The sequence below is a fragment of the Columba livia genome, chromosome 16, assembly GCF_036013475.1.
Source record: "Columba livia isolate bColLiv1 breed racing homer chromosome 16, bColLiv1.pat.W.v2, whole genome shotgun sequence".
In the NCBI taxonomy this organism is placed as follows: Eukaryota; Metazoa; Chordata; class Aves; order Columbiformes; family Columbidae; genus Columba; species Columba livia.
Genome location: NC_088617.1, coordinates 12565688 through 13142403, shown reverse-complemented (window position 1 = coordinate 13142403; position 576716 = coordinate 12565688). Strand labels below are relative to the sequence as shown.

General features: G+C 42.6%; 9 protein-coding genes and 4 long non-coding RNA genes across 73 annotated transcripts; 6 read left to right on the top strand and 7 right to left on the bottom strand.

The window, feature by feature from the left end:
* The first annotated feature begins 40504 nt into the window (after positions 1-40504).
* On the top strand, positions 40505-77950 carry PTPN1 (protein tyrosine phosphatase non-receptor type 1). 2 transcript variants are annotated; one of them, XM_065032573.1, is made up of 9 exons: positions 40505-40715; positions 65789-65879; positions 67229-67329; positions 69085-69183; positions 69843-69980; positions 70361-70570; positions 71225-71386; positions 72113-72342; positions 74754-77950. In XM_065032573.1, the coding sequence occupies exons 1-9, from the start codon at positions 40542-40544 to the stop codon at positions 74959-74961; spliced, it is 1413 nt and encodes a 470-aa protein (XP_064888645.1). In that variant the 5' UTR covers positions 40505-40541; the 3' UTR covers positions 74962-77950. The 2 variants fall into 2 exon arrangements, with proteins under 2 accessions (XP_064888645.1, XP_064888644.1); XM_065032572.1 differs by having other exon boundaries at positions 72107-72342.
* A 777-nt stretch (positions 77951-78727) lies between these two features.
* Positions 78728-131130, bottom strand: RIPOR3 (RIPOR family member 3). Of its 22 annotated transcripts, none has more exons than XM_065032548.1 (26): positions 130052-130308; positions 125121-125263; positions 122423-122503; positions 122262-122330; positions 109694-110071; positions 109312-109440; positions 105248-105394; positions 102155-102233; positions 101416-101439; positions 101237-101290; positions 100368-100517; positions 99831-99894; positions 99394-99437; positions 98586-98711; positions 96340-96485; positions 89491-89620; positions 87906-88490; positions 87111-87250; positions 86171-86303; positions 85311-85419; positions 83740-83901; positions 83418-83576; positions 82116-82318; positions 81797-81880; positions 80763-80853; positions 78728-79713 (listed from the first exon to the last, which is right to left on the bottom strand). In XM_065032548.1, the coding sequence occupies exons 6-26, from the start codon at positions 109410-109412 to the stop codon at positions 79613-79615; spliced, it is 2832 nt and encodes a 943-aa protein (XP_064888620.1). In that variant the 5' UTR covers positions 109413-109440; positions 109694-110071; positions 122262-122330; positions 122423-122503; positions 125121-125263; positions 130052-130308; the 3' UTR covers positions 78728-79612. The 22 variants fall into 22 exon arrangements, with proteins under 22 accessions (XP_064888620.1, XP_064888626.1, XP_064888621.1 ...); XM_065032554.1 differs by having other exon boundaries at positions 125121-125184; XM_065032549.1 differs by lacking the exon at positions 109694-110071.
* Positions 131131-136777: 5647 nt separating this feature from the next.
* On the bottom strand, positions 136778-140446 carry LOC110356838 (uncharacterized). Its single transcript, XR_010466662.1, has 2 exons — positions 137994-140446; positions 136778-137142 (listed from the first exon to the last, which is right to left on the bottom strand). It is a non-coding gene; the product is annotated as an uncharacterized LOC110356838 (long non-coding RNA).
* Positions 140447-140688: 242 nt separating this feature from the next.
* On the top strand, positions 140689-157784 carry PARD6B (par-6 family cell polarity regulator beta). Its single transcript, XM_065032574.1, has 3 exons — positions 140689-140932; positions 145520-145742; positions 153085-157784. Exons 1-3 carry the CDS (start codon positions 140867-140869, stop codon positions 153909-153911), a joined length of 1116 nt encoding a protein of 371 aa, XP_064888646.1. The 5' UTR covers positions 140689-140866; the 3' UTR covers positions 153912-157784.
* A 40317-nt stretch (positions 157785-198101) lies between these two features.
* ADNP (activity dependent neuroprotector homeobox) lies at positions 198102-224587 on the bottom strand. Of its 24 annotated transcripts, none has more exons than XM_065032537.1 (9): positions 224233-224587; positions 221568-221617; positions 219176-219297; positions 216389-216484; positions 214185-214343; positions 211397-211703; positions 203954-204066; positions 202674-202766; positions 198102-202299 (listed from the first exon to the last, which is right to left on the bottom strand). In XM_065032537.1, the coding sequence occupies exons 6-9, from the start codon at positions 211686-211688 to the stop codon at positions 199177-199179; spliced, it is 3621 nt and encodes a 1206-aa protein (XP_064888609.1). In that variant the 5' UTR covers positions 211689-211703; positions 214185-214343; positions 216389-216484; positions 219176-219297; positions 221568-221617; positions 224233-224587; the 3' UTR covers positions 198102-199176. The 24 variants fall into 24 exon arrangements, with proteins under 24 accessions (XP_064888609.1, XP_064888601.1, XP_064888602.1 ...); XM_065032529.1 differs by lacking the exon at positions 221568-221617 and adding an exon at positions 217405-217667; XM_065032530.1 differs by lacking the exon at positions 221568-221617 and adding an exon at positions 217405-217667 and having other exon boundaries at positions 214185-214340.
* A 338-nt stretch (positions 224588-224925) lies between these two features.
* Positions 224926-234759, top strand: LOC110356837 (uncharacterized). Its single transcript, XR_010466661.1, has 3 exons — positions 224926-225833; positions 229264-229377; positions 231125-234759. It is a non-coding gene; the product is annotated as an uncharacterized LOC110356837 (long non-coding RNA).
* Positions 225909-244733, bottom strand: DPM1 (dolichyl-phosphate mannosyltransferase subunit 1, catalytic). Of its 3 annotated transcripts, none has more exons than XM_065032577.1 (9): positions 244572-244733; positions 243581-243680; positions 242993-243026; positions 240791-240867; positions 240653-240678; positions 239623-239718; positions 238824-238892; positions 238423-238537; positions 225909-227729 (listed from the first exon to the last, which is right to left on the bottom strand). In XM_065032577.1, exons 1-9 carry the CDS (start codon positions 244676-244678, stop codon positions 227670-227672), a joined length of 684 nt encoding a protein of 227 aa, XP_064888649.1. In that variant the 5' UTR covers positions 244679-244733; the 3' UTR covers positions 225909-227669. The 3 variants fall into 3 exon arrangements, with proteins under 3 accessions (XP_064888649.1, XP_064888648.1, XP_064888647.1); XM_065032576.1 differs by lacking the exon at positions 225909-227729 and adding an exon at positions 234912-235298 and having other exon boundaries at positions 244572-244732; XM_065032575.1 differs by lacking the exon at positions 225909-227729 and adding an exon at positions 236974-237972.
* A 22-nt stretch (positions 244734-244755) lies between these two features.
* Positions 244756-247343, top strand: MOCS3 (molybdenum cofactor synthesis 3). The gene has a single exon (XM_021283768.2). The coding sequence runs from the start codon at positions 244810-244812 to the stop codon at positions 246211-246213; it is 1404 nt and encodes a 467-aa protein (XP_021139443.2). The 5' UTR covers positions 244756-244809; the 3' UTR covers positions 246214-247343.
* Positions 247344-259434: 12091 nt separating this feature from the next.
* KCNG1 (potassium voltage-gated channel modifier subfamily G member 1) lies at positions 259435-270189 on the bottom strand. 3 transcript variants are annotated; one of them, XM_065032570.1, is made up of 5 exons: positions 270050-270189; positions 269627-269807; positions 265716-267150; positions 263733-264534; positions 259435-263227 (listed from the first exon to the last, which is right to left on the bottom strand). In XM_065032570.1, exons 4-5 carry the CDS (start codon positions 264486-264488, stop codon positions 262457-262459), a joined length of 1527 nt encoding a protein of 508 aa, XP_064888642.1. In that variant the 5' UTR covers positions 264489-264534; positions 265716-267150; positions 269627-269807; positions 270050-270189; the 3' UTR covers positions 259435-262456. The 3 variants fall into 3 exon arrangements, with proteins under 3 accessions (XP_064888642.1, XP_064888641.1, XP_064888643.1); XM_065032569.1 differs by having other exon boundaries at positions 265716-265831; XM_065032571.1 differs by lacking the exons at positions 269627-269807; positions 270050-270189 and having other exon boundaries at positions 265716-265831; positions 266672-269615.
* A 22338-nt stretch (positions 270190-292527) lies between these two features.
* Positions 292528-410445, top strand: LOC135575593 (uncharacterized). 6 transcript variants are annotated; one of them, XR_010466654.1, is made up of 8 exons: positions 292528-292956; positions 367548-367664; positions 371196-371311; positions 389218-389299; positions 389641-389757; positions 391837-392013; positions 398897-401413; positions 407895-410445. It is a non-coding gene; the product is annotated as an uncharacterized LOC135575593 (long non-coding RNA). The 6 variants fall into 6 exon arrangements; XR_010466653.1 differs by lacking the exon at positions 292528-292956 and adding an exon at positions 351251-351790; XR_010466656.1 differs by lacking the exons at positions 292528-292956; positions 367548-367664 and adding an exon at positions 351252-351790 and having other exon boundaries at positions 398897-400017; positions 400057-401413.
* On the bottom strand, positions 403552-497170 carry NFATC2 (nuclear factor of activated T cells 2). Of its 6 annotated transcripts, XM_065032518.1 has the most exons (11): positions 488379-488582; positions 478931-479957; positions 477922-478090; positions 462727-462929; positions 460482-460654; positions 450359-450499; positions 437085-437140; positions 436042-436168; positions 433730-434425; positions 412465-412552; positions 403552-408676 (listed from the first exon to the last, which is right to left on the bottom strand). In XM_065032518.1, the coding sequence occupies exons 1-10, from the start codon at positions 488515-488517 to the stop codon at positions 412509-412511; spliced, it is 2775 nt and encodes a 924-aa protein (XP_064888590.1). In that variant the 5' UTR covers positions 488518-488582; the 3' UTR covers positions 403552-408676; positions 412465-412508. The 6 variants fall into 6 exon arrangements, with proteins under 6 accessions (XP_064888590.1, XP_064888591.1, XP_064888592.1 ...); XM_065032519.1 differs by lacking the exons at positions 412465-412552; positions 488379-488582 and adding an exon at positions 496325-497170; XM_065032520.1 differs by lacking the exons at positions 412465-412552; positions 488379-488582 and adding an exon at positions 496325-497163 and having other exon boundaries at positions 478931-479440.
* On the top strand, positions 488441-497475 carry LOC110356835 (uncharacterized). Its single transcript, XR_010466658.1, has 2 exons — positions 488441-488621; positions 497294-497475. It is a non-coding gene; the product is annotated as an uncharacterized LOC110356835 (long non-coding RNA).
* Positions 497476-509394: 11919 nt separating this feature from the next.
* ATP9A (ATPase phospholipid transporting 9A (putative)) lies at positions 509395-569678 on the bottom strand. 2 transcript variants are annotated; one of them, XM_065032513.1, is made up of 28 exons: positions 569058-569237; positions 559910-560054; positions 559536-559649; positions 556941-557049; positions 550323-550381; positions 549373-549424; positions 548713-548807; positions 547428-547508; positions 546442-546517; positions 543541-543617; positions 542805-542965; positions 541901-542043; positions 541070-541182; positions 538187-538399; positions 532559-532720; positions 527457-527549; positions 526558-526641; positions 525216-525386; positions 523233-523331; positions 522860-522949; positions 522589-522733; positions 522042-522106; positions 521105-521260; positions 519644-519708; positions 518731-518839; positions 517402-517459; positions 515155-515358; positions 509395-513987 (listed from the first exon to the last, which is right to left on the bottom strand). In XM_065032513.1, the coding sequence occupies exons 1-28, from the start codon at positions 569123-569125 to the stop codon at positions 513851-513853; spliced, it is 3144 nt and encodes a 1047-aa protein (XP_064888585.1). In that variant the 5' UTR covers positions 569126-569237; the 3' UTR covers positions 509395-513850. The 2 variants fall into 2 exon arrangements, with proteins under 2 accessions (XP_064888585.1, XP_064888586.1); XM_065032514.1 differs by lacking the exon at positions 569058-569237 and adding an exon at positions 569591-569678 and having other exon boundaries at positions 510750-513987.
* Between the last annotated feature and the right edge of the window lie 7038 nt (positions 569679-576716).

Here is a 576716-nt window from a genome sequence, read left to right as displayed (position 1 = left end):
CAGCCAAACCCTGTTAAACTCCTTCGTAAGTTGTACGGCTAGTGAGTGACAGAGAGGCCTCTTCTGTCATATAAATATAGAAACTAACAGAAAACCTCATTTTTCCTTTAAAAGAAATCTAGTGTTCATGAATGAAAGGTAATAATTCAAGTCAATCTTATAACTCCAATTACAGAAGGTAAAGAACAAAGACCCACTACTGCTACAATTAAAATATCTTAAGGTTTTAAATCCAACCAAAATATGCCAAGCTGGGCCCTTCCAAGTGGAGAAGGGCTGGCTCCCTGTATTAATCCCTATGTTTGGCTTTATGGTCATGGTGCAAGAACAAGTCTTGACAGTGGGCTCGGCTGCCCCCGCTGCTTTGCTCTCCTGCCGCCAGCAGGCCCAGGCACGGATTGGTTTTTGTGTACCAAGGGTGGTATTGATGGAAACAAACAGTTGAGGCTTGTGGGACAAGTTCTTCAGGCAGCTTATGGAAAGGTGCTTGGGATTTTCCCAGTTCTCTTCCTCCTCAGAGTTGGGAGTTGACTCTATTCTCAGCAGAATTTCTGTTAGATTCAATCCATACCAGAAATGCTAATACTCTGCCTACAGAAATTTGGAGGTGGCTTGTGAGACTTATTATTAGACCTTGATCAAAACGTGGCTGCTTTAGTAATTTAAAGTCAGATGGTTGCTAAATTGGGTTTTCCCTTTCAGCTTGTTAGGATTTCTCTCATTGTAATTCTTTTAGTTGTCATTTCCTCAGAGATAATTCATCCTCTCCCTAATGAAACTTTTCACATTATGCATTATTTACACCTTTGAATTGTTTTGCTATAAACTCCAGCCTGCAGTTTTATTAGTTTACATTCACATGACTCAAAGACAGAAAAGGCCATCCCTCTTCTAGTCTGACCTTATAAATCACGGGTCATTTGGTATTACCCCAGTAACCATTTTAATGAGAGCAGTAATGTTGTTTGCTGCAGCAAGCCTTTCAGAAGGGTATCCAGTGCTCCTCAGACGACAAGTCATTGCGAATCTTCCTTTGCGTTTGAGTTTGTTCCAATAGTTTCAATAGTCACTGGTTTAAAAATGTCTAATTTCACCTTTTACTCAGCTCTTATGCTTTACGTTGCAACTACTTACTCTTCTTCCCCTCTATACTATACATGGCAAACCATTCATTCCTTATGTGTTCTTTTTTTAATCCAAGGGTGATTTCTGCAGCACTTTTCTAAAAGCTTCTCATAACACTACCAACTTTTCAAAATGAAGATACCAGAACTAATGGTATATTCCATTCCCAATGACATTTCTTTTGTACCGTGTTTGGAATCTAGAGGAATAATGTACCACAAAGCAAGAGGGGTAAGTGCACACCAACCAGGCAGCTTTCAAATGTGCTGAATATCCCAAGTAGCATGGAGCAGAGGATAATCCAGATGTCATCACATCTGTTCCAGCTGATCACACACCATATGCAGTTTGCCTGAGTGCTCACCACGACTCTAGTTACAGCTCTTGTGTAAAATGTTGCCCATACTTAAACACAGCCAAGTTCAGAAAGCAGTGGGAACACACATTTCACTGGTGTGGCCAAGGAAAAATCTGTAAATGTTTAAGGTGTGTGGAGGAATATCTGAAGGACACACGGAGATCTCCTATTTGACCCCATAAATCAGACATGCCAATAGAAGCATTAGATGCTATTCCGGGGTGATAATCAAGGTGACACTAGAGAGGTTGTAAGCACTGTATTCACATACATATATATCAGTCCTTTGTTGCCGGCTCAGACCCATAGAGCCAATTCCAGTTTAGAGTGTGATCACAGACTAAGCCGAATGAAGACTAATGGGTATGAGGCAGATGAGAGATTTTTCGTTGAAGTAAATACTGCATCAGCTTCTCTTCACAACAGCACAGTCGCAGTGTATCGGAGGATAGCTGGCTGTGCTGGCTGTGCTGGCTGTGCTCTGGAGCCTGCAGAGGGGCATTACCACACGGACACAACGCTGCCCCCAGAGAGCAAAACATCTACAAGAGTGCATGAAATCGGAGAGAGAGATGCAGAGCAAATGTTTGTTTCAGAAAGTTCTGTTCCATTTTATGCCACAAGGCCACATTGTAAATAAACAGTGAGGACAAGCCAAGGCCATCATTACATGAGTAAAAGTGTATAGAACTGGGTATTTCTATTCATGACCTTACATAACATCACCACCACCACCCCCTCCAAAAGAAGAGCTGCAGCTACTGCTCAGCACATCCGACAGTTACCCACTGTATGGTGTTCCTGTTTTTAATCAACAGATGTTTTATGAATGCTGGCTATGGTGCTATTCCACTCCCCAGACTCTAATGGATGTTGATCTTGTAACTGTGGTCAGCAAATGGTACAAAACTTTCCAGCCCCCCCAGGACCATGAAGGATGATTCAGCAAAGGAGAGTATCTGCAAGACGCTACATTGCATTTTGTGCTTTCCTCTGCTTTGAAAATGTCTCTTGGAGGCTTTCAAAAGAGCAGGAAAAGCTTAATGAATCTCTCGTCTGCAGTGGTGTGGTGGGTCGAGGGCCTGCCGCAGGTCTGCAGAGCGCTCTGCGGCAGGTTCCCACTAAGGAAAAGCAGCTCCGTGGGGACGAGTGTCCCAGCTGTGCCCCAAACCCACGGGGAACAGAGCAGCAGGACTCTCCAAAGACACTGATGTGATTTATGTCACTCAGTGCTGTCATACGGTGCAGTTACATGGCACGTACAGTGTCACGTCATGCTATAGAACTGCTTCAGTAGTTTTTGGTGAAAAAGCAAAGGCTATTATTTCCATATGTTAAGTGAAAGAACAGCTCAGGAACTGCAGTCCTGCCTAAAGCTGAGTATTTCCTAAGGAAGAACCTCTGACACAAACACCGTCAGGTATCTAGTACGTTCCGACTTTGTAATAGACTTTCATCTGTTCAAATAATCTCTTCCACTGAACACGCAAAAATGTATTCAACCCACAGGGATAAAAGTAAAGCAGCAAACACTTCAGGAGAACAGATTTGTTCCTTTTTCTTGATTATCAATTTCAAGGCAGAAAAAAATAGACCAGGAATGAGTTTAGCATGGAGGAAAGGAATTCAGACAACCCATCGTAAGGCCCTGGTTGCACTGCAGAACTCCGGTTGTTCTCAAGTGAGGAGGGACTGGGAAAGGGTTGTCGACTTGGATGTTTTGGAAGGATGGAGCAGTCACTGCTGCCGTGCAGACCACGTGGATAACTCGGCCATTTGGGCAAGGTCACATTCCAGAATCACTAGAAGCCAGGCTTAGAAGGAAGTCCAAAAAATCAAGTGTTAAGACGGGACTGCTTTCCCGTTTACTACCATATTGAGAGAGGTTGTGTGTAGATAAGTTCATTCCAGCTGCTGAGGTGCTTGTCACTGAGCCTGACTATTTACCATTCCTACAGCACAGTATTCTCTGGCAGACGTTTCTCTTTGCTTTGCCCCCCACCCCCTTCCCACCTCCAACAAATTTCCTCTTTTTCACTGAGAACACAGTATCACACGTTTCCAAGAGCTAATGATTTACACTAAACAAACAAGACCATGCCACTGAAAATCTTATCGAAAGACCCAAAAAATGCCATGAACACGTCATTGTTGCATGATTTGGAGAATAAGAGATCTGCTTCAATGTTTGGGGCTTTTGGCTCCAGCTGTGACCTTAGACAGAGGTCACATCGAGTGGTCAGCTTACAGCAATGCTGCATGATGCACAGGCTTCTGGAACGAGCTACAGGCCCTGCCATTGTCCACGGTGCACTGCTAACCTTAGTAGCCCTTGCCCGGTTCAGGGAGTGCACTTCATTCTGTTAACACCCAACTAATTACTAAATGTCATTTCCCAAACCAAATAAAAATGAATGTTTCATTTTGAAATCATCATCACAAGTGTCATGGTTTTTAATCAAGCCTCACTTAGCTTTTACTCCGATCATCCTGATTAAACTCAGGTTAAGAACCTTTGCGACTGGCCTGGAGCTCAGTATAAGGGAAATGTGAATCTAAGCCTCAGATCAAGACACTCACAAGCTTCAGTAATGTTTCACTAGAACGCAGATACACGTGAGGTTTAAGTTTTCTTTCTTCGTTGATGCTCTCTACCAACAACATGTAGGTTGAAACTCACATTAACGAAAGTGATTCAGCTGTTACTGTGTGCATACAATGACTAGAAACTTTTCCTCTGTTTTATTTGGGGTTTCCGTGATCAGATGATAATACATATAATATGGACTAGATATATACATAAAGAAAACACTATGTTTCCATAGTTTCTCCTTTCGCTCCACTCTTCAATGGTATCATGAACCTACACCATCCCTCTCCGGTACAGCGTTTCTGTGTCGACACTGATGATCACATCTTACGCCATGGGAACACTGGGCTTCTGGACAGATGCTGCCTCAAGATTTACAATTTTACATCAAAACAATGCAAATTTGAAAGGTTTCTCTATGGGTTTTACATGGCTTCACCATTTTGTTTTATTCTCTTCAGGTTTTCATAATGAATCCTTAACCCTGGTATGTGAAAATGCAGCCAGATAAACAGCTGGAAGTCCGTATTAGCTGTCACAAATCAAGTAAACAGAAATATTTGTAAACGCATGTAAGTAATTGTGAAAAGCCAGCTCAGACTGTCTGTATATCTCATACATCAGTCTATCTCGGATAATGAAATAAACACTTTACAAAAAGCTAGTTAGCCAATCTACCAACAAGAACAAACCAACCAAACAAACCCCCACACATAAAGGGCAAAAGACAGCTAAAAGGTTTCAATGTGACAGCACTAACAGTCCATCTCAGTCGCTTGCCTTCCCATGTGGAGGCAGTTTGACCTTCTGTCACCTTGCTTTGACATTTTTGGTTCCATCCCCAAATTATTTCTAGATGGTTTTCCTTGAAAACTCGTTTTATAAATCAAATACATTAATGTTAAATGACGCTATGAGCTTCTAGCTGGTTGTGAAGTACTTGCAGATAAGCTCTTGCTATTGAGTCCATAAAACTAAGAATATTCATGTCGGAACCTTACTGAATTCATTTATAATTTATTCATTTATAACATCTGAAGGATTTATATTTTCCAAACCAGATATCCTGGTTTGCTTTGCTGCCTTTGGGCACGTGCTGGCTTTGACTCCTGGGTGTCATGCACACAGTATTCCCTTGATCGGGTCCGTTTCTAAAGAAAAGGAAGTCCTCATTCCCCAGACATTTTTGATGGCTAGCATCTTTATCACTAATGGGATGAAAAGTAAGCATGAAAACAGACTAATTCCTGGGAAGACTCATTTCCTGTGATAACTCAGCACACAGCCTGTAAGTGTGGCCTACACTGCAGACACAGTGCTCGTGACCTCTACGACTGGAACAGCTGCGCATCACTCAATTCTGGGTGGCCGTGCGCACTGCGGGATGCAAGGTTCCTTCAGGGTGCACAAATAAACCATCAATTCAGGGCAGTTGCCAACTGAATCAGGTGACTAAAGCTTGACTCACTGCGCATTCGATATGGATTAACGCACACAAACAGAACAGGAGAGTATGACTCCCTCGCCAGCTGAAACCGCCTTTATTTTGCAGTCTTGATGTAGCACTTGAAAGAGGCGGGAGACAGATCAGAGTCTTCTACACATTCTCGTAGGACAAAGCATAATACATTACATCCATCTGCACAACTAGACTGCACTTACAGGAACCTCTTCTAGACGTTTCTATTCTGAGCATATTAGCAGGTCGAAAGCACATACTGCAGTTTCTTAACCCTATCTACTACGTAAAGTAAGTTACTGGATTTCTTTGAATTAATGTGTCCATCAGTAATTGCAATTGAGGTTGAATAGATCCAGTTTAGAAAAATATTTCTAGAACTGTGCAGGTAAAAAAAAAAAACAAACTAATAAAGTGCTTGGTAATGTTTTTAACTGTTAAAAATGTTTCTTATTGTTCATTGAGTATCTGACCTCAGAACCTGATATTGATTCATATTGAGTATCATATCTATAGTAAGGAGCCCTAAATCAGATCTGAGATGGTTTGGGGTATGTCAAACAGGTAAAGCTCACTTTAGTCCTTTCCTTAGCTTTGAATTCTCTGGCTTTTTTCAATCTACAGACAGAACAAGAATGCTGACTTTGTATTACGAACACCTTTAGCCTCGGGAAGAGAAATGAGACCAACTGTAGGCTACAAAATAGCTGTTCAGTGAAGACTACCATTGAGGTAATAACCACCAGCTGGATTAGAACTGGCAAGCTACATACAAAGAAGCCGCCTAGTCTGCTATCAATACTACTCAGCTAGTTGTTCACCAGCAGACATTTTACATTTACTCTGTCAAAATATTCTCCTTCCTAAAACTCACTTTGGAAAATTCTTATTTATGAACTGGCACAACTGAAACTGGAACAGGCAAGTTTGCAAGCAGACCATAAAATTGTCTTTAATCAAGAAAATAGCTGAACTCCATATCCGGGGCATACTCATTGCACCTGAGACAGACAAGAGAAACAATTTTAAAGCCACATGCCTCTTATGACAGATAAGCATTTCACTAGAAAGAGCAACCTAGTGTTTCCTTCCTTTGTTCCAATTTCAAAGCAGAGCAACACCAACCCCCGGCTGACACAGCTCCTGCGCTGCGCCTGTACCTGGGCTCTGCCTCGAAAGGATGTCACATCTGACCTCCCTCCTGGGCAGGAAACTGCGCGATGCTTCTTGTGGTTTTGAGTGCCAGGTCACACTATTGGCAATAGAGCAAAGACATGGTGCATTTACATTTTTTTTTTTCCAGTCAATGTCCTATTTTTTATAACAGGGCAACTGAACAGCTTTACAGAACTTTTGCACTGCAGTCAGAGATGATTACAACACGAGTTAGCAACTGCAATGGGAAACCAGAGGCATGAAATTCAATACAACTCCTCATTTGCATACATCCACCAAGTTCCCAATGTGCTTAGACAATCTTTTGTAAAGTTTATGCTGCCAATCCATCATTGCTATTGTTTAAAAGTAGCTCAGCCAGGCCTGTACACGTTGCATTCGTGCCTCTGATGTAGTGTAGACATACCCTCAGGGCTTGTTTGAATTAGGATTTCAGTCATGATTGTAGCTGAGTAAAGTCCAAGCATCTAGTGTAGACATGACCTAAAATCGTGCTGTGCTGGCCTGAATTGCTGCAGTTGTCCTGATACAACTCTACCTGCTTGTAAAATGTGGAGCCAGTAACAGAGCATATTGGACATAGTGACCACTAAAGCCTATTTCCAGTCTGGCCTGAGCAGGGACTAAGGTCAGGCCAGCCACCTATGAGTGGTTACAGCGGGAGTTTATTCGGAATAAGAACCACTGTATAAATGCTGACAAACTGGCTGCTTGAGGTTTTTTCACTAGAAATAACTGCAGGCAATATATTTGGCACCAGATTACTACTCTGCATTTTCTTATTTTCAGAATAAAATTTCAGAAGTACACCAGCATCACACCCTTCCCTCTTTGCTCATAGTTCAGTGGAAGAACACTCACTAGTCATGCCACGTACAGCTCATTAACTTTGTCATTTATGATGCCTCCATGAGCCATGGAACACGTTCAGATTTCCTGCAACACATAAAGCAATTCCCCTCTAGAGCGGCAGCCTCCACCAGAGAAGAAAATGCAGAGGATGAGGGTTTGGCAATGCGCCACATGAAGGCTGCACACAAATCCACAAAGAACGGACAGTATTCAGAGCGTGATCTATAGACGGCAAACCTAGAACACATACCCTGCTTGAATAGGGGTGGGGATTTTTGGCAAATAACTAAGAAAAAGCCAAACCAGTTTAAAAGAAGAAAGAAAATACAACAAGAAAGCCACCAATTAAGTACAGAGGTACTAACTTCCTAACTATTTGAGTCACATTCTCAGGCTGAGAACTGTACCCTTCTCTATCCTCATAGTTCCTTATTTCTCTGAACTATGGCCCCACTCCTATATTATCCCTTATTGTTACCTCCCTAAAGCCCATATTCCTACCTTTCCAACTCCACACTTCTTGTGTCTGAAGAGAATTCCCTTCCCGCAAAGACAGTTCACAGTGTATCCGAGGCTTCCTTTAGAAGCTATTCTAGGTAATGCACCTCAGCTAACACGCAGTTAAGCTTTTTCCCATGTCTGTAAATTTATTTTCACTACCCATTGCTGCAGTTAGCTTCTGAATTCTGGACAGGGCCTCCACATATCTAAATCAAGGATGCAAGTTGAACCCACCTCTAGTATCCGAGTTCTCATAGTCCTGGTACCACAATTGTCTGCACATTTAGGACGGCAAATCTTTATCTACTCAGTGGTACCACAATTGTCTGCACATTTAGGACAGCAAATCTTTATCTACTCAGTGGGATATTCTGAATATCCCCCACAGTTATATTATCAAATGAAACTCCCTCGTCCTATGTTTTGTGCCAACTGCCCTAGCTCAGCCCATGCTCAGAGCTGTGCCAGTACTGAGTCCACTGGCCCTTCCTGCCTCGCTCCCAGCTGCTGCTCTCTGTCTGTGCTGCATTCTGGGCTGTGCTGGAGAACAGGCAACGGAGCAGCTACTGGTGAGGGGCACCATTCCCCGAAGGGACTCTTGCAGCAGCTGGGGACATCAGAAGGGTGGGAACAAGTGACCAGGGCAGGGCAAAGGAATCAAAGACCATGCTTTCCGAAGTGAGCAGTGCTGCCAGAACATCGTTCGTAATCATTGCATCTCCAGAGTCGTAAGAGAGCAAAAAGCGGCTGAGGACAAGTCGTCTGGAGCAGCTGAGGATCATCGTCATTACAGGAAGAACTCTGTACAACAGATAGGAGAACTGATTTTTCATCGCAGGCTTCTTGATCCTCCTTACAGGCAGCAGAGCAATAAAAGTACCACCAGAAGTAGAATGAAGCATAAATCAGCTTCCTGGAACAAAACAGTCTTTCATATACAATCCCTATGCAAAAGTCTCCAGCTAACTCCTCTGAGTTCTACCCAGGACTGTTCTGGATTCTGGATTTCAGGGAATTGAAATGGATGTTAATCCTCGCCTACCTGCCAGCTGCAAAGTCAGCATAACTGAGGATAGAGCCCCTTGACCTCTCTGCCTCAGCCCCAGAGCTCGGTCATTGCCAGCCAATGACCCTGAGCTATGGATTCAGAAGAAGAGCTGGAGCACTCTGCAGAACATTCCTATGAATCACATAACCCAAAAAGAATGTGGTTTTACAATCTTTTTTACCAGTGGGGGAAGAATTTACTGGCACCAAACCTCGAATCCAGATGTTTTCATCAGGCATGATTTGGTTTTTCTTCGCTTTCAGTCATGACATTGAATACTGCCTACAGTTGCATTAAATTAATGCAGTTACAAACAGGCAACATTCCTTACACGTTTTAATTTACTTTGCAATACGCATTTACTTAGTTCCAGCAACACCACGATTCACTCTGGCACCACTTCAGCGTAATAGTTTAAAAAGACTGAAACTTAGCTAATGTGTATTTACAGCAAAGTCATTTTTCTTGCATCTTCCCTTTATGTAAGCCCTGCTGGTGACCACATACAGAGGCATATAGATGTGCCTACACATACAAAGATTTATAAACTCAATAGCCATTTAAAACTCAATTAAAAATGAATTCTTGTTCAAAATTCAGAAGCTGGCCAGACTTCAGCAGATCTGACATACCATAACAAGTGACAGCTGTAGGGATTACCCTATGCAGTCAAACACATATACTGTGGCCTGCAAGTTCAGTCCTGAGAGAATAAACTTCAAATTCCATTTCCAGATTGACCTGCGCTAGTAACATTCCATAGAAAATCTTCTCAGGACCCGTTACTGAATAGGCACAAAATGACCAACCGAAAGACACCTAATTAAAAAACTAAATTAATTCACCAGGGCTGGGGAAAATGTATGCAAATATTCCATAGTTTTGGTTCAGCTAATAAAACGTCAGGAAAAACGAGATGATAATTAAATAAGTTGTTTCATTTGTGTAAGTGGCAACAAGTGGGAGATTCACTTCCAAGCAGACTCCCTATCTTGTCCATAAGATGAATGCACGGGCACCCTTTTAATTTCCCAGCATAAAGAATAATTATATAAGAGGAAGACGATACGTTATCTAAGATCTGCAAGTGAGGCAACTGCCCACATATTACATACGGGAACAAAGAAACCTTGTAAGAAAGTCACACATATCTGCACAACAGAATCAATTAAAATAAAAATGGATATGAATTGTGGCTGTTTTTTTTCATGTATTCTTGCCAATATTGGTTTTCTATTAAAAGGTGGTTTTTACCAGTGGGTACTTACCCACATATTAACTGCACCTTCTTGGACAGTTACATAAATTGTCAGGCATCAAGATGATAATTGGAAGATAAGCAGCATAACTGGAACAGATAGTGATGTGAGCCAATCAAGTGATGAGATGGATCATAAATTAAAAGCAACCCTCATTTTAGAAGGCTGGTAACTTGTCCATCTTTCATTTGAACTACTCAGCTGCACTTGAGTATGGTTTGATCCCAGTTCAAGATAAATTCTGAAGAAGTAAGTTATGGAGCAGGTAACTGCTGCACCAACCTTGTGTGGCATTCTGTAGAAGATGTAACAGGTATAAATGCAGTATCGTTTGCACAGTGATGTAAATCTACCCTCTTTTCTCAAAGATCCTGAGAATGCAGTTGTTCCGATGGCTTCCTCCAACAAGTTGCAACCAGTCATTCATGAGGCAGAAAAAATAGGCCTTAATAAATCTGGTGTTTATGCAGAAAATAACTTCCCTATTATTCAAGCTGTACCCTGGCTGCTTGTGGAACTGGTCTGTGCTTGCGCTAAATGCACTGAGTGCTAATAAAAACCGTCTTGGATTAGAAATAGGACTCTTTATTCAGCATTCCAAATGGAAACATTCAGTTGACTGAACAGTTCATTTAAGCGCTTTGATTTTATTCAGAAACATTTTTTCCATTGCATGCATTTATGAACTGGCAAAGAACTGCATCCCAGGATTGTACAATAATAATAATGTTTCATTGCTGTTTCATCCGTGCCAGCAAAAACTATCTCATAAACAGAAATATCCACAATATACAGTACAAATGGAAGCGTCATCATTTACTATGCACTCAGTTGCATCATGGCCTACTTTCCACCACATTAGGATGCCTGATGTATTTGCTGTAGTGGGCAGGGAGAGTGAAGTCAATTTCCTTGAATTTAGTCGAAATCTAAACACAAATTTTCCATAAATGCAGCATTCTCGATGAGTTTCGTGTATGGGTGACAGATCCAGCACCTTCATATGTATATAGAAAAATTTAACCACAACTATTCCATCGTTATGTGAACACTGAGTTGACAGCGTTGTCGATTAGTGTGAGGTAGAAGAGGCAGAGGTGGCTTTCTGCTCCTCGGCTCAGGGACAAGGTGGCAGCCACGTGTATGTGTCGCAGCACCTCTCATTGTAGCGCCCTGAAACACCGTTTCTGTGGGTTGGCACTTGGGCATTTCAACACGCCACACAGCAAGTAGTCACGGCAAATTCAATTACACAAAAGCCTCCCAAGAAACATTACCGTCAGAGACTGAGCCCCAAAAGGCAGCGTACCCTGCAGAGTGACTCAGTCGCTACGCTGCCATCAAAGCATTTTACACTGCTTAGCAGGTCCTTGTTCGCAACCTCAGAAATACGGTGGCCAGTGAGACTGGGAAGTGCAGGCTCAGCCTCGCAACAAGATTCACGAGGAATACATGTCACAGTCTAGATTTTGTAAGCCACTAATTCTCAATACTTCTTCCAAGTGCAGCACAGGCTTGCGTGGTTCATCAATGCACACAAACCGGGACTAAACAAATGGCACTGGCAGACAATTATCATGGGCATTCAGGCTACAGGACGCTGTGACTGTATTTCTGAGGAGTGAGGCTTTGAAGTTGATATTCCTTTTCAATTAAATCTCAGCTTGGTCCAAAAGAAGAGGTAATTTTGGCTGACAGGAAGGAGATAATTTATAATCCATGAGATAGCTTCATAGAAAATTTGAGCATCTAACCAAAAAAAGTGCAGGGCAGATAAGACTTAGCCCTTAACATGAAATGAGCTGAGGGAAAATGGTAGAGGAAAACACAGAGAACAGCTGAACGTGGCCAGTGAAGGCCCGGAACGGCAGCAGCAAGAGATGCAGCAACATTTCAAAATGCCACCAGTGGCCTCGTTCAGACTCCTTTTCTTATTGAAACCTTGTCACTCCAAAGCAACTACAAGTATCTCCCAGCTTAGGCAGGAATATTCTGAATAAAGTTACGACGGCTCACTGTTCCATGTGTATCTATAACCACTGCTATTGCTCTCAGCAAGCCCTGTCAAACAGCTCAGCATTTTCAGCAGTACACCAACTTGTAGAGCCTTGAGTTACACAGTGCAGTGAACTAACTTGTCCTGTTTCAAGCAAGAGGTCCAAACAGCATCTCTATTAGTCTCTAAATAAACACTAAATTGACATCTTGAAGTCAAAACAAAACCAAATGTTCATGTATCAATAAAAACAAATATTCATGTGTCAATACAGCAAAGCAAAATGGGGTGGGAAATATGTAAATATGTAAAACCTGAACACAGACTGAAAACATGTGATCTAAAGTATCGCCAGCTCCCGTCTGTTCTGAGACGGATCTGCTCTTTACTTCCAGGCTAGCTACTTTGCAAGCCCTATAAATACAGCACAGATCACCACAATTACAGCAGTGGGTATGTGCACAGTGTCAGTGGGTAAGGTCCCACTTGGCACCAAACCTCGGACACCCAGCTGCTCTTGACTGCACCAAAACCCTTACCAAGCGTTTTGAAAATCACCCTGTACTTGCGGCTCAAGGAAATCTTCCCAATGTAGCCCTGTGCTCATTATCATCCTGTTTCTTAAACATTCCCTCCCTCTCAACCTGCGCCCTTTCTTTTATCTCCCCAGAAGGTATACACCTGTGTAACTCTTCAGATAGAACAGCAAAGTAAACAGGCTCCGAGCATCGTGACTGAGCTCTCAGGGTACAGTACGTTCAGCGCTTGCCAGCTCTGACAGTTGACAGGACTTATTTTGGACACATTTGCTGATAAGGATGAATGAGTTTGTACATTCCTGCAAAAACTCCGCGTTCCATTAATAAGCACCTGAGAGGAACAACTGGTCTGGCAATAACCCTGACACCCTGTTCCGCTCCTCAGCTTCTCGACATACATATTCTAGAAAACCGCCTAGTTATCCCATCAAGATCACATGAATGCTTTGCTTGAATATCTTCGGCGCATTCTCTGGCTTAACACAGAGTCAAAACTTTCATCTTAAAGCAGCATCTGTCATCAGGAGGGGCTGGGAGGTTGTAGCACATTTCAGGCATATGCTTTAAGCCTATAAAGCTCTCATGTATATATTAAATGATTTCACATTTTTAACCACTTCATGGACAGGTAGTTTGTGTTTCCATTACATAACTGATACGAAGAGGTAGCAGTTTGAATTGCAATCCCTTCTTTTACATCCTCTATTTCATCTTAGGCCTTCACAGTGCTACTTCAAAGGAACTTTGATCGCAGAGGAAGCAGAAACCTCCAAAAGTGAGATGTAAGCAGAGTTTGAAAATGGTATTAACAATATCAGTATTAGAATCTACACAGAAAAAAGAGGCCTTTTTCCATGTGACAGTTTGTGTGGACGATGTTACTACATTGAGGTGAAACTTGTTATCACTGGAGATAAGTTCGTATTAAAATAATCGAATAATAACGGAACAGCTCCTAAGAAACGGTAATAATAAAGAATACCATCGGGTGGCAGAGTCAAACAGACACGGGGTCTAGAAAGTGTCATTTTTCTCTTTGATCTTCCTGTGTATCCAACAGACTCTGCACTGCAGAAATAACTAACTTTTATGGTGAAAAGATATGCCAATGACCGATAAGAGAAAAATAAGGCAGAAATAGTTCATTCAAAATCACTCACGAATTCAGTGGTTGTCAGGAATAATCTCGAATTGTTTCGCATTACACGCTCGTGACACAAAAAAAACACATCCACTCATGATAAAAATCTAAATACTAATCTGAGTTCTGAAATTCCTGTCTTTGGAGATTTTCAAATTCATGCTTATGCAATTATTATTTGGATTACCGCGCAAATTTGTGTGTTCCATTTACATCCTCTGTTACTCAAAACATGATACTAAGACGGGAAGGAGCTGCTGGACTAAGATAAAGAGACTTTAAAGGACCTTTCTGCATCCAGGCATTGGTAAGTTTCTACCACATTTCCCGTTAAATGTAATGGATCAAATTCTGTTCCATTTTTACAACAGGATTTGTATATGAGTAAAGACTCTATGACTGAACAAGAAAGCCACACTTTGATCCATTAAATGTACAGTTACCCAAGTAACAATCCCACCGTAGGTACAATCTGCATAAGAACTGTGCAAAGTCCTCAAAATGTTGAGAAAATCTGTCACTAGAAGAGATTATTAGTTGCGCAGAGGGACTGGGTGAGACTCGGGCGTCCCGCACACGCTGGCGACCAGCAGAATGTGCTTGGCACATCTCACCGCTGCCCTCCCGACAGCACTCCAATGAACGCCCGCGTGTTCCCAGGGAAATGGTTTGCCTGAGCTCCCAAGTCTCATCCTTTTGCAGACAACACCTAAGCAAAACTTACTCAACAAGGTAAGCAAAACACCCACATTAAGCCCACTTTTATTCCTTTAGTAAGAGATGGAAAAATATTACTACTGCCAATGGCTCTGTTTCCCGGAAGAGGGTAGCCAAAAAAGACTTTGCAATATATCATCACGCACCTTTCTGTGGGATCACTAGTCAGATATTACACATACAGAAAGAAGTGGTAAAGCAAGTAGAGAAAACCTGGAAAGAAGCCAAGCAAAACACTATCGTCCAAACATTATTTTACACTGTGCAGACAAGGGTAAACCCAAAAGATCATTAACAGTGCTTTCAATAAAAGCATTTCCATCACCTTTTGCTCTGCTTATCAAAAGGTTAGTTCCGCAGCTAAAATACCAAGACATGACATAAAATAATACATCATCAGAGACAACAGGGCAAGGAGAGAGGAGAGAAAAAATCATGTTCTCTGAGTCTGCAACACAGTTTTGTTCCTGGGGCCACTGGCAATGGCGTGCGCTCCCTCCCCAGCTGCAGCTCGGGGCTTCCCCTGCCGCTGCCCTCCAGCCTCACCCCGTTCACGCAAGTCTCCTCTTAGTCAAGCACATTTCCAACTCTCCAATCATTATACAAATGACTATGCCAGCAATACATTTCCAGTATCAGGCATCTGAAGGATTCTGCTAAACTAAAAAACACTACAAAAAGTCAGCAAGACTCAAAAGAATCTGAAATCTGATGCCCGCTCTGATACAGAAGCACGTATGGTTCAATGGTGGAGCAGGTCCAGAGAAGAGCAACAAGACTGGGGAAGGGACTTGAACACAAGCCCTATGGGGAGAGGCTGAGGGAGCTGGGCTTGTTTAGTCTGGAGAAGAGGAGGCTTAGAGCTGAGCTCAGCACTCTCTAGAACTACCTGAAGGGCAGTTCTAGCCAGGTGGGGATTCCTCTCTTCTCCCAGGCAGTCAGCAATAGGACAAGGGGCCATGGGCTTCAACTCTGCCAGGGGAAATTGAGGCTGGAGATGAGAAAGCAATTCTTTCAGAGAGAGTGGTCAGGCATTGGAATGGCTGCCCAGGGAGGTGCTGGACTCACCGGCCCTGGAGGTTTTTAAACTGAGATTGGACATGGCACTTAGTGCCATGATCTAGTCAATGGACTGGAGTTGGACCAAGGGTTGGACTGGATGATCTCTGAGGTCTTTTCCAATTCAGACGATTCTGTGATCCTGTGTAATACCAGCAACTGCCTCGTGTATCTGCTGACGCTGTTATTATAATAGTGGCATATTTTATGGATGAGAAAATTTAGGTTGCAGTCAAAAGTGTGCCCAGTGTTGGGTATGTTAATACTCTATTCATTATGGGCACAAAATGAAACACGGGAAATTCAACTTTAACATATGGAAAAGCTTTTTTACTGTGAGGGTGGTCTAGCACGGGAGCAGCTTGGCCTGTGAGGGGCTTGTGGAGTGTCTCTTGTTAGAAATAGTAAAACTAGACACAATCCTGAGTAAACTACTCTACCTTGGTCCTGTTTTGAGCTGGGAAGTTGGACTAGATGACCCCCAGAGCTCCCTTCCAGCCACAAATATTCTATGATTCTATGACTCCTTCACAAAAAAAAAAACCCAAACTCCTACCTAAGCAAATTATTATGCTGATTTTACAGTAATTAAGTAATATTTACTAAAAGTGTGCAGAAGATTGGGAAATCACAAACATTAAACAAATGCATATGGTTTTTTACTGTAAGTATATGCATCATGTCTTGAAAGCAAGAGATTGCTGCAGCAGCAGGAGGAGGTACAAGACGTACAGGTCTCAAAGACAGGAACTGTTCCTTATCTCATTTTTCACTCATTATCCATGAAATTTACATTTTTCAGTAGAGACTGTAAAAGCAGGACACACATAATTACATGCTTCGGCTTTTCATGAGACCTGCCCAGTTAATTTTTGCACAGTTTGTTTGAGCACATAAGTGTATGAGGTTCATCCGGTGCTAAGAAATGAATGTCACACTGACTGACCAAGGGAGGAAAGAATTCTGATCTGGGTGACAGGGTGCAGGGACACAATCCAGGGCAGAGAAACTAAATTGCTTCTGGTGTTGTGCTCCTTGGACTTGAACTGGGTCCTTGCAGAACATGGAGTCACTGGGACCACTCACTTCACTGCACTGATGTAGAATTGCCGAGTCCCAGGAAGGCTCTCTAGAACGATCTCTAATCCTGATGTGAAGGGGTCTAAAGATAAGATTCTGACAAAAGGCACTTATAGAATAACATATCAAACAGAACAGAAGTTCTGTCTCCTTTATGTTAAGGCCCCTTTACATAATTTAATTTCTGTAGACCCTTGCCTTGGAATAGTATAAATGAATTCCTTCTCTTCACGCTGCCTTGCCACATGAAAGGAAATCTTCCTGGACAATGTTACTGCAGGTAATTCAGGCCTCTCTGGAATGAGTGGTAAACGAAGTTTTCTATCTCCCCTTCCACAGTTTTCTCTAACGCTGATTAGCCCACCTGTCACCCTATTTAAGGTTCAGCTGCTTATAAGTTGCAACACAGAATTTTCACCAAGCAGCCACCAATGAAGAGTAACGTACCACACTCAGCCTTCCGAAAATGTCACAACTTCCATGGGGATTTTGCTACTTTTATAAGAAATACAATTGAAAAACAGAAATAAAGATGTATATTCACACTTGTAAACACTTTGGCAAACTGAAAGTGAGCAGCACAAGGATAAGTAATGATATTATTATCCTTTGCAAGTACAAATTATGAGGCAATGTAGAGTTAACAAAGAAATCTCAATCAACTGTCTCTCTTAAGACATGTTGCAAACACTTGCATTTCTTCTTTTCCCAGCTCTGCAGTCTCTGAAGGACACCATAATTTATTGTCTCAAGCTGTATTTGGTATTCAGTGCCTGCAAAAGCTTGTGAAAAAAAGGATCTGTTTGTTACACGAAAATGAAAACATGTTGTGGTTTCACCTCAATTTCTTTCCTTCTCCCCCACTTCTAAAGAGAGGAGACAATTTTAAGAAGCAGGAAATGTAAACAAATAAGATACACAAAATTATACAAACACAAATACAAACGAAAACAACTCCTAAGTCAGCAAAAAACTGGAACCTGTGCCTGGGGTAAGGTATGTAAAGAGTGGTGATTTGTTCAAGGGTAGAATTTTGGCATTTTTCTTTAACTTCAAGTAAATAAATAAGACAAAGAAAAGGCTTTTCATTTGAGTGTTCTGCGGTGCCTGGGGCTATGTACATTGGACACTGTTTGCAACTGTTTTCATTTAGGGATGAGTGAAGTGGTTCAATTAAAACATGAGCAGTGCTGAACCTTTGCTGTGAGTAAACCAGAATATTTCTGGGGAGGTTCAAGGAAGTCCAGTTAATTGTCATTATTGACCTCTTTGTACTTATGCGTTGTGACACTGTCTGGATTCAAAAGTGCCACCATATAATCCAGCCCTATTATATTGTGCTTAAGTCTGCCGAGCAAAACAGTTTGAATTGTTTGGGCTAGCAGCATGGAAACGGGGGAACTAACCCAAATAAAATGTGAAGGTCTGAGGTCCAAAGTTCCCACAGCCACTACTGTGCCCTTTAGTTCTGTGGGGAAAAAAAGGTGTTGTTGCAATTTCTAAGGAAAAGAGCACTGGAGCATTCAAGTCTCCAGCTAGGTCTATACTACAGACCTCCAGAGGCAAATACCATGTAGGTGAGAGGTGTGGTGTGGGGAGGTACGCACGATGTGCTAGAAGCAGCTCATAATGTAGAAGCAAATCAGTATAACAGCACTTCAGCAGCAGGACTTGTTTTTTTCTGGAAGGACAGTTACTTTATATTATGCTTCACTGCACTGCTCCAGTACAAGGTACCAGCGCTGGACCAACGATGCCAGAAGCACCTTTGGCTCTGTGGCTGACGAGAATTTCTGCCCCAGTAAAGGTTTGTTCTTGGAGGCACAAGTAAGTGTCATCTCACCGCTGTGCAGCCAGGTACCGCAGCCAGCTACAGCCAGTGGAACATCCTCCTCTGTTCTGTAATCCAGCTGTGACAGAATCATAGAATGTCCTGAGCTGGAAGTGATCCACGCGGATCATGGAGTCCAGCTCCTGTCCCTGCAATGACACCCCACAGCTCAAACCGTGTGTCTGAGGACATTGTCCAGTCTCTTCTTGAACACTGTCAGGTTGGGGCCGTGACACCTCCCTGGGGAGCCTGTTCAGTGTCCAGCACCTCTGGGTGAAGAACCTTTTCCTCATGTCCCACTGACCCTCCCCTGGCACATCTTCTGCCATTCCCTGGGCTCTGTCACTGTCACAGAGCAGAGCTCACCCTGTCCTCCTGCTCCTGCTGAGGAACCTGCAGCCCATGAGCTCTGCCCTCAGTCTGCTCTGCTCCAGCTGAACAGACCCAGGGACTTCAGCCGCTTCTCACACGGCTTCACTCCAAACCCTTCACTAACTTGGTGTTCCTCCTCTGGACACTCTCCTGCAGCTTTATCTCCTTTCCTCCCGTGTCCCCAGCCCTGCACACAGTGAATGCTCCAGGTGAGGCCGCCCCAGCGCAGAGCAGAGCGGGACAATCCCCTCCTGCCCGGCTGGCCGTGCTGTGCTGGATGCACCAGGACACGGGGCCCTCCTGGCTCCAGGGACACTGGTGGCTCATGTACATGAGCCAGTTGACTGAACATTATATGGAGATTCCTGGTTTTGAAGGAGACAACTACAATGTGAAGTGAAAAATCCATTCATTCATTGACTGCTTCCCAGCAGCATTCCTTGGCCTGGGGCCAGATACCATTTGACGTCACGGCTCTAACCAGAACATAATGTGCTGGCACTGGGACAACAGTTTCACTATGGAAAAAAACAGCGACAAGTAGAAACTTATCACAGGAGCCGGGGACAATGACTTAAGAGAAGGAGACTGAGGGCAAATCAATAAATTAAAGGAACTATAACAGGCCTAATATTTTCCTTTTGTTTTTCTTCACAGCACCTTTTTAAGTTAATACTCAAAAGTACTCATCTTACTAACCCAAACAGCACACACAGCAAAACAAATGTCCTTAAAGGCGTATTACTTCCCACCCTACTTTTTGTAGTAGTTGCTGAAGTATTACAAAAGGCCCATTCTTTCATGTTTTTTAGTTTAAATTGTTTGAAACAAAATAATCTGAAGATTTTTTGGCCTGCAACAGCTAGCTTTGTATTAAAAAAAAATCTCAGTTCTGTTAATTTTAGTTAAATATTAAACAGGTTTTTAAGCAGAGACTGAAAAAGTTCGCAGCATTAATACGCAAAATCCAGAAATCGGTTTAAGGACACAAAAAGAGTCTTTCCAGTCTCTTCACGGGCACAACTGAGGTGCTGGGGAAAAAAATGAAGGCCAACAACTTTCCAAAATACTGCTAAGCAGGGAAAAAAATAAAAAGGATAATAAAATATAGACAATACAAGGAAATCTTTGCACAGCAACAATTAAATTGGTGTTGCTGACATGAATTTCGAATGTCAGACAGACAAGCCCAGCTGTATGTTTTGCACTCATTGCTGACCACGTTTTGTTTCCCTCACAACATTTCATTCCATACATTACAAGGGCACTTTCCCATCACTCCACACCATTAATTTCATTTAACAAAATTTCGGTTTGTTCATTTCTTACCAGATACTTTGTACCTGCAGACCTACTTCCTACGCGTTTCTAAATTAAGTAACTGATTTAAATTTTGTCTTCAGAGAGTTTTTTGTGTAGAATATCTGTGCAGCTCAAAAGCAGGTATCTGATGTATCAAATTCACTGCTGGACAAGAGAGCATCTAGAAACAGGACCAAAACATGTTAAGCATGTCTGATGTAGACTGCTATTCATTTACAATTTGTTTTATAAATGTGCACGGTGAATGTTTTAGAAACCCACTGAAGTATTCTTACAAGCTCTACCCTTCTTTGGAATGCTGACATGTCAAATGACATTGCTTTCAGTCCCAAACTTTGATACTTGAACTCAGCATCCAAGTACTAAATTACTGCACATGGCATCCAGTGCCCAGGTTTTGGAAGCCAAGCCTACAATTTATGTCCAGCACACTAAATCAGATTTTGGCTCAACCCAGTGCCCGGTACCTGGAGAACGTTGAGGACAACGAGAATACAGAATCGCAGAATCCCAGAATGTCAGGGACTGGAAGGGACCTGGAAAGCTCATCCAGTGCAATCCCCCCATGGAGCAGGAACACCCAGATGAGGTTACACAGGAAGGTGTCCAGGCGGGTTGGAATGTCTGTACAGAAGGAGACTCCACAACCCCCCTGGGCAGCCTGGGCCAGGCTCTGCCACCCTCACTGGGAACAAGTTTCTTCTCATATTTAAATGGAGCCTCCTGTGTTCCAGTTTGAACCCATTGCCCCTTGTCCTATCACTGGTTGTCACCAGAAGAGCCTGGCTCCATCCTCCTGACACTCCCCCTTTCCATATTGATCCCCGTGAATGAGTCCCCCCTCAGTCTCCTCTTGTCCAGCTCCAGAGCCCCAGCTCCCTCAGCCTTTCCTCACACGGGAGATGCTCCACTCCCTTCAGCATCTTGGTGGCTGCGCTGGACTCTCTCCAGCAGTTCCCTGTCCTGCTGGAGCTGAGGGGCCACAACTGGACACAATATTCCAGGTGTGGTCTCCCCAGGGCAGAGCAGAGGGGCAGGAGAACCTCTCTGACCTACTGACCACCCCCTTCTAACCCACCCCAGGTACCATTGGCCTTCCTGGCCACAAGGGCCCAGTGCTGGCTCATGGTCACCCTGCTGTCCCCAGGACCCCCAGGTCCCTTTCCCCTACACTGCTCTCTAATAGGTCATTCCCCAACTTATACTGGAACCTGGGGTTGTTCCTGCCCAGATTCAAGACTCTACACTTGCCCTTGTTCTATTTCATTAAATTTTTCCCCGCCCAGCTCTCCAGCCTGTCCAGGTCTCTGATGGCAGCACAGCTTCCAGTGTCAGCCACTTCTCACAGCTTGGTGTCAGCAGCAAACTTGCTGACAGTCACTCTAGTCCCTTGTCCAAATCATTGATGAATATATTGAATAATATAGGCCCCGTACTGACCCTTGAGACACTCAATGCAGGCTTGTACAATTTTTTAGAAACTTGAGTGCTGATTCTGAAAATCATTCTGAAATTCTAAAAAGCGCCTTCGCATAAAAGAAATCGGTGTTCCAGAATCTTCCACAGAATTACACAGAACGGATCATTAGCTGAGCAGTGCCAAAGACTGAGCTGATAATGTGGAACCAAGGCCTTAATGAGAATTTTAATAGCACCAAAGTCTTAACCCCTCAATTCTTTTGAGGGTTCCAGTCACTGACACCAAAAGTTGTGTCATTCCAGCCACTGACTTCTGGAAGTCTATAGGAGAAATTTCCTGAACTATTTATAAATTGTATGGTAGTCTAACATGGAATTAATTTTGGAAAACAGAAGTTTTATTTGGCAGTTATTTAAAATGTCATCCTCAAGAAAATCTGATAATGATGTCCATCACCTTCCTGTTTGTTGGAGTTCTTGGGCTCTTCACAGAAAACGCTGTGTTTCAATTCCATTGGTATTTGAGGCTGCTCAGCAAACAGCACCAGGCAGCTCTCTGGATTTCAGTGCCCTTTCAAGGGCTATATTCCTGTTCAGTTCAAAACAGGAAGGACATCTTGAGAAATGAGCTATGGTACATCCTTCAGCAGTTTGACGCTAAACTAGAATCATGCACGGTACATTGCACATACATTCCAGAAGCCAATTTCACCAATTTCTTTTTGCCTAGGTCATGACTAGACTCACACCATTAGTAAGCGGAGTGTTCAAATCCCTGTTCAGCTGAATATACCCAGTCTTTAGAGACATGAAGTGGAAAAAGTTCACAAACATCGAGTTTTGTTGAAATCTGGAACTAGTTAGGCTGTAATTAGACAAATATGGACAATAGCATACCCACTCTGCATGGAAAAAACATCCTGCCCCGAGTACAGATATCTGTTCCATGGAGAGCTTCAACTGGGGTGCCAGTGTCTCATAAATCTCATATGCATTACTTTCCTCATTACGTCTGTAACCTGCTAATTAGCAATAGCAATAGAGGCATATTTAACTCTGCCAACTGATAAAATTCTCGGTGATAAAACTCAGTACTGCTAAAACACCATCCTGTCCGGTCACGGGACATTCTCTGTGACGCGAGCTATAAGCTACCCCTAGCCGCATCTAGAAATGTATCCATTTGAGAGAATTTTTGTCAAGTCATACTAGCACTGAGAATTTTACTCTGGTTTCAGAAACGTTAGTCTGAGTTCAAAGCCCACAAACCCAGCTGGGCGCTGTTTGTGTGTGTGGTGTGGGCGGGTGTTGGTGTGCACCCCCGAGCGGGCAGTCTCCCACGCTGTGCTCAGCCAGCGCCTTCACTCCTCCGCTCCCTCAGCTGTTCACTATCACCATGCTTAGCACCTTTGCTCTTCTCCCCCTACTCACCACAGCGCTGATCACAGTGCCCGACGTGGAAAAACAAAGTATTTCCTGCCAATTTTACATTATTTCATCAAGACAAAATTAAAGGTAGTTGTGAAACACCAATTTCCTAATGTCATAACATCTAAATCATAATTGTAACATTCTTTTTCCGTCCCCTTCTTAAGTTCTGATTGGCTGCTCTTAGTCTGAGCACTAAAAATCTTTTTAAAGTAGCCACAGATTAATCTCTTAATTTGTAATTGATACTCTGCTAGCTTCACATCTTATTAAGCCCCTTGTATTTGACCAGTTTCGTTACTGACATTTACCATCATTTGGGCAGTGGCACTGTACTTCGCCCATGCCTGGCCTTACATTGGTATGAGCTGCCTCACCGGAGTGAAAAAATAAGATCATTCACAAAACTTGTTCAGTTCAACATTTTTCACAATCCTATGGACTTTTAAGCTCTAACGCAAAATCCTGGCCTCACCTCAGCTGGATTCTGCCTGAGAACAGTCTGGATTTTCTCTAATCCCCAAAAAATTGCTCTACTGAAAAAACAATTGGTTGGATGCAGCTTGTGAAATTGTTAATTTGACAAGTTCTATGATACTTGGAATAATTTATTCCATGGATTTTCTCTTCTTCATGATTTACTTGGGATCAATGGCTTATGTGCAGAATGTGCAAACCTAAACACAAACAACCCAAATCATCTTATTGTCCAAACACACATTTTTTGGTTTTGGGTGTACACAGCCCCACCTATTGCAACCAAGGATATAGTGCCAGAATTTCAAGTCATTAGGTGGGTCACGCATCCCATGGCATTGCTCATCTGGGTAACAGATGTAGGACAAACACGGGACGCACATATCGCAAAGAAGGATGAGTGAGACCGAGATGCATGGTAAGATTATGCAAAGGCTAAAAGCCATTCTATTTAAACTACTATCTAAACTATTTCTGGGTGGACAGAGAAAAAATATCTGAGAAAGATCCTGAAGTACCAACATTTAGCTGCGTTCCACACTGGAACAAAGAGGAGAAAGGAGCACACAACCCATGTACAAGCAGCCAAATCTCCAACAGCCGTTTCTTTAAGGCACTTCTCTGAGACACAGGAGACCAAAGATAAAGCGCCTGTTGCGAGTGGCAGCGCCAACCACCGGACTTCTTCATTTGCCAAAATGGAAGAGTCTCTCGCGTTCTCTGACTACATTTTTCATTCTGGATCTCAGGAGCTTTTTGTAACAACATGCCCACGAGGGTTTTTCTCTTCTAACAAAGCAGCATTTTTAGACAGAGAACAGCATTTTCAGACAAAGAATGTTTGGCTAAAAGGTTCTCAACCAGTACTCAATCATTCCTCTTACAAGCTTAGCTATGTATTTCCATTTCAGATAAGGAAAAACCAACCTTGAACCACGGACTTTTGTGATTCACTGAAATATTGCATGGTGGGATATATTTCACAGATCTGCATGTTTCTTTGCTCAGAAATAGTCCAATTTTCTGTGGAGACACTGCCTTTTCCAGCACTTAGAACTACACTCTGGCAGCAGAGATTTTTCACCTCATAAAACAAGATGTTCTAATATTCGAAAATGCTTTGCTGTAGCAAAAATGAAGTCCCTTGTTCCATCTTAAAAGCTCCTTGTGAAAAACCCCACCACACCCAACAACCCCGTGCTAATACGGCTCTGAAACCAACTGTAAAATAGTTTCTCTAAAACTTTATTTTTAAAATGAACATTTATCTGATTTTGCTGACTCTGAAGAGCATGCACAGTCATACAAAGACCTTTCAAAAGGAATTTTGTTTGTTTCTCTTTTAGAGTTCTTGGCAGTTTTATCAGAACAAATGAATTACTGCTTTAAGGAAATCGTTGCCAAAGTCTCCCAACCTCTCACAAAAACCCAGTTTCATTTTCATCAAAATCAGCTGCTAACTGCCACAAATGGGAGCACATTATGGGGGCAAAGAATCAGTAATTTTGAATTGATTATCAAGAAAAGAGGTGGAAATTCATTCTCTTGACTTGTGCACAAGAAACTGGATAGCTAAATGGGAGGCTGGCTCTCCGTGCTTAATCCACTGTCGACACAGAGGGGCCGTATCCTTGGAACACAATTCAATGCATCGAGCTCTAAATCGCCAGCTTTCTCCATTTACTGTACAGGTAATTAAAAGCTGAGTATGTATTTGGAATGGAATATGTGCCTGTAATTAGGGAATAAGAATGCTGTTCAATTCCATCACATAAAAGCACAGACTGTATCACGGCCTGTTTCGTGAGTTGTTCTTGGTATTTGTCAATTTTATGTTGGAAGAAATAAATATGTTTGCATGATTTTATATGTACATCTACACACATATATAACCGAACTGACAGTCAAACCTACACCCAATTCAAACCTCTATCAGTGAAGTGCTCTTAATTTATCAAAACATAGTTTATAGACAATAAAACTTCTGCACTACATCATCTGATTTTCAACTTGTCAATAAACTAATTCTTTGCACAACCGGACACGGGTGCTATGTCAATCAAATGCTCATGATCCACAAGTGACAAAGCAGGTTTTCAGTGTGATTTGGGTCAGTAAGTGGCCAGCGAACACCCAACAGTGGCATTTGGTTCTTCCTGTGGGCAGTTTGTTTGCTGAATGCCATCCCCATGCGCCTATACTTCTGTAGCAAAGCACACATTCGGTGCACCTAACTCAGCATTGTTTCCTTCTTCACTCTTTCATTCTCTTCCTTTGGGAAAACAGACTTTTTCTTGCTGTTATTCTTTAATAGCCCAATTCTTATTACATACTTAAATGAGGAGTAGCACTACTGGAGTTGATTCGGTTACACAAGTGTAAACAGCCAGTTAGAAAAGGGAACAATTAATCCCTTTTTTTTCCTATTCTGTCAGATGTGAACCAATATTCTTGCAAATCACAACACTGCAGCTTTTAGTATGGAATATGCAACAAGAAAAACAAGCAAATACTGCATAGCAGCTTAAGATATTGAAGTCTTTAAAGAAGATCTAACATGAACAAGCACCACCCACACGTGATTTATTGATTACCACTCAGCACAAGACAGGCCTCAGTGGCAGCTGTTTCTATATTGACCGTTAGAAGGACACCCCTGTGATATCTATTACAGAGGTGAGAGTTTGCATCCCTGTCCCCATTACGAAAAGGATCAACATTGGTTTTCCCAGCAATCTCCCTATGCATAAAGCTTGGGATAAAGAATTGGAACTGATCCAGCAAGCATCTTCCAAAACATACTGTACTATATACAAAGCCCACAAAACGTAAAGCACACAGCCATAGCTCTGCAACGAAACCAGAGATTTCTAAATGGCAGGTAGGAAAAATGTTGTCTAGACACAAACCAAAGACTTTAAAACTATCATAGTTTTGGTTAATCCTTGAATTTCTAATGTGCATTTCAAATTTCAAAGGGATAATAACGTGTGCTCCTGTAGAGTTCCTGTATCAGTTATTAAAGTCCTGCAAACAATGCAACTAAAATACACTTCAGAGCTGCACGCAAGCACTACTCCCTCCCTATGTTCAAGTAACCATAAGCAGTTCACAAGTGCATGTGGACTCCCACCCTGCATTGTCTTTTATCAGCTCCATAACGGCTCCTGCCATTTAATTTCCTATTAAAGTTCTACTCCAATCTACAAGCATGCAATCAAGGCAACTAAAAATGTAATACTAGGCCATACCTTTAACCTCCACAGTGATTCAGTCCAACACATTTTACTACAGAATTGGCACAGGTTAAACAATGACTTCATGGTCAATGACTACAGCTCAGCAGCCGGACAAGAACCGATGAGACACGGCGATCCTCGACTGCGCTGGCTGGTGCGGCCGCAGCGTTAACGCCACTGGACTTGGTGCCTTCACAGCACCTGCACTGAGAAGCGATGCTACAAAGAGCTGCTATAAAGATTCATTATCAAACACTTAGGAATTTGAGGTTTGTTGGATAAGAAATATTTACAAGAACTGTTTACAGTGGTTCAGATTTGTATTTATGCCAGATTTTTGGCCCATGTATTTCTTGGGTTTAGTGAACTAGTGTTCATCATCAGTAAAAGATCAGACTCAGAGGAATCTGATGATAGTTTTAACTGCCTGATCCTTTGGGTGGAGGAGAACAGATTAATCTTTTCATCTTGTTTCTTATTTATCGAATACTATGTTTAGCTGGGATGTTTAACAGCACAGTATCTTAATATGTAATAGAGAAACATGTCAGATGAGGAAAAAATGGGTATGTATTCCGTATTACATTTGAAATAGACAAATTGATTTTCTGAATTTTGACTGATTTTGCAAACCTGTTAGGCGTATTCTTAGATTCAAGTATATATCATACAGCCAAATACTTTGCTGAATCTTATCTTGAATATGAAATTGAAATTAGTAGCGAATGAAAAGCTTTCAGAAGGAAGCAAAACTAGAAACTCCAAGTCTTTGCCATGTATTTCATACTTGACCTCTTCAGAGTTAAATTTTCACTAAACAAGCCAGAAAGGAGCAGCTAAATCTAAATCACAAGTACTCATATTTCTTCTGATTTTGTTATTTAATTTCAGATTTTAAAATTAAAGCTATCTTCAGTACATCAACATTTTCCTGTCTCCTGATTAAGCTACCAGGTTGCTAAACACAAATCACCGGGTACATAGAATTTGATCAATATTACTGCACTATGCATCCAGGTAACAAGAGTTCTTTCTAAGACATCTAGCCCAGACAATATGGTAATGTTTTATTAATTGTTTTGCAATTTAGATCCCAGCTGGATTCAGACTTTCAGTACACCACACATGATCTGCAAAGACATTCCATTAATATATAGTTATCCTGCTTTTTTCAAAAGCATTTATAATACTTGGGAGTCTGAATCTTTAACTTCCAAACAAATTTCTGGTGTGTTCACATCACATGAAGGGTACATACACTTCTAAGACTACGCACTTGTGACAGAGCAGTAGCACCGCAACCAGGAACGGGATTGCATCACATCTCTGCCGTGATTCAGCACCCAGCGCGGGGCAGGGAGGCAGAGCTGAGCGGAGTTTCGCTACACTCGCGTTGTTTAGAGCTGCCAAAGAACACACCAGCAGAAGTGTGCTGCACCACGGTCCTGCGTCAGGATGGCACCTCCACCGTTCATATCAGCACCTGCTACACACTTGTCTTTTAGACTTCTTAGTTAACAGCTTTTGAAGATTTTATCCCAAGCTAGAGATGCTTACAGCTTACTGCATCCAGCGGTGATAAACACACGTGCCATTTGAGAATCTTTCCTACATTTGTGCCTGTTAAAAATCTTTAAAAGTATCCTAGTAAGATAGTCATTTGAGAAAGAAGTGCAACAACAAGCAATGTAGAATATATACTTGCAGATTAAATATGCCTGTCTGTATTTGTGAAAGTTTTACCTCTGCTGTAATGCGAAGTTAAAAGAAGCCATCTTAATACAAGATCATTCAGCCCAATCTGATACAAACTATCCTGTTGGGAGCAGATACTCCATGGATAAAGGTGGTTTGCAGTTTTTTTAAGAACCTTAGGTACATATTAGTTTTGGTGGTCACGCAGACCTGATCTCAGAGAGGTTACTGTGACCCATTCATATTGATCTACAGGCAGATAGGAGTGAAATGTTGACATTTTCTAAGTGTTTTTATGTTTTCGCAGACAATATTTTTCATAGGAACCAGAATAAATTGATTTGGTTACATTTCCTCCTATTTTACCAGTTACAAAAGAGAGATAAATGACTGCTGGAAGAGCTTTCTTTATAAGTAAGGAGAATTTGTGATTTAATCCTCTAGCAAGAGCACCCAGAAATGAATTATATGTGGTATGCTCACGGCCTGATGCCACAGACAAAGTAACTGATTTTTAACGATGCTAAATGTGAATTTAAGTTCAAAATGCATGTAAGACCGTTCCTTCCATCTACCCAAGCAGCTGCACAACTATGCTCATGTTCCATGTCTGCTGCAGGTCCTTACTAAAGTCCATATGTGCACATGGCAGATAATACAGTAACATTCACCTTCCTAATGTGTTTGCAAACCAGTCTCGTGGACATTTTACATATGGCATTTGGATGCTAAAAAATTGCATATGAAAATAATTCTGGAATATCACTTACAGTTATTGGTATAAAAAAATATATAATCCTTCAAGATATACAGGCTAATCCTTCCACTCATTTTAGCATTGGAAAAAACCTCATTTGAAGATGTCTTCTGCAAGAACAGAGCTACAAGCAGAACTAGAAATAAAGACATAGGTTTGTCACTAGGAGAAAATAGCAAATAATGAAGCTACTTAAGCACTGGAATAGAATGTCTGAGAATATCAGAGAATCTTCATCCATTTAGGTCTATTGAGGTTCATCTGAATGCTTCCACTCCCTGCTCCAACATTCTTTGTGCCTTTGGTATCCTTCTCCCCAGCTGATTTCTCCGTGGTGCTCACACTGATGGTGAGAAAGAGATACCCCTATAGATGCTGTAAGGTACTAAGCTGAGAATGGAAGATGTGTCTGGAAGAAGGTAATGAGAGGCAAAAGGGTGGAAATTCATTGATTATTCCTTGCTTTATCTTGAACTCCTTGATACATCCTGCACTCTGTTCCCAACAGCTCTGGCCATACATCATCCTCCCTTCCACTTCCAATATATTCTGTAGAGCTCAGCTTGAGAATCTCATAGACAAACATGTAGCAGAAACATCCCTGTAGGTGGTCTCTAATTTTACCTCTCAAGATCTGTTCCAACAAAGCTTTAATACTATTCCCCTTTCACAGAATATAAAGCCAAATTGTGGTCAGTTTGTAGAGAATACACTGGAAAAATCACAAGCCACAAGTTTTGCCCCAACCCTGGTTTTCATAGGATACATGAAGAGGCTGAACATGGGCAACACATTGTTATAATTCTGCAATAAAAATGCCAAATGTATTATTGACACTCCTAAATAAGAACAGAAGCAGACCTGTCTGCTGCTAGACAGATCACAGGCAGAACACGTAGCAATGTTTTGATTTTGTAACAAAGCTTCAACTTCTCTCTCGTATATACTTGAAATAAAATTCAAATACCAGATCAGAATTCTTTCTTGAATCCCTGCTCAATCCACTTAAAACTTGTTCAAGGAAATGCGTCTCTCTGTGCTACCTTATACAATTCACACAACAGGAAAGAAGTAGTAAAGCAGCAACTTGCACCTTACCCTTTTTTCTTAATCACAGAGTGGATTACACGTAACAAAAGGGACACGGCTGCATCATAACAGATGATGCCAACCAATGGATACTTTGCACCAATATTACAGAGTTGGGAAGAATTGCATCTCAAGGCACAAGCACTCTTGGAGCTTCCTTTGGAACAACGGTGGTGACTGGTCACTAAACGACAAGCTATTTCAAAGTATTAGCCCTTGTAGTTTTTATAAGTAATTATATTCAATAAATAAGGTGTTAATAGAGTGAAAGAGAATTTTAGACACATTACTACCATTTCCATTTCAATGCAGGGTTAAGTTAGCTTGATGGTTGGGTTGAGAATACCTGATTCAAGTGGGAAGGGTAGAGCGGATAACTAACCTCTGAACAGCTGGACAGATGTGGGTGGAAGCAGAGGTACCTCTCCTCAGACAGCAAGACAGAAGGGAAGTTCACAAAATGTTCCTGAAATGCTAAGGATTTTGTTGTGTCTGGACCAACAGTGCACACTGTGAGGGTTCACAGGATTTCAGAGACTTTGGAGTACTGCACACTCCAAGCTTTCATTTCCTTTTCATTTTTAATATTTTCAAATATTAACAGACAAAGAGCTGAAAATTCAGTTTCTGTTTTACACATTTCAGAAGGCATTTTTCAGGCTTAATAGAATCAGATAACTAGCACACTAATGACAAAGCTGTTCTCTAATTTATAGTATTGTTTCATCTACCTGTTGCAGTCAGATCAATACTGGCCCCTGGATACGGGCCAGCAGCTCTTCAGCACCACGATTATGTATTGTGTAATTTCATTGTCATTTGAGAAAACAGCATATATTTCCAAGAGGATTTCAGAACAGTCAATGTAGGTTAAAACACTCCCTCCCCAGTCCCACCACCCTGTCCATTCTCCACCCCAGCACCTCCTCCTGCACACGCACAACTTCTCCCTTCTGTTTATTTTGGGTTTTAAACATTCTAAGCAAAAATTGACTTTGGCTGCTCTTCCTGAACTCTAAAGTGTTTGCACAGATAAGATTCAGATAATCCGTTAGAAGAAAGTTTCATAGGTCCCTTTTCTCCTAGCAGACAGTCACCAAGGCCAACCATGCACTGAGGCTGATTTCCCCTGCAGCAGTATTTTTCTGGCTTGCCCTCTTATGTAGGACAGATTTGAAATTTTTACTATATCTGACTTGGAAAAAATATTTCTGCTGTAAGATACTTGCTTATACGCAGTGCTGGGGATATACAGTGAGTAAATCTACCTGCCGTCATCCCAAACGTGGTGTTAGTTTCTCAAGCAGTTTATTGAGCTCTGCTTGGACTAAATGAAAAGGAGTCAACCTGAGCTCCTCTTCCTTTATGGGAAATAAATTAAGAGCAATAAAATTCACACACTACAGCAGAAATAAGACACACCTCCAGAAATAACTGGTCTTTAGAGGACAATATAGTTAAAGTGGACATACTCTTATTTTCCTATCACTGTTTTTTTCCATTTAGAGGCTTATCTGAAACTAGAAGGCTCTCATTCTACCACTAGGTAAAAAGAATTTCAGAGCACTTTTTCCACATAAGGCATTTTCTGCCACTACACTGATCTTATTGATGTGTGGTGTTTTGGCATATGCAAGTAGCCCCAAACAGAATCATTTCAAACATGACCTTATCTTGATTTGAAACCGAGTTTACTCTGAATCATTGAAATTGTAGATTTAGTTATGGTGTCTCAAGGTGAAGTCTTTAGTGGCAATACTGGCTTACGGTATTGATACTTGTCTGCTGCAATGTTCCTGCCCCAGCGCGTATGTCTTCTGTCGTCGTAGAACAATTGTTTGTGTAGCCATGTGGTTCACTATAGTGAAGACCTGATCTTGCTTAAAACTAACCCAGAAGAAAATCTAGGGTGTTTTGGTTTTTTATTAGATGAGGAGTTTCCAGCTCCATTTCCAAGTGCAGCTACACAAATAGTTGGGCTGGCGCAGCCGAGGGGTGGGACGCCACAGAAACCAGCGCAGGTGGCAAAGGAGGCGAGGCTGGGCTAATACTGCTCTGGATGCAGCCTCAAGTCTACTCAGCAGTTCATGTCCATAATCTCTTAGCTTCAAACTAAATGTACCGGCTGCAATGAACTCAGAACCAACTGCAAAACCCTACAGGAAACTCAGGTAAATTTGCAACTGGCTTGCACTGAATGCTGTGCTGTGGTCACAGTGATACCAATGACATAACTGTCTCAATAATAAACTAATGGTGTATCAATAACCTAAATTTAGGCTAATGCTTCCTTGCATATGTGAAAACAGCAGCCACAACTTTGCATGATCTGCAGACACTCCCTTGAACACTGGTGTCTTCACACCGATGTGAAAAACATTTATGCTTGCAAGACTACAGTTTTGCAGCCTTGAACACTCACCCATTCTGTAGCCGTGGGATACACAGGTGAAGGCAATTCCAAATTCCGATATGGCATATCTGCTGTAAGGAAAAGGGATTATTTAAGTAAAGGGGTGCTGAAAACATTATCTCATTAATATAAAACATTGCATATAGCATAAAACAGTCAGTAAAAGCCCTGGAGTAAAATACCCTATAATCACAAAACATAGTCATAACATCTTTTACAACAGCAGAGAGCACACAGCACCCAAGTCCTATATGACAGAATCAACTGCATTTTGACATGTTTATTTAGAAAACAAAATAACTTGGCAAGATTTCAACACAGACTTTCCCAAATCTAATGCTGCAAAACTAGCTCCATCTCTGCAAGTGTAATTTTATTTCATTAACATCACATTAGCCATAAAAAAGTCTGCCCGTTAACTATTTCCCCAGTATTTACTGTTTGACCTAAAATTCTTATGAGGAGTAAAATTAAGCAGAGCTGTGATTCCGATGAGCAGTAAGGACTACAGCGCCATCCAATGGTAAAATGGTTTTCAGCAGCTGTGACTTCCTCACAAATTTCTACCTCTAGCTGCTTCTGCCACCGCATGACATTAAACGCGTCCTGCAAAACCCATGAAGTCTGAAAAATAGCAGCTCAAACTTCAGTGTATAGATAATAGATAGATATCCCTTCTTTCCTTGCCACACATAATTCTGCAAATTATTTCGAGGCAGTAAGCAGAGTTTTTGGTATCCTGACCTGTATTTGCAACTTCCATCATCAAATTGCTTTGAACTATGGAGAATGGAGAGAGGATATGAAACATATGTTTGAGTTTGGACAAGCACTTTCCTTTTTTATGAAGTGGAATAAGAAACAAGATACAGTCCTTTCTTTAGGATTCTTCTTTTCTTTTCAAGTTCCACGTTCTAATGGACAATTTACTAACTAAAAACCCTGAATCAGAGTATATTGAGATGAAAAAGCAATGTGGTCCGGGTTACCCAGGTTGGAATTATTCTGAGGAGGGACTGCCTTCTCTGAAGCGCAAAAAGGGTTGTCCTGAGATCACAGAACATTTTCAGTTACCTAATCCTCCATGATTATAAGGATCTAAGTCACCAGTAATGCTTTTAATATTTTCTGTTGTTTTGCTGCAATGCTTTGCAGGTTTTGCAACCTTTAGTATTTTGTAAGGCGGATCATAAATTTCCTATAAGCTGTTAGGAAATGTTTTGCTGCCCTGAATCTGTATGGAGAGTGCAATTTGAGGACTAAATATCTATTAAGTGGTTGCACACATTTGTAGGGCACAGGTCTCTATGATCCTAGAGGCCTTTTTCAGCCCATATTCTTAACTGGAATGTATTTTACACCTTCGGTTTTACCAGGACAAGCATCCAAAAGCGTGGAGCCTGTCGAGTCCCAGTCACTATTACGGTAAACAGGTATTCAACCTGTCTTCAACTTGAATTATAAACCCAGAGATTAATTTACCCTCTTCACATTGCAAGCCAGGACTGGCAATATCATGAAAACAAACCTTCTCATAAAAATTCCAATCCAGTCATTCCTATTACCTATACCATCCAAATCATCGCTAGATTGTGTGATTTTTTTTTTTTTAAATCTGTACTGCTTCCCCAAGATGGAACAAGTTCAGAAATCACTGAAAAAAAGTCCTTCAAAACAAGCCAAGCTATGCAAGGTCAAATTTCCCCACAGAATCATTTCAAAAACTGACATATTTTACCAGTGGAAAAGCTCATCTTCACAATGAGCAATAGAAAGGAACAGTGTAAATAGCTGGATGAGTCAACTCTTAATAACCTTCCATTGACACTTATTGCAAACTTTTCAAAAATACACCGACAGTTTTAAGACCCTATTCTGAAGGAAAATAAAATAGAACTTTAATTATAACTTGATTAAATGGATCAAGGACAATCTTTTCATCCTGCTTTCATGCAGAGCCTAATTTAGAAAGGGACAGTCTCTGCATGAGACCCTACAGCATTGCTACAACATTTTGGGCTAAGTTTTTCACGACATGCAAAATGATGGCCACGGGGTCCCTACAGAAGCCCGCAGCTGCGCTGGGCTTGCTCTGGAGCCGGCACACGAGCAGCTCTGACCGGCAGCAGCGCTGCAGCCTTCCGCAAGTACCTCTGCCCGTGGTTTACATGGCACATCTACCCAGATTCCAAACTTCAGCCTCAGCCTTGGAGAATCAGCAGCAGTGCAATCAGCAATAGGGGATATTGATGTAATTATTGTTAGACAGTCCATTGCACAGAGGAAGACATTCGTTTCATGACATGACCAGCTCTGCTCCTCCCCAGTTGTGTACAGTAACGCTTCCAAAAGGAGACACCGACTAAACAACTTCAGTATTTCCTTAACTCCATGCAGTATTAACTACGGAAGAGAGTGACACCAAGCGGTTACTTCTAACGGTGCAGACATTTCTTGTTGCTACAGGTAATTTTCTCTGCCAGTAGCCCCTTTATCAGAGATCACTTGGAGGCCCCGCTGAACTACTACGGTTTGAGGGGAGGTCAGCGCCACGCGGTGAGTTAGGCGGAGGTAGGCGGCTTCTGAGGGCCATGTCACCGTGCGAACGCGCTGAGGTTCCCCTCAGACACTCACGGTTCCAGGGCACAGCTGCTCGGTGAGCGCAGCACAGCCGTGCGACAGCCGCGCGATGGCGCCATCCCAACGGGCACACCAGAGTGACGTCATTTCCGCGCGGTGAGCCCGTGACGGGAGTTAGTGCGGTGATGGTGTCAGCGGCTCGTCCCCTGCGAGAGGGCGCAGGGAGAACCGGCCGAGATCCTGAATCACGTTTCTGGAGCACTGCAGATCCAAGGTGGCTCTATCCAACCCGATCTCCTGCTAGATGTACAGACATATACCCATGAAAACCTTTTCTACTCACCCTCTCAACCCTTCAACTGAAGGAGCTGTCAGGAAATAACCTGGATCATCTTTGCTTCTAAGCGCAGAAGATGAAAGGCTGAGGGAGCTGGGTGTCCTTGGAGGAGACTGAGGGGTGACCTCATTCATGTTTACAGATATATAAAGGGGGAGTGTCAGGAGGATGGAGCCAGGCTCTTCTGGTGACAACCAGTGACAGGACAAGGGGCAGTGGGTGCAAACTGGAACACAGGAGGTTCCACTTAAATTTGAGAAGAAACTTGTTCCCGGTGAGGGTGGCAGAGCCTGGCCCAGGCTGCCCAGGGAGGTTGTGGAGTCTCCTTCTGTGCAGACATTCCAACCCGCCTGGACACCTTCCTGTGTAACCTCATCTGGGTGTTCCTGCTCCATGGGGGGATTGCACTGGATGAGCTTTCCAGGGCCCTTCCAGTCCCTGACACTCTGGGGTTCTGTTACCAGTGAGACAGCAGCTCAACACTAATTGTACCACCGCTCGAGTCGCACTAGCCAAGTCATTTCATTGCATCTTCTCTGATAAATTGTGAATGATTTCTGACACCAGCATCCTATTATAGCGTTCCTGTGCAGCGCCCAGCACAATATGAATCCTTTGCTAGATTACATGGTCTCCTAGGTCACCAGCCTAAAACTCTGAGTCTAAAATTCTCTACCTGGACTCTCAGAAGTATATGAACTAAAATATTTAATAGTTTCCTATTTCTGCTACTTCCCATTGTAGTCTCTCATCTTGAGACTCCACTAAGCTATATTTTCTAAGTTCCACTCTTAACTGCATATCTCTTCAATAAGCTTTAAAGTTAGGTGAGCCTGAATATTAATTTGTGTATGTAACCTTAGAATGAAAATAATACAAGCTAATGTAAATTTTTACCAACAAAATCACAAGTTAGAACATACTAGGCTTGATCCTGATCTTGCATATAATAATGTAAACCAAGAATAATTTTATCACATTAAAACTTAGGCTAACATCGGAACAAAATCAGAAGCAAACCAGTCTATTTACACTATCTGACAATGTCCAGTTGCCCTGAATTTTGCTCATGAACTTACAGGCACTTCAAAGTAACCAAGGTATAACGTGTGAATCATTAGAGTCTTGTGTGATGTTGGAATATTAGTGATGGGAAAATCAAGATAGAACTGAACTTTCTACAGTAACAATCCTGGATGTTTAATTACAATAAAAGAGAAAACCAGGACAAAGAACGGCTAACACGTAACACCAAAAGGACATACTAGAAGATCCAAGCCTGAGCTCTGTTTCACGTAAGATTGTATTTCTGCTCAACAGAGATACAAATATGTACAGTGCAATATCATTGTGTTGAATGTGAACGACAAGCTCCCCAGAACTGGCTTAATGTAACTAAAAAGTTGCATTCAAAAATGAAACAGTGAAGGAACAACATGTATCATATTTGCAAACACTTTAATGGAGATTTATGACACTGGCTGTTTTAAACTAGGTCATCTCAAAATGCTGAATACTGTTACGAGAATGGCAAATTAAAGACTTTAACATGATTAGAATGAATAAGTCAGTTTATGGCTTTCAAATGAATTCAGAATAGTAGAGTTAGTTTCATTGTTCTGCCAGTGTGCATTTTTAAACTAAAAGCCGGGCTGTTCCACATTGCTCTGTGGGTAGCAAGAGCCTAGTGTACATTAGAGCACAAAGGAAAACTACTGCAGACCCCTACAGCTGTTACATATAAAAAGGTGGGGTGTTCTCCCCTACTCAGCAGGGGGAATTTCAGAATTCTCAACTTCAGAATGCACTTGATGGTTCCATAAAGTGGCCTATGTGCCCTTTACATTGCTCTAGCATTAGAAGGTGCCAAAGAGATGAAGCTTATTATTTGACGTAAACTAGTGTCTAACCGCATATTGCAAGGATCTGAGTTTTTTAGATTTAGATGCCATTGCATGTACTCTTGCTGAAATTGTTCATGAAAACAAAGCCAAAAGACTTCAAGAGCATATGTACCAATTAGCTGTGCTTTTCTGAAATAGGAGTCACAACATGTATCACTACTGCAAATTGTTTACTTCTTTTGTATAGGTAGATATAGGTGAAAGCAAATATTCATAACGCAGTCTATGCCCTCCAGAATTTCCAGTTATTTAACATTTCATTCAACCAGACTGACACATTTTAAAATGTCACTGGCCACACATATCGCAACTGTGATAGACAGAGTTTTATGAAGAAATGTAAGATACGCTGGCAATTTTTATAATCTTTACTGGGTTACTCTGTGAAATCTTCAGCTGAATATCAATTTGTTCAGGGCAATATATGAGTTTTTATCATTCAAGGCAATTATTTCTGTGACAACAGTACACAGCAGAATATATGGCTGATGAATCATTGACTGAAGGACTTGTACTGATTTTATTTATTACACCCATTCAGGTGGTATAAACATAAAAGAGCGTATGCTATCTTTCTTTATAAAATGTTTCTGCACCTGCAGTAATTCAGCTGCATTTAGCTGTAGCATCACAAACTTTGGTCTCTTCTCGGTAGGATCAGGTTTATGCCTGCATGAAAAATGGCCATCCACTGGAACTGCGCTTTGGTGACATTACAAAGATTCACCTCTCAAGTATGGAGTCACTGAAACAGCACATGACTCCCCACACACATTCATAATTCATCACCCTGAAATAACAGGGAAAGGGAAAGCAGTTGTTAAGTTTGTCTTTATGTCCCCAGGTCCAGTAGGTTAAAAATTCAGCACCTGGCCTCAAGATAAGGGTTGCGCCTCAGAGCAGCCAGATGGGAAAGAAGCTGCAGTCACCATCCATCGCTTTTAGCAATAAGGAAGCAGGTCTCAACAGGTGGAAATTCTTTCATTCATGGGATTAGTACTGCATCTCCCAACCTACAAAAATCAGGTCAAGAGAAAGCCCATGCAGTAACAAAGGCAAGAAATCTTTTTTAATACCATCTGCTAATGCCTCTATGCTACATGCAGCAGCTGACTAGAGAATAATGTTCCATTGTTTACCTAGGTTAAGTCGCTTAGCCTGTTCCGACACTTTCCACAGCTTGCTTTTACTGTGGGTGTTACTATTAACTCTCCCCCAAAATTCTAGGCCCCTCAGCTCACATCTCTGACTAGTCCTCTCTTCTCAGAGAGCATCCATTTGCACATCAGTAGCCTAATAAGTGAGTCCCAAACTGGGTGGCATTCTCGGGCTGAACACTGGAAGGGAGCCCCTTCCAAAAACTGCTCAGTTGAACGATTAGGAAAAGCAATGGAACAGCTTCCCCTAGCAGGAAAAGCTGAGTGGTGCGAGGGCTGCAGCTGAGCTGTGACATAGTTCTGTCTGCCATGACATTGATACACCCTTTGAGAACTCGGCCGCTCTCATTGCTGTCAGCCATCCTCTGCTTATGACCAAATTCACTCATTAAAAATTGTGATCCTGCAAACCCACTCTCACAACCTTATTTTGGGCCGGTGTTCATGCTGCAGAGGTACCAGGTACACCAGGCCTGCACCAGCCCTCAGAAGCAGCAGTGTGCTCTAAACGCCTGAGAAACAGCAGGAATCTAACAAACAGAAGCTGGCTGACAGGAGAAGTAAAATTCCTTGCTTTGCAAACAAAGTGTGCTCTAGCATTATACATGGAATAACTACGTCCATATGTTTGGAATGTCTGCTCTTGAAGCTCAGGAAGAAAGAAGCTGGCTCTCTAACATGAGATACCTACGCTAGAACTTCATTCGGCACTGCCTTATGAAGGGTGCAGTAGAATGACAAATGTTTACCTCCTGGGATAGGACTACATAGCACTTTGATAGTAATGGCCATTTCAGCATAGCAATCTACGAGCCGAGGGCAGATGATGGAACTCCATTTGGAGCCTGTCGCATCACACATTCCTTTAAATCAAAGGGTATGGGACAACTGACAGAAACATGTTTCATTCAGCAGACTGTGTCAGAGCAAAAAATAAACTCTGCATCTTCTGTCTACAGTGAGAGAGTTACAGTTGTCTTGCCCAGCTCTGAAGTGAGCACACGTACACCCAGGTACGCCGTGCTGCCCGGGCCGTCCCCTGCCGCCAGGCTGCGTCTCCCTTACAGCCCTGGGCACCCAGACGGCTGCCTGAGAATTCTTTAACGTTTCTGACCCTCTTGCCGCAGACAAAGAGCTGGAAAACACGGCTCGAGCCCTTCCTCGGGCTCAGAAACCAGACGACGCCAGCCCAGGGCCCAGAGAGCTGCTTCCCCAGCCAGATCCCGTTGCCGAGCACAGGCCGGGACTCCCCGCTGCCACCTCCGACCTGCGGCCCGCCAGCCCTGCCGGGGCCGCCCTACCTGTCAGTGCGGCCGGGGCGGGACGGCTGCGGTGGCCTCGGCTGCAGAAGGGGAGGACGCACCCGAGCCCGCCCCGTGTGCCGCCGACGGCAGCTCTGAGCCGGCCTGTCGCCTCAGGGCCCGAGGGGCCAGCAGTCCCCGGGGCCGGCGCTGCCTGACGCGGGCGGTGGCCCCGCGGCCGCTCCACAGCGACCATCACTGCCCGCTGGCGCCGCGCGGGGCCCGCTCCCCATCTCCCGCCGCCCCGCGGCCCCTGGGCCGCCCCGGACGTGGCGTCGCCGGGGTTGCGTAGTTCCGGCGGGGAGAAGGGAGGGGTGACATGCAGAGCAGGCAGCCGCGGCCTCGGGAGCAGCCGGAGACGGAGCTGCCGGAGCGGCGGGCGGGAGCGGCAGCGGCGCTGGGGGGCCAGGCCTGGCGCGGCGTCCCCACCATGGAGATCGAGAAGGAGTTCCACCGGCTCGACCAGGCCGCCAGCTGGGCCGCCATCTACCAGGTGAGGGGCAGACGGCTGTGCCCCCTGCCCCGGCGCTCGGGGGTAGCGCGCTTCCCCTCAGCCTCTCGCAGCCGCCGCCCGGCTCTGCCCTCCCCACCCTGCGGCGTGTCTGTGCCCCGGCTGCCGAGGGCCCAGCGCGGGGAGCGCTGCCCGCCGCCTCCCCGCTCCCTGCCTCGGAGCTCTCCCTTCCCCCTTCTCCCTTCCCTCCCGCTGTGCCCGGCGCTGGGGGCAGAGGGAGGCCCGGCTCTGCTGTTCCCCGCGGAGCAGAGCCCCTCTCACCGCCTGGCGTGGGCGGGCGGCGCCCCGGGGACACCGCTCCGCGGCGGGGGCGTCCGGCTGCAGCCCGGGGACGCGGGCGGGAGCGGGGCTGCAGCCCGCCGAGCGGGCCCGGCAGGAGCCGCCTCCGCCAGAGCCCCCACCGCGCTCTGCTGCTCGCTCCGGGTTCCCTGGGAGCTGAGCACGGAGTAACCATGTAAAACTGCCCCCTTCCTAACCTTGACTATAACTATCTTATTTGTGGGGTTTTTTTAGCAGAAAAAGGTGGGCAGCGTTGCATGCATGTAGCTTTTCAGTCACTTTAACAATAGAACAGAGCCTGAAAAAAGCTTGTTAGTAATACTTGTGTGGTTATCTGGTGCTGGTTTTTATTATTTAGTTTAGTGCATTTAGATGCTATTTTGGTGACATTTTAGAAAACCTGTGTGGCAAACGAGAATGCTCATAAGAATATTTGCTGACTGGATCCAGCTTCACATGTACAAGCAAAAGGAATTAGAGCTTTTCTCCTTAAAACATTCTTTGTGCGTTTATCCAAAATGAAATGTAAGAGATGATGAAGTACGCAAATGGTTGGGTGGATGCGTTCAGTCAGATCAGGCAGCGTTGCTGTTTAAGCTGGTATATCGCATATACTAACAAGTTTTAAGTTTCTATTTGCAACACAAGTTGAGCTTTGCTTGCCTTTCAGTGTGGATTTCTCTGGCAATAGACTTTGAAAAGAAGGAGTTGAGTTTTATAACAGTGAAATAAATGAACTCCAGTTTCAGAATCACAACAGGCAAGTTTTAAAAGTAGTAGCTTGCAGGATGAGCATCTCCATTTTTTTGGCACATAGAGAACAAGCACGCAATTTTGAGCATGCTTTTCTGAAGGTCACGTTTTTGTTAGAGTATTTAATTTCCCGCAGAGTTTCAGTGCTTGCTAACTGCATCAGTTGAAAGTCATGTGCATATATGACGTTATGTTTTCACTAAGCTGTTCTTGACGATTTGGTTTGTTGCAGGCTTAGTGCTCACAAAGTGATTATGAGTAACATGGCTCTGTAATTGAGATGCTGTATTTCTACGGATACTATTTAATTACATAAGTGAAATGTGTAAGGAGAATGAGGGACTGTGGCGTATTTTTAATGTGGGATCAGCATTCAGTGATATTTTTGTCCTGCTTTCTTTGAATGATGTAACTCAGTAGCCTGCTCAGACTGTGGCACAGCACGAGGTTTCATTGAGGACTAAAATTCAACCTAAAAAAAAAAAAAGAGAGACTAAAGTGATTCTTTGACTTGTATCCAACTATTGACAAGCACAAGAGGTGGGGTTTTGCTTGTTCTGTCTTTTTTATTTGTTTTTTTTTTCCTTAAGATTGATTAGTAACTATGTGCATCTCTGTCATGTAACTCGACTGCATCCTGCTTTTGAATATCAGCTGTTGAAAATGACATCTTGGCAGATCATGTACATCTGGAAGAACAATGTGCTTCACTGTAATCTGTGCTTTTGATGTCTGGGCTGTGACATTAACAGTGCAGTTTTCCTACAAATACCAATTTTTGGCTGAAGAATGGAGTAAGTAGAATAATGTATGTTATTGGTGCTGAAAAGTCTTCTCCCAAATTAGTTGTACCACAGGCTTCCAGTATCTGGGTGTCAAGAATGTAACGGCTAAACTCCAGAAACGTTCACCCGTATTCCGAGTGAAGCATAATGCAATTTACTGACCGTTGCTTCCTCTTGTTTCTTGGCTAAATCTATTATCTGGAGATATACAACTGCACGGTATCTAGGGGAGGAATTATGAATACTACAGGGAGACTTGTCTGGGATCCACGTGACTTTGAAAGTTTAAAATTGTCCAGGCTTCTTTTTTTTTTTTGGACAAGGGGAAGCTATGTGCAGCTATGATAATAGTACAGTTGTCAAAGAAAAAATAATAGATTACTTCTTTTAAGCATAAATAATTGCACAATGGAGACAAAACCATTTCAAAATGAAGACATTGTGTAGGTGATTCTGTGACAATCGTGTCTTGGGCGCTGCATGCTTAGCATAACTGGGCTCTGCTGCAGCTGGTCAAAACAGGGTGAACGCTGATGAAGTTCTCCATGTTTTGTTGGTTTTGTTTCCTTGGGTTTGTTTGGTTTCTAAGATCCAACACTGTCCCTTAATTTTGTCTAGATTTCCTTGCTACATGAACTATGAGATCCCGCAAAATTTTTTCAGAGACCCAACAAATAAAAGGGACTGGTCTGGTTCTGGCCATTGGTTTTATTGTAGAGAAACATACTTAGAAGATGCCTAGTAAAATGAGACCTGATGTAGGCATAAGATAATTCAAATTAAAGTCCTCCTCCAGAAAACCGTAAGTTAAAGGAAAATGGACAGCAGATTAAATACGAGCTTTGCAATGTGTTACTGTGGTAAAGGTATGCAACAGAAAACAAATGCTTAAGGGTAAGTGGATGATACGCACCCTGCATAAACATCATTGGAAGCATCAATAGGAATGAAAAGCATTCACTCTGGAGATGTCACAACAAAAAAGCAATAGCCCAAAGCTAAGAAAAGGACTCTTTAGGCTTGCCCTTAGAGCAGGAGAGAAAAAGAGGTATTTGTCCAGAATATCGAAGGAACATTGGATTTTCGTTTGCTCACAGTGAGTGCAATATCCGGTTTTCCTAGTAATTTTATATGCAGAAGTCTTTCGGAATTTTAGGAGGTATCTTAGTTTCTAGCTTCTTAGACGTGGTGATAGATAGTATCTTGAAAACACAACCCTCAAGTACAGGTAGAGTTGCTTCTAGTGTTTATATAAACTAGATAGTGTTGACGTTAGTATGTTGGCTAATGATACTGACTTTGATGTGCTTATCAGTAACAGTAAAGACACCTCTTAATTATTTACTGGCGTACCATTCAGCTAGAGATCCCATGCGGTGTGGCTGGAGGCAGAGCTGACTCCTGGTTTTACAGAAGCATCTGTGGGACAGCTCATACAGTTTGCCATGTGAAGGTAGCAAAATTAAACTAAAACGTGCACTGTTTTCTGATGTTTATAGTTAGTAGAATATAAAGTAAAAAGAACTGGGTACAGTCCAGACTTTCAAATATGTTTGTGAGTATACTGAAACCAGAACTAACTATACTGTTGGGTGTGCTCTGGAAAGCTGAAGTGCAGATACAGTTTGGTTTGAGGCTTGCGAGAGACATATAACTGTTCTCAGTTTCTTTATTAATTTTTGAGGGTATTTTAAGCTAATATTAATGTGAATGTTACTTTTTTCCCCAGACTTCTCTAAGCTAAATTAAAATCCTAGAAATAATGGAAGTTAATAAGCTTTACTCAGATTACGGGAGGAAGATATAAAACTGTCATGGATATTTTGGATCTCTGTCAAGAGAGGAAAGCCACGGGAAGATTTTTATGTATTCACTGTCTCTGGACAAATATTTGTAGAATATGTAGATAGATTTTAATGTGGAGAGTAAACTGTGAAATGGTTGACCCTGTAGATGTGTAATAGTGTGGTTGTGTTGTGTATTTAAAGTAAAAGAACAGGAAATTCTGCTAGTGTTTTTGGTTTATAAACTGCAGTGGGGGTTCAGACTTTGTGCTGCTGCACTCTGTAAGATTTGGGTCACTCTTTTGCTCTGGTGCTAAAAAACTTTAAACTTCTTTGCAGCAGAGAAATTGTGGCATGAGCATGACTTATTATAAATGCATCTTTGTGCTTTATTCTGCCGGTTCTTGCTGCTTGAAAGTGCAGGTCTCTGCATGCATGCCTTGCCACTTCTTAATTCATGCTATGTTGATTCATTCGAGGCTTAGCTTAATTGGCTCTGGTTATGGAAAGCTAGTTTAGAATGATGGTTTCAGGGAGTCTCTTTTGTTTATTCCTTCAATACAGCTGAAGATAGTCCATGTTTTCCAGTGCTCTACAGCCACTGAATCTTGATACGAGTGCCTTTTGTAGAAGGATGGGTAAATGATGCTGAAGTAGCGAAGTCTCTGTGGCTTGCAAAGTCAATATCCTCTCTGAAAACCTGAGTTTACTCTCAATGGCAAGTGACAGTGCCGTGGTTTGTGCCTTTGAGGATGTTTCAGGGTGCCCTCCTGCACTGGTTGGTTATGCTAAGTCTTTCATCTCAAGACCAATTGTGTCTACTGATGGTGAATTTGAGATAGCGCAAGTCCTGTTATATGGAGCTACTGAGCCACTTAGTTTTGCTTGTTTTTCAGAGTTTAAGTACTTGAATCCAAATATCCTGTGATAGCGTTGCTGTAAGCAGAGCATTGAAAAATGGAACGTGTGGCGGCTTATTGTTATGGGGATACCATTAGCTAAAAATCTAGAAATGATACAGCGTGCAGACAGTGCTACACCTGCTTCTGAGCACCCGCAGGAGGTTTTGATGGTTTTACTGTGTTCTTTCACATGTTACTTGCTCCTCTTTCTTTGCTCTAAGGGTATGTATATATAGAAGGAAAATGACAGTTAAGGAGAATACAGTGTTGGCCATGTGCCAAATGATGTTAAATTCAAATAGAAATAGCCCTTGTAAGTAACGTGTGGTAGTGGTAGACCAAGTATTTTTGAAACTAAAATACCTTTATAAATATTCTGAGTAGGTTTGAGTTAGTTCATCCTATAGTTAACTAAACACTAAAATGAAATCTTTTCTTGTAATACTTGCTTTGCAAATGGACTTTCTCCAAGGGTTCTCTTTAGCTGAGACTTGCTTTACACTGAAATATCACTGCTCGTTTCTTGTAAATGTGTGAATCCTCAGGTTTTATATTATTGTCACTAGCATGACATAATAATCTATTTGAACTGTGAATTTAATCTCATTAAATATCTAAGGATACTAACTGGTTCCTTGAAATTCAGAATTCCTGTATGATTCATATTATAAGTCTTTTAATTAAAAGAAAATGGAGGAGGAAAAAAAAAATCTGTCAGAAGGGGTAAAAGCTTGAAGTCATGCTGTTGCTTGTACCCAGTGAATGTGAGAATCGGGTGGGTTGTTTCAGTCACCAGATATGCCACTGAATTTTTCTCATAATCAAATGAACTAGTTTTTCTCTAGTCTCACCATTTGCAAAATGAGATTTATATTCAACACAGTGTTAGAGAGCTTGGTTGGTTTCTTTTAAACCACAAAATTACTTTTCTGCCTTTTGTAGCACAGAAGGGAAGGAACAAAAAACATCTACAGTATCAGTATTCTGTTACTGGTAATATATTAAGTAGTTTTCTAGGAGGCTTTGGGGTTTATGTGTTTAGGTTCTTTTAAAAAGCACTTGCAGGTTTGCTTAGCGCCACGGGACAAAAAGCTCAGCATCTCAGGAGGATTTGCTTCTGTGACCATCGTCTGTCTTGCAATTTTGTTGTGCTCTTTTGCAACAGAGGCCCGTTGTCCAGCACCGCAAGGGTTAACTGCTCTGCATGGAGTGAAAGCTTCTCAAACTGGGAGCTGAGTAGGAGGCTTATTACCAGCAAATTCATCAATACTTGAAAATTGAATATCGTGCCAGAAACCTAACAGATTAACAAAACAAACAAATAAGCCCCAGCCCCTTGGCTGAAGTGGTTAATTAGAATGTTCCCAAGTCTAGGATTTCAGATTAAAGTTTACTTAATTCTGCTTGTTTCTGAAATGCTGATTTGGAAAAAGGTTTGTAAGAACAGAGAGGCAAGACAAACATTAGAGGATTGACTGAGGTTTTGTGTCACCCTCAGTGCTGATCTGAAGTGCTGTCAGTGTTCAGACCTTTGACAGAATTACATAAATGTTATTTTAAAAATATTAGACTGAACTAGAACTATCAGACTAGAATGTTTGTATCTGCACCTCTGTAAAAGTGCGTCCAGCATCCCTGGCAGAGGAAAGCAGCCCTAGCCAACAATGTGTGCATTTATTCCTAAAACAACCAACTGTATGAAAATGTAGAAACAGATTTTGTGCAGCATTCAGAATTAATAATATAAACTTGATCCGATCCGTAAGCTTTGATGTTTACAGCACTTACCATTGAGATTGTTTATTTTTTTCTGTAGTCATTGGTCAACTTGTTTCATGTTGATTTGCACAAGAAACATGTTTCTGTTGATCTTTCTGGTGCCAGTAGACATGCCCTTGCTGGTTTGGCTGGGAGAGGCACTTGATACAGCATCAGAATGCCTTTGTGTGCTCACTTTGTAGATCATGGAGTACAAACGCCAATTCATTTTCTACCAAACCCTGTGAATTTAGATGTGCTTTTTCTCTCACCCACGCAAAACACAGCTAAGGTTCAACAGCTTCCCTATCATATTATGCTAAGAAAAAGTGATAAAAGTGGTTCTTGGAAATGCATGTGATTCTGCTAATAGTGATAGCTGCTCTACTTTCAAATTGTGTTTGTGCTTTCTGCGTTTGAGAAAAAAGGTTCCTAGGACAGCAGTGAAAAACGTGGTGTCCTTGTTGGGAAGGAAAATGAGCATCATAGGAGACTTTTGGAAAGGTTTTAAATTTTCTTTATTTTTTCTTATTTCTAATTCTGTAGATTCTATTTCCATATGCTTTCACCTTGCACAGTACTTTATCCTAGAATATGGACTGATAAACGTATTATTTCCATAAGTTTTATTGGTCATGGAGTTATGAGCTGGTGAAGGGCCACTACTTATGGAAGCAACAGAAATACAGGCAGCGTACTAGGGAGCTCTGTGGTTTTAACTGTTGCAGCTGGAGTCTTTATATGTTTTTCAATCCATATGTCTCAGCCCTTGGTTGTTGTGGATGCTTTGGGAACACGTGGTTCAAGGGGTAAAAAGTCACCTTGAGCACTGGGGGTTAAGACATCAATGATGATGAGATTGACTTGTCTCAGCAGCTGTTAAGAGATTGGTAAATCAGATTTGAATCGTGTGGTGTGGTCTTCTTCCTGTACTTAAAAACTGTTTTAAGTTTCTTCTATGTAAGTAGAGATAGGAAATAAAGCAACTACAGAGCAGGTTTTGCATTCTGCCAGTATGTGCAGTTACAGACAAACTGCTGGTCTGAGTGTAGAGCTGTGCAGATCTCACTGCAAGCAGAGAGAAACTGTCCCCTATGGGAAGAAAGCTCACTATATTTTTGGGGCTAAAATAATTGCTTGTCAAAAATACTAGTAAATAGTACTATTTTGAACATAAAGTAGCTGTTCTGTTTGTGATCTTTCAGGTGCTTTTTCTTGTATCTCAAGTTCACAGAATTTTACGCTACTCTGTGAAGTGCTTGATTCATCGAGTACTTGATGCTGTGAGCCGTTCTACAAAAGACACTCTGTTTCTCCGATTCTTTATATTTATTTGGAACAAGAACAAGCGTTCTACACATAAAGAGGAATGTTCCCATAACCTTCTTCCCTTGTGCACATTTGAAGGAGAATTGCTTGTTTATATCATTTCTAATCCCACAGTAACAGGTTACAGTAACATAAACAGTGTGACCTTTTAATGTGATCACAGGAAGTAAAATGTGAAATCTATTTTAAAAATGCATCTTCGACTAAGGAAGAGTGTACTTCCTTTTTCTGACGGGAAAAATAACCCATACTGGTTCAGAAGATCTCGATGCCATTATACTGGGTAAAGCCAATTTTTTCCACTATCTTCTGTACAGTCATTGCAGCAGCTCGAAGTGGGACTGAACCTGCGCCATCCTCGTGCAGAGCTGCACATCCTTGCTCTGCATTGCACAGGGATAAATGACTGAAGAGGAGGCTACTGGAAAAACAGAACTCTGACACGTGCAAGAGCTTTTGGTAAGGGGAACTACTTTTGGAAAGAAGGCAAGAGTGCGTCATTGGAGCAAGAACCAGAAAAATACTACATAGCATACACATATACAGATTTCAGAAATTTTCTGAATATTTCGAGAAATCGAAGAAAAATGGGGAGTGTTTTAACCAGCAAAGGATGGGGGCGTGGACAGTTACCCAGCTTTCAAAAATCTTCTTTATTCCCTTTACAGTTTAATTAAGTTGGAAAGCAACATTGTCACTTGTTTCTCAAACTTCTGGCCACAGAGAATTTTCACATTAAATCGCAGTTGCTACCTAGAACTGCGCAGTGCCCAGTGGTGTCTGTAGGGCGACAGGAACAAGAATCTTGTTTCAACTTGTACAGTGTTTTCATTCCCAATATTGATAACTTCTCAGAAACAGCCTCAAGAGTCTCATGACCAGAGCAGTTCTGCCCTTGTACTGTTTCAAAACCGTGGTAGTAAAAAAGTGAAGGACAACACATGTTGGGAACCAACAAACTCATCTTCTTTATCCTTGCACCTTACAACCTTAGCTGTGGTTGAATTGGTAGTGTGCTGAAAAATGCAGTATCGAGTGGGGGGACATTGGTGGTTTGATTTGTGTGTGAGCGCTATTACATAGACAGCTCATGACTGGTTTCCCTTTAGATAGCGATTGCTTTCAGTTCTTGTGCAGTGAGCACCCTGATGCTGGGCAGCTGGGCTGTGGAGGAGTGTGTGGGGGCTGGCCCTGGTGGGTGCTGAGCAGGGGCTGGGGACGGGGGGTTCTGAGCAGCCAGCGGTTACACACCGCGGTGCGCTCGGCTGTGCGCACACAAGCTCAGAACAGAGCCATTTGGGGGCTGCCCCCAGGTTCTGCAGCTTGTTTGTTCCGTGTCCATCAGGCTCGTCTTGTTTTCAGCCGAGGTGAAAGACTGGAACAGGAGGTTGAAAATATGTAAAATCTTTACAGCTGCTAAATTACTGGATTTATTAGCCGACATGAGAGCATTAGTGGAGAGGTCTAATCTTACAAGTCTTTTTAAAGCTTGTTAAGAAGCAGGCAGAGCAGAAAGACTTTGTGGAAACTACTGACTAATGCCTTATTTGTCATCGATTTCTTGTTTATAGCTTATGTAAAGTTATACAGAGCTTCTGTTAGGAGCCGAGTCCATTATGCTGGGCTTTACTTGATTGCTTTCTACAGTCCAATCTACAGGTTACTTTGCTGTGACTGTAGGACAGCAGGAAATTCCTTATTTGCTCTTGTGTCTGCTAGGTTGGCTCCCACATAAAGCGGGGATTTGGGGCAGTAAAACTGTTATGTGCTTATTATCTTTTATAGGAGTAGCTAAGTAAGTTAATACTACTATGTAGTTAGAAGCAAGCACTCAAACATTTATTGTTTTCATGTAATGATATCTACATCTTTAGGGTTTTCTTGTACTACGGTCTTTGCTAATAATGCGTTCTCCATGTAAAACTATTTCTCTACACACAAAATTCTACCTTGGAATGCTCAGAGAAAATCTTCTAATCTTCTAATAAAAATGCTTTGCCCTCAGCCCTGTTTAAGAGGAGGTACTTTTGTGTGATTCTAATAGTCAAAAACCTTTAGTTGTGGGTCAGTGCTCAGAAGCCTTCGATGTAACAGTCTTTTGGGGGTAGGGGAATGAAAGGGATGTGATGGGGTGAAGGGTGTTTTAAAGGTATTTGGAAGTTACTGCGTTTTACGGAAAAAAACCCAACCAAGTATAAGTGTTGCAGACATGTGCTGAGACTGCAAATGAGAATGTGAGGTATCCACCAAATGGCAGCGGATGGTTGGTCAAGACCGATGACTGAGTGTGGCTGACAGCAAGGGGAGTACGGTGAGCCGGAGCCTGGCGGGGAGCGCTGGGTTGGCTCCAGCGCTGGGCCGGGGCCGGCAGGAGCCCGTCGTGCCGTTCCAAGGGGATGCTCTCGCTAGAGAGGGAGGTGCTATGACAGTCGCGTGGCTTTGCTAAATCAATTGGTGTTCTCAGAATGAACTATTTTAAACTAGCAGTATTAGTAGATGCGTGTAGTGGCAAAACTGTCTGTCTCATCTGATGCAGGCAAACTTACTTTCACTCACAAATCTGTTTCATTAGCACGGGGAGGATTACATGGTCCTTTGAAGGCCTAGCTTGTTGAGTTTTGCAGGCTTTTTCATGCACTGGAATCCAGAGTGCTAATCTGTCCTGCATTGGGATGTCTGAGGAAGCTTGTTGTGGTTACGTGATGTGCTGGTTTAACACTGACGGTTGTTTTTTAAACCCTCATTTGCTTTCAGATGGGGAGATGACCTGTGGAGCGGGGCTGAAAGCTCTCCCTCACTGCAATGACAGTTAATACAGTCTCTGGTAGCACAGATTGGTTCTGTCAGTGTCATAAAGTATTGCTCTGCAGCTTGGAGAAATAACAAAGTATAGAATACATTTTAGCATTTAAGGTCTGGCTGGTTTGGGGTTAAGGGAGGGGTTGTATCCTTTCCACAGGAAGTTCTTGAGCTTGTTGGCCATAGGTAGATTTTTCTTACACGTTGTCTTTTCTGAAGACATACTCTTATTTACCTTTCCTGTGTGAGAAGTAAAGGCTTATACACACTAGAAGTTATGCTTATGATCAGTAAAATGCAGTATCAAAATCCACTGTGACTAGAGACTTAATATGCATTATTGTTTGTGTGTGAAGGGCAGCTAGTAAAGCAAAGCACTTAGAAACCTACCTCAGGTCTAAGTAGCTTAACTTCTCTGAAATGTCGGTTCAGTAAATGTTAAATCTCTGCTGTCAGCATTTAAGGGTTAAGTTTCTCTTTCCAAAAAAGTATCGATTTTTCTCTTTGTTATTTTTTCTTAGAACAGTTTACTACTGTGGAAGTAGTTGCGTAAACATTCAGCTTTAAGTGCAACTTGCGTTAAACCTTGGCGTGGCGCAGGGGTGCGCAGCCCCTCTGTCCCGGGGCCACGTGGAGCCCGCACAGTCTGTTCTGTCCCCTCGTTTCATCAACCAACACGCCTGTGCTTTTGTCACGTGGGCTGTTGAGCGCCTGGCAGGTGAACAGATGTGTGGCCTTGTGTTTGGGGACAGGGGAAGTGGCACCCGCATTTCACTGACTTATCCACAAAACTGTGTTGGGTCCATAGATTGTGAACTGATCACCTCAGCTTTAGAAAGCTCCAAGCTTTAATATTAAACTAGCGTAGCTTAGATTGGTTTCCTAGACACGTATTAGACAGTCGTGAGAAAACAGGAGTATCCTAATTCTGCTTTATCTAACATCTGTTTTCAGCAGTACTGTTTGTTCCTAGCAGGTTTTTGTGTGCATTGCAGTAACTTGGCAACCTGTAGGTTGCACCATTCCATGAATTCAGTGTGCTTTTCACCATCGCGAAAATTTTCCTTTCCAAATTTGAATATTGTAAGTACGGCAAAGTGGGCATCTGCGATGATACCATGTTCAACAGATCCCGGCTGAAACAAACTGTTCATGCAAATTTGCAATCCCGTGTGTTTCTTCAAATCTCAGTGCAAAAGTCTTTCCTGAAGTTAGGTTAAGAAAGGATACTTGTAACTTATTTTCTGGGAATAGTAGTTAAACAGTTACAGCTACTTAAAGTTCCTAAATACAGATTTGGGTAATATGCGGGAAAACATAACCGCTGAAAATGTGACTATTTGCTGCTTCTGTTGTTGGAGCAGAGCTCGTGTTTGGCCGTTCTCTGCAGGCAGAGGCATGAACGCGGTTTGTGCAATCCTGTTAATTGTACATTCTCTGTAAACCTGAATCTCATTATGTTAGAAATGGTAAAAAGGTCTTGGTAATGGTGTCATAAGTATGTTTGGGGAGAATGAATCTTCAGTTCCATTGCCTGTGTTCTTATTGATGGCCAACATTCTTATGCCATAGATTAGAACTTGCTGGGATTTTGTATTATACCATAATTTGTAGGGAAGAAACAGAATGCAGGAGGGAAACCCACTTACATTATGGGGCTGGTACCTGTTGTAACGTATGATTCGTCATTTGGAATGAACAGGGTTTATTGATACTAAATAAATCTAGTAATTCCCACTCACGCTTTATACTTCAAAACTGCGTCTTAAGCAAGACAGCAAAGCAGCGTATGGTACAAACATCGTCAGGGAAATGAAGTTTACCACTAAATAAGATGTAGAAATCTTTTTTTTAATAGGTAATGCAGAGTTCACAACTCCCTATTTAACAGTCCCTGCTGCTTCCTTCCCTGGGTGTTTTAGTTCTGCCTCCACGTGTGAGCTCAGAGCTTGGAGAATTTTGATGGAATTAATAAAAAGTTGAAAATACGGCTGTTGCCTGCCCCGTGCTATTGTAAATACAAAAATAATACGGCACAGTCTGAGATTTTTATGTTACAGTAGTTTTTCATAATTGTATCTAGAACAGGTAGATTTAAAAATATGCTTTGGCCAATAGCAATAGAATTCAAGAAACTATTCTCTTACCTTTCTTATTTATAAAAATACTAATACAAAACCTGGCATAATATCTATAAGCTGAAAATGTGATGGCTTAAATGTGACTTAATTTGTGAATGCCAATTTTAAATGCACCGTGATAATGCCTGTTCCTCCTCATCGTTCATTCTTCATCACCGATACACCTGTTTCTGCGGAGTCTGCAGACATGTGGTGCATCTGGTATAGAGCCACCTATGTTTTAATTTTAAAATCCTGGGGTGGGTTAGAAGGGGGTGGTCAGTAGGTCAGAGAGGTTCTCCTGCCCCTCTGCTCTGCCCTGGGGAGACCACACCTGGAATATCGTGTCCAGTTGTGGCCCCTCAGTTCCAGCAGGACAGGGAACTGCTGGAGAGAGTCCAGCGCAGCCACCAAGATGCTGAAGGGAGTGGAGCATCTCCCGTGTGAGGAAAGGCTGAGGGAGCTGGGGCTCTGGAGCTGGACAAGAGGAGACTGAGGGGGGACTCATTCATGGGGATCAATATGGAAAGGGGGAGTGTCAGGAGGATGGAGCCAGGCTCTTCTGGTGACAACCAGTGACAGGACAAGGGGTAATGGGTGCAAACTGGAACACAGGAGGTTCCACTTAAATATGAGAAGAAACTTGTTCCTGGTGAGGGTGGCAGAGCCTGGCCCAGGCTGCCCAGGGAGGTTGTGGAGTCTCCTTCTCTGCAGACATTCCAACCCGCCTGGACACCTTCCTGTGTAACCTCATCTGGGTGTTCCTGCTCCATGGGGGGATTGCACTGGATGAGCTTTCCAGGGCCCTTCAACCCCTGACATTCTGGGATTCTGTTAATTCTTATCCAAGCATGCTCAACATTGGCTTGCCACTACTTCTGCCATGTAAATTCAAAGAAACATTACAGAAAAAATAGTGATAAGTCTCTAAAGTCTGAATAATCTGCTGCTGTTGCATTTGATATGGTGACAGTATTGTGCTGTGAAGGCTAATTTAGTAGGTTTCTGAGAGGGAAATAACCTTTGGAACTCTTATAATATGCAAACTAATTAGAGGTTACACTGAACACAGCTGTTTCTGCCAAGCTGACTAAGCTAGGAATTCAACTTACTATTTTTAGGCAGTTTATAATGTCTCTAGTTGTCAATGGTACCCATGTTGTTAATTAAAAAAAAAATACATTAATGTGCATTTATCACACTGAATATCCAGGTAAAATAAACATTTTTAGTGCAACCTGTCCATTACTTTTTAAATTAAACAAACAATGTGGATATACAGACACAACGGAACACTTCAGGTGGCATGTGAGCTGTGTTAACACTAAAATCATGTCCATGACTTGTATGAATTCAAACTGAAGCTTCCTCAGAGGCAGAGACATGAGCCCTGGAATGAATTAGTTGTTGTTTTCTGGAAATAGTTTACATATAATGGGTCTGACATACATATTCCCCCTTTTCTTGCTTTTCTCCTTTATACAATAATTTCTTGTATGTTGTTGTTTGTATTCTAGATGCTTTTCTGTTGATCCTTGAGATGCTGTACAGATCCTATAAAAATTACTATAAATTCTATCCTAAAACCTAAAAATGATTGCAGTTAACTGCACTTCTGCAGACTATGAAATAACTGCACTAATAAAAATTTCGAAAGCAGTGCTGGTGGAGCTTACTTTGTGTAAAGTGCTTACAGTTATACGTGATATTGTCAAGATTAACTTCAAAATTACATTCTGAACTGGTTTATTTTTCCTGGTAAGCTGTACTTGGTGCCTTTGGCAACGATTACTGGATAAGCAAGAGATTTCCTCAAAATCTGTGTGTGCTGACATACCTCATGCAGAAATTTGTTGCTTTTTAAAAAAAGAGTCAGTCTAATTTTAACATAACATATGGTGAGCTGGTGTCTAAAACTGCTTTAACTGGCTGTACTTTCTAAAGGCATATATAACTAGTTTAACTTGAGAGAAGAATTAAGTCTTAGTAAAACTACTTGAATTCCTCTTTGCTTCTTTTAACACCAATAGCTTGCTTACTCTGTCCTCTAAATTACAGTAAAGACCTGAATTTCCTTGCAGTCATTGTTGAGTGTAGAAGATGATGCTTGCAAATTAATCCCGTTTTCACAAAATCCTATTTTCACTTCTGGTTTCATGATGGTAAGAGACTTTCAGACCAACTCAAATCAAGAAAATAAGAACTAGGCAAACTCCAGAAGTCCTGATTCCTAAGTAATAATCCTCTTGTTTCTGGTTTTATGGCATGGTGGCAAACAGGCTATTGACGGTTCATCCAGAAGTGCTTTTGTATTTAGAAAGATTTGTGAAGGAAACGCGTGATTTCCAGGCTTGGCTGCCCCGGCTGAATGGTGTCCGCTTCCAATGATGGTTCTTTATTCTATAGAGCTAATGATGGGGTAGGGAAGATAATGTAAAACTTTCTTCCCTTGCCTCTGGGGAGCAGGGAAGACAAAAGCATTCCTACAAGAGCCTAAAAAAATTGCTTGGAGAAAGAGTCTCCCTTCTGAAAGGAGAAATCTATAGTTGTTCCAACACAGCTGTCAGCCCAAGAGCCTGACAGCGAAGTGGTTGGATTCCTAAAATGGAAGTGAGAAACATTGACTCTTAAGTTAGAAACCTAATGAGTTCGAGCATTGAGGACGAAATCTAATCCGCTTGGAGAACACAAGTAGCATGCATAATAGCAACCAAGAGGTGTCTCCTGGCCATCTTCAATGGGTGACTTCAGTAACCAGTGCATTTGCATTTTTGGGGGACACAATTGGCTATTGGGAAGAGAGGGTAAGTCAAAATTACTAGTCCAGCATAAAGGCCTGTCTCTTTCTCATTGAAACCCTTCAATGTTCAGCAGTCCAAGCTGATATAAATATTTATTTTGGAATTTAATGCCAGCAACAACAACAACAAACCTGACACTAGAGCATCCAAAGGACAAGGCAGCGATGTGAAAACATGGATGGTGTTTTCCTTCATAAGACCTAGAAGGATATTTTCGTAACTCGGAGTCTCTAATGAACTTGAAAGGATTATGTGCGTGTGTATTCTTACATACAGCCTATTTTTTTCCCTTTGCATGCAAATTCTAATGATATGTTAACAGCATCACAAAAATGAATTGGTGATAAATCTCAGAGCATACAAGTTCTCCTGCTTTCTCTACTACTCATTGCATGAACTGTGGGTTCTAGGAGGTGCTGTAAGGTGCCCAGTCAAGTCGAATTTGTGGAGCTTGAAAAGTGAATATGAGAACGATTCTGGAGCACTTCAATTCTTGTTCGGGGAATCGGGGCCCTTTCAGGGATTTGTTCTGCTGTGTAATGTGTGGGTGTCAAATCAAACTCTCTGAAAAACAGTTCTGTATTTCTTCTCTTTTCCACTAGGAGACTTTAAGAATGTGTGTTTAATGTATGTTTAAACCGCTGACAGACAAATGCACGAATGTTGGTATCTCTTTAAAAAAAAGTAAAAACCAGAAGAACCTTTGTAATCGTATTTTGTTTCTTTGAAGTATTTGTCCTGAGCAGAATGACTGTGATGTTTGTCTATTAAGCAGCTGAAGTGCTGTGCTGTTTGTTTGGCTTTTAGTCAACATACTTTCCAGGAAAAGGTGAAAGGACACAAATACCACAGATGAGTTTCGTTTGTAGTTCAGTAAATGTGAAGTGTATGTTTTAACCTAAAATGGAGTCTCTCTTTAAAAATCTTCATTGAGGCTCGGTAGAAAGACTCAAACTTCAGCTCCTCAAATGTGCAGGGCTGCTTGCTTTCAGACTTGGGAAGTGTGATATTGTTCATCATGACCACCAAACTTGTTGTGTGGTTGGATGCTCTGGGTCCTTTGGTCACTGTAGTAGTTATGTCACAGTTCGCTCGATGAGCATGTTCATGATCTTCCCAAACAGCAACAGCAGATCCCATACTAAACAACCGCCTGGAGTCTCTGTTTAGGCAGGAGATTGTTGTCCTATGTTACGTATGTTGGTACAATACCTAGTACCTTAGTGCCATCTCCAATTCCTTGTTAACAGTACTAATAAAAACGCCAGATATTCTGAAAATGTACATTGTTATTGGTGGGCAGCATGCTCACGAGGTCAGAAATGGGAGATAAGGAAAAAGAATCAGTAAAGAACCGTAAGAGCTTGAATGTGTTGGCTGCTGAGGGCGCTCATGGTGCTAGTGATGGAGCTGGGTCTGGTTGCAGGCTATCAGCTGGATCCAAAATGCTTCATTGCTGTCTTCCAGATGCCAGGCCCAGTTTACCTTCTGAGCAGTAATTCAGTTAAAGGATCTGTTTATTTTTAAACATGACAAGAAGTCAGCAACTATAGTTTTATTAGGAAAGACAAGATTTAAAAAACACTCAACCCACTCCAAAAAACAAACCATCCTGCAACTCAGAAATCCACAGGTTTTGTTCTATTGTTCCAAATTAATGAGACAGTTTGTCAGAGTGGGGAAGAGCAGTGGGGAAAAGACAACTTCAGACGGGTTGTCATACAGCTGACGGGAATGAGTGTAATTATGAGCCAGGTTTTGTGTCTGTTCCAGAGCACCTGAACAGATCAAGTCACACGCCTTCCGTGTGAAAGGAGAGGATGGTGAGTTAGGAAATGGAACTGTGTGCCCGTGCTCGTTTACAGGAACATTCTTCTGCTTCAGGGTTTAAATGTGTTTGTTTCAATGTACAGAAATCAATTTACAGGAAGTCGGGCTCAACTGATTCACTTTCTGCATATCGATTTCTGCCTAAAGTGAAACTTCTGATATTAACAAAGCATGGGTTTTGTTTTGGTTTTTTTTTGAAAGACATCACTTGAAATGACTGAAAATAATAAAGCCTTTTCTCCTACTCTTGAAGGTTGTGGTTTTGTAAAGGTGAGATTTAAATCTGAGTGACAAGTATTCTGGGTAATTCCCGTAACGGTGATGAAGTTTACAACTGGTTTGTGACTATATAGAACAAGAATTCTCAGTGTTTTCCTGCCTTTATTTCAGTACCTTTTCTCCATCTTCTGAAAATAAATGAGCCACTGCCAGGTAGATAACCTGTTTTCAGGGCTCCGAGAACAGGCTGTCCATATGTCGCTCATGACAGGTAAAGAACCACCACCCGATGGCAGGTCCTGAAAGAGTGGAAAACTTAGAGGATAATACTAAAGCTTATTCCTTCAGTCTCCGATTCTATTCTGTTAAGATATAGGGATTAACAAGACCTTTTTTCTCCAGCTCCCCCCTCTTTGTCTGCTGCTTTTGGTTTTAATGCAAAATTAATTTTCACCCTTTTTTTCTCTTAGTTTTAATTCTGCAGCATGTAAAACAGCATATAAAACTTTATGAAATAAGAGGAATTAGGGTGAATAGGTGTTTTACAATGAAAAGGGTTATGATTGTTGAAATATGCTGGTGGTAGCTATAGATCACTTCACATTTTTGTTTTAGAGAACATCTGTTAAGACACTACCCAGATTAATAATGCAGGGACGCATTAGAGCTCTATTGCATTGAAGTGCAAAAACTTTATATGGAGGGTGAAATATTCGTCAACTTGATTACCAAAACCTCATGCTCATTGACAAAATACTAAGGCAGGCAGGATTGCTTGACTGCTCCGGTTTTAACCGAATCAGAACATTTGCTGAGCGCCTTTATTATTGAATAGATTTAACGCAACTAGTGGTGGTTTTTATACACCTATTACTGTACTTACCATGATTCATATAAAACTCTCCTTACATCCTTTCTGTCAATATTCTTCTGTAACTGCTCTCCAGCAGCTTTTATTGCTCTTCCAGTGTAGCCCTTGTTCTAAATAAGTGATCATGGATTGATGATCATTTTGTGGGTACTTCTAGTTGCCCAGTCATCTTAAAAACTTAACCAGAGAAGCAGGTTTATCCTCTTCACATGCAGAATATGCATGTGCTCTCTAAGGGTTTTCATCCATTGGATTAGCTGGTTAAATTCAGAGCAAAATCCAGATTTTATTTTGCTAATGGTGAAGTGGGTTTTCGTAGCCTGATCAAACGCGGGTTACACACACACAAACCACCACAACTTCATCCTTCTGACAGAGCTTTTGGATAAACCTGTTACAGATTAAACCATGTCAACATGGCATTGCCTTCTACTATCTTTTGGTAAACAGGATACTGGCTACCGAGAGATACAGCGTCAATTGGCTGCTCTTAAACAGCTAGTAGGAACTTTTTAAGCTCAGTTTTATTGTAGATTTTTACAGAAGAAAATACATCTCTATAAGCCAGATATAAAATGTTTAAAATAAATTGGAAATTCACACCCGAATGCCAGCTGTCATAGTGCTATTAACTGTGCCAAACGGGGCAATTAGCTTTCAGCTAATTTCAAGCTGCCCTTGTTGATGAAAAGGGGGCACTGAAAAGCAAGATTCTTACATTTTATTATTTATTATTTTAGTTGGATGAGCTCATGTATTTTAGGATTAAATGGTGATAATGGATTATGTGGGGATTCAGGGTGATAGTACAGTCTTGCTTTCTTAACATTACCCGAGGTTACTAACAGCGTATGTAGAATCTGTGAGAGGGAGCAGAGGATTCTGAGTATAACTAAAAAATTGTTTGGTTCCTATTTTGTGAAGTCAGAGCTCCCCTTGAGAGACTATAAACTCTGCTGCGGTCCCAAGGGCATCTCTTGTCCTTTTGTTTCCAGTTTGCAACTTGTGATTTGCAGCTTGTCTGAACTCTGCAAAATATCCTGGTGAAGCAGCACAGTGACCTGGGTTTGCTGTGAAGAGGTATGAGAAGCAGCTTTTCTCACCCCTCCTTCACCTTCTAGTACGTACAGTTTGTGTGTCCTCTTTTCCTCCCCTCTGCACCCGCCCTTGCAAAGCTGCACACGTGGGCTTCACCTCGTCGTTGGGTTTGCGGGTTTGCGTGTGTGTGGCGGTAGCTCTGTAAAAGCCATGATGCTGTTAGGTGGCGCATGAGGTGTCAGAATGCAAAGATTAGGTAACTAGGAACGGAGGGCTGCTCATAGCCACAGTTGTCAGTCTATGGAGCCTGGAACACCCGTTGGGTCAGGAATCACACGTTTTTAAACTCAAACAAGACCCATACTGCAAACAAACGAAGGTCTGGATTTGCTGACTTCCTTTGGAGCTGCAGAGCTATCTGGGCTGTCAGTGCACCAGGCTGAGATAAGGTTAAACCAAAACTCTCTCTCTGGAGACCTCGAATGTTTGGGCAAATCAAGATCTGGATCTCATCTCTGGGATTATTTTTCTTATAGGACAAGAGTGACTGAGTTAGAACCTCTTGACACTTTAAAGAGATGGTGGTTTGTTTCCTGGCACTGACTCTGGTGAATGATACAGGTAGTAAAGCTTTTCTTTTGCACAGCAGCTGTCAAGAAAAAGCCATTTAATCTTCTCCAAAGTCTCTATCCTTCCCAAAATGTCTAAGGTACGCTTCTGGAGCAGATGGAATATCTGGGCAGAAAAACAGAGATGGACGTGAAGAAGAAGGGAACTTCAGTTGTTTTCTTACACTGACACTCCTTTCGGTTGTTTCCTGTTTTGGCAGCGAGCACATGGCTACAAAACAGCAGAAGCAGAGTGTTGCTGCCAGCTACTCTGAACTTTTGCTGTTATGGGTCATAAATTTCAAGGACAAACTGTATTTTGAACTTACTGAAATTTGAGAAGTCTCATGTAATTCTTTAACCTAATATTAGAGTTGAATCTTTGATCGCCCTGGCTCTGCTGCAACCTTCAAAACAATCAGCACTGAGAAGTCAGTTTTTACTCATTGCAGATGGTGACATTGAAGCAGTACGAGAATTGGAACAGCTGAGTTCTGCAGAATTGCAATGATTTAATCTACAACAATATCTTCCTTTTGACAACAGGCAAAATAAAATGGAAATTACACAAGTCTATGACTTTCTCCCTTCTGGAAGTATGTACCCAGGCTGTAAGAACCATGCAGGTGCAAGTGTTTAATTGGGCGTTTTCAGCGTGTGTTTATCTGCCATGACGAAGTGGGTGCAATAAAGTACTACAGGAATCACTTTCATAATTCTTAAATTTCTACAGTTGGGCATGTTGAAACTAGTCAATGGTGAGAAACTATCTACAACACTTGCTAGCTGCAATAAATGTGAGGCCAGAAAAAATTAATATGCTTTCACAAGTGCTGATATGATTTAATAACATGATCATGCCCAGTTTACATTCTCCCGAGGGGTTATTTCCGTGCCTGCAACCAGCTGACTGGTGTCAGAAACGCCGCTTACGCTGCGCTCCGCAACCTGCTCCACATTGCCCGCATAGTGCTGAATTAGCAAGGGGCTTTCTAGGAAAACCGTGCTGCAAGTGTGTGATTTGGTTTTTTTAAACTCATGTCATAGCATTGTTGAACTTTAAACAAGCCTGTCCCTTTCCCTCCGTGCTGCTTGACCTCAGGAAGAAGCTCAGCGTACCAGCCCACTGGCTCTCTTTTGAGGGACATTAATAAGCAAATCAGTACTAGCATATTTTATTTGAAAGTGAAACTGATTAATGTTATGTGATTTCATTTATCTGATCTTGTTACCTACAAGTTACATCCTCACTTCTTGTCCTTGTCCAAACATCCTGATATAAAGCTTAATATAGGATAAGAACTCCAGTCTTGCTTGTCAAGGTGAGTTGAATGAGCAGTTGATCTGTGGTATTTTAAAGATGTAAATCTTAGCAAAGAGTCACTTCACTTCTTCTCAGTGACTCAGTTTGCTCTCTTACACACTGATTTTGAGGACGTTTTCCCATTTGTGTAAAGTAGCTGTTTATTATGGATCCCTTAGTACTACCTGTTTTTCTTGTGGTCCTCTGTACAGTCTTTGCCAGCTCATAGAACCGTAGGGGTATTTCCATTCTGAAATCAGCCTGTAATGACACCTCAGAAAACAGCAGTTTTCACTTGACTTTACTGTAACTTCTTTTTTTACTCTTCCACCTTTTACAGCAATGTCATCATTTTTTTTTCAGTGCTAGACTTAAGAGGAAACATTCTTTTTTTAAACTCTTAAGCTAAAATTACTTTTTAAGTCGTTATATACTTGTTGTGAATTGCTTTCATTAGTGTGCCTGGCTCAGCAGATAGATTGCTGTGCATCTCTGTAGCCCATGATAAGATCTTGGCAATCGCCGCTTCCCGTAGGAACAGAACTGTTAAGATGACAGTATATCTATCATCTCTTAGTCTGAGCTGCTCCAGAGTTCATGGTGTAGTAGCACTGTGATCACACAGAGACCTGCTGCCAAGTTCCCCAGGAGCCTTCCTCTTGAGTCTGGAGGTCTTTAGACTGGACATCTAGATTCTCTCTGGAAATAGTGCCATGCAGATCTATGGAACTTTGCAGTGGGCTTGAATGCTGGATGTCATGAACACCTCTTTGTGTGATCTTACCTGATACTTGAAGATTTTGGGGTATATCTGCTCTTTCTTTATCTCCTGTTGGTGCCTGAACAAGATGGGGAAAGAGCCGGGAAATGTGCTGTTGTGCTCAGAGTTCACATGCGGCAGCTCCGGCGTGGAGGACAGGCCGGAATGTTTGCAGAAAACGCTGAGCAAACGGGAGCTGACGGACCTCGGGCTGCAGAGTGGTTACGGGTTAGGAGACTGACCTGAGGGTCGTTTTTCGAAGGCTGAGAGGAGTGGAAGAAAGGACCATGGGCTGCAGTGTGTCACTGCTGTTGGGGTTCTGGCAGGGGAAGGGAGGAAGGGTCCAGAATTGTGGTACAGAAGGCTGTGGGCTGAGAGCCACCGTGAGCACCTCTTCCTGATGAACATCTGGACTCTGGAAAAGTTAACCGACCCCTTTGGTCTGAACAACACAGCCATCTGCCCTTGGGTTGTGTGTCCATCCTTTGTGGCAGGAAAGGTAATGCTGTCAGGCCAGGTGGAACCTGGTCATGCCACAGAGGGCAACCTTCTCCTGTAAAGCACTGAAGAACCTCTTATTCCAGTCACTACTGCAAATTACCAGCGACAAGAACTTTCCATTTGAAGCACAGCGCTTCAGCAGACTTCCTCTTTCCACTCCTGAAGTTTTTGGGGGTATTTGCACAGGGTACCAGGCTTAAAACCAGGAGATGAGTGACATGGAATGACTCATGCTCAAAACCAGAAGCATTTGACTGTGGAAAACTGACTTCAGTCCTAGCCCTTCCTCTTTAAAGTTTTATATTGCACGACCTTTTAAATGAAATGTCGCGCTTCCTTTTTATATGACAGGATCTCTTGCAGTGTGACTACGAGCGTGATTCGAGAAGGTGTTTCGTAACTCTATCAGTCCCTGTGTCCCTCCACTCGCTTCAGTTCGCATGACATCACTGGTTCAATGTCCTCATAGCATAATAATGCTTTGCATGAGTCTGCTTTCTCCAACACAGAGATCCTGTAGTACTATTATTGACGTGTTCTGAAACCACCGTAACACCTGGGAGCACCAGGACTTACGTGACTCCTGCAGTGACCAATAACCGGGGCTTTTGAGGAGGGCACAAGGAAGCCTGTAACGCAGCCGTTTTGCGTAACTCGTCACGAGATCGTGTCCCTCTGATAATTTTCTCTGTTGAAGGCCATCTGATTTCCACTGAAGTCAGCTTCATATCCTGGAAGTGATCTTAGATTTTTTTCTGAAACCCCAAACCACTTTTATCCCACATTGCTGAGATGAGTATGAGCCATCTTTTCAGGCGTGGATTTGAGCACGAATCCCAAGTGGTGGGGTGGTTGTGTTGCCTTTTTTATTCTTTTTTTTTTAGCTCTTAAAAAAATAACATATGTAGACTCTGTGGGAAATACAGTTAGAGATATAGAAAACCATTTTTCCCGGTTCCATTTTTGCCTGTACAGTCAGTACAGAAAAATAAACACCTGGAAAATACCAAGTCACCAATTTAGTGTCAGACAAATTTATGCAAATGTCCACTTTATCCACCTCGTGTTGGAGGTATTAGACTGTGCAGTCAAGATCACATTCTCCAGACTGCATTCTTCACCAGCAGGAATACTGGCAGCTGGGTGTTCAGTTATAAAAAGATAGCAGCAGATGTCAGGGCTTAGTTCAGTGAGGAGCCGTTTCAGAATACTAATTTTGAGCAGATACATGTAAAACAGAACTCATCCCTTCACACGTAGCATTCCATGTAAATTGATACATGTATGAATAATGGGTAGTAAAAGATGAACAAGTAATAAGCTGCAGTCGAGGGCCCATGTAAAAAATGTTCAGCATTGTCCATGATTCTTTATGCAAAACTGAGAGGAAGGGAAAAGCGCTTCGGCTTGGCCTGCGTTGTAGGGATTAGAGTTTTGAGCTGGTGTGAAGTCCTGCTCTGATGTTGGAAAGCCACCACAATGTGAACTAGAGCCTGAGCTGATTGGGAACCATTAGTAGCGGAGTGCGGTGGTGTGCACGTCAGGAGCAGCCCAGCAGGTCAGCACCGAGCTCAAATACACCTGTGTCTGGACAGATAATATTCAGCTCTGCTTCGTTTGGTTGGCTATATTTAACAAAACTAATGTCATCCAATGGAAGGGGATGAATTGAGCTCAATAATTAATTTTTAGTGATGATTTTTTTAGTGGCCTTTGGGCTAGGTTCATTTGTTCCTTTCATGGATGTGCTCAATGTCTCTCTTAGGATTCCTTAAACTTAATTATGCCATTGAAATATCCGTTCTACAGTAAATCCATTCCTTCAGTTTTCATTAATTTCAGTTAAATCTAACAGCTTCACCCTGAAGTTCCTAGCACTGTGATTTTTAAGAGTTGTGTAGTTATGCAGGATCTATTTACAACGTGAAGTTGTTTCTACAAAATGGGACCAATGTCCAAAGGCAGCAGGATTCTTTTTATTATAACTTTTGAAATTTTCTCAGGTAGCTGAGCTATTATGAGCATCTGAAAAAACCTGAAAGAAACCCTAATTATATGCTTGAGATTATATATACGTTTTAGTTGAGCATGTGAATTGCATACAAATAGCGTCCGCCATTCGCAGCTTTGTGGCATCTTGTCGATAGCAAAGATGTAAGTGATCTCAGGCGAGTCACCACCCCATGGGTGTGTTTGGTGCCAAGGGGGGGTTAACAAGTGTTTTTTGTATCACAATGAACGTTTTCTATTTGCTGCTGAGTCAGCAGTACAGTCGATATTTTCACTGATAGTGGAAACGGTCGCTTAAAGCAGTTTATATGGGAGTGCTTTGGGGCAGAGACCCTGCTCCATCAGGACTGTAAAGGCACAATGTCTGGGAAATGTTCTGCTACTTTGTTCTGTGAGCTAATAATACTTTAACACACAAATAATGTTAGTATTGGATTCTTATAAATTTAAACTCAGTTTTTGAGTTGAAGCCCAAAGTGTTTGCTGTCCAGACCTCTCCCACACATGGAGATGTGAAATCAAATGGGTATTTATCTTAAAATAGCTAATGGTATGGTGGTATTAGACGGGTTTGTATCTAAGACTTCTCTCTTTGTTTCTTTCAGGACATCAGGCACGAAGCCAGTGATTTTCCATGTAAAGTGGCCAAACATCCCAGAAACAAAAATAGGAATAGGTACAGAGATGTCAGCCCCTGTAAGTACGCCTTCTTTTCCATTGTTTGTAAAAGACCGTTGACCTCTAATGCCTTCTTCTAACAGCTAAATCTCCTTTGTAAGAACAAGATTTCTGTTAGATATGCATCCAGGACAATTCTTTTTGTTAATATATTTATTTATGAGATAGATGTCACAGGATGCCATTATACCCGTACTAGAGCAGCATACAGTAGATTCTGGTTTTGTCAGCAGAAATCTGAAGAGAGAAGCTTGCTTTACCTTCTTATGCTAGAGAAGAATGGTGGCTGAAGTAGCATTAATAAAATCGCAAGTATCCTTTCTAGCACAGCGTGCTGACTCGAGCATCCTCCTAGTCAATACTGCCCCTGCTGGGAGACGGGGAGAGCCCCATGGCTGCTAGAAATAAACCCAAGCTAATAAGCTAATTGGCCAGAGAAATACTAGTGTGAGCCCTGTGTTTCTGGAATGATTATCATTACATACTCAGGTGGATTCTGATGGGAAGTGCATCCCTGAGCATGTGTCCTCTGTCCCAGGCACAGTTCAAAGGAAAGAGTATTATTGTATATCAGGAAAATGTGTAAAAGTTGCTGCAGTCTTTGGTGCAATTGACTAGGAACAATAACGTGGCACAGTTTGCTCTACTAAGCAGTTCTAATGTTTGGGGTTGTGAGTAACAAATGGTTCCCTTTTGCCTTTAGATAACGCTGCTTCCAATCTGTTTCGCTTTCTTGCAAGTTGTGGGAACTCTTGTCTGTGGTTTTTTGGTGGTGGCTTGTTTTTTTCGATCCTGAATGGAGCAAGCTGAGACTAACAAAAGAGCGATGAAATTGCATTTGCTCTAATTCTTGAACTTTGATATTCTTTCTGTACCTTACGGTGTGGTTGGGTTGGGAACAGTAGCTAAATGTCTGTGAGAAGAACAAGAAGCCTCTGTCCCATGTGGCCAATATATGTTTAGGCAAACCTTTAGCAATCCTGAACAAGCTGGGTTTGAATGTTTAAGCTGCCAAAGATAAGTGGTTGTGTAATTAGATTTATTTAAAAGCAGTAACTTTACAAATAGGTCAGTGTGATCTGGTGTGCAAATTCCTGTTGTGATTACTTGCGATGCAAATATTTCCATTCTTGCAATGTATTTTGGAAAACAGCGTGTTGGCTGCCCTGCTCTAGTGCTGTTCTTGTAGTACCTGTGTTGTGTTTCCAGAGTTACAAGCACCAGCAAACTCGTCTGCACTCTCTGCAATTCAACTCCTTTCATTCTCAGGACAACTCAGCTTTTTTGATCCTAACATCTGGTGAGGTTGTGCATGGATTGTGCTGTGTTGCATATACATTAACCAGTGTTTTCTAATTATGCTGCAGTTGATCACAGTCGAATTAAGCTAAACCAAGGTGACAATGACTATATCAATGCTAGTTTGATAAAAATGGAAGAGGCCCAAAGGAGCTACATCCTTACGCAGGTAATTGCTGGCAGTGGATAATAAAAATCATATGGTGATTGGAGTTGTTTTTCATGGGTTTTCTTTAGCTTTATTCTATTTGTTTTCTTATTTGCAAAGCTAGTTAAGTGTATATAAACATCTCTTTGTGCATATATTAACATACACGTAGAACAATTTTCTAGAAGTGCTACATATTTCTTACTGCTTTCTGTTAGCGCTGCCTTTTGTGCAGTATTTCAGCCACTTTGTTACATGACTTTAGACCCATCTACATTAGAAGATAACATACTTGTAGAAATCTGCTTGTCGGCTTATGACAAGCAACGTTTTGGTGTGGTTGAAATGAATCATGCTTTTCCTAGATGGGAGGGCAGCACAAAGGCTTGAGGACACCTGACCTTCTGTTTGAAATAAGCAGTATGCTCCACCACACAATTCTTGTTAAAAGTCTTTCTGAGAGTGATGTCATTGTAGTATTTGCAAATAATGTCATTCCTAATAACACAACTTCCAAAAGGTCTGAGTTTGGCAATGCTGCTGCTTCTGCCTGGGTGTGAGAGGAAAGCTGTGACTATGGAGAAGGGGGTCTGTGGGGGGAAGTGGATTATTCACTCAATCTGTGAATTCCACACCTACCTATATAACAAATTTAAAAATACCTGGATACCCTGTTGTCTTACCCTGAGCACTAGCGACTGTGCCAGAATTCTCATTTGCCCTAATGGTGGGTTCCCTGGAGACTGTTCTGGTCTCTAGTCTTGACTTTTTTATCCCTTCCTCCCACACTTTAGGTAGGCTGGGATTCATATTTTTAAGCAGCAGCTCTTCCTTCCCGTTTCTTGAGAATAAAGATAAATCTGCCAAGGAAGAAGTGGACAGTACAGTGTTCAATACGAAAGTAACCTGTGCACACAGCTCTCACTCCACTCATTCAGGACAGGGGAGGTGGAGCGTAGGGTTGAACTGTAGACCTGTGTGTGGAATAGTCAAATGTGAGCTCACCGGTGCTAGTTGTGTGTTCCGATCCAGCACCCCATGGATTTAAATGGCTCTATTTCAATCCAGTCACTCTTTCTGAGGGCCCTGGCGGTGGTTTTGTTTGAACAAAGTGATGCGTAGCAAATATCAGAGACGCAATGGTGCCGGTTTGTGTTGTTCAAAATTCAGAGCAATGCTTTTGGAGTAGAAAACAACAAAGGAGCATAGCACAAATAAAAAGATATCAGAAAATCTACTTTGTGGGTAGATAGTAGTCTTTAAAAGGAGCTGTTATCTCGTTCAGTCCCATGGCAGATCCATGAAGATTCTGGAAAAACGTGAAATTGTTACTGATCTGGCGTTGTTCTGGTCTTTCAATGTTCACCCATTCAGCCCCAGTAATTTTCAAGTATTCCGAGTGGCAGTGACGTGTTGCAGAGCAGCTCAGCACACGTGTCCGTTCTGCTCTCGGTTGGTCAGTGGGGGTTTGTTTCCCCATTCTCCCTGTACCTTTCCAAAGAAAATTCTCTCAGCATTTTTCACTCCCAGTTCTCACAGACGAGATGCTCTCTTCCTGTTCTGTATGGGGGCAGGAGATTAACTGTGCTGTCCTGGGTAAATTCTCAGTGGGAAGATGGAACTTTAAGCTGTATCACTGCAGTTTTTACAGTTCAAAATGAGCAGTTGCTTTTTACTGGTTAAAATTTGTTTCCTAGTGCAGTAACTTCTACTGAGGAACTTTGCACTGACATGAACAGAAAATAACGCTCATTTCTGGGGGTTCTGTCTCTGCAGGGACCTTTGCCAAATACTTGTGGTCACTTTTGGGAGATGGTTTGGGAACAGAAAAGCCGTGGAGTTGTCATGTTGAACAGAGTGATGGAAAAGGGATCGGTAAGTACTTACTTGCGTCCAGCTGTGTGTTTGCTGCATGTTTATGGTTTTCCTTTAAAATAAAATAAAATAATTAAAAAAAAACCACCACCACCACCAAAAAGCGAACCCAAAGAACAGGGTGAAGAGATTATGACCATGAGTAATTTTATCTGAGAAATATCTGCTCTTGTTAACATCTCTCTCTTCTTTTGAAATTTAAATATTTGACATCAGGATCATATCAACAAAATGCAGAATTGACTCAAATTCAGATTTGGGTGGAGTGTTCTGAGAGCTTTTGTACTTAGAAAGTAATTGGATTTTTTCGTTCGTTTGTTATTGTTGGTCTGACACAAGCTGAAGTAAATGGTGGTGTCGGTGATTTTGGTTACATGTAGGAGGAAGAGAGCTCTACCCAAACACAGCGCCCCGCAGGCCTTGCTGCTTTCACAAGGTCAGTCGGGGGCAAAATAATTTGGCCCATAGAGAAGGGTCGCAGAAGATGTGTTTCTGCATCATGAAGGCAGGCAGATGTCCTTCCCACTAGAACTGCTCCTCCTTATCATCAAAGCAGACGAAGAAATTGTCTCATAAGAAAGTGTTGTGTTTAAGGATGTTTATCCCTTACCTTTTGCACAAACATAAATGACATATAAACGTCTCCTGTTTGTTCTTAGGTAAAGTGTGCACAGTACTGGCCACGGAAGGAGGAGAAAGAAATGGTTTTTGAAGATACAAACTTGAAACTAACTTTGATATCTGAAGATATAAAATCATATTACACAGTACGACAGCTAGAATTGGAAAACCTTACAGTAAGTACTGAAACTACTACCAGGCAAATTTTCAGTCTCGTTTGTCATTTGGGTTTTCCAGCTGTTGTAAAGCTGTAGTGAAGCAGAGTAGTCTGAGTAGCATACAATGCTGACGAGGCACTTGCCTCCGTTCTGGGTAAGTCAGAGTTATTTTCAAAGAAAGTAGCTGAAATTTTTCCAAAGATACAGATTTGAAATTGACCTAAACATATAAATGTCCAGCGTCTAAAGCCGTGTGTCTAGGTACATAAGTGACTGTTTGCTGGGAAAAGGAACGAGGAATTGTATTTGCTGATTAGAACATTGTTATAGGCAACTGTGCCTTGAATACTTTGACTGGTCTGTCCTAGCTGAAAGACTCCCTAAACGCTCTTTCACAGACACAGGAAACCAGAGAGATTCTGCACTTTCATTACACCACGTGGCCTGACTTCGGTGTCCCAGAGTCACCCGCTTCGTTCCTCAACTTCCTGTTCAAAGTGCGCGAGTCGGGCTCGCTGGGCCGCGGGCACGGCCCGGTGGTGGTGCACTGCAGCGCCGGCATCGGCCGCTCCGGCACCTTCTGCTTGGTGGACACGTGTCTGCTGCTGGTGAGAACTGCTGGTTCGGGATGGTGCGCTGCTTCTGAGGGGTCTTTTGAGGAATGGCTTGTTGTAGGCTGGCAAAGAGCTGTGGGATGACCTGGGTCGTTCCTTGCTGTTTTACCGTTACGCATTCTGGTTTGGGAGCGTATTCCAAGGCAGATCCCGTTCTGAACTGGCCATTTTGAGGCTGGAGAAGAAAGCCCCTAGTTCATCAAGTGGTTTGCAAAGGTCAGCTTTCCCATCATAAGTAGTAGTGTGAACCAGCCTGAAACAACGCAAAATAAATCTAGAGTCAGGATCGCCAATAGGCAGGGGGAGATTGTCCTGCCTTTGAGATAAAACTGGAGTTCTCTTGGGTTTACTGTCACTGTGTGAACAACTAATACACAGAAGTCAGGCCTAGGTTAAAGTGTTCTTTTTTTTCCCTCATAATTATATTTTCAGAAGAAGACAAAAAAGGAAAAAACATAAAATAATTTGAAGGCCCAGTATGTTTTCCTCTCCTTGTCTTTTTAGAGACCCAATGAATAGCTGATACCAGTTTTTTATTAGTATATTGATTCTGTAATATGGAGGGTAGTCAGAAGGCCCTACTACAAAATGAGTCGTCATAGTGAGTCTCATCAGAACATAAAGTATGTTTCGAATTCTTATTTTCAGATGGACAAACGGAAAGATCCTTCTTCTGTGGACGTTAAACAGGTTCTCCTGGAGATGAGAAAGTACAGAATGGGACTCATACAAACTGCAGATCAGCTCCGTTTCTCCTACTTGGCTGTTATTGAAGGAGCAAAATTCATTATGGGAGACGCTTCAGTGCAAGTGAGTCCAAGTCGCTGCAAGGCCTGCGGTGGGAGCTGCTGCTCCGCTCCGCTCTGCCTGCTGCAGGCACTGCTGCTCTGCTCCTCTCTGCCTGCTGCAGGCACTGCTGCTCTGCTCTGCTCTGCTCTGCTCTGCTCTGCTCTGCTCTGCTCTGCTCTGCTCTGCTCTGCCTGCTGCAGGAGCTGCTGCTCTGCTCTGCTTGGCCTGCGGCAAATGTGTGGCATGAACAGTATAGAAACTTACTTCAAATTTCATGCTTAAATTTCAATAAAGTACCCGTGATATAACAGGGGGACTTGTGTTCTTTTCAACACCGTAACTGGGGTGTAGACTGGCTGCATCAACTTTGCCTTTCATTTTAGAGAATAAAAATTTACCAATATGCCAGAAACGTATTATGATTAACTCTTAGGAGTTCATTTTATGGTAAGCAGAACTCCAGCAACACGGATTTCATTTTGTACTATTTAAATTTTCCAGAATTAGATTAAAATCTCCTGCATTTATCTCTGTTGTTTTCTACGTTAGGTTAGGTTTGGAGTTCTTGTATCTCGTGTTTTCCTTTTTTTTTTTCAATGCAAGTGAACAGCCACTCTAAGAATAAATGAGAGGGTAGAATATAAAGACCTGCCATGTTAAGGTTAAAGGTTAACAGAGAAAAAATAAGTTAACAATAGAAAAAATAGAGGGAAGCTTAACAGGGCTTTTTGTTCCCCGAAGGAGCAGTGGAAAGAGCTCTCCAACGAAGACCTGGCCCCACCACCCGACCATACGCCGCCACCTCCCAGACCACCAAAGCGAACCTCGGAAATGCACAACGGAAAGATGCACGAGCACACGGAATTCTTCCCCAAACACCAAGGAGCAGAGGAAGAGATGAGCTGTTCGGTCAGCGCTGTGGAAGAGGCGGTTCCAGATGGCAGAGCTCACTCGTCTGTACCACTCAGCACAGACAGGTAATTCATTTTGTTTCCCTCTTGTCACTGCCCAGTTGGCTCATGGTGCTGAGAAGCTGTAAGACATTTGCTCATGAATGGCATTTCATCCAGAAGGGCCTTGCTTGAGTTACTGAGTCTTTTCAGTAAAGGCCTGATGCTCGTGTTGTTTTAAGTTCACACCTAAGCCAGGGCCTCCTGCGGGATCCTGCCGGAGGAAAAGCGGCAGCACAAGGGGGTGGTGCGGCCTGGATTTACGTGCAGTGTGTGTCAAGTTGCGGAGGAGCAATTTCACTGCTTATAGACCGGGACTAGTTTGGGTCAGAAGGTTGGGGTGGTGTTAGTCACCTAACTGAAACCTAGGCCGACCAGCTTTAGCCGCACTTAGGAATGTGGAATTAATTGCAAGTGAAACTACTTTTGATAAACAGTGTAGAGGGGGCTCGTGACCAGAGAACTTTTCTAGCTGTCATTTTAACCTGAGCTGTGAGGACTGACGGGTGTGCAGAAACGCTCTGCGTGTGGTGAGCATGGACAGGTGTGCAGAAACGCTCTGTGTGTGGTGAGCACAGACGGATGTGCAGAAACGCTCCGTGCGTGGTGAGCACGGACAGATGTGCAGAAACGCTCCGTACATGAGCAGCGGGGAACGCGGCTCCTGCCCGCGGCACCACTAGGTGTCACTCCTGGTTTACGGAGGGAGGGGGGCTGGTTGAAATGCTGCGTGTTGGCTGGTTTTATTCAGAACTACCAAAGGAATTAAAAAAATAAAACCCCCTATGCCCACCAGAGATAATCAAGGGAAAGTTGAGTGTTCCCCCACTAGATGTTCTCCTAACAAGACATCCTCAGCTTCCTGTAGGAAAACTGGACTATAATACCAAGCTTTAGTGTTGCCCACAGAATTGGAGCCTTTTCAGCAGATGCGGCTGGCAGGCCGGGGGTGTTTTATTTATCTGGACCCCTGGGGAGTGTGTGACTCTGGGAACCGGGGCTGGGCGAGCGGTGTTTCCAGCCCTCTGTGTTCACAATAAACTGGTCTCACAGAGCAGAGAGGCCGAGACCTGAGCTGAACCCGTTGTCTCCCTCCAAATTCTGCTGGGGACACGGAGATAAGCTGGAGGGGACTGGACTCCCTGTTCAAAGTGAAACAATGTTTTAATCAGGATTTTTCTTAATGAGGAGTGATTCTGGAAGTTAAATATGTGTTGCAGCGGTAGCACCTCCCTCTGTCTGCCCTTGGTGACAATACAGTTCTGTTACCAGAATGTTTCCGTGGGATGTGAGATGCCAGCTGATGCTTTCCATCCCTAATGAAGAGTATGGATTTAAAGCTGGTGTCTCGTGTCTTCTCATTAGCTGTATAAATCTCAATTTCTCAGTGAGTAAGTGATTTCCTGGAAATCCTTTACACAGTTTAGTGTAAATGAACACAAGAAATGTCCGGCTCTAAAGACTCCAGAGACTCAGATTAATTTAATTGATTATAGTCCCTTGTCTGAGGTTGGAGTGGAGTCATTGGTTCATTGCTTGTAGAGCTGTGCTTGGACTTGACATCCCCCCTTACCTCGCTCGAGTGAAATCCTCCCTGAGGCGATGATTCAGGCCCACTAGAGATTTGATTTGAGTGCTGAGCTCCCTCAGTCCGCACCGGTGCAGCTGCTGCAGGACCAGCTGCGTTGTGCTCAGCGCTCCTGTCCTCGTGTCTGGGACAGTGACTGTAGAAAGGGGAAAGCCTCAAGCACGGTTGTTTTCCTGCCAGGGTGTTGTGGTGTCTGGGATGGAAGGTCCTGGGTTCTGTACGCGATCCAGCGGATGTGTAGGGAGCCCCTGGCAAAGCTGCTCCCGTGGCTCCCGCAGCACGGCCGGGCTTGGCTCTCAGGATCCAGCTGAAGAACTTGTGCAGTCGGTGCACAAGCTCCTGCTGGGTTAGAAGCCTCCTTGGGTGTCACTGCACGGCCAGCGGGATGGGGGCCCGGTGTCTGCAAACAAAACCGCGTTAGCAGAGCGTTACGGGTGAAGAGCTCTCACAGTGCGTTTAGCCACTCTTGCTGAGTTCTGGCCGCACCAGCACCCTCAGTTCCGTCATATTCTGACTTGTTGTGCAAGCACTCGATTGTAGAACCTGGGTGTTCTCCTGACCCGATTCGTGCTGTTCACTGCCCGTCTCGGCGCAGGCAGCAGGTTTGTGACAAGCAACTGACACAGGTGGTGTCGAACACCAAGTCAGCTTATTCATCAAAGGGCACAAATTGCTCCCAAGCACGGCTTTTGGTGACAAACACTGTAATTTAATAGCCAGGACTGCATTAATTAATGATAGGCTTGGGTTCGTCGTCTGCCGCAGCTCCTGGTACGGAGGTTTCCAGCGCTGCGGGTGCTGGCGCGGCCGGCGCTCTGCCCGTGCTGAGTGCTTGTTTCTCTGTCCTTAGCACTAGTCAAGACACTGAAATCCGGAGGAGAACTGTTGGTGAAAACCTGCGTCTCTCGCCCCACAAAGACGAGTCGATGAAGTCAGAAAACTCAGAAGAGGATGATGATAACATGGTGACGACTTGGAAGCCATTCCTAGTGAACATATGCATGTTCACGTTCCTGACGGCAGGAGCTTATCTCTGTTACAGGGTGTGTTTTCATTGACGGACGCGCCAGCGAGATGGACCCTGCAGCAACACCGACTTGATGGGTTTGTAATGAGCTTCTCTGACAGACGCTGATGGAGGCACGTGCGCCTGGTCTCGGTGGAGGTAGATCTTGGGGGAAAGGCCAGAACTTTGGGTAGGGCTTAAAGAGAATTGATGCACTAGGGTTTTTTTCAGCCCTGTGGTCCCAAGAACATAATATTCTAATCTCAGGGCCTTAAAATATTCAGGAGTAAGCAGAGAAAATGCCAAATAGTCTGTTTTCCTTTTTTTTTCTTTTTTTTAAACTAAATAATAGAATTACAACACGTTGTTGTTTTTAGCCTTTTTAAAAAGCCAGTTCTTTTTCGTTTGTGTTTCAGAAAAACTAGGCACAAGTGAAACTTGCTTGTACTCTCCAAGTGTTGTAACCAAATCCATCACTTACATTGATGAGTTCCCCAAAACAATAGAAAGAACCCCACATACGTGAAGAATGTAACTTTGGAAGGGGAAGGCGTGGGTGGCGGGGACGGGGTTGGGGTTGGGTTTTTGTTTTGGTTTTTAACTTGCTTCATCATTAAAGACTGAGTTGTGGGCAGTGCCTGTGGTATTGATATATTTAATCTTGGCATAACTGTTCTTAAAGAGCTTATTGTTTTACATGTGTTTATAGAAACAGGCTTCTGCATTTGCTCAGGGTATCCCGACATGTCAAGCTCTTTTTTTATTTCCTTTATCTCCTCATTGACTTTTGTTGCACTCTACTTGCACATATGCCTATTTACATTGCACCATCCTTTGTAAAGCTGTTTTTACTTTTATATTCTGGGTTAGGAGAGGTTGAGGGGAGGGAGAGAAACAGGAAAAAGAAATTCAACCCGAACCCGTCCACCAGCATTTCGCAGCCGTGCGGTTGGCAGTCAAAGGACCAGTGCTTAAACCTCCTCATTTGGAATGTAAAAGGCAGTTTCGCTGGACGTGAGCTCCACGCGAACGGCGCGTCAGGAAGCGGCTCGGCCACCCCGAGCGATCGCAGCTTCCTGGAGCCACGGCAAGCTCGCCAGGAGACGCGTGGGTCTGCGGACGGATCAGCTGGCTGGCGATACAAGTGTTTGTGTGGTCTGCTTTTCTTTAAAGCAAAGATTTTAAAGTACTGGCTTTAGTTTGGCTTGAGATGCGCTTTTCGGGGCGGGTGGGCCTGTCCTGTGCCACCCCGTCCCCAGCCTGTTCCGCGACTCGGATCATGTAAAGTGCTTGTAAATACGGATTTGGGTGCATTGGTAGAACTGTGACTGGAAGTGGGCGTTGTCGTTCCGCTTGTTAGTACCAAATTATTAATAGTTTAAACAATAATAGCAAAGATTTCTTTGCTTGCATCATGAGGCAGCGGATGGGAGTAGAGTCACTACGGAAGGTCGTAGTGATTGAAACTAAACCATGACAGCTGGTTTGCAACAGTGTTACTAATCAGTTCTTTTTATTTTTAAAGGCTTAGATGTATAGCACTTCCCATTCTCAGTGCAGACATGGCTATGGAGTCTCTTACGTATCTCTCTCCACTCCGTATTTATTTTTGCTGTGGCTCTTCCTGCAGTGAATAACTTGCCGAACTGGGGCGAGGGAGGTGGGAGTTATTTCTATTTTGTGTTTTGCTAAGCTTGCATCAAGGGCTTTTCAAAAGTACAATAATAAATCCTCAGGTAGTACTGGGAATCAATACTTTACCTGTGAGACTGTTGGTCAGACCAGTACTTGAAAGGAGGAATGTTGTAATCAGTCAATATTTAGTTATATTATTGGAAACATGAAAAATGAGTATAGAAAAATGGTAATATATAATGGCTCCTCTGTGTATTTAAGATACAGTATGTGATTGCTTTGTCCCCACTGTTCTCTCCATCATCTGGTAGAATATTGGTCTGAGGCAACATTTGTACCCCATTTGTATTAAATGCATGTGAAGTCTCCTCGTGTCCTGGTTGAATTCCGTGTGCTTGAAAGGTGAAAGAACCTCTATTTCTGCTTAACTGATGTGCCCAAATTATATTTGCATGACCTGATCGTTAAGTGGCTGTGGTTCCAAGGGACGGACTGATGTGGTGTTCATCAGAAAACATGCACTCACCCAATACCCGGCATGACTTCAGTTCCCGCGGCCTCGGTGTAGCGCGGGTGTTGCGCATGGTTCCTTTCTGCTGAGTAAGCGTAGTACAGACATTCCAGAGGGTGCGTGAGCCCTGTCCACACCTCCCGCTGCTCCCGGGGCCTTGGGGGGGAGCGGGAGCTCAGGACACAGCCGGGGCTGCGCAACCACGGGCTCGACGTGCCGCCCCGTTTCCAAACGCTCTGTCACGAGGGGATATTTTAAATCTTCGGTTTGACAGGCAAACAAAGCGTCCTTCCCTTGAACCCAGAATAACTCGCTTATTCTAACAAGAGCAACTTTCTGCAGCTGAGAAAGGTTTGAACACCCGCTTTGTGCCACTGGGCTTCGCTGGTTCTTGGAGCTGCTGGAAGCCCGACCGTACGTTGTCCTGGCACAGACGGGAATAGCCCACGAGCCCGGGAGGTGTGGAGGCTTAATACTGAACTGTAAACATTTTTGTTCTGATGTCCTGTATATGTATGTAGTAGTTTGGGTGTGTATATACAGTAGCGTTTCAAAGTGGGTGTATTGGTTAACCTGTTCTTGGAAAAATGGACAAATATCCATGTTAAACTTGTTAGAAAGTTAGTGAGCTGCTCTGCTATATGCCTTAAGCAAATATTTACTCATCAGGTCTTTCTTTTTTACAGATTGCCATAGAAGAAACTTTTTTTAAAAAAAAATTAAAAAACAAAAAAGCTAAATGTTTTGGTATAATACATTTTCAGGTATCTTGTCTTTTGTGTAAGCCGCTGCAAAAACCTCACAGGTTACAGTAAAGTTGTACAGTTTTTCAATTTCCCATACGACTTTTCGGTTCTCATTTTAGTTGTAACAATAAAATTCTTTTTTTAAAGAACATACGCTACCCGAGTCTCTGTTGTTTCCTGTCTGCCAGCCGTGGAGCCGCTGCCGCTGGTTCGGAGTCACTTGCAAACCTGGTGGTGGTTTGGTGTGCTCAGGTTTGTATTGGGTGTTTGTTTTCCCCCCAGGAGTTTCAGTTGCACGTTAACCCGAAGCTGCATTGCTGGGGACTCCGTACTGTACCTTGTTGTGTTTCAGCAGCTGCAGCTCTTAAACCGCCCTGTTGGATGGCTTATTTACCTTTTTGTTGCTATTCCTAAGGAAAGCTCCAAGCAGAGGAGAGGTGTGTGAAGGGTTTGCAGCAGGGTGAAGAGGCAGCGCTAGAGCTGTGCTGGGTTTTTGGCGCTGTCGGTGTGTAACACCCGCCTCTGACCCCTTGTGTCCTTCTCCATTCCGGGGAAGGAGAGAGTTTCCCAAAGTAGAACTTCCCTTCCCTGCTTTTAAACTGTAAATCAAAAGCAGCATCACAGCACAGATGAGCAGCCTGTTAAGTTCCACTTCGCTATGGCATCGCATGACCTGAACACCGTGGTCCTGCCAGTCTGAGCTCACCACAGTAACAACCCGAACTGTATAAGCAAACTGCACATTTCCAACACGAACACCAGCACAGGAGCTCAGGCTGGTTCACAGACGGACAGAGCAGCGGTGCAGGACACACTGCAGGTCAAGCCGGGATGCGTGTCAAGCATCCTAATTCCCTTTGAGGCTGCAGTGCCTCGTACCCGGCCCCTATGCTACAAGTACAGCAGTAGGAAGCACTTGCAGGAACTTGTCTCTAATGTTTTATTAGAATTTTAGAAAACAGTATGAAATCCAACAAATAAATACTGAATAGAAAAGTAATATATATATAAAAAAATATATATACACACAAGCCAAACCCTTTCAAGTATTTTACCTGAAGCCAGGCTTCCCCGTATGGCTATGCTCCGCCAAGTTAAGTATTGAGTCAGGAGCCTGACAGCGGGTGTACGATAATGAGAAGTCTTGATCTATGACTAAATGAATAAATCCTTAAAACAACAAACAAAACAACGTACGCAGAGCTGTGCACACGTCAGCCAGCCCTGCGCACGGCTGAAACAACACATCACGTCCTGCTGGGAACCGAGGGCGGACACTCAGAGCGCGTCCCTGCCAGGCCTTGCTTGAACCTGCCCTCGGGTGGGATTACGACGAAAATGGCCTTAGGAGTAACCAGCCTTCCCTTTGCAACTAAACTGTACGTGGAAAAGACACCACCAAGCAATGCTGCTGGATTTTCCTAATGCATGCGACAGATGATGTAAATAAAACAGTTCACAGGAAAACAGATCATGGTTGACTTACTGGAATTATCTGCCCCTGCTCCAACTGTGGGATGGGGATTTTAACTCAAGTGACAACCTGGTTCTATACTCTCTCATGAGAGATCCCAGTTTCTATTTGTCCAGCAATGATATTCCATTGTGTGCTGAGGGGCAGCGAGAAAATATATTCCAGTCTACTTCATGTAGACTCCAAACTGCCCCTTTGGGAAGAACCTGTACCCTGTGGGGCACAGCGTGTCTGTCACAGGGCACAAGTGAACCAGACTCTGACAAACAAACCCAAATCCTCAGGTACCCTTACGTGGCTGTGAGGAAAATGCAATTCAGTTCCTCATATTCCACTACTAAAATACTGTGATTTCAATTTCAGCCTCTTGCTGTACAGTTTCTCTTAATTCACAGCAAATCCTGTCCATTTTCTCAAAGGCTTGCCGTCCTTTGTCACCTGTGAAGAAACAGAAAATACATCCCGTGCTGAGGAAAAGAAGTCAAACACCCTGAGAAGAGTGATAACTTCAGAAATATTCTGTTGTGACCTCGTTCAGAACTAACAAGAACTTCCAGCAGTAACAAACACATCTGAGGGAACAGGGCTCCAAAACCCACTAGAAGCCACCATGAGAAATCGGACTGTCTGTCAACATTTCCACGGGAGAAATGATCTGGTGCATCACTGTTGGAAAACGGGTTTTGTCGTACACATGAATCTGTGAAGCAAGTCTGGGGATCTCCAGAGCTAACGAGACACAGATGAACAGGACATCCCCTCCAGCAGCTCCGCATCTCGGGTGCACAGCGCAGACACTTCTGTGCCCTCAGGAGAAGCACAAACACTGCGCAGTGACGAACTGGGAGCCCTGACATTCCATCAGCAGCTCGTGCCACTGCAGATCTCCTGAGGTCAAGTGAAGTGACGGGGAATGGACCTGTATAAAACCATGTTGTCTGAACTCTTTAATGCTCCAGTATTCAGAGGGGAACCATTTGAAGAATAGGAATATCAAAATTAGAAGCAACTACTCAGTTTGTAGGTGGCTAGAAAAGATTACCAGACCTGAAGGGTCTGTTATTGTTCTGATATATAAAAGATCTCCAAAGCAGCTCAGCTGATCTCAGAGGTAGAAGAGGCTTTTGTTGAGATCTGTCAAGTTCAAGTGTCCTTCTTACAAAGTCTAGATGAAATTGCTGATGCCAGCAGTACTGTTAGGAAGTACTCCAGCAGCACGGTCAGCACTTGCAGTGCTTATCTGCCACCGTTGTAAATAGTTTAGTGGTTCTTAAAGTGTGTTATCCTACAGTAATCTCCACGGTCTGCTCTACAAACTGTAACAGGAGCCTTCAGTTACTGCATGTGGTATGAAGTTTATCTTAAGGGTATGAAGCAGCCGTTAACAACACATTTCCATTGTCCCAGAGGGGTTCAGGCCCAACTTCCGATTCTGCGCTATTTTGCATTATTTTTTTATAACCGATGAAGTTGTGTGACGGACTCACCAAAGGACAGCGTTGTTTCCCTGGCCGCGTTCCTGACTTCCTCCACTTCGGACTGGCACAGGTGGGCAACCTGCTCAATACTCTCCACACCCTGGTTGAGAAAAGGAACATTGGCAACAGCAGCTTTTCCGCAAGTGTTTGGTGAACACGTTTCGCAAGGTAAACACACACACGACCTCCCACCTCTTCTCGCATCTGAATTCTGCTGTGACCTCTCTCTGCTCCCCCAGCATTTCAGCAATTATCTGTTCTAAGCTGACCTCACCTCCGCTGCTTTCCCTCCTGGTTTGGGGTGTGAAAGAGTGTAAAGGTTCTCAGGTGCAGTTTGCTGCTGCAGCACCGTTAAAACAGCGTAAAGCGATCAGGGCCTTCACTGAAAGAGTCAGTGCAGGTTGTACAAGGGCAACATTTTGCTTTGCAAATATGACTTTGAGAATAAGACTGATTTGTTGGGCCTATCTTGCGACTGCCTGTTTGTAGAAACTGTGCTCATACTAATGCTTTGTGTGCAAACTAATGTGCTACAGACCTGTGGCTGTCGGCAAGCTTTACATCTGTCCTGACAGTTTATTAGAATAGCAATGCAAATTACTTCTATGTTCTGAATATAATGAGCTATTGTTAAAAAGAAGATGAACTGATTTAAGTTTAAATGTTTACAGTTAAGGCTGACTCTATATAGAGCTGACTCGCCCGTTTTTCTCCATGCGGGATGTCCCCCAGTCAGCCGGTGTCGTCCTGCACCACTGACAATGCTGTAGAGGCTAGAAAACACCCTTTCTGCTGTTGTAGTGTGCCTGCCAGATCAGACGGAGACGCTGCGGACGCCTGCAGCTCCCTCTGCCTGCTGCCTTTGAATAATTACATCCGTAGTCTGGAACTTTGGCAGCCAAAGAGTTCGCTAATTCCAAATAGAAGGAAGCTGAAAAAGTAACCCTAACAGCTATGGGGGAAAAAGAAAAAGCTAGATACAGTTTTGTATCTAGCAATTTTGGCCAGACATGCACAGTAAAAGTAGAGCTGTAAATACTTACTCTGAGATTTTTCAGGGCCAAACATGCAGCTTGCTGAAGTCTGGAATCACAGTCAGCTAAAACATCCGTGTAAAAAAAGAGAGCCTGGAGGAAAAAGGACAAAGAAAGAAGAAAGGCTTTATGAACTTAAGCATAACCAGGCACTCGGACTGGCATTAACACCATCTTACATATCTTCAGGGGAACAGAGGATCCAGACAAGTCACTTGAGCACGGATGCAGTTTAGTTCTAGCTGGCAAAGCGCAGAGAGCACGAAAGTGCTACCCCAGGTGTATTTCAGTGTCTGTTTAGAGAAGCCGTAAGAACTGCAGCCGTTACCTTCTCCCTGAGGTTCCTGTTGGCCGCGGCGCGGGCCAGGACAGACGTGGCCGCTTTGCTGACTCGGTGGTTGTCGTCGAGCTGTAAAATCCCCAGAAGCCGTAAAGTCTGCGGCAGGGGCTGCAGTTTGTTCAGTCGCTTTCCTTTCAGTTTTTTAAGAGTCTTGAGCCGTCCAGGGCATTGTAGCTCCTCAATTAGCATCACTGCAAGCGAAAGGACTCAACTTCAACTGACAAAGACATTATCAAGAGAAGACAATCTCCTCTCTAATTTAGTCTCCTTTAGCCACTCGGTTATTCGCAAGGTTAATAAGTAGCCAAGCACAGCAGGAAGCAAATCAGGACAAGCTCCCCTTTGACCATCCTGTCTTCTTCCCCCCTCATTGTTTCATTTCCTCCTGTGCCAAAATCCTCTGACGAACGGAGCAGAGACGATTATTTCACAACATCAATTCACAGGGTGCAGTGGAACCCTGATCCTTGTAGGACCTGTGTGCACTGAATACAACATACAGTGCAAAAGAGCTCCCGCACCTTCGGACATCGGGACAGGCGGGCTAATCTTAAAATAAGGAAAACACAATCAAGCAAAACGCTTTTCAACGTCTCCGCAAGATCTAGCTGGATTGGTCAGAGAGAAAACACTCCAGCTTTTTAAAAATGAGAAATCAGGCACTGGATTGACAGTTTAAAGTATATTCCAGGTCCTTCTCACTGACTCGCAATGCACAAGTTCTTAATCCCCCACCAGATGAGTCCTCTACAACAAAAGAAGACTAAAGATGCAGCCAATAGCAGGCGTATTTTTTAAATCATTCTTTTCTGATACAGACTAAGTTTTAAAGTACTTTCACATGTTGGATGAGGCTTCAGCAAGACACTGGCTACCTCATGCTAGAAAATGCACGTTAGTAACCTCTGAAATTTTATTGCTATCATCTCTGATTCCAGCTGCACCAGTCACACAAAGCTACAGACTTCTGCTCCGTCTGTCGGTCTGGCTATGGATTGCTGCCAGCTTGGTTTCTGCTTTAACTTCAGAATATCACAGAACCCACTTTTTAGGGCACTTCAGATACACCATCCTGCTTTGTTTCTACCCAGTTAGACACGGGCATCAAGCATGTTTTTCTTGTTATAATTTAAATTGCATCATCATAAGGGGAATTAAAACGGAAATAAGTTGTCAGTGCGATGGTTGGGCTGTTTTCTGTTCTCGAAGTACAACTTGAGCAGGAACCCGGCAAGCAACAGCCAGCGCTGGGCGCTGAGGCCAAGCGAAGGAGCCGAGCGCAGCCATTACCTTCTTTAGCAAGTTTGCCCAAGTGTTTCTCCAGGCTGGCAATGCGGTGTTTCTCCAGGTAGCTATAAAATTGGAATAAAGTAACCGGTTCTGTTTGGAGGCACAGAGAGGAGAGCAACCCGTCACAGGTAACAATCTGCTCCAGCAACCTCTGCAATACTGGAAGGAACACAGAAAAGAAAGGAGAAGATGAGAGGTTGGTTAGATGGAAGCTGTTTTTTAAAAAAGAAAACACAAGCTTTATTTTTTTCAAATGCACAATTTTTAGCCACGCGATAAAATGAAGCCAGAGGGGCCTTGTGTTCAAGGAACAGACCAGTACCTGCTTCTAACTGACGGGGGTATTTTTCCTTCACTTTAAGCGTCAGTGTGTATTTCAGTGCATGGCGGAATCTTTCTGCTGAAGCAAGCAAGATGCTGCCCGGCTCCGCGAGATCGCTCCAGATTTTCAGATAGTGCTTCTTCTTTTTAGCCTTCTGAATAACTGAAACAAAAAAATGCACATTTCGAAAAGTTAGTGAGCCCCAGCAGATTTTGGATTTTACGTGAGAATTAGGCACCAGATGGCATATCTACAGACGCGTCAGCATAACTCGCATTTGCGTTATGTGGATGGCTTTGTTCAAAGCGGGAGATTTGCTGCCAGTATTTTAACATCTGCAAGCATTGATTTCACCAAGCTTGGGCTGAGCTCCTAGACTGTCATTGTGAGACCCGAATGAGACGCCTAGCAACTCTTCTGCCTCTCATTATTCATTTCATCCCAGCATCTGAGTCAAGTTCCAGAAGAACTTTCTGTGAGTTTAAGTGTTTCCACTTCTAAAGCAAGAGATGGGCCATTTCCAGCATTCTAGAGACCCCGTCTGATGCACCTTCCCAAGTGGAGAACTCTGAACCTCGCAGGCTTTCTTCTGTCAAACACTTCAGAAGAGCACTTGAAGCACTTGAAGCAATACCCTGTGATTTCTCGCTGTAATTTAAACCCTATAATTTCACACCCTCACCTACAGAGATGTTGAACTCGTGTCCTGCATTTAAGACTCCTACACATTCCTCATCCCATCGTGCCAAAGGCCCTTTGCTCCAGGGAACAGCTTATTCTCACATCCTTCAGGATAAAATCTGTCAGCAAATGCTTCCAACTAAAATTTACATCCCTGCCACTATATTTACCAAGATGAGAACAAAGCCCTTCAAAATCTCTCATTGTGCCATTATCGCTTTGTCACACCCAACAGTCAACAGAAGGATTTAGTGCGGGAAGACCTGCCATGGGAAAAACTGCACACCAACCTTTGCTTGCAAATGTGTGCACAAGTTGGGCTGCTTGCTTACTACAGTAAAAGCATAGATATTCTGCTGTTCTTTGACTGCAAACTCCATCACCTATAACATCACTGTTTCTAAGACACACCAGTTCAGCTCCTATTTCTTTGAGCTGAACTTGTTCAAATCTTTTCCTTCCTTGCAGGAAAAAAAACCCAAATGAACTATGAGCCCTGTTTTTTCTAAGAATCCCAGCATGTCAGGGGTTGGAAGGGACCTGGAAAGCTCCTCCAGTGCAATCCCCCCATGGAGCAGGAACACCCAGATGAGGTTACACAGGAAGGTGTCCAGGCGGGTTGGAATGTCTGCACAGAAGGAGACTCCACAACCTCCCTGGGCAGCCTGGGCCAGGCTCTGCCACCCTCACCAGGAACAAGTTGCTTCTCATATTTAAGTGGAACCTCCTGTGTTCCAGTTCGTACCCATTGTCCCTTGTCCTAAGAGCTGTTTTAATTATGTGAATGTTTGTAAGGAATTTAGAGTGAAACTGTGATGTGTCTGGAGAAGCTCAGTGTTACCTGTACCTCTCACATCTCTGCTGTGCCTTAGAATAATGCAGTTACTCACTTTCTTCAACAGACATATCCGAGACATCCCCCAGGACTCGCGTCTGTTCTGATACTTCTTCCAAAATGCTCTCCTGGACCACCTGGGCTACATTGGGTGACCTCAGTTTCTGAAATGCAACATGCTTATCTTAGCAGCTGAAACAAAGGCAGCACCAAGCTCAACATGAACAAGTTTCTCAGACTTGAACTTCTAGAAGTCTGTGAGAAAACACCAGCTGCACTCAAATGGCCTCTTTGCCCATCACAGCGTGGACAGGTCACTTCTGAGTGCAAAGCTGCTCAGCAGGATAGGTTGAGTAAATTATATTATGCAGGAACAGGTTGTCCAGCATTTGACATTGTTCTCTGTCCCCATCCATTGACAACTGCAGCAGATCAACACCAACGGCTACACCGTCCCCTGCCGCACACCCTCATCCCAGGCAATACTTTTGAGAACAACAATGTGCTTGAGTACTATAACCGAAATTGAGGATTGAGGTCTCAAAGGGAGATAAGAGTTTTTTCTTGCTCTACATGCTACCAGTAGTAGCAGTTTCTCATTAATTAAAAAAATTGATCACCTGTTATTGATACATAATTGAACCCAAATCTGTCCCACTGCGTTAGCAGCCTGCTTTGGGCACAAAGGTGTTATTTAGAGCTTCAGCAAAGCCCAGAGGCTGAAAAAAAAAACCAGCAGCAACAGTTTGTATCACATGTTCTGTGTATACACACATACACACAGCATTTTTGGGACTCAATTTCTACTCTGAGTCTTTCTGCTCTATAAAAGAACCGGCTACGTATTCACTTCTGTCTGTAACCAGAACCAACAATTACAACCAGTACCCTGGAAACCCGCAGGCTACTCCTTACCTGCAAAAGACCTTTGCACAACTTCAGATGAGTTATCAAGAGTGTGTCTAGGTTGTCATCGCCAGTAGTTACATCCCTTGCTTCTGTTCCTGTGTCACAGCTCGGGGACTGAAGCGTGCTGTCATTGTACGTGCTGTTGAGATGAGGGAAAAAGAAGTTAATACATGACCTCAGCAGCAAATGAATGTGAAGATGTCTGGTCTCAGCAGCAGCCTTCAAGCAAGTTGCAAGAGTACAAACCAGGTAGCATTTAACAGATAACACCATTTTTAAATCACATTTAAGACATTTTCTGAACACAAGGACTTTATTTCTACAACTCATTCCAGAACAGCAATAGCAGATCAGGTGATCCCACAAAATCCCAGTTTGGAGAATCAATACTAGGAAAATCAATACACTTCAGATAACGTGAACTGAGTTGCTGGATCATTTGCAGTGTGTCAACTGCAAAAGCAGCACACAGGACAGACAAATTCCTTTGTGTTCTCCCAGCTTGATGATACCGTGAGTGTGGTAAGTCTCCCAGGATCAGGTTTATAGCTCTGGAACATAAGTTTCAGTGCTACACAACTTGCAAAATGGAAATCAAGAACAGGCAGAAGAGCTCTGTAAGTCACTAGTAGCTCTCTCCCTCGCATCACCCTGATAAGCCCGTTTCCAGCAGTCCCATGCATTAGGCTTTCTCCCATCTCCTGCAGGTATCACTTTGCAATGTCTTCTCTAAGTTCAGTTTAACTCTCCTGCTATTTCAGTCTGGTAGGTATTCCCAATTATGAATCTCAGAGTATTAAATAAAGGTTTCTGTGCTGAATGTTTATACAAACAGCTCTGCACAATCTTTACTTCGCTGAGTATCGTGTATCAATAAGTGTTGCTGGGATCAGCTCTCATTCCCCCTTTCCCTTGTCTCCTGTAACGCAGGGCTGCAGATACATACCCAATACTGGCTGTTCTTATGCTTCCAAATAACGAAAGCTCGTCAGCACTACAGTCGGCATTTAAAAAGTCAAAACTTTCCAGTACTGTCTCCACCATCAAGCTTTCCATAGATGAATGTTTGTGATGAAGCGTCTTTAGCTGTTGAACAAATGAAAGGTAAAAGATTGTTATTTATGGTTATCAAGTCATTTTGCACAAGTTCTTTGCTGTTTTTCAAATCATTCCTAATAACAAATCAGTTTGCTTTTCTGATTTCATTCTTTACAGATCAGGAAAGTCAGCTCTTGGTACTGCACTCTGATCCCAAAATAAGATTGCTAACTGAATTCTAAACCATGCTTCAGTACTTCTGTCTGTCTGTCTGTCTCTTGGGATTCCCATGCCTGTTAAATTTGGTACAAGAGCTGATTTTCTTTGCATCTTCCACCCTCAGTGCAATTGTCACTTATTCCCCATTTCAGATCTAGAAGTAGCAATCTTGGGGCTCTGTCACATTCCAGTGTAGCATCCAAGAACTTGGATATCAATACTGGATTTCATGGGGTGTGCACACGGCATATGAAGGCCGCCTCCGAGAGGTGCTGTGCAACACGGCGCTCCTGCAGAGCTGGCTCTCCAAGCAGCCTTTCCTGAGCAGTGCCTGACCTCTGGTGGCCAAGCTGGCTTTGTGGGAACATGCCATCAATGCACCATTAAGTCAAAACCACTACAGAGCCATGGAACTTCTGCAGTCTTAGGAGTCACAGGGGAAGCTACAGCTACACCATCTACCGAGAGTAAAACACTACCATACCTTTAATTTATCCCTTAGGGATGAAACCTGGTATTCCAATTTCTCCAGCTGGGCTTTCCCCACATCATGTAACTTCAGTAAATTTAACACTTCAAGAAGAGTCTTATCAATTGACTTTGTACATCCATCTAGTTTTAGGCTATTTGCAGCATTTGAGCTTTTCTGACTAATGTCTTCTTGCTCTGTCAGACGGCGATTTCTGGTCTGGTTGAAGGAATCTCTGCTACCTTTGCGACGATTCAGAAAACTAGATGGGTGATTTGGAAATCCATCCACACATGGAGTCTTCTTCAGAATATCTAGAGTTGTGTGATTTGGAAGAGGATGCTGTTGTTCTTCAGCACTAGACTCTTTAATAATCACTGATGGCAATGCCCTGTGGTCCAGAGCTGGAGTTGTGTTTCTGGATTCTGTCCCTTTCTGATCCTCACTGCTGAACGAGTCTGCCTCACTTGTCTCTGCAGGATTGTGAGTTTTGTTCCTTCCAGGCACATTAAAATCACAGGCAGCCAAGTAGCTCAATATGCTGGGGGTCTGAGCTTCATCACTTATATCCCCTTGGTTCTGCCTTTGCTGCAAAACAGACTGCAGCAAACAGATTCGTAAGTGAACACATACATAACTGAAAAGCATGAGACACCGTCTAAGATGGAGAACCGGGGTTTCCTGTTCTTGGAAACACACTCACACAAACTGATCAAAACCACAGGGCTCTCGTGCACAAAGGAGCTGGCCAACACAGACTGGACAGAAGAAACTATCAAAACAAAGCACTAAGAGCCCACTGGATGAAGGAAGCAGAGCAGTAGTGACTGTGCTTCACTTCTTTCAGATGAATGTTACCAAGACAGCTAGAAAAATGGTTTCTGGATAAAGAACCTTGCCAAGCAGCTGTCAGGTCACATCAGCTCAGGACAGAATGTGAACATACTGGTTGGAGAAAATGTTCATTTTTAAGAGTCCAACATACCCTGTACAAATAACAGACCTTTCTGAAGAAGACTGCGTATTCTGCTGCCTTGGTGAGGCAACACCAAACCTGACTTAGACTTGATGTTAGGAAACATACATATGATGTTACCAGTATTTGATATGTATGGCAGAACTCACAGGATCACATAGAACAACCATTAAAACAAAACCTTCTTGAATGAATGAGAAGGGATGGGGTTTTCTTTGCCCCTGGGCTCCACTTGGCAGAAGGTGGGGTGAGGAAGAGGAAGGCCTGTTTCACAAGGCACCTCTATGGCACCATCCTGCTCCATGGCTACTGACACAGATGGGTTTCTTGTTTGATTCCCACTGCAGACTGTCACAGCAGGTACCCACACCTCTACTATTCTGCCTGCCAAGAATATTTGGCATGTTTTTTTCTTGTACAAAATCTGAAATGCAACTCAAAAGAACAGGGGTTAAAAGGAAAACAAACAAACAAACAAACAAACAAAACAAAGCCTGAAAATAAACTGCAATGGCCTTGGAGTGCTACGCTTCCACATTTCTAATGTTCTTCAATAGTCTTATCTAATCCAAAAATTGAATCCTAGGTCCACCCTGTGTGTTTCGCTTTCCTTGGTGTACTCACCAGGTAGTATTTCTCTCTGAAGCTGGGAGTGTTTGGGGGGGTCCAGTTGTACAGCGAGCTCTTCCTGCTACCCACCGAAAACTTGGCAGTGCTTCCAGGTGACAGAAACAGGTTCTCCGTGTCAAAGGGGCTGTAGCAGAAGACACAAAGGCCCAAGTGTCAGTTAAGTCCAGAAAGCACAGGGACATTTAGCAGCATGAACAGCTGCCAGGATTTGAACTGCGACATTTAATAAACAACACAGGGAATGAAAGGAAAGAGACTGTCTCTCTGCCCAGTATCCATGATTGCACCGGCAGAGAAAGAGGTAGGTGAAAAGGCTGCCTATTTTACACGGAATTCTCAGCACCCTTGAGACAGAGACCTGTGCCATAGTCTTTGGAAGACGAATCCAACAGCCCCCAAGCCTGCTCCCCATCCTGCCACAGCCCCCGCACTGGCAGGGGCAGAACAGGCTGCTTGCTGACAGCCACCGACACACCGCACCGGGCAGGGAGGAACATCGCACACTGTACGTGTAATAAAGGAAAACTGTCATTAATTTCCCTGCTGCAGAGCTCACACCACCTGGAAAAGCCACTAAAAAAGGTTCATTATCCTTTGAATATTAATTTGAATTTTCATTATCCTTCAAATATTAATAAACAACGCCTTTGGCTGGCAGAGGAAGCTTGTACAGTGGGATATGACAAGTTATGCGGTCCATACAGTCATGGATGAGTCCAGTTGTAGCCCCAGGGGACACTGGCTACAGTCTACAGGAGTTGGACAAGTCCTGCTCTAAAGTCTTCCCAATTACCTACCATTCATTTCTCATCTGCTTTGCAATGCAGTCTAAGGAAACTTACACAGACTATGTCCCTTGACACAGCTCAGCTGACCAGAAGAGGGAAAACATACTGAAAGTTAAGCAAAGCAAGTTTGTTTTTTTCTGTATGTTACTTTTGTTCCCTACTGATATGTCTTGTAGCACCAAAATAAAGTTTGTTTTTCCACTTAAATGCTGGCATTTAAAAAAAAAAAAAAAAAAAAGTGAATTGTACATAACAATTCTAGTCCCATAGAGAGCGATATAATGACCAAACAGCAGGATAAAGTCAGCTGCACTTAGCCGTACAATATCGAAGTCTGAAAAGATCCAAACAACAACGAGGACTAATCAATTTCAGGGAAATTAAGCTCTGGTCTCTAGCAGAAATCGAAGAGCAGAGCTCCAGTTCTCTCCAGCTTCTCATGTTGCACGGGGACAATTCTCAGCAGCATCCTGCAGCAACCCAGCGCACCACTGTCCTCCTCAGCACGGAGGGAACGCTCTGTGAGCTCATCTAATACAGGTTAATTGGCTCAATTAACCAGTGTCACCCAGCTGGGGCTCATCAAACAGGCCAGTTCCATGGAGTCACATTAACAACCATCTGCATTGTCTCACTATGCAAAAAATAAATCAGGTTTCAGACAGTAAGAGCCTGTTTGCCAGAGCCTGCTATGTTTACTGATGGAAGCAAATTACTCCCATCCATGATGTTCCTTTAAGAAGAGTCACAGGGACTCATTCCTCAGATTTTTCATTTTTAGCTTTTAATATAGCAATGCAGTAATGCAAAGTGACACTTTGGAGGAAAGGGATGGGAATAACAAGCTAAATCTGTTTTGCCTCTTTAACAACTACTAAAACCCTGTAGCAAAATGCCGCTATTCAGCTGCCCTCCAAACAAGCACACGCGCTCTGTTACTGCAAGAAAATGAGAGAGCAAAGCAAAGGGCGAAAGAAAATCTGAAGTCTCCTCTCAAGCATCTATTATCTCTTGGTTGTAAGCTCTTCGGTCATGATCCATCATCTTGTTCCACATTTGTACAGCAAACAAAACATCATGCTGCGAGAGATCTACGAATCCATCTCTCTCAGCATCTTGACGTTGACAGAAGCCAGTAGGGGATATTCAGGGGAAAAGCATAGGAAATAAGTCAAGTATAGTAGGCTTTCCCCAGACACATGCTCAAATTTGAGGCAATCCATAGCTTACATCTGTCACGCACCAGACTTTGCAAGCAGACTATTGCCTTTAATTGTCACATGCTTTTCCTTAGTTAGTCTAGTCACCTCCTGAAATCACTGAGAGAAAAATCTCCGCACAGGTCAGGAGTATGGAGAAATTTAATTACTTAACTTTAAATTGTGGAAAAAAGCACTCTGACTGGGGGAGACTATCTGTGCCTGCACTGAGAGAAACAGTGGCAAATCCTTTCCTTCCCACATTCCCCACAGCAAATGTCTCTCAGCCTGCACAGTGTTATCCATCAACACCTTTTCAAGGCTGAAAAATTCTATAAAAAAAATAAAACGTAAGCAGCTCCACTTTTCTGATCGTCTTTGTTGTCCCCATTCCATTTCTACATTGCCAAACACACTGGCCTTTGGTTATGACTAATTACAATATTGGCACTAAACGCACAACACTACAGTGCCGTCATTGGCCAAGGCCAGTGTCAGCAAACACAACTCCCCTTTAGCTTCCCCGAGCACCAGTGCAGGACTTCAGTGCTCAACCCCAAAACCCAGCTTGAAGGGGTTTATAATTCATCAGAGCTCACGTTTCCTAGGTTGAACCTCCCACTCCAGCAGCTTGGCACCCGCACACAGCCAGCGGTGCCTCAGCCAGCACTGAGCGTGGACTCCCAGGGAGACGCTGTTTTGTCATAAGCACCAAAGCTGTGGAGGGATGGAATACATGAAATTTCTACCGTTTCCCTCATCCTGCTGCATTTCTCTGTTGGGTGTGCAAGGAGGACACTTCTTGGTTTTTGTTCAGAGGAACACAAGTCATCAGGCAGAGCATGTAAGAGCTGAGCTAAATCCAGTCTTCAGCCCTACGGGATCCACTCCTTCCTCCCACTGCCAAGACTGTGCCCTCATCACGCTCCATGTATTAAACACCACCAGGACAAAAGGGCTCCTGGTGGACAGACCTGTTTGAATCCCATTACTAAGCCTGTGAATCCAGACTTACATCAACAAAACAAAACACAATATTCTGGTCAACTGGACTGGACTCACCATTAACAGAGATATCTTTCCCTCCCCCATTGAACACAGGTGAACATGCCCATACAATTTTAACAATGTGATTGTTGTTAGGCTTCTTCTCCTCATTAAAGCATAAGAAGCACTGGCATCAAGGTTAGTACAGCTTATCACAAATCTAAGCTATGAAACATCACTTCCACCAAGAGCACAGAGGTGCACTGATGGACCACTGCTTAAAGCTGCCTGCACCAGTAACTACCTATTCACAGAAGTTTTCATCTATAAGAGCAAGACTGTCAGTAGTCATGTATCAAGAAAACCCCAGACTTTCTTTTTTTATTCTCCTTTAAGGGTTTTTTTGTTATTTGTTTTCCTCCTCCACAAACTTTGTGAGGCCAGCACACACTCAAAGCAGGCAAAAATGACAAGAGTGGTTCTGTATGGATGGTACCCTCAGATCCCAGTACAGGGTGTTCACTGAAATTCTGAAAAGAGAATACAGGCTTTCTCTTTGTCCTTCATGGGAGAGAATTCAGACTGCTGTTTAGGTTGGCAAAAAAAACCAAAGTCTTCTGCCAAACTGGCCAACAAAGCCGTTTTGCAACAGGCCCCAACTCATTCACACCCCTCATGGCATAATCTATAAAGGAGCTGAAGGAACTTTTGTCAGAGCCCAGAAGACTAGTGGCCTGTTTAAAGAATATATACATTTAGAAGTGGAAGAGTGATCCACACTTGGATTTCTCACAAAGCAGATCTAGACTGAAAGCTTGCCTCTCAGGGGAGTCTGCGCAAATGAGATGGATTTGTTTAGTTATTCTTAAATCAAAAGGAAAAGCAGCTGTTATTTTGAGTGCTCTGTCTTTGCAAACAGAAACACCCTGAGTTATCACCATGCAATTTCTCCTTTCTGTAAATGACTTCAGCAAACAGGCTGTCAAAGAGAAGGAGCCTGCCAGTTCTGTGCAGAAGTGCTCTGGAGAGTCCACTTGGTACGATACCAACACATTTCAGGGAACTTAAACACAGCAGAGACACGCAGACAGAGATTTCTCATACACTGAAAAATTCCAAGTGGGATTAACTCCCAAAGCCAGCACGTCACCACTAGCCCTGCTCGCAGCTCAGCTGGGTGACGCTTGTCCCAAACGCCACAGAAATGCTCATCTTGCCAGTCAAAAGCTGCACTCCGAGCTGCGAGCTACTGCAACAATCCAGCATCTACACCATCTAGATAGTATTTTTCTAGAAAATGTAGTCACAAGTATAATTTGCTTTGAAGATTTAGGCTATTATCTGAGAAACTACACAATATCCCAGAATAGAAAGGGATTTTCCTCATATAGTCATTTTGGAAGAATAACTTCTGTGCATGATTATTTACACAAGTCATCGACAGTGAAGAAAGGCAAGCAAGCAGATCCAGAAAAAAGTCCATAAAATGAATCTGTCTATGAGGTGCCATTTGAGTGGGTTAAGAAAAGATTTCTTCCAGACTCCACTACAAATGTGCCGGCTCTTAGCACAGCACTTCCCGTATTAGGGTAAAACAAGATTTCATACCTAGTTCAATAAAGGAAGGATATTTCCTTCACTGCACAATTGTAGCTTCTGAAGACTTTAGGCTTGAAGTCAATGAAAAGGGACTTTCCCTATAAGAAAAGCATTTCTGCAAGAAGAGTCCTTTCGGCTCTGAAATTGCATACAGAGTTTTTGATCATTTTATATCCAGATTAAAGGCAGTGCGAGTTTTGGTGGTGGGCGCTTGTTACAAAGTGAGACAACAAATAAAGGTATCAGACTTTGCTGGGGATGGTATCGGAGCCCATATACCCTCCATGCCCCTTTTCTCTCCTCCTTTCCTCAATATTAAGATGTATGAATGTCAGAACAGAATATTTTAATTTGCCTTCACTTTAAAGGGCTGTCATTTCAAAAACTAGTTAAAAAAAAAAATCTATTTCATGCAACTTGCACCACCCTCACTCCAGTTTTTGATAACACTGCCGTGAACGTTTCTGCTTTCAGATTCCAATGGGAATTCACACATAAGGGCACAAGTAAGAGGAATTTTCATAGGACACAGAATGCAAGATCACAGCAAGCTTCTGGAATGAGGCTTTGTTGCTCAACTAATTAGTGGCTCAACTTCTCAAATAAGAAACAGAGGCCTCGAAAGTCTCAGAGCAGCTGCAGCACCTCAGCAGAATAAAACATATACTGATGCCCATTGTTAGATCTCCGGAGGACAAAGTGTCATAACCAGGTGCAGGCAAAACTCTACCGTGCGAGTTTATTTCTCATTGACTTAGAGCAATACGTGTGTGTGCTTGAAAACAATTTTCAGATGCTGTTAGCAAGACTCATGTTTTGGCCCAATTGCATGTACAAGACAACAGTAAGTTTTGAGAACCACAGTGTACACAAAAGACATTCGGAAAATAGTATGTTGATCAATAAAGCTTTTTTTTCTTCCTCAGTCCCAGAAATGCAGCCTGAGAACTGTTTTTCAACAATTCAAGAGGAATTGCAACTGAAAAGCTTTGTGGTATTTCTCCTTTTGGTTACTTTACCTTAGGGGCAGGGAAACTTTTCTCTTACCAAAAGATCTGTTTGGCAGACCAGACACTCACCACATACAAGCTTTTTTATGTGGGGCTAATTTTGAAGAAAGCAAGAAACCAGCATGGCCAGAGAAGACGAGTTGTATAAGCCTGAGTCACGGGTGAGTCTGGCCTGCAAGGCAAAGCTTCCTGCCCTTCCTAATCTGAACACTCTTCAGTCGCTGCTTTTCTTCGAGAGTGCCTAGATCCGTAAGTCATCACAAAGTGGCCTTCCAAGAAGGTCCTTATCATGGAGGCACGTTCAACTGCCTCTTTACCATACCGGGTTGGGAAGAACTGAGGGCTGCAGTAAGCCTGGTACAAAAGTACAAGTGAAGAGCGTCCATTGTTTAATTGGGCACTTCACTGAGGTGGCCAGATTTAACCCCTGGACAGTAATAAACGGAAACAGGTTAAAAACCTTTGTTGAAGACTCTTAGTATGGACCTACAGTCCCATAATGCAGAAATAACAGTACTGTCTCAAATCTATGGTGGCATGTCTAGAGTACAAAAGAAGTTCCAGTGCAGCATCCACAAAAGTGAGAATTTGCTTTTAATAACACAGTAATCCACTACAAAAATTTTACAAATTATAAAACAATTTAACAGGTCATATGTTCCATGAAAATACTCAGCTCTTTTAAAAGCGCACCTGCAACCAGGCTTCCCTGTAGTGCACAAACAGGCTGTGTCGATAACTCTAATCCTAGTGTAAATAACGAAGGTGCCAAGTCTTTGGTAAAGCTCCCTCTTTAACAAGTTGTGGCCTTGTAATGGTGATTGTCCTAAAATTTCAACTATAGTTTTCATTGTGCCTAGAAGTTGTTATTTGCTGTTTCTTTTCACCTTCTTTAAGATTATTGTTCATGTTTTATAGATGCACATACATTGTGTGGAGCTAGACTTGAGTGTTCATTCTGAAGAGCAGTAAAAGCCTGCTGGTGAGTCCACGTGGCCATGGCTCTGGTAACACCAGCACAAAGAACCAAAGGGTCACAGAAATAGCTTCTGTCCCTCCCTCTGCTCCCTGAGGACCAGTCCCAGAGCCAGAGACCAGCCCAGGAGCTGCTGTGAGGAACCATGTGGCTGCTGCCTATCCTGCCCCTGCTCTGCAAATAGAAAGAGGACTACAATGTTGAATGCTACTAAGTGACAGACTTAGCAACCTTTATTTCAAATTTCTAGCTCCAGTTTTTTTTTCCATTAAAGCTGTACTTACTTCCAGAGGACCTCCAGCTGTAGCTTGATGGTGCCCAGCTCAGTTATATCCACAACAATTGACTGAGGCTTGGTTGTAAAGAAGTTTATGCTGTCACACGTCACAACACCAACTAGAATAGTGGCCAGTCCTCGCAGCTCTGTCACCTGCAGGGACAAACATACCGATTTTCATATTAGCAGACACTCCTAAGCCATGTTCATGGAAAGGAGAACACCCCAGGCTCAGATCTGCTCTGAGGCTCACAAACTTAAAACCTTGATACTCAGTTCTGGGCTTCTAAACTGTTGAGAGCCAACGTCCCCACAAGAACTACGCCACAGATGGCTGGAAAAGAGGAAAGGAGTCACACGAGTTGGAGAGCGACAGCTGTTCAGCACTTCTGACAACAGAATTTGGTAGACTATGAATTTAAGAAAAATTAGTCTGAAATTTTGAAATTCTAGGTCTGGTATACATACAAATAGTTGTCATTTCTGTAGACAAGCTAGACTGTACTATATTAGAACAATGCTGTCGTCAAAGTACATATTACAGAGAAGTAGATCAGCCTACCTACAATAGACTATTGCAGCTTTCAATTGCCTAAAGGATCTGGGAGCACAACTCTCTGCATCCATCGTGACCTCCTGGCTGTCCTCAGCTCAGCTGTGGACCCAGATCAGAACTTGTAAGTGGCAGCTCTTTGAGTTTGTTATCAGTGTAGTTACAGACCTGTGTTTTTTCCATCCTGGCACTTTGCTTCTTGAACTATTTAAAAAAAAAAACTAGTCAAATATTTGCTATAAAAACACACTTCCAATTGAGGATCAAGGTGTTCTGGAAGCACATAAAGCATCAGACTCAGCAGAGAATTTTAGCACAAGTGCCTAAAAGTCCACTTTGGGAATTAGTTACATGCTTACATCTCCTTTAAGAGCTGGCAAAAGTTTTGTTGCTAGGATCCTCTTGGAACACTCTTTGGCACTTCAAGCTTTTTTTTAACCTACATATTCATACTGAGTGAAGATTATTAAGTACAAAGTGGAAAGAGCAGGAGGGTATGGAGAACTTTAGTCAGTAGATTTTCATAAGCTGACAAAAAGAATAAAACTTGCCTTTGTCATACAAAGTAATACAAGTTTTTACAACTATTATGGGAAAACAGGGGTCTGAATTAGCCTCTCACCTGATCTTCATTGTGCAGTGGCAGCAAAAAAACACATTATAAGCACATTTCCAAAGGCTGCGCTGGCAAGATGCCAAAGAGTCTCTCCTATGTAGCCCAGTTGTTGCTGCCAGATAGGAGGGGAACATTGCAATAGCTGCTTTCACACAGCTGCCAAAACTTGAAGTCCTGCACTGGCACAGTTTCCTGGTAGAATAGGATCCAGCACAGCCTTCCATCTCAGCTCCTTTTAGTTTGACAGGAGTCGTGTTGCGGAGTCCAGCCCACGAGAGATGCCAGACTGCAGTGGAGATGGTGTTTAAGGATTAACTCCACCTGCTAGGTAAATGCCAGAACCAACACCCAGGGCCGCTGCACAAGGATCTTTATAAGAACTACAAGCTGCTCCCGAGGGCACCCACAATGCAGTGTCTACATATCACAGGCCACTAGCACTGGTCCCTTGCTGTTCGAGATACAACCTCTTCTGAGGGACTTCAACAAAAAAGTGTCAGAACTCTACAAGAAGATATACAGTACAGTTTGTCCCAGCATATAAATGCCTTTGATTCTTTGCAGATATGGAGCAACACTGAAGTAAAACGTGATGAAAGAATCTGCAGTGCACCCAGATAAATGGCCATTTCAACTACACATTCGAAACACACATTTTTTCCATATACATATTTCTTTTTCAATGGAGAACAGAACTCCAGGTACTTAATATTTCACGTGAGTGACATAATATATACAGAAATATCTTTTTGCCTCCATATCTAAACTTCACCCTAGAAAATCCCAGATATTGATCTAGAAATTTGGGGTTAAAGGCAAAACAAAACTAGAGCAACCACGTATACCAGACTCCAGAACACAAGGAAGCAGATGCACTGATACAGTTACAAGTGCCTGGAGGAAAGGTAAAACAGAAGTAGATGTCTGTTCAGCAACAAGAACATTGATTAACTGCTATTTTTGCATGGCTAGGGAAAGAAAACTACTTAAGAATTTTGACAAATGCTCAGTAGCCTAACAGGTAAGTAGTATGGCAGAAGACCTGCTAACCCATTGATTTCAATCCAACCATTATACACCACACCTTGATTTCAAACTTCTCATGGAGATTGGGTATAAAAATCTTCTCTTCCTCATCCCATGTTTGGCTGTCATCAGTCTCAATCTTGCCTTTCAACCTCCATTTCTGGCGCCCCAGTCGCACGAACACCTAGAAATCACGAAGGAAAAAAAGTATGTTGGGTCAACATATCCCAGAACATTCCCTTCAGTCCACAGGCCTCATGCTATTCCAGTACTGCAGGTGCAAAGCTGTTCCTTTGATGACTATACATCTAGGAACTTGGCTAAAGCTAGAAGACTGGAGGTGGGAATTCAGGTTGCTGGTTTTAATACCTTAACTCAGTGCCAAATGACACATCCCACCCATTCTAGAAGAACTGCAAAACTATGTTGCATAGCAAGGGTAGCAGCACTGAAATACGAGGCACACTGGAATTCATTTGGAACTGTTACAAGTGAGAGAGCAACCCAGCAAGATACCAAGATGCATTCAAATCACGTCAGGGGCAACCTTCCAAGAAACAGGCAGCAATTATTACTTAATTTTGGGCAACTTTGGAAGACAAAGACCTGACAAGTTGGTTTTGATAGATAATCACTGCCATATTTTAAATCCTCCCGTAACACTTGAACACAATCTGCTCTCTGAGACAAAGGAGGGAAAGAGTAATTAGCGGATATGCCAAAGCACTGTTCTCAGCAGGGTAGTACATGGTTTTATCAGAGGCTGTTTCCTGCTCCCCTTCTATATGTTACACTCTTGCTCCCCTGTTCCTCTAACTGCAAATTCACAGCATAAAATAAAGGACAAATTGAATTGCATACTGCACCTCATACTGGTCCCCCGGGCAGAGACGTGCAAACCCCACCAAGCCTGAAAAGAGAAGGAAAACTCCTAATACTTGAAGATTTTTACAATGCCCCCACCGCCCCAGCTTGCAATAAATAAAGCTACTATCAGGGTAACAGCCTCTTACGCTCAACCCTGTGCAGAAGCTGTGCCACCAGCCCAAGACACTCTTACAAGGACAATCTTTGAGCTGAGGAAAGAAAGCTTGTGAGCTTTTATACTCAGATACAAAACACCAGTGCAGATCTGGTTTACAGTGCTGAAGCAAACAAGTTTGCTAAAACTCTGTTCAGGGCCTGATCCAGAAAGCCAGTGGAAGAAACTGACACCGAATAAACACACACAATGGATCAGATCACTACATGGGAAACCCAAAATCAATTGATCAGCCTTTAAGGAAACAAGAAAGCAACATACCTTTCATTTTCAAGTGAAACTCTCCCAAATGGACCTCCAATGCCCCTTCTATAAAGCACATGTCCTAGAAGAAAGACCGCACAGTCACTATGACTGGGAAGCCACCTTCCCCAACACACCATTTTCTTATCTCATCTTTAAAGGACTCTGGCTTTTTTCTTTGCCACTCCACAGAGGAGTGGAGCTCATTTTGTGGAAACAGCATAGCTTCTTCATTACTCTACTTTCATCCCATTATTTCCACTGGAATTCATAATGGACCCCAGAATTAAAACAGAAATTCAAAGTTTTTCCACTTGTCTTTGTGAATACATGAACACAAGCTGAGGAGGGGCGAAAGAAGGGCATTGAATTCAAGACCTTTGCCTGCAAGGTATTTATCTCACACGTTTCAGTTCACATTATGTACCTGTATTTCGTTCACACATTAGGTTTTCAACATACACCATTAAAGAAAAAAGCCAATAGCAAGTCCTAGCACATTTTTTGCTATGGAACAGTCAGGGGCCTTTGTTACACATTTGTGATATTTCCTACCTCTGTGCACTCTTGGAAGTTCTTGTAAAGCTCTACAAGGCTCTCCCTGGACGCTTTGGTGGAAGGAGACAAGGAAAACGCATGTTTCATATTCGCAGCCCCATCACGCAGTCTGCACTGGATACAGTAAGCTTCATAGAGTTCTTCTACCTTTACGATTTGGGAGGTGGGGGAAGAATGAACAAGAATTACCCTAGCATAGTTTTAATACATTTTGGAAAGGAACATCAGCAGTCTCCCCTGGCAAAAATAACAACTAAATCCCATTATCATAGTATTGCAGAATACTGCAACTCCTGCATTTTACAGAATTGAGTGCAACAGTTCATAGACATTGCTGAAAAAAAAAAAAAATGCATGGGATATTGAAAAAAACTTGCTCTGACTTGCTTAGACTAGAAGGAGTAGAATAAGACTGTTTATGGAAATATTACCATGGGAGCAGGAAACTGATTCGCTCAATACGGCTTAAAACACCTACACCTTTAGCTATGTCAGAGGAAAGACGTGATTCCTTTGGAAGCAGACGGCAGAGAGCAGACGTGTGCTCTACAGAGCTGCCCACCGGGCCCCTCGTGGGAAGAGCACACACGTCTTCCCACAGCAGCATTTGCTGAATAAACTCACAAACTGGTTTCACAGGCAAACGCAGGTTGGGTAGCACCCAACATTCAGCCTGAATAGAACCATTCAAGAGCACAAATAAATAAATAAACACCCCTCTTCCTGCAAAAAGAGCAGTTACAGCTTTCAGAAAGTAACCAGCATTATTCACCTTCAGATGAATTATAATTAAAGTGTTTTCTATTTAGATAGTTTGCTTAGATAGCAGCATAAGCCTTACACATACAAGAGAGAAAACTCCTTACCTTGCTTATGTGGAACTCCAGTTTTCTGATGTATCTCTCCACAGACCGGATTTGCTTTTGAAGAGGAGAAAGAGGGGGGACTTGAGAAATTATTTCCTAAACATGATTTTAAGTAACACAGTAGACACATCAGTTTTTCCTCCACTTGCAACATTTCATCTCATCCTCACAAGTCTTACCTTATCCAAGTCATAGTAGAAAGCCTGAAAGAGAAATAGTACAGGCTGAACTGCACAGCATATGTATTTGTACATATTAACAATGCTTTCTTATTCACTGCAAGACTTGGTAAGCGTATGTTAAGTTATACTAAATTAAGATGCGTTATTTACTACAAGGAAACAATCCAACATTTTTAGAAGTAGTTTCATTTTCTGCACACTGTTGGTGGGTTTGTTTTCACAGATGCTTAAAATGAGACAGTAAGTCTCAGCACCAGCTGTGACAAGGACTTGGACGTTTGTCATAGTACATGGGAGTTTCTGATTATTTCCCAAATGAACGGCAAAGCTGGACCTACCAATTGTCTTTTCATCAGCATTTCTGCTGAAGGTATTTCTAGGGAGTTGCTATTACAGGACACATTCACCAACTATTGATAAAAAAAGCTCAATCTTTATCACCATTTCTGTCCATCTAGAGTCACATAGAAATACTGATAACTAAACGAACACAAGGAGATACCATCCCAGTAAAGGAACACTATCTGAAGAACACTGCTGGATATTGAAAATGAGAAATCACAATTTTAATTCCCACATCAAGAGCTAACTTGCTTGGTCAATGTCTGACTGTGATGCTTTCATGAATCTCACCTCGGTGCTTTAACTGGAAAGCCCCTGGGAGTCCTAGACGCGAGAGAACATTCATTTCTGCGACTTTAAGTCATTTAAGTATTTAACATTAAAATTATCTCACCAATCTAGAGTTCCTTTTTGTATCTTTGTGTCGACCAGAGAGATAATCCAATTCAGCCTGATGTGCTTCCAAGTATTCACTGGGGAGAGGAAGAAAACCCAGAGTTACATTCTTCTGGTACATTCATTATAACACCTCCCCAAAGCATTTTTCAGCAGAACGTTACAAAGCAACTCCCTTCTCTAGAAGACTTCTCTTGTGTTGCTACAGCGCAGTTCAAGAAGGCCGCCACTGCTGCATCGGGTACATAACGTGCACACGCTGCACTCAGACATTTACTATTTTTCGTTTCCCTTCATCTGAAATAGCTCATTCAGAAAGGCTTTATTCTGGGAATGGGAGGCAAAAAAAACAACACTGTAGAGCTGGAAGTACTAAAGGCAAGAGGAAAGGCAGGATGTAGGAGGAAAACAGCAAGTTCTAATACACACATAACCCAGCTCATACATCTCCTTTTCAGATTTTTCTAACTATTCCTGTTTGGCCTTCTGGAACCTTTTCTGCAAGGCAGAAGACCAGTTCATCTGTTGAGCAAGTCTCTTACAGTCACTGAGGAACAAAAATTCATCAACCAACTTCATTTCACTAAAGTCAAAGAACCGCAACATGAAACACTTGCACTACAAACCCAAGCTCACAGAAGTACTCCACGTGTAATTCTATGTTTTAGCAAATGTTTTAGCTGAATAGCACCCTCTAGAATGCTAGACAATTCCTGAACATAGCCATTACTTTCTTCCCAATAGGAACTATTTTGCAGGGTATGAAGCACCTGGTGCCAATTGGCTTCTGGCATGCAAGGGTTGCCCCTTAGGAGTTACCACAAGGACTTAAACTATTTCTGCTGAGACCACCCTCTTCCAACTTTGCTTTTAATACAGAGCAGACTTAGATAACTTTTTCTTCATATGCTAAAGATGGAACAAGAGTCACCCACTAAATACTACAATACAAGACAGTCTCTGAGCAGTTAAACACCTTCATTTCAGATATCTGCACTTTTCCACGTTTCCCTTGACACATCTCATTTTCTGACTGTTACAAAACCTGTTCCCCCAAGGCACTCAGTGGCTGCAGCATTCAGCTGGTTGCTCTTCACACTTGCCTATAACAGCTCAGTGCAGAAGCAGCCACGGCCGGTGGCAGGAAAGGGTTCACCTGACTTTTAGAAGAGCTTCATCACTTTTAGATTTAAGTATGTTGGAATTGCCAGCTTAACGGAATGCTACCCAGATGGTTAACAGAATAATGAGTTATTGGAACAGCACCCCGATGATTAACAGAATAATGAGTTATTTGCTATAGCTATAAAGAAACAGGCACGTAAAACACGTTCTGTACTAAAAATTTAAGTCGCTCCAGCACCAGGCAGACTTAGTCTGCATTTACTTAAAATTTGGACTTTGCATTGCTATTTGATACAGTTGTTTTCTGTAGGTTACTTCAGTCAATTAACTAGATACTCAGTTTTGGCAGGAATCAGGTTATATGGCATTCCCTGCAGAACTGGGAACAAATTCTGATCCACCTTATGGTCTCTCCTCCCTAAGCTCTGATGAAACCAAATGTTTTTTGCAGAGCTTAGAATTTATTATTCATTTTAAATATAAATCCACTAATAAGACACGGACTGATATTTTTAGGGCTAAGACTTAGTCTTTTGTTAGAATAAAACTGTGACACATCTGAATTTACAATGTATTATTACAGCGTATTTTATGCTCTTTGCTTAAGAAAACAAACTATGATAGAATTAATACAGCAGCAAAATTCTGAGGGCAGCAACAACGTACACAAAAGAACTGTAGAATCTATTAGAAAGGGCTACAGAGTTTACAAATGCAAGGAAAGATATTTTGTCTTCAGATAGTCGCTTCAGGGTGCAAGTGAAGTTCCTGGGATATTAGACTAGGCTCATCAACAACTTAGGATGTATTTTTATATTATAAGATTGAGGACTCAGTTAAGGTTAGAGCAGTTCCAACCACTGACGGAGGCAAACAGCACTTACCGCCACTTCATTCGTGGTCTATAACACCAAGAGAGCAAGCACATCTATGTTTTATTTGCCATTCCAGCACTGAATAATATCAGTGTTCCTATGAAGTAACCAACAGCTTCCTGAAAGCCTGAATACCCTAAATTCCAATTGCCAGCCCATCCTTTGATCTCTTATGTGTGTTGCATGCTCCCCCCAACTGCCACATGGAGCCAATGGACAAAACTGGTCTTTAGCCTTTGCACTCAGGTCTGCACCAACGCAACAGTGACTGTGCAGTCAACCATAACAAAGACTCTGAAATAACGCTACATTTAAAACGAGATGATGTTATTTATGTTGCCATAAGATGGAGTTATTCTACAGCTCCGTTTCATCACCTCAAGTCAGCTGAAGCTTTTCAGGTGGATCTGTTTAGACATTTCCCTTACAATAAGCCATCCAGAGATGCAAGAGGATTTTTGAACCCCAGAGCTCAATTCTATTTAAAAAAATAAAATAAAATAAAAACAACCACCCCCCCCGGCCCCCCAACTAGAATATCTAACTCTTTAAGTGTTCTTTAATTAGCATAGAGAGAACAGAAATCTTTTATGAACCAGCCTCCCCACTGTGTCCTGGCAGGGCACACCCTCACTTTCAGACTTGGTTTTATGTCAGTTTTTTGAGTCAAAGCAAACTTCACACAGAAACTTTCTGCCAGTGCCCCCCAGATCTGGCTGTCCCATGCCCCCAGGTCTCTCTATGATCCGCAGACGTCCTGCCTGCCACTCCGCACGCTCCGAAAGCCTCTCTCCCTTCAGAGAGATTAGTTGCTCCCCAAGAGATGGAGAACCTCCCCACAGCTCTACTTGTCACTGACTTTCTAGAGAAGTGTAACAACCTAGGAACAAACAAAAACATTACAGCACTTTGTTTGTTCGCTCTCAGACTGTCGGAGAACAAATAAAACTTGTTTCGCAAGGTCACAAAGCCAGTGTCTGCTAAAGTCACTACATATGTTTAGAGATGCCAGACGTAGACAGAGAACAGTTTTACACAAACTTCAGCAGTGTGACTAGGTAATCAAATTATAATATTTTAAAAGTTCTTACTTAAGTCCTTTCTTCAAAGCTTCAAAAATTTTCTTCACCTGCAGTGGCTTTGGATCCCAGACGACAGCCCCCTTCTGCAGGGAGTTATAAGCCTTGGGGGGTTTCAGTGACATTCTCGATCTCACTGAACTTCTGCCAAGAGACTTTCTGTGGAAAAAGAAAACAGATATGAGAAAGATGCAAACCCCATCACCTGAGAGAAGAGAGATGCCGGACCCACAAAGCTTCCGGGCTACAAGCTCCACACCCAATCCCATATAACTTCACACAAAAACACAAAGCTCTTGGAAACACTGAGAATACTTTCACAAATAATATTAAAAAATCAAGGCCCAGTCCTAAATACCTAGTGCAAAAAAAGCTACAAGCTTTCTGTAACTTCAACAACAACAAATTTAAATAAGAAACATCTCCTTCTCCAAGCTTGACACAGACTCTGAGAAGCCTAGTGCTTCTCTTGCCCTTTTTAAGTAAAGAAAAATTGCACAGGTCCCCGTTTCTTTGGGAAGGTGGGAGCAGGCACTGAGCAAGAAAAAGAACAGCTCATTTTCATAACAAGTTAATAACAAGTTCATTTTCATACTGCTAGCAATTGCGTTAACAGACACAGCAGCTCGCTAAGGCTCTGCTTCTGTGCGCACATTCACACCAGTCGCTGGGTCAACTGCAGAACTAGTCAAGTGAGCCGTGCTGCAGGACAAGCTCATTCCCATTCTGACTCTCACCCGCAATTCAGGAAAATGAGGCAACAAACTTGTGATCTGCTCAAGGTCTAGCTGATAAAGGTAGCATTAAAAGCCTTTAGAAACTGCTGTTACTTTGCCTGCATTCACCATTCATTTAAATGATGGCTTAGGGCCCTACCATGTTCCAGAAAAGCAAGCTACCAAGCCCAGATTGCATAAAATACATAATCATCAAGTCATTTTCTTTCAGTGTCTAGCACCTCACTTACTTTTAAAAGCACCTGCAAAACCAACATTAAATACTGTTTCTAACAGAAGTCCCCACACAGGATTTTTGGTGCTAACCTAAAGAGTTAGAACACCCAAAGCCATTAATCATCTACACCACTTAAACCATAGAACAAACTCTCAGCAAACAGTTCTTTCACATTGTCAGATTTCTGCTTGGCTTACCTCTGTCTGTATACTCCTCTAAGTCTTACTTATTTTTATATAGTTCTGTTAACACTCTCTGTAAGTCACCCCCCTAAACCAACATTACCTACAGAAGTTTCCCATTCCATCAAGCCAAGCCAAGACAAGACAACTGGTCACTCTCAAAGAAGCTTTTCACCCTCTCTGCAATCCCCGTCCTAAATTCAGCTCACCTGGAGAAATTATCAACTTCAACAGGCTCAGTACTTAGGCACTGGCTGTTTTAAGTTCTAGGCATGTGACTGAAGGCCTAATGAGATTATTGAGCTTGGTGATTACATCCTAGGCCCAGCACACCTGAGAGCTGTTCCCAGTCCTATTATAGAAACCTTCAAGTAACTACTGTAATTATCCTAATGCTAAATTTCTACTTAGCTCCATTTTTAACACATAATCTGCAAAAAATCCGATAAAATTAAGTGTTGCCAACCATTACTTGATGTTTAATTTCTTCAGCCCAATGATTATTTTAGTTTTTTATGATGGCTTAATGTAAAGTATTAACTAAGCAAATCAGTTGGAGCTCAGGTTACATATAATGAGAAGCATCACTGTTAAATTAGAAACCTGTATTAATATTGTTTTATTTTGTAAGATAATGAATCTTTGCGTATTCCACGCAAAGCGAGAGGCTTTCAATGGGCGTAATACTGGAAGGGACAGTCCAGCCAATAACAGCAGTTGAAAGAGTCTCCTAGAAGGATCATCACTTAGAACTCTTTCATGCAAATAGCATCCAGTTCCATGCTTTAGATGAGTACTCTAATTAGCAAGATATCGTTTGGAAGATACAAGATCATTCTATCTTTTGAAATTAAAAGGACCAAATTACTCCTGGGGTTTGTTTATTTTTTTGAAAGGAAAAGACTTTGATATCTACCGTCAGAGTTTTGGATTGCAAATCCTAAACTCAGGAAATCGTTTCCCTTCAGCTAAAGCACAGCACCCAAGCACTGCGGACGGATAGGCTGGGGTTTAAAACTCGCCGGTTACCCCAGTATCTCCCGCTGACTCATGTGGCCCATCCATACTCAGCGCACTGATGTTAAGAATCCCATTTTCATACATTTCATAGCAAAGCAGCTGACATGGGCCTTCAGGAACAGCAGTTAAAAGCTCTACTGCTGCTTTACCTTGTGAACTTAATGCATTAGGTATCAGATTTCCCACTTTAGAGATAACAGTAACAATGTTTACTTCCTGCGGAGACCTTTGTGAGGAAAAATGAAATGGTGTGTCTGACTGGGAGCCTCAAAGGGAAGTTGCTCAAGAAATACAAAAGTGTATTTAGCATCTGCTTAAGAATCTCCATGTGGACCTGATTTGTGTGTCATCCTTCGGACAGACGTGGCACAGGGCCCCTGCAATCTCCTGCTGTGTTTTGCAACAGTGCCTGAGGGAGAGATAAGTTAGGAAAGGGTGATTAAAGAATCTCTTCGCTATGCTGGGGAAGGCTCTTGGGTGTTCAGTGGGCTGTGACTGATTAGCTAGTACACAAATTTTCCTTATTGCAGTGATTCCTGAACAGAACTCTCTGACTAAACACTTAAATAATGAAAAGCAACATCATAAAAATGCAGAAAGAGAGGCATTTGGTTAGAAAACCTCTGCAGCTCACAGTAACAGAATAATCTTCAGCGATATATGGGCTCTCTGTTCAGAGCATTCTTATCCTGCTGGACTGTGCGTTTGTTGCAGAAACAGCTGTTCAACACTTTTCCCGCTAGATCCTTTACCTGCTAGAACTCCCACTATGTACTTGAGTTCTAGTCTGTTTATATAATTTATTGTCTGTTTTTCTCAAGATATTAGCTATTGGTGATCTAAAGATGTCCGATCTTTGCTAGCTGTGATACTATTTTTCAGCTTCCACAACAAAATTATTCAAATGTGAAGACTTCTTGGTTACATCACAACCATGCTGGAATTTCATTTTTGCTCCTACTTTACCATGCTGTGTTTAACTAGAAAGTTAAGTCAGTCATTTGGTTTTTTGAAGACATATTTATGACATAAGTCAGGTTTTTTGGAGTACAATACTTTTAGAGGCCTACTTTCCAACACTTCAATATGATACTGCTAAATGATTCACTTTGTCATTATTCTAGCATGCACTGGCAGTCAGAGATTAATTTTCCATTTATAGATCACATTTTCTAAAAGCACTTGACAGGCTATACAGGGATCACTAAATACAGAAAAGGAACACGAGTACTTCTAGTGGAAAAGCTGCGCAGTTATCCACATAGAGCAATACCACACAGCTACTTATGATAAGCAAAAAGGGAAAAACATTACAGGATGGTTTAGCAATTACGGAGGTTGACTGAAAGCTGGAAGACTCGACTGCAACCTCAGCTGTACTACAGACCTGCTACTCGTAGCAGCTACTTTGCAGTGGCCTTCTTGGCCTGTTTGTGTTCCTCCCTCCTCTCCCCTGTGGTGCTGCCAGATGCAGCCCTTCCGCTCACGTAACTCTGCTCTGCTTAAATAACTCCAGGAGAGCTTGAGCTGGGTCCTGCTCCGTGTTTTGCCAGGATTCATCTTTTTAAAGGTCTGTGAGATTTTTAAGAACTAGAACTGTTTGGAAGGATTTAGTCAGAAAACACCGGTTACTATTCGGCTGCTAGCAGGAAGGGTCACAAGTCTTCATTTTTCTAGCAGGAATGGACACTCCGAACAGTCTGACACACAACCTCTGAAATCCAGCCACCTCTGAGCTACAGTGTGTATAGCAGAACCATAGCATGGTGTGAAGTAAAGCTTCTTATCAGTGAACCACGACAACACACAATAAGGAACAACTTGTATTATACACACAGATGCCTTAAGTTAAAAATACATTCACAGTACCCAATGTCGGTTGCCCAAATGATCAGGGGCTTTTCTTTTTGTGTTACTTACGCTAATTTTCTGCTTTGCACGGTGCTGAATCCAGTGAAGGAACAACTCCTGCTGATACCACCCCCATCACCAGGAGAGACAAATGTGAGTTTGACCGACATGATTGCCAGACAGTAAGGCTATCGGCTTCTGAAATAAACAGAAAAACAGATGAGTCAAAACCTTCTTGGCAGTTCAGGCTTCGACTTGTGCTGCTGCAAGTGCAAAGCTGCATGGAAGTGGAAAGTCAGAATAACAGACAGCAGACTAAATAGAAAAAAAGACTTGTCTGCTATATGCATTTCCTCTGTTGCCATCCACAATACAATTAATAAGGGGCTGAACAGTCTAAAATGAAATCTCTCATGCCTTCTTCAATTTCTGATTGATTTTACAAACTCACTATGTAAAAGCCAGAACAGCTTCAATTCACCAGCTCTCTAATCTTCTGATTTTTTAAAAAACCTGTAATTGTCCCACTGCTTAAGGAGTTCAGGCCAACCAGTGTATTTCCAAATCGGTATGGATGCCAGAGCAACACTTAAACTCCAGACTTAGTCAGGTCCAAAAAGCAGTTCCTCGTATCTGTGCAGAGCCACACTGAACTCAGAGGTACAATTGGCTGAGTGTGGTACTTAAGACCAAGGCAGAAGTCTGGTTTCAACAGTAAATTTCAAGTTCATGCTCCTCCTCTGGCAGGATTTCTCTTGGATTGCTCTCTTCTGTTTTCCATCAGTCAACCTCTTTTGCTTTCTGGAGAATTGTGTTCTCTGCCATATGTCTATAGAATCCAAGTTACAATATAAGTAACAGACATATCCTTCAAAGCAGCTGTAGAAAATCACCCAGACAGTTAATATACAGAAAAATTCCCCTCCTTCCCCCCGCAAGCTGGTGTAATGTAAACACCACAACTGAGTAAAACTGAGTAACACAAAAAGCTGGAGTATCTATATGTAGAGAGAAGTACAAATTCCAACAAAGAGCTCTACATGGAGATGCTCCATGCAGAAGTTTGTTCTACGTTATAGAATGTGCTCTGAAGAACAGTGAGCTCTTAATCTATCAGCACAGATACTGGAAAGAACCATCGGCACTCAGTCCCAAGGCCTGACATTATCCCAGCAGCATGGCTACAGTTAATCAGACCAGGAACCCAGAAATGTCAGGATAAGACTCTTCCTGGCTCTGCCACTATCTTGGAGAGCAATTCAACTCAATGCTCTTCTAGACTGCATATAAAGACCTGGATGGCTGAACTAGACTTCCCGAGGGGGTGAGATTTGAGAGCGTTTTGCTACTTCTGAGTTAGTCTATCAGTACAGGGAATTACTGTAAGTGACCATGCTTTAGGTATCATTATCTCCCAAAGCAGTAACAGAGGTTGTCACGGATTTCCACAAGCAGAGATCCCGCACTGAGACGTGGCTGTTTCAGCAGAAGCTGCTCAGTCCCTTCCCTGGGCTGAGCTCTCAGACTCCCGTTTCTTTGCCTGTTCTACAGGCTGTGCCAAGCTCCTGAACTGTGAAAAACAGACAGAAGATTTTAGAGCAAGTTGTGAAAATGACAAAGTTGAGCCAAACAGCTACTTGCTTTGCAAGCTACCTGGTTTGTCAAAAGAAGTGTTGGGCATGGCTAGGTATTTTGTATCTCAGTGCATCGAAGTCCACGTGACCCCACAGCCTCAGCAGTACCAATAAAAATCTGTTACATGGAAAAATTTAGGCGTATCTTAGTCACCTTTTAATCAAAATCTACAGCACTTATGTTCTCTTGCTTTGAAAGTATTCCTCCTTAACACCCTTAATCAGAGATTGTACTTGCATCACAACACAGCTGAAGTTTCGAAATATTTTCCATTCTTTCCTCTAGTTTTCAGATGCCTATGAGCCTGTGAACAGTCACCCCATCAAAAGGATCATTAGACTGAAAAAAACATGTAACTTACTGAAAAATGTAGTTGCATAACAAGCTGTTAAAGGAAGAAATAAAAGGAATAGCCTCATGGCTATTGACCACATCCCTCATCAAGGCTAAGCCAGATTCCCAGGATCTCTTCTTCAGCCCTCTAACCTGGGAAAGTTGGTTCATGAGTAAAAGGGGGGAAGAAAGTGCAGGAAAAGCTCGTGTAATTTTATAGGACTCCTAAAGCCTGCATAGCATGAGCCTGCAAGCCTTTGAAGCATATAAATATGAAACAAACAAAACCAGGCAGACCCTTAACAGGGAACAAAAAGTGGAAAATGGTGAGAAGACACTCAAAGAACAAATTTGTGGTACTGAACTCTAGATGTGTAGAAGCTGGAAATGCACAGACCTCCCCAAAACTCAGTTGGTGAAATAAATAAATTGCTTAAATTGCCTAGACTTGACTCTGTTGCCACATGTGTTTTTTGGTTTTTTTTAAATGAAATATAATTCTGGACTTCAAGAAGATACACAGTTGCAAATGAGTCAAATGAGAAATGAATTGGACCTCACTTGTGCATAGCCGTAAGCATTTAAAAATTCTCATGAGCTGTTTGTTTGTTTGTTTTGTTTTGTTCACTGCACAAATCTCAGGCCTTGAGGCCACTGACCGTGGCGTGTTCTGTAACACGCAGCCACATTCAAAAGCAATTCACAAGCACATTTTCACAGTTCCCTCCTGTGAGACCGAAGAGAATCTAAATAATGCTAGGAAAGTACCAGTAAAGAGGTTATCTTTCCTACTCTGAAATAATGCCCACAAAGTCAAATACCTCTTGGTACACACCTGCAGATATATTTTTTGTAGCAACCTAGAAACCTTACAGCTCATTTCACACGTCTGAGTAGAAGACCATAAGTAGGATGTCAAGACAACATTTTATTTGTAAGAATGATTTATAAATGCGGTTGTTTAAACAGAGGGGCTTGCTAGCCAGACTGTCTGTATGTAAGTGCTGAGCTCTATTATAACTGCTCCTGAGAAAAAGCATCTGGGCACATCTCAAATGTGACTCTCCCTTTGGGCTAGAAATAACCCAGATAAGGACCCCCAACAAAGGCGAGTTCAAATCTCTCTTCCAAGCTGTAACCTCTGCGGTGCGGGCCAATGTCTCCAACCCTCGAAGGACAGGGGTTACACCCGGGGACAGAGGCGCTTCCGCACTTTGAATCTTCCCCAAGAGCACAGAACCCGAACACGCAGCTAACTAGGGGCTGCTGTAGGGAAAGCACAGACATATCAGCCCAAACTGGAGGAGTCTATTGCCAGGGGCAACTGAAACACCAAATTAATAGAAAAAAAACAAGAGGACTCGAAAAAGTCTTATAATGCCTGGTAGACTTAAACTGACCTCCGAACTGCCAGATACTAATCTACTGCAACTTTTTAATTTGTAAGACTGAGATTTCAGGTCTCGGAAATGTATTTTTATTATAATTCCAAAGAGTGTTTTTTTTCAAATTAAAGGAATATGGTTGTTCCTATTTCAATGATGTGCCGATGATTTACCATAATGGACTATTAGCGTTTGACCATCAGTGTTACCAAGTATTCAGGCATATAGGGCCAAACATTGGAGCTTCTACACAGCCGTGAGTACAAACTGCATGTTCTGCTTTGTCTCTGTGGGTATTAGGATATTCCTCAAGCCAAATGACCTTCATCCTCTGCAAACGAAAAGCTGGTGTCTGTTTGTGTTTATAGCTAAACTTTTCCAGCCCTAGTCACATATTTAATTGTTTCTGAGCATGATGGTTTCAACAATTTTATGAGGAAAATATGACTCACTGACTTCTTGCAAAATATTCCTGCTTATGTTTCATACTTTAAATTAGTAGCCACATTTTTCTTTTAACATCTCCAAGAGGCTCACTTAAACTTGGTGAACTATTGCTAGAGTAAGGTATTACTGTTTCCTTAAAATGCAGAGTGTTCCAATTGTGAAGGGCCAGTTGGTTAAGAGACACACACTTGCTTCTAGCTGTGTGTCTACAAAAACTGTAGCAGATTCCTGTGTCCTTCAGCTGAGGACACACACAGAGCGACACCCGGGCGTGTATCTCAGTGCCACTGCTCATGGGCATCAAGCAGTGGCTGCCCTACAACATAAAAGCCAGTTTGAAATCAAGTAAATTATTAGTTGCTATTGAAAATAAACACAACTGAACACAAACTATCAAATGTCAATCACTTCAGCGTCTTAGGATCATGTTTGTGATTCTGGATATATTATGTGATCATGACCATTCATCTTATACTGCTTGATGTTAACTTTCTCCTTACATTTTTAGATTATTGCTGTTATTTTTGTACATAATTTTATTTTTAAATATTACATGAGCCTTACTTCGAAGGACACCAGAGCTATTCTCTCTTCTAGTTGTAGAAACTGAACAGAGTCGATTTCATTTTGTATTATCACGACACAATCTTTTTCTCAATATCAGATGTGCTCAACATTTCATTGGAGGGACTGCAGCCTTGAGCCTAAAATATGTGGCTTATATTTGTGCTTACAGGGAGAATCCTCTTAGTAAGTGGATTTCTGCATGGCATAGTACACAGATTTTATTGTAAGGTGGCCACTTAGAATCTCTATGTTTTTAGATGGTAGTTTTATAAAATTAACTTCAGCTCCATGACAGCCAAACAAATTTGCCATTAATGTATGTTGGTTCTATACCATCTCTCCTGAAACTCAGTGTTCACTGCACATAACCAAAATCCGTGGTGATGAAGCAGATGAACATTTATGGGCTTCAGGGACACTCTCTGGACTTTAAAATTATCTGTGATTCCAACTAATCCTCTGCTGTTTCACAAAAACCTTCAAAGGTGCTAAGTTACTTATTTCACTTCCCTGAATTGATTGTAAACTCCACCACAATAACTGTTTTGCTGCTATAACTGCATCTGTATTAGGGTTTTAGCTGACAGAAATACATATTGCAAACACTTAACCGGCCAAAAGACAACCCTAACACTAGAAAATTTCCAGCAAAAGTCAAATTTAAGACATTTTGCAAACTGGGCTACATTTATCCACCATCACATTGATGTGATCACAATTATTTCTCTTCCTCCCCGTTATTTCCAAACTCAAGAACAATGGAATTAACAAACACTTTTGGATGCTTATGATGGGTGGTATCGATTCCAAAACACTTGCAGCAGACAATGGCATTTTATGACACTGATAAAGAAAAAAGATCGGGTTGTCACAACGTATTGCAATATGGTCAACCATTCTGAACAAAGTCTTAGGGCGGATCTAGGCCTGAACCACTGAAACCTTTCGTGATTTCAACGTACCCTGGAACTGGCTGGAAATTTCTAGACCTTGGCACTTACTTTGTAGCATTGGACATGTAAAGAATCCAGACCATTAAAATTAATGAAACTCCTGGGATGTGATAATAACATGACTCAGCCCTAATTACGCTAAAGGTAGATGTAACGAAGGCTGAACAAAGAATGAAATGTGCATCTTGTGTACCACACAGTGTCAAGTCCACTGGGAAAATACACACTGTATTTAATCTTTGCTCTTTAGCATTCTTTAGAAAAACCATTGACCTCAGTAGCAATGCCTACTCTGCTAGATAAACATTCCAAATTTATGACTAAAACCCTTTAACTTTTAAGCATTTTTGCTCAATTAGACAAACATTCTATTTATACTGCTATTGGCAGCACTAAGAAATATTTCTCTGGTTATTTTTCTAGAGATGAAATATCATTTGAATTAAGGAGACAGAAAGTGCCCTTGATGCTACATGTCAGTATAGCTATTTTAACGCAGCATTACACCCAAACAGGGAAGATTTCTTCAGATCCATCCTTTCTGTGGAAAGGACTCACAGCACAAGGATTCACAGCAGAAAACCATTTCTACCAAAGAAGTACGGTCAGTTACCATGCTCTAAAACCCACTGGATACAGCTGTACAGAGCCATGAACTGTTATTCTTCCACCAGAATATTCTGCTGGTTTAAGAGTGAGCAATGTGAGCAATTACTTAGCGATTTCACTGCAAGTAGAAAATTTTGCTTCCCTACAAACCTGCACATGGGTTCCACAGAACCTCTTGGCCTAAACCTGTTTAACTCAAGATTATTAGACAGACCCTTTACTCTTCACCAAACATAGGTCTGCTGGGTTGTAATTTCAAAATCTTTAATGATTTAGGAATATAAAACCATTTTCAAAAGTAATTTAGGCTCTCAGGAGTTAGTTCAATTGATTTTTAATAAGAATTATATTCACAGCTCACATTATTTAGAAAGACGTGGCTCCAGCGTGTACCTCATTTTGGTACTTTTGAAACCTTTATCTAGGCAGATTCAACTTTTAAATATATATTTAAATACTACATACCTGACATAGTTTCCTCCTAGCCATATTCAAGCCATAAAAGAAAATCAGATAAATGGCTTTGATCCAAGTTATTGCTTTAGTCATTAGGCCCTTCTACAGCTTTATGGCAGCTTCTGGAAATGAACTTGTGGAGCCCAGGTTTCCTATGCAGCAGTAAATCTCCCGAGCAGCCCTCAGCCAGCTTCTCCTGTGCTGGAGGTGGTGTCTCTGATGTAACCATTTCTAGTGTAGTTCTTTGAACGCAGGACTCTGCTTTCAAGTCCAAGATGACCTGTTTTTCAAGCCTGCGATTCAAAACGTTACTGTATTTCTAATTAGTTTTCATCTAAGCATTCAGATCCAAGTTCTATTCTCAGTGACACTGGTGCACATCCAAAGGAAATTAATCTGCCATTTATTCCAGATTTCCAGTAGAATCCCAGCAGCAAATGTTGGCCCATACTTCGTTAATGACCTGGAAACTATTTTTCAAGACATAATTTTGCGGTCAATTTGGTACCTCCCTCTAGTGGCAGCAGATATCAAACAGATGAAGCACAAAGGAGACCTTGTCACAGATCACACGCTGATGTATTGTGCCTATTGCTTTTATGGAAATTCGTTACTTGGAATCAAAGTTGGCTGTAAATCCCACTGTAACTTACTGGTACTGTTGTAATAAGAAAAGAATCAGTTACTGCAAATAACCAAAATCCCCGTTTAATTCCTTTGCCAGTATGTGTCATATTCATGTAGCCACACGTAGTTTCGCCAGGCTTGCCTGGATCCCAGCTCTCCTAGTTGCTGTGAGTACTTCTGCACTGAGTTTTGCTTTCCTCTTTAGGGGAAGGCACAGAACAATTCACCCATTATTAGCTGATTTATGAGCACAGGGCTTGCTGCTGGCTCCTCTGGTTTCAATTTCAAACTTGATGACAAACTTGCAAGCCTGAATCAGAGATTGAGGAATGTGGCAGGCTCCACACGCTAGCCTGACTTGCAGCTTTTTCAGCTTGGGGAGAATTTGGGTCTGCAGTTAGCTACAATATAATGAACACTTAAATTCCTAACAAGAGAAGAAGCAGATGGCACCAAGGGAGAGCAATTTACAAGTGATGAACAGGCTCTTCCATTTCTGACAAAGGCAAATATGCCCAGCAGCAAGGCCCTGAATCCTACCAACTCTGCCCTTGAGAGCTTCCTCCTTCTTAACTGGGAAGCCCAAAGAACATTCTTCTGTAACACATATCTCATTCACCTTGTTTTCCTCAATCTATGCCTGAATGTATGTTACAGATAGACATTAGGTGTGACCGTGTCTCCATCCACCGGTTAATGCAGGAGCCTCCTAAAAGCTTATTTCCAGGTCAATCACGAAATAAGGAAGGTCCTTTATCTCAGCCTTAGGGTTGTAGGAAGTCCCAAGTCTAAGCTTCAATAGAAACCAGCATGATGGATAGATACATGTTTTGATTATTACACTGACAAGGATACATTAACCAAAACAGATGACAAACTTCCAGTAACAATGAAATTTGATGTTCCCGGTATGTGGGATGTATTTTGATATCTTCAAAAACAGAAGCCTGTGAATCACAATATAATGGTATGTGTCCCGGGGCATGCTTCTGGAGTGGGAGAAACTCGCTGTCATTTAGCTGTCTGATCAAGTAAATCGTTCATTTATTAAGAACTAAACCATTAAGTCAATTTCCTGTGGCAACCATGGTTTATTCTCAAAAGTACTACCGAGACAATCTTGTGCCACGGAAATAATGAAGTTGCTAAGTTATGATCAGCATCCCAAAGAACACTGGAAAAAGAAAAGAAGTATACAAAACATCATATAAGAGGGAAATAGGAGAGATAAAAGGTTTATGTTTTAAAGCAAAGTCTTTAATGCTGAGTAGACACAGATTTAGTTTTTTCAAAGTCAGTATTTCCACTATTGATTAGTGAATGTTTGCACCTATCTCATGACAGTGAAAAAGGGTGTATTTTTTAGAAAGAGACATCAAAATCAAGACAATTTAGAATGTCTGTCATGGCCAACTAACAGGCAAAGCATAAAAAAATTATTTGTTGTGTTTGAACATTTTATCTGTGCTGAGTTTACTCAATATCTTCTAACACAGGCTTGACCTCATTATTTTTTCTAACAAATTAGGGCAGCTGTCATAGTAACCTAACACTATGCTCTGTACTAATGTTCCCTTTCTGTAGGCACTCCCCAAGCATGTCAACTTCACCTGTGGAAAAAAACAAGAACCTTTGAATATATGTGGATATATCTGTACTTTCCTCTTCATTTCTTACCAGTTTCTGATACAAACTCTGACATTCCTGGCCCACATTTTTTATGCTATTATTCTCTGCTTTTCTTTGGTTTGGGTTTGTTTTTAATGAGGTGAACTTTGCACAGCCCAACTCTAGCTCCTATAAAAACTGTGTCTTAAATGGCCAGATTTAGTGATTTTTGCATGAAAAAAGGCCTAAATACTAACCGCACTGCTGTACTTGGAAACAGATGTTTTACTCCCTTTAAACTGAATTAACGAGGACAGGAATATGGAACAAATACGTCAGGAAAATTTCTGCCCAGATTTTGAATTTGGAGTTATGGAAAGAGTAGAGAAAAGCCTGCTGCTCCCACACAAAGGGAGGAGAGAAGGATGGTAAATCCACTGACAATGAAACTTCGCAGTGCTACGGTAACTTAAAGGCTCTTCCACTTCGCAGCCCTGTTCATCCCAACACCGGTTCCCTCCACTTAACTCACACAATTATCCCACAGAGACCAGGCCAGACCCTCGGTCTACGTGAACTGCTGTACCTCTATTCAAATCAGCGTATTTACAGAAGTCCAGGCTTTGGCTCTGTATCTCCTTTGCATTTATCAGGTGTGAAAGAAATTTAAATCACTCCTCTCAAGGCTTCTGTAGACCAATTATTGAGGATCAGATATTGTGAAGCCCGTAACTTCTGACAGAAGTCTGACTAACCATGAAAAAATTTTAAACTAATTTTGCCCATCAGCATCTTCTTATAAAATAAAGTGTCTTCTGCTGCTAGTTAAGAAATAGATAAGGTTTTTAGGACCACCGCTTCTCTGCCTAATCTTGCACCCGTCAGAGTCACCGGGAGCATTGCCAGAACTTCAGAGGGAGCACAAACACGACCTTTGGAGGCATGATTTGGCGCTCACACTGGAAAAATGCATTAGTGACTGGCTTTCTATAGAATAGATGCATCAGGTTTTCCCTCTTGTTCGTAGCTTAAGCTTCTTTACAAGTTTCTTCTTGATTTGTCTTGATATGCTCTTCATAAGTACGTTCCCTCGCAGTACAGAGCAGGTTCCCTGCACTAAGCCAAAGCAGCAAAACTAATTTTCTGCTGCATAAGGCTTTGTGAGACACAGTCACCACATACAGAGGAAACTGGGTTTAGTGGGGCCCTAGTTCCCCAGGGCACTACCATAATATAAATTATTAATAACAAAAATAAACATTGGCTAGCTTGAACTTATCTTCATTCCCTTAGAGCTTATTTTTGTGATGGAATTAGCTAAATAAAGCCCACTTGAAAGAATGCTCAATTGCAAACTATCCAAACAAAACAAAATGGAACTAATTGGTTCTTAAATATTAAACATTCAAAAGGAGATGGCTTTGGAAACAGCTGAAAGACTAATGTGTATTAGGATACATATGGTGAAGCAAGCAATTAAGCAAAATGCAGTCTGAACTGGACTACATGTACTTTTAAACCAGATATTCAAGCTTTGTCAGTCTGGTTCTGCCTAGAAGACAGCTTTTGATTATTTCAAGCCTAAACAGAATTACAGCAATACTCTTCCTCAAAGAAGAGTCAAACTTGTGTGCTGATTCCAGACATAGTTTGCCCAGGAAAGACTACAAAAATCTGTAATCATCACGACTCCATGGAGCACCACTTAAACCTATTTCAGCCTAGAAAATATAGCTTAGCAAAGACTACTGTTTCAAGTGTTTTTCCTAAAGCAGCTGTTTCCCTGGAAGGTGTGTAGGGAGAGCTCACATACCCGGTTCTGACAACACGTCTCCAAAGGAGCGTGGTGCTGCCTTCCTCCAGAGTAACTGAGCACAGATCGGCCTTGGCCTTTATAAAATTCCTTTCTTCAGCTGTTTTGTTACTGTCATTTAGTTCAAATGTTTCACAGTCACAAAATAGAAAAAATCTATTTGGGCATACGAAAACTCTCTTTTGAAATTCACTAAAGGTTAATACTGGTGACATGGCCATGAGCCAGCACTGGGCCCTTGTGGCCAGGAAGGCCAATGGTACCTGGGGTGGGTTAGAAGGGGGTGGTCAGTAGGTCAGAGAGGTTCTCCTGCCCCTCTGCTCTGCCCTGGGGAGACCACACCTGGAATATTGTGTCCAGCTGTGGCCCCTCAGTTCCAGCAGGACAGGGAACTGCTGGAGAGAGTCCAGCGCAGCCACCAAGATGCTGAAGGGAGTGGAGCATCTCCCGTGTGAGGAAAGGCTGAGGGAGCTGGGGCTCTGGAGCTGGACAAGAGGAGACTGAGGGGGGACTCATTCCTGGGGATCAATATGGAAAGGGGGAGTGTCAGGAGGATGGAGCCAGGCTTTTCTCAGTGACAACCAGTAACAGGACAAGGGGCAATGGGTGCAAACTGGAACACAGGAGGTTCCACTTAAATATGAGAAGAAACTTGTTCCTGGTGAGGGTGGCAGAGCCTGGCCCAGGCTGCCCAGGGGGGTTGTGGAGTCTCCTTCTGTGCAGACATTCCAACCCGCCTGGACACCTTCCTGTGTAACCTCATCTGGGTGTTCCTGCTCCATGGAGGCATTGCACTGGATGAGCTCTCCAGGTGCCTTCCAACCCCTGACATTCTGGGATTCTGTGATTCTGTGGTGCCACACTTATTTCTTAATTCAGAAGTAATTCTAGCAAGACCAGAAAATGATGTCTCTAACGCGACTGGAATTTGTAAACACTAAAAAACTATTTCTACATTAGAATTGAGCAAAAAGTAGCTAAGTTATAACCAAAATAACACAGTGAAAATAATTTTTACAATTAATTAATGGTAGAAAAGCTATTTTTCAGAGGACCACTGTGTGCTGCGACGTGAAATGGGACTGGTGGTAAGCCACGGAAAGTGCACTGCCTCATCAGCCACATGTTTACTTCCCACTTATCAACAACCCACACTACCAAGACTTCTGCCAGAGATAATAAATTCCTGGAAATGGCAGACTCTTCCACATCACCCAGCCCAAGCACAAGAGACGTACTCACTGGGAGGAGAAGGCAGACGTTACTGGAAGTGCTAAGCAGAAGTTGCCCAGTAGCAGGATCAGCTGAGACCAAACCACTTCGACATTTAGGCCAAAGGCTAATCTAATTTTAAGGTCCCTTGAAATGTTATGAATATCATCAACAAACATGGTGAGAGTCGCTCGTGAAAATGCATTTCAGTTTTGTGCACACACGAAAAACTCAATCAACTCTCTGTCTCAAATTTCTTCAAAGACTTTGAAGGCAATTGTTTGTTCCCTGAGGACTCAAAGCTTTTACTGTAGCTAGCAGTCACATCTGCTTAGTGTTTCACATTTTTCAGCATCACAAGGGGTTTCTCCTATACCTTGGACTGGTTTACTCTGCATCTATGTGTAAGTACAACAAAACTCCAACAACAGAGATAACTGAGGTCTTCTGCCAGTGTGTTTCTACTGCTCTCCCCGAAAGACACGGGCAATCCTGGCAAAAGGCGTATTCTATGAGTATTTTTGCCAGCTCAGTTAAATCTTTACGGGTTTCATTTTTTAATGTTCCTCTTAGTTGTCACAGCTATGGCAGAAATTTTGTAACATAGATCTATACAGTTACACAAGAAAGCTTTGTTGTTTTAATACATATAGTATAGTTTTGAAAGGTATTAGTAGTCTACAGATAATCTAAAAAATCCTTTGATGTGAATGCCTTCTGTGTAACTATACTACCAGCACCTCGCTGCTATCAGAATATTCATATTTGTTACTACAAAAAGTTCTAGAATGAATGGCACAACTTGGCAAGCCTGTGCTTTCTATCAGTGCATTTACAACTATCCCCCAAACTTAAAATAATTAGTATGCACAGATGCACAAGTTTACTGTGCACTATAACGGCTTCTGCATGTGCACCTTTTCTAATTCAGCCATGTTGGTAAAAGAAACTGTTTTTCACAGACTTCACCCAATTTAGCTGAGGGAAGGAATCTGTAATATAGACCAGGTTTTAAAATCTATAGAGAGGGGCTTATTACTTGTGGTTTTTTTAGATACTACAAGGACTTCATTAGTACAGATGTACTGCTATGAAGCATCAGGGAAACTGGATTGGCATACAACGCTGTCATAACAATACAGCAGCAGGAGCTTTTAAATCATATGGCTATGTCATTTAAAAAAACCTCAACTGAGACAAAATTATAGCAGTACTACATTTAAGAACAGAACAAGGCTTAGTATGACTGCATGGCAAGCGTAGAACAACTACAATTCTCAGGTTACAAAAAAAGTCCTTCATGCCTCATAAAACAAGACTCATTTTTGTGATGTAAATTGACTTCGTCTGCGTTACCCAGACTCCATTACTTACCTATGAGCCAATTATAATTGAGGCCACTTTTGCAGAATAGGATTGTGCCACTTCACAAAACTGGGAACCCTGTAAGAAAATTCTCTTAGTTCCTCTTCAACGTGGAAGGAGTGAACTGTAATGCCAACATATACGGACTCAAGAGAGTGAAGAGCTCTTACCCAAGAGCAAAGAGCTAAAGACTGAAGGTATCAACCAGGTCACTGTACATTCTGATCCTTAATTCATCAGCTCCTACTGTCCTAATAGAACAGAGACAAACAGTCGCCTTCAGAATGTGGTGTGCAGGGAAAAGCCAGCCAGGTTTGCATTAAGTTATAGTTATTAGAGCTGCAGAGAGATCTAACAGAAAAACGGACGGCCAAATGCATAGTCTATATTCCCATAGCTGTTGCTGGATTGAGAATTTAAGGAGTCCTAGTGATGGTTGAGATCACCAGCAAAGAACTTTAAATGTCAGGGCAACACACAGGCACGATTTGTGAAAGACAATCACCACACCTCTCGCCAGACGAGCCTGTGCTGAGGGCAGCAGTGTCCAGAACGCTGGCAGTGCTCTGAGCACACCAGCCGTACGCCTTCCCATCAATGAGGAACCGCGCCTGGCTGGACAGGCAGCACGTACAACAGTACGTCCCTGTCATGTTCTGTGTCCCCTGGCAGTTCTCCCACCCTTGTCATATGAACCTCAAACCATCACTGCATGGATCATAGATCTCACAAACTTGCATTTGTGATCCTCTACAGAATGGTCATTGAGAGTGTACAGACCAGAGAACTTACTGGCCAAAAATCACTCTTGAGTGATCTTCAAAATTCAGAAACAACCATTCAGATTTAACATATGCATGTCGACAAATGATTCCAACAATATACTAACTCAGATTCAGAATTAAATCCAGATCTTGACACAGTTACAGCAGCAATGGCACACAGTGCATCCAATGCTATAATAGAAAAATGCTGTTTTGCTCCATATGACTTGGCTTATTCAAGAGAGATATTTTACAATAAGCTACAGTTTTATTGTATTGTAAAGATAATCTGACAATTACAGGTCAAAATATACTTGCTTATTGCCTTAAATGAAATGAAGAGCAGTCAAATTAATACACATAGAGGGGAAGATTCATAATGTGTTACTACAGCTCTGGAGGAGACAAGCTAGGCTGGGCAGATGAAGAAGTTCTGTCTGAACTGGAGATCTCACCAGAAGATACTGTGTGTGCTCTTATCCCAAGCCTTCTCCTGCAGAGCACATACTCCTTCGACTTGTGGGTTTTTTCTTGAAGAACCCAAGCTCAAGCAATTTTGAAATACTTTGCACTGCTACTAACTTGTTTTGCACTCACTTCTGATGTTTATTTGTTGGCAACTGGGATGCCTGCACTGATTTTTCTAAGGTTATTTAAATTATTCTTTATTTGTTAACAAATTATATTGCTTGCACAACACATCGGCATGTGAACACTTCAGAAAAAGGGAGGGGCACAACTCAGCCTCACTGGAATTAGGAACAAGATGCAGTGACTTCAGCAGCTACACAAAGGCTGGCTCTATTGTTTCAGCGGGAGTCGTGGGTAATTAAAGGAGTATTCTACATGCAGGACTCTCTTCAAAGGTGGCGTTACCTCCAGGATCACTGTGTGGGCTTCCATTTCAGACAATGAATAACAAAAGCCTAGTGACAAATCTTCATGAAGTCTGGGCATATACTATCGTACTAAAAGCCTGAAAAAGGCACATGGCAATGTGTAGTTATATATGTCTATACAACAAGCATACGGTGATGCTGAAGCTGTGAAGTTACTGAGAGAATTAAATCGATTCATTTTTAGACAGGATCCATCCATTTTAACGGTACTTTTGTTTCACCTTCCATTGTAAAAAACAAGTAACCAACTTGCTACAAATCAGTTATCTTCAAAACTTCAGAAAAGCCTTGGAACTTTCCTTATAGATCAAGTATTGGTCACATTTTCACTCACAGTTACACAACATGCACTCTATTGTAATAATTGCACAAAGAGCTGCATATGCATTTGAAATACCTCTGCGTGTCAAATCTTTCTGAAAACTCTGGGCCTACTATTTTAACTTTACAGATCTCATCAAACAAAATCCTTCCTTATAATTCAGAGAAACCTTCTAAACTCTTCTTGTATAATTTCAATTACATAAGGTAAAAATTGCAGACATTCAGCCCACAGATAAACTGAAGGTTATTTACATTATATTTTGTCTGCACTACTAGAAATATAAACCAATTCAGGCTAACACTTCCGCAGTAAACACTAAGATTTTAAAGTACACTGAGGTCTTTGAACTGCCTCCCTGTTGTTTATCTGTTCAGTTCGAGTATTGGAGAATGACTCTTCCCTCTTCAAGTCTGTGTCAATTTAAATAATAAACCAGAGGTTATGTAAGTGCAGAGAATTATGGAAAAAATGCAAGTGGAAAGTACATATTTCTAAAATGCACTTGAATAACTCACATGCAGCTGAACTGACATTATTCAAACTTTCCAGTCTTATTCAATACTGGATTGAAACCAAGCACGAGAAATTTCAGGCCCAAAGGACATTTTTAAGAAAACTGTAAGTACCTATATTTCTAGTTTACAGTGTCTGTCTGGGAAAGCTCTACTGCCTAAAGAAAGACTAACTCACCTTCTCCTGGGATGAGACAAAAGGGGTGTGAACTAATGAATGGGACATTCAGATCAGTTTACAAACGTAAGGCCTGATTTAGCCCCAAGGAGAACCAAACCAGAAACCTGGACTCAGATCTCTGTGGTCTTCTAGGGAAATATGGACGCCAACTCAGATCCAAATTTCACACTGAAAGTTCATTTCTAACCTGTGCAGACACAAGCTCTGGGCCCGGCTCTGCATTCCTTCCACACCCACAGCTGGAGTTCTGCCTGAATCAGGAATGCAAGAGAGAAATGAATTTCTTATCTTCATGGCTGATCTTGTTTGGTGATGCACATGTCTGTGAACCTGCCAAAATTCAAATGTGTGACTCAGTATACAGTCTAATTCCAAAACTGATGGGTTTCAAAAGATTACTCTTGTAGGACACTTAAACTAAGGTCAAATTATTTTCATGAGCATATCTGATCGAACTCTAATATACCTGGATATATTCTTATACTTCTGTTATAAACTATTCCATCAAAGGAAAAGTGAAGATCTCAGATTTGAATAAAAAATTAGTATCAAAGGAAATAAATTACATCTTTCCAAACCAAGGGACATTTAAAAGTCTGGCTATATGAAAAAAAGATTTTTAAAAAATAAATTTCACGGAGGGAAAATAATGAACGAAACAAGCAATTATAAAACAAAGCTTCTTGGCATAACACCATATGTTCATTACCCTCCAAAATCACAGAGTAGCATTACTCATATAGATGCATATGGTAAAATATTTCCATCACTCCAAAGAGACATGAACTTCAGCCTGGGTTTTGATAAGATAAATGCAATTATGTTTCCTTCAGCTATGTTTCCACCCAGCCTTCCTGGATGTTTTTCTCATTATTCTACCCCAAACGGTGTGCAAAACAGTAAGATACAGACATCCTTTTGTGGTCAAAAAAGTGAAAAGGGGATATTAAGGTAAATGATGTTGCATGTTGTTCAGACAAACATTTTTGTAGCAGTTGACAAAAAGATATGATGAGTAGAGTATCCTGTGGCAAGTATTCTGAGAAAAAGTAATGCTACCTAAAATCAAGGGCTTTGGCTCTTTAAAGCTTCCAGGGCAAGACTGAAAACAAAATATTTCCTATATACATTCCACCTTTCATCAGCATGTCAATTGTAGTAAGAAAGAATGTGCTACTAACTCTCAGCATCAAAATCTGGGATAATTTTATCTAGTCAAATGTTTCCCTCCTTTCACAGAAACAGCTATTCTGGAAATCTATTCCAAAGCAAGTTGCAAGTGAAGCTAAGTCAATCAGCTAGCGCACCGCACGCTGCTCAAGAAAAGAGCTTCTAAAAGTGAGTCAGGATTTAATAAAAGAGTCTCTAAGGTACATCACTTGTGCCCATAATAGAATATTTTTCAATTTTCAACCCTATATAAAGAATTTTGAAATGCTAACAGATGTATGAAACAAAAAAGCAAAATTCTCCCCTAGTCTCTGCTGTGCACGTGTACAACACACACAGGAACCAATGAGAAGCTCTAAAACAGGAATGCTGCTTTGACATTTTCCACTAGAAAGACAATTTGCTCACAATTCCTTCTCCCTTTAAATTGTTTCTGTGGCAACACATCTGGTGCTGTAATTCTGGGCCAGAACATTAACTATCCTGAAAGAAGAAAGTCATGTTGTTGTTCTGGTCTGCAAGAATGTGAAATAGAGATCTGCAAATACATGTAATCAGATCACCCTTTTCACCTCCACAGGCACATGGAATATTAGCTACCGATATTTACGTATAGCTTAGAATTACAAATTGAAGAATGTTTCTACAATGGTTAGAGAAAACTCTTGTGGTGAGCACACATTCTACAAGCCAGCTTTTTTTAAACAAAATGACGAGTGCTTTATTACTACTGGCCCTACCACATGAAATAAGTGAGGAAAGTATTCAGCTAAGAGGAACAAGGTCCATTCTCTGATCATCAATAGAACCCTCCCTATGTAATGGAGAAAGATCGATATTGATTTCTTATCATTTCCCCAGTACTATGTAAATATTACTGTATTGTGACCATTTTACAGATGAGATATGTCAGAAGCCCAGAAGACCAAAATGTCTGAAGAGTCTGTTAAATTCTGATGCCTCTATTATTAGTTATTCGCACTGAAACTTGGAGTCCTTGGCTCTTGGAGCTCTTGAAGATCAATGGATTTTACTGGTCTTACTTGAAATTATAGGAACCTGATGACTCTTACTGGAAGTCTTGGACATCCCAGCCTGGGCTGCCAGCATTCTCCCAATTCGTAGTCTGAACAAATTAGTTGTAGAGAAAGGAAGAAAAACAAGACTAAAAACTTAGAGCCCCAAGTCAGTTTGTTTTCTTAATCACTAATAGTCCTGACAATTCAGTCGGAAATCTTAAAGTCATTTGGTATGACTATAATCCAATGACAATTATTATGGGTATTTTACTGTGCAACTGAGATTGACGCCTCAAGATATAAACTCTACCGTATATGTTAATTCATGATAGAAAGGCCAGAGCAATTTGTAAGGGCTACCACATAACTCAGTCTGGGCTAGTGAGAGTTAAAAATATAACAAAAGTGGATTTTTGCTACTCCATCAAGCAGGTCAGGGATGAATTCATGGAAAGAACATATCTGATGAATAACAAAATATCACTGACACAGTTACTTTTCCAATAATAATTGCATTTTAAGTTCCCCATGAAACTAATTTTATTATTTAATTTGAAACAGCTAAATTCAAATCTAGATCGGTTACACATAATTTGGTTTGCTAATTTTCTGTATTAGTGACATAGAAGACAAGATCATCTTGGTGTTCTGATCCTCTAAATTATTAATGATTAGATGTATTGATTGGCTGAAAATGAAATTCTTTCCCTAAAAAGTTGAATTGAATATAAATGATGGGTTTGAGGCATTCTGTCTTTGAAGGCGTACTGGTTTAAAGCAATCTGTGCTCAGGGAGAATAAACTGGCAACCGAAATGGAAAAGTTGAAAAAATGGACAAAACCTGGTATTTCATAAATACGTGTGTCCCTTTTGCACTTCTGGAGGTGCCACCTCACAATTCGAATTAAACCCAGCACCTGGAGCACCTGCAGTCATTAAAGGTCCCTTGCAAGACTTGCTGTCTGTATAATTTTGGATCATCACCAACCAATTACCTTCCAAAATTCAATTCTGGCCAACAACAGTCTAGATAATTCAGCTCTGTCTGTTCCCTTTTTCTGAGCCTTTTGGCTAAGATTGAGTGTGTGTATTTAACTAATATTAAACCTACGACTTTACATAAATATCTCCTTCACTTCCAATCTAGCCTTTCTACTTATTTCACCCAAATGGCATAATTAACAAACCTGCTGGGACAGTTCTCACTCTCTTGCTTTACCTTGTACAACTTTCTGTACACAGAACCTCTGTTCTTGTCCTGGTGCACTATAACCCCCGTTACCACTCCTCAAACCCCTGAAAAAGAGACACATTAAAACCAAAACTTTCCCCATAGACTGAGTCTGGTTTCCCTTTCTAGCCATAATGGATCTATTCCACTTCTCGGATTCTTTATGATTATATTGCAAAGGAGTATTTGTGAAGGAATTAGCTGGGGAAGGGAACAAAGTGATATTGGAGGATCTGCTATTACAGGGTCCCAGCTCCCTGCCTGGATTGCTCTGAAGGAACCCAGTGCCAGAGTGAACATTGCAGAGTAACTGTGCTGCTGCTTTTTGTCTTGACAGAAGGAAATAATCTCATTTTTATACTGCCCCTTAGGGAATACCATTACATAACTCACTGTTTGGCCTATATTTCCCTGTTCTTGGCTCCATGTGGTTAACAGAAGTAACCACAATGTTACTGACTGACTTGAGAATCGAGCACTACACAGGGACACAGGACCTGTCCTCTCAGGGAAGCCCTTTAATTCCTGTAAACAGCATCCAGACTCTAATCATAGGAAAACTTTACCAAGCTAGTTGTTCGCTACTGTATCGCATGTGTTGTATCTCATACAAGTGCCTGTCTAGACCTGGGGCATAAAGCGGGCTTGGCCTGCCATTCAGTAACAGCTACAGCCCATTTTGGCAGGTTTGTGCAGCTTTTCCTGCACTTCTACATGTGGTGCTTATGTCATCCCCTCTGCAGAATTCAGAGCAGCAGCATGTAAGCGATTAACTGCACAAGAAATGAATACAACAGCAAAGAAGTTTTTAATATGCATGTTCCTTTAGACACATCTTTCTCAGACATATCTCTCCATTCAAGATGAAATGTTCCCTCAGGTACTTTTTACATTGTTTACTACCCTTACAAATTAGTTTCCCTTGCCTTTTTTTTAATTAAGGTCTTTCCAAAAAGAATATGTAATGCCCCTCATTAATAGGTGTAGCTCCCGTTTTACAGCTGTGAAAACACAGGTAGAGACGGATTAAGTCTTGATCCCAACAAAGGAAATGACTGAATCAGGAGTTGAGTACTGGTGCTGTACTCTGACTCTGGTTCAATACTCAAGAAAATGCTCAATAAATATGTAACCTTAGTTTTCAAATTCCTCCAAGTTTCTTTGGTTGATGAACAACTCAATTTCCATATGGCCCAACTTATTTAAAACACTTTTTAAAAGGGAAATTAAACTCTGTCTGAAGCTAAATGTAACTGGGCTGTGACCCAAAACCTCAATTCGTATTTATGAGCAAATAAAATGTTATCTCCACGCAGACAAAAAGAGTTCACTAAAATATAACCAGCCCATGCAATGACATCTCCAAAACACAAACCCTACAGGATGGCATAAACATTGTCCTGCTCCTCTTTTCCAGCAGCTCCAGCCGAGTGTTCACGTCCCAGGGGGTTCCTGGGTGTTTCCTGCTGTGAATGTGTTTACCCCTGGATAAAAAGCTGCCGCCACTCTTTGCACCAGTGCAGCCTCTGAAGGAATATCAGCATCCTTCGGAGCTTGCCTTACAGATACTTACAGATGTCCGCGGACTCCTAAGGAGCCTACCCCCCCTATAGGTGACATGCACCCCCCTATAGGTGCCATGTACCCCCGCCATAGGTTCCATGCCCCCCTCTCGGTGCCCTGCAGCTCTCACCTACCGATGCGGTGCCGGAGCCTCCCGCTGTCCCGCGCGTCCCGGCCCCGTCTCTCCGCCGGGTGCCCGGAGCGGCGGTCCCGACGCGCCCCTGCCCCGCACCTCCCGCCGCCGGGCAGGGCGGGGGTCGCTGCCCGCGTTCCGCCGGCGCTCAGCGGGGCGGGACAGCGCTTCTCCCCGCCCGGAGACACAGCCGGCACCCCGCGCTCCCCCGGGAGCCCCCGGCGGGATCCGCTCCGCGGTTCTCCGCGGCCAGGTGTCCCTTACCTGCCGTGCGGGCGGCGAGGCGCGGAGCGCTGTTCCGCGGCGCGGGGAGGCCGGGCAGCTGGGAGGGCCCCGATAGCCGCCGCTTATCGCCGCTGCCTGTCACCCAGCTGGGCTCCGTTTCCAGGAAGCCGCGGCTCCGGAACGCTTGTTTGCTGCTGGATGTCGATGGCCCCGTCCCGCTCGCTGCCTCCTTCCCTCCCTCCCTCCGACCCCCCTCATCCTGGCAGGGGGGCTGGGAAAGTGCAGCGCTGCTCCAGCACATGCCGAGCCTGCGGTCGCGGCCCGGACCCTCCGCTGTTCATCACGGAGCATCCCAGGCGCCCCCTTGCTCGCTTCAGCTGTTTTACTCCAGGCCCCACCGCGCCGCAGGGCAATGACAAACCGGGGACACACGGCCCTGCCCCCCTGCTTATTCCTCCGTTCCCCTGCTCCCCTCAACTCTTACTCCTTCACTTCTTCCCAGGCATTTTCTCCTGTGCCCAGATTCGCTCCCTTCCCATCTTCCCCATCCATTGCTCACTCCTTTTCCCTTACCCTGCTCTCTCTTCACCATCCCTTTTAAGGCTCCCTCCTCCTACAAGCTTCAGTCTTTCCCTAATCATAATCTTTCTCTTATTGCCTCCTCCCTTTTTGTATCCTACCCTCCCGTGGCTTTTCTGTAATTTGCCATGTCGTTGACTCCTTGTCAAGCACATCCCACTCAAGCCCCTTCTGCTGCACCCACCACTGACCTCTTGTTGCTTCTTCAGGCAGGTACTGTTCCTCCAGAATGAGCTCCCTTCTACCAGCTTTCTAGACACCTTCCTGATAATCCTGGCAAAAGAAGATGTGAAATCGTGATGTAGCAAGCAGGCTGACATCCTCCCAACGCCTCCCCACACGAACCCACACAATTGCACCTCTTTTCTTTTGAACAATGCCTTGCCCGGCCTTTTGTAAACACCAACACAGAACCGTGTTCCTGCCTTGGGCAAAGCACCCTGGATTACAGTATGTCTCATCCCTCTTCCATTTTCCCTGATGTTTTTTATCATCATTTCCCCATCAGGTTGGCATGCTGAATGACTGACAGCACAGGAATCTAGACACTCCCCATCAGCTGACCGTGCGGAATTTGGACATGCTCTCATGATAACTTTATTACTAATGGTGTTTGCTCCCCTCTTGACCATATTCAGCAATATTTAGGACACACACCAGACTCTTCCATCCTGTTTCAGGAGGATAAAACACAAACAAACAAGTTCTCAATGCACCAGATGACCAGAGATCCCATACAATAAACTGCTGGGGCACAGTTATTACTTTCTTTCGCAGTACTTTATGAAGTTGATTAGGATTTGGATTTTTCTATGAAAGTCTTCAAAGAGGCAAGGGAAGATCTCTTGCACAGCTGAGTATGCTTTTAAGAGGCATGAGGAATTGACACACATGAAAGTGAGGGCAATAAGATACAAAAACAGATGGGCTGGTGGACTTGGCTGAGCAAACAACTCAGACACTTTAGGGTTTATATATATTAGAAAGTACAGTGCTGAGATGCAAGTAAAAGTGGATTTCATGCCGGATCTGGAAACTGATTGGGTTTTAGAGCACTGGAAAAGGCAATGGTGATACAGCACGGAAAGGCTAGTTAGTATCAGAGCTGGTGTACCTAGCAAGACAAACAAGGAGGTGCAAATACATGGACTTGTACAGGTGAGTACAGAACATATGCTAATTATTGTAATGCCGATCTTGATTTTGGTAGGATTTTGGGGGTTATGATCAATCACACTGGTGGCTTGAAGAATCCTACACTCAGTAAATATAATGCAGCAGGTCAAGATCAGAAAGATGGGGACAGACTCTTTAGCAGGGCGTGCTGTGATAGGATGAGGGGTGATGGTTTTAAACTAAAAGAGAGGAGATTCAGGCCAGATATAAGGAAGACATTTTTTACACTGAGGGTGGTGAAACATTGGAAGAGGTTGCCCAGAGAGGTGGAAGATGCCCCATCCCTGGAAACACTCAAGGCCAGGCTGGACCGGGCTCTGAGCAATCTGATCTGGTTGAAGATGTTCCTGCTCACTGCAGGGGTGTTGGACAAGATGACGTTTGAAGGTCCCTTCCAACCCAAACTATTGTAAGATTCTGTGTTTCTAAGATACAGCCAGCTACGTCCCGCCCCTCTGCTCAGGTTTTCCAGCCTTACAGGACAGTCAGCAAAGCTAGATGTGTGCTCCAGCCTCACCCACCAGAGTGAATGGTGTCACACCGACTCACACAACACAGGACTATGCTCACACGGGGACTGGGAACTGCAGCCGTTGCAGTACAGACTCATGTCCTTGTGTGGCAGCTCCATAACAGGGTGGAACACAAGGGCTATTCAAAATCAACTGAACTGGATTTGCAGGAGGACATTTGTCAGAACACTAAATCTCTGCAGGAGCCCTATGCAACCTGTTGACCAAAAAACCTTTGCTGTTACTGTCATTTCCTCCTAAACATGAGATTTATAATAAATTTCACAGACAGGACTGACCCTCAGCTAAAGCAAATGATCAAGGTTTCATCACTCCTGATGCAGATGTCCCTATTTACTTCAGTGGAGAGGCCTTACATGTTTTTATTCCAGTTTATTTTTTATGATCTTCATTTGCTGTGTCTTCATCTGGTATGTTTATGTGGCTGATGCTTGGTTTTCATTATTTTTAACTGCATTTCAGATTATTTGCTCTATGGTTTTGTTCACATTCTCCTTTTCCATGAAATTCTAATAAAACACTTGGCTACAGATTTTCCAAATTGAATACTGATGTTTAGCGCAGCTAATTATGTAGCAGGGTTCAAAGTAAGTTCTATAATGTAACAATTTACATATTCTTGAAAACAATGGACACAAACATACAAATTATTGTTACAAGCTAGTTTCACATTCTTCTGGAATTTCCTTTAAAAATATATATGCTTAGTATTCTCACGCATATGAAAAGCAGTAAATACTCCAGTGTTGGCATCGTTATAACATATACAAAAAAACCCCAACACAGTCTGATGTGTCTTAGACCTAAAGGGACATTAAAAGCATGCTAGCACATTTTCTCCAAGGATCCCAAAGCACTTCACAAAAGCACAAATTCAGCCACTCAGCTTCTATCAAGTAGCATGACAGTGATATACAGAGATCATTTAACAATTAAATATTCAGGATGGTTGCAACAATATTATACATCTAGTGTTTTGGCCTCAGCAATGTTCTGGCATAAGCAGATTAACTATAATCTCACTGTTTAAATACTGAATTAAATAATTTCTGTTTGTTTTCTAAACCAACTGAGCTACAGACAGCAAAGTCTGTGAGCAGACCAGGCTTCTCAGGAAGATGCAGACTAAAGTGACGTTTAGAAAGGCTACTATAAACCATGACTCTGTTTAGAATAGCAATAACTGAGTAGTTAGGCCTATTAATATGATCTTTTATACCAGGCTGACTTAGAGAAAGCAATCTTTTTCTTGCTGCTCTTACTGCAAGCAGTATGTATGCACACATTTGCTTGTGCCTTCACCCCACCCTTTCTATGTTGTATTATTTTAATTTTAGAATACTACTGAAATGTTAATAAATTTGAAGTAATTTGCATAGAAGTAGATTATCTGCCAATCTATCAATGTATTGACCAGGCTCTTCCATTACTGTAGCAAAACAAACTTCAGACTGTGTTATAACAAACCATCCCTACATAAAGAGCATTTACTCAGAATTTCTGAGGGTGTGTTATAGTAAGATTAAACCGTAATTACACACATCCACAGTTCTAAGCACATGATTATTTTTGCTTCTTTGTGCATGTATCTGCATTGGAGTTTATAGTTCACAGTATTATAACTCGGGAGGGAAACAAAGAGATGAGCCAAGAGAAGCAAAGAATATCTTCTAAAAGCCGAATGCAACTGGGATAGTGGCTGAACTCACATGGATTCAGTATTTCCAAATGTAAAATACATGGAAAAATAGAATTGCTTTTCTATTCCCCTTGGCTTGTACTTTTCTATTTTTACTTATTACCACTGCATCAGTACTATTTGTTTAATAAACAGTGACAGTTCTATTATGTTAGTGTATAAACATCTGCCTGCTTAAACTCTGTAGTTTCACAGTGGGTTTGACTTGCTTGTGTCCTCACACATAAAAACACTGAGGAGAAAAGGCCTGTGTTGATCTGAATTGTTTAAATACAATCATTGTTTTACATTTTCCCAAAATGCTGCTAACTTCATCTTACGACTTCAACAACAATATGATGAACTATTAAACGACGACAAGAATCATTTAATGTGTCAATCACAAACCCACGTAAGGTTACGAGAGGAGTTATTGTGTCAGAAGCACCTCGTACAGCCGTGGCCAATGTCACGGTTCCCAGCGGTGGCCGCCGGTCCCCGCGGAGCCCCCGTGACCGGGCCCGGCGCCCCCTGGCGGCCCCGCCGCGCAGCGCCACGCGTGACCCGGCCGGTCCCCACGACACACGGCTCCCGGCGCCCATCCACCTCTGCACATCCGGAACATCAGCGTCACCCGAGCACGCGTGAGCGACCTGGGATGACTCGCGGATTATCCAATAACAATTCGCTCATAATAAGTCCCAAGGAATTATTTTATAAAGAGCTCTCATTACTTTCGAAATTGGATGCGGGTGTCATTTGCAAAATTAATTGTCTCACAGTCAGACAAGTCACAGGATCACAACAGGTCCTGCGATCACTTCCCCTTCTTTGATCATTTCTTGCATGAGCCGGTGGTGTGGCCAGCTTGGAGGACACTGATTTGTTTCTAGCAGTTCCAAGAGAAGGCAGACACAGAAAACCACATCAGCTCAAGAAAACGGACCTAAATACAACATTTCTGAAAGATTACCTGCAAAAGTATGGGGCAGGAGGGACATGTTTACAAGAGTGATACACAAACCGGCAATAAGTGATGTCAAAATAACAGGGTGACGCAGAGATAAACGTCACACCCTGGGGGACAAGGGGACACAAAGACAACACGGTCCAATCCAGCTGTGAAGCAAGTTACTGTGTAATGGAGCTGGATGTTTAGAAAAGATTAAACTGCTGGAATCCGTAGTAGCTTGTTCACTTTAAAACTCAAATGTTATCCTTGTTTGATAGGAAATTACTTTTAACACCTTACAAAGCCAAATAATTTGCTTTATTATTTGTAGTCACAAATAATTTTAACATCAACTACCATTCTGTATAAAAACGTTATTTTTTAGTAAAAGGCCCCAGCGCTCATTATGCAGCAGATGGCACTTGAAGTATTACTTATTCTACATTACAGCCGCTAGCAGAGGGCATTGTTTCGCTCACAAATAGCAAGAACATCTTTTCCAGACAAGCTTAAGAGCAAAGTCTTTATTCCAAAAAAACTTGTTATTTTTCTAATTCTTTAAGAATAAGACAAAATGAAAATTCTAAGCTGCACCAAGTGAAGTTTAAAATAGATTTTGGAGTAATTATTCCTTTGAGCTGTCATAATTTTTCCAAATTCTAGAGGAATACTCAGCAAGCACTGGAAAGACAAATAAGCAAGGGTCACAAATTACTTTGAGGAAAACCCACTAAGTGTTATCTATTGACCTGTACAGCTCGAGCACCAGCAGGGTTTCTTTTGAACACTTGAGCCAGAAGAGTTAAATCATTAAACTCTCCACACATGTGCAAGTGTGAGAAGTCAGCTGTGATTAGTACTATGGTGTTTAAACAAGGAGGAATTTCAAAGTAATCCTGAGTCATCGAACAGCAATTGATTACTAGATGAATGGAAAGAAAAGCTTTGAAAGTTTTAAATTATTTTAGTTAGAAACCTCAGAGAGTCAATTAAATATCAGTACTAGCTTTTGACTTGTTAGGAAAGCTATTTTCACTAAACTTCAAAAGTTTATCACAACTAAAGCCCCTAATGAAGAAAAATCACAGAAATATTCTCAGGATGGGGACTCCACAGCTGGGACAAAGGGCACACTAAGCACTTGCAACACAACCTTCAGCAAGGGGCTGATGTCAGAGCTCGTCGATAGTCAGAACTCCCATTCAGAATGAAAAGTGAAAATTTCCACAGGGGTAAGAAAGTCTGAAAGAATTCGCCAGTTTCTCTTGTCTAATGAAGAAATGATTCTATAACGTATATCCCGAGGATTTCCTCAGCAGTGGATCCTCCAGCCTACCAACCACAGAGGGCTTGGGAGCCCCAAGCAGGTCCGGTTCTCTCAGTGCTCCCACATTTGCTCCCGTCCCCATTCCAAGCAGGCAGTGTGACAGCTTTGGTGTCCCCCATTCACAGGGTGTTTTGCTGCTGGGCACACCTTTCCACACAGTTCTTCCTGGAATGGGTCAGATCCCTAGTTATGGTACCTGTGCTTAATTTATGGGACTATTTTTCATGAGTAAGTTTAAATATGTTTCCAAAACCCGATGAAGATTTATAGCACACCAGAAACAAATGTTTATTTGGCAGGCAGTATGACACAAAGACAACTTTTCCCATAAAGCTAGACAAAATCTAACAAAAGTACAAACTGAAAGAAAAATCCACAACCCCAGGAAACTAGAAATATTTCATTGAAAAAGATCTCATATACGAACTTTAAAAATAATCAATTCATTTTATCACCAACAGGTAAGTAAATATTGCATCAAAATAACAACTAAAGGTGCCTGGAAGAGGAGTGTCAAGGGGAAGGCTCATTGTTTTGCTGGCAGCCAAAGAAGAAAGCAGAGGCAGAATAAGAACACAGAAATTCTCCCATCTTAACTCTCTGTTTGCTCCCCTGGTCCATCCTATATTTAACAAGTGAAATAGCATTAGTTCTGCAGTTAAGAATATAAGTATTTCACAATATCTAGTTACTGAGCAAAAGTATTATTTGAAGTGTCCATTAATTTGGGCTTGTATGTTCCTGGCTTCTTTGCAGTAGATATTTAAAACTGAGTGTTGCAGTTCTTTAGGTTTGTTTGTTATTTTTTTATTAATACAGAAGTATTTCTCAAGTCTTCCCATGCACCTGTACAAAAAATACATTGATAAAATCCAGGCAGGAAAGGAGGAGCAGTCCCTAGCTGGAGAGCACTTTAGAACTGCACTCATACACCTGTACTGACACAGCCACTGTGCTCTTGGTAGGATCGTGTGGTATTGCTGATTTCTGCACAAGAAAAGCAAGAAATCCTCAAAATCCCACAACTGTCAAAATTTCATTATAACAAACTCATTTTTTTTATTATACAGGTGCTATTTAAATAATACTATTTATTAATAAATTAGCTAAACTGCCATGTAATGGGGTTTACCTTATGAGCTTTGCTCTTGTGTTTGTATAGTACTATTGGTATGGATTGTATTTCATGGAGACAAAATATAAAAAGCTACCCCTATCAAGTTCTTTCTGCCTAATGCAACATTTGTAAATTAATATATCCTGCTCCAGGATCAGGAGTATGAACAGAATGTTATGAAATTTATTTCCATGGCTTTGTGGGCACCTAAAAATAGTGCTCTACAATATTATTTGCATTTGTGAACATATGATGTCTCTATGACAAAAATGGCTTGTCTGTACTACTCATGTATTAAGGGGAAGGTAAAAGCAATTTGAGGTCACGTGTCCCTAATATTCTGAAAACTGAGTTACCCGGGCGTATACACCGATCCTGAAGACTCCTCTCTTTGTAGGGAAATGTAACTGGTATGCAAGTTTAATGCATCAAAATTGCAGAAGACGTAAAAATGAAATCCTGTAAATACAGATTTTATTTTTTTAAAGAAAGCAGGGGAATCTGTTGTATGATCTTATTTTTTATATAAAGCTTCTCTTTTCCCCTTTTATTCTTCTGTTCTCATAAAAACAAAAACAACCCCACAAACAAACCCACAAAAAACCAACCTCTCATCAACTCCAATCCAAGATCAGATCACAATGTACTGAATTTAACAACTCCTCTTCTGAGCTGGCACTGACAGTGTAAATAAAGAATAGTTTATGTTAAATATAAAAACAGTATAAGCCATGAATTATACAATAAAAGTTTAGGTGGGTCATCAATAACTTCTAATACACACTGGCAGACATTTTCTGTGTTTTATTCTTGGAAGTATTCTTTCAGCTCCCAAGAGGGTTGTATGGAATTCCACTCCACTTAAAAAGTGGGAATTCTTGAGACGGGAAAGAAGCATTATGGTAGAACCCCACTATACTCCATGGTGGACTTAGTGATTGAATTTCTACACCAAAACAAACAAAGAAAAAAAAGGCTCTCAAAAAACTTCCCCAACTGTCCAGAGATTAGGAAACCAAACCTGTCTTTCAACTTCACAGAGCTGAAACTGAACTGAACGTGCCACGAATAGCTTGATCAAGTCTGAATCACAGGTTTTACAGAACTTGTGACTAAAATAGCTCTATAAACTTGTGTTACAAACGGCACAAAAAGCCTACCTCTCTCCCTACCTTTATCTGAAATCAAATTGTTTATCACATTCCTTCCTCATACATCAGCTCCTTGTGATGAAAGCAAAGCAGTGATTAATACTTTTCATTAGGTTGGTTCCAGTGACTTGAAATGAATTTGCCCTGACTCCTTAAGCATGCCACCACACCCACCGCATGGCACTCCAACCATGCGAGGAATGCACAACAGAAAAAACATTATCTCAGGCGATACTTCATAAACCCATAGCAATAAAATTAACTGCACAACGGCCTCAAGCACAAATCATCTTCAGGAGGCCCTTCCTCCCTCCCTCTCTCTGCAAGAAAAGAGGCAAAGCAATAGCTTTAAAAAAATGGAGAACTATCTTCTATCACTTGCACTCTGTGTTTTCCTACAGCTCATTAAGCAAAGCATGCTGTAGAAGACAGCAATGGAAAGCGGTTCAAACTCCTTTCAATTTTCTAATTACCAAGTGATACAATAAGAGATTTTATCCATGTCTTGCTCACATAGCTGTAATCTATCTTCTGCTACACCAGGAGCACAGATTTTTATCCAGATTTACAGACTGTATTCTCTATGTATCCTTTTGCAGTGTAAAACCAAAACATACTAGATAAAGGATGGGAAGACTTGAATTAGCCTGGACACTGTCTGACAGCAAACTATACTTAACAATTAACAACATCCTTTGTACTAATTACAACTTGGCTTGAGTGACAGCTGCAATTTCTTTGCCTTTGGCATGACGGGAGGAAGATCAAGTGTAGAAAAACCAGCACTGACTTAAAAGTGATTCAGCACTGGATGTGGTTTTTCTTAATTACTGATTACCAGCTGAGACCTGAGAACCGACTAGACACTTAGAACTTGCCTCAACTGCAAGTTGTTTGAAGTCCCTTCACAGCCATCTACATGACCTACACCAAGATGCCTCACGCTGTGTGCTCTTCTATCTGTAAACCTATCTATCTAGGTTTAGAGATTAGAGAGAGACCTTTATTTCAAAGGTTTGTTGACATAACTAGATTAATCTACAGGCTCTTTTTTTTTTTTCCAATACATGTAAAATTATATAAGTGAGAAGCAATTTTTCTTTAAATTGTAAGGTGTTTATGGTCTCTCCACTAAGTACCTCAGTACCTCTCTCAGGGTAGCTAAGCAGACCTTTACATGAAAATAATGTTTATCTCAAAATTAAACCAAGAAACAAAGTTATCTAAGACAACCACTATGACATGTTACCAGATCCTGCAATATTACTCGTGGTTAATATGAAAACGAACTCCAGGAACATCTTTACACCCAGAACGTCAGTTCGCAGGTTCCCAAGCCAGACTCAGAGGTGTGTAGACGCCACCCGCCCTCAGGGCGGCCCGGCCCGGGTCTGCTGGCACCCGGGCTGGGGGGAGCCGGGGTCTGGGGGGGCCCGACCCGCTTCCGGCGCTGTGGGAGGCGCGGGGGACGGGCTGGCTGCTCTCCGCGGCCAGAGGCGCGCCCAGAGCGGGGGGGAACGCGCTGAGGCGCTTCAGCCAGCGCGGCCCTCGCTGCGCACACCGGACCCGCTGCTCCAGGGCAAAGGTTGCCGAGGCACGTCCCGCACCTACTCCCTAGGAAGAGGGAAAAGAAAAAACCACCAACAAACTTCCTTATCACAGAACGGCCCGTCCTCCTCACCCGTGCCGGGCACCGCCTCCACCTGAGACCCGCCGAACAGGGCGCAGGTGCGCGGCCCCTCCCGCCCGCCGGCCACTGCGCATGCTCGCCAGCCGCAGGTGCGCGGCCCCGCCCTACGGCGCAGGCGCCGTGCGGCCCCGCGCGGTTGCCCCGCCCCCGCTGGCCGCTGTCTGGGCGCGCGGCAGGTGCCAGGAGCCGCCGTGGCCCCGCCCCTGTCCCCGTCTGAGGGCGGAGGCGGCGGCAGAGCCGGCGAAGCGGCCGTGGTTGCCGGGGGCAGTTGGCGTCGGGCCGCGCTGCTCGCCCTCCCTCCCTCCCCTTCTGCCGCTCTTCCTTTCCCGCAGCGCGCTCGGGGGCACCCGGGGCAGAGAGCGAGGAGAGAAGACGTGATCCCGGCGGCATGAACCGGCCTCACCGCGGGGCTCCGGGCAGCCGGGGCCTGGGCACTATGGAGGTGAAGAGCAAGGTGAGCGCTGGGCACCTCAGGGCGGCGGCGGCGCCGGGGCGGGAAGGAGCTGGCCCGGCCTGGCCCTGCCCTGCGGGGGCGTCTGGTCACAGGGTCTGTGTGGAGGAGGGCGGTGAGGGGATGGCGGGAGCTGCTGACTCACCTGCCGCAGGTGGCACGGGGGTGAGGGGCCGGTGCGCGGCCCCGGTGGCGCTGGAGCCGTGAGGCTGAGGGAGGCGGCGGGGGCGCGTCCCTCCCCACCTGCCCGGCCTCGCTCCGGCCGGGCCCTCCGCTCTCCCCAGCTGGTCCAGCGGGAGGGGTGAGGTGCTGTTGTCGCTTGCTGGGTGCTGGGGGGACAAAAGAATAAGGGGTTTTGTGGTGTTTTAAGAAAAACAAGTTAGCCTAGTTTGCTCTTTGGTTCCTATATAGGCTGAAAGATAAACAGAGAAATGGATGTTTGGGATAGGTTTGGGATATCTGAGCCCAAAGAGGTGCTGAGTGGTATGATTCGAACTCCAAAACCTGTTGTCTGACTTAGAAAAGGAATAAATTTGTTTAACTTACAGAGTGCTTCCATACTTTTTTTTCTTTTTGTGGGCTAGAACATACAGCTTGCATTACTTGACAGAGGTTGGCCCTGACTAGTTTATCTTAAATTGGGACCTGCCTTCTTTAAAGGCGCTGTGAGGATTTTACACTGGCAATTGTTTTATGAGTGTATATCTCTATGTTGCACCTTAACAGTTTGTCGATGCTTTGCACAATCTGTAAGCTGTCTTGTATCTGGATCTGTTCTTTGTGTTTGTTTTTCACGTGCTGGTTAGGCTGACAGAACTTTGATGTTCTGAAAAAAGAATAGATTTTTGTCCTGGTTTGTATTTGTAATATTTTGTTGACACGTCATTCTGCAGTTAGCAATTGTAAAAGTGTTGGATGTTTAGTATTAGGTGCAACATCAATCTAGTAACTCATGTTACACACCGTGAACCAAAATCTCTTTTTCATTGTCTAGGCAGATTGCAAGTGCAACTACATGTGGGAATGTGTTTTCTTCCATCTATGCAAAAATACATCTCTTGTGGACTTTTTATGAACTGGTCTACTTGTCTTTATTCTGGATCTTCCTTTCCTGCAAATCAAGTGTTACAGTGTCAGTGTATGTGAAGCATTCAGGACTTAGTTGTGTGGGTTTTTTTAAGGATCACGTAACATAATGCTGAAACTTGCAGGAAACATATGGTTGGTCTCTACAGCTTGAATGATACTAATTTATTTAAAGTGTTAAATTAACTTTCATTTGGACAAAACCAGAAGGCACAGGAATACCTGATAGCCATGATTTCAAATACTAGTTAAGTGTAGCTGTTACTAGGCTTGGTGAAGTCTGTTTTCACCTGTGCTCTTGTAAGGTTGAAAACAATCAGTACATTGTGTTTATAACCAAAATACTTGTTGCCTCAGCCCCATACTCTAGGCTTACTGTTTCCCCATTGTGTTTTCCTTGATTTAAGTCTGTCTAGAGATCACCTATGTGATGCGTTCTTTGGTGTTTGTACAGGGAAGTGTAGAAGTTCTAATGGATAGGGACTGGCTCTTAAGTGCATATTATGAAGCAGGTTTCAAGGCATTCCTAGAACTACTTGTCACTAATGCACTATTTAACAGCACCTTGATTTAATATAGCATCGGAGCCATCTTCCTTTTATGAAAACAAACAATTCTACAGAGAAAGAAGAAAGGCTCGTGTGGGAGGTGGAGGGGACCCATTATTGTGGAGAGGTCTAGGCTTTGAAGGCTTATCAGCAATGTACGGCTCTTTATTTAGATACTCCAAATCAATAATCTGACAAAGCTGTGCCAGTACAGCCCAACTGTAGTTGCAGTTGTATGAACAAAATCCTTTTGTTGGTCTAGTTTATTCAATTTGGGTAACTGGTCTGAACTTACCCTGGGGAATCCCTGAGGTATTTTAATTCTAGTTAGCCTTTTCTCTTGTCATAGAAAATCAAGATTTATACCCCAAACTAGAGTTCTTGGGGATAGTATAAAAGCTCCAAAATAAAGCTCAAGTTCTCTAGATATATAATTCAGGTTTTTCTTTCCTTGCTTTTATGACTTGGATTTCATTCTGAAAAAAAAAAAAAATTCTAATATACCAGTAAAACAGATGGTTACTGTAGTTAATGTTCCATAACTGCTGGAGACCTACAGCACCAGTATGCTGTGTTACAGAGGACTTGAAGCTGTCTCTAATAAGTAAGTCTTACTTCAGTATCTCTAGTAACTTCCTAGTATGCTGACATTGCTTGTACTGTGCTGCCCCAGATGAGTTACCGTGTAACAGCATGTGGCTGTAAAGAGCTCAGGTGGCAAGAAGCCTTCCCTTTAAGTTTGTCTCCTCCAATCTTTCATCTCCCCTAAACGTCTTAAAAGTTTTAAGTGCAGCCTATTTAATCAAATGGAGTGCAACATTTGATATCAAAGCATTTCAGGGACTTAAAAGAAACTATAAAATTGCGTAGTTTTACTTTTGTCTTTATAAAAGTATTGAGCATATGGCAAACAGTGTTAGGAAATAATAGCTAGCTTATTAGTGTCTTGGTGTTTTTACCAACCATGTATAAAATGTGGAAAAAATAAAAATCACACGTTAGAAAATCTGGCCCTTTGCTTGTCACAAGAAGATTTAACTCACTTCAAATTGCGAGTGAGGTTGTGGGCTTTTCAGACTTTTATTACCGGATTATGTTTAAACTACGTTGTCTTTTGAAGCCAAACAACTGGCACTGATGCCATGCAGTGGCAATTCCTGCGGTATTCATACTTCACATAGCTGAAGAAAGATCTAGGAGGGACACGGATAAAGTCTTTCACTGACGTCATGATGAAGTGTGCTGCTCCTGCCGTGATGGGAGTTCCTCCTACAGGCTTTTCTAAGCACGTATGAATCATCCCTTCTGCCTTATTGTTAGTTAATGTAGTAACTGGAGTATTTCTAGAAGAGGAATGTTCCCACATAATGCCTTTATTTGAAACTTGTGAATGAAGTGGGCTGGGGGAAGGTGTAGCTGTTTTTCCTGCACTGTGTTTGAGTTAGTGTGGTGCTAATGTGCCAACAATGGGGTCCTTGTCTCCTTATTTTCATTCCTTTGTTTATATGTGAGAACTCTAAAGCTGTTATTCTCCAAAAGGCTGTAATCAAATGTGAGGTAGAGGTTGGTTGGCTTGGTAATGTGCACCTTCACATCTACACTGTGTAAGGTATCTCCAAGTATGTGATACTGAGGCTCAAACTTTCCGTGAGTGTTTTGTTCCGTGTGCCATTCTGTTTTGCTTGAAGTTAAACTTGCTAAAGAAATTATTTGAAGTCTTTAAGTTCACTGTAGGTCAGCTATAGAATTAACAAAAAATGCCACTAACCGACTTCTTAAAAGTGTTTAGTTTATGACCGTTTTAATTCATAAACAAGCTGTTCTGCTTTTAGTAACCTAACTGCTGCTATCTCTTAATTCCCTTTGCTCTTTGGTATGTTTTGTGTGCCTGATATGGGGGTTTTTGAGTAATTTTAATCCATTGTTCTGTTTGCTTTGGGTCCCACCCATGTGGGGCAGAACACTCTATTTTTACCAGTTATTCTTGCTAAAGTTTCCAATTGTCTGGTGTACATCAAATGCTTACTCCTTTATTTGCACCCAATTTTGTCTTTTGCCTACCACCACCGAATCCTTGCTAGCTTTGTTTTTTGTTAAGTGCCAGTGATTGCATGGTTTGTTGCAAATCTGAATCTTGTGGTTATATTCAGGGTGTAAAATAAGACATTTTAAAAGACTATGCAATCAAGATTTGAGTCTTGATCATGCAGGGAAATCTTCTGAGCGCTCTCAAGAAGTAGTGGCTGGTTGCCCCCTTTGTATCTCTCTTTAGGTAAGAGCAGAATTGACTTGAGATCAGGTCACTAAAGCTTTACCGCACATAGTCTGTACTAAAAAGCAGCAGCCGTTCTTTGTAGTCTTGAGGTCAAAGTGGCTTTTTCTTTTCTTGTCCAAACAACTGGGAATCTGAAAACTACTCAGTGTTGCGTAGGTTAATCATAGCTGTGTAACAACTATACCTGCCATTCTAAAGTGCACTGAAATTTATATGAAGAAGTTCCAGGTAATCACATATCATGCGAGGTTAATCATAATCTTGGGTTTGAGCCACCAACATCAGTACTGGCTATGAATTCTGTCCCTTACTGAGAGCATGGCTTTTCATATGCATATAAAAATCTGCAACTATTCTTGCACTAGTTTTTCACTTTAGTGCTAAGCTCCCATATTAGTAAATGCTCTGACTGAAATGGAACAATGAAATCAACTTTTGCATATTCAAAAGTACATGTTTTATCAGGTCCAAAAATAGTTATAATTTTTTTTTGAGAAAAAAAAAAGTAGGAGAACAAACAAACCACTTTAATCTGACCTTCTTATGCCACTTTGAAATTATTGATTGTAGTTTTTAGAGCACTTCCAATTCCACAACATTTCTGGTTTAACATTCAAATAATTCTATTGCTTGTGGATGTGAGATTTCCATATTAATGATATAAGATATATTTTGTTGTAGTTTGGAGCTGAATTCCGACGGTTTTCTCTGGAGAGATCCAAACCTGGCAAGTTTGAGGAGTTCTATGGATTATTGCAGCATGTGCACAAGATACCAAACGTTGATGTTCTGGTGGGATATACGGACATTCATGGAGACCTGCTGCCTATCAATAATGATGACAATTATCATAAAGCAGTTTCCACGGCCAATCCTCTACTCAGGATTTTCATTCAGAGGAAAGGTAAGTGCAGCTGAAGTCTGTGATTCACCCGTTTATCCTGTTTTGCTGTGTTGCAGTAAACAGTGAGACATATGGAGGAAAAAAAACCCCTCAGTCCTATTTCATCATGTTGAATTCCATAATAATTATAGATCATGAAAGGTATTCACAACTCATCTCTCTTGCAAGAGCTTCCTCAGGCAACCTGTTCGTACTTTCTGCTCTTCTGCTTGTATTTAGTTCAGTTAGATAAAGTCAGTTCTCTAGCAAATGCTCCTTTCTGGTTTTATGTAAGCAAATGAAAATAAACTTTACACCTCTAGGGTTTTCTGCTCTGTATGTTGAATGCCTTTCACTTTAAAATTCTGATCTTGATCAGACAAGAAGAGAGGCCATTACAGGATGGAAAGGAACCTTGAAAGTCTTATAACGTGAAGTATTAAATGTCAGTATAAATTAAAGACTAATATGCTACTCTTATCACACTTTCCTAGTAAAAACATTCCGAAGCTTTCAAAATTACAAGCTTATTTTGGGTAGCAAACCTTAAATGTGAATGCTGCTCAATTTGCTGATTTACGTTTAAAAATAGGATCTCTTCTAGGCACAAATTTCTTGTTGCCTTTTTCCAATGTCTTTTCTGCTTTTGTTCATGAAGGAAAAAAGATCAAACTTGTCCAGGAGAACATATTCAGTACATGAAACTGAAGGGGAGAGGAGAAATCTAGTGATGTGATTTGAAATTTTTTAATCCAGAGAAGCCAAGAAAACCTGATTTCTGCACTTGTTGGTTTTCTGCTTACTTACATACAGGTGTGAGTGCGCATGTATTGTGTGTAGATAAACAAGCATGTGCATGCACAGCTCCTATCAAAAGGCAGTCACCTGATCTTTGAATAGGAGACTGCTCATTGCTGAGCTGGTTTATAAAGATGTGCACTGTTTGTGGTTGTTGCGAAGACAAGGCGCTTTTTTCCCTCAGAAAATACTTGGGCATTGGAAGCTTTTATCAACTTACCCACTCCAAAAAAATGAACGAGCTCCACAGCAGCCTGACACAAACCCAATATTCAAAAGCAGTGTGGCTGCTTGCCAGTTGATGTGTTGCTGGCAAAATACGTTTGCTTTGTTTCTACTGAGGATAGTATAGTCTAGTAAGGCCTGTGTTTTCAGTCTTGAATTGCCAAAGGAATTAACTATTTGTTTTAGTAGAACCTAGAGATAGAAAAGGTCTATGATTCCATTTAATCTCTTACAGTAGCCATATGACGAGAACAGATAAGCCACTTTGTCAGACTGGGATTATTGAGGTTATATTTTAACACCATATGTTTTTAGATTGTTACTAGTGTTATATGTTTAATGCTGTTACTAGTGTTACATTTATAACACCTTATACCTTTATTAAATGTACCTTTATTTTAAAGTATGATAGATTGTTTCTTATTACTCTGGTGTGAGGAATTGATAATAGAATAGATATAGATGGATATAATACACAGAACTAGAAATAAGATGAACCCACTGAAGTTTATCATGTCAAGAATTGATTAGTAGGAAAAGCCGTGTAAGAAAGTATTGGTTATCATCACTTTCCTTTTGACACGAGAGTCTTCAGGCTGTAGAGTTTAGGGGATAAAGAATCCAGGCCTGGCATCTACGTCCAGCACTGTACTTTGTTCTGAACTAATTGTGACCGCTTTGATTGCTTCTGTTGATTAAACTGAGGCTTTGACTTCATTCATACCTTTGCCATATGGAACAGAGGTTGATTTGATGGATAATAAGGAAATAGCTTGACTCTATTTGTGAGAATTTACCTGTAATGAAAGCTGAACTGCAGGAATTAATGACATGCGATGATTTGTGCAGCATAATTTGTTTAGTGTGATTAATACGATTGCACAGATCTTAATTGACCGCACCTCTGAAATTGAAAATCAAATGTCTGAACAAATACCTGCTATTGATGGGGCTGCTTTGATCTGTGCTGTTCTGGAACTATAACTGATCCCACCTGCAAGGCAAAAAGCTACTGTGCAGAAAAGAAAGTTTTTACTGTCTTGAAAGATATTAAATCTTATATTGTCTTACCTATTTAGAAGCTATTTGTAATTTGTGAAAAGCTAACACGAGGTATGAGCAGACTACAATAAAATCTAGGATAAATAGTATTAACTCCTTACTATATTGCATCTAAAGAGCGCCTTAAGGGGTTGAAATGAGAGCAGCAGGATGCTTTTGCAATTTTATTAATAAGTGACAATTGTAGTAACATAACTCCAAAATTTCAGACATTTTGGAATGCCAGAGTAAGTGTTCTTTTCTGTTCAATTATTTTTTACTCCTTATGTACAAAAGCTAGAAGGCTGTCAGCCCTGAGCATTTATGTGTATTGGTTCATGTGGTAAGAAACCTAGAGATCCTGGAGTGGAAAAAATCAAGTCACATTATTCCCCTTAGACTCTTCTGATTGTATTTAACTAAATTCCTTTGAAATATTTTAAAGAGTTCCAGTGCTAAATGTAAATTGGAGCTTGATATTGCACAAGCCAAGAATGGCTATCGGTTTGTGGAAAACAGTTGCTTATTGGGATTTCATTCTGCAGTTTAACGGATTAACAGGTACTGCTGACATCTGGAATTTAAAGGTTAAACTGATGTATCCTGATTAAATCCAGATGTATGGGAGTCGCTCTGTCTGTGAGAAAAATCTTACTGAAGATAAAATGGTGTGTGGGGGGATGTAGTTTGCACAGGCCCTGAAGGGCAGTTCAACATGGGGAATTTTGCATTGTAAATATAAGAAAAATAGAACTTAAAGACATGATAATGAAATATATCTTTTGTTAAAACTCGCTTGCAGGATATTAAATTATAATATACAACTCCTGCAAGCTCTGCATGTGCATGGCTTAATACAGTAAAATGTGGGTTGTTCGGTTAATTCATTGTGCCTCTTGAGAGAGACTTTTTCATGGAGAAGTTTTATTTTGTTGAAAAGTAAGACAAGCTGGCAGGTTAATTTCCTAAGCCCATGTTTTGTTATAGCTTCTGACTAAATAAGAGACAGAATTTGTTTGGGCTTATTTAAAAAAATGCTAGATTGCATCTATATTCAAATGTACTCATGATTTGGGGGTTTTGAAAATTTAATTCATGAGGCGTAACTCTACACTGCTTTGCATATAGAGCAGGAAAACATTTAAATACATGTGCTGAACAATGTTGAATTGAAAGCAGATTTGGCATTTGTGGGCTTTTGTTTTAAATCTCATGGAATAAGTATATATAGGTTGGTGCCACCTTGAGCATGAGACTGTGAAGGGAAAACTCATTCTTGCTCTACGTGGACGTTCTCCTTAACACGATCTGCAGTTAACACCTTGTCCTTTGGCTTTACGCCAGAATATTTTTCCGCTGCGGCTTTAAACTGATTAGCTAGGTGCCCGAACAAAGATGCCTTTGTACTCAAGGATATTGCTTTAGAAAATTTGTTTAGCAGTGGAAGGAGAGGTTAAACAGAGTCATGGTGCTTGGCTGAGATCTGGAGAGATGAGTTTTCATCAACCTTTCACTATTTCTTTTTCCCACAAATTCTGTAACCTTAACTATGTATTGTAAGGTTTGTGGTGGTTTTGAATTATTAGGCCACTAAGACTAGGTATTAATACAACGCAAACCAACTACCCTCTGGTGCTTTATAGTTTCTTAAATGTTTTGACAGGTGACTTGCAATTCTGGGATGCTTTTATTTCAACAATGTGCCATGTAACTTCAGTAAGTTTCTAAAAGCAAAAGCACCGGCTCACTGTTAAGATTTCTGATTGTATATTTGTCTTATGAAAGAGAATTTTCAAATTAATCTTTTCCAATAAACGTTTTTCTGATCTTAGTTTTCATTTTAAAAGCACTTTTGAATTCGCTAGTTCATATATAGATATATTTACATAATATTTTGAAAGCCAGTCCTTTTGCAACTGATCTTCATGTTTCTCTACTGACTGTGAAAAATTTGATTTGGACCAAAGTTTTAAGCCCGGTCCAGTGGTGGCTGCGGGAAGGCGGGTTGGGTGGTGACTTCAGTGAACTGATCCTGCTGGGGAAGGTGGCCAGACTTGCTGTGTGGGGCAGGACGGGGTCCTGGTACGTCACCTGCTACCGAGGTGAAGAAGCTTTACAACACACTGTGGCAAGCTGGGAATGTCAAGGAGGATATAACGTGTAACATGCCAGACATTCTGTCTGATTCTTTGACAAGAATCTGAATGTTCACACTTCAAATTTAAGGAGAAAAAACCCCAAATTGAATACCTTTTAATGTTGTGATGTATGTGGAAGAGTACTTGAAAGAACATCAATACTGACAGTGTTTTGATACTATTTTTTTTTTTTTTTCTGTGTACTGTTTCTAAGCCAAATCTTGTAATAAAAGCAGCAGAAACCTAGTGCTTCACTGGTACCAATGTTAGTACCTGCATCATAGACTCATTTTGGTTGGAAGAGACCCTCAGGATCATCGAGTACAACCAATGATCTAACTCTAGCACTAACCCATGTCCCTAAGAACCTCATCTAAACGCCTTTTAAACCCCTCCAGGGCTGGTGACTCCAGCACTGCCCTGGGCAGCCTGTTCCAGTGCCCCACAGCCCTTTCCATGAAGAATTTTTTCCCAGTATCCGATCTGAACCTTCCCTGGTGCAAATTGAGGCCGTTTCCTCTGGTCCTGTCACTTGCTACTTGGGAGAAGAGACCAACACCCTCCATGCTGCAACCTCCTTTCAGGCACTTGCAGAGAGTGATAAGGTCTTCCTCGGCCTCTTTTTCTCCAAGCTAAACAGCCCCAGTTTCATCAATGTACAGTTTTCATTAGCAGCTTGAACTCCAGCACAAATAAATTCTGCATGTGCAATTTTGCTGTTTTCTTCAGATGAGCTTACTCAAAAAAAATAAAGGCATAAAATGGCTTAATGTCTGAACAATATGGAACGAACCAGTCAAAATGCTTCCAACTTAATCTTTGGATCTCTGGAGAACTTCCCAACGAACAGAGCTCCTCTGGAGAAATCTGGTGTTAGATGCCTAGAAATGTGTCACACGACAAACCAAAAAGAAGTGAAGCTTTTGAAATGAGGCAAAATGATATGTCATGTCCACGCAATACCTCTCTGGTCCTTGGGATATTTTTCTTTAGTCTTGTTGAATTTGCCGTTGATTGTGCAGCCTTAAAACCAGAGTTCCAAAGTATCAGAGATCTCCACTAATTAGACAGCACCGCACAAGAAAGTTTGTATGTAATTTTTGAGAGCAGTGAGCTGCACAGCAGCTGCTGTGGCCAGGGGAAATCCATGGCCTCAAAAAATAACCTTTGCACTCATTAACACTCCTAATTCTAATATTCAAGTCACCATTGTCTTTTGTTTGTCTACAATCTTCTCCTATACTATCACTTTCTTGCTGTCATTGTGTTACTTTGTATTTAGCAGTAAAAGATATTTAAAGCAAGACCCCTCTGTCCAGTATCTTATTTCACAATTGTCCTTTCTGAGCTGTTTTGAAAGTAATTGTAGTTCTAAAATAAAAAGAGAAGCTGTTGCAACTCATTGAATTGCAAAAATCCTCCCAATGTATAACAACAACCAGATGTCTAACTGGTTGGATGGGTTGTCAGGAGAGAGAAGGGCAAAGCTTTTCACTTTTTTTTTTCTTTGATCGTAAATTTTAAGCACATATTAAAAGAATTGCTTCACGTCTGAAAAACTGACCTGTTTTCAGCAGTGCAGTACAGCATTTTTAATGGTTTCAGTCATATATCCCAAAATGCATTTTATAGTGAAAATGGTAAGTTTGCATGTTTTTAGGTGTTTTGCCCTTCAGACATAGTCCACCTGTTCTGTGCTTTTGTTTGAGAGGTTGGATTGTTTTTTATCAACCCACTCTTCAACACAACTGACACTTAACACACTTAAGCATCCAAAGAACAGATTATAGGCTATTTCTAAAGCTTTCTTGCTTGATGTTGAGATCTAATGTCATTTTAATTTAACCTTATATCACTTCTTTTTTTCCTCCTGAGCCTCTTTTGCTGAAGAACATGCTTTTCCAAGAGAACCCTTCAGATTCCCAAATAAACTAAAAACTATTTCCTGTATTCATGATGATCTGATGTAATGTTCTCGAGCATAGCTAGCTGCTTTCTCGGTTTTGCTTAAAGCATCTGAAGAGTCTAAATACAACTGGTACGTGTCCATATTTCTTCCTCTTAGCCCAGAATGAATTTGGGTGACTTACTAGCTCTCAATGTGTACTTTTTTTCACCAGCAATTGTCAGCTCTCCTGCAATTTCACACAACAGCATTTGCATAGTTGTTTCAATTTACAGTTGAAATGTATAGCAATTTTGTTACTTTCTTGGCTGTACCAATGGCATCTTAATGTGATACTACAAAGAAATCCCGGCTTCCCTGAGTGCTGGGGTTAGTGCAAACCCATTCTGCTTTATTATTTTTTTAAAATCCGCAACATTGCAAAAATACGAGTGTAAATCCAAGGAAACTCAGATCTGAATGTGCTTTGGTTTATTGGTTTTGGAGAGTTACAGCATGTTAAAGAGAAAAATGGCAGCTTCCTTTAGTAAATAGGCATTTCAGACATCAGAATTTCTTCTGCAGAACATACTCTCCGCTTAAAATTTTTGTATGACTTGCATATGCTTTCCCCTTTAAAATTCTAGGCTACTTGCGTACTTGTGTCCAATTGTGGCAGTTACAGCGTTGCTTGTATGAACAGTTTTGCTTGAAGTATTTGTGTGCAAGATCCCTTTGTTTCTGCTCCCCAGCCATTTTCCCTCCGTTCCTGGGGGCGGGAGGAGGGCGCAGAATGGAATAAGCTTTCTGGAGTTTGAATCCAGGTCACCTGGCCGGCTGCCAGGAGCTGGGCAATCAGCGGCACCCTGGCTGCTTTCCCTCTCTCATTCTCTTTTCCAACGATCTGAAACCTGAGGATAGAAAACCAACAAGTGGAATAAAATTAAAATGTTTCTAGGAACATACTCTTTCCATTCTAACATTTTTTTTTTTTTTTTTCAAGCAGCTAGACTATTGTTCTTTGTGTCTCCATTGCTGCTAACTTGCTTTAATTGTTTTGTGTGCTGTCTTTGGTAGTAGGAAACCAAAAGTATTGCAAACTTTGAATCTCATAATGTTAGAACTTTTGTTTCAGGTGTAGAGAGAAACGTTTCTACAATAGTAAACCAGAAACCTCCTAGGTTAGATGCTTCATTCTGCTAAGCAAAACCACAGTAGCAATGTGGTATGGACTATGTATAAAGTAATCTAATCATCAATGTGCTCTGTCTTACAGAAGATGCAGACTACAGTGCCTTTGGTACGGATACTATGACACGGAAGAAAAATGTCTTATCAAATGTGTTACGTCCAGATAATCACAAGAAGAAGCCACACATTGTCATTAGCATGCCACAAGACTTCAGACCGGTGTCTTCTATTATAGATGTAGATATTCTTCCAGAAACCCATCGTAGGGTACGACTTTACAAATACGGAACTGACAAACCCCTTGGATTCTATATACGAGACGGCTCTAGTGTCAGAGTAACACCACATGGATTAGAGAAAGTTCCCGGGATTTTCATATCCAGGCTTGTCCCTGGAGGTCTGGCTCAAAGCACAGGCTTGCTGGCTGTCAATGATGAAGTACTGGAGGTGAATGGAATCGAGGTTTCAGGAAAAAGCCTTGATCAGGTTACAGACATGATGATTGCAAACAGCCGTAACCTGATCATTACGGTAAGACCGGCAAACCAGAGAAATAACGTTGTGAGGAACAGTCGGACTTCTGGCAGCTCCGGTCAGTCTACTGAATCGAGCCTTCCGAGCAGCACGCCAAATATTTTAGCAAACTTCTTGCAAGGAGAAGAGGAGAGCGATGAAGAGGACATTATTATTGAAGACAGTGGTGAACCACAGCAGATTCCGAAAGCCGCACCTGCCAGCGAAAGCCTGGAATCGTTGACGCAAATTGAACTCCATGAGTCAACACAAAATGGATTTCTTCCTTCCGCTGAGATGAACTTGAATCATTCGGCAGGCAGCATCAGCATGGAACATGAAGTACAAGATCCAGATCATAAGTCATTAGAAGAGGATGGAACTATAATAACGCTATGAAGTGACTTTGTATGAAGTAAGGATGCCATACATGGTTGAATTTGGCTTAATATGTAATACATTTTATACCTCTCCATCTACCGAGCACTGCAGTTAGATTAAAAGGAGGGAAAAAAAGTAAATGCAGGAAGTTCAAAATTTTGGAAGTTGACTAACTTTGGTTAATTCTGCACTTCAGTGTAAATATTTCACAAAGAGAGAAGATAACTGATAAACGACTGGAACTGGATGAGGGAAATTTAAACTGAAAATGAAGGATAGCTAAGAGATGGCTGTGAGCTTTCTTTTAAAGGTACTTGATTATTTTGTTTTTAATGCAGAATACTACTGGTTTTATAGAAGTAAACTTCCATTATTGTGCAAGGTTGATTATCTAATGTGCTGTGGTCTCATGTTCATCTGAAGTGCTGCTTACATATGACGGAGCTGCTTTAGCCACTTCATTCCTGTTCCGGACTGTTATTTAGCTGGCAAAGCTCTGTGTGGGAGGAAACCGAAAAACAAACAGGAGGTGGGGTGGGAAGAGATGTTCTTGGTTGGCGTAGTTGAGCAAGAGGGATGTGTGATAGTGGTCAGCACCTTGACAACGGTCAGGATTTGAAGGCAGGGGCTTCTGAAGTTGGGTGTTCCATTGAATGTGCAACCGCAGCCTCGTTAGTCGTGCACCTTTGCTGTTTTTAACGGCCAGGTAAGTTTACTTTTAATGACTATGATGTTGAAATCCAAATGTGAAAGTCTTAACACTTACGTATCAAAGACCTGTTCTCATCTTAGTTTGCAATATTTAAGAATATTCTTTGATTTAGTTGCTAATCCCAGTAAATTTCAAAGAAATCAAATGTAAACTTAATGCTATGGAAATGACATAACACAATCTAAGTTAAAATTGCAGTCCTGGTAGAAGTTTAAAGGTTTCTACTAGCAAAGGTTTGTTGTAGCGAGTCTGAATTATGTAAAAAGCGGTTCTCTTCAAACCTGAACAAGCTAGGAGACCTTAAATTAAGTGAAATCCCTGGATTAAAAAAAAATGTTGTAAATCAGAATGAGGCTTTGATAGAACTTGCTTGAGCCGTGTGATATTAAATTATTCAGTATAATTAAGTGAACTGTAAATGCTGATCTGCGTACCGCTGGCTGGGCGTTTTGAATATTACAAAGTTGCTGTATGTAAAACAAAATACCGATGACAAGTCCTGATGCTGCAAACGCATAAGTATGCATATAATCAGCTGCAAGCTTCCTAGGAGAATTGCAGGGAGAGGCTTCTGGCATTGTTTTTCCCCTTTCCCATTTTAGTATCTCCTGCATGACCACTTGGGCACTCGGGTCCCAACCTGACTCTTCTCTGGGAACATCAGTTGTGGCAGGAGAATGAGATGGGGACTGAACAGGGCTGGGGAGAAGGATGGACGGAGCATCTCGCCAGGGCTCCAGCAGCCTGTGCCAGCTGCTGGGAGAGAAGCGGGATGCCGCCAGGGCTGTGCTGTGGTCTTGTCCTTGTCCTTGCCAGAGCCAGGAGTCGAGGTTCTTCAAGTGTGTTCTACCCTGTGGGGAGATAGGATGAGTGGGAAAAGAGACAAACCCCTTTCTTTCTGTCCCTCCGTCTGTCTTAGGGAAACATCTACCTCTGGTAACTTTACTAACAAGACACTAACTGTAAGTTTAATGTTAAGGCATCTGTAAAAGTCTTTATGGGATATCAGAGGCTAAAACTGAATTTAAGACTTTTGTAATGATATAGACATCAGAAATTACTGCTGCTTAATTTTACTAAATGTAAATTTCAAATTTGTATCTCAAGAGCAGTAATATATTCGAGCCTTCAGTGCCATTGGAGTTCGAGTCTGGTAGATGTCAAGGAAGGTTGGATTCGTGCCCTTTTTGATTTATGGAGAGTTGACATAACAGACAACGGTACTCTGTAAATACAGGTTAGAGTTCTGCTTCATTGGATTTATTTATGGTTTCTTCAGTGCGCATATGGAAAGGCCCTGGAATCTTTTCCAACACAAGCAAGAATTTTGAAGTGTTTTACTTATTTTGCTAATAATTATTAAAAAATTAAGTAACTACATCCTCAGTGTGAAATGAGGAGAATTAAATGTTCATTTTGCAATGTAGGCTTTAAATATACGTTTTCTGGCCATGCTGCTCTATACTTCCTTTATTCAAGGAAGCTTGTTTACCTTAAAATGTCTTTTTTTTTTTCCTTTATCAAAATATTTTCCTTCCTGTATGAGATCATCAGTGGAGGGTGACTTTTCGTTTATTATGCTAGTTTGCACTTCTGTGCCTTTTTTTTTTACTTGAATGTATTGTGAATAATGTAAGGAATAAAGATGAAGGCACTTGGATGAGAAGAGAAAGGAGGCCCACAGATACAGAAGATGAACTGCTAGCGCACTTAAAACAGTGTAATGTTTTCAGTGGAAATACACGATGGGTCTAATGCGGTGCATTAGTATTTTGCAGCTTGGATAATGGCCCTGAGCTATTAACTTACACAGGAGGGTGGAGTCTGAGCGTGCTGGCGTTGCGAGGTAACGGATGGCGCAGGTACAACGGCCAGGTTAGCCAGCTGCCAAACTCCCTGTGTTACCCAATCTGTACTTATCACAGATGCATGAATATTTTGAATATATATGCCAGTATTAAGGACTTGTAGAAATTTACCTAGGGTCCTACTCCAAATTGCATGAGAATTAATCTCTTAGGACCTTTCCTGCAAACTGATTAATCTAAATGCGGGGTAATATTCTTTTTGACTCATACCATGATCTGTTTTCAAGAAATTTGATGATATATAGTAAAACTAAGAATTTGGGACTTGATAAAAACTTTAAAGCATAACATAAAAATGGGATTTTAAAAGTGTGTATTTACAGTTACAGTGACAGACTGCACAGCATGTAATTGCTCAATGCTGCAGTTACCACAAAATATCTAAAGTTCTTCCATATCTTACTAATACATACACTGTTAATTACAAAATATTGTAAATTGTTGCTTCAGGATGATCAACGGTTGATTATGAGTGGCTAAACTTAATTTTATATATAAATGGTACTGGGGTTCAGTATATGTTTTTTAAAATATGCTGGTATTGTTAGCCTTTCATTCACTACCTCCTAAATTTTTAACACCTTTACAATTTTCTCCTTGGAAGAAAATACTTAAAGGCTTGACTGTTTTATATCGATTTTATCTTTAGAAAGAAGAAAAAATCCAAAAGTGATAGGATGCTATGCATGATTGACAATATTACGCTGCTATTAATGTAATCTTTGTGTATTAAGTATCCTGTGTATGTAAATTGTATTTCCAATCCAGATTTTTATAAATTAATTTATAAATATCCAAATTATTTCCAAATGGAATGGACAACTGAAATTCCTTTGACTAGTGTTATATGTTGTGTACATGCACAATGGGGGGACAAGTCATTCCTTACTTGGGACTGGGAGATTTAAGTGCACCTTAATAGGAAAAAGAACAAATTCTTGATAGAATTAAGATGCATTTACTTGGAAGTTCTGCTATGGTACTGGATAAGTCAAGCCTAACTGTGAATCATATGTGTTTTTCCACAGCTGAATTAAATTTAGGACAATGTTCTCACAAGCTGTCTTTAACATATGTGTATTTTTGTGAATATTATGTATTTTCTAATTAAATTTTACTTGCAATGTGATTTTTACATGAATGAACTTGTTTAAAATGTCAAATATCAGTATTTTTCTTACAACTTCAATGTATAATGTACATTGGTATCTCACTGAATGAAGACTGATTTTACAAAATCAAGCTAGTTGTAGTTGTATATTAGTCTTATATTTTTACAGACTGGAATAATAAACAGAAATAGAAATAAAATGTTGTGGGTTGTTTTTTTTTCCAATTACTTTGTCAGATAAGTAAAAATGAGGAAGAATGTATCTTCTCACTCTCAAGTGTGAAAGTAAATGGGCTTCATTTTTTGTTAATGTTTGCTGTTTTCTCTCGGGCAGCCGCGCGGGCTCTGTTTTCAGAGCAGTTGCAAACGTTTCTTCCTCTGCTCCCTTCTCTGGAGCAAATCTCTACACATGGACAGAGCAAGTGCTCAAAACGTTTGTTCTTCAGTCCCATTCACTAACCTGTGATGTGCTTGTTCCTGCAGCAGCTGCAAATAACGAGTCTTGCGTTGTATCACTCACCTGAGGACTGCTCACAGCAAAGTTTAGGTCCTGAGGCCTGGGAGATGGTCCCTCATCTTCCGTCACCTTTGTCAAGTGCTGCTGGTGACGTGGAGCTTTTCACTGTTCCTGTAAGTATTTGGTATAACTGTCTGTACTGAGGTTTTAACTTGAACCCTTTCCACTCTTCTCCCTTATCTAATGCCTTGACAGCCCTTGTAAACATTTACCTAGTGATAAAAGACTTGAGTTTTGTTCAGCCTTTGTGTGGGGCTTTTGTGACTGCTGGTGTCGGGGCCAATCATATGACTTCTGTTCTATACCTTCCTTTCATATATGCGTGACTAGTTTTATTTCTGTGGTTCAGTACTTTTCATACTGGCCTATGGAGCTGTGGGGAAGTGACAAAAAGATGGAGAACAGCACTACAGGATAAAAGACTAAGGAACCTGTATATTCATGCAGATAAAGTGAGCTTGATAGGGGGCTTTAGGCTGTATGAGAACTGAAAGATTAATGCTAATATTCGCCTGGACTGAATCTGCAGTGGAGGGGCGGTACAGAAGCTAATCCAGGACACTTTAAGGGAATGAAACTAACATGCATATTCATGCAAGTCAGCAACACTACAAATCACTGTAATCCCCACTGGTAGTTTTCCTGTACTAAGAAACTACTAACTGTGAAGGAAGACCCTAACTTACCCTAGTGCTGCCTCCTTGAGGGAGGAATGTTGCTGTTAAGTACCATGCAAGAACACATCAGTCCTTGAAATGCCACCAGTACTTCACTTTTCACAAGGTGATGAGCTCTTAACAAGATTTTTAGGACTTCAGTTATGTTACAAAATTGAAAACTCATTTATGGTTGCAGATACAAAGACTTTCTGGGGTTTTCATAAGTAATCAATTGAAAATCCTCCTCTCTTTGATAAAACAACAACAACAGGAGAAAGATTTAGGCTTGTGCCAAATACTCCTTTGAATTTCCTCGTTATCAACTAGCTGTGGCATTCTAGTTTCAGACCTGTCCGAATTACTTCTGATAAACTTGTGTTCCTTGCAATACAAGTATCAATATTTAGATACTACTAGGTAGTTGTTGCATGTGGTAATGCTAGAGAGGAATAATCAGCTTCAAGGTAGCTTCATAAGTGGCTTCCAAGACTAGCATGAGGAAAAATGTGTTGGACGGTAACAGTATTGTTCTTGGATGCTGTAGAGGTATGTGAGAAATGGTACAGCTGGTTCTTGGAGAGGCAAGGTCGTAGCCAAGATTTGAGAATTCAGGCTCCTTGTGCAGCTATGGTAGATCACTTGTGTACTTCCCCTCTCAAACAGGAGATAAATTTGTCTCTGAGGACTTAATGTCATATGCTTGGTTTTAAAGGCGCTTTAGAAATATGAAGCACAAAGTGAAGTGCTGTGCTATTTAACCAGCATTTCTTCTTACAGCAATTCAGAAGTGTTACTAATAAGATACGGTTTCCTGTCCTTTCAATTAACATTCCTTTCTACTTGAACTACCATTTTATTACCTGATAGCATACGTAAATCCCTTGCATTTCATCAGTGTGAAAGACTTGTACCAGGCTCTGTGATGTTACATTTAAGAAAGTATATAAGAACGCATTTATTGCCCTCAGGTTTGCTTTCCACAGGAGAACATGGGTCATTTTCTGTGTGGTGCAATGACTTCTTCAGCACGCTTCCTTTGGAGCACCTGGTAATACCTAGTTATTGATATGGCTTTCTTTTTTCCTAGTCACAGTTACATTGGTGATGCTGAGAAACAGGGAACAGAGTTTGAGGGCCAGATAAGAACAGCAGATGATGCCAAAGGAGCTAGAAAAGGTAGGGACACCATCTAGTGCAAGGGTTCATGCTTGTATAAAAAACATTTTATTGGTGTGGTTACAACAAGCAAAGCTGTATCATAATCTGGCGTGTGTCAGTCAGTTCTGAAAATAATTTCTGCCTAAAATGAAACTGAATGTCTCAAGTCTTGCAAACAGGGCACAGATTCTGAGCACTTAAAAGCTGCTCTTTCAGCTGCAGCCTTTAACTTCCCAGTGATTAGGAAACAGACAGAGAGTCTAGTGCATCTGATCATGGAATCCCAGAATGTCAGGGGTTGGAGGGCCCTGGAAAGCTCACCCAGTGCAATCCCCCCATGGAGCAGGAACACCCAGGTGAGGTTACACAGGAAGGTGTCCAGGCGGGTTGGAATGTCTGCACAGAAGGAGACTCCACAACCCCCTGGGCAGCCTGGGCCAGGCTCTGCCACCCTCACCAGGAACAAGTTTCTTCTCATATTTAAGTGGAACCTCCTGTGTTCCAGATTGCACCCATTGCCCCTTGTCCTGTCACTGGTTGTCACCAGAAGAGCCTGGCTCCATCCTCCTGACACATTTATCTTGGCCTCTGCCTGCTGGGCTGCAGCACAGGCTTGTTGAAGCCAAATGCTGTTGGTCAGGGAGGGGCCGGCTCCTGCCTGTGCTGGGGCTGTACTTGGTGCGGGTTTTGTCGAATCACTTTTCGATGGCTGAGGTGTCGTGACTTTACACAAGAATTGTCCTCAAGGAGAGCGCTACGGCTCCGGTCCCTCCTGCCCCCCCTGGGCCGCCGCCTCGCGCCGCAGCCGTTGCCGCTCGCGCTGCCGGTCGCTAGGTGACGCGCGCGGCCCGCTCAGGCGGGGAACGCTGAGAGAGAGGAGGGGGAGCGCTGAGGCGGCGGGGGCGCGGAGCGGGGAGCGCGGAGCGGGGGAGCGCGGAGCTGGGGAGCACTGAGGCGGCGCGGCCGCGGGCAGCTCTGGCTGGGCAGGCGCCGGGCCAGGCCGAGGGGAGGAGCGGCAGCCAGGGGCGGAGCGGCGGCTGCCATGAGCTCAGCCGCGGACCGGCGAAGGGCTGCAGCGGCGACGGTGCCGCGGCCAGAGGAGCTGAGGGCAGCGTGGCTCGGCGGCTCGCCCGGAGAGCTGGAGGTAGGCGCGGGGAGGGGGCGCCGAGCGGGGGCTGTCCCGGCCCAGGGGCGGTCCGAGAACTGGGGAGTGAGGGGCGGACTCGGCGGCGCCTCTCGAGGGGGATGGCTGAGGGGGCGAGGCTGCAGGTGCAGCCGCCGGGCAGGGCGGCGGGGGCTCCGTGAGGCCAGGGGCCGCTTGGTCCGGGGGCTCAGAGCGGGCAGGGCGCGGCCGCCGTGGGGCAAGAACCTCCGCTCCCCCAGGCAGAGGCACCGGGGAGCAGCTGCCGCCGGCAGATGGCTGAGCAGCCCTGGCCCTGCCCGCCCGCGGGTGGCGGAGGCTCCGGACCCCTGTCCCGGGGGCTGCCTGGCTGTGCCCGCAGCTCCGGGCGAGCCCGCTGCTCGTGATGCTTGTCGTGTTTCTGGAGGCAGCGGGTGTTTGCGTTCCCCCCGGCTGAGGAGGGCCTGCTCTGCCGGTCTCCCGGGTCTGGGATGCCGTGCTGGACAAAGTTCTGAGCTCCTGAATAGCCGAATAAGTGTTTCCATGCAGCTTTTTAAAAATGACTGTGGCTGCTGCTCTGTTACTTGATGATGTGGAAACAAGTCTGCTGGTGATAGTAAGGTGAGGCTCAAAGCACTGGTGTGATCGAGTGGAACTCAGTAACCCTGCTGTAGCTCCATCAGGATGGTGACAGTGGTGACCCTGCATAGCACTGTCACCATCCTGGTAACGGATAGAGGACGCTTGAGAGCCCTGAAGGCAGAGAGAGAGGTTTTGCAGTTGCATTTTGTAGGCGGAAGACATTCTCCCACCCACCCCCAAACAGAGGGGAAGGCTGCACAAACCGAAGTAGGGAGCACCTGGGAATATCCCCTTTTCTGACCTGTACAAAGCTCCTATCCTGCTTGAGCCTGGTGGTGATACGAAGTGAATATGAATCTCTGTGGGCAGATTATTTAAAACTTTCTTTTGTCAATATAAAAGACACTCTTAAATCAGTCTTTAAAACAGCCTTCCCTCACTCACCCCCTTCCTTCATTTTGACAGTAAAATGTTGATATGATTTATTTTTGTGTCCAAGAAAAAAAAAAGAGGAACTCCAATTCAGTTTGACTATTAAGAGGTGTTTTTTTCCTATGCTTCTCTCTTGACATCATCACTCCCATCAATTTCATCTCTCCATATGGAGTTGTCTATGATTTGCAATGAGCCAGACCACTCACACACATCCAAATGTTGGGATCTTTTTGGTTTTCTGTTCAGCATTTTCAAGGAGATGATATAATGCTTAGTCCGTGATACCCACATAATTTTCATATAGTTGAACCACTGATGGCCTTTCTCTTACTTCTGGATCAATACTTCATTCGTCGTCTATACATCTATAGTGGGCCAGAAACAAGTATTGGTAATGCTGATAACAATTACAGAAATGCATTTTCAAGCTTGATTAAGATGACATTGCAAAGTGAACAACTTAGTAGGGAATAAGGTTCATTAAAGTGTTAGTTCATGTCACCTGGATTCTATTGGTTTTATCAAGTGCCGCTCATACTGGTGTTAAATAGGAAGTAAAGAAGACCTGCCAATTAATAAAACAGGTTTCTTGTATAGTGTTGCATGGCAGACTATGTATTTTTGGACCCGAGTGCCAAGCCTGTTAGTTCTTACAAGGAACACAGCAACAACTTGTGTTCTTTGCTACTTGCAAGTCATTCTGCTTCCTTCAGGCATCTTCGGCTGAAATTACACGTGTTTTGACACAGATCTCTCTTGAATCTTGCATGTATTGGTAGCTTGCTCAAAGCAGCATACAGTTGAGGTATTTTCCTCCTTGGGGATTAATCACAGTTTTTGTCTTCTTAAATGTTTCTTCCCGTAGGCCTTGGCTTGCTAGCTCAGCTCTGTCACATACCACAGTGGTGTGGAAATCAGAATGAGGGCTTTCCGTTCCTTTACACAAAGAGTTGCCTTAGTTTGGCGTTCTTAAAATTTTTTAATTTAGCATGTCACTCCCGATTTTCATTACGTTTTTTGTGTAGCAGTTGTAGAAAATGAGACTATGATAATGATGAATGCAAAATAAGAAAAGAAACAAAGATATTTAAAGGGAAGTGGTGAGAACGGGATATTACTATGGGTACAGTATATCCTACATAAAAGAAAGTCTGAAAACTCAAAGCCAGACTGTGTATTTTAAGTTACAAACTAAAGTCGTGATGTTAATTTTGCTTTGTTTTCTTTCCATAAATAAACAGGAGAATCAACAGTGGATATAAGGGAACATTAAAATGCCATCTGGAAGTGGTGCTGTTGTGCCTTTGGCTAAGGTTTCATGATACCTTAACACCGCTATTGAAAGATCCGAGATGTCTCCTCCCCTCGCTACCTGTTTTCTTTGTCAGTGTAGCCTTAATTAAAATGGCTGTGTAATGAATCGGGTTCAATAAATGATCTGAGATAAATTGATATGGCAAAGGAATTAACAGTTTGTTTTCAACCTAGAACACCCCTGATTCATTCCACTGTGAATGTCCATCCTCTCACGTGCAAAGGGTTGGCTTTAGGGGCATGAGTGAGTGATGGAAAAGGATAAGCTACTTCTGTTGCCAGCTTATGATTTTAAATCATAATTTAAAATGATTGTGAAATTATAGTCTTAGTTAAGAAACACTTGTCACCCCATATTTTCATCATAACGTTGAAATGTGTTCAGTGGATTTTCGTTCAGATCTTAATGATAAATATACAGTGAGTTCTGTCATCAGCTGGAAGGAGCTTGTATGGTGTGTTTAGTAAGTACCTAATTACAGATGATGGTAAATATATTGTTCATACTGCAATTTGCAACAGGCTCCTCTTAACCATTTTGGAAGTTGTCTTAAATACCTTAAGCCCTTAGAATGTTATTTTTCTCCTTTGCAATTCATATGAACTGCTAAGTGTTTGTGGTGGAGTCCTTTTCAAAAGTAGTATTTTGGCTTTTTATGCCTAGTGTGCTTTTATAGTAGCATGTCTTGCAGAAATAGTGTTAAGTGCTTTGTTTGCATCTATTTTCTATTGTTTCTTACTATTGTTTTCTTACTTTCAGACTATGTAACACTCTAGAGTAAAAATTAAAGACTGTGAATCTGTGTTGAATTAGCTTATTCTCAGTGGTGCCAATAAACTTTGCTTTTGTCCTCCAGCACATGCTACTCCAACATTTGAATCTTTTTGAACATTATGAATGCAAGATGCTTATGGTAGACTTTGGAAGGGCTGGTAACGTCAGCGAGTGACTTGTCTGCAGCATGTCTGCAAGGTTAGTCAGAGCAGGACGGTAACCTGTACAGCTAATGCAATTTCCTTAAATGGATGTTTCTTTAATGCATCACCTGTCAAATTAGTGGAATTTATACCTGCTATAGAGCCATTCATGTTATGTCTGCTACCATTCAATGGTCTTTTCAAAGCTGTAAGTTTGGTATCAGGTTTGGATTATCTCTTTTGGCCAACTGTGCTAGTTCTGAACATGTGGCTACGTTAGTGCTTCAGGCCTGTGAAGCTGACTGCACAGACTTGCTAAGAAGTATTGGGATTTGATAGAATTGTTCTGTAGGCTGTCTGATGCTTGCACCACCCACTTAAAAAAAACCTAGGAATTATGTTTGGAGAATCCGAGGTGCAGTTAGGATAGGAGGATATTATTTATTTGTATTATTTAAATTGCAGTGCAAATGCAGGATTTGGGGTGGCCTTTTGATTTTACTGATTTCCATCTCCTGTATTTGAACTCTCGTTATTCCATTTGTTTTTAAAACTATGCTCAGAATAGAAGGTTTGTTCTCCTTGTCGTTGCCATTCTTTACTGGGATTTTGTGAACAACAGTCTTGAACTATAAACTTCAGTGAAGAGTGCATGTCCACCGCTGTTGAGTTTTTGTGCAGTTCTGGCTCCTTTTCCGATGTGGGAAAAGCATTTCTGCCGTTCCGAGCCGCTCTTGGTTTTCTTCCATAGTGTTCTACTTCAGAATAGTCAAAGTGCGTGTTTTGGTGCGTGTATGTCAGGTATTTGCTAATGGGTTGGGTTTGGGGAGGTTTAACCAGTTTGCTATCAGTGAATAATGTGGGCTGTAACTTCAAATCGCCTTCTATAAATCACGCTTTGCTTTTACATCCAAGTGCGAATGTTAGAATAAGCCTTCCTGCTTTAAAACTTGAGTGAGATGCTTGGCAAGGAACTTCTGCTGAAATACACATTGACGTGATAGCTGTAAAGGTGCTGGCAGAAACTCATTGTGAGATCCGGAACTGGAAACCTGGGAGATGTTGGGACATCCCTTGGGTCACCAGCTAGTGTGGAGGGGGAAGTCCCTCCCAGAGCCTCCAAATTTTACATTTCCCAGTACTCTGAGTTCTTGTGCATCTGGTCTTTGGACTTTTGGAGCTGGGGATGTGGTGGTTGCCAAACAACTCCCCGGTAGGACGGCAGACAAGGCCCGAGCTCATCCTCAGGTCCCGTTCTTCTCCCCGCAGGTGAAAGAAGCGGGATTGACGCTTGCCAGCTGCCGAAGGGCCCGGCCGGGCTCCCCGGGACAGCGGCCCGGCCCGCGGCCCGAGCCCCTGTGGCCGCCGGCCCTGAGGGCGGGAAGGCGGGCGGCGCGCGGGGGCGGCCATGTTGCCGCCGCGGGCCGGGTTGCGGCGCTGCGGCGCGCCCAGCAGGTGGCGCTATGGGCAGCGGCGGGAGCGCCCCCGGAGTTACGAAATACCCGCCCTTTCCCCGGCCCTTTCCATCCCCCCGGCTGTGCCGTGAAACCTCCCCGGCAGGCCGGGCACGGCAGCACTAGACTGGTGCAGACAGAGGTGATGTGGTACAGCAACATTCACGGGCAGCTACGAATTAGGGCGGCCCACGCGAGGTGCTGTACAAATGCATCAAGCTGGTTGTGTCTCCAAAGAGCCTACAGTCAGAATGTAAGGGAGAATTTAACATAGGTGAAGTAACCGAGTGAGGTAATGATGGGGTTGTGACCCATACTCTGTGCAACATTTCTAACACATCAGTTGTCTTCGCCATTGTCCGTGCCTAATTGTTTGTGATAAGCCATTTAGAGCAAGAGGTTTGTGGTACTACCCTTGGCGCTCTGCATAAAGTAGCACTGTCTGAAGGCTATTTGGGTTATGTTGTTCATGTCAAAATAATAAATGTGATCTTTGCAGTCAGCTTTTCCTTCCTTAGGCTAAAAGATGTAAAATTAGGTAGAGGAACTCATAGTGCATTTGAACCCTTCCCAAGTGTTTCATAGAGCGCTAGTTCAGATTGCATGGATCAAGTTGACCTAGAGGGACTTCCTCTTGCAGTCACTGATGTGCTGACCATCTCGTCTGCTACCAGCACTTACCACATTTTTCTTCTGTCTTGAGGTATCTTTTATGATGCATGTGTCACCAGCAAATAAAATGGTTGCTAATTGTATTGAATGCACTTCTAACGGCAAGAAGTGACCAGCCAACAGCTCCTCAGAGACTTGTTGCTTATGAGCTATTTTGTTGTGTGATTCTTAGGAATTAGATAAATGGAGAGGGGTAGAATAAAGTGAAGCAGATAAGAAAATTACGTGACAAATGTCTCTTAGGCAATTGAAAAGCAATTTCCTGGCTTTATTCTTGCCAGCATTAGTGCAAATGAAAGACATTGGTGTGCTGGCCTTTCTGCACATGTTCTTCTGTTTACAGAACTAATGCCAAAATTGCCTTCTGAGCATCTTTCCACTTTTCTGTTCACGTGTCCTGGTGTTGTTTGGAGAAATGTGCTTACTCTCCAGGACAGAGCTCCTGAGTCACAGTAGGTGGTCCCAAAGCAGCCTGGTGTGGTCTGCAAGAACCCCTGCAAACTCAACTTAACATACTTTGGTTATGCGACAGATCGTTCCTCCAGCCTGGATGTGGATTCTGCGTAAGAGAAGTGAGGCCGTCATCCTTGTTGTAGGCAAATCAGTCAGCAATACAACCAGTTATTAATACTCTTTCGACTTCTATTGGAGGTTTCTGGTTTTGTTGTTGGCGTGTGTTGCGTATGGAAAGGAGACATCATTGCTTCCAGAAGGGCGTGACATAGAGTGGAAAGAAACAAAAGCTTGGCTCATCAAAGCCTCCTTTGGTTTAGTAGGGGACTTAAAAGGAGAAATAGGTGCCTTGTATGAATGGTTCAGTATTAGTGGCTGTTGAAGCTGCTATTTTTCCATTCAGCTTTTGACAAAAATAGCTGTAAAGGAGCATGTGAACCTCAGAGCATGCAGTCTGTTTTTTGATACATCTTGGCTTACATTTGTCAGCTTTAGATTCTATAGTACGGCAGATTTAGTCTGTGAAAAATGTAGAGTACAATAGATTGGCTTCTTGGGCCAAAAAATCCTTGGAGTTCATTCCTGAAAGGTGATGATTGCTTCAGTGATACAACATCACCTGTTCAATGCAAGTGGTTTGAATCAATAGCTCTTCACTGCTGATTGTGTTCCGTCTGATTTACTCTTGAGTTCATTCACTCAATTCTTCCGTTTGGGAGCTTACACTAAGATTTTGTATGTACCTTATGATTTTTCCCTTCAGTCAGGCATGCACCTTACTTTTTTTGGCTGCAATATAGGGAAGACAGTAAGCTCGTTTGGGTAGATCCAGTGAACTTCCTGTGAGACTTCTTGTCTTGCCAACCTTTTCTACAAAACGTAGTTTCAATACACTATCTTTGCATTGCCCCGAAAACATTTTTCCACAACCTGCAGACTGTGAATAATGCGCTGGTGTGCAGATTACTGACCTTATCTGGGAACATCAAAGCACTGCAGTCAGTGTGCTGATTCTGTGCCTTCCTCCAGTACCTGCAATGCAAAGTTCCTTTCGGCAGCACATCAAGTGATATCTGGGAATCTGATAAATACAATGTAGTATTTGAACTGATTACAGCTTCTGTGCCTAGCAATAACTTGTCTTTTGTCTATGCTGACAAAAGGCAAGAGGAATCTGGCTTTTTTCAACTGGGCATTAACTATTCACAGAGAGGGATTTGGCATTTCTCCTTTGAGTGTGCTGCGGATTTCACTTACAAGTACTCTTGATGCATACATTTGAATATTGCAATGAGCAAAAACCTGTATCTTCAGTGCTAGGAAGACAAAATGCTATTTCCAGTGTCGCACTGTTGTACCTGGCTAGGCACAGCGTGGCACAGCACTTAAAATGGACACTCGTGCAGGAGCTAAGGTGCAGTGACAATGTAAATACAATTCAGCATGCATCACACTTGCCATGGAAGGAGCATCTTGCAATGAAAAGACTGTGTTAGAAGAATCTTAGTGCCAGTTATTTAACTCTTTGTGATGTCTTCCTTAGGACACTGACTTCAACAAAGTAAATTAATGTATTCTGAGTGGCTTCAGAGCCCAGTATAATTATCAGGTTCTGAGTTTTAACTGAACTATGATTTGAACCAGTGACACACAAGCAAAAAAATTCAGACTTTCATATATGCTGATCTTATATTGTTTATATGGGTCATTGTTGGTTGCCTTTTTAGGTACAATTATTTGTTCTTCTTGTATATCCTAATGATTGAAAATGATATCTCTTCAGAGATGCGTGGCATGCTCTTAGTTACATGTGGGAATTCACTACTCCCATTTCTTTGGCTCCTAATCCTTGAAGAGGATGTATGGATAGATACAAAATCTCTGGTTATATTTGATACTCTTCTTTTTTTTTTAATACGTATGTTGATCTTCCAGCATACTCACCAGTTTATAAAACCACAGATTGGTGGTTCTCAAACCATTGAACCTTCTTGCAGAACTTGCCCCAGGGAAATAATGTGTTTGTAAATCTTGCTTTATTATGGCTCCACAGCCCAGCTGCCGACTGCTTATCTTTGTCTCATGGACTTGCAGTTTGGGAACCTCCTCCCTGAGGCACTGGGTGCGAAACCTGGTTTCCACACTGGGGAAAAGAGAAGAAGAGGTTGTTTTGTCTGGTTTGCTGTGGCCTGGGTTTGCTGACTTCTCAGGAACATACCAACCTCAGCTTTCTCTTCTCACCACTGAGCTGCTCAGTTTACAGTGGTTACTTGTGATCCTTTTATGCTACTCTGTGTTGACATATGGTATCAAACACTGGAAAAGAATACAGAGAGATCCTTTCAAAAAAGTCCCTCTGACAATTAGACTTTGCACAGTATCTTTGAATTGTGGCTCCAGCTACTTTTTTTTGTTTGTTTCCTGAAACAATGATAGTTCTTATAAAATACATACTAGAAAGAATCTGTGCTTGTTACTGCAGTGTATGCAAGGATCAGCTCTCACTGCCCTACATGCAATGTGCCATTTCTGGTTTGTGTTCCACTTTGTCATTTGTGCTTTGGTTGTGCTGTCTCCTGACTTTGGTGCAATTGATTTCCTACCTTCTTGAGCTTGGTCTTGCTGGCTTGAATTAGAAGACAAAGCTGAATCAAACCCTCCCTCCTCCAGTTAGCGTAGTAAAACCTGGTGAGAGGAATACAGGTTTGGTTTGTTTTTCTCGTGGACTGCTGTGCTCTGGTGCTTGTGCTGATCACTCAGCTAAATCTACGCTAAGATAAAGTAAAATACATTGTACAAGGGGAAATAAATCTTGTTTTAAAATGTGAGGTTTCAGACCAGTCCTGCTTTCTCTGGCTCAGGAGAGGCTGCTGCACCAAGAGAATCATTTCCCTTTGTCATGTGCTGACTCCTCTTGAACTCCTCTGTTGCGGCGGTTCTGCAGACTGCTGCAGAATGACTCTTCTTGAATCGTATTTGCATATCATTTCCTTTCATCACAGGCTGCTTGCTGGCAAATCAGCTCTCCTGTGTCTTGTATTGCTTGTTTGCTTTTACCCTCAAAGACAGATAGTTTAGATTTGTTCTGTGTCTGCTCTGACCTTCTGTTGATAGTTTTTGTGCTGGGTCTGTACAACATCTCCCTCTTTCTGGCTCTGTCCCAACTCGTGTTATATTTCCAGCATTTATCTAGCGGTTAGCTGGAAGAGCAGCTCTTCCCTAGTCCTTTCCCAGACCAACATTAGCAAATGTGTTTGTTACCTTGACTTCGGAAAGTCCAGGCTCAAATTTTATTCTGATGTAGTTTACCCAAGTATGAACCTCACCTCAGACAGATCACCAATCTGGTTTTCCTATATTCTTTATGATTGAGGAGCTTTTTTGCCTACTGTTGACCCAAAGCAATTTAATAGAACAAACCTGGAATTCCTCTGCTTTGGCTCTTTTATTATGTATTAATTCTGTATTTTTATTTAATATTAGAAAATATGTCTGATTTAATTCCTAGAGATCCTGCTGGCATGTCTGCGCTGACTTCCTGTTGGGTATAAAGTACATACTGTAAAGATAACGGTGTGGCTGTGTGTACAGTTGTGTCACTGCTGGGAGAGCTGTCCGTGTGTGTATTTGATGGATGTGGTGCTCAGACCAGTTGGCTTGAGTCATTACTATTTTGATATGTCTGTTTGATCTCCTATTGTAGAACACTTATAGCACTATAAAAGCACTTGATCTGCATGTAGTCATTCTGATAATAAAAATGCTGTAAAATCTTACTACGAGTAATTTTATAGCTTTGTCTATACTCACATTTTTAAAACACAGTTTCTGAAAACAAAACACCAAACACACAAATTAGTCATCAGTAAAATGTCCAAGTACCTACTAGAGTTTATAATGCATAGTCCATGGATTCAATTACTTATAGCAGGCATTTATGCTTTAATGGCAATCCAGGATTAAATCTCAAAATGCCCAGAAAATTCCCTGCAGTATTAGCCCAACTCCAGATTCTCACTGTTTTAGCTGAAAGGTCCTTACTCTTTCCTGTGAGGCTGAAGGAAGAGTATCTTCTACTCAGTCTTTGGGACAAAAATCTCTTTTGAAGGGATCCGTATTCCTTTGTATTCTTTAAGTCTATTAAAATTGTTGGATGTGGGAGTCCTGCCATCTACTATTGTTTGTTGTATTGTCTCATGGATTACTTGAGAAAGTAAGTTATTTTCCCAATCTCTACTTGATAACATACTGCAAAAGGACCCTTGTGATGCCTTTTCTGAATAGATGTTTTCTGAAATATTCATGTGAAAAAATAGTGTAGTGTTTATCTTCAAAATTCATCCTCATGTGAGATACTTTTTTTCATGCAGATTAGAAGTGATACGTGTAGGATCCTGGACGAGACCATTCTGCTCATTAAAGACAAGCTGATGGAAATGTACCACATCTGTGCCCAAGTTGATAAATTAGAGGTTTGTTCATTGCATTAGAAAGTTTATATCCTTCTCTTTATGTGTTTTATAGGTTAACTGTGCAGGTATTTAAATGTTTATGGCTCTCTATTGTCTTATGTATGTTTTTAAAATCAATGTGTTTACCCACGGTTCAGCACATATGAGTGTTTATGGGTTTGGAACATCACGGAGTAATTTATTGCTGTGGATTCTACAATCCCTAATGATAGCTTAAAAGCATTAGTTGTGGTTTTTATATTAATAATGCTAATAATATTAATTGTTTTGTGACTTGAAGGAATATATCTGAAACTATTTATAACTTTAAAAATTCAAGTCTCATGTCCAGTGCTGGACATACCCCTTTTAAGTTGTTAAGATCATCCTATGTAGTAGTGGGGAGGTTTCTGAGCTCCCATCTTCTGTTGTGTCTGTTCTGGTGTTTATTGTATCCTGAAGGAGGGAAGCTGCTATGACTCACAAAGATGATGCCCTCACCATGTTTAGGAAGCGGTATGTTAAAATCTGTGTCAACTGAGGGCAAGTTTGCCTCCGGGAGGAATATAATGAAAACACGAGGAGATAAATTGTGTAATGTTTAAAATCAGTTTTAACTGACTCAAAGGGAAAGAAACCAAGTGTTTGTGCCATTAAATCCAGATAGGCAGTGCTTTAAGCTTCAGGCTCTACCCCTGTACAAAGTAATATCCTCTGGTAAGGTTTATTACTGTGTGAGGGACAGGACAATTGCCTTAGCTTTCAGCAGGTTTCCTTTAAATGTGATTCATTTTTGTAGTTTGCATTTTTACACTGACATTTAATAACAGACTTATCAAACCACTTCATATTTTACAGACTTACACAGCACCAGGAGAAACCTTTGGACAGGAAATTGAGGCAACAGAAGTGCAAGTCAACTGTTAAGTTGTTTAGAACCTGTCTAATTTTTAGAACTGAGTACCCCAGTCCAAGAAGTAGCTACTGGGCTCCCAGCATACGTGACAACTTGGCCATATTGAATGTATACTTCAGCTAGCACCGTGATACATAGCTAACTGAGTCAGGTTGCAGCCAGCTGTTTCTGGAAGTGCCTCACCCATTTAGGTCTTTTTGCAAATTCCGTGCTTATAGGTGGTTGGGATTTTATGGAGAGTGTGGGAAGGTGTTTTTGTCTTTGATCAGGAAACTAAAATTAAGCAATTACTTGTGCCAAAAGTATGGTAAGCAACAGAGTTCCCTATTACTTTTTTCCTTCTGATACAGGGAGGGAAAAAAAACCCAACACCACTACAACCTTCCTGACCCCAGTCTTTTAGTACAACCGTAGGGACGTAATAATCTGGAATATGGAGAAAACACCCGTCTTTTCAAAGACAACCGTAGCCTAGCATAATGCAGCAGAGTTTTGTTGAGAGGCTTTTTTGGTTATCAAGGGAGTATAATACCTTGATTGGCCAGGAATCATCTCCCTACCATTGCCAACTGTAATGGCAGTAATCTGAGAGCACAAGATTAAATTGGCAATTTGTGCAGTAGTTAGTGTTTTAATTAGAACTTTTACGTTTAAAGCTTAGCATCCATGGGAATTTTCAAGGGAGAAATGTACTTGTTCTCCCGAGAGCAGAAAAGGAAGGGGCTGTTGTGGTTATATAGGATGAGAATCTGTTGCATTTTAGTTTTGATGTTGCCATTGGTACCGTTTGGGCAATTAATTCACCTGTTCAGCATCACCTTTCCTGTCCCTAAAATGGGCAGTGCACAACTTCTCAAAAAAAAAATAGTGAAGCTTAATCATTAATAATATCAAAACTCTTTACAAACTGTTCTGTATTTTAACAAATAAATGCTGTGTTCTTTCTAGTTGGCTTTCCCTTACTGCTCAAGTTTCAACTGAAACTGAACATGTGTATTTTAGGTCAAGAATTCCTGACCTTTTTTTAACTGAAATTGCCTGTTTTCTCCTCCCTCCTATGACTTTGGCCACTTTCTCACTCCCACCAGTAGGAGAAGTGTCTTTGCTGGTTCTGAAGAGCTTTTCACCCCACTGTTGTTGTTAGGCTTCTAGACACTATGCAAGTGCTGACATACTCTGTATGCTGAAAAGGGAGCAAAACTCTGCCCTTGGGTAAGGAGAAAAATTAGCCTTAGGTGGTTCTTCTCATAGCTGTAAATGTCTGTAGTCTGCTGATGAGCATGTGCCCCTTGGATATTTATATTAACAATAGTGCACTTCGAAATCTTGTTCAAGCTTTTCCTTTGACTTCTGATCTTTAGCTAGGATAATGTTGAAACCCAGCACATGTGCTTTTAATTTTCATTAGGTGTTTTTCCTCTCTCTACAGGCATTTGTTAAAATGGTTGCACACCGTGTTTCCTTCCTAGAAGACCAGACTTGAAGCAGAGAAGAGCCACAGCACGTTTCTTAATACTATTTGCAAATTATTTCAGTGTGCAACTATCTCATCACTTAAAAATGTGAGTATTTTTAAAGTTGCTTCCAGCAGATGTGAAAGTGATGTTAAATACCTGTATCAAATGTAGCCTTACAGCATATTAAATTATTAATTTTAAGTGGTATAAAAGAACTGGCTACTGTTTGCTTCTGTAAATGGAATTATTTTTACACTTTTAAACATTTTGAATCATTTTATGTTTTTAAAGAGCTGCTGCTTTTTTAAGAGTTGCATGTAATAGTTAAAACAGTAATTTTTGAACTTCCCTACATTTTGCTCCTGAATGAAATTATTTTCTCTGTATATGTAAATACAAATAGGAAGCTTGCTATGCATCGTCTTTAGTGAAAGAAATAAGCGTAGATTGGTCTTTCTATTCAGTCTTTGTTTTTATGTCAGTTGTGTTGAAACTACTTTATAAAGTCATCCATGGCTGAGCACTAGAGGGGGACGAGAACTCTTTCAAGGAGTTTTAGTGATGTTTGCTGATAGAAGAAGAATGTTGAGAGTCAGGGATAATGAGATCTGGTGTGGACTCGAGGAAGCTTTACGTACTCTTCATCTGTTCTGTCCCTGTGTGCATAATGTACTGGGTAGGCAATAACACACAGGTATCAGTGATCATGTATGTACAGCTGAGCCATTTCAAATTTTTGTCTGGTGTCATAGCAACCTCTGAAAGCTTCAGTTGCAGGAAAAATCCAGTTTAGTTTCTGCAGATCCAGGGCAAAGCTAAACTGCTTCAAGAGAATAATGAATATTCAGTGTGGTTAACAGAGGCATGGACAGGAGATGGTGTACACTGATTTCATCTCCAGCTGTCAAACTCTAGTGAATCTTTAGAAAACTGCATATATGGACTCAATAAAGAGTTGTAACTTGGCCAAATTTGCTAATATTTTCATAGGAATTGGGAAGTATGTCCCTGACATATGAGGGCAGTTTACTGCCAATTTAAAATCTCTGTTGTAGCTTATGAAGGGATCAGTGCTTTTCAAAAGAGCTAAACAACACATATTTTTGTTAATTTCATTATCTGAATTGGCTTGATTTTGTTCCCTAAAACTTTCTGAACATGTAAGACTTTCAGCAGATACCCAGTCTGGAAAATATATCAGACCTGGAAGTTTTGCAAGGTTGGTCTGCCTATACAAATAATGTTGTATAAGTGGGACACCAATAAGGATGTGGAAAAGGCCAGACTATTTACTCAGAAGCTGGCTTGAGTTGGGCTTAGAGGCAGTATGGCATTTTCAATTTTTTTTCCTTTTAATTACAAAGAAAAAAATGGAAATATTGCATAATTGTCTATTCATGCTTGCAGGTATCTTGGAATGGTAATATTAGTGAACAAAACAGAACAGTAAATAGGGACTAGGAGAAAAATAAATAGGGAATGGTGTAGCTTCTTACTTTACTGATCCTTATCCCTCCCTCCCATCCTTTCCCACTAATAATTGCACATCTAGAAATTGCATTGGGAAATAAGTTTGTATATTTACCCTTTAAACCTATCGGTGGGCATCCCTTCAGCTGGTTACCACTTGAGAGGGATTATATGGCTGCACAGACCTTTGAATGATGCCGTACAGCTGCTTGTTAAGAACTTGTACACTGTGGCTCTCACTCTAAATTCTGGCTCTGAATGACAACGCTGTGTGTTGGTAAGGAATTATTCACTTCTTGTAGACGTGTGCAGGAGAGGACTGAATTGTTTAAGGACGTAAATGGAGATTGAGTTTCTACAGCAATTTTCCTTTTGGTTTGACTGTTGCCTGAAAACTAATGAGATCCCTGCCAACTACGCAGGCTTCTGTACTCTCTCCAGATCTTTATGGCTGTCCATCCCCCTTCCCCTGTTCCATAGGATATCATTGGCATCCTTTGCTACTTAAAAATTAGGACCATCACCTTTTTTATAGGTGAGTTGAATTTGTTCTGAAATGAGAGTATCCTACTTGTATATCTTCTCTCCATAGCCTTGATCAGACTGGCTAAAAAAGTCTGAGAATTCTCCTCTCTCTGAGTAGAGTGTGTGCATGTATATATATTTCAGCTAAGTTTTTTTTCCTCTTCTAATTAAACACGCATGCTGTTTTAAATGTAAGGAAAATCTCGCTTTTATAATTATATTTCAAGGTGCAGCAAAATCCTGTCATGTTTGTCTTGTTTGTCTTTGCCTGTGCTTTTGGGGCATGCACAAAGTTGTTTCATATAGACTTCCAGGGCACAGTGACACTGGGAAAGGTATCTAATCTGGGGGAGAAAAGTGAGTAATCAGAATTCACTCTTTGTGTTAGGAATATCCAGGGGTGGTCTGAAAGGAAACAACCTTACACTAAATATATATTTCAAACATGACTGGGTAAGCCTGACAGGTTATAAGAATATAACACCTCCTGAGGGAACAGAACAGAGGAAAGAACTTTCTCTTTCACAAAGCCACAAACTTCACAAGAGAAACTTTTATTCTGTAAAGCTTGAACTTTGTGTGGGAGAAACTGTGATTGCAAATCTTTTATCCAAGGATGTTATCTGTGCCCTGGCTGAATGGGGTTCAGCAATATTACAGAAAGGAAAGGAAATCTATTTTAGAAAACTTCAGCGTGTGGAGTTTAAAGAAAACCACTGGTATCTTTTCTAAGGGAAGAAAATGGAATGTCAGCAACTCTTGCTGTTTTGTCACACATCTTGTCATATCTGGCATTTTCCTAAAGCCAGAATTTTTCTTTCAATGTCATTGGTTGGAAATCTTGACAAATATTTCTCCTTAGAGTAACTTTTAACCCTTGTATAGCTGCAGGGAAAGGCTTATAAGATCATAACGTCCAAATATTTCATGTCAATGATATGAAGGAAAAGGTGCACCTTTGTTAGATTTTTTTCGTTTAATGGAGGCTTTTTATTGTCTTTTTCTTTCTACTAATACTGTAATCTCTAGAACAGCAGCTCTCTTCCTAAGGTAGGGTTTGCCATCTTGTCTGGGGTAGGTTCTGACAAATTGAACTGGGAAATTGATAGTGGTATATGAAGGATTCTGTGTGTTACTTTATTAGTTCATCTGAGCTCAGTCATGAGCAAGAGTTATTGGTGAGTTATGTTGACTAAAGTGGCGGTCACTGGTGTAAAGTGTGGAATTGGACATAGATTTCTGGCTGCAGTCTCCATAGATTGAGAGTAGATTGATTCTCTGAGAGAAGAAAGCTCAGAAGGACTAAGGAGCTATGGAGAGTTCAGGTTTTGCTTCATGTAGAAGACAGGTATCTGGCTTTGCATTTTCATAAATAAATCTTAACAAAAACAGATAATTGGAATAAGAAGTCTTTCCTATATTGAGGCTTTGCATTTTTTTAAACTTTTCCAGATCATTGTTTGTATGTAACTTAACGTCAGTTTCAGGTTCCCTATTTACTGTCTATATTACCAGTTTCTTTTTTGAAGACTCCAAAGCAGCACATATTGGGATTTCCGTTACTGTCTTTGCCACTGACAACGTGTGATCATGTAAATGTCGTGTTACTTTGTTGTGTCTTGATTTACCTCACAAGATAATGTTTAGTGTTTCCAAAATGCTATGAGATTTTTCTGACAGGCTTGAAGAAAAATATTTGTTAAATTATTACTAAAACATAACAGATGGGAAAGATGAGAAGAGAGAAAATAGAGCAGATTATTTCAAAACTGGGGGTGTACTACATTTATATTTAAAACTCATTATTTTTCAAATGCTGAATACTACCAGCCGTTTTTTTTAATATTGGGAAAAATAAATCTGACACACACTGAAATTTTTCACGTCAGGCACTCTGCGGGCATGTTCAGCTACGCCTGAGGTTGATTCAGTTCCATTCTGATTTGGACTGATTCATTAACCGCTTTGGGAGCCCCAGAGAGCTCATACTGGTTCTGTGTTGAGAAAAAAACACTTAAAAATGGGAAGATTCAAGTGAGCGAATGCAGTAGGGGCAGAAGTCAAGATTTCAGCTCCCCATGGCTCTAGCGTTCATTTACCTGCTGCTTTGAGAGAGCTGGCACAATTCCCAAAGTGAAGCCAGAGTTTCTTGCCAGTTTGCTGAGTCTGGGCTCTGGTTGAAGAGCTTGGGAGAGGCTGCAGCGCTGTGCTGGACCCCAGGCAGCGCTGCTGGTTTGGAGGAGCAGAGGAGAGTGCTTGGGGCTCCAGCACCGTGCACGGGGCTGAAAACGCACCTGGGCACACACTGGGCATGGAGAACGTGTGGGAAGGTGGGTGGGACCCAGCAGGTGCAGGTACAACATTGTGGGCACTAACACTGTGCGTGGACAGAAGTCAGAGTACAAAACACTGCCTCTTCCCACTTGAACCAGTTTTGTTTGCGTGCACCTAGAGCAGATATAAAAGTCTTTACACTAGAAATGTCATGGTTCGACTGTCCAAAGCAAGACAGCAGCGGCACGTAAATAAGGATTTGTGCAGTACGTGTTCTGAGTTACACACACACCGACGGGGAGAAACGGGAGTGTAATTGCTGCTCTGCAGGGAGAAGATGGTGCAAAGGGCCTCTTGTGCTAAACAGGTGCCACTTAGGGGAAGCATCAGCTTCTAATTGAGCCATTATGCTGAAATGGTAGTGGAACAAAAAATTCTCAAGCTTATGTTCAACAAAGAAGTTAAAATAACAATCCAGATTTGTTTTTTTTCTTTAATCAGTGCTAAGATTGGCTTCTGACTTCCTGTTCTCTGATGGGGAGGGATTAGGCCCTTTATGTTTGGAAAGATGCTGAGCCAATTCCTGCTGCAAAATTCAGTACTGAGATCAAATGAATGAATAAAAACAGTTAGGAAAAACTGGATTTGTCAGAAAGCCACCTTCGTTAGTGCTTTCTTTTCTACCATAGAAATTATTTTAAGCTATAACTGCATCTTGCTGACAAAAGCTTCTGGCTCCATATGTAAAGATTTGTGGAATACTGCTTTTCGGTAAGCTGGCATAATCTGTGCCAGAAAATAGAAACCCAGACTCTGCACGTTAAAGAGCTCCTCCTCCAGAGTTCTGTTTCAGTGACTATTGGTTAGGATTGTTGAGGTTTAAATATGTTCTGCAGTATATGGTTTACTGGGCTTTGATGTGTGCTCTTGAAAGGAAAGCAAAAAATCTTCCTTCAGCATGCTCTACGTAACATTGCCTTGTGCAGAGTTAAAGTGAATTAGTTACAGAAAAAAGAGTAGCTGGCACCAGTGAAATAAGCGGGACATGTCACTTCACCCTCCCCTTGTCTTCTGTTCCTTCGGCTGCTCCTGTAAGGAATGCAGCAAGCGGTGCTGCTGCTCGCACTGGCCATTGAAGCGTGTGCGTGTTGTCCATCGCAGCTCTGCGCTGCCCCGTCTGCTGGGCAATGCAGGACGGCTTCAGCTGTTTGTACTTGTGCTTCTGTCTTCGTATGAGGATCTGTGCCATCATATCTCTTGTTAAACAGGATTATGTGCATTCATCGTTACAAAACAATGCGTGAAAAATACCTGCAGTTCACCATCTCAGTGGTTCAGGGTTCCTGTTCATAAACCTGTGCTGCGCTGCTGTTGATTCTTACAAAAAAAAAAGGCAATGAAATAATAAAAGCTCAAAGTTGGCTGCTGTGTCTCTAACATGAATGCCCAGGACGTTGTGACAGGTGCTGTAAGGTCCCTTTCTTAGCAGAATTACTTGTCTGGATTTTTCTCATCCCAGAGTCTCTGTTACAGGTGTGCCATTTATACAGCTGGTCCTAAGAGAAACTGGAGAGAGTGGAGCATCTCCCGTGTGAGGAAAGGCTGAGGGAGCTGGGGCTCTGGAGCTGGACAAGAGGAGACTGAGGAGTGACCTCATTAAAGTTTACAGATATATAAAGGGGGAGTGTCAGGAGGATGGAGCCAGGCTCTTCTCAGTGACAACCAATGATAGGACAAGGGATAATGGGTACAAACTGGAACACAGGAGGTTCCACTTAAATATGAGAAGAAACTTGTTCCTGGTGAGGGTGGCAGAGCCTGGCCCAGGCTGCCCAGGGGGGTTGTGGAGTCTCCTTCTGTGCAGACATTCCAACCCACCTGGACACCTTCCTGTGTAACCTCATCTGGGTGTTCCTGCTCCATGGGGGGATTGCACTGGATGAGCTTTCCAGGTCCCTTCCAATCCCCGACATTCTGGGATTCTGTGATTTCCCAAAATATTAGAATTCTCTTACTAAAAAAGGATGCCTGTTTTCCCTGTTTCTTGGTTTCTTTGGTTATAGTATTTTTATCTGTTTATGCTCTACCAGCTACATTTTAAATTCTAGCTGAGGTGCAGAAACGTGCTGCGGCTTAGACAATGTTAGGGTTAAACATCTCAAAGGAATGGTAATACATTGAGAAATTACATTTTTGCCAGCCATAGTTGTGGTGAGTTTGATGGGAACTTTGTTTTACCATATTTCTGTGGATTATTGTCTCCACAGCGTGGTATGCTTCTCCACTTATTTCTGTAACCATGTAATGTATACTTGTGTAATGGTGTCTCATCAGAGGAATGTCTGTAGGAATTGTGGTCTGTGTGACAAAAGCAAACATTTCTGTGTTTATTTTGTGCCTATTTTTAATTCTGCACCAAAAAAAAATAGTTGACCTTCAAAATGATTTTCTGTTTACAAAACATTTTACTTAAACAAAAAAAGCATTTATAATTTGTAGTAAGGGCCGGATCTTGAAGCACGTGACCGACAGTAGTTCCAGGCACAAACTGCTTTTTGGCTAAACACACCAGACAAAAGGGCAAAAGGAAACACATGCACCAACTTGCTGATGGGAACTGGATGCAAACAGAAGTAATATCAGTTTATCGTGGTTGTACCATGATCTACAGTGTGGGCTGGCGCTACGTGGAAGTGCCCACGAGCCCTGAGTAGGAGACTCACTCTTGCTACATGAAACTTGTTTGATAAACTATCATCATACTTCAGCTTTCCGTCTGAAGCCCCTTTTTAAAGGATTAAAAAAGAACAGGTGAACAAAGAATCCATTTTTTACCTAGATAGACTGGTACATGACCCAGGAAGATTCTATGAGTCAGTAAAGGGTTTAAATACAAAAGTCCTCCCTGCAGATATTCAACATGGAAAAATTTCTGTGTTAAAATTTTATTTCATAGCATCAAAACTGTCACATCTAAATAAGTGATTTCACGGTATTCTTGAAAATTGTGAAAGATGTTAACAAAATCTGTGCAATGTTTCTAGTACAAAGAAAGCTACTCACAAAATGAATTCAAATCTCGGGAAAAGAGCAGCAGGGAAGGAACTGAGGACAGTAATACTTAAACATATGGGTTTCATTTAGTGTGAGAATGAGTGAAGTGTTGGAAATGCTGAGTGAATTCACGAAACACCTGGGTTTTGTGGAGAGGAAAGATCTGGTCAGAGATCCGGGGTGGAAGTAAAAAGGCATGAGCTTTAAGTATAGAGGATCTGGGACCAGATAAGAGTTTTTTGCTGTGAAGAACGCCTTGTGTTCAAGTATTTGTGGTGTTAATATAACCTGTTAGTGTTGTTTTCCATTTGTGTGTGACGTAGGCTGATGTTTGTTTTACTTTGGTTGCAACCACAGTATTTTAACTTTTGTTGTTGTGGGTTGGGTTTGCTTGGTTTTGGTTGGTTTGGGTTGGTTTTTTGTTGTTGTTGGTTTGGTTTGGTTGTTTTTACTGTTTCCAGTCATTGGAAGCAGGACCCCAGCAGCTAATGAAGCTTTACCAAAATCAAGTCGTGGTAGGTAACAGTGGAAATACATCCAAAGAAAAGTGACATCCAGAGAAATTACACTGTGCTGTGGTTTTATGAAGGTAAAATAGTTCTACAGGCTAGTAATAGGAAATGGATGAGAGCCAGAAGTCATGATTTCAAGTTTCACATGCTGACTTTATCATTACACCTGGGCTGTATATTAGAGCCATTTTTCATGCACAGTTACTGTCCAGCGACTTTTGTGAGAAGGTTTTGTCCAGCGTCCAGTGGAGACGTTTCCATCTCATGCACCATCACCACACGGGCTTCTCTCCCTGGCAGCTTCTGTAAAGAAACCTGCTCTGGAATCTTCCCATCTAGGTGAGGAGCTGCTGCTCAGTGTATCTGGGATGCCGATGGTAGATGTCATGCACCAAAGTGATTAATCAGATACTTCCTTTACAATCACCCATTTAAAACATGATACTTGTTAAAAGACACAAATGTGGATCAGGCGATTTTCTTTCTTTTTTTTACCTGGCAACAGCTAAGCAGAACTTCATGGCACATAATTTCAGAAATATTTATTCCTTGGTGCCATAGCAAATTCCTTTTCACTTGCATTGCTGAAATGCGTGAGTGCTCTTTAGGATTAATACTAGAAGCACACTGAATGTCCAATGAAATACCATTTTGGCCAAAACTAAAACAAAGCTTGGCATCCTGTAAGTCATAGGCCCAACTTTGGGGGCAAAATGTTGTTCACCATTAGTTTTCATGAGGGCAGGAAGTTAGGACTTCTTTTTTTACAAAGCTAGTATTTGGAAAATAAGTCATTTAAAAATTGCGTGTTTCTCCAAGTGGAGAAACGTTCCATCTGCTGGTCCCCAGCCCTTCCTGGCTGGGCCGTTGTCTCTGACCACCAGGCAGTGTTGTGCGTGGTTCAGTGGTTGTGCAGCAGGAAAGGTGCTTTGCTGTGCTGGAGCCTTGAGGAACTGCAGTGCCGAGTGGTTTTCTCCAGAGCCTCCAACACCAATGCGCACACAACACTTGTGGTGGTTCCTTGCGCTCTGTCTACCAGCATGTTCCCTTCCCCCATCTCTTTTACAAAGGGTTTCTCCCTGGGGCAAATTTCTTGCTGTCTGGAGTACCAAACATGCACAGGCATTTTCTTTAAAATTTCGTAGCGTAGCTATTATAAAGCAGCAATAGCTAAAAAGACTGTTTCATGTATGTTCTGTTTTTAGCAGAGAGAGTATGTGTGCACGTGTAAAAAAAATACAAATAAGCCCCTAGTTTATGGCTGAGGCCAGGTTTCTCCTATTTCTTTTTTTTTAAGTGTCTTTACTCAGCAGTCACATTTTGTTCTTGTGGTAAAAAAATGCAACATGAGCAGATGGCAAGTATTAACACATGAAATGCAGTGCCTGCCTGGAGTTGATTTACCAGTGCTCCGGGTTTCCATCATTGCCTTGCAGTTAGTTAAATAACGTTTACAAGTTAATGAATTTGTTCCACTTGAAATATTTGATGGTATGTGCTGGGGTTCAGTGGTAAAGGGATCCTTTAGGAGTCATCGAGGAAAACGTGAGGTTTCCAGACACTGGGCTTTTTTGGTTTTGTGGTTTTTTTCCTTTGACTGATTCTAGCATTGTTGCCATCAATATGCAGCTGAACAGGGAGGCAGAAGGAACAGTGGCAGACAGTAACACACAGCATTTTCTCTTCTACTGCGATCCTGCTTTGAGCACTGCAGTGATACCGTACCTTACAGCAGCTGCATATTTGAACCGGGTAGTTTGCAGTTCATTCCTGTTGAATGTCTACAGTTCCTAAACTGTAGACAATGATTTGAAAAACAAAGTTTTATGTAGCAAATTGGGCAATGTTTTCCTATTTCTATGTGGTCTGCTTCCATGCCCGTTTGGAAGTATGGGTGCAAACTATTACATAGGCTGCTATATACAAATTACCCCACATTTGGCAGCAAAACAGCCTAGCGTAAGGTGATCAAATTCCGTATATTTTCAGTTCATGCATAAGATTTCTTACTACAACGCCACACGCTATCTACGTAACAACACTTGAAACTAAGCCAGCTCCCAAGGATTGTATTCATAGTAAGAAACAAATATTGGTTGCTGGCAATTCAGTATCATACACAATTAGTATTTTATACAGCAAATTTCTCTCTGCATAGAATGCTCCGTTTGTCAAAAGTACCTAAACCTGCAAACCAGGATTCCTTGTCAGGCAACCTCTAAGCATGAGTGCACAGAAAGAGTTAATAAATTTTACTATTTGGGCAATTGGTGCCAAAATAGTATGTTTTAAGGCTTAGTTAATATATCTGGCACTGTGTTTTGAGCTTTCTAAAATTGTAGATCGTAGTTTCATTAGGGGTTTTATAAAATGTTACTCACTTTAATAACAGTTTATTCAAACAGGACTGAAGGTCAAGTTCCTATTTGAAAAAGGGTACCGTACTTAGATCACCTTCAACTTGAAATGTAAGATCACAGCTGCCAGATGAGACCCAACTAATTTGCCCGAATATGCATGAGTGTATCTTTAATACCTAAAACCTGACAGCGATTGACTGTATCCTTTAGGAAGGCTTTTCTCCAAAGTAAACAGCGCTTAGTTAAGTATGGTTTAGATGAGTCTGCAAGCACAGACAGCAGCGCAGCTTCATGGGGAGGTGTAGGATTTTAACCACCGGGGCAACGGTATGGTTAACCCGGGGGTATGGTTAACCCGGGGGTATGGTTAACCCGAGGGTATGGCTAACCTGGTGGTGTGGTTAACCCCCCACCTGTCCTGGGGGGGTCTGTGCTCCTACTGTGTGAAGCTCATGCACAGAAATGGGACTTGCTAACCCAGGCATTTTATTGGGCTTTATGGATGTGTGACATCATTGGCAGCCAATCAGAAAGTGCTTTAGGGCAGAGTTTAAAAGCTATTTCATAATATATTTATATTCTGTGCAGATATTTTTGGGCTTCAGTAGCATTCGTTTTGTCGCAGAGCCTGTGTGTCAATATGGCTTGGGAAAAAAAAATATATGAGAATAGCATGTTTACCCTTGTTTTTTTGTAATTCAGCTGGGTGGCAAAATGCTATAGAAAGCATAGCTGGTATGCTGCGAAACAGTTACTATGGAAATTATTTTCTTCCTCCAGCAGCAGTGAAGCTGCAAGCCAATCTCGGGCGACTGTTGCGTGCTCCTTGCTAGGCTGCTCCTGCTTAAATAGCCAGACCTGCAAATATTTCCCAAGCTGCTCTGGTTTGCCAAGAACAAAAATGCAAAACAGTCTGCAGAAAATACGTGCGTGCGTGTGTGTATGTGTGTGTGTATGTGTATGTGTGTGTGTACCAGCCAGTCACCCCAGCAGCTGGGCTGGGCTCTGCTCAGCTGGAGTCACCCCAGCCTGGCTTAGCTGGGTTCGGTTCAGCTGAACTGGGCTCCCCCTGCCTGTTCTCCAGCCCTTCCACAGTGCTCACCCGCTGGTGAGCCGGGTCCCTTGCCTTGCCATGGTCCACACAGACTGTTTTATTCCCTGTTAGTTGACACAACTTTACCTATTGAAGGACTGTTCCCTGATAGTGTCTCTTCCAGAAAAGTCTGGTTAATCCATACAACACCCCCCCCATTCCTGCTTAAGTCTCTCATTTCCAGAGTGCCCCCTGTAGCATGACCATATGGGATTGTAAAACAAAACTATTGCACAAATTTCCAGACTGTAACAATTTTTTGTGTCAGTTGTTACTAAGACAAAATTATATTTCTTTTTATAGGAAGAAGAAATGGAGGCTTGTATCAGTGGTGGGACTATTATTACTTCTATTTTTATTTTGGGCTGTTTCTCCTCCCACTTAAGCAGTGTGGCTGTGCTCATGGCTGGCTGCTAAAAGTCACTATTCGCATATGTTCCATGATGGGCCTGCAAAGCATACAAGTGCAATGCTGTCTCCTTCATTCTGTTGCCATCCAAATGATTATCTGCTCCTGAGCAAAAGACTTGGGAAGAAGTCTTTTGGATGCTAGCTCTATGTCTAGCATGCTGTTCAGCGTTCACCAATAATTTAGAAAATGAGGCATACAATGAGATGGGAAAGCTTGTTGACGTGGTTATTTTGAGATCACAGAAGCGAATGCCAACTGCAGCGAGCTGTAGACAGGCCCTGCAACATTGAGAAACTGAGTGGAAAAACTTGTAGCCAAAATGAAATGTCAATAAATATAATGTGATGCAAATGGGGGTGATGCGAGTGAGCCTTATGTGTATGGTATTGGTCTCTGAACCAGCATTTCTCACTAAAGAAAGAGATCATGAAGTAATTACAGATGGCTTCATGAAAACTTTCAGCACAGCGGGCAAGAAAGAAAATAGAACGTTAGGAATTATTAGCGAAAGTGCAAAGAAAGTAAGTAAAAACCTTGTGCCATTCTAAATCCGTGGCTTTGTCTTTACAGACTGAAGTTCTGGTGGTATTGCAGCAGAACTAGAAAAGGCATCTAGAATGGGAGTTCGGGACCACATTCCTTTGGGAAACAGCCAAGCAGACAATTATTTTAGTGTTCTCTTTTCCACACTGAAGAGGAATGCACTAGAGTTCTTTGAAATCTAAAATTGCATGAAACAGTAGGTAGAAATTATTATGAAGAAATAGATTCAAAATGAACTAATGGAGTTTTTTTTTCCTGCAATATATCAATCAAGTTTGGAACTCATTGTTGCAGTTGTAAATGAAAGAAGATTTGTGTATGTTGAACTCGATCAGACAAAGTAATTTAGCAAAGTTACCTATTTCTAGGACCCCCTATGCTGCAAATTCCTGTAGGTTAGGAGAGCATTCCAGGCAGGAGTTTTATACTCCAAGCATCAGCTGTTGGTCACAGCTGGAGAGGAGTTACTGAGCTTTGATGTGACAGTGCAGGCACACTGGCTATGCCTGTATTTGTGGTCAGATTTCTGCTTGTACTACTGTAGAGCAGCATCACAGCTGCTGACTAGAGGTTGACATATACGCCCAACCTCATTGATCTTTGTTTCCTGCTGTATTGCTCTTGGAAACTGAGTGTAATTTTTCACCTCCTATGTGGGTGGGTCAGCCTCTCTGTTTGTCTGAATGCCTTCCCAATGAGCATCAGAATTCTGTATATTTTGCCAGGCTAAATCTAATGCTTCCCGTTTTGCCACATGTCTGGTATCTGCTGGAACATCTAAGGTGCTATGTGCTTTCAGTTCCCATTGCCTTACATGGAAATACAGCAGTACCAACATCTGTCTGTTTTAATACTTCTCCTTTATGAATACTTTTTCTAGCACCATTTCTCTATTAGGAATGTTAAGTTTGTTCTTACTGTGAATTTGTCAGGAGTAATATGATTGTGATATTGATAAACTTGATTTAGCTCATGGGAAGGTCATCAAGATACTTGGGCTGTAGAACTTGCTCAGTGAAGAGAGGCTGAGAGAACTGAGTTTGTTCAGCCTGTCACCATGACCCAATAGTCGTCCAGTGCTGAAGAAGTGTCCAGGGAGCTGAAGCTCACTTCTATAGTGAGGTGTGTTGCAGGTGGAGAGGAGACAACACTCATAAATTGCAATGGGTTGTTCTGACAGCCTCAATCCGTTCCCTCAGTGCTGCTGGACCTAATGTAATATAATTGATGAGTTTATGTATGATGTTTCATGCTGCTTCATTGCCCCTATTTTACAGATAATCAAACTGAAGTACAGAAACTATAAAGGCTCTTTAGAGTCACTGAGGTTACATCTAAATGTCTTTCTGGTGTGAGCTTGAGCTCACTTGTCTCACATCCACACAGCCTGTTTGCTTGTTCATAGTCTCTGAGGAGGAGTCAGAAGGTTGGTTTGTATTATGGTAACACTGGAGCAGCAGGGCAGCTTGGGAAGCAGGATTTTCCTTGACTTGGCTACTGCTATTGACTTGGAGTGAAGCCAAGTGAAGGAAAGGTGTGTGAACTCCTCGTGCTTTGTCATGTCTGTTTGGTCGATCTATTTTGTTATTAGCCTTATCTGATTCCCATTAGAATTGCAGACTCCTTTCTGAATATAATGCTGTCTCATGCTTCAGATGGATGGTATTATTTTTGTTTATTTTTGTCTGTGGTATTATTCCAGAAAGTGAAATCAGTTTGAGTTGTTCCTTGGGGACCTTCGCTGTTGTTCTATGTGCAAGAGCCTCCAAATGTTTAAATGTCTTAGATGAGAAAATCCGTTGGTATGAGTTGATTTGCAAAGGGACCTATAATTTGAGGCTATTACTATTCTGGTGTTGTATGTGCTTGACTCAGACACTGCATTGATAAAGAAAACACTGCTCTAGGACAGACAGCCTTGGAGTCTGCTGTTTATGCTGTAACTCATTTCAGAAAGACTGAAAGCCAGGCTAAGATGCCTAGTTGAGCCTCCCTAGCCATTCATTTTAGCACCTTTGTGGAAAAGCTAACTCCTGCTTTGAAGGTTTGTGGATATAACTCTCAGTCCCTTGGGAACTGGCCTGAGTCTGCCAGCAAGCGATACATTAGTGAATAATGAATAAATTCACTTTGAGAATTGTACATGAGCAGCACACATAGCAGCAAACTTGGACTTTGCACATTTTGCTAGGAGTGCCACTGCATAATGTGAGTGCAACACTGCATGTTTAAAAATTTATAATTTAACTTGTGCAAGAAGGCAGAAAACCTACTTAACCAAAACCTACCTAATCCTAATACCACGTGGGGATTCCCCAGCAGTTAGGGAATGGAATAAATAGCCCAGAAATGCTGATTTTAAAGCTTAGAGTTAACATGATTAAGACCACAGGTAGAATTCAAGTAATTTCTTGCCTCTGTGCCTCAGTTAGAATCACTGAATAACAGAAGTTGGAACTTTTGGAGGCCATGAGGTCCAGCTCTCTCTTGAAAGCAGGGCCAACTGAAGTTAGGTTAGGCTGCTCAGGATCTTGTCCTCGCCAAATCTGAACATCTCCAAGAAGCGAGATTTCACAGGAACCTGTTCCTGTAGTTCTTTGACTACATCATCACCTAGTTTTTTTTTTTCCTTGTGTCTGATTGGTGTTTCTCTTTTCATAACTTAAATCCATTGCACTTTTCCAGGCTGAAGAAACTGGCTGTCTCAGCCTCTCATAATGTGTGTGCTCCAGCACTGAGCATCTTGATTGTGCTCTGTTGGACTTGCTCCAAGTATGTCAGTCCAGTAAATCCTTCACGAACTGGGCAACCCCAAACCAGGCACAGCACTCCAGACTCAGTCTCGTGGCAAAATAGAAGTGATGACACTCGCGGGTCTGTTGGCTGTGCCTGTACCAATGCAAGTGTGCCCATAGTTTCATTCCTGCCAGAGCACTCTGCTGACTCAGGTTCAGCTGCTTGTCTCCGAGGTCCATCAGTACTTTTTCTGCCAAGGTGCTTTCTAGCTGGCTGTTAATTAGGTAGGCTAACCATTGTTTGCTCTTATTTGATCTATGCTGACTCTTTTCAATCACATCATTTTCTTTGAAGTGCTGGAAGTGGAATCCAAAATTATTTGCTTCATATTTTCTTTGGGACTGAGGTTAGGCTGAACATCCTGTAGATTCCTCTGTCTTCCTCCTTGGCATTCTTGAAGTTAAGCATGACATCTGGCTTTTGTCCAGTCATCAAGAACCTCCTCTGATTGCCCTGACCTTTAAGATGACTGGCAGCAGCCTCACAATGATGTGAACCAGCAGTTTTAGCATCCTCAAATGCATCCATCTGGTCCCACGGTGGATTTTTTTGTATGTGTTGTTGGTTTTTTATTAAGCAGGTCACTGTAGTAGTCCCTGGTTGGATCTGCCCCTGTCTTACGCACTTCCTTAGATGGTGCCACTAGACGGGGCATCACTGCAAAGAATGCACAGAGTTATCTTACTAGTAAAATGAGAATACTTGTGTTAGAAGGATATTGTGAAGATCCAATGGCCAGTTTCTGCCCTTTGTGCTCCTGCAGATAGAAGTCCAGGGTATCATTGTTATTATGTATCTTAGTTTGTCTCATTCTTTCTTTCACTCCTATTCCCTTTTGGCTTTCCTGAAGATTAACACACGAGGTGAAGCCCCAAACATATTACCGCTTCTTACTTAGAAATAAATTGAGAGACTGAGAGTGCGGGAGGCAGCGCCGTGTGCCTTAGGAAGCCTGGTAGACACAAACTATCAGACCCGTCACAAATGGCAATAACAAAACAAATCCAGACTTGTCTTTTTAAAGGACATGCTCCTTCCGGCAACACTAGATCAGGAAACGGATTATATTAGTGAGAAACTAGATCCATCACTGAAGAGAAGAAAGCCTGCTGGATAACATGCCTGAGCACAAAACCTTGGAGTATATACACTTAGAGAGAACACAGTTTGCAGTGAGATTCTTCAGAGCTGTCACATCTCTTCTGCATCCCACACTTTCTTGGCAGAGCTGCTGCATCCGTGTGTTTCTGTTTCCTCCTTGAACAGCTAATAAACTGTACTTCCCTGTGGCTTCAGCAAGATTATTGATTTGTGCAGTGATCATTATTACAACTGTTGAATAGATCTTTGCCAAAGAGACTGAGGGGAAAAAAAGGGGATGTTGTAGGTTTTTTTTCTCCTTTGCCTTTTCTAAATTCTCTTGACTTTATGCATCTCATTACTATTTATAGACAGTTTTTACATGGTTTTGTGGCACTGTACTTCACAAAAGGAAGCCTGATTTATCCTTCCCTTGAAGAGATTCTAATCATAAGTGAAAGGCTGTCATTAATGGCTAATCTCAGCCAAAAGGATATATACGATGCTTTCTGGAGCTTGCATGGAATTGGCCTTGCTCTGAAGTGCTTATACAAAATGTTTACAACAACAGGAAGAAAGAGCTTATGATTTATGCCATGATGATAATATGATCATGCTAAGAAGGATAAGGTGTGTGACTTCTGAGTTACAAAGCAATCGGTTGAGGGCATGAATTGAATTCTAATAGGTAAATTTCCCGTTTTTGTTGTGTATTATTTACTTTGGAAGCTGTTTAAGAATGAAACTCACCCGGTCAGTCTGTGACCTATTTACCATGCTTTTGAGACCAGTATATAATACTAGAGAGTGATATGATTGCCTTCTGTTTGGAAACAGCATGCCTCAAACTTTATATTGTCTTCTAATTAGGCGACTAGTAACAGATCACCATAGGAAGAACTCCCCCCCGCCCCATCTGCTGGTCCATCAGAGTTAAGAAAACTGATGCAAGAGTCAATAGTCACCTGGAAAGCTTTCACAGAAATCCCACAGATTGAAGGAAAAGGGGAAGAGGAGGTGCTCTTCAGACAGAATTCTGTGGAGTCCATTTACAGAGGTTGTCACTGGAAGCTTTTGTTGGTGCTGCGGGTGAGGTCGGCTGAGCTCAGCCGACTCCAGCTCCTGACAGGTACCAGCGTCAGGAAGCGCTTTTGTATTTGCTCAGGAAGAAAATTCTGCAGTTTGTACTCCCCATCCAGTACATCCAGTACATCTGGGCTCACAGAACGACTGTTAGATTTCTGGTTCTGTAATTCATACTTTTCCCCCAAAACGTCTCCCAAGAGCCCGCTGGCACTGTGCTGGACGGGCTGGCAGCAATCCAAAGAAGGCTGATTGGAAAAGTCTGAGTTCATAGGGTTATAGTAAGATTTTAATGTTGAACCTTAAATATTTTTGTTTAGTAGAAATGAAAATTATTTTACCACTGTTGTATAGAACTATATTAAAAATTAAATCCAAATAATCATTTAAAAAATTTTGCTGGAAAAAAAAGTGAGAATGTTTGTTTGGTTTTGGAGCTGCCAAAGAAACAGGTTTCTGGGTTTGCCCTGTTTTGATTTCTACAGTCTAGGTATTCATACCTGCGAGAATGACCATATCTGAAAAATTACCAGATAGCTAAGAAAATCCCCTTTTCTCTTTCAGAGCAGAGTTCAAATTGCTGTTGCGGGTTTCTGTGGAGAACTGCTCTTGTGTTTTCTTTGGATATCTGCAGCAGTGCTGATCCACTCCAGAAAGCTCAGTGCTCTTTCACTGCAACTAACAGGAGCAAATGTGTTTATTGGTGTCGAGGGAGATGCCTTTTAGTGCTGCTTCAGGTGGTAGACAGCAGATGTAAAATAAACGGATTCAGGAGCTGTGGGAACATTATTAGTACTCAAAGTTATCACCACAGTCCAGCAGCATGGACAAAATATTTTATCATTGCTCCTTTCTCTGCTTTGAAGCAGCAGAAGTGATGAGGAGCTCCATTGAGAGGGTAACTACCCCAGGACAGTTATTGTAAATACATCTAAGTTGAACTACCAAGGCTTTAAATTCGGTAGCCTTAGAGGAGACTTTTTTGGTGGATCTGAAATGATTGCTGTCAGAGTAAGAATGTTCAAGTCACCAGCTAAGTTCCAGAGATGCAGCATGGGGAAGGTTAACTTCTTTTTTTCTATGTGAAATAATAACCCTCCTCCTTTTCTCAAGTAATCTATTATTTTTGCTGTCAGTGAAAATAGCTGAGTGTTTTAGCTGTAATGGTCGGGCGCACTGCAAATAGCCTGAATAAACATGCTGTTTGGAACAGGGTCAGAAATGCTGACAGTGATGCCGAACCGTTCTGCTGGGGCACTGTGGCTGTGCCCATGCAGACACCTCCTGCGTGTGCCCAGCTGCTTCCCAGCGGGGTCGTTACGCTACACAGGGGAGGGGCTGCTGTCCTGTCTGCTCCGAGGCTGTTGGCAAAGAGAATGGCCAGGGACAGAGGGATAAATTGGCTGGCTGGGCTGGGCTCCTGGTCCCTGAGGGGGAGATGCCCCACATCTGCACCATAAAAGTAGGACCAAAGTGGATTTCTGGACCATCTTGTAGATACTTGGGTAGAAGGGAAAATTTTCCATGTCCCATCAGCAGTTCTTAGAGCGCTTGTCTTAAATGTAACGTTGCTGTGTGTTCAGGCCGACTTCAGCCCGGTGTGAAACAAAACTGAGCAAGCAGACACGTTCAGCCCAGCGTTTAGTTTTGTTTAACAGAAGGTAGAATCTGACAGTCTGTGCATTAAGCTGTTTCCTGGGTGTGATACAACGTGGAAGTGATCGCCTTTTGACCCAGCTTGGCTGTTCTGATGCTGGGTTGCGGTTGTCAGAGGAACCACTATGCTCTTAAGTGGGTCATTTTCTTACCACTCTGGCATATTTTGCTTTATCAGCTGGGGCCCTGGCTCTTGGGGGCTTCAAAGTGCATTTCTTGAGGGGGCTTTTAGTGCCTTAGATATTATTATGCCACACGACTTGTCTCCCTGGATAACTTGGCTGCCTGTTAACATGCAACTGACTGAATTCTCTAAAGCTGCCACCAGAAGTTTTAATCTTTCGGGCATGATTCTACATGCCGTGTCTTTTATTTGCCTGCAAGTGCAGAGTTGTAGTGTGTACTTTATTATTCAAAAGCTTCCTCAAATGCTTTAATCCTTTTGTTTCTGCTATTGGATCTAGCTTCATCTAAACATGTTATACTGCCTCTCAAATGCTAAATTCCTCTACAGTGTCTTTAATTTTTGTTTCCTCGGTTTATTCACTCATTGTTGGATCTTTAAGGTAATTAATAGTTTCCAAGTTTGGGAGGAAGAATAAAGGCATATGGGGCATCTCAGCAGAGATCTGTTTCCAGTTTGTGTGTTCCAGGTACAACGTAAACTGGCCACACTATGCTGGGCTGTCTCAAGCCTGACCTAAGAGACAAGCGAAGAAACAAGGATTTATGTATTTGCACTGAGGCCAGCAGAATGCCAGAACCTCACCTGAGGCCTTTAGAGCCTGGATTAGACATAAACCCAGTTTAGTTTTACTGGGACTTGGCCTTCAGTGAGCCAGGGCTGCAGTTGGTGCCAGCGGTGGTTGTTATGGTATGGATGCCATCCTAATGAGAGTGCCTCCTTCCTAAGGGCCTTCAACTGGCCTTCATTAGATGGTGACAGCCATGAATCCAGCCATCTAGAGGTGAACAGCTAGTTGTTACCGCTTGAACCTTTCTCTTTTGATGACTTTAATAGGCTTTGGAATTTCAAGCCACTTCCTCCCCCTCCCCCCCTCTTCCTTAGCAGGCAACCAGATCATTTTTCCTTGAAGCTTCACAGCAGCCTGACCACAAAGGAATTATTTCATCTTAGGGCTGTGTGATGTGCACAGCACAGACATTCCTTATGCCCTTGTCCTCTAAGCTGGGCGGCACTTGTCCCACAGTGACAGAAAGCTTTCCTCAGCCCGTTCTCACAAAATACTGTCAGGTCGTGTGGATTGGCGCCTTTGCTCTCGTTTACTGTCCTTTAAGACATTGATGACTGAAGTCATTCCTTTAACATAAGCTGGTGACGAGTGTTCTTTGATCCAAGTTTGGTGTGGGTGGATGTAAAACAGGAGGAGTCACCTTTCTAGGGATTTATGGCCCAGTTACACAAGTCACCCAATAGAATGTGGAGGGTGTACAGAAAACAGAGAGCCTGCAGGTCAGAAGGGACTAAGTATATCTATCTATGAATCTTAATACCTGTAGTACTATGCAAGTAATAAGGTATTATTCATCAAAGCAAATTATGGCATCATCTATTTGGAGGAATTCTGGATAGTAAATTCTAAGAATAAGCAGTTCTAGAATAACCGTTTGCAAATCAGAGTGGAACAGGGGTTTCTTGAGCTATGGGACAGCCTGAGTCTACTGTTAAAGTTAGTTTGAGGCTCAAGTCCTTATTTCAGTCTGACTGTGCTGATCAGGGCTTTCTGCAGACAGATTTCACCCAGCCCCTTAAATGTGATTACTGTCACTCGAAACACTCTTCCTGCCCTGTTTTCTCTGGGTGTGACCACTGGCAATATTGCTCTAGAAATGAAGGACAGATTATCTTTCTTTGAAAACTTGAGTGATTTTTAAGTTTTCTTTCTCCTCACTTTTATGGAATATACAGAAAATGTATTATCCCATGGTGAATCAGTACAGCTGTCTCTACAGCTGCTTTTGGTTGGAGTTTTTTCTCCTTTTTATGTTGCAGTTCTTATGTGATCAATTCAGATTTTTCATCCTGTCTATCCTCAGCGGTTGTGACTGTTGATTTTCAACCTTAGTTGAAAAAACATTTTACATTATTAACATTTCTAGTACTCTGTCCGCTGAAAGGAGCCCATCTCCTTTTGTTTGGGTCTGCACATAAAAACTTCCAACCCCCGTGCATCTGTTGATGATTATCGCTACGTTTCTCCCCCATAGCAAGGACTCAGACAGCGAGGAGCTGCCTCCTCTGTGAACACGTGCTGCTCATCTCCCAGATGTGGAAATGGGGAGTTCATCAGCGGAGCCCCCGTTCATCCTGCACATCCTCCCGATGGCACCTTGGGCATTATATAGACGAATACTTACTTAAATTGTGCCTGGATGTATATGGAGAACCAGTATCTCTTCCAAAGAACTAACAGTGGACACTATCAAGAAATGTTTGCACAGCAGAAGCACATAAATGAGAGGTAAATATAAATAAATGTGAGGATTACGTCTAAATAGCAAACTATTCTCTGGAAATACGTTTAAAGCTTGAAGACCGTTAGCTTTACAGCAAGGCCAGACTCTTCATTTTCCATTGAGACTGATTTTAGCTAGAGGTTTGAATTGCTGCACTACAGAAAAATTAATTTATCTCCTGAATTCAGGATTAATCAATTATTTGAATTCTTAAAAACCCCAGAAGCAAAACCAAATCCCTTTCTATGTTTCTTCTGTAGTCAGTATTTTCCAGTGCTATTAATTCATTTGCATTTTTCTGGGCTTTAAAACTCATTTCCCCTGTGTTCTACTCTATTTTTATCTGGTGGGTATTAATCCAGCTAAGATGATTGCAAAATCTGTAGACCCAGGTGCGAAAGTCGACAACTTCGCATTGTCAGCACTGTTTACAGAGCCGCTTATCTTGTATTGGAAAGTAACTTCAGTTCTGAGATGCCAGTTCCTCTCCCCGCCCCATGTCAACCCTTTAAGAATCTTCAGGATTAATTTCTGTCCTGTTGTTGTTTCAGAGCCATCCTCCACCAGCACCACGCTCCTCTGACCTGCCGGAACTCCACCCAAGCCTTTTCCCATCAACTGTGTAGGTACTAAGTCTCAAAGTCATTCATTTTTTACTACCAAAAGGTTTTTAGGAACAGCTGCCTGAGTTTATTCTTAACAGTTCATGTTTTATGACCTTAGGAAGAAGTGTTACATTTCGGGTCTTTGGCTGGCAGTTTTCTGATTGTATTATTGCTGTACGAGGCTGGAATGTTTATTCTAAGAGTTGATGGCAGTAGTTTGTATTTACGTAATAATGAAGAAAATGAGCAAAACCTCACTTTGTTTACCTTCATTTTTACACTCAAAGTGATCGGGAGGTTGGTGAGTGCTCTCCTATAGCACGTTAAAGCTGTTAGGTGATGTGCTAATACCACCAACTTCCCATACGTTCACATTTTACAAAAGAACATGAAATCAATGTCAGAATTTTAAAACTCAATGAACTGCGCACGGCCAAAGTTTCCAGCACTCCATTTCAAACTCCACACAGGGTTTTAAAAGCTGTTGTGTAACGTAACTTGACTGGTACAAATAAACCTTCTGCAAAGCTGTTCTGGACCCTTGGCTGTGCAATTTTGTAATGAAGAAGCGATTTAACCAGGACCAGGAGTAGCACCGTTCATCTCCCAACCTGTAGCCTTTGGTTTTGTAATGACTGCAAACTAGGTCTAGGTAAATGAAAACCACTCAGTTCTCTGGATAAGAAACATGAGGAAGAGAAGGTTATACGATTTTTAGATGATTTGGCTTGCATACAGTAAAATACAGAGAAATAGAAATAAATGCTCGTTTTACCTGTGGAAAGACTCAAGATGGAGGATCCAATGCAAATTCTGTAACGGGGGAAAAAAAAGCTTATGGTGAAAGTAAAGCTACGTGGCTTTGAGTAACCATGGAGACCAGTGCCTCTGATGCAGAAATAAATGAACTCAACCTTTTCATATTTATTAGCGGGACTGATGATGAAAGATAAAGTTGAATTAAAATATAAAGCAATAGAAGACAAACACAGACAGTGTCTCTGCCCCTGCAATGCAGGTTACTCTAATGGATTATTACAAATGAGCTGCAGAGGCAAATTAGTTATGAAAGGAACAAAATACTCTTAGTTATACCAACCTGTTCATCCAAATATCAGCTTGTTTATTAAGAGAAACGAAGAGACAGTACACACAACATAGTCCTGAAATCTTTTGGTTCTGATAAAAATTGAAATAAACTTGTTTTAAGACCATAGCAGTGTATGAAATACATGTATTACAAAATGCTAAACTGTTCGCTGTAATAGCAGATATTTGAAACCTACTAGTTTCTTGGTGGTTAGAATGGTAGAACTTTCTGATCAAAATTCTGGGTGAATATTCAGGTTTCTACCTTGAAAATACATGTCAAAGGGTCAAATATTATCGGCAGGTTGTTGCCACAGAAACGTTACGGCCGAGCAGAGGATGGCAGCGCTAAATGTCACTTGTGAAATACAGCTTCAATGCAGCTATTCCTGCAATACCATGGAAAGGTTTGGCTGAGCAGATATCCTGTGTCAATAAAGGGTTGAGTCACAGGGCCCAAAGGAAAGTGCTGAGATAAGGGTGACTTTAGTGTGACTGTTTTTGTGCAAAACCTTTAACCACTATATAAAATGCTATTTCCTATCATGGAATTTTCTGGTAAATGAAGCACTGCCAAAGAGTTCATATTTCATGGCCTTACTGGAGTTCACTAAAGTAGCCTTGCCAGATCTTGAGACAAATATGATGCAAATTGGTAAGATACCAGATTTTTTATTTCATTACTTAACAGATAAAGGTTGTTGTACTATTCAGCTATTTTTCCTGCAATGTCTTAAGTTTATAGCCAGTAGCCTCCTGAGGAACAGAGCAGCCTGCAGAGGGAGAAAGACACAGAACCGTGTTTTCTTAGCAAGGAATCACCTTTTCTAGGACTTTGAGTCCCTGGTTGTGTTGGGAAAAAGGTCAGCAACCCACTGACATCTGAAAGTGATGGTTACCAGACTCTCACCTGATTTACGGAAAAGTCATTTTCAGAGAAAAACTTTGGAAAACCTTCTTCTCTAAATCATAGGTGTTCAAATACCTTTGCTGCCATTTACCCTCAATACGGAGAGAGACAGTTCTAGGTAACTTCTTAATGCGTGAAAGTGATCTCCATTCATATAGATACAATGGGATGAAAAATATAAGTAATACATAATAAACCTTGTTTCTCCAGGGTGCAGAACAAGCAAATCACTACAATCCTATTTATAAAATAGTGGTTTAGAATGCTAAATAGTGAAATATCCAGCCAAACCTACATTTTGTAGATTTTCAATATCCTTGAAGGAGATGGGTCTGTTCAGTAAGAAAGTACCAACCATCCATGTCCCAGCAGAGCTGCGGAGCACTTGGCAAGAACAAAAGGAATGAATGTAGTAGCAAGGTGGGATTTACCAACCAGGAATGCAGCACTTGCATGTAATAAAGCAAATAGTTACATTAAGCACAATACAGCAATTTATTTAGATGCTTAAATGAAGAATACAAAGGGAAATAAAGATCACAAAATTATACATACTACAACAGTGTGTCATATATTAGATGGTATAAATGAATACAACACCTTGTTGGTGTTAACTAAAGATAAAACTAAATATCCAAAACACAGCACTTTTGTTTCAGCGTGCTGCTTGAACACAATACACTTTTATACAGATCTAAAAGGTGTCAAAATTAGTAGCTGCAAACTTGTTTCTTGCATGTGATTTTTCTTTTTTTAGCTTAAAAGATTTCAGAAAATGGCTCTGAAATACGTTTGTCATCAGTTGTAATGTCAAGGATATTCAGAACAAGAAAATTCTATAATACAATAGAGTCCAGATATATTTTATGTTGCTGGCCTCTGGTTTGAGATTGTACAAGGTTATGTGCAAAAACTAAGTTTGTCAAAATTCATACTATAGCAGTTTCAAGCTTTTGCTAGGTAAACTAGATACAGCATTTATTACACAGCAGGGCAACACTAAAAAAGAGAAACAAATCTATGATGGGTACACAAGAACAATTTCATAAGCTTCACTTGAATAGGTCTAAAAGACTGTACAAATATACATTTCAACTATTCAGAATGATACATGAAAAAAATCAATTTCCCCATAGTCTACTATACACGTTGAACTGGTAGCTTGGATGGTTGGCCCTACACTACCATGTGAAAAAGGGTAATGTTTAAAAAGACATCCAACTGAACATGTACAAGAGTGAAATAAATGTTGAAAATGCAGATAAAATAAACCTCTGCTTTTCTCTGTGCATTCTGGAGCCACCAGCTTATCTGTTTTCACATTAAGTTACTGTGCTCAGCCCAGCAGGTATTTCTCAAGCCAGATGCGCCAAGAGCATCCTCAGACAACCACGGGCAGAGCAGAGCGGCCACGACCGCCCGCCCTCGCACCAAGACAGTACCAGTCAGTACCAGTCAGCCGCGAAGCTTCGCAGTCACGCTGAAATGAAGGTGTTCAGACAGCGGGAGATGGGATCGTGTTCCTGACGCTTCCGAGCCGCGCGGCTCACGCTTGCTGGCTGCTCAGCTCCACCCCGGTTAGGCTGCTGTGCATCGGCTCCGCCACGCCGGCAGCCACGCTGTCAAACTGCTCTCCGTCCTCGCTGTCAATTGTGCTGTTCTGCCATTCCATCTGCTGGTTCGACAAGCTCTCCTCCATCTCCGATGTGTTTTTCCATTGCGACTGGTCTTTAGACCAAAACTCTTCTACTTTTCCATAGGAACGATTCTTCCACTTTGACTGTTCTTCATCACTTTCAGATCCACCCCCTTTTGTCTCAACAGTCGGTTTACTGCTACCAGCATCTTCACTTTGGGAGGATTCATCTGTCCACGCCTCTGGTTTTACTTCCAATGCATTATCCTCAAAATCAGAAACCTGCTGAGAACCGGGCCCACTCTCAGACTGTGAAGCTCCATCCTTCCACTCAACAGCATCATCCTGATCATCCTGATCACCTTCGCTATCTGAAACATCTCCCACCAGCTTTGTTGGCTCTTCAGCAGAAAGAATCTCTTCATATTTCGAGCTTTCCTCTGGTTTTTCATCTGGCTTCTCCGGAGACTGTGATGTATTTTCTTCAATGATTTCCTTGGATATGCTGTGCTCTGCGTTCTCCATGATGCACTCAGAAGAGGTTTTCCCACCAATGTCAGGAACACACTGACCAAATGGACTACCGCTTTCATTGTACTCCTCTTCGATATTTTCATAGCTGTCTGAGGAACTTTCATTATCTTTTTCTAAGCTTATTTTTTTATCAACAGTCTTACTAACATTGACTCTGGAATTCTTTTCATCGTGGTTTTCAAACAACCATTCTGCATCAAAATCCATTTCATGTTTAACCTTGTTTAACTCTTTCATATTGAAACCAAGCAGCACACCAGGTTTGTATTTTTCACAATCTCGAACGCATTTCTTCCTTTTGTTACTAAAATGAGATGCAATATCAGATTTCCATAGCCACAAACTGGCAGCCAGCTTTTCAATCTCTCTCCTAGTGGGATAGGGTTGCTTATTAAAATACTTTGTAAGAAATGTTTTCCTGGCTTCGTAGGAATCATCTTCGTGACCCTTGGGGTCCAGTGCTAGAACAACAGGTTCTTCAGGCCTCTCCTCAAAGGCAGAGGGGGAGTCATCATCATCCATCTTCCTTTTCTTCATTAGCGAGAATTCCATGTGTTCGTAAGTACGTTTCACGGGTGCCACAGCCGGAGCACCCAGCCGAGACGCCGAAGTACCTTTGTCCTGCCCGTTCTGAGTCTTGCCAACCCCTCTGCAGTGCACGAGGTGCAGCGTGATGGTGGAGGCCGTCATGTTGCTGGTGTACACACCGAGGCAATGGATGCATTTGTAGGTCAGCTTCTTCTCAACCGGATGAACTGTCTGAATTACTTGATGCCTCTCCCGTAGATGATGTGCAAGTGCATCAGAGATGGGTCCTTTTAGGATTGAAAAGCACAAAGGGCAGAGAGTCTTCCCCACGTCTTTTTTGTAGGGAACCGCTGCTTGTGGAGAACTTTTGACAGGTACATCAGACTTCTCCTGGATTTTCGGCTGTGGTTTTGGAGGAACCGGGGGAGTATTCTGAGCATGGTAAGCTACAGATTCAGCAGGAGCATCTCTCAGGTTGTAGGTGGTTACAAGGAGATGTATATTCGTGTGACTACCCTGCTGCAATGTCAAATCAAAGGTTAGCGTGGAATCAGTCTTAGGTCCCATTTCTTCATCAACATGAACCATTCGCATGTGAGCAGCCATCTTTTCAACATCATTGAAGGTTGAGCGGCAATATGGACAAGACAGACCATGTATTAACATATGATTAAGCAATGTATCAGTGGGTAAATAGCGGTTACAGTATAGACATTTACTAGTGAAATTGTGTATTTTCATTATATAGTTAGCTACTGCAGGCACCTTTTCAGCCTTGTGCTCCTTTTCAAAGTGGACACTATACACATTCTCGGGAAACAGCTCATTACAGATAGTACAGATTTTCCACTTCTGTGTGGATGACGTATTGACACTGGAAGGACCCGTAGCAGCTACAGATTTCGAGCCAGACTGACCTAATACTCTTGAAGCTGCCTGCGACTGAGATAATGACGTCTGCTTCAGCTGCGCTGACGAAAGAGAAGATGAGTTGGCAGACTGAAGAGAGAATCTTGCTGAGGCCTGTGACCTCTGCTCCCCTCCAAGAGTGTACGGCCTTCCATTGCCCGAAAACTGTTTCATTGATTGCGATTGCTGTGGAATAGAAACTGCTGCGTTACCGCTTAAGCTGAGCCTTCCCCCCGGCTGGCCAACATAACTTGGTGGTACTGACTTGACGCCGTAATTGTTTTGTTGTAGGTGAACATTTGACATCATTCCTGCGGAATTTAATGTAGGCTTTGGTATAGTGAGTCTGTTCATCATCTGCTGTGACGAAAGAGATCGAACGCTTCCAGGGGACAGGGCACCCATCCGCTGCGGGAGTCCCATGGGCTTTTTATCCTGTGGTTTTGGAGTTATTAGCATCAAAGGTTTAGATCTTGGAACCACTACGTTAGTGTGACCTATCATTGCTGTTACCTGATATCCTATACGTTCATGGTCTTCGATAACATGCTGTACTAAAGCTTCGTATGATTTCGGCATAAAAAGGCATCGTTTGCAGTGGATACTACCCTCCTCTCGGGTACTGGAACTTAACGGAACTGCGCCATTGAGTGACTTTTCCCCTCCCTTTGCTATATAAGGAGCAGCAACGTGCTGAAAATGTTCCCTGTAAATGTGCTTTCTAACTATTTCATACAGAGGATCTCGGTAAGTGCACTTCTTACAGTAATAAACAGCTTGTTCTACACTGTCAGCCTGCTTGGGTTTAAGGCTCTCATGTTTGTTTTTATCTTTAAAAGTGCTGATGCCTCCACTCGGTGTATTGGCATTTGGAGCATGAAATATTTTAATGTGCGTTTCCAAAGTCTTTTTGTCCGCATTGAAAGTACAGTAAGGACAATTAAGGAGAATCCTATTTTCAAAGTCTTCGCTATGAACATTCCGGAAGTGGCTTTTGTAGGCTGAAAAGAACTTCGAGGAAAATGGACATGCACTGCAGCAAAAGGGCTTTGTCCGATAGTCCTTAAAACAAAGAACACATTGAAAAGCCAATTTTAGAAAAACAACAGCCATGATCTTCTCTACACAACGTTTCTGAAGTCTCACAACCCACTGCAATAGATCTTTAGATTAATTTCTTCTCTCCAATTTTTGATGCAGATCAGAACCTAAAAAGTTTATCATCTGAACACACACATGATGTGGTAAGTGCCAATTTAGAGGTGCCTCAAGAATTAAAACTTAGCATGCAAGGCTAAATCATCAACGTCTTCCTCCACCAGTCCAATGAAGATCAACCGGCAAAACTGCAGAAAAAGCTCTTGGCATATTTGTGAAATGCCCTTTAGTATGAACCACCTTCAGAATGAGACGTGTCAACATAAACTGTTACCAACCTGGTTTTTTGTAAGCGATGGGTCCCACAATCCTACATCTTCCCATGTAGTGTTTTTCAAATAAAAGTCATTAGGTTCAAACTGCTTAAAATCCTGGAGAAGGGGAAGATGGGAAGAGAGCACAGAGAATCAAAACCAGAGCAAGTTCTCCCTTAAGCAACTCCTGTGAGGTCCGTGCAGCCCTCTCAGCTGCGGCTGGGAAACGGGACACTGTTAACCCAAGGAACCATGAGTATTTGACATGTACCTCTTTGGAGGGGACGAGTTGTCTCAACATCAAAAAACACCTGAAGAACTACTTTCAATACTCATCCTCCTAATTAATCCAAGACTGTAATTACATACCTGCCCCATTTTCAAAAGCAGACACGGAGAAAAGTGTTCCCAGGCTAATGCTAAACATTTAATACCACATAGATGCTTTAGCATAACTCTGATGTTCGGTTGAGTGGTGGGTTTTGTTTGATTGGCTTGGGCTTTTTCTTACTTTAATTTCACACAGGAATTCAGAACCAAGTTTTCAAAGTTTGACTACACGTACGATGTCCAAGAAGCCCAACTGCTATTAAACATAATCCTATGAAGTACTTCAGCGTTTCATCTTTGGCAAAAGACCACAGCACGTAAGGACTCAAAAATTTCCACTGAAGTGAACACTGAAAGTAACATCATCTCAGGTCAGAATTTTGCCCTTAAAAATTAAGACTTTTTCCACAAATTTTGCATGCAGAAAGGACTGGCCGTTCGTTCTTTTACAAATCTCCTTTAAATGCTCTTTAAAGAGACAGAAACAGCAAAGCTGAAGCAAACAGCTCTTAATTTGCTGAGCACTCTAAAGAGTTAAAGTGTGTCAATTTACAGGACAGAAGTTACTGTTCAGGAGGGAAAGCTCTATTTTGGGATGGTAGTTATGCAGTTTGTCCAGAAGAGCAGTACAAATACTCTTCCCTTGTAGGAACTAACACAGGTACAGAAGTGATTATTTAACTTGTAAAAAGTGTTTGCAGGTACATTTTAGCTCAAGTCATTAAGTCCTACTTTGTGTAGAACTTAAAAGCAGCACAGGGGTAGCAAATGGAATCCCAGAATCATTCTCAGAAACTGATGAGAACAGAGGAATACGGTGTGGGAACAGGATACAGAGGATTCCTTCCAAATTAACAGGAAACATTTAACATTTTGTGAAACAGATTAAAAAACAACGTCCTACACCAAAGACCTCACAGTGCCGCTAACTTGGGAGCGTTTTAGCTACACCCCCTGGGAGGTACGATACTTACTTCTATATGCTCTTTACAGTATTCCAAACCAATGTCACTAAGTATTTTTTTCACAGTTTTCCGGGCCTTTCTTAAACTGCCAAGGTTGTTGACAGGGAGTTGGAACATAGTTTCTATTGAAAAAGAAAGTAAGAGAAGAGGTTTAAGTCAAATGTGTTTTGTCTGATAGTGTTGCACTTTTAATTATTACTAGTTTTCTGTCTCATTTGACCCATATAACTCAGTATCAGGGCTGTACCATTAACTAAGAAACTACCACATTTTCTGTCTGATTTGTTCTTAAATGAGGCCATAAAGCCAGATATCGACAAACTTAAGAGAGCACTTGAAAACCCAACAAACTGATGTATCAACTATTGCAGGACTAATCAGCTGCACCTGGAAATAACTGGTTTTTAAAGTGTTTGTATTTACATGAAATTTACCCCTATGCTGAATTACTTAAAAACTCAATTTAACTTTTGTGCATAGATAGAGATCTGAAAATCAGTAAGATGAGCTTTGAGGTTTGTGTCAGTCTCGTAATACATTTAATAGTATCTCCTCAGTGGGAAAGACACTTCTTGCATTCAGACGTAGGTAGGAAAAGCAATCAGTACTGCTTCCTCCAGTTACTGTATATATAGCTTTAAGCAGCTGCCAAGCTGGTAGCATACATTTTATTAAGATGGGACCCAAAAGCTTGGGTAGAGCCCTTCAGATATAGAAATCACTGGAAGAAGTACAAGAGATGCCTCAACACCTCTAACTGGAGCTGAGACAACCCTCCCTTTCAGATCCCAACACAGAGACAGCTCATTCCAATTAAACCGGCCGTTGGTGACCGCGACCATGCAGCTGCAACAAAGTCTACAGTTTTAAGAGATGTGGATCCCCGGATTCGGCCGTCACCACTAAGGTTTCTTCCAAACACTAAGAACTAGTCTTGTTGCGGGTGTCTGGAGTTCCCAGCCCGTGTCCCGCTGCCCCTGCTCAGCTACACAACCACCCCCGAGGCTGCTGCGCTTTGAGAAGGGGCAAACCAGCATAAACGGGAAAGTCCCTGAACACCTACGGTTATCTCGGAAGGGAGAAATTGTTGTATTAAAAACTTAAGCCCACGAAGAGTACATTTACGTGTTTCAGGGCAGCATTACAATTAGTTTAGTTACTTCACCAAATAGAACTAAAAATCTCCTTGACTAAAAATACCATTTGAAGGTTGCAATTTTGCTTCAATTGTAAAAACGTCTAATACAGTTTAAAGTCGAGCCAGATCCATTTGACATTAAAGACATGAATAGTAATTGAAAATATTTAAGAATGGGGCTGAGGAGCAGCAATACCAATTTTGTGAACTATCAGTAACAAATTAGTTTAAAAGATGGTAAAAACTCATGGGAAAAATTTTGTTGCCTAAGAATTGCAGCTCCTAACTGGCCCACTGATTAATGCCCATGGTTTAGTAAGGTTGTGTCTTATGTGCAACTTCCAAGTAGTAGCATTTTATCTATTTTTGACCTGTAGTTGAAACAGTAAGAGAACCTTAACATTTCCAGATGGAAAAAGCAACTCCAGCCTGCAGTTTCTTCTCCTAGGCCAGGCACTATGAAGTAGCTTTCAATGCTGAGCCCACTGCCACTTCTTTCATGACTTAAACCAGACCTGACTTGTGTGATAGCACAACTGCATTAATAGGAAAACAAAAAAATGCCACATAGTGCACAGAGTTGAGTTATATCCCTAAACACAGATCACAAATTGGAAATAAAATATGCTTAACATTCTATTCCCTCTCTTCCCTGAACAGAACTGGGAGGTATGGCTCTGAACGCTAAGCTACAATCAAGTAACACAAGTTAGCTTGCAAAGCACAGCATAATGGGGTTTTTTTTGTTGTTTTTAAAGTCAAGAACACCATTTCTACCAAGTTCTTGCTGCTGCAGTTCATCGAGCCAGAGGGAAAAATATGACTGTAGCCAAGAAACATCTCCTGGCTCCACTAATTCCTTCTCTGCAAGGGCAGAAGCTGTCGCTGCTCTCATTGCCTCACTTCACCCACGCTTCCCGGGGCTGCTTCACAGCTACCTGTACGCTCCATTTTCTCATGGAAAAATATAGGAAGCAGCACAGTCAAATATGTTCAGGATTTGAATGAGGGTTTTCAAGTGAACTTCAAATCCAAGGAGGGGACATCACAGCTGTGCTGTTTTCCTTAAAACCAAAGTCCCTGATTAAAAATGGTATTCATTTTGCTTGTGAAGAAACCATTTTTTTTTCTCATGAACAAGTGATGTTTGTCTTTAGGCGATAATCACTTGTAAACTGGAAAGTCAGCCACAAGCTGAAAATCACGCTTATTAACAAATAACTTCTTTAGTATAACACAATGCTAACAACTTCTTCACCAAAAAGAATCAAATGCTTTCTCTTAATTACTGTGTCTAATATAACTAGACATGCCAAATATGCCATGAGATATATAAAGCCAAGTGATAAAGAAAGCAAGACTAAGGATAGATCTCTGTTCTATCTGCACCATCTTGCCTCTGCCCTTTCGCCTGCCTCCCAGTCAGATCTTAAAGACAAGAAATGACCAAGATCTTCCTCTCCCAACACATCATCATAGAGAACAGCATTAGATCTTCACATCTGAAAACTCAAGATCAGCCTTAGTTTGCAAACTGTGCTTGATAGCTGAATCCAGCTCACCTAATCTTCACAAACAACTCCTCCTTCAGCAAATACAGTTAATTGTATTTGGGAAGTTCCTTGCCCATTTAATCATAATTAGTGGAGCGGCAGATACAGTCTGATATTATTATAGTTTGTGACTACACAAAATGTCTGACTGTACCAGTCAAAAAATAGTGGTAAAATAAACAGACTGCGGGAGAAGCATTTGGAAGCTGCTTTTGCTCTGTGTTGATGCAGCACCAAGCGTAAGGGTCTAGGCCACAGCCAGGTACTGATTCCTAGAATAATTCAGCAGCCAAATGTAAGCAGAAAAGACAAGCTACAAAAACGCAGAGTATCGTTACTAAATTAGAAACACTGCACTTCAGTTTCCATTCCGCAGTCACGTTTTGGAGGTGCAAAGACCTATTTTAACCAAACTTCATGCAGAACTATTTCACTGCTATGGGCAACAGCCACTATGCAAAACATGAACGGAAAGACGAGTTTCCTAGCGAGTGCACGTGTGTTAACGAAGCGGCCTGGAGGAAGCACGCTCGGATCTTCATCCAAAAATGTGGAGGGAGGGCGGGAGGGAAGGGTTTGTGAAAAAGCAAGGACTATTTGCAAGGTAAGCAGAGGAACAACAGTTCAGAGACTTGGCTGAACTCGGAGTGTGTACATGGTATCGTGCACTGAACTGCAACACCGTCCTCGGCTTTTCATGGGCTGCAAGAGTCCCGGGAAGGAAGAATTTAATCTCCAGTGCAGTTCTGCTATGTGCATCTTATCACCTCAAAATTAGGGCATAAAGTCACAACAAAGACTTCTGAAGTTTGAGAAGTCCGCAGGAACCACATCAGTTCACCCAACAGAATCACACCCTGAAACAGGAATGGGCCAGGACACCATATAGGCTGATTGATGTAAATTAATAATTATGTCCAAGTTTTAAGAAGCAACTACAACTGCAGGCCAAAAGAGGCAACAGCATTTGGCTTCATTTGTTTGAAATCAAAGGCTTCCTCACTGTTCTCAAAGAACTCAGGTTCACAGGTGTAATATGAATAAAAAGGGAGCTCACTTGCAGTTAGCGCTGCCTCCCAGCAAAGGGTTTCCTCTCCGCTCAGGTCTCTGACCCTTTTAGCCATCGTTGGTAAAATACTAGCGGGGGGAAAATGGTGTAACACCTTAACATGCTCTCAGGAGCACTAGTGTGAACAATATTTGGGAAAAAATATCATTCCAGTGAACAGTAAGGACAAACCCACTGCTAGAGAAAATCTCTGCTTAGTTTTAGGAACTTAACAGTGCAAATATCCTAAGCACGGGAAATCAACACTTTAATTTTTATGGCATGACAAAAAAAGCAGAAAGTTAACAAGGTCTAGCCCACAAGTTAACCACTGCATAGTCACACACAAGTTTCAACAACCCCCATATTTTTCAACATACTAAGGTTTTTTTTAAATAGATTTTAGCATTTAGACAGACTTGCAGTGACTTGTTCCTACTCTTACTAGCACTTCAAATTCCAGACGGAAACAACTGCAGTGACTATTCCGAACACTTCCAGAACGCAAAGTCTGACACATCCTGCCGCTACGTTACTCAAAGTGATTTTTAAACCACTTTTAGTATTTAATAAAAACACACTGTCCTCACTGTATGAGCATCAAGCACTTCAAATTAACATGGCCATGCAATTCAGCCCTTTAACGCATCAGTTACCAAGGGACTGGAACCACCTACAAACTGAGTCAAAAGATGAATTAAAGATAATTCATGGAAAATACAACACTGCATGCCTGGTTTAGAGTTCTACGTTGCAACCATGAACGTTTTCTGTTCCTCAGTGCAAGCAGCGCTCCCATCCGAGGGGAGCACCGATCTCATTCACAACACGCCGTGTGCACAACTGGAGAGCTACCACACAGGAGGGAAAACCAGCAAAACCCCGCATCAGCCAAACTATCACAGGTGATAAAAGAGAGAAAGCTTCCACCTGTCTTTAGACCCCAAAAGCTGTTCCTATTTTAGTGTAACTAAAAATCTTCACTCTCTGGTGTGTCTTTTGTATTTTGGACCTCAGCAGAAGAGCTGCCTTGCAGCCGCTGCCTTTGATAGCATCAGGCAGCAGATGTCAGACTGTTTCAGCTCTGCCAACTCCATCTAGAACAATGCATTAGAGGATCTCCCACCATACAGCTTCAGAGCACCCCCAAGGTAACAATGCTGTTCTAATTCCAGGAAAGATGCACCCATTTCAGAACAAGACAGCCTTTTCCTCTCAACTACATATTCCAAATCTGCCTCATCATGTTATTTTCATTTTTGGACAACATTAACCTGCTTGCTATGCTTGTTTCGTGTTTGAACTTTGTTACAGTTCTGACAAGCCACAGGTATAATATCCTTCTAGTGCCACAGGCTAGTTAGGAAAATGGTGGGTTTAATCCAGAAATAGTTTAAAGATCTAAAGAAAGAATCTGGAAGAAAATCTTGCTGTGCAGAGGAACCAAGACAACACCAGTCTAGGTATTCTAGAAAACCTACTCTAGATTTTCTCTTCTTTTCTTTATGCTGAACTGAAAACGACACCAATTCCTTTCTACCACTGCCAGTCTGCACCATCAGCAAAGCTTCCATGACCAGCCAGCACAGAGCTGCAGGTGACCCCGCACAGTTCAGCCAGGAAGAGCCCTGCGCTCAACAGGGTTTGCAAAGAGCATCACCATGAAATGGCAAGTGAAAAAAAAACAGTTATGGAATCCCTAAAAGCTATAACGAAAAGAGCCCTAGTCCGCAGTGCGGCTTATTCAGGCATCCGGGTATCCCAACGCTCCTCACAGTGGCCACTGGTTCTTCTGAAGTAGCTGTTCCACGGGGGGGACAATGGCAGTGGAATACACGAGGCTTTTAAAGCCATTTTTTTAAAAACATACAAGAAAAGTATTATGTCAAAATTGCTAATGATACTGGAGGAATAATTTTAAAGTCACTATCTGGCTATTCCCCTTGTTTCCTTTGGGAATTTCATGAACATAGTTGTGAGTTTCTGTAACTTCCCAGAGCTGAGAACAGCCAGAAGCAGCAGTCAGTCAAGAAAACTCCACAATTCCATTTTCCTAGTGAGTACTGAGTGAAAATTAGGAACGAAGAGAATAAGAAAATTACAGAAATAAAACCGAGGCTCCTGGAAGTAATTGTTTTTACATGCATTTATCAATTTTGCTGACATACAATTTATTTTACCAGCTGATGACTCCCAGGCCCAATGAATCCTGACTGGAGCACAGAGGTACAGAGCTGCTTTTTCATTTCAGGAGCATTTTTCCCTCACAATGAAATATGTGAAGTTACTCATCATAAGCAACATTCACCCCTCACTCTTAAACATTGCAAGTTTATTTTTTAGGCTCAATAGGAAGGATCAGCACTAACAAGAAAAGCTTTATGCGTATTCAGTATGCTGACCATTTTGGTTTTGTTGAGTAACAAAATAACTCGGCCACATAGGAGTCAGTGGTTTTAGCAGGAACACAACTCTCGTCTCTGCTGTGTGGCCGTGTCCCGCCAGACCCCTCACCAGGGCTGCCCAAACACTTCCATGGAGGCAAAAAACACATCTTCAATCCTACGACAAATATATGTAAAATACAGAAAACCCGAAAGACAAAATGAGTTTCTCGTTTCCAGATAGTGAGTTTGTGACTGCTGTTGAGAAGAAGCGCTATGTCACCAAAGATGCGGTGACAGCACCTTCCCCACGCTGTGCATACCAGCCCCGGATGGGAGCAAAGGCCTGTGTCTGCGCGGGCACCACCCCTTCTACTCCAAGGGCTCCAATTTCTAAATCCCTTTGGGCTTGCAGCAGATGGGAGCCTGAGCACTCCAATAAACCCGTCACCAGTTCCCTACAACTCATGTTTTAGGGCTACTGCAACAAAAACACATTTTGTAACTGAAGATTAAAAAGTCCTATATAAAATGTAATAAAAATGCAACTTTAGAAGGGGCCTTCATACTGTAAACAGCTACTGTTTGTCAGTTGGTCAGACTGGATGCCAAGGTGTTGGCTGAATTTATCAAGTCAAATGTGACGCTAACTGATTTGATGCCAACACCCAAGGTGTAATGACACAGAACGTGCCTCTCTTGAGCTGACTGCTTCTTAACAGCATCCTGTGAAATTTACACTTCCGTACAACTTCTGTTAAATAATCTACCTCAGAATAAACCTGGGGATGCAATTACAACTGCCTCTTGGGCATGTTATTGAAAAGAATAAAATAAAACATCAGTTTTACCTTCTCTTACGAGCACGTTTGCTTGCCCCTTTCCTTCCTAATGCTCTCATTTGCACATATTGTGAACATTGAGAAAACCTGAACTTTTTGGTGATCTGAAACACAGTCTTATCAACTGTACTGTTGAAGAAAGTATGAGGTGTGAGCATGTGTGCAAAACAGGCAATTACATAAGCAACGTGTAAACCCAGCCTTTGCTAGCCCATTGCGACTCGTCAAGTTTGCATACATCTCTACTTAGATCAATCTTGTCTTATTAAAATAATTAGCGCTGCAAGAACTGTAATTCATTAAAGCAGATTTCCTACAAATTTAAAACTAAAAGATACTAACATTTGTTGTTATTTCTGCACGTGTTCTTAGTCTCTCTTCTCCCCTCTCCCCCTCATCATCCCTCTGCTGCTTCGAAAGGTCCATCCTTTCGTTGCTCTTTCCCCCTCTCCTTTCTTTGCTGGTTCTTGGCCTTCTTGGTCCTTACCTCGCTCATTTTCCCTCTTCTCATCTTCCCTGCGCCAATTCATAGCGTCCACATTCTTTCGTCGTTCTCTCTCATCCTGTCTCCACCGCTTCTTGATATCTTTGTCCTTAACTTGCTCATTTTCTCTCCTCTTCTCATCATCCCTGTGCCATTTTATTGTTTCTGCATTTTTCTGCGGCTCCACGCTTCTTTTGAGATAGTCTTGTCGCCTCCTCCTCTTTTTTAACATATCCCTTTCCCTGGCACGAGCCTGCTTTTCTTTCTGGGAAAGAAAAGCTTTACGGGGCATCATGAGCTGCTGCTGTACCTGTAATAATATCGTATCCATGGAATAATATACTATACATGCACTCAGGCACCAACAACTCTCATTTGGAGCTGAAAACTTCAAATACTAAGCCCAAATACTTTACTGCTGCTTCTCTTTCCTTCAGAACCCCCTGCTAGCTCCGTGTTAGAGAATGACGGGCAAGCTGCTGCGTTCAGCCCCAGGCAGCCCGGTGGCACCTCTGCAGCTGCAGAGTCAACCCCAGAAGATCCCGGGCCTAAACCCTGGGGTTTCCGTCCCCTCCTCCTGACAGCTCCTCCCACAGAGTTTTTAAGCAGCCCTTGGCATTGCTGCATCCAACAGGCTGGTGGGAGAGTTGTGAATGAGACTTGAGAATGTTCAAACCTTAGTTTCTTCTCTTCCTGGAGATCTACATTGAATGCAACTTAAAAGGTGCTTGTTTATCTTTGCAGTCCTCCACCTCTACCAAATTTGGTTGAAAATGGCCAACTTTGTTCTTGGCTGGGAGGGAGGGGAGATAAGGAGACAAAGCACCATCTGAAAACTGGTATAAGCTTTGTTTCCTCTGGAAACCTGGCCAAAACAATTAACTGCAGTTCATGAAGTCCTGACTCATCTAATCAAACTTCCTCTCAGTGCCTTATGTCTTGCTACTCACAAAACAGAGAAGAATGTGACTATTCACATTCCAGAGGAGCAGCACTTTTCTTGGGGGCGCGGTGCTTTGTTTTGAAGAGGTGTCAATGAAGATTACTTTTTAACACTTTCACTTTTCACTTTCACTCATTTCTCTGTAGTCACCCAAAACATTCACATCTTTAAATTTAGCCATGTTAAATATCTGCAATTTTGAAACGATGGAAAACAGACCACAGAAATATTTTATACTATTAATAATATCCTTTAAATATTCTTCTGTACACATTGAGCAACATTTCAGAAATGTCGAACTGCAGTTGTGGCCCAGGTTTGCTTTTTTGGACTGTTTTTGAATTTTTGTTTAGAAGAGTTTTGCAGAGGTCTAATCAAAATGAAAACTGCAGAAAGGACAAAATTACTAGATTAGAACACTTAAGCAAAGCCTAAAACAAAATGAAACAAATGTACTTTTAAAATTTAGCTACCTTATGGAAAGCACTTGTTCCCAGCATGCAATACTCCATCTTTTTCCTACAGAAAAAGCAATGGTTCAAACCCTTATTCTAAAAGCTATTCCTTTTCCCTATGTAATATACCGCCCCGCACACTTAAACCCGCTGCTCTAGTCCATTGCCCTTGTTCGGGTTGTATTGTGAGCCCATGGTTTTCATGTTAATAATTCAACCCCAAATTTCTTAATACCCATAACACTAAAAGGGAAGGGCTGCAGCAGAGTGAAACAGCATCGTCAAACAAATGCATGCAGTTTGGAAACAAGTTAGTTATGCTAAAAATGACTTGGTTAAAAAGTGCGGAATAGCCTTCTACTGGACAGCCTGGTTTTGAGTATTAAATAGTTCTTGATAAGAGTTATTGTTAAAATCAGAAAGCAATGGGAATCAGGATCAACATCGTCAGTGTAACCTGGACACTGGAAATGTTTAACACAGTTCTCAATTCTCTATCGGCTGTGGGACACTACCGCATTACTGTTGTTTACTACAGCAAACTTAACTTATTAACTTTTAAAAAGTACATTATCTTTATAATTTTATCAGTAACCTTATTCCAATAACAATAGCATGAATAAAATTCAGAGTAAATAATATTTCATGCAAATTATTCTCCCTTCCCTCCCCCCTGCCCCCGGCAAGTACTGACATTTTAAATCTGTTCATTTAAAAAACACTCTTTTGGGACTAATTGTTATATTTTCTTTCATTTGTGTTGGGTTTTCTTGTTTGTTTTTGTTTTTTTTTTTCCCCTTTTGGCTTGATCTTTTCACTGTTAACTACAGCATTCCTCCCTCCCCTCCCTTCATACACATCCCAGCTCCCTTTGACAGAGCAATTTATAGACAAATGATAGAAAATATCTTATAAAAACTATTTCAGTTGAATTTCCAAAATGAAACATTTCAATTGAGATTCAAATAAGAAATGTCAGATTCTAAGGAGTAACTTAAAGGGACATCCAACTTAAACTATACCTCTTTACACTTGGTATCACAGGGTTTTCCCCAGTTTGTTTCAGCACTTCAGGCCCTCTGGCCATTTCTCTTGTAGTCAAAATCATCTTTCACTTTTGCCTCTGTTGGTTTTAATAAACCAAAAGAGGGGGGAAATTTAAACCGGGAAACTAATGAATACGCAACGAAGCTGCCAGACTGATTGAGCTCCAAGTCCCCCCCACCCCCAGTTTTTCTGGAGTCCAAGTTGGTGTTCCTTTAAGTTCCAAAGTTCCAAATGTCAGGAGTAAACAGTCAGAATTATCCTCTCTCAACCTTTTTTTGCCCACACTTCGCCAAATGAAATTCTTAACTCTTCCCAATCTATTTAGTACATATTATGAGGCATTTACCTCCAAAATTAATGGTGCTTGGGCGTCTCAGACTCATTGGACAAGTTTCATGCAAAAGCCTCCAAAAATAATTCTCCTTCCAGAACGCCCACCTCAGCGATTATATTACACCTACTGTGTGAGGCCAAAGCCCGGACATAGAAGAAGGATCATATCCTGCTGTACAAAACAAAGCGTTAAAGACAAGAGATAAGAAATGTAATAAGGGCAGTCTTACATTTATAACGTACGTTTCATTGCAAAGGACTCCAAAGCTAATTATAAACCACATTTACGGTACCTTTACTGACATGGGGCTACTGTAGAGTGCACTCCAGCAAGTGCTGCAAGAACTTTTATGGCTTAAACAACAGCTTCCTCTGGGTGATGCTACCTGAGGAGTATTTTTAGTGCTCAGATTTCAGTTAAGTTACCCAATTCAGAAATCCAGCAGGATACAGAGACAAATGCTCCTACCCACAGTTCATGTAACCTTTTGAGTCAAGTGGTCAGGATCTCAGTTTCCACCTCATCTGAGCTACTAGAACCCACAGCGTAGCTGCACCCTGTGTACATGAGGCACCAGGTGAAATACCAACAGCACTTCCTCGCACAGGTCATTTTTCCTAGAAGGTTCCCATACAAACGCTGTCCCACCTTAAATTACAAGACTCTAGGAGTTCAAACAGGTACTATGGCTCTCAGCCACAGCCCCGGGGACACACATTCATTTGGGAAGTATTCAGATTAAAATGGTCAGTTAAAACACCGCTGTGAAGTAAACTCTTTTGGGTAACAGCATGTCAATGATCAAGCTTCTGTAGGAAGACTGATACCTCTTCAACTCACACCACCCAGGGACAGAAACTCAGTCTTGAGCAGACTGGAAACATAAGACATAACATTAGTATCACAAAGTCTGGAACAACCAAATCTGAAGTGTGTAAAAGCAAGATTTGTTGAGTCATTTATAATTACTTTTCCAAGTAATAAGGGTTTTTACTGTTTAAAATCGTTAGGTTTTAAACTCTGTTGATTATTCAGACCACATATCCATAGCTTAAAAGTACAGAATGTTTTTCTTCAGCAAGTATGATTTCAACAGAATATACTAACATGTTCTAAGACATTTTAAAAGACAGAATTCTTAAAATAGTTCACATTGAGGCAAAACCAAACACTGCATACGCTTTAACAAAACCACTAGCCATGTCTTCAAACAGGTATGGATGATAGATTGCTTTGTTCCATAGTGGCTTATTTTCCAACTAGAAAGTAGAATTTGGGCCCCTGTGTCTCTGTTGAGTCCAAATTCACCTCTGTCCCTCTGGCTCCTCACTGCAGAGAGCCCATCAGTGACAATTAGTGTATCCGTCTGATGATACAACTAATGAGCACAGGGAATTACTTCATCCCATACTGGGCCTTCTGAAGACTGAGTATCATTTCCCTGCACTGCGGTGCTGAGGAGAATCACCAAGCACCGGGCATTTTTCTGACTTTATATAATGCAACGTTATTTCAGCCCTTATTTTGCTCATATTTTAAGTTGAAGAAATTCTTTGTTTACATATAACAGTGCAATACAGTAGCATCTATCAGAGCTGACAGCAGGTGTATGTGCCTGGACACAATGGAACAAGGCCGTTACTTTCTTGACACTGTACTTTTTATCTCCCTGCTCCAACTACATTTACAATAAGGTCTACTTTTCATGATCTGCCCAGCTAGCTGCATTGAACAGCATGCTCTAGAAAGCCAGCCACAAAGTAGATTTGCAAAGGCTGTTAGTGCAACATGGAGTGAATTACCTTAAAATACAAAAAAAAATAGTCAAGAAAATGAACCTATGGTTCCCACAGCAATAGAAAAGCAGCCTCCTCACATATGCAGGTTAGATGTCACTATACAGTATGATGGTGTATAATATTCTGTATGCGCGTAATGACAACGGCCTGTCCCTGCAGCAAGGTGCAGGCTGGGACTGCAACCTGACCATTTCAGGAGAGCCGGGCAGGGAGGACGACAGTCAGGAAGAGGAAAGGTACCCCCGAGAAGAGTGAGCAAACCAAAAATACCAGGGGCAGAAACAGCAGGGAGAACAGAGGGGCTGCGAGAACCGCAAACTACCAAAATCTTCCTTGAAAAGAGTTGCAATTAAGTATCTCCCCTCCCTGCACTAAGTAAATGAAGAGTCCGCTCCCAACACATCTGTCACGCCTTACGTTAAGCATTTGCACTTTCTTCTCTTGGACTCTTCTCTTTCCTCCTTATTTCAGCATGTCTGGCCTAATTTTCAGAGGGCTGTGCAGCCACATCTCCTGTGAAGGTAATGAGATTTGCAGTTTAACAGCACATCTGAAACACCAGACAACTAAGGGCTTATTTTTCAAGCCCGCTATAATCCTAGTATGGAGACTGTTTTGTAACAGCACACGCTCTATTCTCATGGCAACATTTTAAACAGAGAGCACCTCCTCAGCCTTATCGCTCAGCCATGTGCACCACCAAGCTTCTGCCCCGGTAACACGACGGTCTTCAGTGAACTCCTGTCTACACACCTCTCAGCTCACGCGAGAACACCCTGTGTGCAGCGGCCACCTCAGACCCAGCACGTGAATTCCACCTGCGCCAGCACACCGAGCGCAACCCCTGAGCCCGCTGACTCGTGTCTCTAGCCGAGGTCCTTTCACTTGTGTCTACACCCAAAACAGGACTAGGCACATTAGGAAAACAAAGTGAAGAGAAAACCCGAATCAAACCATCTGGAAAAAATTAAGATTATTGAAACTGAAGGAAATTAACAAATGTGGTTTGCCATCCGGTTAAAGGATTGTAAAACTTTTGCAGCACTGTGCACATAAAACCACCCCAACTCCCCCTCACAGTCAAATAGTCTATTTCATAAAAGTCCCTTCGTCAAAAAAGGATTTTAAAAAATATAAAATTACTTCAGAGATTAAATCAGCTGCCTCAAAAAAAGTTTCAAGTTGCGTGTCAAAACAAAAAGGACTGTTTAACACACCACTTCTCTGGACATGCTGTGTGAATAATGCTTCAGGAGAGCACGTAAGTCCATCTAAAATGTGGTACAAAAAAAAACCCAACCCACCGAACCTACTTAAAATACTTTGGAGGAAATTCTTAGCTAAAAATCTCAACATGCTGGTTCAGTGTTTCTATACTATTTTCAGCAAGGGCTTATGAGAGTCTGTTTAATCTCAGGTGTTTTGGAACTTACTGCGGGGCCTCAGCCGGGTGTCTCCAACTTCCCGGCAGAGGGAAATCGTGCCCGGAAGACAGCTCTAGTGAAAGGAATCAGTAAGGCTGATACGGCTTACTCTCCATTCAGTTTTTATTTAAAAGTTAAAAAACCCTCTTCTGCAGTCCAGCAGACAGAGAATCTTCCAAGTCATTCACACACTTCTCATTCTTGCTCGATTTCTGGAATTTTCCACTGGTGCCAGAAGCTCCATCTGGTGGGTGTGTGCACTAACTGCAAAACTGAGAAGTAATTAACTATTTCCTTATCAAATTTTGTTTAGCAGCAAAAGTTCTGCACAGTGTAGTTTCTATGTTCCAAATATAAACCACAAAACGGCCAAATTTCGATTGCTCTGGGAACCACAACTCTTTATTCCTATTCCTGATGATTAATCTGCTACCTTCCACTCTGCTGGGAACTTCTGTTGGGTTTTCTTATTAGGCTGAACTACGTTCAATGATGCCCTCAGCTAAATTTGAATGCTTTCTAAAGAAGGATCTTTTGAACACGCATGATAAGAAACACATCAGTTCTGGCAATCTCTACTGCATTCCGAGAAGCAGTTTTAAATTGCATTCATTCTCTAGGGCATGCTATACTTCAGTGCATAGGAAATTTTAAATCAGAGGCAGTAGCAGCTCCAGAAGTAGGCTTGCACACCTACCGCCATCTTAAATAATATCTCATGACTGTTCAAGATCTCCAAAGAGAAACGATTATATGCATCCACACATGTGCCATGAAATCAATACGTAATATACATACTCAGTATGAAAGTCTCGCATGTTTAGGGCTTAAAGATTTCAGTTTAAAATGTAAAACTCTGCACGTCTTGCTGAAATTTGAAATTGAGACTGGAGATCATTGAAGCACAAAGGACGTTATTTGCTTACACCATGATATCCACACTTCACTGATCAGGAAAAAAGGCTGCATGAATATGCTTTCCAATTCCAATTGTCATCTAGATCATAGCTAAACATGAACAATCCCAGAATAAAAATTCATTTGGAAATATAAGCATGCTTCATGAATAAGCAGTTACATTTAAATTAAATCAACAATAATCTTGAAATTTTCAATCCAAAACTCACAGAAACATTTCTATAAAAAAGCGGCAGAGAAGTCTCTGTGAAAAAAAAAAGCATGTAATCAAACCACGTAATTTATGATTGGATTACACCGATTGCGAAACCGCAAGTGAAAAGGGTAGTCCTGTCGTGTGTGTCGTGTTTTCCTGACATCACCACGTGTCAGCAGCCAGAGCAGCGACCCGAGCCCACCGAGCGGCTCCTCGCTGCCCAGAGGCGGCAGGGCTGGCAGAGCCAGCGCGGCCCAGCCCAGCCCTGCCAGGGGCAGCACAGACACCGAGATTTAAACCCAGGGTGAAACCGCATCCCCCAGTGCCGCCTGTCCAGCAGATGCATCGCTTGCCGGCTGGTGTAAGTGGCAGAAGAGATCAAGGAAACAGAAGAGAGCACACAAACAGTGTTGGAAGCTCATCCAAACCCCTGCCAATACATGCTTTCTCAGATAGTAGATACATTAGATATTGAAAAGGTCTCGCCAACTGGCTAGCATCTGAGTATTTAAAGTGTAAAAATAGTCTGTGAAGTAGGCTGATGCTAATTGTTTTTCCTTTGCCTTACCACTTCACACACGCTATGCACAAATGCTGGCATTATATGATTGGGTAAAGTCTGTAAACAAGAGCTTAAAATCAGTCTTACCACTTCACATTTCTTACCTCTTTCCCTTTCTGTCTAAGCATAGCTCCCAGTGTTCCAGGCCCTGACTACATTCCAGCGTTAATCCACCTCAGCTACTGCTGTCTTCCGTCTGACTCGGGAACCTTCGATATTCAAAAGGCTTCATAGCAGCAGCAGCAGGAATGGGGAAACAAAACAAACAAACAAACAAAAAGATCACAAACTTAAGTTTTACTTTTTTAGGGAAAAAAAAGGCATTTTAAGACTGTTATTTTATATTTCAAGAGACATTTGCCCCCTTACTGTTGCTGCTATGAATCTGCATCACTAACACCTTTGGCCCAGCCGCAGCACAAGCAAAGAACTATCAGATCCAGAGTCACATCAGAAATTAATACACTGAAAAGGTAAAAAAGGGTGAAAGGAATAAAGAATGGCTGAGGTGTGAGGCTGGGAAGAGAGGAGCCGGGGGTAGGGAAGAGACATCAAAGAGTGAAGCCAGGCTAGAGCGCATCCCCTTTGACATATTTCAATGACTGGAGGAGCTGAAGGGCATTACTTGAGTAGACAGGCTGTTTACACAGTTACTTAGTTTCTATTTCTTGTAAACTGTTTTAGATACTACTTGGGAAGCAGATTTTAAATGAAACATTTTGCTACATGATTTGCACAGCCAAGAACCTGCAGGTGTGAAGTGTTCGGAGTCAACTATACAGGTTTAGGACCCAACGGCCAATATCCGTTTTCATCCAAATGGCCAATATCCGTTTTCATCCAAATCATCTTTAATGCCACCTTAAGAAACCAGTAAGGATATAAATGGTGGTAGCTGAAAGTGACTCACTGCAGAAATAAACCCTGTAATTATTCCACTCTTATTCAAAACCATCAACCATCATACTCATTCAAAAGCACTAATGTGAAATCAGAGCGAGACAATAAATTCAAGCCTCACGTTCGCCTTTCAACATCAGCCAGCTCTAGTGAAGCTCCAAACAAGGTACATTTTTCCTTGAGGCATATGGCCCTCGGGTAGATAAATAAGAGTTACGCCCTCTCTAAAAATGTCTTCATTCAAACCTAGAACAAGTATTCGGTTTTCATACCAGGTCTAAGTACTTCCTGAAAGCTCAAAACTAACAGGTCCATTTGGCCATGCTGAGCAGCAGAGCAAGGCTGTTCTTCCCAAAGCGTCAGGTGAGTGCAAACAAACCTTCTACATATACAGGAGGTACAAGGTTTTTTAAAAACTAAATTAACATAATCAGAAGTTCTTTGTCTTCCAAGGCGTATGCAGACATTTACGTTACATTGTCCTCAAACCAGTACCTTTTATGCTCATCTCCATAGCTTATACTATTACTAGGAAACATACACTTTTATCAACATATTTATTTATATGAGCACGACTACCTCCACAGTAACAATAACACTGCTACATTTATGTTAATAAAAACATACCCTATATATATATATCTATATATATATATATAAAATCTAAGCCTAGAGCAGATCTTAATATAATAATAAATACTGTAATGCTTGTTTAGATGGGAGGCCAACAGTCAGCTGTTATCTTCTTTGAACAAGCATGTTACAAGCATCTTAAAAAAAAAAATCCCAGCAAACCCTGCATTATTAATATAGAAATGCAGCTGAACTCATAATTTTAAAAATCTGCCATCTTTGCCCATGCAGACAGAGCAGATCAAACGACACCTGTGGACCACCCTCCTCAGCTGCAGCCCCACTGCTGCTCAGCACCTCTCCTGGCACCCACGTCCTCCAGACCCCAGACTGTGATCCTCATCATATCTGATACTGTTTTGTTCATTCCTCGTGTATAAAATTTTGTCTCTCTTAAACTAACTTCAAGTAGTGGAGCAAAGATAACTTCCCCTTTCTGAAAAAGAAAAAACAGCAAAACCACAAAACACCCCAATAAATTTCCTATTGAGCCACTAAATCTTATTTGCAGCGATTTCAAATACATTAACCCATGAGTGCTGTCTTTGCTCCCACAAAATCATTTGTTCAAATTTCTGCCTTTACATCAATCAAATCAGCTGCCATCTTAATAAAAAGTTATAAAATACACATTTGGACTATATGACTTGTGACTACTGATAAGATTCTGATGTGGTTATCTATTCCAGGAATGCTACTTTAAATGCTAGTATCTACTTTCAATATTTACTATTATTATGGAGTGGTAAAGCTGGGTTGGGAACAATCATCTATTATTCACTCTGCAGTGTCAGAAGCACAACTTACCTTCCACAGAAAACGGGTACGTGCATTCATCTAGAATTTAATAGCTCATTCAGTAACTGCAGAGCTCGGTTTGGTAAGTACCTAATGAATGATACTTTAGACTATTAACGCTTAATTAAAATGCTGTTGTAATATACCACTGTAAGTGACACATACCAATTCTGAAAATGCTAATGGGCATCTTCTGACAACTGGTAACTTCTATCCTACATACACAGAAAAAAAAATGAGGTTATTCATCTCATCCTGAGGAGCACATGCAGCCTTCCTACATGTTCTGTTGGTGCAGCTGACGCTTAACACTGCAGGGCACGAACTTTGCAAACCAGCCAAGAAGTTCCTCTCCTGTGAGGGTTTTTCATTCCTGAGCACTGTGAGCAGAGACTGTTCACCACTGGGCTGTCTCACCTTCCCCATCCCTTGCGTATCCAAACACCGCCATCCTAGAAATTAACACAAGTGATCTTGCAAGCTCTTAATGACTTTTAAGCTCTAATAGTTCCACACAATATACTTTCAAGGATAAAGAGCAGTAACCTAAAGAGATGCTTTCTAGAAAGCTGTCTGATGGACCGTGACTTCAAGTTTAACAAAAAAAAAGGGCACCAAAATGTATCGTTTTGCATTGATCTCAGAGAGCTGCTGGAGCATCTCATTTCTGTTAGATAAAAAAAAGTATTTATAAAAAGTTAATAAAGACATTATATTAGTCTTAGCAATGGCAGCGTACTATAAAAATAGCAGAAAACCATGTAGTTTAGTATTACTTCTGGAGGAGAACTAGTTATTTGTTGTGTATCGAAAAGGACATGTCTACTTTGACAGAAGTGTATTTAAGTATTTGTTGTAATAATTTTCAATAAATGTAACAGTCATGTTACAACCCACCAGCCTCAAGTGCAAATTTATTAACAACACTATGTTTCTCTTTTGTTGTATCTTTCTGACATTTTAAGATTTAAACACATCACACTAGATGTAGATGTGCTGATATGGAATTACTACCCAACATCTGTAAATACCCATCTAAAAAGGAACCAAGCTTTGATTGGTTTGGTTATTAAAAGCAAAAATGATAATAATTAGAAAAGCTTTTCTGTTTTTTTAAACAGGATGATCCATCTTTCTCACCTAGAAGGATGGCAGCTTGTAATTCCTACAGTTACCAGAGTCCCCAAGTAAAAGTTTTTCCAAGTAGCAGAGACCCTGCCAGGGGGAGCAAGACCGGTGGCTGCAGCACATCCCGGCTGTGCCGGAGCCAGCCGAGGCTGCTCCACAATACCCTGACAGGTGGGAGTGTGTCTCCATCATCTCAGATACACCTTGTACCTCCAAACAGAAACAGAAAATAGAAGTAAAAATAAATAGAAACACAGCTAGTAAAAAAAACCAAACCCAAAACTCAAAAAAGGGAAAAAAAAAAACCCTCTTTCACACCTACCAAGTGGCCTAAATACATCCAATAAACAAAGAATATCAGAACGTCAAAGTGTGCGGTTATCCGGACTCTCGCTACGGCCCCAGACAAAGCGCTCGATGCTTCACCAAAGCCTCGCCCCGCAACTTTGCACCGCTGCAGCCGTGCGCTGGCATGTGTGAGAAAAGCCATGCAAGTTCACGGAGCAAACGGCACCACAAGCCACAGCCAAGTTCTGATACAATCGCCGACACCCTCCACGCAACCTGGCAGAGCCGCCCCCAGCGCCCCCGGCTGGGGGATCCGCTCCGGGACGGCAGGTGGGACGGCAGGAGCGCGGCGGGGCCCGGCCCGTCCCGTCCCGCCCGGCCGAGAGGCCGGAGCCGGGGCTGCGCGTTGCGGTGGCACCGCCGGCCCTTCCCTTCCCCCCCGTCCCCCCCCCGGCCCTGCCCGGCGAGGGGAGGGCGCCCCCTACTGCCTCCCTGCCGCACTCGGCTCCGCGCCGCCGACTGGGCTGCGGTGCATTTTGGGTGGGGGCTGGTATTTTTCTTCTACGGCCATAAACCGGGAGCGACAATACGGATCTAACGGGAGAGGGGGGCACCGCCAGCATCGCGTACGCCGTGGTACTTGTTTTGGAAATCTCACACACAAACACACCCCCCCCGCCCCCGGGCTGCGGGTGCCAAGTGAAAGGGGTGCGTGACAAGGAGGGTGCAGCTCCGCGCTGCACAGCCAGGCTTTAGGGTTTGGTTTCCCCCGCCTTTGTCTGAGAAACGGGTGTCAGTAACTATAGCCCAGGGTAGGGAAGGGAGGGATGGGTGAGTCAACGTTGCTCCATCCCGCAGTTGGTGCCGGGCTCGGGATCCCGCGGATCGCGCCTTTTCCCGCAGGCAAACACACCTGGGCTGCCCGGGGAAGCTGCGCCCCATTCATCGCGCCGCAGTCAGCGCTGCTCTCCGAGCCGGCTCCAGCGGAGAAGCTTCGCCCGGCGGCCCCGGGATGCCGGACCCATTCACCGACTCACCATCCCGCTCACTTCGCCTCCCGCCATCGCTGGGACGCATCCCAGTGTGGTCCCCCCCTGGCGGGCGGGGGAAGGGAGGCGGCCGGGCCCGGGCAGCAGGGACGGCGGTGGCAGCGCCGGGACCCCGCGGTCCGGCCGGGGCACAACCGGCCTCCCGGCGGCGGCCAAGTCTCTTCAACATGTGTGCGGCCGGGGGAGGGGAGCGGGCCCGCCGGCCAACTCCCGCAGCCCCCCGGCTGCAGCGGGCAGGGCCGGGACCCCCGGGCTGGCGGGACGGGGCTGCGGGGCCGCGGCACCGCCGGGCGGAGGGAGGGCGGCAGAGGGGCGGGCGGGCGCTGCCCCGCCGGGTCGGACCGCGGACTCGCGCACACACCTACCTGACCGGGGCTCTCCTCAGCTGCAGGGGCGGCGCTCCCCCGGCACCTCTGGCTGGGGGGTGCGCGGAGCTGCCTCCCTGGCGCCGCCCGGGTCCCTGGGCGGGCGGGCGGAGCGGAGCCGGCGGCGGCGCGGGGGAGACAAAGGGGGCTGGATGGCGGGGGGGCGAGTGTGCGGGGGTGGCCTATGGTGAGCGGGTCCCGGGGGGCGGGGGCGGCGGCTTCACTGGGTTCGGTCCCCGGGGCGGGGGGTGTGGGGCTGCGGGCGGGGGGGTGGGGGCTCCCTGGGCGCCCTGCAGACAATACAGCCGGGTCCCTCCTGCCCAGAACCTGCCCTGGCCAAGATGGCGGCCGAGAAAGAGCGGAAGTGACGCGAGACTCTCATTAGCATACGGGACTCATTGTCCGGCGGGAGGGGAGGGGGCCGCGCCCCGGGGGGGAGGGGGCCCGAGCCCCGGTGGATTCCCGCTGGCCTGGCCCCCATCCCGCCCCGTGGGCCGCGCCCCGCCGGCGGCGGGCGGGCGGGTTACATAACCCCGCCGAGCGGGGGGGCTCTCGCGAGAGGAACGGAGGTAGCGGCGGGCGGCGGGATCTACCCCGGCCCCGCTAGGAGGCGCCGCGCCCTGCGGCTGGGTCCGGAGAGGGAGCTGACGCCGCCCGGTTATCCCTCCGCCGCCCCCAGCCGGGACTACATCCTGTCCTGAGGGGCCTCCGCCGCCGGGGCGGGGGCACGCGCCTGGCGAGCGGCGCGCCCACGTGACCGCGGTGCGCGCACGTGACCGCGCGGCCGGGAGCGCACGGCCTCGTGCCGCGGGCAGCGGCGGCGCCGCGGGCTGCGCGCGCCCCGCCCCGCTCCGCGCGCCCCTTGACCGCGCCCCGCCCCGCGCGGCCCCGCGCGCACACCCCCGCGCTCGCGCGTCGCCTCACACCATGGACAGCGGCGCGCGCGGGGAGCGGGGCCGGCGCTCCCGCCACGGGACCTCCCGTGCGCCCTTCCCCGTGCGCCCTTCCCCGTGCGCCCTTCCCTTCCCCGTGCGCCCGAGCGGGGCGGGCGCTCCCGGGCCCGGGCTGGGGTGCAGGCCGAGCGGAGCGCGGCTTCGGCCGAGGCGAGGGCTGTCGGGAGCCTCGTGTGGGTCGCGCGCTGCCGGGTGTTCCCAACCCGCGGCAGCGCTGGGCGGGAAACGGGACGGTGTGGCGGGACCTGTCCGGTCCGCACGCCGCTGCTGCCTGAAACCTGAATCTGTCGTATTTGGCGTAATTTCTGAAGGTGAGCAGTCGCCCAAAGGCAGATGTGCGACGTGTTTCTGGTGGGCCTCCCGCTGGACAGGCTCCCCAGGGAGGTGTCACGGCCCAACCTGACAGTGTTCAACAAGAGACTGGACAACATCCTCAGACACACGGGGTGACCTGTGGGGTGTCCTGTGCAGGGACAGGAGCTGGACCCCATGGTCCTGTGGGTCCTTCCAACTCAGGACGTTCTATGATTCTGTGATTCTAGGTACGTGTCCCACACATCCACACCACAGACACGTCATCGACATCCCAGGTGGCGTTTCGGAGCCGTAACGCGGATCATGACAAGACTCCACATGCGCTTCCTCCTTGTGAGTAAAGGCAAATATGCCCAGGAGCCCGACAAGGCACAATGCTATAGCACAGTGAAAAAAAAATCTACAAGTGAAAGAGAATAACGGCTTTTGTTACTTCGAAAATACACAAACACTTGAAGGATGAAGCGAAGCATAAGATCCTTCCATCCTTGGCATTCAAAACCTTTCTGGTTCGGAGTGATGCCTATTATAGTTAAGCCTTACAATGCTAGAAAGAAAAGTCTGTGTTTTCAAATTGTTGCCTGAAGTACGAAAGCTTAGCAAAGTTGTCATAAATTACTTGGACTCCATAAAACTCAAGGATCTCCTACATTTTCAAGAGGCCAATCGCCTGAAAATGTGTACACTACTGTGTTTAGCAGAATTCACATAAACAGCTTTTATGAAGAATATAGTGACATTTTATTGTATTTGCCAGCTTGCTTGAAGACTTTCTAGTTCAGCAGAGCACGTTATTTGTCACTGTCTGCAAATCACACCTTTATTTCACCAGGTATTTCATGTTATCTTCACATTAGTGGTCGTAAGAACCAGTAAGTCTTTTACAACGGAATGGAAATACACAAAATTTACCTGCAAAAACAAAGCTTGTGCTTTAGCACTTAAAGGGTTTCTAGAACTGAGGTACTTAAAAGTTTCTCTGTGATATACATATGTGTTTATACGTATGTGTCAGGAGGATGGAGCCAGGCTCTTCTGGTGACAACCAGTGACAGGACAAGGGGTAATGGGTTCAAACAGGAACACAGGAGGTTCCACTGAAATCTGAGAAGAAACTTGTTCCCGGTGAGGGTGGCAGAGCCTGGCCCAGGCTGCCCAGGGAGGTTGTGGAGTCTCCTTCTGTGCAGACATTCCAACCCGCCTGGACACCTTCCTGTGTAACCTCATCTGGGTGTTCCTGCTCCATGGGGGGATTGCACTGGATGAGCTTTCCAGGTCCCTTCAACCTCTCACATTCTGGGATCTGTGAATTATGTCTCAACAAAGAAGAGCAGAGAAAGCTGCTTTGGTTTGTCTATAATAACTTCAGTTTGCCTTCCAAGAGTAGATGGGGTGTTTTTTCTGATGTGCAATTAAGAAAGTGTGTTGTGAAACATTTCTGAGATGTTGTTGAGTCAGTGCCATATTCAGAAGCTGTCAGCTAACTTCATGGCCGCTTAAGCTGGTTGCATTGTTATCGGCTAAAATACAGAACCCCAAACAAGGTTTAGGACCTGCCTATTTTCCAGGCTTTTTTCAGTCATTTTTTACCACTGGCACACTGATTTAGATTGCAGCTCAAGACATTCTTGTGTCATTCAGTTACACCTGGGCAAGGTTGGGGAGGATTGTCCCATATCACTGCTTACTTATGTCACCACCATACTTTAGGGCTCTTGCATGGATTTATTACACATAGAAAATAAATTTCTAAGAAAACACAGGAAAAAATGTGTAAAAATACAGCAGCACTGGATAAACAAATCACCGACCCATAGACCTTGTAACCTAAGCGTTCAATTTGAGAAAATGTAGTGAGAAGTGATTGAAGGTTAGAGGAACTGAGTTTAAGGCAACAGGATAATGCAACTGGAAACAGAAATAATATTCGATAGATACTTAAGGGAATGAACACAACATGAAAATATGTGCAAAGGATACGGCAGACCAAGCAGAAATAGTTGGAATCCAGGCAGGAGAACTGAACAGGCTTTCAGACATCCTTCTGTGTCCTGAATTCTGGGTGTGAGCGTAAGTATCAGAGTAGTTTTTATCTTGCTGTAGTTTCTTGGGTGGCAGCCAGACCAGATGAAGACAGAGGGTCCTCCAACCACTTAGAAATCAACAATATCAAGGAATTTCCATCTGGAAACAGCATTTCCAGCCATGATGGTGGCACCCAGCGCAGCACTGAGACCAAGAAGAAGGTGGAAGACAATTTGTGAAGAGTTCAGAAACTGGAATTTGGTGTGAGAGGGAGATACACTAGATATGGACAGAGGGAAGAGCATCGGAAGGCGGAAATACCCACTCAGTGCACAAGATGGGTGATGCAGGCAAAGGTTTTCAGGCAAAGGAGAGAAGAACAGGAGGGAAGGATAACGAGCAGCAGCAGGCTGGGTGAACATGAGCCAGTACCTGCTTCAGGATAACGTCCGCAATGACAGGGCTGCAAAACTGGGGGAAGGATGAGCCGGTGTGTGTGGAAGGCAGACCTCACCCGATGGGCAAGACCTTGTGCTCGTTTAGTTGGGTGAGGGTTTTTGTGATGGTTTGTGCACTGTGACAGGTGTCAACAGCGAGTTAGAAGAGAAAGATGAGAATAATACGAAGTTTGTATTAAAAGATTCATTTTAAAGGAAAAATTCAAGCAGTGGGCAAGAAGGAGAAAAGACGACTTGAGTCCAGTTTTCTCCTGTGTGTATAGAGTGAGGCGAACAAAGTGAAACAACAGTTGATTATAATAGTCTTAATATACTTTTAATGTTACAGAAATGGGTATTGTTTCTCACAATAGACTACAGCCACTAGAAAAATCAGTGAAATCATAGCATTGTAAGAGACTAAACATTTAACGCCGGAGGGGAGACAGCATTCCCAGGTTGAACAGGTATGATTGAGGATGTGTTGTGCCACTGATTCACCTCAAAATGGTGCCCACATTCATAATTGTGCCCACATTCATAATTGCACTACTTTAGCAGCAGTACTGTTTGGTTTTGATTCAAATGCAAAACAATTAAGATGGCTATCAATGGCTTTAAGCACCTAACATAATTAATTGTATAATAAAGACAAGTAAATTAATCCACACCAGCATTAAGATCATAATGATCTTTAAGACCCGCTAAACCATCCAGCTCCGTTGCTGTTCAGACGCTTCATCGTCTGTCAGCGTTCTCTAACCTTCTTCCATGAAGATGTCTTTGGGAAAAGTCAGCAGGAAGGAACCAAATTTAGTCTGTATCAAGATGAAAATAGGGAAAAACAACTCTTTGACATTGAGTACTCTCCTTTTCTCCTTGTGTTTTAAGAAGATAATCATGTTGGGCAGGTCTGCGATTAGGGACGTTTAAGGTAGGTTTGCTTAGTTAGTTAAGTTAACTTGAAAGGAAAGGCTGATCCCTTAGACCCGTAAGAAATTTATGTCACAAGCAACGCTTAAATTTCACTGGGAAGCTGGTCAGTCAAGTGTCATCTCCTTGGAGGTGACGCTGTGCTGCCATGACAAACCGCATTCTTTCTGTGGAAATAGGATTGACGTCTTACATGTTGTCAATGCTTTAAGAAACACTGCATTCAGATGGGATTTACTTAATGAAAGACATTGATTAAAATTTTAAAAATGCCTAACTTCAGTATTTCAATAATTTATCACTTTCAAGCAGCTTGTCTTTTTTACCTCCCCTGCATTTTACAATAAGTAATATAATTATTTTGACAGGATCCACCCATCAAAAGTACTGCCTTACGCCTTCTTTGCAAGCAGAATGGAAAACTGGACTGGCAACGGGAGCTCTGCAAACACATTGAGTCATGACATGAAATTCTCCATGTAGTAAGTAAATCTGGTTATTGTCTTCCTGGGTATTCCCCCAGTAGTTGCGCAGTGGGACAGAGGACCCCAGAGCATCCTCAAGTGGTGGCTATAGGAGCTCAGTCAAGATCTTTCCTGTTCTGTAACAAAAGTACAAGTATCATTTGGTGCTCAGATTTTCCCCTTCCTGAGAGCACCACATTTTAGGAGCGAGAGACTCATTCTCAGCTTCCCAGGAAACGTCACATTCTCAGCTGTGGTTTTGTCTGTGTTCACCTCCCAGGGGTGTGACATGTTTGCAAAAAGTCAAAACAGGAAAGAAATTTGTGAGCCGAACACAAGGTGGTTTTGTTTTTGTATTTGTTTTTGTTTTTATGACGATGCAGCATTGACACTAGTTTCTGTTGGTCAGTGCAACTACCCTTGCAGGGATAACCTTCCTTGTCGTGACCTGTTTCCACTGCTGCTTTGGTGAAAGCCCCTCTCAAGGGCTGAGTTTTCAGATCTAGTTTTGGATTAAAAGTTGCAATTCAGTTTCCTCCTCTCCAGTCCCAATATATTTCCCCCTAAACAGTAACAATCACTGTAAGAAGAGGAAATGATGCTCATAAAGTTTCTGTGCTTTACAGAAGTTCTGCGATTACCTTCTTTATTCATGTCTCATACAGCATGACACCTTGGAGGTAATATGTCATAAAACAATGATAAAATTTGGTAAGCAATCCTCTCATCTGCCTGTACTCTGTTCATGCTGATCCTCGTGTTAACATTTGCCTACAGCTCTGGAATGCTAACGGTTGAAAAGCTGTTGCTGAAGTCATCAATGTATTGAACTCAGTAGGCAATCTGTCATTTCATTCATTTGTGCCAAGATTTCAATCCATGCTTATACTTGGAATCTTGATAGGCCCTTAAATAAATATTACTGATTAGTCATCATTATTTTTTACTGTTGATATGCAGAAGGTTGTGCAACCTTGCAGTTGGCTTTGTACACAGCCCACTGGAAAATATGTTTTATTATAGTGCTTATATTGGCAACTGGGGACATCTTTGTTGCTGGCTCAGATTAAAGCCTCAGATCAGACAAATCTGCACGTACAAGACCCAAAACAGATAAGCCAGGGATCTCATTTTGATACTGGTTTCACATTCAGTTGGATACGTTAACTAGGCCTTGGCTGTCTGGAGTGGTTGTCTCAGCTTCAGAATAATAATGATCTAGGTCAGGTGGATGAAACTGCTTGACCTTGTGAATTACAAACTGGAATCTGCATCTGGCTAGAGTGACAGAATGCACCCCGCAGGTCATGAGCCTGTATTGCACACCCTGAGGCCGGGCTGCTGAGGCCGCTGGGGCCGGAGGAGACCACAGCTGCTCCCAGTCCCTGCGCCTGGGCTGATCAGCTGCTCAGTCCTTGCACAAGAGGTGGTATCAATTTTAGTAGCCCCCAGTTACGTGTTTCGTCTTGGGCTTCAGATTGTCCGATTAAAAACTTCACACTGATACGGGGCTGCATAGGTCACCCAGCAGAGCTCTGACTGGGGCTCTGCGTTCAGAAACACTCCCGAACCAGAGTGCAAGAGCCAAACTTAGGTCAAAGATAATCCTAAAGATACTCCACGCAAAACTCCACAGCACAGACTTTAACCTCAGGTTTGTTGGGACTGTACACTTGACGTTTAGCACGTGCTCTGGCTGTTCTAATGGGTTTGAACAACTGAACCTGCTGTGTAAGATTTTTTATACATCATGTTGACTTTCTAGCCTACAACAACAGAACGAGAGACCTTCCCAGAGCCTTGACTGTCTGCCCACGGAGGTCATCACTTTGCTGCTCAAGGGAAGGTGAATTTTACTGCTGCAAAATGTGTCTCACCTTCTTCTGCCTCTTCATTGAACATGCCCGACCAAATATATCTATGATATATAGTGATTTAAGTCAGGAAGGAATTAAAGCTCCTGTTCTTGCCACATGATTGAGTGCTTGCAGACACAGATTCCTACGAAAGTATAATAAAGTACATTAGCAGAGTATTTGTGCCTTCATAGGAAATGAATATGGATGTAATTAACGAAAGCTGATTTATGTGGAACTGTAAAACCAGGTACATAAAATGAAAAATTCTCTGTGAATGTTAAGGCAGTGTTTTGTGGTGGCCAAAACAAGGCACGTAGAGTATTGCAATGGTACTAAGAAAGGAACTGAAAACTAAAATGCCACTGTATAAATCCCTAGTACGTGGATATTTAAGATGTTGTATGGAGTTCGAGGCACCTGATCTCTAGAGATTATAGTAGAACTGTTGTTCTACCATAGTCTGCTACTAACGTTTTGAGAATAGCAATGTGTGGTGTGGCTTCTGTCTGAGGAAATTGAAAGTGACAAGACTGACTATGATGAGGGGATAACTAGGGTCTATCAAATAATAATGAAAGGCAAACGGGAAAAATTTAAAAAACAATCAAATCCTTAGAAAACACAAGGAATCATTAAATGGTCCAGACCTTGACCTCTGTCTCCACAAGACACTGTATTGCTGACTGTTGGTGTATTTGGGCACAGATCATACTGGCCGTGTTTCTTAGTTTCTTTCGTTCTGCGTCCATTTTGAGCACTGTAGGAGACAGTACAGCCATTCCTGCGTAACTTCCTTCTCGCATCATAAGCCATTCTTCCTCTACGTGTTCTTTTCAACTTTTTGGGTTTGTGTTAAGAATTTACATAAGTGGTCTTCAAATACAAAGAGGCTTGATTAAAAAAAGCTGAGAACAAATTCAAGCAACTCAAAGAGTTTACGTTCAAAAAAGTAAAAAGCAGTTTAAGCAGCACTAAGGGATGGCTATTTCATCCCATTATTTGCTAAAAAGAGAACAGCTTTATTAAAGAACGACCTCTATTAGAGCTTTGAACACCGGTCACAGTATTATATTCATTTTTGATGAGCTCTCACAGCAGTGCATGCAAGAGAAAGGTCAGCGACAGAATGCAGCCTTAGAGCTTGTTTTGGCAATGTTTTCCTCTGTACAGAGCACAGCTGGAGCACCGGTGAGGTTCTGCGGTGCCACACCTGAGTGCTCCAAGACAGGGAATACTTTAGAACCAGATGCGTTTAGTCACCTCAGCGGAGGAACTCCTTGGAAAGAAAGTACTGCAGGCTGAGATGTATGTGGGAAAGGAAGAAAGGAAGGAGAGGTTATTTAAGCCAGTTCTGGGCAAAGATTCAGTTTATTTTTTTCCTAACAGCATTAACAGAATGCTGTTTTATGATTCTCCCTTTACAAGTGCACAGAGGGGCAAACGCACAAACAGCAGCTCCTTCTTCTGAGCCTCAGGCTTTTAAAATTTACTGTAAGACAAATTTTGAAAGTCCATTCGCAAGTTATCTGCAGTCCAGCCCCCTTTCTTTTTTTTTGAAGAAATATATAGTCCTTTTGGTAGGGAAAAAAAAACACAAATAGGTGTTTTTAATGGTATGTATTGTGAAATATATGTGTGTGTGTGTATCTATTCCACTAACACAAGGAAAGCCTGCATGTTGTTATTTCTGGCTCCTTCCCCTGGACCCGTGTATTCGTTCCCTTCAGTAGTGCTGCCCACAAGTACCTTGGTGCAGGCTGTTGAAATTAGTTTCACTCTTGTGACCTTTTGTGTCAAGAAGTATTGTAGAGTATCCACTTATGTCCTGATACAAAGCACTTCATTGCCTTATAGCTCCTCTTTCTCGATAACTTACATACATACCATCACCTTTCATAATAATTAAAAATATTACCTATTTATCTAAAAACCGAATATAGTGTTTCAAACTTTCACATGCTGGAGCATACAAAATACGCCACATAGTATGATCCTAATTTATATGTAAAAGCACCTTCCTTGAAACACAATCTCATAAATAGATCAGTGAAGGAAATTTACCAAGTAATTTTCATAATTAAAAAGTAGGCATGCACATTCTAAAAGCTAAACCCTAACTCACAGCCATTAGATCATGAATAACCAATACAATGGACTTCAGTTATATATCATTATATAGAAGTCTGAGAAAAATATGATCTTGCTGATGCACAATTTGTATTCTAGCAAATGGTTTTCAGTAGCATGTACATTTGAATAAATGTCTAATACCCTCGCTATTTGGTCATTAAAAACCCTGTACCTATTTTCAACTTAAAATGTTTATTTTAGCCATGAAACCTCCCAGTGAAACCTAAATAGATGAAATCTATTCACTGGAGATTTCAGTGGCCCTTAATACCCAGAGATTTATTTCTGTATAAATTATTAGATCCGATTAGCCTGCACCAAATGAAATTATATATAATGTGCTGGAAAAGTACAGGCAAATGTCACAAAATGTACAGTTAAGTCACTGTAATCCAGTTACAGGTAGATTCAAAACCTAGCTACATTTTTAAATTATTTTAAAGCAAATTAAATATGAAACATTTGCTCTGAATACTCAGAATAAAGAAAAATATCAGAATCTGTACAACTTTGGTAAAGAACAAGCAAATATCTCTAAAATAGTTCACTAGAAAATAACCTTTGGTTTTAAAGTTAATTAATTTTTGTCACTGACTGTGGTAAATAACTATCTCAAATATGAATTTATCATTTATCTACAGACTTTCTGGTGTTTGGTTATTTTTTAATTTTATTTTATTTTATTTAAATTAACAGCTCTACCTAGTGTACTAAAGGAATGCAGACAAACAGGAGCCAAACAGTTGTAATTTTTAATACAGTTGTTGCTTTACCTCTCCTACCATTGATATTCTGATACAGGTACCCACAGAACTATACCCACACCCCTCAAAAAATGAGGAGTTTTTTTAATATATAAAAAACCATTATCAAAATAATTTAAAATTCCAGCTTGGTTCTTCCCCCCTCACTCCAAGTGTGTATTTGGTTGCAAGGGCTTCATGATTTCTGAGTTCTGGTTATACCAAAGAGTGAAAAAAACAATGGTATTCCTCTGAGTTTCATTCATTGGGATCTGGAACAAATACAGATTTTATGTTGCAAACTGTTATTTGACATATGAAAAATTTCTCAGAAGTCTTCAGGGAGGTGAATGGGGTCTTCTGGCACCCTGAAGTTGGGTGAGATGTCACACTCCTGGTTTTACTCTAAAAATGTTTTGTTTCTAAATAAAATAGGAAAAGGGAATCATCTGCTTCTGGACAAACACACAGAATACAAAATTATTCCACACTTATGATTCTGTTTTTTATCCAAAGAACATCCTTGCCAATCTAGGAACAGTTTTACAAAGAACAAATCACTGTACTCATCTGTATTTCCTCTTAAACTGCACAAGCTATCATCAGATCTGTAGAAACCCTTCTATATATCTGTTTTAAGCCACACGTACATATGCGCTGAGGAAAGAAAGGGAACTAACTGGTTTATGTTTAAAATGCTATCTGCAAACCACAGAACAACGATAAGATAAATTCTGTCATTTTTTTGTCCTTGCTCGTCTTTATTTCACAATCATCTTTAGCTTCTGTTGAATAATGATTCATTTCTAAATGCAAAAGGTCATTTAGCTTTCTGTTCTTTATTAAGACTTCATTCCTTTTTTACAAAAATAGAATAGAGCATTAGTCTTTATTAGTTTTTACTTTAACATACAGTTCATTTATTTGGAAAGGAGCATTTTGGGACACAATATATTTAGTTTATTATTGGTAGTTTGTTTAATTGTTAGTTTATAGCAGGTCTTCTGGTCACCACACAAATTATCAAGCTTCTGCTAGTATGTATTAAAACCCACAGATATCAGAAAATGCTTTCCTACTGAAGGTAATTTAGGATAAACTATCATGTTGTAGCAAACAAGGTCAAGAGTCCCTTTAAGAAGGAAACGATTTCATTGCCTCCCAGTTTAGATTCTCCATAGACACGGTCCACAAATGAAATAGGAACCTGTTGAAACAAGCAAAACTATTTTTAAGGTTCAAAATCTAAATAATCAGATATTCTGTAAACAAAAGAATGGCCTTTGAACTACAGCATGTTTAGGCACGGGAAGAAGGCAAGAATCAGATTAGCTTCCTTTGCGTCAGTTCTTACCAGTGGCTTTCATAATGCCCCCTAGCTAGGGAGCATGAAATTAATTGGTTTATCACCTTTAAAGATGATCCAAAGACATTACTCATTGGCTGGATGATACACCAGTCAGAACAAACCTCATAGTTGAAGTGCACTAAAGCCTGGGGGCTTAAAATGAACCTTCACCACTTTCCTCCTTAGCTCGATTCAATGAGTCAGTGCCTTGGGAAGGCAAAAATCTCCTGCCACCATGAACCAGCGTTCTGCTCAACCTCACCGCTGGCTGCAAGACGACATCTGAATACGGCACTTAGTGCATATTTTACAAACAATACCTGTCTTTATTAGTCTTTGATAATTTTACAGATTATTTACAGGATTAAAGGGCATTTAAACCACTAATCTTGGTTTTCTTACTGAAGTGATCATGCTGTCCAGATGAACTCACTACTCCTAAAAGGTTAGGAACACACTGCTTTTCAGTAATTCAACCACGTACAAATGACGTATGATGGGACATTCTGCCAGCAATGTATTAGAATATTCAAGAATTTCCTTTTATGTTTGTATGCAAAACTGAAATACTTCAGGGGCTAAAATAATTGCATTTGCAAAAGTCATTAAATAATTGGCTTGGTGTTCTGCTGGCAGCTTCAACCAGAAATCATCTGGCAAGTGGACCACAAAAATCACCACACCTTTGCATCTGCGCCAGGACTGAGGATTTCTCACTATTCTAGCACATCAGTCCATGGCAGAAGAAACCCCAGTCAAGACGACAGTCAGAAGATACCCAAGGCGGGATGCAGACAGAGTTAGCAGTGACTCTGGCTTCCTAAGCAGAGTCCCTTTGATGATCCCAGGAAGCGTCCTGGCAACTACAGATGGATGATCTAGGGGGCACGGACAGAAACTGCTGAATATGTAGTGCAGGATGTCAGAGGTGACATTTTCCAACCAGTGGGGAAGAATGGCTAATACCTCATCTAATAAGAGGTATCCAGTCTTTCCCTTCAGTATAGGAATTAACCTTTTGTGTTGTTGCTGGACTTCACATTTCTTGCATAAGAAGTTTTATCATTAGTCTTAAAGGAAGCCTTTTCAAAAGAGTGTATTCCATGCACTGGGGGACGTTTACATACAGTGAAGAAGTGCGGCAGAATGAAAGAGAGGTGCATACAAGAGTATTCAGGTATAGTTTGTGTCAGTTCATCTCATCAGCCATTAGTTCCTTTTAGGCTGGCAGGTCTCAAGCTTCATGTTCAACTTTGCTTAAGAAATATTTCACCCTCACAACTGTATCTACATTTTACAACTGCATAAACTCCTGTTCTGCCTGTAGGGTTGCAGCCCTGGCAAACCAGGAATTAGACATGCAAGGGTCACCTCTTCTGGAATTTTGGTATTACTATTTGGATAATTATAAGATATATAAAGATCATAAGTATTGATGAGGAAATACCGTATCAATGTACTTGAAACTTGATGGAAAATTGTTCTGGCCCAGGAAGTTACAATATACAGATGACACACAGAACAGTAAATATACAATAGTCTTATTTATAGGTCTGCATCAGCAATCTGAACACAGTCAGGTTCGTTGCAGATATTACAAAGGAAATCTTAAAGACAAGGCCAAACAGAATAATGAAGCAACTCTTCAGATGTTAGAGAGAACTCTTCCCACATGTGAGAAACCAAAGGAGGGAAGACGATGCTCACTTGAGAATGTAACGGATGAGTTGCAGAGGATGGCGTAACTGACCACCACAAAACAGAGCCCACGTCTCCACGCTGACAGTGAGACATCAGGCCTAGCGAAGACTGTCCATCAAGCTTAGAGCTGAAGACAAATAGCTTATATTTGATGCTATACAACCAGTAGAGGCATGTAAACCAACAAGTGGTGGGATCAAATAACATGTAGAAAAAAGGTCTTTGTGGCAGCAGCCTGAAGAAATGTAAGCAGCCCAAGACTGCGTTTTTTTAAAGCTAGAAGAGTGTATTTTACTGTTTTAAACCTTGACAAATGCATAGTAAATAAAACCTCATTTCAACCTAGCTTTCAGTATCTGGATGTATAGACACGTGAGGATTTAATTCAGCAATATTAGAAAGCAATATGTGAATGCAGCTGGATGTGAAGACCAAAGAAATTAAGGTCAAACCCCAACTACACACAGGATAGTGATGTTGCTCCATAGGCAAGAAAGGTGGAAGAAGAGAGCTTCCTTTATTGCACAGAAATACTCTACCTGATGGTGACAGAGAAATGCAATACGGGGTTTAGAGGGAGAAGTACAGAACAGAATTCTCTAACAATTCAGCGTCATGAAAATGATGATGAAGAACTGGTTCTGAGATTTGGCTGTAGAGAGAATTCCAGTGAATCATCTTTAAAGACACCAGCAAGAGCAATTCAATGAAATACCAAAGGCAGCAGAGTGCTGAAAATGTAGGAACTAATAACTGTTTGGAGTTCCTTTTCAATGACTGTAGACAGCACATTCACAGAGTTCAGAAGTGGAAAGTTGCAATAGCTGGAAAGCTGGAAAATAATAAGGAAATAAATGACAGAGAACAGAGTAAACTTGAAATAGAATCAGGTTGCTGGAGAAAACAAAATGATTTGAGAAGACCTAACTAGAGATGTCTGTACCATATGAAGGAGTAAAGGCTCAGTACAGCTTTATGGTATATTTTGACTTATTTCCCTCCTTCACAGAACCTGCTAAAATTGTATGCAACTAAAGAAATAGCAACAGGAAGAGGGAAGGATGTCAGAAGCCTATCAGCTAGAGGAATAAGTAACTGGAATTTCAGATCCGGTATCCACCTGGACAAGTTGGGAAAATAAGAGTTCTACATATGCAATTTCTTTATATAGATTTGAAAATCTTGCTGCTTTTTGGCAGTGCACCAAATTTCCTGTGCTCCCAGTAATCTGTATTTACATTTAAATGAAAGCACCATGTACTTATCAAAACTTTTACTATACCTCTCCAATAGTGTATCCTAACTGTCTAGCCCGAACAATCATCTCCATCTGGAAGACGTATCCTTTAGAAACGCATTTTTCCATTAGTTTCTGCAAGACTTCTTTTCTGTACAACCTGTAAACGATTACAAAGAAAATGAAACCTCGAGCACAATTTCTGAACTTCAGAAATCAAGGTAGTGTGTAGGAAACTTAACTGGAATCACGCATATTGCAGTTAATGATTTTTTAAAATAGTAAGGTCATAGGAGCAACAGTTCTTGCAATCTAGTCTACTGTTGCTATATCCTTTCCAAACAGATTTTAGTCTGCAGTAAAGAAGGTCCGTTCTTACTGCAGTTCCTTGTTCAGCGGTTTCTTAATTTCACATAACATTTATGAATTGCAAACCAGACCCATACCTGAAACTCCCTGTTAAGTCTGATGCACCTGGTCTCAGCAAAACCTGAGTTAGAAAATTGGCCCCACGACTGTGAAAGAAGAAGATCAGACTGGTAACACAAATTCTGCTCCTTGTTCTTTACAATAACTTACAAATTAGCATTAACTTACACATACTCTTAAATAAGGCATAAGAGAGAAAGACTTTCTGCAGCAGAAACTTGCAGTTTACCTGCTCAATATCTCTAAGTCCCTGTAAACCCGAGATGGCAGCCTCTGTGTACAACCTTGATGTCATTTTCCTCCTGGCTTTCGGGTGGAACCTCTCCCTGGTGCTCACTGTAACTGCTTCCTGAGCAGTGATTTATTGACATTGATCATGCCAGACAATTCTTAACTTATGACAAATCAGTGTCAACAGAGGGGTTTAGCAAGTGATTTACTGTTTAAGGAAAGGACCGTTACAGATCCTGACGCTAACCAAATGTGTCTTTTAAACTTGACAAAGGTGTCATAGTCTCGGCTCATTCTTTGGATGATGAAGCTGACAAACTGTCCCACCCTGATCCTGTGCAGATTTCTCCTCTGTTCCAACCCATTTCTCACACCTGGTCTTATCATTACATTCTTTCTTGGGGGGTTTTTAACCATGGAATTTGAAATCATGCATGTTTCAATTATTTCATATAATTTTGGAGTACCTAGTACTATTGTCTAAGAACTCAGTACTGCTCACAGAGGTTTATTGTTTGAGTACTCGGAATTCCTATAAATTTCTAAATAACAAATTTATGTGTAAATATCTAGAAAAACACTAACCTGATTAATTTTCTTTTCAAATCCCAGCCATATACTCCTCCATTTCCTTTATATCTTGTTCCAGATACAATATCAAAATTGCCTTCTTTCTGCTTTCTGTAAGTAGTTGATTTCATTAGAAAAACAGAACGAATATTTGCATGAAGATAGTACAAAATTTCAAAATAAGAACAATCACTCAGTACAAAATCTGTATTTTACAAACCTTTGAACAAATACGTAGACAAGAGAGGAAAGCAATAGCTATGGTGGGTATAAGCATTATGCATTTAAAAACCTGTTAATTGCTCTCTTATAAAGAGCTATGTAATGGAATCTTATGATTATCTTTAATCAACTATGTCATAAAATTTCATAGACTAATTCATAAGTAGTTTATAAAGAACAACTTATGCATTTTAAAAGCCTCTTTCTAGTATAAAAGACAGAATGATTTTAAATACACATCTAAATATTTATATTGCACAAAGCCATAGTAAGGAACAGAAAGAAGTCTGAAACTATCCTTAGTACGCACTGTGCCTGACTGCTGCAGAAACTTGTAAGTGAGAAAGCTGAAAGTGACACAGACTGTGCCCTCAGCCCCCAATGTGCTGCCCACTGGGCGTTTGTCACAAACTCAGGTGTCACAGGCAGAGGAAGGGAAGAGACAGGCAAAGGAGAGAAGGATTTCCCAGCTACTGAGGACAGGGCCCTCTAGTCAACATCCCTACACACACAGGGTGAAATAACAAGATGACATTTATGGATATACTTCTCAAAGCTGAACAGCCATTCCAAGGAAGAGAAGTACTTAGTCATACATGCTGTTACTTTAAACTTGAGGATCTTTGTTCCAGATAGGAACTAATTACTTTTTGGATTATTTGGGGACACATCTAATGAGGTCCAATAACTTTTATTTGAATTCCTGCCTTGACAGATTGGTCACTACAGCTACACAGCTATACAAGAATATAAAGCTTTCAGCTATTACTACAAAACAATAAGTGTTGAGGAGTCATTTTATCATATTACAGTTGGCACCTACCTGATAAACTCTGGAATAAATTTTGGCTGAAATGGAAGGAAAACAGATTAAAAAAAAAGAGTAAGGGGTGGAAAAAAAAAATCAATGAAAATTTAATTATAAGAGATTAAAACCACACCACATAAAATACAGACTTACATGGTGAGAGAGGTCAGCGTCCATAATAACAATAAAATTCCCTGTAGCGTGCTTCATTCCATGAATATAAGCAGTGCCTGATGAAAATGGGACAGAAATAATTTCCCTCACTCTTTTAAAACATACAATCTTTTAGCCACAGTCTTCTCTTATTTTCTAAAATCCCTAAGTTACACTAGTAAAGCATCAACAAAAAAACCCCAAAATTTATTTTAATATTATGTATCACTGGTCAAACATTAAAATACTTTTTTTTCTTTTCCCTACAATTTCAGAACTAGATTTTATAAATTTAAACCTTGGCAAACGCTCCTGCACTAGAAATGCACAAACATGACTTGGTAAGTGGGTCACTATTTGAACTATAATTTTCAGAAGCGCCACAGGCACTTTGGACCATACAAAACTAGAAATGGGACACAAAATAATCACTGATAGTTAAAAACCCCTGCGTTCTAGATTCAGAATTTACTATTAGTGGTATATAGAGTTTGGCTTGTTGCTGACACCCTGAATTATATCCTGATACCTAATCTGCAGACAGTCTTTTTTTTCTTACTTGAGATTTTGTTGTTTTATCCATCTGTATGAGCGGGTGTAGCTATCTTGATACGAGCTGGAATGAGTCTTGCTATTAGTTTCCTCAACAATGTGAATTTCTGATCCAAGTCATAGTTTTCAAGACAGCGCTGCTTCCAAGGACAGCAGAGCAGCACAACAGAGATTCAGAACTGGCACATACTCTTCGTTGATCCTAATTACTCTTGTACCTTTCTGTTAAATTCATCAGGAACACGTAAAACTGAAAAAACCCTACTCTTGACTGCTGTCCTTAGGCTCTCTCACAGCAAAGCAAACTCCTGGTTAACGAACAACTCATCTTTCTTTTTTGTGTTGTTTGCAAAGTTACACAGCAGGAGCGTCACAGATGTGTGTACTGTGCATAAATAGGAGATGTGGTACAAGAAAAATTTAAATTCGGTCAGTTTGAATCCATAACACTGGTCAAGTTCGGACACAAGATGAAAAGGCAGGCAACATGAAATTGACTATCTGTAAGGTTTTTGGAGTTTCTTAGATAAATGAGATGTAGAAAAAAAGTATAGAAAGGTGATTTAAATAGACAATTCAATATCAAAATTAGAATCTTTGTTCAGTGGACTGGAGAAATTAGTTAGCTGCAGTGGCTGGCACACAAGACACCTCAAATGTTTTACCAGCACATGGAAGTGGAGATTACCAAGACATGTAGCAAGAAAGTCAGATACTGATTTCCAATCTGCATTCCTATTATAAGAGAGGAGGGATAAGGATAAAACGTGAATCTTAACAGATGGAAATATCTCCACTTTACTTTAGGATAGCTTACATACTACAGGTTTTAATGGTGTTTATGACTTTCTAGGATGTCTGCTTTTCCTAAGGCAAATAATGACAAACCTGACTTACGTATTCTGTGAAATATGCCATCAGGGCTGTAAAATTGCAGTCCTGCATAATTCCATGCAAATTTTAATGATCAGTCTCAGTGGTACAAAATTGGCTCCCAAATTAGTGAGATTTCTGCAACGCCAATTAACTTGTGCAATGTACTTCAAAACCTTCCATTCACATGTCAGTTATAGATGAGACAATAATTCGGGAGTTTTGAGCACTGGACATCTGTCAGATACGTATTTTTTTATTTAATTATAGTCATAATTCACACTGAAATGGATTAACTGTATAGAGCTCTGTCCAAATACAGTCAGGAAAACATCCCAGCCTTCTCTGGAGGTTGGACAAACTGCAGTGCGATTTTTGAAGCATCCTGCGCATGGGCAGATTGCACAAAAGGTCCCACTGTCCCCTCTGAGTCAGTAGGTTCCAGAAAAATGTGGCAGATACTCTTGGAAAAACTTATGTTTTTTCCCCTCAGTTTAGACCCCTCAATTCTGTAATCAGGGACTAGAGGACGGGAGGGAGAGAAGCAGCTTGATGTTAACGGGAAAACACATCTGGATAGAATTGCAGTGACCACAGTTTCCAGGTTTGAGGTTGTGGGGAACGTGTGTGTTTTTTAAGCTTGATGAAAACATATATTCTGCTTTTGGGCTTCACTATGATTTTTTCTGGAACTTTATACACTAGAATCAATCAAATAATACAATAGATTTCTTTCTTTTATTTTTCTAGTACTAACCAGAGTTACTATGGACTTACCGAGGCCCAACTTTCTTGCTCTAGGTCTCAGAAGCTGCAGGATATATTAAAATATACAGATATTACTTGAAGTACAATTTTAAATTTAGTGACACCTTAAAATTCACTATTTTCAAGGTATTACAATATTTTATATGTACTTTCAATTCTTTAGAATCTAGATAATATATAAGAATAAATTTATCTGCCAAAATACAGGAGAAACAAACCATTTTATTAAACAAGTATTTGATCAGATCGTATTTAAAACAAAACCCCTTCTAAGCTTTAATTAGTAGTTCTGCAGTAAAACAAAACAAAATTGAAAGCACCATGTTAGTTACTAAAGGATTTCTTCAAATTCCGCAATCTGAAATACGGTTATAAATCTAAACAGCAGTCTCCCCAGCACCATCACTTTTAAGGAATGACAAACACTAACAGCAAATATTTTGGCGTGTTTCCCAAAGTGATGTAGCGTACTTTTAGTGCTGAATAGAAATGTCAAGATTTTCCTGTGTGTAGATACAACCCACAGATACGTGGTCACGCACATCAAGTACTTTCCAACAGAACAAAACGGAAAAAACTATAGAATATACAACTCACTATTTTATCTGATCCGTAGATCTTTTCCAATTGCTCAGCAATTTCCTGTGTCCCATCCGGGCTTCCATCATCTATGATGATAATTTCAAAATTGTTTCCGCTGAAATGAGAATTATTTTTTCTTTTAAATGCACAAATGGAAAACCCAATTTCACTACCTATGTCACACTGAAAGGCACAACACTGAGGATCAGAATGCAAAGTGGTTTTCTGGCAGCTCGAGCAACAGGTTATAGTTATTGTTACGGCTGTCAGTCTGTGGTTGCGGTGACAAAACGTGTCACTGGTTCAGCCTGGAGCTGCGATCGCTGCACAAACCTCCCCGGCACCCCCCGCTCCTCAGCTCCGCTCCAGCCTCGGGCCGGGCAGGACAGAAACCTAAAAATGCCTTTGTGGTGATTCAGCCTGGCGGTTGGTGCAGAACGGATCACAGCACATGTGAGGCTGCTAATTAGTATAATTTCATTTCCCTAATTAACCCCAGCGAAGTGCCATTCCCTGCTCTATGGGTTAGGAACAGCCGGTTGCACCCCCTCCACCCGAGTGAAAAACGTTACGTGTTTCATAGCATAACCACAGAATCGTGGAATGTCCTGAGTTGGAGGGACCCACAGGCTCATGGGGTCCAACTCCCGTCCCTGCACAGGACACCCCACAGGTCACCCCGTGTGTCTGAGGACGTTGTCCAGTCTCTTCTTGAACACTGTCAGGTTGGGCCGTGACACCTCCCTGGGGAGCCTGTTCAGTGTCCAGCACCTCTGGGGGAAGAACCTTTTCCTCATGTCCCACTGACCCTCCCCTGCCGTTCCCAGGTTCTGTCGCTGGTCCGCAGATAACGTTATGTCCTAACAAGCGCCATCATTCCGTACACTTTAATGCCGCACGTTTCCCGTCCCGCCGTTACTTCCCCCTCACCTCACATCGACAGTGAGGGGGGGTCCTCACCCCGCACCGCCCCCAGCCCCCCGGCACCGCCCCCCGCGGCCGGTACCTCTCCTGGAACGTGCGCGCCAGCAGCCAGACGACAAGGGGCAGGTTCTCCCGCTCGTTGTACGTTGGCAGCAGCACCGAGAACTTGTCGGCGCCGCCGGCCGCCATGTCGGGCGCGCTGACGCAGCCGGAACCGGCGGGACGGGCCGCGGCCAATCAGTGCCCGCTGCGCCACCGGAACCGCCGCGGCGGCGGCCGGAAGTGGAAGTGACACGCCGTGTGGCGCTGTCCTCGCAGGCATGGCGGGCAGCGCGGAGGCGGCGCGGCTGGGCGCGGAGATCGGCCGGCGGGAGCGGGAGCTGCGCGGCCTGCGGGAGCGCTTGGCCGCCCTCCTGGCGGTGGGACCCGCAGGGAACGCCGCGCTCACAGAAGAGGGAACCTCCGACTTTCCAGGCGAGCTGCCCCCTCTGCCCGCCCAGGCCTCGCTGAGCCCCGCCGACATCCTGCGGTACAGCCGGCAGCTGGTGCTCCCCGAGCTGGGCGTGCGGGGGCAGCTGCTCCTGGCCCGCTGCTCCGTGCTGGTGGTGGGCTGCGGTGGGCTGGGCTGTCCCCTGGCCCAGTACCTGGCCGCAGCCGGCATCGGCCGCCTGGGCCTGCTGGATCACGACGTGGTGGAGACGAGCAACCTGCATCGGCAGGTGCTGCACGGGGAGGCCCGCCAGGGGCTCCCCAAAGCTGTGTCTGCTGCAGCAGCGCTGCGGCTGCTGAACTCCACGGTGCAGTATGTGCCCTACTGCGGGGCCCTGAGCCCTCGCACCGCGCTGGAGCTGGTGCGGCAGTACGACATTGTCGCCGACTGCTCCGACAACGTGCCCACCAGGTACTTGGTGAATGATGCCTGTGTTCTGGCTGGGAAGCCCCTGGTGTCTGGCAGCGCCCTGAGGCTGGAGGGGCAGCTGGTGGTTTACAACTACCAGGGAGGGCCTTGCTACAGGTGTCTGTTCCCCAGGCCGCCCCCACCAGAGACTGTTACTAACTGTGCGGATGGAGGAGTGTTGGGTGTCGTGCCAGGCATCATGGGGTGCATCCAGGCCTTGGAAGTGCTGAAGATTGCCTCGGGAATGGGTTCTTCCTTCAATCAGTTCATGTTAATGTTTGATGCCCTCCAAGGGAGATTTCGCAATATCAAGTTAAGACCAAAGAAACCAGACTGTGCTGTTTGTGGTGACAATCCGTCTGTCACCTGCCTTCAGGATTATGAGGCATTTTGTGGTTCTTCTGCAACAGACAAGTGTAGGACTTTACATTTGCTGCCCAGTAAAGACAGAGTGTCTGTAGAGGAATACAAAAAACTGTTGGATGAGCAAGTTCCTCATGTATTGTTAGATGTTCGTCCACAGGTAGAAGTGGATATCTGTCGCCTGGCACATGCTGTCCACATTCCTTTGAGTAAATTAGAAGATAAAGATGAAGAATATCTGGAATATTTAGAGAAAAGAATTTGTGAAGAAAAGCAGAGAACTAATGGCCAAACACCTTTTCCTGTATATGTTGTTTGCAAATTAGGAAATGATTCTCAGAAGGCTGTAAGAATTTTGCAGGAGTTACCTGTCAAAGAATTTGGTTCTGTGTTAGCTAAGGATATTAAAGGGGGGCTCATGGCTTGGGCCAATAAAATTGACCCAACGTTTCCTCAGTATTAGAAATTCAAATGGTGAAAAAATTGGAAATTTTCATAGTAAATTCCATAGGGTTTCATTTTTCTCTGTGTAATGAGTGTCTTATGTGGCTAAAACAGGAGATAGAAACACAATGTTGTTTTGTTTTAATGGTAGTTTTTTTCCCCCAAATAATTATGTATTTTTTAAAATGTCTGATTATTTTTGTAAAAAATGTGAAATTATGCATGGAAATCTAAAGAAATATGTTTCTTGGTTATTATTTAATAGTGAAAACTTGGGATAACTACTTAATTGTGCATTGACAGTGACTCCTAATTAGTAATTATAACCTGGAAGAATGACAAAGCACAGCAGTCAAGTGTTATTGCTTATGTTCCTCACCGCCTAACAAATTGAAACGGCGTGTGCGGTGATTATAAAATATAACTAACTGTCCATCTCTAGCTGGTCGGTAGCACTATTAACTCTGTCATGAGGAATTGCCAAGACAATGCTGACAAGGCTGTTTGGGTCAACACCTTTTAGTTCTCTGTTTATGAAGGAGAAGTGCTCACTGCAAATAACAGCACCTGCAGCAAGGATGTTCTGTTAAGAACTTCAAGAGCCATCCATCCTCATTTCTTGGCTGGCAAAGAAGTTTATTTACATTTACATAGTGACTTACATAGAAAACCTGATGTTAAATGTTAATAAGGCATAAGTTTGAGCTCCAAAAGTTTGTAAAACACAAAATGTTTTTGTGAGGGCTTAGGAAATTTCAGATTGAGAGATGGGGAGGTGAGAAAAAAACCAGATGTGTGTCCTCCCTTCTGCAAGTACAAAGATGTATTTCATAAGCATATCCCCAGTTGTACTGCGTTATTTTGTTTACTGGCATGAAGAGCTACACACATCTGAAAAGTTCTTGTAGACAAACTGAATGAAAAGGAAGAGCAATAAATAGCTTCTCAACAGAAAGCTGCCTGAGTCCTCATCACTTAAGCATAGTAATTATCTTCTTATTAATTAAGGTATGGATTTCTTTTACTTTCTAAGGAGAAAAAAACCACTTGTCATGACTAATCTTTGCATTATAAAAGGGCAAAAAATAGTATCATTATAATTAGTAGTCAAAAAGGTGTATTTTAATAAAATAAATCTGAGAACATCCACCCCGCCTACTTTATTATAACATGCCACGGGCTTTAACAATAATAATCTTCATCTCTTGTGAAGGAAACAGTAACGTGAATTTATAAATATGGAGTTGTATCTCTCGCAATTTAGAAGACAAGGAAAATGTTGAAACCATGACTTAAAGTAAGCGTGAGTGTTCTGTGGTGTGTAGTGAGAGCATTGTCAGTCAAGACGTTCTGAGCTGCGTGCTGGAGGTTGGGTTCAGTTGGAACATCTGGCTTCTGGGGGGATTCAGCTTTTGGGAGTTAGAAACCAGAGGGACTTGTTTGAAATGCCTGACCTATGTGTTCATTTTTCTTTCTTTACTGTGGTGTCAAGACGAGACTGAAGCATGAAAGGGAGCAGTAGCAATAATTCTCTAATTCCAATGCTAAACAACAGATGGTATATCATAAATCCACCTGGCCTGAAAAAGTGATTCCTTTTCAGTCATTCAAAGAATCCTGTGAACTTGGGGAAAAGGGACAGACTTTGTATTCTAAATTTGACTGCTACTTCCAGTGGATAGAAATCGCCTGTAAAATCTTTTCCCTTGTTGTAACATTTTAGCAGCAGATGTACGCGAATTCTGTGAAAGAAAAAGGGGGTGACGTTAAAGCCTGTGGTGTTGGTGGAACATTTTTTGTATTAAATTTATAACTCCATTTCTTGTAGCACATTTTGAAGCAGGAAACCAGGGTGTGAGTCTGCGCTGTATAGAAGACAATTAACACATCAAGGATCTGGAGAACTCTGTGAAAAAAATAGTGATAAGGATGAGTGAAAGTGGACCCAGACCATAAAATTATATCAGAACTGGCAAAACCAGTAAATGCATTAAGTCAGGCTGATGAGAGCCAAATATCCAAGGATCTTTCTATCGGTTCTCCTTCCCCTCTACTCCACCCTGGTGAGACCCCATCTGGAATATTGTGTCCAGTTGTGGCCCCTCAGTTCCAGCAGGACAGGGAACTGCTGGAGAGAGTCCAGCGTAGGGCAACCAAGATGATTAAGGGAGTGGAGCATCTCCCTTATGAAGAAAGGCTGAGGGAGCTGGGTCTCTTTAGCTTGGAGAAGAGGAGACTAAGGGGGGACCTCATTAATGTTTATAAATATATAAAGGTTGAGTGCCATGAGGATGGAGCCAGGCTCTTCTCGGTGGCCAACAATGATAGGACAAGGGGCAATGGGTACAAACTGGAACACAAGAGGTTCCGCTTAAATTTGAGAAGAAACTTGTTCCCGGTGAGGGTGGCAGAGCCTGGCCCAGGCTGCCCAGGGGGTTGTGGAGTCTCCTTCTGTGCAGACATTCCAACCCGCCTGGACACCTTCCTGTGTAACCTCATCTGGGTGTTCCTGCTCCATGGGGGGATTGGACTAGATGATCTTTTGAGGTCCCTTCCAAGCCCAAACATACTGTGATACTGTGAAAATGGCATTTTAGAAAGACAGTTCTTGTAAATCTGCAGGGACAAAGGTCCAAATTCCTTGAAGGAGTACAGCATCTGAAATGCATCTGTTATTTTTGTGTAAAGAGAGTAAAGAGAGTTCTATGTGAAACCGATTGGGCCCTACTATCTAGAGAAGGTTACTCTGGAAAGGTGTAGCGGCTCAGTTCTGATCTCGAGAGTATGCAAGATTTAGGTTTCTTTGAGAAAAAAAACATTCTTCCCTGACTTAGCAATTAAATTCTCAGAAATACAGGAATATCTGCCTTGCATCTTAGATAAAGTTGGGGTGCAGAGTGCTTGACAAAATGTCATTCTGGACATGATGAAGATTTTTTTTTAATGTATTGTTTTTCCCCTTGGCTTTCTAAAGTGATGCACAGGTCTCCCTGTAAATGCAGTCCTGTGCAGCGCTGGGCTCTGCGGAGACAGGCGGATAAATCAAGGGTCGTGGGATCATAACTAAGCCAAATCTCTTCTTATCGTTGGAAACTTATCTTTTGTTTTGACTTGTTTTATTTCTTGAACTCTACAAAGCCTGTCGTGGTTTCTCTGTTCACCAGGACATATAACAGCAGAACTCTACTTAGACACTCAAAGAGAAGCAATAAAACTGTATCATTTTGTGTTGCTGCCAAAGTGCTGTCTAAATATTGGTACGTGTTGACATTGTAAATGTAGACAAGCTGCTTTATTCAAGGAGCCTGTAGTGTAGTTGGTCTCAAATGTGTTAGCAGAGAGGATAAGGTCAGTCAGCAGGGTGTATTTTCTCTTTGTCCTTCGCTTTGATGTCATGAGGTTGCTTTTTGCTTGTTTGGTTATGTTCTCTTTTAAATGGCTTACTAGAATTTGGCACAGGAACTGAACAGGGAACAGCGTCCTGTTAGAGATCTGGGAAATAGAAAGTGACTGCAGCGTTTATTCTGAATTGCTGCATTTTAATGTCTCCCACATGTGGGTCTATGGTGTAGCCTCGCGGGTCAGACGCCGAGTTAAGTATCTGAACTTGTTCTGTTCTGGAGGTGGTTGTTATTTTAAGGCAAAGCAAATCAAGCTGCTCTGGCTTTCAGGTGAGTCTCAAAGGTGTCTACATATCAGGCACTAATGTGCCTTGACAGGCTAAAATCCTCCTTATTTTGGTGGCAAGAGTCCCTCATATCTCAGAACTCCAATAAATTTTGCACTGACCTGCTATCAAAGTGTATGATTTAAAAACAAAACAACGATTAATGGAGCTATTTGTAGACAAATGTATAAGGGTTATGTCCAAAACTAGTTCTCAAAGGTCATATACCAGAATTTTAGGCATGTGAGCATCTTTATTAATATCCTATTTGTAAGCATAATTTCTGATAAAAAATTAACTGTTTAAAACTATGCACTAGATGCTTAAAATAGTGCAAGCACAAGTTTGTCTTTTTTTAAAAATGGGAAAGCTCTATGCTGTCCTTTGTAAAGCTACATCAGGAAATGTTAAGGACGTTTGCTAGGTGGCACTGCAAGTTAATAAACCAAATCCTTCTCTGGGTTTTAAGATTCAATTCAGCCTCAGCGAGAACTGAGGTTCACTTGTGAAAATGTGGTGTTGTACAGTTCTTTTGAAAAAAGACCAGGGAAACAGAATAAAATGGAGCAGTACATATAATATTCTGATTAAAAATATAATGGAAATTATCTTTCTAGGGTAAGTTTTCAAAACATTATTTGTTGTAGAGGCTTAATCTGAGGGTTTTTCCAAATGCTATTTTGAAACAATTTTGCAGCCAAGATGGATAATTGTACAAAAAAGGGCTGTTGGAGGCACTGGCACAAAATTAAACGTAGATCTTAAGTCTACCAAGATTCACTGCAGAGTCATTGCTGGTACTTTCTTGTTATTACTAAAAACCGTTGCACATTTTCTTACCTGATTGGGGGAGGGGTTTTTTTGAAAAGTCAGGGATAGCTCATTTTTGGCTTTCGGGTTTTATAGAATGGAACAAGTTGGACTTTGGAAAACAAGAACTGAACTTGCAGACCTGACGTATCGAAACAATCCCATAGAAGCGTCTGTGCCCAGAACTCAGGCACGTGCCTGTGGTAATGAAACCAGGTTGTGAAGCGCAGCATCCCACATAGTGCCATGGAGACATTTCATGCCTGTCGTCAGTATTTAAAAGATAAATCCCGCGTGTTCAGTGCAGATGTCGTGAATGAAGCTTCTAGCAGCAAGCTGAAGTTTTACAGAGACTTAGATGACAAGAGCGGAGAGGAGTTACCCTCTCCTGGCTCTGCAAAGAAATGTGGGGTAACAGAAGTGCTAAAACAAAGGGGTGAAAATAAGCGTCTCCATTTGTTTAAAGCTTCTATAGTTATAAACATATTTTAACTCGGGATTTATCAGAATAGGTTTGAAAGTTTTTTGAATCTTTAGCTTCCTGTGTGGGACTGAGTTTGTATTCCTTTAATGCTGCCATTAAACAGCTGCATTCTGCTCGCAGCGGAGAGTCTGGAGGCCTCTTGCTTCATGGGTATAAATCAAAAGCAGAGGTCTTGCGAAGTCGTGGCACTTGCATCTGTTTGAATATTTGTGATTTTCAGTGAAATCCAGGTGCTGGTCAGAATATTGAAATGAGAAGATGGTGTATTTGGTAGTTCCTGCGGTAGAGTATCACAATATTACTTATGAAATGGCTTAAATCATGTCCTGGTTAATTCGGTGAGTTGTTCCTGAAGCTGCATCGTTCTGTCACTGGAGATTAGACTCGCTTGTCACTGTGTATTTTAGAAAAGGTTGAGTCATTACAGCGTTAGCGTGAACTTTATTGGTGTCACTGGATTTATGTGTGTCTGACTTGGCGGCCCTGTGTTTGAAGCAGAATTTCCACACCTGGGAGGGAGGAGCAGTGGGTGCTCTGCTGTTGTGGTAGAGCTGCCAGCTGGGTGCAGGCACCGTGCTGGTGGTCTATAAAACTGTAGTGGCTGCTACGATATCAGAAGGTGATCTTTATAGTGATTGAGGAAAAAAATGCACATATTCCAGTGCATTTGAACAAAATGCAGCGATGCCGGATGAGAAGGGTGGAGCTCAGTCATCCTGTAGTGGTATAAGAAGCTTGATAAATACAAACTGTGCTGCTTTGTTTCATTACAGGGCTTAAGCCAGAAATAATTGAGGAGTTTTGAAATGTCAGAGTTGAATAAAAAGCAGTTATGTCACTAAAAGGGGTTGCTGGAAGAAGAAGAAAAGAGCGAAGGCAGCAATAACTGTGGCTGAAGGCTCACTGGAGTTCCTCAGGGGTCATACCAGTCCGTTGAATTCTGTTGGGCGTGATGTGGTCATGCTTTTCCTCCTACAGTAAGACTAGGAGACACGTAAAATATTGACATGTATTAGGGTAGCAAAATTCAGAGTACAGTTAGCGAACACTAATGCAAACCACAGGAAAACATACACACAGTGGTTTCTGGCATTAACCTTCTGTGGTGTATGTTGGTTAAGTATACCAGCCCCATTGCTTACACTTACCTTACACTGCAGCTTCCAGATCTTTCTGGGGAAGATAAATACAGCACAGGAAAAAAAGCAATACATTATCAGAGCCCATGGTTAGGAAGGACACATAAAGATTTGCCAGAGCTTTCTCCTCAAATAACTCAGAGTTGTCCAAAAGAGAATAATTTCATAAATAAGGCAAAAGACCGAGAAGAAGTCCCGAGTTTCTGCTAAGTTTTGGCTGGACTCCTCCTGGGCAAGTCCCTTTCCCCCCAGTCCCTGCTGTGTGTGCGTTGTGCTTATTCTAGTGACTAGGTCCCAAGGAAGCTATTTAATAAGCATGTTGTCCTAGAACAGCTCTAAGAACTAAAATTCATGGATTGTGTGACTTGGACAAAGCAGTGGGATATTGTATCTGCGATGCTGGAAGCAGGGACAAATGCTTGGTCATTCACAGTGCAAATACATTACAGTCTTTATCATACAGTCAGAACCTTGAGCCATACAGCTGCATGCTCTTAATCTTTTCCATATAGCAGCAGAAAAGCAACTGGTATGCTCTGGTCTCAGCAGCAGGAAAGGAAAATGGCTTCTGTTTGCCCGTTCTCTAGTCTTTTATCATTTAATGGGTTAATTTAATCTTGTCTTCACAACATCTTTCCTATGATTGATTCAGCTGATTGTCAAAGCCAACTGAAGTATATCTGTGTGATGGTGCCGCTCTGACCCGTTCTTTTTATTGTGAAGTACTTGCAATTCTAATATTTCATGCTCATGACACAAATTGTAGCTATGAACAAAAAATATCTTCCATCCAAAATGATATCTGTCATATGAATCTTATCAGAAGAGCAAAGTGATATGAATTCTCTCTAGTCCTGTTGCAGTACAAGCTTTCCAGCTGGAAAAGAAGCTATTTCTATTCTGCATTGGGGCTACTGAAAATTATAGTATCTATTGCAAGCTAGAATCAGGCTCTGGCTGTCACCAGAACCAAGAAAGGATTAGGTAGGAGAATCCCGGCTGTACCACGACGTGCCTGGATTCAGCCGCGGTCCTTCCTCCGCTGGGACCCCAATGTGCGCGTTGGCCGGAGGTGTTGCTGACCTGGCCCTGCACCATCGCTCACTGAAGGAAGAAACCAGCAGCTGGATGTTCTTGGGGCTTCTCCGTGCCGCGGCAGGAGGCCCTTCTGTGCAAATAAGCCGTAATTTTGTTCACAAGGTGTTCGTGCTGTTGCTAGGAGACCGAATCTCTGCTTGCAAAGAAAGGTTATTTCCAAATTTAAAATGGCTCCTTATATATTTGACTGGGAAATGAAGTCTCTTATACAAATGGGGATTCACCTGCTCTTGAATAGTGAAAGGAGGTTCTGATTTTGCAAAATAGATTTATAAATTCACAATATAAGGGTTTGAAACTCTTAAAAAATGTGTGTAAAGTCATTTATATATATATATATATACACACACATATTTATATGTACACATATGTAGGTGTACACTCAGAGCACAGGTGACATCCTGTGTGGTAGAACCATAGGTGTTGGGTAGAATTTATAGAAATAGTTTCCAGGACACGCATATTGTCCATTTCAAATATCTTTTTGAAGCTCTGCTCTCAGTTTCTATTTTATTACTGTAGTAGTGGGAGGTAACAGGTGTTATAATGGTTGGAACTCATTAAAAAACTCTAGGTGCCTTTTCAGTTTATTAAAACTGAATTTGTGTTGTTATGCCTCTCTGGTTTTCTTGCCTTTCAGATGAGAGCACCGTGTTCTTCAACACGTGTTCTCGCAACATTGACAGACTTTCCCTCGGCTGGGCACCGGGCTCTCTTTCAGCTCCCTGTGTGGTTCAGGGTGGTTGTAATGCCTCCAGGGTCCAGCTGGGAAGGTGACACAGCTGTACTGTCATTACTTACAGTGCTGGAAAGTTGTTCTTACTTGTGGTGGTTGTACCCTACGTGTTCTTTTTGTCTACCTGTTTCATCTGCTTTACCTGTTTTTTCTCTCTCCAGGGAGCTCTGAGGGTGCAGAAAGGGTGACAAAGACACTTCAGTCTTAAGGTATTCTGCTGATGCAAATTCAGAGCCAAAATCACGTGCAGAAATTCTGTGCAGAAGAGTAGGGTGGTCTATTCCCAACTAGTGGACAGTATGTTAAACGTGTGTGCATCCCCACTGCTAAATGAACTGTCACAGAAGTTTATCATGGTAGTGTTTCATCTGAGATGTAAGAAGCTACAACACTGTCCCTTCCTTAAGACTTCTAGTGCACTTCTGGAAATTGGACTTCTTTTTGTTTTCCTAAACCCCAAACAACAGGAAAGCAAATATTCCGTTTGCCTGTTGATTAATTTACAAACTGAACCTCACAAGGTCGTTTGGGTGGCAAATTGGTGATTAGGGCCTTGGTGCCATCTTGTTTGTTTACAAGAAGGAATGTGAGTCTTCCTTTTCCTCCAAGCCAGGTTAGTTTCACGTTAACTGTAGAACGTCTCCTGCTGGCTGCTCTCCCACTAGCAGCATTTCTCTCTCCTCTTGGGATGAGCTTACAGCTCCCCTGCTTCTGTGCTCTCCACATGCATCAGTCTAATTTAGTGCTGCCGCTGTCCCTCCTGGTGGAAACTGCTCTTTTCTGGCCCTTCCCTCTGCAGATGTTGGTGTTCATTTATCCCCCAGGGAGCCTTTTCAGGGAGAAAAGAAACCCCACCAAAGCAGAGGATGCATCTCACCAGGAGAGTCAGTGCCTCCGAGGGTTTGCGACTGGCTCTGGGAGAGCAGGACACTGAGCTCAGGTTCAGGTGATCCTGTATCGTACTGGAGCAGCACCTTGAGCTACAAATTTACACCCTAGTTATGACATTTGGGATCTACAAGACTTGGCTTTTACTTGCCGCGCAGCCTGTTCTTCTGAACAGTCCCGGCTGCTATTTACAGCTGCTTTCCCAACACAGAAAGACTCGATTGCCCTTGCTATTGAGCTTGGCCTATCCGTTGTGTTAAATTTTGCACTTGTCTACAGATCAGTGCTTAGTGATAGTTCTTCTCTCCTTTGAGCATAACACAGTGATGGCTTCACTTTTTTTCACAAATACGTTGTAAGGTTAAGAAATATGGATTAATCCTCCAACAATGAAAAGGCAGCAATTCCACAGTTTGTGTTAGAAAAGATGCTCAATATGGGGTTGCCTTTTCCTAACTTTTAATATGTAAAGGCTAAGATTAGATTCAAGTTCTCCCTGTAGTTAGGGAGAGCCGTGGGTCTGTCCTTTGCAGGGTGATTGATCGCAGGTTACCAGAGGTGTCTGGTGAGATGCTGTGAGTCCTGTTGGAGCCGTCAGCTGCGCGATGCTGTAAGAGATGTCCCACCGAGCGGCGTTTCACACGGAACTTCTTAGCAGTGCTGACATGGGCCCGTAGATGGCAATGTAAGATCCCTCAATCGGCTCTGCATTGAGGAAAACCGGGTATCGTACCCAAACACTGACACACAGCTTGGATTTACAGTGTTTCTCAGTAATTCTTGACTCTTCTAGCAGCCTGATCAGCGCATCCCCTATGGCTAGTCATGCATTTTGAGTGCTAGGACTTTCATAGTTAGAAATGCAATAATATTCAAATACAGCACATCATGGCAAATTTTGATTTACAGGGAAAACTTTCCCCTGGGTTTTGCATATCAGCAGTCTACAAAAACTTCAATATGCATCGTGGTCTCATGCAAGTGCTAGAAGTACTTCAGCCATGGGCCAGTTACCACTGTCAGAGCAAGGAGTTAGTGGAAAAATGCATGTACAGGTTTACACAAGTCCCATCAAGAGAAATGTTTTATTAGTGCAGTTTCAGGGCCTATAGAAGCCTGTGTGGTGGGATGAGGACGCCAGCCTTACCTCGTGCTGTTGTTGCTGGTGCTGCTTTCCTGTTCCCATCAAATCACATTCATTTTCATCCTGTGATTGCCATGTTGAATTTGTGCTGCCTTCACCTACCTAAGAAGTTAATTTCACCCCCTCCGTGTGTCGTGTGATGCTGTGCAGTCTAACTTTCCTCACTTAGGTCGTTCTGAGAAACATTCCTTTCCAAAATTGAAGACACCTGCAGTTCCACAGTGTTGGATCTGATTTGCCTGAGGATAGTATTGCTTTGAATTCCCAAAATGTGCTTCTGTTTATGAGTGAAACTGAGTTGTCTTTTTTTGGTTGATCTGGGATCTATCACTATAAAAGTTACGGATATCACTTAGCTGCCTTGTGACAGGAGGTGCCTCACTGGTAAAAATGAACAGCATTACTTCAATTTGCCATTTAGCAATTCTGTATCAAAACTTTATTTATATATATAATTAACTATAGAAACTTATCCTAGCCCATATAAATTTTTGAAGAACTGCAGTCGTTAAAAAGGTACCTGGTGAAGGGGAAACTGAAACCACAGCTTGACAGCATTGCATGTGTTTATGTGCCCTGGCTGACACTGGTGTGGCACAAGGAAGTTCAACTCATGCCACAAGGGCCACAGGGATAACAAGTTAATATTTATAAAGTCTAGCAAATGTGCTTTAATTACCCTAATTGGCCTGCTGTGTTTCCAGTTATGGCAGAACTTTCTTTCTGTTCAAGTGACATTTGCTTCTGGATTAGTTCCCACAGGCAAAGAGGAACTAAAAACCCGCTGGACAGGGCAGACATATCCCCTGATATTATGATCCTGCAGTTTCTCCACCATGCTTTTCACAGGGTTAATAGCATTTGTAATACCTATAGCGATTTCTAGGAAGTGTTGCAGAAGATATGAAATGCTGGAACATGACCAAAAAAACCCCCAAACCAAAAATCAAACCAAAACCAACCACCACCACAATGAGCAAAAAGGGAGAAAGGTCTAGTTTTATTGTTAATTAATAGGCCAAACTCTGAACATGTTCAGTTTGGCAGCACAGGCAAAATTCTCTTTATTTGTGGTGTAGCAATTTATCTTTATTAGTGGTGTATGATTTTACATAGCGACTGACAGCTACCAAAGAAGGAATCCTGTCCCAAGGACTTACACTCTAATGGCACAAGACAAGACAGAACGTACCCAGTGTTGAACCGATCCAGTGAAATACAAGTTTTGGATCTGAACTGGTCTTCACTTTCCTGTTTTTTTGTACCACCGTATCTATGTTAGGAACACTGAGAGCATTAGTAATGCTGAAATGGGATTGGTAAGATGCCGCAGAGATCCTAAATGAGTGAGTGGGTAAATCTAGTGTCAAGCATTTTTGGTTTTTACGATAGAGCTTTTGAAGTGTATTTTTGTTGACAGGGATGACGTTCATCCGCTGTCATGAACTCTATTTTATGCCTGTCAAATCTTGCATAAGAAGCCAACAGAACTATTAACACAGAAAAAAATAGCCCGTGTACTATTTTAGCAACTACTGATAGAGATGAAAATGGTGAGTAAACTCTGACACTGGGGCCAGAGGACAGGGGTTAATGTCACTGACTCGTGTGAGCAGGGATGGGTGTCACAGTCTTCAAAGTCACATTTGTCACTTTTTTGGTTGAATTTCTGATTAAATGCAGTCAATTAAATCTAGGTCGGTTTAGGATTATCCAGTCCAGTTTTCAGCCTGTTGCAAACCAAGAGAGCGATGTGAAATTTTGTAGCTTTGTGATGAGAAGTTCTTTTCCTCTTCTTTTAACTTACTGGTCTTTTTTCTTATCTAAGCAAAAAACCCCCAGTAATTGTATGGAACAGAACTATTTTACAATCAGGCTTGAACTGCCAAGAACCGATATATTTGTGTCGTATAGTTGTTTCAAACTGACCCTGACCATGAAGAAGCTGAGCTCTGTGGATCCGGATTCTTTATGCCGTTTCATATTCCTTGGTCCCCACATACAGTGAATGGGATGTGGAAAGGACAAATACTGCAGAGTTTGTGCTGGTAGATATTGGTGGTGCTGTGCAATTGAAATATAAGATTCCCATTAATCTATCCTAACACTGGCCTTTTAATGTGACACCTGAATTGCGGATCTAGTTTGATCTAGGTTCCCTCTGTTAAAAAATAAAAACCAGAGGAGACACGGATCTGGCAGTGGTGATCCGGATCTTTTGACGAGGCTGCTCCTTCACTAACTGCCTAAAATGAACTTTTACTCTTGAGTCTCACCCTGTAGCCTAAAGGACTGTTAGAATGGGAAGCTTTTGCTCACAGAGATTCCTCTGAAGCTCTGGTTTTAGTTCCAGAGGAGAGCTATAGCAGTAGGAATGAGAACCTTCTACAGCAAACATTTTTGCTTTTGCATCATCCTGGATGCCCATGATACGAGTCATGAATGTATAGAGCAAGCCAGTTTTCCTTCCCAGACGTGCACCTGATGGTGTGTAAATCCATGATTCAGTTCTGCGTGATGTTTTTTAATTGTTTAATTGGACATTGCTAAAGACTTTGACTGTTCAACACTACTAAAGCCCCTGACTATGGAAATCTGGAGTATTGAATTACAGTGGAAGAAAATATAAAAGGACAAATGGAGATAATTCCGATATATTCTTTAAAAAGAAATTTCCCCAAGACCTTGAACTGGAATGAATGTTAGTGTAATACAAATTATTCCAACTCACCTTGCAAGTGATGTTCTTTGATGTGCAGTTAGAGAATCCTTGTGGCTCTGTCTTCATTTACCAGTGTTGCACTCACCAAGTGAATTTTGTTGCTTTTGTTATTGGTTTTGAGGAAAGAAGATGAAGCGGGGAAAGATTTCGGAGAAAGTAATTTAATACACCACCTTACCCGGAAAATCTGGTTTTATTGAGGGACTTTACTCTTTCTCAATCTCCACAGCTCCTTCCTATTATTTTTTGAATCTGTTAGATGCTTTGGTTAAATGGTTCAAATATTTTAAAGTTATGATGTCTCAATTCACTGTGATTATGGTTCTTGGGACAATGGGCAAGGAAGAGGTTTCCCTGTACAAGCTGCTGAATTGGTATTCAGACTTTTCTGTACTGAGATCATTTTCTTTCCTAGGAAATGCTCTCTACCACAGCCAGGCTGCTTCGGTTCGCAGTGCTCCTAGCCCCCATTGCCCCTATACCGACCCCCGGCTGTCAAACATGCCACAGCATGTGTGATAGTCTTTCTATACCATAAGAAGCACATGAAAATGAAAGGAGAGCCTAACACTTTATTAATCAAAATTAATACAGCTACTGCTGTTTGGATTCATACTGTACATTTTACTGCAGTATACAGAGGATATATAAATAGCAATGCAACCCCATCTCTATTGGAGACATGCACCACTCCAGCCGTGGCAATTCAAACAATTCTTTTGACTTCATAAAAGCACAAGGTGTTTTCATTGGAACTTTCTTGTTGACTGCACATGCTGTTAAAATGCAAAAAAGGAGTGAGAGCTGACTTGGTAGCTGTCAGCTGTGTCACTGGAAACAGTCAGCTTTTGAATCAATCCATCATTTTAATGAATTTGACTAAAATTTAGATAATATACTGTAAAGAGGCATAATGATCTTAAGCCTCCAGCCTTCACAGTAAAAGCTGGAACACAGCATGTGGGTTTCATACTAATGTTGTGCTCTTAAGACATATAGCTGGATTTATTTAGCATAAGGACTACAGTATGTATTACCTCCTGTAAAACACAAGCAAGTTTGTTACAGCGATTCATAGTAAAACATGTTGATATGCTTACAAGTCGTGTTGCCAAGTACTAAATTACATAGGGGTACATCCTGGACGGCTTATGTGCTCCTGGCTTAGGCAGAACTTGCGACAGGCAAGATGCTTTCGCAGGTTTGCTCAACCAACACCCAACTCCAGGGTGGTTTGGTTTGGTTTGTTATTTTTTTCTGGACAATGACTTCAGAATCAAGCTACAATTATAATGTAAAGGCATTGAGAAAATGGATGGATGTCCAACATTTATTAGCTAACATAACATGGAAATAAGCTGAGGTTTTATTTGGTAAGTCTTGATTTCTCTTTATATTCACGTACAGCTTCTTATTTATGGCTCAGCCTGTCAAACACATTCTTAGATAAGCAACTGTTGCTCACAGGACTAATCTACTTACCAGTTCTTCTCATAATGAATGCTGACACAAAGGTAGAAGGATGTCTAGCACTTGTGTTGGAGCCAACGCTACAGATGATCGAACAGTTTTGAAATCAAGAGTATTTTGGATGGAAAATGTGTCCCCTTTTTTGTCACGATGTTCCTGGTTTTTGTCCTCTAATTAAAGCTGAAGAACAAGAGTGAAAAGCTGGTTACATTCGTAGCTCTGGCACATAATTAATTGCCAAGAGTTTAGACTGGGTGGTTTGGCACTCTGCAGTAATGCTCCATAGATATGTTTACCTATAGCAGGCTGAAGAATGCTGGAGCCCTAATTATTTGTCAAGTGCATTTTAAAAAGTTTCGGAATTATGCTTCAAGAACAAGCATATCAGAATACCTTCAAATTGTGTTCTATAGACATGTGAAAAGAAAACCTGCGTGACATGGGTTTGGCCAAACAGCATTGGCTGAGGAACAATTCTGCCTTGTTTTGAAAGGCCAGTGTTTGTGTCCTTGGCCTTAATTTAAATCCCAAAATGCACATTGTGCATTGTGGCATTTCTAGCAACCTGCTCCAGAAATGCGATGAGCAGTAGTATTTCTGAAAATCAGGATAGAGAAGCATTGGTGAATGCAATGGGACCTTCTAAATTTCTCTGGCTCTTAACTGTTAATAAGTGAATTTACTAAAAAAAGAGGGGGAAAAAAGTGAAACTCTTAAGATCAGCTTTTCTTTACTCCTAAGCACACATGAAATCAAATTAGTGTATTTTTTCTTCCTTAAAGTCTTAAGTTTTATTGCTGAGCTGTTATGCAAGCCAGTCTCATTCCCTCTAAAATAAACAGGTCTGTCATTAATCTCCATAGAAACTTGTGCCAGACCAGAGTGTCTCATTGACCCACGTGCTCCCAGGGACTTCAGCAGGAGAACCCAGACCAAGACACACGTGCAGATAAGGACTACACGGTTGTGTTTTGCGACTGTAATTGCTTTTTCATATGATGTTTAAGATTTTCTCCCTTGCTATGATGTCTGTAATGATGGCAAAGGTATAGTTAATTGTCATAAGTTCCTCATGCTTGAGGACAGTAAAGTATAAATCTGCCAGTACTCCCCCCGCCATGACTCAAATGATATTTTCTTTTTTTCATCATTGGCAACTTCCCACGACCGTGTATTTTCTGCTCCTTTTAAAGAACCAAATGCTGAATGTGAATGGGTTGCGGCAGTCAATTTGCCAAGTAATGGTAGGGTGTCCCCTGGAAACAGGCCTCTTTAATTCTGGGGTAAAGTAAAAACATGGAAACAGATGGCAGGGAACGACTGGCATCTCATCGTGCATATTTCGTTTGATTTGCAGCTAGCCACCTCTCGATAAGAATATTAAATGCTACAAAACTTGAAGACTTAGTCCCCAGGAATACCGCATTCAATGACATGGGATCAACGCTGTAACTTGAATTAAATTTTGAAATTGGTGAGCTATGGGTATTTACATCTTCAGCAAGGTTATCACATGAACAGCTCAGTTCTTCTTTTCTGGTATGTTTAAGGCTGATTTACCAAGAAATACACAGTTGCTGTTGTGAATGACAAATCTTTCTTAATGTTATTTTAAGAGCACAATGGGACAAGCATCTGTGGTTATTTTCATTATGCTCGAAGGCATTTTACTGGGAGAGAATTTAGCCATTAATTTTGTTGTATTTACATTATTCATATACAGGAAGAACAAGAAAAATGGCAACCTGTTTAATGATTATATACATTGTGATTTGGTTGGAAAAATGTGTATTACAAATGGCAAAACAGCCTGCCAAGCACACAATTATATGTCGCTCTTTCTTTTGTTTTTGTTAGAGAACTTTTAATTCCTAAGATCCCACCGTATGATCTCAGTGAAAGATCCGTCCTATACATTATACTGGGAAGGGAAGGAACAGCATCATAACAGACTTCTTAAACCACATCGGTTCCTGGCTAATAGCTCCTTTTCTTCACTTTAATACGAGGGTTACCTTGGTAAAATGCTTCCCAAGCAAATTAAAAGGTGGAATCTGATACAACAAAACATTACTTGACATCAGGAAAAATAGTAACTTAAATTTCATTCATTGTCCCTCGTCTCAGAAGAGATACTGGGGAATAAAATATCACTCCCTTGTGACGCATTGCTTATCTGAGACTTTGTTTTTAATAAGAACTGTGCTCTCCTGTACATTATTCTTTCCTGTTCTTGCTTTAGCTCGATGTAGGAGCGTGAGAACGTGTGGAAGATGGAGGTGACTGGAAACGCCATGAGGAGGATGCCGCTCAGTATGCTGCTCAGTGCCACCACCTGGCCAGGAATGCTTCTGGGCACCATATCTCCGTAGCCGACCGTGGTCATGGTGATGACAGCCCACCAGTAGCACGCGGGGATGCTGGTGAACTCCTGCGAGTCTGCCATCTCGTTCTCAATGACGTACAGCAGCGGTGCGAACAGCGCGATGGCCACGCAGAGGAAGAGCAGCAGGAGCCCGAACTCGCGGGTGCACCTGCGCGCCGTCAGCCCCAGCGTCTGCAGCCCCAGCGAGTGCCGGGCCAGCCGCATCACGTACAGAATCCTCAAGGCACGGAGAATACGGAGGACCAGACCTACTTTGTCCAGGTAGATGCTCCCGGAGCTGGGCTTTTTATAGCCCACTGAAGTGGTGTCTACTAGCAAAGTGATGTAGTAGGGCAGAATGGCTATTATGTCTATCAGAGTTAACGGTCTGCGCAAAAATGCAAACTTGCTCTTTGCCTGGATGAATCTTAGCAGGAACTCCAGGGAAAACCATGCCACACAGACAGACTCCACAATGAAAATATTGTAGCACATCTGGGAACACTCGCCCTGCAGGAAAGAGGAGGAATTTGTAATCGGCACTGGATAATAACTATTTTAGTTGGTACGGTGACAGGAAGAGAGGTTTCTGTGTTGGTTTTTTTTTTGTAAAACTCAAAATATTAAAGGAATTGAAGCTGTTGCCAAGGGGAAACACATTGGCAAACTGGAACACGTTACATGCAAAACTTCAAAAAGAACTACTTATTCCACAGAATATATTGCTTAGTAATTTCAGGCTTTCTAAATAGCAAATACAAAGCTTAAAAAGGTAATATACAATTGTACAGAAGAATGCACACTAACAAAACTTTCTTTGGAGATAAAACTTGATACAGTTAGTTCTCTTACAAGTAACTGAGCACAGTAATGTAAGATTTGAAATATTCTCTGTGTTATTTTTCCCCCTCTAAAGACAGCTGCAAAATCCTCATTGAAATCAATACCAGCAGACCTTGTACTTGTTCTGCTCTTCCCAGCACATACCATTTTCCATCCTGAAAAGCTAACTTACCTTTTCCTCCTCCTCCCTCAGGTCAGGCATGGTGCTGATGGATAAGTTCACTGCTGTAATAGTTACAAATAAAACAGACAAACAAGCAAACACCTTTCCAGGGAGGCCAGACTGCGGCCTTTCCACCATGTCTTGCAACTTTTTCATGCACAAGCCAATTTTTGTCTCCTCCACTGTTTCACCTGTTTCATTTTCTATGAGGTCATCCTCCCGTTCATTTATTTCTGTAAACTCCTCCATTTTTTGCAGATATCTCCTTTTACAACACCAGTCCAAGTTGTCTTCCTCAATTCCCCAGTAGAGCAGCTCCTCTTGGAAAGACAGCGCGCACATCTCACGCAAGAGCCGAAGTTTCCCAACCCGCAAAAAGGTCAGGATTGTCCTGAATGCTCCTGGATTGCGGTCGAAAAAGAATTCATTACATGTCACATCGTAATCGTCACAGATGTTTAGAATGTCGTCAAAATTGTTACAGAATTTTAGTTGTCCCAAACGTGTCAATGGGAATTCATCAAGCGTGGTCCATGGGAGCAAATACTTAATGCCCCCTACGTTTATAATAATATGATGCTTCCGATCATCAGGGTGAAAGCCTTTCAGGAGATCCTCTTGAGGGTGAATTAGCTTGGCTCTTTGGTAGAAGACTCCCTTCAGGGTTTCTGTTTCTGGAAAGAACGTGTGGTTGAAGGAAGTATCCGAAGCACAGCTCAGGGCACTATAGTCATAGTCGGAATTTTCTCCAGGTAGAAGAGTCATCTTGGAAGATAACTTCACATCACTTCGCTACTTCTGCAAGTGCCTTCTGGAACAAAAACCAGATAGACAGGGTGAGTGAATGAGAGATTATTTCCAAGTTTGGAACAAATGTAGTGATTTGGGCTCAAAAACATTTATGGCTGATAAAAACAATTGGAAAGAAAACAGCAGTGACTGAGTGTGGTCAGAAGACCTTTCTGGTGAGAATGGGTTTGTCCAGTGGGGTAGAACTGACTCTGTCCCTTGTTCAGGAGCTCTGCTTGGCATATTTGTCACACTGAGGGGCTTCTCCTCTCTCAGATGCAGAGGAACTAGTTCCCAGTGAGTACAGAGGGAAACTGGGAATAATTCCTGCAGGATATTCCTGGCTCAGAATGGAATTATAAAAATTATGACAGTATCACATAAGAACCCAGAATTCAAGTGTGTTTTGTAGAAAAGGAAATAGCATATTTTTATTTAACTATTACACATAAAAATCTTGAGTATTTTAGTACCCGTGAAGTATATAGGAAGAATCAGAAGTGAATTATGTTGTAATTCAGTAAATACACACTTTTAAAAAACAGTATAAGACTAATTTCTAAAAGGCCATATGGAAACAATTTGGGTAAAAAAGCCCCACTTACACTGATGATCACATAAAAAGTTTGTATGAGTTTATATACATCTAATGACACGGCAACTCGCTTTTTATGGCCTCATTTACCAAAGACTGAAAAGACATACATGATTTCTATGTGAACACTGGAATATTATTCCAGTTATAACTGACACTGTACATACAGTAATAGGTCTTTGTCCTTACAGTGGACTGAAGAGCAGCCGAGAGCCAATGTGACTGCCGGCACCTCTGATTATAGGAAACCAAAACATTCTTACAACTTTGAAAATTAAATGGCTATAAAAAGCAGGGACTAGAAACGCTAAACTTTTTGCCTCTCTAACTCACTGCATTTTAGAAGTCGGACTGCAAGTCTGCTCATACAGAGGAGAGTTGTACAGCACTGCTTCTAGATGTTTCATCTGTACAGTCAGCTGCAGCTTAATGCGTGGAGTTCCTGAGTTTCGTTCAATAAAAGTATTTATTAAGTAGACTGTACAATAAATAGATTATGAACAAGTATTCTGGTTTTCTAACTTGAGGTCACAGGAAAGTAATAAATATGACACTTGATTGACTTCAGTAGCAGCACATAGTTTTGTTCTTTTCCTGGCTGTACTTACCTCCCCTTTGATCCGCACCCTGGGGATATGTACCCCTGCTAGGGTGACTTCCTTAAACACAGAACTGTTGTTTGCAGAAGCTGGGGTTTATAAACCACATCAATAGTGTTACATACCTATTATAGAAGAAAAACCCATGAATACACAACAGCAAAATACTTAAAACACACAGCTGCACTTCAGATTAAGAGCAATGGGCTTTCTTTGCTGCAAGGGGACTTTAAATGCTGTTTTCAGTAAAATACTAACTTGGTCCTGCTCCTACCTTGCCAGGTGGATTAGTCTGACCAGAGCAGTTCTTACAAACATGTGGCCCCGGTGAGCTTTGGATGGAGTGGTATTTCCTGATTCTTCACCTGCAATCCACTTTACTACAAAAGGAAACCAGTCATTTACTTACCTTCAGGGCATGTGGATAAAGAAAGCCCTACGGCAATATACAAGAATGGACAAGCCATGATTCAGATCTTCCAAGAGCTGTGGTACTATTTTGTGGCCTGAGGTCAGCCTTGTCATCTTCCTTTTGTCACAATTGGGATCTCTATTACTATTGTTAGTGACTTGAGAACAGCTATTTGGCAAGTAACCTGTTCTCCACACCAAAATCTTAACTGCGTTTAGCTTTTGGTGCCTTATCACTACATACTTGCTTGTACTGCTGAGTTGCTCTGCCTTTCCTTCAGAGCTATGACTCTGGAAATCCCCATGGCAGGGGATGGGCAATTCTGAAACTCCTCTGGAAGTAACAATGGGCACAAACTATGACAAAATCCCACAGGCCTGCACTCAAATAAACTTCCAATTGATTTTGGTTTGTCTCTTGCCTCAAGAAAGACTAAGTGAAGGCCTGCTAACATTAAAGAGGGTTTTTTGTTGGTTTTTTTTGGGAAGAACATTAACATGAAACATAATTGAATGAAAAAGTAAGTCACATTCTAGGAAATTCTAGCCAGTACCTTAATGACCTCAGAGCTGGTTTTCTGTTAAAGCGTTCCCAAGATACCATCCGTAGAAGTAACGCCGCTGGGAGTTCAAGCTGCAGGTTTCATGTGGGAAAACAGGGCTACCTGATGTATGTTTATGTTCAGTTCCTTTTCTTAGAGCAACCATTGTTTTATTTAGAAACAAGCGTTTTCCCCTCTGCCTCAACTGTGTCAAAGCAGGGCTGGCCCGAAAAGAATAAAGATTATGACTGATGTAAGACTATGGATACAAGGGAGCTGCTAACCGTCTTCCCTTCTGTAACACCAGATGATGTTGGTTAGCAACAACTTATCCTCTGAATCTCAGCCAGGAAAAATGAGGAGGCAGCTCATCTCTGTCACTGGTTTGATCTCCCACCGCATCCATTGTTGACACAATGGGAAGAAATGGGGAGAGGGAAATGTAAATGTTCTGTGTGTGTCAGACACACACTGTAACCCTGAGGCATCAACTGTGAAACAAGAGAGCAAAGAAAAAAAGAGTTATTTTCACTTCCAGCTTCTCGACCTGTGCAAGACAATAAATTGTCAAATGTGTAACACACTGGATGACTGCAGTTACAAAAGGTGGCTCCTTCTTTTTCCATAACCAGAACTGGCAAGCCCACGGATCCCACGTAGGCAGCTATAGTATTTGATGCTGTACGTGCGTTATTTATATGTTCTTTGCCTCAGATACGCATAGCATCATATCTACGGAGGAAGAATAGGAGGAGATAAAAGACAATAGAAAAGATGGCCTGACTTGAGGGGATGGAGGAAGGAGAAAAATAACTCCATGCATTTCTCTGCATGTTTCTTGTTTTCCTTTGGAAGGTGCTTCTACAGAATGGTGGTCAGTACTGCTTTAAGATAGTAGAGATGTAGTTAATGGAAGGGTTTTTTTTGATGTTGAGCTTAAAAACCAAGCAAACTGTTTTATTCATGCATTGCAGACTGATGATGTTGGGAGACGGCTGTAAGAAACGTGTTAAGGATGGAAGACAACACACTGGAATGTAAGATCAAACAAACACATTAGCCTATAGCAACAATTTTCCAAACAATTAAACAAGTTGAACTTTGAGGATATGCTGGAACAGTAAAATCCTCAAATAAAACTGCCCTGGTTAAGTAAGGCAAATGGTAAAATCCCTTCTCGTCTGAGATAGTATTCTGCCTTTTGAATACTTGGGAGTTAGTGAAGCCCAGTTCATCTTTCCAGCTCCCCTGCTGATAATTTACTTTCATCTTGGGCAAATCACTTCTCTCTGAGCATTGTCTCCCATTTTGTTTATAAGCTTATGGGGTAAGAACTGTCTCTTACTACATTATACAATCCTGATCATTGTTCTGGCTTCTAGAAACGATGGTAATACAGAATAACTGGCCTATACCAAGGGTTCTTGGTGACTCTAAATGGTGTGAGAGGCACATGAAGCAAGATAGAACATCTTTTCAAAAATCTGTCTTGCAGAAGAGTATATTCTTATCCATTATGTCTGGTGAAGAAATGGAATTAGAAACCTCTACTGCCCTTACGTTCAGCTGAAATTCAGGAAAGGTGCCAGACTGCTAGACAATGGGGAAAGAATTACTAAAGATGCCCTTCTGAGGGAAAGAAATAGAAATCATGAGTAACATGCTAAAATTCCACTGCAAGTATCACTTCCCCCCCTCCAATGTCCTCTGCAGTGTTTTGAATTCTGCAGTGCATCTCTGATGTAATCAGAGCTCCTGCAAGGAGTCCTGCTACTGCTCTGTGATGCAGACAATTCAAAGTTGCGCCTGGATGATAACAAGCATGCAAGGAAGATGCGTAACTCCCCCCTAGACTCTTCTATCAATTCCAGTGTCTGGAACTTCTCTCTGTTGCTTTTTACCATTTGTAAATTAAGTTAAAAAAAAGTTTCAGATTTCAGTGCAGGTTGAATAGGAATACAGTGATTTTTTAAAAATAATTCCAAAAGAAACTGCTTTACAATTTAGTGATCCTTCCTCCTTTCTTCTTTCCTTAGTTAAAATAAGCAGTGTTTTCAAGCAGTGTCAAATTCAGCTATCTTCTGACACATGATTTCTGAGCTGTATCAACACTGCCAGGGTACCCCCCTGAAATACTTTAAGCTATACTCATGCAGCTCTTTACATAGTAAGAACCGATCTCAAACTTCAGCTCTGCTTGCAAAGTGAACCTCCAGCCAAATCAAACTGAAATTTATAAAGGTCAATGTATAATATGAAACAAAACTATCCTGAAAAACACATAAACAGAAAATATATGCTCATATCTGTATATTGCTCTCCTTGATCTAAACAGTGTTATGCTTTTTGGCATCTTATGACAACCTACAAACTGAATTATGATAAATATGTTACTCGGTGTTTGGTTTTATAAAGCTGAGCCTTATTCTGCTGATAATAATCAGCAGTGAAACAACTTTGCAGATAACTTAAATCCCCAGGAGAATGTTCTGAAATACATTAGAACTAATAACGATGGTTATTATTCTGCTATGAAATATATTTCTGTCAACAAATTTTAATAAGTCACATTCAAAACAATCTCTTAAACATCTTTTTAAAAAGGACTGGTCATTTATTTATATTGATGCATATTCTACCACTGAAATGAAAAAATACGTAGTCACGAAGAGTTATTTCACTTGTGGCCTCATCCCCCCTGCCAAGTCTTTTTCAATGAAAAAAATCTGTCAGAAATACATAACCTACCAATAATAGTTAACTCGATTTATTAGTTGCCAGCGAACAGAAGTCAGTAAATAGATCGATATAAAAGCCATATCCTAATTATTTTTTAAATTAAAGCTATAAAGGACCTTCAGATTAGGCAAAGAGTAAATGTGAAACACACGCCTCCGAGCTGCCCTGGGCAGACACCGGACTCGGGGAGAGGGAAAGCCGGCAAGGGGAAGACCGAGCATCACAAACCGAGCCCGCTGGATCAGCCTCGCCCGCCGTGAGCCACCTCCGCGACAGGACAGCCGAGCGCCGGGACCCAGCCGCGCCGTCCGCTCCGCCAGCCGAGCGCCTCCCGCCGCCGGCAGCACGGGCAGCCCGGGGCCGCGAACAGATGACGGCACGGGGGGACAGTCCCTCTCTTCCATCCCTGCTGCGGGAGAAAAACCTGTTGCTACAACCCGTGCACGGACTCGCACGACTCGCCACCCCCTCCCCGCCATGCGCATCTCCCCGGGGGTGTGACCGCCACCCCAGGGGAACCCCCCCGCGCGGCCCCGGCCGGGCTCTGCCCCCGGGACGGGGCGATGCCCGCGGCTCCCCCGCCGCTGCCGCCTTCCCCGGGCACCCGCCGCCCCGAGCCGCTCCTGGAAGAAAAGTTCCCGGGAAACTTGCCTGCAAGTTGCCCGCGGCACCGGGCAGCGAGCGCGGCCGCCGGGAGCCCCGTGCCGCGGGGTGGACGGCGGCGCCGGGCCGTGCTCAGCGCGCTGCGCCGACGCTGCGCGGGGCGGGGGCGGCCGCATGTGCGGGGCGGGCGGCTGCGGGCGGCGGGGCCCCGGCTCTCCGCATGGGGCGGCCGGCGGCGAGCGGGGAGGAGGCGGGGGCCGCTCCGCACCCCGCGCTGTGCGTGTGCACGGCCGGCAGCGGAGGCGGTGAGCAGTGGGCTGCGCCGAGCGCTCCGCGCGAAATCGCCGCTCGCCCGCGGGCCAGGGCTGAGCTGCCGGTGGGGGAGGAGCTCCCTGCACTCCCCTCCACCATAAACGCTTCTCCCGAAGGGGAAGAAGGGGTTGGCACCGGGAAGGCGGCGGGCCGGGCCATGTTGTGCCCGCCCCGACGAGCCGCAGCCCGCGCCCGCTGCGCGCCCGCGGTGCTGGGGTTCGGGGGGGGAGGAATCCGCCGCCCCTGCCCCGCCGGCAGCCCCAAGCGCAGCGCCGGGAGGGACTGGAAGCGGCTGGCTGCCCACAGGTGGCATCCCGGGCTGCTGTCGTCGCCAATAAAACTTCTGCTGCTTTGCCCGTTCCATGGTAATTTTATCTATTTGGTTATTTATTGTGAGAGAAGTGGCTTTAGAAGTGTCCATTAAAGCATAAATCGCAATATCTCTCTCACCTTCCATCCACAGCAATGACTCCTGGACAGCTAAAACTGTGCCTTATTCCTGTAGTGCCCTTGCAAAGACAGCACACTGGTATTACTGATTGTCAGTGATTTGGAGATCATTTTGTATCTCTACTTTTAAATGAAATTTGTTTGACAGCTGGGTGGAAGGTACTCTGTGTGGATTTAATCTCCGTTTTAAAGCAGTGAATTAAATCTTGTTGCCAAGGTTAAGGAGAAACCAGCACCTTAAACTCTGTCAGAGACTTTTAATCCGCTCCCATCCCGTGTGCTCTTGTCCCCCAGTGGGTACGGAGATAATGGTGCTTTTGGCCTCTGATTTTTCTCACCTGCTTAGTCACCGGTCTGAGAGAGAATTTCCTGCAGATGAGCTCCTGCACCTCGATGCAGGATGGGGACAGTCACCTCTCAGTGCAGTGGGACAGGGACTGTCTCTTATTATGAACATTGTGCACTCCAGCCACAGCAGTGTGTGTGGGGGGCTCATTTCAAATGAGGTCCTTTGTTGCTATGGTAATACAAATGAAAAACCTATACTATGGTAATTTTAGCAAAATACCTCTTTTTTTTTTTTTCTAAACTAAATTGGACTGTGGTTCAGAATTGTGTGGGCACACAGGAATAGTCATGCTTATATTCTTCAACCACAGTTGTTAAACAGCAGTTGTGCAGAGGGCTGTCAGTGACTCTGGCTGTGGGCAACTTGCGTTTCTTTTCCCCTGATATTGCTTATGATTTTTATTTGACTTTGTAAAGGTTTCTTAGCGCAGCTCTCAGTGTTTATCTGCAGAAGGGAGGTAACTGGTTTTACTGACCACAGTGCCGTTTGTAAAGAGTTTTGGCTTTTGTGTAATAGTCTGTAATAATCTTGTTAATGAAAGCCTCTATTTAAAACCCTTTGTTGATAATTGCTGTCAAAGAGGAAGGACACATCAAGTAAGGTCTCCCAGGGAATTATCTAAGGACAGCTTTGGTCAGTGTTTTCTGTAATAACTTGGGTGATGGAATGGAGGGCATTTTTACAACATTTGCAGTGATTCCAACTGCGGAATGCAAGGCTGAGATTTAAAATGACCCTGATATACTGCAGACCCGGTCTGAACTCAACACAATCAAATTCTAGAAGAAAAATTATGTAGTATGCCACATAGAAAGGAGTATCATATGTCAACTGAGGACTATTAGTTAGGTAAAAATACTGCAGAAGAGAATCTTGGGGCTATTGTGAATTGTAGACTGAGCAGTGCTGCAAAATAGCCCTGTTGCTCTGAGCTCTTGTAACAGGAGAATCATCTGTAAGACATTGGAGAGTGTTATTTCTGTTCCATTTAGCACTAGTCAGGCTTGGCTGAACCCCTCTTTCCAGTTTCAAGCATTGCACTTACTCTCAAAGAAAGATGTAGGCAAACAAGACAAGAGAATAGCAACAAAAACTATAAGAGTCTTAGGAAATGTTAGCTATGAGGAAAAAATGTAACTTATTTATTCTGGGACAGAAAACACAATGTAAGGACAGGACAACTGTCTTTAAATGTATAAATACGTTTATAAAGATGACAGTAAACAGTTGTTCTGTGACCACCAATGGTAGGATAAAAAGCAATTTACTGAAGTGCAGTTAGGGAGATTACTTTTGATATCAGGAAACAAACAAACAAACAAACCAGACAGTACTATTACTGTGTGAGTAGCTGGAATCTAAGGAGGTTGTAAATCTGTTCAGTGAGGATGTAAAGAAGAGGTTAGATAAGCAGCTGTCAGGACTGGCTGTAGCACACATGACCGTGCCTCAGGGCAGGGGACAGTTTCAGTGATCTTCTGAGACATTCACCAGCCCATATTTCTATGATTTCTGATTGCCCAACATGCTACACCTGTCCTTTCGGGAAGAGGCACAGCAGTATGGCGCCAAAGGAGAACTTATTACCACCCCATATGATTACTGCAGTGTTTTCACTATTAAATCACACTGGACTATGCTATTTAGATCAGGATGTCATCAACATCAGGAGACCAAGAGCAGCTCAAAGAGACAGAGAACAGAATTCTCCATTGCAAGTAAGCAGTTTTCAAATGCCGTTTTGAGCAATAATGACTGAGAATTGTAACTACTCAATAGCCAGTGTAAATATAAATGTCCTGCAACTTGCTGAGTACTCGCTGTAGAAATTACCACCTCATTTGGATACTTGTTTGACAGATTCAGGTGAGGTCAAGGACCTCATTGACATTGGTATGAGAAAGAAAAGTCAGGTGTGAGATCACTGGCTGCAGTCAATGTTAAAGCTGTTGTGGTGAATGGAGATCTCTGCTCTTCAGCCGTGTCTTACCTGCATCCTTCGTGATCGCAGAATTCATGTGAAAAACAAAAGTGATACATGCCCTTGAAGAGAACAAGTCTTATGCTGGCAGTTTTTCCTCTAGTGATAAGCTGACTACATGGTGAACTCAGTGAGGATTCCCAGAGTAAATCTACTACTTTGCGCTCCTTGAGGAATCAGCGTTGCCGCAGAGAAAAATTTTAATCCCACTTTCATTACTTTTGCAGCCTGTGGCTGCTTTTCCTTCTGTTCTTTTGATTGTTGACATTGAAATCCTGTTCTATCGTTCCTCTGGCTTTTGCAGATAATTCCAGCATCATTCTGCAGTCAGGAGCAGCACTGCCAGCAAAACAAGGTATTTCAACTTCACAACACCTTTCACCTCTCCCAAACACAGCAAGAGGCTAAATTCATTTCTTATAAAACAGAACTTAAATATCTACCTGGCTGAAAGGTGAGAATTTTCCAAACCAAGCTACAGACCAAGGATTATTCACAGAACTTATTCATCAGAAAATTTCAGCTAATGAATACATTATAAAAATGCCATCTGTTTGAGGAAAAACTCTGTAAACAGAGATAGAAGCAGAATTCATTGAATAAATTATGGTTGGCAAATTATTCACCTGGTCTTAGAAAACTTAATGCTTTTGTCTTTTAAGGATGCGAGATAATGTACATGCAAAATGTCAGGCTGAAAGTGGATACCACAGACTACTGTTCAAAAAGGCCTCAAAAAAAGAACATGACAAAACCCATGATACCATCTGCCATGTGCCAGTTGTTTTCTCACACTGAGCAAGGTAATTCCTTTGAGAAGATGGAAATCTGTCCCTTTATTTCTGTTTATACCCAGATCCATTTGTACCTTGATTTCTGCTATTATAGGAAGAAAATGGTAGCCATACTTAGGATTTTGGTACTGGGTACAGACTGAAGGGAAATGAGAGTGCAACCACTTAGTCATTAGCTCCATCCACAAGAAAGGAAGCTGCAGGCATTTGTCATCTTCAGCTCTATCAGCCCTTTGAATGTGACAGTCCTACTGGGAAAGAAGAGCTTTCAGTGGCTACAGATTAAGATAATGATCATGGCTTGTTCTGAAATTCTCAAGCTGTGGGCACTAGTGGGGCCTCTTGGTTCACTCTATGCAACAGTTCATCTGCTTTCAGACAACAGCTGTTGTTTGATGGGGTGCTGGACAGGGTAGTATCCAGCAGCTCTCCCGAAAAGGACTTGTGGGTCTTGGTAGACCACAAGCTGAACATGAGCCAGCAATGTGTCCTGGTAGTGAAGAAGGTCAACAGCATCCTGGGATGTAGCAACAGGAGCTCAGCCAGCAGGTCAAGAGATGTGATTACTTGCCTTTCTCATTAGATGACTTCTGGAACACTGCATCCAGTTTTGGACACTGAGGACAGGAAAAACAGGAGTGTGTTCAACAGAGAGACTCCAAAATAGTCAGTGGATGGAGTACTGACTGAGACTGAGGGAGTACTGACAGAGACTGAGGGAGCTGGGCTTGGCCATCATGGAGAAGAGCAGGCTTCAGGGAGACCTAATAGCTTCCAGTATCAACAAGAAGGTTATCAGAAAGAACCAGACTCTTCATAGTGGTGCATGGCAGGAAGACAAGAGACAACAGATATAAATTGAATCAAGAGAGTAAGGAAAAGCGTATGTCCCATGAAGGCAGCCAAGCAGTGGAACATCTTGAAGCACTTGTGGTATCTCCATCTGCGGAGGTTTTGAAAGCCAAGCACCGAAGTCTACTCTCACAGCTCACCCTGCCTTGTGCAGGAGCTTGGACCCATGACACCTCCTCCAGCCTGAATGATTCTGTGTTTCGATGGGAATTGCTGTTTGAAATACTACTGCCATTGTCAGCTTCCCCTGAGGAGCTCAAGGTGACCACTGTGAGGGGACGTCTGTCCCTCCAGGTACACAGATTGCATGCTGGCTGCAGGTAGACCCAGTTCTCTTCTCAGTGCACAGTGATACATTTCTTTGCCGATTTATGGCCTATGTGGGCATTTTTGTTGCTTGCTTTTCTTGTGTGTTCTTTTGTGAATATCTCCATTACTCTTTATACAGTGCTTCTGTAGCGCACCTTCGCATGGATAAAGCCTCCAAACGTGACCCTGAGTTTTATTACAAATAACCCAGTTAAAATAGCAATTTGTCATTTGCTGGAATTCACAAAGGGCCTTAGATCCAAAAGCGTTACATTACAGGTTTGCAATAGCAGAGGACTAGACTCAGCAATGCACACTCCTGTATTTCCGTGCTCCTTACGTCTCACACTCCCCTTCTTCCACTGGAAGCCTTCAGTGTGGCTACAGAAGATGATCCACATGCTTTCTCCACGCCCTGGCTTGGGACATGTCCCTCTCAGCCATGCAGATGCACACTTGCATTGGAGTATTGCTGATCTCTGCTGCAGTTCCCCACGGAAGGGCTCTGCCAGCTGGAAGAAATGGGCAAAAGCCTCAGAATCGCTGTTCCAAGCTTTTCAAAGCTCTCAGTGCAGCTCCCTCTAGCTCATGGAGCAGGTAAGGCCTGGTCTCCACTGCAGCAGTGCGTTTGGTTTTGGTCCCTTTTTCCAAGGGATGCTAAAGACTTCCTCACCTGCCTTTCTTGGTGTAAATGTGTCGGTTTAATCAACTTACGCTCGTTTTATTGCCAGCTGAGATGCATTTGAGCAAATGTGGTTACTTGCCTTGAGGTACACAAATAAACTGTGTCTGTCTCTGTGGGTGACTCAGGGCTCAGTTCACTCGAAGAGGAATCTGAGGTAATTCTGGCATTGATGCCCACATCAGTGGTCAGAGAGCTCCCACCTGGAATCACCTGCATTAGGTCACAGAGGGTCTGTACAAGACAGAGGATTAAATTTAGACACCTTCCTCTCATCTTCAGTCATTAAACATATCCCCAGACACTCATCGTTTGGAGTAGAGCTTTCCTTTAGCGTTACTGCTTGTATGGTTTTCTGTGAGTTTTGTGTTTGTGCCTGTACATGGGCAGACAAGGCTTTTCTACTGCTCTACTTCCTTTTGTTCTTGCTGAAAATGTTTGGGAGAACTGCACGAGCTTCTGCGTGTCTGCATCGTGTTAGTTGTGGCGTTGAAGGAGTGAAGAGTAACACATACTTTCTCCATCTGCAGCTCTCTAGATGTTACGTTTGTGTTTGCAAGGTGGCCGATGTGACTAAAATTAATTCACAAACACTTGAAATTTTACTCCAGTACCTCGCTCTGCCAGCCTCCCCCATATCCCCACTGCAGATACGCTGATAAATGTTCTGAGCACTCCTTTGGCTGAGAGCGTGTGCTGTACCTGTGGTCTGCTGTGCTGAAAAACTGAAGGTTTCTGAGTAGGATACATTGGTGGGTGTAAAACCAGAATCAACATAAACTTCTTCTCTACAAAGTAAGTAGGAAATGGAGAGAATCTGAAACTGGAAAAGAGAAAGAAGTCAGGAACGCAGTTGTGCAGAAAACTCCATTTAATTTAAACAATTAGAGTTGCGTGGATGTACTTGAACAGCCTCACAGGGATTTAGTTTGGCCTGTTCGACGTTATGTTCCTAAACTTAATGATATGTCTTGAGTGCTTGGCTGTGCAGCCCTCTACTCCAATTCAGGTTTCATCCAACCGTGGAAAATCCCGTAATTGCATGGGTGAGGAGAGGAACATCTGCACGCATGTATTTCCCATCACTTCTGCCTAATCTGAATGTGTGGCTAGCACTCCAGCAAGGGCTAAACAGCAGAATTTCTGCATGCAGGTGACTATCGTCGCTTTGAATTCCTTTTCAGCTTAGACATGCATCTGTAACTGTGTGGGCTATAATCAGATAACCAGGTTTAAAAATATTTATATTACAAAGGGTTTGGTAAAATGCAGTACTTCAGCTGTGTTCAAATAATTAATTTATATCGTGTACCGACAAGCCCAGCAGAAGTGTTTAGAGGAGAGGAAGACTCTTGGGCCGAAATGAGTTTCAGGGAACTGCTGCACTGAAACTATCAGAGACAGTGTATTATTTATCACGGCTCTGGCAGAATTCCAAAAACATATCACTTTTTTTTCAGATTGCTGAACTGAAAGAGCCTTGCAGGGATCTGAGAGATGCCTTTCTAAGCACGTGCCTAAGCATCAGTATTGTTCAGCACTATGAGTAAGAATGGATAATGCCCCTAAATACTTTGTTACTGCATCTGCCTCAGGTTAGTCAAAGAAAATCATCATTCCTATGTGCAGGCACTGAAAAAAATGTGGGTGTATTCATGTAGTTTACATGTGGGTCTAGGAATGTGTTTTTGAACATAACTGATGCAAATATGAGTTCTACTGGGCAATTCCCAGTAAGCGTTGTCAGAGCATTGTAGACCTTGCTGGTGTGGATGTCAGGTTGGTAAGTTTGGGTTCCAACTGACCATATCTGTGCTTTGTCTGGGGAGTCAGAGCTCACTGCAGGGGCTGGGAAAGACTCGGCATCCAGCTCTGCTGAGCTCCCACAGCAGCACCCGGCCAGGGCTGTCGTCACACCGCTCATCTTCATCCACCCGCCTGTTTGCAGTTCACTCCTTTTGGGCAAAGCATAGCAGCAAAACCACACGTGCCAGCTTTGTAACAAGCAGAGCAACCCACAGGCAGCAAAGAGCAGAGCGATGCACACTCCCTGCCTTCCTCTCACCTTCACCCATTAAGATTTTTAGGCCGAGAACAGGCTCTGAAGAGAGCACAAGAATGGCCAGGACAGATGATGGTATCTTCTCCAAAGTAGTAATGTCTCTTCACACTGCTGGTTTTCCTCTCCATTGGATAAACTCAGAGCTAAACGTCTATATTCCTCTCCTTTATTTCTCTAGGGCTAGTTTCGTGGCTTTACTTAACAGTGAAATTCCAGGGTGTCAGACTCCAAGCCCTCTGCAAGGGAAGTGGACAAATCTGGGGTCAGCCATTCCCTTCTCCTACTGTGTTTCAATTTGAATGGGAGCCTCTGAAATTAACAACTTCTTACTGTCAGCCCTTTTGAATTTCTGTTTGTTGTGGCAGGAAAAGGAAATAGGACTTTCAAACCAGAACCTGTGGTGTAAAACGCTTCAAGGGGGAGAGAGTCCTTAATGTCCAACTGAGTTTACCAGTTGTTCCCTGATGATAGATTCCTCAAACTGTCAAAATGTCACCAGAAGTGACCAGATACACAATTTTCAGGCATGCGCTTCTGTTCAAAGACATAGTTAAGAATATGAGATGAACTTCCATTACATTTATTTTTCTAGCTCAGTCAATTTTTAATACTCATGATACATTCAGTGAATGTGAAATAATTATCTTAGTCATAATACGTTTGATTCATACGATGATATATTTTGTGTTGCAGATTTTAAAATGATTTTGACAGTATAAAAGAAACAAAAACTATTGGCCAACAACCATCATGCATGACTACTGTAACTGCTGTTACAAAAAGCTGTGGGTACATAGTACAATTGAAACGATTTACATTTAAGTTTTTCTGCAAATAAGCACAGTATTTAATAAAGGCCTAATCCTTGCATTTCTCATCCAGAGGAACCTCATCCTTTTAGATTTTACCCAGTAAATTAGAACCTGGGGAATCTGTATGAAGTGAGCAGGTCACTGGTACGAGTGGGTGTATCTTTGGGCCCACACAAGGCAGTGATGGGTATGAATTTGCTCACCCAGCACCACGAGCGCACGTGCGATTGCAGCAGTCGGCACTGGGCAGGACACTGAGGCCAGGGCAAGGACAGGGCAGAGGGAGCTGGGCGCCTGTCTGGACTCTGCAGCGCCGGTGAAATCACCGCACAGCCTGCGCTTGTTTTCCCTCCGCAGTCCTGACTCCTGTGTCCCTGAAGGCAGGACGTTTTCAATAGCAAAACAGAGCACATGTTCGCCGCTGGAAATTTTCCCTTTAGGAAGGGAGCCATCTGGAGAATAAACTGTAAAACAGACCCTGAATGAGCTCCCAGGCTCAGTGGGACTTGTGGATAATTCTGTATGTAGCAGAATTGTCACTAATTATAGTCCCAAATAATAGTGAGAGTATCTGACTGGTCATTTGCACAGGAATTACCGTCTCTGCGTGCACAAGGGGTAGCTTCGATGCCAGTGTGCAAACTTCCAGTGTGCTTATTTCTTGCATGCAGTTGTGAAAACAAGATTCTTGCCTATTGGTTTTGTTGGTGACAAACAGCATCTTGCTGTTTCTTTGTGTCGGTGCTCTGCTTGTTAAATCCATCAGTGCCCGAATGGCTGTTTGAATACGTTTGAAGTTGTGCTGTGCAGTTTTGATTAGAAGAGTTTATCAGATAATTATTTGACAGCAGTAAACATTGAATGTGGGTGGGGAACTGCAGTGTGGCTCTGTGGATGATGCTTTTAACCAGCTACCACTGCTCTCCTTCCTGTGCCTCTGTGCAATTCCACATCTCCAATGAAAATGTAAAGACTTTACAATGTTCTCCATAAATAGTGTCAGTTGGTACTTTGGGTCCTACTGCTGAATACGAAAATCACATATGAGCCATCTGACCCTTCTACTTGTACTCAAATTATTGTTTCATGGTGCTGTGGTGAACTTTAACCTCTCTTGTGCTAATCCAGACAATTAATTTAATCTCATCAGGATTCAATAGCTGCTGAAATTATTAACCATTAAAAAAGAAAATAGAGGGAAGCTATCTCAAGGAGAGGTTTAGTTTTCCTGGCATGTGAAAATATCAATGGTAGCAGGTAGATAAATTCAAAGTTAAAACAATGTGTAATTCTTATAATTCAAAAATGGAACCTCATGTACAAGAAGCAAGACATGCATAATGTAGTTATTATACTTAATTATTGTTCAGCTGTATGTCTTTCTTAGAGCAAAATTGCCACAAAATGTAGACCAGCTTTCTGGTTAACAAGATTCTTTTCCTTCTTATTAAGTTTATGAAATGTGGTTCTAAAAATAGTTCTTGTAGAAATCATAAGCATAAATCAGGTTCTTCATTGGTGGTTTACTATGCATTAGTCATTTGCATTTGGTGAACTTCTGAAACTCATAGATTTACCTAAAAATAAATATTATTTCTTGACATTTCCTGCTTGGTTATAATTGTGCACGGCTCTCGCTTCCTGCTAGGAGCCCTTCTAGGCTGCAGACTTCAGTTTCATACTTTTGGAGCTTGGTCATGGTAACTTTGTCATGTTGTTTTTGTTGATTTCCCCATCGAAATTAGTGTTAAAATTCCCTTAGTTTCAATGCAAAGTGGTGTGAGGTCACAGATGTATCTTGAGCGGCATCTCTTGCCCTGTAAGTATTGTCGCATCCGTAGCTTTTGCTGACGTCTTTTGGCACAGCGTGGACAGAGTGGAAGTTCACATATTATCACAGTTCTTTCTTATTTGGGATGTATTTTGGCTTAGGTTTGAAGCATCTTGTGGTTTAATTAACACTTAATTCTGTTTGTCCTCATACAGTGAGGATCAGACCCACTGCTGTGGCTCCTAGAGGCTGCCACAATATAAATAAGAGTAACTTTCCAGCATGAGCCAAGTAAATCTGTCCTTTATGCCATTTCTGTGTTTAATCTGGCAAAGCAGAGAGTTTGGGGTGGTGTGCGCACTGGACAACTGAGTTCTCTGTTGGTTCTTGGGGCTGTTGGGAATTGAAGAACAATGTTAACATTTGTTATTTCCCTCATAAAATAATGAGAACAGCACTGTCTTGACAAATCTGTTGAAATAACTCACAAATGGATAGTTCCTTGGTAGGAGCAAATGCGGTTCAAGGTGACAGCGCTCCTCTGTATCTGCAGGCTTTGCAGGATTGCAGAAGGCAATGGTTTATTATGGTTTTTACAAATATAAGAAAAATCTCCATACTTTTCAGTCTCTATATAATCTCTGCAATGCTGTCATCATTATAATGTCCGATTGTGTTGCTAATCAAATCTTAGTTTAGCAGTTAGTACATTGATAAAAAGATATTAATGAGTTCTTGGCAGTTACTCTTTTTCTGTCAGACAGCTCGATAAAACCACAGTGTGCCAATTTAATTGGAAAATGGGCACTCAAGCATCAACACAGTGTGTGGTGGAGAGATACCATCTACTCTGTTTCGGTAAGTGACTTAACTGTCCTCTCATGAAAAGTATTTAACGTCCAGGAGATGTAAAACAGAACGTAATTGCAGTGTGGGATTTTCAGAAGTGCTTCGCTGGGGTTACTTTGGAGTCACTTAGGCAGTTTTGCAATCTGTAGTGTCGAGTACATGAAATTACTTTAATAATTAATTCAGTCAGTTATTTTTATGGATATACTTATAGGTCTTTTGTACTTAATTCTGTTTGCATTTATTTTGCAGTCTTATTCCACTTGGTTTGTGGCTTTACAGTCGTTAGTACCTTGGAAAATTGGACTTGTCTTGTTAATATCGTCCAGTATCTCTTTAAACCAGTATAGATATAGCTAGGAAGGAAAAGGAATAAACTAGATAAGTATAAATACATCCTCAGCAATTGGATTATGTTCCCACTAAAGGTTGTATGGGTATTTCTGTAGGGTTTTCACAAATTAACATAGCAAGATAAGCAGCATGTGAAGTGTCAGTTCCTGGAGCTGCCTTTTGAAATACAGTGGAGGCGAGACCTTGGAGCTCATTGTCTCCAGCAAAGGGAAATTTAGGCTTGTTTTTCTCATCTTTGTCTTTTTCTTAGACTCATCTGCCAAAACAAACATATGAAGAATGTTACAGGGTGTTCGTGGCTTTCTGAACACCGAAAGCTGATGGACTGGTTGGGTCCAGTTCTCTTCAAGGATCTGGTATAAATCCCATTTATATGTGTTTATATGAAGACAAGCACTTTTAAGGTAGCATTAAGGTTATAAGATTTGTGCTATAACCCTTTATGGAGTAGAGCTTTACTAAGAGGCCAGAAGGGGCAAGTGATGTTTGTAGCTGTGGAGCTTGGTATGATTCAGAATGGCTCAGTGGAGACAGCACTTGGCTAGCAGGGAGTTTGTGTAATTAATAAATCGTTAGTTTTCAAGTGATGTCTGGAGCGGAATGCTGTGACCTCCTGAGACTTTCCCTTTGTTCAACAAATACGAATCCCCATCTTCTCCTGCAAAACATGCTGCTGCCCTGGGCACAGAACAGGGTCTTGGCTGCTCAGTTGCCAGCTCAGTGGAACCTTCACTCAGAGCCTGTTGGGCAGTTGGGTGGGTAGTGCTGTCTCTCCTGGAACTCTGTGGGACAAGATTGTTCTGCCTCCAGGGATCAGCTGAGCTCCTCTGATTGAGATGCTGATACACTGCCCAGGAGATCATTTTGTAGATCAAATTTCAGTGTTGTAATTGTACAGTTGACAAATGCATATTGTTATGGACTTGTGGTCTGCTAGAAGGAGATGGAGTATATACTGATTTCATTTTTAATTACAGAAATTACAGTTATTCTTTTCCTCTCTAACTGGAAGTAACACTACTTAGTGACACACCTAATTATCAGTTCTCTGAAAGCCACCACATAATGACTTGTCAAAAACTTCCCTAACAAACTTCCCTATCTGATGCTGTATTGTGGACAGGAATGATTATTTGCTGCAGTCAGAGTCTGAGCTCATTTTGAGTATATGAATAGCTTTTCTAATTCCCAGAAAATGCTTGTGTCTCCTGCTGTGAGCAGGAGTTATTCCTTAAAAGCTGATGGGGTGGTTTCATCTCTGTGTAGAGTTGCAGCCCTAATGCACTCTGAGGGGCTGGGACCTGTCCAGTCTTCTCTGTAGGAGGAGAATTCCTTCCCTGTCCATCCCGCAGCCCATTCCCACCCGTCTGCTGCCCCCAGGTTTGGGATGCGTCCCGCAGTGCGGCAAGGCTTCAGCATCACTCCTGCTATGGGTGCCAGTCCTTGCTGCTTTGGACAGGAAAAGCTTTCCATTATTCTCCCTATGCTGTGTGGATAATTCCAACTCCCGATGATATCCTAGAGGAAGATCTCTGATATTCCCTGTGAGGGCTCATATGGTAGATTCCTTACTGCTCTCCTATAGCCTAATTTACTAGTGTGCTGCCATGTGCACAGTTTATTGCATTTTTAACCCTTTCCTAATTCCACCTGAAAATCCGCTCCAGTAAATAATGCTTATTTTGAGAGACGCTCGTCATGTCAGTCCCAGAGTTACCTGCACCCCTCTTGAATATAGAATTCTCTTCTTGTTTAAATTATTTACATAATAAAGCAAAGAAATAAAGACTGAGTCTTGAACTAGAGCTCTTTTTAAGTTTCCAGCAGGAGTATTTTTTTTGTATCTATCATTTTGAGACCTTTTTCAGTGCACTGTATGCCTGAAGTTTGGCAGGTATGAATTAAACCTCTAGAATGAGTACAGTTGCTCCCTGCCATGACTCAGAACAATCTGTCCAAAGTTTTTTCATCAAACTGAAACTATAATCAGTTATGACAAAGGTGGCAAGATGCCAAACGGATAATACATTGAGCAAGAAGGAGACGTGAAGCACTGCATGGCATTTGGAGCAGTGCTTAGCAAATGGATGGCCCAACATCTTGTGGCGTCTCTCCGATCCTGCTGTCCGAGCAGAGGAGCGAGCGACGCACGATTTCCATGGTCCTTAGCAGTGCACGATTACATATACTAAGTTCTTCCCATGGACAGAGGTGTTTTTCCTGAGACAAGACTCCTTGAATCTTGGATCTTCTCTTGAACTTCCCTGTCTCTGTGTTTGATATGGAATGAACAGAAGCATCATAGCAGTGTAGGGGAAAGGGACCAGGGGGTCCTGGGGACAGCAGGGTGACCATGAGCCAGCACTGGGCCCTTGTGGCCAGGAAGGCCAATGGTACCTGGGGTGGATTAGAAGGGGGTGGTCAGTAGGTCAGAGAGGTTCTCCTGCCCCTCTGCTCTGCCCTGGGGAGACCACACCTGGAATATTGTGTCCAGCTGTGGCCCCTCAGTTCCAGCAGGACAGGGAACTGCTGCAGAGAGTCCAGCGCAGCCACCAAGATGCTGAAGGGAGTGGAGCATCTCCCGTGTGAGGAAAGGCTGAGGGAGCTGGGGCTCTGGAGCTGGACAAGAGGAGACTGAGGGGGGACTCATTCATGGGGATCAATATGGAAAGGGGGAGTGTCAGGAGGATGGAGCCAGGCTCTTCTCGGTGACAACCAGTGACAGGACAAGGGGCAATGGGTTCAAACTGGAACACAGGAGGTTCCACTTAAATATGAGAAGAAACTTGTTCCTGGTGAGGGTGGCAGAGCCTGGCCCAGGCTGCCCAGGGGGGTTGTGGAGTCTCCTTCTCTGCAGACATTCCAACCCGCCTGGACACCTTCCTGTGTAACCTCATCTGGGTGTTCCTGCTCCATGGGGGGATTGCACTGGATGAGCTTGCCAGGTCCCTTCCAACCCCTGACATGCTGGGATTCTGTGATTCTGTGACCACGCCAATCCCGGTCAAAGTAACTGCTCTGGAAAATGTGGTTTATGGGGGCAGGAAGAGCTACAGCTGTGCTATACAACATGATAAGGCCCAAATGTTGGAGCACATTCTTCTCAAGTTCAGAATATTTGGGGTTAGAGTCTGGTCTTACTGGACCATACGTTTTGTTTTTCTTATGTCTGTAACACTTTCTAATTAAGCAGAATAATAATAGCAGAATTAGTTTCACTTTAATTTTACTTCATCTGATAGGTTCCTGAGTAAACCTTTTGTAAGATAAAAGTTTTGCTCCAGGATGAATTTGGCCCACATGTGGCAGTTCGTGTCTAGAATGATAGTTGCTATCTAAAGAGAAAAACGTAAATTTAGCTACAGAAAGAAAGGAAAGAAGGGAAACATTTATCTACATCAGTGCTGGTATAGAGACCAGGGATAGTTCAAATAGCAATAATAAAAAGATATGTGTACTAAATGATCTCTGCTTGGTTCTGTCATTGTTAGTCTTGTTACCACCTCTACCTGCCACACTGCTTTGGAAAAACAGCTCCACCAGAATTTTTTTAGACATTTATACTTACAAAAAGCTCTAGATTTGTGGAACTGGATGATTTCATTTTACTTTGACAATGATGTTTCAGCCTGCAGAAAATAGCTTTTCAGTCTCTTTTCCAGACTCAAAATTAAAAGAATAATTTATCACAGAAAAGTATAAAAATGGGCTTAAGGAGAATGAAAGTAACATTTATTTTTCTTTGCATAAAAATATATCTCAGAAGTTTAAAGTAAAGCATGCAAATGAAGAAAACTGATTTAAGTACTGCTGCAGATTACACACGTTCTGTGCAATCTTTGTTTATTTAGTGGTGTACAAGGTAAACTGAAATAAAACAAATATGGTTCAGATTTTTAAGTAGGTTTCCAGAAATCTTTCTATGAATTCTGATTTATTCTGTTTATAGCTTGTTAACACCACTAGACCTAAAGCAAGAAACCTACAATGTCTTGCATTGCATCTCTGTATTGCATAAGACAAATCTGAGATACCCACCATGGAGAAAGGAGCAATTGCACACACATCTGATCTCTGGAGATGTCTCATTCAGTAGCTCAGCATCTCAGGCCAGACCAGTGGCGAATTTGGTATCTAAGGGGAGATGGCTTTGCTGTTTGTGGGGCGGCTGTTGAGCTGGGATCCATTCCTCCCGCTCCTCATTTCTGCCTGATGAGGTCCTGTGAGCCAGGATTGAGGGCCACCATAAAACCTTTTCCTTCCTGAAAACATGGTGGCAAAAGTGCAAACACATCAGCCTTGCTAAATCCTACACTCCAATACCTGTGCATGCTCCCATTTAAATGTACTCGGATGCAAATAGTTCCCATTGAACTAATGAGATGATGCAGGTGTTTAACTAAAACACACACTTGAATATGTGGAAGATCAAAGCCCTTAATTGTAGGTACGTGGTGCAATTGTAAGGGTACTTAGAGCAGACATGTACAAATTGCCTTTTAGGTGAACAATCTGATTTTGCTCAGTCACCTGCACAAGGAGGAAAAGTGATAGCAAATATATGAATGTTTGTGTAGTATTCTGAACATGCTTTGGTAAAAAAAAGGCTCTTTATGGTCTGTTTCCCATGTACATGTACTCATACAAGTTCAGGCCCATGTTCTCAAGCATCCAATTTGTAGAGTGAGTTATGGGAAGCACTGATGAAGGACAACAAACATTGCTATTTGTTATACTTGTATGACGTGACAAATATTATTTAGCCATCACACATTAGTGTGGCTTAGTAAAACACTTAGTTTAACAATTCCTATTTGACCATGTTGCTAAATAGTACAGCCAGAAGTAGATTTCTGTGCTATATTCACATTTCACCTGACATGAAAACAGAGAGCATGTATTTCTGGTGCCCCTTGTTTAGGTACAACTTCAAGGGGTGCTGAGAAATGCCAGGGAGAGCCCACACTTTCAAATATTAGGGCTGAACAGGTATCATATGTCTGAAGCAAATTTTGTCACCTCTTTCTTTCCTTTTTGCTTGACATCACTTGTATGAAAACAGAAGACCTCAGGTAACTGTGCCACTAATGTCCTTTATGTATGAGAAATGGATGTGTCCAGAACTATCACTACATTAAGCTGCCCACCGCTCTTAGTAGTTATAAAGCCTATATGTAGTTTGGGAGCTATTAGCTTGAGAAATGATCTGTAAAAGATTAATAACGAATATAAAACTGGAATAATGAAAGGCATCAAGTGTTCCCCAGGGAAGAGAATATGCATAACATTTTAATTCTATAGCATGTGATCCTGGGGGCAGTGGAATATTTCCACATTGGGAATCAGATGTGAATGCCACCCACTGGGCTGGTTTGCATGTCTGATGTTCTGATAAAAATAATCTTAAACATTTTCATGGGCACTCGAGAATGATTGATTTGTTTAATACTGTAATTTCAGTTGAATTATTTATTTACTCTGAGTTCAAAAGCCACATTTTGTAGTTGTGTATTCTCACGAGTGATACTCGTCCATCTGCGGGACAAAACAAAAATTGAGCCTAGTCTATCTGGTTATCTGTGTACATCTGCAAACGCTGTAGAACCCGTTAACTCCCTTTCAGCAGCCAGCACTGCACAACTGCTACAACGTGGAATTATGTGGCACATTTTTGGCCAGCATCAAAATTAAGAATAGTTTATCAACTACTTTGAAAGCAAGATTTGGAGAATAGAACAATAGTAACACGAGCCAAATTTTCCTTTACCATTAGAGTAATGACTTGAATATAATTTTGTCTATAATGTAATTGGTAGATATCTTAGAAAATTCCAGTAGATGCCTGTCTGCATCTTTCATGGCTTAAATAACTTTAAAATACTGGCTGTATGTAAATTGAATGAATTTATACTTCTGCATTAACTGGGCACATTCAGAAGCTTCACCTCTTGGGTGACTGGCAGATTTCCATTGATAGTATTAGTGGCTCTGGGCTAACGAAAATACACAGGAGGTTCTTCAATTTTGAGATATTTTGTGTCATCAAGGCATGAGATCATATCAGTCTTGGAAAATCCAGACAAAAAATAAATTCCGAGTTGGGAACACGCCACAATGTTCAATCCATACAAAAATATCCAAGTAGCAGCTTCCCCAGTTCTTTACAGCCTTATTCTCTTTGTAGCTTTTAATCTATATGAAAAACTCAACAGAGAAAGGATAAGCCAATTATTCAATTTTATTAAATGAAAGCAGTTAATTATATTTTCTTATTATCCTCTTTTTTATTTGTAAAGTGAAGGCCTTCAAGCTGTTGATCTCATCAAGTGAGCTTGATGTTCCTATGCTTTTGGGGAACAATATTGTGTCTGTCATGGATGAATATATTATATTCATGGTTTACTGTAATAATTTGCTGGTTCCTGTTCCTGCAATCCTCACAGGAGTGTGTCGAATCCTTGTGATCTCCCTGAGAACTGCCATGTGGTTCCAAATCTCAGCTTTAGCCAGGGGAAGTGTAACATTCACATGATGTCAGTCAGCTCCCCACTGACTGTTTTTGCAGCAGCAGTCTGAGATATTTGTTGTTTCAGGCAGAACCAATAATAAATTAACTGAAGAAGCAGTCTTCTTTATTACAACTACAATAGGACACCAATAATAGCATCCGCTCCCCGCTACTTTTGATTTTTTTTTGGTAGGAACTTGTGGAGTTTGCTCAGCTTTGCTCTGCACGCTGAGATAACCTGCTAGTCCAGAGCACACGAGGCAAAGGAAATACCCGTCCCAGCGCCTGTTGTTCTGGAGATACAGCTTATCCGCTGCCCACACCTGCACTTGGGACCTGCCCTAGGCAGATGAATCCAGATGGATGTTGTCGCCATTTCAGGGAGGATGCCAGGATCGATCCCAGGGTCAGGTCTGGGACAGAGACGTGCGAGAACAATCCCTGCAGGAAGCGCATTAGTTAGATGGATGTTTGGGTTTCCCATTTAACATCATTTCAGCATCCCTTAGGAGTCACAGCCATTCAGGTGACTGTGTCTCCTCCTGCCTGGTCTCTGGAGCTTTCCCTCCGCGAAGGGCAGATCAGTGGAAATGCACATGAGGTGATAGGTACCACTGCAGGGAAATGGGGGCACGCAGATAAGGTTTTGGCAGAATCTGGTAGGTGTTCATATTCTGTGAAACACGTCGAGGTTTATTTTGCTTCCCAGGCTGATCAACTGGCCCCTGTTCACAAAACGGACCTTTCTTTCATCCTCTTCAGCACTGAGGGACCATCCCTTTGGTTTTCCAGGGAGAATCAGTGTCAGAGACACTCTTCCTCTTCTGCAGTTTCTTCCATGCATTTACTTCTTGCCTCTAGCACAGAGGAAGAGAATCACCTCAAAGGTAGGGCAGGAGGACCTTTGTTCTGCTGCATCCTGGCCGGGCCACACGTGGGGATCTGCTGTTCCAGATCTTGGCTCCAGAGCCAGCCAGGAAGCACAAACTCAGCTCCCAGCATCGACTGTCAACCTCCTGACAAGGTCTTGTGTGTGCCTAATATATTTACCAAAATTTAAAAATCAAAGAAAAAGGAAAGGAAAAAACAAAGATGCATAAAATACAAAATGAATCAGCAGGCTGATGAAAGCAAACATGTCAAGGTGATGTCAAGCTATAACTGCTTGAGTGTATAAGTACAGTTTTGGAAAGCGTGGTTAAATAACCCAAAAGAATTACCCAAGCCATATACAATTAATACAGGTGGAATTATTTTCTTAATAATCCTTCAACTCTTGGTTACATAGACCAGAACCCCATGGTCATTTTGGCTCAATACCTGGTCCTATTGCATTTTTGTAGCTATTTCTTGTTTCGCCGATGTTTCCCTTCGATATGTATGGGTAGTGCACATTTATCTGGCTGTATAACCCATAGCATGAGTTAAAAATAGGCTTAAAAAAAGATTATTACACTTTGCAATCTGAAGTAATGTAACTATAAAACACTGAAGTTCCTTTGAGCTCAGTGAAAGGTCACTGATATGCACCTGTTTTGCCCCGTAATAAGAAAAAGGCTAAAAATATTTTAACATAACCATGTTCTTTGTCACCAGTTGCTAGTTAAGCTCAGTGGTCAGAATGGCATTGTCATCTTCGCTCCTCGTTTCCACGATACACCGGGCTCCTCCCTGGGCTCGCAGGGGTTACTGCACCGCAGCTGCTGCTCGGTACCGAGCAAAACATTTGGATGCTGGTCCCAGGTTGCTCATCAGCTCAGCTCTGTTGATAATTCCCTGTGCCCATGGGTTTTAATACTCAGTTCTGCTTTCTATAAATGTTTCTTGTCCTTTGACCTGTGGCAGAGGGAGCAAATTTAAGTATAGGGTAATTTCTTCCTCCCGTAAATGGGCATACATGGAAAATTTTGGATGCTTTATTATCTAGTTATGGCTTGTGCTTTCTATGGTTTACACTTGTTTCTTGGCATGTTTTATAGCAGTGTCTGGAAAATCAATTTTTCTTCTCCAAGCTACAAAGCAGTACATGTGTTCTTAAACAAAATCCTGTCATTCTGACCAACATCTTCAGTAGTTCTTCCCTGAGGTTGTCGTGAAACCCACTTCAGTGCCATATATTTGGTGTTTAATTTCAGCGTTGCTTTTAGTGGTCACACTTAGTTTGAGAATGCTGTCAAACAACTTATTATACAAAAGCGCTGCATGTGTATTTAGTGTTTTTCCAAAAGGGGTGGTTGTATTTTAGTTATGCTTTCTAAATTCTGATACATCACTGGTTTCTTTCTTCTGTCCTCCTTGTTTATTATAAATCTTCTTTTTTTTTAGAAAGTTAGGTGGGTTAGTGATGAGAATCAGTTTAAGTGCTTCTCAGATGGGGATTTATGGGAGAAAAAAAGACTGAAGATGTTATATTCCTGCTTTCATGGGTTGCCAGCCATGTCACGGGAGATCCAGATGTGCAGTCCTCTGTCACGACGGCAGCTGGATGTTGCACTGTGTCCTTGGGCTGACCTAGGAAAGCCCAGCAGTCCAGCACTTGTCTCCTTTAGCAGTGGATGTCAGTATGGATTGTCTGGGGGGTTTAGCTCTAGATTGGTTATTATAGTCTGCTAATTAGCATGATCCTGTGTTCCTTTAAAGTCCAAACTCCCATTGGTCTCATTGGAGCTGTGGATTCAGAAGGAGAAGAAAAGCCCAGGGTCAGTGAGTCTGGCTGCATCTCTTCTAAGGTTATGACTGTCTGCTTTACAAAAATTGATGGCTCTTTCTAGGCACCAAGGCAGCAGTGACTAATGCCCCTTCCACGAGGCTGCTGAAATACTCTTTCTGCAGCTTGCATTCATCAATCTAGATAAAGAGACTTGCGAAGGCAGAGCCTGCGGTCTGATGTCCAGCACGGCTTGGAGCCCTGCCACGTTCCCCATGCAAAACCCAGAAACACAGCTCAGTGCCAAGCCAATAGAGGGGGAGCAGGTTTGTGTGAATACAAGAACGTGGACAGTAGCACCAAGCTCTGTCCAGTGCTCCTCATCACCTCTCTGCCTTGGGGAGGTCTGGTTAACATCATCGTGGAAATGGGAGCCTTAGGGAGAGGCTTTTGAGAACCAGAAGAGAGAACTTGCACAGTGCTGGGGAAGAGCAGCTTCTCCTTTTCTGCAGCAGGAGGTGATATCTGGGGCTCTGTGATGCCTTTGTGTATGTAGGACAGTTTGATACCCACTGCTGGGTGGATGATGTCATCTCAGGGTCAATTTATCAGTCCTTGTGTGGGCAGAGCATATGCTTGACTGTATCTGGTGGAACAGAATTTAATTACTGGATTGAGAGGTTTTTTATACCCTGAAATTAACATCGCCATTCTCATCTGAAATCGACTAGTCTGTTGAATTAATTTCTTGTTTATGGGATTTGTCTTGTAAATGAAGCTTTGATCTTTTATGCTAATGAACAGATACACCACAAAGCTTTGAAGAAGACAGGTAATGAAAGATGCTGTAAAATGATGATGTTAATGGTTAAGGTTAAACGGAGCTTGTGCTGATACCTGACAAAGTGCAGAGGTTTTCTGTTTTTCTGAGACCGTTGAAAGCTAACCTGGGCCTTTTAAAGGGCCACTGCACGGAGAGTGGTGTCCACCTGCAGTGACATTGGGTGGCACCAGCAGGGCTTGAGCTGAAAGCTCCGGATGCTCAGGGTAGTGAAAGAAACGTGCAGATCGTGCCACTGTCGCTTTGTTAGTCACTGGTGCTGCTGGAAGGGGAGAAGTGTGGCTATGATGGCTCATCCCCTCGCGGCACCCGCACGCACACATCTGCTCCAGGCTCCAGCCTGCGCTCCCTGCAGGGCTGCGTCAATAGTGCAGATGGGGGAGGAATAGTAGATGTTATGAACCCTTCTGGTATCCTGTAACAACAGTTTTGTAACTCTGTAGCATCGTTGCTGGTTTATAGAGGATGGGAAAACAAACCCAAATTGTTAGAAATGCTTTACACCTCACATGGACGTTATCCCGTCGAGTACGATCCGAAGGGAAGCAGACCCTCAGTGCCCTGACTCGAAGAGTGAACAACCCTGGCAACACAGCAGTTTTGGAGGCTGCTGAAAAGCAACATAACTGTGCTCAAGTCCTTGCAGGAAAGTGCTGGAAAAACTTGGTTTAAAAATGGTCATCTGAAGGAAAAGGGTTCAGATAACACCCAAATCCTAAACAAATTCAACTGATTTGCAAGCAGGAATTTGAAAATGTATTTTTGTAAAAGGAGTCTCTTGGATTTTTCTTTCGACGTTTAATGCACCTTTGAAAAAGAAGTTCTGGAAGAAGCCAGCATATTGCTGAATTAATTCCCAGCAGTAGGGGTCTGCTACTTACCATCTCAACAATCCTCAGATTATTTTGGGGAGTACGTAAGTATGTTCATGTTAAAAAGGTCTTAAATTCATTTTGCTCTTCAGAAGAATCTGCTGATTTCTCTTTAAAAACCAGCATTTTACTTCTGCGTTCATTGGTAACACCTGTGGTTGTAACAGAGGTATTTAACCCAGAGTTACTGGGCAGCTGAAAGCAATAACTTGTGTGTGGTGCATGTGCTGTTTCTTTGTTTCTTCTCCTTGGCTCTCTGCTCTTTTTCTTCCCCCCCAAAAAGAAAAAATTGCAGGGCTACTTTCTTTATACCATGTGTTGATCTCACTTTTTTTTTTTTTTTTGTTTAAAAAAACCAACCGAACTCCAGTAATGCTTAAAATTCAGGTCAAACCTTCAAGCTCAGGAATGCCTGGGATGGAGCACATTCAGCCATCAGTTTGCAGTACCTGATATAAGAAGAGACTGAATAGACCTGACTCGCAATGTAAACTGTTTGTGGATGCAGAGGTGAGTTTGTGAGATTAAACTAGAAGGGCATAAGCAATGCAGGTAAGGGTGTTTAAAATTCAAGTCTGAACTGCTGCTTTTTCTTGTGCTGCAAAACCTTCTCGTTTTGCATAACCTTGGTCCCAGGGAGGTAAGGGTAGACAAAGACTCTGCAGATTTGTTGCTGGTACAAAGGAAAGAGTTAACTGGTAGAGATGATATGTGTGTTATTGAACAGAAGGAGTTCTGGGCTCTGCGTGTGATCACTGGCCTCCACTGGAGGAAAAGCTGAACTTTAGGAGGTCGGTAGATTCCTTACGAACCTCTGTTGGTTTATTCACATGTAAACATGTAGTGCAGGTAAAACAGCATTTCTTTTGTGGTTGAAATCGGGTTCCAGTGGAGATAAAGTTGCTGTTGACTTCAGTGGAGTCAGAAGCTCTCCATGAATCTCTCTGGTCTAGAAGCCAGACATGGGGAGGAGAGTCTGGATTAACTTCACTGCAGACAGAGTCATTGCTGATGATAACAGAGCTTTTAACTCCCTTTGTCTGTGCAGACCTTAGTTTTGCAGATAAGTATTGTCAATAAGGGTGGGTATCAGTACATAATACAATTTATTGCTCCTTCTCTCTTCTGTTTTTCTAAGAGCTCTTCATCTTGTTATCCAGGCGTTCAATGCTATTAAACAAAGCCCACAAACACAGAGTAGCCAATATTTTCCGTCCAAGCTTGTTTGAAATTATACTGATGTGAGGGTTTAGGTGATTTGAGGAGACTTATTTATAGCTCTTGTGACGGCAAGATACTTTCAGCAGGATTTAGGGTTCTGAAACCTTGTGGAGCCCTGCTCTTGACTTTGAGAAACACCCATCACTCAGCTGCAGAGACCTGCGAGGGTGAAACAGGGTGAGCCTGTCCTGTTAAGTTGATAGCAAATCTCCTGATGTCAAATCAGCTTCTTGTATAGTGTAATGTTGGGTGGCCTGTTGGAGCCTGTGAAAAGGTACCCTCTGTTTTTCTCTTTGCAAGAATATTAGAGTAAAATTTCATTTCTTTAACGCATGCCTTTGCTTTCTGTTCTGTCGGCTCGTAGAGGTATGTGTGCTGTGTTTTGCTGTGACGCCTCTGCCTGTGCTTTGTCTGGTGGTGGGCTGGAGCCGTGCTCAGTTGTCTTGATGTGGGACTAGATAAGCTTGTGTCTATAGGGTTTATCTTGACTTTACATGAGAGAGATACAGATACGTAGATCTGCATTGGCCAGCAAGAGCTGAGGACTTGTCAGCATTGGCTTTGGGCTGTAAAATGTGGCATGGTACAAAAGGTAACACCTGTTACTTCACCAACATAATCCATGTACCTCATCTGCCTCCAACTTGCCTCTTCTCCACTACTGATTGTAGTTCAGTATTTATAGTGGTGTAAGATATTGCCTTGGAAAGCTATGAAAGTAGACCGTTAGGCTAGAAGATTAAAAAAAGTATCTTAAACACAGTATATTTATCCACTGCACTGATGTATGTTACCAAGAGAATAAGGTTGAGAAGCCCAGTGTCCTGTCCGGATTAAGGAGGAAGATGGAAAATGCTGTGTTTGTTTACATCCTGGACATAAAACATCACACAGCGTGTTCAGAGAACGTGAGTGTACTGGGGCAAAGTTACCATGGGGAAAAAGCAGTAGTGAAGCTTGGGCTGGTCCATTTGCCGTGAACCAAACCTGTGCAGGGCGTATATATGCTCACGTTTCTGCAGGTTTGGGGGCTGAATTAATCTAGCTATCTGAGTGGCCTCTGATCGCTGCGCTTATCCTGGTACACTGCAATGATGCTGTGATATTTACTGAAATTAAAAAAAAAGAAAAAGCCTAGGGTGATCTGAGATGGCCAGCTCTGAATGAACGCTTCGTATTTGGATTCTGATTGTAGTAATACAGTGAATTCTGTCTAATTTCGGTAATAAAGCTAATTTTGTGAGACTTCGTACAAGCAGTTGGACTTTTTACAGGGTGGGCTTTCCATTCAAGTCTCACAGGATCAGACTGAAAAACCCTTAAACCTTTTTCATGAGATTCATATCTAGCGAAGTATTTAGGAAGCAATCAGGGCTTAACAAGCATCCAGTTTATCCAGCATCTTACCCAAACCGGGTTTTGTTTGCTAGTATGCTTCTCAGTGGAGATTGTCAATAGGAAATGTCACCTGCTTTTTTTATTTATCAGTATGATGTGACTTCAGAGGAGAAGTTTGCATCCTTATTAAGGCCATAACTATTTTCCCTGCCTGTGTGCCTGAAGTATTCCTAAAAAAAATAAAAATATTGCTTACAGGATGTTTTGTTGGTGGATGAGCCTGGGAATATGTCACAGTTTGCCACCTTCTGTTTTTGCCATTTGGAAAATCTAATTTCGTTACAGGTTTTTGCTTCTAGCAACTTGTAAGCAGCAGCTGCAGTGAGGTACAGTGAAGGGTCCCCATCTGAAGCACATCTATGCATCTTAAGAAGGTGGATATATATATATATATTTTTTTTTTTTTTCCTTTTCATTGCTGCTTCTCTTTGCTTGGGGAAATTGTCCTACCCAATACCAAACTCCACTCTCTTTTCTTGAGAGCATCTTCTGTGCTTTTAAATGAGTTTCTAAAAGCCCCTGATTGTTGCCTAGTTAAGGACCAAGAGATGAAATCACTCAAACTCTGATTTCTCTGATTTAATGAGCAGTGCAAATCACTGACAGCTTCAGACATTTCTGACTTCTGAAATACAACTAAACATTAAACCCTCCATCAGCTTGGAATAACTCTCAAGCACTGAAAATATTAGTGCAACCTGATGCATGGGAGGAGAAGACTGAGCAGATAATTAGATTGGGCTGATGCTGAACATGGAGATCTTATAGGAGTAGTGAGCAGAGGGGATTAGGTGTGTTTAATGTGCAAGGTAATGACATCTTGGTACTGCATTTTAGGTTTTTTTTGGTGGGATATGAAAGGGTTTAGTCTCCAGGGCATGTATTGTCATTCTACCCAAAACCAGATCATGTGGATGGCAGAACAATTTGTATTGCAGATGGCAACCCCAGCAGGAGTGATGAGGTGTGGATGGAACCTGTTTGGGGTGAGCGTAGTGAAGAATTTCAGAATGTTTGGAACTTTACTTGTGATTTTTTTGAACAAAGGGATCTAAACATAGGATCAGGCTGTCCTCAAAACAAATAGGGACATAGGGCTTGCCTAACACTTTCATTCATGACAACCGAAAGTTAAAATAGCTGAAATCTGTGAACGGAGTGTTGATATCTGTTGTTGTTGGATCTCAAGGGACTGAATGCAGATTTTTAAACACGCTAACTGGGAATTGGCAAGGTAAATCTAAAGTAACACATGCAACTTTGCAGCCCTCGGCAGCGCCTTAGTTTAATGGTTAAGCTCCGCTCATTAATGACTAAGTTTAAACATTAATGACTAAGCTTAAATCTCTGCTGGGAGATGTGTTCAAGCCCATTTGAATACTTAAAGCATTCAAACTTGCACTCAAACCTTCAGACTCACTTCTATTGATGTTATTCATTAACGTGACCTTGGATGGCAAAATAACAATCCTTGGAAAAGCTAATGTTAGTGTATAATGTGATTAAAATACAAATATGAGATTCATAAGTATGCTTTTCTCCTCTCAGCTGTATTTTGAAAGTGCATTCTTGTCCCGTGCCTGCACGTTCAGATATTAATTATACCTCTTTCAAGACAGGCTTCAAAAGGAGAAGGTAAATAGGTTTAAACTGTAATTCCAGTATGTTTTTATGGGTTAGATTCAGTTGATAACTGAAAGAAATAATTCTGGACCTGTTAGATGATGCTATGGCATCTGAAAAGACTGTTACTGAGGATAACTTAGGACCTTTTTGATGTTATACTACCTTTCTTCTTGGCTCTTTTAACCAAATATATATCTGCTGCGTGGAAAGTTTATTAGTGAAACGATCCCATTATAATTCTTGATTTATGGATTGTTCCTTAACTCACCAAATAATCTAAAATGTCTGAATGGCATGTAAGACATTATCAAGAGGCTGTGCACTGAGGCAAACAAAAATGAGTAGATATGCATTTTAAGACCTACTTTTATGACTGTTTCAAAAGGAGATATTTAGAACTATGGGGCAATATGATGACACAAGACCTAATTAATTCTAGGGAGAATTATTTTCTATTTTTATTAGTGAGGATATTAATCAGTTCATAAGTGCTATGGATGTAGAGGGGTTTGGATTGGGCTCATCTCTTGCCGGCTTTCCAGCACTGGTCATTAGTCATTCTCTTTGAATGCAAGTGTTTGTGGACTTGCAGAGAACTGTGCTTGCCTTGGGGTGAGCAAACTGGTGAGGCCATTCAGAGAGGGTGCAGGAGCTGATGAGGTAAATCACTTTAATGATCTAGATGAGGAAGTAGAAAAAATTTGCAAGACTGCAGTTTAAACTTGCAGGTCTCAGAGCACCACTGCGGCTTAAACAGTAACTGGGCTACGTTTTCATTTTCAACTGGGTGCTGTGTAGGTGCAAATGAAGACATGGACCTTGACCTAAAGGGTGCATAAAAATGATTTGTCTGCATATTGTCTGGATTATATTTAGCATTTCCTGGGCATGTGCAAACAATAACTCTTGACTTGAGCAACTTGCAGCCTAAGGCTTTGCAAGCCAAAGGCCCGGGGAGTGAGACCTGCGCATATGAATTAGCAAAATTCACTGTACTTCACAGAACCTGTCAGCAAAGCGATTTAAAGGTTATTCTCAAATTGCTGCCCAGGCCTCTATAATAACCCGTATAATGCTATTTGGAAATTCTGGTGGTATTCTTCTGAACTTGTGTGGTTTTATTTTCTTCCTGTCATGCCTGGTACGGGATGGTCCCTTCAAAACCCTGGTGATGGGCTATCCTAGTTAAATTTTATCGTATTTATTTTAGGCTATATTGCTGTGTTGAGTCTTTAGTGGAAACAGGGATCCTGCCACTCTGTTCCTGAGGATGATTCCTAAAAGGCGGTTGGATTTAGACTGTCTTGTTGTAACACCTCAGCATGATGTACCAAGAGTTGTATTCCTGCTCTCTGAGCTGGAAAGACACCCACAGGTGTTAAGGGGTAGCAAGTTAATGCTCTAAACAGCTGTGTTGCTGGAGAAGGTAACATGTTATAGCTTGCCACCAGTTGCTCATGACTGTCTCTTGTAGGACCAGCCTTGACCACAGTTCCCTTGGGGTGGCGAAAGAGCTCCCTTAACAAGGACCAACATGGCCAGACCCGGAGAAGTGTCTGTCCCAGCTATTATTTAAGTAGGAGGAACAGGTGAAGGCAGAAAGGGGCTGCTTAGGTAAATGAAAATTATCATTTACTTCTTGGCACAGTGTGGAGTTAAAAGATGGAGAGAGTTGTAAGAAAAAAAAAAAACACTTCAGGGTAGAGAAGTGAATAATGAGAGTGGGAAAGAAGGAGGAGCAGAGGTCAGGAACAGTGATAGTCCTGAAGATGTACATATGGCTGTTACTGAATGGATGGTACAGTACTGAACAAATAGTAATTAAAATCCTAGCTACTATGTAAATGGCAGATTATAGCTGTGATCTTTTTGCAGGCTTTCCTTTGATGTGAGTGGGAGTCTTTATGCTACCCTGGGGAATGTTTAAGCCTAAATATATGCTCAAAACTAGAGATTCAGTCTTCTTCCTGGCATGAGTTGATGTCCCTTTGACATGTACCAGCAACACCCTGAGGTTTCTATGAGGATGAATGTAGCCGGGGTTAACTGTTCAGTGTTTCCAGTATGGTAATTTTACTCTTTTTTTCACTGATACGCTCCTGCACAACAGCTCCAGTTTGTCTGGATTCACAACCTGATCCAGAATTGAGCATTTCACTTAGTTCTGAAAAATGTGGTCATGAAACTGGAGGAAATTATGATCTCACAAGGGCAGGGAACATTTCACGCTCTTGTTAGGAGAATAACTGGGTCTCCTTAGGTAGACACAGTGGGCAGGGTGCTGTGTTCATCCTTATGTAGACATGGTGGATGGGGGAAAAGCTATTGACAACTTATTTGCTGAACACATCTCTATAGTTCTGTTTCTATGGCAACACTAATGTGAAATGTGTTGCTAGAAAAACATTAGTTACTATAGAAACAACTTCCCTGTAAGTGAAAAGTTTACTTTGTAACACATGATACCTAATATCAGGGTTTTTTTTAAAGTTAAACCACCAGTGTGTTGAAATCAATAAACAGATCATTGTACTCTAGAATGCATAGCTGGAAATGGACAGAACTTGCATGTCTTCCACTAAAACAGTCTGCTTGACCATGACCAACATCAGACTGACTTCTAAGTAGCAATTAAGACAGTGGAAATCTTATATTATGCATGTTGCAAAGGACTCTTGAAATAGTTGTATCTGAAATTTTGTTTGAGACCCTTAATTCTGTGGGAAATAAGAAAATTTTGGTTATTAGTGGATTCTATTTTTTACATTTAAAAACCCACAAACACTAACTTGAGTTACTAGGCCAAATCATTCAGACTTACCCTAATGGCAATCAGGACTTAAAATTTGGGGGAAGGTTTTGATTGGCTTTTTTTGAAGGTCACTTTCAAGAATGACTTTTCTGAAAGCAAGGCTTGGATCTGGTTCTTCTTGTTCTGCTCTGCTGTATTATCTAATAATGCTTCTTCCAACCCTAAAGCACTTGCAGTATGGGTAAATGGGTATTGACCAGTGTGTAATGTGAGGAGAACGGAAGACACCTGAGCAATATTGTTGGGCTCTGCTTTGGGATCTCTCCCACGTGCTTGTGCTGTTAAAGCCTGGCCTATGCTCTCTGGTTTGCTAGCACAGCAGTTGGCTCCAGCCTTAGCTGTGTCACTCTGGCAGTGAAAATATCAGTGGGAATGCAGCAACCCTGGCAGACAAATACTTTCAGTAGTGCTCCAAGCACCAAAGTCGGCTACACCCATGAAGTTGGTCTCTTGCCGGGTAAGCCGAGCCTCTCAAAGGAGGGTCTGGTGGTCAAGTGATGGCATCTGACCCGTCTAGGTGTGAGAAAGGCCATCATTGTCATGGAAGCTCATTTTCTGAGTAATACGTTGACTTCCTTTGCTAGGCAGTTTATCGTGTTATGAAGTGCCGATAGCAAGACACAGTGGTGGAGTTTTAAATGTCACCAAGGTAACAATCATCAGTCACCTCATTATAATTTCATATATAGGTCTCTTCTCTTGCAAATACGAGACTTCTGTGTTCAAAACTGATGGCTAGTTTAAGGCTGTTTCTGACCTGGGAGAAGATTCTTCTGTTATCATTCAGGCTTTGCTGCGTATGTTGGGCCAATACTGCTCCGAGTTATGCTGGTATTAAACTACCATAAGTTTACTAATGCGTGAGGGGGATTAATATATTTTCTTTCCTATCTTTTGTGGTTTCAATTGCTAGCTGGTTTTGAGTGCTGCATTATGTGAGCAGATGATAAAACTATAGTAATGGGTTAGCAATCTTGCAAGAACAATGTCCTATTGTTTCTGCATTTACAGCACTTCGTTAGTGAATCACTGTATTTTACAAAGCATTCCCACACCTCCTTCTATGAAATAAGTACTGTTAAATACTGCCATAATCTTATGGTTGACTACATTGAGCTGCAGTGATAGGAAGCTATTATAAGCACTGTATACACCTCGACTGTAAAGTGTGAGGCCTTTGAGAAGGACTTGGATACTACTCGTTTTGTAGATGTCAAGTAGGGTATGAGGAAGTCCATCACCTTTTCTCTGTAAACTAGCTGAAACATGGAGAAGATCTTTAATTCTGCTAATTGTACTTTCCAGTTCTTGGTTAAGTCTTCTAGGAAATATTTTTGGTTCTGAAATTTCTTAAATTTTGTTCCAGGTTTGTAATCCAATTTCTAGCCTGGAGGCTTCCTTCTGGGAAGATGCTTAAAGGCCATGCATTTCTTGGCTGGAGGGCGGGAGTTATTTCTGGAACAGTGGTGGTTAAACCCGTGAACATGTATTGTTTTACAGAACGTGTAAAGATTCAGATATCACAAGAATGAAGGGATGGGGCTTGCGTGCACAAATGCAAAATGAGGTGCAAAAGGAAGCTTTCTTCATGTCTATAATGCATCCCTGAGAGACAGAAGTGCCCCCTTGTTAATAGCCTGGACATGCTGACTACTCTGAAAATAGCCTGCTCTGTGCCCTTCAGCGCGATGGAGTGGCAAATGTGACTCCCAGGAATTCGGTGTCACTGTGCTCTTCTAGGGTTGGGCTAAATTCTGCAGTTAGTGGTATATTCACCTTGTGGTGAGAGAGCTTGTAAAACCTGATCCTTGACTGAACTGAACTTCAAAAGAAAAATGGAGCCAGTAAATGGACCTCTGGTGCAGGGACTGTTTGTTCCTTTGTGGAGCTGGGGAGGGCAGGAGACCAGTCCTGGAGGGTGTGGAGGAAAGAATAAAGAAACTGGGAGATGCTGTTCCAGAAACGCTGCTTCTTGAACAAGTGCTTATTCCAAAGGTTAGTACCTTCTTGTCACGTGCTGCTAGGTTTCTTTGTACATAAATTCTCCGATTATCTCACATGTTTGAGTGAAAGAAAGCAGTGACATCCTGTGAGGGGCTTCAGGATGATGTTTGCAGTCCTTTTTTCATCATGTGACTTTTACATGCTCTGTGGTTTAGGCCGTTTTGGACTGTTACATTTAGAAACTTGTGAAAAGTTATAGGTTATGTAATTCTACCAGCCTGATATTTTTAACTTAAATACTGCAATTGCAAAACTCAGTGCTGCTTTTGGGTTTTTTAGCTCTTCTGCAGTATGTGCCAGCTCTGTTTAATCACTGTATTTCATGCTGTCTGAGCACCTGGAAATAAATCTTTTGCAAAGTCCATTTGACTTTTGGAGCCTTGGGAGGTCAAGTGGACCTGGCAAGAGTCTGGGCTGGAGCAGTGCTGAGGGGAACATGGTTTGTGTCTCCTTGTCAGACTGACAAGCAGATCAGGCAGCCTTCCTCTAAGGGATTCAGACTCAAAAGGATTATATTGGCCTCCTGTTTTCTTCAGGAATCTGAAACTTGGAATAGAAATGTGAACACACAAGCTGTTGTTTCTGGACTCCTATAATAGCCTCGTTCTTGGTGCTGCAGGAGTTTTCCTTCAAGCACATTTGTGTGGTGCGACTGTGGTATCAAGTGATTGGCGGGATCCATCTGCCCATCCTCTGTGTGGGGTCCGGGGGACCGGATAAAAACAAGGTCTGTTAATTTGGTTTAAGGAAAATATCATCTTCCTACTGGCTCTGGTGTATTCCCAGCCCGAGGGTTTCACTTAACTCCTCTCTCCCCGTACTGCGAGGGATGTGTGCTCCCCTGGCTGGCAGAGCTGACCTAGTGCCCACCTGCCCTGCAAAGCCAACGGGCTGTGAAAAGCTTAGGAAGCTTCTTAGTGGCTGGGTGGGAAAGAATCTTGTTTTGTGATACGGAGGAGGACGACTTCTTTTGCTTGCTTTGGATGCTGCTGAGCAGAGCCTGTTGGACTGCTCCCACCGCTTCAGTGCTTCCTTGGGAGGAAGATGCACAGGGAAGCGGGGCTGTAACCAAGAGGAGGCTGTAAAGAAACAAGGGACAATATTGCAGTGTATGGTCTTGCTCCTGCTTTGGCAGCATGGTGTCAGGCTGTGTATTTGGGCTGAACCAAACTGGAACAACTGGCAACCTGACAGTTAGGTTGGGTAGTTTCTCCTCAGTCCGTCATCTCGTGATGGAGCTGCGGGCTTGGGACTGGCTACCTGGGCCATGCTCTTTGCCTTGCAGCTGAATGCCATGGACATGGCTGGCTGGTCAGACCCACAAACTGCTGCCTCTATCTCTGTATCTTAAAGATGTGTAGAAAAGGCCATACCAACCTTCTGATGTGATTTAAAAGTAGGGTGCAAGCTGAGGATATTTGGGTTGTTTGGTAGTCCTGAACTTCTCAGCACCGTGAGATAACCCAGGGGCTGGTTCTTTACGTTGTTGTTTATTCATCACCCCATAGGGAAGCTTGAGAGGGAGTTACCTCAGCTCAATACTATGGAAGAGATCCCGCAAGCTTTGAGCAAGACTGAACTGTGTTTAGCAGATTGCCGTGTTTGCTATGCTCTGAGGAAAGCAAAATGTCCATGACTAGTCCTTGGATATTTACTGCCACCCTTGGTCAACCAAAGCTGTGAAGTTATCCAGAAGGAACGAAGGCTCATGTCCAAAAGACATGTAAAGAGGGGTTGGTAAGTGGTACTTCATTGAGACAACGGCCACTTGGGTGGCCAGAGCTGCCAGTACAGAATATTTCCTACTCTTTTGCTTTTAACTCATGGCTTTCTGGTTTGGCTTTCCAGATATCCTTGCTAAATGATGGCTCTTCATGAGTAACTTGAAACGTGCTTGTATTGGAACATTTGTGGCAGTTACTGCTCTGTGAAGCCCCATGGATGTCAGGGCTCAACTAGGCAAAGATCTTGGTTGGAATCGATTTGCTCTAGTGGATGGGAAGAAGAGATTTCTGGAGCCAGGATTTCAGATTTTTGTCTTGTGGTTTGAAGTTTGACCAGGTCTAGGCATTTCACTGAAGATCTGAGAGTAAGTTTCAGTATTGCTCCATTAATATACTTAAAGAAGGGAAAGGAGCAAGAAGCCATGCTTTTCTGCAATGGTAACTTAAGGACAGAATGTTCTAATTTGGGTACCATAAATTATACCCGTGAATAAGCATGTCCTGATTCTTCAGAGGTGCTGAACACTTATAATTCTATTGACTTCACTGGAAACTGGAATGAGCCCAGTGCACGCTTTGGATAAATCATGTTATGTAACAGAAAAATGATGGTAATTTATGTTCAAGAATCTTTCATCACAGCACTAAACTCTTTGCAGTTTGAAAGAAGGAAAAGTTTGAAGAGTTGTGCTGAGACTCTTAATTCACCTGCCCTTGCACCTGCACAGCATCTCTGATGTGCAGCTCCAGGACACCTGTCCCAGTGCTGGGCCACTTTTGGAGGATGATGCTCCTTGCACGGCGTTACACCAGCAGAGTGCTGAATGCCCGTGACTCTCGGGGACTTTTGGATGTTCGGTAGCTTGATGCATCAGAGCCCAGAAACCTTTTTGGCACAGAGATCTATGGTACATAAACACATTTTGGACTACTGGAAAGGTGTGTGCAGGTGGCTAATAGTCTGTCTCCACGCTTGCACCTGCAAAACACATCTGTCAGCATGTACATGAACAAAAATAAAGGCTGGGAACACAATGTCTTCAACTCTTCATTGTGTGAATCAGAGATGCAGTCTCCAGGCTGCTCTTGTGCGATAGCTCCTGCTCCAGGTCCTTCGCCTTTCATTAGGAAGAGTGGCCAATGTGCACGATAACCATACGTTCCCTTGGTCCTCTCCCAATGCTGCTGTTTGCTTTCAGCAAGGGTGCAGGGAACATTGAGTGCAAGTTAAAAATAGAAATAAAAATGAAGTGAGGAAAGCAATCAGAACACCTAAAATCTGGCACTATCTTTAATCATAAGTGGAAAAAAAATGTATTGAGTGTTGTTTGATCACAATCTAAACACAGCCTAAACAACCCTTTGAATTTGTAAATGACATGCAATAGAGGTATTTTTAGCTCACGTTGCTCAGATCTCAAGGAGGATTTTTTGGTATGTTGTAGCTTATCACATTTTTTTGCATAATAAGCTCTAGTTTTCCATAGCAGTTTAATTTTCTGTGAGCCTATTCTGTATGCAAATAACTTTTTTTTGTCTCTAGTGGCAAGATTATCTTTATCCGGAGTGGATTTAAGGTTAAAAGAACTGTACTAGAGGGCAAGAATGTAAGATTTTTGTTTACCTTGTTTGTCTTTCTCAGGCATGTTCTTATTATCAGTTTTGCTTATGTTGTTGCTCTCTCTCAGGCTGAAGTTCCAATGAAAATGTGGCAAAAATTCTTCTTGCATCTCTAGGGAGTGCCAAAAAGCCTCAGTTCTTGTTGCATTTTCTGATTGAGGCACATGCCTTTTTCCCATACCATCAATGGAACTGCATTCAAATGAGGGTACCTCCTCCTGATTTTGCCAGAGAAGGACTTCTTAGCGCGTAAACCAAGTTGTTGTTGCGATGTTAACATTTTTTGGACTTTAAGTATGTAGGGAGCATGTTGCTCTTGCTTCTAAGCCTTCCTACTGAGCAGTTTTGTGTTTGTGGTTTGTAGACTTTGAGAATTTATATCTTTACTTAGCGAGCTTAGCAGGGTCATTTGCTCTATCACCCTTGTGCAAGTAGATATTGCTTTATTATGAAATAACCTATGTTTCTAATGCACAATTCTGCTGGTAATGAAAGAGCAGCTGAAAAGCTCGGTCTTATCTTCAGACTGTGCCAAACTGATTTTTGTTTGCTGGAAATGAGTTCAGGACTTTGGAGTATAGAGACGGGACAGATACAGGAAGCATGGACAGCTTTCATATGATGGGAAGACTGGAGCGAGGCCACAGCAAGTTTTTGGAGGGTTTTCCAAACAAACTGGTGCTCAGATTTAGTTTTACAACAAAAGAGAATTAATTCCCTGCTTGAGGGGCCAATGTTCCAGATGCTTCTGTGTTCCAGACCCAGATGGTCTGTGATAAATGTACTTGAGGCTGGGGAGGAGACTCGCTGCTTGAGGTGATCGGGAGGAAGCAGAAAGCCTGGAAAAGGCTGTAAGGCCACACAAACTTAAAGGGAGAGAAAGAAAAAGGCAAGAACAGAAGAGGTGGAAGTAGGCCATCCTGAGGGAAGAAATGAGTGGGGGGAATTCCTCAGCAATCCTCTGCTTCAGCCAAGGAGCTGCAGTGCGGCGGTGACCTGTGCAGAACACCATGCGTGGGGTGCAGCAGCCATGGGTCAGGATGGCTCTGGCAGTGAGCAGAGCGCGGTTTGGAGGCGCAGCTTTGCCAGGCTCTGTTGGCTTCCATATTTCTCATTTAGACCAAGAACATGTAGTTGTGGGTCAGCAACAACGAAACAAATCTGTCTCTGGGTGACTGATGAACAATAGATCTGTAAATACCAAGGGTGAATGTGTTCCCAGTGCTGCTTCGTTCTAGTGTCAGAAAGCGAATGGACATGTTGTCATAAGTAGAATGGGAATCCTGTATTTGGACAGCTAATTAAATTCCTTACTCTTAATATCTAAAGTACAACAAACAATATTCACAAGAAGCGTGATTGTTCCTCTCTCATTCTTAATGATTAGTCCCAACAGAGGTCTGCTGAAATCAGTCGGATTGCATAATAAATTTCAGGGTTCTTGGCAGTTTCAGTGAAAATTAGAATACCTAGAGAACTGGGGACTTTGTTTAATTACAGAATGACAAGAGTCGGGCTCTGAGCTGCAGTTCAGTGCAGCCTTAGGAGCTGTGCTGACTTCAGCCTGGATTTTCTTTACCTGTACGCTACTGTCCATTTGACATTTTGGGATCTTTGCTGTCTCCTCAATTCATAGAGTTGTCATAGGAACTATTTCCTAAGCTGTGTTCTGACTTGTTCCATGAGGCACTTTATAATATCATAAAGTGTTGACAGCAAAGCACAGCAATAGATTTTTAAATGTCACCAAGGTAACTACTGGCATTCAATTACACTTTCAGATAAAGATGAATCCTTCCTGCAAATGTGACTGTGTGACTGTCAAAAATGTACTGAGAATGAAGGTGATTTGTGATACGGCAAAGATTTCCCTTGTCACTTTGCAAGGTTAATTGCGCCCATTCCGTTTTCTAGTAACACAAATGTAACACAAGTTATTGCTCAATTCTTCAGCTAATGTCTTGATAGACATTGATCACTTGGTATTCAGTGGGGGTTTTTATTTATTTATTTATTTTATTCTGCTTCATAAATGAACCTGTCACTTTAGGAATAGCAGACGCAGGGCTTATCTCAGTGATGCTCTGTAACACTCAAGTAACTCTGTTTTAAATGGCATTTCTCTGGGTTTACATAAACATCTATGAGATCACAGCAGGAATCAGAGTTTTCTGCAAATCTCTTGAAAGCTCAGATTTTCTCATTTGTCCTAAGCCTGAGAACATCAAAGTGCTTGGGCTTGTGGAGATTAGGGAGAGTGGACAGTTTGAGCAGAAAATTGTATTTTAGGGAAGGACTTTTTGAGAGTAGGAGAGAGCGAAAGCTCTTTTGTGTGTGGGAGATGGCAAGTGTGTGATATGAAGGATCAAGAAGGGAAAGATAGTACCCAGGTAAGAGTCTGACAGGGGAAAAAATGTGGATGGGTTGGTATTAGAGAGTGCTGTTAGGGCTGGGCTTTGCAAAGTGTGAGAGCTGCTCTGAGGCTGTGGGCAGTCAATGGACTCCGAAGGCTGAAGGCTTCCTGCAAGCAGTGTAGATGCCTGAAGACACGATTCAATCAGCTGCTCATGTGGTTTTGAGGTTGTAGCCATAAAAGATTCTTCCAAAGCCTCCTCAGAAATGCCTGGTGACAAGCAATGCTGCTCCTTTTGTCACTCTTGACCAATTTGCCTCCTCCCTGTTGTATCTGTTAAGTGTCAACGTCTTTTCAGAGTGATAATAATAGCTTGGTATCTTTAAAGTAGAATTTAGGCTGTTCATTTTTCTCTACCATTAAGAATGGTTTTTATTTTCTCAATAAATAACCTTATTTTTGTTTGAAGTTTCACATTACAGGTGAAAAGAACAGAGCCTGACAATGTAATCTGAGGAAACCAATTATATTTTAAGGTGAAGTGTTTTGTGAACAGCATCCTGATTGCTTGGCAGAGCTAAAAATAGCTGACTGGTTAAATAGCTTATCAGCATGTGGAGACATGAGGGTAATGTATTTTAACTGTTGCCTAATAATTCCATGCCAAATATTGTCCTAGTGTTGGAATTATAATGGAAGGGGAGCAAGTGGCTTCTTCAAGAGAAGGCGTCCATGGTAAAGTGGGTGAAGTAATATATTTGTCTAAAGCAGAATAAACCCTCTAGCAATTTAATTTACCAGCACAACTCAAGGTGTCTAATTTCAGAAGGTTTTGTAGTGCAAAACACTTTCAGAAGCTTCATGTCGGAACCAAACCCAGAGTCTTTTGATGAAGGTGTGACAGCAAACCTGGGCAACCGAAGAACTGGTTGACAGCTGGCAGTCTGGTTCACGAATAGCATCACATCTGCATGCACACTGTTGTGCATGTTCCTCCTGGCAGCAGCTTTTTCAGGATCCTGGAAGGTTCCCTGAAGGTTTGATCCAGCCGTGGTCCTTGTCATGGCTGCAGGGGGAAGAGTCCCAGAGCATCTTCCATGTGCTGGTTCTCAAGCCTGTCTGAAGCATCGAGCTGGAGTTCCATGCGGCTTGGAGGAGGCAGAGAGCGCCCGTCTGTTAGGGGAGAAATGTCGGTTCTCTGAGAAAATTGAGCAGATCTGTTGGCTTAATTTACCATAAAATATAACAGTTCATAACATAAGAAATGTCTTGGTCAGCTGAACAATGTTTTCTGTGCCTGTTCTTTTGTGGGGCATGTGCATGTTCACCTGCTGCTTTGTGTAGTGAAAAACTTGCTGTCTGTCAGATATTTTTGCCTAATACAGGGAGGATTAGTTGTTGGTATCAGTGTGCAAGACTTTACTGCCTGCTTGGCAAAACCAATGAGACATAAGCCAGCATGGGCTTTCCACCCAGAAAGAACTTAAAATAAATGTGGAACTCCCTAAGACAAAAGGGGAAATATGGGCAAACCACAAAGATGTGCAGAGCCCTTGTCCTCACTTGGCAAGTGACATGAAATCCAAACCAAGGTTTGGGGTTTCTGAGGGCTTTGCCCTGTAAGGGGCCCAGTGGAGCACCAGCATTTTCTGCCAGGATGGTTTTGTTTATTTTTATTTCTTGTAACATGACAAGTTTTTTCTAGTTTTAAAGTGTGTGTGCGGTTATTTATTTTTTTTATTAATCATCATAATCCCCCTTTCATCATGAGTCAGTCTACCAACAGATCGTTTGTCCTTCTTAATGCCTTTATTTCAATCCTTCCCCCTTAGCCTTCCCTCCCAGGCACACTCTTATTTGGATTTTAGCCCTTCAAGGAATTCTACACTAGGAGGGATTAGGCTCCTCAGATGTTCCCATCGCTGGATAATTCCCCTGGAAAAAGTGTAATTACTGAGGAATTTTTCCTGCTGTTTTCCTTTTTAGGAGATAAAGGATGGGAGATTCTGCAGGACTTTTCTCTTTGGAGGCAATTTGTCTTGCCATGGGAAGAACTCCTTTGGGGAGGGGTCCTGACTCTGTATATCATCTGTATGGGTACAGTGGTGCTGCTTGCCTGGTACAAAATCTAGTGACTGTGCAAAAAACTTCAGCAGAGGTGAATATAGCAATTAACTTCCTCCTGTTGCCATATCGTTGGGGGAAATGAACTCTGTATGTGTTGTCATTATCAAGACAGGTTGACAACAGGAATTCTATTTTTCTTAGTGAACTGCTGTAAATGGCAAAACCTGGTTCGCTCACAGGGGTGTGGATTCTTATGAGTTCTGTCTTAGGAAATGCAGGTGAAGGTTTTATTTTTTCCCACTGAAGAGCAACTTGGCTACTGTGAGCTGCTTGTACTTCCCAGAACAGTGTGAGGTCATTGGTTGATTACAGTAAACTGATTGTGTGTTTGTTTGGCCCATGGGAAGGACTGATCCATAGTCTGCACCAGCATAACTTCTGAGATGCAACTCTTATACTCACTTGAAACTTCTTGTTCCTGCCAGTGTTCAGTCTTAAAGGAAATGATGTTGTAGGAGGAGAACGAAGGATTGATAAACTGCTATGTATCTATACAGAACTGAAATTTCTGTACTGTTTAAAGGCATTTATTTGTGTTAATATGGTCAAAACATTTAAATATTTTTATAGTATTTTGGAATATTTCTAGCAAGGAACAATGGGGAAATAGTTTTGTTTCTGATCTCTCTCTTCTGCCTTAGGTAAAGTCTCATGAGGTTGCGTTTGACAGTTTTGGAATCTTAGTTCAAAAGCTCTTAAGGGTATTTGCTGTTGAACACACAACCTGTTCAGAAGCTCCATTAGATTTGAAGAAACCCAAGCAGAGAAGAAAGCAGATGGGAGGATCCACTGAGTGGCTTTGTTTCTCGAAAATGCAGTGGTATAGAAGTAGTTCTCAATTTGCTTTTGGAGATATGTCTGTAAACTAGTGATTCACTGATTTATTCTGTAACTTTACACTTTGTGAGACTGAAGTCTTATGAACACTGAAGCACTCCGGTCCTCTGAGGATTTATTCTGAAAATATGTAGTTGTCAAACTCCTGAAAACAAAGCTCTGCAGCTGCTGGTGAACTGGAGTCTCTGGCCTCAGAGGCACCAGGTTATGCAGAAATCTTGAGTTGTTTTTAGTCTCTTATCCATGTTGTCACCTCTATAGCCTTTACCTGATTTTCTCAGCCTGTAGACACTTCAGAATCATTATTGTCCTTGTCCACTGCCAAGCACAAATTAGTTTCTTCTATTAAAAGGTCCTCTTAACCATTTTGGTACCATCATTGTATTTACAATGCTAAGATTATTTACAATTAGATTGGGAAGCCAGTTTGGCCAAACAGCATTCTACATTTATATTTAGAGTGGTTCAAATGACAACTTAAAAAACAATGCAAAAGGATCTGTCATGTGGTGCTGAACTCCTGTTGAGATATTCAGGCTGTCTCCTTAGGGTCACAGGCTGCCAGCGAGTGCTCGTGTTCCCGATGAGCACAAACTGGCGCTCAGCTTTGCAGGAAAGCTGTAATATAATGTAGCTGCTACATAACTAGCCAGGGAAGGCTGGTTAAGATACAAGCATATGTGTTGTTATATATTTATATATATATATCTATATATATTTATTTTTTTAGCTGAATATTGCAAAACTCAGCATACAAGGAGGTAAGAATATATATTTTAATTAGCACTGTTTTTCTGGCTGCTTTGTTAATCTCTGAACTGGTGCAAACCAGATACTATTCCAAGTTAGGAGAAACTCTAAGAGTAGGTCCTGATGTTATTTATGCTGTTTTATTGTCGTTATTTTTTTTCCTTATCTTAGTGCATGGTGGTGCCTTCATCCCTAGCTGAGAGATTTGCACTGTGGGCAGGAGGTATGGCTGCAAAACGCCTGCAGTGCTGTGTTGATGGCCGCAAAAACACTTTGAAATGATGATGCTTGCAGACAAGAGTTTAATTTCCTCATAAATATGCATCCCAAGGGATTATTACCATCAAGCACAAATGAGGTCTGAACCAGGACCTCATATCTTGGAGGTGAGCTTGGGCCAGCGTCTGCAAGCAAATAAGACTTCCCAGAAATATCTCCTTTCCTACCCAAAAAAAGAGATGTGAATGTGTGCACGTATTCACGTACATTTTCTTTGTCTTTCTCTCACATTCACATCCTAATTTGGAAAGCAGACTGAGCTTGGAGCTAAAATGCTGAATTTATCTCCACAAATGCGAGTGGAATGGCTTTATTTTTCTTTTTGTAGAGTCTTTGCCTGGTATTTGTTCTGAATTGGAAAAATGAGAGCTGGTAAAATACAAATTAAATCATAAGTGAACCAATATATTAATTAAAAGGAATGCTGATGGTCTTAATTAGCGGCATATTAGCATGCTGTGAGTACCAGAAGTTCTACTGAGTTGGTTTGTCTGGCTCATTCACCTGTATTTACTACTAATTAATTAAATGTTAGAGTCATTAATGCTTTTTGCAATTTCCGTATGGGGAAGTTAATTGTGTAGAAAGCTGCACTAAAATCTAGGTCTAGAAAAAGACTGTGTGCGTGTGGGGCTGTTGGGATTATTTCACTAGTCACTAATAGGTACTGAGCTTTCTGCCCCTATGGTAGAATGAGGTGACCCTGTACTACATGTGTGGGGTTTTTTGTGTGTATTTTTTTTTAATGTTTACATAAATGCTTCTATTGTTTGGAAAGCATCTGCCAAACAGGGTTCTGTGTTGTGTCAGAAGCTGACCAGAAGTTTGTCAAAAGAAAAGCAGAAGTTTATGTCCGACACGAGCTGAAAGATTATTCATTTTGATCAGTCTAGATGAGAGCTTGGTTGTGTTACAGAAGGTGAGTTTCATGACAAATAAGAACTTTCTTCCTCAAACTCTTTAAAAAAATTGAGAAGCCACTTAAGCATTCTCAAGAGCACCTTTTTGATTTGTACCAAACTTATTAGCTTAATAACCTCTAATTAACCAGATGTTGAATTGCAGTATAAATGGAGATGGTCCAGATTCTCATCCGTCTGGGCTTTTGTTGTTGCAGTAGTATTTTTGTCTTTTTATAGTGACATGAAAATATCCGTTAAAGACTCATGTTGAATCGCGTTTGGTCTGGTTTTACTCTTAATTTAACTTTCCACATGTTTTCTCTTTAAAGAAACTAGCAGGATCAGCTACAGTTAAAGCTGGGTCCAAAGCAAGTTGTAGATTCACATGTTCTTTGGATGACCGCATCAAGTTTGGGATCCAAATATAAGACCTTTAAGGTTCTACATCTAGCAAAACATAATGTTAGTATGTTTTGAATCACTGCCTATTGTTACTGTCTTTTAATCCAAAGGCCTCAAATACCGTACATGACTGTGGTGTCACTATCTGATTAAAACAGAAATAGAAGTCTTGTAATTCCTATTCTGGAATCGTGTTCTTAAAGGGAGATCATGTATTTGATGGAGTCCACTGAAATCACATACCCAGGATACCATGCGTTAACTACAACCTGTGCTTTAAGGTAATGATTGGTGCTGCTAATATCAAAATAACATGGTATCAACATTAACTGTGGCATTGAATATATTGTTTGACTATAGCTAGGACTGCAGAGTTGAAGCCTAAGTTTATATAGAAACAAATGTCTAAATATGTCCTGTGTCGTAGGTACATAAAATGCCTGTTTTTCTTATTAAAAAACCTTGAACTGGGAGAAGGGGACTCAGCTAAACCAGACTTTTCTGAGAATTGCAGCCGAATACTTTCAGTGACAGACTTTAGAGAAGATTGAGTTTTAGTTGTCCTTTAGTTCTTTCCTCTGTTTATGTGCACCCAGACAACAACAGACTCTAAAGAGCGTGGGAAGTTTCAAAAATGAAACTATTTAAGGTAAATACAAGAGAAAAGGCTATTTATCTGCCTGACTTGCAGAGAAACAAACAAATAAAAAGGCTCCATACAAATTAGAGTCATTGTGTATAAAATGCTGGGGAGACGTGTCTGGCTGGCTTACGTGTTCGGGGTCATCAAGGTGTCCAATGCAGGGTCACATCCATGGGGACAGCGCAGAGTTTCCAGCTGCCCATGCGGTCTGTGCCCTGGTTAGCAGGTCATCTGCTGGGATCAGCTAAGCTTTGCTCATCTAATCAAGCTTCTGTCATCATAAGTCCCTTGGTCTTCATCTAACTCATGGTTGTTGTCCTGCGCAAACTGTGTTCTTTTATGTCAAGTGTGCTCTGCTTTTATGAGCACGTGGGGCCAGAGCGTGTGATACTGTAAAAGCCCTTTTTAGTTGCATTATTTGTGTAGATCTGTACACGTGTGGTACACAGCAAAAGCTCTGGTCTAGTGAAGAGCTTGACTAGCTTGTAAATAACCTATTTTTAAATTCGAAGAAATTACAGGCTGCCTCGAGTGAATGCACAAGCCAGGCTGATGTGGGACGGGGGCATTTGTAACAGCTGGTCCCGGAGATGTGCCCAAGACTGCACGCAGGGCTAATAACAGGCATTAGACAGGAGGAACCTGGGCTCCAGGTACTGTGGAACAGTGCGGCGCTGGCCATGAGAAGAAGGGGGCAATCAGTGACAGAATTACATGTCAGAGGCTCAGTGTGTGCTCTGCTCTGCATGACTATAATGTTTCTCTTGTGCGCCTCCCACCGCCCCGCTAAGCAAGGCAGCATTTTGGAGAGCCTGTGTGGTCCTCGGTGCTGTGGGATGTGTCTGTCTGTCACTGTCCTGTGGTACCAGGAGCTCCTGGACCTCACGGTGTGTTCTGATAAAAGCAGCTGTTTGAAAGTAGATGCTGAGAGAAAGCAATGCGTTTTCCAAAGGTCAGCTAGACCTATGGAGCACTTACAAGCATCGGAAATTATAGCTTTGGTCTCTCAGTAGCTTTGCAAGGGGATGAAAAGAACAAAGGTGCATTACAATGGGTTCCAAAGAGAAGTCTTTTAAATATTGCTATTAGAAGCTATTAGCAGGATTTCTTTGGGTATAAATGAAAGGCAGCACTTTGGTGTGGAATTTTCCTTACTTTTAACAAGTTAAATGGCTCCTTTGATTACATAGGTTTGCTTGGCAGTTACTGGAACTGCACATTAACTCCTCCAGTAACTGCTGCCTGCGGGTTAGATAACATGAAGGCTGAATTTGTGAGCCTGGCCAGTGCTCATATTTCTCTTTCATCCTCCTGTAAAAAGCTGATGTGATTGCATGTTTATTAGGTGCTGATACAGGCTTAAGATCTGTGGTAGATTTGCAGTGTTAAGTTACTGTCCTCCTTTTACAAAATTTCCTACAGCTTTTTAGAAAAACCCCTAAGTGTTCAGTACAATGGCTGTCTGATCCTCATTTCTTCAATAGTAATAATCAAAATCATTCAGAAAAGTGTTAGAAACAAATATACCATTCGCAAGTTGAGCCATGTTATTGAATTTGACTTGATTCTGGGAATGTAGTAGCAGTGAAGAGATCAAACTGTTACCACAGGGATCTCAAGCTAAAATGCTTGCAAACCTCAAACCCAATCATGGGAGTAAATGTTTGTCTTCAGCACCAAGTAGAGAATAAAGTTCCATTTCAGAGCACAAGCTCTTCATAGCAGTGTTTGCATTTCACTCTAATCCTTTCTCTTAAGGTTCTGTCATTGGTTTCATAAGTCTCATGTTAATTTAGGGTTCTCAAATCCTTCCTGCCATTTGTACAAGCTTAACCTTGAGCGTGCTGTGACATGAAATCTTTAAGGTATATAATAAACATGACAGCATGCAGTACATTGCACGTTCCTCCTCCGTTGCGGGTAATGGTTTCTCTAACATCTTCAGCATAGAATAACTGAGAATCTCAGGGGTGCAATACACTCTGCAATGGTTCTGCTGTGCATTGACTCTTTGGACGTTCAGGTCCGTGGCTTCCAGACGGAAATATAATTCACAAGAAGAATAATGAACCTCACATGGACTTTGTCTAGAAGCTTAGTACTCTGGCCATTAGTTTTCAAGGTGAATGTGAAGGCATAACAAATTATAACGTCTTGGTTTAGTTTTACATAAGCTTCTGTCTAAATTGGAAAGGATTCAATGTTTCTGTGTTTGAATGCATGCTGCAATGATCTAAAATTTGCTCTGAGTTTCATCAGTGGCATTCCGAGTGACTGGTTACAAGATTTCACTAGCTGAATATTTTCTCATTTTAGGCTAAAAGACAAAAATGCAGGTGAAGAATTTCTTAGAGCTCTGTAGGAGAGCTGTCTTTTTCTGGGTAATGATAGCTGGGTAATGGCCACATTCCTGACCTATATTCCTTAGATGGTAGTTTTTGTAAATCTAAATGTGACTAACAGCGTCAGATGTATATCCTCAGGTACTTCGGAGAACATCATCCATGGCCAGGTTGTATCCTGTGTAGCTTGGCTGAGAAAGTCATACAAGGTAGATGCCTTGGCTCCAGGTTCCTGGTTCCTATTAAAGCTGTTTTTCAAATAAGTGAATGTTGTCATGTGAATAACAGTTCCTAATCTTCTTTGGTCAGCTTAATCCCTATTCTGCAGTTTGTTAGTGTTGAGAATGAATGTTTCACATTTCAATAGGAGAGACTGAGCGCTCTTAACATGGCCTCTGCCATTAGGTTGTGCGGGACTCTCAACCATTTATTGAAATATGATCTGAATCTGTTTCCGTTCTTCTTTAGTGAGTTTGTGATTGGCAACACAGCTCATTGTTTGCTCATACTATCTTTTGTGTGCCTGAACAGAATTTGCAAAGAAAGTCAAGTTGCAAATTGGCCCCTTCCTTAAAGAGCATGTTGTAGACTAGGTCCTACTCTCACAAGGATATTAGTGTAGTTCCCCTGGGTAATAACTGATTCATGAATTCAGATTATAATCTCTAGTTGTTGGAATTGGGATTGTGCTATTTATCATGAGTAAAATTATTAATAAAGTATGTCTTCATAAGGATTATTAGATAATATTTTCAGATAGTCTGTACTTTCTTGCTGTCGTCAATGGACTAAAGGCAGTCTATTAATCAAAAACACTCATCTCAGGAAAGTGTGATTAATCACAACTAAAAGTTCATGTCCTAAAAACTGCTGTTAGTGTCTGCTCAGTGAATCCATAGCTTGCAGAATAGGTCTGTCCTTCAAATTACTACAGATTAATAAGATTTGTTCCTTTCTATCTTTGTCCTGACAATGTCCAACTCTTCTCTCCATCTGTTTTGTAGAACTTTGTGGCGTGTAGTCAGTTGTACAAGTTTAATAATATAATTTCCATTTCGTAATCAAAAGTTATACAAAAAGAACATAAATACGGCATCCTTCAGTACATACATTTAGATTTTGCATCTTCTATGCCAAAAGCTCTAGAATATCTGCAGCTCACTATGTACATAAATATGTATATCTCCACCAACCCTACAGCAGGGGAAGGGGCTGAAAGGATGGGAGAATATTCTGAGGTATGTCTGGTGAAGTTGTGTGGAGTCTACTTATTCATGCATACTAACCTGGTATAATGACCAGCTAGAAAAAATATCTATTCCATATCCATATGTTGTTTGGAGGGCCTTTGTGCATGGAAGCAATAGGGTCTCTAAGCGTGCGAAGGAAAACCATACGGTTTTTAGGTTGGCAGGCTTCTCTGGTATAGACAAGCCTGATGAGGAGAAATTGGGGTATCTGGAAACCAGAAATGGGATCTGGCAATCTTGTGCGTTGCACCTCAGTGTGACTCATGCAGCTGAGCAAAATGATAGCAAAGAGACTCTGCCTGTGTATTAAATTACATGAAGTAAAAACTAGAGAAATAAACTGCTTAATCTAAACGGCAGTTTTCACACAAGACCAGAGGCTCATGAGGTGACTTTGTATAAGTTTAGTGTGGGAATTAGGAGGTTTCTAGCAACCTGAACTAATTCAAGTACATAATCACTGACCATTTTCAGATGAATACCTGGGGCTTTTTATGATGCTGAAATACTTCTCATAAAGACTGTAGGTGTCACAGCCTCTCTGCAAAAGAGCAGTGAGAATTTTTTGTCATGTTCTTATTGAGGCAAGTTCAGTTTGGAGGCCTATAAACATTTAGGGTATCACTTTAAGTATTGAGAACGTGGGGAGCAGTCCATGTTCCTTGGAGCACCCAACTCTTGTTCGTTATCAGAATTGTCAAATCTTCTGTCTTGTCCGGGAATAATGAAGGCATGTGCTCAGTAACAACTTGTCTGGGCCAAGTGCCAGCGAGGAAGTTCTAGGAACCGTGACAACAAAGTGTTGGGGCTCCTCTGGGGAAAAACCATCCGCTGAAAATGAACAAGCTGTATCAAGCTTTCAATGGTGGAGGAATCCAACTGAATGCTCAGAGGTATCCATTATTGATGAGAACTGTACCTGGGAAAACAGAGCCGTGTGTTTCTGGCTGCAGAACCTGTTCCAGCTTTTCTCAGGCAGGATGCCAGACCTGGGTTTCCATCAGAAAGACTTTCAGTTCTGTGGGGCTTGACACATTTTGCCCTTTCATATTCCCCTTCCCTCAACTGCACTTTCTCCAGGGGTGTTTCTGGGACTGATGTTACATAAAGACGGGCAATTTTTGTTGTGTAAATGTCTTTTTATTATTTTTTCTTTCTTAACGTTCAGCTAGATTCAAGTTTTCAAACTAGACATTGAGTTTCTGGTTTTCAGGTGTAGACCTTCCTGTTCTGAGCTGAGGTCCCTGGTAACTCTTTCCTTCTCCTGGGCCTCTGGTGTATAAGGAAAAAATTCTGCTTCTTAATATGGAAATGAATGTTTTATCCTTGACTTTAGCTGAAGCAGAATCTAGCCCAGACATATGCTTAAATAGGCGCTGTTCTGATATAGTATTTTTCTGATAAACTTATTGTGGCTAGTGTTTTAGTTTCCAGGTACATTGCGCAATATTTAAAGTTAATAAATTGTAGGGCAAATCCAGTGCTGCTGAAAGCTTAAGTAAATATTAAGATTCCACTTTTACAGGTATCTCCTGGCTAAGATATTATTTCTGATTCAAGAAACCACTGCTTTCCTCTTCTACCTAAACGCTTTATATTTGGATCAAGGTTGTGATTTACTACATACTGCACAAATGTTTAAGAAGATGTAGTTTCTTCACTGAGAAGCTGGCAGTTGTCTCAATAAATCTGGTGTTGCCAGGCTTAGAGAAAAACACTATATGTTAAAGAGAGCTTTGAGCTGATCTACAGATCACTGATGTAGATAGCTAAGGCACAGATAATACTCATTGTTTTACTATCCTACACAATTCATGGTCAGTTACAGAAGACAGGAAAAATAAGGCATTTGACTCCTTCTGAATCTCAAGGTGAGAGCAGAGTGATTTAAGTTACTGGAGGAAATAATTACAGGTTGCAATTCCTGTAGATGTTGTGTCTGTCAGTGTTTTTTTCCCCTCTGAGTAATGCATCATCATTCTCTCTTGATTCATGAGAAGAGTGGAATTCTTGTAGGCCAGCGAACAGCCTGCATGTGGTTATGAAATGGAGAAGTACAGCAGATGTAATTGTTTTTCCCCTTACACCTGTATTGACTATATTGATCTAGAAGAAAATTAGGTTTTCTAAAGTTCAAATGTAGCTGAATGTCACTAGAGTGAAATGCATCTTCTCCTGAGGTCCAGACTGCTCCGTGACCGTTTTGTGCAAATTGGTCGGTGGCAAGAACAACCTCTGTGGTTCAGCCGGAGGTAAAATGACCACCAAGGTAAGTGTTAGTTGGACAAATGCTATTTAGTATTGCCATCCACCTTACGTTGAAAACAGTAAAGATTCTGGCACAGAAAAGGAGTTTTAATGAATACACGTAGATGGTTGAAAACAAATGTTCAAAGACAAGCTGGCAGTTTTGAGATGTTTAGATTACATATTCTTTATTGCAGGCGCTTCTGGGAAGTGTTTGCATGTGTTCTTGTGCTAGGAAAGAGCATCTTAGGAGTGTCCTTCACTCAGGTTGGTGACAGGTAGTAATTTAGACAAACTATAGTTTAGCTTCAATTCACATCTAAATTCCCACTTAAAACTTAAGTTACTTGATTTTTCAACATTGCTATTATGAAATTTCTAAGGCTAGTAAATTCATTGTTCACATTTTTTCCCTTCTGCTATAGATATGCCTAGAAAGATTGTAATTTACCACACAATAAATTTCTTTGCATCTCCTGTCCAAAATTCCCAAGCACTTTAAATCATGCATTAATGTTTGCGCAACAATTCTGTATGGCACTAGGAAAAAGTGCAATTAACATTTAATGAAGCAGGAATTCATTCACGTGGGCAGGTGTTATGCCAACAGTACAAGATAAGGAAGGAGCAGAATGAGGATATAGCAAAGGCTGGCCTGACTGCAGTTGTTTGGGGCTGTAATGTCTGTACAGGGAGTGCTAGAAGAGAAAAGAGTTGGGTCTAACACCCGGGCTTAAGTCCTTTCTATTTTATTTGCAGTCCTAGGTGTCACACACAGTGCTCCTTGAGAACAGTCCTTAATGGTGTGTTTATCCAGAGAGAGGAGGAGATCTCGTTCTGCGCAGATCCGTTCTGAGTGGATACAGTGGTATGAAAAGGTCGGATTAAGGTTGGATCATCTCATGCTGTTCAGCTGCTTCCTAATTGTCTTTTGTATAGTCTCCTCTTATGCCAAAGGATCAAACAATATAATAAAGCTAGGATCAGAAATCCTGCAGGCAGAGCACCATGCAAAATGTCTTCATAAAAGGCTCTCTCATTGGTGATTTTTTTAAAATTTGTTGAATTTCTTTCCCTGAAGGTGAAAGAATATTCACCTCTGTGGCTCTTTCACTAGGTAGTTTTGTTCATTTCTCAATTTTGGATGAAAAAGGCATACCTGTTTTACAACAGAACGAGAAAAATAGATTTCCCAGGGAGGCAAACGAGGAGCCAGAGGGAGTTGCTTGATTACAATCCCAAAATTTCTGTTCGGGGAAAAAAAAAAGTGTCAAAATAACTTTGAAGCTTCTCCAGGTTCCTTGAACAGCAAATGAAGCAAAAGCATCTTTGAAAGTGGAGTTTCCACCCCCCTTAGTCGTGCTTCTCCAACAGGCCAGTGAACGTTTCTTCTTGGAATTGTTTCTGTGCCAACCCTGGGACTGCAAGTTGTGTGTCATATGAAAACCCACTTAACTGAAAGTGTTTTAAATCCTTGGCAGGATTTGGGGTCAGACTCAGTTAAAGGGCAGACAAGTTAAGTCTGTTCTTACTTCACCCACACTGGCTCACCATTCTCCAGCCTTAATGTCTCCCTTAATTCCAATTTGAGCAGTTGCATGCATACACAGAACTAGTTTAGAAGGCAAAACTGCAAGCTTGGCCATTCTCTCTTTTGGACTTTGTTGAGAAAAACCATTTTAGAGCTCCCTGCAGTGCAGCCAGGTCCCCAGGGGCTGCTGTCCCACTCCAGGGATGCTCCTGGGTGCATCCAGCCAGAATCCCTGGGCTCCCCACGCTGTTGATTCTGAGATCCCTTCTGGGATCACGGATTTGTGAATAGCTTGGGAAACCTTCCAGAGCTGTGCCAACGCAACTGGGCTGCAATAGGTATCCCAGCCTCAGTTTCACTTCAGAAAGTAGTTTTGTTCTTCCTGAAATGCATCCCTTGGGATTCTCTTTTGCTACAAAATTTCTGAAACCTTAATTCTGGTTCTGAACATACGGTGTCCCAAATTCCTATGAAAATACTGTCCCATTTTGATGGTCTCTATGAACTTTCTGGTGTGATCTGCAGATGGCAGGAGTCAGGACAGTCTCTCTGCTCACTCGTAAGCAGGAGCAGCTTCAGTACAGAACATCTGGTGCTGAAAGATCCACTCCTTATTTCTGCCCTCTGTTAACAGAATATTGTGTTCCTTTTAAAAATAAGTCTTGCTGCACTGAGGATAGAGAAACAGGCATGCTTTATTCCTTCCTGAAGGTGGTGGCTGTTTGACGTTCATTTGTATACATCATGAATTTGCTCTTCTCTTGAAATGCTGCACTATGGAGCTTCTTCCTATTATCTTCCCCTTGGAAGGAAAGAGAAAACGTGTTGAAAGCCAGAAAGCATGGCACACCTTTTTGCAAATTGGTTATGTATTCCTTGTAATATATTGAATCTGTCTACACATTTTACCTCCAAAGTGTGAATTTTCAATCAACTGAATTTTCATCCTGTTGTATGGTCTGGGGATTTTCCCTATTGAGAAGAATGTACCTGAAATTTTAAAGAAAATTATGACTTGAATGAGTCACATTTAATTAAAGCAGTGAAGAGATCTATGCTTATATGGCTAACTGCCCATTTTTTTGGGCAGTTAATTTAAGTCCCTAAAGAATCATAAGAGATTTGTTTTAGGTTTTTTTTCTCCCAAGCTTTGTAATGATTGTGACTTGGGACTCCTTGCTCTTGTTTCTTCTTTTAATTAAAGACTGAAAATATATACTGTCGTGAACATCTGGCATAGTCTGACTCTGTTGCAAAGTAATACGATCTGGTATTGTGTGCTTTTTTGTCAGTCATAAATAACTTCTGTCTCTCTAATATTCTGAGCTCTGTGGGTTTATTTGCAAAATATTAAGAAACTTCAATAAACTTTGTCTCTTCACTGCAAGTTTCAATTTATAGCGCTTACAAACTTCAGCCTAAATTTTCTTGAATTACCTGTTATTCATTACAATATTTTGTATCGTATGGGTGAGTTGCTTATTTCATTCAAACATAATCTCTTACTATCTGCTATTCTTCTTTACAGCAGCTGTTAAATCTGAGTGTCCTATGGTAACTCCTGATGCCTCTTTCCTTTCTGCTTCATGTGAAAAGTCTGACAGTGTTTTGTATGTAAAAGCAATGGTGTTATGCTAGTAAATGCTGACACTTGTAATTTGGGCTTGACACTGTAGAAGCAAGACTCGAGAGGTATATGTGTGTGTTCTGGGTCGGAGCCACAAACTACAGAGTGGCAGGAGTAATTTCAAGATAGTAGAAGGATTTTACTGAACCTTAGGCAAAGCTTAGATTAGTTTTGGAGGACTGCAGCCATTAGCTAAACCGGTGAGCTTATCATGAATAAGTACTTGTACCTTCTGGCTAAAATTGTTTTCTCTAGACATTAATAAAGAGGAGGGACATTAGGGTTTCAACACAAGTTGTTTCATTCACCAGCTGGATTTGGATTCAAGTGCAGTGCACCAAACTCCACCATAAGCATGGCGGCAATTTTATTTTGGGAGGGAGTAGGGCAAGAATGATTTGGTTTAATTTGAGGCGATGGAAGATTTAGATGGGATTTGAGAGAACACCTCAGTCAGGGTAGGGAAGCTTCGCACTAAACTGTGCGATCTCTTGTCTCTGGAGATTTGCAGGGAGCTCCTGGCCAGACATTTGGTGGCTATGGCCTTGACATCGCTGATCTTGCCTCAACACAGAGGGAATAGCCCAGGGACCTCATACAGGGTGCTGTTCCAGGCTTGAGATTAATCAACCACAGAATTGTCACAAAACGTGATGTCTTTGTTACCCATTGGGTACAATCTCATGAAGTCTCAGCCTGTGAAGGAAAGGATTTCATGTGTTTGGGGATTTGTACAATACAGAAGTGAAAAAAGTTGTTGACCAAGAGGAAACAGTTGGAAATAGGTTCACAATTTTGGAATTAAATTCAAGCCAAGGGTTTGTTTCTGAATTTCCACACTTCTGTTTTAAGAAGCAGCTCCATAGCGGTGATCATGGTCTAAAGAATGATCCCGAACTTAGAACACATGAGTGTAAGACATTGTCCAAAAATTGTCTCTGCAAGTTAGAGGGGAATTTAGACAAAGAAACAAAACTTGCATCATGTGTAGCTCTACATCTTGTTCTGAAAACAGTTTTGTCAGAACAGTAAGAACACCAGGTAATCTTCTTTTCATTACAGATTCTTTTAAATAGCAAAATAGATAATAAAGCACTCCCAAGCTAACAGGTATGTGGACTTGTTTGCCTTTCTGAAGAGCTATTCAGACAGAGAAATGCTGATGTGAATGGGGCTATTTTTTGCTTTTGTTTTGTTAGACTATTAGGTGGTGGATATTTTTGGTAAGAACACCGTATTCTCCTGCAGTCTAAGTCACAATATCTGTGGATGGCTGAATGCGCATCGTTTGTTAGCCTTGCTGTCAGTGGCCTGTCTGTTTTCCTCTGTCTGAAGAGCTGCTCTTCTGAACCCGTAGCTGTAATCTGAGATGCTCTAAACTGGGCATAAAGCACTGGAACAAATCAAATTTGTAAATAAGCCATAAGAGAAACCTGGGTAAATACTGCCTCACAGCTAGTCCCTTCACAGAAAACGGGAAAAGCTGCTGAAATACTCGCAAATGGGCAGAAGATGTAGCAGGCAAAGGTATCTGCAAACTCTGCAGTTAGTCTCTGCTTTTGTGATCTTATGGACCATTTTGTGTGATTTCACCCCCAATAACAACTACCCCCGATCATTCTTGTGCATCCATTCACTTCCGCAGAGAAGATATATCGTGAGTCAGGGTTGGGGAATAGGAAAATCTTTAATATTATGTAGCTGGTGGTATATGCTTAATAAATGTATTCACGGATTGGAGAGCGCCGAAAGCTATGTAGATATGAGATTCAGCTTTGAGAAGATGCTGCTGTTGGTTACGTTATATAATATTTTGGGTTAAACCCCGCATGTCCCTTATACTGCATATCATGTTGGACATGATGCAAGTTTATGAGATTACAAGAGGCTGTCAATAGGGCTTCTGCGTAGTTTGCAGCAGTGATTTTTTTTTTTTTTTTTTCCTTCTTTTGGTAGTTGTTATCTGTAGAAGACTGTGTGCTCGCAAAAGTAATATGGACCTGCACCTAACTAATATTCACCTGTGGAGGTGGAAATGTGCTCAGTTTCCAAACATTGAAATAGGAATTAAATTTCAGTGCTTGACATTAATTATTCTGGCCTCAGAAAAACCTTGCCTCTAAATAATAGCGACACGTGTTTCCGTGTTTGGTAGGCTAGTTTGTAAAAACATGTCTGCTACAACTGAGTTAAATCAACAGAGAATTGCAGCAGGATGCGTGCTCTTAGACACCGTTCTTCTAGTTTGGATGGACAAATAACTGGTTTGGTTTTGTTGTTTGTCAAAATAGGTGACTTTTTTTAAGCTCATGCTTTCATGTTCGCTTCAGCAGTTTAATACAATAGAATTGCCAGAAAGGAGACTGATTTCTGCCTCTTTCGTTCATTGAACATGAGCCCATCTTTACTGGTACAGCGGAGATAGGGGTTATCTGAATGGTCACATCCCTTTGAACTTGCAGGGAGTTGAGGGCTGCTGGCTCTGATCTCTGTAATGAGGTGTGCAGCCCAAGCAAGGTCAGACTTAGGTCCGCCTCTAACAGGCAGGGGCATTTTCCAGGCTTCAGGATTATGGTGGTTATTAAGGCTCAGTGGTAGATTTGCTCATTTGATCATGTTCACGAACACAGCTGCAGCCCTCTCTGCAGTTCTTGCAATGATGTTACATGAACGTAGGAACCAAAGTAATCCTGCTGAATTAAAAACAAACAAGCAGCAAACACCATCAACAAACCTGAATAAATGAAAAAGGGAACAAAGGTAACCAGAGAAGAACAACAGCTGCTCAAATAAATTGAAGGCTGAAAATGGCCTGAATTAGCACTAGAATGATTCCTCAATCAAAAGGACTAAATGAGAGGCATTGTGTTCATTGCTGGACTTGGTGCACTGTGGATGAACTGCTCAGCTATCAGGAGGGGATTTCAGAGACAAAATGGCACATGGAGCAGGAGGCTTTTCTCCTGATGATAACCATTTTGCTGTTGTGTGGGCCTGCTTTGTATTTTGTCTTGTCACAGGAAAGGGCAGTGATGGCAGAGAGAGTATTGATCAGTGTAACTCTTGTAGGGATTGCAAAAAGAAACATTCTGTGCCAACACTGCAGTGCAAACACATCAGTTCCTGAGAAACTAAAGATGTTGAAATTGGTGATGAGTTGGCTCATGAGTGAAGTGCGTTTACTCACTAATTCAGGGCTGTGGGAAGTGATGGTTTCGATGCTGCCTTTCAGTCAGAAGGGTTATGCCAAACTGTGGGATCCTATTTCCACATACTGGAAGGCATTAAAGCAATAATCTGACTTCTCGGTACATTTGCGTCCTTGCCAAGCTACCGTTGCTGTTATTTGAGTACCTTTTGGTTTTAAAATTCCTTTCAGATTTCTAGTGCGAGCAACCTAATGATGTGCAGGGTTAAAGTGACCCTGACACCTGTTCCGCCGGTGCCTGTGAGCGGCGGGTCTGCAGGAGCCTGGTGCAGCTGTGGCGCTGCCCTTTCTCCCCTCTTCTGACTTCCTGGATCACAAAATGGTAAAAATGAATTGTCCAGGTGAAAAGGAATTTGGTTTGTTATTATTTTTGATCTGCCGGTTGACTCTTCGGACACGTTTATTGGGTAAGCAGCTGGAGGAATGCTGCTACCAGCGCCCTGCTGCTGTGGGAAGGGCCGGCTGGGGCCGGCTGGGACCATCCCCTTCAGTGGCTTAACTGCTTGGCTTAATTTTCACAACCATGGCCTCTTTATGGGTGATGTTTTGTCATGTCTACATGGGGAGCTGGCAGGATCATAGATGAGTGTCTATGGTAGCAACAGTCAAGGTACAGCGAAAGGTAGTGATTTATTTTTCTTGTTGAGGTGATTAAAAAATGTTACAAGAAATGTGTCCCTGCACGCACAGCTCTGCGTGGGTGGGCACAATATCTAATTGGTGATTTCTGTAGCTTTTTGCAGTGTGATAGATTATAACTTCAGGTTTTAACTTTAGCTAGAAAGTGCAGGACCAGAAAACGAAGATACGATAACTGAGACAAAAATAAAGATTCAAAATTCATTATCCTCCAAAACATGATTTTACATTTCCATGTGTGCTTCTGCTTGGTTGTTGTGAGCAAGGAGACCGGAGACACTAAGCCTGGAGTACAAGTTAGAGGTGAAATCAGGGGACTGGGAGCCATGGAGAGGAAACCGCCCTGCGTGGTTGAGCATTCAGGGCCTGGAGAGAAAACACAAGTGGGCACAGCTCCTGTTAATTCTGAGCAGCCCGTATTACCAGAGCAGAGCATGGAGCTGCCCTTTTGTCCTGAAGGAGCTGAAGCCTCCACCTGCCAGCAAGGAATATCCTCTGTAAGTGTAGAGGTTACTCATTTCCCTTATTTCTTGTGGGAAATGCATGGAGAATAATCAAGTAAATTGCTTCACTGCTTCAAAACTCGATTGACTGTTAAAGTGTTCAGCCTGCCTGGTCTGGGGCTCTCTTCACTGTTAGTGCAGGTTTCAGACCTCTGGTAGTCCACCTCTCTTGGGAAATACTGCAGCCATGGAAAGAGCTGTTAAAAAGCTCCAAACTTTGCAGTGTGGAACTTGTTTGTCAGTTTAATGTAATCTCTTGGTGCTGGGAGACATAACTTATTCATAATACTGGAAAGAAAATAAGCTACAGGACTCCAAACAGTTTTGTCCAGGAATTGTGAAGTTACATGACACCAGTGATATTCAGCTGATTAGAATAATATCACGAAACAGGAAAGAAGCTCAGCAAGAAATACAGTTGAATTGAAGGAAAGCTGCGGAGTCTCATGGGAATTGCAGCCTGGTGTTAGAGTAGCTGCTGCTTAGACGGCAAAATAATTGAGAGGTGAGGGGAGGAGGGGAAAGCTCTGCAGATGGCTGCTGGGCTGTGTCTGAGATCCTGCAAGAAGATGCAAAAAGCAAGAGCATTTGGCATCGGAGAGTAGGCAAATGATGCCGGCTTTGTGCCAGGCAACTGTTTAATATAGGCCTCCATAAATCTGAAATTGCAGAAACAAGCAAAATCAGGAAGCCTGGATTATGAGCATAAAAGCAAAATAAGCGTCTTAGTGTTAACTGTGAATTTATTTTCCTAATAAATGTTTTCTGCATAGGAATAAGACTGTTTTTTTGGCACCAGTGTCTGTTTGCTGTGAGAGCGATGAGGACAGGGAACAGATAAGCACAGGGAGCAGATGAGGTATGTGATGTATCTCAAAGGCTCACTTTGGGTCTGTTGGCAATTTATACTTTTTATTTGGCTTCCCTCCCCTAATCAGACAAAATCTTATGAGAACTGGCTGTATCTTTGCAGGACGACCACGTCTGTCATGTTGTGAATCTCTTGGTCAAGCACACCAGAGGACAGTCTGACCTGCAGGGAACCTTCCTGCAAAAATCTGCAGCTCCTCCTGGACTTTTCTAATATTTTCCTTTCCATGCATGAAATTTCTGCTCTGGCTACATAATTTTGTCTTAAGGGCTGAAGTCCTTGGCTACATATACATAAGAGCTGATTAAATGTGTGCTTTTTAAAAATAAGCTATTTACATCCTGTGAGTGCATCACTTTCTTATAGCACTGAAACCTATGAAAGTCAATGCAGGGTGCAGCCTGTGTGCCCCAACAGTGGTGGTTGTGGAGGTTGGTGTTCCCATGAGCAGAGGGGCTGGATGTGCCCACTGGAATAGTGCTGGTTATACAAATGGTGACGTGGTTCTGCTCTTGGCTCTACCACAAAGGAACCTTTATCTTACAAAATGTGTCCTGTGTTCCTGGGCAAACTGAACCCATTCAGTGGTGATTTGTCTATGACTTCTTGGTGCTTGTAGCCCTGGGATTTGCACTGCTGAAGGCCTGGAAATCCCCAGACAAACAATCAGCTTCCTCTATTTATCCATGGACAAATTTTTCTGTTGAAAAAGAGGCTAGATCCATCAAAATATATTGGATGCCTTTTTTAGAAAAATGGTTTGGTGCACGCATTTCTGAATCACCCAAGTTTATTCTCATGCTGCCGAGCTTGCTGACAGAGGGCAGGAAGATGCTCTGTTATGGTTCCACGTGCAGCTGGGCAGTGACAGGAAGGATTTTCGTGTTCATGGACCCTGCTTTTAGAAATGAATGTGTGTGACATGCTGAGGTGAGCAAGGGGACCTTCAGTTCAGCAAGTAATTTAAAAAAGCTACACAAGGATTTATTTTATTTTTATTTATTTTATTATTTTATCTGTTAAAATGCAATACTAACTGTTCTTAAAAGATGTAGTCTTCCAAGTTAATTTTTTTTCATGTGTGAGCTTTCTGAATATTGTGTTGACATTTTTGGTAGAAAATTGAAAATATTTTGGCTCTGAGTTCAATTAGGTTCATTTAGTATATGCTGCTGCATTGCTCAAGTGGTATTTCAGTGCATTCTTTACATGTCCTTTGTGGACAGGACATTTTCCTGAGAATCATGTTCATGGGTCTCTGAAGTTCAGCATTCCAGCATCCACTCTCTTTAAGAAGGTGGAAGACCCATAAAGGGTAAATGGTCCACCCAAGAGATGCAAGCTGTCCAAGTAAATGGGACCACAGAATTCCTGAATCAAAGCTCATGTTTCTGTTAGGCCAAACATTTTAGTGTTTTAAACTTTTCTTCTTGAAAGTTGAATCTTCCCATAGGAAGCAATAATGTTTTAAATTTGTACGTGGATGCAATTCTGTGCTGCTTTTCACCTGATGAAGTAATTTCCTTCTATACGGCAGAAAGCTCCCCCACAGTGGTGGTGGCATTTTGCCAGTTGTAAAGGATGATGCAAGATGCAAAAATTGGAAGCATCAGGCCCAAGGCGTTGAAGTCAACAGAAGAAAATGACCTTGTCCCGATGTAGCGCTTGCTACCATTCTGAGGGCTTCCTGTCCTGTTGGAAATTTATTGTGATGAAGAAGAGACACACACCCCCTGAAAGGCAAGTCTGGAGAGCTGCGGAGCACACAGACCTCAGAGGCTGTTCACCTGAGTTATGTTTTCTCTCTGGAGAGCAATGCTGAAGAAGGCCAACCATCTCCCAGTCGTGCCATTTGTGACAGGGCTCTGAAGCGGATTCTTGTTTCTCATCATGATCTACCACCAAAAGGTTACGTAAAGTACGTGGTCCTTTTGGTATTTTAGACAGAGATTTGCCGTCAGGTTTTTCAAACCAACCACCACTGTCCTGTTTTGGAGATGCTGTTGTATGCACTGAATTAAGCCGCTGTCTAAAATCCACATCTCGAGTAAGGATGCAGGAGTTAATGACGAGGTATACTTTGATATAAACCCTATTTTGGGGGTTCTTACTAAAGTGTTTTTTGAAAATTGACTGACCAGCCAAAAATTCTTCCTTCAGAGGCAGGTAAAGGAGCCTGTAGAGATGGGGATAAAGCATTGCCCTACAAGGGGCAGAAAATGAAAAGTGATCTTACCTTCCTTTGCTTTGCCTTACTGAGGTTCTTCCTAAAGAAGCTTGATAAAGGAAAGCTGTGTTTTCTGTTGAACCAAACAGATCATCAGTGTTCCAGGTAGTGAAATACTAGTTTTACCAGTTTCAGTTATCCATAGGAAAGCTACCTTGATTTTTTTTTTTTTTTGACACGTTCATACCATTTCATTATTCTGTCTTGCTGTGTAATTTGTCTTAGGTTTTGACATAAACACTTTTAACAACGATATAAAAGGTAATCGTGGATCTTGCAGGACTTTGGTTAGTTGCAAAATATTATGAAGCTTAATATTGCTACTAAATTGGGACAAATCCTTTTAGGCAGTAGGTTGTGCTTCCAGCCTAGCCATGAGCCCTGAAGATGCTGACCCTGCTGTAGGAGCCTGTGGTGGGGATGATGCTTCCCTGGACAAATTGGGTGTTTTAGTCCCAGTTTTGTTCGACCTTTGAACAAGCAGAGGAGGTGGTTGTTCACAGAGAGCTACAAGCTGCCCCACGTTCAACAGCCTGGTCAGGAACTTGCAGCAGTGTCCTCCTCACTGGGAGGTCTCCAGGGGCACCGGTAGCAGAGGTCCAGGTTGTCCTTGGTAGCAAATGTCCTTTGAAGCCACATGGTCAGGAACTATGAGAAGGGGACACCAGGACACAGCTGTGGGAAAGGCAGGTGTGTGGTGTCCAGGACGCTGTTTGTGAAATTAATGAACTGCACCTCTTCCACCGCCAAAGTCACCGCATCGAAGGGAACAAGTCTGCCTAGAAATAAAGCTGGGCCTTTTTGACCTCTTCAGAAGTCAGAAGAGTGAAATCTCTGATCAGGACATTCTCAACTTCCCCTTTATGCTGTTGTGGTCATCGGAAATTACTGTTGCAGACCTCAGTCTTTTGTATACTTTCCTTTTCATTCATTTATAGCTGTATCTTTTCTCAATTTCAGCTGTATGTTATTCACCACTTTGAATACATTTAGCACTCTCCGTGTTCACTCTTGAGAATGAACCTTTTCAAAATAATTACTCCCACTCATCTCCAGAGCAATCAATACAGTGAATAAACCTGGAGGCAGCCAGTGGTTTAATTCATTCCGATTTTCTAGGAAATATTTTGGAAGTAAAATGAATGGACATAAATGCAGGATTTAATTAGGGAAGTGCTGGTGTGGCAAGGCAACAGACCTTCCGTTTGAAACGGTACATGGCTCACATGCAAAACATCCCACTGCATTTTGTGTTGATGTGAGTTGTGTATAAGTTCTGTTCAGCTTTAGGACTGTATGGACAGAGGAGAGATGGCAGCAAAAGGTCTTTGCTACTTCCCATGCCAGGGGGAACTTCTCAAAATGGCTATTGAGGAACACAGAATTCTTAGCTTGTCACCACGAATAAACTGGATTGGTAGATCATGGTAGATCATTGGTCGATCTGCTTTTCCTACTCTGATGCTATATGAAGACCTTTTTTCTCCCAGACTGCCTGTGAGGAGTTTTCATTGCCAATAAATACATGGAAAAGAAAAAGAAGTAAAAAAAGACCATGCTGTGAAGGAGGAAAGCTCCTTCTGCAATAACGCCTCTTGCTTTCCTTGCGGGAGAGTTTGGTGCAGTTTGGTTGCTCCAACATGCTAGCTAAACTAAATCAGATGAATTATTAATGCTTTGCAGGCTCCCTCTCTCAATCGGCTGAGGCGAGGCAGGCTTCGGTGGGGCATATGTAACTTCAGTTCTCAACATTAAAAATAGCTTTCAGGCCTCAGAGGAATGGGAAGCTTAACAGACTATTTTTCTCAGCACAGTTTTAGTTCTATTATGTGTTATTTTGTCAGAGTGGATAGGGTGGATTGTTATTTTGGACGTAGCGGGTGATCTGACTGAAAAACCACTTCTGTTTCCTTTCTATATGTCACAAGCTGCTTCAAATTAGAAGCCCCGTATTTCCCTTATTGCACCCTCAACCAGAACAAAATAAATAGGGTGTATGTGGCTGTTTTGCAGACTATCATGTTTCCACCAAGCAACCACATTCCCTGGTGAGAGAATTTGCAGTTCATTAACAACTCAAGGTCAAAGTGGTTGGAAAAAAAAAAGATCACTCTTTTTTTAATTAACCTTTCTCACTGTTAATCTTTAGCTTAATTTGAACACAGCAAGTCGAACCCTAATGTTTTGAAGTCCCCGGGCTGCGCCCCCATGCCAAAGGGTTTGCTGTCAGCAGGTGTCCTGCTGCATGGCCTCCCTGGTTTGGTTGTGATGCTTCCTCAGAGCTCCTCAGTTGCTGCAAACCCACCCTGTAAATCCAGAGCCAAATGGAGTTGTGTTCTTCTTTGTGGGCTTTTATAAATGTTCAAAAGTCTCAAATATAGAATTTCTTTACTGGGACTGGGGCTCTTTCCTATTTAGGTTAAATTCTTGTTTACATCCTTTAACTTACTTTTGACTATAACTTATTTCACCAGCACCTTCTGGGTCTTACATCTCCCACAGCTTCCTGATCTCTGAGCCAATAAGACTAAGGAAAGCACAGCCTGGTGTTGACCATGCTGCCCAGGTTCTATTAACCAACGGGCCATCTCTGTGTTGCGTGCAGGTTTGCACTTAAGGCTTTACCCTAGTTGTTGTGCATGAAAAGTCCCAAGCCTGGTCTGTGGCCCTCTTGCCTTTAGGTTTCAAAGTGTGCTAATCCCGTAGGACCTTTGCATTTTAGCAACCTTGAATTTGGATCTTTATATGGTCAAGAAAACGTTGGCTTAAGTTAATCTAAGGATTTGTGGCTGCTGGAACAAGCCATTCCAGTTCCTCCCTCCTGGCTCCGCTCTCCAAGTGCATCTCCTGAAGGGATTTTAACACTCATGTGAACAGCCGGAGCTGTAAATGAATCCTGGACTTTGCACGGTGTGTCCCTGGCCTGAGCGGGCTCTGACTCGGGCTGTGCCTGTGAATGTACTGAAAAAACACATACTGGAGTTGTTGGCTATTGGAGTCGCAGGTACCGTTTTTCCCTCCGGCAGTGGCCTATTTCCTGTTAAATTAGGCAAGCAATAGTAATCCATGTATTCCAGATTATTATTATTCTCTAACGTTAGGTTTTAGATCACTAGCAAATACAGGTGTCCTGTCTGTCTCATCATAGTGGAAAACACAAATGATAATATTAAATCTTAGTTTTCAGGCAGATAAAATGGGGTTACCCTGACCATCTCTCTCTTATTAATTTCAAAGTACTTTGTACAACAATCATATTCTGCAGTGGAATTAGACAAAAATGAAAAACGATGATTAATGAGTTCTGCAATATGATAGCGTAAATACATCTCGCATCTGACACACAGTACACAAGGTTTTGGTGCAGACAGCAGATAGTTCTATTGGCCAGCATTTAATTTTTAAAAGAGAAAGGAAGTAAATAAAAGCAATCAAGTGCAGAACAGCAGTCTCAGAGGTTATAAATTGCTCCCTCCTTGGGCAAATTCAGTATATGTTTTCTTTCATATTGTTGCAGCTCTTGGAGGTGACTGCATCACACAGCAGCAACATGGGTTTATATTAGTTATTTATTGCTCTGAATGAGTTTTTCTTTGAATGCAGAATGTTAGGAATAATTTTCTCTTTAACTCATACCTATTGCGATCTGTTAATCCATAGGTATTCTTGATTTATATTGCTATTTTTGTTGGGGAAAGGCACCTTTTTTTTCCTTTTCCTATTATGGTATAGAATGAGATTTGATCTTTGCTTCAGTTACAATTTTAAATGTTTTTGTGGAACTAATAGTAAGAGTCAGGTTCTGCCAAGTTCTTGACTGTGTGTTGCTTTCAGACTAAGGATTTTGCTATCAGCATCATGGTGTGATATAAATTAATTTGTACATGCTTTCTGTGTTTCCATGAGGATGTAATATAACGGGTTCAGCAAAGTCAGCAGAGGTAGTAATTCCCAGTTATTCTGGATGGTGTCTTTCACATAGGATTGGTTGCATGGAAAATACAGCAGGCATTTTATACAGATATATACATGTATATATCTGTATGAATAAAAAGAAATGTTTGGGAATTTGTGCTGTTGGCTATTTAAGTAACTGCTTGGGTCTGTAGAATTTGCAAGTGATGGTAAACATATCGACCTTGAGTGTGCTTATCTAAGATCAGTCTGTCCCTATATATTCTTAAATGCCCTTTTTTTTAGGACAAGTGGCCTGTGTTTTTTGTCACGCTTAAGATGCATCATTTCCACTTTGAGGTAAATGGTGGCAGAGAAAAATCTCCGTTTGTTTTCCCCAAATGTGTGTTATTGCTTTCACAGAATCACAGATCCCAGAATGTCAGGGGTTGAAGGGCCCTGGAAAGCTCATCCAGTGCAATCCCCCCATGGAGCAGGAACACCCAGATGAGGTTACACAGGAAGGTGTCCAGGTGGGTTGGAATGTCTGCACAGAAGGAGACTCCACAACCGCCCTGGGCAGCCTGGGCCAGGCTCTGCCACCCTCACCCCAAACAAGTTGCTTCTCATATTTAAGTGGAACCTTTTGTGTTTCAGTTTGAACCCATTACCCCTTGTCTTATCATTGGTTGTCACTGAGAAGAGCCTATAATTCCAAGACCTTAAGATTTATGGAGATTAATGGGAGAATTTCCTGACACACCATGTGGTTGGGTGCCCTTCTCTCAGTGCAACGCATCATCACAAGCAGGTTTTGTGACATCTGGTGGCTGACATATTTTGAGATATTTCAAAATTCCACATGAATCATTTTATTTGCTTCCTTATTGTTTTGAATTTACCATCTTGTCAGATATTCTAACATTTAAGCTCTCTTTCAATTTACACTATTAAGCCATAAAGAAAACAACCAAATACAGCGGCTAAAAGTGGATTCTGTTTATCTTAACCCTCCCTGTTTTGCTGATATATTAGCTTACAAACTATTCCAGTCAAGACATGACCTTTTTCTTTCTCTGTGTTTATTAAATGCAACAAATAATAGAAGTTCACAAACCTCCAAAGATAATTATGTTACTGTTATTTTTTTTTTTAATTAATACATGACTTTGCTCTAACTGGAGCGACACTGATAACAGGAGTTGCATTCTGCACATGAAGAAGCTTTGGACCAGTTTTAGGAGTTTGATCCACTTATAGTGGTAACCTGTCCTGCCCCCAGCAAGGAGAATGGTGATCAAAATTAGAAAACAACTCATTTGTTTCCAATTCCTGCAGCTTCATTTTCATCCCCACCTCCCACCTTTGTTCTCTCTGAATTTCAAGGCTTCACATTGAGTCTTGTGTTAATTGCTCTTTAAAAAAAAATTTTAAAAAAATCTCTTTTTATTGAAGAAATCACAAATCTCATCTGCCACAGCTGCTAATTAAATTACAGCTGACTTTTGCTGTTACAGAAACAAGCATTTCCCTCTCTCTCTCTCTTCAAAGTATGGATTAGTTCTTGCAGAAGCACATTTTAATTGCAAAATGCCATGGAATCATTTTACATTAAAAATTATTTTGTTTAGGGGGGGAAATGGCTTCAAAGTAAAGCTATAGAGATCAATCAGATATAACAATCGAGCTGGCTCCAGCAGGTCACACACAAAGAGAACAGCCGCTTCCTGCAGAGCAAGGGTGGCGTTTGCCTTTGCAAAATGTATTTTGGGGGGTGGCTGCAAAGATGAGCCCCTGGTTATTCCTGCGTGCCCCGTGGGTACCAGTACTGTATGTTCCTCCTGTATCCAGACTGCAGGACCCCAGATCTGCTCTGTCATCCATTTCTCCCAACCCCAGCTGTCCCTGTTGGGTGCCCAAGGCTGATTGCATATGGCTCTCTATTCAAAATGTCCCTTAAATATTAGGCTGGGCAAGTGGTAGTTCCACTGTGCGTTTTTACATGCGCAGATGTGTACGGGAGGATGTTGCTTTTGGTTCATGTTGGTGCTTTCTCAGCTCTGGTGACATTCCAGGGAAATTCCTTATGGAAACATGGAATAATAATGTGAAGGCCGCAGGTTGATATCACAAGGGCTGGTTTAAAGTCTGGGATCAAAGTAAGAGGCAGCAAAAGCCACGTGTTTTATAATTAGTTGGTGCAACAAGACTCTTAATTTTTCACATACTAATTTAGCTGTCAAAGAACAATTGTGCTGTGGTTGTTTCTCTGTGTGTTGGTGTGTGTATGTTGTGTATTTGTTTGGTTGTTTGTTGGGGGGATTGGTTTGTGGTTTTGTTTTTGTTTTTAATATTGTCTTCATTTTGGTAAGAGAGTTAACATTTTTCTGTAGAGAGTTTCCTTTATTCCTATGGTTTCATGCACCCAGCTTTCTTCTGTTAGGGTTTCTGTTCCAAATGAGATATGTAGAGACAAATCAATATTATGATATTTATTTGAACTCTGAGATCTGAGTTGAAAGGAACTCTTGGTCTGATTACTAGTGGTCTTGCAAAATCAAACCTTGACATTGGTTTCCCTTCTTTCTAATATTGATCTGTGGAAGCGTTTGGTATTTTCCAGGCAGTGACCTGTGAGCTGTTTATAGCTGGATGGTGGTTACCCACATGGTGTTTTCTATCACCATTGCCAGGTCACATATCTACTGTTACTCAGGGAAAATTTATACCGCTCTTGTAACAAACTTAGACCATGATTTTTTTTCTTTGTCTGCAAGAATTTTTGTTGATGAATATATTCTCTAACCCACTCATTTGATATATATGATATATGTTCCCTAACCAGCTGGTTTGAACACTGCCTTTCATCTCTATTGATTGATAGTAAATAAGATCTAAGCTTTTCAAGTGAGCCTGGAGGTGGGTGGTAAAGAGATCGATCACTGCAGCCATAGCAAAACTTTGCTTCTGGGGTGGGAAAGGCCGTGCTGAGGTCGGTCACAAAGGAGGAGTTTGTTGCAGCACATTAACTGCAGAGGGCAAGTTTGTACCATACTATTTTGAGGAGGCCTCTTGATGAAGCTTCTTATATCTTATTAAGATTTGTTGAGCTAAAACGGTCACTAGTGGGTAGCTCACAATTTTGTGACATTTGTCCCTGAAATGTTATGGAGTTGCTTCAGCCCACAAATGTGAACTTCTATTTTGAAGACTCTGAGAATTATCTGTTAACAAAAATGTTATTTGTGAAGTGGGCGTGATACTTCTTTCTGTTATTTTACTGATCTTTCAGCCCAAAGTCCGTTGCCAGTTAAATTTTCCCCTTGATCTATCCCCTAATCAAGAAGTTAAGTTGATAAGGAGGGCAGGAGAACGGAGCCAAGTCCTGACCCATGCAGCTCTGCTAAGGAGCTGTTTCAGCTCCCATTTAAAGCTGAAGTTTTAAATGTATCTGGATCTTACAAGGATCTTGTGGCAATGCATGCACCTTTTGGAAGACCTGTGATATTAACCATGTATCCAAACAATGTATTTCATTGCAATTTTGATGCACAACACTTCCACAAATGCCCACACTTCCTAAATTTCTCTTCCAAAAATTTACCAGAATTCACCTCAGAATTAGTCTCATTTTTGAGACACATTGATTTATCTCTCATCATATATCTAGGCAAACCTCTCCTGCAACCTTTAGGCTGAAAATACCTGAGTACAAAGAAATGTTGCTGTTGCTTTCAAGTCCCTTGATTTCAGTTGCCTTTACAGGTGACACAGAGGTTACTGATAAACATCTGTGCAACTCGCAACTGCGTGAAAAATGAAGGTTCAAATTTTTCGCGTGCATTAGTCTTCATTAGTTACATACGTGTACTCTGATTTTTCGTGCAATTTGTCGGTAAAACGTATGCATAATTTTTTGCTTAATCAGCAAGCAGGGTTAATTGGACCACAAGCGCAAATGGTGTTGCTGTGGGTAAAAGATAAAAAGCTATTTGTATGCATCTAGAGGAAATGGGCATACAAATGAGGTACCTTATGTGCCAGTATTGTGCCCTCATTTGTGATGCCTTACAAGTTCCAAATCAGAGGCATGAAAGGTGGGAATCAGCTCTTTGCAGGTTGAACTTCAATATCTACTGCCCTATAGTCACAGGCGTTTGTCGTGTTACACGTTTTAGACTCAGAATAAAGTAAAGAAGATATCTGAATGTGCTGAAAACATAATTTGAAAAATACTTAAATGAAAAATGGGATTTTAAAAAGCTGGTTTTTGTCAACTTCCCAGGCAGCTGGAATATGAAATGGTGTAACACGCACATTTGTTAGATGAGATTAGGACCAGAGTTTGAAATGAAATTGGTATAGATTCCAAGGGATAAAAAGATTATGATGAATGAAAAATTAAGCTGAAGCTGCCAAGTAAATAAAATACTTTGACAGAATAGAGCAAAAATTCACATTGCTCTGGACTTTCTGCAGGGGAATTTTATCTTTGGCTGACTAACTGTATCCATTAATTACATTTAATGGTGATGGAAAATGCACCATGTTGTTTATTTTCAAGTTTAGTCCAACATCAGTAGGATTAAAACAGCTGCAGGAGTCCAGCAGTAAATAATGGGATGTAATCAGGATTCTTCATTTTCTTTATCTTCACTTATCCCAATGATTATCTGATGCAGGTGAGGCTTGAGGACTCGGGAGGGAGAGTTATTAATCATAGCAAGGATCATGTTAATCCCAGTTAGGATATGGGTAGCCTGGATTCCAAAAGCTTGGTACCCAAGCCCAGGTAGCTTGGACTGCAGCACAAATGTCTAAGTTGGTTATCCATTTTCCCCTGAAATTTTGGTGTGTATGGGTGGGGTCTATTACACATAAAGTGGTTTGGTGATGCTGTGGGTTCTCTCGCTGCCTCTGGAGTGTGCAGGTCAGATGTGCAAGTGAAGGGGCTGCGGGGAGCTCTGGTGGTGGAAGGCAGAGGTATTATTATTGCTGGCAATATATAATATTTGAAAACAATGACTGACATTTATGTTGGAAGGGGTTTCGAATTATAGTATTCACTTCCTTTCAGAGAACCCTGATGGCAATGACTGGATGTAGCTATTATGTTTATCGGGGGAGTGTAGTTTAAAAGTGCATTGCTGCTGTGACAGCTGAAGTGTAAAAGTAAAAGAAAAAAAATATATATTAAACAATAATAGTAATGTGTTTTCTGGAATAAATGCCTTTTTGTCTAAAACCCTGAGTTGTCACAGAAGTTTTGAGATGCTGATATTCACTGAAGGGATGTGGTAAAGGTCTCTTGCATCATAGAGCAATCTGAGAAAGAACAATTGTGTTTGTGTCTGGGAGCTGCGTGTTCTGCAAAGAATCCCCTGCTGCTTTCCTGCTAGAGAAATTGCTTTCTTATCTGAGTAGTCTGATTAATTTTTGTGTGCGTTTACAAGCAGGACAGCCCTTCTTCTCTATCTTTTTTGTTACTCAAACAAGAGAGGAAGCAAGGAGTTTTGGCATAGCCTCTCTAGACAGAATTGGCAGGACTTAGGCAGGGCTCCCACAAACCTTCCAAAACCATCCTCCTTAGCACTGAGGATAAGCAGAGGACCTGAGCTCTCTTTCCATGGTTGCCACAAAACTCTGAGTGGTCATCCTCACAGTTGTGAGTGCCTCTGACTACAGTTCTTTCATGAATATATATGTATCCATTTATACATATTCTGAGTGTATATGTATATATGTTGTCTATATATTCAAGAAACAGGTGCATTGTAAGAAGCTGGAGCTAAATCTTCTCTGCCAACACGATATCCTGCTGGCAGAAGATGTTCTATTTATGGACACTTCTTATGGTTGTTATGGCAACAGGACTGCAGTGCGTGGTCTGGTTTGTGGGGCGGTGCAGGGAAGGCGCCGTCCTCCCTGTGCCGCACCTCCTGCATCCCCACATCCCTTGTGGCCATGGGGAGCATCCAGCTCAAACAGGTGAACCTGGCATTCAACGCAGTTTGGGGCCTTTTTGGCTCCTGGTGAAGATCCAGCATGGACTGTGTGTGAGTGGGATTTGTTTATATTCACACTTCAGAAATAGGAAACTTAATGTGCTCTCCCAAGATCCATCTTCTTTTCATGACCTCTCCTTCCACCACCAATTCAAAGATCTGTGACACTAGTCCCCTGTGCTCCTTCAGCTCGATACTTGCCTTCTTGACGCTATGCCCTACTCAGATATTTTCTTTCTGATAGCCCCTTCTAAATTTTCTCTTCCTTTGTATATTTGCTTTCTACAGCCTATCCTTCTTGAAGACCAAAATGCAATTGCACCCACTTGGGTGCTGACCTGGGACCACCAGAACTACAAGGGTGAATTTCTATAGCTTTGGTGAGGGCAACACAGCCCTTGAAAGCAAGGGCCCAGCTGCCTAAAAAACCCATCATGTGGTCCCACATGTAGAAAGGGAAAAAGATGCTTCCATGCCCCTTGTTATGCAATAAACCAGCCCAGTAAAGAGTGAGGACACTCAGTCCCTGGAGGAACTGGTCTCCAAAGGAAGCAAATGCTGAATATAGGTAGTAGCTGTGGCATTGAGGCAGGAAAAGCGTGTTGCAAATGCTTAAAGGGTTTTGTAAGAGGCCTTGCTGGCATCCATGTAGGCATGCAGAGGGGAGTGAGTGGCAGGTATGAAAGCAAAGAGAACCAGAGTGGAAAACTTTGCACTGTTTTCCTAACTTTATCCTTAGTGCAGGAAAACTCCAGAAAGCAAGCACTGTGCTGCAGGGTTTTTAAGGAGCATGGGCAGTGTTTCATGGCTGCCTTCCCATCTGGGTGGGTTCTCCTTTTTATGCTTTATTTTTGGTCATGTGCTTATTATGGATATTTTCTAGTTAATTTCTCTTACTAACAGCTACCAGATTATGTCCAGTCAGAGAGCCAGCACACAGCAGTGCGAGGTTTAAATGCTGTGTGGCTGCAGAGCTGGGCAGAGCTATTTCCTTATACAAATGATGCTGAGAAGAGGGGGTTTACTCTTGCAATGTGCTCAGAAAGGGAAAGTAAAGAGCAAATCATCAAGCACTGCGATGTCCCTTCTATTTGATCCTGACACAGACTAGGGCTTTCTTACGGTGGAAATTTCCTCTTTAGATCTTTTTCTATGCCCATCACCAGGATTTCTGATCATTCTTTTCATGGGTGGTGGCTGTGAATGCTACAAAAATCTTTAGTGTAATTATTCACTACTTGTGCATTCATGCCAAATGAATGCTGTGCCCATTCTTTCTGCTCCACTGCTGTCCAAAGGTCCATGTGACTGATGAATTTAATGGGGAAGAAAAGATAAATAATGGGATGCTAGTTCTGCCTGGGACTTGGTGACATCTGAGCTTCCTTTTGCTCTTTCTGAAAGCAGAGCAATTGCCTGCTCCTCCCTTTCCTCCTCTCCTCGGCTTGGCTGCTTTCCCCTGCTCTATTTGGGAATGAAGATCCACATGAGTCACAGTAAAGTTTGTCAGATTCGGAGGAAAATAACTCACAGTTGCCCGGCTCTGCTGTTGATCGCTGCTGCCTAAATTGGGTTAGGGAATAGCTGGGACAGTGTAGGGAGTAGATATATTGTAGAAGAGCTGTCTGCATTTGGATATACATCAGTTTCTGTTTCGTGTCTGAGGTTGAAATTCGATAGCATTAAAATCACATCAATCATCTGGCACAATTTCAGTAGAAGCTGGCCTGAAGTCTTTTAGTCACCTTTGGCTCTACTGATTCAGGAAATAAATAGCATGGTTTTGGACTGACGGTGGCATTAGCTCACTGAACGGTGGTTTGTATCAGGCGCTGCAAGTCAAGATTTCCTGAAATATTAAACAGGTTTTGGCCCTTACCCAAAACTGAAATCAGGTTTTTAGGTTTCTCTCTAAGATGAGCCAGTGTATGGAGGTGTCCTGGGCTCCCAGAGATGGAGAGACTGTGCTGGGCTAACCCTGGAACTGCCAAATGGATGTGGCTGGAGCAGAGCTGTGAATTTCCTGCATGGGAGTCACCAAAAATTCATTCAGTGACAACAGACAATTCTAATGTGTTTGCTGGAGTAGCAGTTAGGAGCTTTTTGTTCAACATTTCAATTAAAGTGCCCTGTAACCTTCAGCCTTCTACAGAAGATTCGTGATGTTTCGTAAAATCTGAAAAAAATGATGGGTTTTCCAGACCAATGGCATTGGCAGAGGCTGTAGCAAGAAGTATAGTTTGGTTTTTTAATCTGCAGTCATACAGAATTTCTAGTCTTTGATCTGGGCAAAATGCATAGCTTGTTATGATGACAATCATTAAGTGCTGCTGTTCATTTTGCTTTGCACCATTTTCATTTTTCCACATTAACTGTACAACAGAGCTCCTTTATTGGTAACTGCAGTCTAAAATGCGTCCGTTTTAGTTACTGCCCTTTATTTTACCGAGATATGCCAAATTGTACATATTTGTTCAATGACCATGTAAAACAGGACATGAAAGCAATGAAATTCTATAGTCTAAAACCTGCTGTATGTGATGGAGTTATCCAGGATGTCTAACAAAATATAGCATAGAGATCACTGTCTTCCTTACGTTTAAAAAACCCTGCAGTGCATGAATTCCCCCCGCTATTTGTGACATTGCTGTGAATGGACACCCTCTAATTGGAGTGTTTTGAGAGCAGCAGGTGAAGTGCCACATGGTTTGACACAGAACAGCTTCCCAGCAGCGTTGAATCCAATTAGAGGGCTGACACTATTCACACATTTGGCACCACCGGCGTGGGCTGTTCCAGCGAGCTCTGCCTTGGGCTTGCGTTGTAGATCTCTTAGGCGGTCAAGGTGACAGCTGCCCGACTTTGGGCTGTGCTGAGCTGATATCAGCCTCCCTGACCTGGCTGCTCAGTTGTGCATGGACTTGAACTCTTTGCAGTCACCTCTAAAGTCTCTGCCTGTGGCTGTTGGAGAGGTTGTCATCCCAGATGGATGCTGACAGTGATGGCTGGTATGCTACTATGTTGCTGAACAGAAATAGTAGAACTTACTAGATGGAGTAACCTTTTATGTAGATCTAATTCTGTAGAGCATAACAGGACTATATCTGCTATGTGCTTTTTGGAAAGATTATGGCGTTTTCAAGCAATTGTGTTAGCTCTAAGAAACTGAGATGTTTTTCTGTTCAATCTGTCCCCAGTTTAGAATTTAAAGGAATAGCTCTAATTGTAATTATACTGAGTCCCTATATATTCACTAAAAAAACTGCTTCATAAATATTGGATTGAGCTGCTACCTACAGTACACTCTCTATGTGATGGTGATCTAGAAATAAATTGATAGAAATTAGGTGATTATCACTGGTGGTATTCATGAGAATTTCAAAGCAGATAAATAATGAATAGGAATATCATTTACTCACTCAGCTTCAAAACCTAAGAACAGTCTTCTCATTATTCCATTGACTCAGTAAGAGGGAATTGCTATGTGAGGGAAGAAAAGGGAAAACTGAAGACAATCAAAGCATTTCAGAAGCATCCTGGGCTCCCCAGTCATACTAATTTGGGGATGGAGAGCCCAGAAGAGGAATAGTAGTACTTAAGAGGTGATTTAGCCATGTTATCACAGCACTCATTTGTCTGGTTTAAAATTCAGTGCGATGTTTGCTGCTGTGATGCTCATTAGGCCCTTAAGTCATCACTGACTCTTCTGGTTAAGGACCAGATCTCAAAGACTGTGGAACAGGCAGAGTCGCCCAGGGTGGTTCCCGGGGTGCCCTGGTGACAGGTGACAACCATCTGCACACTGCCCTGCTGACCTTGGTGCTCTTCCCATTCAGCAAAACATTTGTGTTCCTAAAAAGTGCAATTGCTGCGGGCCTGTGCCTGCTAAGTGTGTAGTTTATCAGGGTGTTTTGTCTAGTTTTTTAAAGGCTAGAAACACTAATGAGTGAGTTGACTATTTTTTAGTTTGAATACTGTTATACTTAAGACTGTATTTAAGACAAATAGTTTCTTAAATATTACCTCTAATATTAATGGAAGAAATAATTAGGAGAAAGGGGAAATGGAGGTGTTCAAAGAAGAAAGGTATTATTGTTGGAGTATTAGAAATTAGATGGGGAGTGGGAGGCAGTTTCCCTCCACAGTGACAGCTGCAGGGGGCGGGTTGGTGCCACCACAGCGGGTGACACCATGAGAGAGGGTCAGATGAGAAGAGGAACAGTGTGGGTCAGGCCAGGTTAGTCCTGTGGAAGTACAAAGTATTAAACCGACTGACTTTAGACTTGCAGAATTAAGAAATAGCTTTCAAAATCTTATTTCTCACTTTCAAAAGTTACTCTCCCAGCCAAAACCTTCCTCTGCCAGTGGTACCCAGGCTCCCAAGGAGACGCCCCATCTGTGCCACCCCATGGTATTGCTCCCTTGGTTGTTGCTGTTGATATTAAGTGACAGGTTGTTTTTACTGTAGATAACCGTAAGCAGCTGTCCTTGGAGATGAGACTAAATCTGGATGTGTATTTTGTATATCAAAGCACAATGTGAGGGTTTCTATTAATTTTGAATAGGTGCTGGGTGAAGCGTGACTCTAAGAGCAGCAAAGTGTGCATCAGCTCAGCTGCTGGAGTACCTGCGAGCTGAGTGGTGTCTGACAGCTCAGTGCTTTTTCATGAGCATCCTTTTCAGTGTTGGTGTTTGGTCTTGACCTGTTTCCCTTCCTACTTTGCCCAATTTTGAAGTTCCATTAGTCAAACACTGATAAAAACGCTGAGCTCTGCAGTTATCTTCCATCAGGTAATGGTTTTTCGCTATCTCCCGTTCTTTCCACTGTTGATTTCCGACTCTCGTTTATCCAGCTATTTACTTTATTTTCTGACTCTTAGCATCAGTGGGAGAAACTCAGGACAATAATTGTGCTTTGCTATTATTTGTGTAAAATCCATTTTAAAACATAAAAATGGAACTAGATGTTTTACCGTGAGGTGTGTTTGTACACACAACAACTCTGGAGGCACGTATACCTCTAATAGCCTGTGCCTGAGTTAAACAGAGGACAGAAACAATGCTGAGCGCCTTGATTCATGTTGCTTATGCTCAGCTCTCAGCTTTAAATTTTGTTGAAGTCTTGTTGCAGCTACATGTGTTCATTTTGAGCCAAATGTTATTAATCATTTTCTCCTTTTTTTAAATATAAGTGACTTGCTCTTATGAAAAAGTTGTCCTTTGTTTTTGTGGTTAATGACTTTTTCTCTTTCAGTCAGGGCTGGCGACTCATTACTATCACAGACCGCGTGAGATTTTGTACCAGTTTAGTTTGCTTGTGTTACTTCCTGGAAACAAAGATAAAATAAGCCCTGTCACACTGTGGACTGGCTTACAGCAAGTAACAAAAGTACTGGAAATTCAAGGAGCAAATGTGTTATTTTGGTCTTTTATCATAAATTAAATATGAGTATAATTGCGCCATTATTTCAGTGTATCCAGTTTCTGAGAAAGCTATTGGGCTTGTTTATGAATAAAAGTGTCCATCATATTGGAAATGTAACTTTCAAAATGTGCTATTTCAAGAATAAATACATCCATTATATCTGTGTAGGAACCCTAGAGTGGCCCTTGCAAATGAGGTATGTGCGGGAATGCTGGTTGTTTTTGCACAGAGCATCAATCTTGATGTGGTAAAATTCCAGTGTGAACCAATTCTGTCTAGTTACTATTCTTCTGTGTTTTCCTGCAGAAAAAAAGTTATTCTTGGTGTTTTAGCATTTAGAGTTTAATAGTGATGCTATTTTAGCACCTGGGAGTTGAATAGTAATCCTTTAAATACTTGAGAAAATGTTATCTGTCTTGCCTGTTGTCTTGTGTAGAAACTCCCAGATCCAGAGGAGCAGCAGCATAAGTGAGCAATCAGGTTTAGAGGGGTTCCCTTCATTAGAAATCCTCAATTGTTGGGCAGGACTAGTTAGCCAAAATAAGGGATATTATACTTTTCTGGGCTGTGTCGTTCTCCCCAGGCAGCCTTGCAGCTTTCTTCTTTTTGTGTATTTACATGAGCTGTCTTGCGTTTCTCTGCACATCCCACAACGATGTTCCATAAGGTTTCCCCCCCAGATTGTTGGAAACTCAGGGAAGCCTCATCTCTGCCAGCGGTCAGAGAGACTTTATTGTCTTTATAGCTCTCTTCCTCTTGGGGTGACGGGTATTTACATGTGTCAGTGACGTCTGTAACAGAAAGCCTAGTTATCTGGAACTGTGATATGTTCATGGAGTTTCCTCTTTGTCTCTTATATCAAACATATATTATGATAAAGATAAGGCTCCTGTGAGCAGGAGTAGCCTGGCCCAGCAGCGGCGACCCTTCAGCTGTATATCTGCTCGCAGTAACTCAGTGATGTTTCCCAGATATTTTCAGATCTTCTGGATGCAGAGCGCTTTGTATAAACCAGCCCAGCTCTGGGGCTCAAGATTAGCAATCCATAACCACGGAATGGAGGAAAGCGGCAGCCGAGCCGTCTGTCTCCCAGCATTCTGCTGCGCTTTCAGTAAAGCGTCTACACTTTGATTTCCCATGCAGCACATATTTAGATACTTCTAATTCTTTAAGGTTTGAGGAGTATTATCTTTCCTCCTGGCTGAAACGATTCATCACCCAAATCCTGTTTGTATTTGGACATGGACACAGAAATATTTGTGCTGATGTCCTCAACTCCTCTTCCATTGCTCTGAACTGAAAGGTACTTAACAACTCATCAAATGTGTTTTCCTACTTGTTTCCAGGAAAGACACTCTCAGACCCTCTAGAGAGATCGCTTAATTCAAACACATGCATTATTTGCAGTAGATTTATCACACAGATACAAAGCTGCCCTTTTCCTTTCTGAAGAGCTGCTGCCTCTTCTGTTCCAGAACTTTTTTGATGGCTTGAACAGATAAATAATTAAAAAACAAACAAACTTGATATTTGCTTATCAATTAAACTCCATGAACAAACAGGGAGCCTGCATGGGCTGCAGTTATGAACTGTACTCTCAGACATGCTTGTGACAACAAGTTCAGGTCTCAACTCTTCTCCTCCCAGCCAAGAAAGCAGAATAGAGCAGCTGGGGTATAACATGGTCCTAACTTGCCCATACTATGGCAAAGATCCCAAAACTGGGCTTATGTTACTCAGGTGTTATTTTTACAGTTAAATCTGTGGATCCGGTGTTTCCATTAGAAAGCTGGTAAGTCTGAATGAAGTATGTTAATTGGGGAGAATATAGAGTTGGAGATGTTTCTGCAGCCTTCTAAGTTATTTCTTATCTCTTTTATGATATGGGCAAACTGGAATATATGTGGAGGTGCCCAGCAGTGCAACAGCGAGCTTTTACAAAGATAGCTTAAAGCCTTCCATTTTCTCATTTCTTGGAATGGTATATTTGAACCCCAAAAAGAGTTTTTTCAGTGCTTCTGAGTGATGTGATTTGCAAGTGTGGATTATATCTTTACCAATTCATAAGCACCTATGTGACAACACAAAGATGTAAGTTGCAGAAAACTAGCCTTGTAAATTGATACTGCAGCTGGTTCTTGAGCTGTAACCTCTTAAACTTCACCCCTTTCATTTTGTAGGAGCCCTTTTAGTTTGGCCTTTTCTGCTTGTCTGGGTAGCACATTAAAGTAAATATCACTGCACAGCCGTGATTACACAGCGCTGCGTGCATTCCCCTTTTGCAATGGGCAGAGGCTTTAATTCAGATGTCATTCACAAAGCGTGGCAGCGAGATGATATTCCTGCAACGAGACAAACATGAAAGATTTATTTTGTTCTTTTTTGGAAGCAAGTGACACTGGACACACTCATCAGTTTTCTCCTCAAACAGCAGCTGTTCTGACAGCCAAGAATATTTTCCATCTCTCATCCTATTGAACAGTGTATTTATATATATATATATATATATATATATATGTATGTATATGTATTTTTATTTTAACCATTCTGAAAATTCCATTTACAGCGTGGCAGGCACAATTCTGCTTCTACTTATCATGCTCTAGCTGAGCTGAAAGCAAATTCACAAATCTTTAATGCACTCTGGGTTGATATAGAACAAGGTGCTTGTAATAGGTTCTTCATATCTATTAACCCAAAGGAAAACTTGTTTATAAGTACAGATTTTGTGGAAGTTAGAGGAGAGCAGCGCATTGCTTGTCAGTGAGAGTGGCAGGAAATCAAAGCTGTTTGTGCAGTTTAGAGCCAACATCTTAATGTGGGATCTCATAGTGCAATTTTTACTCTCATGTGTGATCATCTTTATTCCCATGGAGCATCTGATGGAAGTAAGAGTTGCTGTAATTGGGTCCTCTTACCCTTCCTGTTACTGGTCATGAATTTAACTGAAATTCTGGTCTTTTTAATAATTATTGAGATTTTTTTTTTTCCTCTCCTTATTGCTGCTCCTAATGTGAACATGGTGTTCTTCATTTAAAAATTAAATTAAAAGAAAGTCTTTCTGAAACATGTCTGAGTTAATCAACTAAAACTATCCTTTCAGGCTGGGCAGAAGAAAATACACTGCTCTTAAAGGGTAAAGCTGGCTTCAGCACTGAAAATTAAGCGGCTTAAAGATTCTCAGTTAAATGGAAGGATAAAAGGAAAGAAGCTATTTGACTGCAGAAATAGTGGCTGTCCAGTGGTGTGGACCTCTACAAAACATTAAAATTAATTCCTGTTTTATTGTGCTTCTGAATTCAAACCAAACAACCAGAGGCACGACTATTTCTGCCAAATGAAGCAGTGAGTGGCACGCTGGGGTTGTGGAAGACGTCACGGAAATTACTCTGAAGCAGAACTGAATTACGGGAAGTAACTTGCTTATTTAGTGGGTATTTGTTATTTTTTTCATTAAATCTGCCTGAAATACAGACTAAACATCAGTGTTTGATAGCTGGCTGCCTTGCTGAGAAGTCTGACAAGCAGAGAAAGACATTTGGAGATGTGGTTACCTGCCTTATGGGCAAGGTCAGCTTGTAGATAGTGTGTGAAGATGGGAAGGTGAAAGGGTCCCAAGGAGAATAATGGTGCATCTTGCTGCAGAGATAACTGAGCTGTAAAGCTGTAAATATTCTAGCATGGATGCCAGAATTTATAGAACAGCAACAGAATAAAGTTAACTTACCTTGGGAAGGAGAGTGAACGTTCTTCCGTAGAGCTACATGAATACACACAATTGCATGGGGATATCTTTAAGGACCTCTATATATGCGTAGCTATGAACTGTTCCCATTCTCCGTTTTATAAAAAAACATCGAAACATACCGGTGTTCTTCAAAATGTTATGAATGTAAATTTTGGTTGAAAGAAAATTCAGTACTGAGGTTTGTCTGTGGTCCATCTCTCCTAATGTTTGAATTCTCATTTTAGGAGAAGCCTATGTCATATGAAGAACTGCCTGACATTGATAGTGTTACTTCTGAGAAATATTAGAAATTCAGTGAAACAAGAGCAACAGCAAATAGAATTAAAAATGAGATTGTATTTACTGTCTGAAGTGTGACTGGTGATGTCATGTGGATTGAGTGATGATGTATAGAAGAAAGTGGAGGTGAGATTAGGCTTGGCCTAGGGATGTGTGTTACCTCCAACTGACTGCAAAGATGAAGAAGTTTGTGCTGGGGCAATGTGTCAATACGGGGCTTTCAGTCCTGAGGGGCTCCAGGGCAGGGAGGGGGAAGAGTCAGACTGTTTTCTTCTAAACCTGCCGGAGACTCTGCAGACATCAGGATGTGCATTCACAGTTTCTACGGACCGGAGCAGTGATGTTGGTGTGTGTTGGCCCAGTCCCCTTGCCTTTCTGCATTGTCCCTCAAGCTGCGGAACTGGCACGTGGATGCTTCTCTCGTTATTGACTTTTTGGGCCAGAGCTGTGAGAAAGCATAAGGCAGTGCTCCTTATTTTGGTAGGTCTGTGCACAGAGGTCTTGAAAAATCTGTTAAGACCCTTCACTAGTACTATCAGTGGTTTTTATTCCTATTTCATGTGTACTGCGGTGCTGTAAACACACTTGGAAGGGAGAATGTGTGTATTTAGGGGGGAGGAGTGGGGGAAAAAAGGATGAGAAAGAAAAAACAATATTAGAAGCCATAAATTCTTTGGTGCATTATGTACTGCTGGAAAGAGGCATGGCGCAGGGTGACCAACATCATCTGTCGTTGGCCCGACATGAAGTGCCACGCTGCACCTGAATTATCTCATCCTGATCAATGGACTCTAATAACCCCCTCTCTGCAACTGAACTGGGGAATTACACAGTCCCCTGATGATGGAACAAAGTGTGTAATCAAGTTAGGCCCAATGTAAATGCAAATCATGAGCATTAATTAACAGGAACTGCACAGCAGTTAAGTGCTGCAAGAACATGTACACGATTCATAGGTCCCCTGCAGCTGTCTTTTGATAATTAAGTTTCTTAGAGAAGGAATTTCAGGAGGCAGCATGTGCATGGGGAACAGCCCCCGAACGCTTGTCTCACCCTGTGATAATCCCCATGGGGAGCGAGATGTGGGGCCATCCCTCTGGCAGCCCCCAGCGCTGGCCCTGCGGGACTGAGTCTTTCCAGCAGCACCTGGTGTGCAGAGCAGAAAGGAGGCAGAGGTGTTATTAAAGTATATGTGTAATTTGTAAAAAAAAAAGCTTTTTGTGTCGTCTGTAGCTGGGTAATTGCCAGCTTTCACGTAGGCTGGAGAGGGCTGTACCTCTACTAGGAGGCATTTAAAATCCTTATTCAACGGGAAGCTTCAAAAGGCCCACGAGCACAACTGTGAGAGCAGCTAGTCCTCACCAAAAGCCACCACAAATTATCCTTCAAAGTGGTTAGGTTCTTGTAATTATTAGAGCTGTCCTCATAACTTTGTTTTAAAAAGCATTTAAGAGCCTCGTAAATGGGCTCTGTACAGGAGAACAATGCTGCAAGATCAGCCCTTGGGCTTTTAATGCAGTGATATATAATTGGAGCCCAAATGTCACAGTGGATTGATGCTCTGGGCTGTCTGTGCGGCTGAGTTAGAAGGGATGAGTGATGAGGTGCTGCTGGAATTCACTCCTCTTCATGGAGTGCAGCCGTCATCTGCAGTCAGGCATCAGAGCTGATATTTGCTTTTAAAAGGCAGGGATTAGGGCACATGGAAGCCAGATGCTTTCTAAGCTGAGAAGTAAGAGCCACAATCAAGGTGTGAGGGTTTTTTGGTGTGTTTGTTTGTTGGTTTGGTTTTTTCCCTCTCCCAAGTTTCTTTATTCTTTTTCAGCCTGTTGTTCCCCCTTTTTGCTGCTCTTCTGCTTCTTCTAACTTGATTAAATGCTTGGATTAAATAGACAATCATTTTTAAAGCCTTTGTTTTATTCTGAGGATTCTCGTGCATTATGGAATTTGGAGCTTCTAGTACAGGGAAAGAAAAAATGTACTGGCCTGTTAGCAGCAGGAATGATGGTATTAAAGGTAGTAGAGAATTGAATATAGCTACTTCTATTCTTGTGGATCTCTTTCTGTGTGCTTTGAAAATATCGATGGTGTTTCTCTAAGACAGCTAAACATGATCCTCATTTTACTGAGATGAAGTGACTCAGCCAAGTCACTGACTCAGCCAAAAACCACTTTAGTCCTTTTTTCTCAGCCTGTAGTTTTAACCTGTCTTTTAATGTGCTTTTCTGCCTGGCTCTTCTCAACAGCATAATTAAAGATCTATGCTTCTAAAATGCAGCTTTTCATGGCTTTCTGTAGATGTATTTTAATTAATACCTTTTTCTTCTCAGTAAAGGGCCAGATTAAGACTCAGACTATGGGATTTCTAGATGGTTTTCATGCATCAACACTTCTGAATTCATAAAGCTGTTGGGAAACAAAGGCAATGTTACTCTAAGTGTCTCATCCTCCTGCATGATTTGCCATATTTTCTGCCAAAAACGAAACTGGTTTTGCCTCCTCAGCGTGTGACCGTGTGTATTTGTGTGCAGCTGAGTCAGTCAGCTGCAGCGATCAGAGCCAAGAACACTGAAAAGCACCGCTGCCTAGTGCTTTGCATAAACCAAGTTAATTCTTTGGCACCTTAGGCTTTGGAAAATGTTTTGTCTGAAATATTTGATTTGAGTGGTTTGCTCATTAAAACCTTCCTGGTTTAGAGGATGGTTGTACAAGGTGAGAAAGGAAGAGCGGCAGAGATGAGAGGGAGTGCTTGATCTCCTGACTTAGACCGCTCAAACGTCACAGAGTGAGATGCTGCCATACTCCACATCTCACTGTAACCTGCAATGATCCTATTGATGCATTACTGAGGTGACGGTTGTTGCATTGCATTCTGTTTTTTTGTGTGTTTGTGGTTTTATTTTGTTTGTTTATGAGTGCTATCTGGGACATACCTGGGTGTTAGATTGAAATCCTAATGAATCCTCTTTTTTCATGTCATTGACATTTGGTTTTCTTCCCTCATTCACTCTGAAGATAAAGCCCAGAATCTGCTTTAGAGTGCAATTGTTGTGAGAACTTCTGAAGCAGCTAAAAGCTGGGGATTTGTAGCACTGGAAATTTGCCGCCCTTGCATGCATATGCTCCATTCAGAGAGCATTTTGCTATTTCTCTTAGAAGGCACCTTTGACTTCTTACACTTTTCCTGATGTTTTGTTGGAGTCCCTTTGCTGATGCTTGTCCTGTTTCAGCGACTGTGTCCATCCAGCCTGTCCTTCAAGTGCGTGTACCAGCTGAACCTCCTGCCGTGGGTACAAAAAGGCTGCGGTGGCACTTTCCAGAGCTGTGTTGTTCGGCTCCAGACTGAGATCCTCTTATCGCTTGAAAGATCAAGAGATCAGTCCTTGCTCTGAGCAAGATAAAACCCATCACATCTCTCTAAGTGCGTGTCTGAATGCTGGCTGGGATGATTTTGAGTGATGTAGCCTGCGCTGCAGACACAGTTTTGAGTTATTTCTCTGTTTCTTGAGGGTCCACTGGGCTTGCACTGATTGGGGGTGGGAACCATCTGGGAATCTGAAATGCTCAATGTATATTTACTGCTAATTCCTGGCTATGATATGCCATTTATTTATTTTTCTGCTTTTTAAACTGCTGTACAGACAAGTTAATTCTTTCATCTCCTCCCGTGTCATGTGGCACAGGTAGAGAAACTGAGGCAAAGGCTGTTCAAGTGACTGGTCAAAAGCCAAAGAATGAGTCAGTGAGACTAAAATGTTATTAGTGATCAGAGCTCCCCACCAGGAGTGAAACTCGCTAGTTCGTTCTCATATTTGCTGAATTTGTACTAAAATACGTAGCAGAACTTAGAATTGTTTGTTGAAAAGTGTCAATAGTAAGTTGCATTACTCACATAATTCTGATGCATAATGTGAAGGGGTCAGATAATGAAGTGTTTAGTCAGGAAAAGTCTCCATTGGCATTTACTGGAATTTTGCCTGAAGAAAAGACTGGGAGAGGAGCACAGGACACGGTTTGGCAACATATGTGATTTTTATTGGAGAAATGACTGTGACACAGTGGGAGCTGAAATGGATCCTTCTGCAGCATGCAAATGTCATTAATCACAGGAACAAAAAGCCATAGCATTGACTAATTTGAAATATCCTGCCCACTGGCTCTGTGGTATACCATGTAATGGGCCTAGTACTGTCAAATAATGACTGTGATGAATATAGTATTTAATATTTTACTTGCTGAGCTTTTAAAGATATTTATAATGAATTCACTTCCCACCCTCGCAGTTAACAATCTATACAGGGATGATTATGCAGATGAAGTATCATCAGATCTATATTGATTTGTCTAGTTCCATCAGGGAGATGTAATGGTATAGTTCTAGGAGAAGTGAACTTAAACAGACCACTCTGAATCCGCAAGAAACATATCAGCAACCTGTGGGGTCTTTTTTTTAGGTTTATAGACCATCTTTGAATATCTTGCAGCAGCGGAAATGATTTATAATGCTGAAGATGCTGAAATCAGCATACTGAATTTCATCCTACACCCTCCCTAGTTTGGAGTCCCTTTTGGCGTATCACTCATTCAGCAGCCCTCCACATTCAACTCCTTTGGTTAGTTTTGTTTGAAATCTTCTAATTGCAAATCCACCTTCCAACTCTGAACTCCATGCTTGCTTGCTTGTCTGCTGCTCGCTCAAGTGAAAATTGCTGTTTGTTTATATGGGCTACCAAGTAACTGATCTCACCTGGAGGTTGGTTCAGACTCCTGTCCCTTGTAAACTTGATTATATTGACCATCATCTAGATGTAATCTATTTTATTCTTGTAATGCTTGTTATTTGGTGCTGCTTGGCTTCAGATTACATGGTATTTTAAAACTAAAAAGTGTCATTATGGACAGCCAATTAAAAAAAAATCCCAATCTTTTAAACAAAACAACAAAACTTCTCACAAGACTCAAAATCTCAGATGCTTCTCATAGATTTAATGGGTGCTCTGAGTGCCTTCACTTGCTTCTGTCTCCTTTTTTTAAGAGCTTTATTTTGGGATTTTAGGTGCAGAATTATTTGTCCAGTAATTATGTACATGCTGATCTATTTTGTCCCGTTCAATTGCCAGTATGAATGACTAGTTAGTTCCTTGACTAGCAGGGTGTACACTAGGTAATCTTCTCTCTTATCTCTTGCCAGAGCAACTTTGATTTTTCAAAAGCATTTTTAGACTATGCCGCAGGTGCCATATGGTGAAGAAAGTTTTACAGTTATTTCCTGAAAGGTGCATGTATGTTCAGGTGATTGCATTTTTGGGGAGCAGAGGATCCAGTGAACGTACAGCCTGATTTGTGCCCGGTGGCTGGAGCTGTGTGTGCAAACCAGTGCACGTATCTTCAGAGAAACAGTTGACTACTCCAGCTCCATCCAGATGCGAGTTGTCCAGCTAAGCTGGGTTTGGGATTCCTCTACAGGCTACACATAGAAGTTGAGTCTCCATAGGGTGATCCATCTGCCTGTCTTCGGGCAAGATGAATTACCCTTCCAGTGTACCTGCTTTTCTTTTTTGAATGCAAAGGGAGCTAAGGCTTATTGCCAGCGCTGGATGAGCTGTCTAACTTGTCGGTGGATGAAGATTGGTAAGATGTAGCCAGGCCTTGATTCTTTGAAGCTGAGGCCCTTGTAAAAAGTGCCCAAAGCGCTTTTCTATTAACTCTGCTGAAGGAAGAGAGGGAAAAGAGAGGGGGGGGGGGAGAAGAACAATGTGTGTGTGGGTCAAATCAGGCTTGTGCTTCACTGCAGAGGTCTAATGGTCTGTAAGATGAAAAGCCTGTCTGAGGCTGGCAGTTAAATGAGTGTTGATGGATGTGAAGTGCTCATAAATTCTATGAAATGGTCTGGGAAAACTGACAAAAAAGTTTCTAATGATGAATTAAAGTGTTTCCCATTTTGGAAATCCTGTTTTTTCACTACTAAATCTGGTGATTTACTGTGTGCTGGCACATACAAGGTATAGTGTAGAGGGGATTTTTGGAGGCTGTAGATCTGAATGAAAAAGGTATCTCAGTCTTTCTGCTTTTGAGATAATTCAAGTAGCTGAGAATTTATTTGGGTGTACACCCTTCTGTCTTCTATGGTGCAGCGGTCACAACTGGAACTGAGTCTATTTGGCTAAAAAGGGCTGCAAATGCAATAGTGACCGGAGCATCCTCAGCAGAGTGTGTCCCTGCTCCCAGGGACCTGCCACCTGTCCCGAGGCCGGGCAGAGGCAGAGCCCATCACCGCTCACTCCCAATTAGTCTTTCTCCTGTCAAAACAGCCTGAGGGAAGGCTGGGAAGAACAAACGTAATGTGCGCTCGTGCTAGAGTAATAAACCAAGACACAATAATAAATAGTCAAGCTCACAATGTATTGAGGCATTGGCAGACTTGAGTTTATTAGTTGCTTGTCTAGGGTGATCCTGCATTTTGTGGATGATTACAAAAAGAAATGTAATGGATGAGAGGGTTTGGATCCTTCATTTTTTTTCATGAAATTTAGATAGAAAACAAGCATGGAGTCTATGCAACATATTATTCTTCTAAAGTTACTAAAACAATAAGGAACAAAGGCTCTGAGAGCCTCTGATCTCATGCAGGCACCAGGTATGTGCAACCCACCATCAGGAATGTGTTTCTATTGGGGGTGATAGTTTAAAACCACCGTTGCATTCTTAAAAAATAGAGTTATGAGCCTAGTTAGAGTATAAAAGGTAACTAAAGCTTAGAGGGAAGAGCACATGGAAGATATAAGTGAAGTGATTTTTGGTATGAACTGTGAAAAATAATCTGAAATATTAATGAAGATTTAACTTTGGATTCTCATTCCTGTCATTGAAGGATACTGGGGTTGCTCATGGAAATAGAAGTCTGTTCATTAACAAATGAATCCTCTTTGTTATTACTCGTATACAAGTGAAAAACCTGAGGTGGAGGCAGACAAGAAAAATATGAGACCTGTGTCTCATATATTGCATTTATTGAAACCTCATCTCTGCGGGTACAGCAAACAGCTCCATCTTTCAAATGAAATATGCTCCTGTGCTGTGCAGCTGATCTGTATTCATCAAACAGCCAGGGAATGCAGCTCGTATACACAAAAGTGTACCCTGGCTCCTTAGATCATCCCAGACAACTATTGGGCTGAGATAAGTCTCTAAATTCATGTTTGCTTTGGAGCTTGTGTTTTATGGGGGACACCAAGAACACTCACAGCCTTAACATCTCCTTTATCTGGACTTGGGGGTATGATCATGTCCTGCGTGACCAAGAGGGCTCTGTGACCTTTGTGCTGTCCCTGTACAATTATATTGTGAAGTATCATGATGCATTTCAGGCGTTTATGAAAGTATCATTCCACCTTTTCTAGCTAAAGCCATATTATCTGTCTTTTGGCAGGGAGGGGGGCTTTTGCCTCTATGAAATATACTTGTTTTCCTTTTTTTCTGGTACCAGATTGCACTACATTTTAAAAATAATCTTTTGAAGGCGCATATGAAAGGAAGAGAGATGAGACCGTGCAGAGGATTCTGCAAGGAATAGTGCTCATTCCCATTCAGAATTACAATGAGGAAATGTCTCGATACAGCTGGTGAAGTATAGCAAAGAAAATAGCCACTGTTCTCCCCCTTACCAAAACCTTTAAATACAGACAAGCCCTTTCCAGTTTACAAGGGCTTTTGTCAAAAAATCATGTATTTTAGGAAAGGTCAATGTCTGAACTTCAGAAGTTGTGGATAATCCTTAGTTATAAGTGACGTCCAACAGTTTTTTCTATATCCTGAGGTACCAGCATCACTAAGGGAGGGGAAAGGGGACCAGTGAGATAGACAAGCAGCTCTTTCTCTTTACATCAAGCATTCCTGGATGTGCTTCCCATAAGCTGTCATAACCAATAACCCTAAAGCTTCTTGTGAACAGCTATATGTGGTCCTTCATGTCCTAGAAAGTGTTCAGAGCCTCTCGGGGCCGAGTCTTTTGGCATGGTGTTAATAGCAGAGGCGATGAAGCCTGGTGGTGGTGAGGCCATCGCGCTCAGGGGCTGCCATGGGTAACACGGGCACTGCTTTTCATCGGGTGGATTTTAAGGTAATTCTCAGATACGAAGGATCAGCAAAATGGCAGCCAGTGTACAGAACTGGTTAGTTGCCAGAGTACAGACTGTAACTTCGTGTAATGGAACACTTTCCAGGGGTTGGGTTTGAATAAAACAAGAACTGATGACTCATCCCTTCATCTCAAACTCTGAATGAACCTAAGCATGAAATGAAAACATGAATAGCTCTTCCCCCCACTTTAATTATTTCCACATTTCCCTGTAAACCCAGATTCCTACCAAGGCTGGAGGTGGAGATTGTCTTAGTGCAGCAAAACCAGTGCTCTCAGTCCAGCTGGATGCAGAAAATTCACACAACTTGATAACAAAGTCTATTTTCAGGAGGGTTCTGCTCCATTTATGTAGATGACAGCGTTCATTTTCCTCCTCCAGATGTAGCTCCATTGTCATTGGTATTTAAACTCACAAGTTCTAAAATGTTGATTTTTTAATTTTTTTTTTTTTTTTTTTTTTAAGGACTGGGTCATTTGTTGCCTCTGCTCTCAATAAATAAAGCAGAAGTTTTTATTTAAACAGGAGTAGCCTGGCTTGACATTGGGAATGCAGATGGAAAGACCTCAAGCAGTGCCGACATGGGACGGGATGGTTAATTGTCAGTGTTGTAGAACAAAGAACCCACATCCCAGCCGTGCTGGAAAACTTCCTCCTGTAATGAGCCTCACCTGATTCTGAGGCCTGAAAGAGATGGGTGTTTGGAATCTAAGCTTTTCAGATGTGCCTGGATCTTGATGGGTTTGAAATACCCGTCCTTGTCGTACGATGAGTCTACGATTGAGTTCAATGTGAAAAAAGAAATGCTGTTCCAGATCACCGCAAATTATTGTTGCTTTGAAAAGGGAAGAGCCACAATGAGCCAGTTTTCACAAAAGCAGGATGAAAACTCCAGCCATTAAGGAAATTTTGGGGAGCGTTTCTTGTGATCTGTGGTAGGAGTGCACTGTATTTTGCAAAGAATTAGATCTGTCTAATGAACGAGTGAGACCTTTCATAGTAGGTTACCAGAAATGTAATGTCATTTTTAATTTGATTTAGGAAAGCCATAAAATATTGCATTATGGATAGTTTATTTCAAATAATGAATATAATGCATCAATGGCAATATAGAATGGATTCATCATAACATTTCTTGCAGTGTTGTGTTGGAAAGTAGATGATTTAGCTCCTGATGTACCATAGAGCAGGAGGCTGCAGTGGATTTGTATCAAATCTTCAGTAAAGAAATGTTTAAACTTTAACTACCTGCTATTTTATTTACCTGGAAGTCTACTCAAGGTCTTATTGATCACGTTTGTCACTTTGCTGGTCACATTACACTTTTCAACTTGTGTGTACCACTTTGGGGTTCTTTCTGTTTTGTGAAGCATTGATGAGAGCCAGTTGATATTTTGCAGTCTTAATTAATTGATTTCTATTTCTATGGGGTTTCCAGACCTGCTTCAGTTTGACATATTATGGTTATCAGTGGTTTTCTAGTTAAAATGGATAAAGGTAGCTACTAAAAACATGTGGATTATTATACTTGATATTATTAGAAGCTGATCAGGATTTGCCCATCACTTCTAATGATGTAGTGCTGCAAAAATCGCCAATCCCTTCTCAAGTGTTATTCGAGCAATATTTCTTCTGATTTCATCATCTGTGTTTTCTTGATGAGTTTTGATTACAAAACTTGGGGATTAACTCCAGTGATTGCAAGTGTGGAAGTATTACAGAAGCACTACCTGCTTTTCTGACCTCCTCCTTCTCACACCTTGGTAGGGTATGCATGTGTTAATACTGCAGCTGTTATCTGTCTTTTATAATTACTTGGAATGACATGAAGTTTTCTGTGAATGGAAGCCATCCATGCAATTACTGAGTAGAGTGTAATCTTCTTCAGAAGATTATTAGACTAAAAGCAAAGTTTTACTGTGTGCCCATTTCTTGCTGCTATTCTTGACTTCTTTCCTTTGCCAGTAGTGCTCACAGTCTGAACATCTCGCTGTTCTAAGTTCCGACCTCCTCTATGTCCTGGATGGAGATCCAGTTCTGTGTAAGGACTTTGCCAATGAGTCTTCATGCCTAATTGAAAACCCATGCCTTTCTCCACACACGTTGTGTTGCCCCTTCCATTATGGGCATGTCCTTCTCCAGGCTCTCCTTTCATCCCCAAATTACCCTGCCCATTGTGCTTTTCTGTATGGCTTATGAGTTTTTGCCTGCACTCATCTAGTCTAAGATCTTTACAAGAACCTTTTCCTCTGCAATTTCTAACATGTGGGGTAGTTATTTCCATTGAAATGCCTTCCTGGCACTGCTTTAGATTCCAAACCCCATTTGAAAATCTCTTTTATTACCTGTTTCATTTCCTTTTCATTTTTTTAATTTCTCCTTCTCACTCTCTTTTGTTACTATTGTGCTGACTTTGTAGCTCTATTATTTAAGCCTAAAGAGCATTTGAGGTAAAATTTTATGAAATATGTTCCTTGACATGCCTATAAAAACAATGCAACTTCCAAACAAGATTTATAATCTTTGTTATGCTGTGTCATGTATGCTGCATCTAGGTTTAAATTAAGACTATGAACAAGAGCCAGAAAATACCATAGGGAAAGAATGGAAACCCAGCATTGAGAGGAATATGTGAAGTTTATAATTACAACAAAACTTTATCCCTGTGGACATATTTGTTATTCCTCCTCCAGCTTTGCCCAATTTAATAAAATCTTGGCGAACTTTCAACCCTGCACAACTCCTGATTTTTAATGAAAACTGATGAAAGAGATTAGAGATTTATACACTTGTAATCTCTTTCATAAAGAGAACAATTTTCTACGTATTGGAATCTGCTCCTGCATAAAAATGCCTGTGAAAGGTAATTTTAAAAGAAATCTCCCTAATGTTTATTCTTGTTTTATTGGATGTGAAGCCGCTAAATTTAATACTCTCTGGATGTTCTTGGATTCATGTTTGTACTGGAGAACAGAGTTTGGCAGTCAGAAAAAGAAGATAGATGAGTTGACATTGACTTGCTGTGGGCAGGTCTCTGCCATGTCCCCCTGCTATGAGAACAGCGTTACCTCTTCGTGCCGTGTAGTTTGCATCTCTGTAGCACTGCGCACTACTCAGCTGTTACACAGCGCTCTGCAGCCGGGGATGCTCAGCTCTGCGAAGCACTTGGAGCTCCACAGATTTCAAATGGGTCTGTGGTACAAAGCAACTAGTGTCTCCTTTTGCAAATGGCTGTTGGTTTGAAGAGGACAGGGAAGTCGGATTGTGGTGCAGTCAGTGGTGAATGTGTATAGACATACTTTCCCCATTTATAGGTTGGGAAAAGTAGTGTGTTAGTCCTTGTTGTCCCATCAGTGGTGCTGAGTGATGTCCTTGGGAAGAGCTCTGGTGCCTGCACTGCCTGTTCCTGCTTATCTCTGGGCTCCGTGGAGTCCTCAAACACTTCACTCCTTCCCTGTCCTTGAGGCTGTGAAACTCCAGGGCCACCTGCTGCTGTGGGCTGCACGGGGACCCAAGATACACCTGTGCCGTGAGTCCCCGTGCCCTTACACGTCTTGCAGGTACTTGCAGCAAGGCTTTGCCTTAGCTGGTGTACAGCAAATCCATACACATGTGCTGAAAAGCACTGGAGACGCTGCTCCTGCTGCAGCCCAGGTTAGAATTGGGCCACACGCAGCATTTCCAGCATTGCTATTTCCAGTTCTGTTACTTCTGACAGCTTCATCAAACTGAAGGTGGATGCAATGTGAAGGTGGTGGTTTTTTGATAGCTTCCCAACATATACAGCAAATTTCTGCCTTTTGTGGAATCTTACTGCGGTTGTAGGCTTAAAAATATGTATTGAGTCAACCGATCTTAGCGTAGGCTGAGCTCCTGCGATGTCTCTACAAGGTTCGGCTCTGCATGGGCTTTCAGGCTTGGCTGTTTGTGGAGGGTGTCCTGAGCACGTAGAGGCCAGGTTCCATGGGGACACATCACCTCCTAGACAAACCATCTCCAGTGCCATGTCTCTCCTCATTGCTGCCATCTGTACCCAAAGCCCTCAGAAGGCTGGAGGTGAGTTCCTATCTCTCCTGGGGTCAGTGGGAATTCTGTCTTTGACTCCATCATCTTTTGTGGAGAAGGACACTTGGCTGTTATAGCAGTGCCAAAATACATGTCAGAGATCCCATTTCATCTCCTTCAGTATCTAAGAGGGTGTTTGTATCCCCCCAGAGCGGAGGCTCCTGGAACAAGATGTTACTCAGAGTGAGGACGGCAGGCTGAAACCCTACATCATTTTCCACTGTTCGATATCGGTGCTCATGGCTGGCCATCAAGTTTAATTGAAAGCACTTGGCACACTCCTAAATAAAAGATTAAAGCTCAAGGGCTGAGAGGCAGAAGCACATAAGTGGTGTATGAAAATGTTGATCGCCGATTTCCATGTTCCAGGTGTGATTCATGGGGATGCTGCTTGTGAAGCATTTATATCCAGCCGTAACAAACATAAACAGAATGACATAGTTTATTAAGCCAGAGGCAAATGTAAATGATGAAAGGCTTCTGTGTAAAACCACATTAAACATGTCCCATTACATGATGTAAACCACATTTTGTAGCTGCTTAAGCATAATGCTCCTTTCATTCCTTTAATTCCTTAGTGATTTAAATATCTGTATTTTATGAGATAGGAAAATAATAAAATATGAATTGCACTTGTGCATACCAATGTTCTGTTACCAATATAAAAATAAGAGATAAAATATTGTCACTGGGAGGGATGTAGGTCTCTAAATATCAATCTCAGTTTAAAAACCTCCAGGGCCGGTGAGTCCAGCACCTCCCTGGGCAGCCATTCCAATGCCTGACCACTCTCTCTGAAAGAATTGCTTTCTCATCTCCAGCCTCAATTTCCCCTGGCAGAGTTGAAGCCCATGGCCCCTTGTCCTATTGCTGACTGCCTGGGAGAAGAGACCAATCCCCACCTGGCTAGAACTGCCCTTCAGGTAGTTCTAGAGAGTGCTGAGCTCACCTCTAAGCCTCCTCTTCTCTAGACTAAACAACCCCAGCTCCCTCAGCCTCTCCTCATAGGGCTTGTGTTCAAGTCCCTTCCCCAGTCTTGTTGCTCTTCTCTGGACCTGCTCCAGCACTTCAATCTCTTTCCTGAGCTGAGGGGCCCAGAACTGAACACAACACTCCAGGTGTGGCCTCCCCAGTGCAGAGCACAGGGGAAGGATCACTGCCCTTGGCCTGCTGACCACGCTAGTTTGGATACAGGACAGGACACCACTGGCCTTCTTGGCCACCTGGGCACACTGTTGGCTCATGTTGAGCTTCCTGTCCATTAGTCCCCCCAGGTCCGTTTCTGCCTGACTGCTCTGCAGCCACTCTGTGCCCAGCCTGGAGCGCTGCAGGGGGGTGTGGTGGCCAGAGTGCAGCACCCGGCACTTGGCCTTGTTGAACTTCAGTGCAGGTTTCTTCTGGCTTGCTGTTTAAAAATGGAGTTGGGAAGGAAACTGATTTTCCATCCTGAAAAAAATATTTTCACTGTGGCATTAAAAAAGAAAAAAAAAAAAAACACAAAGGTTTGAGGTGTGCTGTAGGGTGAGGCCGACAGCCTTTCGAAACTTTGATGCAGATCTGCCTCCTACCTGCTTGGCAAACGGCAGCTCCCCAGAGTCCAGGGCACTCGGTTAGGTTGATCCAGAGAGGAAAGGAATCTGGAGCGGTGTTCCAGACAACCCTGTCCAGCAGAGCAAACAGTTCCCACTCCTAGGTTTTTCTGAAAGTCCTCCCAGGATCTAAAATGCTTCCAGATGAAACATTTTTTAAAATTGTGTTGTTTTGTTTTTTTTTTGAGAAGTTGGCATTTTCTGAGGGTTTCATTTTTTTCCGGATAGGCTGAAGACAATCAAATTCTGTTGTCAAGCCGCAGAGGAGAGAGGCTCATTTTGAAGAAAGATATATTACTTCTGCAGGGAAAAGTATTCCCATTTATTTTGCCGTCTTTATTGCACTCGCATATCCCAGTTCCTGTTAGTGTGTGTTCAGTGGAAACCATCAGCCAGTTTCAGTGATAAACTACTGACTTCAAAACTTACACAGCACGCAGCACAAGCAGCATAAAACAGCATTCATAGCACCAATTAAAAATATTTACAGGACTATATTTTCTATACAAATGTTAAACATAGCTTTTCATATTTTGAAAACTGTTTTGCATAAATTTGACGTTCACAAATAGGGAGAATAGTGACGTTGTCTAGACTGGGATATAAGGGATTTGGAAGCATCACAGATCACCGCTACTCGTTTGCCCAGGGTCCTGCTCAGAGAAGACCACCACTTCATGGTACTTAGAGCTCATGTTTTAAACTGGGGCTATTTTCTCAAGGATGAGCAGAGAGGGGACTTTTCTCTCAAGCATCCCTCTCTCCAACTGCTAAAGAGAAGGTTTTCTCAGCCACTTGGGTGTCCTGACCCCATCAGAAAGGTTTAAGACAAAGCCAATCGATGAGATTTTTAGATTCATACACCCTTGTGTTTTAAGAGTTCTTCTTTAAGATTTCAGTCTAAAATGTCAGAAGTGTTTCCAAGAACAGCTAACCTGAAGAGGTTTTCATAACCTTGGATGATACAAATTGTAACAGGAATTTCCCAGGATTTTTAACAAGAGCTCAATGAATCTAACGGCAATGCTGCTTACAGCATTTTGGATACGTCTAGATCAGGCTTGGAAAATAAACTTCATTTCACTTTAATCGCTTATATTTTATGCTTGTAAATCCTTTTTAGTTCCTTTAAAGTGGTCTTCATCTCAGAAGTAATTGCACTTTACCACAGTGTAAACCATTGACTCACGCTTGTCCTGTTGTAAGCTGGTCCCTCTCACTACACGAGTCACGGGTGGGTATTTCATGGCTGGTTGTGCAGCTCCTCTCCTCTTGCATTTCTGGGGCTGGGGAGCAGAGGAGAATTTTGCTGCCTCTGTGACTTCTTTGGTGTCTTTGCCCACAAGATGTAATGAGGTGTCCAGGAGATGTTACGCTTGGAGAAGTTTTCAGAAGCTGATTTTGCTTGGCTTCTTTTTCAGTGAGTATTTTTATGCACCTCCCATTACAGCTATTAGCCTTGTGTGGCTGTTCAACCCCTACATGCTCCACATTTGTGTTTTCCTCCTACCTTTTTAAAAATAGATATTTCAGTGTTCTGCAGCATCACGTTTGTTGCTGTGGAGACAATTGTGATGTTGCCAATGGAGATATGAGTTCACCGATGACCTCTGAAGAAGGACAGAAACACAAAGATGCCGTGTGGCTTTAATTCTTTCCTGCTGCCTGTTTCCCGATAACCCTGTCCAGCTGTTCCCTCTTCCTTGTGCATCTGTGTGCTGCATCCTGAACTTCAGCTGATGCACAAATCCCTCTTCTTTCTTAACCGAGGCTATATTTTGGCATAAATATATACATGTAGCAGATGTAAATTGCCTATAATTAGAGGTAGGACACAGTACTGGTGTAATGATTTGTCGATTCTTGTGACACATCCAATCTCAGCTGTGTTGCCGTCTCTGCCTACCAACACCCCTTGGGCTATAATTCTGTAGGAAGAATTCACTGAAAGTATATGTACGGAGAAATTGTCTAATACTCAGGGAAAATGAAAGTCATTTCCTAGTTCTTTGCGTGGGCAATCCCAAAGAAAAGTGACAGGTTGGATGGAGGGAAAGAAAAAGACATGGGGAGAGTGACAAGCCATTATTGCTCACGCTGCTTATGCTGAACGTCTGGCAAAAATACAAACGTCATTCCCCACCCTGCTGCTACCCCATGGTGTTTCTAAAGAAAACTGGTGGGCTTGTGAGAACGGATTTGACTTGAAAGATGAAAGCAGGCCAGGAGAGAGCAGGACTCAGCTCTGCAGGGTAGGGTATAGGTAGGGCCACATGGGTTGTGGTGGAAAGATTCACGGTTCGGTGATGCTGTAACAACATGCTCGATGTCAGATTGAAGTTCTCCGAAGAGGAGAAATCCAGCTCTATTGAGTAGTCCTGACCATGTAAAACTGTCCATGTAGTTTTCAGTTGTACAAAGTTTTGCTGAAAAATCCCAAAGTGTGTAAACGGATGAGTTGTATTTGCCACTGAGGGAAACTAGCGCACTAGAAATGCAACGGTATTTCTTCCTGGCAGTCTGAAAGTCTGCATCAGTTTGTGCTGGGATAGTAATTGAGTTTCAGCTGATTGCAGCAAAACTATGAATCAACTGCAGCCCATTTTTAATAATGAAGAACTGAAACATAATCAGAAATACATTCACAGCACCGCAGCCTTCAGTGATTATACGCAGCAAACAGTGCCTGCAGCCTCTCTTCGCACTCACATTCTCTTGCCTTTTTTATTTTTTTTAGCTTAAGAATTAGAAAAAAATCCAATATTTAGAGCAGTTGATTTGGCATGAGATGAAATGGAATGCAAGGATTAATATTGCTCTTTTCTCTTTGCCAGTGCAGTCTGATTTCTGACGACCTGTTGGGGAAAAGCTTCCTTTCCCTGCTTCTACCCCAATGCCAAAATAATCCGCAGGCATCACTGGTAGTGCAGAATTCGGTGTACTCTTGAAATCACTGTGAAATCAATGGTGCAGTCACCTTGCGTGCTGATGATGGCAAATCTGTATTTTACCTCTCTTGAATAAAGGAAGATATCATGTAGTGTTAACAGAAGGATAAGTTACTATGGTGATAGAGGCTATATAAATAGATGGAAATAAATATCCATGTAGTGCCTTCTAGGTATGATCAACAAGAAGATTGTGACCTGTTTGCATGGGACTTTATGGAGTAATGGAGTGTGTTCACATTGATACTTTATGGAATTTAGAAGTAATATATGAGAGACCTTTTTTTTCTATCAGGAAAACACTCCAAGGAATTTATGTGATAGAGCAACACCTACTGAATTTCAAATTTCTCCCATATTTACTGCAAGCCTTGTACTCCCTCACCTCTAATTCTGAGGGCTGTGGTTATAGTATTAACACTTCCCCCATCCTTTTTTGTCTCCTGCCTGTAGACATTGGGTTTTGCTCAGGTCAGCTCAGCTTAACAGAGTTCTTCCCTCTGCAACCTTCTTCCTGAGTTATTGCAGACAAAGCTCCAAAGCTGATAAATTTCTGGCCTTTGTCCTTCTCTGTTCCTCGCTTGGGATGCAAAATTGTCTCAGCTGTAAGCAGGAGGACCTGACAAGCTGTCAGCAGATGGGAAGGCAGTGGATGTTTCTGGTCTTGAGGCTCCTGCAGAAGAGTGAGGCCAAAACCCTGTGTGAAACCACGTCCTGGGCTGCAGCTGGGTTGGTAACCACGGTTTTGCAGAGACTCAGGGGCTCTGGGCGCAGCCTACTTGAACAGGCCAGATAAATGCCATGAAAACAGAAGAGTTGGGCAGGACTCACTAGATAATTTTCAGCTAACCCTCAGTATTGTCTTGCTTTTCTCCTCCCATATCCCCGCCTATAGGCTAAGTTGAACTCTTTATGCCCCTTATCTGTAAAAAGACAAAGTGAGTTATAGGTAGGATTTAGGCAGTGCTGATGCCAGTGTGATGATTACTTAGATTAATTTTAAAGCCTTTTTGGCTTTCAGAATTTTGCTCATGACTCATATCTGTTCACAAGATACAATTATAGAAGTTTTTAGAGCAACGGCGTGTGTGCAGCTTTGGAAGGCCTCTTGTGTTGATTTAAAGGAGACTTCTCAAATGAGAAGGTAAAAATCAAGCCTCAGATTAGACACCAGGACTTGATTTTTCCACCAGCTGGTATTTGTTTGTCTGCATCTGCCATTCCTCAGAAAAAGCTACTGGCAGCGAGAGCTGTGCTGTGTGTTCGTGATGCACGCAGGGGAATCTGCTCCCCGTGTTGGTTCTGCAGTGCTGAGAGGGTGGAAAACTTGCTTTTGTCTACAAAATAAAATGATATGACTCAAGGAGCAGAAGAGGAGCTGAGTAAGGCCGGCTGCTCTGTCACTGTCAGAGCAAGATTTAAAGCGGGCAGTGAAAGAGCAGTGAGCAGCTGCCGTGCATCCGCAGCCCCTCGCACCCCAGCCCTCTGCTGCACACCCCCTGGCCTGCTGAGCTTCCCACAGCTCCGCATGGAACAAAACCATCCAGAAAGTGGATGGGTGAAAGGGGACACATCAGTTCCCCAAGTGGCTGAACTCCAGCCCTCCTGATCCAAGTCTAATGCACCACCTGAGGGTACATATTTATCTGTGTGTGTAATTCATGTTTTGCTTCCCCATTCCAAGTCTTTTGTTCTGTAAGAAATGCTCCTCGTGTGCTGTGCAACCAACTTATTTGTGTGCTTCAGCCTTGCTGAAGGTACCTTCTGCCATAGCTGGGTAGCTGTGGCATCACATCTCTTTCTGCTCACACCCAGCTATTCTGGGATTGCCAGCAGAGCTTGATTTTCACATCTCGCTTCCTGCCAGTGTCTGATTCCTGATAGACGCACTATTTGCACCCGGTTTCCTGCAAGACTCCTGGATGCCAGATGGGTTCTCACCAGCCCTGTGCTCAACCTTGGCAAACCGTTCTGTGAACCCAAGGTAAGATTTTGATTTAAGGCAGAAGATGGCACCGCTCCTTCAGCATTCTTTTTCAACAGTACAGAGCCTGATTTCATAAAAGGTGTTTGTTCTATTAGGCATGCAGCTGGTGTGACTACATACTGGTCAACAGTCAATGGTTTGTCTACCTTGTAGCTGCTTTGGCCTCAGCCAATTAACTGATTTATTCCTGTGCCAGCAGTCACTGGGCGTATGAATCAGATGCATATTTGCATTTCCTAAATTTAGCATATGCATCTATGTATCCAGTCTGTGTGCACAATGTGTGCATGTTTTCATTTGCATTTTATCACATTTAACTTGAGCGAGGTTTAGATCCTTCTAAGTTGAGCAGGACCTCTAGTGGGCTGCTATGTCAAAACACCGGTATTTCTGCACCCCTCAACCATCCCTGGAGAGCTTGCCTGCAAGGAAGGTCTTCTCCAGTTACACAAATAAAGTTAGACAAGCCGACGAAAATGCGTCTGTCACATGGAGGTTTAATTGCCAGGTACACATGTGGAAAGCTACACTGGTGTAGTCATATCAGCTTGAATTCACAAGCCAACTTAACCAATATAGTTTCCCCTGTAAGTAGCCTGTAAATATCCCTAACACTGTGTTTCCAAAATGTCAGTAGTTTGTTCCCATATCTTAAATGTACTTAATGTTAAACAGATTGTATGTTATACAGCTATCAGGTGTCCTCCTATGGAGTCACCCACATATGTTGAGAGGTCAGGACCAGAGCAGTGCTGTACTCGTGCTGACGGACTCTGCCACAACCGCATTGCTGTTCCTTGCCTGGTGCTTTTGTCGTTCCCATCCCAGCTCAGGTCCCAGGTCTGTAACCATGCTGTTCGTTGCTGTGCTCCCATGCAGGGGAGCTGAATTTGCCCTTTGTGCCATGAGCACCAGGGGTGCCCAGGAGAAAACCAGAACAGGATGAGAACAGTCAAATCCTGGAGCTCTTCTTTCATATTTCCATTTTTACAAACTTTTTCCACAGTATCTGATTCCATTTGCATTCCTGAGAGTAGGAGAAAGTTCGTAGGGGTCTGGCTTGTTTTTGAGGAAATTAATACACAATTCCATCCACGTTCACTGCTGTGAAAGCTTTTTAAACAAAGGCAAAATAAATGGCAATGTTTGAGTTCATCAGGAATTTACTCCACTAAAATGAAAGCTACCCTTTGGGGTCTAGTTCCAAATCGGAGCAAAGCAAGTTATGTTACTGCTGTTGGCTGTTGATGGTGGTTGTGTCCCCCCGTTTTGTTCTCTGACTGAAGGAACTGAGGAATGGCAGGGTGCTTGGTTCGCATCTGTGAGGTTTGGAAGCATTGCTCTATCCTACTACTGAGGCACTAGACCTTAAAGAAGATGCTAATAAAGCTTGAAATCACATTTGCATTGCAAATGACACAATTTGTTCTGCTTTTGTACAGAATTAATTTGAACTGTTTGTTGTTTTGTTCCAGTTGTGCAGTGGAATAATGCCTCTGCTTTAGGTGGCTCAGCACCGTAAATATCTTATTCATAAACAAGGCAGGGTAAACGAAGAATGTGCTATGTTGGACAGATCATCTATTCAATTTTCTGACATTCATTTGTCAGCCATCTTCAAATTACCAAGCAACAGGGGGAGCCCTGTTCTCCCTCCAGGTCTGAAGTGTTGATGCTGATTTGTTCACTTACAGGCAGACTTGTAATTACCACTACTTTAGGTGATTGCCTTAAAGGGTTAAACCACCTCCTGAAGTGGTTCCATTAGCTCTTTTGAGTAAACAGAACATAGGAAAGTGTGAGCTTTAGTTAGTAACTGATTAACAAGTAAAGCAGCAGATCTCAGAGGAGTTACGTGTAGGGTCCATGGCATCCCCTCTCAGGATGGCCTGATTGCTTTGGCCACCTCGGCAAAAGTTTTTGAAGACCTTTGTGCACCAACAGCAGGTGGTCAGGCCTAGAGTTAGTTAGACCAGAGAGAAGGAGAGTCCATCCACATCTAGTGATCTTGTTACAAATCTGCCTGAGAATCACGCTACATCCCCATCACATCACTGACCCTGTGAATCTAGGAGCAAAGCATTGGGTGTTGGAGAGCCACACAATGCGTGTTCAGGTGCATCTGAGAGCCGGGAGATCACAGCGTCTGTCACGGGGTGGTTAACAAGGTCATGGGCAAACAGTTTCACCTCAGCAGCTGTGTCCCCTGTGAATGTGTTTCCTCGCACGCTGAAGAGCGGGATTGCTGAGCGGTCCCTGTGTCAGCATCACCTTGCTGTGGATTTTGGGCTGTATCCCCCACCAAGAGCTGCCTGCAGCTCGAACATCCCAGGCTGTACGTCACGGTTGTGCTACCTTGGTGTCTCTCAGCCAGGTTTACTCCAGTTCGTTTGAGGGGAGGACTGCTGTCATTAGAATGTAATTTCTTTGTACGAGTCCAGAGGCAGTGAACACCCTGAAGGCTGACCCCTAAACACTTCTTGCCCCTGTATGTCAGGATGTCACATATTGCCACATATTGCCAGGCAGAGGCGTTTGAGCGGTTTTTCCCACATGCTGTGCATGGACAAAGCAGCTCCTGTCTGGTTATTCTCAAAGATCTTAACTTCCTGACAAATATCTTTCTAGGCATGTAGAAAAACTAAGGATCGTTTTTGTGTCGTTTCACCTTACGTTCCTGAGAAGGCAGCAAGTCTGGGAAACACGACTGCTCTTCTGTCCAGTGAAATGTTGTTTTGCTGTGATTAGAGCTAAGCTGAAAATATCAGGCTTTATATGTTTCTGGAGGATTGTGAGATGGTTTTGGTTTTTGGGTTGTGGGGAGGTTTTTTTGCTTCAAATTGTATTACTTATACATTTGCTTTAAAATCAGAGATCTGTGCTGCCTCCAGCCCAACATGAGAAATACCTTAAGGTTTTGCCGTGATACAGTTGAATAACACCATGATGAAGTACCTAAATGTTTGAAAATAGTTTTTCAAAAGGTTAGAAAGAAAATGTATATTTTATATACTTACGCAGTAGGTAAATGTTATACAGATATTCAAATACTGGTAGCTTTCACATTGGATGTTCAGATGCCATTTGACAGTTACATACTACCGAGTTTCAGACAGACGTGTGCATGCTGAGTTTGCTGCTGCACGTAAGGAACTGAGGGGGTTTGAGTGTTGGGTTTTTTGGGGTGCAGATTTTTTTGTTTGGTTTGTTGTTTTTGTTTGTTTGTTTGTTTTTTCACACAAAGCAAGTTTTGCATCTCCTTCAAGAAGGGACCTATTTCAATTTCTCTGTGGTGGATTACAGGTTGTTCTTTTCTTAATGAAAAACATTAGATAACAAACCAACACAAACTAAAGAATTGCAGTACTCTAAAATGAAGTTACTTTGATTTATTTTCAAAGGCCATTAGCTTACCTTCTTGAATATTATATTTGAGACAAGAAATCATCTCATTTGTTTTTGTTGTATTCCTGCAATAACTTTAATCCACCTTTTAAATGCCGTTTCATACTTTCCTCATAATTTCAGATGTCTTCATCCATTTGCACATGCAACATGAACGTGTCCTTCGACATTGACCTTCCTAAACATAGCGTGGATCTGGCTCGGTTGGCAATTCCTGCACTTTCTGGAGAGGTTTTTGGGTAAGTGCTGAGTAGTTCAGCTTCATCTGTGTACATGTCTTTTTTTGGATCTCTGCAAACAGAGGCTTCAGAACAGTCACATGTACCAATTATTTCACTTTCAAATGCTCATTAGATTTTTGGCTCCTTCTGCCGGCTGTACAAGCGCCATGTGGAAGATTCTGGAAGTGAGGTAGGAGGAGGAACAGGGCAAAATTTGCTTTTCCTTCACACTGTTGTACCTGCGATGCATCAGTGTCTGTGCATTCACTGTCACTCGTAAGTGTCCCATGCAGTGCCCAGGGAGGGCTGTAGCATGGAACAGCTCCACGTAATTAAGTCCATAACAAAGCCTGATTAGCAGAAACATTGGGTAACGCTAAGAAGGAATTCTCCTTCAATTTTGTAAGTTTTCTTTGCATAAGAGCAGTCTGAAAATAGGCTTACACCTTAATATGCTTGTGTGCCTCACATGGCTCAAGCAAGGAGAATTAGTCGGTGTCTGATTCAAACCACAATTTTCACCGTTTAAATCTTTTCTTTTTATTCCCCTTGCATAGTTTTAGCAGGAAAAGTGAGTGAAAAATTGCTGTCGTAAAAGACTCATCTGCTTTCCATTATGCTGACATTTAAGGATTGCACGCATTAAAATGCTCCTATGCAGAGAGCGACAGAAAAAACAGGCAGTTGAAATGTATAACAAATGGGAAATTTTGTAATCCAGCCACCCTGTGCTGGGCGTGGAATGAGGATGGGGAAACCAAACCCAGCTCCCTGCACCTCACCCTTCCCATCCCTCCCTGCGTCTACACGTTAGGGAATTAAATTGCCAGTGCATAGGAAAATATTTTCTCAAAACATCCTTTACCCTCCGTCTCCTTCAGATATTGATATTTTCAGCCCAAAGTTGGTGTGTTGTCCTCCCTGCAGGCGGAACCCTAAGGACAGTGATTTAATGTGGTCTGGTTTATCAGTGGCTTTTGGTCTGTACTGGAATGTGGTTGTTAAGAAGCTTTTCTTTGAATTAGGAAAGCCAATTCCTGTTTTCCTTCTGGGCAGCTTCCAGCCGCTGGTATCTTTTGGTTTCTCACAAGTCGAGGAGCAGCATTTTTTGTGGGTGAGATGTCTAAAAATACTGGTTGTTTTCTAAGCGAGTGGCAGACAAACCGCTCCAGGTTCCTTCCTGTGGCTGTTTCTGTGGGTACAGGAACATCAGCGTGGACTGAAATGTGCCCTTACAAACCTGCCTTCCCACATATCTTCAGATGACCCCATGAAACCACAAGGAAAATTTGAAAGTCTTGGTTTTATAATAATATTTCATATCTGTCTTGGCATTTGAACCACATAGTACAATTCCGGGACTGAGAGTCTGCAATGCTGAGCGATTTTTTCCTTCAGATCTCTTTCTCAAAGTTTCACATAATCCATAAAATATCTAAAATCTATTTTTACGAAGTTTATTATGGTCAAAACACAGAGTGTAAAAACACCAAGACTAGGATTCTGTCTCTTATTCTCCAGCTACCATTTCTGTATCAAATTTATCCATTTGACAAGTCAAAACCAGTGTTGTTTTTGGTTTGGTGGTTGTTGTTTTGTCATTTGTTGCAGGTTGCAAAAATGATGTGTTTACTGCTTTGTAGCAAAGATCAAAATAAGTAAAATGCCCCATTTAAAAGAAAATATTTCAGCTTCTCTGTGTAGTTGTGATTTCCAGCTCCCATCCCTACCCATGCTGAGGCACATTGCAGTAAAGAAATGAATTGTCCCAGGCTCTCTGAGGACCGTCACTCATTGACGCATAAAATTCTCTATCTAAAGGCTGCGGGGAGCTGATTCATCATCTAAGTAACTTCAAGTAATGTACAGTGTAAAGTAGAAAATAGGCAATGTTCTGCACAGTGGTGTCAAATATTGAACCCCAGCCTACATTTCTGGGGGGGAACTTTTGCATCTGCAAATGATGATGCTCTAATTTACCACCCCATATAAACGATGGTCTCAAACACGTACCATTGAATTTATGGCTCTGAGAACTTTAACAGTGGGTAGTGGGAGGAAGTGGAGGAGGGGAAAAGAAGATGCTCATAGGGAATAAAAGTGAAAGGAATGGACACTTTCACTGAACCACAAATTGTTGGCCCTTTGTGTCTTGCTGATGCATTAGCGATCAATACGTGCTTCCTCCTCCTAGCGGGTATTGCTCTGTGCTCCTGCCTGTTGCTTCGCTTGCCCCCGTTTTCTGAGGCTGCACAACAGCAGCTCCTGACAAGGACACAGGGAGCCAGAACCAAAATGACGAGTTCTGGCAATCTAGGAGAGGGTGAATGGCAAGCTATGACTCTTTTATTGTAAAGCAAACACACATGCTACAAACAAACCAACCCAAACCACCCATCCCACCCCAACCTAAACAAACAAGCAGAGAAACTCCCAACAAACAGACCTATTTCATCAAAGCATTTCTCATATACCTCTCATTACACATGCAGGTAGGTTCGTCGGCTTCAGTGGATTCCTGTTTGAATTTAAGCACATACCTAACTTGGATGTGTCTGGGCATAATGAGACGAGAAGTGAAAACACCTTTGGAGTATCTTTACTGTTGTTAATCTTTATAAACAACATATTAAGAGCTCATCCTTACACAGATAGATGGAGAAAACCAGACAGAAAAAAAGCACGTTAACAAAGTGCTACCAAAAAATATATTATTTTTCTAGTTTAGGGCGATCCCAAGTAAAACCTGATATGTAGGATAGTATTTAAACTGCACAGGAGATCAAGGGTCCTAATTCTAAGTTTGGGGATAATTTCAATTAATTAATGCAGTGCAAGCCTGATGTGGGATGAGAGGTGTAGATTTAAGGTGTTTTGTGCTTGAGGAGGTATTCAGTGAAGGAAGTGCTAATTTAACCATTTGACAGAGACTGTGCTAGCAGGTTTTTGCAGGTTTAATGAGTTTCTCCAACGAGAATGTTCTCAAAAACATCTTTTCTGAATGCTGTCTTGAAGACTTTCCCTCTGGGGACTGACAGAGGGGAAACGAGGAGCTGTCCCGGCACTCGCTAATGGAACGCTCGGGCGCTTTAGTGAGAGGGGTCACTTGCAATTCCCCTGTCTTACAGATTGTGTTCGTTGCCCAGAACATCAGTTTCTGAGCTCTGAATGGGTTTGCTTCCCAACAAAGCAGAATGTTTTGGGAATTGTTTGTCCTCCTCAGATGATTATCTTTCTCCCTATCAGCAGTGCTTGCAGCATCACTGCAGTGGATATTGCTTGTTCTAAATGAGTCAGTTACAGAGGCAGGATAGATTCTCTTTTGGCCTTTTAGCCAGAACAGCTTGATCTCGCATCCCTGTCATCACAGGGCTCAATATTGGCAATCTAAGGTAGCCTGTATATAAAATTCAAATAAAATCCAGTAACTCTAAAACACATGGGCATTGCCTTTCAGGGTTTCAGGCATGGGATGGCTTGGAATAAATAACATCAGTGTTCTCCACAGGAAGGTATTTTTAGTATTTTGTCTGTATCACATCATCAAGGTTTTTTTTAAAAAAAAAAAAAAAAAATATATATATATATATATATATTTGTATTTATATCTTTTTATATATTATATATATATATATATATGAAAACTCTCCTATGTTAAAGATTTCAGGTACCTGAAGGTTTCACAGTAAGTGATAGTGTGCATATTGCTACTGCTATTTAAATACTAATTGGCAAGATTTATTGCAGAACTGTAAATGTTAAAGGCCAAATATGTCCCATCTCATACCGTGCAAGTCTCATTAAATCTGTGATCAGAATCTGACCCATTAAAAAGTCTTTTGTCCAGTGATCCTAACTACAGCTTTTAAGACAATTAACTCAGCATTCTGATTTGATCTTAAATAGGAACCATATTCATTTGAAAAGGATTTATTGCAGCCGTTTGAATCAATAATATTGTTAAAAGAACAGTGGAAAAGAAAACTGAAAATATGATATGAGGCAGATGAATGAAAAAAGATAGTAAATTTTATAGAAAAATAATAGGAGGCAAAATTGCCAGTCAAAATATTAGCCAAAGACTCAGTTCTGGTACAAAGATGGATAGTGTAAGTATTTAATCAAAGCAGCTGAAAATCTCCCATGAGACATAGATCACAGGCAAGTCTCGGAGGAGGCAGTGAGGGGATGGAAATCTCTTGACAGCTTCTGAATGCCTCTAAGTGCAGTGTATGCTAACAGTCCCGCTGCTTGAGATATTGATCAAACGTGACACCAAAGGTCTGAGAACAGAGGCTCCCACGGCAGGTAGACACATCCTATTGGGATCCTGTGTCACCAGTGGAAGAGGTGACAGTCCCCCCTGCTCGTCACTGCCAGTCCTGTCCCCATCGCTGGGCAAAGGGCTCCTGGGGAGCATCAGCCGGTCCATGTGCTAACAGTGAAATTTTCCTATGCCTTGAAAACGTTAGTAATAATTGTGACTAGTGTGTGGAGTTGTTTAAACTGTGAATGAAAAGCCTCATATATGAGCATTGAGATGGTGTTATTTTCTTTATTATTAATAATTAGATGCCAGAGTGATCACTTGCTATTGGTTATTACTAACAGCCACTTGGGCCCAAATTCCTTTTCCACACAAATGCCTGCTCTGCAAGGTTCTGCTGGAATGGAGCAAATCTTGGCGACTCGCTGCACACTCTTGCCAAACTCCAGCTTGTTGGCAAGAGGCACCAAAGAAGGAGAAAACCTCCAAGATTTGCTTCAGTAATAAAGTTTTGCAATCCCCTAGCCACATACTTCCAAAAGCTTCGCAGTGCTTGAGCACTTGGGTTTGAAAACCACTGGATTCAATTGAAATGCTCTCGATTTCCTTAGCTTATAATTTGAGCATGTTGGAGGGGCAGGGAGCAGTGGACCTGCTACGGAGCCTGGCTGGCGGTGGCCTCTTCATTAGGAGAAGAGGGATGTGTCACATCTTGGAGTACTTAACTCCAATTAACTGATTAGCTTGAGGTAAAATCCCAGCAAACACAAGGCTGCTTGATGTTTTGAAGTCACGGACGCTAGCTATCTTCTGTTTAGAATACAAAGCATCTTGGGGGGGTTTGGACATGTAACTCCAGGGAGCTCAAAGGCTTTCTCTTGTTTAGAAGAAAGAAGCTGGAAAAAGAAAACAAGTCTAGTTGGTCTTCATGCCTGGCAATGCCACAGAACTCTCATTTGGCTCCAGATAGGAATGGTGCAATTTTGGGGTCTAAGGTGTTAAATTAGGCTGCAAAAATTGTAATTCTGATATATATATATATATATATACATATATATATATATATATAAATTTAAATTTAAACTCCTGAGGTTGTGACTCCACAACATTGTCATCCAGCTCAGCTGGTTTACAGTTCAAAATGCCACTACACATACTTTTGTATTGTCTCGTGTATTATTAGTAAAAACTGTTGCTTGTTTCAATATGCAATTAGAGATAGAATATGCACATAGTTGCAGCAAAGCATTAATATGATATGCTCTCTTTACAAATAAATATCCCATCTTCTGTTAACTTCAAGAGCATGGCTTGTGAGCCCCTGGATGGGAGCCACAGCATGGAATTAGTGTACTGCAAGCAAAGGATCGTTTTTACAATATTAATTTTACTTAAATAGGTAACTGATCAAAGTCAGGTGTTTCTAGGAGTTTTTTTCAAGCAACTGTTTTGTTGCTATATTCTGTGTGTATGTGTTGTTCTTGTTGTGTTTGGTGTGGTTGTTGTTGTGTGGTTTGGTTTTGCCCCTCCAGTTTTATCATGGGTTTTTCCTACCACACTGCACTGGGTTATTAGTATGGAAAATCTCTCTAATGCTGTCAGGTCCATGCGTTACCGCTGTGCATTATGCATGCAGGATGCGGACACCTGCAGCCTGCTGTGCACATCTTTGCTGCATCTCTGCTTTCTCAGTGAGCTACCACAAAGCCATATCCCTTTCACCAGAGGAACACCTGCCTTCATGAGGACCCTCAAAAAGGCAGTGAGAAAAGGCAACAGCTGATTTCTGTGGATGTTGGTTTCCCAGTTAGAGAGTGTCAGACAGCAGGTTGTGCAGCGCACTCCCAGGGGTGAAAAAGACGATAATAATGTATTTTCCGTGCAGCAGTATCAGTGTTGGTGGGGATGGAAGGCAGGGCAGGACGCAGGTTCCCGCTGAGCCCTCGGGGGACAGTCCCCCGGCCATTCCTGCGATGCTCACACAGACTGACCCACCCAGGCAGTGCCCGTCTGCTCGGTGTGCCCCCCAAATCTTCTGTACACCTGCAGCTCTCGCTGAGGATAGTGGCGTTGGTTTCTTTGTAGTGGTGGGGTTTTGTTTGTTTTGGGATTTTTTTGTTTTTTAATGAAGACCAAATTAATTCAGAAATATAAGAAGGATGGAAATACATACAAATACACCAATTTATGCATTTAGCACTCCCCTCCCAGTATTTCTGGTTTTATTCTTCTTCTTTCCCCCAACCCCTTGAGCAACTCATGGTTATATTGTTTCATTCACTGCTTGGTGAATTCTTCCTGTAGAACGTCCTCACAAATTCTCATTTGGTTCTTGCTAGGCACAATTGTTTTTTAAGCTCAGTATATGGGTTTATCCTTATTTAACCACCCATCTCACAGCCTTTGATCTCTGAAAGTTGAGGTTTTGCTATTAAGTATCATTATAAGCCTTTGTTTTTTATGAGGTTTCGAAACCCCCAAAATCTTTGTTGCCTTAATGTTTGTTGTGTTGAGACCTACAGCTTCCTAACAGCCTGGGACAAAATGCATGCTTGCGTATGGTGATTAGAGGCACTATTTTATTTTATGAGCTCCATGAATTCAGATGTCTGTGCTTGCACCAAGCCCGGAGTGATTAATCCCAGCGGGGCTGCGAGCCAGCGACAACCTGGGGCTGGCAGCTCCATCTGCAGTTCCCAGCCCGCTCAGCCCTGCGGGGCCCCCGGGGGTTTCGCTCTGGGATTCCTGGGCAGAAGGCAAAGCGATCCATGAGTTGCGTACCGCTGCGAGGTCCTTTGTGGTTTTATGTTCCCAAGTAAAATTCTGGCTGAGTACGGGTGTTATTTAAACAGTTTTTAAGCCGAAAAATAGATCTGCTGTTTTTTCTTTGTTTTCTCTAATCTGCCTCACAAATGAGAAATCCTGGAGATCACAGTCCGTTTTGAAGATCAACTCGCTTCTGCCATCCAAGAATGCTGCTCGACCAGTTCTTTCAGAACTCGTTCTTTCAGAAAACTTTATTTCTAGAATCTTCTTTCACCTTGAATCCTGGTAGATGTTTTAGGCAGCCGCATTTTAATCTTTAGCTTTAATTAATTTGGTAAAGTATAACAGAGCAGAAGCATGGATGACAATATTAATGAAAGTAATAAAAACAGATTCATGACTAAATCCAAAGAAACAGAACCTCAGCCTCTCTGCAGACATGGGTATTAATGAGATCTGCTTTGTTTCTCTCTGAGGGTGGGCAGTTTCTCCTACTCCTCCAGTCTCTGCAAGTGCTAAAGAGTGTGTTTATTTTATTCCAGTTAGAGCCACAAGCAGAAACTGGTAAACTGGTACACTGAAATATTGTTAGAAGCAGGAATTTCTGATCTGAGAGTAAATGTGATAAACCACTAATCGTAATGGGATTTTTTTTCTCAAGGTGACCAAAGAGGAGGGAGAGGCAGCTTTGCTTTGGGGTATTTATGCAGACTGGAGCTCTGAGATTGCTTTGCTTGGGTAGGAAAGACGGGCAGTACAGTTTGGCAGGGTCTGCCTGACTTATTAGGGGAATTTAAATATATAGAAATGGACAAAGGGAAGGAGATGAATTAGGGACATTCTACCACACCAGCTTCTGGCCTGTTTGTTTGCTCAAAAAATAGGACCAACAAGTGTCTTAAGGGCAAGTTAAATAGAATCTTGAGTTAGCAATGCATGTAAACAGCTACTGGGTATATGGCAGTCTGTCTTTTCCTAATGTTTCATAGTTTGCGTTTAGTGCACCCTTCCCTCGCTTGATTTCAACAGGCAAAACAGAGACAAGTTGCAGCCTCTTATAGTGGTGCTGGGGCATCGCATCTCAGTGTTTGCCTGCCTGGCCCCTTTGTTCGCGAAGTTGATGGACAGAAAATCACAGAAACCACTGTCGTCTCCGTTGCTGTGTCCATGTTGCATCCTGCTTAGGGAAGCAGAGAAAGCTGATTCGTAGGTTCCTTCTGTTAATGACTGGTGATCCTGCAGCAAACTCAATTTGTATCCATAATGAAACCTTATAATGTTAGTGGCAGTATTAATATCAGTGTAATTAATAATACTATTTATATCATCAAGAGACAGTCACTAATTATGCAGAAGGATTGATACCTCACAGCAGATTAACCTCTTCTCAGTAGGCAACAGCTTGAACTTGTTTTCACCCAAGTAACTCATTAAGGGAGATGCTCAGAGCTGCTGCAGGACAGCCACTGAAATCTGCTCATCATCAACGTGCAGCGTCGTCACGAGGTGGGAAGAGTCTCGGGGCCAAGGTTTCTGTAATTGGAGCTAAATAAAGTTATGCTTCTAAATAAAACTCTCTTGTGCCCTTAAAGGGGGGCCTGGTTCTCTGAAGTAAATTAGTGTTCTTTCCATTTGAGTTTGTCTGGAGCTGGTTCACTGCTCAGTTATCTCATATGTGAGGTCATAAGAAATAGTGGGTACCATGGTAAAGAAAAAATGCCATTTATAAAGCCACGTACAAAGAGGTTCAGTCATTCCCAGCAAATATGTTTCCCTTGGTGAGGTGAACTCCACCTGAGTGAAAAGTGTGTGATTTTTATTTTTTTTAAACTTAATTACTTTGTGATACTTGTTTAAAGAGGCCTCAAAAATTTCAACTTGTTAAATTCCTTCTCGGTGTTGTTTCTTTATATCATGTCCTTTCTACCTAGATGATTGGAGAACTGGCAGGATGAAGAAGTAAGAAATACTGTGCAAATAAGGGCTGATCGATGGTGAGGATGAGGACTTTTTTCAAACTATTTGAAGCTCTGAAGTTTTTCTTCACGCTACTTTAACTCAGACTTCTGAGAAACTTGGAGGCATAAAGATGTCTTTGTTAAAATTCATTACTCCTCTCCCTTTATTTAAAGAAGGAGAAGTAAGAGTCTGAATCAGAGACTGCTGATGAGTTATATGGCAAGGTCAGAATTGATAGCAGCTGTAAAGAAGAACAAAACTACTTAGAAACCACATCCCTTTCTGGTGATAAATAAAGAACATGATCTCAATTATTTTTCTCTTCTATGGACCTGTTTCGAGACAACGTTTTTTATTGTATGCAGTTTCTTCTCTGAAAGCAAAGTATATTGGTAATAAAAAGTAGTTCTTCCTTTGGGAAAGCTTTAATCCATGAATTCTGACAATCCAGCAATCAAAGCTTGTTTCTTCATCCGCAGCTTTACGGTTTATACCGCACAAAGGGTTGAACATGTGCAGTGCACAGCCAGAACAGTGTCCCACGCCCATTTGCTACATAAAAATGATGTTGCGGTAGGAAGACAACGGGGTTCCCAACAAGAGGCTGGAAAGCAGTCAAAACGGCTGCTGAGGCGGCTTTTGCCAGGAGCTGCCTTTCTAAATGCTGCTTGAACTACTTCAGATAATTTATGCTCTTGAAATTTCAGTCAGTGAAAACTGGACGTCTCAGATATTTCACCACTAACAGCCAGTTGTGCCTTACCTTGGTCTTTCTAGCAGCCACCAGTGTTTATTAGAAGGTAACAGGCTTTGGATCAGATAGTTAGGGTGGAGGCAGCATCACCTGAGACCTGTCACAGCTTGACTCAGACTAGTGTGGGGACATCTGTTAGTGCTAGATCAGTGCTTGGTGCTCAGTGGATAATAGTCTCTTACAAAGGCAGAGCGATAGTTGAAAATCACATTGTATCCCTTCTGGTACTACATGTTCTCTAGTGTTTTTAAAATTATTTTTCTTTTTTCTAGCTGAGCTTGTCAAATGTTATGGTAATGTAGGTGCTCTCTGACTCCGCAGCTTTGGAAGGGGGGTTGAAGTGGGAGGAGAGAGAAAACCTGTCCTTAAAAGCAAGAGATTGAATTGTAAGTAGAATAAAGGGATATAATATCCAGATACTCACACTAGAGCTCTTGAACAGCCAGCAGATAATCCTATTACAGGGACACAGCTCAAGCGAAAACTCTCCCATCCAAATTCAGCCCCGATACAACCAGAGGCAGTAAATTCCTGCCTACAGTCTGGATGACGGTCCCTCATGCTGCCACGTTCGCCTCTGCCCGGCTCAGGGATGGGTGCGCAAATGACGGGAGGCAGATTGTCCCACCCTTGACCCGGCTCTTGGGGATGCTGTAGAGCTTCAGGTGCTCCCCAGGGACCGGTGGCAGCTCTGAGCCCGGCGGGAGGGCAGGACCTGCCGACCCTGCTGCTGCCTGTGCCCCGGAGCCTGCTCAAGTAGTGCTTGATCTGATTTGAGGGTTTCAGTTTTCAAGGACAATAGGCTGCTCTTTTGGAGCCAGAAAGAAATGCTTTTGCAGCATGAGTAGTACCCAGCACAGGATTGGACTCTCGCTGCTCTTCATCCTGAGAGCTTAGGCTTGTGCAGAGATACAGGCATGATTCTGGGGATAAGAATGTCAAGCTGGGCTTTCTTGTATCTGCAAAATAAAGATATATTTGCATTCTAGTCTATTTATTGAATTAGAAAAACAGTATAACTCGTTTTCCTACCTTCTTTAATGTTTAGTGTTTTCTACTCACACCTTGTAGTATCTTTCATCTCAGGCCTTAGCCTTACATTGTCCTGGGCAGCCTGTAGTCACCATTGAATGCTCCTTCACCTCCCTCTAGGTGAGGGTGCTGGCCCTGCAGCTGGGAGGCTCACACAGGCTCTCCATGGAGTTAGGCAGGAATTACCGCAGGCTTCCTACAACGAGGGGTTCTTTTTTAAAAAGAGAGGTGAGTTTGCAGATGATAGAGTAACACTCAGGTTTCTTGTTCCCAGCTTTGCAAGGATCCCTCTGACCTGAATGATGTGTTTTGGATTTCAGTCTTCCTTTGCCATCCACCTCTCTCCAGCGGGCCACGCCAGCACCTTCATGGGACCAGGAGGAGAACAGAACATGCTGGCAAAGGCCACGGTGCCTCCTTCAGTGATGCTGGAGCATTAAGGACCTCCTGGCGCTGCTCTGCAGTGATGGTCAGCTGAGGGATGCTCCAAGCTCTTTGCAGTCAGTGGAAAGGTTTAGGTGACCCTGGTGGGTACAGATCCAGCCCCGGACTCACTAATGCTCAAAAAGAACAAATCACCTGCTTGTTCCTGTAGGTAAGTGCAAGTCTCACTCACCAAATAATTAACCTGGCCATGTAAGGGAAGAACATGCACAATAAACTGCTGAAGCTTAATAGCAGGCCTGACATTTGAGCCAACAATTAATGAGCTCCCAGTCTAGAGCGAGCCCCTCCTTTGTCACTGAAGATTTGTCTTCAGATTATTTGGCCTTTCAGCAGAAGCCCATGGATTCCCCCAGTGACCGTAATGCGCTGAATAACAGTGCGGGTTTTACACGCACTCCCACACAAGGGAGGAAAAGTACTGCAGGCTCCTATATAAATTAATTTTTCATGTCGAAGCCCTAGAACAATGAGTCTTCAGCACACATATATAAATATTAGTGCAGTTATAAGTTGGCTGGTTTCTTTTTAATTGACTGTATGTATGTATTTACCGACTTTGAAAACGACGCCAAACTTTTTTGCTCAGTCAAAGGAGCTGACTTTCCCTCTTGCAATTGTTTCCGTGTGGCGAGTTTATTGACAGGCTTTCCCCTAGTTCCAGAAGGAAAAGGCTCCCCTCTTGTGGCTGCGAAGGAAAATCACATTTTCTGTGCTGTCTTCTCCAGTTAGTTGTAGAGAAATAAAAGTTATACAACTGGAGGCATCTTGCCTTGGTACCACAGCATGGAGCTTTGCTATCCTGATGTGCCGTGGCAATGTTCTACCTGTCTCTTCGACAGCTGCCAACTCTGCTTTGGGGTAAAGGGAAATATCTGAGTGGAACTGATTTAAATTATTTGAATCACAACTAAAAGTAACGATCTATATCATCAGTCAGAAACATGAAATTTAAAGAACTGATTTAGAGTGGTTTAGCATTTATACTTGTAATATACTTTCTTAGTAAATGTTGATTTGTATGTGTTGGGTTTATTTTGCTCGGTAAAGTCTGCTCTTGGAGAGAAGAGCTTATAGATAAATGTTTAAAATGTTCTGTAACTCAGTGGGCAGTCACTCAGATTACCAGGTTTTCTATTTTTATTATGTTAGCAATGCTGAAAAGCATATATTATTTACAGGATGGCTGATCCCGTTTCCAGTTGGTGCGAAACTGCTTTTGAATAAAACCTGAAATTTAATTTAAAAATCACAATAGCAGCAGCTTAAAATAATTAGTTAAAAGCTGTCTTTAAATACTTCAGATGCATCAGAAAGAAAAGCAGTAAGTTTACCCAGGCGTGTTGGGCAATTAAAATGAACATGTTTAATGAACAAAGGGAAGTTTGCCTCAAAGTCAGTAAACTGGAGCTCTTGTTTCTTGTCGATGTTTCTGCCCAAGTCTTGGGGCTAACGGGTCTCAGCCTATTATATACTCTATTTTTTAAAAATCTGTATTTTATCTATTGTAAAGACACTTAAATTCCAGGAAATAATTTAATCCTGGGATTTGAACTGGACCTACAAGAAAACAGTAAAAGTTTTGGATTCAAGGCTACACTCTTGGATGACCTCAAAAACAAATATAGAAGAATGTAGCTCAGGAAAAAGGCAGCCTGAAACTAGAACAGTTGTTAATACAAATATAATAGAACAGATTTAGATTTTAGTTTTTACCCTGGTGCTATTTTTATGCTATAAAGAAGCTAAAATGGGAAGTCTTTTATGTGATGAAAATCCAAATATAAACAGTTCCTTTTTGATTTCTAAAGCAGAGTTTTCTCTTGAGGAAGAGCTATGATTTTCAAATTTACTGTATCTTTATTATTATTATTATTATTATTATTATTATTATTATTATTATTATTATTATTATTATTATTATTATTATTATTATTGTAATGCGTTATCTTGAAAACGACATGCATTTGGCCCAATACTTTGGTACATACAGAAGAACTGTTCACTTTTAATTATTATTCTGTGGCATTAAACCCTGTCATTTTCCCTGCGTCGAGTACATCTATTCAAAAAGACCCGAAAAGGGGATGGAAAGGGAATTGATCTAAGAACAGAGGAAGCCACAGCACTTGTGTGAATGTTATTTCTTGTATCTGATGAGAATACAGGTTGCTCTGGTTTTGTGTCCTGTCTTTGGCAACGTTCTGCCCGGTACCATTTTCCTTCTCTGGTGTCTTTCTTTAGCCGAGGCACCTCCATAGGGCAACTGAGCGTTCCTGTTCGTTTACAAAACAGAAAAAACCTGAAGCTTTGGGAGCTGGAGATATCCCCAAATGTATACGATGTAATTAGTGGGCATGCATTATGGATGTCCTTAGCTACACAGAGGGCTTCTCAGGAGATGCAGCTATAATCACACTGTAGCCAGCTATTTATTCTTCCCTCTGATACACAACACCATTCCAGAGAAGGCAATTTCATCCTGCTGCCTTTGGAGTCTAAGCCTGATCTGAGCAACCTCTCCTGGAGGGGCGAAGGACACCCGGGGATCTGCCTGTGCCGTTTGCACTCACCATGGGGAGGTGGAAGGTTCCTATGTTAATCCCCTGCCATCCAGATTAAGACCTTTTCACATCCTTTGCAGATTTTAATGGGTTTTTTAAACAAAACAACTTGCAGAGTTCTGTGGTCACTGCTGAAAGCAGCAAACCGCATCCTTTGGTGATGTGAGAGGTCAGACTCAGAGCCAGGCTCTGTCCTTGCTCTGTGCAGGGAAGAGCTCCCGCACAGAGCACCCTTGCAGAGCAGATCCCTTGCCACCCATTCCCGCTGCTCAGCATTTGCTTCAAAAGCATTTTTTGGGTGTATAAGCTGATGTATTTAAACATTCCAGCTTGGAAGTTTGGTCTATACTGTTTCTGTAAGTTACTGGATTCTGAAGAAACTTCCAGTTAATATGCGAGGATGCGGGAGGTGGTAGCAGCTGAGGCCTCAGCATGAGCCATGTGTTCACAAAAACCTGAGCAGGAGCTGGGTCAACAGACACCAAAGTGCCTGTGACTTCAGTTGAACTGCTGTCTTGGATGGCAAGGATGCCCAGGCTTGGCATGGTTTGTGGAGTTCAGCTTTGGATTTGCTTCTTAATGCTTTGCAAAGAGTAAAAACTGTGCACGCTTGCTATCTCATTATTGCGCATAAGGTAACTAGGGTTCCTCTGGGTGAAATGAGCTTCAGAAATGCATTCTGCTTTTCTGCTTTACATTTGAGCAATCATAATTTATGAATCTAATTAGGTGCTGGTTTGCAAGAATGATGAATATTCACATTCTAAATAGCTGAGAAATATTAAAAATGTATGACAACTTTATTTGTTCCAGCTCCGAGGATTATGGGTGAACATTTTTCTGAACTTGCTGAGTTTTCTCAGTGTCATCCCAGTGCTGAGGCAGAGAAAGGGGGTTCAGCCTGGTGCAGGCTGCACCTGCCAGGCAGACCTGGGTGCAAACGCAGCCAACGTGCCCCTGCCAAACCCCGCAATGACAGAGTTGTGGGGTTTAGTGTCTTTTTTAGAGTCTCTGTGACAACTGGTTTCATTGCCATAGCTAATATTCAAGTCATTTTCTAGTATGTGTAGTTTTAGGAACTGGATTTCTCATAAGTGAAGGTAAGGATAATGTTTTTCTAGTAACTTCCCCTATTTCTTATCTTACTGGTAACTTTGGAATTTGCACGTTTGAGCTGGAAGGATTTGGTGAGTCCTTTTGCATTTCAACTTTCATGGTATACCTTTTGCTCTGCACTCCTCTGCAATAAAGAAAGCAGATGATCAGCAGTCTTGCTGCCCTTAATAAGGTGTTTAATTTACAAATTCTAAGTTGTCTACAGAGCTCTGTATTTTAGGGAAAGAAATTTAGGGAAAGAAGCCACTACCTTCCAAAAAATGGGGGAAAAAATGAATCTGTAATTCTGAAAACTGCAGGTTTTGGAACATAAATGACAATGCAAGTTTATGGAACCTTTTGGATTAAACCAAAGGCCAGCTCCATTAAACCAAATGGAGCATTCCTAATCTGACATGTTGACAAGGACACTCCTGCCTATTCCAAGAGGGAGTTTCAAATGAATCCAGATTTATCTTCTGTTCCCAACAGGGGCTGGGTTGGCTCCAGAGGAAGTTATCCAGGCCAAAAATAAACAAGAGACACATGAAGCAGTTTGTGCCACCAGGAAACCTTCCAGGGAATATGCAGAGAGGAGAAGGAAAGCCCGCAGAATCACGGCCTAAGATGTCTTTCCTCTCTCCTCATTATGTCCTATCTCTATTTCTTCAGAGAATGTAAATCAAAGTTTTTTCCCCGTGAGACCCCTCATATACACTTTCCTCATCCTTGCTTCCCCAAGAAGCTCCATGTGCTGCTTCCTCCCAACAGGCAACTCCTCCCTTTGCTGCAGTTGCGCGGCAGCAGCCACGGGGATGCTCAGTGCTGAAGCGCTGATCCTGCATCTGTTAACGTTCACACTCGGTTATTGACTTCTGCAAGAGCCGGCTGGAGCCGAACAGCCACGCTTTTCCCAGGAGTTTGTGTATGTAATTTGATTTATGTAATTCTAAAAAGCAAATTTAGCCTTTTCCAACTGCTTTTACTGTGGCAGACACATAGTCACAGTAATTGCAAATATCAGGACAAACACCTTTTGCGTTTAGATTTTGTCAAACTGGGACCAACCTTTTAATTTGCTGAGCCCCCAGGAGAGCTGTCCTGGTGGCACACATTGCTCACCGCACCGTGTCAGACCGGAGGCTGACGTGGGCTTTATAATTTGCTAGAGCAGAGTCACTAAATTACGTTCTGCTGTGAGATCTATAACCCCATGAGGCACAGAACAGCTCCTTAACACAACAGCCTTCAAAGAGGCGTGAGCTCAAATACCACTACAGAGGACGACGCTTCCCAGTGTTAGATACAATATTAGAAGTTCTACCTCATGAAACATTATAGACTGTATTTTCAAAGGAAATCCAAGTTCATGCCCATAATAATAGTGTGTTCAGAACTTCCTACCAAAGAAGAAGTCTGTATAGCTACATGTACACAGGTATCAGTGCCCGCGGGAAGGAAAGCTGTGGAGCGTCTGCTTTACAAACGCAGCTCCAGGGTTCCAGGAGCGCATGCTGTACACATGCGGGATGGAGACAGCTATAAACTCTTTGGCAGTGAGGGCCAGAGTATGAAATACGAGCCTCAGAAGGTTGTTTTATAGCCTGAACTGTAGATTTTGCAGCAGTGTTCTGTTAGCTATATTTTGGAAATCAGAAATCTCTTCCAGAGATGTGTGTTGCCCTCCATCTAGTATTAACATTTAAATTTTTTGTGTGACTCTCTCGTCATCAAAATAACAGCAGTCCTGCTTGTCTGTGAATTGTGCCATTTACTATCCCCAGTGTTTACTGGATGATAATGGCTGTATTCTTGTAGATTTTGATAGCTGAAGGAAATATGCTAATAGAATTAAATGTGAAAAATAGATTACCGCTGTCGCTTGCAGCAGTGAAAACTTTTGCATATTGCTACAGTATAGAAAATGGTTCCAACCCTGCACAGAAAACATATGTGATGATCAATAATTGCATGTGTATATTCACCGCAGAGTCACATTGATTTTAATAGCAGTTGCACACAGCCAAGGGAGAATTTTTATCAGACATATACATATATTAAAATGGATATATTTATACATCTATAGACACAAATAGGTAAATGTGTGTGCATATATGTGTAAAACCACACAAGCTCACTGCTTCTTGGGCTTTTCCTTTCGCTATAGTGTTTAGAAAGACTTATAGAGATTTTATCTGATATTACAATATATTTGCCACATGTAACAGGTTTGTTTGTTGTTGTTGTTTTTTGGGGGGGGGTGGTATTGTAGGCACCGGGAAGGTACTAGGTAGCTACATTTTGAGATTCAAGCAGATGCAAAAGTCTGAGGCCAGAGAGACCACGATTTTAGCTTGAGAAAGGTAAAATACATAGCTGGATCACTCCAGCAGTTCTAGTGCAATGATTTTGCTCATGTCTGTCTGTAAGGTGTCTTTCGACTTGCTCTCAGTCTTGGCAAGAAGCTCACGTTTGAGGCTTCGGCTCTCCTTCCAAAGAGGAGTATTTAGGCCAATATGGACACTTGAATCTCTCAGTCCTCATAGCAACTGATAAAATGATGGGCAAGTTCCATTAAATGATACTGCAGGGTTTTGTTTTTAAAATTACTTAGAACCAGGTCATGCATGTGGGACTCAGGCTGGGTATCTGGGAGGGGGAGTGAGGAGCCTGGGTGAGCTACCTGCTGGCTCGGGGACGGGGTGACACCACCCCGACATGCACTGTCCACAGCTGGGGTTTACAAACTGTTTCTGGCTTTGGCCAGCAACACATCAGCCTCTCCCGGGGGGGACGGTGACTCAGAGGGGTGTCTGAATCATCGGGGCTTCCCCTGGGTGAGGCAGAACTCGGCAGAGTGCCCGGCCGCGTGTCCGGACAGGGGATGCGTGGGGAAGGAGCTTCCGGCTCCATAGACCTGCAGCACCGAAGCCATCTCCTCCTGAAGGACCTTACACCTGCAGAGCACTCACAGGTGAGAAATAGGATTGAGGTGCCACGTGGCATCCCTATGACTTTTGTTTTGTTGTGTATTTGCTTTCAGGGTCTGTTTTCAGTTCACCAGGGCTACAAACTATGGCAGCTTCCCTGTGAAGTCAGCAGTAATGTGAAAACAGAAATAAGCGGTAAGTGACTGTTGCAAACTACACTGGCCCCCTGGTATTTTCGGCTGTTTTCCACCCACCCTTGAAAATAGTTTCTGGCCCAAAATGGAACTGTGAACTGTACCACATGCTCTAAATGAAGTGCTAATTAAATACTTCTACTTAATGTAGACAATGTTTCTTTGAAAAGACTGATAATGTATCACAGATGACATGAATTCCCTTAGAAAAAGATGAAGGGAGCAACATAGATGTTGTGTCCGTCTCTAGAAGGTAGGGATGTAACCAGGGTGGTTATGACTGGTAAGACCTGGTGCTGAAATAGCACTCTGATCGAAATTTACACACACGTTCTCTTACAGTGCCTGTGGCATCAGGAATACTGCAGGTGCTTCCAGCTGGATCCATGCTTTGACACCTGGGAGATAAATGGTGGAGCCACAGGGCTTGACAGATATCCGAAGTCTAAAAGAAAACAAGTAAGAACTAACGGATGACAGAATGGTTTGGGTTGGAAGGGACCTTAAAGATCACCCAGTTCCAACACGCCTGCTGTGGTCAGGGACACCTTCCAATAGGCCAGGTTGCTCAAAGCCCTGTTCAACCTGGCGTTGAAGACTTCAAGAAACTGGGCATCCACAGCTTCTCTGGGCAACCTGTTCCAGTGCCTCATCACCCTCACAGTGAAGAATTCCTTCCTTATAGCTAATCTAAATCTACTCTCTTTGAGTTTAAAGCCATTACCCCTTGTCCTATCACCATATATCCTTGTAAAAGGTCCCTCTCCAGATGTTGTAGAAAAGGACCTAAATCTCTCTGGGTGGAGGCCTCAGGCATGCTGGAGGAGCTGGCAAGTGGTTTCTGGCCCAGGCTGTTGCAATGCAGGACAGAGCTTCACAGCAAAGGAACTGAAAGGCTTTGGGTTTAGCATGTGTGCTAAGGTCCCTTCTGGCAACAGGAGAAAGGCTCAAAATCCAGCTCCAGAGTAGCTGGAAGGTTCTGCTAAAGTTATTGCCATTGAAGTGATATCTTTAGGTTTCAGGATCAGCAGCCATCAAGCTCAGAAGAGCCAGATCACCCAGTTTTTGAGATATGCTTATGCTGTTAATGGACCATATGTTAAAGTCCGTTTCCAGGCCCAGACTTGCCCATGAGCAGCTTGCTTTCATGCAAGCTCTGGCACAGGCTCAAGTCCATCTCTAGCTCTGTCTTGAGGGAAGAATATGAGCAAAATGGGTGTCTTTGTACAGACCCAGGCTCTCATCAGCGCAGCCTGGGTAGACCAGATGAAAACAGGGCTGTGTGTACAGGGCTTCAGTTTTCCAGCATGAATCCCAAACTTGGATTGAAGCACTTTGTGTTCATACCAGACTGAAGTGACCACCAGGCCAGGCGCTAGCCAAAGGGACAGAAACTTGCCTGTCACGGAGCTTGCCCCCATGTGCCTGTGCTCATCACGCAGAGGCAGGCTCTGAGATCAGGCTTTCTCAGGTCATCTTTTGAGGAAGGAGATCTTTTGCATAATCCAGGCAACTAGAAATCCAGACAGTCCTTTCTATGTCAGTTTAAACCCTTGGTTATCTGAGGGGCTACCTATGAGGCACTGGCACTCTGTCTGAGCTCAGGATTCAGGGGTGGGTCAGAGAGAGGTACCCACCATGTGCAGTGGGATAGGAAAGGAAGATTTGGAGTATTTCAGCTGCAAGGGTCTGAATACACCCCCACACAAACCAAGTGAACGTGATGGAAAGAATAAACTAGGAAATCCAGGGTTTGTGCAGCAGTGGTTACTTACAGGGCTGTGAGAGACCTCTGGTATTGCAGTGTCAGGATGAGGAGAAAGAGCCTGATCAGGCAGAGATTCCAGCTGGGAGAGAAAGGAGTGTGAGCCAGGACTCCTGGCTTTTAATTAGTTTGTGCTAATGGGCCTTGTTAGTGGCTTGCCTACTGATAAACCAGCTGGCTCTTCAAAATGAATGGCACCACCCTATTTTGTTGAGATCAAATAACCGAAGTGTGTTAGCACAGGTGAAACAGTATTTATGCAGGACTTCCAGGCCCACAGAAGGACATTGCAATAGTGCCTGCACTTTGGGGTGTCTGTGATTATGAGTGATTATAATCTTATATTAACACTGGATATGTGCAGATTTGTAAGTGCAAATTGGGGAAGGAGCTCAACACTGAAGAGTTAACAGGTCAAGATAATAGTACTAATAATGATTTTTTTTTAAAGGTCCATTTCTTTCTGTTTTCTTTATGACACTTTTGCTTTGAACTGCAGCCAGCCCTGACCCAGCAGTTCCTCCTCACTGCACTCACTGCTTTTCTCCTCAGGACTGTGTCTGCAGGTCTCCCCCACAGAAACAAACCTGGGTATTCATAGGTCCCTAACTGCAAATTGAACTCCCTCTCTTTTTCTTTTGAAGACTGCAGGCTTGTAAAGATCTGAAGCTGGTTTAGCAACTGTTATTGTTATTAAAAGAGTGAAGCCAGCATGTTTCCTTGCTGATGGAAGGATGGTTGTGGACCATAACATACTGTGTATCTGCCTGCAGTGCCCAAAGTCTGTGAGCAAAATGGACTCAAAGGATGGAGAGAAGGATGTCTGGTCACCGTCAATCCCAGCGCCCTCCGCACGCTGTCCCTGGCCTGTCCCCACCTCAGCAGCTCCTCCACACCTGGAAGAGACGTTTCAGCCTTCTCCATGTCTGCTTCCATCTTCTCATTCCCAGGTACCACGTGGGGAAAGCTGAGTCCTTGTGCCATTGGCAGCAGCCTGTAGAACGTATGGACACCTTGGCACCCCGATGCCAGGACAAACCAACCGCAGGCAGCCCCACACCTGGGGCACAGGGAGCAAATTTACAGGAAATCTGGGGATCCGGTTGGTTTCCGAACAAGAGCCTTGCACGGTGCCTGGTGGCTCTAAGTGAACAATTAAGGGTACAGTCACTGTAATCAGTTTTTTTTGAGTAGAAAAATGCATTTATTATTCACCTCTTGTGGTCAGGAAGGAAGTTTCAAGGTGGGATTTGAGCGTGCAGAGGGGTCAGAGTCACTTTGGTAGCTGCCCCAGCACGAGCCTGCAGGAGCTGGTACTCTGTGCAGATATTCCAGGAGATACCAGAGTCAAAAGCAGAGAAAAATCTTCATTTTTAGAGTCACACAGCGATTAATTAGTGCTATCTTTGTTCTTTTGCTGGGGCTGATAACTGTGGTGGCTGAACAATATGGAGATAGCTTCAAAGAGTTTCTTTATAATAAGAAATGCACAGCATTTTGCTGTGTAAAGAGTGTGAAGGCTGTTCCTGTGAAAATTCAAAGAATATTTCCACATTTCTTCCGATATGGTTCTGCAAAGTTGCAAGTGCTTTTTGGGGTTGGATGCTCTCTTGGGAGAAAAAGGAGGTAGGAATCCAATATGATGAAGAAATGAGAAAAAGGGGGAAGAGAAAGCAGATGGCTGAGTGGAGAGCTTTCCTTAATACAGTATTGCACATTGAGGATGTGAATTCAATTGCCTGTTGCTATTTTTTGTGACCACATAAAATTCAAAGTACTTTGGTATTTAAATAGTTATAGATTCAGAGATGAGTCATGGAGCAGAGCTGATATTTTATCCGTGGCCATGTTGGTGAATGGTTTTCTAATGCAAGAATCTTATTTCCACTCTCTGTGCTTTAGCGGTATTTCTGTTCTCAGATTATTTTGTTGTAGATAAATTGGACAAAATGAGGAAAACTAATGTTTCTGGGGCTATATGTTATTACAGACTTAATTATTTTCTTTTAAAAACCACACAGCTATGCAGTATTGCAGAGACATTCCAAGTTCTCACTCTCCAGAGAGAATTAATCAAGAAAGGCAGAGTTACCTTCTGGCTCTGCTTCTGTAGGAAACTTTGAGGGGAATTTTTGCTGCTGTTGGTGAGCAGGTCTCTGAGTCAAGTCTCATTTAGTGCATCTCTTTGCCAAGAGGCGATGTGTCATTGGTGTGATAGGCACCGCAAGCATCCTGCACAAGGGAGGGAGAGTTTGGGTGTGCAGGAGAGAATCCTGCAAAGTTCAATTCTGCATGTGGAAATGGATTAGATTTTCAATTTTTCAAGTTTAATTCTCTTAGGATTTCTGGGTATGGCAAGCTAGATTTGGCTGAATTTTGTGCAACAAATAGGATCCTTCACATGAAATTTATTTTGATACAAAATGTTCTCTCTTGCCTTGAAGGGTAACAAGCTACTCAAGCAGCCCCTCCTCCCCTCAAATAATTTGTAATGGTGCAGGGGTAGTTTTTTCTTCCCCTGAAAGAAGACATGCTGGTCCCAAGGAAAGTATTGCTGCTGTCAGAGTCAGGGACCCCAAACAGAGGCTGCTTTTGCAAGATGCATGTTGAGGATTGTTAATGCTGGAGAGGGAACTGACTCATCACATCATCAATTCTGCTCCTCTGCCAGTACAGCACAAAACATCTTTTATCATCAATCTTCCTTCTTCGTTTCTTTTTTAATGGAGTTTAAAACTGCTCAGTGCTCTTGTCTTCCCCTTTTCCAGCCTGGTGCTGTTCTCTGGTGGGTGGTTGCAGGCTGGGCTGGTGGAGCATCATCAGGGAAAAGGCAGAGGATGGATTTCTTGGCTTATTCTTTCACTCTTCACACCGAGTTGCACACATACCCCTTAGCTCTAAGAAAACGAAGCTTTCCCATCTGAGTCCTTTTTTTTAACTATTTTTGCTTGCCTTAATCCCTCCTTTCTCTTGTGGAGAGCACTGTTTATCTTAATGGGGACAGCAAGAACACTCTGGCCGCATAATTGCCACGAAGGCTGCAGCGCGGTCCAGACGGTACCAGTTTACACTGATACTTTTGCGGAGCGTGCCAACAACGAGCCGCTGCTCCGAGAGCTGAAGTTGCTGCTTTTTTTCAGTTCACATCTGCATTTGATTTTCAATCAAGCCTCTGTTGGTGAAAAGCCAACTCATCTACAGTGCTTAGGGATTTTTTGTTTGTTTTTAAGGGGCTGATTTGAGCCAAGTTTAGTACCACAGAACTAGTTTTTAATAGACTTTTTTTCCCCCCTGAATTGTAAGTACTTTTGGATACAGACTATTTCAAATGGATCTTGTGGGGAAATTGTTATTCACCGTTATTTCTTTGTATTAGTACTTTGTGTCTGACTGTTCTGAAGGGCCAAGACCTTTCCAGGTCCTCGAGGTGTTCGGGTGCTGCAGGGAGATGGGGCCCTTGAGCCCTGTGCTCTGGAGCCAGGGAAAAGTTCCACTTTGGTGAGAGCTAGGGGAGGAATTTCCACAGGTTTTGGACTCATTTGTTTGGGCTCATGTCACATCTTCTCCCATTTGCTGCCATTGTGGCGATAAAGAATTGGTTTAGTGTTGAAGATACATGAAAAGTCATTGTTTAATCAGAAACTTCAAAGGAACTGGAAAAGGGTTCGTCTGTGATTCAGCCATCTTAAGCTTTGGGTACCAAAAATAGGAAAAGGTCTTGGATCACAGAGTTTTCACTTCTTTATGGCATTTTTTCCATGAATTACAGTGAAAGAAAGCACTGACCTGTGACTTACAAGTCTACAGAAGGACTTCTTGTATTACTTGCTGTGTTTTATTTATCCAAGGCTCAACTTGATACGTAACACGAACATACAGTTACTGTTGAAAGGTGCTGAATGAATAACACTCTGAAACTACAATTTCCTTTTAATATGAGGAAAATGGGTTAGGGGCATTGGCTGCATGAGAGAGAGGGCAAATCAATTATACTGAGAAAGAAAAACTATGAAAGCAACTAATACAACGCAGCAGTAGCACTGTAAGCAATTAGCACTCTCATCTCGGTGCTTTGTACCTGTATTTAAATCTGTGCTAGTGCAAAACCAGTGTAAAAATCTCCCTCTGTCAGCTTGTTTGTATATTATACCCTTTGTGACCACACCAGCGTGTCACCGACAGCCAAAGACACTTTGTGGGCTCCCGGAATCTGTATTGCTGAGATCTCTGAGCCTGTGCAAACTTTTCCATAGGATTAATCTGACCTTTCAGCCTGTAGGAGTTTTACTCGTTTTTGGAGAGATTGTTCTATGCATATTTTCTATAGCTGGTGATTTTTCAACTCAATAGTGTAGGCTTCAGCAGTGAAAATCCACGAGTCGCATCCCTCCTCTGCTTTCCTCTGCTAGCAGGCATGTTGTGTTTGCTGCAATAGTTTCGGCTTGTTGGAGAACTGGTTTAAGTAGTTGAAAATACTAAATGACTGTGTGGTCATAGGGCAAAGTACAATCTTCATCTATTCATCAGTCCATGCTTTCTTCTGCTAAATGGCAAAAGCTTGAAAGGTCCCTTAATAGTGGATAGCCCAGAGCTAAAATCTATTATTCTTTTCTGGTTAGTTTTCTTTTCGCCAGCAAAGATATTAACTACACTCTCTTTATGGAAAACCTGCTAATTTCTTACCTACCCTAATTTTTTGGGTCAGTCCCAGTAGGTGTGTGTTTAAAAATATGTACCAGCTGGAGGCTGAGTGTGTGGCTGTGGTGGTTTTGGTTATCCAGCAGCTGATGGCAATGGCAGCCTGGTTTGTGCAGGGTATCAAATACCGAGGGGAGCTGGATGTGCTGGTTGATGCTGCTGTTGTCCCCTTTTGGGGACATTTTTAGGGAGATTGGTTAGCTTGATCTGCTCTCTGCAGTGCATGTGGTGCCATCTATGGCTGGCTTCCCTGTGTCACCTACAAACCTTATTCTTGATGTGTTTTGTGCTCATGTCCAGCACATTGCCTGCATATCTGACCTAGGCACTGATATAGGATGAGCAATTTTAGGTTTTCAACTGAAATGTCTTTCCTTCCTCCATGCTTAGCCTTCAGATTTTTTTTTTATTTTATTTTTTTTATTTTTTTTTAATTTGAGGAAGGAAGGAAAAGCGTTGAACTTCTGTTTACCTCATTTTGTTTGAACAGAGCCCTGTGTGTTAACCCTCCTCTGCACAATGAGACTCTGTACAGTGAAAATTGGCTAAATGGGTCCTTATTCAGCATCATTCATCACCATGGCACAGCCTCGTGCATACATGGCAGATTTACATCAGTGAAACTGAGGAAGGAAAATAAAAGACCCACGATCTGAAGGAAGGGCTGACGTTATTTATGAAGCGCCAGTAAAATGCTGAGGACTAGATGAAGATCTAATCAGCCCCAGTCTGCAAGGGTGCTGGTGGCAGGGTGAGACACCACCAGACGCTGCAGTGAGAAGGACAATGTGTTTGTTAACTTGGGGTCCCTTAAAGGCATGTTGTGGTGAGCATTTTGTACACTTAACTCTCTCCTTTAGAAGATGGGGAATGTGCATCAGAAGTGAGTACAGACAGTAAAATGACTTAAAGGAAATAGTGTTCCCTCTGCACTTACTTGAAGCCTGAGGACCTTCATCAGGCCAGGAAGCCACAGTGATGGTTTCAGATCCCAATTTGCTCGTTTTGTCCAAGCAAAATAAACACCAACAAATATCAGAGGGGACACAGAGGTGGATGGAGAATGTGCTGCTTGGAATCAGCAAATCATTTTCCTTGTGGGGCTCCAGTATCTACCTTCCCTCTTGTTTCTCTGCTGTATTTCAGCAGCTCTGGAGCTGTTACCCAGGAGCCCAAATTCACAAGCCAGGCTCAGGCCAACTTCATCAAGAGCATCGTTCGGATGCCGCTGGGCAGGGTGCGCGGAGTCAGCTGGCACACGCCGCTCATTCACAAATTCTCAGCTTTTTCATAGCAATGGCAATACGTGCTCAAGAGCCAATTGCCAGGCCGTGAGGATGCATTCTCCACTCCCTGGATCCTGGTGGTTTTTGTTAAAGGACAAATTGCATCTCTTGGCGCCGGTTGAGCTGAGAGTTGTTCTGGTTTCCGAGGCGTTGATTTTTGGTGAGTGTCTGCAGCTGCTGCGCTCCCCTGCACTCAGGGCGCTGACTCATGCTTTTTGCCATCACAAGAAGTCTGTTTTCATAAACAAAATTAAGTGCACTGTGTTTATTCATTAGGGAGATTTGAAGTCTCTCAGCAACCAAGAAATATGCTTTGTGGGATGAACTCTCTCCTCCCTCTTTCCCCCTTTTCTCTTTTAACAGCGAAGTGAAAGAAAAGGTTTGGGAAAACCCTGGCCTGACACTATCAGTGGGCAGATTCTGTGCTGATGTGCAACACCACAGACATAGAGACAGTATTGACTATTCAGAGAGGTTTTGTACATCTCAGAGACTCAGTGCTCTGGAGAGGAATATTTTAAATTGCACAAAGATGAACAGGAAAAATGCGACCGTTTAATGATGTAGGATTTAAGCAACGCTGCAGGTAAGCACAGCGCAAGTGGGGGGTTCCAGCTGGACAGCCGAGAGAGCGGCTCATCTGGCATGTGGAGGGTTCCATACCAGTGGCTCTTTTCTGGATGGTTTTGGGCAGGACTGATCCTGGCCATGGGCAAAGCCAAGCAAGGCAGGTTGCCCGATGCCCCAGAGCTCTGATGGCAGAGCTGGCTCTGCTGCTGTTCCCTCTGTCGTGTCATCTCACCCCCAGTCTCCTCCTTCCCATAGTGGGAACACAGCTGGAACCAGCCCTCAGCCTAAGTGGGACAAAATTCGATATGCCTGGAATGCCGATAGGTTTTGAGCTGGGTCTACAACAGGGTGGGCCTCCCTGCTGCCATCTGGGATTACTGATGTCCTGGTGACATCGATGTTTCTTCATTAAGGAACAGACTAATGCCCACAATATAATTTGAGAGGAAAGAAAAATCTTCAAGTGGTTAAGCCTGAAATCAAATCAGTCAATATACAGGGAGTGTAATCCCAGCCTCTAAAACAGCAAGATCTGGGATTGAACATTGATCATTGAAACCATGTTATTACAGGGTGGAACATATTCCTTGAATTTCCATCAAAACAACTATCCAGTGACTTCTTTATTAGTATGCAAATTTTGTACCTGTTGGAAAGGAGAGAAATGTGGAATTTGCTGTCTTTGCAGCAAAAGTAGAAGGTATTTGGTCCATTCTTGAAATCCCACTTCTACCACATACCATAAATGAAGTGAATACCTTGCACTTGTAGCTTAGAGGGATCCATAAATCTGAAAGGAGGGACAGCAGAATAACAGGGTGGTGTTTCTCCTTCTGGAGAACCAGATGCCCCATGCCAACAGCAACAATGTCCATGTGAACTGCAGTTTCCGTGCCAGCCAGCCCTATGGGACTTGAGTGCAATGGTTGCTGGTCAGTGTGTGGAGCCAGCACCCAACCTTCCCCAGGGCTCGCTCCTCTGAGTGAGATGCTGGCAGCCACCTTCGGGAATTTGGGGGCAGAGGAGCAGAGATATTGACCTGGGCTCAGACTTCTGATAGCTGGATTGTGTCCACAGTTGTCATCGCGGTTGCTGGAGCTGGGGCGTTGGGTGAGTCCCTTCCCTGTGCCTCAGTTTGCCATCTGTGCAAACAAGGTTATAGTATTTCCTTGAGAAATTTGTGCTGTGTGTGTGAAAAAGCACTGGATAAAACTGAGGAATTTTGTAATTTTAAAATGTTTAAAATTTTGGAATGTTTTGATTTCTGTGCACTTGACAGCATATGCAGAGGGTCTTCTGGTTTATGTTCCCACGTGGAAAACGGGATGCACTGATAGATGTAGGAGTTTACTGGCTAGAAAACCACCATGTCTTCCAAAGAATAACCACGTGGACTGTCCTGCTAAATAGTCACAAGCACAATACTGTGCATAATTCTTCAAAGGAGACATCTTGACCTGCAGCCATTCACTCACTGGTGAGTCCACAAATACTGTTTCAGTACTCTTCTCTTTTTGTTGCTCTTGGATTCCTTCGCCACCGAAAAATGCTCTGGATAAAGTGATGGCTGGGCTGAATGGGTGAGTCTAACATTCAGCTCCTGCCAGGTCAGCCTCTGACTCTGATTGCTTATAAAACACCTGACAGGTTAACCTCATTCAGAAGTGAATTTGCCTTTTCATCACCTCCAGCCGGTTCTGTTCCTCAGTCCCTCCTGAGAGCTGGAGCCTGTGAGCCACCCTTGGGTGCTGCTCCTTGCAGCTCTGCCCTGCGGGAATGGGGGTCTCGGTGGGGTGGTGTTCTGGTTTTGTTAAAAACAAGTTTCTCTTTCAGTGAATTTGCCTGTCAGCTAAAGCCTTCTTATTAAATGCACACTCCTGAAAGTTAGATACATGTTTTGGTAGACATAGCGATGGTGTGTGAGGTCATTGATATGCGTGGATGGACATCTTGCAAGAGGGGCAACGAGAAACAGGTGACCAAAACCTGACCAACTAAGTATTACATCCCATTCACATGATAGTTTGTATAAAAATGGGAGATCACGACCATCTTGTCCCTTTTCCTTATGGCCACCATTAGGAGAGGACCTTGTGAACTGAGGCCTAGTGAGAGACTGAATCCAGCTCTAGTTGGCTGCAGAGTCCAGTCCAGGACTTCGGCTGCCAGCCCTGCAGTTTGGTTTTGTGTATTTTTTATTATTTTCTCTATTTTTATTGGTAGCATTAGTAAAACATTTTTAATTTTTCCAACTCTCTTCTCTTTGTCCTTCTTTCCATCCCTGTCCTGAGTGGGAAGGGGGGAGATGGAGGGGCTAAAGGCACAGAAGGGGGCGAGAGGGGGTTAACAATACATCTGCCATGGTTTTATTGTCACCTCGCAATCAAACCTCGACAGGTTGTGTCCCATGGGGGCCGTGGGGAGGGTCTCCATGGAGAGGTGTCCCATGGGGGCCGTGGGGAGGGTTGCAGGATCCATGCTCAGCGCTGAGCGTGCCTTCCCTGCAGATGGCAGTGACATTCTGTGCTGCAGCAAACCCTTCACTGGATTTCCCCAGACTTTGTTTTTTCTTGCTAAGGGAAAAAAGAACCAAACACCAACCCTCTGTGCAGCCTAAAGAGCACATTTTATATAGACTTTGCTTTGGCCCCAGCCTGCAGCCTAGAGAGAGCAGTGCTGTTTTAAGGCAAAGTATTACATAGGCCATTCTCGTATAAAAGCCTAGAAAACATAAGATATGTGGGCATGGTCCGATTACATTTATTCCTTCTATTTATTTCTTATGTTATATGGTCTTTTTTAAAGGTAAATGAAGCCAGTATGGTTTCTTGCAAGAGAATCCTGATTTATAGACCTGTTTGAGTTTAGAATTGGGAGAAAAAAAAGCAAGGAAAGAAAGGCACTCCTGTGCTAATGGTAGACTGAACTAGCCACGGGAGATTCAAACTCAAAAAGAAATGTCTCTGCTCCCTTTTCCTTTAGTGAAGGTTAACAAGAAAAAGCTTAGAAATTAAACATCTGTTGGGCTTACATTTCAGTGGCTTGCTCCTGCTGATATAATCAGGCATCTGAGAAGGTTTTCCTGACCCTGCTCATCTTTCATAAGGTTAAGTGAAGGCTTCATGAAAAATTTGCTCAGGCTAACTTAAGCCTCAGGACTGTTCATCTCACCAGTGATCTTGCCTTATTAAGTATTTGGGATATTAAGAGTGTGCAGAGGGAGCAGGTCAAAGCTGAGTCCTTACTCTCCCTCTGAGAAGAAATAACCTCCTAGTCAATGGAGCTTGACTTTGACTGAATCGTAGCCAGTGACATGGAAAGTCCGCAGGGTCCCATCGCTGTCATGTTCTCGTGCTCTGTGTGGCCAATCTGTCACCCTTGGGGTGGCCCAGTGGCTGTGCTGCTCTTGAGGTCCTTGTACAGCACCTGAGCAGATTGCTGTGCTGGAGACATGAGAAATGCCTGTGCTGGGAAGCTGCTTTATTATAAATCAGCCTGGAAAGTTTGGGGAATTAGCATGAACAGCTCTCCTGGTAAGTAAATGACTCTAACAAGGCCTCATTTCCCATGGATGTTTTTCTTATGCTGGAAACCCTTTGATTTTACTTTAGGTGGGGAAAGTTTACTGGTAGTTGCAGTGAACCTGTAACACATGTTCATCCTTCCTGCACACACGCTCCCATAGAATGGATGAAAACTCCATCCAGCTCCTTCACCTGCCATGCAGCACGTGCGGCCATCACCTCTGACTGCGCATCCTTCCCCAACCAGGCTGTAATTTTTCAGCTAGAAGCAGGTATGTATTCTGGTATATAAATGGCAGAGTTAAAACAAGTGGCTTCAGATGTAGCATAGGTTATGCCAAATGTTGCATTATGCCGTGGTTTTTTACTGCTGGGCACTATCCAGGGGCCAAGGAACAGCCTTGCCCTTGGAGCAGTTAATACTGCCTAGAAATGATTTCTTCAGTTGCGGACCCTCCCACAGTTGTGCTGCAGTTGGTCAAGGAAGGTTTGTGATGCTTTTAGCTTGTTTTCTGAAGAAAACAAGGCTGGAATGATGAACACTGGCTGCTTCCTCCCCATAGCCCAGCCTGAAAGTCCGTTTCATCCAAAATCCCTGAGTGGTGTGAGCTCTCGTAGGTTCATAGACTGCAATGCTCACAAAATTACATCATTTTACTATTGATATTTCTTGCTGAGAGGCAGATAGAGATCATGTATATTTTACTTGCCTGCCTTCCTTGCTCTGGCCTGCCTCTGTGCGCTCCTGCTTGATTACAGCTGCAGTTTTGGTTCTACCTTCTGCCTTTGTGCTGCGGTCACCTCTAGTGCCTGCATTTGGCCAATTCATGTGCAGTGCAGCTCCCGCGGCTTCTCCCACCTTCCCCTGCCCCGAGCTTCGAGGTTCCTCACAACCTCAGCAATTTTGCTGTGCCCGCAGCCTTGCCCTTCGGTTTAGCAGGAGTTCAAATCCTGTGCTGTGGCCTTCCCTGCCCTAAATACAAATAATTCAAGGCCCTGGTAGGTGAGATAAATGTTCTGTGCTAAGGCACAGGAGCTGAGCAGGGGCAGGGAAGATGATGGGGACAGTGGTGGGTGGGAGCTCATCTCTCCTGCGAAGATCCCTTAGCAGCAGCCAGTTGAGTGTGGCCACCTGAGCAAGCCAGTGATGATGTATTTAGAAAATAAGCTGGTCTGAAGCTGAAAGGCAGCTTCTTAAATTGAATAAATTACGGTGTGGGTTATTTTTTTTTTTAAGCTTGTAAATCACATATTTACACAATGGAGCAAGTTCTCATACAAAACCCAGATGTTCATTAGACACATTAATTTTTCTTCCTTGCTGCTACCATGAAAAGTAAACCTGGGAAAAAAGTCAGCTGTGTTGAAGGGGTATAAAGGAGTGAGCTAAGTCTACAAAATCCAGGAAATTTCTTGTTAAGACTAAAAGTCTGGGGTACTATTGTAATCTTTTAATTTGGACCCAAAATCTAAATTAAAGCCAGAGTATCAGGTCAGGTGCTCAAGTTCTCAGCCCTCAGCAGTGGAATTTCCAGGTTAAGTTACTTAAATTTTCCTGTTGCTGAATAAAGCTAAAATCTTGTGTGCCATATATTTGCTCATCATAAAATGTTCTCTCCCAGCCAGTAACAGCTTCTTTGTTGGCGAAGCCTGTCTGGTTTATGAGCTTCCCAGCCTTTGTACGGTATACTGGGAGTTAAGAACTTCCACATGGCGCTTGCTCTGAGGCTTTTGTGAATTAGCAAAGCAAAGCGCTTGCTCTGCGTCCAACAAACGCATCAAATATGGTTTGAATTCCCTCTTTTTAAATGCAAAGGATAATATTGATTTTTGTTAAGGTAAATGTCTTTAATTGTACACTGTATAAACGCGACTCTTACGGAGACATAATGGGCTCTGGGCATTCTTCCAGCACAGCAGTATGAAAATGTATCTTTTAGTGTCTTCAGCAGAGAAATGCAGAATTAAGCTTTAAATGAACAAAAATTAAATGCAATACATCCCCAGTCTCTAAAAAGCATATGCTACTGCAGCCAGGCATTTACACAGGTGGTAATTAATGTGAAAACTGTGGAGTACCTGTTGGTGGGGCCTGTTTAGTGCTTTTTATTGGGAGGGTGCTGCCAGGAACAGAAAATTAAATGAGGGAGAATAGACAATAAGAGAAAATGAAGAAGTTAATAAAATTGTCACTGTATGAATCAATCTGTCCCATCTACAGAACCTGAATGGCATCTTGATGCAAAGGGGTACTGGGCATCCCATTCACAAAGACGTGCTCTGTGCTCAGAAATCCTTGTGCACATCCCAGCTGTGAGTATTTAGGAGGGTGATGAGGACAAGACTCACCCACTTGATACTAGTTTAGCAAAGATGACAAAGGTATATAAGAATAGACCAAACACTCATGAAGCAGCTGTTATCCTTTCATTTATTGCTAAACTACCATAGTACAGGCAATATATAAAAATATTTTACAGATAGCAAAAAAAAAAATCATTACATTGGAGGTTAACAATGTTGTTGTAGGAATGTGAATGATATAAACCCCTTTCCAATTTTTAAAGTTAGGCTTTTGAAGAAACAATTTGATTAAAAAGACAAGACATCTGTTGGGATGATTTATGTGACAATTGCTCACTCATGTAGCTATAAACATACAGGGTATGGCTTCAGCAAGGAGGCTTGGACTTCAGGGAGGGGGGATCACTTCATAATTACACACACAACTAGGTAAGTCCCAATTAGGCCACCATTATTAAGTCTGAGGCTGTACCTCAATTCTCTGCTCCCAGGTCTCACCACTTGTGTTGCAGTGAGGTACCAATCAGCATCAGGAAAATGATGGCAGTTTAATCCTGGAATAACCAATTATTCCAACAACACATCTGTGGATTTCTGGGCTATTGCAAACACATCGCTCTTTATTCATCTTTATCACTCTGGCATTCTAGAAGTTCCTACCCAGTTTTGCTATTTTGTGAGAGTTAGTGGAAAGAAACTCAAAATACTAACTTTTCCCCAGATGACCATTCATTTACAGCCTATATGATATTTTACAGCACCAGCATCTTCATTTGAAGTTTATTACAATAAAGGTACCAATTTATTTATTTTTTAGACCCCAGGAACAATGAAAATGGCTAAACAAACCTCAAACGGACCTTAGGTACCGATAGTTAAACAAATTGCCCTCAGCTCTCACCCACTGCAGTTATAAAGTAGCAGACACTAAAAAAGACAGATGTCAATCTTATGTCAAACATTCAAAAAAAGGTGGCTTATTCATTCTGAACTGAGATGAATAAAGAATTAAAACTTTGATGGCAGATGGGTACCTTACATTTACAGGTAAGAAATCACTGCGATGTAAATGATAAGGAAAACAGTTGATTTCTGGAGAATTTGCAATTCGCTCAGTCTAAGCCCAACGTTGGCGTCTCTTCCTATTGCACAGGAACACGTAATATAAATAGCAAACCACTCAGAATTGCAGACAAACTGGAACATCAGATGATTTTTAAAGCATTGCAAAATTTATGATGATCTGAATCAATTTAAGATTTGAAATTAAAAGAGTAATTTTCTTGAATCCCATCTGGCAGATAATTGTTCCCTATTAAGTAGCAATTTGGAAAGAAATGCAGGGGAAAAAGTCAGATTGAAATATTTAGAAACACATTTGTGAAGTGTTTAAAGCTGTCTTTGAAGTCTTTGGAAAAATTATCAACTGCATCTTTTTTTCTTGGACAATAACAGTTCAACAACAATTGCATAGAAAAGTAATACCCTCAGAAAATGAAGATTGATCCTTTATAAATACTACCCTTAATCCAAAAGGTGTTGCATATTTGGTCAGACAAAAAGCATAGACACTTTTTTGTAAAGATATGGATTACAAAATATACTTTAAAAACATGCTAGCTAATTTGAGAACTGTTTTAGATATGTTATTAAGCAGCAGCATTTTATACAATAGAGAATAACATAGTGCTGGGTTTGGAAATATTCTACATTCAGAAAATGCCGTATTCCTACACGAAGAATGGAAGTGATACATATTTACATGGATACAAATAAAGCAAGTGCAAAACCCATGGCTCTTCTACATTCTTTCTACCAATAAGAACACATACATTAGACACTTTCATTCCGTCGCTGTTGTTCAGATCCTACGTTTTGCTCATTCTCATGGAGAAAAACAAAAACGAGACTTCATACTTCCTTGCAAGTATCTTCACGAGCAATGACTCTCCTGGCAAACTGCATTTCCAACACTCACAACTGCCAAAACAAAATCATCCTGATATCTGTCTGCTCCCATTCCACTCTCAGACTGTTTACGTATCATGAATGATGGTTTTATTCTACATATTTGTATATTTGATGCAGAAGTTTATTGAAGCTCATCCTGTATTTGCAGCCAAAGCATGGATGGAAAAATGGAAGTTTAAAAATAAAAAAATGCACACGGACACACACACACAAAAGAAACGAGATGAACTTTGCGCTCCAACCAGCCCCATGTACTTCGCATGGTATAACTTTGATGGAAAATGCATTAGAGTTGTTCACCCTGTAGACAATATATTTGGAGGCCTTTGGTACAATGGCAGGAAGGCACTGTGGTGAAACATTCAGACAACTGAGGAAAGACAGAATTTCCTCATGTGCAAATATGGCTATCTTCCAGATAAAGTGAGAACAAATTACTCACCAAATGGTATTAACTCTTCCAAGGTTAAGCTAAATGCTTCTACAGCAAGCAAGATGTGTTAAGTAAAAAAAATATTAATACTGGAAAAACACTGCTCAGCAAGAACAGGAAATAATTTAGTACTGTATATTTTTAAGTTCTTCAGCCTAGCTATATAATTTTAACATATCGTTTTTTCCTTTTAAAAAGAAACAACAACGCGCAATGCTATGTCTGAGGATACTCCCTTTCTCTGTTAATAAATATAAAGTTGGTTAAAGCTCTATTATTTAACTAACAGTTGCATGTAGAAGCAGGCAGAGAAGCACAGCCTGAGCTTGTGTAGCTGTAAATAAAACCACTAAAATGTAGTCTATATTATATACATCTTATGAACCCTCGATCCAGTAGCTGGTTTCAGGAGCCCGTATACGTCCGGCTGACTGGAGCCACTAACAGGATCGTGACCCAAGTTTGTGATGGGGGATGGGATGGTTACATATAATAATACATATATAATATAGCCACGTATAGCTAAACACGTGTGGTTATATTATATAAATATATGTATATGCACCTACGCAAACACACATACAGATTAATAACTATGCATTAAAATGAGGAAGCAATACAGCTATTGCAAACACAAGTAAAGCACTTGTAAAACCGTTAAAAAAAAAAAAAAAAAATATATATATATATATATATATATATTCCTCTCCCCCTCGCTACAGCAAAGTGTCCAAAGGACCAGGGAAGAGCAGTGGAAATCTCAATGCTCAGTGAAAGAGCGCGTGTTTCATGGGTGCATCCTGCAAAGCTGCTTTGATGGAAGATGCAGGAGCTCAGGGCTTTGCCTACCTGGGTCCCTTTGCTCGCTGAAAAGCCTTTCCAATGAGTCCGCCCTTTTCTTGTCTGCTATACACATGTATGCCTTATAGTAAAAAGGGGAGAAAGATGCTTAAAGGATCAATGGGGGACAGTGGCAAGAAAAGAACAATAAACCTCGGTGCGCATGGCGAACACGCACGCTGCAGCGGCTCCTTGCGGAGGGTCACTGGTGGAGCTGGAGAGCAGTGATCTGACTTGGAGATCAGCTGCTCATCTGCACACAGAGGACTATTGACAAGCAGTTGCTACGGACAATCACCGAATAAGAGCAAGATTTTTTAGATTACATCAGTGCGCCTACAGATTTGCAAAGAAGTTCCTGGTCATCTTTGATATTCTATTTAAAATCCAGCAAGAAAAAAGTTTTTGTCAGTTATTTGGGGATTTTTTTGTTTGTTTTCTGTGAATGGGTTTATGCAGCTACTCCGCTTTATTCGTCTATCCTAATTCCTGCTGTGAGCGTGTGGATGCACTGACATTCAGCAAAGTTGACTGTGAACCGCCCGAGAACAGGACAGATTCACTGTGTGTTCTAGACTAGAGCTCAGGCTCTGCGCTCTCCAAAAACGTCAGCGTTTCTCACTTACAAAACCAGGAAAAATTACTACGTAGTTCCTACAATACTACGGCTATCTTTTACTGTACATTGATTATCCACTCATAATGCCTTTTTAATCACACCATGGTAGCAGTAACCAAAACGTTATAAACTTGCTAGCTGTACAACTGCAGATGGCAGCGGTTATCTCTCATCACGATAAGCCTGTGCCGGTACAGTATATTCTAACACATGAAGCAAAACATAAACACACATGAAAATCTAACCTTTCCAGAAATCGCTGGTAGCTTTGCAAAGCTAAAGAGAGAAGGTGACTATAAGTAAGTGTATACTTTTGCTGGAACATATGGTTTCTGTCAGATGCAATTATTTTCCTCTGTCGCTTGCGTGGTTAAATGTTAGAGCTGCTAAATGAGATAAGTTATGAGCTAATAGCAGGTTCTATATGAAAAGAAACAGCAACAATTTCAAAGAGAGAAAATATCTAAGATGTGTTCATACACTGACTAAACATTGATACGGATCGACCATAAAAAAATCTTTGGATTTACTCTGACTCCTATATATTAATATCTGTTTTACCTGGGTTTATTTTACCTTGGGACAGGTGCTACAACTGCTGAATTGCTCTTTTCACTGGTTCTCTGTGAGCATCCTTCTCCTTCAAATTCCTTTCCAGTCTGACAAGAAAAATGAAGAAAACTCCTGGATTCAGCTGACATCTACTGTTTGAAATACTGATCACAGTGCTCAGAGGCAGAACAGATGGCTTTTGGTCCCAGGTCGGATAAAGGCCGAGCAAGCTTGGGTTGCCTCAGTTTCCTACAACAATAAGACTTCTCAAAAAGGCTTTGAGACCTGGAGGGCAAGTCATTGTTAGTGAACCGCAAAATGTCGTTATTCTTTTATGGAATATATTACTCTTTCTTCCCCCGTTTCCCACCCCACCCAAATAAGCACTAATATATAACCTCCCTTGCTTTGTGCGGTGTTCAGGAGTGACATCTCACTTCTCCCTTATTACTAAGATGGATCGATACATAGACAGATACTTTGCAGCAGGCTTGAAGAGTTTCCTCAGACAGATGCTCTGTTATATGAGAACAATACGATCTTCGGACGAAAGGAAGGGTGTCCTTCTTGATGTTTACAGAGAGAGGTGGCGAGTTGCTTAGTCAAGGCTGTCAGCTTGATGCCAATACATTGTTCCTTGCATTGAACTGGTGCCTTGAGATGAACAGTTAAGGAAGCAGGAGGTTGCAGGGGCACTGGAAGGATCTAAGAGGTCAGTTATGGAAGGATTTGGTAAAAGTTGTCTCACAAATCTCTTCTTCTATGTCTGGTTTCTGGCAGGGAGTCCAGAAAATTCCTTCCTGATAATTTCGTTAACTGTGAAATAAAAGAGGAAGAAATGTTAGAGCACTTTCAAAATCACAAGAAGTAAAAGCAATCCTTGGGTGGTTTGCTGTTAAGCTGAAAGTGTACCCTGTGTATTCATAACATAATTCTATTAAAACTTAAAACTTTCAGTCTCGTTACCCAGCCTATGTACTTTTGAAAGGCAAAGGGGAAGGAGTGGAGAGAGGGGGTTTCCACTGTGCTCAGCATGCTTCAGGTGCCATAAAAACACAGCTGGCAAGTGGTACTGTGGGTCCAGTACATGCTACATCCCTCACGTACACAACACTTTCCCGCTTTCACAGATATTTCCTTTACCCGGGTTAAAACCAAATAAAAATCTGTAAGTATCTGAGCATTTTAACATTTTCATTAGGATGAAATAAGAATATTTTGGAAAGAGAAAGGCCAGATTTGGAGGAAACATAGTGGACAGTGCTGAAAACAGAGAGACTGCAAATCAAATCTCACTGTAGACTCTATTTGCTCTACATTTTTGTTATAGTTCGTTTGTAGATTGTGGCATAAACAAACTTCCATGCACCACTGGGAAGGCTGGGACAGGCTTCTTCATGAAGCTCAAGAGAGGACACTGAAAAACTTTGTTTAACAAATCAAAACAATACTACATGTTATACACAACGGCCACTCGCTCCTGTCTACCTTTCACACTTATTTGCCTGAAGCACCCTTTGGTATCTCTTGGAACAACAATTCTCTCTCTGGGCTGCTCTTCCATTAAGAGAGACCTGAAATAGGAGCATTTTGGTGCAAAACTCCAGAACTGCCTGTTTTGGGGCTCCATTTCACATGCAGCTCCTTGGCGCTGGATTCAACAAGGAGGGCGGTCCACGGTTCGGAAACTGTTTATCTACTTTGACAAATTTGCCTTGAAACCAAAAGACCAAATTTTCTAACAATTTAATATATTATTTCACCACTTCCCAACAACTAGAAAAAAAAAAGGTGCCCGATCTCTTATTGTCTCAGAAGTGGAACATGTATTAATTTTTAATAGTTACGACTAGTAGCTTGAAAGCTCCCTCCACTCTACATGCAATGGAATTTATCTCTGAGAAGCTAAAATCTATGTTTTTTGCAATGTTCCATCCTATTCCTGTAGGGATGTCTGCTGCGGTGGGCACAGGTGCTTGGGGGGAGCAGGGAGCTGAAGCCACACAAGATCCATCCCTCCGTGCTCAAAAATCCCACCGTTAACAGCCCGGACTTTCGCTCTTTCTAATTCCAGCCAGAAATTGCCTGATTTCAACCAGATTGGTGCCCCTCGGAGAGAACATGGGCAAAAAAAGCATGGCTGACAGCAGAACTCCCATCCTCTCCCCCTCACCCAACCCAACCAACTTTCTACCAGCCTTTTGGGTCAATCCCTGCAAATCAAGCACATCTGCGGGGTGTTTGCTGTGTTGCTGCTCTGCAGTGCAAGCCAGCAACCAGCGGGAGGTGAGGTTGGTCCATTTTGAGGCAAAAAACCTCCCTGGGCTCAGTCAGAAGAGTTTCCTGTTTGCTCTGCCCAGGAAATGAGGGGAGCAGGTCTCCGATGGAAATTTTTCGCAGCCTCGGCTAAAAATAGCGGTGAGGTAAAAAAAGTGGGCACCCACTCTTACGGGGCCATTTCCTTTCTAAAAACAAGCGGGCTGAGACTGCGGGCCGGTTTATTTATCGGCGCGTTTGTTTGAGCAGCCGGAGTACCAAAAATGCCGCGTGTGAGTTTCCTTTCGTTTAATAAAGCCACCGCCTGTGGAAATATCAGCGCCAACAGTCGTCTTCATCTAGGAAGGGTTAATTAGTGAAAAATGAGCAGATAACTGAGTTTACTAAACCTACGAGCTTTCAAGGGGTCCATTTTTGGCTCTGTTTCCCAATCCGTGGTGCAGCGCCCGCAGGCCGGGAGCCCGGCCAGCACAGGGGCCTCTGCTCGCCGGCTCCGGGCAGGTCGGACAGTGCGGTAAAGGGCTTACTCAGCCTGCAAACTTCACTTTCCCTCCTGTGTGCCGCATGGGAGGTCCGCAGTGGGTTCTGTGGGCTGAGGTTATGGGGGGGACTGCAATCTGAAAAGAGCTGCAAAGCTGCAGGGGAACGGTATGAAACGTTAAGCCCAGAGACGGGCTGCAGGGCCATGCTCAGGCGCAGCTCGGTCCTCTCTTACAGGTGGCAAATTGGAGTGTTGTTGTCAGTATCTGAACAACAAGGGAGATCCTGGTGGCCTGAACATCCTGTAGTCACCCTGAATTTCACCTAAATCCACACGGCAAGGGGAGTTAGGTGTAGTTTAGGCTGGGCAAAACTAGGCTGGGAGCTCTAAGGGAAGGATGTGCAAGTCAACGATTGTCCCAGCACTAAGAGTACTACTTTACAACCAAAGCTCCTCAATCTAATGAAAATATATGGATCCCAGGGCAATTATCTCCCAGCTTGGAGTGACTTCTAGACTTAGCCTAGTGAAATCACACGTCTTTGGTGATCTGCTCCAGATCCAGGTGTAATCTCAGTGACTGGGGTTTCAACAGCAGGTTAAATAAAATCAGCAAACTGAGACATATCTGAACTTCAGAGGAAGCTGAGATCGTGTGCTGAGCTTGCTATTCTGAACTCCCACCTATCTTTTTTTTGGTAGCATGGTTAAAATGCATCTCAAGTATCAGTTCTCATTATTTGCTCATTTCTAACAGAAAGGAAATAGAGATTATGTGATTAATAAATAAAACATTGTTACTTAAGGTGCGTAACGTGGCAGCTCTGGAGCACACTGCTATTGATTCATTTAATGAGAGAGAACTGATTAAATGGGGCCATGAGGATAACGAAAGATTAAATAATAAAATAAGATACTGAAATTACAGCTGACGTCAGCCATCCAGACCAAGGAAATGCCTAGTTAGGCCTGAATCCCTTCAGCACATCCTCCGTTAGTTACTGCTGTTGTACGAGTATTACAGCATCCCCAGTGCTTGGAGATCTCCAGGCCAGCTGAAATCATGGGAGAATGTCTGCGTTCTTCTAATCATTCAGCTTTGATGGGTTACAGTCAGTCTCTCAGGCTCCAGTCCTCAAAGACATTAAGACTCTAATTCACATCCACTCAGATAGAAATCTGGAGTGTATTCACTTGCGGGATGATAGTGGGTTGTATTAAATACCAAGCTTCAACTAGTAGTCCAGAGACAGAAAACTGCCTCCAATTTTAGCTGGCAGTGAGTCAGGCTCCTCCTAATTGGTTCTATACACGCACACACACTCACATACATGCACGCGCGCACGGACATTCACACACGCCTCAGAATAACAACTTTACTGGTGTTATTCCATATTATACATCCAGAATATGCACCAGGCAGGGATCCTGCACCTTCCACGTCTGCTCCGCCAACGCGGCCAAGAGGCGTTTGACATGCAAAGCGAACACTAGACACACAGGGAGGAACCGATGGCATCGGGGGGTCTGGGGAGGAAAGCTGAACCCTGAATTTTAAGTGTGGCCTCCAAAGGGGACCAGGCAAAGCACGGTCCTGGCTGCTGCCCAGCATGCACAGCCCCATCGCTCCTTCCCTGCCCACCGGGGCCCAGCTCCTGCAGGACAGCTTTGTGGTACACAAGTGGGGAAGAAAAGGAATGGGAAACAAAAAATAATAATAAATTAAATAAGCTTTTAGACCCTCTAAGCCAAGTAAAAAGGGGCATGACTTTTTCATTGAAAAAATAAGTAAATAAAGGTTAAGAGAAACACACAGCTGGAGAAAAGGCAGAAAAATACCAATTACCTTTATTTTTGATTGCTTGGATCAAAGATCACAGTCATTCTTTTTCATATAATGTTTTGTATCCAGCTAAGGTGTGTATCTATCAGCTCTGAAAAAGATTTGCAAAACCATTTTTGAGAAAAAAGGGAACCTTTGACCTATGTTGCAAGGCCAAATGTTACAGTTTTCAGCTACTCTTTCATTTTGTGGTTTAATTTATTAAAAGAACATTTCAGCAGATACAATACATAAGGCAGAACTTAACCACTGACCTTTCTCTTTGCTCAGATCCAGCACTATATTTTATTTTTTTTCCACTTTTCTCAACTCATTTTATCTAAAAATAATACGCAAAAAATTACACTCCTAAATTGATCACAAAACATATGCAAAATGCTGATAATTTGATCTGAGACTTTAGAGGCACAGGAGGTCCCTGCGTCTTGTAAGTCAGGTCAAGGACTAGTCGCTGCCTTTTGCAAAATTCAGTTATATTATCATCTTAGTGGCCCAAATAAAACATGACACATTTATGCCAGATCAAAAGTCAGTCCCTTTAAAATAAGAGATCTAACCACGGTGGCCGTGTAAATTAGGCTTGGCCTTAATAGTAAAGAACAGGAAAGATATGCGCAAAGAAATTATGAAAGTTACAGTCTTTGCTTCAAACACAAATAAGGTGATTTTTGTTTTCTTATAAAATGGCAATACTTTAAATGGTTTCCTTTTTTTGTCTTTTCAGATTTCTTTTGAATTCATCAAGAAAGCATTTGGCACTTGTGCAAAAGCATGGAAATATTTTTTTCAAATTACAATATTAAGGAGGAAAAAGTGTTTCTTAAAAACTAAGTCAGTTTTGAGCGCAAGATTCAGGAGTGTCTTTGCTGCTGGATTTCGGGTGACTATATATAGAAAAGAAATATTTTACTTGGCTCCCTAAGATTGTGCAGCCACGTATCATACACTGGAACCTACCACGCAGTACACAGCCTATTTTATATTCTGCATCCTGGAAAATCAGCTTTTGCACACACAAGCAGAGCAATTAATTGACTGGTAAATACAAACTTAGGTGTATCAGGCACAAGGAGCCCAAACCCAACGAAATGTGTTGGGGAAAAATACCGGGGGCGAGGGGGAAGGTTTATAAATCAACAGCAATGAAAGGCACCTTTTTTTTTATTTAAATGGGGACATAGAACTACTAAGGGTTTCTTGGCTGTAAAGCTTTAATTACAAGTCAAAAAAAGTTTTACTCCTTGTTGAAATAATGCCAATAGATGCACCCTGCAACTTTTCTTCCATGTCCTGTTTGTAATCTATGTAGTCTGTGTAAATTATAAACCGCTTCAAAGCCATCCAGACCAACAGCAATCGGGTCATCTCCATTAAACAAGCAAACTCTTGGAAGAAGTTACTGATCTCAAATTAAGTGGCAACTCAAGTCCCATGATGCAGTTTTGCTGTAATAGTTTCAATAGACTCAAACCCCATCGGCATCTTTCCATGAATTTAACATCATAATATAGATATCTGATGGAAAACAGAATCTAAATAAAATGCATATTTTTGGCTAGAGCCGCTCCCAACTCAAATCAGTATCTAGACTCCTCGTGATTCAGAGGATCTGAATTTCACTCACGTCATTTAAATATCCTTCCCTTATATTTCAATATAGTTCCAGAGTGAGGTGCAAAAATGAAACAATCAGTATTTATGACACTATCCTACCCAAAATCTTTAACAGGAAGCTGGGTGTGCCTGTTAGAAAAGAGCAGAAAATAGAGCATTTCTGCTAAAAGACAAATTCGGTGTCCTAAATGCACTATACATCAAAACTATTAAGAAGGAAATACTCAAAATACAAATCTGTCTGTGACGCTGCTGCAGAAACTCTAAGGATTTTCCAAGTATTTTGTTATTGTCAGTAGGGTTCCAGAAAAGACCAACAGCCCGTCACCACAAAACAACCGCATTAAAACTCAAGGAAAAGAGTGATTTAGTGGTTGAAGCAGAAGACTGGACAATGGGACTCCAGAGACTGGAGCTCTGCTATATCGCCATCTTGCCATACGGCCCTGGCCAAGTCCAAAGTATCCCTGAAGGACCAGATTTCCTACAGGTTTGCTTTGGTCTGAAAAACGCAGAAAGACTGTGAAGGTCACACTCCAGGAACTTAAATAATGCATTCCTACCTAACAGAAAAAAGCCTGAGACGATGATGACCTGCACAGAATGAGCCTATACCAAGTGTGAATATGTAGCAGAGAGCAATCGTTTTCAAAAGTCCCTGTCAATCTAACTACTCCTACATTTATACAGTGCTAAAATTACATTCAGCCCTTTGAAGGCAACCGCAAGGCTGATGTGGCCCCCAGTGAAAATGAGTTTGACACCCCCGCCCTTCAGGGATCTTTTCGAGTCCTTAGGCAGTTTAGATCGCAAACTACCAAAGCCACGAGGCGCTGAGCGCTCTTAGACACTCTAAAAATCCTAATAGGCAACAACTTCCGTTACCAACCTAAAACCTTTGAACCTATCAATGTCAGTCAACGTTGGAGTGGTCAATACCTTTAAAATGAGGTCCTAAGTGTTTCTACTAGGAAACCGAGCCGACACAGGAAAATTCTTCCAAGACAGTGACTTTGCTGTATAGCATCTAAAGCCAGGAGACTGAGGAGCATCCCTCAGCCCTGGGGATGCCCTGTTTGGGAGACATGGGGGCACCACTTGGGAGAAGCTGCACAGATGTTCTCCTCACTGACCGTGCAGCAAATCTGGGACTGGCATCCCCAGACAGCTGGTAGCCGGAATCATTTCTTTGAGGCTAGCAACCCTTTGCTCTTGTTTATTCACGCATTATCCTCAGACAGAGGTTGGTAATCTGCAGTTCCTTCCAGCCAAGTTCTCCGCAGTGATGCAAAGCAAAACGACCAGTTACAAAGGCAAGAAAACAGCATTTGCAGCAGAAGAGATGATGTGAAACCTGTGCTGCTCTCCCTGTGCCACCTGCCATGAATGGAGCTGTTGGATGCCTGTCCTATTTTGCCATGCTTCACTTCAGCTTGTTACACGAATGGTTACAATCTTGTAAATCAGTAATAAGTTGCACCTGAAACTGTAAGTGATTAGTAAAAAATCATTACACTTCCATGGCCAGAGGACTTTCACACAGTTAATCAGTTAAGAAAAGAGCTGGGTGTTAACTGGTTGTTTAATTCCCTGGAAGACCAGTTTACTGAGACCCCGTAGCAAGAGGACTGAAACCTGAAATGCACACAATATATGGGAGAATTATGTTGCTTACAAACGACACATCCTCCTTGAGAAACAGGTGCCAAATGTCACCCTAAAGTGAGATGAATGTAGGAATTCTAAGCCAAGCAGGTTCCATTTGAATCTATTCAAAATCAATGTGTTTTCTAGGTACCTTTTCCATGAACCAGGAAAGTGGGATTATGTGATATTTGTGGGACACACATGCACGAGCTTTTTCATCCCTGCTTGTTGACTGGAACAGCAAGACAAAGAGCAATTTTTGCTACAGAGTGTGATTTCCCGTTTGCTGGATGGATTTCAATATTTAGTCATCAATTTTTATTGGCAAATTCTAAGATAGGTGCAAACCCTGCCTACACGGTGACTGGAGGAAGGATCTGCATCAGCTGCCAACCTGGAAATTGCCCCTTCAGGCACAGTGTTGTGCCCTGTCCCTCCTGGGCTCCAGCATGCTCTAAGTCTCCCCCCAGTCTTTTAGTGCTGTGAGCTGTCTATTAATAAGTGACCAGAAAGCAGACAGAGGGACTGTATTTAAAGATATTCTTAACCATGTTTAGACCTCAGCCCTTGGGGCTCATCTGCAGGGTCAGTCCGCTCGGTGTAAAACAACCTTAATTTAGAGGAATTGCATCTTATTCACTTCATTAGTAAAATGGGAAGAGGCACCCCATCAAACGGGGGCGTATTATTAAATTTACTAAGAGGACGATAAGTATCCTATTTATTTACTACATAAACGCTGTAAGTCTGTTTAGTCACTAAACGTAAGGCACAAAGGGACGGCAACAAGATGTGACAGCTCTGTGCAGTTCCACGAGTGCCAGCAGGCACTTTGGGAAGCGTACCTTGAAAGTGGAAAACTAGATCAGCCTGGGTGTGATGAGGAACTCCAGGCCACTGTGGATTTGGTTTGTAGTAGCTTTCCATAACAAAGTCTTTTTTTAACTGACTTTCTTTCTGCTCACATATATTTAGATATGACTTTCATTCTGCAGTACTCTGATGCCAGATAATTTTGGCTGAAACTGTGAGGGAAGGGACACGTGTTTGAGTCATGCAGTTGGCTCTCTCGAGTTGATAGTTACCGAGTTACTGAGAAAAGACGAAGTTTGTATTTAGTTTTAGTTAACATGCAATGAGACCAAACAGAATATTCCAAGTAGAATACACACATAATAAATAAATATACAAAAACTTGTACCAGCAACGGATGGAGTTCATTTTCTTACACCACATTAGTTGGCTAAACCAGTACAGAAGCATTAGGCTGATGGATCGAAGCTTAAGAAACACAAGGCAAGAATCTTCATTTTGTCCCTCCTAGCTCTTGATCTAACTCTGCAGCAGCTACTGCTGCAAAGCAAAAGGGTGAACTGTGCTCAGATCTATTTTTGTGTATGTGGTTTCAACCTTATGAATTTGCTACATCACTGCTGAGATAAGCAGTGCCATTTCTTTTAGATCAAAACCAGCCAAATCAAAGGAGGTTGGTGATGATTTTTTCCTACGGTAGCTTGTACCTCACGGTTTATAAGCTAATGAAATTGGTAATAAATACCACAATACCTCTAAAATAGTAACTGCTGGCAGGAAAAGCACACAAACAATAGCACTATTTATTCACAGGTCAGTTTGCAGTTTCATCACTCTCCGAGACTTAACCTATTTACTAAGAGGCGATATGAGTCATTGAGCGAAGTGCTTCAAAAACAAAGAGAGCAAAGAGAATGGATAGGAGAAAGTAATTTTTTACAGGAAATAATTGGGGGGGTAGGAACCGAAGAACAGTTACAGCATGTTCAGGATTAGCTGAAAGTAACAAGAATAGGCGATGCTGCTGCTTTTTTATTTCTGTCACAAAGGAACTACAAGAACAAATATTTAATTCAGGGGAAACAAACCATTTAACAAATATTTAATGAAGGGAAACAAACCATATTACCCTTCCCTTTAGGCAGCTTTGCAGAGGATGAACAGTCAATAACGTAATCTATTTTCTTCCCTTGAGCATGAGCGCTTATGTCTGTTAATCCACAAAACTCTTTACTAGCTCTAATTCTCTGGCATCTTATCTGCTGCTGTGTCTCGACTTTGTGAGCGGCCCTGCTGAAGGGCTTGTGGATTCTTGCAGAACCTGGGCCTCTCCAGCAAACCAGGTTTCCCTCCCAACATGTCTGAACTGCATTTCGAGCCCGGTTCTCAGGGGAAAACAGCCAGCAGAAAATCACTGTCCCAAGGTAACAGGGAAGATGCACAAGTGGCCTAGGAACAATCTTGCCAGACAAACCAAGCTCTCCTCCAGAACAGGCATGCAAATAACCTTCTGCTTGCAATTACTCTGCTTTCACAAACAACTTCGGAACAGCCAGCGCAAAGAAGGCATATGTTTCTTATGTGCCTTATTTTAAAGAGGATTATGGGCAGTAGGCACACTGTTCGTAATGAAAAACACTGAGCATGGGAACACATGAAATCACTTTTGCGCACAGATTATTTTTCTATCATGACTCCACATCCCTCAGCAAACGAATATTTGGGCCAGATTCTTCCCTGGTCTGAATGGCACTGAATGGCGAGCGCTGTTTTTGGAGCTGTTTTAGGAGCCCTGCTATCAGGACCTGCCTCTGCAGGCGACAGAAAGGGACCGGCACCCTAGAGGGGTCGGCGGCTCTCGGCAATGGGAGTCCAGGACAGCTGAGCACTGAACCTAAGCTACGAGTCCCAAGTTAGCTGGAAAGAATCCAGACCATTAAATATTTGAGTAGTTATTGACAGAGTGTTATAATTCACATATAACAATGTCGAGGAGGTGCCACATACAAGATACTGCGCGTCTGCCCACATCCATCTGTTTGCTTTTATTTTGCACTTTGACTGTAAGTTCTTTGAGGCAGGAACTGCTTTTGTTTTTCCTTTGGAGTCAACACAGCATCTGCCACAATGAAGTTCTCATCTGCACATGGGTTTCTAACATAAGATAATGTAATAATAAAAATACTACATAATTCTATGGAGTACATGTATGAATCAGAGATCATTATGAACCAAAAGAGAGAGCTAATTATAAGAGACACCTGTAACTAGAAAAAAGGAGTGCAAAAGACTGGGGGATGCAGATGTAATTGTCTTTGCATTTCACCTCAAGAAGACCAGAATGTCTGACAGTAAATCATTTGAGAGAATAAGAAAAAGGTGTATGCATCATCCAAAGACTTCAAACTTTCAATTTGAGTCAATGGCACCAACAAGAAAACTTTTGCTCAAGAAAAAAAAAATAATAAAAGAAGGAGAGGAGCAGAGGAGAGGAGGTAGAAATTACCAGAAATAGAACTGAGCTCCTCAATGTTCAATAGCTGTTGAGGTGACTATTTTAGCTGAAGTTCAGCCAGTGCTATTGAGGTTGGGCAATTCCCAACCTCACCACAATAGCAATAACCTACATTTGTTCAGAAATTAGCCCTCAATTATTTGCAGACCTCCCATCCCAATTCCAGATCAAGACACAGGAACAACCACCCAAAGAGACTGCCCCAGGGAAACCTTCCCAGGACTGAAGGATGAGCCATCCCGAATTTTCCAGCTGTGAGGTCTGAGCGCTGCGTGTATCCCCATGCAACCCGGGCAGGATGCAAAACACCAAGCTCATTGCAGCATCTCCAGGCATGCTACAAGATCCTGCAAGTACCTAGCAAGACCATCCTCATCACTCCCAAGTTCTCATCAGCTGTACGACAACATTCTCCTTCATACGCGAGTTTGCACAGCCAGCTCATGAGCTCCACGTTTGTAACTCATATTGAACTTATTAGTTTGCATTTAACCATCCATTGCTACACTTCCTGGGTGAATTCCAATCAAACAACGAAGGCTTTGGAACCACATCATGATAAAACACCCTCTTGCCTAAAATAAAGATAAAACTTGCTTACGTTTGATATTATCTCATCTGACTACAGAACACATTCAGAAGCAATTGGCAGGCTGTCCCCTCGGCTAGGAACGTGGACTGAACAGGAATACTGTTTGTCCTGCTGTTGGGGAACCAGCCACGGACAGCTGGAAGACATAGAAGTAGCAAAGTTGAAGGCAAAGATCACCACAGCCCCTTCTGAGCAGTCTTGGAAGGAGAGCGACTGCCAACACGAACAAAACGCCTCAGCTAACACCCACAGCGTAATTAATCCATATGAAACCACCAGATATCTTCTGCAAGGCCAGATTTTTAAAGGTATTTCAGTAGCTAACTCTCAGCTAAATCACTATGGATTAGACATCTAGCCACTCTAGCACCTCTCAGAATCTGGCTTAACCTGTACCCAATGTTTCCCTGACAGACAAGATGGGATAAGTGTTGGGGAACACCAAGAGAGGATGTCCTACAACAGAAACTGGCGGGAAAAGTTAAACTATCTAAGAAGGTGGGTTTTCACCCTTTTCAACCAAGGAGCTAAAATGCAGTCAAGTTTAAGTGAGTGGTTAAGCCGTGGGTGACTTCAGAGCAGTCTCATGCTACAGTGGGTGCTGGAAGAGGGCAGAAGGAACATCACAGAACTGAAAACTCTCCCATTTTGTGCTGACAGTGACCAGCAGCCTTTGGAGAAGCCTGTCAAGCAAAGATCAGTTACACATCATGGCTAAGCTCTCAGCCAATGTCCCTGCAGCAGCTGGCATGGTGGGAGCGCTCTACCCCAGCTGTGGCACGCGTCACACAATGGGGCTTTCCTTCCTGGGAACCTCCTTGACATGACTGTAATCAACACTAAGAACAATAGTGCAGTTTATATCTGGGCTGGGAATGACCACAGTTAACAGTGACAGCCAGCAGAGTCTCCAGAGAGGGTTTGGTCGCTGCTGACTCCGTCTGAGGGACAAAGGATGATCAGGATAGAGAGGGCTGCAGCCTTTTGGCTGCGAAGAGAGGCAAGTTCTATGGTTCAAGGAGGTGACCAACTCCAGCGGGCACCCTGCCCCTTCTCATCACCCATGTTAGGTCCCCCAGAAACGTCCCCCAGCTGCATTTCTTCTTCACCTGTTTATGCGAGGTACTCAGCGTGGCCCTGCCGCTGGTGGGGCACCATTGGAGGGGGCCAGAGAGCAACACAAGAGTGGCTGGCCTGGTTTGGGCGTTTTTTTTTTTTCTTGATTCAGAAACATCATCTGCATCCAGCTGTTAAGTATTTTGGAATTCTGCTGGGTTTTGTTTTCCTCATGTGGTTCAATGCAGCTGATGCTCCAGCTGCACACCCCTTGGCAGCCAGCGAGGCTGCTCAAAGCAACTACACATGAAAGCCGGTGTCCTGGCCTGCACCTCCGCTCCTGGGAGCACCCTGGGGGTCCCCTTGGGCAGCCTCTGCATCATCCCAAGGGGAACGATGCTTAACTCCATCACGACCACACCAGATGAGAGTGTGGTGGTCAGAAAATGCACAAATAGGTGTCTACATCAAATGATGTGGCACAGAAAATACTTCAGTTGCAGCAAACAGCATCCTGACCCTGACTTCTGAATACATGGCAATGCTTACAAGGTGAACTGCAGCATAATAGATACACTATAAACTTCCAAAACACTATGGCATTGATATCCACTTTCATGTTTTCTGATTTTTTGTAGAGTTTGGTTTTTTTAAATCCCATATTGTCATGAGTATGATCTGTTATCTATAAAGATACTACAATTCAGCAACAGGGCAGGTTATACATACTTCTTCCATTTGACAGCCGAATCCCAAGTCCCCAGTTTTTATCCACACAACTCTTATGCCATGCTCAGTTACTCAGTGACACAGACAAGATAATCCATTACTAAATAGTCAGGTAGATGCAAACCACCACTAAATGTAGCCTGATCACGTATTTGGTCTTTACATATCTCTCTCCTCCCGAGCAATGATGGAAGCAATGCTGGGTGATTACTCTATTTACCAAGTAAGCTATAAAAGAAAGCATAAGCAATGCAAAGGTATATTTGCTGCAGCAGAGGCATTCAGTGCTTTCCTGGCAGGGGTAGGACAGTTCCCAGAGGCAGTGATGCAGCGGTGCAGTGATGCAGTGAAGGGCTGTGCTCCTGTGACCCAGTCTGTGCGTGCCTAAAGCTCTGGGTGGAAAAGGGTAGACAAAATCCTCCCTAGAGAATCCCTAACTTCTGCAAATGATGAGCACATTTTAGCCAAAGTCAAACAAAGAAGAGAAGAAAATACATAGTGTGGGCTGCTTGTAAGGTCACTAAGCCAGTGGATAACTTTAATTTCCCTTTTACCTGGAAAGAAAAATAAACTGAAAAACACAAAATAACTCCACCACCTCTTTAAAGGGTTAGGAAAAAACTGTGTGAGAAGGGAGATAGTTGAAAACACCTCTCCGAACATGTGCTGTTTTCCATCCCCCACCAGCAAACCTCAGTGTGTCTTTTGCCGTGGCTTGGCCTGGACGGAGGCGTTTCACAGCGCGGGAGAGGAGGGGCGAGGAGCAAGAGGACGTGAAGTTTGCTGTGCTGTCCAGAAGATGAAAACACTAGTGCTGTTTATAGAGGGAAACCCAATTCGTCAGCCCAAATGAATTCCTGTGCTAATCCATGCAGGCTTCATGTTTTCCACCAGCCCCAGCCACTGTAAAGACTATCTTTAGGAGGCCCAGTGTGTTTGGAAAGGAGCAGCTGGAAAGAGGGGACTTTTATGCCAGCTTGGAAGGCTTTCTGGTATGGAAAAGGAGGAATGCTCTCTTGGGTCTCCCCACAAAATTAAAGCATCTTCATCCAGAGCAAAACGATGCCAAGCACAACAAACAAAAGCGGCTTTCCCCAACTCTCCTGGGCAGCCTCACTCCAGGGTTCACAATGGTTTCCATAGAACTTGTTTTGCTATCATAACAAATTCGATCTATCCAGGCGTGATGGCGCGCACTGTTTTCTAAAGACAAGAAAATTAATTTCCTCGCTTATTTGTCTGCCAAAGCATTTTTGTCCAGGTGCCACAGACAGGGACTCCCCAGATAACTAGTGCATCTGTCGGCTGAATGCTGCGTACATGTTGAACTGAAAAATCCTCAAGAAGTTTTGGTCCGTGTGGCACGATGCAAGTTACCTTTGCTGCAGAGGCTGGAGAGAGGCTGCCCTTGGCTAATCCCTCTCGTTCCTCAGGCTCTGATCCTGCTCAGCTGAGCTCGGCTCAGCTCAGTGTGTCTGTGTGCAGCAGCACCGGCTTCCTGTAATAAACCAGCCATCAACCGTGTGCATCTCTCGCTGCGTACACGGGAGGAAATGAATGTCTTGTTATATTGACCACAATCTGCTGAGATGCTAGTAAATATTACAGTCTAACTGTAATTAAGGGCTAGATTTGCATGGCTGGGACATGCTCCCCGAGGGCAAAAGCTGCACTGGAATGTCACACACGGGAGAGGTTTCTTACAGCCTTTCTGCAGAGACTCTTGCACTCAGCAGCAGTTTTTGAAAAGCAGAGATGTTTTTCTGCATGACAGAAAAATTTGGAGGAGCATTTAATGCTACATCTAAACCAAGACTGGTATCAGAACAGCCTGAATTTTTGGAAAGTCTTAATCTCGATCTAAAACGCGCACTAGTTTTAAAGATGGGAAGAGCTATAAAATGCGATCAAGTATAAAACAAAGGTCCACAGATATTAATTTCTAAAGCAGACATAATAATAGTTTTGTGTGCTTTTTATTTTAGTGATAGCCTGTGAAATTTATACTGAAGAAAAAATTGTATTAAAATCAACGGCATTTTTTAAAAAGTAAAAAGATCTGAAAACATAGTAGAAGTTATTTGAAGACAAGAAGCTGCAGAATGACGTCAGGAGAAGAGCACTCATGTAAGCCAGCCTACCTAGCTGAAAATCCCACCCTAGGGTTTGCCTGCTGGCAATCAGTAGTTCGGGATGCTTTCCAAGGAAGAAAACAGCACCTCACTCAAAGCAAATTAAGAGGTGTGAAGAAGAAACCAGATAAGAAAAAATTAAATGTAATTTTAAGGAAAAAAGACTCACAAAACACAAAGTAATTAAAAAATACAGCTGCTAAAAGTCCTCCCCTGATTTGCCTCATTTCTGGTTTAAACCAAGACAGTTTGGTCACTGGACCTGCCCGATGCCTAGAATGGCCAGTGTTTGAAGACTATTTCCAGCCTTTGCAAACATCAATTTGTACAAAATTATAGTTAATCCACATCCAATTACTTCCCCAAGTCCTACGGACAGCTTCCTAGGTGGTGACAATTTACCTATGGAAATGCTGGGCCTCATTTTTAAGTGGTTTTGTCAGCCCCGTGAAAGGTAATGGAAGCACAGGAACGGCAGTGCCCCAGGCGTCCCCTGGCACTGCCCGTGGGTGAGATCGGAGGGTATGTGCCTTTCAAAGCCCGCACCTTCACAGGACGCTTTCAGAGAACAGTCCTGCTGCCTCCTGCTGAGAATCAAAAACCCCAAAGTGGCTGCTGAAGACCCAGCATGAGCACTGGGAGGTATTTGCCCATAAAGCGAATGCGATGTCTGCTACATCACCCAGCTGCCTCTGGCCTTGTGGTGTGGAGTCTCCTGGAACTGAGCTCTTACAAAATAACCAACGCTGTGTTGCTCATAATGACAGTTCTTTAACCCAGGGAGATTTAACTGTCACAATACTTTCACCATTGACTCCCATACTTCTGAAGTGGCTCCCCCTTCATTTAGTCATTCTCACACTTTCCAAAGAACTTAGAAACCACCTAAATAAACCAGCACCGATTGAGACATTGCAAATGTCATAAGAGTCATTCATGTGTCTCACTATTTGTCCTACATTTGACTCGATTCATTCACGGATGATGAAGTCATTCTTCATTAAGAAACCAAACCAAACCACACCACAAGTTGGGAATCTTTGACTAGACTCCCCTGGCAGAGATGATCAGAGGCAATGATTACAAAACTCACACTCCTCTAATTTACTGCTGCTGTCACCCTGGCCCAGATTCTTCTTTGTACATTAAAATCAGAGATTCAGAGCCCTTGCACAAAGGTAGAACCAGCCAAGACATAAGCACCGAGAAAGGACTAAACTGCGCTATCACTGCTGTGGTGCCATCTGGCTATTTCTGCAGAACCTCAAGGTTTTTTGGCCATACAGTGCACGCTGCTCTGGTGCACAAACAGGTCTGGCACACGACCATGGCACTGCCGGTCCAAGCGTGCCCAAACACACACAGCTGGGACAGTCTGCTTCAACCTTTACTTCCACACCTGACAATTATCCACGTGCAAAAACTCTCCCTCAGATGCAAACCTACTGCTCACTTCAGTGCCCACAGGCAGAAGTCACTAAGGCTTTTCTCACTAAATCCAGTTCAACTACCATTTCACTCCCAAGAAAGCGTGTTTGTTCAGCAGAGGGCAGTGAGTAGCCTATGTTTTGGAGTGCAAAGTTTCCAAATTAAAAACCCACAAAAGGACATGGCTTGATTAAAACGGGAACTGTGTGGCATAGGTAGGAGAACCTGTGGGAAGATGGAGAATATCAGACCAGTTTCTCAGCGAGTCAATGAGTGTTGCTCTGCTGAGTCACCTGGGCATCACTGTTGAAGCCCTTTGATCCTCCCTGGGTTTACTCTAGTTAACAGTAGCTGAAGATTTAACTCTTTTATAGCTAACACTGCTTAAATCCAACTCAAGACTAAGTCATTGTTATCAGACCATTAGTCACGTGAATATGGAGATCAGAGTTTTAATTGCCAAGCACAGTGCAGTATTTCTTATAGACACACATCTAAACTGGAGAATATGAATGTCTGCAAAGTTGGGAGTACTTGGGTTTAGGGTTTTTGTGCAGACCCCTTTTAGAGAAAGGATCCATCTGTGAAATTCACAGCTGGATATATGCCCAGATTTTTGTGCTTGCAAAATTGAAGCATGGAGACTTGGAGTGATGATTCAGACGCAACCACATTGTTTGCATTTTAGTTGGCTTTTACCTTCCTCTGTTTTTTTTCTTGGTAAATTTAGAGAAAGTTATGTTACAAAATGAGAAAGAGTGTGAAAGCCAGCAGCTGGTTGAAAATTCAAATTAGGAGCTAATATGCTGGGGGGTTTTCGTGGTCTTCAAGTATTTGCTCTTTTTCCCCTATCTCTGACTTTTCCTGCTGGCACGACTGCAGATGTGCTGCTTGTTTTTCAAATCAGAGAAGCAGGACTGACCTATTAGGTCATATAGTACCTCTCATAGCCAATGCATGATTGTCTTCTTGTACATTTGTCCAGTCTGCTTTTAAAATTCCTCCAAAAACACACTGCATCCAAATTAGAGCACAGAAGTCTCTTGGAACTGGTGAGTAAGCAGCACTAGAAATGACCAGGGAGTGTATGCCATACCAGCTTCTGCTGAGCAGATAATTAGCTCTCACTGCTTACAGCTCTCATAAAAAAACTAACTTTGATGGGAAATGCAGATGATTCATCCTCAAATTTTTACCTAAAAATGGCTAGGGATTTATGAATAACAATACCTATCTTTTCATAAGAAACAAAGTATGAAAAGCAGGTGGAAGAAAAATGGGTTTCAAATTAATCACCTATATGTCTTCATTCTTGAAAGAGAAAAGACATATAGACAAAAAGTCCCCCCATCAACGATCCATGCTGCCTGGCAGGATGTGACCTGAACTGAAAAAGTTCTTGTGTGAATTATGATAAGAATTTAGACATTTTCCTACAGTAGAAGACTTTATAACTGGCTTTCAGTTTGCACCGTAAACAGACTGTATATCTTTAAGATGGTTATTCTTGCCAGGCATTTTATTTCACAATAGAAATGTGCAGATGTTGTCCAAACTTTTCAAAGCAGCAGGGCTCTTGCAGCTGCTTGCAAGCCTTCAGAAGTGCAGTTCAAAAACGGCTCACGCTGCCTTTTTGGGAGGAGCTGAATCTGTCCCCGTGTTATATTGCACTTTAAGGGGAGAAAAGATCCCTACCCTTCTCCCACCTTTGCACATTCTTAACATTAATACAATTCGTAACAAGCAAAACTGTGAAGAGCAGCAATGCCAAACCCAGGCATTCAGGGTTCATGAGTCAGACCTGTAATAATCATGAGATTTGTTTTAACATCATGGAATCAAACCCCTGCCCCTAAAGTTCTGTCATTTTTTTGTCTGCCTGGATTTTGAAAGACCAAAACACTGAGGATCGTATCTTTAATGTTTTGGTTTTTCTTGGATTGGACTTGAAAAGATCACCAAGAAGAAAACACCACTCGTATTTTGCTGCAGTCACCTGCACAGGGACTTTTAAATCACTATAAATATTCCAAGACTCAAAATGAAATTGCAAAGAATTAGCCAGAGCTTCGAGCTTCCATGTGGATGTAAGCCAGTTCACTGGTTATACTTATTCAATTACATTGTGCTAATTTTAAAGATGAAATAACAGGATAGCAAATACATGCCTAGCTACAGGTTCCTTATATAGCCGTAAGGGAGGGTACAACTCCACTCAGTAAAGCATCTAATAAATGAATCCAGCGCATTGCATCATCTTTGCTGGAAGTTATTAACACTAGGATTCACTCTGAGGTGGTCAGCATACAAAGCAAGCAGGCTGAGCTCATGCAATTATTGCCCACGTAAAAACCTCTTCTATTGCATAGGCTGTAGCTACCTCTACAAGTTGAGCCAGCTCGACAGCACTGGCATTGCTGGTGGAAACCCTCCTTCCACTGCACACATCGGCATCCCCGTACAAAAGCCTTTCAGTGAAGCAGCTGGTGGTGGTTCCCTGACTTGGCATAAGATGTGCTGATTCCAGTGTTTTTACACTAGCAAAGCTCTGTCTATATGAGGCCTTTTACCATAATAGCTGTGTTAGCAAAATAAAAAAGAAATAATAAAAAAACACCCCCAACCACCTTAACCAGCACAGTTACGTGGTGAGCTGCCTGAGTGTAAAGCAAGCCTTGTTAAAGGTTTCCCAGAGAGTGCTTCTTTGGCTCAATGCAAAATGGTGAATTTAGCTCTAGAAGGAGTTAACTCCCTTTCCGGCTTTGCACAGTTTTGTTATAAGACATTTCCTATCCACACATTTCTTGCTTCTCATCTCCAAATCCCCCATTTTTAAAAACTGTTGTCAAAACAGTTATGATTTTGACTGAACTGAAAGAATTTCTGCGTTAAACACCCGGTGTCACCCCTGGCTGGCAGGAAGACCGCTGATTCATTTTCCTTACATCCTGTTCTTGCTCACACGACAGTTTTGCTCTGTCTCCAGACTCTGCCCTAAGAAACCAGGGTGTTTCTAATAGACACATCGGTTCTTGCTGACAGGGAGCGTATTACTTGCCAGCAATCAATCATTCACTTCTAGAAAGCAGGTAATATTCTTTCGTATATACAGTGTGAAAGGAATGAGTCTGGTGGAAAGACAGAAAAAGGAGACAGTAGCTCTGCCAATTCCTCCCTCTAGTACAGCTTTACCAGGGACTTCTTGCATCAGCTGGGACAAGTCACTTAAAAGCTCTGAGTCCCACTTCACCCATCTGTAAGAGCTGGAGAAAAGCTTGTCTCCTTTCTGCAGTGGAATTACTCTCATTCATTACCGTTTCTCTGCACTGGATGAATAGTGTCACCGGACTGAAAAATATTATTCTTGTTATCCCTTTAAACTGAAAGTGGATTGAAGGAATAAAAGTAAATGCATGGTCTATTTTGGCAGATGTCTTCCAACAGATGGGTGTCTATGGTCTTCTTTATAAGAGCTGTCTGCTGTCTGTGATTCAGACTGTCTAAGGAATGCCATGAGCGTGGAGTAAATGGACAGCAAGTCTGGGAAAGGACTTTATTGTGGTTTAGAAGCTTTCAATTCCCAACTGCATGAACAAGTTCTTTTTTTCAAGTAACTCTTTGCCAGTATTTCAAAACTATAATTGAAAATCGCTTGATGCCTTCCAAAAACTGAGTGCTTTCTGCTGATAACAGTCCACTAGTCTAGCCTTCAAACGGTGGCATGCCTTCCACCAGCAAATCGCTGGAATTGCGGTTTATTGCCTTGGTGCATCAGATGGTGGCGGGACCCTGCCCACCGAGGCACGGAGAGAGCGCCCACATACCCATCCTGCAGTGTCGGCTCTTGGCGGCCGTGCCCGTGGTCTCCTAATGGACTCTGCATGTTCTTTTGAACAGGAAACGCTTTGTAACACAACTTGCCTGTGGGCACTTACTGCACCAATTAAAGATTCCTGAGCTGGAGAACAAAGAGGTGCCAGTGGAACTATGGTTTTAATCACTTGATTCATTTTCTTCCTTCCTCTGCTGCTGATTTTAGATGTATGGGTTTTTCTTTTTCTCACTTTGTTTTGTTTTGCATATTTTTAGGCAGCAGGACAGCTGCTGAGACAGACTGCTGGGGAAAGAGCTGTCCTGAAAAGGGACTGCATTTGTCTCCGTTTTCAAATAGCTAATTGTTTCTAGAGGTGAAGAAGAACACAAGATGCCAGCCTGCCATAACAATACCAATACTCAGTTCTTATTTGGGTATGCAGCTTTTTTTTCCTGAGAATCCATGTGAGTTTTAGTAACATGAATGATTTAAATTCCTAACTGTTCTTTTTAATAATGGTAAACTGAGGTACAGGGAAGTTAAATACTTTGCTGAAAGGCCAAACTCAGACAACCCAGAAGACCTTCCTGCCAACAGAACACAGACTTTTGGGAGCAGAACTACCTTTTTGTTCTCTTTTCGTATTGCCTCTAGAAAAGCAACACTCTGGCATTTGACGGGGGCACTTAGATGCTAATGTGACACAAAACCACAATAGCAGTGATCCAAAAATAAAGCATGTAGTGTACCCACAGAATGCTGTAAGGTCCCAACAGAGAACCAAAAACCTGGAATATAGTGAGTCAGAGCTTCAAGAATGAGGCTGATGAATACATAGATTTGCTAGAGTGTTTGAGCAAAATGTTTTAGAGAACGTACATGCTTCACCCTTAGTCAAACTCTGCCTGAACAAAAATGACCACACCTTCCATGAAAAGGAGTTCTAGTTAAAAACAGCACGTGGCTTTTTTTGATGCAAATTGTTGCTCTAACTGAACCACAGCCCATTTGCAATGTTCAAACTCACTCCTATCTAAAATTCCAGGAAACAGGAACATTTCCCCTCCTGTCCCGTATTGCTATTTTACTCCGTGTGTGGACACATGAAGAAAACAACTACAAACCAAACTAAAACTTACTCCTAAAGCTACCATCCTCTGCGACTTCTGCAGATGAAGTCAATACGGTGTTAAGAGAGAAAAGCAGCTTCTCTACAGCCAGGGAGATAGCTGGACCCCTGCTAGCATGGCTCTGCTGCTCTGATGGACCAAGGGCTTAAAACAGCTTCACCATGCGCTGAGGTTCCACCGGCACAGGGAAATCCCCAGCTGGCAGCAAGCTGACAGCTCTGGCTTCGTGCCACCCTCTCCTCATCTGCCGTGCAGGGGCTGGGGAGGGCGATCAGGATGCTCACAATGTGCTGGCACCCGAGCCAAAGCCCTAAGGACCACGCCGGCTGTGAGGGGGGGTCCCTGTGTCCTGCGTCCCCTCCTGGCTGCAGCGACCCTCTCCTTCCATCGGGCTCCCCAAGGACCAGGCAGGACGGGCGCGGATGCAGAGCGGGATGCGCGCTGTGGGGACAGCAGCAAGAGACCAAAGCCGGCAGGAAAGAGCTCAGTCCCTGGCTGCCGCTTGCTCAGGGCTGACACAACAGTTCTGCTTCTCAGGTCCCCAGGAGACCCGGGGTTTCCTGGAGATAAACCCTGTTCAGGCTTGTGCTTAACAGCTGCCGGCCTAAAGAGAAAAAGCTGCTCACAAAAGGAAGATTCTTCCTGAACATGGAAGAAAGAAGGGATTTGAATTTCACTTGAGCTGGATTTTCTTGCTATTGAATGAAGATCCTGAAGGATCTCCTGACCATAGTTTATCTTCACTCCCAAAGTATTTCCAATTCTTTGAGGTAGACATGTGTAACAAAGGTTTCTCTGCCAATTTTTCATGAACAGTCCCTTCCTCTGGAGATTCATCTTTACACTATTTTATACCAAAAAGTTACAGATAAATATATATATTTTTACAGAGAAATATGGAGGAGTATGTATATGAAGGTATACATACATGTGGTGATGTCTGATCTTCATCAGCCTCCCTAATGGCTGAATTTCCAAATCCGACCTCTAGGACTTTATAGCTAGAGCTTTCCTTCCAGAAACCATGTGTGTTGTTATTCTATCTGGGAGGGGAAAGTTGGGAAGGTGTAAGGGGGCTGCAGCGGTTGGGTTGGGCACCTCTTGCTCTGAGGTAGCACTGTCAAGATAAGAATGGGGGCAAATGTCTCCTTCCAAGAAAAGACATGGCAGGTCCCCAGTTTTATGCGCTGTGAAGGCTCTGAGCAAAGAAGAAACCATGGTCTCCAGAAGAAGGACAAATAATTCTTTTGCACAGCAAGGAAGATAAGAAAATAATGACGGGTCCTGTCAGCAGTGGCAGCAGGAAGCTGGAAGAGGCAAAGTGAAACTGCAACTGTGTTAGTTAGGAGATGCTCTCTGGTCACTTGTAGGACAGCTCAAAGGCTGGGACATCATACCCACCCTGAGAGGCAACAGCTTCAGGAATGAGGAACCAACAGAATGGGGCTTGTCCCAGGTCACTCAAGAAGTTCGTGGCAAAGCTCAGAATAGAAGCAAAGTCCAGAAAACCAAGGCTGCGCATTAACCATGAAGACAGAGGGCAAGAGTTGGCAAGAGGAGATCGCAACTGCAGAAATGCATGAAAGCTGGACTGTCAGCAGAAATATGGAGAAAGAAGAACAAAGAAGAGAGAGGAGGAAGATGGGGGAAGGGGAGAAGACAGAAGGGAAGTGAGAGACACTGAAACAGTGGTTGCCTAAGAGCCTGTGCATCAGCAGCAGTGCTGGGCACCCATGGCAAGCCCTGCTGGAGAACCGTCATCTACCCATGAATAATCACAGCAAGACCTAATGGCTCACTGTATCTGGGAATAGCTTTCTGGATGAAAGGGATCTGAGGGTAAAGCCTCTATAATCCTTTGGGTTTGCTTTCTTTTAATACTATAAAGCACAAAAATAAACTTTCTAGTTAGGGAAAACATGGCTTTTGTTATGTTCTGAGTCACTTTTCCCCAGCAGCAAACAAAGTGGCTTTTCAATTCAAGTCCTGAACATTTCAGAATGCAATGTTTTGCAAAATCCTAAAGTAAATCACAATTCTCCAAGTCATGCTTCTAACTAATATAAACTCACTGAGGTCAGTAAAGAGACTTCATGTGACCGATCTCGCCTGGCCTGACTTGGGTGGCGTAACTGATAAATTAATCTCTAGTTGAAATCAATTCAGAATGATCCAGTCAGCCAAGCAGAACCCTGAAATTTCAGTATTAACTTGATGCTGTTCTGCCTAATGGCTCCTCTTAGCACATCTCTTGTGAGCTATGCTATAGTTAGATGTTACTGGCCTGATCCAAAACCCAGTGAAATTAATTTTGTTGTCCATTTGGGGAGTCCTTTTAAATGGACTTTGGCTCAACTCTGAAGTTTGCTAGCTTTAACATCAATATTCTTTCTTTTTTATTATTTTTACAAGGTTTGTACCAAGTATTTTTAGAAACATGGAATAATCTCTCAGCTTCTCATATTAAAACTACCTTACACCACAGCATTCGATTTTACTATCAGAAAGATTACCTTGCTTTGTCATCATGTCCCATTCCCTGAATTTTACTTAGCCATTTTCTTGCAGGTCCAGCAACTCTCCTGAATCAAGTTCACTGTCAAAATCCAATACAACATCCTTCTTGAGACAGCAGGGCCAGTAAAAACTTCCCGGAGTTTACTGTGATGGCACCGATGCTACATCAACCAAACTTCAAACACAGACTAGTGGAGAAAACCATCCAAATTCCGCCCACAAACACAGCAATGAAGACGGTATATGATACAGCAACAGAGCACTCAGTACTTAAGTCCAAGAAAATAAAACTTTCACAGGCACTATTTCACAATTCTAGGTGAGTAACTGCAGGACACATCCCAAACTACCAGGTGCTCATGAAGCACGTAACAGTGCACATTCACAGGATCAAACCATGCATGCAATTGCCTAGAGTGAGACCACAGCAGCAGTGAATGTATGTGAACATCAGGCCTGTACTTCATGCACAAGAACATTCTATATTTGCAGTAATATACCCAGCAACCTCACTCTGCTCCCCCCGAAATCAATGTTGGTTTAGCTACTGGCCTTCACGATTGCAGCGTCCAGCTGCACTATTGACTTTGCATTGATTTCCTCTTGCAAGGAACATACTTCAATAAAAGAACCAATCAACCAGATTGCCAATAGCTGCCTACCTAACAATAAGCAGGATATGTTCAAAGAAAGCTTAACTCTAACTTACTTTCATTCCTAAAGGCTAAATCTGTTGGGCTCACAACAAAGAAACATCATTGTCTTGCTTATCAATGTCCTACTGTTCATCTAGAACATCTGCAATAGTTTTGCCAGCAGCGCTACCCCATTCATTACAGGCCTTGATAGACTGTTCAATGGGCTTTTTTTTGGTACAAAATGTACAAAAGCATTTTACAAAGTGGATGTTGCCCTGATATGAATAATTTAAAAAAAAAAAAAAAGTGCATTTTGTTTCAGATTCTCCGTTTTCCAAACTAACCTTTGGCAAATTGAAACAAAATGGCAACGGCTTAGAACCTGACAGCTCACTCCATGGCACCAAGCAAGACAGAGGGTTTCTACAGAACACTGTATTTTTTTGTTCGGTTGCCAAAGTGCATTGTCATCTACCAAAAATGCAGTTGATGAAAGACCAAAACGCAACATAAGCAAACAGCAAATACCCACACAACAGAGGCCACGTTGATTTTATGCCAAGGAACAGGTGGGATTTATAAGTCCTAAACCTCCTCCACCCCTCCAACAAACTGACCCATAGAAGAGAAGAGCGGTGCTTACCGTCATCCAGATACGCTTGGTCCAGATTCTGTTCCTGTTTAATAGTGACTCCAGCTGGTAACACTTCTTTCTGGTCGCTAACCGGTGGTCCATTTTTTGCTGCTCGCTGGCCTGAGGCTGTCTGCTGCTGGATGACGGTAGGATATGAACTCGGACTTAACCTTTGTGCTTGACTGACCTGGGGCTGGCTGGATCTTGCAACATTTGATGTAAAATTTTCACAGCACATGATGTGCTGAAATTCTTGGTGGCTTCCACACCTCAGCTGCTGGTTGGTTGGAGAATAGTGAATCACTGGAGAAGACTGCTGGTTGCCTGGAGAATGGTGGAGCACTGCTGAAGTTTGGCCTGGAGAACCAGTGTGCACCAGCACTGACCTATGGGCATCTGAAATAGCAACTGGTGTAGCCATCAGATTGGATTGCTGGTAGCCCAGTTGGCTCGGGCTAAGGCTCTTGCTTCTTTGGTATATTACAGCAGCCGGATTCTGCTGATGGTATCGAGAATCAGGAGAAGAAAGGCCTGAGCGCAACTGCTGGCAAGGAGCCATAGTGGCCACGAGACAGGAAGGGGATTCGGTGACCATTGTGTGCTGTGAATAGTAAGGCTGTGTTACTGTTCCCAGACCACTGTGTACTGCATTGCAGATTAAGGCTGGATCATAGTCATCAATGGGCTCTGTTTTGATTGATGGTACTAGAATAAAGCATGCAAAGGACATTATTCGCAACAAGCCGATGAGAAACAGAGAGGTTTTCCTTGATGCAATAAGAGATTTAAGCCATTTACAAGACGGGCATGTGCAAGCTCATATCTCACAGGCACTGAGTTAAATAAATCACGTATATGCAACCACGGCCAAGTCTCTCTTGAAAGCACTCTGTACTAGGGGGTTCTTGAAAATCTTTAATGATCTATCTAACCACAAATTTCTAAAAATCAAATTATTCAATACTTTAGCTTCTATTTTAATTTATTTAAGTTAGTTCCTATTTTAATACATTTAAGGGCCATTCTGGAACATAAGGAAAACAAGAAGCCACAGATGGGTGTTTCATGTATTACTCCCATCTCAAAGGAAGACTGAATAAATAGAAAACCTGTGACATATACAACTCCTCATTTTTCTGTCAAACATTTAACTAGTGACCAAAGACACAGCTGAACTATTTTTGAGTTTTCTTTTTAATCCATTTGCTGTGTGTAACTTCCTCAGTACTGAGAGCTGAAGATCCTTCCGACACCACCATTTAAAAGAGCATGATTTAGTAAGACTTGTGTGAATCTTGGTGTGGAGAAATGATGGCCCTCTATACAGACAAATTTTCACATTTCTAATGCTTTTTTTTGGTCAAATCTTCCCCAAAACTCAGTGCAGAAATAGAATACAATGGAAACCATATAATGTTCATGTAAAAGGGCTATTTTTTGGCAGTGTAAGAATTCCTTCTCTGAAGTGGTCTATTTTAGGTATTGTATTGAGATAATACAGTACTTCTCAATACTATTCCACGGCAGAACAATTTAGTAACTACACAAAAACTTCACATTGGTGATACCCTATGCAGCTCATAAATTCAGGGAGAGGACCAGAGATCTTTAGGCTGGAGGAGACCAAAATAAGAATCAGAATGAATGTTTGCCTGTCCTTAGAAACCAGTCAAATTAAGACATCATTTTGAAGCTTGCATAAAATCTGGTAGTTATTTTATGCTTTCTGGTTTCCACAAACACAATACTCAGACTTTCTCACAATATTTTTCTCCCAGCCTAAGCTGAGAAATTCTGGGAATCTCATTAGTAATCCTATTGCATTTATTGTGACATGGCTCACCAGTTCCCAAGAGGAAGAACATCAGAAAAGCATTCATTTTTCTCTCAACCAGCCTCATTCTGAAGAATATATATTGCTTGTCTTCCTCCATACCAAGCCCCTGTTGCTTTCCCAGATCTGATGTTATCTTATTGTCATACACGTCAGCTGGGGAAGGCAACACTCATGGTTTTCACAGGGTCACACCATGTCACAGACTGAGTCTGGTCCCACTGAGGCTGTTGGCAAACTTCCATCAAGTGAAAGGGCCACCATCAGCCCATTGCCAAGATAACTGTCCCCTTAAATTCATGGAAATTCCTGATCATGAATCACACGCATCCTTTAAAACAAACAGTTGTTGAGTGCTTAGCTGCACTCGGCTGAATTAAATTAGTAAAACTTAAATCCTCAAATAATGGCAAGAAAACAACAGAGCAGAAAACAAAATCTTGCTCATGACAACTAGGCAATGACTTGCTCTGTCCTTGAGAATTACCTGGGTGATAGGTAAAATGCTGGGGTTGGCTTCTTTTTCTTTTCCCATTGATGACATAGAAATTCACCTTCACAGCTGTGCGAATGTGCTTGTTACGGTACTCTGGTATTTCTACAAAAAGCATGCTCTGAAACAACAAGAGGTGACAATATAGAATTAGTAAGTGAGGCTGACCAGAGATTTTTCCGTGCATCTCCTCTGTGATGCATCCAGGCATAAAGGAAGAGAAATCTTCCTAGCCATCCTATAAAAAAGGGTATGAGGAGAAGAAGGGCAGATGGGGAAATACTAGAAGATTTTTGGTACTAGGAAGCTGGTTTCTATGTACTATATCCTCTCTTATACTTGATGTTGTCCTGAACTTGGAAAGAGAAGTCTGAGCTACAAATAAAACACACAGAACGGTGGTAAATGCAGCAGCACTGCTAATCACATAGTGCTTGATAAACAAGTAGGTACTGCAGAATTCCCTCTTTTTGTTAGAATAAACTCGCTTATTCTATAGGCTTTTTACTCATACACAGCCAGATCTTGCTCCCACTGAAATTAAGGGCGAGTGTCCCGTTCTCTTCTGCAAGGGCAGGCATGGCCCATGGCAATGTAAAGTGCTCGCTCTTAAATGCAGTGAACAACTACAGTGTGGTCCCATTAAGCAAAGCGAACAAAGAGGCTCATTCCCTTGAAAGATCAATGTTCATTTTAAATACTGTAGTGCAAATCCTGTCCTGCAAAGTACCCAAGACTTCCATGCAGGAGAAAGGAAGCCAGGACAGCCAGCATCCTGCACAGGACTGGGCTGATACAATAGAGTCTTCTGCAAGAGCACAAAATCCAGCAGTTATTCAATTTACTGTGGGTTACTGCTAAATGAATAGTTTCTTTTTGCAATGCATTTGCTACTGAAGCATTTGACATTTGTTCGTCACAGCAGTAAGACAGCTGTTCTTTCTGCTTGTGAGATGCTCTTTGAAAACTACCCCTTGAATACAACTAGCTGTCTGAGAAGCTCAAGGGGAAGGACATCCAATGTTGTGCATACTTACAGGCTGGCTCTTATCTTTGTCCACTGTTGCCTCCATTTCCCAGATCTGCTGCCCATCTAGAATGATATCACAATATTAACCTCTCTGTATTTTCTTTTTATCATAAAGCTTGACTTAAAAAAGGAAACAAATTAGGGGCATTGAGTTAGCAAAGTTCTCGAAATGGACTTAAATTCATTTCACCTTCACAGTCCTAACCAAAAGCAACAGCATTTAATTTAAAAATATCATTGAACACTTCTCTTGCCAGGAAAAAGCTTACATACATATTAAAAGGAAATGTTTTTGTAGAAATTAGCCAAACTGAGGAATGAAATATTTAGCACAGGTACAACATCTGCTTTTTAGCACACTCGATTTCAGCCAGCTTGACTGATGGAGGGCACCAGAAGGTCAGATAACTCATTAATGGTCACATTTGATCAGCAGCTCAGCAAACTTCCTGCTATTTTAAGCTAAGATCACATGGCTCCCCACTAGTGTTGTAAATGGTGGAATGGGCAAAGAGCTGGAGGAAGGACCAGCAAGATCCATATCTTGCATGGGGTACGTGAAGATGGAAGCAAGCAAACCGAGCCGCTTCGGGGCTGATTTTCAGAGGCGCTGCACAGTGAAACCGGCAGATGTTCTGAATTCTCATGGGATCATAGATTTTTTCCTGTAGTTCAACAGGGATGGATTCTTACCATATCGGGAAACCAGCTACATAGGATACTTGATTTCTGTTATGGATGCCTTCTTACTATTTATACTCACTTCTTATAAGTGCAATATGAAACCTTAGCATGTGGTATCTATCGATACATCTCCTCCGATCAAGGAACAAGCCCAACATCTCCAACAGTGGATCCACCACCACGGGCTGTGACAAAGCACCAAATATTCACCATACTCAGTATAAAAGCACCTCATCGCATGTGCGACAGCCTCTACCTCTGAACCACTGCGAGTCTTTCTGCTCTTAATTACAACCAGGCACCCTGTCTCCATTGCGTTACAAAAACTTGTATCTATAGAGGAAAATAAAATCTGATCCCCTTGTATGGAATACCAAAGTAACCCCTGTGCTATAAGAGTACAGCAGTAGTAACAGGACAGTTAGGACGTTTGTACACAGACACTGGGTGCTTCATCTGGCTACAAATATTCTTTAAATCTACTGTCGTCCACACTTCCCAGAAACATCTTTTAGCAGTGCCTTACTTATTTTTATTTGTTTTTTTAGAATTTAATCTCTACTCCTTTGATTTTTCTATTCTGGAGAGCCTTTCAGCCAAGCAAATTCCAGAAGAAAAATACTAATGGCAAAAAAAAAAAAAAAAAGCCTCATACCTTTCTGAAAGCTCAGTTTTAAAATGAATAGGGGACACGTATCCAAATGAACCGATGTGACTTGAAATACTGCAGCCGCAAGGCTGGTGTTTGCTTTAGAGGGGGGAGGCAGCTCCCGGGCGCGCTTCTGCGGGGGTTGCCCAGACTGCACGCCCAGGGCTACAAGTCTCCTAAAACCAGCCCTTTTCACAGGGGTTTTTATTTTTCCCAATTCTTGGAAATTCTGCAAGAGCTGCTTTTGTCCTCTGTTATTTAAGTACTTCTGCTTCTGGCAAAAAGGGAAATGAAAGAGTATTTTTAAATGCATTCTGCATCTTTTTTTCTGTTGTTTTCCTCTTTGTTCTGGGCTCGGCGTGGACAATGAGCTGACAGATGTGTGCGGCTCCCTGGGCGGCCTCTCCCCAATGGGGACTGCTGCTCCATGGCTGGGCCCATGGGCCCTGGAGGATGCTGTCTGCTCCAGTCCCCGGTCCTTTCAGCCCATTTTACACTGGGCAGGACATCACCTCCCCCAGCACCCTACACCTGAGACACCCCTCCTGTGCTTTGGCCCCTAAACATGCAGGAGGGAGAGCAGGGACTTCCTCGAGTTCATCTTCAACATTGTGCCCCTTCCTCCCTCAGGACAGATGGGCTGCCGGGGGGTTTGGGCAGGGTGCCTGGCTTGCGGTGGGGCAGGAGTGGGCACACAGCCCTGGCTGGGCCTCTCCACCTCCCCCTTCTCTGTCCTTCCCGCTAGAGAAGTGGAAACAACAGAGGAATAGCTGGAAATTTGTCTCCATCCATTGTTTGGCTCCTCCACCTGTGAGGAAGAGCCTCATGGGAGAGAGAGGAGGAGAGCGAGCGAGCCAGGCCTCCAAACACCTCACGTCACTACCACCACGGTACATACACTGGTGCAAACAGAAAACACTATTTCTTTTTTTCTAAGTGTTTTGAGTTCCTCCACAGTGAGTCAGTTGTCTTTTCTGCGCTAACACACGGATCAGTGATGGGCCTAAGCAAGCTGTGTAATGAGAGCCGGCAAGGCTCTTGCCCGGCTTGCTGCTTAGCCCTCACATCCCAAAGGACCGCTGTGCAAAGGAGTGAAAATACTCCGTTATTTAACAATAAGCATTCGTTTTGGCCGCTGCTCTGGACTGCTGCAGGTTAAATCTATACCCCTATTAATGCAGCTAACTCTTCATGGTTCTTGAAATGGTAAACATCTTGGGGAAGGGGAAAACCAGCAAATACTAAATGCATTGTCTGGTGACAAGGCAGTAAATATTTAATGGGAGGATTCCTCTTCTAGGTGATCTTTGTGAAAAGAAACCACCATAGTACATTAAGGAAGCTCTCCCCAACTCTAAAAAACCCAAAACAAACCCCAAAGAGAAATTTTTATAGTTCTCTGAGGAAAAGAGGAGGGAAAAGGAAACATCAAATTATGTCATAAAATAAGAGCTCTGATAGAGACACACATCGGGAACTGACTAAGCAATGCAATATGGAGATGTCCTGACAACGCGGACAGCCAAGCAGGAATACTTGACGTTGGTTTTCCTCCATGCAGAATGTTTTCATTTTTGTTTCTGTGTTGCTAAATTCAAACAGTCTGTACAGATACAGCAGCACTAACTTCACAAAGGAGGTAGAAATCAAAAGGATTTGTTGGTCCAAAATGCATAAAATAAAGGAGAAATGGGCCTCCATGTCATCTGCTTTATTCAAGAGGCCTGTGAAACATATGCAACCACAACCACAGCGGATTTGATTTAGTAACCAAGCCACTGAAATTGCACTAAAAGCTAATGAAGCCAACCGTAAAAATCAAATTATATTTAGGCTGAGTCCAAAGTCTGTGGGGATTAAGAGTAAGAATGAGAATAAGCCAAATCAATCAAGAAATAAATGTATTTCGGGTTATCATTCTAATGATGATAGATGCTTCTGCTTGGATATATTATGCTCGTGGCTGCTAAACAGGTTTTTAACAAATCTGTCATCAGCAGCAATCCCTGTTCTTTAAGCACCAAAGCCCTGTTGAATATATCCACTCTGCAGCTCGCTCCCTGACCTTTATGCTTAAATATCATGACGTGGCTCCATCTGTCTCACTGCTTCACTTTTATAGTTGCAAATGTACAAACTTAAGCTCGAGACAATCAATATTGGCTTTTCTTTCAACCCCTCTGGATACACACATTACAGCGACCTATTGGCAGAAGGATGGGGACATGAACAAACAAAAAATACAACCACATTCAGAAATCTCTCTACTTTAACCTGTCCTTTTTGCCACTAATGAAAAGAAATGTTTTGATTATCACACTCAGAGAGTTAACAGAGAGCAGGAAGAATAAATTGAAAAGTCTAAGGCCTGTCTGTAGGACAATTTGAGGAAATTTTAAACAGAGAAAACTTCCAAACTGTCAATGCATTTATCATCTTCAAACTGAGTGCAAATGATAAATTTTTGAGGGGAAAATTAAAGTGAATTTTTGAAGGAAAACATCAGCAAAAATGGGATTTTTATTGTAAAGATACTCTAAAAATTGTCATGCTGATATGATGGCAGAGCACAGGCCTCAGTGCAAAGCATGTGTCACAACTTGGGTACTCCAAAGTTGGCCCTTTTCTCCAGTGCCACTGTTGTGACCCAGGTGGTGCTTAAACACTGCAGATGCATTTTGCTTTGAGCAGGACACTGGGCTCAATGACCTCCTGAGGTCCCTTCTGGCCTTAATTACCCTGTAATTCTGTCATGCCACAAACAGGACAAATGACCGAGAACCAGCTTGACTAATAACTTAATCTCAAGTCTACAAGTACAGATAGCTGTTAACTGCTTACAGTTAAACCTGCTTCAACAGGGGAGGGGTAAGAAAGCTGCAAAAGAGCAACAGCATTGTTTTTGGTGAAGTACTTTGAGAGCACCCAGATGCAGAGCGCGGGTGCTCTGCAAGCCGCAGCCAGCGCGGGGCTGTCCCGGCAGCGATCCACACCAGCCAGGGCCCTGCGAGGATGTCCCAGGGCATGTGTGGATCGCACCAGAGCTCGGTGCCAAGTCTCTGTGTGTGGCGTGTCTCAAATTCTACCTCCACAACGGGTAATTCAATCCACACCTCTGAAAACAGCAGCAGTTTCACTAAAGATGATAAAATATTTTTGGACCTAGACCCTGAGGTCTTACCAGCCATGGCTGCTTCATGCAATATTTTTACTATTGTGGTTCCCTGCTCACTTAATGGTTTGCCTTAGTTGGCAAGTCTTTAACACCACAGGTCAGTGAAATGTTCAGGAAATAGAGATTTTTGTGCTGCTTCAGGGCTATGAGACTTAGCATTAAACCCTGGTGAGAGATCTGATTGTGTCAGCACTCTTTGGAGGAATGAATGAGTTGTTGGAAGAAAGTAATTCTACCCTCTCTAACTCAAACTATGATCATACCAAAAGTCTTGCTTGAAACTTCGGGGAAAATCAAAACGTCACTCTGCATTAGGAACATTTTGCGTGATTCTCTGCAGCCCCTTATAGGGCTTTTTTTAATTAGCCAATTAAAGGTTTTCTGAACCAGTTACAGCCTTTACACATTATTCACGATCCCTTACTCATGACTTTGGGGTCAGTAACTAGCAGAGAAACAAACTTACTGCTTTATTTGAACAAGCATGACTGATGGACTGAGAGGTTCAGGAAATTTTCTTTGCAGTTCTCTCCAGCTGAAGACTAAGTCTACTATTGTGCCAATCCTGTATGTGATTCTGTGCCTGCATGTGATTTTATGCTTGAAAATGTACATTGCTTTTCAGTCAAGCATTACACAAATTACTTAATGAACAACCTGTTACCTTTTTCCCAGGCAGCAAACCATGCCAGCTCCCCAAAGAAACTGAGCCTGGTCGCTAGTGGGGCAGCTGCTCCGACTACACATTTCCGCAGAGCTCCCTTTGGGCTTCTGATGAATTGTCCCTATTCACTCTGGTTCTTGGAAGGTCTTCCAAAAAAGCACAGCGATTATCTCTGTCAGCTTTTATCAGGAGATGACAAGCATCTCTGGAAAACAGTCAAGGTTTTTTAGAGCCACTCCAAAAACCAAGTAAACAACGATGAACGCTTTCCAGCAGAACAGACACCACTTCTGGGATGTGGAAACCTTATGGGTAAGGAAACACTCACGCAAAGTCTCTGCTGCTCTTTTCAGGGGTGAATTCTGACTTCAGCTGGGAAATTATTCTGCTTTATGTCAGTGCAAGGTTGCTCAGCACCTGGTCCTGAGGAGCTGTCTCCTTCTACACTTTTACTTCAGAACAGCTTTCAAAATTTAGAGCACACAGGCATGAATGAATTTAAAACTCACAAAAGCAGAGCTATTGAATTTTTCACTGAGCTTGATTTCCATGGATATCTTTTCCTTTCTGAAGCAAGACTGCCCACTGCAGTTAATGCAGCTCTGTTTATGATGAGCTGAGGCCAGTGCCTTCATTTCACTGAGGACAGAAGTTTGAGTCACCAAGGCCAAAGATACAAGTCGAGGTCTGGGAGGTAAAAGGCCAATGGATTAGTCATCCGCCATCCAGCCCAGCCCCGAATCTGACATTTTGCACAGTGAGAACAAGTCTAGAGGAGAGTTCTCTCCAGCTATTGTTGAGGAATTCGTTTCATGCTAAAATAAAGCATAAATACAGTAGTTGAGTAGTGAAGCAGCAGGGGCAGCCTGTCATTCCAGAGCTCTTCCAAGTGATTCCTTATGCCAATTCATCTAAATAGATTTGTTGTTTTTTTTCAAGATTATACGTGTGTTTGTGTATGTGTGTGTATAAATTATTAAACAAAAGCTCCTCTCAAAATAAAACCACTGGGAACCTCCATGTAATAAAATGAGTCACACCAGGATGCGATGACTAAGTGGGAGAATAGGGAATTCCACTCCCCATGCCAGCTTTTTACATGATCAATTTTCTGTCAACAGGTGATGGGAGCTTGTCTCTCTGCCTTTTGTTTATTCCAAAAAAATGTTTATTTTTTAATAGTCTCTTCAAACAATTAAGATTCAAAGCTGAATAATCAGGACCAGGCACACTTCCACTAGGCGCCCCCATAGTAAACAGCGAGCCAGGGAATCCAGGCCAGTAGTGGCTGCCTGTGTTAATAAGGATTTACCAGCTGTAAAATTCCAAAATCTTGTGTCATACAGGGAAACCTTCCAAAACACTGGATTCCACCCTGTCTCGCTGAGTCTCTAACAGCTATGGCAACTCCGTTTCTGCAGCCACACTCTTTTGCATTTTTGTGTGTGTGATCCTTAGATTTTTTCCTGTTTTGCAGTGTTTTTCTGGGATCCCCAATTTAATGTCTGACAATTGTCCCATGGGATTACAAGAACACCTGGGGCAGGCAACACATTTCATCCAGGGGTAAACCTGTGGGGAAGAAGGTTTGCTGGGTTTTCATCAGCTAGAGCAGCAAGGAAAAGCAGAAGGTTTCCCGTTTATCCTGAAACTTTCTAATCTGCACAGCAAAGAAGGGGAAACTCTAATCTTCCTGATTGCTACTGGTAATTCCTTGCTGCTGCCTTCTTCTGGTGCACTGCAAGGCATGAGGAGTTAAGCTGCAAGGTGATCACCTTTAGCTAATGCAAAAATCAGATGCCACCAGGCAGAGACATCTATAATTTATTCCCCACGTTCATCCTATCGCTCCACAGATTCAGAGCAGAGATGTGCATCCAGCTTTAGATGCTGGACTCCGGCCACAGACTGCATGGAGCAGTGCCTGTGCGCTCATTCTCAAACTGCCGAGAGAACAGCAAGATAGCAAATGGATTTCATATACTTTCTGCAGAACCTCACATGTTGCAAACAAATTGAACCATTTAAGATTACAGTATCACTCTCAGTTTTGCTATCTTTATAACTAATCCCAGATATTTGTGCTTTTTTTTTCCTTAGCCTTTCCCATTAAAAAACAAACAAAAAACCCCAAACGTTTGTTTTTCTTCCTCATATGTTGGGCTTTTGTTTCAGGTTAAGACACCTTAAAAACCTACACTATAATGCATGGTCAGCAGTGGACCATGTCTCTGAGTTATGATCCTCGTTCTAAGATATGTTCTGTTCCCCTCACTTCTCCATAGCTTAAATGTTGTATTTCAGTTCATTAATTTAGGAAGTCAGTGAGAGTACTGTTTGCCTGGGCCAGATAACAAATATCTCTGTTGGATGGATCTGGGGGTAAAAAAAAAAAGTAAGTTTTAAAAAACCCCAAACCTTTTGGTGTCTTTTTTATCTGTAATTTGCCTGAAAAAATGGCATCATTAATTTTGCATCATTAAGTTCAAAGAGATAATTGTCGAAAATAGTTTGCTATTTTTTGCATTCCCGGGGAGTTTCTTGATCTTTCGTGGAACTGTCAGACTATTAACAGGCGTTTAGTTCCCTGTTTGGGGCACGGTGAGACATTTCAGACTTGACACAACAGAGAATGGGACCATTACTGTAAGAGTCTTACAATGTCCTTTCACATTTCCCACAAAGGACCTCAGCTATAGTTCCTCACTGTCATCAAAACCAATACACAAGCCACATTCTGTTCACATTATACATGCCATAATGCCATCCCATCACAGTTTGCTATAGTGAGTTGTCTTGGCCAGAAGACTGGTGTTTTAAGTCATTTGGCTGATTTTGAGCAGATCCATATCAAGTTGTACAATTACAACACATATGGGCTGTAAAAGGCATCACCTGTAAAAGGGCTCACCTGCTATAGCTATTAGCATCCTAAGAAACCACTGTCATGAAAATATCACCGAGGTGACAGGGACGCAGAAACTCAAGGGAAAAATAAACTAGAACTCTATTGCTTGAATCTAGAGCTGGAAAGGTTTATTTTTGTCAAATGGACTTTGAGCGTTTGTGCTTCAGAGGCCTTGACAGCTGCATCAGTTCAAAGGGCACAGAGAGCACCACCTCCTCGTTTTACACGGCAAGGCCGAACTTCAAGATTTATGGTGGATCTACTCCAGAGACGTATGCTTTCTGTTTGGGTTGTTCCTCCACCACCCACATTGTCCTAGCGATGATTCACGGTGTCCATGTGGCCACCATAAGAGTTTGGCAGGGGAAAGCACAGTCCATTTGCACTTTTCTCCCAGAGAAACACGAAACTCCTCTATCACTCGCAGCAGAGCAGCGGTAACCAGTACACAAATGGGAGTAAACACAACGCAACCAACAACATCCGACTTGCAAACTGTTACATGACAATTAAAACAAATAAAAGGGGGAATTCCAAAGGTTTTCTTTTTTTAGCTGCATTTTAAGATCTGGGCCCCAACCAAACGCTAACACCCTTGACCTTTAGCATATTCCAAATCCTTGATAGCCATAAGACTGCTTTTCAAGCTTTCTCTTCCAGATCAAAATTAAAAGAATACGTGCACTTGAAAAATTTCTATTTGTACAATCTGATCTAGTTGCTTCCCCTGACCTATTTTTATTTAGCTGGGCTCAGTTTTGTGTCTCTGAGTTCAGATCTTCAAATTCCTCCAGCCAAACTCTGCTTTTGTGTGCTGGGCTGACTCTACTGAATTCATGAGTTCCCCTGGCTTATAGCAGCTACTGATTACAATCTTTCATCAGGAAGAGATAACAAAAAGAACTCAAAACTATCATGTCTGCATGGTGATAAACCTTATCATTAAGAAAATGAATGCTATTTACTCATCAGCATTTAAAAGCTCAAATACTTTATCCCCTCGCTCGCACACAGCGCTGAGCTCCAGCCCCTTCATTTTGCTTCCTGCTGCCATTTCCTCTCACAAGCCTAAAATGAGAGACTTTTACAGACTTCTGATCGGTGAGCTTATTGCAATAGTTCATCATTCGTGTAATACAAGGCAGTTATTTTCATAATGACATGCCCGAATAATCTCTGGAATATTTTCCAGGTATTTCTAGGGGAAAAATATACACATCCATAGTGCTGTGTAACAAATGAGGAATAACCATTCATTACTGCTCTTAGAAGCATGTTGTATTTTCATCACAAATACGAACAGTTCTACATTTCCCTGCATTGCTAGAAGTGAGTGAAGAATTGCCTACAAGACCCAGAGGGAACTGAAATAGGTTTTGAGTGTCTGTCTGAGGGATAAAACCTAATTTACAATTGTGAGCCCCACCAGCAGCTTCCTCAGTTTTGCAAGACACACGGACTAGCACCTTCTCAGCACCTGCTTCACTGGAGACACTGAGCCAGACCCCAGGTTCAAGGCACACCCAGGTTTTGGAGTCTGTGAAACAAGGATATCTCACTGCACAAAGATACCTGCACAATGGTTTTTGTAGAAAAAACAAATCTTACTCTCATCTTACACACTGGACAAGCAAGCCAAGTCCAGGAAGCTCTATGGAGTACAGCATGCCAAAAGCTATTAGATGCTTATCCACACTACTGCTCTCACTGTTGTTGCTACTAGTAGAGCTAAAACTGGTGGCAAAAGTGGGAAATCAAATACCACTTGCTAGCACAGACAAGGCTTGTTGAGCTGTGAAAATGAAACTCAAAGAGAACCATGTTTCCCCTGCAAGCTGGTGCATCTTCCTGCCTTCACAAAGGTGCAATTCTGCCTCAGGCTCCCCGGGGCAGAGTCGTGCTCTGGATGAGGGCGCAACAAGGACAGGGCCACGCCAGCGATGCATGATCCACCCACCAGCATGTTTATTGTGGCTTACTTTGCTTCTGAGCAGCTTATCAGTGCTTTTTGCAAGGCGCTGTGCAGACTGGATCTGCAGCGAGCGAGCTCCCCGAGGCGAGCACGAGATCCACCTCCTCCTTGCACCCAGCGATGTTTCTAATTGATAAATCAGGCTGCAGAACTGGCCCTTTTTGTTCCGTGTTCATGAAACCTAATGCAACAAAGGCTAAGCGTGGACACAGTAATGATAATTAAAATTGTCTACCATTTATGAAAAGTGAAGTTGAAAGTCACAGGTGCATAAGACCCTAAATTTCAGGCAGGCTGGGACACTCATTAACCACTGACAAGCCAAGCACAAAGGCTTAACTCTCAATCTGCTGCAGTCAGCCAGAGTCAGATCAGCTCCTGCATGATGTGCATATCCAGCTCGGCTTCCTAACCTTCCTCACCTTAAGATATACCTATTAAAGAAAGCAATCTTCACTTAAAAGCACTTCAGGTCATACCTGTAAGAGGTATCACTGCATTATAAAGCAGTGCACGGATATACAGAGAACAAGCTCGCCTTCAGCACAGAGCAGAATCCCCCAGATAACCCACTGCAAATGACACAGAATTCTGATTTAGACCAAAGATTTGACTCTGGGCCTCCCATCCTCTAAATTCCCCCTCTGCCAATCGTTTGTTTGAAGTGCAGCAGACTGAGACTGCCTGCAGAGCCCCGGGGCGGTGGGGAGGCAGGATATGGAACACCAGCACACAAATCCCTGCTCCAGACTGGGCACTGCCGCTGGGATAAGTCCTGACTCTCCACTACCAGGAGGTAAAAAAGAAAAAAAAAAAAAAAAAAAAAAATAAAGGCAGTTTCTCCAGCAGTGAAGAAAAGCTTAAGATTTAGTGTGGAAAATGTTGTTGTTCTTTTTACTTTCTAACATCTATTCCAGCCAGAGCCTTCTCTGCTCTTATACGGAAATATGGGCAGGGCATTTTGAATGTTTCCTCGAAATGGCATTAAGAGCTACCTCCTTTCGGCCTATCATCTCCTTTAGTTACTGCAAAACACTCCTGGGGCAGGTACCATCGCGGGCTGCCAAGCGTGTTCCCGTGCACCTTCAGGATTCCCTGGCGTTGACGGAACAGCGGCAGCACAGCAGGAAGGAGTTAATACACGGGCTTCAAAGGAAATACAGGGTGCCAAGGAAACTGCTCTGACTGCACAGGCTCATCTGAACCTGCACAGTTCAGAGGCCCAAGAGCCTTTCATTTTTGCTTTAAAATAGCACAGCTTGCTGGTGGTACACGAGGAAACTGGGACCCACAGCATGCCCAGATACATTGATTTTTGGCTCAATTCTTACTTTTTGCCATAGCCATTAGCCCATAAATCATGCATATGCTCTTCACTTGGGCAATGCAATGTCTTAAATCCCTCATAAGTCACTGAATATGTCACTTAAGCTGCCTCTAGCTTAGTTTACCAACAGAAAACTCAGGAATAACATGTCTTCTTAACAGCACAAAAGGACTGAGAAGTTTACATAGAACAGGCTGCTGCTTTTTTCTACCGCAGAGTCCTGAAATCAACAGGAGTAAAGGATGGCACAATCTGGCCCTTCATATTTGAAGAGTGCTTTTTTGACCCCTGGACATTGTTATTATCCCTGCAGAGCACATTATTTAGAATACAAAAATCAGGTCTAATGAAGGGTAAGCTAAACAAGTCCAGATCATTTACAAAGAAACAAATGTCCATTTGCAAAAGCCTTAGAAAATCCAATAAAATACACGTGCTGCTTAGTGAGATGAGATGTAATGCCTGCATGCGTATATTACAAAAGAAACAATTCAGTTCTGAAAAAAACCCCATTTAACTAGCTACAGCAGAATGCATTGGTTTGTGTTTCCTCCTGTAAACAAGAAAACCTGGATTTCTGCTGCCCACCTTAACCATTTGATCATGCCAAGCTTATTTTGAGTTAGCAATCAAGTAATGTTTATCATAGCACACCGTTATGAAAACGCAATACGGAGAGCTCAGCAAAGGCTGTAAAGGTGATGCTAGGTAACTAAATGACTCACAGTAGCCATTCTTTAGTGCTATTATTTATATTAATCCAACACCATTCAAGGCTCAGGACCACCTAGTACTGGCTCTGTGCAAGACAAACAAGTAAGCAGAGGAGGTGGAAAGACAGAATATACAACCTACCACCCACTTCCCCATCGTGGTTACTCAAGAGCTAGCGAGAGTACCTGAAAACTTTGGCAAGATATGTTTTAAAACAAGAAGCTCTACTACCCCAAAAAAGCAGCCCTGGGCTGTAACAGGGGAGTTTTGTCTTTGAATTGAATTTGATTTGTTTTGCTATGGTCTGACCCTTCCTTTTGCAGATTCCTCCCTCGAGGACCCACTTGGGAGCAGTTGTATGTGGCTATGCAGGGAAAGCTGGTGACTGCCTGCTCAGGCAGCGAGACAGATGAATTCATATGTACAGGCTTAGGTGGCTGCATGGTTTCAACTGGTGCTTGTAACGGTAACGCTGGGGAGATGCAAACCTGCACACAATGAAGCAGGGCACGTTTCAATGCTATGTTTCAGGGGGACGTGGTAATGTTAGAGACAAATCTTTCAGAGAGCTAAGCAGCTTCAAACTGTTTTTTCTAAGATACAATATGGAAATTAGCAGTGTAAAAATATCTGAAAATAATATGGAAGATGAAGTGATATGTTATTGTAACTCAATATATGTATAAAAATAATTTTACTTTGATATAAAAATACACATTATGCACATTTTTTCCTCAAAGACTTCCAAAGGGAAGAAATTTCAACCTTTGCCTGTAGTTCATGTCAACAAAAACTGTTCATTTCCATTACGATTTCTACAGCAGCGTTCACAAAACATCAGACAGAACAAGCATACAGGAACACGTAACAGTCATTCCATTTCTTTGATAACACATCCTGTTCATGCTGATTCCCAGCGTCTATATTCTTGTGAAACTTCCCCATGACATGGCTTTCATTTACTCCTCAACAGTGGCTGAAGGGCCAACAACACAAACATTTGCTCCCAAGTCTAATTTTACTCACATGGTTAAGTCAAGCGATTTGGTTTTACCTACATGAACTTGGGTGGAATTACTCACTTGAGTAGAGCACAAATCTTAGGATGAGACCATGAGACACAACAGCACTATAGATTGGTCTTATCACATTAGGGATAGTTGGAAAAAAAACTCAGACCTGCCTTACCTGATGTTTTCTCTGTGAACACCACCTTGGACTCCGCTGTGAAATTCTGTCCAGTCAGGATCATCTGTTGTCCTCCATAAACGAGGCAGCTGTCAATATCTTGTCTTTCAACCATCGGAAGTTCATGAGCAGACCTTTGGGCTGTGGGCAAATTGCAGACATGAATGAAACCAACTCCGTTTTACCAGGACTTTCCAAATCTTCCCAGAACTATCCACAGATCGATCTTGTCATCGTTACCATCCGTTGACTGCCAAAGCAGCTTCTCCAGGCTGCTAAATTTGGGTTTGAGAGGGAAAAATAAACTTACTCAAGGCATTTTATTTGGAAACATTCAGGAGCTGGCTGCAGCCTTTCGGCTGTGCTGGCCTTACTCCTTGTCCTTGAGAAAGGACAGCTTGGATGAATGAGCTGGAACTTGCCCATGTCTGTTTCCAAAGAAATGGCCAAATTTTCAAGTGCAGGCACACTACAGCCCTGGAGCCCAAAAATTCCACCTGCACAGAGGATTCCACTGAATAACACTGAATTCCTTCAGAAAAAAAAAAAATATTAAAATAAACCTCTTCTACAAAAGCTCACTGCCGCCTACACAACAGGGACTACGCTGGGCCTGGAACAGTCCGTGTGCCAAGCAAAGCCCCGTTTCCATGCGCAGGCATCGAACCTTGTGCATACAACAAGAGGGACGATCACAAAGCCGTGCTCGTGTTGATGAGCAGGGCTCACACTGGGACTTGCTGTGGTCTGGGCTTTGTGCAAGCATGTTTTGCAGAGGCTTGAACATTGAAGGAACACCCTGTGTTACACACTGAGTTTGATTATAAAAGGCAAGAAAGGAAAAGGCAGATTGGAATCCAGATGTGCATGTACATGGTCAAGGATTTCTAAGGTCTTTACTGTTCTCAGCCCCAAATTTGGAGGGTGATTTTAGCAAGTTATTCTCTCTTTCCTCAGCCAGAAAACCAGGATAGCATCATCTCTCTGCCTCCTTCCCTCCCATCCCATTAAAACCGCCATTTGCATGGTTAGAAAAGATTCAGAGGATCCTGGTCAACATCCCTGAAAGCCCATCCCAACTGCTTGCTAACAAGCGGCGGGAACTGAAGAAAGTGAAGATGTGAGAATTGTTCCCCACAATGCAGACAGCTGGAAAATATCAAGAGCTTCCCTGTGACCAGACCAGGTGGGCAGCAGTTTGGGTCTGGTAAACTGCGAGTTCATGACCCGCACTCAAACTCCTCCAGATTCATCCACCCCAACTGGAAAGGCCTCTAGAGGATGCCGCTCATCTATTTCACAGCTGCATTGGCTGGATTTTAACTTTCTCTGACAAAAAGCCTGCTCCCAAGGGTCCCTGAGCACTTGTGTCTTCCCTTCACTGAACACCGTTGACTACTGAGCCAAAATAAAGGAAATATTATCCTACATGTTCAGGCTGTGCTTTCTGTGACCTGGTCCCGGCCCCCTGTTACTGCCATGCAACCATTAGAAAGCTGAAAACCCACCAGCTCTTGACCATGGTAAGAGCTGTACAGAGTTTCTCACCACATGGAGAAAATGCTGCAGTATTTGGTGGGAAAACAAGCATTAAACCTTCCAGACAGGTGTCTGTAGAAGAGTGGAGCTACTTCTCCAGCAAGAGCAAGCTCAGCTGCAGCCTTTCTGCCAGTCATGACACAGAGTTTTTGCTCTTGTTAAAAATATAGATAGTTCAATATCTATAAGTTTCTTGTGCCGTTTGAGGGGCATTTTTCTGGAGTCTATTTAAAACAACCTTATGACTCATTGTTCCCTTCAAATATATAACAACAGCTGGGCTAAGATACTGCCAATTAAGAATATATATTCAGATTATTTTCACAGAAGCTGCTAACTTCTTTCACATGGCTGTATGATTAATCTCTTTCCCTAAATAGTCAAATTTTTGATGACTTTATAATTGGATTTATCACAAAGACAGATTTGTAACCTCAAAAGCTTAAGAGTAAATAGCAATCATTGAAAACATGTCTACAATAGTCAAGAGAAAATATATTTAAAGCTTTGCCCTGGACACTGTTTATTCCTATTCAATCCACAAATTTCACTTCCAAAACACCCCACATCCTCAAAATCCAGATTGATCTACATCTCCTTCAGACTTCAGTGCGTTAATAGAGAGCTTTGTACCTGACATCCCACAGATCAGTGGTTCTCAAGGCTTTTTTGGGACGAGGAAGAACAAATTTTAGCCTGGAAATAACCGTCTGACTCATCTTAATTACATTTGGATCTCAGTAAGTTGGAAATCGCTGCCGAAGACCAAACCTCTGTCCAACTTCCATAGAGCGCAGTGTTTGTGTATGCTGCGACCTACCAGGGAGCCGGGAGGGCAGCCGGACTGCGGACAACGAGCATCCCAGCTCTTAGGAAATGCCAAAAGCCTCCTGCCCCCCTCAGCCGAGCGGGGTGGCCCCAGCAGTGGCCTGGAAACGACGGGCAGGGTGTCCCACGCATGCCCCAGTGCCGCTCCGAGCTGCCCACGGCAGCCACGTTCATGCACAGCACGAGCAGGCGACGGGCATCTCCAAAATCACTTTTGCCCTGACCCAGGCTTGGTCAGGCCTGTAGGTGTTTAAAAAAACCCTCCACTTTTCATTTTCCAAGATCTCTTTTTTTTTTTTTTTCACTGAGGCCTATAAGAAGGTTTTACCCCATTCCACATTTGCACCAGTAAGGAGGCTCAAGGTTCAGCATGGAGCTGCCTCAATAGGATTACTTTTTTTCCCCCTCTGCAAGAAATATTAATTGCAAATAAATCCCCTTCCTCTAAGGCTCATGATGGGTGGACTGCATGCAATAATTTCACACTCTTCCTTCTCTTCCCCCAGGGGTTGGCACTTCATAAAGTGACCTACAGCTACTGGAGTTTATGAGCTTTGAATAAACAAAACGCTGTTGATTTAACCGGATGGGGTGTTTACTTTCAATAGGAACAGTTACTGACATAAGGCAGCAAAGCAAATGCTATAGAAATACTCACACTTGGCCTGAAGCAGTGTGTCAACCTATTAACAGGGGACATTATTTTTCTGTTTTATTTGACTGTCTGCAAATCAAGATGTCATGGACGCATGGTGCCAAGAAATACAATGCATGCGGTGGCACAAGAGAGAAAGGGAGCTGCTGTTTCAGAGCGCTGCATCACCTCCAGTGGGGGCTGAGCCTTTATCCCTTTTATCCCCTGCATAGCCTAAAACTCTGGGCCTGCTTTGCAGGGGATGCACAAGCCTGGCTGCTGGCTGTAAGGAAGTATGCCGTAGCATGGTGAAGATGTTTCTTGCTTTCCCACCTGCCTGCAGCATTTGTAATTGTTTCTTTTTTAGGAAAGAGGCTATTGGGTTTCTAGGAGTAAAAAAAGGGATATTTTGAGACAACTAACTGCCTGGATAAATTTGTTGTGCCTCCAAATCTCCCCCAAGAGACTGTTGCTCATAGCTGCTAGAAGGTTCAAAGTGACAATCTCAGCTGTATTCCCTATTGTGCTCCTTAGATGATCCCAGCTCCACCTGAAAGTCCCTTTCCCTCCGTGCCGCCCAGCTCTCCCCATCAGCACTCCTCCTGCACGAATCTCCTGGGACAAGCAGCTCTAGCCCTGCCTGAGCATCGTGTTTCCTTCCACAGGCTTGGAGGGCTCCCAAGCACTGCCTTGTCTTGCCCAAAAGCTGGCTCTTTTTATGAAGAGTCTTAACTGAAGGTAAATGTCTCTTAACAGCCTCCGGAGAGGAACCATCTCTGCAATCTCTCTCCCTGCATGTGCAATAAGAGTGAGGGCTGGATTGGGTAATTAGGCAAAGCAAAAACACTAATATGATCTGCCTCTCACAAGGAACAGAGCAGCGCGGGTCTGACCGTCGCTTCCAGAGCGAAGATAGTCTACAGCCTCCATGTACCAGCGTACGATTTCAGTGCCGCCTTCTGCTGTGTGGCTGGAGGCCTCCATGCAAACCTCTGCATAAACAGAGGCCAAAGAACAGCTGCTGGAGTGAAATCTGCTCCATGCCACCTTTCTACCACCTGCAACACAGGATCCCAAGCTTAGGTTTACCTGTTGTCCTTGTTATCAGTTCCGGAGAGATCTCCTGGGCAAACAAAAGGAGCAGGATTGAGGCGTACCTGCAGCACGGTGAGGACAACACTTGTGTCATCGCTAATTACATCTAACTGCCATCATAAGCCAAGTCAATAAACAAATGTGGCTACTTAAAAGAGATGGGTCAAGTGTCAGGTCCCTCCTTGGACCTCCCCGGTCCTTCCCCTGCCCAGGGCAGCCCCAGCTCACCCCAGCTTGCTGGAAGCCTCCAAGCCATGACTCACTGCCCCTGCCTTTCCAAACACCCAAAGGCTTTTGGCTCCAGCCACTGATTTCTGTTGGATTTGAGAAGAGCAGAAGAGCGGGTTGTATGATGCTAAAAAAAAATCTCAAACCCTAGAAGCAATAGCAGAGGTATAATTCGTTGTGGGATTAATTCTTTCACCTCAGTGCAAACCTCAATGAGCCAAAGTAAATATTTCATTCCTCCTGTCACACTGTGTTTATTCACCACGCGCTGCCTGCCTGTGGCCGGACCGATAGGAGCAGAGCTCCTGTGCCCAATGCTTATCCACCGCATTAATGTCCTGAGAGACTTTGATCCCATCCATCACACACTGAAGCACCCTGAGCTTTCTGGTGGGAGGAGAAGCAAAAGCTGGGGAGCTGCAGTATGGGGCCAGGGCAGGAGATGTCTAGCAGGCAGGTAGACACCAGTGAGGCACCCTAGAGAGCACCAATCTTCTAATTGGAGGGATAGGATGAATTCTGTCCTGGTGGGAATATGAGGCAGTAAAAGGCTTAAATGAGAATCAGGTAAACAAAGCAAATTTCCAACCTCGTGAACTATGGGAAACCTTAAAAATGTTATGTAAACGCTACCAAAAAAAAGAACTCTGTATGAATGACAAGTTTCCAATTTGCCAGCAAGACTTAATCAGCAGTTTGCGCAGAGCCATCCAAGAAAAAAGCACCAAAAATAGAGGGCTTTTCTCCACCTCCTCCTCTGCACGTAATTTATTTTATGATGTCCTTGCGAAGGAGGAGTGACAAGCACTGATGGCAGCAGTGTCAGATAACTATGATACTTTCTATGAACTGCAGCCAGCTCACTAAACCCGCATGTGATTAATGACAGGAAAACCATGGCCTCGGTTCACTTCTCTGTCGATCATCTCTGCGGGTATGCACAGCATTTCCCTTTAATCCCTTGTGGAGGAGACCTGCTGAGCTTCAATTATGCTCAGAGAGATCCACGCTCCGTGCAATGTGCTGGGGTGCTTGCTTTTACCAACAGCAGCATTGCAAACACAAAAAGTAAGCGGGAGTTTATTCTCACAGCCTGAAAAAGGGGCGGGCATTTTCCTTCTGACTCAGACTTTCCAGCCTGAAATCTTCTTGCTGCACATTAGAAGTGGCAAACGTTGTCAGAACTCACTTTTTAAATCCTGTGCTTTAGGAGAAAGAAACATTTTACTTCAGAAAAAGCACCAAGTTTTGTGCCAGCTGTTTTCATAGCAAACTATGTGACTGTCTTGAAGTTGGCATGAAAGGGGAGAAAAATACCTTTAATTCAGCTGCTACTCTCATAATAATCATAGTTACGGTTAAACTTGCAAATGGGTATCTCCCAAGTGCAGAGACCATTCGGTTCTGCCTTTTTATTTCAATAAACTAGGGCTCCTTCTTGCCTGTCATTGTGTTCCAACCAGCACAGCTCTCGGCCGAGGAAAAGCACTCGCTGCTCTGCCAAGACAACATTCTTTTACATGACTAGCTCTTTCCTCTGTAGTTATTCATGTGTCACATATCATAGGCTCAGATTGTCTAATATTATGGAAAAATCTACTAGAAGGAGAGAAAAATAAAGGAAACTTCCAGGGAAATTGATTAAAGGGAAATAAGATATTTGAGTCGATTCAGTGGAACAAAATATAGTCAATAATAGAAACTATTTAAATTCCTCAGATGGACACACAGTTCTTGAGTAATAAGTTTTGTTTGGTTTTTTTTTTGGTTTTGTTTCTTTTTTTACCACCTCGGAATATCTATTATAAGAACAAGATTTTAGATTCTTTCTTTTGTGACAAGTGCAATCGTTTGCATCTCAAGGGATTACACAAAACAAGAACTGTGAGACACTTTGGGAAGGTTTAACCAGGATCCATTAGAATTAAAAACTGCGACCCAGTGCGGATGATACTCCTAAGCCTTGCACTCACCTCTCGCAGACACGTGCATGAAGCAGTTTTTGGTTGCTGACAGCACGGAGTAAAACAAGCTGCCTCGTGGGTGCTTATGTGGCTGCTCTGAGCTCCCTCCAACTCTGCTCCTTTCTCTGCTCCATGATGCTTTGGCCGAGGAGCCAAAACGCAACTCCAGAGATCAAACACTCACCAAGCAATGAGCTTCAACTCATAGTGAGAGGTAAATCAAAGCAAAGGAATAGAACTAATGTTACAAAAACTGTCTTAAAGGTTTGAAAGTAACTATCAGGTCTTGCAAATACCAAAGCCCTCCACGGGTGATTTGCCAAGAGGCTTGTTGTTATTAGGGCTGTATCTGAAGGGACGAGTTAACTCAGTAACTCTTCACATCTGTGATTTCACCACCTCCTGCAAGAGCAGCTCTGTGATAGCCCTGCCTGCTCAATAAGACCTCGCCTACATGAGCTGGCTTATGTCTATGCCTAAAGCACCGACCTGCACAAGCAGGGATGGACACCTGGGGACACACGACTGCAGCCGGACTGACGGCACCGAGGTGTGCACAGCTGCTGCGTGGACCTGTCGCCTGTGGATCCCGGGGCCATCTCACGTAGCCCTGGTGGGGTTTGCTGCCATTTCATGGCCTCAGCATGGAGCAACACCCAGGAGAAGGAATTTTTCTCACCTTTCCAGCACCACACCTACAAGACTTTTTATCCCTAAGTAAGTGATGGCCTGTTGCTACAATTATCAGAGGGCTTTCAAATGTCTTTGCCTCCTCAGTGGCTTCAGAGCTAATCAACAGGCGTCAGGAGAAAAAAGCTGCAAGCTGCTGAATGTGCAGGCTTGTCTGGATATGAGGTCCATTTTGAGGCATAACTGATCATTTAACAACATATCACCTCCTTGGTCCTCCCACACAGCTGCCTGGGGAGGAACTTGCTCCGGATGATGCTTTGAACCTGTGAAATCCCCTCCTAAAACCTGTCAAGTGCTGAATGTGACACAGATGAGGTGGAACCAAATCGCCCCGTGAAAAGCAGATACTTCACAGTTCTTGCTTCATTGCAGCTAATGATCTGCTGACACCGGTGGGAGTTTTCAGCCGGGATCGGCTTCTGCTGAGGAGAGCACTCAGCTATTCTGTTGGTAGCAACAGTGCTCTCCAGGGAACCCCACTGATGGGGAAATGGCCAGTTATCTTAAAGCTGCTACTTACTAAGGCTTTCCCAGCGGGATATTATTAACAGCTACCAGACAGGAGAGGTCTTAGAGGACAGTCCCAGGGGACAGGGGATCCCAGGTGGCCACATCAAAAAAAAAATGGCAAAAAGGAAAAAAGGGATAAAAATAGAATCTCAGCAGCACATGAAGGTGGGAGGTGGGACACATGGAGACGATGTCACAGAGCCCCAGTGTGTCCCTTCTCCACTGGGCACCTGAGCTTGCCTGGGACTGAGCTCTGCAACATGTGCAGATTGTCTGGGAGAGACTGAGACTATCATCTCTAGTGTGAGTTAGCCTGCTGAACCAACTAGTGATTTTAACTGTCTTCCCAGAACTGAGCTGAGATCAGGAAGCGCGACTGAAATGCAAAAACATTGCTAAAAATGCAACATGTATTATAAACAGAAGAGGCTTATTACTCCAGATCACTTTATATCCAAGAGTTCAGAAAAGCAGAGTCCTTAACATGTCTCTCCAAATTGCCAGTATACCCCATATTCCAAAAATAAAACTTTCTTTTTTTCTTGGGGAACAAATACATTTTTCCTGTAGGAGCTTTGCTGTCTGCTATGCATCCAGCATGTCAATATTTTAACTATCAAAAAATATTAAAATAAGCCATGTATACTCATATCTCCACTCTTAACTTTTTTATGCCCCTTAAACTCAAAGCAAACACATCTCAGGATAAATGCCTAGACATCTTAAACAAGCCATTGCAAGTAGCAGTCATTGCACGGGCAAATTAGGTGTGCGCATACAATTTGGAAAAATGCGACCTTATTCTGTAAACCACAACCAGATTTCAGCTGGAACACTCTTTGGTGATGGGCACAAATACAATGTGCAGTTGTGGAAGGGTCTTAGAACTGCCTGACTAACTCATACTTGCATTTCCTCTAGGAGGATTTGCGTAAGTGGGATGTGATCTGCAGGGCTCCCTGCATGACCCAGGGACCAGCCACCCTCTGCTCTGGGCTGGTGCTGTTTTTCCATACACTGTATGTATGAGTTACACCTGCAGTTTTCTCCACTGGGTAGCTCCCAATTTTGGGCAGGGATGGGCTGTTTCCACTTGGAAAAGAAATTGAGGGAGAAGCCAGGTGGTCCTTTGCCGTGATTCCCTTCCTATCCACAGGAGCTGCAGTTTGCTGAACGTTTCCTTTAGCAAATGGGCCTTTGTTTCGGCGGGGACATGTTTGGGGTGGAGGCCACTATTGTTTCAGCCACCTGGTCCCATAAAGGATCATAAGGATCCGTAACTGTTTCCTATGGAGAAAGGTGGTGTCTACTCCCACTGTCGTCCCTTCTCCATCACCTCGCCTGGTGGCCTCACTCAGCTGGAAACGTGCTCTGACAGTTGGTATCTTCTCATAATCATTGCCAAAAGACCACACGTACCCATCATCCTCTCCTTAACCTTGCCTTGTTTATTCACTTCTACTGTTTTATTCAAAGCTGCCATCAATAATTCACTGGTCATAATTTCTCTTGACTTCCCATCCAAAATTGGATCCTCTCTTATTCTAAGCTGTTGTTATTTAAGTAAAGCCTGCATCTCAATAAATAAAGCTCACACATAGGAAACTCTTCAATGACTTTCTTCACATGACTTATGGCAAGACAGGTTCTGCTAAAGGGGTGAGTCATTCAGCAAAGGGAGAGGAAAACTGTTCATTATGTATTTGTGAAATCCCCAAACCACTGAAAAGGCACCATTTACCAACAAAAAGCATCACAGGATGCACATGAACCAGCAAAGTGGGTGGAGCCCTTCCAGAAATGACTGCGACACGGGGGGCACCTCAGCAGAGGCCTCTCTTTCTCAGGATCCAGTACGTTAAAACGCGTGGGAGGCGCAGGTTTCTCAGCATACACGCTTGTAGGATTTGCCCCTCAGAAAACAAAACTGTGAGTTTTCTTCTGTCCCTCTGGGGAATACCAGAACAACGCGGGCTTTCCCTGCTTCAGGCGCAGCCTTTTGAGCTGCACACTCCTTAGCACTGACAGCTAGAAAACACAACAACCAGCATGCACCCGAGCCTCAAAATCAAACCTGTTTCTCCATTTCAGTTGTGCTCCTGCTGCAGCTGAGATCAGAGCACTGCGGTCACTCCTTCGGCAGGCAGGACTGGCCGAAGGGCTAGGACCTGGCCTAGGCTTGAATTCAAAACCTCCAACTACCTGCCAGCTTGTGGCCAACAAGTTCTGGTTGTGCCTCCACTCAAAATAAAACCACTTCCAGGAAGGCAGGCAGCTCATGCACATACAGGGAGAATGCATATATGTCCCTATACACACACACACATTGGCTTCTTCCTCCCAGAAAAGAGCTTCTAACCAGAACGATCGAGCAGCAACACACTAATAAATCTGCAAAAGCCCCAAAGTCCCTTGCTGCCCTCATGAGCTCTAAGCACCATGAAGAGCCACCTGCTGCCAAAGCTTGGTTCAGGAAAGGGAGCGCACATAGGTAAAGAGCCACAGGTCACGCAAAGGGTGGCACCGACCCAGGCAGTGCACGGAACCTTTCCTTTGCCTATTCGAGCACAGAGGAGCAAGACAATTGTTGTTGCAAGAGATAGAGAAATAGCAAATCTCAGGAGGCACTTACAGCATTCAATGGGGTTCGATGCTGCTTGCAGAGAAATGATCCTGCCGCTGGACTCGGGGATGTGCACACGGAAGACGAGCCGGACGCGGGTGTTCTTCCTGCCGATGTCCGTCTCTCCCTTGCGCAGCTCGATGTCCGCATTCCTCAGCTTCAAAATCCCCGCACAGTCAATGCTGCCAAACACACACACCGTTTAGCTTAACATTTCTGCTCTCAAACAGCTTGAAAATAGGTGACCGTTAAGAGGATTAAGCTGTTTTTCTTCAGTCTCTGGGTTAAGAACAGCTTTAAATACTTGTTCTGCTTAGGATCTAGACACTGGCATTTCAGCAGTTACAGGGGAAGAATCCCAGACACACAGCGAGCGAGGGATGCTGCTGGACTCCTCCACAAAGAGTCCATGCTCAGCATGTCCCAGCCAAGGGCCGGGGTGGCCTTTGCTCTGGAGACAGCAAAAGCCACTCCCCAAGCATTATAACCCCAAGTCTTATTTGTCTGCTGCACTAAGCAGGAGAGCACACATGGCAGAGCCCACCCCAGCACAGAAAGGGACCCAGCACAAGTGCACACGGGGCAGGCAATAAGCCGAGCCTGTGCCGGAGCTCTCCGTGAGCTGGACAGCATGAAATCCTTCACCGCCAGCTCTCCAAACAGCTCCATGCCCACAGACTGAGCAGCAGCTATTGCCTGCACGTGGACAAATTAGTTCAGCTCCACGGGGAGTCACAGCAACCGAACCAGCTAATTGTGTGCACCATCCAGACACAGTTCATAATGCAAGCATTGATTTCAACTCCAAGGCAGGAAACATATTGCTCTCCCCTCCTTTCAGACAAGGCAGGTGCTACTGCTAGAACTGGACCCTCCAGCCCTGGCCCAGGTCCCTGTGTCATCCCCCAAAGCACTGGGATGTTCTTCCCAGCCAAGGAAATGGCCTGGCAGTGGAGGATGTAGGGAGCAGGTTGGAGCCAAGTGGCAAAGAAAGAACTAGGATTGCTTAAAACAGCATTGCAGCTTAATATTGGTATATGTAAGTGCAGGTTCACTTCTTAAGAACCCAGTGCAGCCTAGCAAATGTGCCTGTCTACATCAAGAGAATGTGCCAACTAATATTTACAGAATCTGAGATCTTCAGCACAGCCATAGTCCTCAGAGGGAGGACTGTCATTAAACAGGCACTGTCAATGCATTTTGGTATCAGTTTTAAAGATACACCATTCTTCTTCTTATCATATGAATTACATTCACATTTTGAGAGGCAAGAATCCCAGGCTGTTTCCTACACCCACACTGTTCCTTGCCATTGCATGTGTGCAGGGGTTTATTACTCCAAGGTTACTCGTTAGGAACAGACAATCATGTTCCATTCAGCACTTGGCTGCATAAGTTTGAAATGCGGACATTTATTTATTTCCTTGGGTGCAGAGGGAAGGAGAGGCTTGAAGGAAAGAGAGGAATGAGGTATACTTTCTGGAAAAAAAAAATATACATATAACGCAAGTATGTGGATTTTGTGATGAAGTAGGGGGGCTTAAAAGCAGAGCTGCTCTGCCAATGTTGTCAGTATCCTCTGAAGGATGGAGATACAGCTCTTCCCTCTGCAGAACAATCACTCTCATGCTGCCTGGCAAAAATTCAAGCCTGAAGTTTCAGACTGGTGCCCGCTTCATCCCTCTGCCTCCATAAAACTGGAAGGAGTAATATAGAAAAGATGTGCCTGTACTTGCTTTTCTGTTAACCTATTACAAGAGAGTGTGATTTCATGGCCAGAGCACTTGGCCGAGTTCAGAAGAGATGTTTTCTATTCCATTAAATGTTGTAAAATGAATCATGCACCTTTCCTCCACTGTCTAAGGCTCCTTGCTTCTCGTTTTGTCTTTGCAGCATAAGGACTTGAAATTCGAGTCTCCTTTTCCTTAGTGTCGTACAAAACCATTCTGACTTTGAAGATGACAGATTATAATGCTATAGTCACCATGACAATTGGGGTAAAAAGCAAAAACACCTGCATGGTCAACTGATCAATAGTAACTCTTTAAGCAGCTTTAGCCCAGGTGCCTGTAATTGCTGCTTATGCTTTTGTAAAAAGGGTCTTACACTCCTATATCATCCCAGTGCTTTGGAAAGGGGAGACCCTCCAGAACAAGCACCATTATTCATTTAAGTGACTCCTTTCCAAAGAGAAGGAACTTCACATGCCTGTTTAATCCTCCTCAACTTAGCTAATAAAAAGAAATATGCTTACGTTGCTTTCATGTTGTTTTTGGGTTCCAGTGGGATCTCTAAAACTTTGGTGTTGCCAATGATCTTTTCATAGCTGGTGGTGGTGACAGTTTTTCCCGTAATGCGATGGACTTGGTAGAAAGCGTGAGGTTTAAGTATCCGTTCATCAGCTGTCCCAATGAAGATCTGAAGACCCAAGGGCTTGTTCTCCATGTAACCATGAAGCTGGCAAGACATTAAAAATCTATTATCACACACAAGGCCTGCAATGCCTTCACGTCAGGAAACTAAATAGATCTACAGACATATATATAGATATGGACATACATTAGGCATAAAGATATATGTAGTACAGACTCTTCCTTACTCTCAGAGACACTTAATACTCTAAAAAGTATTTGCTGGAGTCCATGATACATAGGGAAGAGAGCTAGTGGAAAACATGTAATTAACATTTATAATACTAACATAATACTAAATACATCAAGAAGGAAAAAATCCAGACAGGCTCTCCATTGCCAGAAATTTGTTGGTTGTCTCCAAAACCTATTGATAAATTGTTTAATTTGCAGTGACTGATTCCTAAATGAGGTTCAGAAGGTTTTTCTCTGTGAGGTGGATGAAGCTGCAAAGGAGAGCTGACTCCCCACACCTGCAGCCCATCAGCAGGAGGCACAGCAAGGACAGAAGGAACTCTCCCACTTGCATTCCTGCAGGTATACGTGGTGCTCCCTTATGCACCTTCTCCAGACCTTACTAAGGCTAACGGAAAATGCCCGTTGATGGAGAGGCTTTGAATCAGGCCCTGTGCGACATCCAGTTTGCAAATGCTAGGTTCTGTCCAGCCTAATATTCAGTGAAATGACTTTTCCTCAGTTCAATTTGTGATTCCTACTTCAGCTCCAGTTAAATCATAAAGTTCCCCCCCCACCCTGCCACAACAAGAAGTACCTAGCAAATGTGTCTGTGATTTTGAGAACTGAAATGTTAAACTACATATAAATATTTCAGAAATTAATGATCCCTGCCACATGCCCTTCTTCGGCACTGGCATGTACAGTCTCACCCAACTCACATCCACTTCAAACCCAGCTGAAAGAATTGTCCTTCCAGCTCCTCACTTTGTTCAAGTCACCCCAAGATTCACATCTCTCCAGCTTCCCCCGTGTCCGTCACACCAGACATAAGCTGCCTGCCCTCATCTTCAAAGCTCTGCTCTTCTCTTTGCCCTCTCGCCTCTCATTTTCTACTCAGTTATCAACATCTATTCCCAAATCCAGCCCCAAACACCAGCCTCAGCTTCTTAAACACTCCCTACATTGCATTTTCTGCCCATCAGCCTCTTCCTCCAGGGAGAATGTTCCCTTTTAATATCTACATCTCCACTATAAAAGTCTGCCTATCTGCATAATTGTTTAATAGTCTTTTGAAGGAAATACGTTCTTGTTTCCCTGAAATCACTGCTGTGGATTTGCATTGATTCACTGCTCTTTGAAACTCATCCTTCCCTTAGTTGTTCGTTCACCTTCAGCCATTCCTCTTGCTTTGCATCAAAATAATACCTGTATAGGTAGAGATGGCATTTTTGGTCTCTGACTGTACAGTACCCAGCACAAGGAGGTCTTAATTGACCTTAGAGACTGGGGCCTCTAGGGTTCAAGGACATAAACAGGCTCTTATAAACAGTATTTGCTGGAAGAGAGGGAAGGAAGCCAGAATGCCTCCATAGGCCAGGAGATGAGGACATTTCTCCTTCATTATTAACATTCAAAATTACAAATCAAACCATTCTAAATTTCTCACATAACCAAAAAATGAAAAACAGACATTTATCTACCGCATAGCCAGTGATCTAGCTGAAAGGGAACTTTACGGTCTGAGACAAGCTAAATTTGTTTTCAATTATTTTGTCCACATGCAAAACCTAGATGAAGCCATACAAAGCAAATAGCACTGGAAGATCAGAGAAAAGGAAGATTAAGCTAATGGTATTCATGACCAGACCTTTTTTGTAAATTCTTTTCTCTTCACCAGTCAGCAGGAGGTATCTTTGCACAGAAGGATTAATTCCCCCCTGGAAGGGACCACATGCAGCATCAATGCAATCCTGGCAACCTTCCTCCAGTATGGCAAATGTAAAGCGACACTCACTCTTCTGAGCTATCATTACTCATCTAGCACATATTTGCAAGGCATACAAAGACAGGGTCTATGCCCCAGAGAACTTACAACCCAAGGGCCTGAATTTGCAGCCTCCACTTACATGAATAGCTCCATTGAAGTCATCAGGCCTTAAGCAGGGGTTGTGCAAGAAAGAATTACAGAATGCAGCCCAGCTGCAGCTCAGACACCTACGATAGCTCACTCGCGCAAGCGCTTTGGGAGATTGTTAAGAGGGAAAATAGGGTACAAGGCTTCATGCAAACACTCCAGTTGGCTCTGGGAGTGATGTGGAGGGGGAGCGGAGCTGGGGTTGGTATTGGAGAAGCAGCATTGCCAAGAATGTGATAAATACGATGGCAGCCGTGGGGAGATTTAGAAATGTATAGAGTGCATAGAAGAGTAAAGGCAACAGAGGTCAAAATGATAGATCTACTGGGAAGAGGCATGAATGTAGGAATCACTCCCTGTTATCCATGGAGACCCATTAAGCCCAGGTCCCCTGGGAGCTGTACTAAAACTCATCCGAAGTATGGTACTTTCAAAATCCAAGATTTCCTGGCCTTCAATGCAAAGCCATTGTGTGACCAAGGGAAGAGGGAGAAGAGTAGTTTTTAAGTACTGAGAATGTTTATTGTCATGCCTGACAGAGTAATTCTTTGTGGATCCAGCTAAGGGGACAAGAGGATCCTTCAGACTGGAACAGTTATTACAGTGACGGCAAAGCAGCTTTCACTCTGCCCAATGTCTGGGCAGAACAAAATCCCAGAGTTATAGGTGGGAGACTGGAATGGCAGAAAACAGATAATAAATTACAAAAGATCATTTGCCCCCAGTGAGCACAGTCAGTAGCAGCTGTAACAGAACTGGCTATGTACACAGTTTTTAATACAGGCCACCTTTAAAAGTAATTTTAAGTGGTGTTTGCTCATGTATAGAATGAGTTCCCAAGGCAAAACTATTCATGGTCTTCTAATAACATGTATGTCTGTGAGTGTGTCTCTGTATAGATTTATACATACTCAAAGAAGAGAGGATTTGATTGCCCATTCATATGGCAAAGTTTGTATCATTTGCTGGACAAAAAGCTATAAAACACATAGTAAAAGGCCTTCTGGCCCTCCATAGGACCAGATTTTAAATCAATTGTTTGATCAGTGGAAGAAAGCAATGTAATTATTTGGTAATTTATAGCATTATGGCAAAGCTTTGGGATGACATCACTGTAAAATCAAAATAGCGTTATAAAATACAAAGAGAAAAATGTATGCAAAAGAGTCAACTATCCCTGTTCAAAAAGTGTGTGTCCTTAAATTGAGTTAATTGATTACTTTTTAAAGGATAATATAGGTCATAATTCACCGTAAGCATTTCCATCTAACTTTCACTAGCTAAGAACCTATCAGGATGACTTATGAGCAGGAAATCAAGATGGACAGCCCACAGAAATGCTCCAGGAACTTTAAAATCGGACTTTTACACCCAGCTCTGCCACCAATTTACTAAATAGCTTTGGTCATGCCATACAACCTCTCTGTTTATTTGTACCGGGGGAACAGTGATGCTGACCCTTCTTTGCAGGGACAGAAATGAGTTAATATTTTGTGCTGCATTTTTATATAGAAACACTCATTGTGAGCTAGAATGAAAGAACACATTAATGCTGTTTCAGATATATGTTTCTCTTCAAAATTGAACTAGGAGAGACTGTTACTCTCAATAAACACTCACTTCCACTATGCTAGGCAGCTGCTTTAGTATTTAACCATAACTCTGATCTTTTCCTTGGCGGTACAAAGGAGGAATAAAAGCGACCCTTAAAGAACCCTACAGAGAAGTGAAGACTTAAAACGTTTTTTAAAATAATCACTTAGAAATTCATTTTCTCCTCCCCCAGCAATAACCAAGCTGCTCAAAAGTCTCTGTTTTTCAGTCCCGACATGTGCCCATGGCAGGGAAGGGGACAGCAGCTCACCCGCAGCAACGCGCGCAGCGGGAGGCAGGACCAGCCCCGCGCCAACGTGCTCCCTCGCGCCTTTTCACTCTTCTTTCCACAAAGAAAACAAAGTCATCTGGCTTTCAGTTTCAAAAGAGTGAGAGTTGAGAAAGATTTATGAACGCAGAACTCCAGGAGGAAACATTTTTGTGTATTATAAGGTGACCTATTCACAATAAAACTCCCCCAAACTGTATACAGATCGAGCTGGAAAAAACCCAACACCTTTGAGTCACATTTGCCACAAGGGGAAGGAGAAGCCAGACATGATGTGTACCTTTCCATACTCTATTTTGGGATTTTAAGATCCTATTTCTTTCAGTTGAAGGATTTTTCTTAAACTTTGCTTTTGCATAGCTCTTATAATATTAACATAGCCAGACATGGGCTGGTCTGTGACCTGAGGAAATGCAAAGCACTTTGGCAGATAAACAAATAACATCATTCAGAAAACAAGGAGACTTTTCTTGTTTGGTTTGCTGCTATGATTAGGTTTCTAAACAAAATGGAAACGTGTGGCATGATTAAAATCATCGCCTTGCCTCTGCATAAATAAAATTCATTCATTCTGCACTCCATCTGAGAGTCAATACCAATTGAATTTGAGTATTTAAGTGCCATTTTCAGGAAGGTACATGTGTAATTCTGCATGCAAAAAAGCAGCAGATGTACCTTTAGCTACTGTGTATCAGCAGCCCAGTTACCTGCCTGAGCACAGTTCCTGCGATGGTCCTGGCAACCGCAGCCGTCGAGACCACACATTAGGCATATGAAACAACATATTCTTTTCCTGCACTATTTCAAATTTCACATCGTCCCACAAAGTGAGATCCCAGCTCCAAATACACAAGCAGGGGTTGCCAACCCCATTCTGCAAATGGCACAAACGTGCAGTAACACTGCTCGTCAGCTGCAGCGCAGTTTCCACAGGTATTGTGAGGTTCTGCCTTTTAATGGAGGGGTTTTGGACACAAATTTTCTTGGGGTTTTCTAGTTTGGGTGTTGCACATCTAAAAGGCTGCATATAAACAGTGATAGGGTTTGCAAGACAAAAGCAGGAGCACCTGCAAATCTTACGGGCACCTCTGAAGAGCCGCAATGAACATTTCCCTGTTTGATACAGATGACGATTGCCTTTAAGAGTAGAAGGGAGTCATTTGTTTCCCATTCATCCCAACAGAGCTTGGCTTATCAGGAATTTAGTTCCTTCTCCTCTGGAAGCTAAAAAGCTGCATCTTTAAGGCTGATTGCACGCATCTTCTTGCCTAGACAATGCAAGCTACTGACAGAGAAAAGTATAAAATTGGGGAAAGAATTCTCTAGTCTTGGTTATTTTATTTGCTCAAAAGCAAGCAGCTCTCTTGCTTGTTTCAGCTCACTGTAACATGAGGATTAGCCCATTAACCACTGTATACTACTTGCTATCTCCCTGTGGAAGTCACGGGGTGTGCATGTGTGTGGTCAGCTTGGAGAACAGCACCGGGGTGATCCCGACTGACCAGCCATGGCCGGTAGTGAAAAGTGAGAAAACAGAGCTCGACTAGCGACATTTAATTAGACACAAATACAAAGCCGTGTGAGAAATCGCTTCCTCCTACCGCTTCCCTTTTCCTGCTGTACACTGGGAGATAAGCAAGCCCTGGAAGCCTCACCAGCAGCGGCTGCAGCACCGGCTGCCCCGGGACGGAGCCCCAGCTTGCCCAGCTCCTCCAGAAACAGCGAGAGGCTGCAGAGCTAAAGTGTCTCTCAGAACTTTGGACACCACAAACTGTTGCCCCGCTCAGGCTCTGTCTCAGCCCTGGGGCTGGTTTCCATGCCAGCAAGTATTTTCAGACACTCTGCAGCGGACAAGAGGAAGATGTGCTTGGCGGAATGGTCCCTGCTTGGCACAGCGTTTCTATCGTGCCTGTTCAGTTCCCAAGATGCAGAGTAGCGTCCACCAGGAAGGATTTGATCATTAATTCTTATCATTAATGTCCTTTGACCATACCAATTTCAAGGATTTTGGGGGAGAGGGTCTTTACTCAACAATACTCCTACCAGGATGGAAAAATTCACCGTACTGTCTCAGGGAGAGCGGCATATCAGTCGCTTTCAGTAATTAAGACAAAGACTTCATCCGGACACTGTATCATGCAGCGGCTTGCCTGCCTGCTTCACTTAGAGCTGACATTGAGCAATAAAGTTGAATCTTGTCACATGTTTTTGTTCAATTTAATGTACTTGGGACACAGTGAAAGAACAGAAACCAGAAGGAAATCTCTGCCTTGGTTCTTTTTGTTCCTTACTGAAGCAGTCTACAAAGGCCTCTGAAGATAATCCTTTGAACATCTGATTCTGCTAAATTATGAGTTTTTATTATACTCAATTTTAAATGTTTCTTATTTTGGTGATAATTTTCTCAAAATTCCAAGAACTGAAACTCATTCGCTCTGCTGCTTCTTGCGGCAAACGACAACCAGACTCCCAGTGTCTAACTGACATTTCTGCTTCCACAGAGGGTTAAAATACAGCTCTGGGCAAGAGACAGCAGATCTTGGGAGAAAGCAGTTGGGGGGGCATGTTCTTGACTGTCCTGACACTGACTTGACTTTGCAACGTAAGCACTTTGTTTCCTCTTTGTGCCTCGGTCTCCCCACCCCTATGATGAGCTGATCCTGTTTGCAAGATGCTTTGACCATCTCGCCAAAAGTTTAAAAGAAGGGTCGATGCATCTGACTACTGCACGTGTACAGATACGAGGATTTGGAGATCAGATTTACATAACTGGGTGAAAGTACTTTTTCCTACTAAGAAAACCAGGTGTGTAATTAAAGAGCTTCATGACAAAAGATTTAAACTTCCCACAGCATGACAAAACTCTCCCTGCCACAAGTAGATCAGAGGCTGCAAATCTACTGGTTTTGACAGAATCGCACCAGGGGAATTTCTCAGCACAAGGCTCTGACACCAGCCAGTGAAGTCGTTCCCTTGCCGGCTGTTGGACACATTGTGGGAACCAGCCACCAGGTCGGAGGGAGGCAAGCGGAGCTGGCTTCTTATCACCTAACCCTGCAGCTTTCCCTGCCACTGTCAGTTTGTCCTTCCCAAACAGGCAAGGCAGCGATGCCTCAGGTACAGCGCCAAGAGCAATCACATTGTGCAACCAAGATGCAGTACAAAGCTCAAAAGCAACCATGCTGATAAGGAGCAACATGGGACAGTGGGAGCAGCAAGAACATCTTGGGATGACTCAGTTCAGCCTGAAAGGAATTATTTGATTGCATTGAACCAAATCCCCAGAGCTGAGCCCTCTGCCAGGCCTCCTGCAAGGTGGGTTTGGGGTCCAGGAACCTTTGCTCAGGTACTGGCTATCTGACTGAATGTTGGCCAGATTTTTGGAAAGGATCTTGGCCAAAAAGCATTTCTGGGGAGAAAACAAACAAATAAAAAAATATAAAAATAAAATAAAATAGAACAACCAACTAAACAACGCACCGAGCCCCAAGAACATCTCTCCTCAGTATCTTTCTCATGTTGAAACCCACAGCACAAGGCATGGTCAAAGAGAGAATAACTCAGGTTTCCTGGAAGCATCGGGGTTCCAACAGTTGTTTCAGAATGAAATAGAGACCCTAGAAAATTCTGTCTGAGCAGCAGCAGGCAGGAAGAGCCCAGTCGCTTCCCCCGAACAGCCATTAGCCCGGCCAGCACAGCGCTCTCCCGGACATGGGAGACCCAGGTGCAAGTCCTCACTTGGCACAAGGCTCTTCCAATTCAAGAGACATTGGTCTTGAGAGAGGAAGGGAGGAACCGGAGGCTTAGCTGGACAGTGAAGCTCGTGAACAGAGTGCTCAGATGCAAGTTTACAGGACACAATCCACCCTGCATGAACTTGTGCGGAGACTCGAACGCACCCTGGACGGGATGAGTTATGTCAGTTACTGCTGCGCTGGAACTGTTCACATTCATGGCAAAGAGCCATAAATTTGAATTCTGTTTTACAGTGCACTGACTCCCCTATGCACAGCCCTGCAAGGAGATCATACATGAAAGAGTAGCCTAAATTTTGCATTTTCCCTAATCCAGCCATCTTCCTAAACCAAGGAACAACCCAGGCTGCATCCATCACCCTCACACTGGTTGACATACTCTTCTTCCCCTCCCCTCTGCCAAAATTACTTTCCACCAAAAGCAATGTATTTTGAGTTGGGCTCAGAAGTTTCAGTGAGAGCTTTTCAGCCATCTCTGACTCAAAGCAGGTTGGCACATGGGAAAATCCCCCAGCTCCCTCGATGTACATCATTCACTGACCACCTGCCCTGCACCTCTGCACCCCAGCTGTACCAGGGAGTGATCCTGTCTGTCTTTCTCTTAGGGATGAGCTGCACTCACTCAGCCATAACATCTGGGTGACAGTGTCCCTTTCACACTAGAGGATGCAGACCCAGTTTAAAGACTACAAGCAACAGAGGATACAACTTATCTCTAGTTAAGTTCTCCCATTAGCTAAGCATCCTCACTGTTCTCCAGCAGCTCTCTTCTTGCATTAGTGTCAGGGAAAGTGTACAGATCAGTTCTACCTCTAATCTTGTTTTGTTAGATATCATATTTTATATTCTCTGTTATTCAGTCCAGTCCTGCATTTAAACAAACAAAAAAATTCAGGCTCGTCCTTCTTTTCCTACACTACTTTTGATTTATCTAGCAATTTCACTTCCTCAGTGACTCCACTGAGATGGGTAGATCTCCAGGTACAGCCACGCTACCACTAGCAGCACAGTATGAGGGGTACTGACTGGCCTACCTTTACATTTGAGAAGATATTAATTTTGAAGAGAATTTCCCAGATGTAACTCAAATCTGCATTTCCAACACCGCACATCTATCCCTGCATGGGGAGTAAGTAAATATACCTGTGACCCAACAGCTCAAAGCTCAAGAGGCACCTGCAATCATCACAGTTGTGCAAACAAGCCCAGTAGCCCTGCAGGTAAATCAGGCATGAAATGTGCAGCCAATCTGTCACGCGCTGTTTGCGACTTGGGGGCAGAAATCCCTGCAAGCACCAAAAGCCACCAAGAGCTTGCGTGAGGTACCTGCGCACTAGGAAAGGGAAGCGAAGGCTACCAGAATGGTACTGAGATGCTGCCCAGCATAACCAGCTCCACCCTGCGAGTCCAACACAGCCTGCCCAGGGAAGTGCAACCACACAGGGCTTCATCCTGACCTCGGGCTGCCCCCTCCCTCAACAGGGGGAGTTGGGAAGATGGGCAGAAAAGGACAAACTCAATGCCTCTGATGTGCCCTCAACAGCAAGTCTTCCTGGGCAAGCTGGTTTGGGTTTCACGAGGAGCTCATCTCCAGCCCAGCCCTCCCTGTGAGAGTGTGAATCACAGTGTCAAGCTGTGATTTGGTTTTGAGTTTCCATCAAAGGTTCTGGTTTCACTAACATGCAAAGGAATTAGTTGAACGTTGGAAATCACATACAGTTAAAAGTCAGGGCCCCATAGGAAGCTTAGGCTAGAAAACAATGTCTCCTTTGACTTCAGAACCACAAGAAAACACATACAGCAAAATTCAAATATAAAAGGAAAGTAGAACGCACGTTTGTTATTGTAAAGCAGCTCCTGTGTGCTCCATTAACAACTCAACCATTTCAGCTTCTTTTTAATTTAAAAACAAAACAAAAACAAAAAAAAAGGAGAAAGAGAAGGCAGTGAAAGTCACCACAATTTTAAAAGTTAAAACTCAGGAGAAAGTTGGGTCTGCTGTGCTGAACAAGAGCCCTTCTCCATACAGTTTTCCTGCATTAAAGAGTAGAAGAGAAGAGGAAACCAGCACACAAAGGCATGTGATGGGTTGGGGATACCCTCTGCACTTCCCTGCCCTCCATTTGTAGACACGGTCTACGTCTGGGTGTTGTACTATGTTAAACACTTGGGTAACATACTTAAATTTTACCATTAAAATCAAACTACTACAGGAGATGTTCTTATGGCAGCAGGATGATAGCTGATAGCAGAATTACCCCTCCCTTCTGAAATTAAGCCCATGGGGGCACATCCTTTTCCACGTTCACTGATGCCAGCTGAAGACAGCAGTCTGTGCCCAGTCTGCCCATTACTGCCACACTGGAGGTTACTCCTCCTGAACCTCTGCTAGAGGAACTGTCTACAGCTTTTGATGGCGGGTGTGCCAAGAACAGAGGAGACTTAAGACCTCACTGATGTCCAAGACATCTGCATTGGCAGGGCTTTTGTTAAATAAATCCAACTCCCAGGTGATGTTAGGATAGCGGCAGCAGGCAGGGACTCAAGTCTCCATCCACATGAGATTTCTCCTCCTCCTGCTGCAGAGGCAGATGGGGAAGGAGGAGGCCCTGATGCTCTGACTTGAGGGAACTATTCCCTCCTCTCTCCCAGCCCTGTTACTCAGTTTAACCCACTGCATTTGACTAAACAAAGACCTTCAAGTGCTCAGTGTCAGGCTGGCCCAACATCCAAAACCAACAGCTGCGGGAAGGTGCAAACTTTCTGGCTGAACGGTGAGATTTCCCCAAATTGGGGACCACTGATGTAGGGGGTGCTCGGGGCAAGGTGCTTCCTTGGAAAACTGGGGTGCAAGAGACCAATGTCTGCAGCTGCTTTCTAACATTGCAGCCTCAGAGTGCGCTGAACGGATTTGATTATGTGACACAAGCAGTGAAAAAAGCCGGTTTGTTGAGGAAGAACTGAGTTAATAATGCAGTGGGAGAGAAAAAGTGAGACATGCAAATGACTCGATTACTTATAGGCTGGTTTTCATTCAGAAGTATTTGAGCCTTTTCTAAGATAAATTAGAGGAGCAACACATCAGGGGAAGGATTTGCTAAGATGGCAATTAAAAACAAACAAACAAATGAAAACAAAAACAACCCCACCACAACAACAAACCACCAGAGTTAAGCACGCTCCTTTGAGAAAATTACTACAAATCACTGTGCTGAAAAGCAATGTAAAAAACAGGTTCCCAAAGATTGTTTACAACAAGCTAGGTCCAAAACACACAGATGTTTGGGGAGAGATCTCAGGCAATCACCTAGTTCATCCCTCCTGTCCCAAGCAACATTCAAATATAACCATGTCCTTCCCAGCAGATGTTTGCCTAAAAGCATGCAAAGATGGGGAGTTCTACCCCCTGGCAGAGTGTGCCTCTGCAGGGTTAACTTGGGCAGAGTGAGGGGTTTTTGTCACCTCTATCCCAATCACATCCATAAGCTCTTTGCGCAGGAGCAGTCACAGCCTTTCACAGCGCACAGTCTCTTCCAAAGCCTTGACTGGAGCAGCTGGGTACCAATAGCAGCTGCCCCTTAACATCAGTGAAAAAGAGCTGGAAAGGAGGAAAACAATCCTGCCTAGCCCTCCTCTGCAGTCTCAGGGATCAGATGGACCTGCAAGACAGTACGTCCATGCAAACTTCAGCTTTGCCCTTGCTGTGCAGGTTTTGCTCCCTGTTCTCAATGACTTAACATTTAGGGGATACTCATACTGGCATTCAACTTACATTCCTAAAATAGAAGCCCAAGTTTCTCTATAGTTAACAGCAAGCTGTAGTTTCCTCCCAAGAGTGACTCAGAATGCTTGACTGGGAGCCTACGCTTCTCCATGTGACTCTAGAAGGTGTCTGAAGTTAGATGGTGTGAACACGACATAGCACATGTGGCTTCTCTCTTCCTCCCCTGGGCAAACAAAGTAAATGCCCTATTCCGTGCGGCCCACCGAGCCGGAGGTTTTGATTAACCAGGCTCTTCTCCTGCCATACTTGGAGTGCACAACTGGTGCAGAGTCTCATGCACAAACACTCGGGGCTGGACACGTGAAGAAGAGGAAGCAGCATCAGAAAGATAAACCACAAGATAAGGCCTGGAGGATATGAGATCTGCTGGTCTGTAGCTTCAGAGCGCTGAAAAGAAGAAACTTGCATGCAAAATGCACTTTTCAAAAAAATAAATATTGCATGCCAACACTGTGCTGCAAAAACTAGCCAACATCTCTTCCTCCAGAAGGTTCAGCCGCATAATTAGTCACATGGAAGATTAATTTAATGTGTTTTTTTTTGGTTTGTTTTTGTTTGTTTGTTTGTTTGTTTGTTTTAAGAGAGATACTGTATTTTAGAAAAGGTAATCAAAATAGTGGAAAAGCAGTGTATCAAAAGTGGTTGTAAAACGTATGGGACATGACTGGGACATTCAGCTGTAGTATAAATCCCACTGCGTTGGTGGGCTTCTTCTACTCTGGGCAAGCTGGGTTTCTCAATATTTAAGCCCAAATGCCTAAGAGACAGCCATGGATTCAAGAAATCTGCTATGGAGAGGGTCTAGCGCTCCAGAAAAATCCCAAGGGTGGTGTGTTCGTGGCTGCCATTTGAGAAGTGCTGTGGGTCTCCAACCTGCAGGAGAACACCAGCCCTGTCACCCCTGGGTCAACACCACCATGCCTGCTCTGGGGCCAAAGACAGATAGAACCTGTTGAAAACAATTTAATGTAATTCTTTTGCAACCGGTTGCCTTTAGCTCATGCAACCTTTCCTCGACACAGCATCTACCTTTTAAAAATCAATCCTGTTTCATTTTTTCTGTTTCTGTACTGTTTGCACCTGACAAGAACACAGAAGTTAAAATTCACCGAGGGGAAAGAATAAATAAAAAAGAAATCTTGAAGCCAAATAACTTCTGACATGAAAGCTTTGGATTTTACTAGCCGCCCTGAGTTTCAGATGTCATAAACCATACAGGTGCAACTATCTCATTGCTCAGCACCCATATGAACCTTGTTATGTTAAACTGAACACAAATCTAACAAACACTTCCAGGTTTGTAATAAACTTTCATAAAGAAACTATCCATGTTTTCCCCATATGCAGGCACAGCTGTGCAAAGGCACATCTGCTTGGGAAACTAATGTGGATCTTTGAATTTATAGTTTAAGATCCTTAAGCTTAATGGCAAATTATGATAAAACTAGGAATATCAGTTTCTGTCTCCAACAGCAAATATAAATCCCTCTTTGATTGATATTGATTACAGGAAGGAAACAAAGCACTTATATTTCTCCATGTCACGAGAAACTCCTTTATTGCAATAAACATCCAGTTGATAGGAATATCTTGGGAAGGTAAATGATACCATATTTGTAAGTAAACTGAGAGATGAGTAAGTGCTGATTGGCCATATAGTTCATACATCCATGTGGCTCCAAACACACCAGAGAGGGCTATGAGTTTGTCAGATTCATAAATGAAAAACACTGCATATATTAAGGTATGTCAAATGTGATTCCTATTTATTATTATGCTGTACCCTTTACTCAAATATCCAGTCTATACATGTTAAGTCCAGCTCAACCAAAGTAAACAAAATCATTGATTTAACAATTTATGGCTTGATTTTAAAAGGGGTTGAGCCTGCAGGGAAATATCTAACATATGTTTGAAGTTAAGAACAAATCAACTCAGTTAAATTAGTAGTATTGATTGCATGCTTAAAATTAAGCATAAACTTCAACACTGGCCTGGTTCGTGCTTGCCATAGCAAGCCCTGAGTGTGACAGCAACATCTGTGGGATGCACCCCAAATGTGCCTAGTGAAAGCTGTAGCCAGGGCTGATCTGTACAGTCGTCACACACCATTCCCAGCACTATCACACTGACACCTTGCAACCCAGACCAAAAGCTTGGCTTTTCTTCCTGAACAGCACCATCTGAAACGAGGAGGAAATGAGTGAAAAGAACTAAGTGGCTCCAACTGGCTTCAGTGCAGCTACTCAACCATTATTTTATACTGTCCTTTGAAAGGCAAAGGAAGAGCCCTTCACTCTCCACAACACAATAAGAGTTCAGCTCATCCACCTCTCAGGTCAGCAAAGGGCCAAATTTTGTTACGTCCACCACTGTCAGCTTGGATTTCATTCACTGGTTTCAGCAGGGTGACTTCCATTCTCACAAGCATAGCCAAGATCAGAAACCTTGTGCCTTGAGGCAATAGAAATGATACCTCAAGAGACATACAAAATCTCATTTCTGTAGTGACATCAGTCCATATCACAAGGGAGCTCCTGCCTAAGCTCATTCACCCTTTCTCTACAGCATTGCAAAGCTGATACACATCCTCTTTGTGTTTACAGCTTTATAGAGGCCAAACTTTTCTTTGAAATCATCCCCACTGCTATGCAATTATCTTGCCCTGCTGTCTCTTTATCACAGAGCTACTACCGCTAGCACAGGTTTCCCCTCGGTGGTGTACATCCAGGACAAAAGAAGGCAGCGTTACCACAGATGACAAGCAGCACTGCATGCAAGGTGGGACACGGCCTCAGCAAGTTACATATAAACCAGGCATTACATTGAAATGGATGTACTGAGTGCTTGAATTACACATGGGTGAAAACTCTCTGACCTAAATTTATATGGTTTTAACATTAGAAATTCTACTACGTAACCAGAGGACAGGATAAAACAAAACACTAAAATTCTAAAATTGCGAAGAAAAAGCAAATGCATGAAAGACATTTCTAGCCAAAGACAGCTATTAATTCTGGGGAAAAATCCACACCTTCCTAATCCAACTCCCATCAAGGTTAATGAAGGTTGCTTTGCAGATCTAACACAATCTGCTGGTTACTTTACACCTGAGTTTGGTAGGTCACTGAGCTACACTGAGTTTAAAAGTCAGGCTTGATGTTTGTACATTTTGAACCTCACAAAAAGCCCTAGTTTACACACAAGAGTCTGTTGTTAAAATAAAATGGGCTCAGCTAGAACTCAGGACAGCTGGGCATCTTATAACGGAGCTGGGTCACAGCAGGTTTAACATATTGCCCAGGTGGCAAACGTTTTGCCCAAGTTTCTGAGCTTTCACAAGCCAATCCAAACCAACTTTCCAAACGTCTAGGACTTTCCAAACTTCAGACACTTCATGCACATCTACGAGCACACAGCCAGGTTCACATGGTTCTCCTCTTTCAGGTTCAGGCCCCAGCACAATTTTCAGAAACGAGTTCACCCCCAACTTTTCTTTTACAGAGTTGTTCTCCAGCCCCTTACCTGGACAACGGGGTGGCCTCCGGTCGGTGCCTTGACAGCCCCTCGGCTCCCCTCGGTCTCGTAGTGTGCCCGGTGGTGGGGCTTGGGCTGCACCTCGATCCGCAGCTCGTAGGAGCCCGACTGGCTGGAGAGCGGCCACTCGAGCGGTGGGAGCGACTGGACGGGCAAACTGGGCAGAGAGAGACCACACCAGCTGAAACTCTTTAGCGTGTTATTTCTCCAAGCCCTGATCTGTTCTTCCTCCAAGTGCCCCACCGGGGCTGCTCTTGCTGAAACATTTAGGCATCTGCTATTAATTTCAGTGAGAATATGCTGTCCGGCTCACATTTGATTACAAGCTGTACTGAACTTCAGGGTGAACACAATTTCTGTGGTCCCATCTCCTTGCAGAAGAGAATAGACTATTTCTATTTCTTAAATAGAAATATCTGTACCAGTCCTATTTTTGCAAAGATCCCCCTTTTAATCTACCTTTTGCTGTGCATCTTAAACTTCGATCACAGAACATAGTATTGTGAAATATTAACTCCATTTACCATCACTTACCAGTTGTGTAAATTAATAATATTGATTTCCATATGATTTCCATAAATATTAAAATGCACACAAATAAAATACTGAATATTCTTACCTGATGGAAATTTGTGAGATATTCCCTGAATTTAGAAAAGCAACCAAACCATTTTCTATAAAAGCTGTGGGACGGAATGAGAGTGTTTAGACTTTGTCAAAGGCTGTTTGCAATCTGCTTTTTAGACAAACAATTTGGCAAATTGAATTTGTCATATACTGTGCTGTCAATGAACAACTCTGATGATGTTTCTTCCACACACAGATTTTTTTTCATTTCTCAGAATCATATTGAATTTGTTTCCCACTCAGTGCTGTCCCTGAGCATCTAGATCTGGTCTGCAGCAGGATCCACCCAAGGAAACACTCCATGCAGGTCATCATGCATGACAGAGGACATCACACCATGAGAAAACACACAAGAAGCAGCATTACATACCTGCAGATGGGTATTGCAGGCACCAGTTGCTTTGTCCAGGATGGAGGTACCAACAAAATTGATTCTGGGGCTGAGTTTCTCCTGTCCTCCTGCTCGCAAGGCCCATGGAAGTCAACAGTCTGAAAGACGTGGCATGGAATGCCGTTTTTGTGGGAAGGCATTGATGAAGGGTCGGGGCTGGTTTTCCAGATTTTCGTGGGAACACCACAGGAAGGATCCGCAGGAAGGCTGTTCATAGCATCCATGGAAAGAGGAGCGCTGGGCAACTGCGTGTAAGTAACTGCAGAGTTGTCTTCTCTCAAGGGGACGCGAGGACAGGGTTGTGGAGAGGGGGTCCTTGACTGTCGTGGAGAAGTGGAAGGCAGCTGAGTACTGTAGAGCTCAGTGCAAGAATACCTCCGTTTTGCACCTGGTGATGAAGACCTTGAGTTGGGACAGGGTGATGGTGACTGTCGTCCCAAGCAGGTTTCCTCCGTGATGCTTGTTCGTGGTGACATTATTGGAGAGGTTCTAGGAGAATAATGAGTATGGATGTTTTGAAACTGTGGACAAAGGTCATCACTAGGACCATTATTTGGTGAAACACATGGTGATGTGCAAGGAGATACATTTGTCTCTGAAATGAAACTTGCAGAGGAGCCGCTACTAGCTGGGCTCAAACACAGTGGTTCTCTGTAGCACTCAAAGCCAGGGACAGGCAGAGTAACCCTTGGGCTAGTGGTAGCTGAGTTTGATTGATGTTCTACCAAAAGAACATCTGTGTCTCTGCTGCGGAAGGGACCCCCTGAATGAATCAGTTCATGATATGGAGTAATTTCAATCCTAGGACTCGGAGCAGAGGCCCCTGCAGTGTTGGCAGGGTGTGTAGGTGTTGTCCCTATGCTATCTGGCTGTCCATATCTGCCCATGGGATCTGCAGAAAGGCTAGAAAAAGGCAGGGGGCATGGCTTGAGGCCACAGTCCAGGACATCATGAGCGTATGTAACTCCAGAGGGTGGGCTGTTGGTTTTATGTGGAGTCGGTTCTTCTGGAAAAAGAAGGGTCTCTTTAAGACTATAATTATTACAGAAGCTGAGCAATCACGGATTAAAAAAAAAAAAAATGCATATTTATAAAAAGGTTGTCATCTGATATTAGGTAAATATTTGTTTAATTCTTTTAAACTGCAATTAATGCTTGTGAAAAGTACCGGATTAAGAGCCAGGGAAGCCCAAGTGCTCAGAGCAGATGCAGCATGGACAGGAGCACTGCAAATACCTCCAAGCGCCCAGCCGGGCTCCCTCTGCCTGAGCCCCGAGCTACAGGGACCACCTGGAAGGGTCGGCGACACATCAGCCTCTCTGCCCATTTAAATGCTGTCCTTCCTACTCTTTCTGCCAAATACACCCCTGAGCACCGATTTGGGTGTTGCGATTTTGGTCAGCCTTCGTCAACTAGGAGCTGGACCGAGACCACCACATCACAACACTGCTTCCAAATAGGTCTACATGAAACCAAAAAGTTGAGGAGTAGCTTCTGGTGAAAGGAGAAAAACCTTTCTCACACAGCAAAGTCCAACCAAAAACCAAAGCTTAGCTCAAGCTCTTAAACTAAAAAGTCAGATCTGTGTGATAATTTGTTTGGCTGTGTATCACGTCAACAAGTTTTGGTGACAGGTTTCACATGAGAGAAGACCATATGATCAGAAAACACATTCACAAATATTTGTTAGAAAAGAAAGAGGTAGAAAGGATCCAGCCCCATAGTTACAGGCAATCACTTTCCAATATCAAATCAAGGAACATTTTGCCTAAAGAATGATTATAAAATACACATTAACAGGTAAGTGTTCAGTGCAACCCTCTCTCCTGCTTCAAAAAAATCCTCAGTTTTCATAGATTGTCAGCCTTGCAAATGGTCCCCAGGCTGCAGAGTTCAGGGGTGCTTCTGGGCAATACAGAATCCCCACCAGCACAGCTGAGCCCAGTTCTGGTCTGGTCCAGCAGCACCCGCAAGAGCAGAGTCAGCCCAAGTATCCCCGAGACAGAACCCTCGATCCACAGCAGCTCCTGCAGCTTCCCCAGCCTGGGAGCTGAGTTATATTTGTCATTAAACAAAAGCATGCAAAATGTTATCAGGATTTTTATATGTTTTTAAAGTTCTCAATGTATCCAGCAGGAAATATCTGAAACAGCTCCACAGCTGGAGATTAATTCACGCTATCTGCACACTTTGGGCACAGATCAGTACGTGTCATACGCAAAGAGGGTTTCATTTAAATATTTAAATAACCATTCCAGCATTTTCTTCAACTCCTACATTACAGGAGGCAGCATTTTCCATAAGCAAATAACATTGTATGTAAAGCCAGGTAGGAGCTGACTGTGCTTTCTGCAAAAGTAGAAAAAGATTGTAGTGAAACTTTTGCCTTGGGAGAGGTTGTGACTTAATTTCTGGGTTGCTGTTCTTTTTCAGTTTTAAACGCTTCTTAGCGTGACAGCAAAATCCTCCACTGATTTTTGACTGCTAGTTTCTGTACACAATGTTTTGCCCAACCTGGAGAAAACTCCATGAAAATACAACACGTAGCAGGAACTGCTGAGCCTTCATGTTAAGCAGGAAACCCCAACCAGCCAACCAAAGAAACCAGCACACAGAAAATCTATGTGATGGGATGGGAGACGACTGGGACAGTCTAGCTTGCAGCTTTCTTAAGGTTCCCTCTGGCTTTTAATCCCAGCACACAACTGTTACGGGGATGGGAAAACAGCAACGAGTAACTGAGTTTTGAGCCAAATGTATTTTTAGCATTGTTGATCTCAGAGCTTCGGCATTCACAGGATTAGTGCGTCATTCATATCACTGACACATCAAGCCTAGATATTGACGCTACAATTCACTTTGACTAAAACTCATCACTCCTTCAGGCCCAACAGAGCAACACACCCCTCCGCAGTCACATGAAACATGGCTCTGCTTTCAGAAGGATCACTCCCATTTGAACCGACGCAAGGGAACAGAATCAGCACCAAACAGAGCAAGGCTTGACGCAGGATTCGTACAGCGCCCAGCAATTGCAGAAAAGCTCCCCGGGTTGAACAGCTTCACATAAAGCAACAGGTGACCGCTTCAGTTCCCCATTCAACACGCCTACAGTAAAAGCTGCTCTCACCATACACGTTCAACCACGTTATCCACGCCAGATACACAAAGAGGTAAAGAATTAAAACTCCTCACAACACACATTGAGCAGCAAAGCTAACGTGTGTACATTTGTGTTGAGGAGTATGGAAAAAGCAAACATATATTTGCACGTGCATATATAACTTTTAAAGTCTTCTGAATAACAAACACACACCACTACCCACACTTTCTGCCCATTAAAACTGGGCTTTAGATAACTTTAATATTCTTTGCTTCTCCCTGAAATATTGTGTTTAAATGAGCACTTGGTATTCACCCTCCGAGAGGATCTGTGTGCCAGATATTCCGAACAATGTTTACGCACAACAACAAGCTGCTACATGCCTTTGCCTTCCCACAGCACTTTTGCAGAGCGCTCCTCCGCAGCGCTCTCCCGGCTCTGCAAACCGGGATTGCTCACCCAGCCAGCGAGGCCGGCGCCTTTTGCCAAGCAGACAACACCCACAGCCTTCCGTGGAGCAAAAATATTTAGCTTCCCCCCACATGGCAAATTATCAATACAGCAGGCAGCAGCACTGGAATGTGGGCAAGACTGCAGACAAGAAAACCTCGGCTGGTTTGCAGAGCGCCTGGGGAGCCGCACCGGGCAGAGATGCCTGGAGTCTGAGGCTGCTGGCCCTGACTCATCGGCACAGCTTCGTCAGGAGCCGGCTTGTGGGCTCTGGGGAGACCTGACCAAGTCCCAGCCCCGCATGTCTTTGGAGGTACAATGAAATCACTGTCCCAAGTTCTATTGCCCACATGGCTGTGATGTCACGGTCTGTCACCATGGAAATGCTGGTGATGCTACGACTCAAGGTTCTGACCTCAGCAGGGGAGGGAAAAGGGGTGGTTGGGTGAAGCAGCGAGTGCTGCTCTCTGGAAGTAAATGGCTCTTCCATCGAAATCAGGAGAAATTCCGCTTTTTGTTTCAGTAGGATGGGACTGGCTACTCCACTCCCAGACAACTTGGCTAAGGCAGGCTGGGGTTTGGAATTTGCTCAAGGAAGGGGCAGACTCAAGCCAACATCCCAGCTTCCCCAGGTGAGCACCACCAGAGCTGGATTTTGTAAATAACATTAAGCTCCTGCCTCTGAGGGGGAGGACGGGTTATTCCCCAGCAGCTCTCTCTCTCTGCATTTGTAGACACCAGAGGGAACAGGGAGTAACCCAGGACACGGGAACGGCTCCAGGCGATGGCCCCAGCAATAGCCATGCTCCTGCCTGAGCTGCAAAGGTGAGCTTGGTTACGGTGGCAGGAGCCGAGGACAACAAACCCCATGCTGCCAGTCCTCTGCCACACTGCAGGTGGCAAGGAGCAGCCCAGCCACCCACCCACCAGCTTGGCTCCCCAAAGTGGTGAGAGGCCATTGCACCCCCTTACAAGAAAATAATTGTGTAACAGATCGGCCTAGCAAAGGTGTTTTTCAAGAACTGAAGCAGATTTGAAACCTTTGTGCAAATGCCTCAAAGGTGCAACATTGTGCCACCTTCAAGGGTTCACCTGTTTCTGCACATCCTATCATATCCCAGAACACAGACCAAAATACTCCTGTAAAGGACTGTCCTCTCCACTGCTTTTCTGATGGATATAAGCTGTGTAACAGCTTCAGCACAGCTCCTCTGACACCCCTTTGCACTGGCAGTCACAGCACTTCCCCACCTCCATTCAGGCATTTCCCAGCCTGAGGTTTCGCTGGTGAATCATCCTCTGATTCAGTACCAGGAGATCCTTCTTGTTTGACAGGGGGTTAAAAGAAAGTGAGCTTCACACCCAGACCACACAGGCACCTCCTCACATTCTCAGCTTTACTGTCAGCAAACAGCCTACTCACTCCCCTGCATCACCCAAATCCCACAGCTAGGGAAGTCCTACATCCAAACCCCCTAGGATCGCACCCAAACCACCTCCAAGCTGCCAGCTCTTATTGTCCCCTTTATTCCATAGTCTTTACCCACTTACTAGTTCACAAGACCATCTCTCCTCTTCCCACAATACAGGATGGAAGCAAGGGTCTGTGTCCTACCATGCTGTAGATAAACAGCAAACATTTGGACAGCCTGAGGAACACTGCAGGCAGGTCCACCTGGGCAGTGTCCCCAGGTGGGTTCCATCAGGCCTGCCCTGAGTGCTGATAAGCAAGGGCAATTAAAACACAGGTGAAAAAGATCAAGGGATTTAAGTTTCAAAGGACTTAACCCTTGATTTTAAAAACTTCTTTCCACACACCTCTGAAAGGCAAAAAGGAAAACCCACACCAGGTCCTGCTGTGCTCCAGAGGTTTCCCAAGCTGGAGGGACGCACACCAGCGCGTGTGCACACGTGGCCGTGCAAGGGCTCACCCTCCGCTGTTCTTTAAACAAGGCACTGACTTCAAAGCTGTTCAGTCAGCCAAATGTGACCTTGCCAATTAGCATGAAATTAGGGAATAACACATCACCCCAGCAACTGCATTCCATGATGGGTTTATACAAACCATCATCTAGGAAAAGCTAAAGATAGTCGCGTGTGGGACACGGCAGCCAAAGGAGGGCAGAGAGAGAAGTTCGGTTTTGACCTCACATCCGTTTGCTGCAGCGCAGCTCCTGGGATTAAATGGAGTTCCTTCTTTGTATGAGAGTCCTTTTTTTTTTTTTAGTTAATTTGCTTATTGTAATTGGAAGGGGCCAGTCCAGAGCTTTTTTGCATTTTTCAAAAGCCAAGCTGTCTGTTATTTACACCGGCTTCTTGTAAGCTCAAAGTGAAAGTCGGTTTCCTGAGTGAGATCTGGTATTCTCTGTTACACGGGCATATTTGTTTCCTCGCTGCAGCGCTGCCGCTGAACACTGCCTCCTGTGTTACTGAGCCAGCCACCAGCACTGAGCTGCAAGCTTGTGGTTTTGGGTTTTTTTGTTTTGTTGGGGTTTTTTGTTTGTTTGCTTTTGTGTTCAGTTGTTTTTTTGTTGTGTTGGGTTTGGTTTTTTTCCCTTTTAATAGTTTTGTATTGGGGAGAAAAAGATGGAACAAGCCAAATTATACATGGCTTGACAACTACAAGACGTGGCAATGTCCCTGGGAGCCTGTCAAGCATTTAGAGGAATATTAATATTTCTAAATGCTCCCTGCTTCCCCTCTATTATACATACATAGACCCTGTAGATTCATCTCACCAGATGCAATGCAAGAGTCTGCTGAGCTACAGCAATGGCTTGAACCTACGAGAAACTACTCCTTCCAATATCCATTCTCACCTGTTGCCTTAGGGCAGGATTTTATCTGGAACCTTATTTAAAGATGGGTTTTGTTTGGATTTTAAGTTTCAAAACACACCTCAGAGGCATCAGTCCACAGAGGGGTTAACCTCAAATACTAAAAATTATGCGGAAGCTTTACCTATCAGTGGATCATCGCACAGTGAGCACAGAACAAAAGTACATTAAGTGAGTTGCTGAAGCAGAGCACTTGTCTGGCTTTTCAGTATTTTGTCTCTCATAGTGGCCAACAACAGATATTATGGAATAATACACAAAGCAGCTATCCAAATTTACTCATCTGGGAGTCCTATTTGTAGGAGCTAGTTCAAATGCTCATTGACTCTCTGTCATTCTTCTCCACTGAGAAGCAAGGATATTCAGCACTTTCAAAGTGTGAAATAAGCTAAAACTTGGAATACCATGAGCAATACCTCCCCATGTGTCTCTCAAGGGAATGCATCTAACACACTTATTTAAAAGGAGACAGAAAACACCTTCAATGCCCAAGTGAAATCACAACTTCAACCTAGCAGCCCAGGATACACACTTTCACAAACTTCCAAAAACCTGTTGGGTTCAGTCTGCTGAAGGCAGGTGTTTCTGGTTTACAAATCATGAGATGATAGCTAATTGAAGGCACATGGAAAATGGCACTTTGTATAGCACTCCTGCTTTTGGAAATGGTTGGCTTAGAGAGGAATACCTAATATTAATAATATTGACTGGAGAATTTTTGTTTACCCTTTTTTCCCCTGTTGCTTTTATAGCAGTCCATGTTCCTGTGGCCTCAGGCACACATGAGCACTACTGAATGCCAGCTGTTAGCAGTAAGGATATTTCTGTCATTTCCATAGAAACAAGTTGTGATATAGATCCTACTTTTAAAACACAGGCTTGGGTGGATACTGTCACATCCCAACCTTTTAAAAAATTGCTTATCAGAAATAGACTTTAATCCAAATCCATTCCTAGAGACCAAAATTTACATTTGTTTCCTAAAAAAAAAAAAAAAAATCACTTTAGCATGTTTACAGAGGTTTGTTGTTATAGGACTTGTGGTGAGTGGTGGGTGGAGCCGGCCAGAGGAAACCAGAGCGTCTTTCAAACAGGCTCCGAATGGAGGAACCAGACTGAAGTGCTGGGATCCACACACACTCCCATGGTTTTGGTTCCATTTTGAATCCTTCACTGCAAAGGACTTATCTTCCCAACTACAGCTCAGACAAGGCCAGAATCACACATGAATAAGGAGCATCACTTACCCCTGGCATGTGGGTAGAGCCCTTTCTCAAAATCTGAACGTTTTCTGTTCTCGTGTAAACACACTTTAATCTTTTGCACGTTAAAGGTCACAGATGTATACTGGATTGCTTACAGACTCTAGCTGGTGCCGTTTCAAAGCGAGGGAGAATGTTCTCCAGATTACAATGCTAGTATATACGGTTGTGATCTTTTTTTCTTTATGCTAATGATTTCCATCTTGGGAACAAACAAAATTACTACTAATTATGGTTTCCAGTCATTCAAACGTGGAGAAAGCAGGCTCAAGAAGGAAGTTACTTCTACTACAAGCATACACTGCTCTGCATCTATGCGGTTTGGAGATGAAACTTTCTAACCCCCACCTACGTATCATTATATTCTGTGGAACTTCCACTTAAGGCTTCACAGCAGTACTCTCTACTTGTTACAGCATCTGAAGCTTTCACTGAGATTTAATGTATTTTAATTCAAATCACTGACCTCTCCCCATTGTGGATTTATTTTAGCATGGTTTGATTGCCATTAAACCTTGAAAGAAAATTCAGCTTTGTGTATTTGATGACATTAACCATCCTCACTCAGCTTTGATGCTGGGGCACATCTGTATGTTTAAACAGGTAAACAAAGAAAGAACTCAGTAACAACTCTCCATTTTGCTAACGATACCATGATTCAAGCCTAATAGGTTTCCTTCTCCAGCACTGTCCCCTAGGAACACATAATCTCTCTTCAAATGCCTTAGAGAAATGCCACCTGTCAACTCTGCAGAATCAAAACACCTGTATCTTAGAAACAATATCCCAGCAATTATTTCCTCTGGGTCCTGTCTCTTTTGGCTTCCTCTGGTTTACACAAATCTGTAGTGTATGGGATAGGAAGTATCCATTTCTAGTATCATCAAATTATTTATATATATATAATTTATATAATATATATATTTAATATATATTTTATATATATTTAATTTATATATATATATTATATATGATTTAGAAAGTTGGGGAACGCTTGTCATAATGCTTTTAGTATAGCAGACTTGCATAAACTCAGGAAAGTAAGAGAACAGACTGCCTTGGTTTTGTTTTGGTTTGGTTTTTAATCTAACTTAAGCTTATGGTGTTTGGACTCAACCGGAAACTGAATCTCCCCAGCTCCTTACTATCCCAGCAAGGTCATCCATGGTCACTTGTCACAGGTAACTAACTCCACGAGGCTCCTAGACCCAGTGCTCAAGCTGCCTTTTTGAGTTTCCAGAACACCCCCTACCATCATGACAATGGTCACAAGGTGACCAACACAGGATGAGCTCCTCAGCTTCATCTGTCACAGCTGTGCTCTGATACCCAGGTACATAACTTCATAAATAATAGAAAGGTCCCACAGCCACTTTTAGATACTTCATCACCAGACAGTGGACCAGGCCATTTGCCGCCAGTGACAGTGACTGGCGCTTTTAGCAAGCACCTGCTGGCTAAAACAACACCGCAAAACTCAAAAAACCCGTCTCTGAGCACAGTCCGTCAAGCAGCACATCACTCGGCATCCATCGCCTCGCCGGGCCCGGGCAGCCCGACCGGGGCACACGTCCGATCGCAGAGCCAGCCAGGAGCCCGGCGGGGCTGGCCGGGGCAGGGTAGGGGCCCGGCAGCACCCCGGGTCCCCACCGCCCTCCGAGTGGCAGCCGGAGGCCGCCCGGCCCGGCCCCCGGAGCCGCTCGGTCCGGTAGAGGCGGCCCCGCCGCCCCGTCGGGGCGCGGCACCGGCTGTTCTTGCGGCGGCTCCTCACCAACCTTCGATCGGCTTCAAGTAGTCGTAGTCGAAGAGGATGGAGAAGTCAAACTCCTCCTGTGGGCTGCCCGCCCGGGCCGGGCCGGGGCCATGCCCGGGGTCCCCCTCCTGCGGGTCGGGCTCCGGAGCCGGGGCGCTCATCGCGGCCAAAGCCCGCCTGGCAGCGGCGGGGCGGGACGGGCGGTTCGCCCGGGACTGGCCGGCTGCCGAGAGGAGCCTGAAGTGCGATAACCGCCGAGAAACTCGTAGGTATCCTTCCAAGTGCAAGTGGAGAGGAGTTAAGAGACGAAAAAAAATGGGGGGGGAAAGGGAAGAAAACAAGCAAAAAGATCTTCCGGGGGTCGCTGAGGCGGGCGCGGCTGCCCCCGGACGGCGGGGAATGCGGGAGGCGAAGCCCCGGCGGCGACACACGAGGGGACCGGCCGGACGAGCGGTGGCAGCTTCCTGCTCCGAGCAGCCACCTGCCGCCGGGGCCGCCCCCGGGGAGGAGGAGCCCGGCCCGGGCCGCACCGGCCCCGGGGAAGAGGAGCGTGCTGCCGGCGGGGGATACCTGCGGGGGTCCTGGTGGGAGAGTGGAGGAGAGAGGCCTGAGGAGGAGGGGGAGAGGAAAGGGAAAAGCAGGTCTGAGAGGGAAGCGATGGCCTTGCACAGGGATGGGAGCTTCCGGAAACCCCATTCAGCCCTCATTCTGTGAGCTGTCTCAGCCCTGTTACTCTAGGTTGAGCATGTCTTGCTGTCCTGCACACAGCCTCTTCCTTCCCAGAGATCAAGCCCCTTTCTATTCAGGTTTCCAGGGTCTCCAGCAGCTCCAGGCAGCCCATGTGCTGTCCATGCCTTCTCTGGGCTTCACTTGTCCCCTACCACACGCTCCTGCCTCTCATCAGAGGCTGCTGCTTTCTGGATGTGTTTCCCACAATCACAGGCCAACCTCTCTGAACTGGAGCACCTTTAGAAGAAACATCGAGTCCATCAAGCACAAGGCCTCTGTTCTCCCCCTGCCTTGCTCACAAACAGCATTTCACAGAATGGGCTCTTGATGCGTTCCCTGCTGACCACATGGCCAGCGCTGCCAGGTACCCTCGGCCACCTTTGCCACATTGAGTCTATTCATCAACATCTTCCCTAGGCCCTTCACAGGGTACTGGTTGCTGCCTCCCAACAGCCTTCTACCCCTCCAACAGTTGCTACAACAACAACGACTACACTTGTGGGTGACTGGAGATCCTAAATCCCTGTGTTTAGAGCATCTGTGGTCAGAAGACTGTTCCCTTGCTTACCTGTTTGTGTGGTCCCCTTTATTAGTGTATGGGTGGCTGTCACTGGGTCTGTGAGTTTGAAAGATGCTTTTAGTCTGTAGACAAGGAAGGGAGGCAAAGACAGAGGGACCAAGATAATTTTAAAAGTATTTTGGTGTTTACTTCAACTTGTTTTTATTTGCTAAGCCTGTTAGCGTGACAGCATTACAAACCTGACCCTGAATTACTTGTCTAAGGTCACAGAAAGTCTTTTTCATAGCACACATGAACCAGGAGCTCTACGTTTAGGCTTATACCCTCATGTTTATCATTAATACGGCCAGCCAAATAATGACAAATCACCTTCTTACCACACTCTTTTGCTCCATCCTTTGCCAGTCCAGAGTGCAAGAACTCGGACTTTTCCTGTGCTTTGAAATGACTTTCTACATTGAGGTTCTGAAGAACCCCAGCAGTACCAGTAGCTTTGTACCAGCTACTGGGAGGTGTTGGAGGCACCTATTGGTGAGAAAAAACACTGCACAGCGCTTTGGGCTCTGAAAGGGGAGTAAGGACAACGGGTAAATTCTGTCTATGCATTTCCTGCTGGAGTGCAATTTAAATGGGGAGGGAAAAGCCATTATTCCATATTCACAGCCTCTAGGTTAATGAGTGATTTCACTGCAATCACTGCCATACTTGAACTCAGCAGAGCCTAAAAGGACAACACTTTTTCTCATTAATGCATAATACACGTAACACCATATCTTCCTTGGGCCAAACTATTTGAACTTTCTCCTGCACGTGCTGCCAAAACAACCGGGAGTAGCACTTTTCTGGGTTTCCACCTGGTCAGCACACAGCCCTGTGTGCATCTGCACACGCGTGTGTAAGCAGCGTGAGAAGGTCATGGGCTGTGTACATCTCCTCGTGTGCAACACCGTGCTGCCTCCTGATGCGACGTGGCTCCTTGCTCGGGGCAGGGACCACTGAAGCCTGTTTTGACGAGGATCCAGTGGTTGCCCTGTGGCTGAATCACAGAATCATAGAATCATTTCAGTTGGAAGACACCCTCAAGATCATTGAGTCCAACCAATTATCTAAGTTTAGCGCTAAACCATGTTCCTAGCAACCTCATCTAACTGCCTTTTAAACCCCTCCAGGGATGGTGACTCCATCACTGCCCTGGGCAGCCTGTTCCAATGCCCCACAGCCCTTTCTGTGAAGAATTTTTTTCCTAATATCCAATCTGAACCTTCCCTGGTGCAACTTGAGGCCATTTCCTCTTTTCCTATCACTTGTTACCAACACCCTCCATGCTCCAACCTCCTTTCAGGCAGTTAATCTAGATACCACGGTTAAGGTCTACCTCCTCACCTGCAGAGAGTCTTAATACTACACGAGGCGCTCGCTCTCTGTAGTTTTGTAGTGTCTGGTTTGACTAGAGCCAGGGCTCTGCTGCGGCGGGCACAGATGGGGAAGCCCATGCAGACGGTGATTAGTGGTCTTGGCTACCGGCATTCAGAAATGAGGCCAGCCCAGAAAGCTGCAGAGTTGAGTTCTTACTCTTAGGAACATATGCTGCTCTGTCTGAGGGATTGATTCATTCTCAATTGTTTAAATGTGAAGAAAACATATATTAAATTGGCCTGTTTATATATATCTGTTCTAAAATGTTGCTTACCGTTTGCTGGAGTGCTAGCCTTTTATCATTGGCCCTTCTATTTAAAATTCATTAGAAAAACCAAATATACTTGCTGATCTTGGCTTAGCACTAAAGAGAGCTGTCATCCCTGCAGCTAACAACACATGGAGCATGATTGGATAGCATCATTTGTTTTAACCACAGAAAGAAAAGACACGAACAATAACATTGGCCTTTTTAAGTAAGATATGGGTGGCTGGCAGGAGAGCATGGGGAAATGACCCCAACTTCTGCTAAATCTGTATCCAACCCTTAATTTCCTATCTCACCCACAATCCATTAAGCATGGGAATTTTCAAACTTATCCTCAGCTATTCCTTGAATTAGTAATACTCCCTAAATGGAAAAATGTACATTTTGCTTTCCAAGATGACCATGCCGTTTGAAATAGTTTCACCGCTAATACAAGTAATCATATATTCTGACATTGGCGAGGAATTCGGGTGACAAGACAGCAATGAGAAAAGTGTTAGGGAAATGTAGGAAGTAGCTCAGCTTATGGGATTCAACTCTTTTGCCCAGTGGACAACTTGACAGATGTCAAGGAACAATATACACCAGGCACACAATCCATTGGATTCCCTCTGCTCCCTTCTGCAGCTCACAGGGCACGTAAGGACATCAGTCCCATATGACCACTATGGCATAACATGTAGGAATAACACTTTCCACAGGCTTTGAGTGCACAGAGGTGTGAGTTATAACACTATCCTCTGTGGGCTGTGTTGGAACCTACCAGCGTGTTATTTCAAGCAGAAATGGTGCAAATCCACAAAATATAAATCTGGCCTAAATATTAGAGATGCATGAAACCATTACTAGGTGCAAGCAGCTGCAGAATTCAGCTCAAGTGACAGCTGTAGTTTCTGGAGACCTCCAAGGGCTAAGTATAGTTTAGTTTAGACCCAAAACATGCTCTTGAGCCAACAAAGAGAGTAAAATAGTATACATTGTCTAAGTTTTAGCTGTTATAGCTACATAACTGACAAATGCTGCCCACAGTCTGTCCTTAATAATTAGTGATGAAGAAAAGGTAGGGAAACTACTAGGCTTAAATAGACTAGCTGGTTTCCCTAAATCTCAGTCTTTTTAATATCACAATCACTTCCTTTCTACAAGGATCCTCCATTTATTTCTCCTGCTACCACTATCAAAGGGCCAACACGGCCACAACCCCTGGCCGTTGGTGACAACTCTGCTTGTGCTCACAGCACCCACATTAGAGATCTGAGAGTCAGCACTAACTCCTATTTTTTTTTTCTCTGTAAAGCTGTTTTCATGAGCCAAAAAGGTGTTTCAAGAACTTAAGCAAAGTCTGTCCTTGGCAGCATTAACAAAAATTGCAGCCACGTATACTTGCAGCAGCCTCTACAGAGAGTATAACTGGAAAGACATTGTGCTGCCATTTCAGGGAACTGGAGAGTGGAAGGAGTCCTTTTCCACATAGTTGGATCAGTGCTTGCCTTTGGCAGAGCTTTGCTTTAATAAACTTTAAAAGTATGTGAGTACTGGACTACCTAGGTACTAGGGGACGAGGAATCAAAAAACAAAACTAAGAGAGTAGTTTCTACTGTAACACAAACTATACTTTAAAAAGTACTTAACATATTTCTCAGTATTTGAATTCACTGCAAATCTAATTTATCATTTGCTATTTTCAGTTTCTGTTTATACCATCCCATTGTATTCCCTGTACCTGTAACTTCACTAATGCAAATGATTAGATGACGCTTTGAGCTGAACAAAGTTTCAGATGATCTCAGAAATATGGTGACAGTGCTAGTTGTTATGTGCACCATATGACATTTAATTTACACTAGATCTGTAACACTGTAATACCCTCGTATTAAATTTTTTACAAGAAAAAGAGGAAGAGAAATGTAGATTAAAAATGCTGCATATCTATTTAGCAGCTAGAACCCAAAGAAAATACAAGTCAGTGCTGTCTTAATCTAAGTTTTCTAATGGTGTATGTGGCAGGCATTAGAAATTTAACAGGCAACTAAGACTTGCACATGGACTTAATCCAAGCTCTTTAAAATGAGCTCAGACTGTGAGTGACTAGTTGCTTGGTCTGGAGTGTGGGGAGTGCTATTAGACGGGAAAAATAAAAAAAGAGAGAGGGAGAAATAATCTGGTGCTTCCTTTGAGAGGCACACATGCACACACGCTACTATTCAATTTTGGGGTCAGGTTGAGTCAGAGATATTACCCCCAAATTTCAGGCTTAAAGTGGTTTGGCAAGAAAGGACAATGGAAAAATTGCTCATATCTCCATGTTCCCGTTAAGTTCTGAAGTCTGCTGTGCAAACCAAAGGAATGCACATATCATAGTTTTAAAAAAATAGATTAAGCCAGTAGTGGAAAAGAAGTTCTAAGATATTATTATCCTTGGCTATTTTCAAAAAATGAATGATGAAACATTTCAGTTAGAATATCTACTGGAATGCTATAAAAGAGTGCTCCAATTATGTCAGTGTCCCATCTGTGAATGTGATTCCTGCCCCGTACGGAAGACTCTGAAATCATTTGCTGACTGTCAGCCGGTGTAACTGTGTCCTGCAGGGCTCACAGTTAGAAAGAGGCTTCGTTGAGGGACAGAACAGCAGCAGATATGGGACAACAAGATGTCACAGGGACTCACGGCCAGAAGCACAGCTCAGGGAGCAAAGCTACTGAAGCATCTTTTTGCTGGCAGTGTGTTAAGCTACACAAAGTCTTCATTCCTCATTCTGAGCCTGCTCTAATCATAAAAAGGGACTAGGGCCCAAAATTATTAACACATCATCGTTTACACACCCTACATTAACGAGACTCTTGCACTTTGTCATGGGTGCAGAAATCCTGCCAAAGCCAGAGACTGATCCCAGAAGTGCCGTGTGCTATTAACCCCTGACAGTTTCATGCAGCTCACTCTGTGAAAAGCAGACTTGTGACACGAAGGCAATTCAGGGCCAGGGTCTGCTGCCATCGCCCCTATGCCACTAACCCGAGCAAGCATTTCACATAAGGGGAAAACACATGCTGGGTCCCAGGGGCATACTCTTTCTGAAGTGTCTCTAGGCTGTATCATGCAACTGACTGCACTGCTCGTCTGGCTATTGTGGTCTCAAGTATTTGATCTGGAAAAAAAAAAAAGAAAAAAAATCAGCGCCTTTCATTTTGCTCTCTGAACAGGGCTCTGAGGAACAGCTACGCTTCCATAGCAATGTAAAGAACCATGAAAACTGTCATCAGAGCTCTGCCTTGTGCTCTGGTACACTGCTACCCTATAGCAGGTGAGACCGGGACCTTGCCAGCACTGAGAAGTGCAAGAAGTTTTCTATCATTCCCTTTGCTGCTCTTTGTGCAGCAAAAGAACTTCTCTGGGATGTTGTGAGAGTGACTAAGAGCAGCTGAAGCGCTCAGGAAAGAGGGAGTTTTGTCTGGAGAAAGCTGAGGATACACGAGGCAGGGCAATGGCCTGATCTTAGGGCGGTATAAAGCCACTAAAGACTCTTTCCATTGGCTTGTCCGAGAATTGGAGCTCTCGGATGATCCCCTTTCGGTGTAGGTGTTAACGAGTGTGTTTTGGCAGGTGCTTGGGGACCTTGCTACGGCAGGAGAAAACAAATAGCCGCTACTAAAAGCCCTTCAAACGAAGCCCTGCGATACCCACCTCATCCGCCCCGACACCCAGCAAATCCCCCGGGCGGCTCTGAGTCAGCGGCTGAGCGGCGGTGCCAGAGCTGGCGGCGGCCGAGCGGAGAGCGGGGGAATCTACAGCGGAGCGAGTCGATGGAAAAGTGTTTCCCTTCTCCACGTCCTGCTCCCCGGGCCGGCAGCCCTACAAAAATTGCGACTCACCTGCGCTTCCCGCCCGGCCCGCGGGGTGCAGCGCCGAGCACCCCTGGGAGCGGGCAGGCTGCCTGGGCAGCGGGCTGCAGGGCCCGGGGGGAGCAGCCGGGCCGGCTGGTCCGCGGGTGTTTTACAAGAATCGAGCTGTGAGCAGAGAGGGGTTTCCTGCCGCGGAGCATCCCCCGCTGGTGGGCACGCCGAGAGCCCCAGGCACAGCTGTGCCCGGAGACCCCCTCCCTGTTCGCCAGCATGGCCCAGCGAGATGCCCCCTCCCCTGGCTCCGTGCCGGCACAGCAGAGCCGCTGCCGTGCCCGCCGCCCCCTCCGCGTCCCCACGCAGGACCGCTCCCGGCGCCGCGCCCTTCCCCGGGGCCCACAGCCCCGCTCGCCGCCGCGGGGGGAGGACGGAGAATGCCGTAGCCGCTTCTAGACGGCTGCCCCCCAGTCTCGGTAGGGCCGGGGCCATAGCGGGGAGGTCTCCGCTGCAGAGCGGGACGATGGTTCGGGTTGGAGCGGACCCTCGGGCTATGCGGAGCGGGCGCGCACCGAGCGCTGGCAGCGGGGCAAACTCCTCCTCTCGCCGCGCTTAACTCTTGCCTCCACCGGCACACCGCGGCCGCGGGATGGGAGCGCGGCGGCAGCCCCAAGCCCCCCGGCACGGCTCGGGCCGTCCGCCCACCCGCCGTGGGCGCCGACCCCGGCGGGAGCCGCGGGCATTCCCGAGGGCAGCGGAGCCGCCGGCCCCGGCCCAGCGCTGCCCAGGCTCCACCGGGCCCGGAGGAGCCGCCTGCGGAGACCCGACCCCCCGGACCTGGGTGGGCGACGGAAGGGTTAAGCGGCCGGGAGGTTAGTCAGCGAGACTCCTGGGGTGATGGCTTGGAAGAGGAGAGTCCCCTCTGGCTGAAGTTTAAAGGAGGTTTCTCCAGACAGATTTCTATCGCCTTCGCGGAGCGCTTCAAACCAAACCTAAAGCCAGTCCAGTCCTTTCCCCGAGGGACCTTCTCGTCACAAAACCCTGCCTGCCCGCCCAGCCGAGCTGCCTGTGAGCGGGCTAAACCCGGCAGGATAAACCACCTGGCCCGAGGAGGGACCTACAGAGACCCTCAGGGGAGGGAAACGCACGGGAGGGCACACACAGCACACAGACACAGAGCGCAGGAGTAAGACCCTACCTTGATCCATAGACCTCATGATGTGGTGGTAATGTACCAGCCTGCAGGCAGTTTCTCTCTGCATCAGGAATTAAAAAAAAAAAAAAAAAAAAAGAAAAAGAAAAAAAGAAAAAAAAAAAAAGAAAAAGAAAAAATAGAAAAAAGAAAAAAAAGGAGAAAAAAAAAAATCTTCTTTAAACCATGTTCAACCAGTGCCGCCCGGACAGAGGGAACCCCTCTTGCTCGCCTCCTCCGTACGTGTTTGGAGGTGCAAAGAGGGATCCGAACTGGGCTGAGCTTGTTCCTGAAGTGAAGTCAGTTCTCTGCTCTGAGATGAGGGTTACTAGAGAGGGAAAGGCCACTTCCTTCCCTGCTCCGAGTGTTTATAGTCTTTGAATGCTGTAAAATAACGGGATTCCCTCACTGTTTCCTCCTGTTTATCCCAGTGCCATGGAAACCCCTGGATCGCCTCCATCTCCCAAACTGAGGGCTTTCCTGCAAACTTCACACTCAGGAATCCATGACGTCTCGCCGCTCTGGGCCAAGGCAGCTCTGCGGCTTTCTCAGTCTGCAGCACAAGCACTTAATTGTTGAGCAGAAAGTTAGAGAGCGAGAAAGAAAGAAATATGGATGATGTTAAAAATCCCAGTGTGTGCTTTTTAAACAAAACTTGCAGGCACTGCAAAGCCTTTCAAAGCAACGGGGCTTCTGTGCAGAAGTTTTCCTTCTTCCCAGCAGAGACAAGCTCGAACTGCTGCTGCTTTTACCTTTGAATAAATCATTCAGAAAACTGAGGTCCCCAGCTTATATTTATGTATTTTAAATTCACCAGCACCCTATTAATATCCATCTTGTTACTGGCACAGGTTTTGGCTTCTAATTACCATTGGCTCAGTTCTTCATACAGAAGACTAAAAGAAGAAAAAAAAAAAAAACACGGTTAATTTGTTTAGTGGCATTTCACAGACCTTTCTCTATTTCTATTTTTAGATCCATTTAGGAGAGGAGCAACCCCATGGATTTCCATTGATAACACGTGGAGCTCAGCAAGAATGAAATAGCCAAGGAAGCCTCCGAAACCAAGACAACCCGTGTGTGTTTACACATACTATGTATAAACAGGAAAATAAAGCAAAAAGAAAACAGGAAAATAAAGTAAAAGATGTCGTGAACTGTGTGTTTTCTTACAACGTATAGTTTTCACTGGTGTGTTAACGAGCCTATTGATACCACGCTGGGCTCTGTACCTCCCCGCAACTGGACTTACATACATTTTTTTTTCCAGAGGAAGAGATCAAAGGCTCACATCTATAAAATGCTCTTTCGGGGATCGTAACAGCTCTGCAGTCCCTGGGTGTTTGTGTATAACCCCACGGAACCCTGTGCGTGGGGAGCCGGGGTCACCGGAGCCCCGGGCAGGAGCGGGAGTGACTCAGTGCATCTGGACTTGGCCCGGAGCTGCACGGAGGGCTGGCTGGCACCCGCACCACGTTTCCATTCTTCACTCCCTGAGTCCCAAAATCGACTCGAAGGAGGTATCACAATCAAACTTTCTGCTTCTCGGGTTTGTTGTCCTGCAGGCTAGCAACTGCAGGCAGGCCAGGGAAACTCAGCGCACCTCACTTTCCTACCCTTTGTCATTTTTGGACATGCTGAGGCGGAACTGCCTTCCCCAGCTCCTCGGGCCCATTATAGAACCGGCTTCCACCGGCCCCCCCAAAGTGCTGGGGAGCCCCGTCCCGGTAACCCCGCACCCCTCAGCCCCCCCGCAGCCCGTACCCCCCTCACACCCCCGCCGGCTGTTAGGGAAGACTTCTTCTCCTCGTCCCCGCAGGGGCTGAGCCCCGGGACCCCTCTGCTCTCCCAGCAGCGATGCCGTTTGCAAACATTGCTCTTCGGCCGCGTTCACACGGAGATTTTCTCACCTGAGCGCCAGGGTTGGCAGAGAAACACCGACAAACTGCTCCTGGCACACGGACTCGACCTGGGTTCTTTGCCCTTTAACACCCATCTCAATGGGACACTTTAAAGCCACGATGTTCACAAGCGAGATCCCGCAAAAAAAAAAACCCGTCGGGAGATAGAGATCCCGTGGATAGAGCCGCACCCCGCAATTCCCGGCTCCTTTGCAGAGATGTCGCACCTGAGTTAATTGCTGTGTTCGATTAGACCCATTATTGGCATCAAGTGTGGTCGGAACCGTTTGATTTCTATTTCGAAACATTAAAGGGAAAACAAAGTTGTTGCTTTGCTTGGAGAGCAAAGCAATTGTTAATTAATCGTTGTTGATATTATTATTATTATTATTATTATTATTATTATTATTATTATTATTATTATTATTATTATTATTCCTCCCCCATCACCCACACTCCTTACTATGGCACTAAGTGGTGACCCCAGCATCACTCGTTATAATTGCAGAGGAGAGGGACTGGGGAAGGGGCTTTAGATGAGGGGGAGCGCTAAAGCAGAGCTGGGAAGGGGCGAGCTGGTGGGCGGCTGAGGGCGAACAGGGGTGCGGGGGGGGACACCCACAACCTGGGGGGGCCGAGGGCACCGGGCTCTGCCAAAGGGTATCCCGGAGCGAGCGGAGAATGGGCGACCCCGACGGAAAGCTTCGCCTCCTCCCACGCTGAGCTATAATCGGGGGGGAGCAGTCACAGCTCAGCGGTTATGGCACACAGGTTGGCTTCCCTAGTCTGGACCGTTTAAAAATACAATGTCTTTCTTTTAATAGCTCAGTTTGATCGGCTCCCGCTAGTTCACATGACAGGGTTTTCCTAAAATATCTTCTTCCACAAAGTTTTTTCCAACTTGAAAATGCTGAATCCTGCTACCCAAATTAAACTCAGTGCAAAGCGAAAAAAAAAAATAAATAAAGAAGTGAAAGAGGGCTGGCGGCTGCCTCCGGACTGCTAGTATTCCCCAAACCAGCATATGACACAACTGTAAGATTTCCAAGGCTTTTGGAGAGTTCAGCGAGAGAATCGTGTCCTCCACTGGCTGCAGCTTCCCCGCTGAGTTAAACTTTCCTGACGGAACCTTTCTCCATCTGGCTCCGGCTCCCAGAGCGTTGTGAGCGGCCGCGGAGAAGGGGATATAGTTCAAGTCTTATATAACTCTGCAAGCTGGATGCGGGGGCAGAGACTTTCCCTAGAAACGAGAAATTTTTATATATATATAGTTATTTTTAGCTTCACTTTTCAAAGGAAGGCCAAATACCTCCGACTTTCCTTTGCTTTCTTATTTTGGTATCACTAAGGGATTTTATTTTTGGAGGTAAGGAGCTATTAATAGCTAATATTTTTAGCTAGTTATTCCCTCTTTAGGAGAATACTTCCTCTTCCTTTCAGGGGCACATTCTGGACTGTATCCCTAACCCCAAACAACGGACCCACCTCCCCACGGCACCCTGCGGGATTTGCCAAGAGGATGCCCGGTTTTTGGGGATGGGGAGAAGGTGCATGTTCCGGCTCTCCCGCTCCCTGCCTCAGGGAGTAGGTTTGGAAAGCGATGATCTCCCCGTAAGCAGCCCGGGCCTGGGGGCTCCCGGGGGTCGGTACTGGGGGTTTGGCCCCGAGGGGTCCCCGACTCCCCCCCTCCGCCGCAGGATGAGCTCTCCCCGGCCGGCCCCGCGCTCTGAATTGGCAATAAAAAAGAAATAGCTTGGTGTTTGGGTTTGGTGGGGTTTTTTTTTAAATTCTCATGCTCTTCAGGAGATAAGACATCAAGGCTTCCTGAGGATGTGCTCTCAGGCCATTGGGGCAGCTGCCCGGAGTTTATCATCATAGACTTCATGGAGACATCTCTGTTTTCCTCTTGCAAAAGGTATTTCAGGCTCACAGTAACAATAAGTATTTTTGACAAAAGCTCCTCACCCTTCCAAAGTAAATACTGTTCTCCCCAGCGCAACCTCGACAGGTTTAAGCCGTTAAGCAGAGCCGTGCCTAAACTACAGCTTTACACACTCCGGGTGTGTGCTCGCTGCACCTGAGCTGGGCTCCCGAACAGAGCCCGACAAGAACCAAACCATTCAACATCTGCAGCTCGGCCGGTTTAAGTGATGCCAACTGGCACCTCTCGCCACTTTCATAAGAGTCTTAGAGCATCATGACTACATGTAACCAACTCAAGCTTATTTCTGACAATGCACTTGTCTAAATAACATATTCACTCACTTAATTAAGTTACAAACGGAGTGTCTGATCCTGTAATGAGCTCCACGTGGCCCGGGGAATCCGCCCACATAAAGCTCTCCGAGATTGGAACCAAAACTGCTTGAATTTTTCCCATCAAAACATTTTTTCCAAATGAGAAATAGCTTTTCATCTACAATGAAAATTGGTTGAAATTTTCTTTTCTCAATAAACTGAAACACTATTTTTTGAGTCAGATTTTTTTTCTTTCATTTTTTTTCCTCCCCTATGAACTGACTTTTAGTAAATGGATTCTGTTTATGAACATTAAAAATAATTTAAATATTTTTTTTTTATTTTACTATTTCCCCAACAAATGCAACCTCAGAAAACAAACCCGCAAATAAAAAGATATTGAAGAAAGTATAGGGAGCATCCTTTCTCTCCCCCCTCCTCTCGAAAATTTCCTGTAAAGGAAAAAAAAAGTGTCTTTCAACTCCCTGATAGAACAATAGGGCCCCACTCTCGCTGTCTTTAGGCAGACAGCTCTTGAATTAGTGTCCTCTTATGGGACCAGGAGGATGTAATTAATTCATCTGGCTTGATACGCTACCATCCCAGGCTGTAATTTCCCATTTTACCTATTACTGTGCCTGTCTCCTGGAATTCTGCAGAGTTGCAGACAGACAGCGGAGCACACTTGCAAAGCAGTCGCATGAGTTTGTGACCGCTTGTACATGGAAATGTCCAACCCCCTCAAGTTGGGTTATATGTGAAAGAAGTACCAGATCTGCACCTGCAGGAAAACCTATTCTGAGCCTCAGACTCCTGAAAAACCCAACCTGGTGATGGTCTGGTGGTGTGTTTTGGTTTGTGTGTGTGTTGTTTGTTTGTGTGTTTGTTTTATTTTATTATCCAGGGAAAAGACAAGTAGCTCAGCCCACCTGGGACCTGCCCGGCCCCTCAGCATCCTCCAGCCCTGCTGGCATCCCCAAACATCCCCCAACATCCCCGCAATGGCCCAGCGTCCCACTGCAGCTCTTGCCTCTGGAATGAAACCATCACTCAGTTCTACCCTGCAACCAAAATCACGGCTCTGTTCTGCCCTGGCCCCTTCAATTTGCCAAGAGCCCACATTAATCATTGGATAAGGAATTTTAGAGGCACAGAAATTCATTTGCATCAGCGAGAGAAAACGAGGCAGGAGGGCCTGTTGGGTGCCATGGAAGGGATCAATCTTCCCGGGAGGTTTTTTCACACCAGAGGAGAAAGCAAACCCAACCATTCAGCTGAAAATCCCAGAGTTTACATCTATTCCCCATGTCCATCTGGGGCAGGAAGGGCCGAGGCAGCATTGCAATACATTAATTTTCTGGATTGTAAACGGCGCTAGATCTACTTCAAAACTGAAATTCTCTTAGTGCGCCCTGATTGAGCAAACTTGTGCGAAGAGGGATGTTTATACGCCATGATTTATGCTTTTACCCAAACATCAAACATTGTTTGCAGGGAACACTTAAGCCCTCCAGATTGGCACTGCCTTACAAACTACTACCAATGACTAAGTTAGCAGGCTTTTTGCAGACTAGCATGTAGAATAAAACTGAACTATAACCTTTGTTAAAAGCAAGAGTAATTAAACAAAGAAGAACTCTGGATGAGGCTATAAAGACATTAAGTTTCTTGCCAAAGATATTTTCTCTTTAAGATTATAAACCCATAGGGTTTTGTTTTCCGATATTTTAAGTGAAGGTTCAGAAAAAAAAAGAGAAGGAGAGACAGCTACACAGAGTAATTACTCTCTGGAATTATTAGGAGGAACATTAGTCATACTGGAGTGTTGGAAAGGGTGGGCAAGTAAGCAACATGTTACCATTTAACTGCTTCTTGTAGAACTCAAATAACTGGAGTCACCAGGCCACACTTTTGGAAGAGGTATCCAACAGAGCCGTGCATGAGAAATGCCAGTTCTTCACTTTTTTAACCCTGGATTTTTAGCCCCGTCAAAAGTTGCTACATGGGAAGTTCCTATTATTGGTCATACCAGGGTTAGAACTGGCTTGTGAACCTGTTTTGCATAGCACAGGAAAAAAGGGAGAGGAAGAAACAGCATATGCTGGCCCAGAGCAGGTTGCGCGCATCCCCAGGCACCCGCAGCCCCCGTGCTGCTCCGTCCCCGGCCCTTCCTGGGCAGAGCGGCGCTGGGAACCCTGTCCTGCTGGATGAGAGCGCCTGTCCTCTGAATTATACTTGTTACAACAGTACAAGGGAATAGCTGGTCACTTTTGCACCTCGCTTCCAGCTCCCTGAAAAGTTGGTGGAATGAGAACAGCATCATTAATTAATTACTATTCCCAGATATTCAACTCACCTTCCCCTTCCAGGACATTACTGTAGAGAACTAAGGTAGGAATTGGAAGAGGTGCTTCTGATTGCAGGTGATTATGAGCATGTTTCCCCAGCTGTTCCTTGCAGGGGGTGGGTTCAACATCCCCCAGGTCAATGCTCAGGCCCCAGTGGCTTTACAGTTCTCAGCACGGAGCTTCCTCCAAGTCCCACACAGCAGCAAGTGCCTCTCCCGGGGGCTGGGTGGGTGTTTGCAAAGACTTTGGGAAGGGAAAGCATCCCTGGCTGAAAGCTAGTCCAGAAAGGACTTAGCAAACCCCGACCAAGAAGGCAGCTATGAAACCCACCATACTCCCAGACTACCTGGACTCAAGTGCTCACAGCTATCGACTCCTGGCTCAGCTGGAGAACACAGCAAAGTGATGTTTTTCCACACAAGTTCAGAGTGAATTGCAGTTTAGAGCAATGTTCTTGTATCTAAAGACAGACTACTACCCACTGTCACAAAAATGCATGCATAGTTAGCATTTGTTTCAGTTACATTAGGACATAAGTTGGTTTATTAGTAATAAAAACATGACCCAATCCAGTTAGACACCTGTACATTAGGTTCAGGATGGAAACACTGATGCAGTCATTTGCTATACCATATGATGGGTAAACTAAATAAAGATAATAAAGAAAGGTTATGACTGTTTTGGAAAGGTGGTTTTATCCCTTTAATATCACCACCAGGGCAAGGGAATCTGATATTATATCCTGAACACGGTTTATGATTCATTACTGGGGATCTAGCCACACCCGGCAGCTAATCTAGAATTTCACACATTTAATGAACTTCATACTTGAAATATGTGGTCTGTAAAATCTGATTTACACTGTTGTTAAAATAGTTGGTGTTTGAAAGAAAATATATTTTAAAGTATGTATTTGTGCACAACGTTTTGTTGTTGTATTTTTTTTTCCCTAAAAAACTCAAACCTGGTCATTAATTTACCCCAAAACATATAAAACGTTCCCTGCAGCACAATTTCTAGTGCAGTATTTCTTTCAGCACCTCAGATTTACTTGCCACGTTTCTTCAGGAGCGACTGCATCCAGTTATACAAAGGAGCAGAAAGCCCCCTCAATGTGATTGTAGGTACTTTAGTTGGTAAGTTAACTTGACAAGTCAGTTTGTGATGGAGTCCAGGGTCTATAATTAGTCCTTACCTGCTACCACCATAAAACTGCTGCATTAGGTCAGTCCTTGCTTGAGCCATACAAGTGGTACCTTGCAATTCCAGTTCATTCAAGCGTGTTAACTTTTTATTGGATGTTAACACCTGATATTTCCTCCAGGCTCTGGTTTTACTGAGGGCTTTGTGACATTATATCCTTCGGAGCTGGAATGGCAACAGGAGCTGAAAGAAGAGTGGGAACCTGTATAAATCACTGCCCTGCATGGTATCCTGACGGTGAAAGATCACAAGAGACACGTAGGCTGTTGAAGGAAATAGGTGTCATTCACATGTGAAATACAAGATGTTTCTTTCTGTTGAAGGCTATTTATGGTGAACACTGCACCTGTAAAAATTAGTTCCACACTTCAGTAATGAGAACTCACAAGAATTAAGCTCAGACTTGGACAAAACCTGAGGATTGTGTGAGGGTGTGGATGAACGCGTGACCTGCTTGTTTACACCAGCCATGGATCTTCCACCAAGATACCAACACTTCTTTCCATCTGATTTCGGAAGGATTTTCTTTTTATTGGTTAAGTGTTGCAAATACCAATTTCACTCAGAAAATTTGGTTTCTGGCTCATTTCTTCTTGTATATAGGAAAGATCAGACATCAAAATCTGATCAGTAGGAGGCTTGAGACTGCCTGGAAGCAAAACGGGCAGCTTCGAATCAAACTTCAGTCTATGGACAGTTGCCTGAGAAATTCCAACACTAGTTTCAACTTAAAAAAACAACTGTCACTGGTTAATTTATCTGGATCCAGCTAGAAGGCATCCATGCATCTTGACAAATAAATAAGAGGATACTGAAAACTGGAAAGAGGCGCAACTGGAGAAAGCAAAATAGATGAGGGATTGATAACGTGTAAGTTGGTCGTTCAGAAATTTCTTTTTCATTTTACAGCCCAGCTGTCAGGGTGCAGAAGCTCCAAGTCCCTGTGTCACATGGCGCATGATCGACAAGTGTTTCTTTGGAGTAACTCACAGCAGACAATCCTAGAATCAACAATAGTGTAGATCCTGTTTAAAACTGGTCGTCCGCTTCTGCAGGTATTTTACTTAGCTTGGATACAGGCAAATAGAGATAAAAGGAAGAACCAGTGTTAGTTTCCAGCGCACGCTTCAGGTGAAAAAATTCCATTGCTCTTGTTTAATTTTATTCATGTTCAATGCTAAAATAACTTTTCTGTTTGTCATTGGGCTTGAACTAATTGTTCCAGGCTAGAATGAAGCCAAGATGGCATACTAAATTAATAAACATTAATAAACATTAATAAACAGCAGGATGTAACTACTCCAGTTATGTTTAAAAATTAAACTACAGAAAGGATCTGACGTGCAAATCAAGTGATTTGTAACTACATCTACACGTAAAGGCAACATGAAGATGCACGTGGAAACCGGGCAGGAGCACTGCGAGGGTGAACCTACACCCGCGATGCTGCCCGGGAATTAGGGAAGTGAACCTACACCCACGATGCTGCCCGGGGGATTCAGGAGGTGAACCTACACCCATGATGCTGCTTTGGGGATTCGGGATGTGAACCTACACCTGCGATGCTGCCCGGGGAATTCGGGAGGTGAACCTTGGCTGGACTGGCCGCTGCTCAGCTCTCCCCGGGCTCACAAAGCACCCGTGTGAAATTTTACAGCTCGTGGTGTGCTGCTTGTCAGACATAAGGAGAACGGGATGGAGCCGGATAGAGGTGCAGCTGGAGAGCAATAAACATTTCCAGGGCTCAAGGGATCACTGGCAGTGTCACTGCCCCCACAGCAAGGTGACAATCTGCTTCAGCATCCGCTGCGGTCCAGAGGGCTCTCCTCAAAGGTCATGTCCTTTAACTCCTATAACAAGATCGAAGCCAAAAGTAATAAAACCATTGTGAACATGACCCATTCCAGCTCCCAAACGGGCACCCTGGCCTGCCCAAGAGAGCCAGTTCACACCTGGGACCTTCCTGTCCAGAGAGACAGCGATGGCTCTGGCTGTGCTGGTCCAGGACACGGTCACAGCAATGATGCAGGACACAGTGTGTGGAAAATAGTGGAAACCACTGTGTTGGAGCAGAGATGCTGACAGCAGAAAGGCCAGTCCTTATAGACGTGCCTTTAATTCAAAATCTTCATCTCAAATTTACAAGGGATGCAGAGCAATTCCACCTCTGCGGGCAGTGTCCCTGTCTTCCACATAGAGTCAGCGCAAATGGCATTTCTTTCCATGGCAGTTACACCATTGCTGCCGGAACACGGTTCATCAAGACCATTACATGGCATTTTATATAATGGCATCACCGACAAATGGCTTGTTCTCATTTTAAATAGGAATCCTGATCAATAGCAGTCTGCTTCACTTTTTGACAAGTCACACATTAGTGGAATCTGCCACCATACAAAATGAACCCGAAGGGACACATCTTAAAAACACAAGAGCCAGCAGAGGACAGATCCGTGTCTAACGGCAGGGAAACGTAACGCCCACAGCAGAGCTACAACACAGCTTTTTTGGAGCAGATGTGAAACACATGAGTAAAAAATATGCTGTCTGGTGAAATCTCAAGTGGAGGAGATACCCGCTGCCCACGTGCCCACCGAGGTGTGTGCTCCAGGAGCTCTGAGCTGACTGCGCAGGATCACGCAGCACAGTCACTTCACCTCTACTTATGCTCTTAATTTATATTGTGGATAATTCTACTTTTGCCCTGGTAAACAAGTTTCTGGATATGGTTAAGCTACTCAGAGTGTACATTTAAAATAAAATCTGTTTCACATAAAAGGACAAATGAGAATGACTATTACCCCCATCTTTAATGCGCTAAATTCTTTTGCACAGATTGTTCTTGTTACTACTTCTTTCTGTGAGAGAATCTGAACAGCACAAAATATTCCTCCTTACGTGCATAATTACAGCAAGCCAAGAGAGGGAGGCTTTAAAGTGGGAATGCAATGATTTTAAAGCCCTTTTCTGTAACCCACTCACTCAATAACAGTTTGGTATTAGACCACAAAGGGAGGAAGAACAGCAGAAGGAAGGATGTTCTTCTGAAGGCCAGATCCTGCAAGGTGCTGATCATCTCTAATTACAAGCGGCAAAAATTCAGAGATTCACCATATAACCTAGAGAGCCTCACACCACCCAGACAGTTTTAGGGCCAGGAAATACCAGTTCTTGGCCCAAGGAAACCAGAGCATCGGTTTTGATACTGACTTTAAATAGGTGCTGGACCAGGATTAAGAGCTGCTGGCAAAGCTTCTCCTTGCGTTACCTTTTTGCAGTTGCAGCAATACTGTTTCTGCAGCCAACTGCTGCTCACACTCTGAAACTCGCCGTTTTCACATGCAGTTGCACAATATCTAGCAAAGATATAACCTGCATTGGCAGTTCTAGCTTTAAGATGGAAGTACCCTCAAAATTTTTGGATTGGGGTTTTATCAATACTCCATATAATAAGGTCAGGGTTTTTTTTAAATTAGGAATGATTGCAGGCTTGAAAAGACATCTGAATGCTCTGTGGAATAAGTAACTTTCCCATAGGATTGACTCCAATGTTTAAGGTGGGGAGAAAGTCTAATAATCAAAACAAGAATATTGCTGAGCACTCTGACTTTGGGTGCAGCCAAGAGATCAGGGATGCTCTGCCCTCATCTCCTACCTGTAACATAAGCAGTTACCATCCCCTAGTGAAGATTTATGACAACGGTATCTAATGCCATGGGAATGCAACGGAGAAGAGGCAGAGTAGGTGCACAGCTGCTGTGACTTGAGCCACTGCAAGGCAGAGGACGTAGTGATAAGGCTTTCTTTTCTCCAAATGGCTTAAGGTAAAGGGAACTTCTGTACATCTTCACAAAACACCCAATGCTACAGTAAGATACACAATTACCAGGTAGCACCTATATATATATATATATATTTTTTTTTTTTAAGAAGAAAAAAAAGGAAAAAAGACACACAAATGTGTAATACAACCACAAATTTGAAAAACAAGGCCACTGGCATTCTTTGGTAAAGCCTCGGCTGAAAACTTATCCCAGGATGCGTGATCCTCCAAAAATCTGCCAACCCCTGCAGTGTTCAAACTTCTTGTTTGACCACAGCCACATGAAGAATGAAATTAAACCCCATGGAAATCTTTGACATTTCTACTATTATGCAATGTTTGGGTGAAAAAAAACATTGCAGAAATTCTCCTTCCCTTTCCAGAGTGAGTTTAGAAAAACTATTTCTAGCTTTTTTTAATTACACATTTCACCATTAAAAAGAAACCATCCATAAATTAAAAGAACCACCAACTAGCGCTTATGTAACCCATTTGGAGCGGGAAATTGGTAACACTTGGGAGTGAAGTATGTTGCTGTAATTTCTGGAGTCTACAGCATCCATTTGATGTGTGCAAACACCACAAAAGTGTCTTTTTAACATTTGCATTAACTATTTTATACAAAAAAAGTTAATAAATGTTAAGATGCTGGAGTCTGCATCCTATAGAATCTAAAATAAAAACTTTAATTATGTTTAATGATCAAAGGGATAGTTTATCGCTGCTTTAGCTGAATAGTCTCCCAAGTTATAGATTTACTTTTTCTTTTTTTTTTTTTTTTTTTTTTGAGAGGGCGTTTATAGTTCTATTAGGCAAAAAAATCATTGTAGTGTGTTATTGGAGTTTTCCCTGCAGGGAATATTCAGTGTTAAACTCCTGCCTTTCCCTCCTGTTTCTGACCCAGAAGCAGGACAGGCAGCCCCAGCCCCGGGACTGCTCTTAATAGAACATTCAAGTGAAGAGAGCATTCCAAAAATAGCTGTTCCTAACACTATTGCATCATTGCTTTTCCAAAAGCAGCATATATATGTTTTAAACAGAAGACTCGCTCCTAAAATGCAGAGCAGTGCGCAGCAGCAGGAACGACCGTCTTCTCCCCGGCTGGGTTGCACTGAAAATTGCGAGGATGACTTGACCAGCAAGAGCTTCTGTGCTCCACACCAGACGATTCCACAGCATCAAAGTGCAACGATGGCCGCAGAAAGCAATCTGGAGAGAGGTCACTAATAAAGCGAAGGGCAGAAAAAGTTTTACACCAACATTAAAAAACAAACCAACCAAAACCAAATCCAACAAAACTCCACAAAACAGCAAGCAAAATCTACCCCCAAAAGCCTTTCCTGTGAAGACAGTTCGAAAACTGTTTATAGCAAAGAATTTAACGTAGCAGGTCTACGCTGATCAGCAGAAAGCATGGACTGTTTCTTGGATGTGCATTTCCCTCGGAGACAAGTTAAAGGGCCACAATGCATCTTAACCTATATACTTAAAATTCTGTCAAAATACATCTTAGATTGATCACGCCAGGACTAACTCAGGGGTATCACACACGGTGCATATGGATGAAGTAAAGAAGTTGCATAAAATTTATTTTCTCCACCTTGTTTTACAACATTCCCTTTTAAATTTTTACACATCTGAAACATGTAACTCCACAGAACAATAAATAATCGGCATTCATATTTCTCTTGAATCAAGAGTATTTACACATTATTTAACTAGATGATAGGTACAAAAAACATCGGCATCACAGTAAATATCATTTTGACACAAGAATCCATCTCCCCAATTAAAAATTAAATTAACATTTATAACAATTTTAACAATTAAAAATGTTCTCAAAGGCATATAAGTACACAAGTTGTAGTCGGCAGTAGTAATGGACCATATTGGCAAAGCTGTAGAACCCAGGATTTCATGCAAATTAAAGAGTTTATTCATTATGAAATAATGAACAATAAATAAAAAAAGAGCCCATCCAGCTCACACAGAAGATTTTAGTGGGCACTGGACTGGCCCCCGCAACTGTGGGGATGAGCCAAAGCCCATCCGAACAGTTGCATGGAAAGAACTTGCGATGGTGAGCTGCGTGCCAGGGGAGTTCACAGATCTGGGGCAGCGCGGCTTCTGCAAATCAAGGATTTATGGCGCGTCAGATGGTGCAGCAGCTTTCAACAACATATCAAGCCAAACGACACACTTTAGGGACTCGCACATCTCGCTCTCCGGGGATCCCTGACAAACTCAGATTAACTGTAACAGAACCTTCCTCAACAGTCGCAGAGGACGAGAGAGGCCATCAGGGCGTTTAATTGCGATAGTTCACTAGACCACAGAAAAACGCCTCTGGTGCTGCTGAGTTGGTCCGGCCACAGCTGTAGCTCTCAGCACGTAGTTCTCAACAGCGAGGGGACACCAGGGATGTCACTCATCACTCCCCAGCCCACTTCTGATACGAGCCTGCACAGATTTAAGCTGCTGCTGTCGAATAAAGAACGTTGCATTTCAATTGCACTATGAGCTGAGCAAAACAAATGTTCGCAAAGATAAACAGGACAAGCTCTGTGGAGGAAACAAATATAAAGGAAAAAAATGAAGAGGGTTGCAACACACCTGGAATTACTGCAGAGGCGCAAGAATAAAAGAGTGCATGGCACAAAACCCCACGTTAACGGACCACGGCAGCAACACAGGACGGAGCGTCGGCCGCAGAGACACAGGGACCCTGCAGCATCGCTGGGAGCACAGTCCCAAAGCACATGAATATATGAATCATACAGCATGTAAACCAGAGCAAAAAAAAAGGAATAGAAAGCACAGTAAGTAAGGCTACAAACAAGATACTACGTAGAAGAAGAAAACAATACTTCACTCCCAATAAGCACAAATTATGAGCATACTAGAGGAACAAGATTAAATTAAATTTCCAGCAGAGAATCCATTTATTCAAATATGCAGTAAGTATGAACATATGTATTCAATTTTGCTTTTAAAAACATTTTTTTTTAAAATAACTTAAGAGAAATAGATTGCAGACAAAAGTGCTAAACTTGAAAAATACAACAATCCTTCCCCTCTCCTGCGGCTTGTTAGATGGCAGTTTTAATGTTCTGATTGCTTTAAAGAAATGCAGTGTGTACCCAGACAGAAATTACTTCCTGGATTTACAACCTTGTGCAAAAAAACTAGCTGCAAAGAATATAATTCACACCCCAAAACACAGCTACAGATTACTATAAATTCCACTAAATATGTGTTCCTTATTAAAGTTATGATTCAGTAAATATAAGCGAAATCACAATTCACTCCCTTTCTCGGTGTAAGCTAATATTTTGCAAATATGGTCCACTCAGTGTAAACTGTATTGACTTCAGGAAACAGTGAATTCTATCATATACACGTCTCAAATATTTACATACAGTAGCATGGCACTGTTATTCTTGCAGGACATTTTACTACTAATTCACACTAGATAGGGATAGGGAAGATACAGAATGTGATGTGCTTGCCAACAGACAAGAGGGACTCCCCAATAAGTTACAAAAAGAAATTATAAATTCTTGTATTTAAATCTACTTAAATCAAATGCTGACCAGGGACTCCAAAACACCTGCATGGCCAACACTGTCCAGGAGCTATAGCAAGTCACAATAAAGACAACATTAAGCATCGTTTTGGCAAAGTAGCACAATTCCAAGAGGCTGTTAGTCCAACTCCCCCATAGACCGGCTGTTCAAGCACCGCTTTTCCTCTACGAGACAAAGCACTGAGACTTCTAGGGTCCTTCCCAACATGAACAGGCATGTCAAATAGGTAGAAACATATATTATTATTTTTAGGGAAAAAAAATAGAAGTGGGGGGGTGGAAACAGCTGATTTTCAAAATATTACGAAAAGGTGGATACTAAGGATTACCCTTTCTTAGCCAGTAGGTTGTTTCTGAAGGCTATTTCTAAGTAGAGTTCAGACAAGAGCCTAATCAGAAGACTCACACAAAAGAAAAAACAAAAGTTAGATTAAAGAGTGTTTGCTGCTCTTATTCCTGAAGGATTTTGAAACATAGTTTTCTAAATTAAGAGTTTCCCCCACATGAAATAACAAGGTCATATGCACTTGCACCTTCCTCTCACCCTGAGCCACACGCATTATGAAGCACATCCAATTTTTCTCTAAATCTTCTGGAACTTGCTTCCCCTCCTCTTTGATATTTACTCACAGGAACTGAGAACAAGGAAGGCAGGTCAGGTTGTGCAAAACCTTCCCCGGAGCAATCAACACGCATCAGCCACGGCTGTCTTAGATCTGAAAATTCAGTACCACTGTGGGTCAACACAGACTCCAGCTCTCCTGTTAAAACAATACTCCCATTTTTCCACTGAAGTTCACACCAGACCTTTTAATGCAGCATTGTGCTCCTTGTGACAGCGGAACGCCTGGAGCAATGGCAACAGAAACTGGCAGTCCATTAAAGAGCTTCAGCATCGCACAGAGACGACCAGGGAGCTTCGGCTCCTCGCACCAGTGTGGTTGTCCTGACCTGGAAGGTTCCTTGGAGAGGAGAAGGGAGCTCAGACTCTGGGCTCTGCTGCTCCTGGTCCCTCCATGCAGCCAAGTGGTGCCAGCTCCAACGGTGGTTTTTATGATGTGGGAATGAGACAGTAAGCAACTAATTTAGCACAGACTAAACAGCCATTAATCGAGGATGGCTCCCACTAAAAGCTCATCCATGTCTGATGCGTGGACCCAACAGCAAAAGGTTCCCGTAACTCCTGTCACAGCCTATGTAGGTGTTGCTCTCCTCGTGGTGATACGGCATGGGCCAGTGCTTATTTAAAACCAGAACTCACTGAGTTTAATTTTTGAAAACCAAAAAACAGTAAGAAAATTTGCCCTGCACATGAGCCTAACGCTTTCATACAAACCCCACTCCTGCCTCCGCGATTCAAGTTTGGCTTTTAGAGCAAAGCAAGTGCAAGGTTCTCAAAAACCGCCTCTCTGCAGGGAGTGGATCATGAACAATATCCACCTAGGAGTGCCTCAGCTCATTTGCAGCTCATCTTCACAGCTTTGCCCTAACAGGAAACAGATTTCGTGTAGCTGTGAGGAGCAGCAGCTCTGTGACCTTCCCTTTCAGTCTCCAAGGATTCAAGACACGTCTGCCACATTGTCTGCGGAACAGTACGAGTCTCTTCTCACGTTGTCGACACATTTTAAGACTGATCAACTGCAAATTTCTTTTCCAAAGAAGATTTGCTTTAGTTTAGATAAATTTCTCCTATACAAATAAATACAGAGGAAAGCTATCATGTCAGCAACTCCTTTTAACAGGAAGCACAAAAGCTAAACAAAACTGATTTTTTTTCACTTTGGACTACATTTGTCTGTACTTATCAATGGCTGGATACGTCCAAAATCATTAAGGTGAAGGGAAATCTCAGACAAGCTCAGATTCTCAAGTGTGTGTAGATCCGACATGCTGGAGCCCCATTATGGAAACAGCATGCCATAAATCAGGAATCAGCTGTCAGCAGTATAGTGCATCACCTACTTTAAGGTATTTCCAAGAGGTAAAAAGAATACAACTACTTGAATAAAAAAGATAAATAATACAAAACAACATAACACAATGCAAGGAACAGCACAGATACTTAAAAAAGGAACTTAAGTTTGTCAAATGTAAATTGCAAGGTCAGTTAGCAGCTTTCAGATACTTTTAACCATGCACGAGAAACCCATCATCACTGCAGTTACGTGCATTTGACCCCAGTTAAGTCGAACAAAAATGACAGACAAAAACTGGATGAACTAACAAGTGCCTCTGTCCTCAAAAAACTTTCCTTTTATCGTCAGGTTTCTGTTCACGGCAGTTGTGAAGTCTTTTTTCAATAAAGCAGCATGTAATAAAGATTACCACATGATCTTTACGCAAATATCAGACGTATTCGTTATAGTAACAACTACATGATTTTGTCTCTCAGCCATGTGCAATATTTGTCTCTGGTGTGCAAGGAGAGCAGCCCTAGGACGTGAGCTTCGAATAGCTTGGGGGAGAAAACCTTCGTCTCAGGTACTTCAGGACGTAGAGGGGAAGGCAGCTCACCAGGGTGATGACGGTGACTTTCCACAAGAACGACAAAGTTGCAATGAAGTAGACATCTGTAAAAAGAAAAGAGCACAGAGTCCATGAAGATGGGAAGTACGCTCTGGGAAGAGGTGCAGAAAAGCAATGCAATCTACCAATACTTAAGCAGCCTCACCTTCTCCACATGCAAGTTCAAACCTCACAGGATCCCTCGATATGAGGATCCCTCATAGGATCGCCTGCCCTTCTCTTCCACAAAAGACACAGCTTAGTGTGCAGCACAGTTCAGTAAGACATACAGCTCTCCACAGACAAGCGCCCAAATATACCCCACCAAAACAGGGGGTTCCATCTCCTGGCAACACTAACCTTCCTTTTAAATGGACCACTTGCCTTCTGACTCTGGAGCTGCCCGCTGCTATTTTGCTGGTCGTCCAGCAAACGCATCTCTTGACCCAGTTACAAAACCTCAGAATCATTGCAAAAATAGCTGAAGCATCGTTCCAAATGGAGCTGGTATACCCATATGCAAGAGATACAGATGTGGCCCACTGGGAAGTTATCCTCATCGCCTTCAGAGTTAGCAAAGAACTTTACGGAAGAAGTAGTGACATCTTGTGGTTCCCGAACAAACACTGGAACAAACTGTATGGAACTGAAATTTGCAACTAGATAGCTACTGGGGGAATCTGGAGTTCCTTACCTTTTTTCCTTTAGCCAGGGAAAAGATTAGCTCTGTTGCAAGGAAAGAAAAAAAACCCCAGCAACAACCCCTCCAAAACCAACAAAAAAATGCCAAATGCACAAGAAAAGGGCCCCAACGCCCCAGTGAAGCAGCTAAAATAAGTTAAGTTTTAGGAGGCAGCTACTTCACCCAATTAAAACACTAAATCTTTCTATCCAACAACAGAGGCTCAAATTTCTCAGGTTCAGTTCAGGAAATAAAAACCACTATTACATGACAGCTGGTGCATGGCAGAGCTCTGAAAGCAGCGATGAGATTCTCTGTGCAGCACACAGTTTACCGACCACCTTTATCTCCTTTACCATTTCACTATGAGAAGAAACCATAAAATGTTTTTCAGGTGCTTTCAAATCAAACAGTTTACTTTGGTCAGAATCACTGACATTGTAATTATATTGGCTTCACCAACAGCCTTTAAATTCAATTCATGGCCTCACAGTCTTGTTACAGTTCAGGTCATAAACCAACTGACTGGAGAAAAGGCATTTAACCTTACCAATAAACTCATGTAAGAAGACCAGAGACGCTATGTAGCAGGAGAGGCTAAGCAGCTCAGCCACTATCATGAGCCAGTGCCAGGTCTGGATCGTCAACGCCACCATCAGCAACTCGGTGAGAATCAAGGATGTGAAGGAAATGGCGACAATGTGCACAAATTCAGATTCAAAGAGAAGGAGCGCTCCATACATGATGATGCTACCTGCAAGGAACATGTGGGTATTTTATTCAAACACCAGTCTAAGCTCTAAAACCCACTGCTAGGTCTTGGAAAGGCTGAAACATAGTTATGTCTTGAGACTGTTTTTCATGAAACCTGATGAATGTAATGACAATGAAACAGTTGCTATTTAGGAGACAGAACTGATGAGAAGACAGGGAAAAGTTACAGCAGAGGTGGCTAGACTTTTATAACAGTCTATCATATTCATAGACACGCGGAGATAGGAAATTAATACATGCTATTTTGGCAACCAGAGATTTCTAACATCATGAAACTCGATCCTCCCAGAAAAGCAGCTGGTCACTACTCAGAAGCTAAAAGATATCAAATACTTCGAAAACCTCCTGCATTGCCTCAGTGCCCAGACAGAAGCGAGGTGTTGAAAAGTTAACCTCTCCTTGCACTACTTGGCCAAGATTTCTCCTCTTTACACTTCCCCCCAAAAGGGAGTACACGTTAAAGCACTGGTAAGGATGCATTGTTTTGTGCTGCTATTCTGGCTGGGAATGCTCACAACGCCCCGCGCAGCCACCTGCACAAATAACTCATGTTAGCAGCATGAGTAATCCGCACCGACATCCATCACACCAGGCCAGTTTCGGAAGGGAAAACCTGCGAGTGACTAGAGCTGGAGCCACAAAGTTCAAATCCAGCTGTGAACTTCCAAGTTCAAGTTTTTGGTCAGGCTCATCTCTGCTAGCAACTAGCCCCATTGTTTGGCCTGCTGTCTTCTAGTTGTTCAGCACATCAGAAGTGAAGTCACTTTAACCAAATATTGTAACCAGATAGTGGTGTTAGCTTAAGAAGAAATCTTTCCCTCAGTGCATCACCCTCTGGCTTCAGCTTTTCACCACTTGTGAGATTTCTATAAATGCCTTGGCTTTGCCATCATATTTGTACATCATCAGAAGACCATGATCCCTGTTGTAGGGTTCTACCATATTAGGTTTTGGAAGATAACAGCAAGAGAGCTTTTGTATTCTTGGTTTCACTCCCTCCTGATGATGGTACTATCAATTAAACCAGTGAGAAACAGCTGTTTATTTTGGCACATGTATTCTGATTCTTGTTGATGAAGGAGTTTTGGAAAACAAGAAATTTTCTCACAAAATCATATGGCCATTGGGCTTTGTAGTTCCATGTTATTTACAGTAATATGATGGTAGTATCAATTAAACCAGTGAGAATTAGCTGCTTATTTTGGCACATGTATTCTGATTCTTGTTGATGAAGGAGCTTTGGAAAACAAGTAATTTTCTCACAGAATCATATGGCCATTGAGCTTTGTAGCTCCATGTTATTTACATGTTTTCCATGCTCCCCTGATTGACACTTAGAGAAAGTATTTGAGTTCGAGGTTACTTTATAAAAAAAGACAAACTAAAAGAAAAGGTCTTCTTAGCCATATATGCCAATTACTACATCCACTTTTGGAAAACAAATGCATTGTAATTAAGGCATTTGCTTAACTGTTTTAGCAGCCTAATTAGAGTGTATGAGATATGATCAAGAACCTGAGCTCTACTCTAGTTCTTCAATGCAGATGGCTGTGAAGTAACCAGAACTATTGCCACTTCTAATAGACAGGGTTTAGATAAAACACACAAAGCTATTTAGCATGCTGACTCAGTAACCTGTATAATCTATAGGTTTGAAAACCTTCTTCAAAAGAAGGTGAGAGTCAGAAGCTCTACTTTACAGAAAGAACAATTAAAGCACTAAAAGAAACTTGCACAAAACTACAAAGGATGGGCCCAGTCAGAAGAGCCATAACACTTTGAACTCCTACATCATTGCCTACAACAAGGTTGACCAGTTGCTGCCAATATTTAGTTTTAGATAATTTCTTCCTTTGGTAATGCTGCCAACATTCTCCGAGACAAAAAAAAACCCCATATTTATTCATTATCCCAAGGATGCGCTGCTAAATTCACGTCTTACTCAACTTCCTGCAATACAAACAATTAGATATAGTGTACTCATTAAAACATCTAAAGGCACAAGCAGAAGTCGATTTCTTACCTTGATAGATGCTTATTAAGACCCAAATTAAAAACGTTTTGTAGGATAATGGTCGTCCCTGGGGGGGGGCAGAAAAAAAAAGACAAAGCTTTGTTAGGTTTTCTTTCATGAACATTCACTTACAGATCAGCCCAGCAATTAATAAAAGAGAATTTGAAGGCGATCTGGAAAGAAAACAAAACAAATGCACCAACCCTGAGTTACTGTCTCTCTATTCTCATTTTTCACGATGCACGAAGGAGCCTGGGACTGTGGAAGCTCATTGCTCGCACAGTACAGTACAACCTCTTCCTTACCGCACACATGATTAATTCAATGCAAAGAGGTCTCATGAGTTTAGTCATTGTACAGTGAAATATAAGATGTGTGTACACATATACACGAAAACATTAATATTATATTTCTAGACACACATACACACACAAATCACCATCATATTGAAGGCAGATAGTTTTTAAAAAAGCATCTCCAGCCAACACAGCTACACCAGCACAAAACCCCCCTATGTTTAGACCAGGCCTAAGGATGGTTGGAGAATTAGTGGTTTATGACATAAGAGACAACATACAAGTGAAACCAGATGGAGACTTATTCAGGCTGTTGGAAAAACAGGCTTTGCTTTTAAGAGTATCTGTTTAACAGAAATCCTTGAGGGAAAGGATCTGTTGAAGACTCAGTCCACCCTTTCCTTGAATTAAGAAAGATGTTCCCAGTTTGCATACTCCAGTTATTCAAAAAATTCTCCACGAAAAAAAAAAGAAACTCAATACAAGATTTACCTTCCTGATATTTCTACGGTAAATATCAAATAAAGTTTCCTTTGTCTAAAGAGAAGGACCTGACTTCCATGCTAAAGCTACAAAAATGGCACAGCAACCAAATCTTTAGGTCCCTTTAGATCATCCTGAAGGCAAACTTCTATTCAAGGAACTATGTGATAACCTCCTCCCTCCATCAAATGAGCATATCCCTTCCCCCATCCCCTTTTCTGGCTTCAGGATAGTGCCAAATCCCCGACAATTTATCTTTCCCCTTTATTTTGGAACAAATCGGTAATATTAAATCCTTAAAATTTCCCACAGAATGGAACTCAAATTTCCACGGCCGTTTTTAATAAATTGCATTTTATGTAGCATCCAATAACGAACTGCCAGAAAATCTGGTTGTATCTGTTAATTCAAACGTGCCTTTAAAACAATTTTGCTTGAAAAAGCATGATGAAGTTCTGTGTCTGCTGATAACATATTTGACTTTACACTTTTAGAGAGTTTCAGATCAAGACAGGGTTATCGCCTTAAACCAAAACAGACAAACAAGAGTCTCTCGCACCTTGAGAAGATCTTTGTAGAGCTCTGGGTACAACATTGCAACTTCAGATTTAACATCTTTGTCCAGGACTAGAGAAAACACTGGAAACATCGTGTAAATTGTGGAGTACCTGGGAAGAAGGTAGAAAAATCAGTAAATTCTCTAAGGTGCAGATAAGCAAACAGAAATTCCAGTCTTCACAAAGGAAATACAGTGTTCTTGAAGTGCCAAATGATGTACATATTATGAAAACTTGCAAATGGAACACAACAGAGTTTTGCATGTAGGAAAAACCTGCAGGCTTTGCTTTTTGAATGGCTTTTGATTAGAAACACTCATACACAGATGACTGGTTCAAGTATTGCAACTGCTGTTAATGGAGCCAAGGACAGACCTGTGCCCACCCCAAAGTTTGCTCTACAGTTCTGCCTTGATCCTGTTTGCATCAGAAGACAATGGAGATGAATTTGCTCTTCGTTTTAAAATTGTACTTGAAAGTCTATAAAGTCAAGGGATTACAAGTGTAATCTCATTATGTCCTAGATAGGAACTGATTCCTCCTGTTGGAGGTTGGGTTATGTCCCCGTTCTGACCCGTCAGGAGCTGGGCACTGGCTCTCTCTGCTCCGCAGGCACCAGAGGATAACAACCATTCCTCTGCTTTTTATCGGGCTCAAGGGAGCACTTCTGGAGGACTGCTCGCTTCTCACATTCCACATGTGACAAACCGTCCTTCTGGAAAGATTTCTAGAAGCGCCTGCACTGCCTCAGTGGCTTTGCTCAGCACAGGGGAGCTGAAAGGGACAAGGACCACATCCATCTTCTGGAGCAGTGCTGTGGAACACGCAGGGTGGAGATGGGCAGGCCTTGCATTACCCCAAATCTATTCATTGTGCACAGGTTTTACACACTATTAGTAAGAAGTGAGCTCTTACCCAATGATGAGAAAACCTTGGTAGAGAGGAACTGAAGCAAAGTAAAATACTGATGAGAAAACAGCCTAGGAAAGAAAAGAAATAAGCTTTACAGGCGTTAAGATACTGAAGTAAACGTAACAGCTTAAAAATAGACTCTGTTCAAACTGGAATGTACTTGCAGTGGGTTCTCCAAATTCCTGAAATGAAGACAGAAGAATGTAATATCAACCCTTTTTATTCCTATGCAATACTTGGATGAAAGCTATGTTTAATAGCAAACACCAGAGAGCTGGACTTGGAAAACGTTTTGTAACGTAATTCCACACAGAAGAACATAAAGAGTTTCCTCCAAAGCCTGCTGGTTTGATCAAAGATCTCCAGATGTTGTGAAGGACAGGTGCATACTTGATTTATGCCTAGATGATGCCTTCACAACATAAAAAGAGTTAGCATGTTAGCATTCACTAATGCAAACTCCAAAGACTTCAAGCTTACTTTCTTTTGTTTTTTGGGTCAGAAATTACGGGTTTGTTTTGTGTTCTGGTTTTCAGCTGCAGAGTAAGCTAGACTGTCACACAAGTTTGAGTCTTTTGTCTCTATGCATCCTTCTCCAACGTGTTTATTCCAAAAAGCGGAGAGGGCAGACCCAGCCCTCTCAAAAATATCAAGCATTTTACTCAAAGAAAAGCTTAGTATTTTTAAGGAATACATCAGCACACTATGGCACGGAAATGCAACTCCCAAAGAGTGACCTCTGCCCTTAACTGTAACTCTCACTCAAGTCACCACAGCTAAGAATGGAATTTGGCTCATGAACTCTTTCAACTCTCTCTGTCAACTGGCAATTGCATTTTTGTTACACTGAGGCTCAGCACACATGAACAATGTACATCTTGTGAATACCAAATATGTTTCTAAGGTTCCCATTGAAACGAAGAGGAACAGACAGCTCTCTGGTCCCGCAGCAAGCTGCTGAGCAATGGGGAAGGTCAATACGTGCTTCAGCAGGCTCTGGCACAGCTCCTGCACACACTCGCAGCACATCTGGCCGAGCATTCGGTAACCTCGTCAGGGCCTGAGCCACGTCCTCCTCAGTTGCTTAACTTTGGCTGCACTATTTTATGGCCTTACTTAAAACACACCTGAAAAGAAGCGCACTTACTCAGCGGAGACCTAAAGAGCATTGCCCTGCTTCAGATTCTCAGTATTTCCTAGAATTACTAAATGACAGCAAAGACATGCTGCATCACAGCAGTGTTTTGTAAAGCAGATTACTGTTTGTCTCATTTTGGAGAAGTTGCTGATGTTTGTTCAATACCAGGAACTTTCTTTTCACACCCAAGTAACAACCTCAATTTCCAACCCAGGAAAATTCTCAGAAGAAGAAATAGTTGCATCCAAAATGAAGTGCAGAACTTTACTTTTTGATTTTACTTTTTCACCTCTCCACTGGAAAAGCCCTTGTGACAGTCCACTTACCTGCATTGTACTGATGCACAGGCTCCTGTGGATGACAAACTGACTGAGAGCTGCAGACCGTTTGTAACTGTTCCTTCCATGCACCATTAGCAAGCGACCCAGGTGTTTAAACTGAGTGATAGAGAAATCGGCTGCAAGTGATGCCTGTTTTCCTTCCTGTATACAACACCAAGTAAAAGCATAGTGAGGTTGTTTCATTATTGAAAAGAAATATCATATTATTATTTAGTTATCACTGATAGAATGTCCAAGAAAATTTCCAATACATTAGGTGGGTGAGAATATTACCTCAGCACTTCTGCCTTTCACTGTGGCTTTTAAGCAAAGAGCAAAAATATGAGGAGAATTCCCATTTGAACCTTGGCCTCCAACTCTCAGCAACTCTCTGGATTATGATTCACTACACGCATGTTAACGTGACACACATATCAAGTCAGCTTTAAACATAAATTTTCAGTCTCAGAAGTTCGCGCAATGTTAATGCATTGGCTCGCTGCAAGCGGAGTCTTTACACTGCCGCCAAATCCAGTCGTGTCACTCCAAGCAGCTCCACAAGCAGGAACCAGAGCTCTAACCCAGAGTGTGCTTTCTAAACTAAAATAAACAGGTTTAAATTGTATAGGCAGGGTATATGTTATCAGAGTAATTATAACTCCAGCATTTGGAGCATCTATGTGTGATTAAAAACCCCAAAACTAACCACAATGGTCCAAATCCAGGCAATCTGCCAAGAACAAAATAATGAACTTGCACTCTGGGAAACAGCAGTCTCCTATAGAGCCAATTTATTTTTCATGATACAGCTATTGGTCTGATGATTATTTGTGTGGAAGCTTTTCACCTTCTTGCACAAATTTCTGAGGATCCATTTAAGAGTCACTTGTGAACTAGCTCCTGAGTTACCATTGGAAGTGTTACTAACACGTGGCAGCCTCACCTTTCCTTCAACTCCAACACCACAGTCAGCCTCCTGAATCATACTAACGTCATTCCCTCCATCACCTGCAGGTCAGAGCACAAATGACATTGGTCGTTAAGGAACAGAGGCAACTTGCAACCCCACCAAAGGCATCTGCAACAGTCTGTAATATTAGAAGAAACATTTAACCCTATCAACAAAAGCAGGATTTTTAACAGAAATTGGAAATATAGATTTTTTTTTTTAATAGATGCACACGAATTCAGGCCACAGATCACTTTATGGTATACTATTATACCTACAATGCTGGAATAAAGCTCACAGATCAACAATGGCACTTTGGTCATGTTTAAGCTTTGTTTTGCAAAGATACCACCTTAAATATTTACGAGTAGTTCACCACTGAAGTTCCCATATGCAAAACTTCATCTCATCAATCATCTCACAAAACTACTGCTCCCTAGCTCAGCATTTCCAGGTCTTATGACACGGGACTGTTCACCCAAAAGAAGAAACGATAAAGACACCATCCTACGTGGTAATTCCCCCCTAACTAGTCCCTTACCTACTGCACAGGTGAGTTTGCCGGTCCTTTCCTGGAGCAACCGCACGATCTGGGCCTTCTGTGTCGGGGCGCATCTGCAGCACACGACGGCAGGGCACTGGCAAGCCAGCTCCATGAACTCATACTCGTAGTATTTCAGACACACCTAATTTACAGAGATCAGAAGTGTCGCTGATGTTTGTGCTATGAAAGAATCTTGAAAATAAAAATCCCCATTCAGCCACAGTGATTTGGGGCTGTCGCTGACCAGCCCCAGGCATTTGGAACCCACCTCCAGCGAGTCGCCAGAAATAACTAGAGCACAGTCGTGTTTCCGACGGAAGGCGTTCAGCTCTAGATGGGCTTCTCCACGGTTAGTCACCTGGGGAAAAAGGTGCCAACTGAGGAGGGGTTTTCTTCATTGGGGTGAAAAAAAACAACAAGTCTCAGAGGGAGCAAAACTAATATAGACAGGCAGCACGTGGAGTTATTCAGAGCACACACAGGCAGATAAACAAAAGCTCAGGTGACAGAAAGCTGGGTCAAAAGAACAAAAATATTCTGGGGCTACTGCGGGAAAACAGTTGTGATCTCAGCACCCCTCCTGTCCCAGAATTCGGGGTCCCAAACAAGTCTTCAGAGAGGGGAAGGTGGGTGTTACTCACTAGTCTGAATATATGGATGTCCTGTGTCCGCGTCACCAAATGTGCGTTCTTGGCTGTACACGTGGCTGTCTCTAACTTATCCCCTGTCAGCATCCACACCTAAAATCCAAATATTTAATGTATTAAATACAAAACTTAATGACCACGTCTGCAGGACACCTAGAAGTACCATCTGCCAGTTCAGGCATAGAAAAGGGCTGTTAAAATATAGACACAAATTATTTTGCCAAAAAAGCCCTATTTTAAAACATACAAGAAAATTCTCATGGACGAACGAAAACAAAACTTTGACGGAGGCTGAAACACAAAAGAAGTTACAAGCTATGTATAACATTTTGCCCACCTGCAATATTTCAAGATTCTCCTGATAAACCCACAAAATGCAAGCTAAAGAACGTATATGCGTGTGTTAATGTGTCCCACCCCAGCTATTGCTCGTACGCTGAAATAAGCGGACTTTGCTGCAGAAAGATCCCTCATGGCCCTGCCTGAAATGTGGATGATGCAACTGGGGTTAGCTCACTGCTGATGTGTGCGTCTGGAACAGACTAAGCTGCTTGGAGGGTTTTTTTTTAAATACACACTGCTCCTTTTATTTTGTGCTGGTGAGAGGGGAACATTAGAAAGCAACGTCAGCAGCAATACCCTGTTATAATCTGGCAGGGAATTCCCTCAACACCGTTTTTTTGGTTGTTGGTTTTTTTCCACCTTTTTTTTTTTTCTGCTTTCAAGACACCACCCAAGAATATTTAACAAAACTTTAAAAAAAACCTCCAAAAAAATCCACCAAAAAACAAAACCAAACAACACACAAAGACTCGTTTATTTGTTTAATAATCTGGGGCTGGAAAAAGACTTGATCTTAACAAGATGGTGTCTGTGATGAATTACAAGACTGCCTTCACTTTTGATTTACTTCTTGCATGCAATACTGTAACGAACATACCATTGCAAGGAGTGCTCGGAAGTGCTGCGCTCGCTGTGCGATGACACACTCCACACCCTGACACCAACTCCAGCCAAGGTGAAGAGAAAAAATACTTAAACTGCTTCGGAATAACTGGCCTGGACTATGTCACAGGGGGAAAAAGCCAGAGTGCTGCTAAGGAGCTTTGAATCTGCACATCTCGCTTCTCTACTCAAGTCCCTGCTGTTTACAGGGACAGCTCCAAAACAGAAAGCGCTTTGGAAGTCTGGCCTGAGCCTTGAATCCCACTTCCTACCTAAATATTGAACACGCAGCCCTGCTTTGGATTCACAGCACAGCTCAACATTTTGGTCACTTTGTTACTTAAAGTGGAGAAGCCACAACCAGAACCTTTCACCTACTTTTCTTGCCCAAATCTGAGCGTTTAGTCCATCTTTTTTAGTTGTTTGTTTTTGCAAGTCCAGGATCTTACTGACAAGTTTTCAGAGAGAAAAACTAAGCAGGCATCACAGCGGCTCCATCACCGCTGAGCACAGCTCAGGCTGTACCGACTCTTAGGTGCCGGAGCCCAGAAAGCTGGAAAAGAGAACCCAGTCCCTGATTCTCTTGGCTCAGACCCCCTCTAGTGGCTACTGAAAACGTGTACAGACACAACTCAGGGCTTCAACCCCAACACGGGAGCTGGTGCACCAAACACATCCCAAACAGCCTTGCTTCATCCAGCCACCTGAAAGAAACAACTGTCCAAAAGTCTCCTGTAGCCCTACACACCTGGTTCTCTGCAGAAAGAGCTAGAGCATGTTAGGGGAAGAAAAGCACAAAAGGTGATGTGCTTTCACGTGTTTAGTTAATATTTACTATTTCTAGCATGTTCTTGACGTGATGTTTAAAACAAATCAGCCAGCCCTGCTCTTCCCATTCACAAAGGGCATCTGGTAAAACGTTCACATTGACAGGATCCCCCAAACTGTCTAAATTTACTGTCAGTAGGACAGCGCCACATACTCCAGAGGGGTTAAGTGTCCCTGCTAGGAGTAGCATTAGGTTAGGCAGACCTTAATGCCAGCATTTCTCAGCGTCTCCAGAGTGGGTCTGACATCTGTCTGCAGCTGATCTTCCACGCCGGTGAGACACAGCAGCTCCATCTCCATTTCCAGGCTCTCGATGACGGTGGCCACCTTCAGGGAGCGGTCGTGCACGCTCAGCTTGGCCTGGACATAGCGTGCCTGAGGACAGAGCAGACAGCCACGGTCACTCACACGGCCAGCCCGCGTTTTTGTGGAATACAGAGTTAACCAGCATGACGATTAACCAGTTCGCCCCCCTCTGTTAACTGTCATTTGGGGATGCCGCATGTAATGGCTTGTGAACACGTTACAGAGTAAGGCGGAACACATTTCAGAAAGTTTTTGTCATTTCGTTCCTGTGTGGGGGACTACGGTGAGTCTGTGGATTCCCTGACGAAGGACATGGGAACAGAAATTAGCCTTAAAGATATTAAGGCCTACCCGTGAGAAAGATGGGAGTAAAAGAGTATCCGGAGATATTAAGGTGTACCTGTGAGAGAGAAGGGAGTAGAAGAGCAACATCGATGATAGCAAAATTAGCCAATGAGATGTTATTGCTGTAACTTGTAACCAATAGTGAAGGGACACATGAATTGGTAAAACTGTATAAAAATGCACTTGTGGTAACGAAAGGCAATTACTACTTTCATCCTGGAAGAACTTGGTCTATGTCGTTTGTCCGTCTCAACCACGACATTCCTGCCCCGGCAGCGCGGTGCACAGCGTGTCCTCGGGCACACCGACGCAGAGCAGCTGCTCGAGTGACACCCACAGAGACCCTCGCACCACAGCTCTAACCACGGCCTCTGCAATGGGCAAACAAGGGCAAGAGACAATCCAAACCATTCCCACCATCTCATCTCTTCATTTAACTGAACAGTTCTTCGTGTTTTGCCTGCCTGGGGCAAGCAAATGAGCACTGCGTGTAGAGACCCATCTAACAAAACCCCACATGTGAAGCCTGTGTTCCCATGCAGCCCGGCTGCGTTATATTCTGGTTGCCTGTAGTTTTCCTGGACATCACAACGCATCAGTGAAAATTAAAAGCCAACACATTTCCTCACACAAACAAAACCTGTTGAACAAACGAACACAAAGGATTGTAAGGCAGGATTCAGGAACTGTTTTGGAGTGTCCTGGCTGGGATCCAGTTTAAAGACACATCACTTAAAGCCACTTTGATTAAAAGAACAGCAAGACATTGAAGAATGACAATTCCAGCTGAAAGCCTAAGGAGATGAGAGGTGGGATTATCAGGAGAGGTCTGCCAGAATTACTTCAGTGATTGTTTGTTTAAAAACAAAGAAAAAAAACACAAATAAAAACTTACTTCAAAGTCTTGATACTGCTCTTCCGTCAGAGACTTCTTGGCTACGACAAGAACCCTCAGGCCTTCCCGAGCCATGTTACCACACTGGAAAGAAGTGACACATTGTAAACCATAAAATACATCTCAAGTAAGATGACTTATGCACAGCAATGCAGAGATGGCAGTATAAGATAGCAGGTTAAGAAAATAACCATCCCATTTGAGCAACCCCAGTGAGTCTGCAACATCTGATAAAGTGCATGATAAACCTGAGAGGAAAAAAGGAGATCTGCAATGGTTTGTAATCTATCCCAGTGATCAGAAACAAAAAATGTCCTCTCTGCTACACCGGCATGGCAAAAACACTGTCTCTAAGGAAAAGGACACAACTCTTGGATTTTTCGACTTCACATCTTTGGCTACGAGCTCTTATAATAAGACCACAGTATTATTACATCTTTGAACACCAGGTTTTGGGGGTGTGGAGAACCCGTAACTGAAGTTACTGCTATGAACTCCGTGTCAACATTACTACTAACCTGACAAACATGTCCCAATACAAAGCTGCCAAATATAGTTTTGAAATTAGCCCTTTCAGTCTAAAGTAAATCTAAACACAGGATCAAGCCCAGGACAAATCTGGTGATCTTGAGTGGCAACCAGTTTTGAGCAAAATCCACTGTATTTACAGGACTTATTCTGCACTAAATATGTTGAGCTTGCCGCCTGACTTCCTTGCCACTGCATATATATTTGGCGGAAGACTAACCCAATTAATTGCCAAGATCAGTGGCCTTCTGGCAGATGTTTTAGTGGTTATGTCCACTCTACCGCACTGACGAGCTTTGTCCTGGGTACCCTGAGAGGAGAAAAGCACTTGCATGAGAAACCCTCCGTACATAGGAGAGATGGCCCCATACCTCCTCTTCCAGCCAGTCGTTGTACTGCACAATCCCAGCCATCACCACATCAGCCCCCTTCATGTAGAAGGTGATCTCTCCTGTTGATTCATCCTGCAGATAAGAAACAGAAGAGTCTAAGCTGGGCCAATATCAGCCTATTTGGAGTGGCCTCAGCAAGCTAAGTGATGAGTATTCTGCACATCAGTCACAAAATTGGCACAGGGTCAGGCTGAAGATCCATCTGGCTCAGCACCTCGTCTCGAGGCCAAAACGAGTTGCCTATTCAATTGCTACTTGGTTACTTGCAGAAGGAATTAATGCTTTAGACAAGGATGATCTGCTTTTAATCACCAACACATGATTTCCATGCAGATACCTTTCAGTCCTGACTGCATGTGCCTTTGGAATAAATTCTAGTCCTCACCTTGAAAATTTATTTCATACTTACCTGAAGCAATAAAACAGACGCATGAAGCTTAACAGGGTAAAATTTACTCTAATTTAGCCCGTTACATTATATGGCACAAGCATAATTAAAGTTTATGCCTGCCGCAGAAAGGTTAGATTGCTGCCTGCCTTATCTGATCCAAGTAATTTGTAGGCTGCAAGCAGAGCATATTTACATTACCACAAATTAAAAAATCCCTTCTAACCAGGCAGATACCTAAGGAGGTCACAGCTATTAGTATTACAAGCTAATGGAAACCCTGGCAATTTCCTCAAAGGAGACAAAACAATGAGTAAGGAACAAACTGCTCTGTAAACCAAGATAGCCACCAGGGATAGGAAGAAAATAAACTTAGCACGCAAAACCAGAAAGCCCAGGAAAATCTGGAAATAGGCAGCTGTGAACAACGAGGGGAAAGCACTTTAGGAAAAAAAGAAATGAAAGAAAAGCACGGTGGACACTCTTTCCTTCTCACACTATTGAACATACATATCAGTCTGTCCCACCATTACAGAAACTAGAGGTGAAGGTTCTCACATGTGAAGAGATTGGTAATAGCCAAACATCCTGTGGCACTGGCAAAATAGAGTTTACATCTACCTGATGTGGATACTAAAAGTGCAAAGAAGTACCCAAGTACCTTTGCTAGTGAAATTAAGAAGTAGTCAAGGATAACAAAGCTCCTGTACTGAGCATTTTCGCCAAGCTCATAGAGATATTCACAAGGAAGATGATCATAATTAAGCTTAAGCATGGTCTGCAATGTCCTGAAACATCCAGCCTTCACATACTGATATCCACACATCCCACAAGCCCAAAGCAAAATGCGTGTCACTATACCAAAACAACAAGAATCTGCTTAAATAAAAGACAATACTTTTGGCAGTAGCCAAAGGTAAAGGTTTATCTATTAAATTATTTGATTAAAAAGTGTCTAACAACATCTCTGCAGGAAACCAAATAAAGACTCCACTTCCCGTGCTGCAGAACTGGCTGAAGATAGTTTAGATTTTTTGTCCAATATAAATACTGTATCAGCTATCTCCTTGCATTAGTCATTTCCTCTTGCTGAGTTCAATAGGAGGTTAGTGCGTTCTCATATTATGGTAAGATCACACTATAAATCTACACAGAGATTTGCCAGTTATATTGTTTTGGAGAGGCATCTTTTTCCACCGTGGTCTGACTCTGGCCACGGTTCAAAGGCTTCTTTCAATTCCAGATATGACAATAGCACTATCTTTGCTTTACAACAAAGATCATTCCACATGGGTAAGGGGAAAAATAACGCAAAGAAAAAGAAGAATGGAAAATATTGTGGTCAAACAAACAGGCCTTCTTTCAAGAAGAAGATAAATCAGTACACAGTACGGTGAAGAGCGGCTGCTTTGGTAGAACAAGACTTCTTAGAAGTGAAATAATCAGCTACAGAAATGACAGCTGATCACACGTACACAAGCAGATATTGCAAAAATATCCCAAACGAGGTACCATCTGCTACTTGTTTTCAGTATTAACTACTATGTTATTTACTAAAAGTTATGTGTTGAAGGAAATCTTTTTATAGGAGCCAGAGCGGGCAGGAGCAGCAGGGGAGACAGGCACCTCTGCCAAGGATTTCAGTAACAGCGTTACCAGGCTGGACGTGTGAATCACTGCCTGAAACTCTATATCCAGACTGCACAGCAAGCCTGGCAAGACCATCGCAATGGCTGCTGTTAGCCCCAAAAATTGCAGTTTATAAAAACGGGCAACAGCTGTATAGTTGAGCAGAAGATATTACCGTTTGAATTCTGCTCACTACAACCCCAAGCGCAGTTTCATTTCGCAGCTTCTCCCTCCCCTCCCCGGCTGCTTACTGTGTCTGTTACGTTCTGGATACTTCATGCTACTTTCCCTCCCCTTATTTCTGTGTTTTAAACAGCACAGCTCTAGAAGATACAAGAGGTAAACACCTTGCAAGTTGTGGATCAAAACCAAACACATGCATAGGTGTATGTTTAATAAAATAAAAATTTACTTGACAATTACCTATTTATAATCCCACCCCCCCACACCTTTTTTTTTTTTTCCAAATGAAAATGAAAATGCTGCTTGAAAATATTATTTTGAAGTATAAAGGAACACGGCAAAGTGATACCCAGGCAGCCAGCATCTGCTACTCAAAACCTGCTCCTGCATAGGGTGCACAGGGAGCTGATTTTAGTGGCTTAGCAGCAGCTCAATAGCTACAAAATAAAGACACTCTGTTAACAAACACAAGAGAGAGGGGCCCACGCTTGTATGAACAGTATTTACCATCAGGATCTGGGCCTGATCTTGCTCCCACTGACCACAAAGAGGAACTTTGCTGGTTCTGGCAGCAGTAATATTCTAAATACAGAAATGCAAACCAGAAGCCTTTTTCTTCCTAAATGGGGAGAATATAGATCATAGATAATTTAAAAGGAATAAGCCTCAAATCAAAGAGGAAAAGACTCCTTTCCTCTTAGATGAGAAAAATTAAGCGCATCCACTTCTCTGCTGAGCATATAAACACAATTTAATGAAGCATACTCTGCCTTTGGTGTTAGCCCACTTTCCTACACCTTGGATAAAACAGCACCTCACCAAAGGTGAGCAATGAGGAGGGTTCTCCTGCTTTTATTGCTAATATTTTTCTTCTAGATCTTGAAAAGGTTGCCTGAATTCTTCACATCATTTTCACTATAAAAATAATTCATCTCAAGAATTTACACTCACTGTATTTAAGCAGATACGCGCTATACTTGTTGCGGCTGTCCCATGCAGCACGAGACGGTTGTGGGAACGCCGATGGCTGTATGTTCAAACACATTCAATCGGAACTCTAGATTCACAGATTTAGCACACTGATTACTCTGTACAGGCTCAGCCTACTAGCCCATTTCAACTAACATTCCTGCCCTTGGGCATGTTTTAATATCCCAAAGCCTGGAGTAACTTCAAATACAAATTTTTCCTCCCTACGCCATACTGTGAGGCGTGATCCAGAACTTAAAAGCAGTTCCTTGAGCAACAGGAGATCCAGGTCCAAAATCCTCAGGTTGGATAACACAAGCACAGCCATTTGCATGAGATATAACAATTTTCAATCTGCGCAAAACGCAGCTTGTCCTTCATGGGTTTGCAAAAATAATTATAGGCACATATTACATTTCCACCAAATCTCTTGGTAACAGGAATACTGAAGTCCTCTATATTTGTTGTTGTTGAATACAAGCACTGCATTGCTCCATTTTACATCATCCCTTCATGATGCTGCTTCTGACAGGGGCTGTGCTCGTCCAGGAGTCCAGAGAAGGGAGACTTGTGAAGCTACCAAACAGCAGCCAATAAACCAGACCTAATTAATCTGCTGTCAGTGAGGCCCACGTGTGCAATACCGATCCTGACTGTTTCTAACTAAAAACAAAGGCTACTCTTCCTGCTCTTGTAGCTTAAAATACACCAGGCAAAAGGTATCTCTACAGTCTGCTTCCAGAAACCCCAAAATAAACATGCAGCAACCCCATTTTGCCACCAAGTAAACAGAGGGGAGGGAAAGAAGGAAAACAAAAAAAAAAAAAAAAGGAGAAAAAAAAAAGGAAAAATAAGAAGAAAACCACCACCAAACCCCAACACAAAAACCCCACCGATCTTGCCTATTCTCCCCACCCTAAATAACAAAGCTGCAGATCCCATGAAATGATACAACAAATACTATCTTTCCCTGGGTTACAGGTTTAGTATTCATGTTTTAGATTCCTGGTACCAATTATGTCTGTACTCTCAGTGAAAAGTAACAAGGATGTTTTAATTATCTCCAAAAGAAATATTCAAACTGCTTCACCTTGTTTGCTTTGCAGGCAAATGGAAGTGCCTTACCACAGCTGGGTTTGTTTATCTTACTAACACTGATTTTCCAGCACTATCTTGAAAACTCATTATGATAATGGTGACAACCGATCTCAACTGTTTTTAACACAAACGCACTTTCTTCTAATTTCTTTTTAAGGCATTTATTTTTCTGAGAGTTTGATCTTGCGTTGTATTTGTCTATACACCCACCAGATTATGCTACAATTTGGGCTGGGCACGTAGGTAGCGTGCGCAGTGCCTGCTGCTGCTGACAAAGGTGCCTGCACAAATGCACCCTTTAACCTAAACTGGGCTATTTTCAAACGCTGCTCACGACACCGTGTCCTCAGCATGGCTTCAGACTCTCTTAAATAGCTTGAAAAAAAATCTCCCCAGTTCCCTGCAGCCACAAGTGCCACCTCCTGCAGTGCTCAGCTTCCACAGGGTCTGAGATGAGTTTCAATGCCTGGCAAAGACCTAGGGAGCACTTCTACAAACCCATTAACAATATCCTAAAGTTACTTGTTGTGGCATCTGTTCAGGGTCTCCTCCTTCCTTCCTTGAGCAAGGGACCAATGATCAATAAACTAAAGATGTCCCAGCACTTATTGCCAAAAATGGCCAAGAAAAGGGATGTATCACTGAACAAACCCAGCAGTGAGATGCTGGCGGCTCAAAACAGAGAACCGGCTTACAGCCTGAGGTAGAAGAGACTGCAAAACTCAGCCAGGAAGAACAGCACACCTGAGAGCAAGTGTTTTATGTGTTAGCAGGAGATGCACAAAGACACAAGAGCTTACCCGAAGCTACTTACCCGAACGATTATCCCCATGCGCTTGCTCTCGTAAGTGAAGGGGAAGATCTGGAGGATGGTGAAGTTCAGGATGTGGCCACCCGGTGTCCTCAGCTGCACAGAGGACTGGTCCCTGCCCACCAGTGTCAACCCCACGCTCTCTGTCCACTGCACCAGGGCCACCTGGGAAGAGAAGGCCATGGTGAGGCTGGCCAACCCACACCATACCTCCCCTGACAGGACAGCGGGTGCAGGCTGCAAAGAAGCTCATTAGTCTTTAGTGGTGCTATAGAATGGATCTGCTCATATACACAGATGCTCCCCTGTATGGCTCTTTCCTGCAATCAGTAGCTTACTAACAGTATTTTGGATTGCTACATCCCAAAGGCCAATGCTTCAGCCAGGGCAGGCCTGGGCTGCTCAAACCTGTGCCTGGGCACATCAGGTACATCGCTTCACAAACACTTTTTGAATGTGCTATTTCCCAGCTTGCTGTGTATGAAATAAAGAATTCAAAACGATACTTTCACCCTGGAATTACAGCATCAAAGCCAGAAACACTAATGCAGAGTGCGTTAAAAATTGATATTAAAAAAGCAAACAAACAAAATGAGCGCTGTGCTACACTCTGTTCACTTGGTAGTAACAATTCATCAACAACTTTCAACGTCTGTACTGATCAGCAAGACAGCTGAAGGCTGGCTCACAGACACTTCTTAGCAGAGAACCCCTTCTACCCAAATATTAAATAATAATAAAAAACCAAACACAAAACAACAAACAAACAAACCCACAGCCAAACAAAAACAAACAAAAGCCCAAACCAACTCAAACAGATTTTTCAAGGCACACACCAGAACTCATTTAATCAGGCTTACGCAGCTAACATTTTGATTGCAGCTTTAGTATTTAAGGACCTGCAACACTGAATTCTTTACAAGGTTTCACCAGATTACAACCAGAATCATGACAGAGACCACAGCCTTTATTTTGCATCCCTGATGCCCTAGAATCCCCACCTCACCTGACACATCCATCCAAGATTAAGCCTGCTGAGATAGGGGGGTTTAACTCTAGAAGCTGTCTTGGCAGTAACAGATGGGAGCAGCAGCTGACATGAGCCCATATATCACTGGCCTCCAAGAAAGGATCCAGGGATACTTTCTCCAAACAGACGCAAAATACTGGAAGTATTTTACAGTGACGTTTTCAAAGGCATGACAATGCTGGGCACATGGCTGCTGCTGGCTTGGAAGGTTAATTATCCCTTGTGCCTTTCAGGTTCTGCCTTTATTGCCTTAAGTGACCACAAATACCTCAGGCAAAAGCAGAATTTATTTTTGGAAATAACATATGTGAGACACAGATAAAAATGGAATCTATAAATCACTGCATTGAGTCAAGATTTTACTAGATGAATCGATACAGTTGGGTCTAATCAGAGAATCTCTTGTGAACTCAGCTCCCTTTCATCCACAATTAGGCCTAAAAGACAACTTTAAATAAACTTTTCCTTTAATAAAGTAGTCTTAAATCACCAGATTAAAAAAAAAAGAAAAAAAAAAAAGTTGAGCTGGCTTTGCCTTGAAACACCTTTAAATCAATTTGAATCAATATTTGTTTTAATATTAGCAAGTTTTTGCAGGCTTATTCACAAAGATTACAACAAATCAAAGGCTCTTTCAAGCTTATCTTTTTCAGAAGTTTCTTCAAGCCTTCCTTAGTGCATTAAAGCATGCGGTTAGATAATCCTCCCAACAGTCTCCCAGAGCAAAGATGGAGTTTGGGTTTCTAATGCTCTGGTTAATAAATAATTATGGAGAACTTTTCACAGCATGATGTTACGTGATGTCCAGCGTGCACAGCACTGGCTATTGATATATCCATGTTGGTAAGCTGCAAATGTCTGGAGATAGAAATCTCTGCTCGCAGCTCAGCCCGTTAAAGCATCTCCTGTGCTACTTTCTGTCACAGACACGTCCGCCCTCCTTCCCTGCCAGCGTCTCATTTAAATCCCATGCCAGGAAGCATTTAAACCTCCATTAAACAAATGGAAGAGCAGCACGTCAGATGCTACGTCACGCACGTGACACGCTTTAAATTGACTGTGTTGCATAGTGCTGGCCACCTTGGCTGGCCCTAAGACCACAAAAAGGTACGTCAATGGAAGGGGAAGAATAATGATAGAAATCTCCTTTCTCATGCTGGTCCGGAGCAGGCGTAGGTCCTGTCAGCCCTCAGCGACCCTCCAGGTGAACCGCATTCAGCACCGGAGGGGACGTGGGGCTGACCCCTTTGAACACGCCACTTCCCAGCCTCTATAGTTCTTAATGAATAATTACTGAGAAAGTGACTTAATTTTTAAGTGTTCCTATCAGATGTACCAAACACATTGAAATTACCGTCCCCATTCAACAGGCAACACAACGGGCCAGGACTCTGGGAAGCGCCACTGCACCGGTGACAACACCAACAGCAGCAAAAGCTCTAATGGCTCTTCTGGCGGGGTCTGGGCAGCACGTTCCCAGCTCAGTACGAGACAGAAGAGGTTTACTCTATGCTGAACAAACAGATAAGGTGCTCTCAGTCACACGGAAAAGATGAGAAACAGTCAAGATGCAAAAATATGTTTACAGCTTAAACTGAGGAGATTTAAAAGCAGGCTTGAAATCCCTCAAACAGCTTCAAGAGAGCCCATGTTCACCGATGAGAGGAAATCAATAGAGTCCCTGACCACACTCCAGGAGTCACAGCCCCATCCAGGCCAAGTCAGATACAGATCTGAGCATTATAAAGTGGAGCAGCTACAGCAGCTCAGCACACTATCCCCCAAACTTTGCTCTTTCCCACAATTAAATTACCAAAGCTACCACTGAAGTGGCTATCGACTAATAAATTTCATTCTGAAGAGACAAATAGATCCTTCTGTGCCATGGGTTGCTCTACAAATGTCCCCTTTAGGGTTGCCTAGGCAAACAGACAACAGGCAGAAACCAATTGATTGGTGCACCCTTTCATGTCCTGGCAGCTGCCGTGGGTTGTCAGGGTTAAAGACTGTTTGCCCAGGAATCCCAGGCACTCTTATCTCTGATCAGATTGTATCTATTTCATTTCCCCTGTTAGTTACTGTATGGCTACAACTGACACGCTTGCAGAGCCCCAAGGCTGTAACCGATATCTGAATAAAGATACTTCAAGACTTCTAAATGGCAGCATGCACAGGAAACAAATTTAGGAAATCCTGCTTTCTGTTACAGGAAATGAATCCTATGCCAACTGGTAGAAATTACCCTTGCTGTTCAAGTAAAGAGAATACAAGTTTTTGTACTCATTTCATAAACTGACCTTCCCTGCCATGGCCATATTTTATTGATATAGGATTTCAAAGGCCGGCTTTAACAGGAGTCCAAAGCCATTCCCCTACAGGGAATGTTATTTAACAGCATCTCTCTCTTCCTAAGGCCTTGACTTGTGCTGATCCTGCAGTTTGTACCATCTAGTATGACATACACAGAGCATGTCTAAACAATATTTGTACATCTAAGACCTACAGACAAGATTTCCTCAGTGCAGTAAAGCGTATCTGATTTCTGAACCCGCTGTAATTCTGTACTTAAGACACCACAACAAAGGAAGGAAAAAAGAATTTAAACAATAATCTTGGAAGGATTAGTTATCATGCTATAGTAAAACAAACAAACAATAACCCCTTGGGTATTTGAGACAAACTGCTGCATAAATATACTAAAGACAGAATAGTATAAAGTGAAAAACAAAACAAACCAAACACTGACTTCACTATATACCATTATATATATGTAAATATAAGAGAAGGTATGTGCAAAACTAACCAGTAAATGCTTTAGAAAAAAAACAAACCAACCAACCCCCAAAAAAGCCCAACCAACCACCAACAAAAACCCCCACACCCACTTAAAAGTAGATGACAAAAATTACCATCTGGAAACCATTCAGAATTTGTTTCAATCGAAAGGCAGTTGATTTCTGGAAGCTCTCTTTATGAGGGAAAGCAATACATTAGAAGAGAAAAGCAGGTAAGCAAAACACCGCCCCAGCTGATGTGGTGAGAGAGGACACGTGCACACTGCTCACCAGCCCCAGAGCCAGGGAGGATGCAGGGCTTATTGTCACCATAGGTGCATCAGTGAAGATGGGGGGGTAAAAAGCAAACATGCAGCTTTGGTATAATACCAGAACACATTATAGGAAATGAATGAATTGCCTACTTGGAAACAAAAACATGACAGGAAATATTTGGAATATACACAAAACATGGAAACTAACTCTGTGTGCCAGTCTTTCAGTAATGCACGCAACAATCTCAAAATCCTCACAGAGTTTGGCTTCTAACAAATAAATTCATTTTTGTGCAAACAATTTCCCACCTCTACCAATGAGGAAAGCCAGCTCTTCTTCTGATGTCAAAGGCAAAAAGGCAAATCTGCTTTATTTGGGGCAGTAAGTGGAAGAACCCTTTGAGTGCAGTCAAATGGGCGATATGATCTCATATCGTCAGTAGGATTGTTATGGGAAACTTTAAACTTCAGTTTCTTGCAATGGCATAGAGCAAGTGTAATTGTACAAATTATTAAAAAAATTACTTTACCTTGCTTGCACTAAAGATGATGCATCTAAGAAGCATAACCAATACACAAAACCATATTTCATTCCCCATCTTTGCACAGAAGGAAACGACACTCTAATTAGATTCTCCAAATTTTGCAGACAGTGGCAAAGAGCACTTTAATTGGAAGTCCTGTATCGAACCTGCTCTCGCAAGTGTTCAGTAAAAGTCTCCAGCAAGTCTCTAAAAAGCTGCAAAGTTTGTCTCTACTGTACCAGCCTGTGTAGCCCTGGCTGGACCGGGTGCCAGCAGAGAACTGGCCAGGCACAGCTTTGCCATGGGACAAACTCTTGTGCACTTTGCTTCGCAGAATTAACTCGTGCTCCGGCTCAGTCCTGTCCACATGGGAAGGGACGTGTCTTGGGTTAGCAGTGCTGCTCAGCGTGATTTACAGCTTTTCACTTGGCCTGGAAGTTCAAACGCTCTGCAGACCAGGAACGAGCTGATTTCTGGGAGGGCTCTAACCCCCTCCCACAAGTCACCCTCCTGCCCAACGAGACACGATTGCCTATAATTTACAAAACGTGGGAAGAGGGACTCACACTGTTGAAATGTAAAATATACTGTGGACAAAAGGTGCAGAGGGACTCACACTGTTGAAATGTAAAATATACTGTGGACAAAAGGTGCAGAAATACGAGCAAAATTCTGTGATGCAGAGGCTGATACAACAGCCAGATATCAGCCACCACGTGGCTCTACAGCTTCAGGTAGAGAGGCAGATTTGGCTGAAATACATCAGCTGAGAGGGCTCTTACTGTCTGTTCGTGGGTTATCAGTGCATAAATGCATTAAGATATTATCTCCTTCACTGGAATGAAGTATTTTCACCAAAGATCACGGTGGAGTTCTTTTGTGTAGATCTTGTTTGTTTGTTTTGGTTATGTTTTTTTGTTTGTCTGTTTTGTGTGTGTTTGGTTTGGGGTTTGTTTGTGGGGTTTTGTTTGTTTTCAGTAGCAAGCAAGGTCATATTTACATTTTTATACACCCGAACAGACACTGACCTCATCAGGACTGGAGGCCTGGTACACCCTGCACGAGTCCTCGTAGTGTCTCTCGGCTTCAGCTTGGTCCGTCACCCCGTTGGACTCGTACACGGGCGTCACGTTGTGGCACAGCGCGATGGCCTTCACCGCCTCATGCACGCGGCTGCTCATGGTTTTACGCACCTTGGTGGCCAAGGTCAGGCCCTTCACTGCAGGTGGGTCCTGAGATTGCTTATAAAAAGAAAAGCAGAATAAAGTCTTATTGCGGTGGAAAAAAGATAGTTCCTACTTCAGTGAAGACCATATATGCAGCAGTTGTGCACATTTATGTCCCCGAGAATGAGCATCACTCTTCACACACCTTAACTCAGACCATCACTGGGAACATACCCCAGCATAATGCAATTTCTTTATCATTGTCACTGGTGGAGTAAAGTGCCCCAAAAGATTTATCTGAGTTTTTGGAACAGTATATTGAGAAAAAGACCCTTCATTGCAGATCCACCAAACACCGCCTGGTGAAAGACCAAGGTCAGAAGATGCAGGGAAAACCATTTTTTCTCCACAAAAGACCAGTGGCTCTGAAAATTTGGAGTCAATTTGATTTTGTGTGCAAGAGAATATAATTGCCAAAACCAGAAAACAGATGACTCATTTGGACCTAGAAAATTTTAGTCGCATTCATGTAATTTTTAATACTATTTTTAGTATCAGAACGGGAGTCTTCGGATAATTGCACAATTACTAAATTATCCTGGTTGAAGAAGGGACACACAGTGATCTAGTTTCCTGCTCTGTTAACCTTTAGTGTCAAGAGGACAAAAGTTTCACTTCCAGGTCAAAGGCCACAACATGGTAAAAATAAGAGCAAAGAATAAGAACTACAGTTCAAAATGAATCATTGCCAGCAAATGCTTCTCATTATAGGGAATCTCACTTGGTAATGATACACATTTTATGAGACACACGTTTTACCAGTGTAATTCCACATGCTATTTTCCACACTCTGGCGATTAGAACATATAAGATCTTCAAATTTAATATTGCTGCTCATCAGCACTGTTGCAACAGGCTTTAACCAAATCAAACAACAGCAAACTCATCAGAGTCACCCAAATGTTCTTGGCAAATATTGAATACTTTGGCAAATAATTAACCAGTAGATATAGTACAAAATAAGAGTGAATAGATCTGATGGGTTTTTCATTTTTTTTAAGCACAGTTCAGTCATTTAAGTGTCTGAACACTGAGAGAAGAACCAGATGCTAAGAAGGCCATGAAAACAGAGGAGGGAAAGCGAGTGAAATGACTAGAGGAGTTACAAGTTACCTCAGACACATGCCAGTGAAAAAGAGAATTACTCAAAATACCAGGTATTTATCAACTGTCATATGCTTAGTTAAAAGCACATTGCAGCCTGACGGTCCGTGCCACCAAACGGATCACTGAGGTCACAGGAACCTGCTGTGTGTCTTTACCACCATGAACCAAACCCCAAAATAAAAATCCTATTTACAGTACAAGGTCCCTTTTTCCAGGCAAGAACGCTGGCTTCATGTTTCACTTTGTGAGGGGTATAGAAAGCACACTTCAGTCTAAAATCTCCAGAGCAAAGCAAAACCAACGTGACGTTGAGAAACATAACGCACTGCATTGGGTGTGCGCACTCAGGGAAAAGCGTGAGCACTTTGAAAATTGCTGCTGTGGTTTCGGTAGGAATGAAGCAATTCCACAACTATTGAGAAATTAAAACGCTCGACATATGACACAGGAGTAGTAATTCATTGCTAACCTCTGCAGATTGTGTCTGTGGAATCACACGTTGCAAAAGGAGAAAAATCTAATTGTCATTAAGCCACAAAAAAGTTATTTCTAGCTGTAGTTGAAAGAACAGTTATCAACAGAAAATGAAAAATAATGCTTCCATGATTACAGAATTAGTGACAATTCTTAAATCTTTCATAAGTACTAGTGGCTGGAACATAAGCCACTGACACCTGATTTTTTTAAAAAGGTAGTAATATTCTCAACCAAAACCTCACCCCTTGTTTTAAGAAAGAAGTGTGTATATCTAGATGAAGTTTCAACTGAAAAGCATCTTATCTGCTGTAACACGCTAAGGAATACAGTTTGCTGACCCAAACAAGCCCCATAGCATTACCTGGTTATCATACAAAACTGAAATAGAAGTCTATGAACAGAGATGAAGGTTTTTAGATGCTGGCTCACCCAGCAGTACTGAAAGAGGAATGCAAGGGAGAGAGACTCCCCAAACTGGGATTTTCCTGTTCTATACTTTACATGCTGACCTTGCTGCCTTATTTAGCTGTAGACATTTCTCAAAGCAGATGTCAGTTATGCACCATATAAGATCACTGGTGCATTAGCGAAAGAATCCCACTTTTAACATTTTATTTTTTAACAACTAGGCCTAAAGCAGGAGTACGAGCACACTGTTCTCTGTTGCTGCTTACTAAGTACCTATGGTTCCTCCTTATTTATTATTGGCCCAGGACACAGCATTTCAACCAGCAATTTAATCCACTAAATATTACCCAGAAATGACTTTTCAATGAAACAATTTCTGTGGTTGCTTAAGCAGAGAATATCTAAATAAAATTATGCTATTTTACAATCAGGCCTTGGTAGCAAGACACAGGTGCTTACCCTTACAGATCCATGAATTTGCAGTGGCAGTTAAAGACTGGTGGATGTGAAACAATTTACAAATGTAATAGGCAATTTTGATAATATTTATGTATTAAGCATCCAATGATCTTCAGACTTTTCCAAAAAGTAATAGTTAATAGGCAGATCCCTGCCATATTAATTCACCATTAGCCCAGTGACCCAGAAAACTGTTTTGTGAACAAAGAGCAAAGTAATGCAATTTCATTCTACCTGTGTGTATATACTGAATATGTGGCTCTGCACTTCATCCATGGAGTCCAGGCCATAAGCTACAGTTCCCAGGTGAAGTCGCTTGAAGACCATCTCATTCTGCGTAAGAGTTCCTGTAAGAGGCAGCACCAGACATGGAGCAGGAGCCAACACATCTATTCCCCAGCACACATTCTCATCCTTGCTATACCCCAAATTCAAGAGAAATTGGGCTGGAAGCTGAGTCAGCCACTGCACTGGGCTCGCAGCACAGGCTGAGGCCACCAAAAAGACAATATTAATAAATCTGAGGGCTGATTCTCCTGGGAAGCAGTGGTGCACATCGCTGTGCCAGTAAATAAGAACAAGATTTACCCCAAAGTCAATGCCAGCAAGAGCTGCAGGCATAATTCTGGTCCTGCTGGAACCAGAGAAAACTTCTGGAAACAGCTTCAATGGGACCAGGATTTTATGTTGGACCAAGCTTTTTGTTAAAGCTTAGGTCTTCCAAATTCAAGCTCAACTTTAGAAGTGCGAGGACAGCACCAGACAGACTGATGGTACATTGCTTTTAATGTTATGCTCAGCTTTTGGTTTAATAGAACACTTCAAGTGCTCTTTGAAGTAGCGTAATATTCCTGTCCTATGTGACTTAAAGTGCATTCAGAAATAAAAATTGGAAAGTTTTTTCTTTTTCAAAAACTGAATAAATCACATTGTCAATGTGACAGGAAATGCATATTTCTTCTAGTCTTACGAAATCTTACATTATACTCTCTGGCTGGCCAAAAATGTAACAAAACCCAAACAACAACATACAGTGACTCAAAACTATATTTTCTACATAGATACCTGTTTTGTCTGTAAGCAAATAGGATATCCTCCCCAGCTGCTCAGGAATAGTGCTGGAGCGAACCACAGTCCCAGGGATTTTGGAATCTCTGCGGATGACCCAGCTGTAGACAATTTTCCCCATGTCCAGATTCACCCGTAAGCTATGCAGGAGGAATGGGAAAAAGAACATGTATCTCCAGTTAAACTCTGGAAAAAATCATAGTGAACTCCTACAGTACAACAAAAGGACACGTCTTCCACACAGAATTTGAGCTGCCAAAGAGGGTGTTTTGGGAGAAGTATATTCAAAACCAGTGGTTGGGTTGCAAATGCGGAGAATGACTGTGCATTGCTGCACTGGTACTGTAATTCAAAGATAGGTGATAAAATTATGTTGAGAAGAACAGATATAATTTGAGGAGAAGATGGACACAGATAAGTAAGGACAGTAGGACTGATATGCCGACAGCAGGTTAAAAATGGAGCCAAAATGAATCCCAAACCTACACCGAAAGTAAGAATCTATTTATTAATAGAGTGTAATTAAATATCAAAGTTTCAGTCCACTCTAAAAGGCAACTGGCTCCTGTTACACTACATGCTGTATAAATATCTCTCCTTTTCCATTTTTTCCTCTGCTCTTATCCAAGTAAGATTCTCAGCTGGAACACCGAGATAAAGGGCCTTGAATGACTAATCCACAGTCCGAGTTAGTCAGTGAATGTGTGAATATTCTGAACAAATTCAGCAGAAATAAGTAAGCAATTCTTCTGTTTGAAGAGTAATTTGATCTCTATTTCTAGATTTGCTTACTTGTCAAATGAGGAATAGGTAAGAGTTTATGTGCTTATTCATACTAGAGGCATGGAGAAAGATGCAAAGGAAACAGTATTTTGCTGGGAAGAACTAGCAATCACCTTACCTAATGGGAATGATGTTTGAGAACAGAAGGAGAAATCTTATGATCTGAAGATACCAACGGCCAGCAAAGTGCTGAAGGGCCACCATGACAAGCGAGACCACCACAAGAGCCCCAAAAAGGATCTTGGTAAGACAGTTCACTTCCAAGTCAAAAAGACCAATCTAAAGAAAATAAAAACATTCAAACACCCAAGAAAAGACATTAACTCAATGTAATATTCACAAAGGGAATAAACTGCCATATCCACCGAGCCATTCTCCACTAGTCTACTTCTCTTTTAAAACACTACAAACATAATTAAATTTACAAGCAATATTGTTGCCAGCTTACTAAATAAGACTTCTACCCCTTGGAAGCCAAGCAATGCATGAAGAGGTGCGAGAGGAGTCATGCTACCAAAACTGCAGACTATAAATCATCCCTGCACCTTGTTTTAGCTTTGCTACAATAGAAGAATGCAGTAAAATGAGCTTTCCTATTCTAACTGGGACTATCTCATTATAAGCACATAAAACAATCGTTTTAGCAATCTTAAAAAAAGTGAGAAGATCAAAAGAACAAGGAGAAATAGATTTTGCTATGGTAGCTATCTTCAGTCGTAGGCTGGAAGATATGTATCATTATTCCTATGAGGTTGTCTCTATAGTGTGTATGATAGCACTTGGAAGGATTTTCTTCAAAAATGATAAATTTCTGTGCCTTTTTTATTTATTACGTGACTATTTCCTTACCATACCTTACTTCTTGGGTTTGAAGTATTCATCACGCTGCGCAGTTCCCTCCCAGTGTAGAGGACAACTCCCACAACAGTACCTACACAAAACAGAACGGCATCAGCTGAGGAAAAACAACCTCCACTTGTTTTCTCTATAAAAAGATTTGCTGGATCCAAAGACTTGACAGCTGGAAAGGTTTTTTAGCAGGCTACTTTCAGAAGCAACAGCAAGCAGAAATCAGAAAAGACTGTACCGGAAATACAAAACCTGTGGAAACACAGATTTTGAACAGGAGACATCCTACAAAAAGTCAGTAAATGGATGCAGCATCACAGACCGCATCAGCGAATGTGCATGGAATGAGAAGTCATCAATTGCTTTTCTGATGTCAAGTTGTCTCTCCTCACTATAAATAAAAGTTGCTAAGGACAGAGGATTTCTTGGGTTTTCTACCTCTTTGAATCCCACTTAGGTGTGGGTAAGCTTGCGTTACACCAGATAGCGGCCCTTCATTGTGTGCTAAAATTAAATCAGTGCTCTGGGCTATGGTTCTTTATTGGTGAAGGTTGCCTCAATCTGAGTAAAACCAATGAATTCCAACAGCTTTCGGAGACAGAATTACCTTATTTTAAAATCTACAATTTACTTTCAGTATTTGTCTAATTGCTGTTCCCATCAAAAGGCAAATAATACCAACTCCTACCTCACTGTAACAGATGGAGCTGCTGGGACTCTATCAGTGTGTTTTAATTCTACGTCCCGCAGTTGCTAAAGAGCTGAGAGTGAAGTTTTCCTGTTTCTTCTCACAGAAACATAATACAGTTTAGCACCGTAAATTACTGGGTTTCTACAGATTTCTCTTGAAGACTTTGCAAAAAGGCATAAATAAAAAAATCTATATACCGTCAAAGAGTTTAAAAGCCTAATTTTTTTACTAGGAAATTTTAGGGGTCTGTGAAAATGGAAAAAAAAAAACAAATCACTGCTTTTTTTTGGGAAATACCTTGTAACTTTATAACCTCCCATTCCCCTACTACTATTAATGATCAAAGTTTTAACAAGCTGCAAGTGAATTATTTTTAAATAAGACTGATTCAAAAGAGGTGTTTTCTAAAAATATGCTGGGAAACATTCCTTTAAAAACAGCACAAAAACAAACAAAAGCAACATATCAACCAGAGCCAGATGGCAGATGGTGGTACGATCATCCCAATTCAGATCAGCAGACGGCACGGCTACTCCACATCAACTGCGAACAGTCAGAGTCGGGCTCATTGCTACTGCAGCAGATGGAGAAAGCCACGTAGCTCTGCTTCGCCTTACGAGCCAAGGCTGCCCCAGTGAGACGGCATCACCGCAACTTGACAGCTTTCACTTACAGAAGAAAAGTAACATCCCCATTTTTTTCCTATCAGAAATAACCCACAACATGCTATTTATTGCCATAGGAGAAAGCAAAAATGAATATTAATATTGATCAAGTCAGTCAAAATGAGGGGGAAAACCTGCCAGAACTAGAGAACAGCGTGAAGGCACACTGATACATATAAACCCAACGTTTCCAGTTGCTTTATGGCCATTCAAAACAGACTCAACTGCATAAAACATTTGAAATGATGAAAATATTTGCAAACATTATTCCTATTAACTGAACTCAAAGACGTCTCCCTACAAATAACTTTGTTCCTACTCAGCAGGCAGGACTGGATGCAAACAGTAAGTTCGTTTGGGCAGATTTCGTTAGGCGCCTTCACTGTAACAGGCTCAGCCACGGCAGTGCGAGATCTGCAGTGGCTCAAGAGCTGGGACAAATTGAAGCTTCGATACAAGAGGTAAGAACACTGCCCTGGGAAAGGGTGCTGCAGGGCAAGTAGCCACACAGGTCAGAATCGCCAGAAAAATAGCGTTCCATTTCTCCATCTGTTTTATTCCAAAGTGGGAAGAGCTGAGACTTGTGCATAAATACCCCTAGTGGGTATTTGAAGCTGCCAGGCTGATGATTTGTGTCTACACTCAGAAGGGAGGAAGGTAGTTACCTCTGCATGATAATTCCTAATCTATAAACATAATTTACTTTATTAAATTGTATTTGGACAACTAGTTTTTGTACAATCCCTTGGTCGCAGCACCGTGACAACACTGTAATACATTTCAAGAAAGAGTCTGAGTAGGATCAAATAGAAACATAAAGGAATAAAATTTATTCAATTTTCTGCTTTGAAAAGAGCAAATCAAAATATTTTCAGTGCTTCAGAAAATAAATGTTTTGAAGTTCATGTTCCTTCCCATTATTATTAATTCCACATACACTTAGGTACTGCACTGTGAAGTTTCTCCATTCAACAACTTCAATTCCAGAACAGAATTTCGCTCTTCTCCAGCTACCACCCTGCAAACCGTGCAAGCACGCTGGACAGGAGAGGAACAAGGCTCTTCCTTTGACAAGCCTCTACAAGAGGGCATTGATTAATCTCAGGCCTTGGGAGCTTATCATTTCTATATAAACCGAAATCTGTCAAAGAATTTATTTTTTTTTCCTTTTTGAAAGTATGTAAGATGAACTCAATGGAAGCACTTACCTGGAAATCTTTCATCTTAAGCTTCTGTTACCAGAATCTATTTGACACCGTTTCTGTTACAGATTAGGATGTCAAAGCAGAGAGCAATTAAGTGCTATTCTGGTCCTAGATCCTAAAGAAGTGCCCAAAGGCCACTCCAATTCTTTCTCATCTAGGAATGTCCAAGAGGCAATTAGACATTAGCTCAGCTCCCCAGAGGTGTTAGGACAAGTGGGAAACCTCATTCCAACTGCTAATTTCTCCAACTGACAGAGATTATTATTCCATTACGAAAAGACCTTGAAAAATTGTTAACATATTCCCTTAAAAAAAAAAAAAAAATCACACATGCCTCCATCTTACCTGATGCAATCACTGTGCTGGCCCATAGGGTGTTTTCTATGCTTAAACTTTCATTCACTGGAGGGTCACTGTCTTCCTACAATAGGAGAAAACCAAACAAACATATCAGTAATGGAAAAGGCCAGTGAATGGCAGAGCTACAGAGAGGTGTTTGGAAAGGGACACTTGTAGAGAAGATGAAGGATTTTCACACACCCAGGTAAATCTCTGGTTGGGTTTTGGGTTAAGAACATGAGCGCTTTGTTGCTATTCATATCTATTAAAATACTTCTGCCTGCTGAAGCCCCCCAGGAATCATAAACGAGAAGGGGATTTGTCGGCAGCTCTCCTGGGACTACAGGAAAATGTTTCCTCACTTGGCTCACGTGGATTAATAGCATTTCTCCTGCTACTGTAAGATCTCACTGAGAACCTGTTTGGACTGCTCAGTGATGCCTGGAAAATTGTCTGATATGTACCAGAAAATAGCTACAAGAAAGCACAATTCCTTTTAGGCACCAAAAGATTAATTCTATACAATTGTACCTTTGCATGAGAAAGTGAAGTCTGTGCAGAGTCTATACAAGAACTGCCTCCCCAAGCCACTCCAACTCCTATTCTGTGCCAGCACTATTAGACCAGATTAAACTTTGCAACATAAACATAAAAGGGCAAAACCTATAACTAAAATAGCAGCAAACAACTTCTAAAAAGTTGTAACTGTCTCCTATTTGTTACAAACGCGTTTGTCCTCTGTAAACTGCTCAAGGGTAGATGAATCTCTCAAATTTTTCATAATCCCACTGAGAAAAAACCAACTTTTGCCCCAACCAGGCAAAGCACCTTCCCACTAAGCCAGAATATATAACTATTTTTTAAAATGATGATATTTCACAGTGGTTCTGAGCTGCTGCTCTCTGAAACAGGAAGCAGATATAACCGAGTTTACATATGTTGCACAGCAAACACTACATCTATTATTTCAAGCATGTATCAGCAAGACTCACCCTTGTGAAGGTCCCAACAAAATTATGTATATCGATATTGGGTTCTTCTGCATACACATAGGATCGGATTTGCAGTAGGTCCTATAAAACAGACAGGTTGTGGCAGAAAGTTAGACAACCACATTTTAATAATTTACAAATATTTCTACCAAAAAACTTTGAGCAAGGGTTACTTATCAAGTTAAGATAATTGCTAAATTATATTACTTACTGGAGACCAACTGTCTAAGAGAAAATGCAATTGTACCAGCTTCACTGAAGAGTTTTTCTTGAAGTGATACCTGAGAGACTCCTGGGAGTCACTTAGACATCAGTGCCCCATAAATGAGATTTCAGCTTGAATAATCAAGACAGCTTAAGACACTTCTTACTTCATAGCAAAGAAGGTTTGGACTAGTCTTCCAAAGCAGGGAACTCAATATTTTGCTCAAGATGCCAGTGCCACTAGGGACGGATATGCCAGTTCTGCACGGTGTTTTCACTGCTGGCTCCCACACATGCACAAACTATTCACGCCATGAAGAAAATGCCTTGCTTTAAAGCCTTTGTACAAAATAAACTTATTGCACTTTTTACAGAGAGAACATCAATAAAATAGCTACTTGGGTTCTCCCGTTTTTTTCTTGTTTTCTTTAAAAAACAAACAAACAACAGAAGCATGAGCTACTTTAGCTAGAGATTCTGGAAAAAAAAAAAACAGTATGTTTGATGGAGGTTATATGCTTATTTCAGATCACACAGTGGAGCTTCCATGGTGATACTCCTGCTTCATAGAGGCAAGCAATGAAAACTGAAATGGCTTCAGAGGCAGCTCATGGGAATGCTTGAATTGTGTCTATGAACACACTGCAGTGCAAGGAATGAAAGGGAACACTTGAGAAGTACCACCACCAAGTATCCTGCAACAAGAGCTATCCTGCACTAAGTTACTGCAGTGGTCCCTGGAGAGGAAAAAGCAGCCAGGAGCATCCTACCAGCAGCCCCCTCCCACTGTGGGGGCATCCCATCTGCCTACCCCACTGGCCACCGCACAGCTTCGTGGTGACAGCCGTGCAGCACAGACCTGCGTCACCTTACCTGAAACCTTGCCTGGAGCTCAGGAAGAGCTGGCTTACCCCTATAATTAATCATTGTTGCCAAAACCAACCTGCATCATGCACTGAGAACAATGCTGCACTAACCTGTTTGTCAAAACAACCCATTAACTGAAGCACCTGAATGTTTTTCAGGTAGAACAGATAACTCGTGTTTACCAACGAGAATATTTAGTACGAAGGCAGCTTACAGAAGCGGTTGGCAGTCTCTGAGTACAGGTCACAGGCAGCCGCAGTTTCCAGTCTGTCTCACCATCCAGCTGGTCAGTGCGAAGGAAACAAGACCCTGTGGATTTCCAACACCAGTCAGTGCCCTGTCGTGGGGTACACCTATAGCACATGAAACAGCTTCATACCTAGGGCACCCTGCTTTCTTTGGAAACGGTATCTCATTTAAACTAACATTTCTCAATAATGTAAGAGTCAAAAGAACTATATTCTTGCATCACACATTCATTTCCTTCCTCTAGTCTTGAATACAGTGAGACTCTGCACAGTACCTTTAAGACATTTGAAATGTTCTCATTAGTCTTTATGTTTTCTAATCCTTCTGATTAAACATTTCCTTATCCTACACTTAACGAAACAAACCTGAAGGGCAAGTAAAATTATTTACATCTACAAAACAAACTGTTGTACAGCAAGATTCATTCACCCTGGATTCAACCACGTACATTCTTCGATTAGCAGAGTATAACACCCCGAGAAGTGGCAGCCCATAAATGCATTTGAATTCTATCTCTCTAAAATTTTACTACTATCTATTTCTTGCATATTTCCAAAAGATAATTTTCTCTAAACAACCAGCGAAAGGTTAACGGCTATTTTGACAATTGGTTCCAGATGTTTACCATTCTTCTCCGACGTCCTCAGGAAGATCATGTCAGCAGGGACCCGCTGGTTCTGTTAGGAGAAGAAAGGCCATTATTGTGCATACACCCCTGCACGCGTGTGCAGCCGCCTTCCACAGCCCCACCGAGACCAGCAAAGGGGCTACAGAGGAGAAAGGGGATTTCTTTGTCAATCTGAAGCTTGGTATTCATTTTGCTTTGAATCTTAAACTCGCTTCCCTGCAGAATTCCAAGTGCAAGAATAATAACTGGTGCCAGCTCCCACTGACCAGATCAACCAAGGGATAGTTTTACAAAAGAGCTAGTGAGTAACTCTAGAAGTAGGAAGAAATTTTAAGCTAACGCTGGTTTCCTTTTAAGGAGTCCCATGCTAGAAGAAAACATGTATCTGGAGTGTACAGCTACCATTTTTCTTTTCTTTTTTTTTTGGTGCTGAATATTTTCAGACTAATAGTTTCAGAGGACAAAACTGTTTGCACAGAGACTATATGAAAATTAAAAATAAATATCAGTGGGTAAAAAATACACACAAACTTGTACAAAGGGGGAAATATACCTGTACATACCAATGCCAGCAAATGGATCACTGTCTCCTAATACTTGTGTTGTTTACACCCAAAGCAGCGTTTGGATGTTGCATTTCTATCAGGTATTTAACCTGTGTCCAACTGTCAGAGATAGGACCAGGGAGGCTGTTAAACTTACTATAGTATAACTGGAAAAAATAAGTTATAGGTGCCTATCTAGAGATTTGCTACCATTTGTAAAGCTGATGATGCTATCTTGGTGAGACGGGGGAACCCTGAAAAGTGACTAAATATTGTAACTAGTGATCAACACTTGACATTCTAAGCCTATTGTAAAACAAACGTGACTTCAAAAATATATAGTTTTCTATGGTCTTGCATAAAAAAGTACTTCATGCAGAAGAGATACACATAACAGCTAACCTTTTCGACAATGATGAGGTCGCCTACTTGTATGTTGGAGCTCTTCACCTTCACAGTCCCTGCAAAGGAAAGATATCAGTGCATCAGAACAGGGTCCGTGGGTGCTGGGGGATGCTCATCACCTCCCTCCCTCCCACTTGGCGGTTCCGGAGAAAAACAGGTAACATTTCTATGACAAGAATGAGTCAATGCTGCCCTGTAAAGACCCTCCAAGCCCACTGGTCACACAGTGGTTCTGGATCTGTGAAAGGGGCTGACAGCCTCTCGTTTGACAGCTCCAGACCTCAGCCCTGGCTGCAGAAACCCACTGGTCAGTCCCTGGTGATAGCTCTGAAAAAAACCCTTGAACTTTTGGGTTTTTTTCACACAGTTTAACCCAGGAGTTTGAAAATACTTTTGGCATCAGGCAGACAACAGAGCAAGAACAGGAAAATCACCATCTGTTGACTCTTCTTCCCTAGGTGGCTGAAAATTTAACACTCAACTCTCAAGCCAAGGCCTGGGATCCATAAGGAAAATGGGCCCATGTTAAAAACCAGGCTCATTTCCTGCTGTGCCGCAGCTCTTGTCTCCGGCCCAGCTCTCCCAGCTCTCCTTTGCCTCACAGCAAAGCCTGACCAAGCCCTGCAGATTGTGAGTCCTACAGAAAACGCATAAATATTTATTTCTTTACAGCTGTCAAACATTTCCCAGTTGCTTTAAAACAGGGGATTAATTTAACAATTGGCTAGTAATTTCAAATCATTAGCCAGTTCTAGATTTGGCTTCTCAGACTCACCAGTGATTTATAATCAGTTAATTTGAACCTTGCCTCTATGTGTCTGTCTGTTATTTTTCAACAAAAGCCTCTTTAATCTGCTGTGATTTGAGTGGAAGTGGGGGAGGCACGTGGAGCCCCCCAGCACAGACAACACTCCTACTGTACCTCGAAATTCATGGGCTAACTGGCCAGATAGCAGCTCAGGGGGAAATGAGAAGGGGGAAGGGAGGGGGAATAGAAATTAGCACAAAGCACAAAGGTCACTAGGATTTTACTACTGGCAGTCCCTTCATTAGCATCCTTCTCAGGATATGCTTCAGTGTTTCTGCTCCAAATTAACAATGAAAGCCATTCTGGGCTCCCGGCAGCCTGCTGCTTTGGTGACACACTGTGTGCTTAACAACATGCTTCATCACTGCTGCTAATAAATGCAGACTTCCTTACATGCCGTAATTATTCCTACAAATTATAAGCAGTCATGGCCCATTTCACAAATATCTCATAGGTCTTTTGTGGATTCTGGGGTTTGACTTACATATTTTTAGTTTTTGTTTTTTTTTTTTTAAAAAAAAAAAAGGGTAAACAAAACAAATGCTGGGCAAAAGACATCTCTGGAGGGGCAGGAAGCATACCAGGGATTAAGAGTCCATTACGCAGAGGCTTGAAAAGAAAAGCCGCACTCCAAGAGGATCCAAAAAAGCATCCCTGGCAGTCTTCTGTATGGGCTATACAAAGTTAGGTACTATGACACTAAAAGGGTCTGACAGATAACATCTCTTCCTCCCCTTTTAATACGGTTCTTCACAAAACAACAAAAAGTGCTTTTGAATATTCTCCTGTGTAAAGGAGGAAAAAAAACCACCCAACCCTGTATGCTCTCCCCACACGGGGACAGCAATTCCGCAGCCGCTGTGCAATAAAGTTCCTGGAAGAAGAGGAGGATATGTTTAGTGATATTTTATGTATTTCTCTTAAAGATCACAATGATTTATTTGGTGACTATCAGTAGAGGAAGCACTACCTGCAAGGTTCTAGAATGAAAGCTTATTTTTCTAGCGCTTTCCTTAATGATGTAAATTCACACTGGAAAAGAAAAACTAATGCCTGGACAAAGCTACAATGTGATTATTTCCTAGCCTTATGCACATAAAAGGCTTTTTGGATCATTTTTCAGAAAACAATATCTGCTTTTAAATTTCTTTCAATACAAGAAAAATCAAAGCAGCTGGAGCAGATTTGTCTTGTTCAATAACCCTCCCAGCCCCAGCTGTTTTAAGGTACAAGAAAGAGAGGACCTTTCTAACCAATATGCATCTTTATAACTCCTGTATAAATGAGATGCCCTTTTTAGGTAGCAGAGCTAATTCTGCGTTTCCAGGCATACTCCTGGCCTCTCACGGATGACATCTCTGCAGTATGTACCATATGTCCTGCTAAGAAGGCGCGGGACCAGATGTTTCCTTTGACTCAGGACTCCCATAAAGAAACTTACTTGAATTAGTTTTATTTTGATCTTGGGAATTCTGTAATTCCTTTTTCTTTCTGTGGGGAAACTACCTCCTAAACATGAGATGTTTTCTCACGCATGTTTAAGAACTAATAAGCTAATAACACAACTGCTTCATTTACCAATATTGCTCTGCTGTTAAAGTATTTTTGTACTAACAAATTACTGCTTTTATAAGTGCATCTAGAAGTGCTTTCTCTAAATACACATAGGTTTATTTAGCGTTTACTATGCTGTCAGTTCATATTTTCTGAAGTTAATCAGAACAAAAGTCAGTGATCAGCACAATTTTAAAACCAACTAGTCCCGCTATCTTATTTTTTTAAAAAAATCTTAATATATGATTGATACTTGTTTCATTCTTTGCCATATCCTGATTTTAATTTTTTTAAAGATCAAAAAGTAAACACAAAATGCAGTTTCTCCCACTTCAGCTATGGCCTTTGGAATTATCACCAAACCTGATGGATGTACCATAAAGCAGATTACTTAAGAGTATGAAATATATTAGCCAGAAGAGATGCCTTTTGCTGCCACATGAGCACTTACGTCGAGATTTCACAACAGATCTGCAGAGCTTCATTAAGGCGCAGATCAAAACACTTCATTTGGAATTAAAGATGAAGCCAGAGATTTATTAAAACAAGTCAAATGCATCTGAAAAAAACCCAACTTGTTTGGATGTGCTGCACCAAACTTTTGCAGCCTTATGCTATATAAACTGTGGAGAAGGACTCAGAGGGTTTGGGAAAATATTGTTTTTATATGGCTGGTAAATGCCAATGATCTGTATCTTAAGCAGCACCCCTCGGCAGGAGGTCTCTTCCCATTCCATTCGGTGAAGTTTCTCTCTGTCATGCAGTGTTACTGGGGAGGGCGGCCGCTAGAGAAGAAAAACAAACCAAGAATTTGCAAGCACAGTTCTAGCTTTCTATCAAGCAGAAAGTCAGCACACAGACCTCAGAACACAAGGAGGCTTGTAGGTTTATGAATAGGGGATTGAAATTTGATTATTTTTTATTACAATCCAAACAACTGTCCTTTAAATAGAGGGGGAAAAAAAATGCTTTCCAGAAGCCTTCTGGTTTCATCATTTTGGAACATAAATGGATCATGTCCAGCTTCAGGCTGGAGGGATTTTTTTATGTTATGTAAAACAAAGGAACATAGAATCTATACTACTGTCTATGCTGCCCTCCAAAAAGGTTAGTCCCTAGAATTCAGCAATCATATTCAAAATAAAATATGAGCCAAAGAGGATTCTCCCTTTTCCTCTACAAAATCTTAAAAAGCTTAACACAAGAACAGTGCATGAAAGAAAAGTTTCCTGTACAGCAGCAAAGCTGCAAACTGGAAACACCCCCCTGGGGTGGGGGCCAGGCTGGAGCCCAGAGGGCATGGGGACCCCAACCCGGGAAAGCCCTTAAACCCCTGCTTACTTCTGTTCCTACTCAGAGCTTCCTCTAAGCGTGTGCTTGAGTCTCCCTAACTTCACTCAGACCTGAGAATGTATTTACATCCGTGGGCTTGGGCTGGAGAGGCCAAGGTTGGAGATAGGAAAAACTGTTCTGCAGCCACCTTAACAGTGGCTTAGCGCAAATACTCAGGGGAAATCAAAATAGCTTGGAGAAAGCTCCACCGCTCCATTAGATCCATTATAGCTGATCTTCAAGAACAGCGGTGCTCAGTGTCGAGCCCTACCGAATCCCCCCGCCCCCAAAACATTGGCATTAGAGGCAAACTGTTAAAAAAATGACATGGGAGCGCTTCAGAGGGCTTTTTTGTATCCCTCAGCACTGCCCATTTCCAATACAAGGCTGTGCCAATATCCTGAAGCATGAACTGGTGCTATTCAACCAAAAAACAAAAACCAGCCTGTAACCGGTCCAAGGCAAGTCCCACCTGGAGTTTTGTCAGCTACGCTGAAAATTAATGGTTAAGATCAGCTGTTCTCAGCTGATTTTGATATTTGCTGCTTCTTACTTGTAACCTGATGAAGAGCTTCATTGAAAGCTTGTCTGCTTTTTCTAACAGTACTAATAGATACAAAAACCCAAACCCAGCAGTCTTCCATCCCACATCTATAGGGGCCTCACAAGGTACTTTCCTGCTCCCAAGTGATTCTCAGAGGTGCTAAGGTTTTAATCAATGGAGAAGTATAATAGATGTGAAAAGCTCGAGTACTGAGATTTGGGGAGAGACAGAAAATGACTTTTCTCCCCAAACCACAAGACAACCATAAATAATTTTCTGTGTTTTTCCTACTCCAAACTATACTGCTAGGGAGCCTCATTCCTGTTTCTGCATCAGATTCATGTTGAATAAAGTGGCTTAAGATTTGCTTTCACAAAATTAGAAAAGTTAAAGGACTGGGGGGAGGGAAGTCATTCATGGGAAACGTAATAGCAATATGAAAAGAACTAAAGGAGAGGTCAGGCCCCTTATAGATCACTGAATAGAATCCAGAAAGCAACTCTTTTATATCTTTAAACAGATGTAGTACACCCCTCTTGGATGAGGCTTTTGTTGGTTGCCAAGCATTTTAAGTGTTGTAGTAAGAACACGTTATTAAAAGGGGATTTAATATTCAGAAACTCAAACTCCCTAGTTCAGAGTTGCTTCATAATTCTCGGCAAATATATACAGCCCTAAGCAATTATGTTCAAAAAGCAGCCTTATTCTTAAAAGTACAACTGTTGAAAGCAGCATATTTTTACTACACCTAGTTCAGTGCATCTTAATTCAGGGGTATAAACTTTTATAACAAAGAAACTGGAACTGAAAAAAAAAAAAGTTGCTTAAATTCAGTTCATTCCCTTTTTAAAAGCCAAACCTGGCCTCACTGTCATTGTGATGGTATTAGGAGTAACTCCACAGTGAGGCAGCATTTGATTTTTCAAACAGGAATTTAAACGTCTTTGTTAGGTAGGGCACAGCTGTAAACAATGGCCAGCGCCAGGGATCAGGCACAGCTGAGCTGCAGGCTGGGCTCTTTACAAACAGGGCCTCCAAACTCCTCACAGTTGATGGGGCTAAAAACGATGTACACAAAAAAAGTCACAAGAGGAGATATCGCCCATGTTGAGGAACTACAGTCGCTGCGAACAGAAACACACAAAAGGTGTGATAACATATCACACAGTCTCTTTTAGCAAAGGACTTAGATGATCTAAGTCCCTGTTACAGCCCACAAAAAACCCATGAAACTCAACCAGTATTGCACGTTCAATAAGTGGTGGAACACATTGGTACTTCAAGCAAGTCATCTTAAATTTAACACATGCACTCACAAGCTCCTTCAGTCCACAGAGCACTTGTACGAACTCCGGTCTGTGGTTCCTGTGCTGGAAGGGTCCCCGGTCTGAGACACACAGCTCACCTTCACCTCGCCGCCTGAATCTACCTCTGCAGAACCATCTTCTGACAATTTCACAGACCTACGTCTAATTCTTCTATAAAAGTGCTTTTGCAAATTACCTGCCTATGTGGATCCTCCTCCCTGTTTTAAGCACACATTTGTTGTTTCCATTAAAGAATTTAAATTGGTAGCTTATAGGAATCCTTCTTACATCCATCTCTCTTACTGACAGGGTGAACAAGCAAAACACACATGCAGGGGAAAGACAGATGCACCATGACCAAAACTGGAAGAAAAACAAACAAAAACCCCAGACAACCTATCACATCTACTATAGTTCCATTCTTGTTTTCTTCCTGCTATGCTGTTTGCTGTATTTGCCTCTCCCTCCCTTCATCCGTGCAGCATTACAGAGACCTTCTCTCACATCAGAGCCTTGCAGGAAGGAAAACACGTTTCCCTTCCGGAAACATCCACCTCCACAACCTAGAGAAACTCAGATACAGTTTGGTGACTCCAATCCACCAAGAAGGGACAATAACTGGGAAAGAAGTTACAGCCTACGCTGGGGCTTAGGAGCACCGAGGGTTTAAAAACATCACATCGGTTGCCTGGAAGTCAACCCCAGTGACCCCCAGCACACCCCACAGGCTCCCGCGCATGAAAACGTACTGACCGCCTGCTCCCCACACCTCAGGTCGCTGAGATGATGCTCTGAAGTTATTTGAGGCATCCAACCTCCTCCCACCTCCCCCTGCATTAGCCATGCATCTCCCTGGGAAACCCCCAGTGCAACCCAGCAAGGAGCCATCCACCAGAAACCCCCCCGGACCCCCAAGGCCTCGGCAGCGCGGCCACGTGCCCGCGAGCCCATAACCCCCTCCCCGCTCCGTGAACTCTGCTTCCCCGACTGTCAGCAGCCCGTGATTGAGTTGCAACCCCCGGCGCTGCCGCGGCCGTGCCGGGATGCGGCGATGGAGCCGCCGAGCCGACCTCTCGCTGTGAGCTTGCTGTAGATCTGCGAGTTCACTTCCTTGTCGCGCATGTAACATCGGATCTCCTCCGCGGCCTCTCGGATGACGGTAACGGCAAGCACAAATCCCTAAAAAGGAGCGTGGTGGGGGGAAACAGAATGGATGGACACGTCAGGAAAAATCACATCTGCCTCTAATAAGAGCAATATTTATCAGTATCAATGCCAACAAACGGCATTTCTGCATTCTGTCTTCTCTCACTAAATCATTATAGTGATATTGCTGCTGTCCAGAACTCCCAACAGCAAACTGACAACAGACTTGTTGCTTAAAAGAAAAAAAGGTTGTTTCTCAGCTTTATTGTGACGCTCTGTTAGTACCTCCAAAGGAAATATTTTTAAAGTTTATCTGAAGAGTGTAAATAACATATTTCATCTCACTTCACAGGTGAGTAACAAGGACCGAGAAGGGCTACACACAAGTCAAGTGTAAGAAAGGACCCCTCCAATCTCAGCACTCCCTCCACCACAGAGCCATCAATCAGCTCACTTAATCTGGAAGAGTGTTTTATTATAGAAATCTATATGAAAATTCTACATAGCCCCCTTTTTATATATACATATATAGAGATACACTTACATAATGTGTATTCATGTGTATGTATACACACAGTATACACAAATAAGCACTCTAAACATATTAATGTGAACTACATATTAATGTGAACTACTCATAGTACAATTACACATTTGTCCGATTAGGGTTTCAGTGCTGCTTTTCTGCGGATATGAGCCATTATTTCTTTTCCTCTTGTCATGAGGAAAAGGCCCACATCGCATCCTTCACTATATAAAAATAATTAAGTTAACACAAAACAATGTAGTATATTTCTTTAGTATTTAAAAATGCAGACACGTGAAGAGACACAAGGATGGGTTTTGTTTAATTGTCTGTATTCAATCCTGTATTTACAACCCTTGAAAGTAACAAGCTATTAACACTGTATTTTCAGAGAAGTGTTTCACTCCCACACATTCAGGACCACAATCAACTGTTTTGCACCACGGTGGAAGATCTCCCATTTTGGTAACTAACAGAATGAACATTTCCACGTACAAGTTGCATTTGTATGTTTAGCTGGAAATTCCTTTCTGCTTTTTCAAACAAAATTTTAAAAAGCATAAGTTATTTTCAACTTATGTCTTCAAATAAGTGCCCAAAATATTCCCACATGTGCTGACTCACTGTGTCATCTCATCTGTCATTCCATCCCAAACACTCATATTAGCCACCAGCAATGAACAAAGACCTTTCCTGCTTTCTGGCAGCTCATACACCAAATTCTAATTGCTCACCTGGCAGAGACCAGTCACAACTGCCTACACAAAACCCAGAAACAGAGATCCCCTGTGTGCATGTATACTTCATTTATATGACAGGATCTTATGAAACTAGCATTAGGTTCATACAGTAAATGCAACACAGCACACACTGAAGAGAGAATTCAGTGAGATCCAGGCTTTAATACAAACAGAATTTCAGCAGCAATGTCCCAAAGCTGCCCCTTCACTTCTTTCTGGATTTTGCCAGGGATTTCACAGTACTGCAATTCTAAAAGGCGGGAAAATTTTCCTTTGCTCTTCCTCAGCGATCTCAATAGGGTCACGTATTTTTACCACCACCATTTCTCAAATCAGTGCACGAGTACTGTCTTACAAAGAGCCCTGTGTGCTTCTAAAAAATCAATTTTCCATTAGTTTTGTGTCATTTCTTTAAAGTAAAAAGTATGTCTATCCTTGGAGATTTTCAAAACTCTGGTAGATGAGTTAAGCCCACCTAAGTTTAAAGACAGCCCTGCTTTGAGCAGTTGGACTACATGTCACTCTGAACCAAAATTATTCTACAACACTATGAGCTGAAACGCAGCAAAAAAGTTATTCACAAAGAAAGAGAAATAATAGTTTTACCAGGGTAAAAGAAAAACTTACATGTACCTATATTTATGCATTTAAGCGGTTGTAACTGGCTCATGCAGTGCATTTTAGAGATTTAAGAAGCCCATTCTATGACACTATTCCTCCTTCTGTCCTTCGACACCACTGGAGTTTCTGCTTCAAAACTGATTATGATAAATTTCCCTGGATCGCAGGTGAAACACATGGCTATCAAAAGAAAAGGGCAAATAGTTCACAGGAAGGAAAGAGTATCTGCACTCTGACCAAGTTTGAATATGTTCCTATATATTTATTTTTATATGTGAGAGTTTTGTAGAGGGGGGTGGTTCTCAGTTTTTTAATTTGCTTTTTTGAATGTGGTTAACTATGAAGGAGTCTCCATTTGTTTTCTCATAGTCACCATGGGCAGTGGCGGGAGCTCTGTGCCTGTAATGATGAACACGTTGTGGGCAGAGTCCTCTCGCATCCCCATCAAACCTCTACAAAATGAAGCTTATATATGAGCCAGCACACATGCTACAACATGTACAGCTCATGCCTGAAGAAGTGAGCTAACAAAATGATTGAAGGCGCAAACTTAAACCCCACAGAAAAGGCAGCACAATAAATTTTGTCAAAGACTGAAACTTTCTTGAATAAATAAACCTTAAATGACCTACCAGAGGAACCCAGTATGTGTAAAGTGCACCAAGCCTCATTTCAACGACAAATTGTGAGCAGGCCAAAAGCAAGAAATAAAGGTTGAAGAAGTATTTGAACTGGTTAAACAACACCTAAAAGAAAAAAAAAAGATGAAGGAGATTAACGGAGTTCAGAAGTTATGCATATTGAGCTAAGCACCAGAAAGACTTTTGCTTGCTCCTCTGGTGTCTGAGTGCTAACTTAAGGCAGTTTTAAAGTAGCCCTGGACACTCGGGACAGATCTGTGTCAGACAGATCTCAAGCTCCAGGTTCTGCGCCTGTCTATTGTAAAACCACTGAAATCGGGGAAAGCACTGGGGCAAGACAATGAGAAGTGACTCTCCACACTTACCCCAGGGAGAAACGTAAAAAAGTTGTATTTCTGATTGTTGATCACATTGCGAGGGTATCTCTGGTCCCTCTTCTCTGGATGGCCAAGCCAAACAGTACGAGGCCTCGGGTCTCTCCTTCCACAGCATCTTAAGCACTCACAACACCTACAGGAGGAAAATTAATTAATTACAAGTTAATTTTTAATACATTTCTTTGACTCACACACCCCCCAGAGCCTCTCTGTCAGCCATGCAGAACAACTGAGTGTCACTTCTTCATCTGTCACTCACCACCTCTCATTTCTCAATTATCCGCTATATTATGAGCATCTTAAAACCCGGAGCTTGACTTGCTACCAAATACAGATGTTCCTTCTGCTACAGCCCTCTCGAGGCTGCCAACGACAACTCAGCTCTCACAGGAATTTTTGTGAATAAAACTGCACTGCTCAATGTTATGAATCCTTATGACTCGAGGCAACAAATCAAACACTGTCAGTTACTTCATGGGAGATGCAAGGGCTTATCAGCAATACCTCCTGTACCTTGAAAAAGCCTCTCTGTCCAAAATTGCTGCATTGTACCCTCCCAAACCCCAAAAGGGTTATTTTCCTGTTGTCACTGCTTCTTACTGAAAGCCAATCTCTTCCCAATCCCCCTTGTTCCTTTAAAACCAGCCCTATTGAATTTCACTGACATTTATGAAAGCCAGTGTCAGCTAGACTGATAACCAAAAGCTTCAGAGCTCTTACAAACCATCTTTCCAGAAACCACCGCTAAGACTTGCTCTTAAATCACTGCATTATGCCACAAAAGTTCCGTTAAATATGTACCTAACTGAAAAAAGTAACTATTTAAGGAAGTACACAAAGCATTCAGCTCTTAAACTCGCTGTCTTGTCAGAAGATACACAGCATGATGAACCAAGTTAACAACTCAACACACAGAAGGTGGTTTCCTACAAAGATACAATTTTTGTAAATGTTTTATGGCCTGCTGGCTGCAAATAAACAGAAAGAAAAGTCATCAGTTAAGTCAGTTCCCTCAGTAGATAAGAGGGGAGGAAAATACAATATAAAAATCAACTTTGCTTCCAGAACTGAAGCTGTCACCATGGGATTCAGTGCTCCATGAGCACACACAGACATTGACTTCACAAGGCTGCCTTGCAAGATAATTCATCACAAGCTTTTAAAACCAGACAAAAAGATTGACGTTGTTATATTTCATTAAGAGTGGCAGACGAGCCCTGAAAAGGTGCATTTTTCTCTAGTCTGCGCTCAAGAACAACCAGAACCATAAGTGTACAGGTGCCACCCAAACACAGGAGGGGTTTTCTCGCTCGGAGCAGCAAGCAGCTTTCAGCGAGCAGCTTTCAGACCAAAATGCTGACAAGACAGCAGAGCACGACACAGCGCCCACGCATCGGTGCTGAAGGAACGTGAAATCACAAGTTTTGAATGATGCCAAATAGTCTCTCACCATGCAAATCAAACTCCCAGTTCCAAAACCAGAGCACTCCTAAGTCCTCCAGTTTCAATAACAACCCCGCTGCTTTCACCCACACACGTTTGTCACTGCCCGCGTAGAGGTCAGCTTTATCAGAGCTGCTGTATTGTCAACACGGCCTTGCACACTGTTCATTTGCTGAAGAAAATCAGGAGAATGTAGGAAAATCTGGCAGAAACACTGTGGGTAATGCAAATGGTTCAAAACCCTGACAGCAGTGCACACCTAGATCAAATGACTGGAACAAAGTGATTCTGCATTTGTAACAGTGCTAAGACAGTGGACTTCCACCTTTGGCTATTCCCTAGGTAGTACCATAAAACCATAATTAACATAAGTACCCTAAACATAACTCATTTCAAAGTTACACTTGCCTCTGAAACTATCCATTTTTGTCAAGTTTACAAACTTTTTTCTTTGTTAGGAGAAACTAACCAGTGGATCTTTCTTCCCTACATGGTTGTGTATAATACACATATCAGAAAGGCAGTTACCAACATGAGACAAAGGGTAAAGCTGCTGTTAAACACTCATTAATAAACTCTACTTCAGAAGTATTTGTTCATTTTATTAGCTTGATACCTTTGAATTGCAGTTTTCTTTTGTATTTGCAGATGAAGACCTAAGACAAATAGTCACGTTTATCCCAAATACATTTTAATGGAGAATAATGAAAATAGTAGTATTGGGATTGCAGTACAAAATATATATGGTCTATGAAATTAAAAAAAAAAATAAAATAAAAGGTGGTTTTCCTTCTTTCACAATGAAGAAAACCACACAAGATTAGCCTTGATTTCATGTTTTAATAACTCTGAATTCAGAATGACCTTTGTGATAAGGCTACAAATCAGAGGCTTTGCCCAAGGGAGCAAACCTGGTGTCCACACACCCCGTTTCATCACCACATGTTTCCCAGTTACAAAGAGAGTCAGTTGGTCCTTGTAATTAGACATCTGAAACCAGTTACCTTTGTTTGGTTTTTAGGTTGGGCCTGTTCTAGGGATTGTACTCAACAGCAAAAGTACCTACACACATATATCATAATATTTACAACAGGATAAGGCTCATAGAAGTTATACTATAATTTAATATATTTTTTAATTGTGCCAGGAATTGTTTTTACAAAGTAAAATTCACCTATATGCTCCAAAGAACTTTCCAAATATCTGGGAAGATCTTCAAACTGATACCTAAATCTCCAAAGCAGACTTATAGCTATTTAAATAAGTTCAATGACTTAGCACCATTTTTTCTTCATGAATACAGAAGAAAATGGCAAATGAACCCCACAAACTATTCAGAACTTTTCATCTTAAGAAGAGTATGCTCTGCCCAACTGTTTGCATACAATTACATTGCTTTTAGTCTTTTCCAAATTACTATGAATCCTCCAGTCTCTGAATGCCAACACCTAGCACTGCAAAACTGCTTAACTTGTGTGGTTCTAAATGAGGCAGCATCTGCAAAGGCTGGGAAGTAGAAGGCAATTGCACAAAAGTGAAATTACCCCAAATTTAGCACATGTTCTGCAATCAAAGCCATGACCTCTCATAGCATTCCCATCGCAAAGATATGCTGTGTATTACTATAAGGTTTGAGAATCAATCAAAAATAATGCAGTTCCAAGTATAAGCAAGAAATGGCACAGAAGAATCTGCTTTGTAAAAACAACAGTTTGGTGAAATTCCTGCCTGGCTGGAGTCACAACAATTTCGCAACCCCCTGAATTACAGGAAAAGCAAACCAAAAACCTAATTAGACAAACAAAGGAAAAACTTCCTGCCTGGCAAGGTTTTGAAGGTGATTATCAATAGTATCAATGCTCAAGTAAAGCATATCCAGCATTTCTACCAAGTCTACTACATAGCCTTTTAGCATGAGGTTTCTATGAAACCTAAAGGAACTTGTAAAAAAAAAAAAAGTCCAAACAACAAATGCAATGCTACAACCAGCAACGACAGAGCCACATGTTGCAAGACTTTAACTGGGAAGGTTTTATCAGCGCTCAGGAATCCCGTTACGTCATCGTCTCGAATCCTGCCCCGGAACGTGCAGTGCTGAGCAAGGAACTCGTATACGAGCAAACAGCAAATGCTGATCATTAGCCCATATACATTCAAAGACCCCCAAAGAGTTTTTGTTACGAAGGCACCCAGTGAGCCCCAGTGCTGGTATTTAACTCGCACCTACTCTGTGACCTTGTTTTTCCCACAAACCACGCAGCAGCCGCCTGTGCTTTGCTGGGCAGGCTCAGAGCAGATGCCACAGTCCAAGCCCTGGGCGGGCGGGAATGTGAAGTGGTGACGGTTATCTCCACACACTAATTACACAAGTGCCAGCCCACGGTTTCTTGAAATAAGTTAGAAAAGGAGCTTTTGGTAAAAACACTGACATTTCTCAAGCACAGAACCATGTGCTCATTCTTATAGGCAGATGTTTATCACTCCCACCCCCAAACATTCCATTGTCTTTTTTTTTTTTTAATTTTACCTTTTCAATGATATCTCAAACTTCATTAAGGAAGAATATATGACTAAGCTCATAAGTTCCGCTTTAAAATCCTCCATATGATATCTGTGATCCTTACAAAGTGCTTTACACAAACAGGAGTAGCTGTAATGCCATATCTTGTTTTAACAGACCAATGGCAGGTTTCATTCACCTACCCCGGGTCACGTGCAGACACAACAGCTTCACTGCCCGAACCCTTTCTGTCTTACACAGGCCAATGTTGCAATGTCATTAAATACCAGTCTCCACAGCCACTTTTATTATTGCAACAGGTCGTATTGGCACAACACATGCTGTGACACCAGTGAAAGCCGAGAATGTGCCAGCACTGGACGGCTCACGAACACACACAGGAGCCAAAGCAAAAGCCCTCGAAAGCTGCCAAGGACTTGTACTGTGAGGAGAGACAGCCATGCTTAGGGTGCAAAGTCCTGGGCTGCATCCCTAAAGAGCCAACTTGGGATGCCTGCATTCTGGATAACAAAACATAACTTGTAATGAGAGCAAAAGGGAAAGAAGATGCAGGAAAATGGGGTTGAACCTAACAAGGAACATTTCAGACAGTCTCCTTTTCCCTTTCTTCTCCTCTGGAAACTGAATAATCTTGACCTTGAAAAAAAAATTCTGGCAAATCCATGCAGTTGGGTACCAGAAACAAAGTACTCTGAGCACAAACAAGTGCACAAATGTGTTTTCAGATTACCCTGGTGCTCATTAAATAAGTCCTTTTGACTGGGGCTATCAGCTTTTTCCAATTAACTTATTCCTCCCTTAAATTTCACAAGTATTGCATAGTTATGTGATCTACTGTTTCTTTGGATACCATCCTTGCTTTTGAGTATCAAGCTTGAAGACCTGGATGATGAGGGAAGGGGTTTCTCAGCCCATCACATCACTCCAAAGTTCTCTGCTCAGGACAAGGTCAGTGTCACCGGAAGCAGTTGGCTGTTTCTGGCAGGAGAGAGCTATTGGCGTTATTAGGAATGACAATATACTTTCCATCAGGAAATCAGAAGGCTACATCCTTGAAAGGGAAAGAAAGATTGTCTGGAAAAACAGCTGCAAGTTTACACTGCTGCTTAGAGATGCTGATAAAATTAGCGTGCACTTTCCAGGAATGGGAATCACAAGGTGCAAGAAGTGTGAGCAGTTTTCTATAAAAGTTTAGGAATACACATTGCTAAACATTTCTCCTCCATTTTGCAATAGAAGCACTGAGGAACAGTATTGCAATAGCCCCTGAAGTACAGTAAACTAGAAAGCCACTGTACAGCACAAACTTTTAAAAAATTATTATCTTACAGAAAGAACATGAAAAATATATGGAGACAGCCTATACAGGAAAGCTTGTACAGCACTGTTATTCACATTTGAAATCACAACTTGGCAAAAATAATAATAATAATAATAATAATAATAATAATAATAATAATAATAATAATAATAAACAAACTCACAAATCCCCAAATAAAAATCACAACCACTCAAAAGCATCTCTTTCAATGTGACTGTGTCTAAAACTTTGAGTCCTATAAATGATGTGGCCCTTGGTCTGCACAGGGATCTACAGGACTGGGGAGACGGTGAAGAGCACAAAGGTCGACTGTGTACTTCACTTGGGATGATATTTGTTTACAAAAGCGCATTATTAGTGATGATGTAAGAAGCAGTACTATGACAGATTGACTGTCAGATGCCAGATGAACAGCCATTACCAAGAAGCAGTTTTTCTTTATAAATGCAGCATGTTTCATGGAAAAACATTTGAATGAGAAAATGAAAAATGCTTTCATAAGCATTTTTTGTGTAAAACAAACCTAATGGAAAAAAGTTTCGCATTTGTCCAATACTAGGGTAGTATTTGTCAAATTAGTGTTAAAGTTAATCAACATATTAAATCACTTCTACAACCAGCATATTTCTCAGATGATGTTTCTATGTTTCTCAGGGGCTGTGCCGTTAAGTCCTTGGCAGCTTTAACATACAAACCAACATCCACATTTTATTATTTTAAAAGCATATAATGAATTTTCTGTTGATTAAAAAAAAAAAACAACCAACCAACCAGAGCCACGCACAACCCCCTAGCCTTCTAATGCACCTCCCCATGATTCAAACGCTCCCATTTCATTTCAGACGGCAGCTGGGTGGCTCAGGAAGGGGCCAGGAGTGCTGCTGTTCCCGCAGCCCACTCCTGCCCTCCATCCCTGCGGGAAAGCAGCCCCGCTGGGCACGCACCGGCACACCCACGCGCGGGCAGACGGAGGGCAGCAGCTCCCATCTCTCTCTGTTGACTTTGAAATAGAATCTGCCATTTTAAACAGAGCCAGGGTACCTACACACATACAATGGAATGGCCGAATGAAATGTTACTGTAAAGCTCCTCCTTCCCCAGCTCATTCCCCATTTTCCGCCCCCCCAGCCCTGTTTCTCGATCAAGGCCTTTCTACATTGTGGAGGCAGCATGAGCACAGCAGTTTGACAGCTTCAAAACAACACCCTGCAGGATTGTGGACTGAGACCATAAGCTATATAGGGAAAACTTGTGTCAGGCACCAAACACCTGGGGTGCTTTAGGAACCTGCAGCACCCTTCCCTACAGAGCTCAGCCCCTGGGAAGCTCAGAGCCCCCCCCATCCCACTACCAGTCCGGCTGATGTTAACGCTATCCCCCCCTTCTAATTGGCATGTATCTCACCGTGTTTTTTTTCAGAGTGCTGCAACACATTAGAAAGAATATGGCTGAATTGAAGGCATACAGCTACAGAATTCAGAACTTAGCCTTTGATTGCAGCAAGGAAGATCCACGCTAAAGTTATGCTCAGGAACAGCACTTCTCCCACCAGTTCATTAAACACATGGTTTCTCTTTGACACAGATCTCAGCTGTCTGTGTCATCATTCATCTCTGCTCGGCTACTGCATGAGCTCCTTCCTGGCTTCTCTTCAATGTATGATCCAGGCTGAGGCTGTAATGAAATCCTTGCTCAGATGACACCTGCCCTTTGCTGCCTAGATGTGAATTAGGCATTTCTCCTTTTTTTTTTTTTAGCATACACGAAGATTTCTGTGAAGTCATTCAGTTCACAAACCAAAATCTGTTCCCTGCTCCAGAATACCACACTGACAAAAATCTCTGTTGAGAACTCACCCCCACTGCTGGGGGGGAACCCCCATAGCAGAAGTTTCAGTTACGGCTGTGCTAAGGTGAAGTCTTTCAAAACTTGCTTATCCCTGGCTTTTCACATGTATTAAGGAAGATGACTTGCTCTTCATTGTGGCTTAGGATCCTCGGGACTCCATCCTGCATGTGACACCAGGGACCCTCCTTTACTTGTTGGCTGATTTCTCCTTTGGTTTATAACATTGTTTTGGATTTGCTGGACTTTAATGCTTTGTTATCCACACTATCATTAACCAAATTACTAACATATCGCAGGCTACTTTTCAGTAAAACGAGAGTTCCCAACATATGATAAGTCACATCCCCAAAGTTACCACACCAAACAAAAACCCCAAAGCCAAGTTACTTAGACTGCTATCAAGAAAAATCCTAAGCAATCTTCCCTCACAACTTCTTGCTGCCAAAATTTCTTGCTAACACTGGAAACATCATCTCTAGAACTGTTAATCAGGTAGAGTCCAGAACCAGCAAACCGTAACTTAGATTAGATGAGGGGAATTTCTGTTAGACACTACTAACCATATCCTAATACCCAAGGGGGTCTTCATGGAGATTAGAGAATTTTAGGAAAATAAATAATTCAAGAAGCTTTAAGAAATTTCTCAGGCATCCACTTCTCCCTGATCTCTTTCAATCCACGTGACCAAATTTAATGCCATGGTGGCTGCGCCTTGTGGAACCTGCCCAGTGATGCACGTTACCCAGACGCTGGGCAATTACTTGCTGCATCACACACACCTTCCAGTCTAGTATCCACTGGCACAGATATTGCTACAAACAATGTTCATAATAAAGAATAATTCCAATAATGAATAAACTACGTAGGTCAATTTCAGCTAGAGGAATGCAATCAAAACTATCAACAAAAACCATAACAAACAATGAAAAAAGTACCAATTTCCTCTTGTTTTATCAGTCGGGACTTCCTTTGATATTTTAGTTTATTTTGCTATATAACTCACCACATTAAAAAATAAAAATATCCAGGGACAACAGAAGCATCGTAATAACTGACAGCCAGGTAACTTGGATAGCCTGTACAACCCACTACGTACAAACCAACCTGTCTGGATAATGGTGCAATTTCCTACCAAAATAGTATTAGAGGATCATCTTTAACCTCCTGCATGGGGATGGCTATTAGGATAAATATATACATATGTCTCCTTTAGGAACGAATCCCATACTCAGGATTTTGCAACATCCCACATTAAAGATACTGTATTGTTTTGACTGATACAGTTAAACCCAGCCTCCTGCATTTAGACAGAGACCTTTGTTACGGACCTACAAACACCATCTCCGGCCCAACGCTATTCCCAAGCACAGGCCGAGCGATCTTTCAGGAACCAGCCGGTAATTCTCGGCCCCACGCCAAGCGCAACAGCGAGATGACAAACAGGACCAGGGGCCAGGCGGCCGGTGCCACCCCGGCCGTTCCCGCTGCCCCGCACCCGCGGGCCGGGCTCGGCCACCCCCACCCCCCGCCGCGATCGCTGCTGCCCAGGCTTTGTCTGAAGGGCTCTAATGGAGAAGACGATGAGGATAAGGGCCGCCCAGGCTGCCTTTTCCCCACGCAAGGGGCTACCAGCTGGCAGCTCATGGCTGGCCCCACTCTCCCCCAGCCCCGGCGCCCCCGGCCGCAACGCAGCACCGCCCGGCAGGGTCCTGCCCCCCGCCCGGGCGTGCCACGGCAATGGCGTCAGGAACAACCTGTCAGCCTGCCTGCCTGTCTGCCTGCCTCCCCCTGCTCCTCCTCCTCCTGCCGCGCCCGGACCGCGGCCGCGCAGCCTACGGCGACGCGGCTCCCCGAGCATCCCGCAAAGGCACCGGGCGGGGACCCCACCGCCTCCCCGAGACGAAGGCACCGGGGGTCGCGCCACCCGCCCTCCCCCAATAACAGGGGCAGCGGCCGGGCGAGCAGCGGGGCCCCGGACCCACGGGCTCCGCGGAGCAGCTCACCCGCTGCGGTGCTTGCTGTCCATCCGCTTCTTCTGCCGGACCGGCTGCAGCGGGATGTTGTCGGTCATGGCCGCGGCTGCCGGGGCGGAGCGGGGCGGGATGCGCTTCCCAGCAGCGCCTCAGCCCGGCCCGCCACCGTCTGGCGGCGCCGAGGGGGCCGGGCTGGGCTCTGCCGGGCTCCCAGCACGCAGGTGCCGCGCCCGCTCCTCCCGCCCCGGTGCGCTCCGCTCCGCCCCCCCGGCCCGGTTCGCTTCTCGCCTGCCGCCCCGCTCCGCATCTCTCTGCTCCGCCCGTCCTCCCGGGGCGCCCGGCCCGGTTCGGCCCCGCTCCTGCACCCCCGGCGGCCGGCACCTGCTCTGCCTTAATCCCGTACCTGGGGCGCCGGGCTGAGTCCTGCCGGGCTGCCCTTCCCCTCGGTGCCCTGTGCACCCCGCCAGCCATCCCCGAGCCGGGCCGGAGGCTCAGCAGTGCCATCCCGCACCATCGGGCTCCTACCCCCACCACCTCCACACCCGTGGCCTCCTGTGTTTCACCTCAGGTGAAAGGACCGCACCACATCCCCTGTATCCTCAGCCTTTTGCAGCCAGTGCAAAGGTGCAGGTTATATCTCTCCCTCTTTATACCATCCCACCACGCACGTCACAGGGCTGTGCTTTTCAGAGCTGCTGTTGACACCCTAATTGCTTGGTGACCTTCACTTACTCCTGGCAATGCTCTTTTCTGGATCCTGATCCATATTTCCTCTGCAAATCTAGGCACAAATTGCTCCGGCATTTTTCTCCTGTTTATGACTTCAAGCTTTTCTTTACAATAACCATGACTAAATTTTCATTAAAACTAAGTGTACAAATCAGATTCCAATAAAGCACTGGGCTATGGAAGTCACCTGGCTTGATAACCTTGGTGTTTCATCAGATAGGGTTCCTGGATGCCACCAGAGTCTTTCCACCAGCTGCTTCATATTCCCATCCCAGCTAAACTCTGCCCAATGTGTCTTTGACAGCCATTCTGTCATCATCATCATCTTGCTTCATTCCAGCTGTTCTGTCTCTATTGCATTTTTCTCCTGGTGTCTCCATATCTTCATGTTCTTCCTTGCCATAAACAAAAAAGCAAGGGAATCCTTTAAGAAGTGCATACCCTGCTCACATCTAGCCCATGCACCTTTCGTGCTCAAACTTATTTGACATTCAAACATGAAAAACAAAATTCCCAGTGGCAAAGTAGTATTTCATAAGGAGAATTAGAAACTGATACTGCAACGATCCCATTCAAATCACTTTCCTAGTGATAGTATCATGAGAAAAATTGTTCAACACAAATATTCATGTCACACATCCTTCTTAAAATGTGAAATGTTAAATTACAACTAGAAAACCACAAATAGGGAAGTCTAACACGGGTAATGGTATCTGGTCAGCCACCAGAAACTGCGCTCATCGCCTGTTGGGAGCTTGGTTGAAGTCACTGAAGAAAACCAACAAGCAACTGAGAAAAGGTCAGTAATAGTAACAAACTAAAAATTGCTTCTGCTGTGTAACTAGTTAGGCGGTGGCTCCGTGTCACAGCTGGTCACTGAGGATCCAGCCCCCACCCCTCTCAAATCACTTCCTCCTGCTTTGCTGTTCCCCTGGGACACTTTCTGTGTGGCTGTGCTCTCCATCGGCTCTGCAAAGGGACTGCTTTTACAAAAACCATCTGTCTGGGAGAGTTCCTTTATTCATTTATTTCAGTCAAATCCCATCAGGAGCTGGATGCTGAGCACAGCCTGTGAGCAGCCAAGCAGCACCAGTGAGAGCACCAGAGCCTTGGGAGTGCACGGGCTTGGACCAGGAGCTTCTTCACCCAGATTTGCATCATGAAGAATCATAACATGGGTGTTACACATTTTCTGTAAGCGAAGTCACATCTGTACTGCGCAGCACTGTGCCCGTGGCTGGCGCAGGCAGGTGCCCATGGGTGCTGACAAGGTTGCTGCTTTGGTCAGGGTGCTCCAGCCACTGTGGGCATTGCCCGGCTAAATTTGCTCCCACCACCCACCCAGCCACAGCAGTGAGGACAGCAGACCTGCTGTACAGGCTGTCATTTGTGCCAGTGGAGCTTCTTCCTGTTTGAAACCACCGCGACTTACACCGGTGCACCTATAGAGTTGGAGGAAATGCCCAGTGCAGATAAAGATCATACAAAATAGTTGGGTCTACACATCCCTTACACTGCAGTCCCAGTCACCACAAACTTTGAACATCTTTGGAGCGCATGGCCATCTTACATCCTATCCCTTTCACACAGTTTTCAAAACCCTTCAGAACAATAATCTGCTTGGAATGGTCACTAAACAAAGACACATGTATGTACTTACACATGCGGCCGTACTCAGACCACTTACAACGCGTGTCTTGTCTAGTTGTTGTAGCTGCTCCCTACAGCTGCCTGCAGTCCTGGGCTGCCAGATCTCATCTGCCTGCATAGTCAATCTAAACCGCTCTACAGTTCTGCAGAACTAAAATACCATGATCACAATGACCAAGAGAAGAGAATGAGTGGGTAAACCTTAGTGTAAGTTCAAAATCACCTTTAGTTTTAACATACTGTAAAGTAACATATATTAAACTGACTTTTTTTTTAATGACGAGGGGTTTTTGCGTGAGTTCAAGGCAATCTTAAATAATAGTATTATACTTTCCCAGTGAAAAATGAAGACCATTAAAAAAAGAAAAACAGAGAATATATGTTAAAAATAAAAGGGCAAACGGGAGCAAGTCACATCAGAGTTTGTGGGTAGCACTCTTCTCTTTCCTGCCCTCACTGTGTTATAGCTCAGGTTACACTCTCGATTACACCAGCACAAAAACTGCAATTGCCATTTTTTTTCCTTACAGTTGAAGCAGAGTCATCCTGACATTTTGTAATGAAGACATTTCAGCAACGTAATTAATAGTTACACCAGTGTCAGGCACCAGCACTGAGAATGTTTAGGCAGCTGTTTTCAATGCCATTCCAGCTAGGGCAATCTTAATACAAAAACTCTTTGTAGAACTGACTTTTAGACTTTATTTCAATTTAGTAATACCATGTTTTAATTTCTTACTTCTCAATCTACTGTTCTCATCCATTTATGGGAAGAACTGAAGTAGAAATAGAAATACACAAACATTTAAGCTCGTGAAATATATTTACTCCATTTTTTCTCACATTCAACTGCAGATTTTTTTTTTAATGAGAGAAGAGATGTGATGAGATAATTAACTTCAAATGATAATGTAACAAAATGAGCAACTGAAGAACCTTAACAGGATGTTGTACTTGGCCAAAACTGTCACAAGTCGTAACACCATTGCCACAAAACCACTGGCCTCATGCTGTAACTGGCTGAAATGATAATCCTAGCCTCCAGCACTGAGGCTCAATCTGTAATTAAAATAAAACTTATCAAACATCACTGTTCTTTGCTTTGCAGTAGAAGTGGCAGTGGATTTTAAAATAGCCAACATTCTCTTTTAAGCACCACATTTTTGGCTCTTTGTGTTTCAGACAGAACCAGGTGACAGCACTCCTTTATATGGACCAGCTAAATGTCATTTCTGCACGTTACCCAACTGTACCATCCAAGAACATGGGTGGAGAAACAACTGACGGTCGCAAAGTGACCCTCAGTTCCAGCAATCCTAAAAGAGGAGCAGAGGGATGCACAGCCAGCTTGACATGCATCTGCATCGTCAGGGTAATGAGTTTAGCAAACAGGCATAGAAATCAATTGACAGTGACAGACTTCATGCCGCAGCACCTGAGGATTCACAAAAACGTTCAAAGCCTCTCATACAGGCACCCTAATTTTCTGCCTTATATTGTATCACTTTTGATTTTTAGCTGGAAAAATTCACTGTGAAAGATCCAGACTAGGCTGTAGCCCAATGAGCTAAATCCACTCCTTGATGTGTTTCTTGCATAGCATTAAATTTGTTATAAAGATTTTACATGTGATCTCACTGTTCGCAGCAGGTGTGCACTCTCCTGATTTCCATTTGCCTGTTGAGAAGAAATGCCCAGAGGAACACCTCTAGCCTCAGACTGAGAGATTAGATTTCCTAAATAAAGTGAAGTAAAACCTTTTTTGGTTCTTCTGATGCTCCATTTTTGCAAGCACAGAACTTGAGGCTCACACAGGAGCCCTGTAAGCTGCAGAATTCATAGTGTAAAACTGCTAATTAAAAGGAGCGGAATTATTTTCCATAATTTTAAATCATTATCTATGTTTTTTCTCCCAGGACTTTTTTTTGCCCAGATGATTAAATTAACACAACAGCAAACAGAGTTTTATTCCTCTGCCTGTTCCCTCCCAAAAAAATGATTTGTCATAGAAGCAGTTCTGGAGCACTTGGCCTCCCCTGAGGCTGCCTTGCAGGGAGAAAAGCTGTCAGTGTTTTCATCACTGCACATTATAGATCCCATTTCAACACCAGAAATTGTTTATTGGCACGTCCAAGGTTGAACTCCCCTTTTTAATGCAAATGGTTGTACAAAACTACCAGATTGTTGATTGGAATGATTTCATGAGCAGATAGCACAAGCACACTTGTTTTGCAAGTAGGATTACGTTTTATGCATGGAGTAGTCCCAAGTCTCTTGTGTTCTGCCAGTCAAGTCTACAAAGACAAGCAAAAGTTCAGTCTGGCAAAGCCCAGCCTATGGGCACGACACGCCCAAATCCAAACAGAAACTTCTGTGTCTATGAGCTGTCACGGTTCCCAATGTTGTGGGAGCAATCCTTCCTGTGTAATTATTTTACCTTTCTCCCCCACTTCTCCACAGCAGCTCCAGGTCACAGAGCAGCACCACCTCCTGTCCCGGTGACTCTGGTCCCCCTCTCTGCCCGTGACACCACCTTCCCACCCACAGGTGATGCTTCCAATGTGTTTCACTGACCCCCAAATGCATCCAGGTCTCTAAGCTCCAATGACTAAAGAACACATAAATAAACTGCATTTTAGGGGTGTGCCTATGTTCCTCCAAGGTGCAAGTCCTAGTGCCAGTTTCCCACTCAAACAATGGATGGTGGTTTTGACAATGAACTTGCAAATTGTACTCATTACCTATTTAGCACAATATGCTATAAATTTTCTTCCATTTCAGTTGTGCTACTAAATAAATGACTGAGTTTTTTATGCATGAGACTCCAGTGGTTTTGCCCAATGAACAATGTAGAAGGCCATAATAACAATATACTGACTTTTTATATGTTGGAAGAAGAAATGAATTTTAGAAATACGTTTAGTTTTGCTTACCTTGTTTATTTTTTCACCCTCCTAAACACGAGTATCAAATTATAGGTAATTCTGACATCTAAGGACATAGCTCAGACTGCAGGTATGTAACTGCTTGCGCAAAATGTTTGTGATTCCACAGGCAATTGAAGTTGTGACGTCATTCTTTGTACCTATTATTATCTGATTTCATAAGTGCATGTTTTACAAATACCAGGATGCACCTTCTTTGCCTGACAACCTAGCCCTTTGCACATGGTATTTCCAGGCTCGTTTCAGAGCTGTGTTTGCAGCTGCACCATCTGTAAGGCAGACGAGCGTGCAGGAGTAGGGATTTGGTTGCTAAGTGCTTGAAAACTTGCAGCCATGCAGTAACCGTGCGGCAGGCAGCCCCGTACACCACGGTATTTCTCCATGGTACCGACTCACTCCTGCAAACGACAAGGAAAGAGGTGGGCTTGGGGCGGTGGAACATCACCATTTCTCAAGGCAGTACTGAAACAGGCTCGGATTGTGGCATTACACCCCTCAGAATAAAAGCAAACGTACCAAAGCTGCCCATTCCTGGGGCTTAGCGGCTGCTTGCACACAGAGTCATTGCCAGGAAGGAGCATTTTAGCGAGAGAAACACAAACGTGAGCCGCGATGCTGAAGCAAGAATCATCAGCAATATGGTATCATTGTACATGCGCCCTAAGCCTACACGAGACACATTCATCTTTTAAATTTATCTTTTAAACGCCAGAGCTCAGACAAGACTACCGCAATTAATTGGCAAGTTAAACACTACCAGATTATAATGCACTGTTAACACCTGCATCTCTGATCTGCACGGATGGCTTTGATATTATTTTTTCTTTTGACAAGTGGGCGATAGCGGATATCCTTTAAGCCTATATTTAATGAAGCCCTCCATAAATCCATCAACACTTGCTAAGGGAAACTACAATAAAGCTCATACTGCCATAGGCTCTGTTATCGAGAGAACATTTGGCATTCTCATAATGAAGTTTCACAGCAGATACTTCTCATGTTGATCTGAGGAAGTGTGCTATTTGTATAGGATCTTTTTCATCCTTGCACAATTATATGTTGCAGATCATAAAGAAAACAACCCTTCAGCCCCTAGTTTTCAAAACAATAACAGCCAAACTGTCATTCATCTAGTACAGCTGTCAAACATAAGAAATGAAGAAAGAAAAAGTTACAGCTTTCTAGACAAACTCACATTTTCATTTTGTTATCTCTTGAAATTGTTCTGCTATTAGCTGCAGCTGTTTTATGAATTCTTGCCATGCTGATTTTTATTTCCATGTTACATATCCGGTGTGATAAAAGTGTGAAGCTACAAACTGAGGGCAAATTGGTATTTGGTACACATTTTATATTTGCAAATGTTGTTTAACAAAAATAAACCCCATAGAGTGCTTATTTTGTCAGTTAAGACTGGAAGAATTTATAGGGGAACAGAAAAGCAGATAATGAAGAAATTTGATTTTTCCAGAATCTGAACATCAGGAGTTGAGATGCTTGGAGTAATTTTAATACTTACAGAGATTCAGGTACCCCAAAGCAGTAAGTTATCTGAATCTGTGCTGAACTTAAAGGACCTAACTAATCAAACTGGTTTCACAAAAACAACAGGTGTGTAAGTTTGGTATTCTGAACATCCAGACTGACTGGAGACAAATTCATCTAGAACAAACTTCGTGAAGTGGATCTACAGGACTGTAAAGGGCTGTTAAGCCAATTCAGCTAACTTGATTTAAAAGCATCTCTGCCATCCTGTGCATACGACTGCAAAGCCATTGAGGATTTCGGAAGATAATATGCATAAAAGGTTTCAGGACAGGTTCTATATTGCTACAGTAAGAACATAGGTTATTTGTCAGTGAGTTTCCCCACATATTCCTCCTGCATTACCTTTCTGCTCTTAACACATCACAGTTTGGTGCTCACATTCTCATGGTTTCATAAACCAAGTGCTTTGACTTTTGCTCAGATTACAGTTTGCTTTGGTTTTGTTGGATTTTTTAAAAGTATTATTCGAAAGCTTAAATGAGCTGATTGAAGTACAGACAACAAGCGTACAGAAGCTGTGACCACACTCCATGGTTAAAGAGATTTGAACAGTGCAAGAGCACATTTGTATTCCTGACCCCACACTGATGCCCTTTGCTGCTCAAGGTTGTGGTCTTTACATTTCACCCTGTTCTTCCCTTTTGCTCTTGTAGTTCTAGGTATTGTACTGACATTATGGCCAGTACCCCTCTGCTTTTCCTCCATATATTTAGATTCTATGTCTGACTAAATATATATATACAAAATAGCATTAGGTACTATGAATTAAATTTGAAATTTCTTTTTAGTTTTCTTTACAGAGACACTTTTACACAAA

Excerpts from the sequence above, each read along its gene's own strand:
- ADNP (XM_065032523.1), bottom strand. The coding sequence starts at position 212,848 with ATGGAGTATTGCATGCTGGGAACAAGTGCTTTCCATAAG. Across the intron at positions 211,704-212,809 it reads GAACAAGTGCTTTCCATAAG|GTACAGCAGCAGCTCATGAT; the intron begins GTAGCTAAATTT and ends ATATTATTACAG. Across the intron at positions 202,300-202,673 it reads CATCGCTTACAAAAAACCAG|GACTATCGGACAAAGCCCTT; the intron begins GTTGGTAACAGT and ends CTTTGTTTTAAG.
- KCNG1 (XM_065032570.1), bottom strand. The coding sequence starts at position 264,488 with ATGACTCTTCTACCTGGAGAAAATTCCGACTATGACTATAGTGCCCTG. Across the intron at positions 263,228-263,732 it reads TGAGGGAGGAGGAGGAAAAG|GGCGAGTGTTCCCAGATGTG; the intron begins GTAAGTTAGCTT and ends TCTTTCCTGCAG.
- RIPOR3 (XM_065032566.1), bottom strand. The coding sequence starts at position 109,412 with ATGTCGGTCAAACTCACATTTGTCTCTCCTGGTGATGGGGGTGGTATC. Across the intron at positions 98,712-99,393 it reads GCCCGGGGGACCAGTATGAG|GTGTTCGTGCGACTGGGGCG; the intron begins GTGCAGTATGCA and ends CGTGATTTCTAG. Across the intron at positions 81,881-82,115 it reads ACAGGAACCTCAGGGAGAAG|GCTCTCTTTTTTTACACGGA; the intron begins GTAACGGCTGCA and ends TTTTTCCTCCAG.
- DPM1 (XM_065032575.1), bottom strand. The coding sequence starts at position 244,678 with ATGGCGGCCGGCGGCGCCGACAAGTTCTCGGTGCTGCTGCCAACGTAC. Across the intron at positions 238,893-239,622 it reads TTGAAAAGAAAATTAATCAG|TCGTGGGGCCAATTTTCTAA; the intron begins GTTAGTGTTTTT and ends CTTCTTTCACAG. Across the intron at positions 237,973-238,422 it reads TAGGATACACTATTGGAGAG|CTTTCCAGCTATTGCAACTT; the intron begins GTATAGTAAAAG and ends ATTATTTTCCAG.
- MOCS3 (XM_021283768.2), top strand. The coding sequence starts at position 244,810 with ATGGCGGGCAGCGCGGAGGCGGCGCGGCTGGGCGCGGAGATCGGCCGG.
- PARD6B (XM_065032574.1), top strand. The coding sequence starts at position 140,867 with ATGAACCGGCCTCACCGCGGGGCTCCGGGCAGCCGGGGCCTGGGCACT. Across the intron at positions 140,933-145,519 it reads CTATGGAGGTGAAGAGCAAG|TTTGGAGCTGAATTCCGACG; the intron begins GTGAGCGCTGGG and ends ATTTTGTTGTAG. Across the intron at positions 145,743-153,084 it reads GATTTTCATTCAGAGGAAAG|AAGATGCAGACTACAGTGCC; the intron begins GTAAGTGCAGCT and ends TCTGTCTTACAG.
- ATP9A (XM_065032513.1), bottom strand. The coding sequence starts at position 569,125 with ATGACCGACAACATCCCGCTGCAGCCGGTCCGGCAGAAGAAGCGGATG. Across the intron at positions 542,044-542,804 it reads TCAAACATCATTCCCATTAG|CTTACGGGTGAATCTGGACA; the intron begins GTAAGGTGATTG and ends CCTCCTGCATAG. Across the intron at positions 523,332-525,215 it reads TGAGAAATGCTGGCATTAAG|GTGTGGATGCTGACAGGGGA; the intron begins GTCTGCCTAACC and ends TTTGGATTTTAG.
- PTPN1 (XM_065032572.1), top strand. The coding sequence starts at position 40,542 with ATGCAGAGCAGGCAGCCGCGGCCTCGGGAGCAGCCGGAGACGGAGCTG. Across the intron at positions 40,716-65,788 it reads GCTGGGCCGCCATCTACCAG|GACATCAGGCACGAAGCCAG; the intron begins GTGAGGGGCAGA and ends TGTTTCTTTCAG. Across the intron at positions 69,981-70,360 it reads TAGAATTGGAAAACCTTACA|ACACAGGAAACCAGAGAGAT; the intron begins GTAAGTACTGAA and ends GCTCTTTCACAG.
- NFATC2 (XM_065032516.1), bottom strand. The coding sequence starts at position 488,517 with ATGAGCGCCCCGGCTCCGGAGCCCGACCCGCAGGAGGGGGACCCCGGG. Across the intron at positions 462,930-477,921 it reads GAGGCCACCCCGTTGTCCAG|CTTCATGGTTACATGGAGAA; the intron begins GTAAGGGGCTGG and ends ATGTCTTGCCAG. Across the intron at positions 450,500-460,481 it reads ATCGAACCCCATTGAATGCT|CCCAAAGGTCTGCTCATGAA; the intron begins GTAAGTGCCTCC and ends ATTTGCCCACAG.